The sequence below is a fragment of the Ammospiza caudacuta genome, chromosome 6 (genome assembly GCF_027887145.1).
Source record: "Ammospiza caudacuta isolate bAmmCau1 chromosome 6, bAmmCau1.pri, whole genome shotgun sequence".
NCBI classification, from domain to species: Eukaryota; Metazoa; Chordata; class Aves; order Passeriformes; family Passerellidae; genus Ammospiza; species Ammospiza caudacuta.
Window position 1 is genome coordinate 19719235 of NC_080598.1, and position 547748 is coordinate 20266982.

Sequence of the window (547748 nt, forward strand, 5' to 3'; positions counted from 1 at the left end):
GTCTGTGTAACTGGTGGCTCTGTAGATGCTTTGACCTGAAAAGCTCCTTAAATTAGGTCTAAATGTGGTAAGAGCTCTGGAGAAGATTAGGGAACAGGCATATGTGGTGTTTTCTGGTGAAGCAGTAAGGCTCACCCAGAGGAGCCATCATTTAGCAGATTTGGAGCAAACCAGGAGAAGGACTTCTTCAGTGTAACTGGCAAGCCATTCTACTCCCTGCCACTGGCCACTGTGCTGTTAAATTAAAAGCTGACATGACTTCAAAAAGCAATTAGACAAATTTATGGAAGAAAGTTCTTCTGAGGGCTATTAAATACAAGGAGAAAACCTCTGGTTTGGGCTGCTCTAGGGCTGCACATGCCAGCAGGCTGGGAGAACACACCTCAAAAGTGTGGCTTGTTGCACCCCTAGGTTCTTCTGAAGACACCCAGATATCATCCTGCCTAGCTGATGGGTTGTTGTCTCCTTTCTTCTCTCTCCAGGTTCAGCACAATGAGTTGGCACTCTGGGCATTAGCAGCGTGAGGAGAATAGGACGGGTGCTGCCCTGCCCACCCCTCAGCCCTCGCTCATTCCCCTTGGGGACACGGGTGCCCTGCCCTTCCAGCCCTTGCTCCCCACTTGCCATAGAGGGGACTGGCCCGTTATGGCTGGGGACAGGCTCCCACGCAAGGTGATGGACCCCAAGAAGCTGGCCAGCCTCCTGAGGAACGGAGCTGAGGGCACCCTGGTCATCGACAGCCGCTCCTTCGTGGAGTACAACTCCTGGCACGTCCTCAGCTCCGTCAACATCTGCTGCTCCAAGCTTGTCAAGAGAAGGCTGCAGCAGGACAAGGTCTCCATCACGGAGCTCATCCAGCCTGCCTCCAAGATGAAGGTAAGGGATCTGACCCTCATCTTTCCTGGTGAGTGCTCACACCCTATTGTGGGATGCACACTGGCCTAAGGGATCCTTCCCCTCCATCCCTTGACCTCGGTATCTGCAGCATCTCTTTGACACCCTTTGGAGAGCTAAAGTGTGAGCTCATTTGGCCTCAGGGGTGTCCTCGGGGACCTGTTCATTGCCCCCACCCCACTGAAGTGGCTCCCTGCTTCAGGAGCCCTCCCCGAGCAAGTCTAACAGGTATATCAGCTTTAGGACTTGTCTTATGACAGCAAACAACCCCCCAAAGCCTTCCTGGAGCTGTAAACTTAATCCCCTGCTAAAAACTCTTCCCCTCCCCTCTGTCATCTCTAACTCCATTCAGGGACATGTAATCCTCCTCCCCTGTGACGCCAGAAGCTCTTATCCGGTGTCATGGCATATTATCTCTCCCAGGCTTCTCTCTATCACTCCTGGTTAAATAATAGAGGTGGCTCCGAGCCATGGAGCTGGGCTGGAGCGCCGGCCGGAGCAGTGACGAGTGTCCCTGCAGGGCCAAGGGTTGGGTCGTGCCCTCCTGAGCTGCTGCCCCAGGGCTGTGCCCATGGGTGCCGAGATGGTGCCCCAGGGCTGTGCCCGTGGGCGCCAAGATGCTCCCTGAGGGCAGTGCCCGTGGGTGCCGAGATGGTGCCCGGGGGCTGTGCCCGGGGGTGCCGAGATGCTGCCCCAGGGCAGTGCCCGTGGGTGCCGAGATGCTGCCCGGGGGCTGTGCCCGTGGGTGCCGAGATGCTGCCCGGGGGCTGTGCCCGTGGATCCCGCAGAGGACACGGGACGAGCCCAAGGATGGCTCACCATCCGAAGGGTGGTTTGCCATCGCAGCCCTGCCAGTTCGCTCCCAACGTTCCCCCACTGCCGCCTTGTAATTTTATGGCAAAGCGAGGGTAATTCAGGCGATTAATCAAATGCTGGGCCCAGCTGGAGCCATCTGCGTCGTGTGTCCCCCCCCGGCCCGCCGCCCCGAGAAGGCACCGCTGTCCGCATTGGCTGGCGGTGACATCAGCCCGCGGGATCAAGGGGACCGGCGGCGCGGGGGGGCGGCCTCCCGCCAATCTGCTGCGGGGATGCTCGGGGCTGGGCGATTCGGAGGGGATTGCGGAGACTGATTCCTGAACGGCTTTAGCTGCTCTTAAATCCCCTGGAGAATAAAGCAGAATAATCAGTTTTTCGCAAGCTCCGAGGAGCGCGGGGCGGCCGCCCTCCTCCCGGCGAGGGTCACCTCTGCAGTGGCCGCTGTCACGTGGAGCGGCAGCCGCGGCAGAGCAAGCGATGCGCAGGGGGGAGGAAGAAGAGGAGGATGATAGGGAAGGGGGAAGCGTGGAAGAGTTAACATCAGCTGATGCCATCCGCCTGCAAACCTGCGGCTCGCCAGCTGCAGTGGAGCAGAGGGCTCCCAAAGGAGCCGGCTGGTCCTTCCTGGCATTCCCTGCTCTGTCCCCATAGAAGGAGTGTAGAAGGATCGTTTTCTCCCGGCTCCTGGATCATTGCATAATGGTCCACGTACTGGCTGGGGATGTGATTGTAACCAGGGATGCTAGGAGAAGAGGAGAGAGGCGTTGCCATCGCCTTTAATTCCTTTTCTGCTTTTCTTTTGGATGCGGCTGAAATCCCTCCTGGCACATCCATGGGCAGGAGGCTGCATTTCCCCACTGCTGCTGCTGCTGCTCTGCACAGCTCCTGCCGTGCCCACGGCTTGCTGGCTCTCCCAACACATGCAGCTCAGGAATTAATTAAGCTTCAGGACATCCTTGAGAGGTTAAGCCACTTGTCCTGGGAAGCCGGGGTGGGATACTGGGAGGGGATCATTGCCCTATTCTCATCTGGCATAAAGCAGGAGGGGTGGCTGTGCCTCGGGCTCTCCAAGCCTTTCTGTGCATGCACTTGTGTGTTTGCATTTTGGGGTGATGAGCTCTCTTCTCGCCCTCTTTCCTTCTCCCCACCTCCCATTTCAGTCAGACTGTATTTTGGGACCCCGAGAAATCAATGTGAGCTGCTACCTCGAGGTGCACAGATCCTCAGAATGGGATGCTGAAGCTGATTTACACCTCTGACACCCGGTGTCATTTCCCTGCCTCCTCTGCCTCGGCTGGCCAACATTCCCCAGCCCTGCTCTGCCCCTGGCTCCGCGGTGCTGGGGGCGGGGGGCACGGCTGGCCTGGGGAGCAGATGGCAGGAAGGGTGACATCAGTGGCGCGATTGTCCGGCCCCATTATTCCTCCTGACGGGCCTCCCGCCCTCCTCCTGTTTCCTGCTCCCGGGGCTGCCGAGACAAAGGCGGATGGCAGCGACGCGGGGCTGCCCGGGCAGCCACGGGGCAGCCCCGAGCCCGAGCTTCGTCCCACTCCTCCTCATCCCCAGCAAAGAGAGCTGAACCTGCTCATCCCATCCCAGCGATTGTGTTCGCCTCCTGGGGAAGGACACGGGCTGATGCAGGGCAGAGCATTTGGACAAACCCCACCTGGCCGCCAAAGCCGCTCCTCCTGCCTGCGTGCTGGCAGGGGGGAGTGGGAGAATTTGTCTGATTGGCTTTTCCCAGTGCTTACTCTCTCCTTTTCCATGTTGCAGTTAAGGAAGGGTACCATTAGCAATGCTTCTGTGGGCTGCAGTTTGGAGTGATGCTGTGGGATAACAGCAGCTCCTAGCTTTTTTTTTGGAGCTAGGAGAGGAAAGGACCATTTGGGAGGAAAGAAGAAGCAGAGACATTTAAAATCCCTTTCTTTTTTTCAATGAATTATGCCTATGATCCCACGATTGTGGCAGCTGCCATAGCCACTGCTCCCCAAGCCCTCATGTGGACCATCTTCCCATGGTGCCCAATCTGGGAAAAGCTGCAGCAGCAATTCCTCTTGCAGTCATTTCCCTCCACACAGAAATGGTACCAACATAACTGCGTCTGGTTGGTTTTGAACCCTTGTCCCAGTGCTGACAGTAATAAACTCTCACAATAATAAATTCCTATAACAACTGGAATAATTCAGCTCCTCCGTGCAGTTTGGAGAGCAGAGGTTATGGGAAATTCCTGCTTGGGTTTTTCACTAGCATTTCTTTAGGGAAATGTTGAAAATTTTACTTCTTCAAGATCCCCCTGGAAAGTCCACCTCTCAACCACTTCTCACTTCCTGAAATGGAGCAATCTCCAGAGCAGCTACAGCCATGCTTTGAGGCAAGACAAGGGTCTCTTCAGGTGATGGGAATATTTATTTATTTGCATTAGGAGCTTGGCTCTGCAAGCAGCTGTTTTGCTTGAGGGAAAGCTGGGGCTTATTTTTGAGCCTTGTGCCTGGCTGCTCTTTATGTTGATGGAAGCCCTGTTGTTTCAGTGGGGTGATTCACTGTGTTTTGAAACAATACGTGACTGAGATGTCAGTAGTAATTGGGGTAATAATAATAGCTCACTCTTATCTTAGCCTGGATCACCTGTAGAGCATCATTATCCCTGCTTGGCAGCTGGGGAGAGACAGAGCTGGGACCCAAGCTGTGTTAACCACGCAGTGCTGGGGACTGGTGTCCATGTGGGAGTTACCTCCAGCCAGAGTGGGGACAGTGATGGGCGGCACAGGGCTTGGCACAAAGGCAGTGAATGAATCGATGCTCTCAGCTGGGGTTTGGTTGGAGCTGCTGGTCCTGGCTCCTGGCTGGTCATATCCCTCCAGCCAGGATTTTAGCAGGGAGGAGGTTTGTTCTTGGGGAGCTGCTCTGGGGCACCTCCAGCACTGGAGTGGGCCAGCAGCTTTTCAAAGGTGTGCATGGGTTTGCAAGCCCCACTCAGTATCTATCTGGAGCCAAAAGACTTGCTTCATCTTGGCCCTCCTGTCCCTTGCTAGATGGATGTGGGGACCCTGTTTGGAAGGTGATGCCTGGTGTTCAGGCATTACCTGAACTGTACCTTCAGCAATTTTGGGATGACAGCAATCCCCGTGAAAGTGTTGCTTCTCAGAAGAATACATCTGTTTTCAACTATGTCCCTGTCCTATGCCAGCACCTGGCAGAAGCAGGAATTTAGTATGGCACATCTCTTCAGCTTTACCTTCCTCTGCCCAGTTAGCTTTTAGCCTCCCTATGTTTAAAGCCATAGATGGGGCGTTTCAGGAGGGCATGAGATTAATGGGAGACCCATGTGCTTGATTAAATGTCTGTGTCTTATTTCCCTTTGTGGTGAGGAGCTGGGATGCCAGTGCATCCTTGTATGCTCCATGAGAACTCCTCAGGACTTTCCTGCAGGTATCCTCACCCCAGCAAGCCAGGTATTTATTTTCTGCAGCCAGGCCATGAGAGGCCAGCACTTGTTTGGCATTTGCATTGAGTGAAACCTTATAACTTTAATAAGATGTAAACCGTGTTGCACATCTCTGCTGTCGCGCAGCAACCCTGCAGTAATGGCCCAAACAAAGCCTGCCCATGTGGAGGAAACACTAAATCCTATTGTGGGATAATGCTGCTCAGCCAGAGCTGGTATCTCTCCTGCAGCCTCCTCAGCCTGTACTGTGCAGCTGGGATGAGCCCCTGCCCCACTGCAGAGGGGTTCCTGCCTCACTGTGCTTTTGGGGAAAGATGTTTTTGCTGGCATAGGGCTTCAGGGTGGGACCTGGGTCTTTGGGATGTGCTAGGGAGCCTTGAAGGGCTAGGCAGCTGCTGAAGACTGGTAGGTTCCCCGTTCTGAACCTGCTTGACAGACAGCGTGTTTCCCTCCAGCTGTGCTTGGATGACCTCCCACAAAAGTCCTGCGTCAGGATTGGCTGAGGAAAAGATGCTGGAGTAGATCCTTATCTGGTTTATCTCAGGTGGCTCCAGTCATTTTTCAGTGTCTTATTTTAGAATTCCCATGTCCTTTTCCCTCTTTTGCTGCCCTTTCATGCCTCCTGTCATGCTGCTGAGCCGTGGGGCCGGTTTTGCCTTGCAGTGCCTGTGCCGGGCTGGGGACAGGTGTGTCCTGTGAGCCCCTCCTGGAGCACAGCTGTGCGTGGCGCCCCGACGGGGATTCCTGCTGCTGCGGGGCTGTCCTTCCGCTGCGGCGCAGAGATCTGATGAGCTCAGCTAAACCAGTGCTCCCTGCAGCTTCATTTGGATGGTGCTCACGTTGCTGAGCAGGGAAGCACCTGCAGCAGGGTGGGAAAGCAGCATTAATAATAACAGCAACCCCGAGCGAATCTGCTCTGGTGGTGAGATAGGGCTTGGCAGTAAGACGGCAAAACGAGGAGGGTGTCCATGAGTGGTACCTTGTTCAAGTGGTCTCCTAAAGACATTTTGGAGAGGGCTTGGCACAGGGTGGCCAATGGGCAGCTCCAGCACTAGCTGCTGAGAAGAGAGGAGCTTGCACACATTTCCTCCTTCCCTGCTTGCTGCTGCCTCTCCCTCCTCTCGCGATGGATGTGCCTTACCCTGCCGGCTGGAAGGGCCAGGTGCTCTCAGGGCAGGTGTGTGCCCTACACCCAGCTCTTCGGCAGATGAGCTGAGCTATGCCTCTGTGAGGATTTTTATCTCTTTTTGGTGCACGGACCTTCAGGTAGGTGTGGGAGTATCTGTCTGTGCCTTGAGTGCTCTCATTGCAATCCAGTCATCACCAGGCGTGCCTGCAGGTTAGCCCACCATCTCACCTGCCCCAGTTTATCCCTGCAGTGGCGGGCAGCTAGCTGCAGTTTGTGGTATGTAAAATCACATGAGAGCAGCCCAGGAGCTCCTTCTGCTCTTCCCAGTTTATCCCTGCAGTGTGCAGGCCCCAGCACACATTACAAAAGGAAGAAAGCACATCACCTGGAACATCCACGAAGTAATATATGAGATTTTCCCTTTCCTTCAACCCTTAGGCATGATCTGCAGGTTTGGGGTGACATGTAGTGGCAAGGTGTCCCCAGGCTGAGCCCTGAGGAGCTGTTGATCCAGCCCCCTCGGACTCCAGCCACAGCACTAGGGCTGTGTTGGGAGCATCCCTGCCTGCAGAACCATTCCCAAATCCCTGTGTTCCTGTCCCTATGACACCAAGCTGAGGAGGAGTATCTGAGGGCAAAAGTTGGCTGGGGAGGAAGTGGTGGAAGAAGTTGTGGTGATTTCTGGGATGCAGTTAAGTAACAGCAAGCTAAGGGTGGGTGATGGGGAGGAGTGACCCTCTTTTGGGTAGGATGCTCAAAAGCACTCGTAGTTGGTGAGTGTGGCAATGGGCACCTCTACTGACACATTCACCTGCAGCCATGGAGCAGAGTCCCAGCCTGGCTGGACACTCCATTTGGTGGTCAAAACCAGCTTGTGGAAATGGTGTGGAGCTGGAATTTCCTGCTTGTGTGACCACTAAATTCAGCTTTGCTTCCCACAGTGCTGTGGAATCCCCAGTGCTCAGCCCATTTCTCTGATGCCCCGTTTTTTGCCGCTCTCCTGCAGGTGGAGGCGGAGGACCACCAGGACGTGGTGGTCTACGACCAGAGCACGCGGGACGTCACCGGCTTGGCTGCTGACAGCTTCCTCTCCATCCTCCTGGGCAAGCTGGACAGCTGCTTCCACAGCGTCTCCATCCTCACAGGTAGGAGCCCTGGGTACCACTGCATCTCTAGGGGCACTCATGCCCTTAGCCTGGAGTAACGGAGCTGTGTCCATGTGCACCCGCTGCCCTGGCCACCCGTGGCTGTGGTGGAGGAAGGCAGCCCTGCATGCAGGCTGAGGAGGCTCAGCCCACGCTGGCATCACTGGGTCTTCCCCATGCCCTCGTTCCTTGCACTGTCCATCTCACCACCAGCCAGGGTGAATGAAAGAGGAGGGTACAGAGGAGCTGTGGTGGCATGGATCCAGCCATCCAAAAGCTGCCCTTTGTTCTCCCATCCCTGTGTTGCTTCGTCCCTGGTCAGTGTGCCAAGGAACAGACCCGGTTCAGGCACTCTGCTCCCTCTTGCTGCTGTTAAAGGGAGGGCAGGAGAAGAAATCCACGGATGTACTGGAAAGAAGGATGGCAGGGGCAGAGGGTCATCTCTGAGTGAGTCAGGGTCTGCTGGAGATGATGCTCTCTGGGCAAAAATGTGCAAGCAGGAGGAGGCACGTGCTGCCCTAATTACAGCCCTTCTGCAGTGAGGCAGGTGACTGATGAATGAAAAGCTCCAGCCCAACAGAGAGGAGAAGAGAGAGGCAGGGAACTGCCTGAGGGAGAGCTGAAGATGCCTTTGATTCCCCTTGGCTGGGACAGCCAGGCATCTGCCCTGATGGATGCCTGCCTTTGAGCTTTCTGCCCATGGATGGGTGGGCAGGCACTGCCCTGTGCAGCCCCGCAGTCCCACTGAGCTCAGAAGCACAGAGATGGGAATCACCTCTGTCCCTCAAGCCTGTCCTCATGTGTGGGCATTGGGGCTGAGGCAGAGGGTCCCAACCTCTGTGCCCCAGGACACCACAGGGATGCAGGGAACTGCCACTCCCACAGAGTGACAGATGCTGGGGAAGGGTAATTGTGGGGGGAAGGTAGCACGGGCAAGTGGCATTCAGGGCGCCCTGCCCATGCAAGGCAGGGGTAAGTGCTGTTTATTTAGAGCAGCTGCATTGTGATGGGGGGAGAACAGAGCAGAGAAACAGCAGGATTAAACCCCCTGGCCCCGGGTTCTACCAACAAACCAAGCAGGGACTACACAAAATCATATTCAAGCTAATTATTGTGGCCTGGGTTGCAGGAGCTCTGCTGAGGCCAGTGCTGGAGGAGGCCTCCCTGAGCTGGCTGTGGCAGTCCCTGGCCTGCCTCAGTAGCTGTGCCTGCGATTCCAAGGTCGCCATGGTATAAACTAGGGCACAGCTTGGCATGTGGTGCAGGAGAAGGAAGTGGTAGATTCAGTTGCATCTGGGAAGGAACCTGCTTAGTCATGGGGATGGGTCAGGAAATAGCCTTGGTGGTGTCACCCTGGCACCCCTTTCCCAGGGCTGGATGAGGAGCAGAGCTGGGGGCTGGCTGCAAACCCCTGCTCCCCACACCGAGTGCTCCTGGAGCTGTCCAGGGCTGTGTGAGGTGTCCCTGAAAACCCTGGAGCCTTTTCCTGCCTTAAGGCCTGGGGGAGCCTCATAGTGCCAGTGACCCCCAGCTGCATGCACAGCACGCTCCAGCAGCGTGCCACCCCCTCAGCCATCAGCATGCCACCAGCAAACCTCTGCCAGCAAACCTGCTGCCCCCCACTTGGGCACACACCTCCTCCATCATCAGGACAGCCATCTCCATCCTCCTGGGCTGCAGGAGCCCCAAGCAGGAGTGTGGGTGTGCTAGGCACCAAGCAAAGCTCAAGCCTCCCAAATGAAAAGCGCAGCAGGGCCTCAGCCTCACGTGGAACACGGGCCACCAGCAGGGGGAAAAGCTGGAGCTGAAATGTGGAACACTGGGTCATGGCGGCGTGTTTCACATGGAAACCATGACTGGAATGGCTGTGCAGAGCATCCAGGAGAGGCTGGGCACGCTTGCTGACAGCCACAGCTTCCTCCTGCCTGTGCTGTGGGCAGCAGTGGGCTGGTGTAGAGACAGCTCTGGAGTGCTTGGGGGGCTGGGGCAGGATGTGTGAGTGGGCCTGATTCTGAACCCTTGCCCTTGTGGGGTTTAACCCCTTGGTCTGTCCCTTCTGGCCTCAAGCCCCTTGTCCTGCCCCAACCCATTTGGTGTTTCAGAAGAAGTGCCTGAGTTCTCCTTGGAGGTGCTTTGTGATCCCAGTGAGTTGGCAATCCCAAAATTGGGAACATTTCAGCCTGTCCCTCAGTGGGTGCCATTACCTCAGGGAAGCTGTCCTGAGGATCCCCAGTTCAGTGTGGCAGCCCTGCAGAGCCCCTCTGTGCTGCCCCTCTCAGCTCTCTCAGCCCCAACAGATGCAGGGATCTGTGCCTGCATGTCCCCATCTCATGCAAACAGCAGGCTTGGCTGTTCCTGCTCACCTCCAGGCCAGCAACCTTCTGACCCTTGAAGCAGCTGATGGAGGCTGATGGGTGAGGACAGGGGAGATGGGGCTGGCAGGACTGGTGCCAGGGACTCCTCAAGGGTTAACAGCCCAGAAGCAGCGATTCCAGTGGCTGGCAGGGAAGAATCTGAGTCAATTATTCCCAATCTTGGAAATCATCAGCTTCTCTTCTTTTTTCTTTTTTTTTTTTTTTTTAATTGTGTAAGTATAAATAGTGCTGCTTGCTGCCCTCCATCCGTGGGAGCAGAAAGACTGTTGATTTATATGGTTTTCCTGACATCACATGAAGTGGTGGAAAACTGAATGGAGCCAACATTTTTCCTGCATTACGTAATGCCCCCTCCCTCCCAGCCCAGCTCTGCTATTCCTGCAGGAGCCTGACTGTTCTTTAACCTTTGTTTACTTCAGCACAAACCCTTGCTTTTTTGCTTTTTTTTCTGTTCTTTTTTTCCTTTTTTTCCCTTTTTTTTTTTTTTTATTTTGCTATATTTTTCCTCCCTTATTCTTCCCCTTTGTAATTCCTCCCCTTATTCTTCCCATCTTGTAACCACCCGCTTGGTTTTTATTAAGAGGCATTATCTGCTTATGAAGCAGGAGCAGCAGCAGCAGTCTGGCTCCATTGCTCCCTGACAGCTCCCATGTGCCAGCTCTGCTATGGGAGCCTGTCCAGAGCCCTGTGTGCTGCTGGGTGCTGAGCTTCACCAGCTCCTCTCCATTTGTCCAGCTGCAGTGGGCAGTGTGGAGATTTTCTTCTGCTCCTATTCAGTGGCTAAAAGCGACAGCTGAGGGCTTGGGATGCTGGTCCAGGTGATGCTCAGCCACCCATCCTGTCCCTGCTCCTGGTCCTTAGCTGAGCACCGGGCTCCTCTCTCCCGCACTGGAAGCCGTGTGCCAGCTGGAGATAAAACCAGGATGGCAGAGTGGCCTGCAGTGGCAGCCCCACAGCCCCCCTTGCCTGACAGAGGCTCTTTTTGCTCAGTTCCATGTGCTGGGGGAGCTTCTCCGCTGCGGTATCACACTCCGACCTGAAACAGGCCCCTCAACTGCGTTCTGAGCTCCAGTCATGAGCTTTTCATCTGGCTCGGGAGCGCCTGTGAGATCATCTTCAGCACCCCCCCTCCCCCCGCTTTTGTACCAATTCTTCAAGGAATGTTTAAATTTTCCAGTCCTGTTCTTTCTAAATTTGGAGCGTCTGTTTACTCCCAGGATTCGGAAAGAATGTAACAATATCATCAGCGACAAATCCCTCCCAGCCCTTCACTCGCCATCCTCCTCAGCGAGCAGGCTGGCCGTGACCCAGGCTCTCCAGCCCGGCCGTGCCATGGCCGTCCAGCACGGCTGCAGAGTTGTAATTGCATGGCTGCAGTCATCTGGGTGGGGGCTGAGATTTTGGGGATTTTGGGGATTTTGGGGAATCTACCAAAGACAGGTGACTTTGCCGCAGGCAAAAAGAAGTAGTGAGAAAGGAAAGGGGATTTCCATTGCAGGAGCTGACTTGGGCTGCCCAGGCATGAGTGGGTTTAGCACTGAAGCACTGGCTGGAATTATTTTAGAAACAAGGACTCAGAGATAGATTATTTTAATTAAAAAAAAAAAAGGGGGGGGGGAAATGAAAGAAGGAAAGAAAAAACACTTTTTTTTTTTTCTGTATAGGGACAGCACTAAAAAGAGGTTAAACATCAGGGTGACTGAACATGGCTTTGCTCATCCTTGGCTGAAAATTCTGTAATGCTTTCTCGTGTCGTGTTGGTGAGAAGCCACATGCCAGCTACACATTCCCTTGCTGCCTGCTCCTCTTGAAACATATTGGGCTGGAGAATGAAAAGATGAATGAAAAAAGCCAAGCTAGGCAGGTGTGAAAGAAAGCAGGGCAGAGGCAGGGCAGAGCAGAGGGGGCTTGCCTTCAGTCCGGTCTCAGAGGCTGGAATGGCAGCCTGTGCATCCAAAGGTTGTCATGGCATATCCTGAAGGTAAAAGCTTAGCAAGATCCACAACCAGAACTGAGGTATCTTTATAAACTCAATGTGAGGAAAAAGAATAAACTAAAACCTAAGGAAGAAAATACCCCACATACCCACACAATGGTTACAGAATCACAGAATATTCTGAGTTGGAAGGGACCCACAAGTATCAAGTCCAACTCTAAGTGAATTACCCACACAGGAATCAAACCCTCAAACCCATGGGTGTCACTAGCACGATGCTCTAACCAGGTTAGCAAATCTCAGGGTTTATCAGTCACAAGATGTCTGATGGGAGTGGGGAGGCAGGACCTGGTGATTTGATGGTCACATTCCTCATCACCCACTCTGCACAGCATCACAATTTCACCTGTTGAGTTTGGGCTGTCAGTGTGTCTGCTGGAGACAAAGCATGTGCAGAATGCACTAGCTGGTGGGTTTTGTCCCCTGACTCCAGCAGAGCCTCTGCTCAGTACATGGGCCTGAAGGTGGTCAGACATTAGGGTTATTTCAGGTACCCTCAGGCTGTAATGTCTAAGAGCACTTGGGGACTTACTGGCATGAATCCATCAGATGTACCTACAAGGTTTCTCTTCAAGTCTCATTACTGTCTCTGAACCTCCTGCAAGCACCTCTGTCCACCTGTGGCCATCTCCATCCCACAGCATACTGTGATGAACCCAAAGAAGCAGATGCTCAGCTGGCAGGAGTGTGGGTATGAATAAGGAGGGTATGGAAGTGGGATGGGACAGGAAAAAGAGCTTCCCAAGGACTCTCAATTTCTTGCTTTTCCCAGACTTGGGAGTTTTGAAGAACCAGCTTTGTGAATAATGTGAATGGGGATTCTGGTTGTTCTTCATGTAAAATTGCCCACATGATGGTCAGGAATGGAAGAAGGGTAAGAAGGGCTGTGCAGGGGCTTCCATCCATCTTTTCTTCAGGCTGTAGGTGGTGAGGTGCATGGGGATTACCTCTGGTGATGTTTTTCTTATCACTGTTCAGAGGACTGGAGGTAGTACTCTGATAGGGAAAAGCATTTTTTTAAAAATCTAATGGGAATACCAGGGTTTGTGATTTTTACAATCCTGGAGGTTTAGGTAACTCTCTGAACCTCCCTTTCTCTCATGCAAAACATCCCTGGAGGAGTTGCTTCCTTTCCTACAGCAAAGCCATCTGGGACCACTTTAGCCAGGGCAGGACTGTGTGTTCTTGCCCTCTAGCCCCTCTTCAGTGGGTGCTGGCATCCAGCTTCAGACACCCAGCCTGGTGGGTGCCCTGGGGAGTGCTCCCAGTCTCAGTTCAAGGCACAGAGGCAGAGTAAGGTGCCCCCTTCTCATGCTGAGCCCAAGCAGGAGATGCCTGGGAGGCTTTGGGCCCGGCGGGAGCAGTGCCTGCATCCCTGGGAGGGGTTAAGCCAGGTCACGTATGTGCAGGGCTGATTGTATTCCAGACCTATGCTCTAAACCTCCCTGTTTAGCAACGCTGTCGTCAGACAACTTGTTTTCCCGATTCTATAATTACCCTGAGGAGCTTCCCCTCCCCCTCTGGCTGTGTTTTTTAACCATTGGACCCAGAAAAGGCAAGCAAAAGGGTCAAAGGCAAAGTGGGACAGAGGAGAAGGGGCGTAGGGAAGAGCAGCCCTCTGATTGCTATGCCTTGGAAAACTTCTGTGTAATTTCATTTCTCATTTCTGGAAGGTCAAGGGGAGGAAGGCAACTTCCCCAGTAAGAGATCCTGATGGGCAGGGGCCACTGCCCAGTTACAGTTTCCTTCCTTTTGAGAAATCTGCCTCCCCTCATCCGCCTCTCCCTTGTCCCTGGGCCTGTGCTGCATGCTTGCAAAAGGTCGTCACTGGCAATTATTACCAGGTCCCAGTGCTGGGTTGAGAGAGGAACTGCTGGCCCTGCCCAGCTGGGCTTGTGCCAGGCTATAGGCACTGTCCTGACAGGGTGTGTAGGTGCTGGACAGGGACTCATCGTGCTCCCTGCTCTTGCAGGAGGATTACATGAGTCTCTGCAACCCATTGCAGCAGATGTTTTTCCAGTGCATGCTGTGGCAATGAGAGTGAAGTGAGGCTGACTAGGCTGGGCATCTCTCCTTGGGTGATGCACCTCTTGTCTGATAAATAGGGGCTGGAGGCAGGATGGGTGACATCCTGGCCAGGAGGAGCACCTGGGAAAAAGGGACAAGGAGCAGCAGCTGATAAATGGAATGTATTTCTGCACTATGGATGTTGCCTTTTATCTCTCTGCTTGCCAGCTGCCCCCTGCCCCAGGTGCCAACCCTATACTGGTTTTGGCAGAAGAGTGCAGAAATGGAGAGAGAGCAGAGAGGAGGATGCTGCCTGGGGAATGGTGGCTGCAGGTGGCATCTCCATGTGGCTGGGCTTCACACTGGAGGAGGAAAGGGGCTGCTGGCTATCTGTGCTTGCTTGTCTTTTGCTGAGGATTGAGGGGTGTGGGACACTGGTAAGCCTCCTGCATTGAGCTCTACTTGGTGGTGTCATGCCCAGCTTCCCATCTGGTGCTCCCAGGAGCTCTGAACTGAAGTCTCAGTCCAAACATATCATGAAGGACACTGGCATTACCAAAATAACTTATGCCCAGGGCTCTTGGAGATGGAGGGAGATGGACAACCAGAGGGGCAGTGAGAAAAGGCAAATTTTGTTTGCGCATCTCTGGGTCAGGGGCAGGTTGAGTATTGCACCCCCTAATTCACTACATGCTTCCTGCAGCATCCCCCTTGCTCACTGCCACTGCCCGGTGACCCCAGGAGAGTGACTAGGTCCCCCCAGTAGACCCCCAGCCACAGCCACTGGAGCATGTCACAGCTGGATCACCCACCAACAGGGGTAGAGCTCTGCTGGGGCAGTGGCAGTGGGACACTGAGGGATCTCCATCCCTGGCAGGCGTTGGCACTGGCCACCAGCATCATGCGCCCTCCCTTGTAGTGACAGTGGTGGCAAATGTGGGGGACCACAGATCCCCCTGAGGACGTGCTGTGGTCGTCACTTCCCGAGCATGGCTTGTGGGGGAAGGCTGCTTCTCTCTTCCAGCCTAGTTGGAGCACGCTTTGAATTTTATCCAACCTCTGACCTACATCTGATAATAATCAAACCATATTTGTTACAACAACAAGGCTCGTTAGGAGGCTGGCTCCGCTCGGGGTGGGGGGGAGGAGACAGCACTTAGTTAATGCCAATGACCTCATCTCATGTGATGTCATTCAAAGGAAAAACACTGAAGTCACTCACATATGGCTCAGCCTGGGGTTTTTCAGCCCATAAAGCTTCAGATTTTCAAAGGCACAATACATGCCCCCCCTTCTCTCCCCCGCTTACTATAATCCTGAATGATTTTCTGGAGGCCTGGGCTCAGAGCAATAAACTCGTAAGGAGCTGTGTGGAGATGTATTAAGCAGTTCTGCGGGTGGGAAGCGGGGGACAAGTAATTTTCTCCCGCAGAACAAATGCGAAGAAGAAAATACATCACTCCCCACCTGCTTCAGAAGCCCCTAGAGATGGATAGACCCCCAGTGAGACCAGGAAGGGCTATTCCCACATGTCCCCTCTTGCTGGAGTTTTGCACGTGAGGAGGCTTTGGCAGAGGGTACATTTCCTCCAGAGCATGGTCCTGCTTTGCTGGGACCGGGCAGATAACCCCATCTGACATGGCCACGCACAGGTGTGAGCAGCCCAGTGCCAGCAGCCCCTTTTCCTGCCAGCTGTTGGGACCCATTCATCGTCAGCTGTTTGGGACCACTTCAGGATGAGCATCCTCCTGGGTGATGCTCTCAGTGGAGACATTAAGGGACAAGATGAGCTCGTCATTAGGGACCTGCTATCTCGTCCCCAGCTCTGCCCTGCACCAAAGAGCCCCGGAGAAGTTATTTAATCTTTTGTGACTCAGTTTCCCTCTTGGGAATTTGAGATCATGGCATTGCCCTTGCTGGTGCTGGGGTTCAGAGTTAAACCTCGCCCAGGGGGTGCACGCTGGTCCTGCCAGGAGCCGCTGTGGGGAGAGGGTGCAGCCGTGGGGTTCCCTTACGGTACGTGGAGCAGCAGGGAGCCGGGATGGAGTGCGGTGCTGCATCCCCCCTTCGTTGTGAGGGTTTGATCGCACACCGCCCCGGCAGGTGCTAAAATGAGGTGTGGGCATGAGCTTCCTCCCACCGCGTTGCCGTGCCCGTATTAGCTGCGCGGGGCCAGAGCCGGCGCGGTGCTGCGATCCTTCTCCCGCTGCGGGGGGCTTTGGGCAGGCGAGAAAATCGCGGTTGCGCCTTTAAGCGGGGAGCGAAGCATATGTCAGCCCGGCGTTGTGCTGCGTGTCTGTGTGCTGAGTAAGGAATGCGGCCGCATGCCTGACCCGTTAGCTATGAGCGCGGTACGGGCGCGCAGCGAGCGCGGCGGCGGATGGGGCGGCTGCTCCCGGGCTGAGCTCACTCGGGCTGCAGCGGGCGGCGAAGAGGGGGGCGGCCGGGGAAAGGGGGCTACGCCGAGCCCCCCTACCCCGCTCGGCTTTTTTTTAATGGTTTTTATTTTTTCAGCCTGAAGGCTGGAGCCGGGGGGAGGCTGGCATTGCTCTGCTGCAGGGGCGCTTTTTTGGTTTTTTTAGTATTTTGTTTGCCCGCCAGCTGTTGTTTGGCGACGGTGAGAGGTGCCCCCGCGAGCCGCAGCCCAGCTGCCTGGATGCCCGTGGATGTAATGATTGCTCCCTCCGAGGACCAGTTCTGGACAGACATGCGCGAGGGGCAGATGAAGCTGAAAATAAGGGTGCGGAGGATGAAGGAGAGCAGGGACAAGAGAGGTTTGTCAGCCGGCCCGGCGGCTTTCCTTCCGATGGGGACGGAGCGGGAAGAGGGGGCTGCGCCGCCGGAGCCCTGCTTTGCCCGGGGGCCGGAGATCGCCTTTGCCGGGCGGCCGGCGGGGAGCGGAGCGCGGTGCTGGCCGTACAAAGAGCGCAGGCAGCTGGCGAGCGGGGAGATGGAAGCGAGCGGGGAGCGTGCGGAGGGGAGCGGAGCGGAGCCATGGCCGGTCCCCAGCTAGGGGCGATGCGCGCAGCGCCGACGGAGGCGGCCGGGCTGGCTCGGGAGCTGCGCGGAGAGGGCAGCCCCTTCAGGCAGGTGAGCGGGTGCCTGCAGCGGGCAGAAGCATCTGCAGCGGCCCCGGCGCTAGGCAGCCCTCGCACCCGAGCGGGGGCCGGTGAGACCGCCTGGCCGCGGGCACCGCTCCGGGCTCCCCGGAACCCTTCGCCGTCCGGACGAGCTGGGCGAGGGCGCGGACGGAGCGGAGAAGGGAAGGGGGAAAGCTGCGGGAGCCAGGAGGATCTGCCGCCAGCATCTCTGCGCCCTCGGTTACGGGGGCGGGGGGGCACCGGGCAGAGGAGAGGGCTCGGGGCAAGGACGGGCGAGGACGGCGCGGAGAACAAGGGGCCATCGGCTCAGAGCGCTGCGCTGCTGCCCGCACACAGGCACTGCCCGCCGGAGCCATTTCACTTCCCCGGCGCTGCCCTGCCTACCCATCTTGGGTGGTTTCTTTCAGAAAGGGGTTTTGCAGTGCTTACACCCCCCAGTGACAGGGTGAAGGGCACGCGGAGGAAGGGGATATTAACTGGAGCAGCTTAAAAATATGCCGAGCCTGGGATGACCTAGATTACCGAAGGGTTGAATCAAGCAACTTCCCCTCCATCACCACTTAAAATGGGAGGCTGCTAAAAGTGCCTGACAGGTTTTTGTGGCATGAAGCACATAACCCAGTGATGGTGTCATTAGTAATAAGTCACTCCTGGAAATGACACATTTTTCTTTACTTAGAACGAGTAAGGCTGGTCCAAAGCAGGCACAGTCACCAGAGGAAAATCAAGCTCAACAGCTCGAGGAGTGTGTCCGTGGTTGTGTAGGCGGAGGGCTTCCTTTCTGCTGCTTTTCATTTTTTTAAAGATGTTTTCTGTTTCTTTGGGAGAATGGGAGCAGGCTCTGGAACCAGCCTGCAAGGCATGGGGGGCTGGCACAGGTTGGGAGGCAGCAGGGCACTGTAGCAGCAGATGGACAGAGGCTGTTCGGGGTGACCGTTGGGGAAACAGGGAATGCACATGAATCCATAATAGGGCTGATTCATCAGCTTTCTCATCCCCACTGCCTGGGAGAAAAAAAAAAACCAGAAACGAGCCAACAGTGGGGTGATGAAATTTTGTGCCAAATGAGGGGATGGTAAAATCTGGGCAGGGGACTGGGGGAGTGGAAAAAGAGACTGGTTGAAAACTGGACATCTCTCTCCAATGCACTGAGATGGGGGGACACGAAAGAGCATCGGCCAGGAGAGGGCAAGCTGGGCAGGCTGCGGAGCGCCAGGATTTCACCAGGCTTGTGGGAAGGATGCGCAAGCAAATGGGCTGTGTCCACATCAGGCATTGCTGGGAGGATGGGCTGAATCAAAGGGAACTACAGTACCCGGGGAAACAGTGAGGATGGAGGCAGGGGGAAAATTCAGACACATCCCAGGCAGCAGGAAATGCTGACAAAGCCCCGGAGCTCCCTGGAGCACAGTGAGTAAGGGGGGCAGTAAGCAGTGTTTCATCATCCCGCCCGGTTTAGCTGCCGGCTCCAACAGGCTCCCTCCCAGCACGAGAGCCAGGGAGATGGCGTTTGCAAAGAGGGATTTTCCCAGCGGCTCTGGGGGTTGATGTGCAGCCTGCCAGGCTCCTCCATTTTCTGTCCTTCAATTCAACCTGCGGCAGAGATGCTCGGCCGAGGACTAAGGCTCATTGTCATAAGCAAGCTGAGCATAAAGCAGGTGAGGGCTGGGGTTTTTCAGGTCCCCCCAGCTCTTGTCATCTCCTGCTGTACCTCAGTTCAGCAAGGTGCTTTAACAAACACTTGGGGATGGATGGTTCAGAGTGCTGGGAGCAGCATGTCCCCCGAGGGGCTGGGCTGATGGAGAGGGGGTATCCAGGCACCACCCTGGCCACCAAGACAACGCAGTGATGAGGGAGCCATGCCGGCGTGGTGGCTGCTCCAGCAGCAAGCCGAGGCGCGTGCTCGCTTGCATGCCCCGCTGCTCCTTGCCACGTGCCGCCCTGGCAGCAGCTCCCAGCCACCACAGGCATTTTAATGAGAGCTGGGCAGAGCCTGGCCTCCCTCAGCCCCCTCAGCTGCCAGGAGCTCTAGCGGGGCAGAGGGTCTCAGCACAGGCACGGGCGCGAAGCTCCTTGGTGAGGCTGCGGGCTGCCGCAAAACCTCTGGCAGCTGCTTGGGGAGCCGCTCTCTGAACAGCTCCGGCTGCTGCTCTCCAACTCTCATTATTGCAGCCATGAGGGTGGGCTGTAAAACACATCTTTAATAGCCCTGCAGGTCTCCTTCTAGCTTCCGGTGTGACAGCTGGAGGTGAGGAGTGGGGGGTGGCAGCTGCTGGCCCCAGGAGGATTTCCAGCTCTGGATCCCCTCCTCCTTGCTACCACAAACTGATGGCACAGCAGTTGTGACATGTCACCTCTTCCCTGTATCTTGGTGGGGATCTTTGAGCCTGCAATGCATAGAGGAGGCTGCTGAATAGGACATGCTGCTCGGTGTCTCTCTAGGGGAGCTTCTATGAGACTCATGGGGCTGGGGGTGTTCAAGAGGCGTGTGGCTCTCTTAAAGAGCAGTTTTGGGGTGAGGCAGGTGCCCTAGGTAGCTCTTTTGCAGCTTTTTGCTGTCAGCGGGGCACAGCACTAAAGCCAGAGCTGCTGGGTTTCTTCAGAGGCCTCTGAAGGAGGTGGTGAGTCCATGGGGCTGGAGATGAATGTGCAGAGTGCAGCCATCAGAGCAAGGTGTGAGAGGTTTCTCAAGCCCCAGCTCCACTTTACACCTCCAGCCTAAAAAGATGGCCTCAGTGCAGGGAAGGACACAGGAAACAACAGGGAGCTGGGATGTCCATGCTTCATGTGTCCCACACCTTCCTTTTATCCTCAGCAGTGTCTCTGTTAGCATCTCATGCATGGATTGTAAATGGATTGTAAATCCCTAAAGCTAAGGCTTACCACCAGAAGAAAATAATGCCACACCACATCCCTGTCCCTAGCCAGGACTTTGTCACCCTCTGTGTCACCTTCTCTGCACCACCACTGCTGTCCAGCCTTGGCAGAGAAGGGCACAGTGCAACTCACAGGTGTCAGTGACCCAGCTATGACTAGGAAGTCCCCAGAAACCAGCTGAAGGTGACAGCCAGGGCAGTGGAAACTTCCCCAGCTGTGTCAGGGTCCCAGCTCAGGAGTGCAACATCTCTGTCTTTACATCTTGTAATCTCCTTCCCTGTCTGTTTTTGTTCCCTTTGGTTGCAGCCGTAGGCAGGCACTGGTGCAGGGCCTGGCAGAGGGCAGAGCCTCCTCCCTGTGCCCTTTGCTGCTGGAGGGGAGGAGTCACACAGCTCCCAACAGCTGCAGCAGTGCAGGTACCACAGGAGCCTGCTCAAAGATGCTGCTGGCATCTTCCCCCAGCCTGATGGACAGGCTCGGGGAGATTGCCAGGCTCTTTGCCTTCCCTCTGCAGCATCTGTTCTCACAATAAATCCAGTTTCACTGGTGGTTATCATAGATGCTCAGCTGGAAAATGTGCAGAGGGGAGGGCCTGGCAGAGATGGGGATAGGGGAGAAGTTGTGGTGTTTTCTCCTCTCCTCTGTTTGACAGAAGGGCCATGCAGAGCAGGGCTGGGGGCTGGGCCAGAGGGGTCTCTGCAGGACACAGCAAGAGGTGGAAGGGTGGTCAGCACCCTGTGAGTGAAACCTTGGGTAGGGAGATACAAGTTCCCAGTTGTTGCACTCTTCTGGCACTAAGTTGCTGCAACACCCTGTGCCTCAGTGTGATTGTCACTTGCAGGAGGGTGATTTTCACTTTCTAGACCTCCTAGAACCGGTCTGATGCTGGTTCTTGGCTCCTCTTTCCTCCATTTTCAGCAGCAGCAGTGAAAGCGTCCCCACTTTTGTTCTGGTTCCCTTCCCTTCCAGTTCCCACTTCTCTTCCTGGGCATCATTTCTGCCTCAGGTAATTGCAGTAGGAGGCAGGCAGTGTTTTTTCCAGAGAATGATTTTGAGAGCCCTCCATGCTGGAACCAGGAGCAGCTCACTGGGCTATGCCATACAAGGACCAGCTTCTACCCAACAAGCCCTCACCAGGGTGGGGGAGCATCCGAAAGAAACCAGAGATCCCCAAACACCCACTCCATGACAGATACAAATCCTTCCTAGGCTTGATTCCACACGTGCCAAGATAAATGGTGCTCCTGGCCTGAGCATTGTGAATAAAAGAGGAAAGGTTAGAACTGGTGCTACCCTGGCTCCTCACCTCATTGTGCTTTGCTGCTCTCTGCCAGCAAAACCTGGGATCCATGGCCTGGGGCATAGAGGGGAGGAAAGCCCAAGTATCAGTTGGAGCCCAGCCAGGGACATTCACTGCCTTTGGGATTGTTTGAAGAGCTGCTTCACTTTCTAAAAATGAAAGGCACGCGGGAGCAGCCGCTGCAGGGTGGGGTGAGCGTCACTTCCATGTTGGGATGGTGTCAAGTACCTGGCCCCATCTCTAGGGTTTCCCCCAAGCCCAGACTGCCCTCAGCAGCTGCAAGTATGGGGGAGATGAGGACAGGGGGACTGGGAGCATGCCTGGACTCCCAGACACTGGGCTGAGGCTTTGCTTAGGACAAGTGAGCTCAGCTATGGGCATCATTTCAGGTGCCAGCATCCTCCAGTTGTGGCAACCTGCCCAGGTAGGCACTGCAGCTGAGGGTGCTGCTGCCACTCTCCAGACATCCCTGCCTGCTTCACAGCCCCCTTAGCTCCTGCCTGGATTTCCCCAGGCAGAGGATCTGCTGCCAGCTGAGTGTGGTGGGCACAGGCAATGGGCAGAGAGCAGCATGCCCTGACCTGCTTGAACTATGAGATCACCTTAAAGAGCCATACAGACCCATCCACTGCCCTGGGCAGCTCCTGATGGATGTGAGTGGGTGCAAGAGGCTGGGCACCTATGGACCAGAGCAGGCACTGATCCCTGGCACCCTACTCCCCAAAAACGTGTGGTGTTCCTTCAAGAAAAATTCCCACGTTGTTTCACACAAGCCCAGGGTCAGATCTGTGCCCCACTCAAGCTCAAGTGCTGCAGGCTTCTCTAGGAGCAGCTGAAGGAAACACTTCCCAAGGGTTTCTGCCCCAGCATCCCCCAGGCATCAGCACGGGGCAAAGCAGGGAGGTCACGTGTGTCCATGCAGAGCTCTGGCTAGCGATGGACAGCCCTTGGCAATGGGGCCACAGTGCAGGGATGAGCAGTAACCAGAGCTATGCTACACCTGTGCTGGGCCTCCTGCTTTTGCTCTGATTTAATGTCCCAGTTGAGGGGTGATGTCATTTCGGAGGGAGCAAGAGAAAAAGAAGTGCTGGAAAAGATAAGGTGCTTTAACTCTACCCCTCCTGTCTTTACTGGGTTTTAAAGCTGGGAGGTGTGTTAGCTGCCAGACAAGAAAACAGAGGGGAGGAAAGAGGTTTGTTGAACGACGCCTTTTCCTTAGGCCAGTGGGAGCTGACACCAGGACATGCTGAGATGGAGTGTGATGGAGGACTTTGGATGTTACCAAGTGGTGTGAGCATGATTTTGTGCACTGCTTTGGCTTCTCCATCACCTTCATCTCACAAACATGTCAGATGAGTTGTCTGCAGCACCAGTCATGCCTCTCTAGAGTGTGGGTGCCACACCAGCAGCCAGAAGGGTGCTCCAGGAGGATCAGCAGAAATGTTGCCAAAGTGCTGGAGAAGGTGAACTGAGAATATTCCAAGGCTGCCCTGCTTCCAAAGGGGAGAGGGACTGGCTTGTTAAAAGGTCTTGTTAAGCTGTGGAGATGGGCCAGGGATTCTCAGGGTGCTCAGTCCGGAGACTTGGGCTTTCAGAAGGATCTTGTGGGAGCATACTGGTCCCTTTGACAGTCAAAGGCACTCAAGCCCCCAAGTACTCTCTGCCCTTTGGGTGATGTCAAGCTGCATCTGCTCATTCACATAACTGGGAAAACCTCAAGGGAGACTTGAGGCAGATATGACTCAAGCTCCTCTCCATTGCATGAAGCTGCCACCCAGATGTCCTCAGCTGGAGGGGAGTGGAATTAGGCCACTGCCAGCCAGACCTGGCTCTGTCCTGGAGTATAGGATCAGCAAGTGAGAGCAAATCAGGATCAGTGGTCTTATGCAACTGTGCAGGACATGCAACAGCACTGGGAGTTTTCCAGCTCTCCTTGCTGCCTGCTGTGCAAGCAGGGCAAGGCTTGCAGCCCTGCTCCAGCTTTCAGGACTGGCTCTCAGGCTTTTGACCATGGCAGATACTGTGACAATACGTCTGGCTGTCACATGCCAGCTACTGCAACCTCAACTGGGGGTTTTCTTTCAACACTGGGTTTCAAGATGCTCAGGCTGAGTGTGACTGCCCAAAAGCCCAGTTCAGTAAACTGGACACTGCTTGCTGCCACATTCAGCAAGATCAGAGCATGAGAAACAGCAGTGGCCTGCAAGTACCATTATGGCACCATGGTGTGTCAGAAATCATGGGCTTGGCAGGGCTGGGCAGAGGGGGTGTCTCTCAGAAATCATGATGTGTGTGTAGCCAGTGCAGAAAGGTTTGGGCTGACCTCCCAGGCCCCAGGAGCTTTGTGTCTCAGTGGGTTGGCTTGTTGTCATCCTGCCCTGATGGATTTTGGTATCAGAAGGTGATCCTGTCCTCAGAATAGTAGAGAGCCAAGAAAAGGACTGTCTCTTCCTGTTATTTGTCTGAATGAAGTTGAGAAGAGCCAACTTCATTGGAGAGGGTGTGAGATGCCTCACATGTGCATTAATATCCAGCTGTGACAGGGAGAAGTCAGAGCTGGTTCTCCATTCCTTTCTGTGTGCATGTCATGGCCATCACAATGTATGTGCACTGGTTGGTGGTGGCTGGTGGCTTCTTGCCCCTGGAGGCTCTGTTCTCAGGGCTGCAGGGTTATCCCCACTTTGTCCCCAGGCCTCGGGATGCCAGCTACTGATGACCTCAGCTGTACTGCTCCAAGCTCAATGTCCTCATTTTCTCCACAGGAGGCTTTGCCACCTTCTCCTCCTGCTTCCCAGGGCTCTGTGAGGGGAAGCCAGCTGCCATCCTGCCGATGAGCATCTCCCAGCCGTGCTTGCCTGTGGCCAACGTTGGCCCCACGCGCATCCTGCCACATCTCTACCTGGGCTCCCAGAAGGATGTCCTGAACAAGGTACAGCCCTCTTGAGGGGACACTCTGCCCTGTCCCACTGGGGACCCCTGTCATGCAGAGGGGTGAAGGTGTTAAGGATTCCTCTCCTTCCCAGTGGGAAGACCGCACAGTGCCCTTTAAAAGGTGCCAGAAAGGCTGTGCTGTGATGTCACACCAGGGAAGGAATTTTGTTTAAAGGAAAAGTAATGATGAGAAGAAAGAAAGAGGAATTGTAGATAAAGTGCTGCCAAGCATCTGCCTACTGCAGCCATGAGGGAGCCAGCCAGGCGTCCTCATCCATGGCAGGCAAGGAGGGAGGGAGACCATGACACCAGACTGGAGTTGGAGACAGAAAGGAGGGAGAGAGAAATTATGTACAGGGAGTAGAAGGAAAGGAAAGAAAAAAATGACAAGAATGTGAGCCTGGGAGCTGGACTGGCTCCATCAAGCCTGCTGGAAGGGCAGGAATGGGCCACTGGAGACACAGGGCTGAAATCCTGGGGCCAAAATCTTGAGCAGCCAATGCCAGGCAGGGAAATCGATGGTTTCTTCCCTCCCTACCTCCTTGGAGGGTTTTGTCCATGTTTTGGAACTGTTTTCTGCCGTCCCCACAATGTGGCCACGTGCTGGAGAAGAGAAGCATTGCCCACACAAGGCCTCACAGTTGTCTATGGATAGAGCATCTTCTGGCCACACTGGTTAATGTAGGGTGCTACCAGTGACTCACTCCAGCCTGTTGGTGAGATGTCTCCTTTCTCCCTCAGCTGATACATTCACAGTGTTCAGACAGAGTTTTTGCTATTTTCTTTTTCTTGTATTTTCCTATTTCTCTCATACTGGGGTTGTTGGGTTTTTCCCTCTGGAACCCCTTTCCAGGTGTCTTTGGCCTTGCTCACTTTACTTAGACCAAAATAAAGATCTGCTGAGGTTGAAACCTGTGTCATCTAAATTGATACAATCTTTTCAGCTGATCTCTGCTGTATTATCATCAACTAGGCCAAGGCAGCACTAGGAGACCCACAGGAGAAAATGCTGGGATGGGAAAAGGCAGGGAGCGTGCATGGCAAGACAGACCTTCAGTACATGGTGAGGGCTGAACTCAGCTGATCATTTGATGGCTTCTTTCCCACCAGGACCTGATGACACAGAATGGGATAAGCTATGTCCTAAATGCCAGCAACTCCTGTCCCAAGCCAGACTTCATCTGTGATAGTCACTTCATGCGCATTCCTGTCAATGACAACTACTGTGAGAAGCTGCTTCCCTGGCTGGACAAGTCCATTGAATTCATTGGTGAGCTTTTCTTATGGTTGCAGACCCTCCAATTCTCAGCCTTCACAACCTGAACTCTTCTGTCCTCCCTGGTCTTGCTCGCAGCAACTGTTGTCCTGTCACACAAAGGGGCTGGGGCTTGGGGAGGGAGGCTGGAACCATTTTGCTCACCATCATTGTTCTCTCTGTTTCCTCTGCCATGCTCCAGACAAAGCTAAGGTGTCCAGCTGCCAGGTGATTGTGCACTGCTTGGCTGGGATCTCCCGGTCAGCCACCATTGCCATCGCCTACATCATGAAGACCATGGGTATGTCATCAGATGATGCTTACAGGTGAGTTTTCTCCTGAGGGTACTGGGGGGGTTATGCCAGTATGCTTCACTCCAGGGAAGGAAAGCAGGCTAAGCCCAGAAGGAGAGGGTCAGGGCTCCTTGAAGCTCTGTCTTGCCTTGGTTGGGTCCCAGTAAAACCAAACCAAACCTCCCATCATAAAATGCATGCAACAAGGAATGGTTGGGAGTGGTAAAAGGGAGTGGGGAGGCAGTCCCAGCTCTAATCCTCAGACATCTCAAGGCCCCGTGATTCCCCAAGATCCTTTTCTTTGGAGGGTCTGGTCAGAAGGTTCTTGATGATGCCTCTTCTCCCTAAAGAGGCTGAGAGAGGAGGGGTTGCCCGCTGAAGGACCAAGCACCAATGGGGCTGTCTGTGCCTCTCGGCAGGTTTGTTAAGGACCGTCGCCCATCCATCTCGCCTAACTTCAACTTCCTGGGCCAGCTCCTGGAGTACGAGAGGAGCCTGAAGCTCCTCAAGGCCCTGAAGTCCAAGGGCGACTGGAGCGAGGGGGACGCGCAGCAGGACCTGGCAGAGGTGGCTGAGAGCAGCCGGCATCCCCCAACACCTACCTCAGAGAAGGCCGAGGATGTGCCGAGGAGCACCGGCTCGGCGTCCCCCACCAGTGACCCCGAGCGGCAGGGCGGGACCCCAAAGGTCCTGTCACCCACCAGCTTGCAGCAGGGGCTCAATGGCCTGCACCTCTCCTCCGAGCGCATCCAGGACACCAACCGCCTGAAGCGCTCCTTCTCCCTGGACATCAAGTCCGCCTACTCCCCCGGCCTGCGACAGGACCCCCCTGGCCCCCCTGGACCTGGGGAAGCCCCCAAACTCTGCAAGCTGGACAGCCCCTCGGGCTCGGGCAGCCTGAGCCCCTTCTCCCCAGGGGCGGACAGCCCTGACCGGCCCACGGGGCCCGAGCTGCTGCTGGAGGCCAAGGTGAGGCAGCGGCGGAAGCACCGGCACGCAGCGGGCTCGCCGGCCCACGGGCTCAGCCTCAACGTCGGCGGGACCTGCGCCACGCGCAAGAGCCCCGGCGCCGAGGACGGGCTGCCCCCGCGGCTCGGCCAGCCGCCCGCCGCGCCCGGCGCCGCCACCAATGCCTGGAGCGGGGTGCACCTGGAGTCCCCCAGCGCTGCCTCGGGCGAGGCTGGCTGGTACTTCGGCAAGGACTCCGGCAGCGCTGGCGGCAGCACGGGCGGGGGCCTGTTTGCCAGCGCCGGCCCGTACCCGCCGCCGTTCGGCTGCGGCGCAGCGGCGGCCGGGTGCGAGATCAGACTGAGGGACAAGGCGCGGGCCGAGCCGCGGGACGGGCGGCACAGCTGGCATGAGGAGGCCGGCGCCGAGAAGCAATTCAAGCGAAGGAGCTGCCAGATGGAATTCGAGGAGACCATGTCGGAGGGCAGGGCTCGGGAAGAGCTGGGCAAAATCAGCAAACAGTCCAGCTTTTCGGGCAGCATGGAGATCATCGAGGTGTCCTGACACTCATCCGGGGTGCCTGGAGACCTGGGACGGGGCTGGGGAGGGGGGATATTTAAGCCGGGGGGAGCGGGAAGGGGGGCGGTGGGCTCGGGGGTGTATTTATACTTGCGCGTGCATTTTCGGGAGCGCAAGCGCTGAAACCGAAGCGAAGGTGGACGAGTCTTTCCAGAGTCGGGAAACATAGCGGCGGATGCTTAGTGTCCCTCCTGCACTCACCCTGGTCCTTCCCCGCCCATCCCCAGGGCGCCCCAGCCCTCAGAGACCCCACACTCAAAATTCGGGCCTAAAACTCAAGTGGGAAGAGCTGGGGAAGTGGCAGGGATTGCAGTTTTGGCTGTGGTGATGGGGCACAGCACCTGGAGGGGGGACCACAGCTGCCCCTTCCCTGCACCCTGGTGCACTAAGCATGCTCCGCTGTGTTTCTCTGGCTAAGTATCCTAAAAATGCTGCACTGGAGCAGCCCTATACATATATAAATATATATTATATATAATATAAAGAAAAAAAACCCGAAAACACACACACAAAAGAAAAGGTAAATGGTTTTACTGCAATTTTTATTGAGACGTAAATAATATTTCAATTTTTTTGTTTTGTTTTTAATTTATTGAAGCTGTTCATTCTGGCAATGATTTGCAGACAATGTGGGGCGGTACTTTCAGCTCTATTTTTACTGTGTATGGTATTTAAATCTGAAATACGAGTTTCTAAGCAATATCTGAGGCCTGTGGCTCCTTCTATAGTTAATGTCCACAACATAGATTTCACCCCTTCTCTCTGGGCATACCAACAAGGGGACAGGAGACTCTTCTGGGCACTTTTTCTAGAAATGAACAAGTAAACAAGCAAACCATAAAACCTTCTTTTGACATAAACTGAGCCAGAAAATTCTTCTGGAAGCTGCTGCCTCTTCTTCCCACCTTGGTCTCTGTTTGTTTCTCCTCATCTCCATCCCAGCCATTACCACCGTCCCAGCCATCACCCCGTCCTAGGCATTGTCCCCATCCTGGCCGTCACGCAATCCCAGTCATACCCCCTCTCTTCCCCTCCCCTCCTTTTGGCTGCCCATCCTTGCTGGAGGGGGAGAGGTGGGAGTCACCTGAAGTGGATGGAAGGCTGCAGGAAGTCACCTCCAGCTGCGTGGGGAAGGCGTCGGAAGCTGCCACAGCAGAGGGAGGGACGGGAGGCTGGTGGTAGTTGGGATTTCTTGTTGGGAGGTTCTTGCCTGCCTGCTCCAGCCCTTCAGCTCCCCCTCACCTCAGCTACCTTGCTTGGGAGGTATGGGCACCACTCTGCCTTTGGGGGCGGCAGTTCTTTTGGCTTCCCACATCCTTTGTTTCACACCTGAGAAACTCAGGGGCAGCACGTTTGCCGGTGCCAGGACTCTCCCGGTCCTGTTGCCCTCCAGGCCAGCTCCCCTCCATCCAGCGGATGATAAGCTGTCCAGACATGAAGCTCTGCAAGCACATGGAGGGCCACAAGTGACTTATTTTTGGAGATGGTTGGCTGCTTCCTCCCATCTGGTGGGAGGCCAAGCTCTTGCCCCCAAACCCCAATGTCAGGATTTCTGAGAAGCTGCTTTCTGAAGCTGGAGGCACTGAGCTGCCTCCACTGCAAAGCACATCTCTCCCTGCAGCTCTCTTCGCTTTCTCCTTTGTCTCGCACTAGTTTGCAAAGCTGATACCTCAGGGGTCTGTGTTCGTGCATGTCTGTGTCCTGTGTCATCCTTGGAGTGTTGTTTTCTTTTTCTTTTCTGGGTCCACATGGTTTCTCTCCCTTTCCCTTATTCCTCCTCTTGTCATTCGTTTCTATATTTAAATCAAACTACCCGTGACAAAACCAAATGATCTCAGGTTTAAAACTGAACATAAAGCAGAGGCGTGAGGAGCTGCAATCACACGAGGAGGGGCTGCTCGCTTCAGCTCGTCGCTTCCTCAGCCACCTCTGTGTTTGCAGTTGAGGCAAGTCTCCCTGGAGACTCCTTGCTCTCTTCTGGCTTTAGTTTTTCTGCTTTTCCATGGAGCTCTTTGGTGAGATGCTGGGGACCCCCAGATGCTCCTGGGTGGTTCCCCACAGTGTGGCAGGGAGGGATGGAGGTGGATGGAGAGCCAGGGACCACCTGCTCCTCTCCCCACATCACTTTGGATGAGAGTGAGAGATCTCAGAGTCAGTCCTGAAAAGCCTACCACCACCCATCACTGCCTCCAGCAACCACCTCAAACCTGCTCAGTGTTGCCAACCTGAACATTGCTCTCTTCTCATCATGAAGCAGTGATGACACTATTGCCTAAACTCCCTTTCTAGACTCCAGAAGGCATTTAGGTCCACCCCATGAGCCAGGCAGCTATTTCAGGAGCTCCACTTGCAGCAGGCTGTCCTAAGTAGGCATCAGTGTCAAGTCCAAGGAGGGAGAAGAAGAAGGCTTCATCCTTCCTCTGGTGCCTCCTCGCTGGGCATAGTGTTAGTGTCACCTGCCTCCTGTCCAAGGAGTCTGGTCCTCCTTCCCCTTCTCTGGCCTCAGTGGTGGCGTCTCTTCCCAAGCATGCCAGTGGTGATTGTCTGCTGATCTCTGCCCCGTAGCACTCAGTCCCTGCCCATCCCATGGCCCTCCAGGGTTGGTGCCAGCATGGACTTACTGAGCTCAGGTCAGGCAAGTTGCTGGCAGGAGCTGGTGTAGCTTTGAGCAATGGAGAGAGGTTAAATGGCTTCCCAAGGGATGTAATAGAAAGGACAACAGGTGGCCAAAACCAGGTGGGGAGATGAGACAAAGCACTAGCAAGCTCCCATCTAATTCCTCCTGTTAAGTGACACAGAGTGTTGCAAGCACAAAAAAGCAGATGGAGCTGCTGACCTGAAGTCAGGAAGGAGAGGGAGCATTTTGCAAATGAGACCCTGAATGTCTGCAAAGAGGCAGTGGTTTGCTTTTTGTCATCTACACTCTGCCATCGCCTGGATGCTTCTGAGACTTGTTTGAGGTTTTACACACTGTGGACTCCTCTCTTCTCTGAAACCAGAACAAAGATAAGTATATTTTAAGATTTGTAGATCATAGATATTCATGACCCACCTCTGCAGCCTTTGCATTCATCCCTCTCCTTTACACATTGGGCATGTGCATCAGAAACCCTCATATATACAATATTTTAAGTCTATATCCAGAAAATAAGCCTTGATGGAGCAGCCCTGCCCAAGTGTCTCCTGCCCATCCTGATCCAAAGCCATCAGGGTCACCAAGTGGCATGCAATTAACTTAATTTTTTTAAATCAAACTCTGTCTAATGAACCACTTTGTCCATGAGTCAGAGAGCTGTAAATTGTCATGAGGACAGATGTGCTGGGTGGTAATCCTCCACATCATCTGTTCAGCCAATTCTTTTTTGTGGGCTGTCACAGCCAGCTGACCCGTCCCAAAGCCTCACTGGAACCAAAAATCACATTTCCATGCCGATCTGATGAGGGTGCATTCATTTGTAGGGACCTACAGAGGTGGAAGTGTGAGCAGAGGAGAGGAAAGGTCTCTTCTTTCAAGGGAGGAACCAACAAAGCTGCTGAGTATCCGATGGCAATGCCTGCACTTACCACCACATGAAGGACTGAGCAAATCACAGCTCTCCTTCAGACTAAAAGGACATTTTGCTCCTTTCCCTCCAGCCTCTGCCTATCCTCAGGGCTGAGCCTCCCGGCCACCTCTGTCCAGCTGAGCAAAGCTGGCAGGAGGGCAGTGACCAGGTTGGCAACACTGAGCCAGAGGCTTGGGTCAGAGCAGGCTCGTCCCTGGCCTCAGCAGCAGCACCCCCAGCCCCTGCTGCTTTTCCAGCCCTTCCCTTTGTCTGCTTGTTTCTTTGGATGTCCATCCCTGTTACATTTGCCCCTTAGGAGACAATGCCCCTCAGAAACCCCTCCTGCTGTCCCCTTTCCCCTCCCATTCTTAATACTAATGATAATAAGCTATCAGTGTTGTCATTGCAATCTATGAATGATAGATTTGAGTATTTATGATTATTATTATGATTATTATGGTTATGATTCTGTACTTTTTTGCTTCTTACTCTTTGTATGTTGCTCTTTGTTTCTCTGTTGTGAATAAAAGCAAGGCCCCATCTCACCTTCTCTCTGCTCCCCGCAGCCCGGCTGTGGCTGACTCCCGGCTGCCCCAAGCCTCAGGAGGCAAACCCTTGTCAGAGGAGCTGGAGGGAGGTGCTTCCTAAGCATATAAAGGCACCCAAACCCGGGGCAGATCCATTCCCTTAACTCTTCCCTTCCCACAGCTCCTCTCCCCCATACACGTTCCTGCCCATCTTTGCAAGGGGCAGGAACCCACTGGCACCAACAACAGAGGATTAAATGGTAAAAGCTTAAAGCTTTAAGGAGCATTGGCCAGGCATCCAGTTCATGGAGTCAGCTCCCTCCAGGTCATGGTCCTCTCACCTTCTCCAGCTGGCTGCAGCTGCAGGCTGCATCTTCACCACAGGGGCTTCTTGCTCTGGCATCACACCTGCTTTGCAAAGCTGTCCTGCTCAGCTGAGCCGGGGACATTGGCTACTGCTTTAGCCACGTCCCCTGGCCTTCCTGGGCTTGAGTGTCCTCCTCATGCTGGTGGTTCCCCTGCCCAGGAGCAGCACAGCCTGGAGAAGACACATGGACAGAGCTAGAACAAGCCCAGTGGCAGAGCCACAGGGAGACATGTGAGAGGCCTCTGGTACCTGGAGGGATTTAGACAGGCTGGGAATAGCTCCCAGCATGGGCCTTGGTGTGGTCTTTATCAAACACTGATAAATCGTGGTGTCATGAGCAGACAGACACTGGTGCTGGTTTTTTGCACCCATTGCCTGTGCTCCTTGTACAACCTGGAGCTTTCCAGATGACTGTAAGGTGTAGGAGGAGACATTAGGGGAAGGGAAGAGGACCCCCATCTGTACTGTGGTACAAAATGCTCCCTGTACTGCGCCAGCCCCATGAAGAGTCATTTTCATTTGCGGAGTTTAACACTGCCCTTCTCCAAGTGGCCCAGGCACAGTTTCTTGTCTCTGTCATGACTTCACTTTGTCATGGGTCGGGGTCCTTCTCATCATGCTGTGCTGAACACATTTCCAAGGTTGCTCTGAGACCACACTGGAGAGGAGAGAGCTCAGGTCTCACCCCTCTCTTGGGGGACCCTGGTAGATCTCTGCTGGGGTCCTGGTCCAGCACCACCCTTCCTACCTCACCTGCCTTTGGAGCAGCCGTGGACCGGGAGGGAGCAGGCAGGCTCCGACCATGCCGGGACTGGCCCTCTTCTCCCTTCCTCATCCCTGTAGGATCAGAGACCCTTCCTCAGCAAGCACAACACAGAGGGGGGGTCTGTACCCACCCTGGTGTACCTGGGGACTCCCAAGCATGGAAGAGAGGGTCTGGCCTCCAGCCCCACCACACTCCCTTCCTCGCTGTCCATTTGGCCAGCGCTGGTGTCGGACCCGGGGAGAGACTCTGCCCCTGCCTCGTCTTTATTTATTTATTACCAGAGGCTGTAAACAGCAGTGCTTTTCTACCCTCTACTTTCTTTTCCTTTCTTTTGTATTTTGGAACAATGTGTTGTAATAAATACCCGAATAGGTGTTTTAACAGCTGGTGTCAGCCTTGGTTTTTGAGGGTCAGACCTCAGGATGGGGCTCTTTGGGAGTCTGGGGAGGGCTGTGGACCTTTGGTTGCAGTGCTGGGGCCTAGAGCTGGTGGAGAGTTGGACATAGAGGCAGACCTGGACACAGACAGACCTGGATGCACAGCCAGACCCATGTGTGTGTACAGGGCCCAGCAGCTGAAAGCTGCAGCTGGACCAATTCAAAGCAGAAGTAAGGCTCATGGCTGAGAGAGTAGTGGCATAAAACTTAATGGGGGCATTCATGGGCACTCATACTGCAAACTGCCACTCTAGGGGCTCTGAAGCTGTAGTCAGGTGTCTAAGCATCCCCTTTCTAATGGAAAGGACTGTCCCAGTCCTGCTCCATATGAGGACATACCTGTAGGTAATGGTGCAGATCGCCAGGCTAAAGAGCACAAAGATATGCACTGTTTGCATTGAAATATACTATTGTTGGTTTTATTATTATTATTACTACCATTATTATTATTTTGCTTCCCAGCTGTGCTCTGCTCCCACCTTGCTCCTGACATAATAGCGGCATGTAGCCACACACTTGCTGTGCACTACCCAAAACCCTATAAACATTCCCTGCTCACCCATGGCCAACTGAGCCACGCTGTGCTCAGGGGACAGCTGGCAGGAGCCAAGCAGCTGCCCCATTTTGACTGGACTGTGCCCAAGTGGAAGCTGGTGGAGGCATTTCCTTGCTCCCCCCTGCAGCAGGTTTTCTTTGGAGGGAGGAGAAGGCGTGAGCAGGCTCCCTGCAGCTCTGGCTCCAGAAAGCCTCAGCACTTATTGACGTGTATGCAGAAGGGACATCCATCCTCACAGCTGCTTTCCACAGGCTGGGCTAAACCCCTGTGTCTTTTATAAATGCATTCCTCTTATCCAGCTGCAACTGCTGGGTGTTTTGTAAAGCTTCACAAAACTACTGCCATCACCTGCTGTTGGGGTAGAAGCTCAGTGTGCAGCTTCAGCCTCCTGTGCATCTGACACCCCTAGCAGCTCCAGAGAAGCTGTTTGTCCTCCTCTCTCAACCACTTGCTGCCATGTGTGACATGGGAAGGAACAATTATTTAATAGAGAAACATGAACACTGCTCCCATCTCCTTCCCAATTTACCTGCCCATGGCTTAGTTTTTCCAAACTCACTACCCAGGGGAAGAGTAATGCTGCAGTAGAGTCCCCAGAGTTGATGTCTTGTGTCACTATCTCCACAGGCACAATTAAATCCTCTCATGTTTCACAGAGAGACTCCCTCCGTGCCAGGGGACTGGCAGCAGCACCCAGGTGGGAGGAAACCCAGGTGAAGCTGCTCTTACCTGGGGCTATAGGTGTGTGGAGGCCCTGTCCCCTGGCAGAGGCACCCATGGGTGTGCAGCCAGCACAGCTTCCTCCCCTCTCCTCTTGTTCCTCACGGTTTGCACGGCACAAACCATTACTGCAACGAGAAACCCAGGAACGTCCTTTTTCCAGCTCTCTGGCTTTTATTGACTCAGAAAGGCTGCCAAGCCTATAAATAAATGTTCCTTGAGCTAAATATAGCAGCCACTGAAACAGGCTGCTGGCTATTTATTTAGCTTGTGGCCTCTTTGAAAGCCTGCCAGTCCATACTGCCTTTACCTTCAGTCCCACCCGGGGCTGTGGCCACCCACCTCGGGGGCATGGCTGAGTCAGCACGGGGAGAAGGGGTCACAAAGAGTCAGCCCCAGCTCTGCAGGGCAGGAGAGCCAGGGGGACAGGGTCTGGCAGCTGGAGGAGCTTCAGCACCCTGTATCCCTGCCCAGAGAGCTGGGGGTCCCCAGGAGGGACATTTGTTGGAGCAGTCAGGCAGGGCTGAACCAGTCACAAGGCAGTTTCCTCTCCTGTGAGGACTTGGTGTCTTTTTCCAGCACCAGAGCCTGGAAAAGAGAATCTATCTGTCATATCCCCCAGGCTTCCCAGCATTAGGTGGTGTGCATTGCTTTTCCACACTTAGCAGGACCATAAATACTCCTGGTGCACAGAGCTGCTGTGTGTTAGGACACTTAGGACAGCCAGGGGCATGAATTGACCCCCACCCTTGCGCCCCTACTTGAGCCAGGACGCTCAAACTCGTAAGCTGTGCTGTGGCTCTGACCTGGTCTCTGGCCTCAGCTGCTGGGTGGTCTCGAGGCAGTGCTGCACCCATGTCCCCTCCAGGGGCTATCCCACCTCGTGGTGTGTCTGGGAGCAGCCCGGGAGATGCCCTTTGCCACACTGGTGAGATGAGCCCTTATTAGGGCCCCACACTCAGAGAGGCTCCGTGGGATGCATGTTCCTCCAGGGTACTCCTGGTTGTGCACTGATGCAAGAAGGGGTGGGCTTCACCTCTCAAAGGCTGATGGAAAACAAGGTGAGTACTGCTCTGTGCTGTAGACACTCTTCTACACCCTGAGCCTGACAGGAATGGGATGCTGCTTTCCTTGGGCTGTGAGGAATTCACTGCAGCTGCGTGCCAGCCAAGGGAAAAACCCCGTCACTCCCTGGAAAGCCACATTTGCTCCTGGAGCAATCCAAGAACATTAATAATGTTTAGCACTTACAGAGGGTTTTGCTAAACATGAGCTAATCCTTACAACACCCATGGGAAGGAGAAAAGTAATTATTGTTATTGGACTTAATTTTTCCTTTTCCATGTACCCCTGCAGACGGGGGTCCAGAGAGCTCTGGAAATGAGAGAAGAATCCCACTCATCCCAGCTTGTACAAATAGGAAACCTGGAGCCAGGATGGAGCAGGTTATTTGCCAAAGGCCACCCAGGAAGGCAGAGTTGGAGCCTCTGTGGAGTGAAGGAGGGGCTGGGGGGGAATTCTTGCTCCCAGTCTTTCTCCTACACACCAGAATATAATTCCACAACTGACAGGGTAATTATGGTCCCTTCAGGTCCTCACCTGCAGGATACCCATGGGATGCAGATGTTGTGTATTGCTGCTTACCTTCCTGTCCACAATGTCCCTTTTCAAGGTGGTTAGAGAGATACCCTACCCTCCATGGCAGAAGGTGCTGACAAGGCTGATGAGCAGATCGATTGGAGCACGACTGCAGCAAGTCACAAAATTCCCACACAGAGTGACCTCCCCTTCTGGAATAACAGCCCCAGACCTGATGCCATGTGTGATAGATCCCACCAGCCCCCAGTCACTGTGGAGTGGCCTCCACAGCTGTGGCCAGAGCACCCCAGAGTGGGAAAGGAGTTGATGGGATGGTTGTGCCAGCCATGTGGCATTGGGACAAGGCTGGCTTAGCAGGCTGAGATGCTACTGGGGTCCCTCCAGGGGCACAGAGGGTCTGCACTAGGATGCCCCAGGTTAAAGTGGAGACCAAAATGAGGGTCAGCTGCTTCCCTGGGTCTTTTGCAGAGAGGAAGGACAGCTTTAGGGGGTTCCATAAAGCCATCAATGTTCCCTGGGCACACTCCTCAGCTGAAACCCAGGCACTGGGTGTCTGAGTGGAAATATTGTCTGTTGGCAGTACCCAGATGATGTCATTTCATTTTCCAGGCTCCTGGGCTGAGCCAGCAGCTCGAGCCAGTATGACTGGAGATTCTTTATTTAGAAGGAGCCCAAGTGCAACTGAGTCCAGGTCTTTGCAGCACCCCTCTGCCACCTCCCTTCCCTGCTGATGCAATCCCACTGGCAGCAGGGACATCAGGATGCCTGAGAAGAGGTGGTTCAAAAGGGGACCTTGCCAGGCAGGTGGGAAAGGGAGATGCTGTTAGGGGCAGGTGAGGGTGATGCAGGTGATGTGTGCTACCAGATGTTCCCAGGCAGAGGAATCTCCAGCTCCCTCTGGTCAATGCACTTGTCCCTCCAGGTGTCCTTTTACTTCCCTTCAACTCCCTGAGAAATTTGTCCTGTGCTCCCTAGCATGGCAGTGGTCCCCCTCCTCATCCTCACTCTTGTCATCTCCAGTCTGGATTACTGCAACTGAGCCTCAGGCTGGCTTTTGAGGGCTTTCTAGCTGGAAATCAAATATTTTCCCCCTCTGACACCCCTTAACCTGCCTGCTCTCCCTCAGCAGCATCTCCTAACAAGCGAGTGCTAAGAATAGCCCTGCCTCTGGCTCCAGGCTGGTGCTGTTTGCTCAGTGACTCAGAGCTGGCCAGGCAGGCACTTACTCAAAGGGCCCCATTACTCATCTGTCTGCATTGCCCCAAGGATGGGGTTTGTGTCTCTCATTCACCTCTCCTTTAAAGATACTTTATTTATTTCTATTTAATAAAGCCACCATGCACAAGGAGATGTAGTTTTCCTGCTGTAGATTTACCTCTAAATACGTGTGCCCTGACCCAAAATGCTGCAACCCCTACAGATCATACTGGCAGCCTAGCATTGCTCCTTCTCACTGCCTTGCCAGGAAGGAGCTGTGCTGGCAGGAACAGGGCAAATGATAATGCCTCCCAAAATTGCATTTTGTGGCACCAGAGTGACAATGAAAACAAAAATTCTCTCCTGCAGGAACCATCTGTGTTGAATACCAGTGTGGATGTGACTGTGCCCAAATCCAGCTGGCCTCTCAGATGCCCATGGCATGGCCCAGCTGCTCCCGTCTTGCCCACAGCCCACACTAATTGCAATCGTCCTTCCTCTCCACAGAGTGTGTCACTGCCCACTGGGCAAAGCACCTCAGCAAATTAAAAAAGGCCTCAATTTAAAAAAAAAGTGGCTTCATTTCCAAACAACAAAAAGGCAGCATCTTCCTCATCTGGTTTGCTCCCCTGAGGCATCCTGTGAGTCACAGCCAGCCGTGCTGGGAGCAGAGCTGCATCCTGAGCAGGGCACATCTGTGTCTGCAAGGCACTGCCTCACAGGGAGGACACAGGCATGGCTGCTTGGGATCAGGAAAGCGTGGCATTGGCAGAGGAATTGGAGGTTTGTAGGAATGGCATTTTGTTCTCTTTCTGCTGCTTCAGCCCCATAGTTTCCCTTTTTTGCCATTCTTCAGGTTTTTCTTACAGTTTTTCCAATCCTGCTGCTTCACGGCATCACTCTTCAACCCTGCTGTCATCAGGGATCCCAGCACTTTGCTCCAAGATGCTTCATGAGGCCTCAACAGCACCTAGAGGGCCTCCTGGGACCAGGCACAACCTCCATGAGAGACACACCTGAGTATCCCAAGCCAGGTGTGGTTTGTGTTCTGGAGAGAGGTGTGTTGGGTGTAAATGGATCCACCTTGCATGGCAGTGGGCAGCTGGTCTGGATTTGGGCTCTGGCTGTGGCACTTCTCACCACCATGCCCTGGGTCTCCACATAACACATGCTGAGGTTCTGATCCTGCACTGCTGGCCCCAAGGGAGCCTTCACATCCATCCATCCATCCATCCATCCATCCATCCATCCATCCATCCATCCATCCATCCATCCATCCATCTATCCATCCATCCATCCATCCATCCATCTATCCATCCATCCATCCATCCATCCATCCATCCATCCATCCATCCATCCATCCATCCATCCATCATGAGTGGGCTCCCAGTGCCTCCCCCCAAAGCCCAGCACAGGAGAGCTGGGGGCTTGTTCCTTACAGGACATGGTGTCTCCATCTCAGTCAAGGCTGGCAGCAGCCAGGGATGCAGGAAGAAGGAAGCGGGAGCCTGGACATCCACCTTGGGCTGGAAATGGGATCCTGCATGTCCTGGCAAACACATATTTGTGTGCTCCCTCCATCCCAGTGACCTCCCCTCGATAACAACCCCTGGGGCCATCTGGGGCAAGGGTGTTGTAGGAGAACAGGACCGACCTGCACGGTTTGGTCCTTTCTTACAGACCCCATGGCAGCCCACAGCATCCATCACTGCCGAGGGCTGCTCCACCCCGGGAGCTGAGGCCACAGCAAAGCCAGGCCGTGTCAGAGGAGGCAACGGGGGCCAGCTCCAACAAGCTTTGTGGGACACCTTTCCCTGGCACCTGAACCGTGCTCAGGAGGGGAGGGCAGTCTCCGGGCTGTGCCGTCGCAGGCACCGCGCACTGGCCCTGCAGCGAGGCGAGCGAGCAGCCTCTGCTGGCCTCTGCTGGGAGCCCTGGCACCGCCGCAGCTCTGTCTGTACAGCACCGGCGAAAGAGATTTACCCTCGTTTCATGTCCCTCAGGAGAGCTCGGGGCGACACTCGGTGCCCTTTCGGCAAGGCTGAAGCGCTGCTGCAGGTGTTGGTACAAAGAGGAGGAGGAGGAGAGGAAAGAGGGACGAAGGCAAACAGCTGCTCACACATCCTGTTGGAGCGATGCAGGACAGAGGTCTGAAGAGGGAAGATGTCTGCAAGGCCACAGCCCACGATGGGCCAGGAGCCCCCAGCTGGCTGTGACTTGAGGAAGGGCTGGTGCCACTCTGCACTTCAGCTCTGGAATCTCTTGCACCCTACAGTTGCAAACTAAGAGCATTAGGAACAAGGCTGGGGAGGTTCAGTGCCCCTGCAAGCAACCTGTCCTTCATCAGCACGGCTGGGAAGAACGTGCCAACCCTAATGTTTGCAGTATCCAGCTCCCATCTCATCTCCAGGCTACATCAGGTACTGGAGAAGGGAAGGGCTCCATGTGCTCCTAAGAGCCACATGTGTCCTGCTCCATTCCCTTGAACCATGTGGTTCAAGTCTTTTACATCTCTGAACCCACTGAGGACCAGATTTGGTTGCAGCACTGATAAACTCAAGACACCAACTGTTGGGCTGTGGACAGATGGCTGTAAAAGATGCTGCAGTTCACTTCTAGGAGACCCTCCTCTGCATCCCAAAATCTCTTTTTTTATTGACATCCCAGCCTGTCTCCTTCATTAGAGAGGTCAGTGACAAGTGACCACTGCCTTACAGATTCCACGTGCCAGCTGTGACACACATGTGCAGTCCCCTCCAACCTCAGGAGGTAAGAAATGCCCAGCAACAATCCCCTCTGTCTCAGCACATCACTCTGGGATGAGCAGGAACGCTGCTGCCTTCAGCCTGTCTCAGGGCTTGGCTTTGGCTTTGCCCTGGCATCCCCTGAGCCCAGTCTGCATTTGGGAACCCCCACCCAGCCCCTGTCCAGCAGACTTGGTGGTGCCCGAGCAAGGGCCAGACTGCCTTGTCTCCAGCCAGGCAGCACTAACCTTCCCCCAGCAGAGACATTCCTCAGACCTTGCTTGTACTTGCAAAAGCACATCACAGAGTCAGAGCGCTGCCAGGGCTGCCTCTCCCTGCTCTGCCTTCCCTGTTAATTGCTGACCAGAGCATCCATCAGGGAGCAACAGCCAGGATGTGCAGAAGATGCTCCCCACAGGCACCTGGCATGCTTGCCTCTCACTTGCTACAAACCTCTGGGGCAGACTGGCACAGATGACCAGGATATTTTTGTTGTGCAGCCCCTGAGGAAACACCCAGGCACTCAGGGCTCTGTGGTGCTTACCCCTGCTGCAGGCAGCTGTGGGTTCAGCCCGGGGCACCATGCTGAGGGCAGGGCACAGAGGGTTTGGAGAAGCTGGAGCTGGAAGAAGTGCAATTTCCATCAGGGTGAAGGCACTGGCTGGCTAAGTGGTGCCTGTGAGGGCTGTAGCTGAGGCTGTAATGTCACTGAGAGAGCACAGCAGGATGGCATTCTGATGGCTGAACTTTCTGCCCTCTCCTTTTCCCCCTTGGCCCCATAATTAGTCCTCTGGGTCACTCAGGGCTCCCATAGTGCTTTCATCCCTGAGGGGTTTGTTTAGCTGTGGAAACCTAAGGAAAGGGGAAAAAAAGGAAAATTCAGTATTCCTCTGAAAATCCTATCACCCACATTACCCTGGTTCTCCTTGCTGCAGCACTGGGTGCAGGGCTGGCACAGGGGAGGTAAACCCTGCCAGGCAAAGCAGGAGCAGGCAGTAAACAGGAATCATGAAGCTTTGGTGCCTTCTGCACCAGGCCCTGGGCTCCTGATGGGAATTGGTTTCACCCCAGTTCCACAAGTGTGCACCTTGAACTCCTTCAAAGCCAGGCAATCTGGGGCCTGGCAGAGCAGCAGTGGCAGTATGGAGATCCCTTAGGAAGGGGAATAACTTCCCTGTGCAGGGCAATCATCCTTCCTTGGGGTATTTTTATATCAGGGTGGATTAAAGGGAACACAAGCAAGCAGCAAGATAACTCAGATCACAGCAGGGAGTAATCTAGTTCAGATAACCTCTGTGGTTTTGCCAGTTCTACTCTTCTTTTGATAGCACCCAGTCAAAGACCAAGTCTTGATACCGCTCCTCACCAAAAACCAGGATCCACGTACAGAGAAGTAATGAAAAAGGATCCTCCTGCTTCCTCCTGCAGCAGGCAGTGCTGCTGACAGAGGCACAGACAGCACCAAGGCTTTCTCCAGAGCAGACAGGCTGCCCTTGGCTGTCTCGGCCACCAAAGCCATTAGCAATGAGCTCAGCCCGCTATTATTGCTGATCCAGGGAGCCTGGAGGCTCTCAGAAGTGCAGCTATTGATCCATGCCTCTTACATGCCCCCCTCAGCCCTTTGGTTTCAGGAAACCTCTTTGCCTGTCCTCTCCTTGTTTCTTCTCTGCAACCTCCAGGAATGCTTTTCTGAGGGACCTTGAAGCTGAGAGTGAAGGGAAAAGTAACAGCAGCTGCAGTGAGAGGGCCAGGGATTCAGCCTGGCCAGAACTGCCTGTTTGCTTTGGCTGGCTGTGTGTGGCTTTATTAATCACCTCCATCTTCCTCAGTGGAGGAAGGGGAGGACATTTCCCCTAGGTTAGGGCTGCAGATCAGGGAGGGGAAAGCTTGATGCCTTTCATGGGAATGCAACCTCCATGGTCTCTGCTCATCCATGGCATGGACTCCCTGAAGGGGCTGTTTCCATGGAAGTGCCCCCTCCACCCTCTCCATATTTCAGGGCTGCCAGCATGACTTGGACCAGCTGGTTAACAGGTGACTGCATCTCTGTGCAGGCTCTCACTGATGGCACAAGCAGATAGGTCTGAGTCTGCTGGGGAAATTACCTATGGTAATGAGCAGCTCAGTGGCATCCTGCTACTCCTGAAGGACAATCCTACACCCCTCAGGCTGCTTCTCCCATCCCTTCAGGCTCACCTTGCCCAAGCAATCAGGTGGTAGGGTGAGGAACCATGCTGGGCAGCTGGGGCATCAAAAAACCTGGTGGAGCTACAGCCAGAAACCACATCTCTGCTCTGGGCTGATTTCCTAGGTATGATGCAAACAACTTGCTGCCCAGCCCCTTACAAAATGTGTTGCCTCACTCTCCCCACATCCCCAGGAAGACTTTCAGGTGCCTTGGTGCACTCTAGAAATGACTAATGAGCCATCTAAAGCATTAGCACTGGTGCTGGCTGCCAGAAGCAGATTGAGATCAAGCCTTCCCTTGCATCCATCAGCTCCACCCAGGAAGCAGACTTCCCTTTGACAACAGGCAGACAACAACTGCCCCGTGCTGGACCAGGCAGGCCCAGGCAGGCAGTGTGTGGGAAGGAGTGACCCTCTGCAGATGGAGGAAAACTCACATCTTGCTACAGCCCCCACTGCAGACCTGGCAGGGATTTGGTAGTGGCTTTTCCCTGCAGATGGATTAGGACTAGCAGAGAGAAGTCATTCATTTTTGGGGAAGTTTGTGGACAACAGAGCCTGCGGATGCTGTGAGGAAACATCCACACTCAGCCAGATCCCCAGCGTGCCCAACACAGGAGTTTTCATGTCTTCCTTTAAAAGCTGCTCATGTGGCCTCAGTTTGCACATGAGACACACAGGCCTGATCCCACGAAAAGACCAATGGATGTACTTCCATACTCCCACAAAGATAAACTCCAGGGACTTGTTTCAGCTGGTTGCACACACACAAATCATGCTGAGGAAGCAAATGGTGCTATCTGTTTTAAGTGATGACTCATTCATGGCAGCATTGTACCCCAACAAATCTGAGGAAGTTGCCCTGGGCAAAGCTCCCTTACCTGTCACCCAATCCTCCTGGATTTCATGTAGTAGCAGATTACTGTGAGCAGGGGGCAAATTTAGCTGACTCCTTGCACTTACTGCCCTTGCAGTCATCAGAGTCAAAGAGGACAGGTCACCTTCCGCTGCTAACGCTGCAAAGCAGACATGGAATAAACCTGACCTTCCTTTGCAGCCTTTGCTGGAGAAATCAACACTTCCTATACATAGAAAAATCAATGGAGGGCACTTACCAAACAAATCCCCATTGGTCTGAACCACCTGCATCAACAGAGCCTTACATGGCCATCTATGCACCCCAAACCCTCTCCAGCAGCTCCAGCTCAGCTTTCCCCTGTCTGGGCTGCTGTGGCAGGGTTTTTTCTTAGTTTCTACTAGCACACCAGTCTAGCACAGTGCACTCTGCTCTGTGCTGGTTTGGGGGAGCCTCAGCAGCATCCTACATTTTTGTGATTGTGCCCTACAAGCTCACTGTCACCCGTTTTTCACAAGCCTTCTCCAGAGGTGCTGCTGTTTCCCTTGTGTCAGCCCTGAAGGAGCCAAGTGAGGAAGAGGGTGGTGTTCCCCCCTTGCAGGCCAAACTCTCCCACCTCTCAATGCCCCTGGATCGTTCCCAACGCCACCTGGAAAGACCACTAACCCACCTGCACCTGGCTGGAAACCTTGTTACTGACTGGGAATAACTTTGAATGGAGGAGTATTCATGAATATGAGTGTTTCCTCTCAACCATCAGATGGTGCCATTGAGTCTCCTTAGGATGTGGAGCCCGGAGGACAGCAGGCTGCCACCAGGGATCACACTGGCTTCTTGCTCCACCTCAAGGGCAGGGAACAGCACTTAATTCCTCAGTTACAGGTACTGATACAGAAATATTCCGGTGTTCTCAAATAAATTAACAAAGATATGTGTCACTGTTTTTTCTGTTTATTTTTGTCTGGTTGGTTGGTTGTTTTGCACAAGTTTTGCAAGACTGGCTATTTCTTGGAGCTGCACTCCAGTGATACCAGTGCAGGAACAACCAGACCAGTATAGGAGCACTTCAATTTCTGCTCCAAGAAAAGGACGTGTTCATGTCCGGAAAGATTTAGAGAGGACGAACTGCTTTCAGGCAGCAAGGCTAGAAATTAAAGAGGGAGCAGCATTAGCAAAAGCTCCTTTCCCCTCCACAACAGCGGTATATGGAACACAGGACTTGCCCTCCTTGGAAAGTTAGCCAGCAGGAGGCTGCCCGATGCCTGGGGGTGACTGTCTCATTGCTACCTCTCCCTGCCTCTTCCCTCTACCTTTTATTTTATTTTATTTTATTTTATTTTATTTTATTTTATTTTATTTTATTTTATTTTATTTTATTTTATTTTATTTTATTTTATTTTATTTTATTTTTAACACAGAGTGTGCTGTAAAAAGAAGAGGCATCAAGGCACGTTGCCCACAGTATGCTCATCACATCTGACATCTCCCCTCCGCATGTGGGGCCAGGACTTCCAGGGCTTTGGTGCTTATAATTCCCTGTGGATTTTGCAATGGCCAGAGCCTGGCACCGAGAGCCCTGCTGTCCAGCTGAGGCCTCTACCTGGCATTGCAAATATGCATGAATAACAACTGATTAGTGCTTTTCCTGGGCTGGTTTTCATATTTAATTGTGCAAGATGAAAGAGGAGAAAAATGCTAGTAACGTGAGGAAGGAGGGAAAGGAGAAATCATTACAAGTGCATTTAGTCAGTGATAAGAATGGCTGCTGAGCTGGGCTGGGTGGTTTCCAAGCACAGTGGGAGCCAGCTTCAATTTCACAGCATAATATTTCCTGCACCCTTAAAATAACTTCTCCCTGCCCCCAGGGTGCCAGAGGAGCTGGAGAGCAATGTGTGCCCCCTCCCTGTGCAGCCCCAGGCCGCTGGGTGCTCAGTGATCACCCAGGGGCTGTTTTGAGAGCAGTCCCATCGCCGGTGTCGTGCCAAGGCACCGAGACCCGGCCAAGAGGGCTGGAGCAGAATGGAGGGGATGCTCCGCAGACCCAGCACCGTGGTCTCCCAGGGAAGGCAGCAGGTGGGGGATTGCTGTTTGAGCCCTCTTCGGTGCCCGGTGAGGAGCAGCTTCCCCGCACAGCTCAGCAGAGATGGGACCTCTTTATTGTCGGGGCTAATTGCTCATGTGAGATGTATTTACAGAGGCGACTGTTTGTGCAGAGCGCAGCAGACAAACAGACTCCTGTTCTGCCAGGCACCCTTTGTAATCGGTGGGGGCTGGGAACCCTTTAATGCAGCCATCATTTGGAGGCCTCATTTGTACTGCAGGCACCAAGGCTGCCCGCGGGATCCGAGCCCCGGCAGGGCGGGCAGAGGGCAGCGGGCTGTGCCCAAGCACTGCTCGTCCTCACCCACCTCCTTCTGAGCCGGGCACACAGGACCCACAGAGGAGCCTGGGTGTGATCCTGGCGCAGTCTGACCATCCTCCCGTGGTTTGCAAATGCACCTGCTCCCATTTGGGCATTTGGCTGCATCTCTGCCCTGCACGGGATGAGCCCTGTGTGTGTGCGCAGGTGAGCTGCCCGTCTCCTCGGTCTGCAGGAGATGTGACTGTGATGCAGGCTCTGAGCTGCTTCAAAGGTTATTTGGTGAACTGCTGTCCATGCAGTTGTACCAGAGGACAAGACGTGCCAGACAGTTGTTCCTTGCCTTTGTAAATAATGTCAAGGAGTGGTTAAAAGCAGCCAGGTCTCTAAAAAAAAAAACAGCCTTGCAGGCTTTTTGCAGCCTGCTGGGTTTTTTCAAGGAGGAGGCCTAGAGGGAGTTTTGCCATCTGTGAGAGGGATGCAGCATTAGGAAAATAATGCAAACAATTTCCGGCAGTCTCCATCTTCCTACAAAACCAGTGGGGATGGACAAGCCCTGGCTTCCAGTTACATGCAACACCATTTGCTTATGGGTAGCCTACATCCCAACCCCACAGTGAACATCCCTCTCCAAACTTGAAAATTATATGTCCCACTTCTCACTCTGCGCCCTTTTCTCCAGTAGATTAAGACATGTTCAGGAAAGAGCTTATCAGCAAGGAGGAGCAGCACCACAGAGCTGGGGTGTGTCTCCTGCTTCCCCTTTCCATGGGGCCGTTCAAATGGGCTGGTACTGGTCAGGCGTGCTGGGAGCTACAGCCTGTCCACAATGACACAGAATTGCCAGCACTGGGACAAAAGGAAACCCACGCTCATCCCCTTACAGAGCTCTCTGACACACGCAGACCAACCCAGGCATGCTGACCCCACGAGTGGCATTTCCCAAGCTTCCCAGCTGAAACTAGAACTCCCTCTTCTTTAAAATTCATTTTAGCATAATTCTTGTGTTCTACACTTGAAGGAACAGAGAAATCCACCTAATTTTTAGCACTCCTAAGCACTGGAGGTTTCTGAGCATTTACACATCATCTCTCACAAGACTTGATGCAGAGGGAAGTGGGATTTTTTTTCATTTTCCAGATATGGAAGCTGAGGCAAAAGGCAGACACTGCACAGTAATACCTAATTAATGGGGGGAAAATTAAGTGCCAGTCACCACCAGTCTCATGTTTTGACAACCACTAAGTTGTCTGAAAGAGGAAATACCTAATAATTCTGTTCTTCTGTGACTTTGAGAGGGCAACTGAACCCTAGTCAACATCTCTAGAAATGCAGACACCCAAGGGCAGATTTTGCAGCCTTCTTCCCTAAAGTTTCACCTCTCTTTTAGACATCAGAATAAAAGCTATATTTCCCAGACAGTTTAGGACCCAAAATGCCATTTATTGTTTCCAGTCTGATCCTCAGCCAGATTGATTGTCTTGTTGCAAGACTATATGTAAAAGGTCCTACTATTACTGGCAGCAATCAATATTTATAACCACTTACAGTGTTTATTTATATATAAAAAAAATCAAACGTTCCAACCAAGAAGAGATGCTTTTATTAATATCTAGCATGATTAATAACCATATTCAGAGTTGCAGGTAGGCCCACGCTGTCAGACTCATGCACTTTTCTTTTTCTAATGGCTCTGCAGGAATTTGAACCGTAATATGTTTCACGCTCAGGGACAAAGAGGTTTTGTCTCAGGGAAGGAGTGTGTGGATGTTTTTGACTTAAAGAGCCAGCGCCACATTCAGGGCTTCACAAACAGAACCACTTTGAACCCAAGCCCATCAGCCTGCCCCATCTCCTGGAGATACACTGCACAGGGTGGATCTCCTCTGTTGCTGAAGACCCAGATCGGAGCTGCAGATTTGCAGCTCGCTGAAAGATGTCACACCCCCTCTGTGTCAGGGCAGCCATCACCTGCTCTGCTTCCCTGCCACCCACTGGAAATGCCTCAGCTCGGCAAATGGGTTCACATCTCTGCCTGTTGAGGCCTCTCAGCTGTGCAGGGTAAGATGAGCTCCATGGGAATGACACTGCTTCAGATCAAGGGAGGAAAACTCATAGAGCCCTGACCACTGCTCCATTCCTATAGAGCAGGAGAGAAGAGGGAACATGCGAGGCTGATGTCGAGGTGTCAGGTCTGAGGCTGCCCAGCCCCACACCAGCACGGGCTGGTGAAGGAGGGACAGGTGTTTCTGGTGCAATAAAGGAGCAAAGTTCACCCCCACTCCTTGGTGCTGGCTCTGCACGGTGGTGTTTGCCCACCTGCACACTGCACTATTCCCGCTGCAGGAGGTAGTGACAAATCAGAGGCAGTAAAGGGACAGTTGCAAAGAGACTGGTGCCTTGATTACTTCCTCATAGCCACTCACCCTCCACGGTAGCACTTCATTATCAGACAGGCAGAGCAAGCCGACTAAAAGGGAACATGAAAATCAGGTAGATAAGACAGCTGTTGTCTGGATGGCTATAAAACCTCCTGTTTCACACAGTCTAGTCATGAGAACTGTGGGACAAAATAAAGGAAGTAAATGTTCACACTTGCTATTTCAAGGCAGCTCTCAGCCAGCGCTGAGTCACTTTTGGGACTGCCGTGTCTTTCTTCTGGGTTATGGGACATAACAGAGCCTTCTCACAGACAGGGACAGCCCTCAGGTCCATGCTGTCTTGTACTTTGGCTTTTACACTGAGCCCGGCAGAGCTTTACACAACTGCCAAATCCTCATGTGAGATGTTTGTCGGCCCCAACTCCCATGCTCTGGGCTGCATGGGATCCCCTCCAGCCTCCCCTCCATCAGATTCTGAAAAGCACTGGTGCTGCTGAGGAACATCTGGAAACAAAGCCACACTATGCCTGGAGGTCAGGAGGAGCAGGGAATGCACTTTTTTGGTTCCTGTTACGCCAGCCAGGCCAGGGGATACGAGTGGCAGAACAAGGAGGAGAGCAGCAGGTGAATGCAGTATTTCTTGCTCTGTGCCACAGGCCAAAAGCCCTACCGTGCAGGTCCCACAAGCCCACGGGGCACATGTTCTGCCCTGGCTGCCTGTCAATAATCTCACATTTTAAATCCTGTTAGACACGAGTAAGCTGTGGAGCAGTAATCCAGGGAAGAGTCGATGCAAACCCCTGCAACGTCAAGCACTGTAAACCCCCGGATCCTGCGCGCTCCCCACCACATCTGTATGCGGCAGCAGCGCTGGTTAAGCACCTTATCCTCATGTCCTGCAGGGCCTGCTCCCAACAAGCCCTGAGCAGGGAGCGCCCTTTCTTTGTCCATGTGCACAGGGCTGAGCACAAAGGAGCCCTGCAGCTTCCCAGGCTCGCTGCTGCCAAATAAATAATTGCTGTGATGCATTTTACGGAGGGCTTGGAAGGGGAGCTGCGGGACAGCCACCGGGCACTGCTCTGGGGCTGGCACATCCCTCTGCCCTTCAGAGCTGCTCACAGAGGGGCCTGGCTGAACTGGGATGGATGGGAATTGCTCAGTCTGCTGGAGGGATTTCTGCAGTTTCCAGTGGCTGAAGGAAGAAGAAAAAAACAAAACAAAACAAAAAACAGACCAAAAAACCCCAAACAAAACAGTAATGTCAATGGAAGTGTAATGCCAAGAAGAAAAAAAAAACATTGTAAAATAATCACCTTAGGTGAGATGTAGATAAAGGCCTTGTGCCCTTGGAAGGTAGGATACAAAAGGTAAATGAAATAGATGTTCCTTGTCTGATTTTTTTTGCACCAGTTGTTCTCCTAGTGCCAGTTGCTGTATATTTTCCTTGATACAATCAGGAGGAAAACAGCTAATCTGACATGACAAACTCATTGTATCAGAAGTCATCTTAAAGCATGTGTCATATGACTAAGCACCCTACTCCTGGTACAATGCATCCCACAGTAAATTTGGATGGAGCTCATCCTCAAATGCCCTGCTAAAAATACCCATAACAAAGGGCAACAAGAAAACATAATTCAAATGAGGGACATCTGTTCTCAAATGTTTGCAGATAATGACTGGATCGAGTGTCTGCATAAAAGATAATTATTTTCTGCAGATGGTTTGATCTGGTATTTTAAACACTGTAAAAAATCCTTGCCCCAGCCACTCAGGAAAGTATGAGGAGTTTTGCCGCAAGACCTTTTTCCTATCCTCTGCTACATTTCCTAAATGCAAGAATAAGTAAAACTAAAACCAATTAGAAGACAAAATGTATTAAAGAGAAATACTTCATTGGAACACAGGCAACATACATTTTCAAGTTCTTATGTTACACTGCCATATACCCAGATAATTCTCAGGCTGAAGTTTCATTATAGGAGAATGGCAAAATAAAGCAGTTATGTGTTGTGCAAAGCAGATTTCAAAGGGAAGGTCCGTCCCCAAAACTACACCACAATAGGCTTTTTAATACAAATAACTCTGCCACAATATGGTTTTTAACACAAATAACTCTACCACAATATAGTTTTTAATACAAATAGCTCTACTCTCTTAAGACAGAGAGGTACAAAACAACTATGACAGAGAAACATTCTTGTTAAGTCACCCGCTGACACCCCCTTGCCATCTAGAATTAGCCCCAGGATAACGCTGCTTTGTTGGGGCTGTCTTTGGAGCCCGTGTGCTGGCTGGGCTGGGCGAAAAGTGGGGTTACAGGTGGGAGCCTGTGGGCGAGGGGCCCTGGGGACACCATGGGGCTGGGAGGGCCCTCGGAGCCCCTGGCACAGCACGGGGAGGAAGCAGGGCAGGGAAGGAGGGGATGGCTCCTGCAGCCTCTGAAGGCAGGTCCTTCCCTTGGAAAACTGGCGGCTGCAATGACCATCAGTCTCCCCTAAGGCAGGTTCTAACAAATACACGTGTCAAAGCTGGGCTCGTCCCCAGCAGCTCTGTCCTTGTGACCGTGCCCACCCGAGCAGGTGCCGATCGGGGAACTCGAGAGGACATCACGGAGCCTCTGGGAATGCTGTGCATCAGCGAATCGCATGGGAAGGATTTACTTTTAAAAGTTATGGTTGTGTAAATCTCAAATGGTGCAGTGTTGGGCTGTCTGGGGATAGGCATATCCCTTCAGCAGCTGTTTGGTCATTTCTGCACGATAGTCTTGGGGCAGTCCCTGGCGACCCTGTGGGAATTCCAGGTTCTCATGCCCGTCTCTAATTAACACATTAATTTGCCTTGCCAGCGCTGACTCAGAGGCCCCTTCACGGTGTGTCCCAGCGAGAACCGAGCCCTGCGGTGCGGGCACCGAGGCTCCCGCACAGGCCCCGACTGACGCGGGGGTCCCGGGCCCGGGGAGCCGCCGGGGGGGGGGGGGGGGGTGCGCCCGGACTACACCTCCCGGCGTGCCCCGCGCGGCGGGGCGGCGGGCGGCGCGGGGCCGCTTCCGGGTTGGCCGGCGCGGTGTGTTTACTTCCGGCCGCGCCAGTGCGCGAGTGTCAGCCCGGGGGGGGCACCCGGCGACCGCCCCGCCCGCGGCCGGGGAGGGACCGACCGACCGACCGACCGACCGGGGCACGGACCGACGGACACAGCGGCCGAGGGAGGAGCCCCGAGCGCGCAGCGGCCCCGGCCCCCATGAGCGGGCGGTGAGCGGCGAGTCGGCGGCCGCGGGAGCTTCCCGGCGCGGCGGGACCCAGCCATGGACTGGCTGATGGGGTGAGTGGGGCCCCCTGCGCGTCCGTCCCGCGGGGCGCTCCCGGCCGGCCGAGGCGGCCCCGGCGCCGGCAGCCCCAGCCCCGCGTGCGGCGCTAATGACTAATCAGTTCCTGCCCGCGGGAACGGCAGCGGGAGCGCGGCTGCGGCTCAGCCCCGGGCTCAGCCCCTGTGCGGCCGCCTGCGGGCACCGCGGGCTGCACGGGAGCCCTCGTCTTGTCCCGAGCCGCGGCTCTCTGGAAAAGTAACTTTTCCTTCCCTTTTTGCGGAATAGGAAGGCCAGGTGTGGCAGCTCTGTGTGCTTCCCACTCGTACAGTGTGCGGCTAATCCCCCTGCGACAGAACATCGCTCTAAACCCAAAGGCGTGCCAAGGTTTAAATGGCTTTCTGTAGGGAGGAAGAAGAGACTTCGGCAGAGATTAACGCCAAATCAGAGCCACGCCAGGGGGCTTGGATAGCCTGGATTAATAGTGCTAATTACACAGAGACAGAAGGTAGAGAGCTGTTTGCTGCGGTTTTTAGGTCTGGAAACCTCAGTGCAGGAGAGGGAGATGCAGTTGATGGGAGTGACCTGATACGCTACCAGTATCCCAAACGAGATATTCTCGGTTGCTTCTTGCATGAATTGCGCTGGCGACCTGCACTCAGGTGAACTGTGAATAATTATGCTTCAAAGTCGTATGAGCACTTGGTTTATGCTCCAGCAAAACTGGCGCTGCAGTGATAACCTGCTGCCCTTAGTTTGTTCTCACAGCCGCTCCTGAATGTGGTCTTTGCCATCTAGGTTGCCTCCTTTCCTTACACTGATGTGCCTAGAACAGAAGGTAAACTTTTGTGGCAGCTGGTGGATGTGGTGTGTGTTTAGAAGGGTCATTGGCGTGCGTGCTCCTTTTGTCTGCAGCTGATCTGTTCGGTGCTGAGAGTGCACTTGTTACTCGCCTTCACATGGGTCTCATCCAACTCTGGAACCAGCTGTCCATACAAAGTTTCACTGCGAGTCTGACCCCTCACTCGCTCAGATGCAGGGCATGCTGAATCTCTGTGGGATAGACACGGATGGCTGGCTTTTCCTCCAGCAGGCTGGGCAGGGAAGGGCAGTATTTGTGGCATGTGGAGGGGTCTGGGTGCCATGTACTGCAAGCCTTGTGTCTTGTAAGTCACAGGGCTGCGCTCTGTTGTTACACGGTGTCAATGAAAATAGAAATGACGAGCTTGTTTTGATGTGTTTTGTAACAACCGCAAAGCGCAGGTGGTCTGTTACATTGACTTTGTAAAAGTAAAAGCTGGAGTGTCAAAGATTGTTACTGTAATTACAAAAAAAGGTCAAACCCAGGACTTATGCAAGTTACTTGTATGACTCAAAATACTACATGCCCCACTACAGCAGCTGTACCTATTCTGTGCAAATTACATTGTAAAGCAGAAAAGAATCAAGGTTTGTTGTAGCCACACTCTGAGTATATTAGGATGATGATTTTCTTATGAGAAATATTTTGGGCTTCTTGAAGTCACTACAAAATATTGGCATTTGTTCTGCACTTTTTTACCCAGGGTGGGTGGATCCGCCATGTGTGGAAAAGACTTGCCTGTTTTCCCCATTGTAATGGGAATGGATCCTGAGTCATTTGTGTGTTACTCGCTTGTTCTCAGCTATTTCCTGATATGTTTCACTCCTGACCAAACCCAGTATTGTCCCACTGATGCTCTTCAAGTTTCCTCCCTTAAAACGCTGTTAGTTCTGTTTGTGCACACTTGGGGGGGATGGTTGTGTGCGATTATGGCAGGAAGGGGGAGCATTGATATTTTGAAATGCGAAAGGCTGGAAGTCCTGGGGGACCCATTCTTATTCCCGGCCAAGTTATGCCTGCTGTTAGCAACTGTGTTTGTAAGTGGAAACATCCGTCCTGCTGCTTGACAAAGAAACTGAGGACATTTGTCTGCCCAGGCAGAGGTTTGGGTAATGCCACTTGCTCAGCCTTTCTTTCAGTGGGAGCTTCAGCTGTTTGGGTCTCTGATGTGAGGACAGGACTGAAGAAAAACCTGCAGAACAATAGCAAAACAGGTCTATCCCAGTAACACATTAGTTGGTGTTGATGTCTCTGGCAAGCAAAATGTATTGCTCTGCTTCTTGGTGGTATTTCTTTTTCTAAGTGTCCTCACTACTAAAGCCATTGTGATCTTTCTTATTCCGTACTGCATTGGGAATGTGGTGGTTTGCAGTTTCAGCTTTCCATGCACTTTCCCCACCCGTGTGGAAGGCCTTGTATGTCCCCTTGTTGGTTGTGCTTTCTTAACTTTTTGGTGTGTGAAACACCCTCTGTGTTTTGACTTTGTATTGCTGAGAAATGATCCTTGGAGTGCAAGTGTGTTAAATTAGGCAGCAGCAACAGTTGCTCCTGTTCTAGATCTCGACCCTTCGAGCTGGTGTCGCCTTTATCTGATAAACGTTTAGAGTGAGATCTGCTTTATTCCTTCTTTTGGAAAGGGGGGAAGGGTAAGTGCTAATCATTCCACCAAGGGCAGCAGCTCCGTGCCTCTGATCGCCTCAGAGTACTTAATATACAAAAAAACCCGGAAGCTGAGGCTTACAAACAATAGTGAATTTATTACGGATTAACAAACTGTACAGACTTAGGTGGTCATACAGCAAAACTTCTCTGGGTGCTGCCTGCTGTTCAGTCAAGTGCTTCCAAATCCAGTCAAGTCCTAAGGAAAAAAGCTGAAAAGAATGAGTGCTGGCATGGTAGGATGCTTAGTTTAGCACCTAAGTAAAGGCAGAGTTGTTTCTGTGGTTGATTAGTATATTTGACCCTTCCACTGAATGCAACATTAATACTGATGTTGTGAACTCTATGGTTTCTTCCGTGCATTCTCTTCATTTAAAAAAAGACCATTTTGAGCTTATTTGTCTTACAGAGGATGTATTTTAAGTCCAATTTTAACTAGAGATCAGTGTTGCTTAATTGCTTTGCTCAACAACATTTACCAGAGATCCACATTACCCACTTTGGAAGAGATTCCAAACTTTTGTGTTACAAACAGCATTGATCTGCTCTTGAAGTTCAAATTAGCAACAAAGGCAGGCATTGTTCCTTCACTTATGATATTTTAAAACAAGGTGAAAAGTAAGTTTCATAATTGGCTAGGAGTAAAACATATTAGTGGTGCTAATAAACCTGATGTGGTTTCCTCTTCAGCAGTGCTGTCTGATGCTGCAATGCATATTTTCATTAGAAAAGGAGTATTGGGTACTGTAGTGGTTTTCGTGAACTGTTACATAATAAGGGAAGAGAGAAACAAAGTGTTTTACAAACAATTACCAATGTTTGACGCAATCATAATTTGAGCTTCATCTGCACTATAAACTTTGTAGTTTAGTAGGTTAATAGACTAAACTGATTGAAGCTGAGAGAGATGCTTACACTGATTTGATAAAGATTCACAGCTCCTTCTCCCAGCATTGATTAGAATATAAGTGTAATAAAGAGAGAGAGGCTGTCTGCAAGAGGGATTTATTATCCATTTAAATTTTAGCTCTTGTTATCCATACAGTCATACTATCCCCTGCTCAGTTATTTGTTCTTTCATATGTTGACCTAGTGACTTGAACAGAAGGGCCTAAAAATGGTTGAAGACTATCCTTTCTCATATTGCACATCTTCAGCTTTGAGGACAGTTAGAGAGAAACAATGGCCTGGAAAGGTAAGGAAAACACAAATGGCAGAAGAAGCAAACTTCTGGTCAGGACATTTGTGCCTGAAGACAGCACAGACTATTTCTGTCTACTCAGGTGGTCTGTGGTCTGCAAGACCAAGTGAGTGGCTACAGCTGTAAACTGAAAAATGTCTAATAGAAACTAATAGCCCTCACACTTGCAGGTTTTACTTTGTAATGTCAGTTAATCCATTATAAACACCACATATACGTGCTGCCCTGCACAATCTTCATCTCATCGGGATGGGTCATTGGAAAGTATGTTGCAGTGAAATAACATAGTAATTATGCAAATTGTCTTTTGGAGTATATGATATTCTGATGATTTAAAAAAAATCAGTGGAAGAGAACTTCTCAAGGTCAGCACACTGCTGGATTTGTTTTGTAGAGGAGACTTGTAAGTCATGAATTTATTTAATTCAGCTGTAACTGTCAGGGACTTAAATTTAAGCTGTCAGTTTTTTCACTTGTTTCAGATACAGGATTTTGCCACATTACCCCTGTGGTAATTTTAAAGGCTAGAGAAAAGTAACACATACTACTGTTTTGCTGTCTTCCATTCTGCATTTGTGGTGGGGTCTTTAAGAAATGCCCTCACAAGGCCTTAAGACACTGTCCAGTTCAAGATGAGCTGTGGTGAAATAGGAATAATATTGTCATGCGGAGAAGTCCTAACCTTGAGCCAGAACAGCTGAGGACTACATGTGAAAAAAGCACACCACTGTTCTAGTTCTGAGTCAGTAAAACCCAATATGCTGTTTGTCACCTGTTAGACTAAATCTTTGTTGCTTTTGAATGGGGTGCACTGTTGCAGGATATCTCAAGCTGGAAGGGAGCCATAAGAATCATCAAGTCCATTAATTGTATGGAGTGTATTTTGTGGTGGGAGCAGTGAGAAATCCAGCAAGCTTAGCTGTCAGTTTGGCTGGTGCATCATACAGTTGAACCTGCCTTTCTCTAGCAGACCTTTATAGAAAAAGTAGGTAATGATTTTTATGCTGGGTACTGTTCGAAACTTCCTAATTATAGAAAATATTTCTATTAAAAGGAAGAAAGGAATAACACTGAACATTCTTCAGCTGCTGTAGCTGTAGGGAATGCTTTCCTCTTTCTTCCCTTTAGTCATTTCTAGTGAAGAAACTCTTCTGCCTTTATAAGGCAGTCTTCCCTCTAGAAACTGCTGCAACCTCTCACCTTTTACAGCTTGCATGGTGTGTGTCTGTTCTGTTTTTTAACTGACCTCACAACAGGTGTTTCCCTTGCATTCCATTCCCTGCAGATTTTTGGCTTCACATGCCATTTTCCCTGCTTTAAGGGAGCTGAAAATAACTCAGAACAGTAAACCAGACATGTATGGTCCCATTGGGCAGGAAATAGTCACATGCTCCTTATTTGCTTCCATTGATAGGTGTAACATTACCTGTGGGGTCCAGGTTGCTCTCCCCAGATAAATCTGGGTCTGTCTGTGAGCCACTGGCTCTCCATTCACTGCTTACTGATGGGACTTCAATATTACTTCAAAACCTTAGCAGACATGAGCAGTGCCTCTGCTAAACCAGAGCTTAACTTTGAAACAACTACATAATGCTGTCTGCAGGTAAAATTAGATCTCCATTAAATATTAACTTGTAATATTCATTAGTATGGTGGTGGAAATGTGCTGTTACTTTGAAATGTGAGTTTCAAGGGCTATTAGATTTGTAGAAAAGGAGTCATGACTGTAAGAGAGCAATTTAAATTTTCCAGGTGTGTTGTTCCCTTATGTCTCCCTGGTTCTGAAAGTGCTCAGTTAAATTACTGAGATGGTCACTGCCAAGGTTCTTCTTTTGTAGTGCAGAACAGGTTGCACATAACTGCAGAGTCTTGCTCCCTGAAGAGCCCTGGTATAGTTAATTATTGATTTCTTGGAGAAAATGCCATATAAATCCTGCATTTTAAAACCTTTGTTACTTTGGCAAACCACAGAATTTATCAGTAAGTTACGTTAGTGAGTACAGTGCACGTGAATACTTGTTTTATATTTTTAGAGTGTTCTTTTTCCAGAATGCTGAGTATGCTGAGGGGCAAGAAGAATAGATAATTTTCAAGGTATTTAAAGTAAAAGGAACTATTACTTTATTTAGAAAAAGAGTTGAATATTCTTTAAGTGTAGCTATACTCATTCCTTGCATGTCTCTGCATGTTACCCTCTTTCCTTTGCAGTAGCATCAGGATTCAGGAAGACTGGTAGCTTAAGATGCTCATCTGAATGAAAACAAATCTCTTTTTTTTCTGCCTTGTTTCCTCTCCTCAGGTTAGTTTTCAGCTAAATGAGTTCCTGCAGCCTGTTTGTGTGGCTACATGAATAATGTTGACAGCACGATAGTGTTTGTGAGAACAGAAAGCTTAGGTAACACTTACTTTGGTGGTAGCAAGGACTTAAATCAGCTGAATGGAATCATGTAGTAATGTGGTTATTAGTGGTAATTACTCTGAAAATAATTAATGATCTATCTTCTGGTGATGTATCCTTCTGCTTGAATGTTGGGAGGAGCTGCAGAATGTCTGAAAATAGGAGATGCCATGACTAGGCTGGTACCCTGGCACAGGCAATGGCATCAGAGCACTGTCACAGTGTTACATTGAGTTTATGGGTAAACTATAAATATACTCATTGTGAACTGGATATGGATGAATAATTCAGACTTCACAACTGGCTGTAAGTCATGTTTCATCTACCTGAGGGAAGTGCTGCCTGTGTTGTGGTGTGGATGTGGAGCTGGGTGGGATTCTGGGTGCCTGGCTGAATCCAGCAGTCTGATTCAAGAGCGTGTTCAGGAAGCTTCGTTCACGCATGATGGCCTGCCTCACTTTGCCTATTTCACTGGCAGTTTCCATCTGTTACATCTGCTGGATGTGGGCCCAGGGAAAGCATACTTGAAAGAGTAAAATTAATAAGAGACTGCAATTTTTAGATGGCTGTTTATACAAGTTTGAACTCAGTACTGTCAGATCTATGTTTTCTGCCATCACTGATGACCTATCAAACAACTTTAATATGTGGTTCTGCTAGTGGAATACTACTGAAGTGATCTTGCCCATTGTTTTTTATCCATTTACAGTTGGTGATATGGTTGTGAAACTTGCTTGCTAGATTCTTTTTTTTTAAGTCCTTCTTAGCAATTTATTCACTCATCTTACTCTGTCTGCAATTACAAAAAAAAAATAGCTGTGTTCTTAACTGTATAAGAAATGAGTAAATCTGATTATTTAAATTTATTTTTGCAATTGTGTTGTTTAGAGTAATACTGAAAAGTGTTACATCAACTGAGACTACTTGAGGAAGAATTGTTGCTTCATGGCCTTGTTCTGACACCTCAAAGAGTTGTAGCCTAGGAGCTTCCCTGTTCCTGAGACTGTGTGCAGTAATTATAAATAATTTTGCAGCTACAATGATGAATGTAACTAAATACCTAAAGAGCCCTGCAATAATTTTAGCATTTGGAGGGGGAAATATGGCAGTTTTCTCAAAAGTTAGTTTCCTTTTATTCTGTCAGCCAAGAGAAACTGGTCAAGGTGCAAGTTTTTCACACAATCAGCAAACGTCTGTCCCTGCTTGTGGAACAAGAGCATTGAACACACACATATATGCACACAATAAATAAACCCCAAACCAGAATTTGGATACAATTTTCTGAAGAGTGGCACACATTAAACTGGAATTAAGACAGGAATGACTGTCATAGATCAAATTCCTTCTTACTCTGAACACTGAAAGAGTAAAACCATTAAGCTAGAATGTAAGCCTGCAGAAAACTGTATCTTTAAATTATCCAGGTCTGGTAACTTGAGCTCTTCAGAATATATCTGCATGCTTTTAAATTTCTTTTCCCCTTCCTTTCTGCACTGCTTAGGTTATAAAGGTGGTCCCTGAATATTTTTATCATCAATGTTCAGTGTCTGGATCACTGTTGTCCCTCTGCTACACTGAAATGTGCAAGTTCTTGGGTGTTCTACCTGAGAACTCCTGTGGTATTTACACATAATGAACAGAAGTTGTGTGAAACACAGGTTGCATAGAGGTGATCTTGACTCTTTTTTTCTCACTGTTTCAGTTCATAAATTTCAGTCTAGAATTTCCTCATTTATAGAACTTTTCTTTTACATGGTTCTTCATAACTCAGCATGAAGTTGCTGAGGAGAGGCTTTGTTCCTTCTTAACAAGTTATGCAAAACTGGATGGAGATGTTTTTTTATGAGGAGGTGTCTACTTTGCAGATGGGCTCAGGTTACAGGATTAACTCTGTGGTTTCAGGTTTGTGTCAGGTAAATGATAAATAACTTTTTTCTCTTTTTTTTCAGTCAGTCTTCTGTCTGATGATCTCCAGGTGTTGCTGGAACTGCAGTCTATGAAACCTTCATGGTTGTAATATTTACTATAGTGTTAGTGTGTGGCTGGTTTCCATCAGATATAAAAGGAACCAAGTTTGTAGTGAGGGCTAATAACTTTTATCAGACCCACAAATATACTTGGGAAAGAAATAAAAAGCTTCTGGGCATGCTTGTATCCCTTGTTTATGTTAATAGACTGTTTTGAACAAAACCATGTTAATAGTACAGTTCCAGGTCAGCTGGAGAAATCTCACCTGCTGGTTTAGCTGTGGATTGGTTCCTTTTTAAGGAGCTGACCAGCCTACATTCAAAAAGCCACATTTGGGCAATGGTCTTGCTATTTAAGGTTATCTGCATGTCTTCTAGGAAAGGAAAGAGGTTAGAAATGGAAGTATTTTGCAGGTTCTGTTCTAAGGTATACAAATCCTCAGATGGCCCTAATTTTTTCCAGTGTTGTCTTACTTAGTTCTGTGATCCAACCTTTCTTGGTTCCCTTGTAATTTCTGGTTGGGATGCCTAAGCCAACCTGCAGTTCTGATGTTTTTATGGTCTTGTCTGTATCTCCTTTTTGTTGTAGCCAGATAATGCCATTTTTTAAAAATTAGCTGAGTTTTGAGGTTTGGGAGTAATCTGACAGCTAAGAGTTGAACAAAAGAAATAATGAAAGGAGTACTTCAGCTGAATGACTGTAGCTTATTTTCTGTTCAATTCTAGCCTTAATCTTGCAGTGGGTGTGTTGGACACCCCTCTGCTGCTTGACTTGCTGGGCATTAAAAAGTATTGTTTCTTTTGCACAGTATTCCTGGATGGGCATCTTACAGGAGTTGTTCTTACTTTGTCCCTTCTTCACTTGATTATTGTGGTGCCATTGGTGATGAGCAATTTTTGAAGACTAACCTGAAGTTTCAGGTTTTTTTTTTTTAATGTATTTATGAATGTTTCATATTAGGCATATGATGGGCTTTACCATGTGGTCTGGTGTAGCACAGGTTTTAGCTTTGAGTTATGGGTGCTATTCAAAATGCTGAATTGGGTGATTTGCATTCTTAGAACCCCAAAGCGTCTGTACTGAGGTTTTCTCTCTTGCCCCACCCTGATGAATATGAAAGTACTGGCTTGAGTCACTTGAGCTTGTTGAGGCTTGAGCAAGTGGAGTAAAGTGCTACGAAAACTCATCTAAGAAAGGGGAGATTATGGGCTCATGCTTGTAATGTACAAGAATTTAGATATTTAACTGCAAGTTTGTAGGTAATGTCCTTGGTCTGCCTTTTAAAGGGGACCTTTCTGTTTTCACACAGTACTGTAATAAGCTGGGAGTTTTTGGTTTTTTGGTTGTTGTTTTTTAATTGTTTGTGTTTCCAGGCTTGTTTCAGACAGGATGTGCACAGTCATCCACTAAAATGTAGGCAGTTGTTGCTATATGTGGTATAACTTTTTAAGTGGTCAGGATATTATTTACATGTTAACAGACTTGTATTTTCTCATTGTTAATAGAATCAATGTTTCTGTTTAAATCAAGTTCCTCTTGGTTTTAGGTAGAGTGAGGACTTACCAGCTCTCACTGTTTGCCTCCTTGGGAATACTGGCAAGGAGGCATCTTGTTAATGAAGAACTATTTTCTGCAGTTCATGAAACACATGCAATATAACCCACTGTCTTGCAGGACAAAATCACTTGCTGGGGCTTTTTTGTTTGTTTGGTTTGTTTGTTTTTTTTAATTGTAATCCATTCTATAATTAAAGGAGAAATAGTCTTACGTAGCAGATTTATGAATTCCCATGTTTAAACGTTTTATTCTTTAACATTAGGGGGGCGTTATTATAAAATAAAAAAGTTGGCAAGTGTTTCATGAGAAGGAAGTAACTTTATAATAAAGACAGACAAATTTAAACACATTGGTTATACTCGTTTAGGTGTGTCATCTATCCACAGCACTTCTGAGCCAAGCTGAAAATGTAAAAAAAAAAGGGTGGTAAATATTTCAGTAGGCATAACGATTTAAGCTGACATGGAGGTTGCTTAATTTCTGAAGGACAACTCCCATGAAGGTCTTGATGAGTTTTAAAAGATGCAATTTAAATTCATTCCTTTGACTTCTTAAGTGCCAAAGCACTCTTTCAATGACAAATGGTAGAAAAAAAATTTAAGAATTTGAAAAACCATCCTGAGAGTGCATGAGAGATATCCCCAGGCTGATAGCCCCTAGTGCTAAAAACAGCCTTGCTGTCTGAGTATGCAGATTTTGAGCAAAGAGGAAGCAAATACAGGAATGAGGATGGTGTTTATACATGTAATAAAACTTCGTTAGCAGACATCATCATTTCCTGTCTGGGTTTAATAAAGGAATGATAATTATTTTCCATTATTACTAAGACCTTGATATTTTTTTAAAAATACTGCACACAGTAGTATCTTATGTACAGTCACTGTTGGTAATTGAACTGTAGCTGTCAAAACAAATGCCTGAAGAACTTGGATCTGGGGAATTCCAGTCCATGCTTGACCTAAGAGAGTGATTTATCGTTCATCCAGATAAATGTCTGTGGCCTGCCTTGTCACGTGCTCCCATTTAGCAAGCAGAGGCCTGCAGCAGGCTACCAGGTATCACAGGACACTGTGTTCCTGTCTCTGGGCACTTCTCACTTGCCTGTGCCTGCAAAAATTACAGCCTTGGCCAATAGTGCTTGTCTTATGGCTTGTATATAATATTTTCTTCTCCTTCTGGATCTGAGGTTTGTTTGGGTCTGTGACCTTGCAGACAAAGGGTCTAGTCCTAGTTATGCCAAAAATCAATGTATGCACTTTCATACATCACAAGTTAGGTCAGAAGATGCTGCTGACCAGTCTGAAGGGCTAAGGCAGACAAGCACTGGTGATGATGGAGGTTTGAACCTGAGGGCACCAGCTACCAGGTCAGTGCACCCTTTGTGGGCTGCCCAGAACCTGAGTGGGAAGGTTTTCCTGCTTTCTGGAGGGCCCAGTTTGATAGTGTGATGGAAAATGAAAGGTGGTTACACTGAAATGTGCAACTTAGTGCAAAATTTTGTCCTCTGCTGTTACCTTTGAAACTACAGTTCAGTAACTGTTCCATGTTTTCTGCTCTTACTGTGTCCATCAACTGCTGTAGAAGTCGATCTGGACATAGTCAAGCTATGGAACAATGGAGAAGGTCAGATGTTGTGATGAGGAGCCAGCCTGCAAGTGCAAACCAAACGCACCCAGAGCTTTTTGTCCCTAGCCAAGTGAAATAGGAAGATGTACTTTTTGTTTCCTCCCTATTCATCTTAACTCTCCAATTCACTAACATTTATCTTAAGTTTTTTTTAGAATGACTCAAAGTTCTAGTAGTTCTACAGAGAGAAAGTTGATTAAAACTGTGGGGGTACTGCTGACCAAACAATGGAGTAGATTGGTCAGTATTCATAAAATAACAAGGATAATACTTCCTAGCTTTGGTATGTTTTTGGATGAAAAATAATGCATTGTTACCAAAGGGTGTTGCAAATCTGAAGTTTCCCAAAGAGCCTAAGTAAAATCAACTCTTCCATTATCCTTTTGCTGGTATATGCCAAAGCATATCGACTTGTTACACGTAGAAAAACATAAGGCAGGACTCCACAGCTGTGGGAATAACTAATGCAAATTGGATCCATGTTCCCAGTGAAAGTAATAAAGTTCCTGCTCACAGGAATTCTCCCCATGACTTGTTTCCCTAAGGTCCCTGGAGAACAGTGGTGTGGGTGGAGTGCACAGGACATGAAGTAAAAATCCTGTGTGATAAACCTGTCTAAAAAGGAGTCTAATCTCCAAGGGAGACAATGGTTATCGTATAGCCATGGACTACTCATTAACTTGTGGTTCCTAAACCAAATATTATTCCAGGGTGACAGCCAGCTACTAACATGAAACTATTACTTTTTAATCTCATTTTGGATTTGCTTTTTTTGTGTGCCAGTTTTTTGAGGTTTAGTAGTAAATTGACAATGTGAGTTTCACAGCGGGCGCTCAGACCTTCAAAGAAAGAATGAGTTCTCCAATATGCTCTTGTTACAAAATCAAACTAAGAGGAGCTTCAGGTTAGCTGGGTTTCAGTAAATACTTTTCTGCTTTATCATATGGATAAAAGCATAGGGAAAAGCAACAGGAAGCTCAAAAATGATGGGGGGAGGATAAGGCAAAAGTGGGATTAAAGACAATTGACTTACCAGCATACTTTGACAATAAAGAACAATTTTGGTGTATTGCATGACATGAGAAGGTTGAAATAATAATAAATAGGAAGAATTTTTGTATACAGCCCATAGCTGAGCTGAGGATTTAACTTCTGTGATTCACTAAGGTAAATAATGCAATTCTGTAAAGATTAATGACATTAGCAAGAGTGCTAGCAGGGATAATGCTGGTTTTCAGTCCATGCATCTAAACTGAGCAGTCAGTTGGGAAGAAATTTCTCTTGGGATGTGGGGCTGGGCAATTAACTGCATTTCCAGAGGTTTATGGAGTCTTCTGACTCTTCAGTCTTCTGACTCCATAAATAGTGTTGGCTATTATCAGAATGGAGTTGTGGTCTTGGTAGACTGTTGTTTTGCATTATGGTAGTTCTGAGATGCAGAGGTAGATATTCAGAACATATTTACTTAACAGCACAGTACAGCCTAATCTTTTGTTTGCAATTACCTCCCCTTTTCATGTACAGGAAGTTGAAATACTTCACAAAAATCTGATTACTACAGAGGGACAAGAATGTAACTCCCTTCTAAAATACCTCTGGTAACACTCATTTCCAATATCTGTTTCTTACAAAAGTACTAAATGTACTGGTGTTTAAATTTGGAAAAAAAGCAAGTGTTTGTGTTTGGAAAACTTAAAGTACCCATGGAATGCCTTTCCTCATGATTTTTAAGTCATTTAAAGCATATTTTCACCTCCAAGATGTCTGACAGAAAGATTAAGAAATTGATGCCTCTTTTTCATTGTTTTAAGTTAACACCTTTTTGACTACGGTCAAATTTTTCAGTTTTATTATTCATGAAGTCAACTGTCTTGTTAGCATATTTCATTCTTGCGCTTGTTTAGGGGCCCTGAATTATGGTATGTGGTTCTGAAGGATGACATAAGTCACTCTTCTCCTGGTATTTGCTGTTCATTGTTGAAATGTCACCTTTGGGACTGTGACTATCATTTGACAAATGTTAATCTTTCCAGTAATTTTTAATGATCTTGATAATGCAATGATAATGAGAGAGGAAGATGGAAATGGTTATTAGGGGAGATGATTTGAAATTCTATGGACTTAAAAGTATTCCAGGATATTAATACTGAGTCATGGTGGCGCTCTTGCTTTTATTTCTAGTTTTCTAGAGGTGAAAATGTGCCACTTTTTCCCTTTCATCCCCAGAAGGAAGTAAGAATTAAGGTAGAATCTGTTGTTTTAACATCATCAAGCATAGAATGCAAATTTGGCAGTGAGACCCCTTGGTTGCTATGTGAGTTGTATTATTGATCTCCTGTTGTTTCTGTAATCTGTACTTGCTTGTTTTTCTTATACTAGGTCTTTTTTCAAAGGCAAGTATCTACTAGTGTTTTCAGAGAAGCCAGATGGTACATTGGCCTTGGTGGTCCTGAATCTGCAGTGCTTCCTGAACAGTTTAAATACTTGAAACTTGCTTATTCCTCTTGGTTATTCTGAGCTTAAGCTTTATAAATTTATGTAAACTTCTGTCACAATCTGAAGAATTGTTTTCAGTCTGGTAATTTTTTTTGTGATTAAAACAAAATAATGCACTATAATATTACAGTTTAGGCCTGTTTGCTAATTATAATCCTTGAGTAGGAATTACTTTAGCATCTGGAAATAGGAAATAAAAAGATCATAGGTTGAAGGTGCTTTCCCTAAATGTAATTGCCATTTAAAATTATGTAAATGCCAAACTGAAATTTCTTCAGACAGAATGCTTAGGGTGAGGATCTGTGATAAAAAGAATAATGATTGGGGTTTTTTTCTCATTAGATGAGTGCTTTCCCTGTTGATGGGATTTTGTTGGTGTGTGTGCACAAGAGAGATCTCAGTATGTGTTCTAAATGCACTTTGTATTTTTCAGTTCTACGATTATTTCTATGGCACTAGCTTCATAAGCCTACCTTTATTTATGTGGTATAAATAGAGAATAAAATCTTGATCAGGAGACATGGAAACACTAAGTATGTGGAGGAAGACAGAATTCTGCTGGGTATTGCAAGGACTGCTATATAACCAAGCCAGTTCAAGCAGCTGATCAGTTAAATACTACCTGTGATTTTTTGGTGTCATGCTGAGAATAAATCAGGTTTGTGTAGTGACTGGAAATGACCTTTTTACATTCCTTGAAACTTTTTGCACTTTAGGCTTATGAAAACCTACTGCTCTTCCCTGGCTTCCTTCTTTAGTAGGTTTTAAATCAAATTGTTATGAAAATATTGTGTACAGGTTATTGTGCCTGTAGATTTCTCAAGGATTTGCATTGGTTTAGGTAACTGTGTTCAAAAGGTAACTAAAGTATGCATTGCTAAAGTTTTCAACATATGAACTAAAGTGTTCAACATTTGAGTCTTGTACCTCTGCACTTTCTGGTGAGATTCAATTTTCTTTAAAATACGGTAGAACTTGGCTCATTCAGGTATTACATTCTCCAGAATATCTTGGAGAAGATTAAGTCCTGAATCATCTAAAGAATGACCTTGTCCTATGCCAGGGGAGCAGACGAGGCTGTAGCAGCTCTTATAAGCCTTTAATATCAAAAGGTGTGCAGATTTTTTAAGTGCTGTCTCTGTCCTCTTTTCTTTAGATGATATAGCTTTTAGCAACACAAACCAGTAGAGCAGTTGCTGATAAATTCTTTGGATAATTATGAAAATATTTCACATCTGGGAGTGGAAGGAAAGCAAAAAAAAAGTTGAACATACAGTATGTGCTTCCTCAGATGCACTGTGACAGCAATATCTGTAACCTTCCTGACAGATTTCAGTGGGTTACACCTTGCCCAAAGAAAAGCTGTTTGGATTTTTAGCATGGCTGTGCCAAAGCAGGAGGTTCCCTTTCTGCAGGGGAGAACTGTTGCTTTCTATTGCTCCAGCTTCTCCTTCCAGTAAGTTTACTGAGGACAGCATTTCTCTTACCTTGCAATAATAATAAACAGAGCTGACATAAGCATGAAGTAGGAATGTTTCTGAAGACTGCTTATCTTAAAAAAAAAACCCAAATAATGATGGTGCTATTTTATGTTGATCCATGTTAGACTACAGTTGTGACTGTTCTCAGTGTTTTGAGTGCTTTTAAAAATGAATTTGTGTTAAAAAAATTGGAATGGTTGTCCATATGCCCCAGTAGCCCCTGCTCGCTTTAATTTTCACTACTGTGACTATGAGGGAGATATTTTTACCCAGTATCTGACAAGTGAATACAAATTTCTTCCATATGTGTCATTGCCATAGTATTTTTTTTTTTTTAATAGTTTGATATTATGAGAACAAAAGAAAGCTGGGGACCCTAGTGAGAATGTTAGAGAGGGATTAATGGAGCCTTGTAGCTATGGAGTTAAGCTGGGCTTCTGTTTTCACTGCCAGTGACATCTTGATTTATGCATACTGGGGATGTTTTAAAACACAGAAGCAATAGGAAATAAGACAGTTTGCTTCTAGCTTGTGTTTTCTGCAGGGCTTCTTGGCTTTGCCTTCCAGTTAGACAAGAGTATTCAGAGCATAATCTTGTTGTTCCATCCTCTTGTTGCTGTTTTATTTGTTTGCTGGTTATGTAAAGCTCTCGGCTTGAATTTGTTCTCCCCTTGCCCAGATATTCCTTGAAGATGTAAGTAGGGAATGTGCATACCAAAAAAAAAAAAAAAAAAAAAAAATCTTCTGTGTACACTCTGTTTTCAAACAATGTTATTTCCTTCAGTGTGAATGAGATTATGGCTCCAAGGGTATCTTCTGTGTGTGACCAAGGTGGGGACTGCTAAGGAGAGAAGTGCACAACACAGGGTGTAAGAGATGAGCAACGTGGTTTTAACTGATGGGTGGACTTGCCGTTCTTTTAGTAGCATTTTGTGTACTACAGATATCTAAGTAGTCTAAATTCCAGTTGAGGATTTGAGTTTGTTGGGGGGAGGGTTGTTTGTTGGGGTCTTGTTTGTTGTTCTCAGGGTTCATAGTAAGAAAAAGGTGGTGAGTGTGGCAGCAGTTAGAATACTCACGGCTGTCATTGTGGAGCAGCGTACCCGCAGATGAGCTCGCACAAACGCTGTAAGCAGCAGTCTGGAACAGGAATATAAACTTCTCCCATCACTTTTTCCAGAGGTGCAGATTGCTGAGGTAAGCAAGCCTGCAAAGTTGAGATGGATTAGCCGTAAAGTAAGCGTTAACTACTGTGAAAACAAGCATTCTTCCCTTGCCAAGCGCTTCGGAGTGGCCTGTTGCTGGTCACTTGCTAAAAGGTGACATAATTGCAATTCTAATAGTGTGACACTGTTTGCCTGCCATGCTGAAGTACTTCTCACGATTTCAACATATATGAATATATTTCTAGTGAGCATAATTTTGCTTAGGAGTTTAATCTAAAACCAGAATGATTGACGGAATTTTATTTTTATTACAAAGGCAGGAGCTTTTAGAATGTATCAAAGGAGTTTTCCTAGAAAGATGATGGATTTTAACCTCTAGGCCTGTCTCAATGGTCTTTAGTATTAAGTTGCTAATACGAGGTACTGATTAGGATCTTCCCATTCAATGCAATCGTATTGCTTCGTTTTTTGTAGGCTTCTGTGAAACAGCCTTTTAAGCTAATGCAGTTGCAGTGCTAATAAAAAGTAAAATATGCGTTCATCTTTGCAAAAAAGCGTAGCTTCTACATGAGTGTAGAAGCTTCCTTGGTCCTTTAAGTGCTCTAAAGCAATAAGACTGATTTTTGCTACAGAGAATTTAACCATAATACTGCAGTATTGGTTTTATCAGTAAGTCCTTGCATGGTGTTTGTCACCCATTTCTAATACCATACCTAGACTTTTACACAGTGCTATCTCTTGATTTTGAGCTATGACAAAATATAGGTGATTCCTTTTTATTTTAGCAATGTTTGAGGCTGAACATAATGAAAAGGCAAATTTATAGCACGTAGGTTTTAATTTTTTTTCCCTACTAGAATTCTCTTCCAATTCTTCTATTGTGAGAATATTTTGCATCATTATATAGAAGAAGTGGTTCTAATGTTTGTTTTGTCATATAACGAATCAATTTTGGTTTGGAAAGTTCCTCTCCCTAATTCCTATCTTTAAAGTCTTTGTTATGATTCTAATTAGTAGGTATTAGCATATGTATCAAAATGCAAAATGTGCAAGTACTATTTGGAAAATTAAATGCTAGGTTTAGCTCATCATTTTGTATCATTGAGATTTATTTTGAACAAAACATTAGCACGCTGAAGTATGAAAAGTATAAAATTATAGCATAAAATCAACATCAATAAAAGTCTGTCTCGTGTGCATGGCTTTTCCCTCTCTTAGTATCCATGCAGCCGGGCACAAAAAGCACCAGATAACAAACGTGTTGCTACTCTTCATGCCTGAGACTGGAGGAGGTAAATGTGGAATTCACAACATGGAGTTGAAAATATACAAACATTAAATTGCTTTTATAATATTGAGAATTGGGAAATGGGGTGGATCATTTGGAGAGGAAGGAGAATTTTCCTCACCAGGCGTATATTTGTTTGGTCAGTTGCAATAATGGGCCATCCAGTGTAAATAAATGTTGTTACCACCATCCCTGCCATAGTCACAGCCATGGGCTTGGAAGAGCTCAGCCCAGGAGCTCTGGTGACACCAGGAGCTGTGTCCAATCATTTCTACTGTGATCCTTTTCCTGTTTTTAAAACCTTCTCTTCTGGAAAAGGTGAGAAGGGAGGTGAAAAGAGCTGTTGAACTTCCTAAGTTTTTCAGATTTGGCACAAATATCTCATTTGGTATCTTCTGCTCACTACATATTACATTATTTTCTAATACATATGCTTTACTTTCACTCCAGAAGAAAGAAAGCAACTGAAACAACTGAAGCTGAAGTAACAAGTGAAGAATCAGTAAAGGCAACCTTGACGATTTTATGTGGAACTGAATTTTAGGTATAGTTTTACAAGGAGATGCAGGTCTTTGTAAAAAGCACCACAGTATCCTATAACAAGATTCTTGCTATCACACAAAGACACTGCAATTTATGCCATAGTTCCCTGAGCACTTTGAGACTGCTGAGAAGTGCCCTCCTCTCGCTGTTGGAGCTGTTTATTCCTCTCTTTGCCAGCTCAAGTGCTTGAGTGCTTGGGAATTGGATCCTGCTACCAGTGATGCAGCTTACAGCTAATGGAAAGAAAACAGCATTTTATTTCAGTTGGGATCAATTCCTGATCCAATTCACTGTACAGCTGCACAAGTACCTCTGCATGGGAGAGGCACAGAGGGAAGATTGGAGTGATAGAAGGGGGAGTGTGATCAATTGTCATGGTGGTAGTGACAGTTTGCTGGCTTGATGTATTAGTGTCATTAGGTACTGTGTCATTAGGTGCTATGGAAACTTGTTAAGTGCTAGACAAGATTAAACCTTTTTTCTGTAAAACAGGTTAAAGTAATCCATTTTCAGTTAAGTAATATATCCTCTGAGAAATAATTGTTCCAATGTCTGTGCAGTTGATCTTCACATTTGCTACAGCTGTGGAGCCAGAAATGTCACTGACAGAACATGCTTCTGTTTGGTGGGAGAAAAGTAACTTCAAGTGTGGTACCAAAGTGTAATCAGTCAGGATGGCAAAGCTGGGAAGCAGATGATTAGAGGGGCCAGGGCAGTTGCAGAAACAAGCTGCATGTCAGCTTGCTGGTTATGCTGTTTAATTGCTGCAGATTTCATGAGAGTTTGTGGTGATGGTTTGTATGTATGTGTGTCATTTTATGGGGTGGTGGGGAATGCTAATGTGGTTCATATGCTTTAACAGATGCTCTAGCACACTTTCCATAGATACAGTTTCTGACTGAGACTTAGCCTTTTAAACTTGATTATCATTATTTGAAGAATAGTTTGTTCATCAGTGTATTTTCTGCTAAAATTAGACTGGCTCTCTTTTATACACAAGTTGCTTTGCCACAGCAAAGTGAAGGCAAATTGGAGTAATTCTGTATAATTTCTTTTGTGTTCTGTCACCCTCTATGGTAACAGCAAAATCTCAACTCCAAGTTATGCCTGTCTTCTGCCTTTTTTTTTTTCTGCTGACACAACACTTGGTACTCTGAGATGCTGTGTGTCCTGGGGACAGAGATGGATTCCCTTGGTGGACAGTCACATGTAATCTTTTGGTAAAGACTGACTTAGATATAACACATTGCCCATTGCTGGGGGCAGCTGTTAGGTCTGAAATCCTGTTGATTGAATAGGTGATTATAGAAGAATAATGATAAATGTGCTCCCTCTCTTAGTGCCACAGATGACAAACTCATGCTGGCCAGGGCACCAGAGGGAGGTTAGGAAGTAGGATGTGCATCACATAATGTCTATTGCCACATGCTCAGCCAGATGTTTTGGTATGTAAAAATCTAGCATGGAACTTATGAAATATATGCACTTACTATGAAATGACATCAAGTTCTTTACTAAAATCAATTATAACAGAATGTTCTTAATTTGCTTTCTTTGCAAATTGTACTGTTTTGTGTGACTCACTGAAGATGACTAATTCTGTTCACCCTGAATTTACCTAGCTGCCATTCAGAGTACATTTCTTGTGACTCAGTTCATGCTTAAAATTTCTGATTTTGTGCACATTTTCTCAATAATATTTGTGCTTCCAGCATGCAAGGGGAAGTGTCTTAATACACTTGTTACAGGACCAGCATGCTGTGCTCAGGCACAGTGCTTTAGAGGTCTCCAGTGTATTGTGAAATGCAGCCATGTATGTTTATCAGGAGCAGCTGGTTTTGTTCTGTGGATGGATCCATTTGGGGGGAGGGGGAGAGTGCTGGTGGCTTTTAGAGATTAGCTGGTGGCAGTTTTGCTTGGGAAGTACATCAAGTTTTAACAGAGCTACTGTAAGAGAGAGAGGAGCTGGAAAGCGACAGTGCACCACCCCTTCTGATCTTTTTGTGTGAGAAGAAGCCTTTGGGATTTGGTTATCTGCCTGTGGGTCTAACTGCAGCCTTCATTAGAGGAATGTGTAACACTTGCTACTGAAATAAAGATCTGGCTGAGCTGGTACAGGCGACATTTGGACACGCAAGGCCTAGATGAGACAGCAGAGCAGCTGTGTCCTTGTGCAAGCGAGAGGGAGGCTGTCCGGTTTATTGGATCTTGTCAGATCATGGCAGTGCATGCTTCTTAAATCCCTCGGGCTAGGGAGGGAGTGTTGAAGTAAGGATGGCTTATTTTAGGTAAACAGATTTAGACAGCAGTCCATTTTCTTGTTGCTTTCCTGCTAAGAAATGTGGGGACATCTCACGAAAGGCTAACGTTCAGTCTTTGAAATGTTCATGTCTGGCGTGTTTTGTGGGCAGGAGCTGCATGCCAGGTATGAGCTGGGCACAGGGCATGCAGCAGCCTGGTTAGTTCTGGTGCCTTTTGTTTCACTTCAGGAAGTGGTGGATGTGTGTGTGCTTTTAATGCCATTCATATTCACCTGCTTCTCTCCTTTTTCCTAAGTGGGTATTGATTAAGCATTGACAGTAAGGATTTGCTGATCTTACCGCTTCCTTTAGTATTGAAGTGTAACTGGGAATTCTTTTCACACTGAAAGAACAATGGAAGACTTCTGGATTTAATTCTTGGCTGCTGGAACTTCGTATATTTGGAGAAACAGGGATTTTGTGGGATGTTCAGCACTCTTGTAGAATATAATAGTTATTGCCGTGCTCAGGTCTTCCACCAGTTTTTAATATATGAAGCAAATGCTTTGCTCTTCAGCTATGCAGAAGGGACTTCTGGCTGATGCCTTTCAAACAAGTGCTGTACTTGGTTTATCTTTATCTTGGAAGGGACAGCCTTGCTCCTGCATGTCAGAGTGCAGTTCTGTGCTGTGTCTTGCTGTGCTTGGAGAACTGATTACTACATGGGAATGGATTCCTCTTTGTTGGAGAGGAAGGTCCCCTGTCCTTTGCAACTTAGACCTGGCTGATAGAGTACTGGCTGATCTGAGAAGTGGGAGGAGGACAGATAAATTTTGTGACTGAAAATCAGACATAAGAGACAAGTCAGTAAATAAAATCTCTTCAAAGGCAAATGTAACATTTGAACTGCAGAGTAGACACAGAATAACTGAGTTGTACATGAAAAAGAACTTATTCTGTGGATATACTCTGCATGGCTGTGGCAGTCAACTTGATGTCCAGAATGATAAACTGGAGGTCATAATCTTGTCTTTTAAGCTTTTAAGTAGTACTTTTCACTCCATCAGAGTAGAGTAATATGTAAAATAATGATTTAGGCTGTGGTGCCATTTAGAAAAGCGATGTGATTTTCCTGAATCTGTTATGCCACTATAGTAGAATACTGCTGCTTGATTAGTCTGTCATCTTTAGGAGACTCTGAGATGCTCCACCAACAATTTGTGTCTGTACTCAGTGACTGGGGGACAAGAATTTTGTGGGACGAGGGAGAAAGTTAATGGGGCCCAATAAGATATAGGCATGCCTTTTCATGTTGATAATAACAAAGTGAACGTCATTTTGGAAAACAGTAGTTATTATATCACCTATGGCTGAGTAGTCCCAGATCTAAGTATAAAACTTTGTATTTTTGGAAGTTGTTTGGAAGGGGGTTGTAGAAGACCAGTAAATGAAGAGGCTGATAGGACTTGCTTCTTTAATTTAACAAAAAACTTTACTGAAAATTTTGAAAGAAATATTTTGAATGAGTGATAATGTGTGTGTGGATTTGAGCACTTGTTAATCCAGCTTCCACCTGTTTCCTGAAATCAAGCCCTAAAAAGTTCTGTAGTTTAATTGTAAACTTTAAAGTTGTTTTTCCCCTCCTCACTGTAGTGCTTTACTCAGTGTAATTGGGAACACTTTACAATAGTAATGAACTTGGCAAGAGAAGAGCCCTTTGCCTGCTGCCAGAGTAAAGCAAATAAACAAATAAGGAAAACAAAAGAAGATCCCTCCCTGTCCCCTTGGCGGGTTGCAGGAGCGGCTGGCACCGCTGGACATGCTGGCGGAAGGGTGGAATGTCCTGCCTTGCATTCCACGCAGATGGCCTGGACCCCGGCCACCCCAGCAGAGCAGAAAATACTGTGCTCTCAGCCATGCCACTTGTGATTTAATTGGGACTGAAGCTAACTTTAAAAAGCACTGCATCATCAATTAGAACTGTTTTTATGTACTTCCAAAAGCTAAACAACCGTTTTGCTAAGGAGAAGTTGAATTCTTCCATAAGACAAACATCAGTGGGATCTTCATTTAAAGGATATTTTCTTTTTTGGGTATCTTGCCACTCAGAAAAGCTCAGTATCCCATCTGAACAGAGCACAGGCATCACCTGAAGAGAGTAATTTTTCTGTAGTCTCATCTTCTGGTTGTCAGCAAAATATTAGCTTTCTGCTTTCAAGGATGGTGGCATAATGCTTCTGGTATTGTGAATACCAGTGCTAATGCTCAGGGGCGTATTTGGGACTGCTGGTTTATGTATATGTAGAGCTGTGGTGGTCAGTATTGCCTCCTGATAAAATTAAAGTGAACAAGCTTTGTAGCGCTCTTGTGAACTTGCACTCCCAAATTCTGAACTAGGATCTGAGTATTTTATGTATTAAGACTGACTGCAGAAGGAATGTGCTGGTTCTTGCAAGACCAGGCACTCATCGGAGCTTGTCTTGCAGTTTGCTGTCTGCAGCACTGATTACAATAACAGCTCCTTAGCATTAATCAAATCTGCAGGTATCAGGAGAGACGAATGGTGCTCCTTTCCTGTAGTTTAACTACTGTTTGGTTAGTCACCATTCAGGAAACAAACCCCTGTAACCTTAACTAAAGGATGCAGAAATGATGCTTTGTAGTTATTTATCGGGCAAAATCTGATGCTGTTAGGGAAGTAGAACACCCTGTCCTTAATTGAAGGATGTGATAATGATGCTTTGTAGCTTTCTAGTAGGGAAAATCTGTGATTAGTGTCACATGTTGTTTTCAAATCTGGAGACAGAATAGTTCATGGGATGAAATAATTTTAGGTAAAACATGGAAAACTACTTCACCTAATTCTACAATGCAGTCTTTACACTGTGGAATGCAGGCTGGTAATTCAGTGCTTCCTGATGGTTGATAAGAAATTGTTCCTCACAAGTGATGGAAATATAAAAGCTGGAGTATGATTTCCATCAGGTGTTTAATGACTGGGAGGACAGTGCTGTTTAGAAAACTAAGTCCAAGTAGTCAATTTCCAGCAAAATATTTCAGGAATGCTATGCAAATCCATATATTAGAATAACAAAGCACAAACCAGATTGTCTCACTTGAGCCCAAGGATGTTTAAAGCCAATGCTATCTCAAGAGCCATCCAAAGCTTTGTGAAGCAGGGAAGCACCCAGTGTGCAGACACCTACCATCTGCATGCTCCTGGTGCTGGAGTGCAGAGGGAGAGGTGAAACTAATATTTGTGGCCTTGCAGGTTTGTGCTGTGACCTGCTGTACGGGTTTAAGGGGATTGTGCAGCTGTGAAAGAACACAACTGCAAACTGGAGGTATTTCCTTGTGATGAAAACAGCCAGCAGCTGTTGGATGAGTGTCTTTTGTTGCCCTACCACCAGAGTTTGAGCCAAGTTTCAGACTCACAACATGAACTTTTTTGAAAACCTTGTGCTGCACCAGAGCATTTTTCTGTGCAGGTGAGTGCATGGTAGTTACTTCTGCATTATTTTTACACTGAAAATGAAAAAACTCCTAAATCACAGGACATTTTAAGATTTGGTGCATTGGTTTTCCAATGTTTGTAATTCAAACCTGCATCTCTTAAATTCCTCCTGATAATGTTTTACAAAACTTTGCAGAACTGTTGGACAGTTTCTTCACTTGTCCATAAATATGGTTTAATGGTGCATGTCTCATTCTAATGGCTCTGATTATGCTTGGCCTTCCATTTACTCTGAAATGTTTTTCCCTCAGCTTAACATTTCAGATACAAACAAAAGGACAAATTACTTGTAGTACCAGATAAGTGTGTACACGGCTGTCTGAAAAACTCTTCATTTTTTTCATCAGTGTATATTTCATGATGTCTGTTCTAGAATGTCCAAAGGCAATTACCAAATGCAAATCAATGCTAGATGATAATTCTAAGAGAACTGTACTGCCTGGAGCTGCTTATTTAAATATCACCTTCTTGCTAACTAAAATTGGAGGGAAAGAATTACATTAGCCAGTTGAAAAGGATAACAATCCCTGTTTTAACAGGCCATGTAGCTTTTCCCACTGTTTTCAGCATCCCTTGGCTTGCTTGATCAAGCTGAAGAGAGAAACCTGAAATACATTCTGTATTGTGTTGAGAATTGTTGTTTCTTCATTAGCCAGTGTCCTTCAGCAGTATTTATAATGGTGGTGCTGTGATTTACTCATGAATTTTAGGTTCTGTTTAGCTTAGAGTTTCTTGTTGATGATCAATCAGTCTATTTCTTGCTTGAGTTGCTTGGAGGAACATCTGTGCACCTCTGCTTCCAAAGTCTGGATTTGGTTGTGATGAACATGTGCTATAAGCGTGTCACAGAGACAAGACTGAAAGTTATCTGCTCTCCACCCTCTCTGAGTCCTTGAAGAACCATTTCTGGTGAGGATGATAAATACCTCTAAGCTGGCTCTTTGCAGTTAAGTCTTCCTATATTTACAGAGGGGGCAAGGGAGAGAATTCTGTTGTGTCCATATTGTTATAAATATTTGCTAGGAGAATTTACTAAGAAATGCTGGTGAACATGGAATAAAATGATATGCTTAACAAGTGGAGCTGCTCTTGATGTGACTAACTGGATTTCAGGTTTTCTTGCTGTCTCTACAGAGAGCTTGTTTAGGACTCCAGTGGAGCTGGGTTTTTATTTAGAATTTGGCCATTAGCATGCCAGGTGACTTCAGACACATTTCTTTGGCTCCCTTTTGTCTTTCACTTCCCATTTCTAAAATGGTAACTTCCAGGCATATTTTGAGAACTACTGATATTTTAAAGACTCACATATACTGATATCCTTGAGATACTTAGTCTGCATCTTGTTAAGCTGTTGATAGGATTAAAGCATTGGTAAATATGATAAACATGGAGATAGGCTAAGGCACAAATGAACTTTTTTTTTAGTTCTTTCCTCTGGATGACTTTTTTTATGCACTCAGACCCTGGTACCAGAAAATGCAGCACACCTTGAATATAGGGAATGGCTTGCCACTAGTAACTCCAGGTTGTGGTTGAATTTCAGAGTGTCTGCTCTCCCTAGACTGGGATACATAGGTTGCAGTTTGTTTTCCATTGGGCAGTATGGATAGTTATCTCTGTGAGCTTTGCTCTCACTTGTTGATTTTGGAGAAACTTTGTGGGTGTAGGTTCTGCAGCGATTGCTATCACAGCACCTCAGGGATGGCTGATAACCTACATCCACTGCTGCAGCAGCACTGCTGAACCAAGGGCAGGAGTCAGAAAAATGACTTAAAGTTTTCAGCTGCTAGAAGGAGTCTTGTAAATCACATTAAAATGTTTAAAAATGGATATTCTGTGTACATTTCGTACTCTTCAGGCTAATAGGGAAATTTTTGCTTGGGTAATGGCCTAGCCTACAGAATAAGTATTGTGCATAATAGTGAAGAATTTAAGCACTCTTTGTTCCAGCTAAAAGGGAAAATTAGCAGCAAACCATTTAAAGAAACAACCTTGAAATTTCTGTACCATTCTGATATTTTATGTGGGTTTTCTGTACCATTCTGATATTTTATGTGGGTTTCTGAAAAATTGTAAGTGGAATATTTTCCCTGAAATAAAAAAAAGTAATATTTTTACTAAGCCACACTGTCAAAAATGCTTATATTTTGACTGATTGGATTATAAGAAACAACACTTGTGGTAGCCCATGAAATAAGTGATATTGGTAGTGAGGACAATGTTTTGAAACACAATGATTTCAATTCAGATTGGCATGTTTATACATTTTTAAAAAGTAAGCAAGAGTTGGCAATAGAGCTACTGTTGTATTTTGTTTCTAAGTTATCTGTGAAACACTACCAGGAATTTAAGATACATCTGGCATTACAATAAGTTGAATGAGTTCTGGCAGCATTTACAATAGAGAGCTCTAAACAGTGTTTTGAGTACTTTACTTTTTAGGGTAGACAGACCTGCTCCTTACACCACATTTTGAAGGCAGCTCTGAAAACAGCAGTGATGCAGCAGGTCTCTCAGTGGGGCATGCTTGACCATCCTGGGTGGGTTTATTTTGCTTAGAATATCCAGCCCTGAGTCAGAGGGAAGGAAATGTGACACTCTTGGGTCCTGTGGCTTCAGCTTAGATTTCCATCTACGTCGTTGCTCAGGCTTTGAGTTTCTTACTGTTTCTTTACTGTGGTAACATGATAACTATGAACACATTTTTCACTAATAATTTTTATTTGGAGGTCTGGGATATGCTTGTCTGTGAAGAGGTCTATAACAGCAAACTTCATTTTTAAAACTAGTTTGTCACTTGTGTTTAGTCATCACCAGAAAACACAGTGCCCTGATTTTCATTAAAAAAAAACCCCTTCCAATTTCACTTATTGGCCTTTAAATCTGTAATGCATTTGCCTGTTAGGTAATACATGTTTTAAATATATTATTCATGACTGAGTGTTTTCAAGGATGATTTCCCTATGCTGTGGACTACTGCATCATTACAAACAGTTTCTGCAGTCCCTGAGAAGGAAATAACTTGAAAGATTCCATTATCTAAAGAAGTTTTCCAACTAAGGATTTTCTTTAAGACGAAGGCTGCCACTAATATTAAGGATCTGAAATACACATTCCACATTCATCTCTTCCTGAGCAATAGATGAATTGCCCTTCAGTTTTTTAATTTCAAGCCATGTTTCTGCTGTCAATTAAGAATGTCACCTGATGTACGAGGTGTTTCTCATTAGGCTGTGAGATTTCTGTGGGAACCAAGACCTTTAAGAAGGGGAAGCTCTGCCCTCACTGCTGCCCTGGGTTTAAGCAGCTGCCCTAAACTGACAGCTATGCAGAACTGTGCAGCTTCTTAAGCTTAGCAAGTTATAAATGGTGTTCGTCATAACGACCTTGGGAGGTGAATATTGTGTGTCCCAGGCACACATAGAGGAGATGGAGGGTGTTGTGCTTTGGGTCTCTAAGTAACACATTTCCAGAGGAACATTGTGCAGCCTCAAGCAAATTGAGAAGATATATGCTCATAGGAAGGATGCTGCTGCTTCTATTGCAAGTATAATTCTGGAAGTGTAATGATAATGAGAGGAAGTGGAGGACTTCCTGCATTAGTTTTTGTGGCTGTGTGAAGGGGCTGTCTGAACTGCAGCTGTGTTGCACAACAGATAAAAGTTATGTTATGCTGGGCTAAGTCTTCTGAGATGTGATCTAATACACCTCCTCTTCGTGCTGCATGCACAGTGGTTAAATTCTTATTAACCTGGGAGTCAGAACAGCAGCAGTAATCACTGAGTATGCTGCTTGTCTCTGGATTTTACCTCAAGTCAATTGCTTTCCCACAAAATGTGTTGGTGCTAGAGTATGTTCTTAAAATACAATTCACTCCTTTGGGAAAAATTTCCACAGTAAACTAATTACTTATCTAAGTAAAGGGTCTGTGCAAGCTGGGAGGGAAAATGTGTCATGGCAGACCTTTAATGTTGTGATATCCCTCTAACAGGTCTCTAAGCAAGAAAGGGACATATTCTAAATGTGAAAATGATTAATTTTATTTCAAAAAAGCTCAGGATATATGTCATGTGCGGGAGGGAAGATAGTTTCCTAAATTCCTTTCTGCAACATCCAAACTACTTTTACCTAATTTCTAGATTTGACTTCTGCACTATGGATTTATAAAACAAATTGATGAAATGTTACTGAATGTATTCTATTTATTGTCTTTTTGGTGATGACTATTAAAATGTTAATCATGCTTATCTGTTCAATATATTGTATTGTAACATTGTTACAGTGGCTCTAGTGAGTGGTTTTTCTATTTATTCCATGTACAATGTTAGTTTCTTTTTCATCTTGTAAGTTTGCTTGAATGGTTTCTTTTTTTAAGGCCTGGGACCTTGATGAACTTTACTGTAGGGTTGAAAGGTGATTTTGAGGCCAATATGTCAGACATTTATTTAAGGTGTAAGGAGAAGTGAGGCCTGTTTCTCTTCTGCCTTTGTGGGGGTATTGTTTTGTACCCATGTGTAGCAGGAGAAGTGCTTTGGAAAGTGCACATTTTGGAAGGTGCTTTTTTTGTGTCTGTGGATGGGAAGCATTACTGACCACTCAAGTTAAATAACTTACAAAATCAAATATACTGTAGTCACGGGGGGTGGAAGGAACCATAGGTGAAAATAGCTTGGTGCATCTGGGAATTTTTATATCAGAGAAAATAATACTTTGGGAAAATCAGCTTGATTTTCCTGTCATTGTGCTGTACTGCAGGTGTGTATATCCTGTATTAAACCAGGCAAACTAGAAAAGTCCTGTTTCCCAGCAACCCAAAGGGTGTGTGTTTGCCTTTGATAACTGTGGTATGTTTAAAGTCACATATTTGAAGATAATTGAGGAGTCTTCTACTTTCAATGCAGAATAAGATGGATTAGGTCATTTCTGTTAAGGACATAATGCTGACATTGCCAGTTAGCTAGACACAGAAGATTTTATGATGAGATACTGATCTTGTGGTGTAAGTTACTGTAGAAAAACCATAGAACTCTCTAAAGAGGACACTGAAGACAAGGGTGGCAGTCACACTATAAAAGCTGGTCCATTATGTAACATTAGGGTGAAAAGCAGAGAGAAGCTCAATTTCTCGAGTTCAGCTGTTTGCCTACATGCAGTGCTGTAGATAATGCAGGAAATAAATAAATACAAATGTACATTCAGAAGAATACCTAAATTTTCCAAGTGCATAAGAAGGCTGAATATTAAATTTTTCGGATCATTGCAGGCCACATGTTTACCTTTTTGTGTGTGTGTTGACGTCTTTCTGAACAGTTTGACTCAAGAGAACCAAAACATGGATTTCCTGCTCTTTAAGAGGAAACTGAGTGTGCTGTCAGATCTTCTTCAGCTGCCTTCAGTTATTTTACCTATGTAGATGTGAAAGGACAAACCATGACTGCCCTGCCCATTCAACTGCCTGTGTTATACATCTCCTCTAGCATTGGGCAAGGACAACATTCCAGAATATGTTGGTCTTCTCAGGCTTCCCAAAAAACATCTCAAAGATCAGCTAGAGGGAGCATGCTAATTAAGGAGAAAAATGTTTTCTTTCTGTACATTCATATATCAATAAATTCAGAAATACTTTGCATTACTTTTATTATAATTTCTGTGTATTGCACGGATATTAGTTTCTAATGAAATGAGTATTTTATCCAGATCCTATTATTTAGGAAGTCTGCTCTGGTGGTGGTCACATTTTGTTACAGTATTACAAATAAGCATTCGTATTTTTTAATTACTTAATCACCTCCTTTGCTGGAATTTCCTCCTTTATTATAGCTGAGAGCTGTGGATGCCATAAGCATAAGTGCACTTTGCATGAAATCTCCGTCAGGATCGTGGCAACAGAATTATTTGATGTCTTTGGCTATTAAATAGATGAAAATAATGCAACACATAGACTTGTCAATGATGCTCATGTAATCTGTCCTTGCAGTCCATGCTTCTAACTTCCCTTTTAAATGTGCGGAAGAGGCCTACATGGATTAAAGGTCACGGTATGTGTATTGCTGTCAGAGTGCATTATTATGGCAAATTGATGCATTTTGTTCCGTGTCCCCAGTCTCTGTGGGTTGTAATTTCTGTGAAAGGTGGAGATGAATAAACTTGTCTCATTTTATTATTGTAAGATGAAATCGGCATGAATTTCTCATGGTTCTGAGCTTTCTTACTCTGCCTGGAACAGTCTTCCTGTAATTATACCTTTTAGCTGGGCAGCCTGAGTCCAGCCTTACCTTTATGAAGTTTTGCTGTTTTAATTATTAATGGTGGAGAAGGTGTGTTTCTATGGGCAGGCAGGTCTCTCCTGTGGTTTATTGAAGGGAACTTTAGAATTTAATGAATTTTTATTCTGTAGGCTGATAAATCTGATTGAAGTTGTGGATAAAAGAAAAAAAAGTCAGTTCTTGCAGGCCCTTTGATGCTATGGATGCTCTTTGTGAGCCTGCAGACTGAGTGGCTCAGCAGGAGCAGGGACTCCCCACCACACAACTGAGCCTATGGCACTGAGTGAGTGAGTGATAATGTATGGTGAGGCTGCCAAGCACCAAGATAGAGAGTGCTGTAGTGACAAAGCATGTGGCAGCACTTGGGGCTTTCCAAGAGATAATCTAGCTGTAATGCTCTTGATTTCTAAGGAAGAAATTGCTAGAAACACGATACAGTTTTATCTCAACAAGACTGGCTTGAACTAGGCTAGATGTGTTATTCCTTCTGTTGTTACAGGAACAATTTGGTTGCATCTCTTTTTTAAGGTGTATATATCATCTTTCTTCAAAAAACCCAAACCTGACACCAATTTACAAAAGGCACTTCTTCTCTCAGTTTCACTGTGTTCCTTCAGTCAGCTGGTAATGAGGTTACATAAGTTAAACTGGGTCTGTCTCCTCTTGAATGCAGTGATTAGTGCTCTGAGTAAACGAATCCAGACTGTGCACACAAGTGTAGCTGAAGCAAGGTAGGGGGGCAAAAGGAGATTACTGGGTGAAAAATTGTGGTTCAACATGAGTTTCCTTTTTGAGAGGCTCATATGGGGTTCAGAGTGAGGACAGTGGCTTTGAAACTTGTATGTATCAAGTGTCATTTTTAGACATTTTTAGCTCTAATTTCATGAAGACAAATAATCAGAGCTAAATTTAAGCAAGGGGCTTTCACATGCCAGTGATGACAGGTACTATTGGTACATCTGTTGGGGAATATAATTTTTAAAAAGTCTTTTTCACTGGTAATACACAAATGGGCTTTTGGCCTCCCATCCATACATAGTGATTTTATTATCAGTGATTTTGGTCCTGTTCCATGAACTATACAAAATTTAAATACACTTCTCAATTTTGGAAGAAAAACTGTATAAGTGAGGGTTTTTTTTTTCTTTTTTTAAGTAAAAACTTGATAGTTTCATCCAAAAGGCTACAGTGGGCAAAGGTGAAATACATTATTTTTGGTTATGTGCTGGGGTATATTTAATCTATTCTGTTGGTTTTAAAATCTGTTAATAAACTTAAGGTTTTGTTCTGCTGTATCTGGGCTCTTTTTGGTAACAGCCATCAACAGTGAAAATTATAAGGACTTCATGGAGGCTGCAAACATTTTTCTTGCAGTAAAAGGCTGAGGGGTTTTGTTCTGTTTTCTGGGGTTTGGGTTTTTTTTAAGTAAAGGGGCCAACCAGGATGTTAACTGACCAACCAAGGATGTCCTCCACCAAAGCGCTGTGAGAAGTGAAAGGTCCTTCGGAGCTGGAGTTTGTATAGCTCAGAGAACAGGAAGGATAAAATATGGATTGTAATTTAAAACAAGCACCTCTTCCAGCATACCGATTCAGCGCGTCAGACCCTCTCTTCCCTGCCTGCTGAGTAATCGCTGGTTATTTTTTTCCGATGCGATCTGGTGAGAGCAGCAAGGAGCGCAGGCTGCGGGTTGCGGTGAGTGACGGCGCGGTGCCGCCTTTCCGGAGCGGGGAGCTGCGGGCAGCGGGCTCCCTCTGCAGCTCCCTGCCCTGCTGAGCTGCAGGGATGCTCTGCTTCCCTCTCTTTGGAGTGCCATGCTTGCATTTTCTCTGTGTGTTCAGCGACCCTGCAGTCGAGTTCAAACTTGGTGCTCCCTTGTGTTCCAAGCAAAGGTATCGTTCAGCCAGATGTTATTTTGCTGCACTTTCAGTTTTGGTACAGTATTTCAGTCCTTAAGGTATTCTGATTTTCAGATTGTTCTGAATGTTTAAATCTCAATGTGGAGCAACTGAGCCAGAATAGAAGCATTGTAAAGTTTGTATCAGAAAAAGGAATGTGATTACTGTTAGTAGCTAGTTACTGGTTATGGTAATTTTACAAATTCCAAGTACTAAATGAATGTGGATATATGTTCTTTAATTATCTTGGGTTTATTACACAAAAGAACATCTCATAACATTATTGTATGACTGCTGTACTGCAGACAATAAAGGAAAAATTTAAATTTTTATAGGGCTGTTTTTGAATGCCTCACTTTTTGTTCTTTTTAATGTTTTTTATCTGTTTGTGCTTACATTGCTAAAGACATGAGCTGTGTCTGCAGTGCTTTAGTGCAGCAGCTCTGATCTCTGAGCCTATGTGTGCTGGTATCACAGTATGTAAACTTAGAAACCTCTTGGACATCTTTGTAGCCCTCCTGGGGAAGAAGCAGCAAGAAAAAACTCACAATAAAACTGAACCTGGATATTGTAAAGGCTTGCAGGAAGAAGGAAAAACGAGGTACATATATGACACAGGAAAAATCAGCTAAAAGTTGCTATAGTTTTGCCATGCAGGCTCTTTCAGCAGAGGGCAGTACCGGCTCTGTGTGCTTTAATATCCCAAGGCTGCACAGTCACAAGCAGCAAGATGTGCATGCACCAAACTGGTCTCAGCCCAAGCTTTCAACTGTGAATTTGTAATAGGTGGCTGGAAGGGGACTGTGAATAGATTTTGGAACACCTGTGTAAAGTTGCAGTAAATGCAGTATTGCAAGATAAGCTCTGTGAGCCACTTATCCATTCTGCTGGCAGGGTTGGTGTGCTTTGGTTATCAGCTCCTTAGCCAGGTGAACCTCTCTGTGATTCCCTGTTTTCCTACTTGCAGAGAGAGTAAGTCCAATGCACAGGAACCAGCAAACAAGGTGATAGCAAGATGTGTTCTGGACTGTTGCTGGTGCTATCAGCTGGTTCAGTGCAGGATGACTATTGCATTGCCACAAAATAAAACCAACTTTTCACAGAATCATTCCAGTTGGAAAAGAGTCCAAGATACTGAGTCCATCCTTAGACCAAACACCACCAAAGCAACTAAACCATAGCACTAAGTGCCATGGCCAGCCATTTTTTGAACAGCCCTAGGGATGTTGTGCTTCCATCACTTCCACCACTTGCCTGGGCAACCCATTTCAGTGCTCAACCACCCTTTCAGTGAAGAATTTCTTCCTGATGTGCTACCTGAACCTCTCCTGGCACAGCTTGAGGCTGTTTGCACTTGCCCTGTCACTTGTTTCCTGGGAAAAAGGGACCAACTCCCCACCTGGTTACAACCTCTGTTCAGGTCCTTGCAGAGAGCAGTAAGGTCCCCCCTGAGCCTCCTTTTCTGCAGGCTAAACCACCCCAGCTCCCTGCACTGCTTTTCATCCAACTTGTGCTCCAGGCCCTTCCCCAGCTCTGTTTTCTTCTTTGGACATGCTCCAGCACCTCAGTGTCTTTCTTGCAGTGAGAGCCCCAGAACTGGACACAGGACTCAAGTTACAGCCATTCATTTTTGTTTTACTTGTGGTCCCCCCCTACTTGTGTTTCTCTTGGTGGAGAACCCATTTAAGAGGTTGTCTTACTGTGGGATTGATGAAAAATGCCAATGTCAAGCACATCACATTAATTGTAAGCTTGGTTTGAAGTCCTTTTTTCCCTGAAGCCTACTGGAATATTCTAGGCATCTTCCACAAGGTGGAGCTTTAAGGCTCTGTGGCTGGGAAATTTTTCCCCTTGTCTAAGCAGAACGATAAATGGAGTTTATGAAATCTTACAAAATAGGTATAAACCAACTGCTTCAACAGTTTTCACAAAAGAGGTTTAAGTTTTAGGAAAAGCAACAAGCTCAAAAGATATTCTGGACTGTAATATGTCTGAGTCACTGGAATTAATGTTGTGAAAGAGAAAAGGAAGGATTGGAAAAAATAGTTCCCATTACTTATTTATTGTTTTGGTATTACTGTTTCTTTGCATCCAAATTGACTTGAAAGGTAGGCAGAACTAGATAGAGAAAAGCATTATTAAAATAGTTGCTAACTCTTCATTTGTTAGGAGGAGGGTTTTTAAAAAATTTTAAGCAGTCCTACCCTAAAAGAAGAGGAGGAAACTATAGATAACAGTTATTCTGATAGATTAAAGAAAGGCAGAAAGCCTATTTCTTTCTTTTGTACAGCTGTCTTTTCAAGAGTGAGCTTTGTATGCCTGTTCTCTAGAAGAGCACCTTTTTTTTGGTTTTCACTCTGCCTGCCAAAGTTGCATCTTGCTGAATTCTGGAAAAGTGCTCCTGGTATTTCAGGCTGTGTTTCAGTAATCAGTTATTTTGGGTTTCCCATGTTTCTCTGAGTATCTGAACTGTGTTTTACTTATTGCCATCTTGTCGGAAATCCCCTGCTGTTGATTTTGTTGCAATGGAATTCATCATCTGCTCGCTGCGCTGCTGCTGGTAAGGCAGTTTTGTACATTAACTAGCACAGACATGTGTGGACATGAGCTGGTACTGTGCACACAGAAGCTGGGAAGGACTTTAGCTGAAGAAGGGAAAGGAGGACTGGATGGAGGGGGTAGCAGCAGAGAGACAGAAAATCAAAATCCCAAGTGTCTTTCGTTGTCGGGCTTTTCCACTTCAAGCTAGCCTTTCTTGATAATAACAGATGTTAGTGATCTATTTTTGCCTCATCTCTTTGCATGAAACAAAAGTTGAGGATAGGAGAAGTTTACTGAACTCTCATTACAAGTGCTGTTTCCCTCTTACCTTTCTTTAGTAAACTCCTATGTTTAGACCAAGAGACTTATCTAGTACTTTCTGCAGAATCTATCTTGTCGCTTTGTGCTTGAGTTGCAGCTGAAGTTGTGAAACATTTTTTAAAATTTAAATCCTATTGTTTATTTCATGCTTTGCAGGTTGCGTCTGCAAAGAAATGGAAAGAAATTGAGAAAATGAGAAATTGGCTATGGTTTTTTAATCTGTGTTTCAGGTTAGGAAGTAGGACTGGTAAGAACTTGATACAGAGACGGCATAGCAGGAATCCGCTTTCTCTCTCTCTCTCTCTCTCTCTCTAATGTTACTACAGTCCCATCCGATGATCCTCTCCCGTTTTAGGGACAGAAAATAGCATATGGGAAATGCAGTAAAAGGCAAGTGTGCTTTATGCCAAATGAGTTAAGAGCCTCTCTGGATAGACTGAGTGCACCTGATTTCTAGACTTCATGTAGACTGGTGGCAGAGCCAGCCTATAATGCTTCTGCATCTTGCTGGATCTGTGGCAGAGCCAAATTTTTAAGCTTCAGTTTTCCTCAGATGCTATCACACTCTTGACATACTGAAAACTGTCTAAAATTTTTCTCTGGGTTCCATTTTTTTTCTCCCCCCAGGTATCCTTTTCATTTATTTTATTCAAGTACTGGTTTGATGCCTGCTGAGTAGATATAGGTGCTGGTAGGGAAGATGTGGAGACTGTTTTGGCAGTTGGAAGAGCCCTTCTCTGCAATATAATCTTAGATTTCTGAACCTCAACCTCAGACATTTGGCTTGCAAAAAAATTAAGTAATATGAGTAGGGTGGTGGAGTGAGCTTGAAATCATAGAGATTTTTTTCCCCCAGATGTTACTTGACATGTTGTATGGGCAAGAATTCTTGCTGTTCACTCCTGCTGCTTCTGCCAGTGTAGTTTGTCTGGTTTCCAAGGATTTTGCATACTCCACCCATTCTCTTTTTCAGCAATAGCAGAAAATACCTTTCTTTTCTGAAGTCCATAGCAGAATGGACTTCACTTAATCACTTTAATCACTTAAAATACTGCAGATGCAAGCTTTTGCATAATCCATAGTTTTCTAACAATGAGTGATCCCATAGCAGTCAGTTCTAAATGCCAATGGCTGTATGGAGTTGGGTAAAGGATTCCTCATTTCCCATTCAAAGAAATGGTGATTTTGACAAGGAGTGCCAAGGCAAATCGAGTTAATGAAGCCAAGGATATTGAGGGTATATTTACTAGGGGTAAATACTTAATTTTTTCTATATTACACAGGCCAATGCTCTATTGACAAAAGCACCCCAAGCTGACAGTTCAGAGGCATTCCTGTGTTGGTAACAGGATACAGTTGGCTCAGAGCAAAGATTTTCTTAGCACTTATTAGCCAAAAGATCATAGTTGCTTTATTTCAAAAAACTTTGGTATGAAGCTATTGAAATAGCAATCTAAGACAGAGAATGCATGTGGAAAAGGGTCTAAGTGTAGCCTAACCCTTGGAGAATGGCATAGGCAGTTGGTGGCTATTTAGCTGGATTCCCTTATGGTCCATTTTCAGTGTAAGTCCTATTTTCAGTATAGAATGTGAAAGAAATGCTGTGTAGCCATTTGTTTAGCTTATAATCAGTGTGAGAAATCCTCTGCAGCTTACAAAGAGAGAAGGGTGATAGTGGAAAATTTCATTACTGGGAAGATAGATGCTATAATAAAATTGCCTGTGGCTTCAGCATCTCCTTTTTTCAAGTTTACTAGTCCATAGGGTTTGTGTCACATCTTCTGTATGATTATCTTGCATTATTTTCATGACACAGGTAGACCTATATGCCCATAAAACTTAGAGATCAGCAATATGAACTTTAGCCTTTTGTTCCTGTTCTTCTTGCAGTTTATTGGAGTTTTTTCTGCTGACTTCCATGATGCTGAGATGCAAGGAGAATGGTCATTGCAAGTGAAATGCTAGACTGATCTTAACTTGAAAAACAGAATTGAAAACAGGGATGTGGAAGTAATGCTTAACTTCCAAGGCAGCAACTTATTTCCTAATATCTTGTCAAAAATAGTGCAAAAAATTATTTGTCCATTTACTTGCCCCTAGGGCTGTTAGCTTAGCTGTAGCTGCTGAACCAGGCCTGTGAACTTCTCATCCTACTTTAAAAGCCACAACATGTAGAATTTAACAGCTAAAGCACTTGTCATCTCCATTAATCACAGCGTGTTCATTTGTATTTGTTCATTTGCTCTGTGGGTGTATCCTGGTGGATGACTGTTGTCCAGGTGTCCAGGCAGTCACTGACTTCTCTGCTTTCCTCAGTCACTTAGCTCCCTTGGCCTTCTCTGGGTATATAAATTATGTATGGTTTTTTTTTTTTCTAGGTTTTCTTTAAAGCATTACCCGTTGTATGAGTTTTAGAAGGATATTTTTTTTTCCATTCCACACTCTTCTATAAAGTTTTCTAGACAGATGCTGGCTAGAGAGTCAACTAGGGAAAGGCTGGTGTGAAAGCTCACACCAACAGTGTCTCCAGATGACATGGCTTCACATCAGAGGCCAAAAGTGACACTGCACTTGCTGGATTTTGATCCACCCTCACAAGTCCAGCTTTCATCCCAGTGTCTGGTTTATGAACTTAAATAAAGAGAATCCATCTTCCCAGTAGCAAGGGGATGGGAGCCCCTTGGATGGCTCCATGATCGTTGGATCAGGAAGGGAGTGGTTTGCTGTGTCCTCTTATGTTCCATTGACTCTACAGCTGTTGGACTTAGGTTTCTAAGATTTTATGGTCCATTCCACCTGTGTTTTATGTCACTCATATTGAGTAAGGTTTGTGGGTGGTTGGTAACTGATTTCAGTTTTAAATATCATAATTTCTAGGTCAGATTTTAAGTTGATGTAATTAGGTGGTAGCCAACCATTTGATTGTGGATGTATATATTGAATCAAATAATTTTAATGAACTTGCACCTTTTTTAATCTGTTGAGGAACTTAAGAAGGGAAGAGATAAAACAGGAACTTAAAACCAGTTTATCAGCTACACCTATTACACGGTAGATGACTGTAAATCACACAGTGGATATTTCATAACAGCAGATAAATCTCAATGAGACAATCCTAAATGTTTGTGGGAGGAGCTGTGGATATTATCATGCAGTTAGTATATTATCCTAACAAGCAAATAGATCACACCCCTTAAATGAAAGAAGTTATCTGAAAAGGATTTGAACTATTTTGAGATTACTTAAATTTTTTATGCATGTCTCTGAAAAAGATTTTCTAATAATGTACAAATGCTAAGAAGAATAAAAACATAGTATATGTGATAAAAATCTAGCCAGGGTAACTCATACAGCTTATTTATAGGATTTTGTTTTTAAAGTGTCCTATAAAGGAGTGGTAAATGCCCTTCAAGATAGTTTTTGTATGATTTTTTTTCTTCTGGTCAAAATGAGAGTAAAGAAACATCTCATAGGCAGTATTATGACATGCAAATGATGAAAGCAGTAGAAGGGCATAGTCAACTAGCTTCCAAAATCAGTGGTAAAGAACAAGACTTAGACTGAAAAATGCTATTGCCAGTGTGATGGGGGCACTGCAGTGCCTCCAGACTGTGTTGCTTTTTCCCCACAAGGAAGATATATTTTTGTATAGACCTTCAAAAGACAAAGACATGTTTTGCCACCACTTCACTGTTCTGTTCTTTTCCTTTTAGGTGCTGGATTTTTAAGGTCCTGTCTGAAACGGGGAAATTTTTTGTGCCATGGTGGTTTGTCTGTGACTTCTCCTTTGCTAGCCCTCTTGGGTAGCTGAAGTTCTACAATTGGTTCTTTCTCTTGCAGTTCATTTCCTAAAGTAATCTTTCTAGCTAAGAGCTACATTAGAGCCTTTCTGACAGCTCCAGTCTTTAAATGAGGAACTGGCTTTGCTTACTGCATTTGATTTTAGAATAGTTTATGCCTAAATGTATTCTGCTATGAAGCATCCAGCTTTATTTCAGATTTAAACCCTTTTGGCTCTTGGAAATAGTGTTTCATTATATATATATATAAAAAATAAATCAAGTAATGTCATAGCTTTTGATATGAATAGAGTCAAAGCAGTCATGAATAAATCTAAAAATTATGAAACTGTTGTTTAGTGAAGCTTCAGTTGGAAAGATAAAGTTAAAATTTTTAAAATTTATTTTGGTATAATTTTTAGTTTCTCAAGGGATGTCAGTCATTCTCTGAAGCTTGTAGATGAATGTATAATGTTGGTGAGAGACAGAGAGACTCTGCTGGTCTTTGTGATTACAGAATAATGTGGTTCTGTTGTCTCAGAGATAAGGACTAGTGATCTGGGAGAGTCAGAGTTTGAAAATAGTTCATTGTAGGGTGATGATCCTTAATGAAAGTGAGTAATAAACTTGTGTTTCTGTCATATTTCAGAAAATCTCCTGCAGATGACAGGGATCAACAGGACCCAGTGCTGTCATCTACCTTTTGCTTCTGCATCTGCTTGTCTAAGTAGCATCTGCTTTGTAGTAAAAACTGAGCCTCTGGTTGTCTGTTCAGATCCCTTTCCTTTGCCCTTTTATTGGCTTTCTGCAGCTTTGTGGGGAGTAGATTGTGTAAAGTATGCCCCTGGAAAGCAGAGGCCGTTAAAAGGTTTAAGACAAATTTGTTTGAAGACAAAGAGGGCATTGAGGAAAACTGTGGAGAGGGATTGAAGGGCTTTTGCAGCGCAACAGAGCCTTGTCTGTGCAAGACTCAGCCTGCCTCCGAGTTCCAGCAGGCTGCCGAGGAGCAGGCCAAGAAAAGACTCTCCAAGACCCTGTTCCCTTCATCTGTAGTCTGCCATCTGGACAGAGGATGGCTAGAGGGTTCCTGGAACGTATAGAAAGGAATCTTGAGGGCTGAAAATAAATGCCGCTGGAGACAGGAAGTGTCTGAGACTAGGAGGCTTGGAGGAGGGGAGCTGCTCTGGGGGTCATGGTGCTGGCAAGGGTGAGGGGCAGATAAGGAGAGCTGCTGTGCTGCATTAGGAGGTGCACAGCCTTTCCTTCAAGCCCTGAACATCCCTCCATTTACTGCTCTATGCACTTGAGGGCATCTTACTTGTTTGTTGCAGGAGCTCATCTGAGTGATTTGGATCTCTTTTCCTTGTACAAAGGGTCACTTCGCTTAAATTTGTAACCCTTGGCATATTAGGGACTCTGAAATCAGACAGGTTTATAGAAAGATAAAGTGGTGCCAGCCACTCTGAAATCTGATCTTGATGTCATGAAGCTCTATGTTGCTTCAGCGTGGTTTTTGGTGGGGTCTGTTGCAGTCACGTTAGATGATGTTATGAGTGAACAATGTTCCCCTGAATTTTTTTTTTCATGTAGGAATGTCAGTGGGCTACAATATTTTATTCCTTTGGTGTGCTTTAGTAAGTGTTATAATGCTGGATGATAATGTTACTCCTGAGTTAGGAGGGTGGCACAGCCTTTGTATTCTTCTCAGAATGGAAATATCAGCTAATCATATCACGCATCTTTTTTTCCTGTAAGAGCTGCTTAAACCTCCAGAGAAACCTTAGAGAGAGAATTCTTTGCATCACCTGCTTTGCAGTTTTTAAGGTAACCAGCCAGGTAACTGTGAATGTTTTTTGCTTTGTGTGCTGGCCTCTGAGTATTAAGTGGAAATGACGTAAGTTTTCATTTCTCAAGATGTTTCAAAGAATGTGGTCGTGGAAGCAGCTCCTTCCTATTACTGAGCTTTTCAATGCACACAATAAACACCTCTCCATGAGATTTCAGGGCCATTATCCTCTAGAGGATGCTCTTAGGAGGCCCAGGCAGTAATGCTAGAGAAAGTTACACTCTGTGCTTAACTGAGCAATTTTCCTTCTGAAAAATGAAGCTGAAAAATGAGCGTATGCTCAGATATTTACTGTGTATCCCATTTCTTATTACTGACTTCGGCAGTGGAGTGTGCATCAAGGGTCAGCACTCACTGGTCTGCTAGAGCTGAGCTGTAGCTGAAAGTCTTTTCTGTGTAAGAGAGGAAGTTTCCAGAACAACTGTTTAGTCAGCTACATGTGCTGGCAGCCTTCTTTGTGAGATCACTGCAGGTAGTTTATGATTTGATTGAAAATTAATGGGGCAATTACAGCATGAGACCTAAGAGCAGAAGATGCAGGTTTGGAATGTGGATCTTGTCAATGCAGTAACAGTAATTTTCAGGTTCCTCACAGTACTTGTTCAGCAAATAAAAACCTGTTAGACAAACCTTATTTTATTATAGAAATTCTAATTTAAATGTTGATTAATACCTCTGCATTTGAAAACCAGAAGAATATTATAAAGTTATTGTAATGGAAAAAGTAGATCCTTCCACAGCAATATCATTACTGCTAGAAGATTTATCCTATTTTTGTTTCCCTCTAAATCACTTGATATATCATCCCTTAGAGTGTACCAGTAAGGACTGTAATTATTCCAGAGGCTCCACACACAGCCACCATTGGAATCTGTAATTAGGGGGAGTGCAAGCTTTCTGTGCTTAGGGTTATGTTGTTCTCCAGCTGCAGGATGCATTTCCAACTCCACAGCACAGAGTAGAGCTGCATAGTGTTGCAAAGTGAAATAACAATTTATAGGTTTAAATCCATCTTGTTCTTGATTAAAAAAAAAAAGAATAGTGGATAGTATGATCTCTGCGCCAGCTCATTTTCATATCATTGTCTGGAAGAGAAAAAAAATCCCGAATTCTCAAATGTCTTAGTATTGAACAGGGGTAAACTGGATTCTTTGCTGAGAGCTGTGTGGCATGTTCTTTTCATTTGCAAACTTTTTCCCAAATGTCATTAGTCCTTCCTTAGAGCAGCAGCTTGCCAGAAAAGGAATTTCAGTAGATTGGCTGTGTTTACATGAGTCATTACTGATTCCTTGCTGAAAGAAAGTGTGTTGTGTTATGCATATCTTGTCTTGTTGTAAATCCTGTTATTTTTTAGGTTGCTGCTGGACACTTATGTAGCAATTTTAGAAATGTTATAACCTTTCTTGGGTTATGGTATATGTGTAATTGTAGCATAGTGCAGTACAACAGACTGGATAGGGCAGGTCTTTCTTTGAGTATGAGGAAACAGCACATGAGTGATTGAGTGTAATTTTGAGTCATGCAAAAAAATCAACAAAAAAAATCCTGTCTTCTCAAGAAGTTGGAGTTCATGGCAGTCTTTTTAAACTTTTGTTTCACAGGAAAAAATAAAGACCTTTTAAATTGACACTGTCCATAGAGAAGGACAAAACACAGCATAAAGATTGATGCCTAATTGTTTCTAATATGCTTAGTTAAAACTTACTACAATCACTTTTCCTCTTCAAGCCCTTGCTGTTCTGCTTTTGTGGGATTTGTCAAATTTGTCATAGGAGTTTTTGGGGAGCACAGTGATGGAATTAAAAAAATCCTGCAGGTAAAAGGTGGAATTTTGTATAAAAATATTCATGCAAGCACACAATCCACATGCTTTCTCTATAACAAGTTATTACTTTCTGCCTAACCTGTAGTAGGAATTGTCTCTATGTTGTCATGGAGTCTGCAATAGCAAGTTGCTGGTCCCACAGAAGGGATCTAACTGGGGTTTCTGTGATTGCACCAAAATATGTGAACTGGGAGTGGAAAGGAATGACAAGATGGCCTTGACAGCAAGCCTGATTCTAATGTGTGTAAGTGGAAAAACTTTGTAGTATGTGGACTTGAAATTATTTTGGTCAGCAAGTTCATAAAAATTATAACCTGTGTTAGCAAATAATCAAGTGTTGCGGTGCTGTTTCCTAAGCCAGGTCATGAGTCCAAAATATCAACTGTTCTTTAGGAGATGGGGGAACTGGAAGGGGCAGAAAGAATAAAAGGGTGAGGCAAGGATTCTGGATTTAGTGTGTTTTGCAGGTACCTCCATAATAATTGATTTGGCACTTGTATCTTCAGAGGTAGAGATAAGACATCTCTCATGATGATCCTAATTATTTGATGTATATATTATTACAGAACTGCAGTGTATGAGGAAAACTGAATGCTGTTAATAAAAAAAAAAAACAAAATTAAATAAAATGCTGACAACATGCAACAAAGCATTATAAAAACTGGTAATGCTTCATAGAAAACTGAAGAGCCTTGGGTTTTTTACCACTTATGAAGAATAAAACTTTTCTTCACTTAAATTTCAAATGGGTGCATTTTTAAAGGTTAACAGCAGAAGTATTATAATATCCCTTTCTAACTTTCCCTGCTCCAAGCTGAGCTTTATAATTTTATCAGTATAGTGAGGGCTTTTTGTTTCTAAAACAAGCAGATAATCCATTATTGTTCTAGCATGTGGAGAGTCTGGTGATGTATATCAATGGACTATAACTTTTCATTGAATTAGCTGTCAGAAGGAAAAAAATAGGAGTGTTTTTGTGAATTATGATCTATCCCACATTTTTAAACAAGAAAGGGGGGTTGTGTGCAAGTTGACTTGTAATGATGATGTGTGGAGTTAAAACACAATGACGATTTTTCTTAATATTTGGAGTACCTGGAGAAAACAGATGAGGGTTGGAGTGAAAGGCAGGTCAAAGCTGGAGAATCCATGCAATGTGAAGTTTGCTTTGCAGCATTTCTTTATAGGCCCTTTCAATTGTCACATGGGCACGTGAAAAACTGAAGGATCTTGTGCTGGTGTTTGATGTGAAAGAGTTTAATATAAAGGTTAAATACAATCATGGAGTGAGTATGGCTGCAAATTATAGGTAAGGAGAAAGCTGGATAGGTAGGGGAAGAAGTGCCAGCTCTGCTGGAGGCAGAAAGAATTCCAGTTATTAGAGGTTTCCTTCTCTCCTCGCCTGGAGCTGAACCCAGCAATCTTTGCCTGGCTGCTTGTCTGGGCTAGCAGAGCAAATGCCACTGTGAAAGATGCCTGTGTGTCCTGCACTGGAACTGTGTCTGTACACTCTGGGTGTTCAGCAGCCCTGCAGCCTTGGACTGCTGGCTTTGGAAACTTGGCTTGGTGGACATTGTATTCCCAAAATAACCTTAATGTACATCCTTTTGGGTATGGACCGTGCAGTACATATCTAAAACCCAGGGGACCAAAAATATCCTTATTTATTAGTCTAATCATATCCCTTAAAACGTTGCTCTGACTATTTACTTTCCAAAGTCCTGCTCATTGATCTAGAAGCAAGTTTAGGACAACCTGTACTGTGTCTTGGTGGGGATGGGTTTTTTTGGTTGGATTTTTTTTTTGTGGGTTTTTTTTGTGTTTTTTTTTTTTTTTCTGTTTTGTTTTTGTTTGTTTTTTTTTTTTTTTTAATTTGCTTTATTTTGGGGGGCGTAGTGTTTCTTTTTTTTTTTTTAATTTTGCTTCTAAACATTATGGTTATAGGTGTTGGATTATTCTTTTATTTTACTTTTCTTAAATTATGTGACTGTGGACATAGAGCCAGGCATTTTTTGCTAATTGGTCCTTTGTTTTTTTGTTTTGTTAAAGTAAAGAAACGAGATTTACTCGGTGTAAGCGGATGTTAACATTTCCTGGTAGATAGGCTTGCTCAGTCTCTTTAAGCATCTGACAGAAGATGATGTCAGCAGGAGGAGGGCATAGTGTGAAAATGGCCCATTATGAGCTACTCAAGCCACTGGAGTTTAAACTCTTACTCATCAACTCACTGTACTATTTGACCCGAAGCAATTTAATCCGTTTTTGTCCCATTCCGCTGTCTAAAGCTGGAGAATGCTCCACATTGCAGAGATGTAAATGGCCTGGCTAATGATGTGGTAATTGACCTTTGAAAATTGCATGCTAATTAGCGTAGTTTGCTTGTCCTGTTCACAGCACTGCAGGCAAGAGTGCTTTGATTACTGTAGCTTAGTGACTTTAAGCAAAATTACATGAACTTGCACTAAATATCCAAGAAAAATAAGGAAGTAAATAACAGCAACAATAAGACATTAGATAAATCGTAGATATTACAGAATAGCATGTAAGGAAGATCACCTTTCTCAATCTGCTGTACAGGCTCCCTTTGGCCCTTCTGATAGGAATAAAAAATTCGAGTGGGTTTAATGTTTGACTTCGACATTAATTCTCCTGGATCATGAATGCAAACTAGCAACTTCGTGATTGTGACTCCAAACAGCAAGCTCTAAACACTCAAGATTTATCTAAAATCCCCACTGTAAGTTGAAATTCTGTAATAAGAATTCTATTTTATGAGTATAGAAGGATTGGCTCAAGCAGGTACCCAACCCTCCTCCTGAAAATAAGGTCCCAGGCTCTGTGACTGTCATGTCTGTGTTTCACCCACTGCAGTTAATGAAGCTGTGTTCTGATGGAAATAGATGGGTAGATACAACTAGAAATGTTAAAGCAGATTATTCTACTCTAAGAATTCCTTTTAAATCTTGGAAGAAGTAAAAATGGAATCTGTAAAGAAGGGAAGTGTAACCAGTGCAGTCTTAATTAAGATATGTAGGTGGAAGAGATTTTTTGTGGGGAAAGAGTGGGCTATGAGATGTGTATCCTTAGTCATGCTTGAAAGAAAAAAAGGAATATGATCATTATATTTGCATGTGGGCCTGAACTGATGATGGTTAAAATCTTCCAGGAATCTCCCATATGAAAGGATGTTAAAAACTGAAATGCTTTCAGGCAACTCTAATCTACCATATGAAGGTTTTTTTACTTCATTAATTTGGCATTTAGTTTTTAAAATTTAAACTGAGTCATTCCTTGGTTTTCAGCCAAAACTGGTGGTTCTCATCTGACCTGGGTCTTCAAGATTACTTGCTCCCCTTAAGTCATCCTTCAGGTAAAATGGCACAGTAAAAGGGTGAGAATTCCACTGGCAGCTTAGAAATCCTGCTTTTAATGTTAAATTACTCCATCTTTTGCCAGGAGGAAGATGTTTCATTCCCAAGATAGGACTGTTTACTTTGTTCTCCCTGCTCATCTGTTGCTACTGAAGAAGTATTTTGCCATGTCTCTGAAGGCATTAAAGACCAGCTTTCTAGACTAAATGCTTTTATGATATAACACTGCATACTGGGAAGGGATACATTATGTGAGGAGTTGGGGATTGCCTTGTACTGTAGGTTTTCCCATTGTAAACTCAAGGGACTACGTGTCACTGGAAGTCTGTAAAAGCAGAAGCGTGGCCAGGCAGCAGTTGTCCAAAGTTTGGATGAAATTTAATAGTGGGTGTACAATTTTTGATTATATTTTTTTTTCCACTTGAGAATGGTAGCATATAAACTAAGAATCTTTGAGACTTTGTCTACCATGTTGCCTTGAGAGCTGAGTTCCATGTTTAGGAATAATGTTTTGAGAAGGTCTGTGTGTGCCCACAGATGAGAGAGTGAAGGGCAGTTGCTGAGAGCTCAAATGCGGCTTCTCTCATGGAAGAGGCATTTTGAAAGGCAGGAGGCCTAGGCACTGAGGTGTGAATAGAGAGCTGAAGATTTCTGAATTACATTACTCTTTCATTTGATGTTTGGCTTTGCATTAGTCACTTCATCCCACTAAATCCTAGACTCTATTTTGACTTCCCAAGTGTTTCCCAAAGTGTTGTTACTGCTGCTTTACACTTTGGGAACAGAGATACCAAAGTGGAAGATGCCAACTGGCAGATGTAGCAGATTTTTCATTCCTGGCCCTAAATTGTTTAAGTATCAGGGAGTATTTTATAGCCTGAAGCTCTCTCATCTTGACAGTCCAGTAGAGTTTACTTGACATTCGCTGCTGTGCCTGAGCAAACCCAATGAAAAGGCAGCGTGTGGATGGTGCCCTGTGTTGTCTCATCCTCAGTAATGGGGAGGACAGAAACAGCTCTGACTTTCTGATTCTGTTTCCAAGTGATTTCCTTTCATCTGCTTCACTTTATAGCCATTTCCTCCTGGGTTTTTCCACTGTAATGACTCTAACAATCACTGACACAGGTTGCAGGGATTGAGGGCTTTTTTCCAGAGTGCTGTTAAAATTTCCAAAAGTGCTATGTAAATGTTAGTTAATGTTCTGATGCTGTCAAATATGAGGTCCAGACTCTGACTGGGGTGAAGTATTCTTGCCTTTCTTTGAAGGATGGATGGCTGGGCTTATGCCTGGGATTTGTCTACAAAGACTTTTTGTTGAACATTTAGGATCTAGCACAAATGTGAATAACAGCAGCCAAAGTCAAATTTGGTAAGGGCTTTGTTAGGATCACCTAAAAAAGCCAGTGTTCAAATGATTTATGTTGCTGCCTTTGCCTGACACACAAAGTATTTTTCACTTAGCACTTCAGAGAAGCTGTTCCATTATGTCCATTAATTTGAAGTACAGAATAATCTGCAAAAATAATATTGTATTTATTTCTTTTGAGACAGTCAATTTGCTTCTCTCTGAAGGTAAAGCATAAAGGATGTCTGATAAGTGACTCTATAAATGCAGAATGATATTTTTTATGATCAGAATTTATTCCTGATATACTCAAGTTTCCACTTTTGTCTTCTTTTCATACCAGTCAGCAACTGATAGATTAGCTTAAAACTTCTGATTATAGTTGGTTTCCTGTAATGTATGTATTGGTTTTACAGTTTTTGCTAAATGTGTGTGTCCCACCCCCAGTTCCCACACACAATTCCTTAGGTCAAAGCCAGCCATATTTCATGGGTGCAGAAGTGTTCCTTTGTTGAGATTTGTACTGCATACTGAAGTGCAGAGAGCTCATCAGTGTGTGCCTTACCAACAGACCCTTCTGAATTAGGAACTGCAAAAGAACCACTTACTGGCTGCCAGATTTGTCCTTATTGACAGCTGTAAATGTTGAATTCATTGAATAGATAATTTAGTTTATAATACTTGGCAGTAAGCATCTGTATCAGCAGTCTGAATTTGGGATTGAAGTAAATTTCCTTTACCCTCGAGTGAGAGGGGCATTCCAGAATCCCTACAGTGAGTCTGTGCAGAAGCAAGGGTAGTAATTGAAGAGATGAATGAATCTCTCAGGGTGCTGAGGAGGATGTGCAGGACCAAGCTCATGATCAAGTTTAAAAGGAGATTCAGTGTGAGGACCTGGTACTTTTAATTTGTTTCAATTTAAATCTATTACAGTGACCGAGCACATATTGTATACCTGTTTTACTCACCTATGTATGGCATGTGATCTGTTTTATCAAACTCACATATGTGTTATCCATTTTATTTCCTGATATCTCTTGTATTTAATGACTTGTTCTGTATTTGACCAAAATTACAACCTTTTTTTAGTATTTAAAGAATTTTCCTTACTTTACTTTCTTGAGGGTTCTCTATAGAGAAAAGTTTTGCTTGTTGGATATGAGGTTTTTATATTGAATCTAAGTACTGTTTCATTATTAACAAAACCAATCCAGCTTTAAACTTTTTTAGTTGAAATACTGCTTGTAGCTTTTATCACCTTAGTGTAAGACCACTTGGCTAAATTAAAAGAAAAAGGAAAGGATAAAAGGAAAGAAGCCAGTTGTGCCATAGAAAATGTGACTAGTTTTCTTTCTGCTTGTTTTGTAGGCTTCAGGGATTTCTATGTGCCTGATCATGTTTAATTTTAGCTGAAGTCTCTTTCTCAGAAATGTCTCTCCTGTTCTCCCTCTGTGGTACTTCCACACTTCTCCTGGATTGTATCATTAGCTAAATTTTGCAGCAGAGACTTTTATACCGCCTGGGACTGGTTGGGTGGAGCATGTTGGTAACTCATACAGTTCTTTCCTCTTCTTGGGCTGAAGGGGCAGTGCCTGCTCTAAATTACCTGCTTGCTGCTCTTGCCAAGAACATCAATCTTCTCTTACTATTTTTTATGTAACTTTATGAGCCTTCCTTTGAGATGCTCAGAGTTTTGGAGGCTGAACTGAATGGGGGTCTTCATGCTCTGCAGCCCTTTGCCAGAGTTCTATAAATACCTGCTGTCCCCGTGCCCATCTCTGTGAATCAGGGCAGCCTTCACCTCCCACTAAAGCATTTCTTTTGCCACAGCAGTTTTGTTAACCCTGTGTAAGGACCTATCTCTAACACCAAAACTAATTGCTGAATTCTGCCCAGCTGCTTCTGTTTTTAAAACCTAAAAATCATTTAAAGTAAATTGAGGAGAATGCACTCGAGTACCGTGAAGTCCAGTAACAAACTTCACATTATGTTAACTCTTTTGGCTGGCCCTTCCAAAGAGCAATGTCTGTGTTCCTTTGCTCCAAGCTCATCTCCCAGAAACTGCCCCAAGTGGGGAATCAAAGCAGGCAGTGTGCCAGAGGTTTGTGTTTCAGACAGTTTGGCACACACTGAAAGCTTGGTCTTTCCTGTATTAAGCCATGGGCAGATGTCCACTAAGAATGATTAGGCAAAATTTATATAAAGGCCTTGTAAAATGGTGTGTGTGTTTTCCTTTCTTTTTTTCCCTTCGTCCCCTATCCTCTTACTTGAGACACTTTGTGTGGGTGTGTATTTTTTTCTAAATTTATAAGCCCTGGCTTTTGCCCTGGTCCGGTAGAAAGCACTCCCCCACCCTTTTCCGTTTCCAGGCGGATTGCTGCTCTGTTATTACAGCTCTGTAACTTTCTCCAGCACTGTCCTCCTTTGCTTATTATAAACAGCTTGCAATAACCCCTTCAGTGCTGCTGGCATTTTTGCTTTAAATCAGGACTGCCTATTTTATTCATTATAAAAAGCAAACTAAAACAAAAATCTTGTCCTCAAAAGCAGATTAAAGACTTCTCCCCTGTTATGGCTTTCTCTTTGGTTATAGGAAATTTATTACAGCTTTTATTTGTATATTGATCATTGTAGTGTCCTCATACAGGGCTTTTTGCTTGCTTTCTTTTCAATACTAAGCCAAAATCTCCAGTGTAATGGGATTTCTTTACAAGTTTGGCAAAGAAATCTCTTCAGCTCTGAAGCTGAGGCAGCACTATCTTCACGTGCCAAATGAATCAGAAGAATTTGGGGATAACATTTACATCTAGCTGTCTTAGAGTCAGATTTCCTGTTCTGCTTCTCCTCTTTTACTTTTTCATTCCCTATCAAGCAACAATTGATAGTGATGTGTAAGATCTCTGTTCCTCTAATATCAGTGTAAATTAAGGCTTAATTATGTAAGTATTTAGGTAGAAGTAAGTGAACGTGGCTGACCACTGTTTGGTGTAGTGCTGGAAGTGTATAATCAGCCCAGAAAAGCAGCCTTAAATTTGTTCTTTGTAACAATTCAGTACTTCATTGGTTATCTTGGGAATTAACTTGGACAGTCCTTAAATACAAGTTATGATGGAAGACAGTAGAAAACAAGGTTAAGCATTAAGTTAGTGGGTATTTTCCAGGAGAAAGAGAGTAAATTGTTTCTTCAGTAGTCAAATAGACAAATTCAAGTAGAATTTTCAAAAGAGGACAAACAATACACCTATAAAATAATAATAAATATACTGTAGAAGTAACATTTTAACACTTGTGCAAACCTTGGCTCTGGCAAATAAGGTACATATGGGCACTCTGTCTCCTCTCTTTCCTGACCAGATGCAGAAAACTGAGGTTGCTAGTGAATATTTCTTTTTAAATGTAGAATGATGTTTCATTCATATGCAAAGTTCTCCCTGGATGAATAATTAAGCTCTGAGTGTACTGTAAGTCTGTCCAAGTAGTGGAGGACTGGCTTTTCTCTTCTGAACTCAGCCTTTTACTTAACATGTACATTTCCTTATTAAATGGGAATTTATTTAATAGGAATTGAAATAGATCTTTTAATGATGTTTTCAGAGCTCAGAGTAGCTGGGACATGGTTGAAAATGGTAAATCATCCATGCTAATTTATGTTATCTAATGAACTGGTCTTTGAGCTAATGTCCAGAATAACTAGGCCAAATGGTGCTGTTGAAATTCCCCTTGGAAGCAGAGCAGTAATTGGATGAATGTTTAGCCTGTGAACAAAAAAATCCATGCTAAAGTTTATGGATTCTGCTTGGGAAAGGGAATGAAAGCGAAGTGGGCTGTACAAACACTTTATTTGTCAGAAGGGATCTTAAGGAGACATAAAGATGTTTTCCCTTCTCCCAAGTGCCTTCACCACAGTGAGGATGATTCAGCTTGTGTATGGTCTCTGGAATGCCTACGTGTAGGGAGAGAGGAGAGGATTTCTTTAGGTGCAGCTAATTGAAATACTGTAGGAGATAATGTCTGTAGCACATTGCCTCACCATGGAGTTGCCTATTTAGCGAGTTTATCATCTTTATGTTGACTGAAAATAAGGGTTTTTTTAATCTCTGTGAACAAAACACATTTCTGCAGATGAGCTCTCTCAAGCAGGAATTCATTGTTTCTGAAGTGGTTGTGTTGGCACATAGGCTTAGCTGTGTTCCTGTGGTAAGTTCTTTTGTCCATGATAGCATTTTGGGATCCCAGCATCGATGTGGCTGACTCCGGCACTGATTGGACAGTTTATATTTAGTTGCTGGTTTCCTATAATAGTTTTCAGATGGAGATGTTAAAGAACACATACCCTAGTGCTGCTGTAATCCTGAAAGAGAATGGGGGAGTGAAAAATAAAAAAAGGAATTTATGTCCTTCTGCAGAAGGACAAGCCCCACTGTTTTTTTACCAAAAAAAACCAGCATCTGCTTTCAGCAGCAGAATTCTGAAATTAATTTTTAAAAAATTAGGTAGCCAGTGAAAGCAAAATGCTCATAAAATTCATGGATTAATCACTTAAATTTTGTCTCCAGAAAGGCACTTTAAAAAAATCTGTGGAATGGTCACTTTTTATTATTATTAAAAAAAAAAATATGATTCTCCAGTTTATAATAGTCAATTGCTGTTAAGTAATAGTTATCAGACACTACCTCATGACAGCTCCCATGTTCCATATTGCTGGTGTACCTGCAATGCAAATCAGTAGATACCCAAAGAAAGCCCAGTGTCATATATGATTCAATTATACTGTCAGATGTATCTTTTATTTCCAGTAAAGCTGCAAACATACCAGAGCCTGCATTTTACTCTGAGCCTGGATTTAAGGTGACCTCTCTAAAATCCTATATTCCAAGAAGAAAATTGACTAAAAGTTTTCATCTGAGATGGGTTTGCAGAGCATTTAGAAATGATCTTTATGTAGCATATTTGATTTATTAACTTTACTTTTATTTTTTTAATTTTCTAAATAATTAGCAAAATAAGTCATCCTAGTTTACTTTGATAAGCTTCCAAGAATGTGTCTGTGCTTTACTCAGCACTGGTGGGTAGCTGGCTGCCTGCAGGGACCTGACTTCGAGCTGTTCTGTGGTGATAGGAAAATCTTGAGGGACAGTGGGGCCTGACCATAGCAACTGGAATAATCATAGTGCCAGCCAGTACAGAGGTAGGGACCTTGTAAAGCTGAGGAGAACATGAGGTATCATTCTCTCCCAGAATGTATAGGATAAAGACAGAGTGCTGCCACCACTGTGCTTGTAATGTGCTGGACCTGTTTGGAGTGCTGGCCCCTCTGACTTATTTTGAGGAGGAAATTCTAAAGCTTGCTCTAGTCTGGTTTGACTTGAGCTGGTTTGTGTCATGATTACACAGCACAATTAAATTTTTTTTCTAGCAGCTAGAACTGGGAGCAAATCATAGGACGGTAGGGATGAGAGTCACCTGCAGAAGTCACCCAGTCAGTCCCCAGCTCTGGAGCAAAGTCATCTCAAAGGCCTGCAATAATGCAGGCTCTGTGATCTGTTCCCATATTTAAAACCCAAATACACATACCAAGCAAAATAATCCTAACCCGCTCTGTTTCTTGCTTAATTCAAATGCCTTTGTGATGGACAGAGCAGGAAGAACATTTTGTTTTCTTTACATTCTTGGAAGGTGTTGTGTTGTTTTTCTCCCTCAGTTTTCTCATCTGTAAGACAGATAATGTTCTCTATGCTCTCTGAACTCCACCTAATTCTACACCTGCCTTCAACGAGTGCCATGGGTTGAGCACAGTGCTCCAGATTAGGCCAGATGCTGAGAATTTGTCCTGTAGATGCAGCATGTTTGTACAGCTCAGTCTCATTGCCTTTTATCAGCAGGACCACATTGATATCTTCAGCCTATAATTCAGTGTAACTTTTTCTCTCAACATTTGTGATCTATAGTCCCTTTACAGGTATTCTTGGTTACACCTAGCTGTATAATCTGAGGCACCTATAAAGAATTAAAGTAATTCTCCTTTTTTTAGGCTGGTTTTCTATAGCTATTAAACAACTTCAGATAAAAATGCAGCTTGACAAGCATACTGTCTTTAGACATTTGAGCCATTCAAATGGCTCGAGAATAAGAATAACATTTTACTTGGGCCAGAGTTCTATGGGATTGATTGCTTCTGCTTTTTAGGTAGTGAATATTTAATCTTTATATTTGTCTAGTGTGCAGTTTTCCCATATCCTAAAGCAGTTTCACCTGGGCCACAAGTGATGGTCACTTCAACATCCATTGATAAAAATATTTCTTGTGTGATTTATTACTTAAGTCGCTGTTGATCTGCTCACAGGCAGTAAATGATCAACAGCTACCTGGAGTGATTTTTGCATTGTGTAGACTCAGGCTGTGCAGCTGCTTGGTTCACAGCTATCAGGGTGAGCAGGAGGGGGAGGAAAGCAGCCTCATCAGAGGCACTGCAGTGCTGTGATTTATGCAGGGCAGCTTGCCCCACACTGGACTGCTAGAGGATATTTTTCCCTGCAGCATTCGAGCGTGAATTTAGATCTGCCTGTTTTTAACCTGCTACAAGGAAAATAAGCATTTTAACCACTCATCATATGTCCCTTTGCACAGGTGTAATTTCTAGCTTGATACTGGGAGGAGAAAAAAAAAAAAAACAACCCCAAACAAAAATGCTGAGTACTAGTTATCTAGCGCTTCTTGTTTAGTTGCCTTGTGCTCCAAGGGTAGTGCTTGAGTAATAGTTGCAGCAGGGCTGGTGAGCAGGAGGGAACAGATCTGAAGCTGCTTTCAGGCTATTCAGAAGAAGAGCAGCTCACTGATAAACTACAGCTTTCTACAAAATTTATTCTTGCGTGTGCAAGGAGAGCTCTAGGTACTTGATAAAAAACTCCTCTGAGTTTTTGCTGCTTTTCCTTAGCAGGATCCAAGGTTTTGTGAGAGGTGCTTTGGGGAGATTTTACACCTCCAGACTCCTGTTTGGCTGCAGGCAGTTTCCTCTGGGCTTCCTGCTCAGTGGCTCTGGTGGTGGTTTTGCATTGTTCCCCACTGATGACTCAGGGAAAACAGGAAAGCAATCCCCTGGTGAACAAAAAGCGCAACCACCAAACAGGTGCCTGTATTCTGGTGTTGCAGAGGACAAACCACCTCATTCTGGACTTTTTCCTAAGATTCTTATCTGCAAGTATGAGACTCAGGAGGAATGGGTCATACACGCTGAACGGGTAAGAAACAGCCTGCATCCTCTTTTGAAACTTCATCATTAAACCACGTGAAAACAGAAGCCTTTATTTCCCTCTCCAGTGACGGGGTACATGAAATAATGGCCATGTCTTTTGTCTCACAAAGAACAGAGGATCACAGAGTAGGAAATGTGCAGCTTATTTAGCTTTGTTTTCTTCTGCATCTTGTTAGGTTTGCTTTTATAGTGCGTGCATTTGGTGGGGGCAGGTTGGAGTTGTCCATATGGTAAAATGAGATGGATCCGCTCAGTAAAGCCATAAAACATTAGGAACTCTGTGATTCCTGAAGAAGTGCCTGTAGTAATTATTTTAAATATTTTCCAGCTTTTAGTACAAAAAAGAGCTAGACTTATTAAATGTGATGCTCCCTGATGTGGAATGCAAATTACTTTAAATTTCACCAGTCTGAAAAATTAGTTGAAGTTTTTGCTACTTGAAACTACTGCTCTGAGTTACTTTACTAGCTTTATGGTTTTAAAAGTACTGATTTTATTTCTCTCTGATTGCTGTTACATCTTCTCAGTAATACAGAATACACCATAACTGCAAAGATGATAATGAATTAAATATTCCTTGTTCAAAGAATTTTATGAAAATTGAAAAGAGAGAATTTTCAGGTGATTGGGTTTTTAAAAATAATTGTGTTTGATTTTTATTAAAGCAGATTCTTGTGTGTCTTCATAGGATGTAAGTTTTATTTCTGAGCACAGCTTAGCTGGTCTGAAGAGGCCTTGTACTTCCACTGTGCAGTGGTGACTGTTTGCTTGCAGCTGGCAGGTGACTTGACAAATGAAGAAAGTTGTTAATCTTGGAGTGTCACTTTCCTTAGCTGCCTTTAGCCCTCTGCAATGAGTGAGTGCTGAGGTAAGTGCTGCATGGTGCAGCTCCTGCAAAGCCCAGATGTGTTTTGGATGTGCTTCAGAGTACAGGTATGCAGACTAAGCCCACAGTGCCTTAGACTCACTGTCCATGCTGCAGCCCAGTGGCAGCCTCTGCACAGGAGAGGCAGATCCCAGCCCAGATGGGTGAGGAATACTTGGGCAGTGTTGGTCATCTGGACTGCTCTGGTTTTTGCCTGCACTGGTTTGCCCAATGCAGCTTAGAAGGATCTTTTGCTTTGCCACAGTATGTTTACATTTGATTTTTAAAAAATCCAAAATTTGATTTGAATTAGGTTTTTCTTAATGTCAAAGTAGATGGGTGTTAACATCTTTGTGACACACCCTTAACATTTTTTAATGACTGTAATAAAAATTACATTATCCATTATCCAACTGCATACAAGATCAAACATAATTGAAAGTTACTATCTTACAGTGCTTGGTTTTAAGCTGATAAACTTGTCCCTCAGTGGATTGGGTTTGCAGTAGAGAGAGGCTAAGAATATATTCTAGTTAACTTGGCTTTTTTGCAGATGTTTGTGACCTTTGAGAGATTATCTTAGAGAGACAATTAAGAAATGATGCTGAAAAGCAAAAGGCAATGGATATTGTTTATTTTAAATTATTTTTTTCAGACTTTAGTTACAAGAAGTACAATCTTTCATTGATTTGAGTTTTATTAAAAATGCATGGTATAGGACTTCAGGGAAATGTATTGTGCAAGATCGCCCTGTGCATCTGTTGTGCCTTGTTGTAACTTGCAAGGTGATGCATAATCTTCGTAAGGAATTTCACTTGTTGTGGCCCAGTGTGTACCTGGCATTACATTTTACAGTGAGCATTTAACTGGAAGTGTTGTATTACAGTGAGTAAAACCAGAGGCACCCAAATGCTTGCATGAAGAAGCAGCTTCAGCTGTGAGTTTGTGGGAGACTTCAATATTATCTGATTCTAACATGCTGATCTGCTTTACTTTATTAAACAACAGATGCTGAGGAGTTGATTTATCTAATTAAAGAAATTCCTTTTATGTTTATCTCTTGCCTAGATGGTTTAATAATGCAAGGTAATGGAAAAAGAGCTTCAAGTATGTTTTCCTGTTTAGCCTAAACTTTTGCCATGTCAGCAGAAAAGCTTGTTTTGATCTTGAAGGGTTTTTGTTTGGGACAGCATGTTCCACTTGTCAGGTGGGGAGGTACCCTGTTGTGCAGGTCACTTGAGGAGAGGGGAGCTCATTGGGGTGGAGTGTTGGAGGGCAGATAGTTACTGTGGGAGTGCTTTTTACACTGCCATGCATGAAACTTTATCATAAAAAACAAACCAAAAAAAGAATTAAAAACACACGCACAAAAAAATTCTAAAACAAAACAACAGCAAACCAAACAAAAAACCTGAAACAAACAAACAAAAAACTGAAAAGACCCCAAAACTGTCCCCAAAGCTAAACAAGAATACAGGGAGTAGTAAACAAGGATGTTGTAGCTAAAGTCATCATCATAATAATTTTTTTTCATTGGATATGATTTGCTCAGGCTCTGATTGCAGTTGTAAACTCATAAAGGGGGAGATTGCAAGGGGAGCTAAGATACTTGAGGATATTTTCCAACCTAATACAGCAAAAAGCCTCCCCTGCCTCGCTTTTCTGCTGTTTCATTGCACCTCATTTGACACTGTACAGGATTCAGTAAAGGAAACATAAACAGGAAACACAACTAAAATCCAGAGTTTCACTTAGAAGCAGTGATTTATAGGTATTCTGTGAGCAGGTCTCACTGGACATGGGCATGTTTGCTCTTGCTTGTTGAAATGGGTAATTGTTAGGCTTGTGGAGAGAGAGGGATCTGGTGCTGAGATTCATCAGAGGACACTGAGTTAGAAGACCCACTTTATCTTGCTGAGACCGAGGTAGAAATCTTACCTGCCAGCATCTCTTTAGCCATGTTGTTAAGTCAGCTTTGCTGTTGTGTGCTATCCTGCCCTGTGCTGATTGTATTTCTTTGCATTGCAAAGTTTCTTTGTATAAATGATCTCTTTTGAAGGTCATCTTAGCTTGGGAGATATTCCTTTATTTGCTTGGTGCTGTGTTGTGACACAGTGACACTGAAAAATGCACTGGCACTGTAAGCATTGCAGCATCAATTTTTTTTCTCTTTGCAATCGCTATTTTTTCTTTTGTCTTCTCTTGACCCTTTATCATTTGGAATTAATGATGCTCTGTATAAGTCTTTGCAGGCTGTTAGGGTGTCAAATAACAAATATTGTTTACTACACATTTATTTCCCCCTTTTTCTCCTAATGACTTGAGTTTAAGGAAGGGTATAAATCCAAGTATGCATTTCACAAGATATGACCTCAACACAGCTTGAACTTTGGTCCCAAGTCAAATTTCCTGTGTACAGGCCTGTGCATTCGTATAAGCTTCACAGTGGTCACACAGAGCTGTGTCCTCCTGGTGTCCCTGCACAAAGGCCATGCCCTCTGCAGGAAGGCTTTGCTGCAGTGCTCAGTAGATTGTCCAGCTGTACAAGTGACAGCTGGCAGCTTGCTGCCTTCCCTTCCAATAGCATAGGGAATTCTGACCTACAGCCTACAGGGTGAAAATTGCACCCACACTGGCCTTTCTGATGACCCTGACCAGAGAGCCACGTGGTGATTCTCTTCTGCTTGTCATGGTCGTTTTGACAAGGCCAAGTGAACCACATTTGGTCTGAAAGTTCAGGTTCAGAAGCTTGTCAACAAATTATTGGCTATTAAATCTGAGCAATAATCTCTGCAACTCATGCACAGTGGCCATCCCAAACCTGTGGTGATGGAACTGAACTGCATGTGCAAGAGACTATTTGCTGAAACAAATGTGTACAACAATTTTAAACGTTTAAATGTTAATTAAATAATTTTTATCTTCTCATCATTGCCCTACCTGACTCTCCGCTGTTGAATAACTGCTGTGTGGCATGTTTTCCTGGGACATTAAGTGTCAAAAGAACATTACTAGATCATGCTTTCAGAGATTTGGTGGAGGTGAAAGCTTTGAAAATGCAGCATTTGCAGTTTAGCATCTCAGTGCCTGTGCTGCTGAGGAGCCCTTGCTCAATTTTCTCAAAAAGTCTGTGTTTACCTTGTGACGTTGTTGCATCAGTGTTTCACATGAGAGTTCAAATAGTTGGGCACCTCCCCTCTGCTCAGTACTGCCCTGGGCCCGTGGAAAAAATGTTCTGAGTTCCACTCTGCATGGAAGGGATTTTCTTTTCTGCATTCATCTCAGGTCTGTGTGTACATGAAGGTGATTATATCTTATCACAGTCAGAACTAACCATTGCTTTGAAACAAATTCAAGTTGGATGGGGACAAAATACTTTGGAATATCTTAATGATTAATGGATGCTCACTGACTAATAAAAAATATTGTTGGCCCCAAGATGTTTGCTCTTTTCCAAGCCACTGCTTTAAATTAATGACTTTTGATTTTGAGCCAAGTACTGAAATTGAAAAAGAATTTGTTTTTCTTGTGTGCTTCCGTCTTGTACTGACGTAAAGCAAGCCAAGGAGAGAAAGTAGTATCTTATGTTTGTTTTGCCCAAAAAAGTAGAAATGGGAAAGAACATAGTAAGTCTGCTTCAGAAGGCCTTTTTATTAAGCCTCATTGCAACTGCAGGAAAAATATCTTTGAAGGATGTGACAAACAGCTCATGAAAGCTCGCTGGAATAGCTCGTCTGGCAGATGGAGGTAGTATGAACACCCAAATATCTTATCTGAAGAGAAACAGCTGTTTGAACTTCTTTACAGTCCTCCCAAATTACCACATTTTCTGTCATGAAAAAAAGGGGAAATCTAAGGGTAGCAGTACAGACTGTTATCCTTGGAAAGCACAGCACAAATGTATCAGATTAGGGCCAAAAACGTAGATTATCCACTCCAAGGTTTTTTTTTGATTGGGAATCCATTTTTGGAGAGTAATCTTTAGAATGCTTTATGGCTGTATCAGAAAATTCAAGCCAAGGTACAAAATGCCAGCCCTCCTGGCTGAGCTCTGCCTGCTATCTTAGTACTTCCTTGGTCAGCTGTAGCCCTCTCATCATTTGTAACTTAGTTACAGCTTTACCCCTACACTTTCTGAAGCTGACAGTGATCTTCATTCCTGTGCCTCAGTTACAAAGTGAGATGGCTTCTTATATGTCACAGAATGCCTTATTTTGCTGCTTTTTGGAGCAGGAGGGTTGCTGCAGTGTATGCAGGGATGGTGTTTGGATGTAGACGTGTAAGGCAGCTCTGACTGCTGGGTGTGTAGAGGGAGAGCAGCCCCTGAGGACAAGCAAAATGTGGCAAATACTCTCATGCTATAAACAGCAGAAGTTTCCTTTATAGAACACACTGCTCAAGTCTCCCACTCACTCCCCTGCATCCCATGTCTGCCATTCCATAACTGCACAGTGACACTGCCAAAGGATGGGGACAGGATTCCAGCCTCACACCGTGTCCCACACACAGGAAAGGTTTCTGGCTCTTCCTGACCACTGCTGCCCTGCTGTGCTGGGAAGGTTCATTCCTACAGGCTCTGGCTCCTGTGCTCTGCCCATTTGTTTTCCTGTTGGCTCCACTGCAGGAACAGTATGGAGAGGTTATGGAGCCATCAAAAGCTGGGGAAAGAGGGTGATGATGGATGCAAGGGCCTTGAAAGCAAACAGCAGGACTGACAGTAGCCTCCCTGTCACCCTGTGGTGACTATAGCTTACCATTTGCAGCAATTCCATGACATTTTGGCATTATTTATGCATCCTGGGCACTCCTGCTACTGTCCACTTTACTCTATGTTTGCTAAGTTTGAAATACAGTGCAAAATACCAAACCACTTCTAGAATTGTAATTGTAGATCTTTGAGTAAATACTCACCTTCAGGAATGGTGGTTGTTTCATAGAAAGTTGGGAGGGTTTTTTTCCCCCTTTAAACTATTTAAACTATTCAGGTTGAGAAAATTGTAGAAAATAGTAGTTTGTAGAAAGCTGGAGGTTGTTCAGCCTGGAGAAGAGAAGGTTGTGTGGAGAATTCACAGCAGCTTTCCAGTATGTGAAGGGAGCCTACAGGGAAGCAGGAGAGGGATGCTGCTTTACCAGGAACTGTAGTAAGGGGTTCAAACTGGAAGAGAGGAAATTCTCTGCTGTGAGGTGGTGAGGCACTGGAACAGTTTATGGGGAGGTTGTGGATACCCCATCCTTGGCAGTGTTCAAGGCCAGATTGGATGGGGCTCTCAGGAACCTGGTCCAGTGGGAGGTTCCCTGCCCATTGCAGGGGGGTTGGAACTGGATGACCTTTAAGGTCCCTTCCAACCCAAACCATCCTGTGATTCCATTGCCCTTTATATTCAGCCTAGCTGTGCACGCAGGACTTCTCCTACAACACAAGATTTATGATCTCACATGTGTTTTCTTTGGAAATTTTTTTGCATGCGTGAGCATTCAAAAGTAGTTTAAGCATTTTTTTATTTGCTTACAATGTATGTGTAAAGGCTTAAACTGCAAGCCTTATATGGGGAAAGTATTATAAATGTAATGCTTCTAAATAAAAGATTTCATTAGAACTTGCACTGTGAGTCATTTGTGTTATATTAATAGTGTTATTCCCAAATATGGATTTGGAACTGGGCCTTCTTCATGGTGAATACTGCAGATGACTTACAGAAAATAAGTATTTACATTAAATATCAAACTTTTTGGGAGGAGTAACCTTTTTGTCAGCCATTTATACAGATCACTGGGCATATAGTGTAAAATAATTTTATAATGTAGTTCTGAAACTGCAGAACTCTCTGACAGTTGATACTTTAGTGTCATATTAGAAAAGTTTTTGTTTTGTTTTTTTAATATGAAAAAGTGATTAAGACTCAGGCTGTGGCACAGAAGTATGCTCATTTTGATATATATTCTTAAAAGTAGCCTGATCAGTTTGTCTCCCAACTTTTGGAAATATTTAAATCAAAGAACAACCTATAGGAATATATGTTCATTCTCACAGCTTATCTACATGTAGCTAACAGCAACTTAATGGATATTTTATAAGTCTCTCTCAGAAGCAAAGATTTAATTCAGAACTCCAGAATGTGTTCTTGCAGGCCTTGTGTGTGTGTATTCTTCCCTCCCTTTATTTTTTTCTTTTTTTTTTTTTAATCCCCACATAGTGTATGTGTTTACTTAATGGGAATGTCTCACCTCTTGATATAAAACAGTGTTGTCACACAAATTCAAGAGAACTGTCAAGTCTTGCTCTTACACAGAATCTCAGTTGGTAGGAAGTGCTCACCTTAGGATTTGAGTATTGCAAAGATGTTCCATTAACAATCTGGGGCCAGAACAGGGAACAGCTAAACACTTCAGATGCCTAATTTTTAAAAAATTTTTGGCATCTTCTCTGCCACCTCCCTCTGTCCCTACAAGTAAACTGCTTTCTGGAGTATGTACTGTGGTTAGAGCTTGTAGTGAAAGTTGTATGCTGGGTAAGAAGTGCCCACTAAAACTGGCCATATAATTATCTGTTTTACACCAGAACCAAATAACAGCCAAATTTATAGCTCATTAGTAATAACTAGGAGCAATAAATTAACTGTCAGCTTTTATACAGTTACTGTGAATTGCAGATACAAGAGCTTGAAATGCACTGGACAGTTTACTTCTGCTTCTTCCCCCTAAGATGCTTTGAGGACTGGAGGCTTTTAATGGGTTGTTGCTGTGAAAGAATACTGAATAATTGTATTAAATGTAGCCATTTAAAAAGCATTTTTCAGTGAGTTCAGACTTTCCATTAAAAGAGAATGGGAGCATGCTTTCTTCCCATGCCCACTGTCAAACCATACCTAAAATAACGATGATGTAAATTAAAGTTTGTTTCCTTGTAGCTGTCTTGAGGGGACTTGAATATGGCCCCCCCTTTAAACTAAGGAAGAAAAAGCAAAACCAAAACCTGCTAATGACTTTTTAAAAGTCTCCAATTCCCAGGGCTGTGTCCTGCCAACAATGCAGCACACACCATCACTGTGCTTAGTGCTGCCAGCTTAGCTAAAAGAAGATGGGAGTTCTTTCACTTCATCCACGTGGGCGAGAACAACAGTGATGCCACTGGGTGCTAAGGATTGGGAATCTCAGGCATTGGCAAGAGGCTCCTGCTGAATGGGAGGGCGAAGCAGCACCACTGCTGCTGCCTCTGTGCCTCTTGGGTTTATTGGTTTGGGTGCTTTATTTCACAGCTGTCATGCAGCTACATTGCTCAAAGGTGTTGAACACATTATTTTTCAAGACAAGTGTTTGCCTTCTCAGTCAGTTTTAATTATGGATGTATTCAAGATACAGTAACAAGGCATTTTCTCTGGGGCATTTAATCATTTTTTCATTATAATTTGATTTCATGGAGCTTGTGAGAGGATTTTTGTAATGAGTGATGGCTCACAGAGGTATTATGCAGACTACATATTTAAATAATTTTATGGGGTTAAGTGCGGTGTTTTGTAATATGCTCAAGACACTGTACTTAGGGTTACTTAAAAAAACAACAACAACTATTTTTTTGTAAGCTCTAAAAGGCAGTTGAGTCTGACCTTGACAAGCACAAGTTTAGGTACGTGTGTAGGAACTGAAAGTAATCAGATTTTTTTGCAGGTTCATTTAATGTTTTCACTAAATAAAATAATTTCTCAATGGCTGAATTATAACTTTTGAAAAAAGAGAGGTGGATTTCCATCCAGATTAGCACTGTAATACTCAGTAGTCTGGATGTTAGGTGCTTCCTGTGTAGGTGAGTAACATCTCAAACTTAGTATGTGATGCAATCAAGCTATTTTAGGCCTTTTTTTGGGGGTAGCTTGTAATAAATAGTGTCAAACCAACATCTTGGTGTTTTTTGCTAGTGGAGAACTTTCTTTTCTGTTCATACTAATTCTTTTACTGTTACTGAACGTGTTCCTGATGCATATTTGATCAACAAGATCTGTCCTTTCAAACACAGATTTATTAACGAGTGACCTTCCTAGAAAACCCACACATATTTCTGTCCTGATGATTTTTTTTCCCTGAGCTAAAGACAATATTACTACTGATTTATGGTTTCTGAAGTGGAGGTGTAGAATTTTCCTGTGCTCTAGAGAGCTGTATTCTCCGCTTCAAACAGCATACTTTGTAAAACATGGATAAAAATGTCTAGCCACTTTATAAGGCTCATAAGAACGAATGAACTTGTACAGTTATTGAAAAAGGCATTTATTTACATTTGTCACATTTATGTAAAGGAAAATAAAGTCTGTGCAAGGGTCTCACCACCTGAAAACTCAGGTAAAAATAACCGATTTTTACATTTATGGGTAAGTCTGCGTTAAATATAAATACATTTGAAAACAGCAGCACCAGGGTGAGTAAACATTAGTAAGCCCAGCCATCCTGTCGCTTACCTTACAATAATTACTGGTCTGCATTTGAAGAACAAATGTTAATGTTGCCAAACTCCACCTTTTTCCTGCCCAGTCTGTATGTGGGAGAGTCTTTATAAGAATGTGTTTCCTGTTTCCCAGACAAGGGAGGAGAAAAATGTGTTTTCTCCCTGTTCTGGAACACAAAAGCCAGCAGGCAGTGACTGGGTGCCCACGGCAGCTGCTGAGCACGAGCCTTGGGCAGCTGCAGCCCCTTCTTCCACTGCCCATCCCATCAGCATCTGCTGGCACAGTTGTATCAGACAGAAACCAGCCCAGAGGTGACAAAGAGCTGGATGTGTGGTTTTTATTAGGCCACTTCGACCCAGGCTTTGAAACATAGAAAGATTGTAATTATTTTCCTCCTTTTCTTCCAGGCTCTTGTCCCAAATCCCATGTTTTCAGTTTTATGGGTTAGTTTTTGTCACAGGCTATTAAACTTGAGAGTAAGTTTTATAAAGAGCAGTGGCAGAGCAGGAACATGTGCTTAAGCCACATAGAAAAGTAACTGTAGCCCTCCCAGACTGCAATCCTTATAAATTTGTAAGGACAGTAAAAATGTACAGGAGAGCAACAGAATGGTTCTTCTGATTTGGAAGGATATCTAGGTGTGGCAATCACATTTCTCCAAAACCAAGTCAATTAGTTTAGATTTTAACATCTATGCCAATCGTGTCCCATATTCTGTGAACAAGAGTAGCTTCAGCCTTTCCCACCTTAAATTTTGAACATTACTCTGATTTCAGCATTTCAATTTAAAATAGTACAAATTGAGGCTGCTGTGTTTTAAAGTCGAATCCACTGCTATGGTGTTTACAAAAATAAATTTTACTTTTTTGGAGTCAATTTCAACCAAGTTAGGGTTCACATCTCTTCTTGATGCTCTCCTTTTAAGTAAAAAAAAACCATAATTTTTCTCTCTGGTGGTGAATTGTGCAGTCGATGCAGTATGTGATCAACAGATGGAGTCACAATGGTCAGCTATGGGGCAAATAAGAGTGTGTCACTGTGTATGAGAGAAGTCCTATGAATAAGCTCTCCTAAAAATGGTCCAAGAAAAGTAAGGGTTTGGGTTTTTCAGAATGTGGTTTTGGAATCATCAGTTCCCATTTTTCTGTTTTGCTCTGGAAAGGAGTTATGTCATGTGTAAGTTTGCTCAGGCCGCTAGCATTTACACTGACTATAGGAGTTCTGAAGAACTTTTGGTGGGAGGGAGAATGTCTCTTAGTGTTTTGGAGCAATTTAGTGGACTGAATAAATAAATTGAGCTTTTTATATTCTACATGTATTGGAAATCTGGATAGGATAATAAGTTTTCAACTTTGCTACCATGGCACTCTTAATAGGAAATAAAAAGCATGAATTTCCACTTCTGTATGCACAGAACAGTTTATCAGTAGTAAACATCATAGTAAATCTGATAAATATAAATACTAAATCTGTTCTGTAGCATGAGTAAGTATAATGATGAGGCAGTTTGTGTTACAAACTATGTTGCAATACAGGTTAAATATTTTTATTGTCACGTTCTTGAAAACTAATAGTAATTTGTCTGCTCCCCTGTAAGTGCATACTGGGATATGGCAATGCAATTTCAAAATAGACAGCTCTCTGAGGATTAAAAAAATACTTAGAAAGTGTTTCAGACCATGCTTCATCTCATACGTAATAGGAATGTAACTCCCTAGTTGTCCCAAATACATTCTTCAGATTTCTACACCTTTCAACTTAATGCTCAGGCCCGATTTTCTTTATTTTTACTGCTTAGTGTTCCTTCAGACGGTGGTCAGAAAACTGCAAGACTGTGAGGAGATTCTTGTTTTTTGGTAATCTTCAGCCATGGTGAGCCACAGCCAGGGTGTTTTCTCACAGTGCTCTGACACATGAGTGAGCACTGAACAGCTCTGCCAGCCTTCTATTTCTCCAAGTGTTTTCCTGTGATCTGGAGCACTTCTGACTTCCTCCAACAGCAGTACTTAACACCATGTCCTGGCACCTTGGGACAATGGTAGCTGGGTGTGCTTTTGCTCTGTATATGGTCTTATCGCTCTCATTTATGGGAACTGATGTAGTTGCCCACGCTGGGCACTACATCTTTGCCAATTCTTTGCAAGGATTTCACTCAATTTCACTCCTAGGCCTTAAAGCATGGAATATGAATCAGGTTTTGTTTCCCTCTGTCCATTCAGCCAATTTTTGAACAGCATTGTAGCTTCTGGATTATTTAATATTTGTATGTGTACAGAGCAGATGTTTGCTGCCTTCATGGAAATACAAGGCTGTTTGTGAAGGGTTACACAAGTAGAACAAATGCCAAGCTGCTGAGCTGTTTCTCCCTGCCAGTCTGTTTCTCTTAAGCAACAGTCTGCTAATAGAAGTTGTACAAAAGCACATGTCTACAGTACAGGAGGAAAATCTGGCTTCCTTTGTTGCATGGTGAGAGAGCACAGGCTTTCAAGTTTTGCTGGAAACTGATTGTCTGGAATTAGAAATGAGGTGGTAAATGAAGTCCTGGAGAGGGTGAACTGCAGCTTTCACTTTTTGTAGAGGTGTAACACGTTGAAGTTTGGAAATGTCTGCAAGTTCTGACTTGCATAAGCCTTGGGTTTCTCATCCATCAAGTAGCTCAGTGATATTGAGTATATGGAGTGTGTTTATGGGGAGGGTGAGGGTGGGTCATGTTTTTCAGCAAGTTCAGGTATGGTTGGTTATCTTTCCTGAGTTCTGCACATTAAAGTAGCATTTTTTAAAGTGAGACAATGAACAGTATTGAAGGAATCAGGGGGCATGACTTACTTTGGGCTCTCTCACTGCTACACTCCAAATATGTTCCTTGTAAGGGATGGGAGAAGGCATTTTCCTTTCTGAGCATAAGAAAGGGAGAATAAGGAAGGCAGTGGAGACAGTGGGCAGTAAAGTGGAGCTGAATGGCTTTCCATGCTAATGGTCAGATTAGCAGATGAGAAGACACAACTCATTCAAGTTTTAAGGCTGTATCATGTTCTCCCTTGGGTCAGATAATTTGGCTCAAATCAATAACTGCTTTTTGCTCAAGGGTATTCAAAGATAACAGTAGAATCAGCACAGTGATAATTCTATATGGAAGGATGATATAACATTTTTGCTATGTGCTCTTCATTTGTTTCTTACAACCTAATTTTGAATGACCATCCTGTGGCTTCTATCCCTTTGGTTGTGGGTGAGAAAGGGAAGAAAAAAGGGGATTAAAAGAAAAACAGTATTTTCTTTTCTCCGTGAGGTTTTTAATCAAAGGTAGCATAACCCATGGTGATGATGAAATTATTCTAATTGCTACTAAGCTGATTAAATATTTATAAAACAAGAGTTATATTTATAGCTCTTCTTTCTGGATAATGTAAATAAGTTGATGATTTAATAGCTTTTTCTTTCCTTGATTAAATAATGAGAAGTAGCATTCTTTCTGTTGACTTGGGATGTGAATATTCTCTGAACTTCTAAATGTTAGAAACTTAAAACATTTACAGCTTGCAACAGGTTATTTAATTTTTTGGGGAATGGAGATCCAGATGCAATTTAGTGTGCTTGTTCATCTCTATTAAGATTTTAGGAGAGATCCAGATCTCTTGAGCAATTATGCTTTCACTGTTTTGAGTAGGCACTTCAATACCTTCTAAATTAGAAAGGTTGAAAAGACCTGCAGTATTTAAAGACTGGGGAAAAAGCTTTCTGAGAATGAGGCATAAGGAGATTTTTTAAAAAATGACTCAGAAGATCAAGAGGTGAATATAATATCTAACTAATGTAGTTTAAAGAAAGGGAGAAGAAAGCTGTAACAGAGAAAGGATGGCAATTATAATTGGAAATACGAATGTTAAAATAAGGAGGTTTCAGATATTCAAAAGATGTGTGGCCTTAACAATAGATGTGATCAGGCATTGAAACAAACTACTGCAAAAATCTCTGCTTTTTCTTCCTTGTCAGATACAAAAGTTGAAGCCAGATGCCTTTTTGGGAGGTGTGCTTTAGCTAATAGAGCTTTGGGTTCGCCCCAGGGGTAACTAGATGGAAGGCAGACAAGAACTGAAGGCTGGTTCTGACCCCAGAACCACTCTGGTTGCTGTGGTATGCTGGCATAAAGTGTAGCTGAGCATCCCCAGGTGTGGGAGCTCAGTCTGTGGCCTGGACCTGATTGCCCAAGGGCTCCTGGAAAGAGCCTCTGGACATGGGGCGGCCACCCTGCCTTGGCTGCCATCCTCTGTGGGCTCCTGAGCAGCAGGCAGGTGGCTGCAGCATCCCCTGCACGTGCAGGACTTTTGATTTGTGCAATCCCAGTCAATCAGGCTTTTCAGGGAAGCATTGGGCAGGTTCTGTGGTGGAGGAGCCTGCCATGCCACTGGAGGAAACGTGTGAATCACTGGGTGGAAAAGTTGGGTGTTACCCGTGTAAGTCTTGTCACCGCTCCAAATGTCTCCTGGCGTTGTTGGTTGGGGTATGAAGAAGGTTTTTGAGGGTACACCTGCACTGGAACAAAGTCAAGTGTACTTATTGGCAAAATGTGTTTATTTTACCAGTATAGCTTGTTTTACTTGGACAGCTCAGAGGCATGGGTGAGAGGTGACTCTAAAACGTGTGTGCAGAGCACAGGTTTCCTCAGAAGTGCTGTGTCTGCAGTAGCAGCTCTTTGCTACCTTGCTTTATTGATGTAGGCAAAATACCTTCTTCAGTCAAAAGTGTGTTTTCATTGTGAAATAATCACAATATGTAAGCTGTAAAAACCATAGTGGGGACACAACTTTTGATTTTATCTATGAGGTTAAAACAGATCAACTCAACCACAAGAAGGGGCATGCAATGCTGACTGTACCTGACAGATCTTGTCTCTATATGAATTTTAAGCTAAGTCTTGCACATTTTGTCTTGTCTTGAAAACTGCTGTCCCCCAACAAATCATTATTGGTGAAGACAAAGCAATAGCCACGTGAGGTGAAAGCTCAGAGGAGTTGTGCAGTACCTGCTTGTTGCTACCAGAGGAATCCATGCTACTGGCTGTTTAAAAGATAAAGTTTTGTCTGGGGAGGTTTGTTTTCCAGAGGACTCTCTGAATCCTTGGACAGTGAAGCATAGTTACTCCTCCATTTTCTTTGGACTGGGAAGTGAACATCTTCCTTTAACCCTAGACATTCCCTCTTGCATCAGGCACACAAAAAGGATTCTGTGGTCTGTGGAGAGGCCTGGGGTTACAGGGCACTGGGTGTCTGTCCCTGCCTGGGCTGGCAGCAGGATGTGACTTCTCACTGGTATTACTTCTGTCTGTGCTGTGTTTTGATATGCACCCACACTGTGATGGGTATGAATACTGACTTCAGCTAGGTGGGTCTTTTTTCATTTTCTTTATGAATTTATTCATAGGAAAAGACAAGAAACAACATCCCTCATACAAGAATCACTATACAAGCACTATAGCTCTGATTAAGTTCCAAATATGCATGAACACCTTGCATATGCAAACAAAGCAAAGCCTAATTTGTGGAATAAAATATTTTACTACTTTCAGAAACAGCAGTAGCGATGTTTTGAATATTGTGTCATTAAAAGCAACAAGTATATTGTTTCATGATAAAAGAATTATTTTTAAAAATTTCATTTAGTTGACCATTTGTTCTTTGTATAAAAATGGAGCATGTATTGGGGAGAAAATAAGGAATTTATTTTACCCTGTAGAGTTAGTTAGAATACCATGCCCTTTTTGTTCTAACACTAAGCCTGTAGGGGAACATTTGGGAGCAGAATATATTGTCTTTTAGCACCCTTCAGGCCAAGAAATGAAAAACTGAATTCCAACATATAATCAGTCAGATGCTTGAATGTGGACTCAGTATACCAATGTTAGCTTTTGAGCTGCTTAATTCTTAGCTGTTGTGTCTTTTCTTTTAATGTGACTTGCTCAGGTGTGGAATTGGCTGACTTTTTGTCAGAGATAGGTCTAGGATTAAAGTTATATAAGGCTGTATCTGTTCAGAGGAAATTTGCATGGTTCATACTTCTGGTCAACATTGGAAGAGCTTGTAAAGTTTTGATGATATTTGCAATAATCTGCTATATTTTAGTTTTGCTGCTTCTGGTTAGCAGCAAACCAGTTAGCAGCGATCCTATTAATACATCCTATTTATGCTTTTTGTCAGCTGTGCACACATTCATTTTATCAAAACATCAGGAGAATCCTTGACACACTTCTTCTGTTCAATACACATTTAGAAGTGAATTCTTTTACAGAAGTTTTAAGGTTTATTTTTTAAATCAGCATGCCAGTACAAAAAGTTTAGGCAACTGTGGTAAAGACAAGGAAAAATAACAGTGAAGAAAGCTGAAGGGGAAAATTTAATATCTGTTTCATAACATTAATAAAAATAAAGCTACTGTAATGAAAAATAGCTGTTCCTTTACTAAAGACAATGGAAAGATTGATGGTGCTGCCCAAGTCCGGGTGTGTACGTGTTTATGTAATGTGGGAAAAATTTTCTGACAAACTAAGAACAGTGGTTACACGTTTGCCCTCTTGGTAGTATTCTAGTCATGATGCAATTCTCAGCAAAATACACTATAATTATACAGGGAAGTTGCTATTTGCATAGTAGAACACTGTGTATTTTCCCCAGTTTCAAACAATTTTTAGAGCAGAACGTTGAAAGGGAAAGGTTCACCTACTGTGTGTTGGAGCACATCTCCTTGATGCACATAGTGTTCCTTCAAAGTGTAGAAGCAGCTCAAGATGCAGGGTGAATACATCTCCTAGTGTTCACTTTCCCCTCCCCAGTGAGAAGCCTAGAAAAATGTGAAAATACTTTAAAGTACTGTTATCACTGAATTTAGGTATAATTTATATATATTTATGTATATATGTATCTCCTTTACCTGCCTGTACGTCCTGGCAGTAACACTGGAGCTTTTGTGCCTCTTCCTAGTCATGAAGCAATTTTCATCAGACATTTCCAAAAGATGTCTTTGCTATGTTCACAGTAATGGTATTTCTCAGTTAAATAGGAATTACAGTAGTTTGACATAATTACCCATTGATCCCTGTAGTCTCAGTACATATTGGTATTGACAATGCTTACTGAAAGCAAGTAGTTTAGGAAAAGTATGCAAAGCAAGAAATGCAAAATGTAGATTATAGTAATCTCTTTGGTTTTGGCTGTAGAACTGGGGAAGAGACTTATTTGGCAAAGTTCATACAGAATACATACAGAGTACATACAGAATGTCTTGGTAGACACAGTGGTATCCTGTCCTCAGTTTCTGTCCAGTACCTTAAGTGTGACTTTTCTTTTGTCTGAAGGCAGGCAAGGCTAATTTTCTTACTGCATTACTAAAACATGACAAATGGCAATCTTGTCTAACCAGAACAGCGAAGCTTTTCTGTCAGCCAGCGCTTTTGTTTCCTAGTAAATAAACATTCATTCAGGTGTTGTAATGGACTATGGGGGGAAAGGTGAAAATGTAGCCATGGAACAAATTCTAGGCAAAATGGAGATTCAAAGGAAGACAGCATCAGAAAAGCCTCCTATACACCAGTATAGCTCAATGACAGATGTGTGCTTAAGGTGTTAATTTAAACCCCTGTCTCTCCATGACTGGCTTAAACTGAGGGATATTCCATTGTATATTCTAACTTCTTCCTTGATCAGGTGAGAGTTGGGTTGATTTCCTTTATTTTATGTTGTTTCAGCAGTGCAAGCCTGTCACAGTAATAAATACTTGTGTCATGTAGAGTGATAATTTAACTGAAGTTTGGAAGGCAATTCTGTTATAAGTAGACCCTTTCATGACCTCTGTAAGCTTCCAGGACATTCACTTTAAAAAACAGCTCTCAAATATTCTGAGCCTACAATGGAAACCTCTGATGGTTTGAGATAATTCAAGTACTTCTGTTTTGTATTGTCTTTGTATAAAGAAGTGATGTTTTTGACAATTTTTCCCCTTTTTGGTGGTCTACTGCCATGATTTCCCTCAGTGGCTTAGCTTGCTTTTGGAGAAATGTTAGTTAGAAACAATGAACAAGATACAACCCAACAGTCCTGTGCACACAAGCTTTTTTTATTCTACCAGCTCCTCATTAAACTAGGCCAGTGCACTTCCAGAATACATTAGTGCAGAGCCTGAAAAAACACTTATGGCAGCTTTAACCTTATATTGTATTATTCTGCCACTCTTTGTCCAAATCTGTCCAGAATTTATAGGAGAGGGTTGGTCTCAAGGCCATATATTATCATGTTGGGTTTTGTAAAATGCTGGAAGTTCTATATCATCAAAGTATTCAAATCAAATGGGTAAGTGAATAGCTTCAAAGCCATTTTCTTCTTCAGAAAATCAGAGCATTAAAACTTCAGGCTGTATTTGTGTAAGAAGTTTTAGGAAAACACCAAGCAAACTACTCATGCTATGCAGTTTTGTGTGACTATAGCTACATAAGTATTTATTTCCCACATGCTCTCTTGCAGACACAGCCAAGACTCTGCTGTGAGGGTGTTACAGGTTCTCATGTACAAGGTTTTTAATATAACCAAGTGTCCGGAATTGTCCTAGAAAACATCAGGGTTTTTTCCCCCAGTAAATTTGCACATCTCTCATTTAGCATGCTGAATAAGAATTGTAAATGTTTTCAGATGGCTTGAAATACTTAGCAGTGTTTGAGGTTTGAGGATTCCTCAAAGGCAAGATCTTCACGCTTTTACTTCCACAACTGTTTTGAAACAGCAGCAGTGAAACTTGAGCTGTGCCAAAGCTGGGGTGTGTGTGCATGTGTGTGTGTGGATCCCAGTGATCCCAGTGTCCATGTCCAGCACTCACCTTGGCTGGCAGGCTGATCCCAGTGTCCATGTCCAGCACACACCTTGGCTGGCAGGCTGATCAGTCCATGTCCAGCACACACCTTGGCTGGCAGGCTGATCAGTCCATGTCCAGCACTCACCTTGGCTGGCAGGCTGATCAGTCCATGTCCAGCACACACCTTGGTTGCAGGCTGGCCAAACAGGTTTTACTGGGAGATGGCCCCTCCTCCAGGCTGAGCTGCCCAGCACAAACACTGCTGGTACTCAGCCTTTGCTGAGCGCCGGCTGGAACCTTCTTCCCCACAATCATAAATCTGAACTATTTCAGCTTGTAGCTCAGGAACTTTATGACATTGTTTATGTGGCTAAATCTGTGCTCTGGACCTGAGCAGTGTTACGAAATCAAATTAGCTTGGATGAAGCATCTCGGTGTTGAGTATGGAATGCAAATTTGCACTGGTCTGGGCGTGAAGCAAGTTAATTTTGTGACGTCTGGATTTTGTGGTCCTGCTCTTCAGAAGTTGTAGCTAAGGAGTTATTCTGTAAATGCCAGGAATTACAACAAATAGTTTCTCATTACATAATGTAAGTTGTGTGTGTTATATTTTGTAATGCATGCCTGGGGAAAAATCTCATAGAATAAATTTCATGCTTATTTCATGAATTGTTTTTTCCTTGTGCTGTCATCTAAATGTGGCATTACCAGATAAAATCATTTACTGTACTGAAATGAAGCCATTCTTAGCACCAAAAAGGAGGGAAACTTTTATTTCCTTTGTGTCTCTCCATCTGTCTGGGAAAACTGTGCAAGTTCACTCCCAGCATCTCCCTTTTTTCCTTCTGTGCCTTTCCCACCCAAGTATAGATAGTCCTGACCAATAACACTGCTGGCACAGATACCCTCCTTTCCTGTGCTGATTACACCTTTGACTCCTTAGCCCAGAGTTTTGTGCCAATTTGCAATTAGGAGTTAATTTTCCATGCCATATTTACCCAAGTCTGTAGAAACAGTAGTTGTCTTGTAAAACTTACAGGGAGAGTTCTGTATATATGTAGCAAGTAGTTCTGAATATGTTAAACAATCCCTGGGGAGAATGTTTTAGCCAAGTTTTAGAAGTTTTACCTCTTTATATGAAGCTTGAGGTTCAGTGTATTTGGGGGAGGAAAAGAAAGAACAGAAGTCTTTCATTTTAGCTTTTCTGTATCAAATGCATATTGCATTAATGCTTCCCTGGAGTGAAGCCTAGCTAAACTTTAAAATTAGGGCAAGAAAAAAAAAATGGTAATGTGTGAGATGAAATTGTCACTTGTATTATCTCTGGGAAGGAACTAACAGCAGCTGCAATGGTAGAAATTCAGCATCTCAATCCTTACAGTGTGCTGTAAGAACCTGTGCAGCCCCTCAGCAGGTACTCTGCTTAATAAGGTTTCTTCCTTTGACTTGCTTGGTGAGATCCATGTGTTGAAAGACATTTTTGGGCACTCAAAAGGATAAATGCATTAGCTTCACTGTCACACCTTCAGTCATTTGTGTTTTCTTCTCACCCTTTTCCCCACCGAAAGAACAAAAGGGATTTCACCCTTGCTGACACAGATGTTGTGTGTCACTCCAGCCCCAGTGTCACCTGCAGCTATTACTAGGCTTTTGCTAAGCACATTTTGTCTCTGTGGAAGACAGTTTATGAGGGTGATGGATTTGAGCTCTTTATTTGCAAATATTTTCCAGTTTATTGTTCCTGTATATAGCAGCTCTGAGTACATTGTTTTGCAAATTGGGACGAGGGAACCGCTCTGCCTTCTGGGGCTGTGCCATGGTGGTGTTTATCTCCACTGGAATGAACTCTGTAGGAAAAGTACTGTACAGGGCCTGCTTTATCCTCACTGAAACTGGCTGCTGTAGGATGGTGTACAACAACTTAGTACATAAAGCAAAGAACCTTTGCAGTTGAAAGCAGGGGAAGCTTTAAGCAGAATGAAGTAACATTAGAACTTGCCTAGGATTCAGAATAACTTTTAATAACAGAAATTATTTTTATATATAGTGATAAGTTTTCAGGGTTTCTACAAACTGATGTCTGAATCTGATGTTTCACTCCAACTCCATGGCAATTCCTTGATTCAGAATCTACTTGCCACAAACTTGCCTGAACAGCTGCACAGGAAACAAGTGTCCTTTCAGTGTGTGTTTTCAGAGGGCTTCTGTCATTTTAGGTGGGCTGACTCAGAAGGACTGGCTGAAATGCAGGTGGTAAAAATGAACTCTTTGCTCTATTTCAGATTACCTCTTCATGTAGAGTCTAAGTGTGATCATCCCATCCTTTATTTATAGTGCTCAGGTATTAGTTCAGTGCTGGTAGAGTTGAGTATCTCTTGTAGAGCTGCTTTTATTGCTGCTTCCTTCAACACATTCACGTTCTTCATCTCTCATCCATACACGCTTGCTGAGCCTGGCTTAACTTGACATTTGGGATTTTAGAACAATAGATGCACCTACACACTTGTCAGAAAAACAATATCTTTGAGATCACGATTTCTCTGTTCAGTACATACAGCAGCACTCTTTCCTTTTCCTTTGCTCTTTTTTTTTAACTAAGTAAAGTGGTATTTGATGAACCCTTGCTGCTTCTCATTTTGTGCATCCCTTCCAAAAAGCCTTAGTATAATTTTTTTTTTTTTTTTTTTTTTTTTTTTTTTGCATTCCCAATGGAGCTTTACTGATATTTTGAGCTGATTTGCTTTTCTTGCTGCAAATGGTTGTTTCTCATGTTATGGATGAGGTGAGAATATTGTGAACCCTTTTTTTCTCTCTGCCTGCTCTAGAAAAAACACCCCATAGTATTGATGAAGCCAAAGATGATTGCAGGATTGACACTGACTTGTCATTATTTTCAGAGTTTTCAGTAAAGCAGCAAATGTAGGCACCTTGTCACTTACAAATGTGCTGCTTTTAAGCTCAGTCTTTTATGCACAAACTTCCTGCATTGTGTGTGGCCAGGAGGACCTATTGCTCCTGCTATTATCTCAAGAGTGGAGCTGAACACATACCTTTAAAATCTATTTTCCCTTCACTCTGACCATTCCAAACTGCTTTCTGAGACTGAGACAACTTGTCTTCAGGCTGTCTTCTTTCCCAAATCCATGCCTGTAGTGCTGATACTGAGCAGAGCTGCTCGTGCCATCTGCTGCTGTGTGAGGATGACAAAATGGAGAGCAAATGTAATCTCGTATAAACACAGCTTAGAGGCAAGCTAAAGGATAAAATGTTCTCATTGCTGATTTTCAGTCATTCCAGACACCTGGGAGTACCCTGTGAGGTAACTGGAAAGGGTATTTGGCTAGGTGGTATCAGGGCACACTAAAGTCAAAATGAGCTTGCAAAATTGAAATGTTATATGTCAGACAGGGACACACAATAAAATTAAGCTTAATTTAAAACAGGACTTTGCAGTCTGATGCTACAAGGCTTCATTTCTATGCATATAAATGCTGAATTGTACCTTTCTTTTTTTTCCCCCTCGGCGTTGTTTGTTTGTCTGGGTTGAATACAACTCCCTTTCTTTGCCAACCTCCAAGTACCAGAATACATCCCTGTGGTGGCTGCTTTACATGTACTTTTTATGGAATGGTAAAAGGGGCAAATAAGTATATAATGGTTAACTGCTGCTTATAACAACATTATAAATACAAAGCATTATTCATAAAATTTATAAATATTCCTTGCCTTGGTAGCTGGGATCAGTGTAGAAAGCTTTCCATCAGTGTGTTGCTAGCACATGTAGTCATGTGTAAGTGAGGAGAAATGGGGCTCCTCTCATCCCAATGCCCTGCTGTGCCCTTCCTCTGTGCCTCTGGTGATGTCCCTGTTTTGCTGATGTGTCTGTAGATCCAATACAAGCCGTGAAGCTGTTTGTAGGTCCATTCACAGGCATTCCTCTTAACGTTTAGTGATGATTTCAATACACAATGCTCCCTGTCTGGTGGGAAAGGCACTTGCTAGAAGCATTCTCCGGTGCTGAAGCACACTTGGGCTAAGGTGCAACAGTTGTTACATGCGGAGGATGTTGAGGAAGCAAGTGAAAGAGGCTTCTGATGAATGTAAATAGGCAGGATTTCTGATGGCTGCAGACACATCCTTAAGGAAGTGTAGATATGCATCCTTCCGAATATGCACAGGTGGAGATCAGACCAGCAGCTGTGTTCAAATAAACACTCCTTGTAGATGGAGTACTCTCCTTTCTGGACGAAGCAGCTCTCAAATAAACCCATTTGTGTGTTCTAAGTCTCGTGAAAAGTTGTAAGAATCTGTACTGCACATGAGGTTTAAATTATTTATGTTGGTGCCATTTAAATAAAGTGTGCATGCCTAAGTTGTGCTTCCTATAATAATGTGATTTTTATTATTTTGAAGCATTTAAAATTGATTTAGAGATGCTGGGTTTTCCCACAACTTGTATGAAATCTGTATTACAGGTAAACTGTAGCATGTAGTCAATCAAAACAGAGGATACTGCTTGAATAGAGGAAAACTGATAGGTGCCACAGAGACGTGGTTGAGAAAAGGGAAAGAAAAGTGCTGAGCTGATGTGGAAGCTAGCAGAAGAGAGAAATAAGCCATTTATTTGCACCCAAGTAAAAAGTGATCAGGTTTGAAAGTTGTGTTTCAGTCAATATTTTGGTTTTACCAGAAGAGGATCAGTTCCTAACCTGCATGAGATCACTGAACCTCCATCTCTGAAGAGCCACTGTTTTGCAGTCAGAGTCACAGAGAGGCTAACTTTCCTAATACAACTGTAATGCCACAGAGCTGTATTTATTTTGGTTTTACTCCTGGATTTTTTCTTTAATTTACTTTGGATAGACAGACTTTTATTAAAACTTAAGGTGCTTTGTATCACAGGCTTGTTGTTTTTAAGGTGGTTCTTTAAAAAACTAAATTCTCTCTGCAGATTTCACTGGTGGACAAAGCAAGGGCAGGTGCCCATCCTCCATTTGCCAGGACTCTTGCTTCGTCATGTTACTGTCACAAGTTGCTCTTACTTGGGGAAAAGGTTGACAGAGCATCAGATTTTTTGCAGGTTGGATTATCTCCTGTATGAAGTGCCACGATTCGGTGTGGAAAACCGAGCTGTGTTCAGCTGCAGGCTTCCTATGTGCTATCAGTGAAGTCATTAATACTCCATCTTAAGTGGATTGCTTGTACAGTGGGAATCAAAATACCTCCTGCTTCACAAGGGTGAGGAGGCCTAACTTGGACATGGAACTAAAAGTGCATAGCTGACCAACACCCCTGCCTGGGTAGATGCTTTGGGACTGAGCAGCAGCACTTAGTTCCTTCAGGTTGCATCACGGGGCTGCGGTTTCTGGGGTTTGTGCAAACAGCAGCCACATTCCAGCCTGCTTTGACCAGGTGATGCCAGGCTGGTGGCAGCAGCAGTGTCACAGTTTGTGCTCAGCTGAATTCAACAAGCCTGTTTGCCCTCTGTTCACAGGGCAAGATGCCTGTTCAGTAGGCAAACTGGAACACTTGGCTGTACCCTGAATGGGGAATTGCCCCTTCCGATTACAGCCAGTCTTGGAGGTGCACATAAAATGGCAAACCCACTGTTTTCTCTGAGATGTCCTGGGCCAGGCTTCAGAGTGTCAGAATAAGTCATGTACTCAAGACTTTCTGTTCTAGGTCACGTTATGCCACACCTGTCACATTTTTTGTTGTGATCTGGCTCTAAATGCTACATATGCAACCAGTGGGCACAGCTGCCTGTCCAAAAGGGGCAAGGACTGGTGGTTACATGGCATGGCTAAGGAGCTGGACCTACAGTGCCTTTCTAAGATCTGTTAGGAAAACACATGGCCAAGTGGTTTGTCTTTATCCAGGCAAAAGGGAAGGTGGGTCACAATGGACCTTGTGTTTGGGGACACTGCTTAATCAGTCATCCTCTGAGGACCATTACCCAAGTGCTTTGCTCTTAACTCTGGTCACAATGGCAAGTCATCTCGTGCTGTTTATCGCCTTCTTCTTCACTAACTCTGTTGGGCTGCCATGCACTATGTAAGACTGTCTGTAGCTCTAGTAGCCCAGGCCCTTGCATGCCACACAGAGTCCTGAGAGCAGTGCAGAACCTTGCTGACAAAAGGCGTCTTTATTCCCGTTTCCCACGGGGAGTCCAGCCTGGCCCCACTGCGGACGGGGCCCGTAGCGCAGACAGCAAAGCGGAACGTTTGCCCCGTGTCCTGCTCCGTCAGGCACCGTCCTGCTTTGCCTTGCTTATTCTCCGGCTGCCATGAAGGGGGGCGGAGGATTGCATTGTCGGTGCCGGTGCTGGGCAGCCGCGCTGTCCGTGCCGGCACTGCCCCGTGTTGTGTAACGCGGCCGGGCCGCGCTGCCCCTGCGGCCGCAGCGCCGCGGGGCGCGGGGGCGGCGCCGGGCCCTGCTCGGGCCGGTTCGGGGCCGGGCGGAGCAGCCGCGGCACCGCCCGCCCCCAGCGCCATTGGCGGGGCCGGCCCGGCGGGGGCGGGCGGCCGGGACCGCGGCGGGGAGCCCGGGCCGAGCGAGCCGCGATCGCCGCTCCGCACCGCCGTACCATGGTGGGGGATCACTGCAGCCTCCCCGGTGAACGGCCCGTGCTCGCCCAGAGTCCCAAGCCCGGATTAAGCTGCAAGATGGTCCTGCAGGCGGTGGGCAAAGTGCTGAGGTAAGCACGGGTCCGGCGGCGGCCGCGGCGCCGGGCAGGGCAGGGCGGCTGCCCACGGGGATCCCGGCACAGGAGGGAGCTGGAGCCGGAGTGGAAACTCCGGCCGGGCCACGGGCGCTGCTGAGCCCCGCTCCTCTCCGGAGGAAGGAGGGAGGCTGCTTTTGGCTCCCTCTGGATCTTGAGTGGCCATCGGGGAGGCTGGAAGTTGGAACAGCAGTAAGCGCTCGGAGGGGAACATTTGTTCACCCTTAATACGGCAGTCGGGTTTTGTTTGCGCTTTCATGAGAACTGAGTTTCTAGGACGTAATCAGACAGTGAAGGTCCTGGCTTGCCTGAAAAAGGAGTCTGACCAAGATGCTACATATGCTTTGGCAAGTCCTCTACAGAAATGTTGTAAGATGAGGGGGAAAAATTGCTCATGCAGCTCACAAGGGCTTGTGTGAACACTGAGACGTGGATGACTACTGAGACCAAAACCAGACTCTTTGGCAAAGGATATGCAGTAATTTGATTCGGAGGAGTTCTGACCCGTTCTGGCTGGTATGGAAAAACGTCACCACAAATATTAGGATTAGGAGCGTCGTTCTTCAACAACTGCAGCTTTTTTATTTTGGTTGTATTCAGATATTTTTCTGGAATCTGTGGAGAGTTGCAGTGCTGCTCCTAAAAGGAGCCTTGTTCCTCCAGCATAACTTTATTTGGCAAGCTTTCGGGTTCGTCCCCGTTTCCTACTGTCTGTTGCCAATTGTTAAATGTTTGTCAACAGAAACATTATCCCTCTCTTCCTCTGTTGACTCATGTCTCTCCCCAAGCGAGTTTAAGAGAGCCATTTATTAAAGCAGAATGTTCTGATCACAAAGCGGCTGAGCTCTGGCTGGGGCTTCAGCTAGAGGAGTTCGCTGAGCTTGAAGCAGCCTTGGTGGGAACAGCTGCTTAGATTTGCTCTTTAAAAAGTCCCATACTGCAGTGGGGTTTTTTTTCCCTGTTAAAAATACTTTCCCGTAGAAAATATTAATTTAAAAAATCGAGGTTTCTCTTTCAGCTTTTTAATAAGTTTAACGCCCCTTCTTTGCATTTTTGGGGTGCAGCGTGTCTATAATTCAATATGGTGTTACACAGCTGGTCATATCATAAAATCCTTTGGCCAGCGACTTGCTATTCATGATGTGAACCTTTTGAAGTTTTTGGTAGCTGTTCTATTGGCAACACTCCCAGGTGTAAATAGATGGGTGCCTCTGTAGGGAGGAATTGCCAAACCTTTTGTTGAGCATCTACGGCTGTTTATTTTAAACTATAGGTAAGTTCCTGTGACTTACAAGTGAAACATATATTTTTAATTTGTTCAGTGCATGATTTTTAAAAAATGGAACATTAACCTCAACCTTTCTCCTCCCCCTGGAGTACATGCAGAAATTGTGCATAGTTCTGCTTTTCTTCTGAGATTGATTTTCGATGTGTACTATAAAACTGTTGTGAAAGCAGGAAAATATTGTCACACATTATGATATGTTTTGGACTAATGAATTAATAGCATAACTTTAATTTGTTGAGCTGTTGAGCTAGATGGGAGTGATTACTGTTTTGCAAATGTTCTTTTAATGTGTCCTTTTGTTCTGGGTTATCTCCTTTTGCTCGTGGTTAGAGAGAAATGTGAAATCATAAAAACTTTATTTAGATGCCGTACTGGTTCTCTTCTTTCTTCTCTAGAATCTGCTTCAGATGCCTTATCTCACCCTAGGTGTTTCATGTCATCTTGCTTTGTTCTGTAAAATATAAACTCATCCGGTTCTGTAAAGAGCTCAGGCAGTGTGAAAGCACGGGCACTGGTGAGGAGCCAGGTAAATACTACATCCAGTCAAAGGTTCCTTATTGCAGAAATGGGATATTAGTGTGAGCCCTGTCAGTGATGGGGGAAGAAGGAGCCACGTGGGACCTCCTTTAGGCCAAAAATGTTGGTGACAGCTGGGATGGGATTTCTCTGAACAGAGGCACCCACAGCTGAGCTTTGTCCACTTTATTGTTGGTAGAAAAGAATAGGGACCTTAAAAGTCCTGTGTCTGAATGCAGAGGTGCAGTGCCTGCAATGATAGAGTGACCACCTCGCGTGGTTATACATAAGTTGTAGTGATAAGTTAAATGAGATGTATTCCAAATTACTGTGATATCTTGCTATCTCTTTCAGAGGAAATGTATCAAATACCACTTCTAAGCTTGGCCACCTGGAACTGCTGATGGAGTTTTTTGCAGTCTATACAATGCTAAACTCTGTATGGAGTAATTTTGGTTCTGTTGATCAGGCCATCGCCAGTGGCTTGGTGATGAGATCCAAGGATATCTTGCTTGTGCACAACCTGGTGTTATGAGAAGCCCCCACTGCATTTTAGGCCCTTTTCTCAGGCCTAACTGGGAACTGTCATGATCACAGTTTCCTCCCAGCCTTCCACAGCCTGCCAAGGAATTGCAGAAATTCACAGAGGACAAGGGATAGAATGCCTGCGTTCTCTCTAAACTGCCTCCACTCCCGTCCCTCTCCTGCTTGTGAATTTTAAAGCTCAGGTGTTCTTGTGCAGTAGTTGATCAGTTTGATTTCCTGCATAGCAGATTTGTTGTGTTATTTACTCTGAGTGTGAGTAGTTACAGCTAACACTCGAGGCTTTTAACACACAAGTTGCTCTCATTAGTAGGTCCAACTCCTCCTGCCTGCTGGGTGCTGTGTGTGCCAGTAACAGCTGCCAGAGGAGGAATCAATACACTGCGGAAACGAGGAGGGAGGTGTGAGGAAGCACAGAGACTTCATGAGAAGAGCAGTCCCGAGAACCTGAGAAGAGTTTAAAAGAGCGTGGGGGAAAGACAGCTGAACCAGAAAGGGGGAAAAAATGTAACAAAAGCAACAGATGTGTTCTCAGTCTTTCTAATTAATGTTTTATGAAAGCCACGGTTAGGTTTATTGCTCTTTTAAATTATTTGTGATTCAGCTATGAAGAACTCTAGGGATGCTTGTATCTTTCATCATATTGGTTAGTAAACTGTGTTTAACACTTCAGGGATGGGACCAAGGCTGTGCACTTGTAATGATTAAAAAAAATTGAGACACCAGTAGAAAAGTGTCATCTCCCCTTTAAATTAGTCACAGCATAGCTGAGAAGTCCCATAACATGGTGTTTAATTAGGGCTGTTTAATTTCATTTCACTTCATATGTTTTTGAAATACGTTAATGTAATTTTTCCCCTTTTCTGTAATGAATTGTGCTGTTATTTAGCCCATAATTAGAGAGGAAGAAAAACCTAAAATGGGTCCAGTTTTTCTGTTTTTTGTTATTTTGATTTCTTTGAGTTCGTGGTTCTTGAGAGACGTAGAAGGAGAAAGGGCGAAGGGTATCATGTCAAAACTTAGAATATTATTCTGTTTTTTAGCATTATTTCATTAATTGTCCGAGTTTCTTGTGGCACCATGGATTCCTGTCAGCTTCCTTGCAGAGGTCTGCGTTTTACTGGCCTCAAGGAGCACAAGAGGGAAAGAAGGCTCAGGTTCCTGGCCTCTCTCCCATTTTTGGTCCCAGTGGGTAACAGAGCCAGCCTTAAGCTTTTCAGAGCCACACGCTGCTGAGTTCAGGACAAAATGTTCACTGCCTGTGCCAGTGCCTGAGTCCTGGTGCAGATGCCCAGTGTGTTTGCAGTGCTGTGACACTTTGGGTCCTGTGCTGGCAGTTTTCAGAGGCTGTTCCCCATGCAGCATCCTAGTCTGTGTGTTTCCTTTTAGGTCTCCAGTGGAACTGAGTCCCTCTGGGGTAGTTGACTTTTAATCAGAGATACAGTGGTAGGAAAGAGGAATGATGCAGGCTACAGAGTTGTGATATCACTGTGTAACATCTTTTGATAAATTACAGTATGGTTTATATGTACACACTGTCCTGGAAGAGTGTGGAAATGGAGAACTTAAACCTCCCCTTTCTCATAAGAGCCTCCCTTTTTACAGCATTGTACAGGCATTGATTTGGATACCAACTAAAAATAGAACAACCAATCCCACTCTTTTTTGGGTAAGCGCTTTTCAAGAGTGTAGTTACTTGTCTTCAGTGATAGGGTGATAATGATTGTTTCATTTGGATAAATTAGCAAATTTGAGTTGGCATTCTGGATGCTGCTATGTATTTTTATAGCCAGCACTCAAAAGCTTTTGAAAAATTAAATTCCTTCTCTATTTCTCAATTCATAGCAAGATGAGGAAGAAACCAGCTTGATTTTGACATTGTATTTTGGCTTTTAGGTAATCTTGCAAGGCTGTCTTGTAGTGTTCATGAACTGGGACATGGATGGGTAGGAGCAGAGAAGCTTCTCCTCTGCTGCCTGGACACCCGTGGCTGAAGGCAGCTGTTGTCGGTGACGCTTGTGTGTATCAGCAGGACTAAAGCAAATATTTAAAAAATCAATCGTGTTTTATTCTAATTTGGGCAGAAACATTTTTCAATTATTTAGTCTCTGGTTCACAGTATTAGAAAGTAATTAGAAGAGCCTTGTTTAACACTAGCTAATCTGATTAATGCAAAAGCCTGGGACAGACAGAAGAGAAGGGAGGGAGGACAGTATGCAGGGAAAAGGGGCTTATAGGCAAAATGCTCTTCAGAGCCACATTGGCTATTTTTATCCTGTTCTTTTTCTTTCTCCCTCCCACAATTTTCCATTGTACCGAAATAGTTCAAAATGTTTGGTTCAGGGCAGCTGACATCACTAGTTGTCATGCTGTGTCCTGCTGAATATTTCTGTAACAGGAGCTGGTTCCCCATACAATGATGGCCTTTTGGGACTCTCAGCTGCTCAGAAAGGACTGGTGACACTATGGGGCAGTAACATCTTGTGCTTTGGCAAGGGGTGACCAGGCAGGAGGGGCTCTGGTGGCTCTTCTGTGTGAATGAGAGCACGGATGTGCTTGTGGAGATTGCTCTTTGATGCAAGTGTCCTGTTCTTGGGACAGAGCTGGTGACAGGAGACAGGCCTGGGTGGCACTGCCAGCCTGATGGGCTCATCTAGCTGGGATGTGCCTCCTGGAGAGGCAGCTCTCCCTGTGTGTGCTGGGTGTTCCCAGCACATACACAGGTAGCAAAGTCTCTTCTGGCTGTAGACACAAAACTTGTAGTGCTCTGCTTGATGTTCAGTCACCCAGGAAGCTGGTGGATGCCTCTGGCAAAGCCATGCCGTGACTGGGGCTCTTGCTGGAGCTCAGGACTTGGAGCTGTGCTCTATGCTGTGTCTCACAGGTGGGTTCAGCATGCCAGGCACTCCTCTGGTTCTTTGGGATAATCCTCTGTGAAGCCTTGTGAACATTGCTGAACCATGTACAGTGTATTACCTTAATGAAGAACTTGGTGTCTTTCTTCAGAGGCATTTACAGCATGAAGTTGTATTTAGCTTATGTGTTCCACATCCTGTGAAGTGATAGCCAGAGGGAGAGCACTGCTAAAATTCTCTCTGTTGAAACAACCCTCTAAGGTGTCTCCAGAGCTCGTACAGAAAGGGCTCCTGGCCAAGGTTTAATAGCATTTTCCTCTTGTTTAGAGGTAAAAGTATGCTTGCTTCTTTTTTTACTGAAGTTGCCTCCTGGACACTTTACAAAGAATAGATTTGACTATATCCTCAGACTTGTGAAATTATTCACCCTTTTATCTTGTTTTCTTGGTATGCATATAGGATTTGTTCCAGATTTTAGCTGCTTGTTTCAGTCTGAAGAGTATTTCATTTATATATGAGCAAAGTATGAGTGTGCAACATTCATCCTTCTGGGAGTTGACTACAGTTCCTAGTTTCTCTTTTTTTCCTATGTTGCAATAGCCCATAGTTTCTGGTGCTGCTCTTTATGGGAAAGTTATCTATTCCACACAATTTCTGTCTGCTCTTCTCTGGGATCTCAAATGTCTGTTCACTCCAAGACTTTACCAGGTAGGTTTTTAGGAGAAAAAAAGTCCTCTGTAGAAGAGCTTTTCTCTTGCCATTCTTGATTTTTTTTGAAGAGGCGTGGTGTTAGGAATGTGATCTCCTATCAGTTGTCCTCTCTGTAAGATGGCTGAGGCAAAATCTATCTGTTCCTCTATTGTACTGTGACTACACCAAAACTGAGTTTGTTATTTTGTGTTATTTATATAAGTTTGTATATAAGTGTTGTTTTATTGAGGGGAATTTTTGAATTATTTTCTTAATTCCTGGTGCTGTGGGGTTCAACAGAATCTTAACTAAAACTTCAGCAAATTGCTGTCAGAGAAGAGATGTTGCATTTCTTTTAAGAGCTGCCAGCACCTAGTCTCTGGCAGGAGGATTGGATATATGAATTAACCCTTTCTTCCAGCTTTCTGAAGAACCAACCTGCTTCTTTGAGTGAATGGGAGCCCATTAGCACTGAAGCCAGGTTGCTTGAGTTGGTCAGAAAATTTTGCTCTGTTAATTTTTCAAGTTCTTTTCTGTCTGGTACAGAAATAAGTCTAGAAGTGGTTCTGCTCAGACAGCAGGAACACGTGGTAACAGATGCTCCCCAGGTGAAAGGAACGCTGTGGATGTCTGTGTGATTCCTTTTATTTTTAAAAAAAGAAAAATCAGCAGTGAGTGCAGCTGTCCTCAGAAGGGCAGGTAGTGGCACAATATTAAAATTCTTAGCTTACTATCTGGAAAAAGTAGTCCTGGCACACCACCCAAAGTACATGGAGTTACTGAAGAAGGAAGGTTTGGGTCTCTTCATTGTTGGTTTATGTAACTCCACACAGGTGGGATGACATGAGGTGCACCTTGCGGGCTCCATCACACCCAGCCATCCAGATCTGCTCCTCAGGCCAGGCTGTCCACACATCCCAGGCTCAGAACAGCACAGCCTTACAGGGAAGGTGCTGGCTGTCAGCAGGATGCATTTAGCACAACAGGGAAAGGAAAATTCTGATAAAGAGGCTTTGCTGATTCCTTCTTTTACAGAGTCCCCAGTTTTGATGTGACTGATAAATTTCTTTAGAATCATGTAGGGAGAAGATAAAGCTTTGGTCTTGAGACCACATTCTGTGTGGGACAGAGGGGAAGCTCTGTTATCTCTCAACTGAAATAGTTGTTTTTCTGTTGCTTTACAGCACAGAAAGGTTTTTTCTTGTCTAGGTATATCATTCAAATCAGTACATTTTTAAATCCACACATAATCATCCCTTGCTTTGAGGAGTGACTCTGAGTTGCAAAAGCTGGGGCAGAAGTGTGGCTTCATAATGGGTTTTGAGGAATGTCTCTGGTGTTGGTCTCACTTCTATGAAGTGATCAGTTGCAAATCCCACATGAATGGTTAAAGATCCTTTTTGTCATTTGCTCATGCAGCCAAGGGAACAAAACAACTTTAGTATGCAACTGTGCATCTAATTTTAGTATTTGTTTTTGAAAACTACTCGTTTTCCTTAACCAATTTCTTGGTTGTGCTTTCAGCATTTAACTAAAAGACTGAATTTGTATTTTAACAGGTTCTTGGAGGTAACACTACAAGTTTGGGTATATCTATGGTTTTTTTCCTGATTTCTGGTGGATCATGATATCTGTAAAGGTGTCTCCACTTGCTTTTCAGTCTCCTGTGCTGTATTTGGAAAAGTAATAAATTAGGGTTGGGAATCACTGCTGTCCCACTAGCTAATTAACAGTGATCTAACTGTACCAGTAATTAAACCATTACCCATCCTAGTATTTTTTTCAATCAGTCATTCAAATGTTCTTTACTTTGGCCTGTGAATCCATAGTTTGTGTTTTAAATAGATACTTTCCTTCCTCTGTTGTACAGAAAAGCTACAATGTGATGTTTTCTAAGAAATTCTGAAACAGCTGTGTGCTGTTGTTGACAAAACTGAGCAGAGCATTGCATCATTCTGTCAGAAATCTTTAAAAATTAACTGCATGGTTACACTAGTGAAAGTTTGTACGTATCATTTGTTAATGAAAGTTACCTAGTTAAGAAAATGCATTGATTCCTTTTCCCACTGACCTTCTGACCGTGTGAGGAGACACACAATTTATGCCTTCTATGGCCTTCAATTTTTAAGTTTAACAAGATAGTTCACACTAAAGCTGAAAGGCCCTGCTTCTGCTCTCAGGATCTAAAACTTGCCAGGAAAGATGGGACTTAACTGAACTGACTTGGGTTTAAATTAAAGCCAAAATATTAACAAAAGGGGGAAATTTTTTTATCTCCGCCATTGAAAAGTGACCTTGACCCATAATATTTTCTATTGAATAAATTTTCTTCCTTATTAAAATGCTGTGGTTAATTTGAAGTGTAAGAGATGAGTTTGTGGAGCTTGATACAGAGGATGAAAATTTTAGGTGGGGCTGCTTTTGCACATTGGTATTTCTTTGCCCAGCCTGCTCAATAACTAATGAGTGATAGGTGATTGAATTCCCCCCAGCTGTGTATCTCAATGCAGCAAGATGCACGTGTGTGTGCTAGTACAGATGCTTTAACACTGAGGTGGCAGGTGCAGGCATGCAAAATTGCTTATGAATAGTGAAAACAAGTTAGGTTTTTTATTTTTGCCCCCATGGTGTGTATCCTAGTTTATACTGTGTACTGAAGCTCCTGCAAAGAAAGCTGAGGTGTTTGAAGTAGCTGTGTTGATACCTGTGATTCCGTGTGCACTCTCAGTTGTGAGTATGTGCTAGGTGTGCCCTAGCACATTTCTGTCTCATTAAACCACATTTTTTTAGATGGAAAGCAGACAGAGTTTATGTGAAGGTTTCAGCTGTTGAAGTCCTGCCCACTGTGTGATAAAGGTGTTGTTTTCCAAGGTGGAACTGTAGCAGGAAGGCAGGTGCTGAACTTATTTTCAGTCCCTTCCCTACAGAAATAACTAACTTGTCCTTCTGATGCAAGACACCTTTTGTGCCTAAATAGTTGTAATTTCACATTGCAAGTACAGGAGACACTGTATGCACCCATCTTCCAGAACACAGTATGTAGGTAAGCTACCTCCATATCTAACATGGTTTTGCAGTGGAAGGTTCTCTTTAGGCTACAGTGGTGCATGAAACTAGTCTGTATTGTCAGATAATTTTTGGTTGTTGTCATACAAAGAGAGCTTGCAAGGCAAGATGGCAATGAGGAAATGAAACCATTTTTTACAAAGGCAAACTTGTCTGCACCCTGGTACTCTCTGAACAGAACGAGCTGTCTGCATTTGTATATCTTGGGCTATATAGCAAGAAGTCTGATTGCTGAAGCCAGGTTGCCATGGTGAAATAATTCCCAGCAATTAAAGCACAGTTCCATCCTGAAAAGCAACTCTGTGCAAGGTATGTTGTGAAATCCCACATTTACAAGGCCATGAGGTTTCCAAATCAAATTTGCTTGGTTTAGAAATAAAAAGGTAGCTTTGCAGTGTTCCAGCTCTACAAACCTCATCAGGGTTGGGACATAACAGTGCCTTCAGTGATTTATGTGCTCTGGTGGTGAACTCCCTCCCCACAAAGGTGCACCACAGGGTACTGGATGTGCTCATCTAGAGATAACAGGGCTCTATCAGAGTAGCCAGGAGGAGCAGTTGCTGCCAAAACCTGAATTTAATAATGACGTAAAAGTCAAAATAACTCTGTGTTCCAATAGGAGATTAGAGGATAAAAAAATCACTGATTAAATTAATAGACATATCAGAAAAGACACAGGAAGTAGATTTGTTAATTGAGAATTTTTTTGTGATTTTATTACAGTACATTAAATTTTTCTTTAAATTTGGAGAGTTTAAAAACTTTAAAAGAGAGATAAAACTTTTTTTCCATTACATTGTTTTTTCTTGTTGTCTGCAGGTAGTATTTCTGGCCTCCACAGTTTCAAATTGTCAAATTGAAAAAATGCTGCTCTTAATATAATAACAAACCTGACAGATCTATATTTGTCTTCCTCAGAGTGAAAAAGATGTTAAAAGCCTCTCCAGAACTTGCTTTCAAATCTTGGCGCAGATCACTTGTTCTCAAGGCTCTGTGGGTGACCTTTCCACTGCAGCACATGTAACAACCAGGCTCTGCCATTGTCTGCTTTCAGTTGAGGGCATATTTTCTCCTTTCTCTGTGTGTTTTAATTAGAGAAACATAAGGTATGTTGTAGAGCTCTGCCTTGGACTGCAGTATTTTTTGTTTTAGAGAAGGAGCTATTTATCTCTGCTGGTTTCCAGCGGGCCTTGGAGAACTAGCTGAGATGTAAACATTCACATGTGCAGATATCTGTGCTGAAATGAATCCTGGCCCTGCTGTGTGGCTGCAGTATGGGAGGATATTTACCAGTGGAGGCTGCTGAGGAAGCATTTGTTTGCTTGAATACTAATGGCATTTTTCCTCTAAGGGAGGCAAGGATACAGGAGCATCCTTATCTTGGTATTGTGTATGGGCCTGATGGGTTTGGAGTGTTTGCCTGGGGACTGAAATGAGCTGTGTGTTAACAAGACAAAGCCCAGACCACAGCGCCAGCCTGCAATTTCAGCTGATGAATGGCTGGGCAGACATGTCCTAAAGAGTCAGCATGGGGTGGCTTCTCCTGTCCCCACACCAGGGTCTGCTCTGAGTGCCATTCCAGGAAGGAGGAATTGCAAGCACGGGAGAATGTATGAGACGCCTTCTCAAGCAGGGATTTGGGGTTTACCCTCTTTCTGCTCAGTTTTGGCTTCCTTTCAGACAGTTTGCCAAGTGGAGACTTAAAAAACAACAAAAACAATAGCCACCACTCCATGTCATTCCCAGGCTTGGGACTTGGGCACCTCTGACTCAGTTCTCTGCTGTGTGGTTTGTTGTAAGCATTGAGTAAATTAATTGTTACAACACTTAGTCCATGATCTACTGAATCTCTGTTACCACAGACCTTATTTGGCTCCATGTAGAGATGTTGAAAGTAGGAAAAATTAGTCCTTTTTGTTTCCTATTCCACAAATTACCAGAAATCTGGATGGTAGTAAATTGCTGAGGAAATGAATCTTGCTGAGCCTTCGTGCTGGCACCTCCTGATTGGGATGCATTGTGGCTTTTTGCCACCAAGGTAAAAGAGAGCATTTCAAAATGAAGAACAACTGCATATTGCTTAGATAATTTTGTTCCTTCTAGTGAATTGTTTCATTTAAATGACATCACTGGCTCCTAGAAAAAAGGAATCTGTTTGTTTCCCATTGGACATGGCTTCCCTGGTGTCCCAGTTGTGTTATCTGGAGGGGAACCTGGAGAGGGCAAGGACTGTGCAGTCAGGAAGCTGGAAACCCCTGTTCAGTCTGGGGGAGGAGTTCTGGCAGGTAGGCCCAGGGAAGAAAGGGAGCTCCAGTGTTCCACCACAAGAATGCACTCTGTGCATTTTTGTAGCATTAGCTGAGCTGTGGCGTGCCTGGCCCTGCCTCTGCAGCCTTCTTCCCAGAGCTGCATTGGAGACAAGGTGGGGGACAAGGAGTTGATGTGCCTCTGAGACACCTCTGTGGGCAAACACCCAGTTTGTGCTGGGAGGTGATGTACCAGGGAGGTAAGAAGAATCATAGCTGTCTGGGATGGAAAAGACCCTTGAGGTCATTGAGTCTGCCATTAAACCATATCCACACATCATAAATACTTCCAGGGATGGTGACTCCACCAGTTCTCTGGGCAGTGTGCTCCAGTGCCTGATAACTCTTTGGTGAAGAAGGTTTTCGTGATACACAGCCTTGAGGCCATTTCCTTTTGTCCTGTCCATTGTCACCTGGGAAAAGAGACCTTTTCTTGCTGCAGCCTCCTTTCAGGCAGTTGTAGAGAGTGGTGAGGCAGCCTGAGGCTCCTTTTCTCTTGGCCACACAGCCCCAGCTCAGTCAGCTGTTCCCTGTAAGACTTGTGCTCCAGCCCTTCACCAGCAGGTGGGTGGGTGGGGTCCTACAGAAGGGTCTGATGTACCAGACGTGGCACGGTGCAGGTGCCCCATGTTCTCCTTGCTTTTCCAGCAGCACCAGCTGGAGCTCAGTCTGGCCCTACAGAATGTTTTGGGCTTTCTGTTGAGAAGCAGCATTATGAAATAATGTTATGGCACTTGTCATCCTTAACATGCCTGCCATGCCTTGGCACCGACTGTTTACAGCAGAGCATCCGGAGGCCAAGCAAAGATTCCCTTTTAAGGCAAAGAGCCACTATGAGAATCCCAAAGAAAAAGTTTCCCTGGCATGTGGGGTACATTCTTCTTTCCTCCTCCTCTTAAATAAACTATTAGTAACTTTTAAAAACAGAACAAAAATGAAGCAGCAGGGCCAGAAATGCTGCCAAAGATGCTTTATGCTGTGCAGCCCCCTTAGACCTGTGCAGCAACCAAGCCCTGGAGCTGACCCGGGGCAGGAGAGGGGAAGAATGAAGCTGAGGTCAGAGAGGTCTGTCAGAGACCTGTGGCAAGAGGAGATTGGAATGGAGACTGCCTTAAAAAGCTTGGTCTCCTTCCTTTCTGCAGCCCTGGAGAAAAGCACTGTGCACAGCAATCTGAGAACAATTGCACTGAATGCTGCACTGGGATTTGGACTTGCTTTCCAGTACCTTGCACAGCTTCCTTTCCCATGCTGATGTTCTTTTCTTTCCCAATCCTGAGCGTGGATGTGTACATCCAGGATTTGTGTGCTGTCACATGGCATTTCCAGCTGAAGACTAAGCAGTGATCTGGGTTAAAACAGGACATGGGGTTGCAGAAAAACCTCCAGAGGTGCTAATCTTGTGCTGTTTTAAAGAAAGAGGGGAAATACAAACATCATCTCTAGCGGTGTTCTCAAAGAAAGGGCAGCTTGACTGATGTTTGAAGGAAGCTGTTATTCCCCTTTTTGTGCATGCTGTACAAGTAAACAAAGACACTGAATTACCAAGAAGGGATTTAAGCTTTGTAGTCCTTCTAAGTTTCCAATTCTTGCTCTTAACTGAGGAGAAAATGCAGTGGGCTGCTGGGTAGGAAACTGGACAGCCTTCAAGAGTTTGTTCCTGACCCGTAAGAACTGGCGTAACCTGCTGCTTCATTGTTCTTGTCACTTGGACTCGTAAATTTCAGCTCATAAAACTGTTTCCTTCCTGCTATGAATGGGTTCAGGACTCCCATGCTTACGCAGAATGTTTGTAACCAGAAATTAACTGATAATTTCTTTCCAGTAAAGGGCCACATAAAAAGCCTATAAAGGTAAAAGGTATATCTGTAAGCAGCTGACCTGCTTTACCTTACAAACCTGTAGCTTTCTGTGCATGGAATCCCTGTGTTTTTCCTTTCTGCAAAGGGAGTACATTAGAGGGAGAGACCTCCAATATTGGAATTTTTTTGCCTTAATGTGTTTTACTCCCTCTTCTGTTCCTCTCACATCCCCTTTGACTCCCAAGGAAGGGAGGAGGAGAGAAGCTAAAATGCAAACATCCAGTACACCTTTAATTCTGAATTCTAAGCCCTTATTCGCTGGAAGAATAAAAACAGTGTTCATAAAGTTTGGCCTGAAGGACTCTGGTACAATGTTGTCTTACTGCCTCTCCAATTTTGTCTTTTAAGAAGCTAACCCTCATCCTTAGAGTGCCAAAAAAGTAGTTTTTGGTAGGATTACTTCACTTTATAGCACTTCGTATAGTGGTGCGTGTTTTGAAACACACCACTTCAAAAAGATATTTTAAAATTACAGGATAAAAACTCAAAGGCCCAGATAGTTTGAGAGATCAGCTAGTTCAGTGTGTAGAGGTGTACTTGGAATTTGGTGTTGCTGTTACAGACAGTAATCTATGTAAAATGTTCTAGTTGGGAGTGCACCATTTAAACCCCAAACTTTTCCAGATTGTGAACTATACAAATTGTAAAATGCAAGCCAAGTTACTAGAAAATAACCCCAAACCCTTGAGTGTTGTTTTTAATATAATTTTGTAATATTTCTGTGGGCATCTTTGGTTTTGATGTTCCTTAAAACAGTTTTTTTTTCTTTTTCTGTCATTTTTTGTGTGCATTGCTGTGGACTGCAGAGCTGTACTCTCACCAACACTAATGGACCGTGTCACAGCTGGATTGGCAACAGTGGAATTTGGCACAAATTCTCTTCTGAATTTGTGGGGATTACTAGGATTATAGCAGCTAACCTTGTGTAAGGCATGGGGTCAGTTGCTAAAAAAAGCCCACAAAATCCCACCACATTAATCAGAAAATATGTGTCTTTGTCCTGTAAGGTTCTTGATCCATGGTGATTTTCATCCTCACAGACTTGAGAGGCTTGTGAGTTTCGAAGTTTGTGAACAGAGACAGATTTGCCATGTGAGGCCTGTCAGACCTGTTCTGTAAATTTTCCAATGGAAATTGGAGTGTTTGAGATTTGGTTGGAATCTGAAACTGGTGCATGATCCAGAGGGAGTGATGGCAGTTCTACCTGCAGCTCTGGTCATCACCACTATAGGCTTTTAAAATAACTTCTTTAACTTTCTAAAGTTACTCTTACTTCCATTTTAATGTGCCAGACTAAAATGAGAAAACCCACTGATGACATTTCCTTCCATAAGAAGAAGTAAACAGCCATTCATCCCAATGGTTAGTGTGGTGTGGAGGATGGAGAAGGGTGATCAAAGTATCATCAGTTGTCTTTGAAGAGATTTCAGTTTCAGATGCAATGTGAGAAGCTGTACAGCTTGCTGGGGACAGCAAGAAATTATTTTAGCTGTGCTGATTTGCTCTGGAAAAAAGGAATCCTGAACTTGTAGAGATTATCTAAAATAACATGGTCAGTGTAGGGAAGTTTGGCATTTAATAAATCATTATTCTTCCCTCTGTATGATCAGCCTGGATGCCTGGTACAATTCTGAAGTGAACTACCTCAGGTTATGAAGCACATCCCCACTGGGATGTGGAGGCAGAGTCCTGGTCCTTCTTCAGCTAAATCAGATTGCTTCATGCGTGCTTCTTTCCAAACAAACCGTGTTGGTCTGCACTGAAGCACATCTTTAGTATTTGTACCGTGAATCAGCTTTGAGTCTTACAGACAGAGTCTGCTCTGAAATGGGAATAGCATTCCTCAAAATGGTATTAAAACTAAACTTTGGTGGTGATTTGAAGATTTCTTGGTTTTTAAACCAAGAAATTACTGAGCATCTGATCAAGAAGGAAATGACAGAGAAAGATTAGAGGAGGATCATTATTAACTGACATGGGATAAGAAAGCAAGTTGGGAAATTGGCAATTTTCTTTGATCTTAACAAAGCAGTTAGACTGGGGGGAGAAGTGCTGTCCCTTTGGGTTCCCTAAAGAGATTTCTTTCCTTAGTTAGCATTTAAGTACTGATAGACAGGACTTGTGGACAGCTGTAATCCACCAGACTGCTGCATAACAGCTACTTCTGCAGCTGCTTGGGTGATACAGTTGGTGTGGCATGGACATGTTAAGACAAATTTAGCAGAATTCTCTAATTTTTGAAGAAAGACTCATGTAAACTTTAATCAGGATTTGGAGTGCCTATAGCTCTGTTTGGAAAATTCTGTTCTTTTTGCGGTCTTAGATGACACTTAGTTATGTTTTCCAATAAACAGTCATTTGCAGGTGATGAATTTTGATGTTTCCTAAAGAGAACAGTAAAACTACTGTTCTTGACATTTTTTTATTCGTGTACTTTAAACATAAAATGAAAAATTAAGGAAAGCATCTTGAATGAGAAGAGCTCGCAAAAAGGAGGTAATGGATGTGTCACTTTGTGCCTTTGGAGTTGAGTCCAGCTGGTGTTTTCTTAAGAGGTTTTTGAAACAGCAGTGAGCTTGGATGTAGGCCTGAGCAGAGGGAAGGAAGTTTATTCCTGAACTTTGCACTATTTGGTAATCCTGGTAGTTGTGAACAAGCTTTGGTTTGTGTGGAATATGGAAGTATCCTTGGTTGAGTCTTAATCATATGTAATTGTGTTTCTAAACCAAGGTTTTTTTCATACTGCTGTATTATGCTCCAGCTTTGTAAGTTTAAAAAGAAAATACTTTACACTATGGGCTGGTATTGATAGTTCCCAAACTAAACTTACAGTTTTACAGCCTAGATTAAGCATGACTGAATTAATTTGAGTAAGTCACTAGAACCTAAGTTCTGCCTAATTGGAGAGGGATACATGGCCCAGTTCAAAATGACATTTTTAAGGCTAGATTTTATGTTTGTGCTGCACAGGGCAATTTGACATTCAGGTTTCAGTGGTGTGAATAAATCCTTTGATAACAGTGATTCTGGGTATTTTGCAGGTTCTGTGGTGATAACCAAGAGGATTTTATGAAATGAGCCAAAGTTTTGGATAGGGGCAGAGCATGGGATTCTTCAGGAAGCTTTTGTCTGAAGTGCTTCAGTTCCAGCACCAGGCAGTTGTGGAAAGACTTACACAATCTATTTAAAAGACTCCAGGTGGCTGCGTGTACTGATCCAATAGAGAATTGACATTTGTGTGAAAATGAGAGGCTTTGGATTCTGCCAAAGGACAGTGTAGTGTTGTTTGCAGTAGCAAACTTGTGAAATATATTTAGTGTTGAATTTTTGTTTATTCTCTTGAAATGGGGAAGAGATGCTGCAGCGAGGATGAGGCACACCTCACCCATTCCCATGTGATGGAAGACTTACCTCAGTCTCTGTGTCTTGCTTCCTTCTGTGGTTTCCCTCCACAGCCTGACTCTGACAGACTGTCTTTGGCCTCTTTGTCTCTCTCTTCCCTCCTCCTCCTCCTCACAGAAGACTGCTCTTAGCTGATGTGGCACAGCCCTAACCTGGGGCCCTTGGTTTAATTATCATGAACTACAGCAAAGACAGAAACTCTATCCAAACTGCTTCTCACTGATAACTTTTTTCCCCGAGTGTGGTTAATGCGGTTTGTCAAACCAGTCTCAGAAGCTGAAGGTATTTTCTGCATGACTGTTACTAGAACTATAATTTAACTAAAAAAAAAAAAAAAAAATCAATTTATCCTTGAATGCCAGAATCCTCGCCCCCTCCCTCCCCAGCCAAACAAAACCCAGAAACCACTAAATGTAGCAAATGCAAGGGTTTGAAAACAGAAATAGTCTGACAACCAGGAACTGTTATCTAACCGAGCAACCCCTCTGTATTAAGAGCCTTGCACTGAGGAACAACTGATTCTCACATCCTAAAACATCCCCTTGTAGAGCAGCTATGAGAATTAGTCCTTTAGTTTGGTTTCATTCTGTCTTCGTATTCTTTAGAAAGACGTTCTATGTTGTATTATTTAAAAAGATGTCACAGGCATCTCCTCTTAAACCATGAAGCCCACCTTTCTCATTAACACTGGAATGAATGAAGGTGTGACCATCTGTTCCCTGCCAGACACCTGCAGTGCTTTCTGCACATCTCTGTAAGTGCATCATGGGGCTGTAAGGGTGTATTGTGCTGCTGTCACCAAGCTTTCCTCATGGTGGCCTTTCTGACGTCCCTCTAGTCTTAATTTACAATTTAGAGAGACGTGTGACAAGACTCAACACAAGTTTAAGCCAGTGAGCAGTGGCAGTGCTGGTGACCAAAGTTAAAGTGCTGCTTTCCTGCGGAAAGCACAGCTTGGTCTCTGCCTGCTCCAGGAGGGATTATGTGGATGATGAATCTCTCTGAAGATGGGTTTAATAAACAGATCAGTAAAGAGCCCATGAAGAGAGAAAACTGAGTGATCATATTTCCTTTAAGAAGAGGACTGAAACTTCAAACACCATTCCAGGAAAGATGTGTATCACATCCTCACAGCAAAAATTAAGCCTGCATGTATCTCAGACAGGAACACAGCTGGAAGATTATTTAAGTGTGTTAAGAGCCAAAATGTGAAGTCTGTTTCCTTTGGATGAGATCTCAATGAGTTTTGACAGCAAACTTAATGCAGTCATCTGCAAAGGTGGGCTTGTCTTGACTTTACAGATCCTTAAAAATCACTTCAATGAAGACAGCCTGACATTAAAAAAGAACTGGCATCTCTTCCTTGTTTTTACATTTTAATGGACAGCAAGTATTGTCCTATGATTGTGCCTCACCATTAAATAGCTCTTCTGTCTCTGCTTAGGTAGATTTTTTACCTGTAGGAACACATGGATGTTTGACCACATAGCCTAAAAGACCAAAGTGCTTGACCCACTGTCCTTCCTACCGAATCCTTGGTCCAGGGTTTGGTTGAGAGTCTATTTAGAAAACAAGTGAGAGGAACACTAGTGATTACAGCAAACACTTTACAGATTGGAGATGAGAAGTCACAATATGCCATGGAGATAAATGTCTTGTTTGGCATGTGGTTTCTGTGCTTTTATAAATGGAAGGTTATTTCATAAATGCATTCGATTTCCAAGGGTTTTCAGAAAAACATGAACTCAACTCTTTCTGTCCCAGGTAACCCTAGAATTGAGAAAACAGGTATTTTTGTGCTTATCACTGCTTTTAGCTGGAGTCACAGACATTCACTTAAGAAGCCTTCTGATAGGGCTGGAGAGCAGGGAATGCTGTAGGCTTTGAAGGAGCAGCACCAGCTTTTCCAGCTGTCTTCTTGCAGCAGCCAGATTTGCTGTTTCTCAGACTCCTGTTCTGCAGGTGAGCAGGAACTGCCCATGTGAGCACCAGCACAGCAGGTTGTTGGTGCTCACATGGGCTCCTTCAGGCACAGAGCTTGTCACCACTGTTCACAGGCCTGAGGAGAGACCAGTGCTCTCCCAGGAGTTTGTAATCTCATCTGGCCAAAGGGCAGGGGAGATGGAGCAGCAAAATGAAGCTGCTGGGGAAGGAAATGCAGGAGGAGCAGTGTAAAGGCAAATACAGGAGTTTGGATGAACCAGCTGCCCTCAGGTTTCTGTAGCTGTTCAACAGTAGAACTAACCCCACTTCTCTCTTTTTTAATCTTTTGCAGGAAGTCCAAGGGAAAGCCAAATGGTAAGAAGCCAGCACCAGAAGAGAAGAAGCTTTACCTAGAGCCAGAATACACAAAATCCAGAATTACCGACTTCGAGTTTAAGGAACTAGTGATGTTACCACGGGAAATAGACCTCAATGAGTGGCTTGCCAGCAACAGTGAGTATTATGTTCATACAGCTCTGAGCTTGCTGTCCATCCTCAAGAGGCCATTCATTCACTCTTTTTGCTGTTTTCAGTGCTTAGAGAAACACTCAGTGACTATTTATGCTTAATGTGTAATGCGTGTCATTATACCTTCAGTGGTAATCAAGCTGTCTCATGCACAGCGCAGCTGTGCTCAGCAGCATGAAAGCCTTGATGCATTTCCTCCTTGCAGCCTCCTCCCTGTGGCACTGAGGGCACTGCAGTTTTGGATGCTCTTTGCAGAACCATCAAGATCTCCGTTGACTGCTTGCTAAACTGGCTGGTTCTGCATGTTTCTGACTCCAGCTACTGATCTTCGAGAAGCATTGTAAAAATGGAGTTTCTAAAGACTTATATGTAAAGCAACCTAGGCCTAAAGCCAGAAGTTGTGAAGTCTTTTGGTCAGATTTTTTCCTCCCCACTCCTTCCAAATCTTGGTTGAATTATTGTGGATTTCAACAGTAGACAGGCTGAAATTCAGAGATGTGAACAGCTACTGTGACTGAATGCTGTCCCTGTGCACTTCAGCCCTGACTTGCTGTACTTTCCTGGGCTACTCCTGCCTGTCCTCACCTGCATCTGTGGCCCACTCATGTTTATGTTTTCACCACAGTGTGTGGTAGAAGCAAGAAACTACTTTAAACTGCACACTAGGAAAGTTTATAGACACTCATTAAGAAAAGGTGAGGTTCCCCGTGAGAAGTATTAAGAAGTTAAATTATCTCAGGAGATTTTTAAAAAGTAGAAGTGTACTAGGTTTCATGCTGCTTGTTTTTACAAGGAGACATATTTTGAAAACTAAAAGTTGATGTTTTCTAGCCACTGTAGATTTTAAGTCTGACTTCAAAAGAATGTAGCAAATTGTTTGCCTTCAGCTTATAGCAGAGTATTCTACTGTAAAGGTGAGGCTGATGACGGAGACACTTTCCAGTCTTGCTGCTTTGTGAGTAATAAGAGCTAATGCATCATGGTGCTTTCATCTTAAATCAAAACAAGAGCTTTCATTCTGTGTACCTCTTTGTTTTGCAGTTCATCATTAGGCTCATTTAGCTAAATCATGTTTAAATTCGTATGCAAGCTCAAGACTGAGGTTGTTTCACTTGCTGTATTTAAATAATTGTCTGGAGGATAACCAGTGTTTGAAAGTATTTTACTTCTGAATTTCTTTCCTTTGTTTATTTTTCAGCAACAACTTTCTTTCATCACATCAACTTACAGTATAGTACAATCTCAGAATTCTGTACAGGAGAGTCATGTCAGACCATGGCAGTGTGCAATACGTAAGTCAGTATTTTCATTTGTTACATGTGCAAGGTTTCCATGTCGTCAGAGTCTCCTGGGGGAGGATATTGGTGTTGGATGGCACCGGGCAAGTGTTTACAGCAGGTCTCTACTTGTTGAGAATGTGTCAGCTGTGCATCCTCTCCCTTCAGCAGGGAAATGTGATGGAAATCTGTTTTTGTGGAGGACTGGAAGGATGAGAATCTCTGAGTGCTCTGAGCTGGCTTTATAAGGTCAGATCAGAGAGCAAATGACCACGTGTGTGCTTGGGGGAGAGGGAAAGGAGGGTGTTAAGGGAATTTCCTTGTCTGACCATCCAGGAGCCACTGTGGCAGTCAGTGCACAGCTGCACACCCCACACTCACTCAGGCCAGCTTTTCTCACTGGCTTGACCCAGGTTTTCCATAGCAAAGTTTTGGGTTTCCAGATCCTTAAAATTACCTTTGTACAGTAACTAAATAACCTCATAACAGCTCAATCCTGTGCCTCCAGGGAGGGGCCCCAAGCAAAGGGAATTCTGGGCTTTTATAGTCTCACAGTTGAAAAAGCCTGAGTGAGTCTTGGGGTTGTCAGCTCCTGCTGTGTCTCTGGGTGTCACCTGGCTGGGTCACATGTGCCCATGTCCTTTGCTGTGTCCCTGCCATGCAGAGCTCAGCCCTGAGCCTGCAGTGCAGCTGTACCTGCACAGAGTGCTCCTGAGCAAGGGCAGGGCAGGACTGTGTACTGGCCACAGTGCTGGGTTCCAAGGAAGGCAGGGCAGAGGAGGTGAGTTGTGAAAACCTCAGAGGGTGCTTCTGAGAGCTGGAATGCTGACACAGCTCCAGGCTGCTGGTGGATAACCTCTACACGGGCTCTCTGCCTGAGCCCCTGGGCACAGAGGACACAAGTGGCAGGTTTGCAAGAGTAAGGAAAACTTTTGGTTTGGCATTTTTCTGCCTCTATAACTTAGAAGACTTTTAACATGGACTAGCAGTTAGCTCTGGAAGAAAGCTTTGTAGTGTTACTGGACAGTGTGAATATCAGAAAAGTTACGATAAACTTCTGCTCCTGATGAGCACAGTCCAACATGGTGGAATATGAGATCTAGTCAAGTATGAATATGCCTGTTGTGTTTTGGGTTTTTTTCCCTCCAGCATGTGTTGATAGTCCTTTTCTTCCCTCCTCTTGCATTTCCAGGGGTTAATTTACTTGAGATGGATTTTAAAAGAGACAACTGGGTAGTAATGTCATAGTACATCAAACAACATCCCAGGGCATGTATGCAACAGAACCTCTATTTTGTATCTCTGACAATCATTACACAATTCTTAAAAGGAAAGCCTTGCTTAATGTACTGGTCTATCTTGTAGACTTGAAGTTAATATCAGGGGCTTTCTTTGAGAGCACTTAAAAGCATGTAAAGTGTATGGAGGGTATTTTTGCATGTAGAAGGAGGAATGATAGCTGTCAGAGAGTTAAAGGCCATGCTAGAGACTTTGAAACCAAGCTGGAAGAGAAGGTAATAAATCTCTGCTGGACCCCGATTTTATCAAAAGGAGACAGCTTGTCTCTAAATAAGAAATGGTGAGCAGTAAGATGAGTATTTTGTTGATTCTTGTTCCCAAGCATGCTCATGTTTAAATTCCTGATGTAGCACTGGCAGTCCCAAGCACAGAGTTCAGCTGTTTATCCACTTGGCTGGTGGGAAATAGTGGCTAAGAGGAGGTGGTGGTTGTGAACCTGCATTAGTGTTGCTCCATTCTGCTCTACTGAGCCTTTAACAAGAGTTTTCTGTAAGCACCTTGTGCTGCAGAATAAAGAGAGGAAGTGCCTGTAGGCAACTGCAGCTGTAGCCTGTATTTTTAGTGGTAGGGACTGATAGCAGAATGTTCCTATCCTTTGTTTTGGAAAACTGAAAAATTGTGCTATTTGGGAATAACAGGAAGCATGTCTACACTTGGGTGAAGCACTTAAAATGGCTTGTGTGTAGCTAAATCATAACAACCTCAGTACCTTCCTGTACTTGGGGGCAGGTGGCTGATTCACATCTGCACACTGGAGGCTGTTTGCTTCTAGCAAATGTGTGGGTCTGTGAAAAAGCCACCAAGGTGAGATCAGCTGCTTACACACCTCAGCACAGTTCAGCTCTGTGGGCCCCTTTCATAACCCTGTTCTCCAAATCCTGATCTTTTTGTTCTGCCTTTCCTAGCTCTGGTAAGCTGAGGATGTGCTTGTTGTGTTGGAGAAGCACCAGTTGCTGTGGCTCATTGTGCCTTGGACCTGTCTCCAGTGTTCAAGGAGAGACACCTGAACACTGGTGTCAGTTGCTGATTAACCTGGGGGACAGTGCAGGCTTAGCCTTCTGTGGCTGTGATCTGTTTGTTGCTCTCCTTTGGAGTAAAATAGCATCTGGCTATATAAGATTGCCATAGAATTACAGTACCTTGGAATTTAGGTGCAGTTTGCCATTGTTTCCCATGCTGATTTCTTGGGTAGTTCCATATGAAAGTCTGCATTCTGTTCCACTTTTATATTTTCCCTGCTGAGTACTTTATTATACATTTTGGATCACACCATTCCGGTCATGCCTAAGAAAGGCTTTTTTTATTTATGGTTGAGATGTTCAAGTAACTACTGAGAACTGGTTGCTTGTCAAGTTACTTGACATTCAGATTGCACTGCAAGTACCCAGTCCTAAATTTAAAGTATTTGCTGGCACAATAAGCACTGGTTGAAGTTAAATATTTGAGTTAAGGTTTTAACATCTGAGAGAAGCTGCAGCCAAGTGACAAACTGCAGACAGATGCAGCTTTCAGCCCTCTGTCAGATACATGAGATAGCACAGCCATCTGCACACAGCAAGGAGGAGAATTTCTGCTTATGGTCACTAGGAGACATCTAACCAAAACTTAGTCTCAGTGTAGAACAGATGGAAGCATTTGCTGGCAAGGTGGGATAATGCCAAGAGAAATACCATAGTGGCCAGTTATCCTCAAATTTTAATGAGGGTGAATGAATACAACTTTGGGAATTACTTAATTTTGCTCATTAATATGTTTATTACTTGTTGTAAAGTAGGTACTATATTTTAACATGGTATTTGCTATTAAAATTTAGTATGCTTTATAGCTTATTATTACACAAACCAGCTTTAAAGCACCCTGAGCTATAAACTGGTTTTCTAGCTGACATTTAGGTACAACTCCTCTAAGTGCTGCAATGAGTGTAATAAATAAGAGCCTGTGTAAGTGCTGTACATAAAAGAATAAGTCTACAAAACTCCTGAGATAGAAATGAAAGATGGATGCAAACTTTCAGGAAGGCCACCTTTCAAAATGTTTTTGTCCAGTGAAATCCCTTAATTGGTAATGCTTATCACTCTTTTTTTCCTAATCTTAGTCTCTTTTCTCATGTTTATCTTGCCCTTAGTGTCTCTGCATAGGGAGGGTATTTCCTCCTTGAGTGCTTAATTCAAATCTGTAAGTTTTACATTTTCTTACATTTAAGTTCCCCCAGCTATATGATTTTACATGATGCCTCCTTTCTCTTCTCTGCCATCCAAACACTGCTTAGCCCCTGTGAAGCCATCAGAGCTGTTCCAGCTGCTCACAAGCACTATACTCCTGCCTCTGCCTCTCTATCCTGCTTTCTTCATGTTGCCTGTTTTTTGGTATTTCTGCCAGGACTGTCTCTCCTTCCTTTCCAGGCAAAATAATTTCCTGTATATGCTGTATATGCTTTTCCCTCCTTCCAAAAGCCTTTCTTGTATATTGGTGTAACTCCTGTTCTGCCTTGGATTCTGTGTCGTCAACACCAGCCCAGAATGTTTTAGAGGAAAAGGGATAAAGTACATAGATATATTAAGATGCAGTATTGTGATTTCACATATGTTAAGCTTCATTATTTGTATCACAGGCTTTTCTCTGGTAAACCCATAGTCATTTCTCCCTGGGATTTAGAACAGAGCTGCAGATTCCTCATACTCTTCATACTGGGGAGATTTAAATCTGCAGTTTTTGAAAAGTGCCCTTAAGTCTCATCCTCTTGTCCTTTCTGCTTCCCATCCATTCCCTAATATGGGGCTGTGCTGTCACAGTGCCAGTGGTGGAATGCAATTAGGCTTCTGTGCCCAAGTGAGCCCTTGCATGGCCCCAGAGTGCTCCTATCCTGTTGGTGGAGATAACCAGCGTGGGTGGAAGCCGTGTACCAGGTGCGAGATGTTCATGGCACGTCAGGGGCTCGCTCCTCTCTGCCTCTGAGAGCTGGGAATCTGTTCAACAGCACCTGGAACATGAGGAAAACACATGACTCTAATCAACAGGACAGTCCCTGTAGTTATCCCCTTGCTGTTAATGATTCTCCTGTTTAATTCCAGGTTTGCATAGTAATTTCCTAATTTTCAAGAAAAGGCAGAAAGGCTGGGCAGTGGGATGCTTGAGCAGATTTATTCACTTACATGAGAATATAAGTGAACTTGTACAGTTGCCAAATTGTTTCTTTTGACTAAAATCCAATTATCAACACTCAGTTTTGCACCTAAGGGCAGCTCTAAACTGTGCTTTCTGTCTTGCAGTTGAGGATTCCTGCAGCATGAGAGAGCTGCTGGGGTAGAACAGTGCAGCCTCTGCTCCTGGTGACAAGCACTGTCTTAAGGCCCAGAATAAGGCAGAATTGCCCGAGTCTGTCTCTCTCTGCAGGAGGAGGCAAACAAGGCTGTGTTGGTGCACTACATTGTGTAATTCCTTAGAGGTGGATTGTACAAAGGAAGTGAGCAGTGGTGAAGAGCACAGTCTGTGCCTAAGGGCCCAAGTGCTGGGTTTGATGCCTGACATAGCTCTGAAAAGAAATTTTGACTCCTGCTGTTTTCACTCACTCACCTTTTTACTCAATTTTGCAGTCAATCCTTTTCTCTCTAATAAAGGACAGAGTGACCAAATACTACATAGTGAAAAGGAGCTGAAAGAAAAATTCTAAAACCTTACTTTACCTTTCCTCTCCTGACTTGAACTATTCTACTTATTTTTGCAGCTTCCTCTTGTTTTCACATGGCTTGGGGCATGGACTGTGATAGTGTTATTGGGGAAGACCAGTACAATGGATTTCTTACCAGCCCTGTCATGATATAGGACTGTGTCTTGAGCTTAGACTGTCTGAAGAAAGTTCATAAACTGGAACTCAGAGCTCTTCTAATGTGACATAGGAATAAAAACTTCAAAAATGTTTTCCTGAATTTATTATCTATAAAACTGTCTGCCTAATCAAGTGGGTAGCTGCTCTCAGTAGCAGTTAGAGATGCTTTAATTAACCATGACTTTTTCTTAAAAAGGAACAAACATTTAGTTGTTTTGTAGCCTTCAGATTGTCTGTCAACTGAAGGATGGCTGCAGTTAATCAAAATTATTATGGCTAACTGATTGAATTATGGTTGCTTTTGGAGGGCTAGTATCTCCTGGTAAAATGCAACAGGAATATTCACTGATGGCAGAATCACATGTAAATTCAAGTGTTTGGGGGAGACTGTAACCCAAGGAGCAGAGTTCGCTGCTGGCATGGATGTGCAGAAGGGGCCTGAAAACTTCCCCCGGGGCTGTACTTTGGAACAGGATTTGGAACACCTGAAATCACAGCAAGTGCTGGAGAGCCCCCAGGCTGGGAAAGGTGGTGTTCTGGAGCCACCGTCTGACTGTTTCACAGTATTGCACTACAGAACTAATGCATGCTCTCTAATGTTAAGCATCAGAAGTTCATCAGTCCGTCACTGCAATGTTGTTGCCCCTTAAATATAGTTCAGTAATGCTTTCCTGTACATTTATCATTTATACAGACTGTATGTAAATCTGTCATGGATAGGGAATTATCACTCCCTCAGCAGAACTCCTCCCCTTGTAGTCTTGTCAGCAAGGCTTTCTGTGCTTGGTGCTGCCACCTGCACTCTGGCCTAGACTGACAGGGAGAGACAAAATCGGCCAACACAAGTTCAAGTTCTTCGATGCAGAAAGAAGTGAATCTCCTCTGTAGCAGCTGTTGTTTTGTATTACTTGGACAGAGCCCCTTGGAGGAGTAGCTGAGGAGCAGTGTGATGTGGTGACCCTGTCCCTTCTCTCCACAGACAGTACTACTGGTATGATGAGCGGGGAAAGAAGATCAAGTGCACTGCTCCTCAGTACGTTGACTTCGTCATGAGTTCGGTGCAGAAACTAGTGACAGATGAGGACGTCTTTCCAACAAAATACGGTACGGCTGCTGCCTGGGGCTCTTGGGGTGCCATCAGTCAAGTGAGAGTTGGTATTCATCTGTGAATAACAGACAGCTTTCTCACTTTTGTCTGATGGGTTTTAGTTTGGTTTCTTTTGTAGTTTTGGTTGTTTGGGTTTTTTTTTTAAGGAAGATTATAACTTTGGTTGATGGTTGCAGTAAAAGAAGACTTACCCTCTTAGATGTGTGAACTAGGGTGGAAGTCTCACAAACCTGACCCCTTGGCCTATATCTCATCATCAGTACCCTTTTTCTTCAGGCATTTTGAGATGATCTAGCCTGGATTTATAGAGGATAAAATTCTGAAAACAGTCAGCATTTGTGTGTTCAATACAGTTTGTTGATAGCAAACTTCAACCTTTGTGTGCCTTTACTATTTCCATTAGAGCCTCAATGCATTAAGAAATGTGGGTAATAAATTGGATTGCAGCAATCTGGCTTGCTTTCTTTGCCCAAGGCTCTGCATTGTCTCTCATAGTGTTTGCAGTCTCCTTTCCCATACAAAGATTAAATAAGAATGTGATTTTTAGAGCTGAAAAGCAATAGCAAAGTAATTTTATCTCAAATTTGTATCCTAACAAGATTGCTACATGCAATGCCTTTGGTTAAGGGGAAGAAAATAGAAACTTGAAGCTATTGCAGGTGGGCTTAATCAGAACTAAAAGCAGCTGGCTTCATGAGCCACTTCAAGAGGTAATTGGGAAACTAGGACATTACAATATAGGACATTACAATATAGAAAACATTAGGCTAGCAGCCTTTGCTTACAACGGAGGTAGTTTCTTTCCCCTTTGATAGAATTTCAGTATGTTTAAGGGAACATGGTATATAAATTATGTACAAACTGCCACACACCACCAAGGCCCATGTACCTTGGCTTCCATTTTAGGATCTCTGAACTGATGTTTCAGGGGAAAATCCAGTCCTGGACAAACTAGATAAGGACACAGAAGAACCTCTAATTTTTACAGCCTGTAGCTAAAAAGGTAGTGGCTTTAGAGAAGAACTACACTTGCTGCCTGATTTTTGAACCCTTAAGGTTTAAAATTTAACTTCAAATGAAAATGCATAATATTTGCCTTAGCCTTGTCCCCCAAATTCCTGTCAAAAGAGGGTGATACGACACAGGGCCCTCAGGTTGTTTGCTACGTAAGTTGAGCGGGTTGCTCTTACCCAGGTGCTGCTGTGGGGCTGACAGCAAGCAGCTGGTGCTATCATGGTGTTTCTCCGTCTTCCTTTCAGGCAAGGAATTCCCAAACTCATTTGAGTCCCTAGTGAAGAAGATCTGCAAGTACCTGTTCCATGTGCTGGCCCATATCTACTCCTCACACTTTAAGGAGACTTTGGCACTGGAGCTGCACGGACATTTAAACACACTCTACACACACTTTATCCTATTCATCAGGGAGTTCAACCTCGTGGACCCTAAAGAGACCACCATCATGGATGACCTCACGGAGGTCCTCTGCAGCAGCAGCGGGAGCAGCAGTAACGGGAGCGGCAACGGGAGCAGCAACAGCGCAGGAGCACAGAACCACGTGAAAGAGAGATGAGCCCTCCTCCTGGACCCAAACTAACATTCTGAACAGTATAATCCATTGTGTGTATGTGTATGTATATGTTCAGATATACATACCGGCATATACCGTGATGAAAGCTGACCGCAGAGATGCTGCCACGCAGGACGCGCAGTCGTTCGGGGCTGTACGGAGCTTTGGGTTCTTGCGCCAGCCGGCGAGAAGTTGCACCAATTTTATTTTATTTTCTGTCCACTCCTCCTTTTACCTATTCAGATGGATGATGAGTGCTGTTTTTAGAGAAGAGCCAAGCTTGAGAGTGGGGCCACTCTTGGTTTTTTTGTTTTGTTTTGGTTTTTTTTCCTCCTTTTGTTTGGTTGGTTGGTTTTCTATTTTTCTTTCTTTGGTCTTGAGTGCAAGCCCTTTGGTCTTTCTAGGATGGTGGTCCTGCCATTTAAAAAGTATCTATTATATTATAAGAAGTAACTTTTACTTTGAAGTGGCTTAAAATGCAGGTTTGTTTGGGGTTTTTTTTTGGGGAGGGGGGTGGTTTTTGGTTTGGTTTTACATAGACTGCCCCTTACCCTGCCAAAAGCTCCCCTACTGAGTGCATCTTGCCCTTTGTTAGCTTGGAATGGGAAGAAACTCCTGGCTTGACTAGAGTAGCAACTAGGAGCTTGCTACACGTTGAAAGTGGGCAAGATTCTCCAGTTGTCCCATCTACTCGGTCACAAGGTGTGAACGTGCAAGAGGATCCACAAACCTTTCTGCTTATTGCTCCTACAACGTATATACTCTTTTCTCTGCTCCCCTGCCTCTTCTTTTCCCAGGCACACCTGCACAGGTAACAGGAGTGGGATCACTGCAGTCCAAAACCATGTGCAAGAGTCACCACCATTTGCTTTCCCTTGAACAGAGGCCCGGGGAAGGGGGGAGAAGGGTATACTGAGTCAGTCACCGCCTGTGCTAGAAAGATGGCTGTTGGCATAAAATTATATTGTTGGCTTATTTTAGTTCATCTGTTCTATAATAATAAAAACAAATCTATCAGCCACAAGCTTTGTTTTCATGTGTGCAGCGTCAGAAGTCACCAGACCCCCACCCCTAGAGCCTCCCTTCCACCACTGAATGCTGCTGGCCCTGCTGGCAGCCAGCTTTATAAATAATGGGTTGTTTTCCACCCTGTGATCTTACACTTATTATTATAATTCCTTGCTTTTTCCAGTAGCCCTAGGAACAGCCTCCCCAGGAATTACAAAGATATGCACCTCTTGGAGAGGGGCAGGTTTCCTCTTTATGCACACATCCAATATGAAAATGCAGTGAGTTCTTGGATAACTTGAAGCAAATACTGAACCACAGCATCTCTGGATATAGTATTACATCAGTACTGTATCTGGACAGTGATATTCCTTTCTTTCCTTCAAGTTTCCAATGAATTCTTGTAGTCATTTTTTCCAGCTGGGGAAATGCCAGATTTTGCTTGTATTTGTTCTGTAAAAGCTGTCAAAGCTACTGTTTTTGGTCATTACCTGAGGCCTATGAATGATTAATAACTGACCTGGCATAAATCTGAGAAGGTTTTCCAGAATGAAGTCTGCACCTGTCTTAAAAAAGGTAGTAGAGAAGAGGAAGGTAGAACAAGTGCAAAGAAAAAAGTGAAGGAAAGGCACAACAAAGAAATTAAAAATAATAATTAAAAAAAATCCATAAACCAAAGAACAAAGCATGAGCAGGAAAGGACAGGAAATAAAAAGGAAAAGCACAAGCAAGAAAAAAGCTTGTGAAGAAGAGTGCATAGCAATAACAGATAATGACAAGTGTTCAAATGAGAAAAAGACTAAATCATGAAAGTGCCATAAAGAGCAGCAAAAAGGCATGAGCACAAGAGAAGGGAAAAGCAGGAGTGAGGGCTGGGTGGAGGGATTGAAAGCAACCTCAAAACTTGTGATGCCAGACTTGTCCTGTATTGTTTGTTTCTGGATTGTGGATGCCTCTTGCTGACCTGCTCAGGTGAGTTGCTGTTACTATAGTGGTCAGGAGCACTCCTTCCCCACCGTGTCCTCCTGCTGCAGCCTCCATGTCCAGACAAATATTCTCATTCAGTCCCCATGCTGATGTGAGCTTTTCCATGACAATTCCCTGCACTTCAGTCTGGAGGGAAAAGCAGGGGTCAGCAGAAGGAACAGTGCCATTGGTAAGGCCCCTCTGCTGCTTGCCCTGAGAATAAAGTTCAAGAAACAGAGAGCCAGAGACAACCAGTCAAACCCAAGTGACTTCTGGTAATTCACGATCTTCCTGTAAAAATGCACTTGCAGTTGTGTTTGCTAAAAAACCATTTACAGCTGAAGAATTTGAGAAAGATTTGACTTGAACAAGAGGCAGTTCAACCCTGGAAAGACTGACCTGGCTCTTGAGTTTCCAGTCACCACACGGTGATGTCCATGTTGAACAAAAGGGGGACTGTGCCTTAACTTCCCATTGGCGAACTGGCAGAACCTCGTAGCAAGTCTGGGAACACACGTGTTGGCTCCAGGCAGCAAACAATGCAGCTGCCAGGAGAGCAGTGCAGTCCCACACATCAATGCAGCTGCCAGGAGAGCAGTGCAGTCCCACACATCAATGCAGCTGCCAGGAGAGCAGTGCAGTCCCACACAACAATGCAGCTGCCAGGAGAGCAGTGCAGTCCCACGCATCAATGCAGCTGCCAGGAGAGCAGTGCAGTCCCACGGTACCTCTGGAGGAGCCTGCTGCTGTTCATGGCAGCTGTCCCAGCTTCACTCTGCAGGCATTTGCTATTCCTGAAAGCACAGGCACTTCCTCTGCTGGGGTAATCGCTTTATATTTTACAAGCAGTTAACAAGAACACAAATAATGAATCCTGTTGTGGTGTGGCCTATCTTGTTGGGTTTAGCAGTGGGAATAAGGAAAACACTGAAATGGCGCCAACACCAATGTTCTTCTAAATGTTACTGTAAAGCTCAGCCCCAAGGCATCCCACGGTATTTCAGAGCTTACTGAATTACACTGTAGGAACTTCAGATACAGAAATGCCACTAAGCCTTCAGAGCTTGTCACTGACTTCCTCCCATGCTTGGAACATGTCACCAATGCGCACACTGTGAGCACTGGGCCTGAATTCACCTGGGACTAACAGGCTTAGGCCTTCTAACATTGAAATGATGAATGAAATATTAAATTTTCATATGAAATTATCATATGAAATATGAAATTTTCATATTGTTACTTTAAATATGCTTTGTAAATTGTTAAAAGTACTATCAGAACAACAGAGACAACTTAATTACCCTACATCCTATGCCACCCTATCCTTAAAGATCATGACAGACCATACCATGGTTTGACCAACCATGGTTGCTAAATAAATAAAATACCACAGAAAAACAACCAAACACTACTAGAAAAACACATTCTTGAACCATCTAGGCACACACACCCTCATCCTGCCATAGATTGGCAGGCCTTACCTTGTCAAACTCAGTTTTACACCTGCCAGTTCAAAATCCTAAAACCACAGCAAAGCAAAAGCTGTCACAGGGCTGAAGTCTTTCACTTAAAGCCAGCAACTGTCCTGTGTGCATTTTGGGCATCCTGTTCTTGGCATTTGGTACTCTGCAAACACAAGTGATGTGCAGAAGAGCTGAGGTTGTGTAAGTTTACAGTATATATCAATTTATAGGGTGAATTTTTCAGGGTATCAAGTTGAAACTTTCCCCTATTTTGCTATTATCCCTGAGTTTTTGAGGTGGCAGCATCCATAGGAAATCCAAGCCTCAGTGCCTGTAAATAAAAACAGAAGGAGAAGAATTTCTCTATCCATGCCATCTGGAGTGAACACCAGCAGGTAAGCAAGGTCGGCAAGGACCAAAGTCAGCAGCTTATGTCTGTCACAAGTGTTTTGGGGTTTTTTTTTTGGTGTCTGCCCATTCAGAGATGGGACAAAGGAACAGTGCCAACACATCTTCTGCACAAAGAGCCACGTGCAGCTTTAACATCAAGGGAATGAAGCTATGTAGAGATCAGAGGGGCAGCTTCACCCCAGCACTAAGAAAGGTCCACTGGAAATTGAGTCAGGCACCTTCTACTTCAACCCAGCAAAATCAGAGCTATGCCCTTCTTCCTTGCCTGGGAATGGAACAAGTGTCAGATCCCAGAGAGCACACTCATTTTACATGTGAGTAACAACCTCTTAATCAAAAGCATTAAGAAACTCAATCAGAAAAGAACACTTTGTTGCTGAGATCGTGATCTGAGGAAGGAGAGAGATTGCTCTGAGGTACCACCAGTTCTGGCCAAACATACATGCCAGGATGCTCCTGGAAGTGATCAAGGGCTAAAGATTAATGCTGCCAGGTAAAAATGAGCTCCTGCACATCATCAGGAGACTGCAGGACTGCCACAGAAACAAGCCATCCCATGAAAGAACAAGCCAGCTTTATGAAGCCTGCTAAGCATGCTGATCTCATCAAAGCCACGCTTCACCCAACAAGCCTTTGCTCACATCCATCATGGAACTTGTCCCAGCCAATCCTTAGCTCACCATTTCAGCTGTTAACAGAAAGAACTCATATCCAGAAATACTCTTCCATTATCTAATTTGCAGACAGAGGAGGAGGTTGTTGTTTTGTTCTATTCAAACCTACTAAACAAATGAAAGCAATGTTTGTGCCTTAGCACAAATGGCAACAGCAGGCAGTTTAAATGTAGTTCTGTTGCCCAGTGGCTGTCAGTAGCCACAGCAAGGGTTCAGTGTGGCTGAGTTATCTATGCTGCTGTGCCAGTACCAGCGCCTGAATGTGAACCCAGTACCTGAAGGATTTCAACACAGAGCTGGTATCTTAACATGATAAGCTGCATGCAGTACAGTGAAATCTTTCCAAACAAACTGATGATATAACATGAGAAAAACACCAAACAGCTGGCAGAAAACCCTCAGTGTCCTAATGGGGTCTCTGTTCTTTTCATGGACAGAACTGTTCTGGTTGTGACAGCTGACATGAACAATAAGACTTTTCAAAGCTAGGTTAGCATGTGATTCAGAGAAAACAGAAATTGTTGTGGCCAAGCGCTCAGATGAGAGAACACTCAGAGAGCTTTGTCTAGCCAAAAAAAATAAAATAATCAGTACTAGCTAAACTTGTTTTTATGTTGTCATCTGCTAATTATTTTCATTTTTTCTAAAAAGGAGGCATTAAAATGCTCTGGCACTTTCCCACACACCACCAGTGCAGACAGTTCACATTCTCTCACAAGGTGGTGCAGGGTCCCTCACATAAACCACCTCCTTCTCCTTTTAATAGTCTCTGGGATAATTCAAAAGAAAGAGTAGAAAGAAGCTGGGCTAGACAGACTTTGTGCTCAGTGGAGAGCAGCCCTCTGCAACATCAGCTCAGATACAGAAAGGGCAAATGGCACCTCACAGAGGATTTCAGCTTCTGGGAAATCACTGCTTCAACCTGACATCAGTAAGGCTTAGAAGACACCTGCCCTGAAGCAAGTACTGCCCTCAAGGACTTGGAAGGGAAACCTAAACAGGGAAAACAAACTGGTCCTGGGCAGCAGCCACTAATTTAACTCCCACTCTGAACCAATGGAGTACTCCCAGGCTGCCAGTGCAGGAGCTGGAGGTGAATCCCCAGTCTGGGAAAGAGAAGAAAGGCAACACAGCTCCCCAGCACCATGGACTCATCCAAGCCTGCCAGGACACACAGTGCTTACAGAGTCCTGATCCTTTGTGTGTGTGCTGAATTCCTTTAGGAAAGGCCTTTATTTGACAGCCCTAATTCCAAGTAGATGAAATTTCCTAAATTACTTGTTTCTCCCCTTTTAATTGCACTTGACAAAGTATCAAACACAAAAACCTGATTTCCATAGGATTAATTCTCAAAATAATTTCAAAGAATATTATTTCTGTTCTCTAGCATCAAAACGTAAGTAGAAGAGCTACTACCTCTCTCATGTCAAATCTGGTAGACAATGAAATAGCTCTTAACACAGAATTAATCCCACTAAACAATTTACTTTTATTCATAAGGACAACCCTGTTCTTGGCTCTATTTAAAAAGATAATCCAGAACAGGAAAGTGACATTGGATAACCATTTACCTGAAATCTATGTGAAACATGTAAGAAAGAATTCTGTCCTTTTCAACCAGGTTTACTGACACTCAATAATTTAGAAAGGTTAATTTGAATCCTTGTGTCTATAAAACCTGTCTTAGCAGGAGCAAATACAAGAAGCAGAAGACAAATTGTGACTGATGACCGGCTGTACCCACTGCAGCAGAATTGTGAAAACTTCAGCTACTTCAAGAACATTTTTGAGAGAGCACAAATAATAATACATATATTTGAATAATCTTACCAGTTTAAAACTGATCAAAGCTGGTTTAAGCAAAATCTACAGAGCAGATGCTGTGATGTGATCAGAGCATCACAGACCCAGCATGTGAGGATGGGCAGTTCTGAGCAAATATTAAAACAAGAAGTGCATCAAGACCTCAATAACATCACTGGTGATTCATTATTATACCAGTGATAACGTCTGCAGAAGAGAAAAAAGATTTTTTCCCCCTCATTTCACTCCCAGAGGATGACATTAGGAAGTGGATAGCAGGAAGGTAGTCAGGCACCGCAAGCCAGCATTTGTCAGCATCCTGCTGCCAAGCAGAAATTTCAATCTGAAGCCAAGACACTTGGGAAGAATCTCTACACAATCTGTAGGGCAAATGAAAGCAGACACACAGTTCCCAGCTGGACAGGTAAAGCTCCTTCCACAGGAGATTTCCAACTACAAAGCCACTACTGGAGTCCAAGGCTTAAGGCAGATCAGTTCAAGCTCACACAAAGTCAGCACTGAGGCACCACAAGACTGCAAGGTGTCACCTGAATCCCAAAGCCTGGTCCCAAGCAATTCTGTGCAGCACAGACACCCAGGACACATTATATCCTGCCCTCCCACCTTTCTTCTGCCTGCATCAAACCAGTACACTGAATTTAGTAACAAGATACCAACACTGTGAATGAAGTTAATCTTGTGGTGTAACCACTGCTGAAATGTGAAAGCACAACAAATACTCCAATCCATCAAGGAATTTTGATTGGATTAGAAGCCCTCTGTGTTCCATCATAATCTCCCTGATGAAGGCCAAAAGCAAAACTACATCTGGAGAAGAGAGATTAAAGCCCCCATTAGAACTGTTTAATTATCTGTTATTACTGGATTAACATTCATTTCTGACCAGGTGCTTCTCAGATAAAGAGCTCAGGTGCTTCATAGCAGCACTGCTTTATTTTACAGTGAAAGTCTTTTGGCCCAAGAACTGAAAACACGGTTACCTTTTAAAGCTGGGGTCAAGAAATAAGCTTAAGCAAGATTCCATATGCCTGTCCCTTTTTCTTGTCTACCCCAAATTTTTGAGCTGCAGCCTGGAAGACAGGTAGGATTTTTGATTCAATTATAAAGTTTTCACGAGTTTTGCAGGAACAAGCAACTATTGGAAGGGGAGAAAGAGCCTTTAAATGAACCCCTAAGTTCCCAAGTAAGGAAAGAACTGCAGCCTGTGCTCCCATGTTACTTGATGTCAAAGAACCCTCTTAAGAACAGACACCCATAAAAGTCCCCACAGGCAAAGGGACAGAGAGCTCAGAATGACCCACAAATCACAAACTGTGTGACTCTGGTTTCCAAAAGGTGGGCATTTGTTTTGCTGCTTGCAAAGCTGGGACAGCCTGCATGACCCAGAGTTCCTCTGCAGTCTGTCAGCTGGCAGGTACCACACTGGATCATGGTGTTATCCCACAAGAAAGACAAGAAATGCCCAAACAACTTTCCTTTCATTAACAAAGATAGAAATGTAGCCTTTGTATCTGAAAAGAGCTCAAGCGATGTGCTGAGAAATGAAAGATCCTGTCTTTGGGGACAGGCCCTGAGGAGGTTTGCAGACCTGGTCACTGCAATGTGCTGTTGCCAGGTTAAGATGTGGATTCAAATTTCAGCCCAAGCCACTGAGTTCCTTTGAGAGAATCACTGAATTGCTCTTCATGTCAGTTCCCAAAGCTGTATGACAGGGACAACAGGGACCTCTTTTCCTTCTCCTTGTCTGTCACACCTACATGGGGAAAGTTTGTCCCTTGCTGCAGGTACCAGAACAGACTCTTGGTTTTTGTGTGCTGTTGAAACACACCTCAGTAATGTGCCCCAGTATTGATCTGCCCAGGCTGCTGTGGCAGTGGGCTCTGCTTGACCTTTCCCTTTGAGCAGGACAGGGCTGTGTCTGGTCCTTCCCCTCCTGCAGACTGGGAGCTTTAGCTGTGACCCTGTCACACCCAGTGAATGCTGTCATGTCTCTGCAGAGCTACATGGAAGCTACACAGGCTGGAGAGAGGCATATCCACCCCTCTCTCTCCTCCCCTGCACAGCACCACTGACAGCTGGCACATGAAACAGCTTGTAAAAGTCTTGGGAAGCAAAGAGAAAAAGCCAGTGTCTGCTGCCCTGTCCTCTCTGAGGAAGGGCCTGTGTTCTAGACATTGTTCTCCATGCCAGATAATCAGCAGGGCATTGTACAAGGCCCAGCACCAAAGCTCTGTACCACAACTGCCTCGTCACCTCACACAGCATGTAGTGGGTGACACCATATTCTGTCTCTCTACAGGATTTTTGCATACTACAAAATGTTTCTCCACCTCTCTCTTGTGGAAAGCAGAGCAGCAGCAGCAGCAGAACAGGCAGACTGGGAAGTTTGTGGCTGTGCAAAATCCTTGCAAAACACAGTTTGTACTTCCAAGTGACACCACAGCACTTGGTTCTACCCATTGCCACTCACCTCGGGGGCTGTGGTAAAGCTTTTGGGCTGGACTGGCCAGTGCTGCTCTGTGTTCTGGCGGACTCTGTCCCTCTCCTCTCAGAGATGGAGCAGGGAAATGCAGGCAGGAACTGCACACAAACACAGCTTGGGGACAATGCACCAGAGACCAACTCAGCTACAGACCTGGCTCAGCAAGTGGTGAGGCATTACAGGGCAATACACGTTAAGGTGACAAAAGCTCTTTGTTCCCCTTTCCCGAATGAGATCCTTTGGCAGCAGTTCTCCTCATTCTGCCTAACATTCTCAGACTCTCCTCTTTCAACCCATTTGCTAAGGCAAATTTACAGTGCAACTCCACTGAAACTGAACATCAGGGTTGTATCTGCTTCCACACCTCTGTATGAACCCACAGGCCACACACTTCCAAACATATCTGGCAGAACAGCTTTTAAAACTATTTTTTTAAGTAAATGGCTGCAGCTGGCCCTTGTTTGGGTCACTAACCAAAAACAAGCCCCACAGGATAAAAGCTAGAGCTAGTGCATCAAACTTAATTAAAACTGCACATAGCCAGGACCAGAGTTTAGTCCCAAGGCCTTTTTTTAAGCTCTTCTGTAAACATAAAGCTCTACCTACTCCATACCCATTTCTGTTCTTATCGTGCAACTTGGTGCTAAAACTGAAGGCTCTTGGGCAGGGGTAAAAACTTCCTGCACTGCACTTGTGCACAGGAGGAGTTTAGATCAGAACCCAACGGGAACTGGAGCTCATGAGCATTCCCATAAAGTGAAGGGAGGTCTCAGCCAGGGTTACTGCTGTTACCTAGTCCTACAAATAGGACTTTTTGTTGTACTTTTTGTACAACTGTGGCTTTTCACATATCACCAAAGCATCCCTAATGAATGTAGCTCCAATCCGTTCCCTGATATATCCTTGCACCTAATTTTGAGCAGCACAGTTCAATAAACCAGACCAGGAGCACTGAAGTAATTTGCTTCAGACAGGAGAGAAATCACTACCCCAACTGTGCATCTCATAAATAACAAGGCTTGACCAAGGCAATTGTTACAAACAACATACCCCTGCAATCTAATTCCAGATAACTCCACTGTGAGTCAGGATTGCCGTGTTTCAGCTTAGTTTCATCCACTCTGAAATCTGATTTTCCTTTGAAAACAAGGAAACTTTGAGAACTTTCCATAGAGGAACTATCCAAACAGACACTGCAATTTGAAGTCACTGCCTCAATGTGAATACTTTACAAGAGCCTATGAGGCCTTACATTAAACATAGCTGCTTTTTCTGACAGGTCTTCTAGAACCTAGAAGTGCTTCCCATACCAAGACTTGCTGCTTCCCTAGACCAACCTGTTTTCCTTCTTTTCTGGACAACACAGAGAGAAATGTGTCCCATTCCCAGAGCTGGGCCAGTACTGCCTTCCAGACCCAGGAATGTCCGCAGAAGAGAGAACACTTTGCAGAAATGTTCAACAAAGAGCAGCTCAATGAAAAGCTGTGGAGCAGACACTTCTCTCCTCTCCCAGGCAGCTGTTTCTGGAACACGCTGCCCAGAGGTGCTGTGCAGTGCCCACCCTGGGGGCACCGAGAGCCCACAGGGGCACAGCAATGAGCAGCCTGTTCTCAACACGTCCCTTCCAGCCTTGCCTTGTGATCCACGGGCAGATCTCTCTGCCTGGGTCGCTGGCTACACCAGAAGCACCAACCCTTGCTGCAAGCAAACTCTTCCTTCTGCTAATGCCGCTGATGAAAGCTCGTGTCTTCCCTGACCTTGAGGCTGTGTTATCTCCTTTGGCTGCCAGAAGGCGATAATAGCTCCTGACAATGGCAAGAGTCAGCGCTGAGCCGGTGGAACAGGAAATCCCATTTCTCAAGCCCTTCAAAGCCTGCCTGGCACAGTTTCTCTCAGCAGCACTCAGTGAGATTACAGCACTAAAAATAACCCCCACAATAAATTGTGCATTTAGAAGAAGAAAGGACTTGCCCTCAATGTGGGTTTCCCTTCCACTCGTGGCCTCAAGTATCCCCAGACAGTTGAACTACTACGGTTTTGTTTTCCAAATTAAGCAGGAGCTGCAGCTGTTGAAGTGGTTTTAAATGAAACAAGAAGATTAAAGGGTACAACAAAGAACTAAGATACTTTCCAGTTTTTAGACAAGTGTCGGTCTTCCCTCCCTGTTGTTTTCTATGGTAAGGAACTCAGAGCTAAATCTCTTCCTCACGAAAACACTCTGCCCTTCCAAGAGAAGCTCACATACAACGGGTTGTATACAGCTGAAATGAAGCAAAGGTAGGGAGGAGGACCAGCGCTGCAGACTTCCCTACAGAACACAATCCCTGTGGGCATTCTGCTGTGCTATTTCAGAAAATGTCCGAGCCTGATGGGTTAAACGCACTGTCTGAATTACCAGGAAAGAAGGCATACCTTGTGACAGAGGACACATAATTAGCACTACCTGGAGGCCTCACAAAGTGCCATTGTCTTTACAAACTATGTTTTTGCCTAAGCTCAGTGAGAGCCATTAGAGCTCAGTCATTTGCATCCCATCACTTGCATTAAAGCCAGCCTGACTACTGAGGAAATTGTCGCGAATTGTTTGCAAAGCCCGGACAATTTGCATTAGCGCTCTCCAACACAACCAACCTCTTTCTCAGCCCCCAGACTGACATGTGGCAATGAGATTTACCCTCCTGACTATGGACTCAGCTGCTCATTTGATGTATATACACCATTATTGCTGCATATAGCACGTGTCAGATACCGGTTCAATTAAAAACTGTTCACCTTAAGCACAAACACATTTTCCAGGTACACATGTGTCTAAACTAACATCAACTTGCAAAACAGACAAACAGAGAATGCCAACTGGAGTATTACACACTTGCCTTGTCTTCAGTTTGCTCCTGGAAGGTCCTATGCCGCGTTGCTTCACCCAGAGGAAATCAGACAGATGAACTTTAAACGCAGGGAATTTTTTAGCTACTGAGTCCAAAGAGGTAAGCTCTCCAAGAGAACCAAAGAGCTACAGAGCTCAGAACCTCAGCTAATAAAGCACAGGTGGCACAGCTCCCAGCACCTCATCAGCCATCACCTGGGATGGGGTTTGGATGAGGGCAGTAGCCCCCACCTGGCAGCAGAGACAATCCAGCTTCCTCAGTCACAGAGGCACACCAAAATCCCCAGCTACATTTACTACTTGATTTCAAATTTAAGCTTTAAAATATGAAGGGTGTTGTGTGGACAACAGTTTAAATTAGAAACTCAGTTAGGTCAGAAGCACAGCCCCTCCTGTGCACAATATGACACCATGTAGCAAATGACTGTGTTAGAACATGGCCAACCAGAAAGGCAGAATAAATGTGGGCAGGCCAAAGCATGAGGCCCTACGCTTTGCAAAATTGTTCTTTTCTTCTTATAGCTTTTGAAGACCATAATTAGCAGTACTGGGGATGCTAATTGCGCGTAGTACTGGAGACATGAACAGATGATAGAAGTTCATGAATGCTGAAAAGAGAGAGTGAAACAGAAAAAGCAGCAGCATACACCTGCTGCCACAGTGCATTAAATCCCATTTCCCCTCGCACAGCAGCCCAGCACATCCTTGTACTTACAGAGATGCAAATGATGTACAGCTGCTTCCCAGTTCGGGGTTTGCAGTGCTGCAGAGACCAAATCCTGCAGCACTTGTGATTCTCCACATCTTTTCATCTTTGTCTGCTCCTCCACTCCCCTCCAGTTTTAGCAGACCAGTGAATCCCCCAAAGGCCCTATAAACACTCTGGCTTTTTCCTAGATGAGACTTTATTTTGTATGGCTGCTGCTTGGGTGCTGCCTGGCAGGGCAGAGGCTTCCAGCCACCCTCACCTCACCAGAGCCTCCCTGAAGCCAAGGCAGCACTATGGAACCTTCCAGAAGGTCCAGAAGGTCTCCCCCTGCCTTCCCTCCATGGTGGGCAGTGCTTGCCCCTCACTGGCTCGTGGTGGGAAACCCTGGCTGGCCTGGCCGGGGCAGCTCTGGAGAGGGGACAGGAGAGGGGACACGAGGGGACACGTTTGGATCCGGCCGGGCTGTGGTGAGCACCAGGCCAGGGCGTGCCCAGGGGCAGCGCCACGGCCCTGCTGTCAGCCCAGGCCTGCCACGCTGCCCCAGCCCTGTGGGAAGCACCAGGCAGGGCAGAGCCAGGAGGGGAATTGCTGGGTGCAGTGATAAATCCAGGGAAAAGGCATGGAGGGCAAGGTGTGACAAGCCAGCAGCCACACGGGGTGCCCAACCGACCAGTGACAAACCCCAGACCCACACGTGCCAGGGACATACCTGAGCAGATTTTTCAAATGTGTGTGACTGAGTGTTTCAGGCAGGGAGGTGCAGCAATCCTTCCTACAGCTAAATCTGGAAGCAGCTCAGGTTAGAGAGGAGAACAATCACCAGCAGCCAGGGTTTTTGGTACCATGGTTTCCATCCAGACCAGACCTCGGTGGGGTTGCAATTGCTCTGAAATCTGGATTAAGCTTTTGGAACACATTACTGCAGAAAGCCAGGCCTAGAGGGTCGGGCTGTCCTTGCTCCTCCTCGGGCCCTGGCATTCGTTCCACACTAGGAGGACGCTGCCTTCCTTCAGCTGCCATCTTCAGCTCCTGCAGTGCAGAGGCCATGCCACGGCACTCACTGGCTCTGGCACCGGCCGGGAGTTGGTTTTCACGGACATAAACAGGACACTCAACAGCTGGTATCTTTACTGAATGAATTTATTGGTTTTTGAACTAAAGTTGCTCACAGTTATTTAACAAGGGATACATCAGATTTTTTTGTCCATTTCAAACCATTAAATAATGTCAGTTTGTGTCTGTATATGTGTGTGTGCGCGAGTGTGTGTCTTCGAAGTACAAAATAGGAAGGATAACAAGAGGTATTGCTTTCATTTATTCTTATATCTTGTGTGAGTAATCCCCTTCCTGCTTGTACCACATGGGTTTTGCTGATATAGGTATTTTTAAATTATTATTATTATCTTGTATTGAAATCCCAGCCTTTTGTAGAGGTACAATGTAACAGAAGCATCAAAATCTATACACAAGGGAAGAGAAAAGAGGGAAAAGAAGGACAGGGGTGATGGGAGGGGAGCTCGGAGGAGAAGTAGAGAGAGGGCAGAGGCAGGAAAGACAACGAAAGCAAAAGAGACTAATTTACAGCAATGTCATGCAATTAAAACTGCCCCCCTCTCCTGCACCCTTGCCTCCCCCCCTCCCCAGCCATCACCCCCTGGTGTCTGACATGCACACAGCAATACGAGAGAGAAAAGTTTAAGAGTAGGGAAAATAAATAAATAAATAAAGCAAAAAAATTAAAATAAATCCCTCCCATTTGGGGGAATGGGGAAACAGGGCAGAAGTCAAAGGTCTTTGCCCCAGTTGTGTCTTTAAAAATTCTTTTTAATCTTCAAACCTATGTACAAGTAAAACTGGTCCAAGAAGGGGAAAAATGATTAAAAAAACCAACAACGACAACAACAACAAAAAAGAACTCATCCAACATTATCATTAAAAAAAAAATCTTGCGATACAACATACACCCATAGGAACCCAACGAGCAGCAATCGAAGGTCATAAAAGAGCTGAACACTAATGCTAAGCCTACATTCTTAAAATCTCAGTCAAGAAATACTTCTCACTGTGTTTTGTCTTCCACGTGTAAAACCACATTTTTTTGTTTGTTTAACCTTTGAGCTTGGGCCAGAATAAGTTACACTTGGTCACATAACTCTTGAGGAGGAGGAAAAAAGGTGGCAATTCTTCTTTCTCAAAGTCACAAAATGAACACTTACAAGGTTTCTGTGTCTTTTTTCCCCCTCCTCTGCAAAATAAATAAGAATCAATGTTGCCTCTACACAGTTATTAAACAGAAGATATATCTAACAGCTTATTTTTTTAAATATATATATATGTATATATAAATAACCAAGACCTAATAACTGAAACACAAAACAAAAGGTCCCCATCCACCCAATCCCACCCTCCTCCCTTTCAAAAGAAAAAACAAAACAAAACAAAACAAAAACTTTATAAAAATATCTTGCAGTAAATTTTAAAGTTTACAGTAGCTTCGTGATTAAGTCTCCCATTGCCCTGACTCCACCTTGTCTTGCTCTGATGAACCAAGTGCCAGTGATTTTGCACACACACACACATACACACAGAGGAAATAAAACCCAATATAAGTCTCTTTTCTTCCTCCTCTTCATCTTCTTTTTTTTTTCTTTTTTTTTTCTTTTTTCCTTTTTTTTAAGAAAAAAACCACCCAAGCCAACAAATGAAACTGATAACTTAAAGAAATAATAATACTGATATCAATGCAGCACTAGCAACACAACAACTGCCTCTAAATGCAGGGTGTGGTGGAGGATCCAGCTGGTTGAAGAAGGTCCCAGCGCGGTGGCACAGTGGCAGGGAGTTGACAGGTGGGGAGGAAGGTGTCGAAGGAGGAGCAGCAGTAGCAGCAGCGGCAACTGTGCCTGGTGATGGGAGAGACAGTCCTTGGCAGAGTCTTGTCCCTCTTCTTTGCTACCAGAAGTTGCCTTTTCCCTAAGTTTTAATGTTTTGTTTGTATGTGTTTATTCATTGAACCCCCTCTCCCTCCTATGTTTACTCCTTTCCCCTTCCAGCAGGTTAAAAAGCAAAATGATACAGTATAAAAAAACCAATTAGTTGTGTGTGTGTATATATATATGTATGTATGTATATTTATACATAAATATACACACATATATACATGTATATATAAAAAAAGGGGGAAAAAGAAAAGGAAAAGGTGGTGGGGAGAAAAAAAAAAAAAAAAGATAAGAAAATCCCTTGATGAAGCTCCCCAATATTGTCTTGGTTCAACGCTTAGTTTTGAGTTGCTCCTGGCTGGTTTCTGATGAGAACGCGCTCTGGATTCATGGAACACTGCGCTCCCGCTACACCCGTCTCCTTCCCCACACCCTCCCTCTCCGGGCTGCGATCACCTGCGCGGACAGAAGTTGCCAAGGGTAAATAATTCACTCCAACAATCTGCAACCTCCTTTGAGCCCAGACTCTGCAATCCCATAACTGAGCAGATCTCTCTTGTGGAGCACCAAAAAAGAAAAAGAGAGGGGAGAAAAAAAACCAGGCGTGCACTGGGGAGGTGACTGGGGAGAAGTGGGGAAGAAGCCCACTTCCTGAAGGGAGAGGGGAGGCTGGGAACCTCAAACAGGACTGGTCCTTGGACAGTCTACATCGGTTGCCTTCCGCCAACAAGTGTCCGCAGAGCACAGAAGGTGAAGCCGTGGCTGACATGTTAACTTTTCGGGATAATTCCTGGTAGCAGAGCGGAAACAAGTGGTGTCGTCAGAAACACAGAGAGAGCATGAACAGAACAAGAAACGAAACAAAAGAAAACAAAACAAACCCAAAAAAAAAATCAAAAAAGAAAAAACCAAAAAATCAGGAAGGAGAAAAAAAGCAAAACATTCAAAAAAAGGGAGGAAAAAAAACCAATTGAAAAAAACCACAACCCAAGATCTGGTGAACTGGGTTTGTCATCTGTGCTACCTTTTCTTTTCTTTCTTTTCTTTTCATTTTTTCATTCGTTTGTTTTTTGTGTTTGTTTCTGAGATATATATTATATATCATATATAAATATATATATGTATATATATACAGTCATTCCTTCATACAAAATTTGTCTATAGACAGTTTTGTACTGTTGTGGCAAGGTATATACATCCTTCTAGTTTAGAGGCTAGCTTGCTAAGGAATATTCTTTCATTCTTTCTTGCTTTTTTTCTTTTTGTTTTGTTCTGTTTCCTTTTTTTTTTTTTTTTCCTCTAAGTTATTTAATTTTTTATGTGTTTATTTAAGGTTGGTCTTGTAGGCCGACTGATGAGACCATCTTTGCCTTGTCTTTGCCAGCAGGGTACTTATTGTCTCCTCTAGACCCATAGTCATTAGAACCGGAATCGCTCCGCTTGCTGTTTGCGCTATGCTTGGTTGGCGTGCCGGGGGGATGGCTCACCTGCCCGTTCTTCTCGTCTGAAAAAAGTTGTTTAATTACGTCAAAGAAGTTACTCAATGGGCTGCCTGGGTACACAAAACAGAGGAGACAAAAAAAGAAAGAAAGAAAGAAGGAAAAAAAAAAAACGAGAGGGAAAGAGAGAGAAAAAGAGAAGAGAAAGAGAGAGAACAAACAAACAAATGAACAATGGGGTTTTTAACGAGAAGAACATGATGAGGAAATCCAGAGCCACGTGCGTGGGGGTGTGTGGGGGATGAAGACAATGAGCAGGAAGAGGAAGAGTGTTTAGGATGGGACACCTACAGAAATAAAGAACCTGGGAGCATAAAGCACCTAGGGGGAAGCTCCTAGTTTTTTCCTGAGTGGGGAAGCATTGCTGTCTCACCTGGCAGGAGGACACAGTACCACGTGACTGAAATAGGTCAGTCCATTACTAGCATTCACTTGGCCACTCCACATGGAAATGTCACTGACTGTAATGCTGTACACAGGCAAATCCCATCCTACTCCTGCTGTTACAAACACGGGGTATTTCCATGTGGCTGCCCATTGATGCTTTATTTGCAGCCTTGCTAAGCTCTCTGTCAACAACAGGCATCAGGCTTTCCTTGCTTGCATTTTATTTCTTTCTGAGTTTCTCCTTGCTGCCCTGTCATGACCAAGCCTGAAGCCCTGAGTGGTCCCAGGGAAGCATCATTTGGAAAATGAGCTATGGCTGAGTGTTGCCATCTGCGTGTGCGGTCTGTGGTTTGCACTCGCGGGCTTCTGAGCACCTTCAGATCCTCCCTAAACAGGTACCTGGAAATGAAGATGCTGAATGTGGAAGCAGGCTGTTACACATCTGCGTGCTTCTGCCAGGGTCAAGACCTACCACCTCACTGTCCTGAATTTATGCTCTCTCCACAGCACAGCCTCCATGGCACCGGCATGCATTCCAGTGCAGTTAGGAGCCAGAGAGGGAGGCAGAGCTGTGTGCTGCTGGAACAGGCATCTCCTTCAGCCAGCCCCTAGATCAGGCTGCAGTGCTAACAAGGACTGGGCACATGAGTACAGCCTTCTGCACCTCGTGGGCCTCCAAGAAGCATGGTTATATGCTCTTAATCTGCTTCTGTCTTAGAGGGTGTACAGGAGGTCATACTTGAGGAAAGGCTCGGGAATTTCTAGTCCCCTTTCATTTCCTTGGATTGGGGGATTAATCTTTACCAAACATAGGAGGGGGTCACTCTTTGAATATGGATATTGAAGGTGTTTTTTATCCGCTGTACACAATGGAGGTGATGCCTGTTCATGATCATTAAAATCCCATGATGGTTTTCTCAATATTGGGACTGTTGGCTCTACCATTCTATCACATTCAAATAATTTCTATCTCCAGCTCCTGGAAGGAAATGGGCCCCTTGTATCTGCCTTCCAATGTGGTAGAATGCTGCGAAGAGTGGAACCTTTCATCCCCAGGATGGGAACATTCTGTCAGGAGCAAAGGGCTTCCTCATAGCAGAGACTGGTGGATACTGGTGGCTTGGTCATAATGTACTTGACTTTAATTCCAAACATAAGCAACCCAGTAACTACAGCAGGCAAGCACCTTCTGCACACAGCAATTTGACTGAAGAGCTTGTTGAGTACTTTCTTATTCTCTAACAGAAAATGCAAGACAGACATCATTGTCTTACACAGAGAAAGAGGAAATGCATAGTATTTGTGCTTTGCAAAACTCAATCTGTTACTCTTTTTTGCCTGCCCTATGCTAACCAGGTAGTGGCTGTTTTCAGAAAAATCAAATGGCTGGTAAATAGAGTGAAGAACCTTAATCTAATTCATTCCTTGACTTCCTGTGCCTGCTGCTTTGTGGCCAATGTTCTGCTTGCCCTGGTTCTGTCACTCAGTTACACTAAAGCTAAAAGCAACAGGCTGTGAGTTTCTGGAAGGGCATCTCTCACCCAACTGACTGAAGCCTTAGCGATGGGCACAAACAACCCCCAACCAGGCAAAGCACATATCTGAATTTCCAACTGAGAAGAGAAAGGCTTTCACTAAACTCAGTTACTTTGGGCTCAGACCTCCATGAGCTCCACCTGATCCCTTCCACATGCATGCAAATGCTTGGGAAAGGGGGTATCTGTTGCACATCTATGACTTCTACATCAGAGATTTCCCTGAGCCTCCCTAAAACTGTTTTAGGTTTGTGGGCACACACATTGCGCAGACTCATTTTTATCTACTCAGATTCATTTATACTTCTTTTAAGTGGATACCACTTTTCAATGAAAAGAGAAAAAAGAAAGCAAACACTCAGCCTTGAATGCAGGAATGTGGGCAGATCTGGTTCTCAGGTGGCTTTGGACCCCTCATCTTCATAAGCAAATGGAGTTAGCAGAGAGAATGAAAAAGAGCACTGAAAAAAAATGCTGGAGAGGAAAAGACTGCTGGGTTGGGAGAAAAGAGTAGGGGAATATCTCTAGTTATTCAGCTGAGCAGTTTATTTAACAAGCTTAGAGGGAAAGATGAGGGCAGAGTAAGCAGGGCTCTGCAGGAACTGGGAAAGTTTTTTGTTTTCATATAGACAGGAACAGTGACAAAAGTACAACTTGCAAGAATGGAGCAATAAAACACTTTAGAAATCATACACCTTGTATTTGCTGAGTCCTGATACAGGACTTTTTAGTCATCCTACTAAAATATGCAGGCCATGTTTCATCCACCCTTTCTCCACCCCATGGCCTACCGGCTTTCAAGTGCCTGGAGATTTATTGCAGCAAAAGTATTTAACAGTCTACTTTTCTTTGCCTGTATCACTGCTGGATTCCTTACAATCATCAGTTTTTAGTTAAAATTTTAATGGGAGGTAAGAAAATCCTTAGGGATGTTTAGAGAGCTACTGAAAACTAAAATAGGCCATTTCACACTAACCCTTTCCTTCCTTTGCCTTTTGTACTTGAAATTAAATAGTAGGTAATAATGCCCTTCTGTCCTGGCAGTCAAGGAAAAACTGATGCTGGGCTGGTGTTCATACTGCTCTTTGGATAGACAAGGAGTCCTCACACTTTTACTCTGGAGATACCCAAGAATGGGTCAGCTGTGCTGGAAGCATGAAAATGGTGCAGGGTGTTGTTCCTGTTAGTTCTCAGTTCCCTTTGAGGTTATAAATCCAGTAAAACAAGACTTGAAAATGCAGGCGATGAGGATTAGAATAGGTTTTTCAGCAATCTTCCATGCCTAGAGTTCAGTGCAAGATGTGTCATAGGCTCTTACACCTGTAAGTCCATCAGGGGGCCTCAAAAAGGCTGCCTTTCTCATTTCACAAAGTGAGATGACATCCCATTTCCTCTGGACAGGGATGAAGGTTTGGCTCAGTGATTCTTCAGAACATCCCTGGTGTTTCATGCACAGACTAAGGTCTTCTTTCCCCTTGAGAGCAAATGTTCATCAGCACAGAGCAAAGAAAGTGTAAAGGGTAGAAAGGGTGAGAAACCGAGAGAAGGATCAGAGGCAGGAGGGGAGGCTCAGAGCATTAGGTTTATGTCTGTTAGGAGGAGATGGATATGTGCAGTTCTGAGTTAGACCAAGGAGCTGCTTGCTGCAAGACAGGGAAAGGGAATGGGTTTGAAAACAAGCACTGAAGCTTATGAAAGGGTCATGTATTGAAGGGGTGCTGAGAGAAATATATTTATGGAGAAGGAACTGGTTTGGGGCACCTGTGTGCGGCACTGTCACAGCTAAATATCATGAAAGAAGTCAAAACTGTGAATGGATTTGAATACAAGCACTAAAAGGAAGAAACAGGGCTAGAGATAGACACAACAACACAGAAGGAAGCTGGGTAGGCAGTTTGCACCAAGCCTCACAGTCCTCACAATTTCATCTGCTGTTCTTAGGAAGCCTGTCTGACACTGACCTAGGCCCAGTGGTGTCACCATTTTGAGAAGCCAAGTGAAAATGGAGCACCTAGGTAAGAGAGGAGGAGGAAAATAAGGGAAATCACTCCAGGCATCACAAGTGACACCAGGAAAGGATGCACCTTGCAAAAACCCTGCTCTCACTTTGTAAAGACCTCACAGCCCTCCACAGAACATAACAGGAGGTGGTGAACAAGCAGCTTCAGGACAAGCCTGGAGGCTTCAGTTACTGATTAAGTCTGCTGTTTTGTAACATTTTTAAGACAGTCAGATAAGGACTTGCCCTTCTTTTCACTGCAGCAAATAGCAACATTCCCATTGACTTCACAGAAGCAAACCCTGAGGCACTTCCTTCTCCTGTGAAACTATCTCTCTGAAGTCTATGTACTGTTAATGCACTAATCCTTGTGGTGCTGAACACAAAAGTTGCATAAAACAAATATGCCATCTGTGGGATTATACTCTGTCTTTTCTTTCTGTATAGCCTGAGATGTTTTGGGTTTCTGCATGTATATTTTGGGCTTTGGGAGAAAGTGAACAGGAAAACATAGGTCACCAGTGGGAAGACAGACCTTTTCTCAACCTAATTTATCTTACTTCTTTTCCTGTTGCTTTCACATCATTCCTGACTGTCTTTTGCCCGCCTCTGCTCCTGAGGTTTTCCTCCTATACTCATTCCTTACTCTTTGGCCCTTGTCTTTTTCATCCCTAGGTGCTCTGTTCTGATAGAAGCTGTGGTTTCAGTGAAACATGTACCAAAAATCCAACTTCTCTCACGTAAAGCATTAAAACACTCCTTAATGGGTGATAATCCATTTCCTTTCAAATCCATTCTGCTACTTTTATAGACTTCTAGCCCACTTTGTTAAGACAAGGCATTTTTTGGTCTGTTTGCCTTCAGAAACAAATGACTTAAAATACAGAACTCACTCCAAGAGTATGTGCAGTGAAAGGGATGATAGAATAATAAAGTGGCCCATTCCTCGTCATTTAGTTGCAGACCATGTAGGAGACTCCCCCCAGACTGAAAAGGCCCCAGCCTGTACAAATCTAAATCAGGCAGATACCTCACTCAGCTCACTAACCTACTGACAGAAAGTCCAGGGAACAACTCCAGTTTCTTGGCAGGAAACCTGAACTGCAGCTGGAAAAGGTGACTTACTTTCCAGAGTTCTTAGACTCTGCCAGAAAAAATGCCAACTGAAAATGGTGTCTGCAGGAACAAACTGCAGAACTACTGCAGAACTGAGGAGCTACTCAAGTTATCCCACAGCACTGGCACAGGCATCCATGCCACCAGCAGGTGGGAACTTCCAACTGCTACTCCTCTGGGCAGACCTGAACAACCAACCTGACATTTAATTGTTCTATAACCCATTCTTGTTCTTACTCCCCTAAAACATCCCATTCTCCTCGGCAGGAGGGTGGCCCAATATTTGTGTCTAGCATCCAGATGGCCATTCTCTGTCTTGCACATTTTTTCTCTCACTCACATAAACGCACAGAGGAGCTGAGATCTAGTTCAGCCTCTCCTCAAAGTGTTACTGAGACAGGTAGCTCTGGAATAATGAATTAGGGAATGGTGAATACAGGCAGCAAAGCCCCAAAGGGATGAGGCCCATTTCCTTGCTGCTGCCTCCTGCAGAGCTAAGGCATGAGCAAGGAATCAGAAACAAAACTGTCTGTTACTGATGAAAAGCTCTGGCCAATCCAGCACCACCACGTAACATTCAAAAAAGGGGACATGATGATGGAGGGGAGGGTATCATACATTCATTTGGACAGCTGGTGGCACTGAAAGAGCAGGCAAGGATAGTGGTGAGATGAAGAGATGCCAGATTCTGTTATGGAGTCATGCTCTTCTGGCAAATTGTCTGGCAAAGGTCTAAGCCCACAAATTTTTTGTATCTACCAGTCCTTTTACACAGATCTACCTGCACAAGTGTGTGCTGAGAGGGGAAACTGATGATCCACACCCATAAAGCCACAGCAAATGACAGTACTGTTGCTACCCATTCTCTTAGAGATTTCTGCAGCTTTATTCCTATCTTTTCTGTTATAAAATGTCAGAAATGTATTGGCACGTAATAATACAGTTTTGATCTTTCCTGCCAGATGGATGTTCACATATTATGTTAATATTCAAATTCTTCAACCTGTTCCTAAGGAGATAGATGACCTATGCATGCTGGTGAAATGTTGCTTCCTCATTTCCACTGAATAAATCACTTCAAAAGATGATTTAATCTTCTGGTAAGGCATCTCAAACTTAGCTTAGTCCGGCAAGCATTTCCATGTAGCTTCCTGGAACACTGGCTATCATAAATAAACACTGTGATCTTAACTAAGAGTGAGATATCTGTGTTTTCTGTATTAGATATTATTACAGAGAAAAAGATCTTGTACTGCATGGTAAAATCTAACCACAGCTGTCAAAATAGGATCTGACATGAATCAAATAGTTCAATACATCTGGATAAACTTTTAGTACTAAGTTGCCTTTTTTGTGGCTACCTTCTTCTACACTGCAAAAACATGAATTGGAAAATAAATGTCTCCCCAACACAGCACTAGACTGAAGACATTCAACTACAGTATGTAGGGAGCCAGCCATTCCTTTGGACAGCAAAGGATGGCAGAATGGGCAGGGATAACTGGCAAACCTGGCTTGAACTCTTTAGAAGCACTGACTTTTCTTACTTGTTGTGATCCACCCATTTTGAATGAGTATGTGATCTCTCAGGGGGTCTTCTTCCTTTTGTCTCTCAGCTGGGCCACAATTTGAGCTGGAGAGCAATCTGAGCCATGCTCAGCAAAACCAGCAGCCAGCAGATTTTCCAGGAATGTTAATAAAACCTCCTTGTTCTGACCACCTCATGGTGTGGCAGTGCTAACAGAGCCTTTCAGCTGGGAGGGCAGTGTGTGCTTTTTTCTGCAGGTTTTGACACCAATATTTCTGCCAACAGTTGCAACTTTTTGGCTGCAAATCATCAACCTCCTCTTCCATCAAACAGCTACTTTTATAAGTGGGATTACTCTAATTAATGCCAATATGGGTCAGGATCACTTCCAAGAACACCAAGTCCAGGTATTTGCTGCTGTTACTAACACAAAAACAGACTCTAAATGAGCACTCACAAAGATACAGGCTGCAATTGCAACCCAAAGGTGATGCAACCAGTTTGAAACTACAAAATGCTTCCTAACTTCTCAAGCAGATTGGAATACTACTGGCATGGGCTTGTGTCTGTATGAATCAAACTGTGATTGCTGGATGCTACAAAGAGAAGCCTTTACTGCAGTGTGGTTCTCTGAGGACACGTAGCCATGGCCAGCAAGATCAGACAGCTCTGAATAGGAAAAATGTCAAGTCCTAAACACTGGAAGCAAAAGGCATGAGAGAGATGCACTGATGAGATATTAAAAGCAAGTGGATGTGCTGTGCTTCTGGTTTGATCAGATCATTTTGGGGATAGCCACTGGTACCCACAGGGAACCAAAAAGCTTCTTGTTTAACTCTGATGCCAGGAATCCAGGTTTTCAGTTGTAAGCAGCAATACAAAATAAATGTTTAAAAGTAAATACAAGCCTTCTTTCCAGCCTGCACAGGGTTATGGTCCAAGATTTTGCAGGAGTGTATGATTGTGCAGTGCCTAACATGACAGCACCATCTGACTGGAGCTGCACCAGTTATCCAAACTGACCATCTCCTCCTCTTATCATCACCCTCTTTCCATGGAAGTGCCACTGATGTAACTGAAGACTTCACTGAGAATCATCGGGGATGAAGAAGAAGAAGCAAAGATTGCCTTACTTACAAGTAAAATTCATCCTCAGATAGTGGCAGTGTGAAGACTGGGAAGTTGACAGTCTTCCTGGGTTAATCTCAGAAGCCAAAGTGGAAAGGCAGGCTTTTCAGAGCTTCCAGCACCTTGGCAAAACATACTTACCAAGGACTCCAAAAAACTGGGAATGGGTGGGAAGGGGAGCTATCAAAGGCTATATACAGCCCTACCATGAAATCAATCACCCAAAGAAATTCTCAGCTCACTACATGAAAGACTTGAAGTCACTAAAATTTGTGAAGAGAGACTCTTTGCTGACCAAGGACTATTGAAATGGCATCATGGGCTTCCGTGTGGTGTGCATCAATGGCTCCAGATCCAATGAGTGCAGTGTACAATAAATGATACTTGCTTTCTAATTCCCAGCTTTGTGGTTGAAGCTGGAGGGCTTTTCAGTTTATGTATCATTTTGATTTTCATTTTTAATGTAAAGGCTCTGCAGAACCTATTAGAACCTTAATTATACAACCTATTCTTCAGTGAGATAGACATAAATACCAGATTAGATGGTAATAAACAGTTCTCTCAATCCTGCTTCAAAAGAAACAGAATCCAGCTTGTCCTTTTACAGCTGTGCTGATTTTATAAGGCTTAACAACAGCACATAAAGTGGTAAAGCTTATTTGTCACTAAACTGATTTGGCTGAGAATACACACAGCAATAGATCAGCTAAAGTATCACTCCTGTAGATGTTTTTCAGGTTACAGCTGCATTTTATATGTAAATATTTTAATTTTTACAAGGTAAATTTAATCTTATGAACAGGCTTCAAGGAAACCAATTTAGTCTTTCTGGCAACAGCAATGCCCATTCCCCTGCTGAGATGGGTGGAAACATAAAATGAAATATTTCACCCCAGCATGCATTTCAATTTTTTATGAGCCACATTCTTTTCTTCTATTGTGAAATACTACAGGTTGGCAGCACTTTTCTGGTTTGCACAGGTAGGGTTGGTAGAACAGCAGTTTGTCATTTGGATATTGGCAGCTCCTATGACAAACCTCACTGTTCAACATTAACTTGTTTCTCAATGCCAGTGACCTTATGCAAAATCACTCCTCAGACTGATGACCACTGCTAGCAGAAGATGAGATAACATTTAAAGGACTAAACAAATTTGCCTTGCCGTTGATTGCAGCATTCAGTGGTTTATAGTGGGTGAAAACAGGTTCCTCATTCCCACCAGAGCTTTCACATGGCTGAGCCAGGCTAAAGAACTTGATCAGCTTTCCCTACTACAGTGTTAACTCTTTTGGCAAGAATGACCTCCTGTGCTCAGTGTCAGAATAGGGAACAAGGGGGTCAAAACCCCCAGAGAATACAGTTTTTCTACACTATTTGTTATTACTAGATGAACACTGCATCAACATCATGGAGGGTTCTCATCTTCAGAACCACAGAGAAAGGTTTGCCAAAAATAGGCAAATAGCCTAAAAGCTCACATGGTTCCCTTTCACTCCCCTGTCTAAACCATGGGTGAGCTCCAGCAGAAGAAAGCTCCAGCTCCTCACTCCCACAGGAGGGTGGAATTCAGCACAGTGCAGTCACCACTGCTTACACTGTTTGTGAGCTCACCAACAGGAATGTGATTTAAAGGAAGAAGCTCCATTAAACTCCTACAGGCCATCCTATCTCCTCTCTCTCTGTCTGGGCTGTAGCTGCCACAAAACAGTTTCCCTGCTGGCCTTCACCTTGTCTTGTGTGTCCCTTGTTGGATTGCTGCTGACACAGTGACAGCTGGAGGGCCTGCATGAACTTTGAGTTCACGAGCAGTGATCTCTCTATCTAGAGAATGCAGCGTGCTGCCTGGTTATCTCCATAGCTCAATTAACTTGCAAGCAATCAGCAGAATCAGCATTTCGTATTTTGTATGATGTGAATGCCAGATTCCAGGCAAGAAATGAAGTCTTGAGGAAGAAGAGGAATTTGCGGTCTGATGACTTCAAGAAGCTAAAGGCTGGAAATGAGTGTTCATAAGATCAGAAAAGTCACCTAAGAAATCAAATGAACTCCTATCAGAGCAAATGAAAAACTCCCACCAGCAAAGCTGCAACTTAAGGGAAAGAGATTGCCTGAAACACAGGCCAAATTCTGCCTCAGTCACACATGCATAAACCCAATATTATCTCCACCATGACAACCTCCCTTTATGGTTACAGACTTCAGAACAAGTCCAGAACAACTTTCTTCAGTTAATGAAGAGATAGTGTGGCAGGTGCAGGTCCAGCTGGAAAGCAGCACCAGCTCAGTGAACACTTTCCTACTATCCTGTCACCCCTTTCACAGAGATATCTGAACTCAACCTAGATACCAGGATGGAAATCTAAAGAGAACAGAGTTCTCTCATACAGAATCCTTCTGTACAAGACATGAACAGTAAGACAAACACATCTCTCTTAGTATTTGGGCATTTCCACTGTTGTATTTGGACCAGTGAGTAGAGGCACAAGTACTGAAAGAAAGATGACCAGTCCATGTGTGCAGGGAGGGAAGGCAAGGCTAGGGACAAGTTAACCAAAATTCATGTAAGCCCAGGCAAGCTGAGCTGAAAGTTTTGCAGAAATCTTTTTTTTCTTATTCCTAGCAAAATTCCAAGTCTTTGGTAAGTTCACTACCCCTTCAGTTAGAGACACAACATCCTTCCCCAAGTCCAGAGGGGAGCTATGACAGTTGACTTTAGCCAAGTGTCTGACATAATTTGCTGTGTGTCTTAGGGAGAATTTAGAACTGTCACACCCCAAGGACATCTGGGGAAGAAGGGCGTGGATGCAAAATGGAGTTAAATAACACAGCATTCCTGTCTCAACAAATAGCAGGAAACCAAGGGAGACAGCAGCTAGCAGGGCAGCATTCAGCTTCACTGCAGAAAAGGGACTGAAGAGTCATGAACCAACAGCAGCAAGTAAAGAAAAGAGGAAACAAAAATCAGGAAAGAAAATCACTGGCCTGGGTTACAGTGAGAGAGGGTATCTCAAGTGTAACACCACACACTTGTGCCATGAAGGGGAAAGCTGTGGTGGAGTCTGTGCATCTGTGCATGGATGGGGAGGAACAGAACAAGGGATATGTGCTTGTGCCCTCCAGGTGAGTGAAAGACATAGAGGGTTGTTACAGGGTGGGGAGTCTCGAAAAGAGCGTGGGGGAGCAGGTACAGGGACGGGCAGGAGGTGCAACAGGACAGCACGGCGCATTGTTATGTTGCTCAGCAGGGGCTGGGGAAGGTGGAAAGGCACAAGGGAAGGAAGTTCTTACCACATTTGGAAAGTCTGCCAGTCATCAACTCCATACAGTTAGTGGTGTCTGGATCATAGAGCGGAAAGAGGAGGGAGGGAGGGAAAAACATAAAGAAAGGTTTCCATACCTCTGTGCATAAAGTAGTAACTTAGCACATTATTACCTGAAGCAGGAAACATACACACATCTTGGTGTTTACACAACCCAGGCCAAATTCTGCCACCAACTCTATGCCAGTGCAAACCTGGCCCTGTGACTGAGAGTGGAGCTGCTTCAGTACTGCTGCCTCCACTCACCCCTTTATCGTGGCTGGAGGTATTTATGAGATGTGGGAAATACTCTGCCACCACATTAGCAAACTATAAGCCTTGAATACAGTGTTTCACCTGGCTAGCTTTGCAAATTAGCCTGCAACAGCCAGGAAACGCTCAGCCAGCTCATACATCTACATCAAAAATCTGGAGAGAGGGAAGAAATCTAGCCCTGTGCTATTGGACATGGAGTGAGGCTACTTGTACAGTTCAAAATCATCTTTTAAACCCCAAAGGATAATGTCAAAGTTTCAATCTAACTCTCCCACTTAAATGTAATCTCTTACTGCTCTTGCTTTCAAGGTCAGTATTCACAGGCAATAGCAGCACTTCTGGAAAGGGTGGCAGAATCTGGCCCTAAGACATTACTGTCCACTTTGTGTACAGTTCCCATTGCCACAGACTCTGGGTGCTCCTTACTCAGGTGGAACAAGCAGAAGGAGCTCCACATGTCAGCTTTAAAACAGAAAGGCCCAGCCCAGCTGGACTCTTCCATGTGCAACCTGCTGGCAAAGCCAGATCTGCTGCTGTCAGCCAGGATTCCCTTGCATTTGGGATCTAAATCAGTGTGTTCCTGCGCATTGTGGAGCACTCACTGCTGAGCAGGTGGCTACCAGTTAAAGCACTCAGATCTCCCCTTGCCTGGGCTCTTGAGGAACACTTGGGTTTTCAAGAAATAGGTTTGTTGGAAAAATGCACACATGTGCTGAAAATCCCTAATTGCCAGGAAGCTCTAACTACTCCCTATCTGCTGTCTGCAGGACAGAGGGGAAGATAATTTCTCAGCATTCCTCCCCTCATATATTGAGAAAAGTAGTTTCATTAGAGGAGGAATATGCTAGGGTGAGCTGAACTCATGCTAGAAGAGCATGGATATGCATCTCCTCTGATGCAACCAGGCTGGTGCTGCACAGGTCATCTGGGAAGCAGGGAGCAGAGAGGGCAGCTGCTTGGTCCAGTGACACTGGTCAGAGCATCTAAGCAGGGGTCATATGCTCTCCATGCACAAGGCTAATGGTGGGCTGGCAGAGGTCAGTGGGAGATGATACCCATGGAAGTTCTCTCAGAAAGGCACAAGATTGAGAGAAAGGGGAAGAAGGATGGAGGTGAAGGAGAAGAGAACATTCAAGATCTAGAACAACAGAGGTGTCAGACAGGCCAGGAGTTTACCTGCCTTTGAAATTCTTTCCCTGGTCTGGCAGGCAAAGAATTTAATATACAATACAATTTCTCCCTGAAGATTTCTCCCTGAAGATGCCTAGCAGGTTTGAGAAGTGCCTACAGCTGCTGATTGAGTCAATGACTAGGAGTCACACTCATGGTCTGTATATTTTTTTTTTCTTTACTAACTTGGAGAACTTTGTTGTCTTGTGCCTTGTAGGGGTTCCTGTCCAGACCCCTCAGAGTCACTACCCTTTGCTGTAATGCAGAGTGATGCAGCTCTCCAGTGGTAGACCCCAGAGCATTCACACAACCATTAGCAGAACTTAGAACTCAGAAAGAATACATAAAGAGCAAAGAAATTCTCAAATATGACCAGAAGACTGTTTCTGACTCCCCGCTCCAACACCTGGAATTTTCCCCTCAAGTGTATCCAGACTGACTGGCCACACAGTAACCAGAAATCTGGAAACAAAAATGTAGTATTTGGATAATGTCAGAGCAGGAAAACATTGTGTAAGATCCTCCTGAAATTGGTATTTCCATTTCATTCCTCATTTTAACAAATTAAAGAGTAATCATGTCTCCTTAAGTTAACACGGCCTTTTTTCCTAAGTCATTTGCAGTCAGCACAGCTTTCTTTGGTACTTAAAGCCAGTTGTGTCACAGGTCTACACACATTAGTTGTGTGATTAGAATACAAGCTGACAGGCCTACACACAAAAAAGGGATTGTAACAGAGGCTTTTTGACAGCTGAATATCTTGGGCTCTGGAGCCCATTTGGTTCCCAAAAAAAGTAATTTTGTATAATTCTGTAATTTTTTTGTCATAGAATTAGTTTTGACAGGTAAGAAAAATTTTCTGAAATATGAGACCATGGGAAAAAAAATCAAACTAACATTAATAAAACTTCTAATTTGTCTTTCTCAAAACTTTTATGCACAATTATGCTTTGAATTCTTCATATTGTCAGGGCTAGTCCCAGGAACTGCACAGGAATTAATTTCTATTTGTAGTGTTTTTCCAATACCTGATCAGATTGTTTTTCCCCAATTGCTAAGGCAGAGCCAGAGCTCATACTGCACCACTTGGAAGACAGTGTTAATGTGTCTTCAGCTTCTCTTTTAGAATATTTATCTTAATACTTCTTTCATTTCCATCCTATTGTAACATCTGCTTTAGAAAATACTCTATGTGATAAAGTATTCCATAATTTTAAAGCAGAATTTTGATTCTAATTGGAAGTCTTAAGATTCTTGCCAATCAGCTTCTCCTCATGGATAGTAATCCATAATCCAGTGACTGTGGGATGCAGGTGTTATGAGAAGTAAATAAAGCCAGGGCCCAAAGGCTTTTAACTGTCTGAGAAGCACTGATGGGTCATGTAACTGCATTTTTAATGTGTCCTGTTCATTTTACAAATTAAAACATAGTAGCAGTGTCAGCTCTCAATCCTTCTGATGATAAGGCAATTCATTATTTTATAGGAATTGCTGGAAGTCACTCACACTTTGGATTTGACCAAGACTTTCATAAGTGACACCCAGTTCAGCTCACTAACAGATGGCAAATGCTTTGGTTGAAATAAGACCTCCCGTCAAAAGGCCAAACAAGCTCTGAATCCTTTAAAAACTACTAGTTCTCTACAAATTTTTCTTTCCCAATTTTCTTTATTCTTTAATTTCTATCCTACACAGATGTCACAAGGAAGCTGCCTGGTTTGTGATGCTTCTGATATCTCTGAGACCCATCCCAGCCCAGGAAATCTCACCCAAACAGTTGCTCCTCTGAAATCTCCAGATCCAGGGCTGGATCCCAGAAAGCACTGAGCAGCTCCTGCCAGATGCTCACAGCCCCCAGGAAACACCTCCACTAAGGGACATGATGTCAAGGGAGCCACCAGCTCCTCTGGTCCAAGGCAGTTATCATGCAGATTGAAATCCCCCGGTGTTTCTGTGCTTATCTGAAATTCTGTTTTCCTATCAAGACTCTGGAGAGCTTGGACTTTTTTCTACATGCTTTATTTCTGGACTACCAGTTAATTTTAATGAAGGCTGCTCAGTAATAATACTAAAGCTGTTTAGCAAAAACACAGTGTTCTGCCAATCCAACCAGGCATTACAGGGCACTTTTTGTAGGTGGAACTGTGACAGCAAAATGAAGTAATTACCCTAGACACTACAAGAATGTAAGACATAAAGGGTCACAGAAGACTGCAGGAAACTTCAGACCTGAATGAACCCCAGAAAAAGCTAACATGCAATCCAATTCCAAACTGGCATTTGCAGAGTCCTTTTTTTGAATCTGCAGCTGGGAGTTTACCCTGCAAAGCACTTCATTTGCTCCTTACTCCATTTTCCATTTTGGTAAAATCCTTCACACATTTGGAAACTGTAGGTTTCTTACTTTTGTTTTTTTTGGTGGCAATTTGCCAGCCTGCAGCTCTTGTGAGCCATAAAATACCTGGAACTCACAGATCAGTGCTCTAGGAAGAATTTGCACTGCCTTGTTTTGAAGCTAGATATGGTCTCTAAACACTTGTTTGTGCTGATGATAGGCACTTCTAGCAGTAACAGCGAGATGCTCTGAACTTGGAGATGTCAATAGTCAAAATCTGATACGAAGCCAATAAATATAATAAGGAAAAAGAAAACCTTTTACAAAGAAGATTTAAAGGTTATTTCAGTATTGCTGATTACCCAGTACATGGGAAAAAAATGGGAAAAAATTTGAATATGTAGCATCCCACACTTGAAAACCAAAGCTCAGAGAAGCAAGAAAATATTAGGGAAATAAAAATTGCTACCCTATGAATGATCACAGATGGCTTTTGCATGCCCCTATTCACCAGCTGCTACTATTACTCTTTCATGCAAAGGCATCAGAGAAAAACAGATCATGATTTAATGGAAAGAGTGCTGGGCTGAAACAAAGGAACAAATCTCAGATATCGTCCTCCGTGGAGAGCGATCTTTTTATCCCAGCAAAGGGCAGTCTGCCCAGGGATTACCTAAGCAGAGATTCTGAGTATAAGGGCCCTGGATAGAGCCATTCATGGACAAGAGACAAGGCTGGCTGCTCTCACAGACAGTGAGACTCCATCCCAAAGGGGCCCTTTCATGGTCTCACTGAGCGTAATGGCTTTTGTGATACCAGTAACAAGCACACATGGACAACTATTCTGGGTCAGATCAAAGGCCAAAACCGTCTGAGAGTCACACTTGATGATCCTTGTGGGTCCCTTTCAGCTCAGAATATTCTGTGATCTGGTGCTTTGTGTCCCTCAGCAGCTCCACAGACACCCAGGAGTGCAAGAGCAGGCCAAGCATACAGAACACTTCTCCTACCACTGCCTCACTCACCATTGAGATTTCCTGAACCTGCTGTAGTTTCTCTGCTTAGCAGTCCCATGAAAATTTCTCTGCAGGGAGTACTTCTTACTCCCTGTGAGTAAGAAGTACTCAGGGGAAGATGAGCATCTGTAAGCCCCTCACATTCAGAACCTGCTTCAGCGAGGAGTTCCACCAGTTCTAGATTTCATGAAGACATGTTTTTCAATGACTTTCTTGGTACTTGGCTTCCACTACCTTATACTGGCCTCTAGTTTCTTTCATCAGGAAGAAAAAATGAACAATCAATCCCTATTTACTTGTTCTGTGCAAGTTATGAGTCACAGACCTGGTATTGTCTCAGCAGTTATGGCACAGAGCTCCTGAAACATTAGGATACAAAGCTGGTATGTTGCACTAAATTTGTCCATTGAGACAGTGGATTTTAGAAGCATTACATTAACTTATGGAATGGATTTAATTTATTTACACTTTGTTTCAGGTAAGGGAGGGAATCTATTTTCCTGCTTCAGAGTATGCCAGAAGAAATAGGCACAGCCAGTCTTAGAAAGGAAAAAATGGAAGTGAATGAGGGGGATATATGGAGGAACGGATATTATAAGGTGCTCAAGTGTGACACAGAAACACATCTGCCTAAATCAGGTACATAACAGGTTCACACACACACAGAGATGCATGGGCAACATGACATCTACAAACACTGTTGTCAACTGGAGGAATGAAAAAGAGGAAAATGCATTCTGAAACCCAGGCAGGCCGGCTCAGGGGGCTGGGATGCTGGAGAGCAGATCAGAGGGGCAGCAGAGAGAATGACTCTCACTGCCACATGTTCCTTAGGCCTTGCTGTTCTGCTTTACACTGAATCATTAAATCTTCCCCTTGTGCAGGTCTCCCTTTACATGCATGCACCTTTCACAGATTGTTTTCATCATTCCACCTGTAAGAGCACCAGAACTCTGTAAGGCAGGAGAGACAAGACACATAGGATGTGTCTGTGCACCAGGAGCCAGGAAAAGCTCCAGCGCTGAGCCAGTGCTGCTGGTCAGGGGACAGTCCCATGCTCAGAGCCATGGAGGAAGAGAGTCTAAATGAGGGTGAGCTCAATCTGTTGCAGCAGTAGACTGCCTAGAGAGGGTCCTCAAACCATGAACCTGAACAGGGGCCCAACCTCCACAATCCCTATGTGGTGTTCAGAGCTGGCACCATGGGAGGAGAAGAGAAACAGAGAAGACTGCTTTGTTTCTAGTGAGAAATGCTGATTAATTCAATGACAATTTCTAGGAAGATTTTGCACACATTTCCAACCAGACACCCAGCTAAGCAAGGTGCTGAATGTGAACTTTTCTGTCCTTTATCCTTTTACTTCCCCTTACTCCCTTACTTATTTGGCTGGGTATGCGAACTACTGGGCCACCCTACTTTGATGCAAAGGTTGTCTCTTTTTTGGTAACAAACCCTTTATTTCCCTTCCCTTGCTTTTCTCTCTTTCTTGTATGCTGCTAAAACCTAAAATTTTCAGGTTGACTTCTCTCATTTTCAAGAGACTTGCATATTCCTGATCAGGTTAGGTGGTGTGATACAGAACAGTTTGATACCCTGTGTCGTGAGCTGTCTTGCCTGGATAAGTCCCCAGCTAAGGGAATTATTATTTTTAAATTTCAAGAGACCATTAATTTTGGTTTTGCTCCATGTGAAGTTATCAGTTCCAGTCTGGCATTATAGGTCAGGCTGGGTTTTCCCTGCTAGAACAATATGCTCTCATGTAGCTTCAGGCAGTAAAAATAATACAATTTCTTCATTCCAGAACCAGAGCAAAACTGTAAGTCAGATACATTTTTCATAGCAGAGTATGCCCATAACATTTCCCTGAGTCTTGGTCAGATGAATGGTTTTTATTCCTGCTATAATATGGTTTTCTTAGGGAGATATCCTGCTTCACATGCAAGTGTGCAAGAGGGCTCAAGTTTTTCTATAGAGCCTCAGTAGCTAGCACTAATTAGGGTGAAGAAGTTAAGAGAGATCATCAAGTTATTTACTTTATAAATAATTTTTTCCTCACAGGAAAGTAAGGGTACACCTTATTCCTGAAGAAACAAGGAATATTGAATGTTGTCCATGCATCAGGAGTAATATGAAATATGTTTAACGGATGCTTTTCTATCTCAATCCCCTCACACCCACTCAGCCCTAGCATTTCCCAGGAGGAAGGGCTAGCAGAAAATTCTAGCTGCTTCCTTGAGTTTGATTTAATTTCAAAAGTCCAGACAGCAAAAACCTGAATCAACCATAGTTATAATGTCCTTGTTTTCCCTGCTTCTGAACAGAATAACCCATGTGCTGGGCACCATTGTATTCCAGCATGCAGAAGGACCAGGCAGTGCTGGAGGCCAAAAGCAAAGAGGACACTGAACTGAGCATATTTCTCTGTCAGGTACTAGGCATACACACTTCTATGTGCAGTTATTTTATCTTTGGATGCTAAAGCCACAGTTAGACCAGAAGGATGTAACCCATATGTGCAACGAGCCAAGGACATCTGGGACTTAATTGGAGGATGCAATGCCAACTTAACTCCCCCACTTTTGTCTTGGCTTGTTCACACAAGGGTCAATAACAGAATTTGGCTCTAAAGCATAGTATTTATTTACTTCCTTTTCATCTCCCGCTCCTTCTGCCTCACCATCTTCTGCTGCAGCCTCTGCTCTCCGCCTTGCACCTATTTATCTCCAGTATGTGCACATTCTTTCAGCTTTTCTCTACTTTTCCTTCCTTGATGCATTCCCAATAGTTTATCTGCCTTAAGTTTTCAATTTTCACCTTCTTCTTTGTTCTGTCCTTTTAGAGGACAGAAGAGTTACCACAGAGATTTTGTGTGTGTCTGTACAACCACTTCAGTGTTCAGAGTGAACACCTGCTACATAATGATGGGATGAGGCCAGTTTCAGTATTATCAATTCAGGCTGCCTGCACATCCAGATTGATGTCATTGCACAGGGTCACACATGTAAGGCTTTCTCTACCACCACAAGGAATTGAAATTTACTTTTCAAATAGATAAAATAGAGCTTCTGCAGAACCTTAGTATATAATTTGTGCTACCACAGTATTGAGAATTGGATCACACTCCTGGAAACTATTAGCCACCTCCTGACCACATGTTAATGGCTAAGTTAAAAGTAGCTCTCAAGTTTGTTCAGGGACCCACTGAAGTTAGAGGTTTCTAAAGTACGCCTGAAGGGTTTGAAAATCAAGTATCCTCTAGAGCATGTCCCTACTCTGGGAGATTCTGGAACTGGAGAAAATCTGGAAGATCAGTTGATGATGCAGCTTTTGATGGAGAAGTGGGCAAATGGCTCTTTGGGCGGGCAGAGGGCAGAAGCTGTTCAACTGGGGAATGTGCTGGGAGCACTGGAGAGGGAATGAGAAACGGAGGAGTGGGGTGGGAGCAGGGAGTTACTGCTCTGTCTGAATGGAGCTCGTTTTTTTGCTGTAATCAGAGGGATGGTCTCCCTCAGCCTCCTGCTACGAGAGGCATTTCACCTTCCTGTCCCTGCTGAAGGTGCTGGACGGTAGAAGCCACTTACCTGATAACTGCTGCACTGAAGGCTGGTCATGTGTGCTTAACAACTGTGCCTGAATGGTTTCTACTACCCTCTTAAAGCGACGGCTTGGACCTGCCAGGAGAGAAGAGGCACAAGCAGCTGTGAGAGCAATGGGAGCCAAGCCCACACACAAGGCTGCAGGGAGAGGATCACAAGCATCTTCCCTTCAGTCTTGTCCCCAGAGGTGCCCTGACTGTGTATCTGTCCTTCCACCAAAGGGGCTATGGTGTGCAGGGCTCAACAGGAAGAGGAATGGCTTTGGGGCTCCTTTTGTAAAGACAGAAAAGGTGAAGGGGTCTGTTTCCTTGTTGCAACCCCTGTAGGGGACATGTGGCCACCCAGAAGAAAAGGGTGAGTGCATGTTTCACTCAGAAGGAAGAAACTATGGCCTCACAGTGCCCACATGAGACTCTGAGACTTCTGAACGAAACAGGGAGCCAGTACCATGAGTTACACCAAAACTGGTGTGCAAAACAGCCATTTTAGCACTAATCATGGCAGTGCCAACTTCACCTCTTTGGGAATCTCCTTCCCTCCCTGCATTTCCATCACTACAAACACCATTTTTGTTCCTAATGTCCTCCTTGCCCCTGACTGAATTTTCCTGAGGTTAAGCCACTTATATTTTTTCCTCTGGCAGAGCAATTTGCAGGCCTCTATTATCAGCAAGGAACAAGGCAGCTGGCACCCATTTTAGAGCTTTGCCATGGTTACCTGATAAGAGTGTGAAAGTGACAGAGTAGATCCCGTTCTCCTTTTGCGCCTCTCCGCCTTCTGTGTATGTTATGTCCACCTGGAACTTCACTGGCTTCTGGAAGACAGCAGGGCCTCCTGTGGACTTATATTCTGCACGGAAACTTGTCTGTGAGATGACACTGTGACTGAGACTTGGGATCTGAAAGAGGTTGGTAGAAGCAGAAAGTAGAACCAGTGCTAAATGGAAAAAAAACCAGCAAAATTCTGTTTATAACAACACACACTTCCAGAATGAGTAACATTTGCTAGATTTGCTTCTGGTCTTGCATTTTTAATGTACAGTGCTCTTGTGAAATCAGTAAGAGAACAGGTTGCTGGGCACCACAGAAGAATGCACAGCTGCTTACAGGACTGACCTAACTTTAAGGGTTGAATATTGGTGGAATACCCAACACACTTACGAATTTATACGTTGCTCAATTTCATACAGTCAGTCTTTCTTGTCCTACTCATCCACCATTTTTGAGAAATGCCTTTTGCTGACCAAAAGGTGATATTAAGGGAGTGGACAGAAAAGTCAGTGGGATATAAAACTGAATATAAAAAACACCTAAGTAGCCTGGTCTGATCTCACAGCTGATCCTGTTTTGAGCAGGAGACCTCCTGAAGGCCTTTCCAACTTCAGTTGCTTGGTGATTCTGTGATGTCAGATAGACATCAGGACACCTGAAGTGCTTGGGACATCCACAGGGAAAGGATGCCTGCAAATAACTCACCCAAACTTCTGTAAATATGTAAAAGAACTCTGAGAAGCTTTGTGACATCATGCAACATCTGTGTATTTAGAACCACTGTGGAATTTCATAACTTCCTAATTTTCAAGCAGTTACCTTTCACATTTTCCTCCAAAATTTAACAACATACTCATATTCCATTTATTGCTTCATAAAGGACCAGATTAAAACAAAAATAAATAAATTACTTGGAAATCTGTCTCTAATCTCTAGGAGGAGAAAAATGAAGATGAGCTCTTTGAGAAGCTGACTTTAAGGGATTAGTTAGCTGGCTATGACAATGCATTTAAGTTTGGATGTTGCTGTAAGAGACAATTCACTGGTTTTGTACACAAGTCCCTACATCACACCTAAGCCACACATGGGGTACACAGAGGATCACCAGTACAGACAGTATACAACAATACAACACACTATACAACAATACAAACCCAAAAGCACGGCTAAATGCATGAAATTGATAGAGTAACATGGCTGCTTACAACCAGCCTGGGATGGACACCAGTCTCTGATGCCCACTACTGGAATGCACTTACCCCTTGTGTGCTTGTACAGTAACAAGGGTTACAGCTATTTTTTTGAAGAAGTTAATTGCAGAATCACAAAGACTAAAATGGAGTTCAGTATTTTGTGGAAAAAAATCAATATAACAAACTCTATAAGAAATTAGGTTTCCTTCTCTTAATTCTATTGGAAAAAGTCTAATTATGTTGTTGACTACCTTGAATTGAAAAACCTCTTGAAATACCTTTGCTGTGCTGGCTTTTTCATCATGGTACCTCTAGATAATGAGAAAAAGGGCTTTCTATAGTAAAAAAAGACAATTTCTCCCTGCTTTCTTCACATCTGCAACAACTGAAACTCTGGACACCAGAAGAAATTACCCTTCTTTCTGCCTTACAGCACTGAAGTGGGGATTTAAAGTAACAAGTGCAGATGTAAGACAGGCCTTTTGTCTGGCTGAAGTGGTGGAGGGCATACCCATCAAAGGGAAACCCAATCTGCTGCTCAGCCAGGGACTGTAAGGCTGATTTGACAAAGCAGCAAATCACTGTCTTAGTACTGTGCCAGCAGTGTGCTCCACTGCTGTGGAATTCCAAACTCTGGCAACCTGGAGGCCTTGCCAAGAAGGCTGAAATCTTTTCTCACCTTAGAGAGCATTATCTACAGTTAGTAATTCATACACAGCCCATTGCAGGCCATGTAAATTAAATCCACAGAAGATGCTTTTGAAGGAGCAGAGCCCCTGTCCAGTAACATTTGGCACATGGAGTCCTGGACAGACCAGTGAGGGATGCCTCCAAGAGGCAGCTGGGGTGACTCACCGAGAGGAAAGCGTGGACTATATCAGCCTTAATGGAGCTTAATGGTTTGTCCTTAATGACCACAAAAATCTGTTCTTCTTTCTCCAAGTTGATGAAGTTACCGAACCAGGATTTTTTGGCAAGCCTGATGTGATGAAAAGAAAGAGATGTTTAGAATATGGAACACTATTTCTTATTTCATACATGCCCCTAGCTAGAAAAAAACATTAAAAAACACATGAAAAAGTTTTGATGACACTCCAAATGTGATGATATTACTACTAATAAGTGGGAAATAGTATCACAGAACATCCAGAATGACATTTCACTTGGTGAAAACAGCCATGGTCTGGCAGCATGTGTCACCGACAGTGAAAAATCAGGAGCAATGGTAACTCTTCTGATTGAGCCAACATACCAGTGAATACTGCATACATAACATACATATAAATGAGGGGACACATTTCTGGTTTGTCTCCAGGGATGTCTCAATTTCTTGTGACAACATGCAGATCCTGGCGACATAAAGATTTAAGTTCCTTCCCACCCAATTTCAACTCCTTTGGTTCCTTCCCACCCAACTGCAAGTCCTTTGGAAAGATGCTTTTCTAAAGGTGTCCTGGTACAGTCACAAGCCCTTGCTTCTTGAAGCAAGCTGTAGATTTCACTGGAGCTCCAATCTACCAGTGAGTGAAATGCACAATTACACAAGGCCAGGACAAAGATTGTTCTGTTCATCAGCCCCGTTCGCGGTGTCTATATAACTCTGGCCAGCCTACAAAGGAATGAATTTTCAATATTAAGAAAGGAGATAACAACACCATGCAAGGCACAGTTCAGTCTTTCCACTGACAGCAGTCCAGATCCTCAGTTTGTTCCAGCATCAGGTGGTGGTTTCATCACAAAATGAAATTGCTCTGTTTTTTCACAGTGATCGTATCAGCAAACGTTTGACTTTGCTTATTGTTTAACCATTCCAATGCACTTCATTGACATTGGCTTTTAAGTTAAGCAGGCTAAAGGAAGGATGCAGGGACATGAATGTTAATGAGAGACACTATCTAGACCTCAAAGTAGCATCTCTGACAGGTGTGGCTTTGAGAGGAGAAAAGAGACTGCCAGCTGTGAGACACAGCCAAAGACTTACTGGACCAAACTAAACGCAGGGAAAACCACATTTAAATCAGCCATGTTCTAGGAAAAAATTCAGCATGCAAATGTCAGAAATTAAAAGACCTGCCACCGAGAGACTGCCTTTTTTACGCCCTCTACAGCATACTTTATAACACCAAATCCAGTTTGCAGTATGGCAAGCAACAGGATGGACATCCATCACTCAGTGGAAGAAGACAATCTCTCCAGATAAGGAGAGCCATCTGCAAAAGGGATTGCTACACACCAGTTTTCCAGCAGAGCAATAAACAGCTGGAGCAGGCTGCAAGTAGCCTCACTTTCTGAGGCAAAGTGAGGCAGAGGAAGGACAGAGGCTGAGAGAGAGAAGAACAAACTAAGAAAATAATTTGAAGCCTAGGCCTTCAGGATAAAGAACAAAGCTGGACCTCAGCAGTGTCCAGCAACTTGCATGCATTCCCCATCTCAGAATGCTCCATGAATCGTGCAGCTGTGGCCCCACTGCCCATTTAATGCACACAGCAGAAAGACCACACCTGGAAGAGGGCTCAGCTGGGCAAATTATGATTTGCTTCATTTACTGCAGGCAACCAAAAATAAGAGTAGAGAAAGATTCACTTGCAATTTGGTTAAAACAGTGCCCCCCACTCAATTAAAGTGGGCTGGAAAACTGTCACTCCCAAAAATATTCATAGGCAGCTGTAAATAAGCCAGTGAGCCAGAGATTAGCACAGGGAGCAGTAAAGAGAAAGGGCCTCTCATTTAAATGGTCGTTAAGGAGCCAGGGTTAGAGTGAGGAAGAAAATTACATACTAATTAGCTTATGTGTCTCTCACACACCACAACAACTCTGCAAGCCCCTGGAGAGCTGGGGCAATAGCTCCCTGCATGTAAGGGGTCTGTGCTCATTAGTAAATTAGCACCTGGTTATCCATCTAAAACGGCTGCTTGTCCTGGGCTTGGATGTATCATCATCTGAACCAGGGCTGCTGGATGGACTCCAGGGGCCAAGGGGAAGCACGGGCCTGGAAAAGTGTGCTTATTTAATTGCAGGTCTGCCATCTTAAAATATGGCTTTTCATTTTTGTATTTTCATTAATGGTTTTGCTGGCCCTTCATTTATAGGTCTCTTAACAAGCACAGGTAACAAGGGCCCAGAACATTGGGAGTATTTTTCCCTGCTCAACATGGTCTGGAGCCTCCAAAATCCATCTGGGCTCTTTTCCTTGGTGAGGTTATCACCAGTAATAGCAAGTCTGGAAGATTCACTGCTAGCCTGGGCTATGCTCCAGCTTGTAAATCATTTGAATTCACTAAAATAATTTTGCTGGTGTCACATAAGACAGAATAGATGCCAGTGGCCTCTCCTGTTTCTGTAATGAGCAGAATCAAGACACAGCACACATGCACTGGTTTTTCTTCCCAAAACTGGCAGAATTAGCTGTACTCTTACAGTTAGGGAATAGGTCCACTAAGAAGAGGGGACAGTTTTGGAGTAAATTTACACAATAAATTTACTCCACAATAAAGCCTTTTCTCCTCTTAGAAGGCATTAAGTGCTGCTAACTTGGGTTAAAATGCATATGAATCCTCAGCACCCCGAATGACATGTTCTAGCATCTCTCAAGATCAGGATGTAAGCAGAACAAAATGTACTTAAAATGAAGAATCTTCTCTTACCAAGGCAAACTTCTTAAAGGGGGAGTGGGATAGGAGATATGTGGGGGAGGCTGAGTATGTAGATTACACTAAGGAAGCCAATCAGGTGTCCATTTGATGAAAAAGCAAAGAAAGTAGCATGAAAATAGAGGCTGGTGCTTTATTACTTCACACCAAATTTAACACTCCTATAATGTTGTTCCTTTCCCTACTTTTGGAGTGTCTGACCACGTAGCCTTCTGCGTTCCCTCTCTGTCTCTGAGCACATGGATCAGTAACCTCCAGAGGTTTACCTGCCTGGCATAAATAGCAGCATTTCTACTCAAGCAAATGGAGCTTTGCAGGTTTAAAGCAGCTGGAGCTAAGTCTCTTTAAATGTCATGCCTAACACATTTTCTAGGGCTTTTTCACATGAGAAAGAACAGCATTAGCCAGACATGTCAAAGAATATTACCTCATCATCAAGTTTGTTAAATGAATGGCAGGCACTGCTGCACCAGACAGAGCTAGGACATGTATTTATCACTCAACCCATGAGGTCAATACAGCTCTTGATAAGGATATCTTATTTCTTGCAGAAAAGAAGAAAATATGGGAAAAAATAAGATATGTGGAAGTGGGCACTGAGCAACAGACATCTATCATTAAAGTATAATCTAGTTCATTATTTTTTATGACTTTTATTATGTTTACTGCAGGGTGCAGCCCAACTGAACTCATTAATTTGGCAATTATACAGAAAAAGAAAAGAGGGCCTTAGGCTTTGACTTGCATCCAAACTGCCTCAAATGATAGGCACTACTTCTCTCCACCAGCTTTTAAAGAGTGAGTGGGAAGCAGGGAAGGCAATAAATTAACAGCAAAACTTCCACCAGCATAGATGCAAGGAAGAGAAGAAATTTAATTCTAAAGGTTTTCTGTTTTAATGGCTTTAAAAACATGTGAGATGAGAGTATTGTACACTTCTGTGATAATGATATGCCAATTTTATGGAATTCTCTCATGCCTCTCTATTAGTAAATGCTTGAAAGTGTTGAAAACACAGTATATTCCACTTTTCTTCCTGAATAACTTTACTAATCTCTACTTCTCCCTCTCCTGAAGTGTTTATCCCTCTTTATCCCTCATTCTGCAGCTATACACATAGAATGTCCATCTCACACCAGACAAAAGCCAGGTCTGGGGCAAGTTGTGAAGACAATACCATTGCCACCATTTACAAAACTTTCAGCTCAAAATTCCCATCCAAAACTCATGAATATTTCATCCAAGTCTCTTAACAAGAGGCCAAATTGCCTTGGTTGGCAGGCTAAGTCTATGGGCATTGGGTGCACAAACACAAGCTGTGAAAATAAAAAGGAATAATTTGGCATCTGTTGCATATTAGGAAGTGTTTGGAGCAGCACTCTGGCAGGGACTTCCAAACCTGCCATGCAGTGATGCACATTTGTGCAGTGAAATGGTTGAAATGTACACTGACTTTTAGGAATGAGCCTGGTGAATATGAAACAGCTTCTCCATGTCCCAGTACTGCTGCCTAGAATTGACACTGCATTTACTCTGGCAGCCAAAGATCCCTCTGAATCATCTTAGCAGAGCCTCCTGCATGCTATCCTGAGGATGCAAACTCTCCTGTACTAAAAGGAAGACTTTTTGGTGCACAGTTAATGCCAGTATAAGCCACTGACTAGCCTCTCCAGTTTCAAAGAGTGATCGACTTGACAACCAAATGAATGAAGAGAGAAGAAACACGGTACAAACCCAGCAAACTCAGAAAGCTGTGAGAACATGACATGGTTACTGGGAGACTATTTCATCATCTGTTGACCCCCCCTGTCATTACTGAGGTATAGATTTGATGTAGGGTCCTCATCAAAAGAATAATTTCACACCTCTGTCACACCCACAGGACAACAGGTGACAAACAGATACTGATCCAGAACAGTAATATGTCAGCTTATGACATTTAGGCCAGGAAATGACACTGGTATTTGGTGGAAAAAAGGGCAAAATACTTACTCTGGGGATGATTCTGGGGTTAAATTAGACATCTCTTCTGGTGTAGGTACTGCTCACGCATGGACAGCCAAAGAGAGGGAGGAGAAAAGAAATATGATTCAGTACACCTTCCATTTTCAGCTTGTACACCAATGAAACAATTCTGCACTTGCTTGCATTTGCCCATTGCCTCTGCGGGATAATTCTGACATTTAAATGCTGGTCATATGTCTCTAGATCTCTCTAGAACAAGCATTTCAAGGCTCACTCTGCCCTTAGGTCATTAGGTAATCTTGCACTGGCTTCAGTGGTTTCTGGTCCAGACCCAAACACACTGTGCCAATAACTCTGTTGCCACTGCCTCAGAGCCCAGCTGGGTGCAGCTCAGTCACTGCTGCCATTCTCTGCAGCTCTCTGACCACCTCAGTGGCAATGGCAATGACCATCACAGCTCAAAATCCATGGCTGTAATCCTCCTTTCCCATGGGATCACATCCCAGTACCCTGGAAAACCACAGGGTGTTGGGATAGCTGCTGCTGACATCCAAGGATAAGGCATGTGACTTTGTCTGCCCTTTGCTGACATGCAAAAAAGCCACCTGGAGCCTGAGGAAGAAAATTTTGCACATCTCAATGCTCTAGAGACTTAGAAAACTGAACTAGACCAGCAGATATGAAACCACTGATTGTATTAAGGAGATTTTTGCACCAATTACCAAAGGAGGCAAAAAAAAGCATTAACCAAGATCAAAAAAGTTGTGCTTCAGAAGGACAGCTTCAGCCTATTGCCTCTGGCTGTCTTTTTTTTTCAGCATAAGGCTCAGCCTGTGGCTGTGGAGAGGCAGTGGAGCACAGCCACAGGGGAAATGGCTGAGCCCTAGGTTCATGTGCAAAGCAAGTGAAGAAACTGAAGACAGATTTTTCTTGCGGTCTAAGAGCCACAACAGGGATAGTAAGAGCTGCATGGCTGGAGTGTGAAGAGGGCTCAGGAGATGCTGTTACAGCAGGGGCAGTGGCATGACAGAGCCTGCTCACACGTGGGTTAGGGCTTGGTTGATGCTATCACTCTCATTTCCCACATCAATATTCAGTCCTTGGTACAGAGAATTTGCAAAGCCACAAAGAGGTATGAAATTCCTGCTGAATGTCTGCCCAAATCAGAACCACCCTGGATGAGTACTCACCTTGTAATTTCCGACGATGGAAGCGAGGAGACCCCAGGAAACTATTCTTGATGGAGTTGAGCCGTGTCCTCCAAGGCATTCCTCCAATGCTGGGGCTGGATGGTGGTGTTGGGTTGGGTGTGCCTGCTGGGCTCTCCTTTGGCGTATGAACAGGTGTCCCCTTGGGGGTAGGGAGGGGACTTCCCCTTGGAGAGGGGTGAGGGGTGACCTGTATGATGGGGATAGATTTGGTGCTTGGGTCAGTACTAGAAGGGAGCAATCTAACAGGAGACATAGGGTTGGTCTGCACTTTAGGAACGGCCAGCTGTGGGTTAAAGCCGGCAGCAGGCGAGCGGCCCTGAGCGTTCTGCACAGGGTTGTTCTGGGAAGAGGGGGCGCTGGCATTGCTGGCAGGGAGTGGGTTGGATTTAGTAGACTGGAGTGGTTTTTCAGCCAATTTGCTCTTGGATGGCAAAGTCTGCGTCTTTGGGTTGGGCTGAAGTGCTGGCTTTGGTTGGAGTACATGTCCAGGCCTGGAGGCGTTCCTACAAGCATCAGGGTCCAAGGAGACTTGGGGTCGGGGAGAGAAAGGGAGGTCGGAGGTCTGAGGGGGGATGAAGAACTTTCTGATAGGCTACGAGACAGACGCAGAGTGTCCATGCACATCAAAAACAGTGAAATACGCAAAGAGCGGGCGAGCAGAGAAAGGAAAGTCAGAACAAAATCCATCCAAGTCACAAAGATGCACCATGTCACAAGGAGACACAGGAGATGGAGGTGAAGGGGCAGTGGGGGGGAGGGATTTTGCAAAGAAACGAAAACAAACAAACAAACAAAAAACAAAAAAAAGACATGCAGTTAGCTGGGAACACAGCATATTCAACAACAGCAGCAGCGGCAGCAGCAAGAACAACAGTGTCATAACAGGCTTCATCATATTAACCAACCACGTGTCAGCAAAGGAAAACAACAGAAAGAAAAGTACAACAAAGGAACAAGGAAAAAAAAAAAAGAAAAAAAAAGAAAAATAAAAAAGGAAAGTAACCAAGAAAAAAAGAAGAGAGAAATGCCATCTCTCTGGGATTGTTCTGATTGCCCTGCAGTGAGAGAAGCACAATGCTGTAGGGAGGTGAGGAAAGGGAAGAACCACTCAAGCCACAGACAAATTGAGATGTGCCAAGAAAGGGACCACCTCTTTCAGCTCCATGTGCCCATATGCAAACCCAGTAGAGAGATGAGACTCAGAACAGGTGTGTGATACATACAGAGTGGCAGGGGATACACACAGTTACTGCACACACCAGTCAGAACCTCTTTCCTTCCTCTTTACCCCTGGCTGGGTAATGCACCAGTTGCAGCCACCCATTGCAGAAAGAGGGGGAAAAGGGAGAGTGATGCCACCTGGGCACCCACTCTCCTCCCCTGATCTGGAATGTTAAATTGCTCAGCTTTCACTTGGAAGCTTCAGAGCACACAACACCATGAGAAATATATGAGCTCAGATTGGTGTTTGATTTTTAAACTGTTACAGCAAAAACTTCAGTAAGGTCTGGTAAATTTATTTATCTGGGAAGAGATGATACTTTCCATCAGACTTTATGCTTCTCCTCCAACATCTCTCATTACATTGAAGAATAGCTTGATAATTGGAATTTCTGTCATAAAGTCTCAGCAATATTTGCCATTAAGTCCCAAGTCTAAGAAGAGGGTGGGGGGAGCCATTGTTTTGTAAGACATAGTTTAAAAAGAAAAAAGACAAGCAAAGTTCATAATCCACTGCTGAGGTATCAAAATGGGATTATGATTTTTTTTCCCAAACAGGAATATTTACACATGTTAAGAGGTATTTTGGGAAACCATTCATACTTTGACAGCAAACAGCAATAGACAGACTTGGAAGGGTAGAAGCCTTTTAAGGGTTATTAGCAAGCTAAAAATCACATTTAAAACAACAACAACAAAAAAAGTCCTTACAAATCATTGCTATTACCACCTTAGATTACAAGTACTGGAAGAATTGTAAAAATAGAAATCACTACTCAAGATATTCAGCTTTGGTCTACCCTTTGATTTCTACGAAATATTACCTATGAAAAATTACACCATCACCATTATTATTATCCATACTTGACATCTAAAAGCCTCAAAAAAGACATACCATGTACATGTAAGCTTCCCTCAAATCTCAGTCCCAGGTGAACATACTCACTAGGGACTTCCTTCTTGGGTGTGATGGATTAGCACAATGTTGCCATATTTAAAAACTGTAGAAATGTATTTAAGACTTATGTCTCTAAGCTGTTTGCATCAAAGTTTTGAAATTACTTCAAAGAACTTAGGGTTAGGCCACCAAAATTAAAGGAAAATCAGTACATCAAAATATTTGTATTACTATTAAGATTGTAAAGTTAAACTTAAGTCTGCCATGTTGCTAAATTCTCATTGTCAATGAGCAAGGAAGGGGAAAAGATGAGGAAAGTGTTTAATTTGTGGAAGTCACTATTGGCATCTGACTATTAACTATCTGCAAATGACACCAATGGATAAAACTCAAAGACTATTAATTGCAAATGTTTCCTTGCAATTTTTCTATTTTACATGTATGATGGCTTGAGAAGGAGATTTGAAAGAAATAAAGTATGATTCAACTCCCTCTTAAGCCATTAAGAATCTGAAGAGGCACCCTTAATTACCACATATTTAATAATGAAATGAAGAACAAGATCAGGTCTCGATTTCCGGTGCAATGTGGAACATCATTAGCAAGATCTTGTGAAATTCGATAACTTTTATTTGCTGCTGAATTCAATTTCTCATAGAACTAAACCTAAGCAGTACAAAAAGTGAAAGGTGTATTTGTTTCTTAAAGTATGTTCTCTTTCAATAATCTAAGGTGCTATTAGAAGCATAGGTAAGGACATTTAAAAAAATATGATTTTTATTCCAACATTTCCTTTTAAGCCTCAAATATGACCAGCATTAATATCATTATGATCTGCTGAAAATGCCACCTGATTGCTAAATCCCTTTGAAGAATAAGTCATCAACTGCCTATTAAGTAATAATGGTAAGATACAGCGACTATGCAATCTTGTCAAACTTATTCTTTGATGTTGTCCTACTGAGATATCAGAAATTGATCCCAAGAGATCAATTAATGAAATCAAGATTTAAGTTTGCTTCACTGGATGCTTATTTTGTGCAAAACACTGTTTCCATGCTCTTTTCCAGTACATTTTGCAGCGGCATAAGAGTTCTCAGACCTCTGCTCCATTTCAGTGGCAACCAGAAGTCCTGGTGCAGAAAGAAGGAAATGGATTTTCACTGGTCCCTAGGACTTTAAAGACATAGAGGAGACCTCAAGAACACTTATGCTGGTTTCAAACAGGATAACAATTGGCAGGAGCCCAAAACAGGTTTCAGGAAGTAATTCAATCAAGCAAAGTGCTGGAAGCTTTACTAGACTATAAACTTAGAGCTGACAGTGTGCCTTTATTCACAAGAATTACACAGAATCTTAGGGTGGAACTGTGATTTCAAATACTTGGAATATTTATGTTATCTTCATAGAACTGAGACTAGATCTGTGGATGTATCCATAGCTTAAGACATGGACTATATCAATTTCTAGTGGGGGATAGCATCTTCTCATGAAGTCATGGGAAGTATGTAGAAATCCTCCAGAGACTTTGGGCCAGACGTTTAGGTAACATGCACTGTCACAGCCCAACAGACTTTTTAATGGGGTCTAGACTCTTGTTAGGCACTGCAGTCTTAAAGTGACTTAGCTGACCTTTTCAAGCACTAGGAATACTCACTTTTATCCCTAAATAAGTTAACAAGAATTGGCAGACCTCTGTCATTGCATTTAGAAACAGTTACAACTTCACAATAAATGTACTATCAAGCGTGTGTTGCACTGGCTGAGTATCAGTATTAGTTCAGTATCAGTATTTAGTTGACTGCATGCTTAAAAAGGGCATGGGAAGGTACCTTGTTTATAGGGATTTGAATGTTCTTTACTCATCCTAGTCAGTCAGCTTCTTACTTTCCTTTTAAATTTCCTAGCCCTGAAATTTGTGTAAATCATTTTCTCTGACTTCGTAATATGAGCTATTCTGAGGCAAACAGAAGATAACCAGCATGCTTTGGTGCTTTACTGTGACCTAATTGAAGGCAGCTGTGAAATGGCTCCTGATCACTTGGTCTGAAAACAGGCTATATGCAGACCTCAGCTGGATATGGAGTGTTTAGTCATAGCAATGTTATTCTGTGTGCTTAAGAGACTGAAAAAAGGCAGGGGCACAGTGAGACCCCTGCTAGCAGTGTAGGGAACATGCAAGAGAAATTCTCCACCTACATTTGTAAGTAACATTTCCCTCACCACCATGAAAATTTACAAGCTGCCAAGGAAAAGCAAAACATCCCAGCTAAGAGCCACAGCTCTGGTGCAACAGATGTCAAAAAGCATCAAGCATGTGTGAGTGGATTGGACCAACAGATCCTGGAGCAGCAGCACTTACCCTTGGACTGCTGAGAGGACTGGTGGAGAGCCCAGACGATGCTCCGCTGATTGACCGAGACCTGGATGGACACAACAAGGAAAACATCCCTCAGAAAACTGGGACAAGTAACAACCCTGAACACCAGCCACCACAGGCACAGGCATGAAGTGAGGAAGAGGAGGGAGGCTGTCACTGGAAAAGGACATAACTCTTTCCTTTTCTTTCCTTTCACAATTGTCACATTTTTCAGTTGTCCCCCCACCCCAAATCAAAGAAATGCTGTTGCTCAGGCAGAATACTGTAATCCCTTTCAATCAAGGCAGTTGCTACTTTCTTTTTGGTCATCAAGCACATGGAAGCTACTAGGTCTGCTCTGTGCAAATTGAACAGCTCAATTCCAAAGCATGGTGAAGACATTCAAACTTGTGCTAGAAATTCTGTTTTGCACAGTGCTGGCAGTTACAAAATGAGACTTTCTCTGTCACAAGCAACATGGAAAAGCACCATGTGTACAAGACACAAAGGTAGGGAGTTCTTCTAGATAATAAAACCCCAAGTCTCCTTGACTCAAGTACACAATTTTTTATGATGACTTCCCACTGAAATCAAAGATTGTGTTGGCTTAGCCCTTTCCAGCTTCTCACTGATGGATTTCACATCTTTGCTCTCCAGTGAGAATTCTTGCTCCTGCAAGCCAGGTCTTCTCTGTGGATAACGAGTTCTGCTTTTGTTGATGACTTTACTAATATCAAAATTACAGCTCAGGTGCCCTCAGAAAGAGGCCAGTCAAGGGAGAGTGAACTGTCCTCTCTGCTGACAAGGTCACCTACACTGTTAATGGTCTTATGCTCTGCAGCAAAGGCCACCTATGGAAAATGTCAGCTGCTGACAATAAAATGTGCAAATGTGCTATGCTAAACCTAGTGGAAGAGCAGACAGGCCAGACTGCACAAACACTTCAGCAGATGAAGTTCCTAGGAGGAGGGCTGCCCTGCAGAAAAAAACCCACACCTTATGTGTGACTGTACATGAGTGAGCCCCAGAGGCAGCTGCTTTCTATCCTTTTTAAATAGAAAGTTGTCTTGAAGACTGAAACATCTTACAGGAGAGAATTTGGCTGAGAACCTATTTATTCAACAACCACCATGCAGCAATGTGTCAATATAGCAAAACTATCAATGTTTCCTACCTATAATAACCTACCTATAACAAGAGCCATGAAAACAACTACTTGCCTTCAGGTAACAAACATGAAAAGGTGAAATTCCTGTAGAAAACGAAGTGTATGGGTGTATGTATTTTAATATGTGTCTGTCTGTGTTTACACACATATACATTAAAAATTTATATAGGTCAGATACTGGATGTCAACTTATGCATAAGAATATAAAACAAATTTAGACCATAAACAGTATCAGTTTACTCTGTACAGCTGTTGTAGAACAAAGCAGAAAAATGATCTCTAAAATGGTCTCCCAGACATTTATTATTAAATAAGTTTGAGTGGCAGAATTCTTTAAAAATAAGTGAACTGCAAAAGAGGAAGTATTTCCAAGGAAAAAAATAAGCTACAACTGAACAGAATGGCAGGTTCTGCTTTCTCTACTTGTATCCTCTATCCTGATGGTTTTGTTTGTATCCCATTGCAGTCTGTCCATCACACTAAGTAGGTGAAAATCAGAAGCTCACTCACAGAATGTTTTTTTGGCCAGATTAAATCTCAGCTGGCACTGTGAAGATCTGGGGCACTCATTCTATGAGAAAATTCCCACATAGGTTTTTTCTTGTACCCTGATGTAGTCTGCCCATCATAGTGCAGCAGTAAAAAACTAGGCTCACTCCTGGCATTCTTTCACACTAGATTAAGCCTAAATTTGTACCATCAAGATCTGGGGCACTCATAAAGGTTTATGCAAAGTAATTTTAAGGGGAGAACTGTCTGCTCCACTTTTGAAAGACTACTGTATGTGCCTCTCCTATAAGTGAAGTAGCTGACTGCACCACAGATGTGTTATGCAGATGGGAAGTCCATTTAGTTAAAATGTTCCTTGCATGAATCATCAGGAAAAGCTTCTTCCACACTATGAATTAAAAGAGGAATCCATAGATTATTTTGGACAAATGTGGAAGGCATTCAGGTGCCCAGAGATGCAGTTATATACCAACTTAAAGGAATTATTTCCAACATCTCTTAATTGTGGTGAGAACGTCCTCTCTGACACTCACCTGAATTCCAGGATATTTGCTTAAAAGTTACACTCCGCTATTTCCTTTTTGCAATCAGGTGTTTCCAACAGTCCTGAATTCTCACTTCCCAACCCCATTGCCTCTTATTTTTTTGCAAAAAGGATCACACACATGTAGGGCAGAATATGGCAGCCCCCACCTCCCAAATCCCAATTCTTTATTGGAAGCAATATTTGAAAAATTATTGTTGTGTACTGTGCTTTCATCCAGCCTAGCAGCCTGAGGCAGGGGACATAAGAGACAGTTAGTATGAAATCCTCCTGGAAATGCATTCAGTATCCACATGATTGCTATTGAACAAGATTTATTTCTGCTGCTGATTTACATGCAAAATATGTAAGAAGTAAAGTAGGCCCTATAGCAAGCTTCAGTTTGTCCACACTGGAAATTGTATATAGGAGCAGTGGAAAGAATTTTAAAAAGCCTGTGTTCAATTTAGGTGTCAGGGTGAAAAGAAAGCTATATGTTTTCAGAAGTCCTCCTCCTTTACCAGAAAGTGGTAGTATAGGATATGACACCAAGACTGATGAGATTTTCCTTGCATCTTCTTTAATTTAACAAATCTTCCATAATTTACCTTTACGAATAGGATATGATTCCCAAGCTAGCTATAAAAACTCAGTACCATGTCCCACTATGTGGTTCTGTACTCCAGTACAAAAAGTGCTAACAAGCAAAAACGACAGATTTGTCCCTCTCATCAAGATCATTTCAGCTAAGCAATGCTGTAATTCAGTTTGTAAAAAACAATCACATGCACTGCTCCTGTATCTCAGAGTCAGGTGGACAGAACTGGGACAGGGCCAAAAGAAAGGAATGAAAATGTTGCATTATGCTGAAATTCTGTAATGAAAGAACAGGAATTTAAATTTTTAGCCCCCTCACCAGAAAATGAAAGTTTGAGGCCCTACAGGCAGCATTAATATGGCAGACTCTTACGTCTTTTGCGTGGAAAGAGGTATGACATCATCTCCATGGCTATGAAATACATTTATTTAGTGAGAAGTATTTATTAGTGAGTAACCTCCTAAGAGTCTTTACAGGCATTAAATGTTACTGGAAGTATTAAATCTATAATTATTCCAATAACTTAATACTAAATGCAACAATCCAGGAAACTGTGAACACTGTGTGTGACTCATTTTGCTCTGTGCTTTGCTTTCCTGTGTGCTTGTGCATTAACTCAATGGAAGTCATCAAAAGGTTGTTAAAAATAGAAGCTTTCTATTTGTGCAGTTGCTCAGATAAAGAGCATTCCCTCAAACACAACTGCCAGATTTAGAGACCCAAGAAGAGACTCTTTAGTGACACAGTTGTTTAGACAAGCCTGGAGGGAGGAATTCAAAAACCCCAAAACATAAGGGAGGCAGACCCAAGGTTTAGGAAGGGGAAGATGCAGAGGGCACTCTAAACATGAGGTGGACAGATCATTGCAGGCTATTCCTCCCATTCCACAGACTGACAATAACCTGGAGACAGCTGAGCTATGAAAGAGAGAGGCAAAGGACTGAAACGAAATGTGCGTGTGTGAGCTGGAGTTTGTAGCTGTGAGGATTTTATACCTTATTCAACCTATTTGATAATTCAAAGTATCAAAGTTGAAAGGTCCTTCATTTTAAAGTAATTTTGTACTCATTTTAGCCAGCTGCTGTCAAGCAGAAGCCATGCAAGGCCCAGTTCATGTCAGACCAGTTTTCTGAAACTGAGGGGCTTGAATCCAGTTTCCAGCTGGTTTCAGAGAATGCAGAATTTCCTGAGAGGTGCAGGGCTGAAGCCTGCCACTGCTGAGGTGCAGACAGAGAGAAACAGGAGACAGGAGAGTGCAGCTGGCCTGGTAACTGCACTGCACATGTAGCACATGTACAGAGCATCTCTCCATCACCCTTCTCTCAGATCTGTTCCCAAATGCTTTAAGCAGTGCCCCTGCTAGGACACACTAGCAGAACATAAAAGCTTCACAGCATGAATTTAACATCTAGGTCAGATTTGGCATTTGTTTCTTCTTTGAATAACCATCTCCTAGAGCTTTTTGTTATGAGTTTGGTACCTTGTTGCAGTCCCAGCAGAACTTGCTTTCATAGCACAGTTTTACCAGGGTGCTGAATACAGCTGGTCAAGCTGGAGCCATGCTTCCAAGAAGGGGAGCCTGCAGCATGCATGCAGCGTGCAGAGATGCATCAGACTTGTGTCCCTGGGTGAAATGCCTTAGAAATTTTGAATTGGTTTGATTCCACGTGTGGTTTTGCAAGTCATTCCAGAAAATACCCAGCCAACCTCTTATTTGCTTCAAGCATGAATTGGGTGGAAATTGATACTCCTCTTTCCTTGTTCACTCAAAGCCAAAAAGATCTAAACTGAAACTTCAGGGTAGGAGACCCCTGACAATGACCTGAATCAACATGCAAGAGGTGAGCAGTCAGGCTGTGTTGAATCTCATCACTCTTACTTTTGGGTGTCTGAAAGGTACAAACTGTGCTTCCTCACCCCCTGATTCAGGGAATATGTATAGAATACCTTGGATGTTCCACAGTCTTACAGTCCCAGCCATGCAAATAACACTGTGACAGCTCTTACTGGGAATACTCATGCTTGAGTCAGAAGGTCTGCTCATGGTAACAACCACCTGTAGGATGAAGCCTTACAGAGAGTGCAGAGGAAGAAGTGCAGGTGCTGGTAACACACCTCTTCTTATTTTCAGCCCATAGAGATGGTGATGTTGAACAGCACCACCCTCCTTAATTGGCCAATTATACTAAAGTTCCATCTATAAATAGTTTAGAAAGGATTAACAGATATTGAAGCACGCTGCAAACATGAGAAGTAAATGTTACTGGTGCTAATTAGCTTTCTCAATGTGTACCATCTCAAGAAGTTTTTACTGTAGTCTGTAATGATCTCTCACAATGGTTTTATTAAATCATTTATTAATATAACATTCTCCTTCTCTTAAGTATTTATAAATGGAACTATAATTTGAAGCATGATTGCATTCTTAGCTGTACCTATACTGCCTTTATTGAAAATACAGAGCTTTGAAGATATATCTGTCTCTAGGGCCATCTGTTCACCTCTTAAGAAAACATATTCTAAGAAGAGAGGGAATACCCAGCATTTTTTTAATAACATGGATGGGATTCAGTTTCATAAAAAAAAAAAAAAAAAAAGAAAAAGAAGAAAACTGAATAAATTAGGATTCAAATTAACTGGAAAATACCAAACAGATACAAAAGTGCTAAACAGGGAATGGGTTTCTTTCTCAGAAGGCGTCTGGTATCTGCACAGTGTCTGAGGATAGTTTTCTGTGCCCACAGACATTGAAATAGAGGGACAAATAAGAGAACAAAAAAATAATCCAAAAGTAAATTATATGGAGTGTGACTCCAACATAAAAGCACACAAACACACACAAAAGCACCAAAAATGCTTCTTCCCACATCTCTCTCTCTCTCTCTCCCTGCTGTAAAGCCTCAGTCTCTGAATTGTATCAACCTGTGTTGTGTTTGGAAATTGCAAATGAAAAGTTCCTCTACAAAGTTACAACAGGTCCCGCAAGAGGAATAATCCAAAACTAGAGCTTACCCCAATGGATCAGCACTCGCCATCCTCGGAAAGGGAAAATAAAGAGAGAGGGAGAGAGAAAGAAAGAGAGAGGGGTGTGGAGGCAGGTGGAGAGAAGAGTAGGAAAAGCAGAGTGAAATACTGTTCGGAGAACTGAACGGTCACAATCATTGCCACCGGTGCCTAAGTCTTTCCAGAGACCAGGAACACTAGGGGGACAGTTTCATTCACCAGAAAACAACTTTTGTCCCACTCACATATTGCAGACACATCCAACTTTGGCACTGGGGAATATGGAGAGGCACACACTAAGGCTGCAAAAAAAAAAAAAATCCCAGCCAAATCCCAATTAAAGCAGTCAGTAGAGCAATGGGGTTCATACTTCATGCTGCATTTCTTTTCTGCCTCTTACATAAGGCACAGTTATATCACACTGTTATCCAGGAAATTGTTCTTTTTGTCCCCAGTTTGTTCAGTGCAGTGTCCCTCTGTCCCCCAAGCTGGCCTGGTAAGAAGTACTTTTTCTTTGCCACGAATGAACTGTGAAATGTATTGGTTATTAAAGCATGCATTTCTGAGCCAGCTTGGGAGCCCAGGGTACAAGATTGTAGCTCAAGCTGTGAATCTGCTTTGATACTGCCTTATTAGTCATGATGGTCTTATAGTCAGGAATTCAGATCAGCTAGAACATACCAGCTCAGCAACCCAGCACTTATCTCTGTGGATGCCATCTTGTGCTCCAGGATCTCATTTTTCATTTAAAATAAATTCAGTCTCTGGGTCTTGTAGGTTGCAAAGGAAATCTTTCAAATGTGAATGGAGAATAAATCAATGCTGTGCTGAAAAGAGTCTGAAAAAGCAGTTCTAAAAGCAGACTGAATCTCTGGCATGTTGACTTTGAAGGCTAGTGACAATTGAAAACATCAGTATTCTTAATTTTTATCTACTAACCAAAGCATTCAAAATGGAAATAGAATTGTCAGGTTATTAAGTTTTCAGGGGTGCAGGTAAGCAAACTCAGGAAAATGTCACCACCTTTTCACATTAACAAAGATTAGATTAGAAATAAAAAAACAGTTTGGTGTTATTAAGCCAAATTATTTTCAAGTTAGGTGCAATGCTTTTTTTCCTCTCTGTCACTTTCTCTCTCTCATTCTCACCATTTTCAACAAGAGGCTCCCAAGCTGCCAGAGCTACCTCTGGCTGGGTGAGGAAAATCCATTCGCCACAAGACAGAAATGCCAAATTTAATATATGCTCAGTAGATTTCACAGTTTACTGCTCAGTGCAACTAGTCATGCCTCCAGTTACATCAACATTGCAAGTGCTGGGCTGAGCCACCAAGGCAGTTTTGGGAACAGTTAAAATGAAAATGCAGTCAGAATAAGACAAAAAAGCTGTTGTGCTATGCATTGATAGAGAAGTGGAAAGAAGCATTACAGTAAGTTCTTTTTCATGTGTTTGAGTGACACTCCATTTATATTTCAGCCTGTGGAGTGCAAATTTGGGTAAAATCTAATTCACATATATATATACAAATATATGTATATATTTAGGAACAAATGCTGTACCAATCTATCTACGGTGATGTAACTGACAAGAGCAAATTGACACCCATTGCATATACTGGAACCTGTGTGTATATTTATACAGAAAATACACCCATATTCACACATGCAGAATAGTCAAATGTAAATAGAATGGGTGCAAGAAGGTTCAATAATGTTTCTTTCAAGTCATTTTCCCAATAGGGAAGGCACTGAAGAGGTTAACAGAGAATGGAAGCAAATTGACAATAGGGTAAAGGAAAGGGGGAATGAGGTTTAAAAAAAAAATGAACAATCCCAGGACACAATAGACCCAGAAGCGCAGACATGTGCATTCCCTATAATACTGAAGCAAGTGAACTACGGAGCTGCAGCAACCCAGATACAGAAGAAGAGAAGCACTGAAAGAGGGGGTGAAAGAAATTCAGAAAGAAAAAGAAAAAGAAAGGGACAGTGGCCTCAGCTACTAAGACAACCATGTGCATCTAGAGGGAAGGGACCCTTAAAGATGCAGTATTCCTTTAAAAAAGGTATCATAAAATTGGACAATTAAACACTGAACAAAAATTTAATGGCCACCCTGATTTATGAGACCCCATTCTGCTGGGGTCCTCTTTGCTGGCTACCCCTTCCTTTCATGTGGTTGTGCACAGATCTAGAATCCAGGTTCTCTCCCATTCCCACCACTGAGGTCCTTCACTTGAACTCTTAGAAGTGGGAGGGAGGTAAGATCACAGTGAATGTGGTCCTCAAAAATTCAGCCTGGTCCTTGAATGAGCAGGACTGTGGGTGATCCTCATGCAGTGCTCTAACCTTCTCCTCCTGTTTTCTGAAAAATACCACTTTTGAGAAGGAACACAAAATGCCTATGTGGATTTAAGGAATTCCCACAGAAGATACAGAAGTGTCATTTCTTCTGCTCCTAACACAGCTGTAGCAGCTGCCAGAAAAGGACAAAGGTACAAGGAATGGTACTCAGAACATCTGCTGAAAGACTCCTCTCCTGTCACAGATAAGATTTCTGCATCTCTTTTACTGGACCCGATTCCTAATTACTATGAAAAATCTCACTTTTGGAGTAACCCTAGACTAACTTTTAATGCAAGAAGTGCCACATATTAAAGAGCAGAACTTACACACAGGGAGTATCAGAGAAAGGAACAGGAATTTCCATGTCTATGCTAACAGTTCAGGATAGCCCAGCCACTAAAGGCTGTATAACCACTACTTCTTTATGGCTGTGGAACTACAAGGTTGCTAACAATTTAGGTCCAATCCAATGCTTGTTGGTATTTTGGCACCTTAGAGAGGGTGCTTTACACACTACATGAGGCACAATCTCTCCTGCAAATGCACGATGTCCCTCACTGTGGCAGGTTCAGGACTTGAAACATTGATCACAGAAGACTGTCCCAGACTGCCAAAGGCCAAAACAGTCCCTCACACATCCTGCAATTCTCCTGAGGCATAAAGGCCACCTTTACCTCTTTATAGAAATATTTCTATGAAAAGGAGAAATGGAAATAAGAATGGTTTGCAAAGTCCATTGGTTCCTTTAAGGATGCCATTGCTCCTCCCTTTTTGAATCATATGCCACACCTGTAACCTTTGGGTAAGCTTAGTGTTTGTCCAAAATGTGTAAGGATTACATTTTGGTGAAGAGTTATCCTTTGGGATGCCAGTTTTCAACACAGAGAAAAATTCTCTTCCTCTGAGACCAAAAGTTTAGAAACAGCATGTACACTAAAAACCTATACAAAAGTATGAACTTTTTTTTGTGTTCATGGACCCACATAAGTCCATAAGTCTGTAAATGTGGTGGCCTACCTGTCTTCCATTGTGCCTCTGTTGAGAGTTGGGTGTTACCCTTTCTGCTGTTCTTTAGCATCTGTCACTTGAACTGCTGGATTAGAATCATCCTCCAAAAACTCTGTTTTCAACCATGTTTTCCTCCTGTGTCCTCTGGGTAGTCTTTAAACCTCTCTTACCAGAGGTCCTTAATATTTTGTCTATCAGACTGAATTTCCAAATTTTCCTACCACTGTTGTCACTCACTCAGTTGTGCTGCTGTCTCTAATGCTCAGAGTGGAACATTCTGGGCTTTCCTAATGTTTTATATTCCAATCCTTCCCAAAGGAGTCTTAAGCAAATACATCTTCTACCCTGGGCAGAACTTCTACTCATGGCAGAACTGAACCAGAAAATAGCAGTAGGATGAAATTTGAGTGGGGAAATCATTGGTACAGTCCAAGGCTGCATTGGGGATAGCCTCAAATGAATGGTACTGTACAAAAACATATATAGTGTGGAGCTGTAAATATCCCACCCTCTTTGCTTCTCTCTAAAGAGGAAAGAGAGAACAGCTCTGTCCCCACACAGAGAAGGTAAGTACTGCATCTTTAAGGTCTCAGCAGTGAGGTAGAGGAGAGGAACATATTGTCAGTGTTTATACCTTTCTTCTTTGTTGAATTTGGGATTGGCTTCAGAGATATCCAGGCTTTTACTGAACATTGTTTTACTATGGCAGGAACAAAGCGAGAAAACACAGTTACTAGTGTGGACATTTTTATAAAAGAGAGTCACCTGTAGCAACGCTGGACACCCAGTCCCCCAACCCATCCTCCCCTTTTTAAGCAACGCTCTGAAAAACCTTTCCTTTACTTTAGAGTTATGGCTCAAGCCTACACAGTGCTCAAGTTCATTATCTTCCCCTGACTTCCAAGGTCTAAGATGACTTCCCCCATGCATACCTGTAAACCTTGCTCTCCTTTATTTAATTTAAAACCCAGGTACCATCTACTTTGTCACAGTGTCCAGGGAAAACAGAACACACCTGAAGCATTAATTGCAAAGCATTCATTACTCATGACTTTTCCAGAAGACCTCAACACTAAGCATGCTCTCAGAAAAGGTTAAAATCAGACCATAGAGCCTCTTAGAGGAACAGTAATCCATTTTGTATTCTAATTTATAGGGTCCATTGCCACTTAACTTGCAAGTCTCTTCCTTATACTCAGTGTATAGAGAAATGCCCTTCTTTCTCATGTTGGGTCTGAATCCCTGCAGCTTAGAAGTGAAATTCCCTGTGCTTTGCTAAAAGGGCAGCTCTCTGTAATATATTTCACTTCACTGTTTCACAGAACACTGCTTCATAATGTTAGCTGATCTCTCATGCAAGCTCTCCACTTCAAAAACTAGAAGAAAATGAATAGTTAATGAAGCCCATTTTAGAATGGTTTTTGGACTCTCACAGCAAAGCTGCTGAAAATTTCTGCCATATCCCTGCTGGATTCTTGCTCCCATGGAATTTTTCCTAGTCTGTGTGATTTTAGCACAAGGGAAAAATTAGCTGATGTTAAACTAAGCTCAGAACCTACTTCTTTTCTTTTGACATTTCAATGAAATATCAGACAGTCTGAGAGGTGGGGATACCAGAACAGCAGAAGTAATTAAGATATAATTATGAACCCAGTTTAGTTGACAACTAGCAGGGAAACCCAAGAACTAACAAAACTTAGTCACCACTTTTAGAGGGGTTAGAATTTGTGCATACCAACTTTGCCAATCACAAGGATCCATTGGAGAACACCTGGAAAGGTTGGCACAAGCATTTCAAGGAGCCTGTAAGCTCCACAAGCAGCTTTTGTGTGAGTTTTCCTCGTCCATTATTCAAAACCAAGTCACTGAAGGATTATGTTTTTCACTTATACTTTCTCAGTCTGGAGGCTGGAGGCTGCCAAGTTTTAAATTTCAGTGGAAAGATATGCCCTAAACAAGCCAAGATCAGACACTTGTAGGGCCCCCACACTGTTACCAAAAGCACAGATCATGATACAGACATGTAAACCCGAGTTGCAACAGAAATCCTCCTTATGCAAGCAAATATCTGTTTACTACTGGGAAAGAGGAAAGTAGGACTAAATCACGAGACACTTGGGTGTGTTTTGCCCACTGGTCAGAAGTATATCTTTGCCAGCTCAAGGAAGAAGCAATGGCACTGTTTCTCCAGATGTTTACACAAGTCATCTGTGTTTAAATAGGAGACCTGATTCCATGGTCAGTCTGGTGGTATTGTAGGATAAAAGCACTGAATAGTTGTCTCTTGAGATCAAAAAAAAGGTAATTCTTAAAAAAGCATTCCCCTTGGGGATCTAAACCCTACTGCTGTAGAAACAACTGTCAGTGGGTCATTTCATATTTCATAATATGCACCTAGCCATTAAAAATCCCCATTCTTGGTGGAAGGCACTTGTCACTTTGTTACTGAGTGTTCTGACAGATGGTGCCCCATCAGCAATGCATTGTCCCCAGACCCCCCCCATGCAGTGGGGTTCGTTAGTGAAGCCAGTTCGTGTTATGAACGACTGTGCTGCCAGCAGCACAAAATGTGCCATTGTCATCTCTGCATGTGCATGGGATGAATTATGGAAGCTCACACGTGGAGTAAACTAACAACTTCCCTTTAACCCCTTCGAAAACAAGCACTACCATGCCCATCATCATCAATCATGGTGTTATTACACCCCTTTCTCTACCCTTAATCACACTTTTATGTCCATTCCTGACCTGTGGTACGCATTGCCCCATATCTCTTTTGTGCCTGCAGGTTTTGCTTCCTCCTTAAGCCAAACCCCTTCTTTACTGATATGTAGCCTGGATATATCTCTGCTCTGAACTTATCCCAGACCTTTTGACTTCAACTGTTTCCTCATGCGCAGAACTGAGTGAGACATTTAAAAGCAAAAGAAATACTTTGGATAGCAAGACACAGCTTTGCCTCTTCAGGCTTCTGAACCCAAATTCAAAGTTCAGATATGAAAGAAATCATTTCAGCTCTCAGAAAATGCTGTGGTCAATTTAACACCTCATGATTGTTCCATTCAGTTGGACACTCCCTGTGAAGGAGCTTCGGGGTGGGGAGAAGTGATCTGCCTCTGCCTGGCTCTGGAGGCCTCATGTCCCCCCCATCACCCAGCAGCAGAGTAAACACTGCAGGTGGAACAAGGAGTCAGTGCTGTGCTCATCCTTACTCCTTTGAGGCCTGTTAGGAACACCGAGCACACCCTGTCCTGAACAATTCCTTCACCCACACCTCACACCAAATCACATATTTGAGACAGGTTTCCCAACCTACAATATGTCAAGAAGTCTTTATGGCAGTCTCAAGGTCACATAGCCAGTCTGAAATAAGTCCTAGCAGATTCTGGAAATCACCATTCTTTCTTCACTGCAGATAGAACTGTAACAATTGCCAGGAAAAGTTTCCAGCAATTCTAGGGGCCTCTGGAATATCTGTGAAATTATTTCATGTTCTTCTCCCAGTTCTCAGTCAGCAAAGGGAGCTTCTGGGCACAGCAGGCTTTTTTTTAAACACATCTTAAGAGCTGAACAAATAAAAAATTATGTAAAAACTGAAACAGAAGTTACAGCATCATCATCATCATTCATACATGGTAAGTGTTCTTTATACTGATTGATTAATGCAAGTGTGAAACCAAATGCATGTGCTTCCCTTAGGCTAGTCATAGGGACTGAGGAAGCAACTTCCATGGTTCACATCAGTGAATTTCCACAGTTCACTTACTCTCCCAGAACTTGCCTTGAGGAGACACCATTTTCCTCTGCTGTTTCCCCACAAGACTGACACTTTCTTTGATAGAAAAGAGGACAATTATACATATTCCATCACTTTACAAGCATGTGGTGATTTATGCGCCATTTCAGATGCATTCTGGCTCTCACAGCACATTTTGGAGGCATCTACAAGATGCCTGGACAGAGCTTTTCAGATTCAAGTTGTTTTGATGACATGGAGCATGGTGTTCATTTAACTTCAGGTGCCCAAAAGCTAGGAACCTAATCCCAGATAGTCACCTAGATTCCTGTTGTAGGCTCTGGAGACAGAGAAGAACAAGCAGAAGGTAATTTATCCTGTTTGACAGGACACGTGTCTGAGACCTCCCAAAGCCCTCATGTGTTCCCATTGCCCAGCCAGCCTGTATTGCAAGCTTAGAATGCATGCCCATACCCTCAATAATTAAAAACGGGTGAGATGGGTCTTGCCCAGAGGACATGGTGGCTTCCTGAGGAATAACTGCAAGCAAACAGAACCCTTAAGTCCCTGGCAGGACTTCTGCACAAGCTCTGCTGGCTGCCAGATCACGTTGCAGATGTGACTGGAAGGTGTAATGAGTGCTGGAGCAAACAGGAAAGCCCCACAGCTCCTTTGTATGTGTAACACAAAGGGGGGGAGCAGACCCAGGCAGGCAGGGCTCCTGGGCAAAGCACAGACCCACCTCTGTCCATGCTGTGCCATTTCAATGGCTCTGCGAGCAGGAACTGGGGATCCACCATCTGTCACGCTGAGAACCTCCATGGATTTCCTCTCGGGCCGCCGCTTCCCGTGCCTGTTCAGCATTGGGGAGTCCACGCGCTTCCTGGGGGGATCTGCCCGGAAACAAAGCGCTGTCAGCTCAATTCTGCTGGGACTTACCTCACACACGTGGGTAAAATGCTCTCTCCACAGTTTCACTCTCACACCTCCCCCACAAAGACAGATCTCTTCATGATGGAGGTGGACATTTGTTCCAAATTTGCAAGCATTAAGATGTAACTTGCAATCCACCTGCAGAGAGAAGGAGCCCTGCCACTGCCCTGAAGGTAATGTGAGCACTGCAAAATAGAGGTTCAGCTATACCACAGCTTGCAGATATTAGCTTACAGAGCTGGTAACAGTAATAACAGGATGATACAAGGTGGCAGCATGGGCTATAGCACAAGCTGCTAGGTAGAGCATGAGCCATCCAGGGATCCTGTGTATGTACCCAGGTTGGTAGAGCTTGCCTTCCACATCCCTGCCAGCCTGATTAAATGTGACACAGGAACAGGAGTACATTCAGAATTGCATTCTGCTCTGAAAGAATACCCTTTTTTTGCATCTTTAAGATTAGATTTCAGGTTCTTCCTGCTGATTTATATTTTTCCTCCTTCAGAAGCATTACAAATTAAACAGGCTTGTCTACCAGAGACAAATCTTTCAATGAGAGCCACACGATACAGCTTTTACTACTACAGCTATACACATTTTATTGTGTAACAATTGTATGAGGTATCAAAGTGCTACTTTAGCTTTGCAGAGTGAAAACTGAGCTATAAGAGATATTTAAAGATATATAAAAGATATATAAAGATATGTAAGAGATATTTAAAGGCAATTCATTCCTAAAGATGTTGACAAACATTTACTGAGGTTCTGAGGAGTACTTAAACTGTTCTGAGAAGAGTCTTTAGATGCCAAAATGCATTGCAGAAGGTGACTTGCCAAATCATCCACCTCTTCATGGTGAAGCAGGGAACCAAATACAGACCTGCTGAGACATTTTATAGCTAACACCACACATGGCATCAAAACAGTATAAAGGAGAAAGGCAGAAAAAAATACAGAAGGATTTTCTTTCCTTTGCTTGGGCTATTTCAGTTCCCTGCCTCTATTTATAGACACGTTTTTAATTTTAGTGGGGACCACTTGTGAAAGAAGGCATCCTTCACCCCTGCTGTTACAAAGGAGCTCACAGTGCCCAGTCCTTAAGGCTTCCTCTTCTGCCAGAATTCCTGTGCAAAACCAGAAATACCACACTTGACAATTCTACCTGTACTGCCTGCTCTTTATTATCCTGCCCTCACACCCACTATGTACTCATTCCTTCTCTCTTTCTAACATCATGTTTTTCAGAACAAGATCTCTTTGAGGCAGAGTTTATCCTTGAAACAATGAGCATAAGTTAAGATGGTTCAATGCAAATGGATTAGTGATAACAACTGACCCCATTACAGTATAACCCAAGTATTCTTTGTGTTAGAAGTAGCACTATTCCACTTAAAAATTAATTAGATAAAAAAGTGTAGTTGCATCTCACTCCATTTCAAACTCTATCCAGCAATAAAAAGATAGTAGAAAACTGTATAGGCAATGACCTCCAGATAAGAAAAAAACAGTACATAAAGCTGACAGAAAAACAAAAGTAGATAAACCAAATAAAGCATTCATACTGTGTGACTTCAACTGCATATGTGTAAGTGGTCAAAAGTAAGCTGGGACAAGGTTTAGATATTTCAAACTCCTACTTCTTCAAGCAAGTTCAAAATATGAGAAAGAATTCATGCTACAGAACAACTGGTGGTTCAGGAGTGTATCTACACCATAGTAACACACATAACAAGGATGTTCAGTGTATATATAACACAAAATGGATACAAGTTTTGTAGCATGATACCAGACATAAAAAAGGAAAGAAAAATAGAGCAGTTTAAAAAAAAGGAAGAAGGAAGATGAAGAAAGCATCAAATGTCAAAAGAATGGTGATGAATAAGCTCAAACAAGAGAAGTTAAACAATAAAGAGAAAAAGCCAAGAAAAATACTTTATGAACAGATATTTTAAAAGTCAATTTGATCCACGAATGTTCAAAACAGGAATGGAAACTCAGCCAAATGACATTTACAAAAGTGACATGCCATTTTCTTGAAAGCTGGACTTTAAAACACAGCAAAGAAGAAATTTGAAGAGGAATTAGCTAAAAACTTGAATGACAGTCTTTTGTACAGCCATCAGAAAGAGAAAACCTGAGAGAAGGACATTAGCCGGAGGGGCCATGAGGGAATCAACAGAAAACTGAGGAGGAAAAGGATATTGCTAACAAGCTAAATGATTCTTTTGTATCAGCCCTTTCTGCTTAAGATGCTGGAAGAAATTGATTTCTAATCTATATTTTAAGTTATCAAAGACAGACAATAAGCAAAAAGAGCGGGTGGTGAAATGCATCTATAAATTCAGGAACAACAATTCACAAAAGCTGGATGGAAAATACATCCAAAGCTTGCATTAATGCGGTTGAGCTTCTAATAAAGATATTTGATGCCTATTTAAAATTGGCTACAATCCTACAGTACACATGGCCAAGAGTAGCAAGTATTGTACATACTTTTTAGAAAGGTCTGATTAAGAAATGACAGAGCACCACCACTGTCAAGGCTAAAGATACTAAAGAATTATTTATATACACACCCATCCTGCCAAAATTACTTAAGTGGTGTCATACAAAAGCTGTAGAAGATTTTGCATAAGCCCAGGAACTAAAAATAGGAAAATTCCCAGTATGTGCCCTTCTCTTCTTTAACTCTCTGGACATGGTGAAAAAAAAATCAGGCCATAGCCCAGTGACAGTGACAATACTGTGGATGCCTTTTCCTTTTGCTTCATATCAGAAAAGCAAAGCCATTCCTAAGGATTTTTACATGTGAAGATAGAATCATATAGGTAATGATCCAATTATAAATCTGCCTTCTCACAGAAGGTGGAAAATAAAGGTTCACCTTCCGAATTTGGATGAGGCATCTCTATCTTCTGTATGTATTCTGGCCCAAACTTTTGTTCTCTGGTTTATTAAGAAACTTCACCCCATAAAATCCTTTTTCTCATGGAGACATTAGTTGACATTCATTCTTTTTACTGAGAAGTTTCTCATTCCCATGTTTTAACGTAAAGAAAATGGAGCTGCGTGTGAAAAATGTTGGAAGTGGCCCTTCCTTGGCTCTTGGAAGAAACTTAACTTCATACAGCTGAAACAGACAAAGGGACACCAGAAGAAAGGGCAATCTGTAGCTGGCCATATTTTTACCTGTATCTATTCTTTCTGAGACTTAATATGCCAACAAAGATGAAAAAGCAAAATACTCTCAGATGCTTTTTTTTTTTGCAAGAGCTCAGACAATACACAACTCTCATGAACATGGTTTCTTCAAGCTGCTGTTATTAAACTGTTACTTGTTCTCTGCTTTTCTTTGTGCAAGGCCGTTGCTAATGGCTAATGATGATATTCATCAGACACATGACTGCTCCTAATTAAACCTTGCCCCATGTTCTCAGAGATACTGCTGGGAACAGAGGACGTGGAAACCCCCTGTGGAAGAGGAAATACAAACACTCAAAGAATAATGCTCAAATGTGTGGGTGAGGCACATAGATGCAGTCAGTGTTTCCCTGTTAGGAAACATTTTCACTCCCTGCACAAAAAAATACAAGAGTGGATCATAATATTTCAGTTCAAACCATGAAAATACTCTGGCATGTAGAAGAGGTATGCATTGCATTTAGGGCATAGCTACATATTCACTTACATGCTGGGTTTGAAGATTCTAGAGTCACCTTGTTTCTTTTCTTATGACAAAAGCATTTCTAAAACAAGATGATGCTGTCCTTACATGGCAGGATAATCTGTTTGAGTCAAAAGCTGATTAGCAGAGTGCTAGATGACAAACTGCACTGAACAAGGGGCTTTAGACCACAGGACCTGCAGCTGGCACAGCTACCCATCTTCATCAGGATCCCTGCTAACATGCTCTCTGTAGCTCCATCCAGGTAGGAGTTTAAAATTGCTGTGCTAACTAAGAACTTTCATCTCTTCTCCTGCAGAAGAGATTTCCCTGCAAAATTATAGGGCTTGGAGCCTGGAACTTGGATAGGTTAATAATTTAATGAAGCATTAGCAAATGCTGTGCAATATAGCACTGCCCTGAAAGCTCATGAGATTCCAGGCCTTCCAGTGAAAATAAAGGGCACTTTGCTTCTAGTCTTCAAAGTGCTCAAGTACAATACCTGAAAATCTCCACACTTCTATGCAAAATTCCGTTTCAGATAATTGCTAGAAGTGACTAATCCTTTATTAAACTTGTCTGCACATCAAGACTCCCTTATATAGTTAGCTCCTTGGGAAGCAGTTTTCCTGTTGTCTGGATTAGTGGTGATGAGCAGCATCCTAAAAAACCAATGAATAAATAGGAATAAAGTGGTATCACAAGAGCTTTGTAAGGTATGTAATCTTATTGTGAATTAAGCTTTTAAAATCTTTCTAAGTCTAAAAACATGGGAGTTTGATTTATGTACTATAAAACAGCTAAGTTATATGATTCATACTTTCAGCAGTGCATGTATTCACTTACAGAGAAGAGAATGTGCACATATATAACTGCAGAGGGATGCAGCTATACAGCTTCTTACTAACTGAAGTCCGTGAGCAGCCTTCTGCAACACCACACTGAGACTTGTAATTAGAAAATTCTGCCACTAGATTATATTGCTAAACCTCATCTGCCTGCATAGAGTCAGCCTGTGCGTTCACAGCTCATTTTTTAAGATCCCATTCAAGACCTACTTGGATGTTTCTGCTCTGTGAGACAGGCATGTCTTGAAAGATGAAGCCTTCTAGTTTAACCACAGAACAGACCTGCCTGCCCCAGGCTGAGGATTCTCACCAGTGCTGAGTACACCATTTCAGTGGGAAGGTAACAGCGATGCTAGGGTTTGGGGTTAAATTAAAATAAAATCAGAATCTAAAAAAGAAAAAAGTGAAGAGGAACTAGTTCAGACAGGTTTATGGTGACTAAGTGCATATCTGCAGTACCTATTTCATTTCTAGGGGGAAGATCCTCATCTTCATGACTAGGATACCTCTCCTTCCGGTCAAGCAGAAGAAAATAAATCATTTTTTCTTGGTTTTCTCTGAAAAAAGGAAGAAAAAAACCCTTTTACATTTGAGAAGAAAAAAAAGGTCAACATGTACATAAAACTTTCTCATCAAATAAACAGTCACAGTGACTCTAAATGAGCTGGAAGTGGTCATAACATGTACATGACAGCTAGATACACAACCCAGAAAGCTTTTCAGACCCTTGCTGTCTCCAACAAGCAGCTAGTGAGGAAAGGAAAGGAAATAAGATTCTCATATTCCACAATCCAGAACAGAGGGACAGACAGTCAAGGTTATATGTCCCCAGGAAGTTCAAACCAAGAGTGGCAGCCACACAGGTCTCCTGAGCCTCTAAGTGCTCTTTCTACCACCTGTCCCTCTTAACACCTCAGGACTTAGGTATAGGTTTGAAATAAATAAAAATTTGGAAACAAAAGCATATCCAACACAAACATCAGCAATGATACTTCCCCATGTGGACTGTGCAGCCCATGTTCTCATGAAATGACCTGGCTTGGCAGCTAGGGAAGAAATAGCACAGTGGCTGCATTGCTGGTCAGGCTGTGAGCTTCTGACCCGTGGAGCAAGACAGGCTCAACCAGCAAATGAACTGCCAGAGGGTGAGAAGTTCTTACCAGTCACTCAGAGAGAGAGAGACATCAGTTAAAGTGCTCTCTGCCTCTCCCCAGGTTCATAAGCATCCCAGCCCCTGGACAACCAACTGATATGAAGACTGAGCAAGTGCTTACTCTTCCGACAACAAGTCCTGTAAGAGTTTATTTCGGTCACGGAAGCAGCCTAACGAGTGCATGCTATCTAACACGTCTGGATCAATATCCTCCAAGGAAGGCAGAGAACGAATCTGCACCTTTCGAGGGATTGGTTGCTCTGGTTCTGGCTCATTCTTACCCCCTCTGCAGAGGAAAGAAGATGAGAGAGAGAAAGGGGGAGGGAAAGGAGAGAAAAGAAACATGAGTCACAAATGAACCCATACTCTGAAACACAGCCTGCAGCAACAGATGGAAACAGCTTGCTAAATTCCCACTGAGAGACCAGAGCTTCCAACCAGACAGATATTATTCTCATAAGAAACTGTCACGAAGGCTAAGACTGACCAGCAGATTGTGGATTTGGGTCTTCATTGAGAAATGCCTGTGTTCAGCCAGCGAGGCAATAGGAACTTCACTTACCAGTGCCCTTGTAATAGAAGCAGCTGTTCAGCATCCTAATGCCAAACATTTATAAAACACTACATGTTTTCAGAGATTTTGTCTCATCAGCTGGCCAGACCTCAGACTATCAGGCTGAAAAGTACAAGCTGAATTATTCCCTTTCAAAGAAGGAGCTCTGAACAAACCATCAAAAGAATCTTTTTCACCAATTCTGATTATGACCGGCACTGCAGCAGTTTCTTTCGTTAACACTTCCAATGTGATTAAGAGACCTCATGCTCAGGCTCCCACTTGACACACTTTAAAGGGCTTTGGGGGAAAACCATGATGCTTAATTACACACCCAAACATGACAATCTCTGCTTCTATCTTAAGACATGCAAATTTGAAAATTTTGGCTCAAGTGCAATGCCCGAGGTCAGTGGCAGACCTAAGAACACACCATTAGCAGTAGAACATATTACTCTTTCAAATGTAGTTAACACAGGCTTTCTGCACAATTATCTCATCCCATTCACTAGGCTCAGGAAATATTGATTATTCATTGCAATTAAAGGCCATGACTGCAAGAAACAGGTCAAGGTGTCAGGGTATATCTAACTGACTAATGATATGTATTGCAGACATCCTGAATATCCTGAATATCCTTTGATTTTATTTTGGAAGGCAGTGAGCAATTAATGTAAACTCTATCCACTCAAAGAGGTGGGTTTGGTGGTGGTGTCTGTGTTTTGGTTGGAGAAATTGTCTACTCTGAACCTCTGCTATTTCTCAATAGCTGCTTCATGCAATGTTGAAGTTTCCCTGCTCCGTGAGTGGGGTCCTCCCCTTCCTTTATGTGGTTCAAATGTGTGATTGCTGTGTCCAAGCTCCCAGCATGGACAACAGCAATCAGGAATATTTCAACTGTCACCATTTGCTGTTTGTAGGGGCTGTGTTTGGACTAGAAGAGATCCTTCTTTTTGATGCTGGAAAAAATAAGGTGGCCACAACTTGTGAATTTGCTCACACAAGTTTAAAATGTTCCTGACTCAATGTAAGCTATCCAAGTATCTACACAGAAAAAGGAGTTCCAATCCAAGTGTCCTTAGTTTTTCTTGGTAAGTTCATATACATGAGCCCAAGGTCTCAGCCAGTGTACCAAGAAGAGAGACCATACACCTTAAAAAGAGCCAATGCAGATTATCTCCTCTGAGGTAAGAAAGCAATACTAAGTCAGTGTATCCAGAATAGGACAGTCACATGCTGGGACAACCACAGGAGATTGCTGAGTGCTACTTGCAATTCATTTTTAAGCAAGAAATGCAGTTGTGAGACATCTGCTCTGTTTGCGGGACATCACTTGCAAAAAGAGTCCTCAGAAATGTTCATTTTATCTTCTTCTGAAGCAGTGAGAATGTGCTCAGCCCTACCTGGATGTCATGGAGTCAGACTCTGGTGTTCATTACATGGGTCATGACATGGGTCGGGATCCCACCTCTCTTACAAGGAGCACTAACACATACCCTTTCAGTTTTACTCAATTTAGGGAACTGTAAGTAAACATGGAGGACATAAAATCTGCTGCTACTTGGGATTTGTTCTTGTGTGTTAAACCACTAAAACACAGCTTCTGATGTCTCCTTTAAGTCTTGCAGAAGTGAGACTCTGCAATGCCACCATGGTCCTGAATCTAAGGGCTAAACTCAAAAATCCTTGTTCAACTAAAGAAACATCTTATTCCTTCTAAGAGGTCACTACTCCTACCTCTTAGAATTAAGATCTAGCTCTCAGAAGGTAATAAGCAATGATTATAAGTTCATAACCTTGCACTATTAAATCCAGTGATGAGCTTGTCATTAAGATAAATTCTTGCAGGATAGACCTTTGAACAGCAGCTGAGTGTTTTTGCTTTTTAATGATCTACAGTTCACTTCTGAAAAGTATTGACTTAATTAATCATTTGTGTTACAAGCAGATGTCCTTAAGGTAATTAAAAGAGATTAAAAAGAATTATTGTCTTTGAAAATTTCCAGGAAACCTGGGTTTCCCATTAGCTGCCCTTGTCTGAAATAGAATCTACAATTTTCTTTAGTATCAAGTCAGCACAGGAGCTGTTTCTAGAGAGCACAGCTTGCCATCCTCCCTGCACTCCAGGGTGGCATTTCCTTATGCCCTGCACCTGGTCAGCCTCAGACACAGTCAGGAATTTTCACACCGCCTCATCAGGTACAAGTAGAATCTGCAAAGAGGTGTCTTGTCATTTGGCAGCGCAATTCAGAGCTTCAGGAAACGAAAATCACCGGGTCTGGGCTGTGATTGGCATGACTGCAATGCCTGTTCCATTCTCAGTCTAGCAGAGTGACAAATTTGTTGCATTGCAGCCCACACAGACATCAAACAATGTCACATAGTGACTACTGCAAATCACATATATTTTTTTGAAGGCCCACATGAATGTAATTGCTGCTTTAAAACCCACCCTCTTTTGTGAGGATTGGTGGATACAATGGCTGTGATTCCTGATCAGGGTGGACTTTTTCAGTCTCTCCATGAAATTCTCTCATGAATTTCACCAAGATGCCCATTTGCATCAGTGCAAAGCAAAGCAGAACCAGTACATTTATTCTTTTTCTTGATTTAGCAAGTTGGTACCTTCACAATTAAGGCAATATAAGGAGTGGGTATTTACCATAATAGGTAATTTTATTTGCCCTCTTACTTTATTAAAAAATGTGAAAATAACTGCTGTTTATTTTCTGGCTTATGATAACCTGCATTTGAGGTAAAAATAAATTATTTCAATTAAAAAGGCTTGAAAAACCTCACTGAATTAATTTGGGTGGGAGAGCAAGGACTGGAGGTTGCTGAGGAATGGTTTCACTTAGGTTTCTTTCTTCCTTTTTTAGCCTTGTGAGTCATGATTTCAACTTTCAAGACCTCTTTCTCTGCCTGCCTAAATCTGCAATTAAATCTTTTCTTCAGTTTTATAGTAGCCTCAATATTTATTTGAAGAATAAGTGAAACCGCTTCAATGTTCTGAGTACAACTTTCAGGTCAGTAACCTATAGATGACAAAGGATGAAGATTTTACATAGAATAGTAGATAAAATAAAGAAAAAAATTTAAGAGGTGAGCAAAACAGCCATAGGATAAAACACTACACCCCCTTCTCTGTCATCATGAGTATTTCCAGGCAAAATAAATGCAAAGAGGTTGTGAAACATTACCAGATGAAAGCAGTTGAGTTTTGGAGACGGCAAGGTTATTCACTGACTAAAATTAGCCACAGGATGTTAACCTCCTGAGGTCAACCCATGGCCAGTACAGAGAAAATGAGAAAGAGACTCATTAAAAAAGCTATTTTGAGCAGAAACTTCTTTTCAGGCAATCTGAAGGGACATCTGGAAGAGCCTTTCTGCACTGACTACCCCGGGAGTCCAGAGGAGACTTGCTTTTGCAAAATCCAGTTTCTACTTCTGAAAACAGCCTCAGATGCAGTTTACTGAGTCAATTATCAAAGAGTCTGACCTTCATTGAGAAGTACATGAAAGTGTTCAAATGTTTATGTCTCCAAAGAAAAAAAATTTTCAAATTCTAAATATAGACTAAAGTAATGCACACCTGCACAACTGCATATGTGAGCCTGGGACAACAGTCCTTCAACAAGTGAAAAGTTCCAGGCAAAAATCTTGAGGAGGATAAAAATAACAATATACATGATCAATGACTTTTCCTTTAATTTCCAGTTCTGATAAAAGCCTGGAGAGTGTCAGCTGATTTCACTCCATGAAGAAACAGAGGGAATTATCTGTGCAATCTGATGTAAACACCATTTACTTCTGCAACTGCTAGCAAGACCTTATAGGAGGGATTTTAGAGATTACAATTAGAGATTTCCCCACTCCATTTGTTCTATATTTACCCATGAGAGTTTAAAAAAAATAAAAATGTATGTGTAGGAAACCTCCAGTACTTCTTTGGTTTAAAAAGGTCTGGTAACTGAAGAGAACATGGAAAAGCCATGGGCAGAGTGCTGCCACTATTTCAGGTAAACTAAGGTTTTTGTAGTTCCAATTTTTTTCTTAACTATTCAACAAAACGCCCTCAGGTCCTACTGAAGTCATATAAATCCAGAGGTGAACATGGCCCATAAAACAGAATTAGAGAAAACAAAACAAATAAAGAAAAAGTGTTTTTTTTTTCATGGTGACAGGCTTATATATCAGTTCACATCATCCTCGAGTACTTCTCAAGAGTAATGACAGGATTATGAAGGTAGGACTTTGCTTATCACCCACCTGGGAAATGTATCCAAGCATAATTTCCTTGTTTATTATGTGAAATATTCTCCTTAATTTGATTAGGATATCATAGTAGAAAAAGTTTATTTACTTAGGCTTCTTGAAATACTACTAAGGCTACACAAAGAGCAAGGTCACTTTTAAAAGCCATCAATCTTCCTTACACCCAAACCACCAGACAAGTATGTACTTTTCTCATGGACCTCCTGTTTCACTGTCAGGACTGCTGTTTTTAATCAAGTCACAGAAGTACTCTCACATCAACAGGTTACAAGGTCAGAAACAGCCTCATAGCTTGCTATGAAAAAGGAGTGGGATTATGAGACAGATAAGCTCTTGGTCACAGGTGCTTACTTATCAATATCATCATTTTTGTTTCTACTTCAGAGAAAAGCCAAGATGCCAAGAAGGAACAAATGAAAGCTTTCTTGTCAAGAAGGTATTACAAGGGATTGTCTGTAGCACTTGGATAGCAAACTAAATATGGTTGCTAGGTGGGTATTTTTTTGCTGATCACCTGCAGGTATCTCTTTAACACAGCAAGTTGCTGGACTGAATGTCGTATTTTAAACAGTTGTTAGCCATTGTACAAAAAATGTTCCTGGGTTGGTACATATAAATGCAATTATATGAGTAGCAAAGGGTAGAAAAATAAAAAATAAGATGTTTTTCTGTTCTCTGCCTCTTTTTCTCACATATGTGAAACCTGCTTTCAAACTCCAGTCTCACTCTTCTAGTGGTTTCTTCACAGAACACTAGAATACCAGAATCAACAATGAACATATGCAAAAAATTTTTTAAAAAGTTACTTACATATACCATATGTGTTTCTGAATATGTTCTAGCTGTAAAGGAAAAGAAAACAAGGAATTAGTGCTGTAAAATAGAAAAGGTAACTCTACAAGTCATCCTTATTCAAGGCTTATTCAAGTAAATCCAAAATTTCAGAGATGGACATATGCATACAACAGAAACTTTATGCTGCATAAAGAGCTGCTCATCCTACTGGAATAAATACCCATCCCTGTACAGTGTAAATGGCACTGTAATTCCAGACATAATTCATCAGTCAGGAGCAAGTCCCAGGCAAATGCTAAGTGCAAAGCTTCACAGGTAACTGTTTTGGAAATTCAAGCTTTTCCCTTCCCAAGTCCTTCCGTCTGTAATCTAACTGCTCCTTTTTGTATGTGCATAATAGCTGATCCTTTTTTCTTAAATTGCATTTCTAGTTTTGTTTTGGGGGAAAAGAGAAAGGAAGAAAGAAGAAAATAGGTTCAAACAGATAATTAACAAAATAATTTGTGCATCTGTGGTGTGACCTTCCTGGATACAGGACACATTCTAGACTGACTTCACATTTATCTCTAAGGACCAAGCAGAAAAAGGTTCTATGCAATTTACTAATTCTGCACCTGAACACGATACCATGAATTTGTTTTACTTCCCTCTTTCCTGTTCTACACATGAGAATTTCACTATGCAATGAAGGACTGATTAAAGCTGAAAGTAGCCACGACCACCTATGGAAGGCAGATTCCACCAACATTACAATGACATCTTTTCCCACAAGCACAGGAGAAGAAGGCAATATGATTTTTCCAAGAGAAACCCTTAACAGCAGACAGAACAGAAGGTTCATATGATGTACATTCAGCAGAACCTTCCAAATATGTTTGGTTTTAATCATCACAGCAGAAAATAACTTTTCTTAGATGTCCAGGGATTATTTGTTATGTGGGAATTTTTTTATATTCATCATTATGCAGCACCTTCGTAGGTGCAGAACAAAATGCATACTCACTGCACATGGGCTCACATTTGTGCAACTTTCAGGGGAAAGACAGGAGAGAGCTGGAAGAAAACTCATATGAGAGGAAATCACAGACCAATTACAATGGTCAGGAAGAATGGTGACAGCTGTCCTGCTCTTATTACACTCCACTTCCACAATAATTAGAATCAGAGAGAAAAAAGAAACAAAAAGAAAAGGATAGGAACAGACAAACAACAAAATCTCAAAGATACAAAGTGTTTGCCTCAGAGACCAAGGAATCAGAGACCTTTGTGCTATGGAACAGCTCAGTGTCTGAGAAAACAGTAAGACATGAGTTTGGCTATATATGAGATCATTTTTTTAAGTAAATCGGGGCTTTTCCTGGAAACAAAGAAATAATGGAATGCAGCTTAGGAAAGCATGACAGGAGGCTAGAGGGAACAGTGTGGGAAACAAACAGCCTCCTCTAAACCCCAGACTGCATCAACACTGCAACCAGAGGTGTGGCTGGCACTCACATATCTGTCTAAGCAGCACCAATGCCCCCAGCACACACATCCAGCAGCCCAGACAGACTGGCACAGCTTCCAGCCGTGGCACCAGCCCACCACAGTAACTCCCCTTCATCACAGTCCCCTGCATTAGGCAGTCCTCTAACCCCTGCTCTCTTAAGAGCAAAGTGGAGTATTCCTGACACACTGTCACCTCCTGTGGAGATGAAGACATGATTTGGGAGTTCCCCCAACAGCCTGGAGACACAGCCTTCTTCCTTCTGGTTCTGTGCAAGCTGAAGTTCAATCACAGAACATAAGGAGAGCCTGTTTTGTACAGCTTCCATGGGGCAGGATTTTAGAATTGTTCCTTAACAGATGTATAGTTCTGTGAGGATCTGCTAAGGGGTGAACTGCGCCTCCTGTGCTGGTAAAACCACATCTACTCATTATTTCCCATACACCACATGGAGGGTTAGAGAGATTAATGATTTCAGACAAGATGCAGATGATACAGCTATGCAATGTCCAAGTCTCTTTCATGCTTCCTTTTCCTGCTGCATTTTTTGTCTCCATGGGACACTGTGCTTCTGTGTGCCTGTGATATGCAGAAACACCATGGCAAAGCAGACAACAGCATTTCAGTTTCTGAGCTAGAGAGGGGAAAGAAAAGACGGTCACCAGTCCATGTCTTAGTCACAGAGCCTCTGGGCTCCTTCAGAGAAGATGTCAAATGACTCCGGCCTGCCCCTGCTGATCAACCTCCTTCAAACTAATGAACACACAGCATTTTTCTGAAAGAGATGCCCCATTGCACCATGGTACACATCTGAAGGTGTATGACAGCTCTCATGGCTGCTGTTTACCCACACATCTGCCACTCAATCCACATCAAAACCATTGCTGTGAAATATGCTGAGATATCCCAGACATGAAAAGTATTCTACAAACCCATTTCCTATGCTGATTCAAATGTAATTGCATTGAAATGTTATTACAAGTGTGCTTGCTGCTGCCAACATCTTCACTACCGTTTTAAAGGTGATTAATTAATGCTTTGTTGCTTTTTGTCTGCATTGAAGTGACAGGAAGGTTATGGGAGGGCGATTGGTTTTGACAAGGAGAAGTCTGCATGCTTTCTACTGTGCAGTGCAGGGGAGGGAGATACACAGTGGGAGCTAATCTCACTCCTGCCTTCATTTAAACACAATGTTTAAATGCGTTTAAGTGACAAAGGCATTTAACAACCCTTCCCAGAGGGTTTTTCTTACTGCTTGCACATGAGTTTGCCCAGTTTAATACCATTTTATGGAAACTGCAAAAATGCTGCTTCCTAATGCCTCCTAGTCACTGCAGGCAACTGTCTCATGACATCATCTCCAAAATAACAAAACATGCTCAGATCCACTGCACATGCACAGAGAGATTTCTGCAGGCTAAGATGCTGTTATGGAAGGAGACGGAGAATTCCTTTATCATAGTTTTACATAAAAATACTTCCAAATACTAAACCTGTACACTGAAGAAGCACGGAGGAGCCTCTCTCACAGATGAGAGACCCACTGTGATACAGAGCTGCACAAGCTCATCAGTAAAAGAGGTCTCCTCCCACAAAGAGCTTACGTCTGAATTCTAAGACAGGGAACAACAGATGGAGACAGACAGGCAGATGGAAAACAAGACAGCGCTGTCTACATCCTCGGCACTGATCTCAGCAGAGCAGTTGCCAAGCTAAGAAGTTCTGCCCTGAAGAAAAACTTTCTTAAAGTCTGTGGATATAGATGAGGGCTTCTGAACTTGAACTCATGTCAAATTTCAAACTTCCCTGTCCGGAAGGAGATCAGCCTCAAATCCATCTGTGCATCCACACCTCAAATGAATCTTCTTCATCCAGAAGATCCCCTAGTCGGAGCTTTAAACCTACTGTGTAATGTCAAGACACAAAAACCCTGTGGCTTTTCTTGGCCACAGGGTTCAGGCTGGCAGTGCAAACAGCACTGGTAAAACCATTACCCATTTCAGCAGTAGCAGCTGTAATAAAGCAGCCTCCAGGGACCCTGACATGGGCAAGTATCACTGTCCTATGTCCACGGGGCATGAACAGGCCCTTGGTAGCCTAAATACATCAACTGGTCAATTGCCTCCATTCTACAGGTTGTAAAGTGAGAAAATTTAAATTATGGAATAGGCACCTAACCATAAGGCCTTCTACAGAAATGAATCAGGTGAGCTTTCCCTTTTTAATTTCTTAATGTTCTTTAGATTCTGCATAGCATGATTAGCATCAGATCCAAGAAAAAACAAAATCAGAAAGCAGAGCGAAGATTCTGAAACTAGGTGCAGGAATTTTTAGGTAATATTCAGGGATAGGTATTTTCACCTATGTGTACACCCAGCATAGAAAACAAGTCATTCTACTCCAGTATAAGATGTCAATGTAACAGCTTTATTGGAATAGCTTATTCTGCAATATCTGCTCTGATCCACCTTGCTCTAGAAACAAATTTTCAATAGTGCTAATCCATCTTTAAAAGAAAAGTGCCTCTGCCCTTTGTCTTCCTGGAGAAGAAAATACTGGCTGAGAGTACAACTGGTTTCTACTACAGGAGCTGTAATTCTCTGCTGTAGCAAGACTGAATCATTTGAACAGCACATAACCACAAGAAACCTCATCCTGCAGTACTTTAGGCACCCAGAGCACACCTCCCTTAAGCCTTCTCAAACTTTATTACTACTTCACTTTTCCCGCCTGACACTATTCCTACCACAACCCCATGGATATACCTAAAATTCTTCTTGCTTCTAGCCCACTTTCCTTTAAAGCCATTTGACATATCTTTGGTTTTATGCCAGTATCTTCCTTTAGCTTAAACAATCCTTCTCTCCCTAGTAATTACCTCTAATGAATATGCAGATGACCAGTACAACCTTTCTTAGACATTATCTGTGTACATTAACTGAAGCTCTTTTTATGCCATACTATTCAGACAGGCTCTTTCAAATGCTGATCATCTTAGTACTCATTCTTTGTTTGACTTCACCTTTCATAAATATGGGTGGTCAGACACACCATCACCAGGAGCTAGGATCAACTTTTAATGAAAAGTTTATGTTTAATCAAAGAAAAACACAAATTCTTTTATTTTACAGCATGTTTAGTAAAACAGGCAGAGTAAATGAGAGTGGTCAAGGATGTCCCATTAACCATATTTGAAGCTATTTAACACATGGTGAGTGTGAACAATATTCCACTAAGAAATAATAAAGTCTTGCTCCCACAAATGAATCATATACAAAGAAAGGTAATGCCTGCTTCTTAAGGCTGGAAAGGGCCAGCAACAATAATTGTGAGTACCCTCCCCTCCATTAATCTTCTCAAGCTCCAACACCGAAGCAAATGATGACAGTTAAATGTGAATGCTGGTTCTGTTTTTGTTGATCATTTTAACAGATGGACTGGGGAAGATGTGGGTGTGCTGTGAAATGGCAATTACTGCAGGGAGGGAAATGCAGTTGGATGAAAAGGAAAAGAGATACAAATCAAAAAAAGAGGAACAAAGCAGAGAGGGGAAGTGAAAAATGAAAGAAAAAAATTGTAGTCACCTTACATTTCACAATATTTTTCTGCTGAATTCACTAGTGAGGTATTGAGCAAACGATCAGTAACGGTAACAGCTACATCTGTGCTTATTGTACCCAAGCTGCAATTTTGCTCGCATCTTTGTATAAATATCAAATTGGTTCAAGTGAGATATTTTCTAGGAATAGAGGCTTCCAAATAAACCCATGTTTACACCCTTTTTCATAGGACACAGCTAAAATCAAATTCAGCTCTCTCCTCAGAATGAACTCTATATTCCCAGCTCCTGTGCAGTAAACAAAGAGCTCCCTTCTGCCTGGCAGTCAAAGCAGCTCACTAACAGCACAGGAGTGTGACAGCAAACCCACAGACCCTCAAATAATGAAAAAAAGACTGCAGCTAGTAACAAAGAGCCAACCTTTTTCCTCCCAGCTCTCAGCTCTTTAATATGTATTATTTCAAATTCTTATTCATAATTCAATGGTTAGTGTGTGGCAATAACTACCTGATCTGGGTTTTTTTCCCTCCCTAAGGAAGTAAGAGGTTAATTTTGATCAAGAAAGGGAGGGGGATGAGTGTCACTCTGAGACCTTGAATTACCTCAACTGCTTTCTCTCCTATGCATGTGCATTCCCAGCTGTATTGCACAACTCAAATTATTTAGGGTTATTATTTATTATTTTCTGCCCTGTGGAAAAATTCAGAACAATCTGAAGAAGGATCTAGCACTTGATGACCTGCTCCCTAACATACTCAGACCATTGGCACTTTTTTGAGAAAAAAAACCCCAACAAAACAAGAGAGAAGCTGGTATGTTTACATCATGGAAAGGAAGCTAAGCTTGAGAGGGACTTTGTGACTTTCTTGGCCATGAAGAACAGCTGTCTCATCTCTCAGGATATTGCTCTAACCTCTGCAGTGTTCTTTCTGTGAATATACTTGTGAAAATGTTATTCCTTTCTTTAAAAATCTGTTTTAAAAAGGTCTTTTAAGGCGCCTAATATATTTTTTTTTCAATCAGTGCTATTTATGTACTGCAAAATGTGATGGCTACTGAGTTTGCAAAATACTAGAAATAACATAAACTTTTCCCCTATGCCACCAAATAGAGCATGATCTGGACTGGTAATGAATGCAAGAAAAACCCAGATGTCAGGTACTATTTTAGGGAGTTGTGAAGGGAGTTTCAGTGAACTTCTTAGCAGAGAGGTGCCTGTATCCCAAAAGCATCGTCACAGCTGGCACAGATTGATGCTGTTGTTACCAATCTCAGCAGAGAGGCCAACCAGTGATCTGAGAGTTTATTTATAAATATTTTAGCAGACTGAAGAACCAGGAGGAGTTATAAATTTACATTTCTTTATACATACTCCCACTCAGAATCTGTGAGCTTAGTAAATCTGTATAAAAATCATCACCAAGGCCTGACAATAGGATTTACAGGGGCAATCTACCCATAAAGGCACACGCCTCCACTGACAAGCAGGCAATCTTACTTTCCAAAATTATTTGAAAAGACAAAATTTCTTATTTTAATTGCCAATGTTTTTTAATTCCCTAAAACATTAACACAGCGTCAGTAAAGGATACAATCACTTCACAGTCCTCATTCTTGCAGGGTCTCTGTTGTAGTGATGGGATGTATCCTAGATGCAGACTCAGAGCTGAATGCCAGGAGCTCAACACTGTGGGACTAAGTGCTCAGGACCACAGGGCACAGGATGAAAGAGCAGACTGGCAGACACTTGCTCTGAAGGCTGCTAAAGGATAATGCAGAGCAAATGCAGGATAGAAAACAATGCAGCTTATGTGGCCTGAAGTGAGAAGCCAACACTTCTGTCAGAAATGTAAGAAAATCACCCTCTGTTTAATGGCAAATCTTCAAATACCAGTACTAACACCTGTGACCTTCAAACATTTACATCATGCCCCCAGCAAACTGCTGTATCAGACAGAAGAATCAGACAGCTCAGGTGGACTCAAAAAGGTGTGAATGAGCCAGTAGTTCTGTGATAAGCTATGAGGGATTTCTCCTAAATGCTTGGTGTTACATATGAAAGGGAATCATGAGGCTACAGAAAAAATACAAAAGCCATCTGTCCTCAAGACTCAAAAGAGATGGTATTCTTCCCAAAGACCCCACCAACTCCACTCCTTGGCTCAGGAGGAAACACATTAGAATGCCACCAAATCACCAAGATACCTTCGCTGCTCAACCATTCCTGCAACAAAGCGAGAAATGAAGCCTTGCTCACGAAGCCTCCTTACCGTGAGACGTTTCGAGGCATCCACTTCAATCATCCCCCGCAAAAGGTTCTGACAGTCCGGGGGGATAAAATGGGGCATGTGGAACACTCCACGCTTCACCTTCTCCAGCAGTTGCCGCAAGTTGTCGTCATCGAAAGGCAGGGCACCCTGCAGGGATGGGACAGAGCAGTCAGTGGGAGAGAACTGGAGACGGCCAAAGGAGAAAAGCCAGGATAAGCAGGTGAGAGAATGGAAAAGAGGAAGTCAGCTCATAATACATTAGTATGAGTGAAAAAACTTTTTATCCATTGAAAAGACAAAATGTCTTAGTGCTGCTGTATTTCCTGTAACATAGGAGACAAAACTGAGGACATTGTTTTTTCTATTAGACCTTTAATTAGAAAATGAGTACCAGTATAAAGTAAAATATAAAATATGAAATTGCCTTTCCAGGCAAATTCACCAAAGATGCGTGGATCCACTTAAATTCAGTTCAAGCTTTTGATCTGCTGGTATTCCTCCTGGGCATACTTTCACAGCAGCAATGTTTATCGTCTCCTTATTTTTAATCTTCCTGAGACACATTTATTGCAGACATTGAAAAGGAGGTGAACAGCTTTTGAGAGACTTTCAGTAAAGAACATGCTCTTTCTGACAGAGCATTAAAATGACACAGCTGAAAGAAACCCCAACCAACATTAGCCTTTGGAAGCAGCAGACATTCCACCTGTTTAATATACTCCATCCAGTTCCCATGCTGTGGTCAGGTCATCAGTTCCTATTGCTTCCCTACTGTAGCTCACTTACATAAATGGCTTGAAGTTTTTTTAGCTGAAACTACATTTTGAATAGATCATCAGCTTGCCACAAAAAGCAGTAAAAGACCTATCCTTGCTGCAAGGACAAAAAGGAAAAAGAGAAGTCGAAATCTTTAGGATAACTCTACTGACTGCAGCTGATACCCTTTTATAACAAGTCTGCACCTTCCTGGATATTCTCACTTCCTTCTTTCACTGCCTAATTCTAGAAGGTGCCGAGCTTCCTTGATTTCCAGGATGGCTTGTGGGAAGCTGCAAGCTGTCAGCTGCTGTGCTAATGAAGTTTTAAGTTGTCAGCTCTGGCACTGCTCTTACTACAGTGAGTAGTGCATCTGTATAAGCAATCCTGTGTCTATGGTTTACGGAGAACAACCGCTCATTTACAGCAGCCTCAGGAAGCCACCTGATGGCAGCCACGACTGGGCACTGCTTACTGGTGTTTGTTCATTCCAGTGGCCTTGAAGGCAGAGCCTCTCCCTGCCTTCTGTAACCAACCTCCGGAGTTACCTGCATTTTTCCTATCCATTCCAGACTTAAAGGAAAATCAATTCTGATAGTTCAGTACTTTGGCTAATGCAATTTAAGCCCTGATGAAGTCAGAAAGGACACTGTGTGGCATTTCCTGAAGGTAACAACTACATCTCTTTTATTACTACCATCTGCTATCATATCTTGATAGTTTTCGCAGGGTTTGTCCTGACATAATTAACTGGCGAGCTCTACACTTTCCATCAATGATTGACTTATTTCAATAATTCTTCAGGCTCATGTGTGTATGTAGGAACAGATGAAGATGCAGCAACAGACACCCAAGTTTGACAGAGAATCCCCCTGAAAATGAAAAGCCTGCTTGACAAATCCTAACCATCTTGACACATTTTCTCTTCTGTTCTTATGAATTCAAGAAGTTATATTAAGAGCTCATTATATACTTCTATTTTATCAGCAATGAAAGTAACTGCTCAGTAAGAGATGACCAGGTGCTATCTAGTGTGACAGTTAAAATTCTTCCAATGCAACATCAAGATAAAAAAATCAAAATTTCAAAAATGTCAGTGAATTGTAATGACTAAAAAGAAAAAAGGAGTAAGATTGCTTAAGGGAAATGAAAGCATCATACTGAGATTACTTTAAGGTATTCTGATTTGAACCATTAAAAAAGAATCAGCATATCCTTTGATACAAAAAAACTCTAAAATTTAAAAGCATTTAAACAAAAATAATATCCAGAATTTATCTCATTTTACACTGTACAACTGCTTTTTCCAAAATAAAACATTTATGTGAAGCAATTAGGTTTACTGATAAATGTACAAAAATATCATAATTTTACTTCAGGCTTGTTACTTTTATAATTATAGATGATCAGATAAACTATTACAGATATAAAGCACATTAAACCTATATTCATATAGAGTATTTTACCTGCACGTGATATATGCTTGTATTAACATAAACTATATTTTCCTACATTATACTGTGGAAATTGGTAACAAATGCCAAGCCTATCTGCCTTCAGCTGGACACCCATTTGTTGGATGTTTAGGAGTGTTATAATAGAACTTCATTTCAGAATAAATTCCACAGAGGATTGAAACTCTGATCAAAAGAAGGATAAGTTAGACGATGGCACATTTTGAACACTTAAAGTATTACTGAGCCAGATGGAAACTAATTTAAACTTTGTACTACTGGCTCAGTTTTATATTCCCATGTGTACCAAATTAAAATGTAGCTCACTGCTTTCATGAAACAAAGATGAGGCTCTCAAGTCCTTCCCTGAAAAAATACTGCAGTTAATGTATGCATATACCTGCTGAAGCACACATATACATCCAGCAGAAAAAAGTGAACACATCCCAAACCCAGCCATATCTTGATCCCGTGAAGGATGACTTGTTTGACACACTATGTATCCTGGAGTTGTAACCCTACATATCCTTACCCATCAAAAAGCGTGGTGCAACATCACAAAACAACAAACAGCATTCACAAAGACAAGTTTTTGATGGCTGCCTATGCTCTTCTGTGCAGGGCAACAGTGTTTCAAAGAAACAGTGAAATATTCCTCATGCTTTTCCTTTGGGGCTGATGTAGAAATAAGAGGAAAGGATGCCACTGAGAGATACAAAAATAGAGGACTAAAAAAAACCATCCGTAAATGATGTCAATAGAATTGCCATTAAATACAGCAGCACTTTCAGATTCTTCTTTTCTTTTTAAAGGCTAGTGCAAGGAAGATGACTCACCACTAGCAACGCAAACAAAATGACTCCGCAGCTCCAGACGTCTGCTTTCCTTCCATCATATTTTTCTCCCTGCACAGCAAAGACACAGGGGTTCAAAAGACCGATAACTAGTAAATGAATTAATTATCCTTGAGGAATGAGAGAGGGGAGAATGGGAAACCCTACATTTAGTCCAGCTACCTGCTTCCCAAGTTGGCCTTCCCAACTAGGAGGAAGCCACTACACAGCCGGCTAAATGAATTTTTGTGAACATCAGCTTGCAGTCTTATCTGGGACCTGTGAGGAAAGGCTCAGAAGTGGGAGCAGGGCAGGAATGGTTGACAACTCACTAATTATTAGATCTGGCATTTAAACAGAGTAACAGGTGCCTTAAGGACATCTAGCAGGTGTGTTTCTCTGCCTTGGTTTTTCAGGGAGCGTGTCACCAGCCATGTTATTTGAAAACTCATAGTATTGTCTGGACAGCCTCTCCTGTGTGCGTGCTGTTTGACTTTACAGTACAGACATGCTTTGGAAGAGGGCAATCCTGGGCACTGAAATCTTGGATACTTATTTTCAGAGGACAAAGGGAAAGCAGGGGGAAAAACATTGTTTAGTGGAAATCAACATCACTGACAGTCAACCCCAGCTTTTCTACTGAGATGACAGCTACATCAGAGACAGGAAAGCTGAGGGAACTATGTCCCTTGGGTCAAAAGATCAAATTAAGCCAGGCTCCTGTACTTCTGCCTGATCACATGGTGCAAAGGCACTGTGAGAATAACATACAATTATTTCCCAATGTGGCTTGATTCAGGGCTGACCCAAACAAACAAAACTCTATTTAGGTTTCTTGTGTCCTTTTCTTTCCCTCTGCCTTGGGCAGATTCCGTGTACAGAGGATCTATCTGGGTACTTGTAATGAGGGACACTTCAAAAAAGGTATTTATGTACACTAATATTAACCAACTTACCCGGATGACTTCAGGACAAGCATAATGTGGTGATCTGAAAGACAAAATACAGTCAAATGAGCATGTAACAGCCTGGTATTTATGGTTATGTGCATTCCCATTTTGTTTAGCAGAATGATGATAGATTTGCTTATACAGAATACAAGTGTGCAAACCAGCACATTTTTCCTTACCTCAACAACAGCATATTTCTAACAAGCTCAGAAAATGGTCAAGAACTAGCATAATTTACAACTCTATGGTCCTGCTATGAATTTCTGAAAAACAAGGTATGAAGGGAAGATGAGGCACATTCTGTGAGTATAAAATTCCAGTTCTCTAATCCCACCATTTAACTTGGCCTTGTATCTAACTAAAAGGAGGGCCCACACTGCAAAGCCTTTTACAGGAAAAAAGACAGATGCATCCCTAAACCACGTCTGGTGTCTCTTCTGCTAAGATGACTGTCATTTACACCCATGGTCACAAAAGCTGCCAATACATGATTGAAGCATGCCTTTTCTTTTTCTTTAAAAAAACAAAAAAGAATGGACAGTAGCACTATTACCTGGGGAGTTAATATATTCTTTTCACATCCTTCTACCCATATATCTCTTGTTTGATTCCTGGCTGAGAAGAGTTAATTACTTCAACTTGCCAGGTAATAATTATAATTCCTAAAGATTATAGCCATGGCTATTTATTTTATAGCCTTCATTAAAGTAACTTGACAAGTAAAAGGGATGCAAACTGTCTGAAACCCGTGTGCAAATCATGCTATTGTTTATACTGACACCTCCCAGCAGTCCCTGAGCCTGTCTTCATTTGTGCATGTGTTTCTTGTGACAAATGCAATCATGGCTGGGCAATACCTGTCTCACAAAGTAATGAGCAAACCAGAAGCACAGCGAGGTTAGCTTTGTGCTAGGATGCTATATTAATGCCCAGTGAGACAGCCCATTAATTGAATTTCCATACACACTATATTATCTTGTGGCAAAATATCATCCCATGGGCACGGAATGCCCTGATTTGGTATCACAGCTTTTGGCAGAGCATGACAATAAACTCAGGGTACACTTGGGAGTGCAGCTACCTTGACAGCAAAGCTTCCATGAGGAGAGAGAAATGCAGTTGATCCCTCAGAAATTTCAGAAAAAGTGGAATTCAGCCACTTTATCCAATATTTAATACAACACCAATCCTGGGCCCATTTAAAAGATGGGCTATTCACAGGTACCCTAACCAGTCTGGCTGCTCAGTAGTGCCTTAGTTTAGACTACATTTTAAAAACCTTGGTTCAAGAGTCAAAACAGCTAATGAAAGCCAGAGCCTCCCTCAGAGAGCTGGATGGAGCTGCTCATTGGAAGACCAGAAAGAACTAGAACTTGTGTCTAGTGGGTAGGGCAGACTACCCAGGCTCTCTGTGTAGCTCTGTACTGACAGCCATGGAAACACAGACAAGGTTACTTAACATTTTTAAAAGCTGCAGTTGGCCTGTTTGAAAAAGGTGACCAGAAGCTCACCAGGAGTCTACTCTTCTGACTAAAGCAAGAGCAATGCCACTGCAGTTTTCACACTACAAGAGAGAAAGTGAGGCCAGAGTGAGAAACTGAGTAGCTTAATGTTATGTACAAATTCCCAAACTTCCACAATATATTGTTTCCTGTGAATTTGCCTCTTTATGGCAAACCAAGACCTGCACTACACCTATTCTTTCCAAACTCCCAAAGTCTAAACCACAGAAAGTCACAACACTGGACTAACACATGATTTTGCAAGCTTTTAGAAGACAAATTATTCTTGGGAGAATGCTTGACTAGTGATGTTGTCTTTTTCTCATATCTAACAGTGGAGTAGAGGGTACAGGCCATCCCTAAGGCACACACAAAGCACAAGTAAGGAGCAGCACCACAACTGGGACTGCAGCCCAGGCCTGACAAGTACAACTCTCACTAGTGCTGAACTGCTTACACAGAACACTGAAGGAGGGCAGTGTGGGAACTGTAGGGAACACAGTAATGCAACTGGAATTTGGAAAAAATCTGCATGGCAGCAAAAAGAGTACAGGACTTGCATAGATCAAGGATATCTGCCCAACTTACCTCAGAACAGAAATGCCAGTTCTAACATGTTCTGTACATCACATTAGGCTTGAAAAATATATGGAAGCTAAAAGGAGTGCAGACGCATTCTAGGTAACAGTCCAGCTCCCATCACTTACCATGTTTGAATTTCTTACTCTCACATGTATTTTAGGTTCTGCAAGGTACAGCTGCCTCTGCGTGAGTCATGAACACACAGAGTAAATGGCTACTACAGGTGGTGCCTGTGGCTGACCTAGAAACATTAGCCAGACTTCTCAAATCCTGCATGGCATGAACTGCTGTACAGTTCAGCAATATACTTCAGCACAATCCTTTTTGGACAGCAATGGCACTGAAGTGCACTGGAAGAGTCAGTATCTCAATTTGCAGAGTGTTCCTGAATTTTTACTTGTATATTATGACTCCAACAAGGATTTCAGAACTCTTAATTGTGGGTGCTGAGCAGTGCAACCACCTTGAAAGTGCTAACATCCTTGAAAAGAAGAATGTAAGTGTCGTGAAGAACTCAAGATAGGTACATAGGTATTTATGTGTCCCACTAGCAAATGCCCTTGGAATGTTTTCCTTCCTGAAGTCTGCTCAACTGCAGTGGAATGTGCCATAGATCTTAAAAGGCACCACTGAAATTCTGCAAAAGTCTAAGAGTCTGGGTGGAGAAAATGTTATAATAAATCCTTTGAGCAAGCTGGATTGATTAAATCATTCAACAGCTGCATTGCAACTGCCCAGAGAGCACAGGTTTCTGGCATTGCCATTCTGAATTCTTGCCAGCACACACTAGCTAGATATCTGCAGCATTATCTTGGCTAACAGCTTTAAAAGGGATCCTCCAGTCAGCCAGAATCCATAAAAACCTCATTTCCATGCTACCAATCACACAGCAACTTCAACTGCTGTTAAGACAAAACTCAAATTTAATCAAAAATCTATTTATCTTTCTACAGAGTCATGAATATTTCTTTGGCTCTTATCACTAATTATTCAATATAGATGTGTCAAGAGCAACACTCCCTGTCTCTTCCCCTAGGCCACCTCCTCATCATTCTGCTACATCTCTGTGCAGCAAAAGCCCCAGTCTGCCCTTGATAACAAATAAATATATCGCTCAGCAAGATCAAGAAAGAGTTGCTGCCTGCGGGTGCCGCTGCAAAAAAGCACTGATGTTGGCAGTGTTGATTTCCAGGGTGATGGGGATTTTCCAAGGCTAGTCTCCCTAGGGCAGGAAGGGCTCTCTGAATGGTCATTCACAGCTGTGACTCTAGGACACAATAATCTTAAGGATTTTAGGGGACCTTAGAGCATTTACATGGGTTTTAAACCAGAGGAAATAAGACAAGAGAGCAATGGTGAAATCCAGGACAGCTCGGGACAGTTAAGTCAGGCATGCAGAAAGAAATGTATATATCCTTGATGTATCTTTTTTGAATTTCATCTGAGAAACTAGAAAAGTAGTTCTTGACCTGTGCACATCAAGATTGCAGCTGCAGTAGATCTGAGACAACCAGGGTCATATCTTCAGTGCAGATGTGATGTGCCTGTTAGTTTTTTTCACATGGGTTAGAGAGACCTGCACTGCACACACACAAATCCATTGGGCACATATGGTTTATCTGGGAACACACAGTAACTGCTTTGCCAGAGAAGTGGTTGGTTGATCAAGAAGGACAGGAAAAGCTGTGTGATCTGACTCCACATTGAGACAAATCATGTGTTACACTGCCTGATGGGTCCCCAAGTCCCAGTAAAGATGAGTGTCCATGTCTCAGTCCTTTGGTCCATGCCTTAAGGTGGTACTATGTGGGGAAGAAAAGCTGCTTTGAGTGCCATCCTTTAGGCCTCACAGACAGACACAGAGTTTCTGCAGAGAGGGAGGAACAAGAAATCTCCTTTCCTCTGTTTTTATTATTATTTTATTTTATTATTATATTTATTCTTCAAGGCATGAAATTACCTTGATATAGGATGTTGTACAGCTGCAGAGAAATCCTCATACATCTGGCTGTTTTTGCTGTTGCTCAATTCTAGAGTCCTTCCTTCCCCTCTCTTAATCACTGTCTCCAAGCAGCCTTTCAGAGGCAGGAGTTACCCACTAGAGCAAAAGGCTGCCTCTGCTTTCCCCCCATGCTGGGCAGCAAAGGGCTGAGATGAAGGGGAAGATCAGAGGAGTAGCAAAATAGATAAAGGGAATTCAGGAGAAGGACACGGGCATTCCGAGAGAGAAAGCGACAGCCGCGGATCACAGAGCAAAGAGAGGCAGGGGGACACTAACGAAAGGCTCCAGCAGCAGTGGGTACTCAGGGCTGCAGTAAAGGCTGTAATTAAGGTAGTAGGTGTAGTTAAGGCTGAGTGCTAGATTGCCATTAAAGCTTCAACTCAGTCATTTACCTTTGGATGAGAAAACTCAGCATCTAGCCCTCAGCCATCTTACAGCTGTTTATTCCTTGGGTGCAATTACATTTTTGGGGAATCTGCAAATCAATTCATTAATTATCAGTTCATATTTTTAAATCATGGAACCTTTAAGATGTTTTAATTTTAAAAATTAACCAGACCCTTGTATTAAAAGGGCATAAGGATTACCAAATTAGGTACTCAAAGTTAAAAACTGGCAAAAAAAAAAAGGTTGAAAATGTTACACTGTGCTCTGCAGGTAAGTCAGTTGGATGTGTAGCTAATGCCTCTTTTCTACTTGTGACTGAAGTTGGGAAGTACTAGGGAACTTTAGTGTCAATAAGGACAAGCTTGCAAGAATGCAGCTGATTAACACATGGGAGAATCAAACTCTCTGCCCCTGCTAGAGAATCCTTCAGTGAAAGAAAATGAACAGGTGCTTTAAACAGAGATGTTGACAGGTAATTATGAGTTGCATATTTCCCAGTTTTCAGAATCACAGTGCTCCACATCCAAGTTTAATTTCCAGCATTTATAAGCATGTGGAACAGCAGGGGCAGTTGGTAGGCACTGTGCTCTCCCAGTAAAGGACTGTTATCAAGCACCAAGTATCCTGGGGTATTGGGCCCCAAGAGCATCAAACCGTACACTCAAAACTGGTTGACAATTTTGAGTTCCATTTTGCAGAATCCTGTGTCTTCATAAAAATGGAGATAACCAGATCAATGTGGCAAATATAATATGAAAACAGTATAATTAATACTTGGAATCCTAAGACACAGTGATGAAATCCTACCTAGCATTCATAGCAAGGTTTGAATGCAGTGAGCAGAAGTTATAAATGGATCCATAAAATAAATGATGAGGAAAACCCAAACATTAAATAGCTGTTTACTCACAAAAACACACCATCCAATCACCAAATGAGGCAAAGATTTGTTGAAAAAAAATCTGTACAAGCTTGTACTTAATGGGCATATCCTAATGTGCACAGGCTGAGTAAATGATACACCGTCAAGCTGAAGAAAAGCACATCTTAAATTCTCAGGGATTGATTTGCAAAATCCAAGCTCTTTTAACATACCTTGTGATGTATTATAGGTGATGCTGGTACCAATGGTCATTAATAAGGTTGTCCGGTATTTCCCTTTATAATCTTCATTTTAAATTCCTTGTAACTTACTTTCAATTTAACAACAATTTACTTGCTTTTTGTCTGTCTCAGACTGGTTTCATGTATTTATATGCATGCATGCTGTGATTGGGCTGAAGCACTTCCACTATCTATGTCTAATTTTAAGTAAATGCTTTTCCATATTTAAAAAAAAGAGAAAAATTTCTAGTATCCTCCCCTGCAAAGGGAAAACCTGAATATTTATTTGCATTCTCCAGAAATTATATCATAGAAATATTCCATTTCACTAGAAAACTGCAATTTGCATTTACTAGCAGAAACTCTCGAGAGCATTAGGATCAAAATCCTACCTGCGGTGGCAACACTTCACAGAGTAATTTTTTTTATCTGCAACTGAGCTGCTGTGGGTGGGGTTACCACATGGTGCCAAACTTAAAAACAAACTGAGTGCAAAACTAATGAAGTAGATCTACGACTGGCAGCAAGTGACTCACACAAGCAGGTAGCAGAAACTAGAGCTGGAACCTAGTTAAAAAGAGAAAACAAGCTGGGATTTGGGCCAAATATGGAGCAGAAATGAATGGGACAAGTCAGCTAGACTGTGGTACAAATCAGGAAGGAGACAGGAATCCAGTACTGGAAATGGAAGCTCTTGATGAGATGAGGTAAAAAGCACTAATACTGGCATTTCCAAATTGAAGAGCTTAAATTTGCAACCCTAACAATGACTGCATAAGTTTTAGATATATGTTTGTTATAAGGAGGAAAGAATATGTGCAGCATCATGTCATGTAATTAAAATCAGAAAGGGTGCTTGGACAGGGAGGTGTATCTGCCCTCTGAATTATCTGCTCACCACAGGTCTGCTGATACATCAATGACTTGCTAAGATGGAGAACTGAAGCAGAGAAGGGCAAAGCATCTTGTCCCAGACCACCATGAATGCCTTCAGGAGAAACAGAAATCAAGCTCAGATAACCTGGGTCTCAGACCTGAGGTTTAACCAAAAGGCACTCACTCTTCTTGCCTAGTGACAGCCCAGGATGGATTGGACACCCTCTCCTGCTCTGAAACACTGCAAAGCAGCATGCCAGGAAGAATCACTGAGAAAGAGGTGGGGAGTGTCTCTGCATGGATGGGTAAAGAGGAAGAGGAGCTGAAGAAATCTAAAATAATAGAAGCAGCAGCCTAACACATCTTTCTCTTCCTTCCTTGCGTGCTGTTAGCTGACAGACCCTCCCTGCTCCTGAAGGAATGCAGAGACTCACTGTGTTACTCTGGCATCTCGAGGACCATCTCTCTGTAAGATTGCCTTGCAGAGCAATTTCTGCCATAAGCAGAATTAGTCCTGCAGAGCTTACACAAAGCTCCTCTTCCCCTTAAAGGTCTAAAAACACTAAAAAGAACGACAGCATATTCCTCTGCACTTTGCATATGCAGGATTTACACAATACACATTTCTATAATGGGGACTCATTACAATCAAGGCCGAATGTGCAGTCTGTCAATGACAAATTATGTCAGCGAAACAGCAAGTCCATCCTTGCCTCCTCCTACACAAACACATCTGCATAGAACTGTTATTGTGTCCTCCAGGTAGTCTGTCAGTGCTATCAGTGCTACAGAAAACCATGCAGGCCTAAGGAGTACCTCCCAGAAAACAGTGACTCTGAGATACGCAATAACATCACACCTCAGGCTACATGAGGCTACTCTTCATGATGCCAGTCAAGACTCTGCAGTGACCTGAAGACTACCCAAACTTTGGACTAAACTTAGCAGTTCACTTGTGATAGCAAAGAATTTTTGACTGCAGTCTCCCTGCTTCGCTGAACTGACAAAGTTAGCTGTATCACACAGCTCAACCCCATCTGAGCCTCCCACTCTGACTGACAGAAATACCTGGAGACTCCCTGCATGACTGTCAATGGAAATGTTACCATTTCATCTCATTATCAGTGTTCACAGGACGGAAAAGCCATTCTCGAAATTAACTTATGGGTGCATGAAGGAGCATCTCATTAAAGCTCAGTATCTCAGCCATGATTCACTCTGTTTTGTTCCTTTTCATGCTGGCTGAAAGTACCAACTGCATGGGTAGGTAAAACTGTTGCCTTGAAAAGCTCTAAGGCTGGTTACTGCATGTGCTCCAAGGGAAAGGGAGTCATAACTGGATTACCTTTCTCTGTGAACAGTGTAGCATATTGTTATACATTCCTTCCTTCCTTCACCCCCCAAACCAAAGAGATCACACCACACCAGTAGCAGCCATGCTGGGCTGCATGCCAGGAGAATTAATGAAGTGGTGTAATAGCTCACATGGAGGTCTAGTGATTGGCAACACACTTAAAATGCATCTGCAAGGCAGGAGATCATAGCATTGCTGCTGTGTTCTGTTTATTACAGGCACATCTCTTCCGTTCCATTGATTTCCTTATTAGTGCATTTTAAGGCCACAATGTGGGGGCTGGATCTGCTTGAAGCATGCAGGTTTGAATTCCAGCACAGCTTATGGGAAGGAAGCCTCCCTTTGAGACTCCAGATACGGATAACAGAGCTCGGTGCTAACAAGAACAGGAATCCTACAGAGAGGCTGGGTTGGTTTTTATACTTCCTGTTTTGTTTTTTGTTTTTTTTCTCATGGGATGAAGGGGAACAATTTTCTTTAGAGGGTATAGAGGCTTTGTGGCAACTGCAGGGAGGACTGCATTTCCTGATCTAGAGGGGAAGTCTGAAAGAAGCTGCAAGCAACAGATGGAAGCAGAATCACAGAATGGTTTGGATTGGAAGCGATCTTTAAAACTTAACTAATCCAATGCCCCTGCAATGAGCAGGGATATATTCAACTAGATCAAGTTTCTCAGAGCCTGATCCAACCAGACCTTGAATGTTTCCAGGGATGGGGAATCTATCATCTCTCTGGGAAATCTGTTCAGTGTTTTACCACCATTAATGTAAAAAACTTTTTCCTTGTATCTAATCCACATTGACCCTTTTTTTACCTTAAAACAATTATCCCTTTTCCCATCACTACAGGTCCTGCCATAAAGTCTGTCCTCATTTTTTTTATAGTCCCTCTTTCGGTACTGAAAATTTGCAATAAGGTCTTCTGGAGCCTTTCCTCATTTTTTTTTTATAGTCCCTCTTTCGGTACTGAAAATTTGCAATAAGGTCTTCTGGAGCCTTTTCTCTCCAGAGTGAATAACCCCAACTCTATCAGTCTGTCCTCACGGGGAAGATGTTACAGCCCTCCAACCACCTTCATGGCCTCCTCTGGGCCCACTTGGACAGGTTCATATCCTTCTTATGCTACGGATCCCCAAATCTGGATGCAGTGCAGGTCTCAGCAGAGCAGAAGCACCCCTCCCTCTCCCTGCTGGCCATGCTGCTTTGGATGCAGCCCAGGACAGGTCTGGCTTTCTGGGCTGCAAGTGCCCATTGCTGGGTCACATGCAGCCTTTCATCCACCAGCACCCCCAACCCCTCTCAGCAGCACTGCTCCTTTAATCCCTCAGCCTGCACTGATGATACTGAGTGTCTCCCTACCCAAGTGCAGGGCCTTGTAGTTGACCTTGGCATCACAGCTCCTTGCTTTTCATCTGCTTCTGCTAAGAACTCAGATCTTGATGTGCACAGGAGAGAACCGGTGGGTCTTGGTTTACTCACCAACCAGTATTCTATCACATCATGAACTTCAAATACTTTTGCTGTCCATTATTCATGACTTGGAAAGCAAAAGCTAGGACTGAGAGGCAGTGGCTGGGCTTTGGAGGGAACCACAATGGCTCTGAGACTACCTTGAACTGCCTTGGTCCAGAGAAGACACCAAAAAAAACATGAACTGTAACCAGCTGAGGATGGGCCTGGGCTGAAGTAATCAGAATCACACTACAAATGGCCAAGAGAAGTCAGTCTGCATGGGAGGAAGTGGAAATCTGCTGGTGCTATCTGGTTTCTGTGCTTGCTCTTAAAACAAATTAACACAGCTAAAAGCTGATGTAGTGGTGCCAGGCTGCAGCAGCTCAATGCAGCTGCTGCCCTTGCTACAGCGCAGTGCCACAGCCTCTGCACAGTCACCGTGGCACTCAGAATCGGGAGCATGGTCAGGGGTGCCTGAAGGCAACTGAATTTGCATGGAAATATCTTTAGACTGCCCCTGCAATATTCCTCCAGGCAGGCTTCTTTGTACCTGCATTCATGCCCTGCCTGTCATTGTAAAGGACCCTGCTTCCTCCCTGTCACTCCTGCATGGGAGCTGACAGAAGCAGTGTTGAGCATGAATGTGAACAGCTGCATGCAAGCAGACAGCTTACGGAGGACATGCAAATTCCATTTAATAACATTTTTCTACCCCTTAATATTTTTTCAAAGCCTCTTCTTAAAACAGTCAACTGCTGCTTTCAGTTTCCAAAAATTATATGGCCAGTAAATGCAAACACACCAGCATATGCAGATGAAGCCAAACCTGAAAGCCTTGATTTTTATATCTGTATGTGACACCTGCAGTGACCTGCTTTGCACTGTAAAACACTAAATCCCACTGCTTTCAGCTTTCTTCTACACTACATGCACCATATAAATTTACTGTCTTGCTGGGAAACACCAGTGCAGTGTGTAGGACTGCAGATCTTTAGTGAAACCCTTTCTGTAGACAAGTTCTATGTCTGGAATGTGTCCCTCAGTCTTGTAATATGCTTTGAGACACTCACCCACAACTGGTTTCTAACAAGCTGTCCCCAACCTGCAGCGATGCCATCCCGAAGTCTGCTATCCGGATGTTGTTCTTTTCATCCAGCAGTAGGTTTTCTGGTTTTAAGTCCCTGTGGCTGTAAAGAAAGGGTCAAAATTTAAATTAAATTATCCATAACAGCTTTCCCACTCCATGATTTGCTTTTTATCCAGAATAGTATCCAACCTGTTTTACTTTAATTAATTTAATTTGTTTTCCTGTCCCAGGCAGGGGAACACACATATCCAAGATCCAATCCTTGCAGTATTCTAGACCACCCTAGATGCTCTCTCTTGATGAATGGAAGGCCTGCAGTGTCCTGACAGGAAAGGAACATGTTCAACTTCCAGTGAAACCAACACAACATGAGGGAGAAACTGAGGGAAATAGAAGGAGGAGAATTTCAGCCTGGATTTGGGGCTGGTATACTCTATCATATGTCAGGTCCTTAAGGTAGGAGGCAACACCATCAATTTATTCTGTCAACAAGAAGAAACAAACAAATGACATAAAGAGTAAAAACCTTCTTGACGTGAATGCTACTGCAAAAATCTCCTATTAGGAGTTGTTTACACAGGCATAAGACCTTGAAATAATTTTGGGTAATTAGCTCTGATGGAAAAATCCCTTCAACTCAGCAGTGCTTTTAACTGAGAGTGTCAGCAGTAGAAGGAGAGAGGATTCCTTCCTTTCCATCAGAGCTTGATTCTCTTATTACCTGTCAACATGACAAGAGCCAGGCAACCACAACCTTTATGATGGCAACTCCTGCTCCAAATCATATATTGACAAATTTATTAATTTCCACTGCTCACAGCCAAAACCACTGTGCACCCATGTCTGCATCTAAGTACTCAGGAGATTCTGTACAACTATAACATTCACTTGATTTTACATAAAAAGACAAAAATCTTGCAGAAAATTTGTGATGAATGTGCCAGGTTTTTTTCCTTTTTATTTGCAGTTCTTGGAAAGTCACAGAGATGAGAGAAGCATTTCAGACAGACCAAAGAAAAAGCTCTTTTATTGGTTTTGCTTATGAGTAGGCAAAATTGCTCTGATAATATAAGGTCTAAATAGCAGCACCCAAACAGGCAGGACTGTCAGCTTCCATGGATAGGCAGAATACAAACTTGTGGGAAATGGACATCCAATAGCACTGACTGTCAGGCAAACAACACCCACGTGCAAAAACTTACAACTAAAAGCAGTTCCTCTGACCAGAAACTGAACTCAGCAAAAGAACCAGGTGTCAGAATAGTCAAGTGACACCAATCAAGGAAGGCGGGCTTATCTTTGTGCCATTTCCTCTTCACTTTTTAAAACATTGCTCTAACACTCCTCATGCATGCAAGTGTAATTCTACCCTTACAAAAATGTAAAGGTGGACAGTCTCTTCCCTCTCAGAGCAACATGAGCAGCATGTCAATGTATTGGAAATTAGATCCTCTGATCTGAAGAGAAGAGGAATGATTGGTTAGAGACAACTTGTAAATAATGCAGGTAAATTCTATGTAAAACCAGAGCACATGGTAATAGGATACCTGGGGACTGTAACAATTATTTCCAAAGGAGACTCCCAACAAAACAGCACACATTCAAAGCAGTTACTGGTCATTCACCCCACTGAGACCTATGATTTGCTCTCTCCTGCTTTTTAAAATTTAGTCTCCAATCTTGCCTAAATATGATGAACCCTGCGTATTACAATGGCCTTGTTAACAATGAGAAAACAAGCTTGTGGATAATAATTTTGATTCAGATTTGTGCACATTTTCATCTGAAATGCAAAAGGTGCTTTATCCAATCTGTACTTCTCATAGAAATTCAAGGTTTGAGATAAAAGAGACAGAAGACTTATTAGCTCTATAATAACCATCAAGATAGTCATAACTAGTTGACAAAAAATGCAGGAGATGAGTGACAAGGAAAGGTTCCAAAGGCAGAGAATGACCAGTTAGTGGCCAGGAAAAGAATCCCTGAATGTCATCATCAAGGAGGGCAGCAGACAAAGGCAAGATCATCAACACCTGCCAGTTTAACAAACTCCAGCTCCAGCAGTGAAATGGAGTGAAGAGCCCATGGTTCTAAGGCAAGTGAGGAAAGCTGGATGCTAATGAGACAGTAGTGTGTGATTTCATCCTTCCTCCAGCAGACATTCGGGACAGTTCTCATCTTACAACTGCTTTCATTAACGGTAGGACCTTATCCAGCTGGGGAGGTGTGCCGCAGTTCCCCTGTCTGAGGACAATGCTGAGGGGCAGGTAACAGCCCCTGTAAAATGAGTGCTGCTTATTTGATGCTATGAAACAAGAAACCTCCCCACAGCTCAAGCTGAGTGTGTCCTGCTGTGCAGAGTTTTTCGGCAGCTATAGTTGTCTTTCAGTCTTGGCAACTGCTCCTGGCTGACTGCTGAACACATACACCGTATGGAAGTTGAGGGTGCTGCTGCCTGTGCCTGTTCCACTGCTTGTGCACTGAATGATATGGTATGATTCATCCATACAGTCTATAGCAGACATACTGCTGACATGTGACTTTTGTGCCTAAAAATTGAATCCTTTGCTTATCCTCAAATTGTGTGGCTCATTTAGAGAGCGGGAACAACCAAGATGGAGCATGACCTAAGCACAGGATGTCCACAAGCCTAGATGTACACTCAGAACAAAATATCTTATTTCAGGAACGTGGTGCAGCTAAAGGAAATGCAAAAATGTTCCCTTTCCATGGATGAGAGCTTCCAGCCTTGCCAGATCTGCCACAGGCCCCAGCTGGAGCACAATGTGTGTGAATCTTGAACAAGCCCCACTTCCCGACCACTAAGAGGCAGTGAAAGGGAAGGGACGACACCTTTGAAAATCGAGACAATATTCAATCCTGGAGTCTCCTTCTCCCTTCTTGTCTCCTTCTCTCCTTCTCCCTGTGTCATCCTGTCTTCCCATCAGCTGGGATCCACAACACAGTTTAGGCCTGGGTTTTTAGGGACAATCAAGTGGGGAAATGAGGTTCCTATAAGTTGGCATGTATATTATGGATTTTTTTGAGAGTCACTGCAAGAAAGAGAGGAAAAAGGGGGTACCACCATTCACATTCCAAATATGGAGTAAGCTTCACCTCACTGTGCTGCACAATGTTTTTCCATGAATGATCAGTCTGATGGAGGTCTTTAGGCAGAGGCACTGACCTAGCTCCCAGTGAGCATTTTGAAAACCTTAAGTTGGGATCTGGGGATCTGTGGGACTAGGATAGTATGCGTGAAAGTAAAACTGGAGTAGCAACAGACCTTAATAGTTTTCTTTTCTTTTCCTCCAGATACTCATCAAAATAAAAACAAGAAAACTTATCAGCTCTTCACAATAGAAATTATCACTTCACTGAGCAGAGAGGAGAATTGTTACATTTATGGCTGCCTGGCTCCCAAAATAAAAGAATAGTTTTGATAGCGCAGTTTTGCGTCTCTGATCCTTCTCCATCCCTTTTTCAAGACAGTCTCTAGTGCTCAGTATGGATGGTTAGCCTAGAAATTTCATGGCACCCTGAGCATAAATTTTGTATTTTGGCAGCACTGCTTTCAGAGATCAGGGTGCCAGTGGGATCAGCAGTACTTGCACATTCACCCACAAGAGAATTACGTGTCCCAGTGAAAATTTTCCTCTAGCTGGAGCATTTCTCTGACACCCATCTTTGGGCCACTTTGAATTGGCTGAGGCAGCATCCTGGGGATAGCAGTCAGGCCAGGAGCTTGTACCAGAGCAGCAGAACCAGCAATGCTGCCACTGGGAAAGAGACTTCCTCCCTGCATTTGCATTTCCCATCTTTGTATTGCCAGCTTTTCAAGTGCCAGGGGGCAGGGAGAGAAACATATGGGAATAGGGAAGGCTTGTTATAATTTACCTAAGAGCCCAGAAGACCAGACCGTCAAATGCACTCGCATTTGAAAAAGAATTCTCTTGTGCCAAAATGAAACAAAACAAAACAAAACAAAATTCCCAGTGTATCTGGTAATTACTTGGCATTAATGGAACAGTGCAGAGTAAATGCATTTAATCTGGTTCTATTCCAGCTGATCTCTCTGGCTCTCCATGTCTTACACGACTGTATCAACTCCTCTCTCTGCAGGTGAACAGAGGACTCATTACCCTTTCCTTGTTCTAAAGGCTCTAAAGCTGTAGGGGCTTTATCACATGGCTGGAAAACCAGAAGAGAAGAAAGCAGCTTCTTTTCTGACAAACACAGCAAACCCTCCAATTGAGCCTTGCATAAGCTGAAAAGGAATGAGAAAGAGAAATGCAGGACTGCAGAACAAGTCAGTGTAACCCTGACTCATAGTGGCCATGGACTCCCAGAGCTCCTCAGCCAAGACAACAGCACAAGAAGTCAGCCTCTGGAGCCAGCATCCTGTGGGCTATTGAAGGGAGAGCATGTGAGTGAAAGAGAGCCACGGAGCAAGCTGTGGCAGGGGAAGCACACACTGTCAGACTCTCTGCAGTATCCCTCTTTCACAAGTTACAACAAAGGCTTTACAATTTCCTTGCAGCCTAAGATGGATGCAGAGAGAGCTCTGAAAAAATTGTTCTATGGAAATGAGCATCATCCTTGGAGAAGGTACATGGAAAATGAAAGGCACAGATAGGCATGAACGTGTTCCAGATTCCCACTTCCACACTGGCCAGGCTTGTTTGCTAGTCACAGCCAGAGATGCTGTTCAGACAGTTCCTTTAGCTCGCTCCGGTGCTTTTCCAGTCCATCCTCCTGCTCTGAGAATATCCCTGTACCTGTACTGCAGCAACTGAAGGAGAAACACGCTCGGCCTGTCACCCAGGGCTGCCAGAAGAATTCTGGTGTAGGGACAGACTCTAGATCTTGGATTCAAAGGAGCTGTCACCTGGCATGAGATGACAAACGGAGCCATTATTTTAAGGTGATGTTTGAGCTGAAACGTTCGCATCAGTTTCTATGACAATTCATTGTAGGTCACAGATTTCTAACCCAAGAAACCTCTTAATTGGAGTAGTTGCAGGTCATTTGTACTAATCAAATTGTTGGCTACTTTGCAAATGCTTTTCTTACTGACCTCAAACTCCCAGAAGGGCCAGGCCACAGAATAATTGTTCTGCAGTATGCCTCTTAAAGTGCCTGATATGCTGCAAATACCTTATGAGTAACAATTAATAGTATGAGAAGCATTATTTTCAATTTCATGAGCAGAAAAAGCCTTTGATCTTATTTTCTCTTGCTTTTTTCTGCAAATAATATCCAAACATGTAAGTTGCATCTACCTACAGAAGATTCTTGGTTTATAGCCATGGTTGCTATGCTCAAATTTAGTAAGTTTTCACAGAATTCTGCAGAACAAGTAAATATAATTATAGCTAGGAAAAAGGACAACATCTATAAACATACTAGGAGGCCTGGGGAAAGGTTTGTATGCATCAAATGCTGCTTGCTTTTAAACAATTATTTCCATTGATCCACTAAAATATATTGTTTCTCCCTGCCAACCTCTCCTCAAAGCATCTATTCATGTATTTCAAAGCCAGAACAGCCTGTCAGGTCTGATCACCACTGCTGCACTTCCCAGAAAATGTTACCTGGTTATGCTTACAGTAAGACTATGCCGTTTTTGAGTTTCCAGTTTCTTACATAAAGAAGAAAACTTACAAAAATACATGTTCCCTGACTTTAGCTGAGCTGGTAAGTTTGCCTTTGGCATTGCAGCTGCTGCATTTGATGGCTTTTCTCTGGTTCTCTATACAAGGGATATCTGAAAATGCCTCACCGTTTTACAGTGAGTCTTGAGCACAGAACTGAAACTTCTGGATTCAGGTAATGAATGGCGAGCTTTCAACAGAGTAAAAATGCACCTTTCTTACTTCTGACGGCCTGGAAGAAAACTTGAACACTGAAGTACCAGAAAAACAAAACAAAGCAACAAGCCAGCAAGCAATCTTACTAAATTCCCCCATTTCTAGACCAGTTTCATATCTGGAGGCCTTGAGTCAGGATTTCAAAGTGCCCATGTGCTGCAGTCTTCAGCATTTGAGAGACCCTCCCTGCAGAACATCCCAGCACGCTCCTTAGGGATGAAGCAGGGGAGAGTGGGAGTTCTGAGAGGGTGGCACTACACGGCAGAACATGGCAGCTGGCATCCTTCAGCTCTCTCCATTTCTCAGAGACACCCCAGATTTCTCCCTAAAAGCCTTGCTTCCCTTACTGACAGCGCTCTGCAGCTCCTGCCGGCAGGAATATACCAGACACTTTGGCAGCAGCGCTGTGAAATCTTGCAGCGCTGTTTTGTGGGGAGCCTTCCCCTCCCGGCACGGAGGGACGAACACGAGGCCGAGCCAGGGCAGGCTGTAATTGCTGTCCCAGCCCTGCGAGTGACAGACACACGGCCGTGCCCACGCAGCACACACCACGGACACCGCATCCCTCACAGCCCTCCCCGGCTCCGCTCAAACAAGCACAGCCCCGGGCAAGGCGAGCAGAAAGGGCCCTCGTAATTGTCATTTATCAATATTCATAAAGAACCTGCCTTAACTCCTCTTGTGCGCGCTCACGGAAAAAAAAATAAATAGAAACACAGAATGAAACGCAACCAAAATAAAAAATAAAATTAAATAATCACCTCCCTGCTCATTACCGCAGGGGATTTCCTCTCAATGTCACCACTGCCCCGCGCAGTAATTGGCATTATCTGTTATCTCTGAAGCCATAATAAGGCTTGCCACGGGGCATTTTCTGTAATCATATTTTTATTTGTCAGCTCGCGAGCCGCAGACGGGGGAGCGGAGCCGGGCCAGGCCGCGGGCGCGCGGCGGGGCAGGGGCCGCGCGGCGCCAATGGCGGCTCGCGCCGGTGATGTCACGGCCAGCCAATGAGGCGGCCGGCAGCCCGCCCCGCCCGGCGCTGCAGCATTCCCCACAGACACAGGGAGCGGGCTCTTCCCGGGGAAACCGAGCGGCAGAGAGAGAGCCTGGCACCCCGCCCCGGGGGCGCTCACACACGGACCCCCGCAGGGAACACAGCCGGGCACCCAAGCAGCAGAGAGGGGCTGAATACCCCGCATTCAAAAGAGGCTGCTGGTTCGGGGTACCCGAGGTACCCGAAAGGCACAGAATGTGGGAGAGCAGACACCCAAGTACGAGGTGAATGGCAGCTTAGGCAAACCCATCGGTTATGTCCAAAGAGAACCTCCCAATGGAGATTCTGGGATGGCCAGTCTGGGATGGCCTCACTTAGACGTCCGGGAAGCTCAGGCTCTGTGCCATGCATTCCCTGCTCGGCGCGGCCGCTCCAGGCACTGCGGCGCGGTGCGGAGCCCGGGAGCGCAGGGAAGGGCTGGGAGGAGAAGCAGCAATGCCGCATCACGGAGCCAGGCGCTTGCCAGCTCGGGGAAGGCAGCGAGGTAGCACAGATGTGCTACCATGTGATGTCCCTGCGTGGTGCCACTCGTGCCCCTGGGTCCCTGGCGTGGCACCGTGCCATGTCCACACAAATGTCCTCAGAGAACCCGACAGCGCCTTACTCATGAGCGTTCCCGCATGGCCAACCTGCACCGCAAAGCCCTGTAAGTGACTGCACCACAGAGTGAAACTCACCAAATATTGCCCCACTGCTTCCAGTAAATAAAGTAAGAACAGGAAGCACATTTTTAAAATAAAAAACAGACACAAGCTCCACACCTATTCTGCTTCCTTTTCTCAGCTGCTTGTTTGAAAATACCTCTCAGACAAAGATGATCTCTCCACACAGTAGCAGCAGAAGCTTTTTACTGATGGGAGGGGGACTGGGGAATCCTTTCTGAATCTTTGGTTCAGGAATACTGGTGTATCAATGCATTCAGTGAATGCTGAATGTGGTTACATGCTGCTGTTAAAGTAAGCCACAGGTATTTCCCAGTGTTTTGGGATGTACAGGAAGAAGATGGGACTATTATATGGGTATGGGGACACCAGGCTATCAATCTATTCTGCCAGTAGGCTGGAGGCACCCACATTTAGTCATTAACCAAAGCAGAAGCTTTCATTTTTCAATGTGGTCATAACTGGATAACCTGGCTGATGAGATGATTTGTCATTTCACTACCCCACGACAGGACAAGGTCAGGCTTCATTGCTTAGGAAAGCACATTAAGTTTTACACTCACATATATATTTATGCATGCTCTGATTTTCTGATAACTGTCCAGAATATAGCACAGAATAGAACACAGACCACACAGAGTGACCTGGGGGCAGAGCTTATGATTTACTGCTAACTTAGCCAGCACTAGATGCTTGTCTGGTGGGAGTTAGCAAGGAATGGGATTTACTGTCCAACGAGACTACTGCCCACAATCCAGTATGTTTAACAGAGGAAAATGGATTCCTCAAGATAGACATGCATCTGCCTAGAAAATATCACAGAGTATTAAACCTACAGAGGTGCTAGTCTGTCTATCAGTCTGTCTGATGGCCTCACCATGATCCTCAGTTTGTTAGTCTCCCAGATCCAGAGGGATCCACAAGTCCAAAGGACTAGCAGGTATGTGCATGTTTTAGTAGGAACTTCTCTCCCAATGGAGATTCTGATTTCTCTGGAATATTCATTTGGAAGAATAAATAATTTCTCTTCAGCTGCACTTAAACATTTTTGAGTGTTGATGGATTGGATTCCTTAAGTATTAAGCCAAGTAGGGAATAGAAACATGTATGTATTCAATCCACCAGTGGTTACACTGCCCAGTGTACCTAAAAAATAACAGATCTACAACCTGCCAAGGCTCATGCTGGTTCTAAGGAGGTTGTGATCACTCAGTGTAGTTGAATAGCAGGGAGGAAAAACTGGAATTCACAGAATAAAACTGGTCAGAGGTCACTGCCAACAGAGAAAACTTAGATCCTCTAGTTAGGGCATACAACCTGTTCTTGGCTTCTCTGGGAATTTCTTTGACTATTGTAACCCTTCCTGTGTCAGGTAGGCATTGTCCCCAGGACCTTCTCACCCAGATCCACCACCTTTGAACTGCCTCTTCTGCTAAGAGTATGCTGCTGTACTCTTCTTATACAGTATACTCTTCTTAATATATCCTCAAGAAAGGCTCTTCTTTCCCTCTCCATTTCTTAGAAATATGTTCTCCTACAGATCACTGTTTCCTGCTGAAATGACTCAGAGATGTAGGGGGAGGGGGCTAGAAGACCAAGTTAAATATTTAAACATCCATTTTCACTGTGGCCATCTGGTTTGTGACTTTTCAGCACAGAACTGGGGGTACAGAAAATCCCTGCATGGCTACTGAGAAGTAAGCACACAGTGATTATGCAAATCCAGCTACTGCAGTACCTCTGAGTGGCCCTTGGCCTCCTGGAGTGGGGGATCTGTGGCTGGCTGTGGCTTTGGAGAAGCAGCCATGCAGACATAAAATGTAAATGTTCTCCCCCAGCCAATCCAAATGCAAGGAGCTGCATTTGTGAGCAATGAGCAGGCAGTTATGGGTCAGCAGCTGTACAGAAACTCTTGTGCTCAGACTGATTGCAACAACTTGATTTCAGTATAATTTAAGTTATCTCAACTTGCTGAAGATGAAAGAGAAACTGGTCCAATATAAAACAGTACCTGAAAGCACAGGTTAAACCACACTCCATGGTTAAATAATATGATGGAGTCAGTAAGAAAATTCTTCCCTACTGGAAAGGAAATTAAAGGCAACAGTGACTCAAATGCCCAGAGGGGACTCAGTAAAGGTTGCCAAAAGCCAGCAGGTTTCCAAAAACTGAAGGGAACCATAAAATGACTTTGCTGTATTTGCAGTTGTCCCAGGTTTCTTCAGGGATTCATTTAGATACAGTGTATGGAGTTCTTAGTTATTACTAAGTGCCACAAAAATTATGGAAATGAAATTCTTTTTCCTCGGTGGTTTTGGTTTTCCTGTTTAAAGCCTTCCCTGCAAATTAATTCTTCTCCAGTGAAAAATGACAGACAGTCTTTTCCATGAGAAGTCTGTCTGTGACTGGTACACTGTCTCACACATGGACAAGAATTCAAAAATACATCAGCACTTTACCCAATGATTTAGAGCTTTACAACATCAGTTACTTAAAATTAAAAGTATCAAGGTAAGATCCCTTTATTGTAGCAGGGAACTCCCATTGGAAATGGCTGTACTCACCATATTGAGTGACTGTGGCAAAAGTCTAAAGCAGAGATGATTTGTCGGAAGAACTTCCTGGCTTCTTTTGGTGTCAATCTTCCCTTTTTTACGAGATAGTCGAAGAGCTCCCCACCTGACACATGTTCTAGCACCAAATACCTAGAAAAACACAAAGTCAGGATTTTTTAAGTACATGATCACACCAACCCCCTCACACTCACACAGTTATAGACAAACACTTCTGTTTATACGTAGTCAAGGGGAGCACTTCCAGAAATAACAGTGGAAGAGAACTGGCATTTTAAAAACAGGAGTTAATATGTTTAACAGTGGTTCTGCAAACTTCAGACCTGCCATTGTTGGATTCAGTGTCCAATGGCATAGCAAGACCTAATCAGGAAGCTAAAAATTACTCCAAAGACCAGGATGGGAAGCAGAGAATAATCAAGTATAAGCTTCCAAAGCAGGTCTCAAGGCTACAGTGGAGTAAGACTCTTGACCAAGAAGCCTCAGGTCCTTTAACCAAGCTGAAAATTCTTTCATAAAACAGCTGCAGTGGCAAAGCTGCAGTCAGAACCAGACAGATGTCAACAAACCACAATGACTTAAGAAAAGGTGAACAATGTACAATATTAAAAAAACAAACAAACAAAAAAAGAACTACATGTGTGTGCAGTCTCTATAAAAGCTTAGCTTTTGCTGCTGAACAGCAGTGATTGGCTGGAGCAGCTGCCTGGCCTTGCAACTCACAGGTGAAAAATGTGGCACTGAGTGAATACATGTGGCACAAAGGGGGCCTAGGAGCAGGAAGGGAAACTCCTGACCTTATACAGCACTCCTGGCAGTCATAGAGTGAAGAGTGAAACCTTCTGGAAGGAAGGGACTTGCCAAGGATGGACTACCTTGCTGTTTTAAATAGGGCTAGTGAAAGGCAGCCAAGCAAAGGAAAACTGTATAAATCTCTGGAGATGTTGCCTAATAGTGGGAGTGACAGTTTTCCCAGGGAAGTGGCAGGAGCACCATCAATGGAATCCTTTAAAAATAAACAAGTTGGAGTGTACTTCTCAGTCCCTGCCTCCCAAGAGTGCTGCAGACCACACTGAACTGTATGTGCACCATGATCTCTCAACCCTCTGCTTTACAGCACAATACTTTTACTACCAAAATGAAACTCCTCAAATTTGAATAGACAATGAAGAATAATTAATCCAGGATACTGTCAAAATTTTCTGTACCTCAAGCAGCATAATCTCCAAGGAAATTTCTGAATTTGAAATGAAAAGTGGGGAAAATTAATATAAATTGGGGGTCTTAATTAGCCCTGTTTTCAATGTTTCCAAAAACCTAGGACAATAGAAGGACTAAAAGCAGTTGTGAGGAAAGTAAAGCTTGCTCAATGATAATGGCATCAGCCTTGAAGTTGCAAAAGATGGACCTGAGCTCCTGGTCCATCATCATCTCCTGTGTAACTTCCATGTGTCAGCTCTCAGCTAGCAGAAGGAGAAAGCACTTCCCTGACTTACAGAAAGACAGACATTGGTATTGTCTTGCCAGCTAAATAAGTACCAAAAAATGGACAAAACCATAAAATCATGAACTTGAGGGAATTAAAATTGCACTTTTGCATTTTTCAATCAAAGTCAAAACAGCTACAAGAAACATAGCAATATTGACTTTTTAAAATTAAAATCAGTTAAAAAAGAGAAAAATCTTAACTTGAAAATCCCATTTGGAATGTGTGGGTTATCTTCTTTCTCAACAGATGGGTAGTTGCCCAACTGTCTGCTGGGTACACCCTGGTAATTTGGACAGCACTGTTTATAGACATGACATTTTTTGAGCAAGTCATTCAAACACAGAAGAAAGCTGATATGCAGCAGCCACGGGCACTGGGGTGTCCACACTGTCAATCCTTGGTTCCTAAGCCTTGGCTAACAGACAGTCTGGTAAGAAGGTTTGCTGTGGAATTCATTCTCCCTCTCATATTAGAGACAGATATGGCTAACTATCCAATATGGCAGACCCAATTCTGGCACAGAATCAATCCTAAAATTCTACTTAACAGCTTGTTGTCTCACTGTGCCCAGAAGAAGCTGGATACAGCAATGCATCTTGCCCCCAAAATTCAAATTGCTAGCTGCTTTTTTTCTGGGAGATATCTTACAAAGATGACTGCAGTTACAGACACAGAAAACCCTCCACACTGGCTTCAAACAAACAGTTTTTGAAAAATACAGACCCAGCATTTCTGTCACCCACAGCAGGAACTGTGAAGCAATTTATTTTCATCAACTTCATCTTATTAAAAACATTCAACAAAAATGCACTGACACGTTGTATGAAAAATAAAACAAATTGAAAGACAGGGAACATTTACAAGGTTATTCATTTTTTGCTTGCCACCTAGAAGCACTAGATATAATAATGGAAATGAACAGGGGAGAGCATTTGAAAAAGATTTGTGCCTATGACAAGTCAAGGGACACCGAGCAGCATGAGAGATGATGTATTCTGATCTGACAAAGCCCCCAACGTGACATGAGTGAGAAGGACGACAAACACATTCCTCAGTGCTTGAGTGCAAGAAAGAAATGCTGCAGGGATCATTCCACAAGCACTATGTGGCTAAGCTGCAGCTAGGATTTGTGAGCTCAGGTTGTTATCTGCCAGCCCTATTCCCTCCAGTACCTTGTGCATTTTTCTAGGAGAGCCCCCAGCTAGGAGATTTTCTGTTAAACAAGGGCATAATTCAGCACCTGCCCCTATCTCTGTGCAAGCCAACATTCTGCTGGCACAGGACATGGCACAGTAGTAGTACACTTGTTCTTTCCAAACAGGCCGACAAGAGGGGTTTAAACATTTCCAAGTGTTGCACTGGTTCTAAGCACCACTGGATAGCTACACAAACCCCACTAAGTGCTGCATGTCTGTATCTACCCATCTCTGTGTGTGAGAGTGTGCCTATGACTTTACAGAAGAGAATAAACACTCTGAAAAGCCAAACAGAAAAAGCAAAGCAAAGGAAGAACGTTATTCCCCGGGTTGGAAAATAAGGCACACAGACACTACATCTTTCCTGAATCCATGGCAGAGAAAAGAATCCAAATCTTCTGTGTTCACATCAGCATCTAAATTTCTTTACTTTGGCAAAGTGCTACAGCATTGGAAGTATGCTAATGCCAGCTCTTGGAGGATCTGGGAGAAGGTAAATAATATGTAGCCTGTAGGGAAGAAAAACACTAAGAAGCATTTTCATGAGTCTGTCTTTCCTTTTATCTTTCCCAGGTATGACAGGTTTTCACTTCATTATAGTACTACTTTTCCAATTTATTCTAAGCAAGCAAGCAAGTTCTGAAAATCCCAGAAGAGTAACCAGAACTTCTCTCCTATTACATTTAGAGATGAAAAGCAACTTATTGGTGAATTAAGTTTTGGGGTTTTTTTATTTTGTCTATGTAAGATTAACAGCATCAGTCTTTCTTCCCATGGTAAAAACGTAAGAAAACCTGTGAATATATGTGGCACCTCCTGCAACAACCATTGCAAGAAGGTTCAGGGAAAGGAGAGACCCAGTGTCTGGCAGGCAGTGTGCACACTACATGCTGTGATGATACAGACAGGAGCTATGTTAGGACAAAAGACTCTGCCAGAGCACCTAGCTCTCACATGTTGGATGCTCTGGACACACCCTAACTCTTCCGAACCTTGCATTTCACATGAGAGAAACAAGTTTTGACAAGTGTTAACCTCCTTTTCTTTACTGATAGGGAACTGTGAAGCCAAGTGACTTGTCCAGGGTACAGTCAGCCAGTATCAGAGCTGGGATTAGCACCTGTGGTCCCTTGTGCCTTCTACTCCATGCTATCCCCCAATTTCCCCTTTGCCTGTGAGGACACTGAAAAAGCCAGAAAACAGCAGGGTTCTGCAACTCAATATGAAGGCAAGTGTATGTTAAAAATAAAGTCTCAATTACTTTTTCCTCACTGGATATATTCTCTAGGAGATTGCAGATATTCTCACAGGCTGCAGCTCACTTTTGTACACACCAAGGTTTGCATCTTGCATTATTTTCTCATGTCCCTGCTACAAGCCAAGACATGAAACTAAAAATCTCTAGTTGAGTTTCAATGCTTGAAGGAGAAAAGACTTTCCTCTTTAAAAGCAAAGAAGCTGAATACTAAATACAAGAATAATTGTGCTGATTGGAGATGAGCAGAGAGATTGCATCCAGCAGCATCTCATCCCTTTTACCATCTTTCCATCTGCATCCCATCATCTCCACCTTCTCAATAAAAGATTCTGAGTTCCTAACCTCAAATGACCCATTACAAATAATCAGAGATGCAAGCTTAGAATAATCCTAGGCTTTTTTCTTTTTGGTTAATTTTATTTATTCTTTCAGGAGCCAAAATAGTACATCATCAGTTCTCATCAGCTCCTTTCTGAAGGCTGGTTTTTGCTGTGATGCTTGACAGCAGCTTGGACTTCCCATTCCCAACAGTTGCTTTGTGTGCGAGATTGTAAACTGGTACTGTCCCATTCTTATCCAGTGCCAGTACAGCAAGGACTTCTTCATGATTAGATAGGTTGCTGTTGCACTACAGTCCTATCACTTAAAACATAAAAAAGGACACTTTTTGTGGTTATTTCTCCTTTCCATCTGGTGGACTGTGCCACAACTTCTTAAGAGGTACCTTTGCCCATGCCCTAGGGAGCTTTGAAGAATAACTCAGAGAGCCCTCACTAGCAAGGCAGCTACATGCTACCTCCAAATCAGGATTGTAACTAAAGAAACAGGCTGGCTCTGAGCAATGCCAGGAAAAATGCTGTTAAAGAAAGACTCACTGGCATGGAGAACACCAGGACCAAGCACTACCAGATACTTCTGGCAAAATAACAACAAAAACCCCAAATGCAAACAAACACATCAGTTATGATCTGTAAAGAATGAAAAACTGTCTTTTAGCCAGTAGCAAAAATGGTGTGAAATGCTAAAATTCTTGCCAGATGGGATTGCCTGCAGCAGCCCATTAGGGGGGTATGCAGCTCTTGTTTTCTCAGGACAATTTACAAGATACTAACAGCTACACCAATTATGTATTTATTATTATAAAAGTGTTAAATGGAGAGATCTCGAGATGAAAGCTCATGCTGAAACACAAAGTATTTCAGATAAGTATTATAAATGCAAAAAAATTAGGATTACCAAGAAACACTCTCTAATGCTCTAGGATGGAGCATTCACACATCTTGTTTTAGTTAGGTAATAGAAGGTTTGTCCATCAGTGCTTGCAATTAGCTGTCTGTTAGGAAAACAGTTAATAATTCATTTTTTATTAAGTGATATGACATTTACACATATAAAGCACAACTTTTCTTAACCTAAACAAGTAGGTTTTCAAGTTGCTCTTCTATGTAAGCCTGAATGTACCACTGGGTACCATCACACATCACTGAGCAATGTCCTAGAGCTTTAACTATGCTAGAATTTCACTAGATATCCACACAGCCCTTGTTAGTTTTTAAGATTTATGGCTTCAGCCATACACTCCAGCAAGATGCAAAACCCAGCTGCAGTTATATAGAAAGAGATACACTCAAAGACATAAAACATCAGGCAGGAATCTCCATCATAAAGACAGATAAGTCTTTAGTTCTCGTCTGTCCTGATGTTTGCTGTGCCAACAGCTGTAAAACTCTCTTAAGTTTTGCCCCAGAATTAAACACAGACTGGAGTGGCTGCACCACAAATGGAAGGGTTAGCACTGCCACAACCTTGATGAACCATGGGCCATCTCACAGTTAACCTGGCAGATGATTCACAAGAAACTGGCTACTCCTTGTGACTAATTACTTTAAGAGCTAGAAAGCTCACTACATTTCAAAGGGACCTGTCTTAGGGAACAAGAGACCAACAAAGAAAGCCTCTAGAAGAAAAAAGAACTGATCATTCTCCTTCCAGGCTACCACCCTACTTGCAAAATGTCCTTCCATACATATATATGGTTGAACATATATATGGCAGGGAAGAGGTTAAAAGTTGCCCAGGCTGACATGCTCTGTATTTCTTTGACAGCTTTTTCTCTGCACTATTTACTATTGATTAAATAATCTCTATCAGATATGAAGCCTCTTGTTATTGGCACAGCCTATAAATTATTCAGAAGTTATATAAATTCTTATGGCGGGCATGAATTTTTAAACCCTTATTTGGCACTGGGCCAGGAGCTCTGTATTTTTTCTTCCCCTCTTGCCTGCAAGAAAATGTGCATGTGTTAGATTTCTGTTTTCTAAAAGACAATTTTAACTCCAGTTTGCATGTTTGAATGGACATTGTATTTGATTGCTGGTTACATTTGGGCATGAACAGGTTGGGGCTTTTGGGGAAAAGAGGTAGTAAGAGATTATGCTGCTGTGCTCTGTACCTTTGATTAATTTGGGATGAAAGGTGTTTTGAGCAGTACCCTCACAGTGTATAGTCATGGATGCCAAGGCACTGCAGCATCCATCCTGTATGGGCACATGATATGGAATGGATTTAGCTAGAGGGATCCTCAGCACAGGATGGGCAGAGCTGAGACAACACTCATCAGGTCACTGCTGCAATTCTGTTAGTGACTTTACACTTCAGGGCTTTCTTCTTCAGAGCTAAGTGGCTTTTGGTGTAAAAACCAGGACCCATACACACACAACACTGCCTATCAAAGTCTAAAAGAGAAGTCAGGCATGACAATGTACTGTGGCTCTGAAGCAACATCTCACAGAATTACTCATGTCAGAGAATTGCTCCACTATGGGCTTGCTTTTCCCCATGCCCAGCATCACGGCCTGGATGGTATCCAAGCACACATGTCAGTGAGCAGAGGATACAGTCAGGCTTTTGGGCAGTGCTTATTAAGACTTTGTTGCACAGGGTGCAGCATTAATCGCCACCAGCAGCTCTGCAGGCCCTGCTTTGTGCCAGGCTTGGTGTTCCTCTTGCGAGTGAGTGGTCACACCCTCCACTCCTACCACTGGCTGGATTTGTTCTGGCTACACATGCTAGTCATTCCAGACAGTCCTAAAACAAGTCAACAGCAGAAGAAAAGGGAGTCAAAGTAGCTGGTTACAAATATTTTCCTTAGTCTAATCAAGGCTCAGGTAGAATGCTATTCTGCCTTCCAATCCTGTTTTATTTTCTTTCCCTGTATCACAGCACTTGACATCCCACAGCTTCACTCCCAAGGTGCACATCTACCATAAAATTAATTTTCAGTGCTGAGCCTTTAGAGCCACTCTGACTTTCTGAACTCTCCCTCTACTTTAGAGAGGTTTCCCTGCAGATGGATTGAATGGCAAAGTCTTGGCCTACCACTAACAAGAACACACATGACTTTTTTAAAATCTTTTTGCATCTTCTGGCATCTCACAGTAAGTTTTCAACAAAAATAAACAGAATTACAGGAAAACCCTGCAGGAGAGGACAGGCAGCACAAAGGCCTCTGCAGACACCACCAGAGCTGTAAGTCCTTGACTGCTGCTGCCACCTGATTTTGTATGAGCCAGAAACGTGAGTTGTGCACAGCTAGGAGGACATTTTAATTTTCGTATCTGGCTCATTGTGATGCACCTTCATCTCTGAAATCAGGAGGTGGTGTGTTGTGTACATTGAAATGAGATTTGGGCACTTGCCCAGTGATAGCATTGTACTGATGAAAGATGAGAAAGGCACTTATATTTGAAAAAAGTGCTGAGGAATGCATGGCACACTTCAGAGAACAATTGTCAGGTGTCCACTCCTTTCAAAACAGATTCTTGCTTAAAATGCTGATCAAACTGGATGACAGAGATGTAAAATAAATGCTGCCATAAAATTTGAAATCTTAAATGTGAAGATTTGAAAGTCATTCAACATAAATCCACACATATATACACAAATATCTGTATGCATCTTGACATAGAAATTTACAGATATATATACACAGACATCAATGGAAAGTGAATCAAGAAATACCAGTATTACCATCTGAAAGAAAAGTGCATGGAGTGGTTATAGTATGTATTTTCTTTTCTATTTTATTTCCACTACCCACCAAGGTGCTGACAGCTGAAACTAAACAGTTAATCAAATGAGATCAAAACAGATAATGCCACCCCTATTGGGACTTCTGCAACAGAACTGTATCAGTCAGCTCAGTCCCCTCTGGGGAGGGAAGCTTCATCTCCTGTGGACTGTCTGATGGCCCTTAGCTTGCCATGCTAGCAGCTCCTCCAATAGGGGACAACTGCTTTTCCATGATCCAAAGAAAAGTTGAATGTAGTGCATAAAACACAGTAAATAAAACTCTGTGTTGGGTCAGCTCAGGAAAGACCTTTTCTATACAGGGCACAGAGAAAAGAGGATCATCCCCCCCAGGTTCACACAGCTCACCTGCAATGCAGAAAACACCCAAGGAGTGTGTCCCTCCAGTGTATATTACAGAATACACCAACATTTTGTTATTATCTGTTACTGCCTTGCTCCTTCTCTTAGTACATGCCCCATCCTGGAAGTGTTCAGCATCAGCTTGGGTGAGGCTCTGAGCAACTTGGTCTAATTAAAGGGAAGGGGGGGAACTGGATGATGTTTAAGGTCCCTTCCAACCCAATCCATTCTGCTATGATTCTATGATTTGTATTTCCCTAAAATTCCTGACTGTCTACATTTCCTTAGTCAAACTGACTGGTGCACACACAAGTTTTGGTAGCCCACTGATCATTCCACATACCAGGCTACTATGATTAATTTTGATCTTTAAAAAAGGGAGGATGAACCCCCATCCTGGCTGTTTTGGTCTATTGACATTATATGATAGGAGAGATGGAGGCATTGATTGTCTGTAGCTATTTCTAAATTATCTATTACCGTGGACTCCCAATCTTGCTTGAAGGCCATCAGTGTGATCATACAACAAATATGAAATAATTCAACTGTCAGTAATATTGCTCATTTAACCAACACAATATATATCTGAGGCTGTATGTCACTTACAGAGAGCCACAGTGCCCTCTGTTTCCCCCCCCACACCTAGATGTGTAGGCCACAGTCTTACTAAATAAGACAACTCAAAATGATGGATAAAGAGATGGAATAATAGATTTCATAGCTATTCCCACCTCTCCCAACTATCTTGGCAAAAAGAACCATACCAAAATAAACAGAAAAAGACTACTTGGCTAACACACGTATGCTAACAGATTTTTGTTATTATTTTTAAAAAATCATTCTCAGTCTTAAATAAACTGTGGAAAAAGGATTTGATTCATGGTTGCATTAGGAATCTACTCAACCAAAGCCCCTTGTCACAAATTAAATCACAAACTAAAAGTCAAACATGATTTGTGAAATTAACAGTTATCGACGAAATGCTCCCCAGTGCTGCATTGTGATTAGTCTCTGGCTTCTGAAATATCACCCATAATTCATGAGCTTCTCTGAAACCATGCCACTGCTGCTAGTGCTGGGATGGCATGCATGATGGAAAGGTGCTGCCACAACCCCAGAGCAATCCCTTTCCTGATGCTGGTGAGAACCAGAGGTCACTGTGTCTTATTATTTGGGAAGGTCCATGCAGACACATTCTCAGCCCCCACGCACTGGTAACACCTCACCCCTCTGCAGGCACTCTCTTCCACCTCTCAGATTTATCAAAGGCCACAGCTGTTTCTAATTTTGAACACGGAGGCTTGGCAGAAGCTCTGCATTGTGCCCTTTCTTTAAAATAGCGACTAATAAAAAATGAAACTTAATTAACAGTCATTTGTTCTTTCAGAGTCAGTGTCTTTCAGCAGAGGGATTTGGTGCTTTTGCAGGGGGATGCAGACAGCTTAATCTTACAGGCAGAGGAGCTACAGCACAAAGCAGACTTAGTGATTGTTCAAGGCTAAATGGTCATTGGCAAAGCACGCTTTGGAGCCCAACATTTTTTAGAAGCCAGGATATCCAGACATAGCTTAAAGATATGGGATGCTTTCCTTTTCAAGGTGATTTTCATCATGAAGATGTTGTCCTGCCAATAAATGCAGTATTCTTTTTAATAATAGAGTAACACCATTCCAACTGCTTTGAGTGCAAAATATTTTTCACAAGGAGCAAAACAGCCCCCAGTTCTTATGGGGTAAAGAAGGAAAGCTCAGGTTTTGGCTTTACAGGCATTCAGAGCAAGAAGAAAGCTTCAGCACCTCTACAGCCCATCCCCTTGTGGCCTTTCTTCTGCATGTTTGCTCTTTTCATGCAGGAGTGCGTACTTGTGTGTGTGTACCTAGGGTTACACAACACAGAAACCAACATAACAAGGAACATTTTCTCTCTTTTAAGCAAAAAAGGGGTCTCCTCCCCTCTTTCACCTTAATACAGAGAAAATATCCTCTGCCTCTCTTTTAGGAAATTAAGGGAGAATGTACTCCCTGTAAGCCTGATTTCCCTCTGCTGCCTGTCTGCACACAGAACAGATGTGGGCCTCTGTCTCATCTGTGGCAAACAGAGCTTCATGGAGCCATGACCATTTGTGCCACTGAGGACCGAGCATTCAGCATGCAGCTCTGAAAACATCTGAGCCAGCCTCCACCCAGTGCCTGCACGAGCTCTTTCTGGCAACTGCATTCCACCTCGGATGGCAGGCTCTGCCCCAAAGGAGGAGGGGGAAGCCAAGGGAAATTACTGCCTGCTCTACTAAGCTAACCCTTAGGCAGACAGGCCTCGCTTCTCAGAAGAGGAATTCATTGCTCCAGTATCAAGACTGGATGAATAGTCCATGAGGGACTGTTACCTCCATTCAACACACTTTCTTTGGATAAACAATCATTCCCTTCTTGTGTTCAGACACTAAAAAAAAGGTCACCAGTAGATGGTGGCTTTAAAAAACTGTTTAATCTTTTTTAACCACTCTCTTCTACCTGTAATAACCTGTTAAAAAGCTGGAAATAGCAGAGTTCCCTACTGGGTCACCCTTTTCTATTTGGAGAACATTGATTTTTGTCCTGTTGCACCATGATTAATGTGGCCTGTTTGTTTGACAACAGATACAACGTATTTAGTGCCCTAAATCAAGCTAAAGTAATTGTCTATGGACAACATCCCTGTCTGGCACTGCTAATGATCTGGAGAAAAAAAATCTTACAAAAAAAAGCTTTGCTACGCAACTGCCACTGCAGCACCATCAGGGGCCTACAGTGGCCTTTAAAACCAAAATCTGCGGCTGATGGGACAAATTTAAAACATCTTTAGTGAGAGTTGAGGGTTTCAATAAAAACTGTTAGACAAAGGAGGTTATCCAAATTATCCACTCTAAGTCTGTTACAGCTTTGATTCAAAATGATTCCAGATCTTACAGGTACAAGGGAAGTAGTGGAATCTTCATTCCTGGAAGTGTTCAAAAAACACATGGATGTGGCACTTGGGGGGCATGATTTAGCGGTGAATATGGCAGCATGGTCAAACAATGATAAAATTTCCTAAATGATTGTATGATTCTGTGAAAGTACAGAAATTAACATGAGAAAAGCCAGGGAAATAATGAGTATTCATTCCTCATCCAAATACCAAATATTGCACAGACACCAGCAGAGGGTGAAAACACACCTAGTTCCATTCTTTCAGAAATGTACCAAGTTCCAAAACCCCTCCCTTCTTCCCTCCTTCCCTTCCCCTTCCTCTGGCAAAAGCCAGTAATACCTACAAATATTTTTTATTTTCGTAAACATCATGCAGCTTTAAAACATGGGGATGTTCTATCAACTTCAGGATGGCTATTTCCCGCTCCACCTGGAAGAAACAAAAAGAAACAGTGATTAGAAGCTTGGTCTTAGAATACATTAGGTATTGTCACACATTTTCTTCCCATTTATCCATTTTCCACTCCTCCTCATATGCAGAGGATACGGAAAATTGTAACAATGTATCTTATTTAGCACTTACATAATTTAAGAAAAATTCAATTTATTCAGCCTCAGCACTCCCTGCCCTGCAGAACCAAAAACCAGCAAAATTTCAAGGTTGAAAGAAAAGTCCCAAATCTACCAAATAAAATTAGCTGTGGGAGTTACATGAGCATTCAAGGCTGCTCCTGCCTCACAATCCAAAGCCAGTGACATATTCTCAAAGTACAGAAACTCTAAGATGTCATAGGGCTCTCCTGACCTCCCACAGCCACAGGTATGGCTGCTCTACAAACTGCATTCTTAATTAATGCTAGAAACTCCCCATCCCAAAGAACTTGCCATGCATGTGGGGGAGAAGATAATCAGCAGTGTGATTTTAAAGCTCCAGAACTGAGGTGCAGAAAGGGAAAGAAATATAAGAAGTGACATAAGAAGTCCAAGGCAGAACAAGAAATTAAACCAGATTACTGGAGACGCAGTGCTCGGAGCCTTAAGCGCAAGACTGCGCTTTCCCTCAATTCCCAGGCTGCCCAAGTGTGGCTACTTCCAAGAGCAGCTTTCAGTGCTGAGTTAACAAGTTGTGACTAAGTCCCTGTAATTAGTGCAAGCCCTGCTCTCACCCAAAATTCCTATTATGACCACTAAGGGTATTCATTAGAGATGGAGTCAGTGCAATTCCTCAGCTGTTAGCAAAATCGCTCTGCTGCTCGAAACCACACTGTAACTGCTCTGATTTGACCTAGGCTAAGTCGAAGGGAGTTAATGTAGCACTGTGGAGACTCTGGGTATGTGAAATAAACTCTGCAACAAGATGCAGTGAAAGCATTGCACAGTCGGGCATGCCAAATTTCAAGGAATCCACAAAGGCAGGAAAAAGACCTAAAGAAGCAAACAAGGACAACCAGGTAGCATTTTTTCCAGTCCTTTAAATAACTGATTGTCCCAGCACTGCTATACTGACAGACAAACCATGAACGAACTACAAAACCATCCCTTAATGTCTCCCCTGCAGAGATCAGATGAATAATTAGGAACTTGCCCTAGTACACCTTTAGTTCTTGATGTCCTTTAACTTCCTGAGAGAACTGTCTGAACACAGACAATTGCTGAACACAGACAATTCCACCTGAATGCCAGTAAGATCCTCTGCAGGAAATTAGAAAGTGGTAGTTTGCAGCACCCTGCAGAGGAGGATTCCCCAGCATGTTGGTTATCACCCCAGATCTCTCTTCCTCTACAGCATCACATAAAAACAGCAAAGGCAACTTTTGCACTGCATCATCCTTAGCCTTCCTCACATACCAGGATGGAAGAAAGTATATTTGTACAAGTGCCAATCTCAGTCTTTCAAAGACACTTATTCCTCTCTGCAGAGTCAAAAGTCATCTGAGAGATTCCACTTCCACACTTGGGATCTCTGAAAATAGCTCCTTCAGAGAACTGGGGAATGCAGTTAAACATGTATGTACACAGTTCAGCACTGCTAGGAATTCAGTGATACACAGTGCTTGATGGTGACAGGTCTGTGGGTGTTAACTTATTCATGACCAGCACTCTGATGAAAGCTAATTATACAAACAGGAAGCAAAAGCTGGGTAGATTTCAACTGTTCAGCTATTTCACCCCAGACCCAGGGGGTAGCTAGCTTATTCCATTTTTGCCTCCTCTTCAAAAAGACCTGTTACTCTTTTCTCTTACAAGATATGCACTGATACTTGCAGAGGGCTTGTTCAACGCTATAACTGATAAAAGTTGGATTTGCTTCAAAAATGAGGAAAAACAAAACAGAAGAAGCACCCACTCTCATGACACTCTCCCAATAGTACTGAGATTCACCATCAGCAGCATGTACTGCAGCTGCTCAGAAACTGCAACTCCAAAGAAATTCCTTTTGGATGGGGAAGTACAGGTATTTCATGGGGAATGTGACCAGTGCGCTAGCTGTGACAAGGATAATCCAACTCCAGTATTTCTATGAAAAATAAAATTCCCTACAGATGAGCTGTGTAACTGCATTGGTGTTTCAGTGGCAATGTAAGCTCAGATCAAGTGAGTGATGGATGGCAGCATCCAGTCAGGGTCCTGCTTGGTTACTGTCCTAAAGCATGAGAAGAGGCAGTGACTTATGGCTACCACTTGGAGGAGGGAATTCAGCTACAGCACTGTGGCCTGTGTTTGGTAACAGACAATCAGAATAGAAAGGCAGTATCTACCTATGACCTACAGATTTACTCCAGGAACCAACTGAAAAGAATTTCCCCAAGTTGCTTTTCTTTCATCATAAGTGTGTGAGTGTAAAAGGCTCTATGCATATTAATTCCTGGGAACTAAATCCTAGGAGGAAATACAGTTTTGGAGGTCTCAATTTCAAGCCAGGTATGTCGAGAGCATCTGTCTTGATGTGCCTGGCATTTGACTGCAGTGTGTTCAGTTCAGTGGTGTGTTGTCTGCACCAGTCAGCTTTCCACAGCCTGCTACCTCTTCTATCTGTAAACCAAGGACAAAACTGATCCACTTATCTCAAGTGAGATGTTTTATGAAGGAAAAATGTCATCACTCTACTTCTTGTAGTCCAGGACTTTGACCCATGTAGAGGCTCAAGATGCTAATGGTTGTATTACTTTAGGATCTAGAGATTCCAGGTTCTCTAAACAGCAGTCTGATAAAGCTCATCCTCAAAAAATCTCACAGCAGTGTCCTGCCTCTTTCTGCTTTTAAAGCAAAACAAGAGTTCAGAGAAATATACAACAGACCACCTTCTCAGAATTAGTGCTGCAGTCAGTACTGATGGGTGATTCCCCTGGATCCTGTTAATTTTTTATATGCCTACAAAGAAGGCAGTAATTGATACAGGCTGGACACAGACTGAGATCTCAGTAGCAATGTCACTGATGCACTGCTCAGGAGGACCTAAGAGCCATCATGTCACTAGGTAAGGAGAGGTATCTGAACTCATTGGCAAAATAAGAGAGGCCTGAAATAGCATGCAGCTTTGCCCTCTCCCCCAGAGCTTTGCCAGCCCCTGGCATGGCTTTTTTTGCGCAGCCCTGTGTTTGCAAGCCATGGAATGCTGTCCAGCTCCGAGCTGGCAAGGACAGGGGAGAGGAGAAACCCTGCAGGGGTGTTTGCTTTAATGCACATGCAATTATCAGAAAGCAGGGCAAGCTCAGAATAGCCTGTCTAGGGAGGCTCAGAGCCTGTGATAAACAGGAAATGTGGAGAAACATTTGCCTAATGGTTAAAAGAGAAAGGAATAAAGCAAAGCTTTTCTGTTACATGAACGCTGGGTCACATTACAGGATCCCAACTAAAGCCAGGGTTGTCTCATTCCATGGTGGGCTACTGACTGCCTTGAGTCTGGGAGAAAGAGCTGTGAAAGGCTGTGCAGGGCAAAAGGAGATGCATTGGTAATGTGTAGCTGTGCAGGTGCCATGCAGGTGCCAATTAGAGGTTCTAAAAATCTGTGCAGGAGGTTGATTTGACAGGATGCTCCAGTGATTCAGCTAATGACAAAGTGCAACACGGGGCCCGTAGAGGAATCATGCAATACTTTGCATCCCTCTCCTCCATCTCTACTTCACTGTCATTCTCCCCCAGAGGAAATCACATCTCTCTGGTTTAAGCCCATTTTGTCAGAAAACTTGCACTGGCAACAAGTGCTCTGCTGTCTTGCCTTTTGAGTCAGGCACACAGGGTGTTAATTCAGTAAGAAGGCAAGGAGGGCAGGTCAAAGGAGCCTGATAGTTTGTCTCCTGAAGAAGGAAAGTTTCCTTTTCTCTTGCATTCATTAGCTCAGTAACTATTGGATCACTCATGACCCATCTGCTCCTTGAAAAATGAGGCTCACAGCTGTTTCATTTTACCAGGCTGTGTTTTATCTACCAAACCTGTGCAAGCACTGTGCAACAACCATTGTTGCAGTTTCTCAAAGTACCCCTACATGCAAAAGGCTGGGGGACAGCAGATGACATTTCTCCTTGGAAGCTTTGAAGCTCACCAGCAGCACACCAGAAAGCCCTCTCTTTCTCCACTAGCATCAGTAGCTCCCATATGGCTCAAAACCCTGGCTTGAGAAGGAATTCCAGAGCTGCAGAAATGGTGAAGGGCAGCAAAGCCCTGCAGGATGCCAACATGTTATGATGTTTTTCCTACTCACAGAGCAAAATGGTGCAGGGAGGGAAGGTGTGGTAAGTTTTCTTGTGAAAATCAAGCTCTCTAATGTTGACCCTACTTTGAGGTAACTAATGAAATACTTTTCAGAACTCATGGTTGTCCCTCAGTTAGGAGAAACTCATCCAGGACATGACCTTTTCTGATTTCAGAATTCTCTACACTCAGAATGAACTTCAAAGGATACAGAGATTTGGCTGCTTATCCAACTCCTCAGGCTAGAACTCAGGTTGGAAACCTTGTACCAGAGCAACTACTTTCTCTAATGTCTGGCCTGCTGTGCAGTAATTTGCATTTCCATGATGAGGGCACAGAAAGCAGAGTAAATCACTCTGGTATTTCACTGAGTTGAAGTGGCAAAACCAAAGGCCACTTCATAGGAAGAAACTAATATTAGGTTCTCTGAAAAGTCTGTGTTCCTGCTATAGCAGAAATATCACAGCAAAATACCTGAGTTTTTATTAATTTGGTATTTATGCTTTCATGTTGTGTGGGAGTGAAAGTTAAAAATGGTGAAAATGCCTGGCTTTGGGTGAAGACTGTCTAGGTCACCTGTCCACTCTTGCCCATAATGACAGAAACAGGCTATTCCTGAAATCGGAAGAGAACAGCATTAAAGCATAAATGGCTTTATACAACAAGTAACTGCAGGCCCATTAAGCCCTGTAGGGTCATCACTGCTGTGATGGGACATCATTCCTCCAAACAGATTAAGCCATTACCAGATCTAAGCAGTACCAAAACATCTAATGCATTATATCAGTTGCATCCACAATTTCTATGGAAGCATAAATAGAATTGAAGTGGAAAAAATATCAGGGTTTAAATGATTAAAGTACCTTCCTCTGCAGCTCTGAATTTGGCTGATTTTTTGTTTAAAATGGCCTTTCATTACCTTTATCCAAAACTTATTCAGTAGTCCATTATGAATGCAAATGGAGGACCATGAAAGTTGTGCATCTGTGGGGAGTATTTCTTGCTACTATTGTAGCCATTAACCTCACATTTCTGAATATACTGAGCCAGATTCAAAATGCATTGAAGTCAACAAAAGACTTAAGTGGGATTTGAATCAGACCTTCTAATGATCATTAAGTGGTATCTGGAAGAAATCTTCTACTGTACAATTATGACTAATTAAATGTTTTAACATGAATTCAGGTTTTCTGTTAAGTACTAGTAATTACAAGAAGATCTACAAAAAGTAGATAAAGAGGGGGAAAACTAGACTTAGATCTCCATAGAATCAGACAGCTAGACAATGCTTTACAAAATAAAACAAACAGACAAAATTACTGGAAAGCTAAGCAATTCCTCATTTTACTGAAGGCTCTATCATGGGCTCATTCCACCACAATTTTTGTTTGCATGTGTGCTTTTCAAAGCTATTTCCCCATAAATGAAAATGAAAATAGGTATGTGTGAGAAGCAAGTGAGATGCATACTTGATTTTAAAATTTGCATGTGCAGACTTCTATACCATGAAGCTTTGGGAGGGAAACTTACTTTCCACAAACTAGTATTATACCAAAATGTCAATTTCTGCTTGTCTTTTTCCATAGTCCCTTCAAAACTGCAACTCTTAAAGCTCCACTGAATTTCAAAATTTAGTATAAAATCTGAGAGTATGAAGTTCACTGGACAGATACTGTGTTAATTTTCTTGGAAATCCTTTCTGCTGTTGCCAATGTACCTCCACAACATGATTCATGGCCTGGCCTGACACATAGATGCCAAGGTCTTGAAGGGACAGACCCTACAGGTTATCCAGCCATGGAAAATCCTACCCTGGAATGTCACGGTTTAACTCTGTAGGTAACACCTGCCATGCTCCTCAGGGCTCTGCCATCAGCTCCCGAGTAAACATGGCACTTTGACTTATCTGCAGCGTATGCTGCTTTAAGGAGCATCAGGGCTTCATGCAAGAGACACTGATGGGAGCTGACAAGGAGTGGATTTATTCATTCAGCACTGGAGATTATCTGCTGCCCGGTGGTACACAGCTAACGAGTGACTGACACACAAGTCTCTGCCAGCAGTCAGCAGAATGGGTCCCTTCCACTGGAAGGCAAAGAGCCTCCCTGTGCCTCCTGTCACCTTCAGTGAGTGCCACATCCTGGCTGCCATCGCCGAGTAGTGCAGGACATAGGACACAAACCTGCAGCCACTCTACAAGAGAAATAACCGGATCTTTGACTTGCCTTTCTTTTTCCCTCCTTATCCTGGTTTTTAATGTTAACATACACTGTGCTTTCTATAACTCGAGCACCCAGCCTGGCATTTCTGAGAAACCTGCCACCCCCACGCAGCAGCCACAGCCAAGTCTGTGTGAACACTGGCAACCACTGCTCCAAAGCAGCACACTCAGTCCCTGTCATGTGTGCAGCCCTCCCTGCAATGCCACATCTACAGTGCTCACCCCAAATGCAGAGCTGTAAGTCTGGTCCCCCCTAGCAAGGCACAGAATCAAAGAATCACAGAAGAACCTGAGTTGGAATGCACCCCCAAGGATCCTTAAGTCCAACTCCAGGCCCTGCACAGGACACCCCAAGTGTCACACCATGTCCCTGAGACTACTGTCCAAATGCTTCTTGAACTCTGTCAGGCTTGGTGCTGAGACCACTTCCCAGAGCAGCCTGTATACAAATGTATGCTGGGCTCACTTCAGGGGCCCTGTGCAGGAAAGAAGTGCAATTCATTAGTAATTTTCCCCCAGAAGTTACTTCTTCTGAAGAGAGAAGGTGGAGCCCTGAACATTTAATGCCTTGTGGGCTGCTATGCTAAGCTACAGAAATACAGCCACTCCCCACAGAGAAATACACTGTAAAATTGCAGGCTACAGAGAGTTCAGCTTCAAATAATACAGGTGCACAACTTCTTGTATTATTTGAGACATCACAGATTTAATATGGGCAATACCAAACACAACACTGGAATGCTGGAGCCAGAGTGTGTAGAGAATGTAGAAGATGCTGAATCCCATTAAGGAAATATGGGCAAGCATAAAGGAGTCAGTATAGCACAGTACAGCAAAATGTTCTGCCAAAAATATAGTGCAGAGCTTCTGAGAGCATTGGTTGAGGATATGATAAGCCAGAGGGGTTCCCAAGAGCACCTAGGAATGGGACTGAGACAGTGAAGTGATGCTGACTGTGCCATGGACTGGATCCTTGAGGGAGTCCACCATCAATAGGAAGAGAAATTTGAAAGCGCAGTTTTGGAAAAGCTTCAAAGGATGATTTCTCTACCATTTCCTACGTGTCTCAACTAGCCTCTTTCTCCCTCTTCCTCTTTTTCTCCATTAGTCACGCTGGTCTTGTTTAGCTCTTTGGCATTGTCTTACACAAATGTCCTTTACATTTTCTGTAATACTTTTCCAGAAGCAATCAATGGGATGGCTGCTATTTCCTTCTCAACATCTTTCCTTAATGGCCATCTCTGGTTCCCTGAGAAGAAATAAGGCAGATAACAAATGCTCCAGGAGAGGGCAGAACAGCTGGAGCTCTGCAGAGATTGGAGGCAGAATGCCAGACTCCATCCCTGCCTTGCCCTTCTCCACAACAAGCTGAACAACATCATTGATTTCAATGAGTGGAAAACAGATAATATGATTTTTGTTATTCTGCTGCATTCTCCTGTCATTCACTTTTGGTTGCCCCTTTACTCTTTAGACAGATATTTGTCTGTATTTGTCTATTAGGATCTTGTTTCAGCTAAATTAATAAACTTAGTGAGATACTAACAGCTGATGTCTAGAAGGGATCCCGCAGCCCAGTAGTCCCTCACAGCTGGCAGTGACAGAAACAGAGTCTGCACCAACCCACAGCTCACCCCTCTGTTTCCAAAATATGGTGTTGAAGCACAATTGCACCTCCAGAAGGACACGATCCCAGACAAACAGCAGCATGGACCTCATCCAGGAACTGTGAAGAGGCCAAGGGCAACACATAATCACAGAGTTCATGTTTGCACTTTGCTTTGCAATTAAGAGGGAGCTTGGAGGGGAGGCCTGGCAGCTGCAGGCAGAGGCACCAACAGCTGACTTCCTGCCAAAGTGTGAGGCCAGTGGCTGGATACTCAGGGAGGCCAAGCAGCCCTCCAGCCCAGTTCTTCTGCCCCAGCAGGTTGCCAGTGGTTTCTATCACCCTGCAGCAAAAACAGCAGCTCCCACCTCATGTGCACCAGCTCTACGTTGGTACTTCCATGTTCATTCCGTCTTAGGGACACCCAAGCATTGACTGACCCCAAGAACTACTGATAAGAAATCAGTCTGCTTTGTCCATAATTCTGCCCCCAGTGTGTCTCGTTAGTGACATGGCCATATCTGGTGTATCTCTGTAATGACATGAACCAGCGCTTCAGTTCCAGCCATCCCTGCCCACTGATCTGGAAGTGGGATTTTAACTTTTTCATGGAGACCCATCTCAACCACAAGCATGTTTTTTCAAATCTTGCAAAACTGGGCTGAACAGCATGGGAAATCAGCAGTAACCTCTTAATATCTTTATTTCTGCACTACCTGTTTGGATGTAGCCAGCAGCAGATGAGCTCAAAGCCTGTTTTCTCAGCTCTGGTGACTCACACAACAAAATTAGTGGCCTCAGCCTCACCTCCAGGTCAGGAGTAAAGTACTGGTGGACAGTTAAGTGGCTGTCATAAAACTTTCCCCTCCCTCACCTACAGCACCTCAGTTTGGAGAAAAGGCACAAGCTTTCATTATGAGCCTAACCCTGACACAAGAGCTCTGTCCGTGGTGCTTGTCACTTCTTCCATCACATCAGGGATACAGCAAAGATAGCAGCACTGTCTGGGAGTTTTCCACTGGGCTTTAATCTTCAAAAGAATGACTAATAAGGCAGGAATTGAAGAACAAAGCAAGAGGCAGAAAGAGAGAGGAGAAGAGGAAATAAAGTTGCCTATTTAGCCTCAGTCTTGAGGCTGCCTGTGCTCACTCCCTGCCTCTCCTCAGATTCAGCCTGCAACAGAAGACATTACAGGAAGACTTGTACTCCCCTCAGTGAAGACAACATCTTCCTCTGTTTTGTACAAGCAACAGAAGCTGCAGAAAATTAGCCCATTGCTGCCATCAGCAACCAGGATCTCTCACAGCTGGGAGTTAAGAGATCAAAGACAGCAACGAAGGAACATTTTGTTTCTCAGTTATTTTATCTCTGCTCTTCTCATATCCTTCTCATCACACACCAGTCCCTTATTGCTGGAGGTGCTGATAACATCTTGCAGACTATCAACATCAATATCAGGATCAAGAAGCCTCTTGGCAAGCGAGGTTTACAAACAACATTGTAAAGAGAGTTTCTTGAGCATCTCAAAACAAGTGATGAGGATAAGTTCAGTCATTCCCCTTCTCCTCATTGTCTGAATCTACTTAGGAAATAAGGACTTAAGACACCTCTGGCCATATCCAGCATATGCTCTGGAGCTGAATATAATAATTTGTCACATCTTCGTTATGTTTTCCAATACATTATTCAGTCAGGTCAGACTTTCAGAAGTACTTGGCATTGGCCTATCTCGTTATCTCAAAGTCTGTGGGACTCTTACTACTAATTGAGACCAGAGCCAGCCAGTAATGACTGGCAAATTCCATCTTTAAGTTATACATCTCTAGAGATGGGTCTTGTAATATGAGGCCTGCCTTTCTATTTATGAATCTGTGCCTCAGACATTACTTCTCAGATCCTGCAGTATTTCAGAGCCATTCTGAGTTCTAATGGTGAATTCTTCAGCTTCACCACACTAAGCCATAGCCAAAACGTATTCCCTACCCTAAAACAGGTCCTCTTTTCCACATAGTGACAATCACTTCTGCAGTTCGGTCTTGAATTACCTGTGTCACTCCAAAACAAGCTATATTGCCATGACAAGTGTTGTACTGCAGTGCAGATGCACCCCCCAACACAGCATTGTTGCATAGAGATCAGGGAGAGCAATGAAATTAAGGCATTTTAAATTTGAGAAGGTGGTATTTTTATTATTTCTGAAGAAGTTGTGGTTGTGTATCTTCAAAATAGTCAACTTAGGTGCCATTATCTGAGTCTCTTCCCATTCCTTTGTATCTGTCCTATGTATCACATCTAACACAGAATTCACAGCTATTTGGCTTTTGATGAAGAGCAAAGATAGGATGCAACACTTTGGTAAGTCAGGTGACAACACATCGCTAAAGAAAGTGCTAATGACTCAAAAATTACATAGCCAAAGCAACAGGAAAGTTCAAACGTTTAGCAAATTAGCTTAATTCTCTGAGGACAATGGACTTGGATGGACATGCTTATTCCACTTATTCCTGAAAGTGGCAGAGAATGCATTCTAAAAAAAAACGATGAGAATTTGAAAACTGGGGCTCACTTAAATCATACCACCTTAGGCCTGTACACCTTGGGATGCTTTGGCACACATACAGGCATCCTTTCACAATCTAATTCAAACTCTCTTGCACTTGCCAGAGTGCACTTAAATATATATATATATATGTGCAGATCAAAAAGTGCTCACGAACATTTCACTGAGAAGATGGCAGGCTAAATTTGAAACCAGCAATATTTGAAATGGAGAACTGGGCTAGATGTAACCCACCCCAGCTTTTCAGTGTTTTCTTAAAAAGATCACATTCATCAGTCAGCTGAACCTTGTTCCCAGATGTCTGGAATATATGAAAAACAACCTGTGAATGGGGGAGTTTTCCAGTACTCACCCTTAAGGTCACAACAGAGTTTTGAAATGAAAAGGCAAAGGATGCTGTTCCTGTCATCCTCTCTCTACAGAAAGGAAAACCAATTACCTCTCTTTACAGGGGACATAATTAGCTCCCTTCTTTCCAATGGAGAAAGCCTTTCCCCTAAGCTTATATGCCTCCCACACAAACACAGGACAGACAAAAAAGCAACCAAAATCTTGCTGAGGTGGATGCCATGCTGAGGAAACCCAGCAGTAACCTCAGATATGAGGAAACAGTGCCTGTGCTGTGAGGTTCACGTGTTGAATCCTGGCTTATGCAAACGTGTTTGTGAGCAAAGCAGCACAGAGATGCTCTCCTTGCACCATAGAGAGCTCAGAGTATCAGCAGCTGGTAAGGAATTGTGGTGATTTTAGGAGGCCATCCCTCTTCCCTGCAGAGATCTACACAACTGTTAAACAGTTTTTCCCTTCCTTGGTAACAGTCTTACTCCAAGCCAATTGGACAACTTGAGGGTTATCCACAGTTCTGACCTGTCCTTTGGTATTATTCTGCTGCCCTGTATTTAGAGTAGGACAATGTTCTGTATTCTGTATCATACAGGACAAAATTCCTGTATGTAGAGTACGACATCCAAACTGGGAGCCTGTTCTTTATTTTAGATTGCATTCCTTATGCTACCACAGAAGCCACATAAAAACAACCACATTCTGTGAAATCCTAGAGACTGAGAACCATTTTTTGGACTATTCCTTCTCTGCTAACATTTCCAAATTGTTTCCACATTGTTAACTACTTTTTTCCTAAGGCAAAGTGATTTTCCTGGTAATTTTCCACACATTTTCCATATTCCCTTCAGGATGGCTGGGGACTTGGAACTTGTAGAAAATGTTTTACTTCCATTTCAAGAAAATGTTTGAAGTGCATGCTTAGTCCACACCATGACTCTATAGCAATAAAAGCAATAAAAGACAGAGAAGTGATGGAAGAAAGTGAGAAAAAAAATCACCTTGCAAGATGTAGCAAACCTATTGGAGAGTAAATACGTTTAATTGGAAATGGTGGCCAATGTGAATGTTTTTGGTGGCCAACCAGGAAGCTGGGATAGTCTTTACTTCTGACCCATTAAACATGCATTTTGCAAAGCTACTTTTTTGATGAGATTCCTTTGGACATGTCTTAATCTACTGTCGTTCCTCTTCCTTCTACAGGAACAGTGACCTGTTTGAGAAACCTGAGATGTCTCCACAGGGTATAATTTAGCACTCTCCAGGCTTGCCAAGATCCCTGGAGCTCTCTTGTGTCTCTCTGATCCCTTATCTTGCTCATGATCTGCAAAAGATCAGTCACATAAAGCCCACAGGAGAGGAGGCTGCTGCCTACCTACTGAAGGCCTGAATTTGTCACTTCTACCTTCAAACAAATGAGCAAAGCTTCACTTACAGAAAATATACAGAAAACTCTGATACACTCCTATTAAGGAAATATGAAGCAGTTCTTTATATCTGAAATAAGCAAAAGATGAAAAAAAATCAAACAGCCCTCCCTCAAAACTGTTCTGAATATTTTTAAATAAGGCGATGTTCATTGGAGCGAGGAAGAAAATGTGTGGTACATGGCTGGGTCCTCTCTTTGATGTTAACTGTAATGGCCCTTCCTCATGCTTTTCCATTACAGGTGTGGATATTCTCCAGGACTCCAAATGGAAGTCAGCACTTCCAATCAGCTCTTCAATGGGATCACTCCAATGGTGATCTCCTTTAGACCTGAGGATCCACCTGACCACCCAGTTTGCTGCAAGTTTCTTCTGGGAGAAGGGTCTGATGTTAGAAGCCAGGACCTCAGAGGTGACACAGGACTGCAAGAATCTGCAGAGGATTTACACTAATGAATGAGTTTGAATTTCAAATGTAGGCCAGAAGCAGCCCGCCCAGCCTAATTTTTTCTCCCTTGTACTGTTTATTCAACCAAAAGGATTTTCAGATGACCTGAGGGGATTGCCTTCATGGGTGAGTGTGCATTTTACCAGAAGACCTATTTGGCAGAATGGCTTTTACTGTAAGCATTTTGGTTCTGTTGCTCCTGCCACGTGCTGCTTTTCTTGGCCTTCTGGTAGTCTCCAAATCCTGTGTGAACTTCCCTTTCCCCAGCACACCAGGGATCCAGCAGATGCACAAACTACAGAGTTGAACGCCTCAAGCACTGCCAAACAGTTTCTTGTGCAGCTTAGGAGGGCATGCACTGCTGCTCTGCTACAAAAACACAGGGAGCCCTTCTAGAAACACCTTCATTTTGGTTGAAATGCCACCTGCATTTTGCAGGAGTGATCCTGAACCAGAAAAACTAATCTGGCAAGGAGTCAAAATAGGAATTGTGTTTTATTTTTAACTGAGGCTGGAGAATTTCCTTCTTTCCTTTTTCCCTTCCCCTTATGACACCTCTTGAAACAGAGTTGCTTTCCCCAGCCCCAAACCCACCTAATGCCAAGGGGTCAAGCTATGATTCTCGAGTCCTTTGTTCACCTAAACAGTATGGGGGCATGAGATAAGCTCTTGTTGAAGCCACCAGTGATTAAAACATCAGCACCACGAGGAGCAGCTGCCTTGTGTGCAGTCAGCTCTGTGAGCCAGCCCCAGTCCTCTCTCTGCCATAGGGGAGCAGCCCACCTCTCCAGCTCTGCAAGGCACCCTGAGCTCCTCACACCCAGCCTGCCTGCTCATTAATCATCTGGGACGTGTCTGCTTCTGCAACAGCTGCAGACACCCAAAGAGTGAGGATGTTGTCTCCTCCTTGCCATGCAGGGCTGTTCTCCCTTCCCCAGCTGCTTTCAAAGAGAAGCACAGTGGCTGTGGCTGGCTCTTGGGACATTCCAGCGGAGTCACAGCATGGAAATGTATGCCTGCAAGAAACATCCCATGCAAAAGGCCACTGTGATTCCTGCAGAGTTGGACTAAAGACTCTGTGCCTGTTTCCTACCCAGGTATGTCAGGGACACATGCAAGTACCAGCTGTTGGATGAAGCACAACCGCTATTCCCCTTCAGTCCCTGGAGTGTAAAATCATGGGAATCAAAACAAAAAGTCAGAACATTTCTGAGGCTCCTCTGTCTTTCCCTTAGAGACAGGTGACTTTTCTGCCTTTAATGCAGCAGAGAGACTTGAGGAAGCTGGCTGTGCCCTTCAAGCGCCTGACAAATGTAACTGCTTGGAAAAACACACTGTGAAGGGAAAGTCCTCTTACAGTAACAGCTTTGCCAAACCAGAGATCAGCCACCAGCCAGAACAGGACTGCCAAGCATTTCCAAAATGTAAGGCACAATCCCATTTTTCAGCTTACCAACAGAAAAACGAGGCAGCTGCACAAGACCTGATGTGCTGGTGCAAAGCAGATGCAGCCATGTCAGAGCTTCTGTTCCCTCTGCAGCACTGGCTGAGCACAAACAACAGACAACAACCCCTTCACTGTCACAGATGACCCCTCACAATGTGGTTGCTTTGTCCTGCAGGACAAATAGCAGGGATTCAGAGAGAAATTAAGAAAAAGAACTTCTTTCCACAGACCCCCGGGGCAGCTTTGATGCCCCTGGGGCACTTCTACCTTCGCACAGGACTTGGCCAATACAACAGTTCCACTTAAACCCAGTGAGAGAGAATTTAATATTTCTTTGATGGCGACTTCCACCTTTCTTTCGCTTCAGTGACACCCCTCCCCACTCCCTGCCCCTTCCCAGCCCTCAACAGCTCTGGGAGTGGCCAGGTGCCAGGTAGTCTATTCAGGAATGATCACCATCCTTTTTGCATTTTGTTCCTTTGTCCTTTCCAAGCAAATTATCTTCGGCACCCTGGAACAAGCCGTCACTTCAGAGCACCCTCACTATCACATGGACAGCAGCCCCAGGACCTGCAGGACACATGTGAGCAGCAGGCTGTGTTAGGAAGCATCAGCACTGAACACCTCACTGGCACATCTTCCTCACCAGAGACTGCTCCACTCACTGTAAAGCCACCTCCTGGTGCTAAGGTAACCTGCATCAGGCCCCTGATACCTGGGAGCACCCTTTTCATTCCCAAGAAAAATATTCTTCAAACTGGAGCACAGGGATTTCCTTATATTAGAATGAAGGAGCTTTCAGTCTCTTAAAGAAGCTTTTCTTTTTCCCCCCAAAATGCAACCATTATATATATATTTTTTTTTTTTAAATCATCATTGAGAAACACTAAAAAGCTTTCTGTAATACTTCTTACAGGTACTATTTGCTTCCTGCTGGGAATTCACGTGCTGTCAATGGAAGCTTCACCAGATGCTGACAACTTCCCCCCTCAGGAATATCCCTGAGGAAGGATGCTTCCCCTGTGGCTGCTCTCCTGCAGGAGGCACCAGCAAGTAATACCCACAGTTTCAAAAGGCCCAGTAATGCTGGGTTCTCTGCACTGAGAACTGAGGTTCTCTGCAATCTGTCCCTGGGGACAGATTTTCAGCTGTTAAACCACCCACAGTTAAAATATTAAGAAGAATCCCCTTTCCAGTGAGGGACAATATAAAAATTAGGTTTCCAAGCTTTTCAGACATTGTAATGGATTGGTCTAATGAAAATCTGGTCTAAGAAAGGAAGCTGAGCCCCTCTGAAAAATCTATGCCTATGCCTAAATTTTGGAAGTGATAAAAGGATGCTGCAGGGTTCCACTAAAGGTAGGAGTAGTGAGTCTCATTACAGCAAATATTTTCTACACATTCCTCAAGAAAAGAACTCCAAATACAGGATACATCAATACTCTTTGGCATAAATACACATCTAGACCAGAGAGAACACTAAAATGAAAGAAAAAGTGCAATACTTTCTATTGCATAAATATACACAGTTCCAGACATGAATTTGAATGACATGTTCATCCAAACCCACCTTTGGCATACCTCCAAACAAAATCATAACCACCTAAGCCCTGGAGGTTTCATGGGGTGGGGTTAAAGTTGGAATGATTATCTGAAGTGATATCCAAAGGAAGCCATAAAGCTGTCTAAGTGTCTCCTAACTTAGTCTGGATTCACTGGGTCTGCTAAGACTCTGGCAAATGCCATCATCAATATTGACTTGCTCTGACAGGATATACAAGGGAGCCTGTGAGGTTGAGGCGCTGATTTGTGATTCAGACTCTAGCTTCACTTTCTGATTTTCTTAATAGCTTCTTCTGCCCTGCATGGGCTACTTAATCTGTCTGTGTCACAGTTCAGTATCCAGAGAAGGCAGACACTCAGATATTGGATTTTACCCACATTTTCCTGCCTTTTTACATGCATTGCCTGTTTAGATGTAAATGCTTTGGGTCAGAGGTGGTCCCTTGTTCTGTCTTTAAACACAGCTGTGGTGTCTGGTATGCCAGGACAAGTGCTAAGACACACCTCTGACAAATGAAGAAATGACATTTCAAATGTCACCACTAACTCAACTTAGAGCCTGCAGAGAACAAAGCAATATGTCACATGGAGCAAAATACAAGTTCAAAGCATGCTGCCACGGCTCACGGCTGAGCACCTGATTGTGGTTGGTGCTGGGGCTCCTCCCTACTGCCCTGGCTCCATGCACGGCATCAGGAGTCAGGAAATAATTCAGATGTGCTCACGTAAGTCAGGAGGAAGCAGAGGCACTGCACACTCTCCCAGCACAGGAAAATATAGTGCCTCGAAAGCAGGGAGGGAGGGCAGACAGCATTACAGGTGCACTAGAAATAACAGAGCAAACTTCATGCTGAAAAGCAGGGAATCTTTGTCATGACAACAGAGAGAGCAGTTAAACCATACAACATGCGCAGGGGATGTAAAGACAGGAAGTACGCTGGCAGCACTGCAGCACTGAATGATGGTTTATTTTAAACAACAGTTTCTAAAACAGGAGCTGGTGATTTTGTTTGTCACTTTTTATTTCATCCAATTCTCTAGATGGATACTAGATCTTTTTGCAAGTTTTTTTTTTTTTTTTTTTTTATGGTTTCTCCTTCAAGCAGAGAATGAAAATGCTGTGATATGTATACTGAAAGGTTCACTTAGTTTCAGCTGCAGTTTCCCTAAGTGCTTCTGTGTCCCCTGCTGAACTATTGTTTTGTAATGCAGTAGAGGTGGAGAACGCTTTGGAGATATTCCACAGCCTTCCTCTTGCCTCCATTGCACCACAAAAGAACCATTTTTTCTCTCTCCTCCCTTCATCCTTCCTTTCCTGTAAGGGGACAAGAGTGATCAAGAAAGAAAGAAAGAAAGGTATACTGCCACCTTCCTTGGGCCTTTTCCCCACCCACTAAAGCCTTTCAAATCTAAAGCATTAACTAAGCAGTTCCATGCTTTGCTCCTGCCCCATGTCCTTCAAGGAGTGTGAACACAGCTTGCTCTGCAGACTAACAAGGCACACAGCAACGCTCCACACTGGGGACTAACATCAGGGCACCAGAGGATCCAGAGCTGCAGCTCAGTGGTCTGAGGAACAAGCTCTGCCACTGGGTCCCCCTTACTAATGGGCAGTGAGCATAGAGGGCAAGTGTGACTAGGCAGGAGAAACCAGGCTGTCTAGGGAATGGTGCAAGTGCTGGGCTTTGCAGTCTGTCACAGGGGTGAGTCAGATTCTGAATTGCTGTGCTGCTATCTTAGTTACAATAGATGCTAATTCAGCTGGTCAGGTAGAGTGTGCTTTCAGGAGGCTAATATGAGCAAGCATATTGAGGCTCTGGGACTTTTCCAGGCTTCAGAGCTGTTCTGTCTATCCTAAAAGGAAGACGCACTTGTGAAACACAAATGCACAGCAGGATATAGAATACCAGCCTCCTCTGGAGTTTTCTGGGATGGTGTCTAATGAAAGGCTTTGAACTGTTTGGCAGATCAATGGAGCAGTTTATCCTTCTGTGATGTTTTCAGAGAGCACTGGGTCACAGCCTGTGAGGCTCTTGCACTTGCACTGCCACACCTGCAAACTCTTATCTGGTCTTTCTATGTGGAGGGGAGGTGAAGGGATAGTAAAGAGGGATGAGATTCAGTGCCTGCCCTTTCCTGAAGAGGCTGTCAGTGCACAGCAGCAGAGAGACAGTCCTCTGGGTGCTGCTGCAAGAGGCAGAACAGACACAGCTCTTCTCTTGGTAGCTCCATGGACCTGTGGTGCTGACAATGACAACAGCTCGTTGTCAGCTAACACAGAACTACCACATCAAGAGAAGAACTACCACATCAAGTCTGCCAAGAGAAGACCCAAGGTGCCATTTTTAGGGTTAATTTATTCTGATTGGAACTGTGCTCCAGTCCCTTGGGACGTGACCCTTTTCATGGAGTTTTCTGGAGGGAGTGAAGGAGCAGAGGTGAGATTCTTAGCCAAGACATCAGAGCCAAGCTGTTCTCTGAAACACCCTTTGTTGCCGTCTCTTCGCAAGCCTGCAACCTCCGCTCCCTCCTCCCCTTCCCAAAAATAAAGCTCCATGATGTAAAAACATTCCTTTGGGGCTGGAGGTGGAAAAACTAGGACACCACAGTTTGGAAAACGCTCAGCACTGCATGAAATATTCACTATCAACCAAAACAGGTTTACCCGGAGGAGGGTATGATGAAGAGGGAACAGGGAATCAATTTCACTGTCCTATGGTTTGTTATTCTGGCTGGTTCTTCTACTCTCCAAATAAGCTGAGCTTTTTGGAAGCTTCTGTCTGACCCAATTCCCATTCCCTCACTTTTCAGTCTGCGTATGCCTCCTGTTTTGTGTGCAAATAAACACTCATCCTAAAGGCATCTTTGCCCAATCCCAAATACTCCTGCTCTTCTGAACAGGGCTAATAGTGTAACAATTTATCAGAGAGAGAGAGCCAGGGAGCGCATGTGCAGCTGGGGCATCCATCAGCTGAGCACTGAGATGGGAACTGAGACCTTCCTTTTCCCTTCACAGAGCCACCTTCTCTGCTCTTCAAACACTGCACATCATCATTGGGTGAGAATCAAAATAATTCTCTCAATAACTGATTGCCAAGTTGTTTGTTCTGGAGTTTGCCCAATGCAAATGACAGGAAAAAACCTGGAAAACAAGGAAAGCAGGAGAAAGGCTTTGGTAATCTAACCACCCTCATGTGTTTGCATTCTGCCTTCTGCAGGTACAGGTCTCAGTGCAGCCCCAGCCTGAAGCAACATTAGCTGTGTGAGTCTGTGTCCAGGCACACACAGGGAGTTCAGCCTCATCACCAGAGATACAGCATTCCAAGCTATAATGAGGTGATCAGACAGTGCAATGGGAAAAGGGAGATCAGTAGAGGTGATGGGAAGGATGACATCAACTAAATCTGTGGTTCCCTGTAGGTATCCTGGGTTGGGAAACCAAGGTGAAACCAAAATGCCCAGGCAGAGCTGCAATGGAGGAAGATGATACAATTCCCAAACTCTCATAATGACAACACATCTGGGAAATCACATCTTCAGTTTTTCCAATGAGCTCTCACAGAGAACGGGGCTTAGACACAAAGTCCAGCTCCCATACACTGACAGCTTAAAAAAAAATGCTACAAATGGAAGCTAATCTGCAATTAATTCATTTTCCATTCAATGAAATGCCAAATACATTTTATGAAACAAAGGAGTCCTTTAAATGCTCCAAAGGGCATTTTCCTAATGGTGAAGAGAATGTGCACCCAATACTTGGTCTGTTCCAGGTGAGGGTCTGCATTTTTCTACCAAGCCAGGGAAAAACAGAAAAATTCATCTTCCTTGATGCACGGCTCCTTCTCCAGCCTCACAGCTGGAGCTACTTGGCTCACTGGGACATCCCAGGCCATTCCTCTGAGACCTCTAAACAGGCACAACAGGACTCAAGTAATGGCCAAAAAAAGCCATGTGTAGCCTGGATGTGTGAAGTTGGTCCCATATTTGCAAATGTTATACTAAAAGAAGGATTTATTCACTCAGGTGAGTTTGGTCTTATAATCCAATTCTTTGTGCTGGTAAAACAAAGATTTTTTTTGTTTTAATTTATCATTTAATTGTTCATATTCTGTTAAGATCCCACTTAATATCATGCCTTTGTTGTGATACCTCTAAGTACAAACCAGACAGTTCCAGCCTTACTGAGACTGGGAAGGCAGTGAGGAATGGAGATTAGAAGAGGGCTCTGGCTAGTCCAGAGGTTTCCCAACAGATACTGGCAGCTATTGCTTATGGAAACACACTAACAAACAGAGCAACTAAGGAGTGAGGCTTCCCTAGTGCATCTGCCCCTCTCATCTTCTGGCAATCAGTGAGGATCACTTGACCTGGAATGTCTATCCAAAGGCTCTCTAACTCTTGAACCTATACACACTTTAGGCTTCCCACTATTCTGAAGTTCCACTATGTGCTTTTTGTTCATTTTACTCCCCCAACTAAAACAATCACATAATTACTTCCCAGGCATTCTGACAGATCTCTCACTTCTTAAAACCAATGTTCTCATGATGGGCCTATGGTCAATGGTAGCCAGGACAATGACTCAGACTTCAGAGTATTTGGGAAAAGAAATGAAGGCTACCTTGCAGTACCATTTTCAATCTATTTTTCCCCCCAGGAATTAGCTCTGTTCAAGAATTCCACTCACTAAAAGCAGCAGTGTTTTCTGTTTTGTTCAGTGAAACTACACAATAGATGACTGTATATGTTTGTCTTTCTTTTTTTCTCTGTAAAGACAATGAAATCTTTTCCTATTCATTAATAAGATGTTCTTAAATGATAATGTGCTAGCTCTCTTCACTAATGCTTTTCTAGAGAAGTAACCAGAAAAAAACAAAAAAGAAGAATCTGTAATCACTGGCAGATTACAAAAGGACTAAACAGATGGATAGGTAACAGGTAAATGCCATATCATGATGGAGGAAGTGCCCTGGAGGAGAAAAGTCACAGATGAGTTTATATTTATATCATTGAATTAAACTGGTAAATAGTTATTATTTCAGATGTTCAGCAATAAAGAATTAGTTATTTTTACTACTTGCTGCTTGTGTTTGCTTTTAGGAATAAACCTGTCCTTTATGATACAAAAATTTGCTCTTTCCTTTAATTGCGATAAATGAGAAGAGCTCTTAATGGGGTGCTCCATTTGACAAAGGTCAGTTCTCTGCTGAGCCCCCAGAGGGCTGCAGCAGGAGGTGCCCTCGGTGCCAGCATCATGGGCGACCACTGGCCGAACAGCAGCAGCGCATTCGAGGAACTGCACATCTCTGCTCTACAGACAGATCTCTTCAGACTAGGCTCCTCACCAGGGGAGGGTGTATTTGTTCTTCATACCATATCAGGAATATGAAGAAGTCACATGGCCACTGTTCCATTCAAAATTCAAGTCCCTGCTAAACAAGCAAAGCCCTAGTACCTGCATGAACCACTATGCAGGTTGGTTCTGCTGGCTTCTGCAAGAAAAACCAACAGTGCTCCCAGGGCTTTACAAATTGCTTAAAGAGACACTGTCTAATTCCTACATACTCTGCAGAGCTTATTAAAATCCTCCAGGAGACAGCCACAAGCACAATTAGAGCTGGTTCCAGTAGCACACAGCTGCATCCTGTGATAAGCAGGGGATTGAGAGCATGGCAACATAATTTGACTCAGCCAAAACAGCTATCAGGGGGACTGATCATCACTATCTTCCCTTCTGACATGCTGTCACTGTGCTGGCAGCAGCAAACTTCATAGGGAATAAGCACACCTGGGACACAGCAGAATTTGGCAGGCACCTGGAACTCAGCAGATGTCAGGTGTTTTATATAGCATGCATTTTCCCTGGAAAGTCAGTCCATTTGGATAAACGTTCACTGATGCAAATGGAGACACCAACCCTGCTCTCTTCCACCTGCCTGCTGCATTATTTGGGAAAGCTTGGCCACCATTTATTTATTTATGAGGAATTCTCTTTGAGAGAGGATGTATCCCTTTTTTCCCCAAGCAGGAGTCATCCCTGCATGTCCCCCAGTGACAGCTGGTGGTTTGCCTTCATCCACTAACAGCAGACACCAAGGCCAAGCTGACCTGATGAGCTCAGATTCAGGGCTCTATGACATTTCATCAGTCAAAATGCCCCAAAAGCTTTTGGGCCCTTGTGTGCAGCTTCAAACCACAGGAGTTTGGGGTTTCTGGGGCAGAGACAAGAGGGAAGGTGAGGAAAAGCAAAATCAGTTTCAATCTTAGGGAAGGTTTCAGTGGATGGATAAAATTTTATTTGACGTACACTGGCCACAAAACACCTATGTCTCCTAGTCACTAGGTCATGTACTATCTTGTGATAAGGTAATTATCCATGCAAGGAAGAATGCATTAAATGTGAATAATGGCGGCCAATTGCTGACTGATTTCTTTCACATGAAAAAGGGGAATGATGTCTGGCATCACCTAATAATGCTTTAAGCAATACCTTAAAAAGATCTGATGTGCAAGCTTTGGGGTTTTGCTTGCTCTTCACCTTTGGGTTAGGCACATAATGGCCCCCTACAAACTGGAAATGATAATGCTTTATTTGCAGGACTGTGATATAGGTTCATTCACAAATTCTTCATGGGTTTCTGGTGGAGATTCATTCACAATTTTTTGCAAAGACTGTGAAACTCTTTAGTGAAAACCAGCACTCAGGGTAGTACAGGAGAAAGGTATCACACCAGGGGCAAGACCTGGTGCCTTTCTGCACCTCTGTCATCTAGCTTTCATGTGATGCCAGGTACATCACTTCCTTTGATCTATCCTTTCACTGACTATTGAGATGATTAAGTTTTAGAGAAAGGATTTCCTATTTTTATCTGTTTGCACAATACCCCATTCACACTTCAGCCAAGTCCATGCAAAATAACAAATAATAATTTCCAAGACTATTTCTACCCTGTGTAATTCTGTTAATATGTTTGAGGCAGAAAAGATACTAGATTAGTAAAGTATCGGTCAGAAATACAGAAAGCCTGCCTCTCTGCAGCTGCCCAAGGAGAGCTCTGGAGATAAATAGCTCAGCTATTTCTAAGTGGCACATATTGTTCTATGGGATTATTAATGCCTGCTGCAAACTTGGCTTCCAGTGGGTGCCTTCTCTGGGATCAGTGGGTGTTCACAAAGCTTTTCCTTTGCAGAAGGTGTTAACAGCACTGCTTACAAGCAATATCCCCAGTGTCTTTATTATCATGGGGATTTCTGCAGATGGCACACAGTGGTGACTGTTAGTAATTTATAACCATTCTTTGCTCTTATTCCTTCTTTTCCCTCTATGCAAGCTCTTCCTACCATTGGCCAGCTCTTGCTTTATCCATAGCAGACAGCCTGCAAGAAGCCTTGGCAAAGGAGTGAGTGTGAGTCCAAATAGGATGGGCAGAACACCTCAGACAGGTGCACAGCTCAGGGGCAAGTGACAGCACAGCCTGAAGTCAAATACATCAGCCCTGGGTTAGATGAACTGGCAGCCAGCCACCAAGACAAAGTGCCTGCCTCCAAATTCAGCAATGTCACGAGGAGGGAAGGACAGTGGGGGTGGCACAAGCTGGTGAACACACGCAGGTGAACCAAATTGAGCAGCAGAAAAAAAGATGACAAGGAAGACACATACTAGACATATTTCACTACTGCAGGCTCTGTTCTCCTGACCTTGGCCAATGATTAATGTTATTTTAGAGCACATTCACATTTGCTCTTAATATTAATTCCTCTGCACTGTAACTGGGAAAGATGCCACTCAGGCTGCATTGGGGAACTTGGGAGATGGGGGATGAATTTTTACTGCCATTTAAATAATTTTGTTTATGCCTGAATTCCATGCTGTGCAACCTTCTCTCTTGGGACCAGGTATCACACCTCCCTGCTGTACAAACAAATGGCACATTCGAGTCGGTCATGAGGCTCAAAGAAAGTGGAGGAAAACGTGGGTGGAGAGAGGAACTGTTCAAACATGACAGGTCTTTTCTTACCTATTATTCTTCCTGACAGGTTAAGATACATCTGCCAAGCTATTTTCAAGATGCAAAGAGCCCTAATCTTTGTTTAGTAGAAAAATTTGCATGGTGTGAGTTGTTGGGAGATTCAGGACCTCAATGAGAGAAGTGGGAAGGACTGTGGTAGGCTGGTAAATGACAGCCTGGAGCTACAGACTGAACTCAGAGAGAGGTTCCTGACCCAGAGCCTGATTCAAGGTCATAGGAGAAGCTCTTTGAAGCCAATTTGCCAATGTCCAGACTACAATGCCCTTAGCTTTTGCTAAATCACAAGCTAACCAAATCTGCCAGAATATTTCAAAGGAAATAGCAACCACTGAGTCTGAAACTTCCTCTTAATTTGCTTTTCTTCCTGATATTTACTTTTCCACATCTACAGTTGTGGCATCTAATCCCTTCCCCTTCTTTCCTTTCTTCTTGTTTTGACTTTACAGTTACAGGAAAATCACAGAATTTTCTACTGAATTCTGCCCATTATATTTCTCATTCATCTCCTTGTCTCCTAGTATTTCAGCCAAATCTGGGATGCCTCAGATATAGAATACCAGATCTTTAAAGAATATACCAGGACAAAGCATTTTGAGGCCAGCAGCTATTCAGTAAACTGTAGTCACAAGCTGGTCACTGCCTCCCACCAAACACAGCCTGTTCCTGGCCTGAGTTGAAATCTGAGTGTGCTTCTCCTGGGGGAGCAGGGCCATCATTTCCTGTCACCATTCTCTATGTGCACCTGGGCACTAGCTATTTACACCAGTTGGCACTTCCAGTCATCCAAATACTTCACATAATTCATAAGCCTAAAGCAGTAAACACCCACCTTCCTGCTATTTATATCTTTCCCCAGGAGAACTCTGCTCAGAGACAGCATTAAGGCTTCTGCTTTTTACCCAATTTTTCCAGCTGGGTTAACTGAGGCATGCTGAGGTCAAGTGTCTTGCCCAAGGCCAGCAGTCAGCTGCTCAGCCATCCCTGGTGCTGCCAGGCCTGCGGACATTTCCCTCAGCCGCCGGACCACGAGGATCCTTCCGAGCTGTCCTGTGGCACACAGAACCTGCAGGGAATCTCTGGCTTTGGCTTCCAGCTAGAAGAGGTGCTGGAAGGGAAGGAAAAGAGCAAGAGGCAGTATGGTGGGGATGGAGCTGATGCAGGTGTGGTAATTCTCCTTTAGGAAGCAAACAGCTGCTCTTGCTGACAGACAGAGCCTGGAACTGATCAGCTTTGGTAAGAACGGCACTTAGGCGTGTCAGAGCCTTGGACAGGCAGATGCCTGGAGCTTGCTAAAGATGTGCCTTCCAAAGCCCCCTAAAGCCAGAAAGCCTCAATGGGGAAACAGGTTTAGACTCTGATGGGGACTCTACAAATGGGTTACCTCAGTTCACATGAAAAGCAGCTTCCACAGAAAAGAGAGGGAGGTGGAAACTGCAGCATGATGCAGTTATGGGTTTTATTAGCAACAGAGATATTGGAAGAGAAAACTTCACAGATTGTACTCAGAAACTTGTGCTTTTTGGGAGAAGTTCAGCTAAATACAGCCCTCCATTTATTTAAAATACACAGAACAAAATTTGTCAAATTAATAGGAGGAAGGGCGGCACACAAACTAAAGCCAAACCTACTCTGCTCCAAGAAGAACTCCCTCCCACATTATTCCCCAGCCCCACAACACATTAGAGAAAACAGCCTATTTTCTCCTTAGGATAAATATCCTTGTGGCCCAAAACCAGGAGTAGATTTACTAGGGATTGTAATTGCAACTGCAGTCCTAACACTTAGCCTCACCTGATCAGCACCTCCCAGTGTGCCTTCTGTGCTCCCAGGCACATGATGTAGCTGCAATCACAGGATTGCATTTATTATGAACTGGGAACGTGACAAGATCAGGCTCTCAAACTTACCATAAAAGGCCACTCACTTGCAATTGGTAGAGTTTACACTTCTGTACCTTTGAATTTGCCTATGATTTCTTATTGGGGCTGGATTTAGTTTTGTAAAGCAGTTTTCTTTCTCCTCTAGAATTTACAGGATAAAGCACATTCTCCTCACATCTATGTCATCTATGTGTCTAGCCCCCCTTTACACAAAAAAACCAAATTTTAGAAAAAAATAAGCATTCTCAAATTGTTCTGCACAGGAAGCATACTAAAAACTTTCCCTGTTCAGCAGAAAATTGAAAGGGTATTACATTCTATGACCAAAAAAAAAAAAAAATTAAAAAAAAGGTAAAATAATTTTGGTCCAGAACGAGATGTTCAGTTCTGAGGTGCTATAAGAAGCTTCTGTTTGAACAGCTATTCCAGATAGCCTCCATATCTACACAAATCCTATAGTCAACCTCACAAAATTTCAAACAAGACACAAGAGAAATACTGTTCTTGCTTCCCATTGTGAACAACAGTGATTAAAATACAGACCTCAGAGCCAAGCCTCTGGACAGGTTTCTTTTTTGACCTTCAGAAACGACAAAGAACCCCCCCTCCCCAAAACTTCCCCAAACCAGTCACTACTGGGGCTAACCCATAACAAAGTTAGGCTACTAACAACTCCCTCTCACCTCGCCATGTCTGTCAGCTGTCCTTGCATCCACATACCCTCTTTATTCCTTCTTTTAGTTCTTCAGCAGAATTAATACAACTGAACCCTGTGCCTGCACCTCAGCCTCTCCCATTCACTGTCCATATCAATTGAAAGTGCTAATTTAAAAGCTAATGTGACTGATGGACCTTGTATTCTGCCAGCTCTGAGATGGGAACAGTAATGAGCAGTAAGAGGATGTTAACATCCTAAACCACTACAGGAGACCAGAGCCCCCAGTCCCACTTGGTGGGACAATGAAGAGCAGGCTTTGATTCCTGTTTAGTAATCTAAAAACATTGGTAAAAAATCTGGAGAACGTTTCTGTTCTCCCACACTCAGCCTCTCTGTCTTGGGCAGAATATTCCTAAAGCCCAAAAACTGATTTACTACATTATGGATCCGTGAGAAAAAGAGAAGAGCTGAGAAGCAGCACGCCAAAGCCAAATGGCACCAAAAAGCAAGACATCTTCATTCCTTCTAAGCTGCATAGTCCATGAGGGAGAGGGAGAGTTTCCAGCCCTTCCTTCTGATTGCCACCCTCGTCCTTCACACTACAAGGCTATTTCTGCACGTTTGGTTAATATTTCACTCAGTGTTGGCTGCTAACAATTTAAAATAAGAGAAACAATTAAAAAGAAGCAAGACAGTGCAGAACCTACTGATCACTTTGTTCTCTGTGTCCCTTTCTATCTGGTCTTTCTAAGGACCACCAGGCAAGATATTTTCTCATTGTCAGAGGGATTGCATTATTTTCTGTGCATATCCACTATTTATGCAAAAAGAGGGACAAACACTGTTCCTTATTTACTTCTTCTCTCTCTCTCCTGCATAAAAAACCTAGTCAGCTAAGGAGGAGGGTAACCCATATAACCAAGATAACAAGGGACACAAACTGAAACAGTGAATATAAACCAGCAGCTAATATGAATGGTTTTGCTAATAATATGTTTCTGAAAAATTGCTGAGTCCCAAATGCATCACTGTAATGCTGACAAACAGATTCATGGAAGCTTCAGTAAGTTCACAAACTAGCATCCTGATTGTGAACCTGGAAGAAGAAACCCCTCCCAAATTCCTTTGAAATTAATATAATAACCAAATTTGCTGAGGAATATGCTCCAGGGAACTTTGCATTTAGGTCAGCAAGAAAGACAAAAGATACTAAAAAGGCATTTGCAATTTTACAGTTCCCTATCACCAGCACAACTTAAAGACATGGGTCTATCTACACTAAACACTGCAGAGGGTTTATTATAACAAAAGCAGTAGATTGTTTATATCTCACTGATTGCCAAGCAAAGAGGAAATTGGGTTGTACAGAGCGCTCTATACCAGGCTGCAGATGTCTGAAATTAAGATGGAAACCAGAAATTAAAGTCTTAGCAAGGGAAAACAGAACTGTCTTTCCTGGAAGCTGAGTGCTGGCAGGAAGGGACCTTGGTAGTGCATTCAGACTGTGCACAAGAACTTGGAGCACATAACTGGCTGCAGTGATTTATAGGCCAGCACAGCACTGGGTGCAGATTACAGTTGTGCTGATAGAGGCAGAATAACTCCTGGAAATGAGATGCTAGCCAGCACACAGCAAAAGGTAGATGGAGGCCCCTGAAGTGCTTCAGATTGGAAATTACATCCTCCTCTGCTGCATGAGTAATTGTTTGGCTTCCATTAGGAAGCCTCTCAATTTCTGTCACAGTTTTGTTGATGTACAAACAATGTCTTCTTTTATAACATGGACAGTTCCTCTCCCCCCTAATGGTCTTGGTTTACATCCTTGGTGTCAAGAAGCAACTGGTTATAAAGTCAAGAAAAGACAGTTAACAATAATAAAATGGAGTAAAAGATATGGCTACAGTAGAAAACAAAACTATTTGAAAATTTGCTCTTTCCCCTGCAAAGCATCTAGCTGAAGAGCTCAAAGCAGCAATTTTCAGATAAACTGGTTTTAGTTCCTCAGGCTCCTTGAAATTAAGACAGGTAAAATTTCTGTCAGTCTGCAAGCTGTGAGGCAAAGGCTGTGAGGAAAGCAACTCAGGAGTTTGGAGCACACTCATTTAACTGACAGGTAATTTTTGGTGCCACCTATTTAAATGTACTTTGCTATGCAATATGTTGGTATCTCGCAAGATTAGCTGACCTTGAAGATTTGAGGACAAATGACCTATTTAAGGAGGCAACACTGTGACTTCTTTTTGCTCTCAACACTGTTGCACAGAGCTGGCCACCACCATATGGGCCTCTGCCGCAAAACACACACCGGGAATTGACAGTGCACCTTTGCACTCATGATAAAGTCCAGTTGCATTGAATGCCCACATATGCTGCTGGATTTTCTTCCCAAACTTTGTCTTCTGCTTCCACAGAAGACAGCCACAGCTGATGATAGCCACAGCTCCTGGCTATCCTGCCTAATCCAAAGATCAATAAATTTACTAAAAGAGACTAATTTTCTTTTGTATGTACTCATATTAAAAGCTGAGTACTACAAAACTTGTTCTGATATCAATCTGGCCTGAACTTACTGGCTAATTAATTTATTCCTGCCCATGTCAATGGGATTAAAACTTCTGCCCAAGTGCAGGAACAGGTTTTAAAAATACCAAAAGCAGTTATTGAAATATCTTTCCATAGCTCAACATGATAGCAAAACACAGGTGCTAGAGAAGAATCATTTGCTGATAAGAAGTCAAACTTTATTCAAACTTCTGAAATAGAGAGACTACAAATGCTGCTTTTATAGGAACAGCTTTTTAACAGAGGCCAAGTAAAAAATGACAACTAACCATCAACATTATGTGTTCATGCAGCACAGCCAGAATGAAACAGATAGAAAGAAATTAAAAATAAATTTCAATACTATAAATTAAAAGATGCCACAGAAGGTATGCAAATTGCATGCCACAAGGTCTTGTTTTTTGTTTACAAAGAATGTGTTTTCAGTTTGATGGAGAGGCATCATTACGGAGGGAATTTGAGGCATTTTAAATAGCAGAAGCACTCATTAAGTATTCATTTTTAACAGGAAGACTGAAAAAAAATTAAAATTAATGAGGAAGATGAAGTGGGGAGGGGAACTTTGAAGATGACAGCTTCTTGCTAAAAAAAGACACACTTGATATTAATCACAAGCAGTTCACACACATGCATTACTCCAACTCCACTGCCACAGTGTCCAGCACCAGTTCACAGCTGCTTCATGCTCACTTCACCTTAGGATACTTGGCAAAAAAGACAAAGCACAGTGGTGTCCTCAGACACTGTGAAAACAAAGATGGAGAATAGATCACCAGGCAAAGGACATGACAGATCCTGTTTTAATCTCAGGTGATTAAATATATCTGCAATAGCAATCATGGGAGACCCTCAGGAAGAGGTAGAACTACAGTCTACATCAAAAGCTCAAACTGACTCCAGTAATTTCTGAGTAGAAAAGCACAAGTATTCTTGTTGTACCACTACAATGGATCTTCTGTAAACAAATGAAATTTTTCTGGGCCAATCTGTAGCTGGCGCATTAAAACACTGTAAGACCTTTTACATTTCTTAAAAACTCTGCCTGGTTTAAGACCTAGTGATCTGGACATCAGAGAGATCTTCTCAAACATCCTTTCCTATCCCTGAATCTTAAAAGAAGGAAGAATCCAAGTCACCTTTCCTTAAACACACACACAGAGTAGACTGCTTAATTGATGTACAACACACAAGTTTTAGAAAATTCAGTCTAAATTCAGCTGTCAATTTGTTCTTCAGTATCCTCACACAGTAAAATAAAGTTTTGATTACTCTGTAAAAATATTTGTGTGTTTCTTTTAAATGCTCATATTCTTGAAGAAGGGTCTGGGGGACAAGGGGGTCCGGGTCAGGCTTGCTATAAAACATGGCCATTACCAAGCACAGATGTAGGCAAGACTTTGTTCTCTCTGGATCTCTTAGTTTAGAGTAAAAACTTGGATATGGAAAAGATTTTTCCAAGCTGAACTGACCCTGGCAGTGGCAGAGTGGAGGTTATCCTGGACAAGTGTAAAATGCCTGGGACAAAGATGATCAAAAGAATTAAAGCAGAAGTTACTGCAGTGAAACAGGAGTAACAGGAGTTGGATGAAGATGTTTGGAGGAATGAATATTTGACTTTGCTCTTATTTAACGCAGAATCTCCCAGAAGATTACTTCATGCTAAACACTTTCTCACTAGAGTTATGTTTTACAGTGTGATGCTTTTTTATATTGACCATTCCCACTGTCCCCTGCAAGTTCCTCTCCTGAGCCAGCAGAACCCCAGGCAGAAGAGGTGCCCAGCATGCCAGACACAAGCATAACCCTGCTGAGGAACACCTTTCTGAAATTATGCCCAGGTCTGTTCCAAAATCCACCGAGACCAGTGGAAAGACTCTCTCCGAATTTGACTGAGCTGTGGCAGGCCTACATGAAGCCTAAGCTCATTCAGAGGAGAACTAAGACATTTCCATGCTGGGCAGAGATGTCTCAGCTATCTCCAGACAAGCTGTCTAATGAGCCCAAGCTGAGTGCTGCCCTGATATGACTCTCATGTTTCTGTCCCCACATGGGCACACGTAGAGCTAACTCAGGTGTCTCTGCATGACTCTGTATTGCATCATGCAGACATACCCCAGCTGCTTTGTTGCTTTGTAGCAGCAGTGACAGAACAGGCAGGCCACAATTATAGGATTATTTCTTATTAATATTTGCCCCTTTAAGGTTTGGCATCTTCAACAACCCTAAGTGAAAATGGGTTGAAAATACTGCATGAGAATTCTCCTTTAGGACTCAGTTGACCCAAATACACAATTCTCTTGCTCTGAATTCCCCAGTATGGTGCAGGGAGATAAACTGCTCTGTTTCCTCTTTCTCTCTTGCCTTTTTTTTTTTTTTTTTCTTTCTTTCATAATGCTGCATTGCAGGACCACATTTTCTGATTATCATGCAGTGTCTTATTTTGATTATCCTTTTCTCAAATTAAACAATTTTGGTAGTCTGAGGAAAATCAGGAAAGATCTGTCTCCTGCTCTGAGGGGGTAGGTAATGCCTTTCCATAATAGGTTAGCTTAAAAGCATCCTTAGAGCCAGAAAAGTGGCTGCACTTCAGGGGACTGCCAACATGACTATATTCAGACAGTGGCATGACAACACGGAACTAAAAAAAGCCACAGCCACAGAAGTCCCCACCGTCGATGCAGTGACAGCATGAAAACACAATTTTCACTGGTTCAGCCTGCCTGGCGCAGGGTGAGAGGAACGAGCAGGGCTCTATTCCCAACAGCAGTGCTGAGCTGGTATTGCGTAAGCACTTTCACAGTGCGGCTGGCACAGCTTTAAAAGAACCTCCTCTCGCTCCCTGTTGAGCATTCGTAGACAATTCTGCGTAGCCAAATGACACAAAGAAGGTTTAAACACTCCTATCATCCTTGCAGAGTAAGCACAGCCATGACAGGGGTAATACCTGCTTAGGTTCCTAAAGAACTAACCTTCAGGTGTGAAAGCTTTGCCTCCAGGTACCTCTACCAAGTACGTGAGTTTCTGAAACAAGCAAATGGAAAATCCTTTTTCTCACTTGCAAGCTTGGACAAATCTGAGCTACAAAGCATAGAGAAGAAAACCCCAACAACAAACAAACAGGAAAACCTAAAATACCATTGGTTTTTACAGACCCATTTAGAAGCAGAATTGTGCTGCAAAATTGGCTCTTCCAGCTCCTTAGGAAACCTGCACAAGCATCTAACCACTGCAAGAACACTCAAGGTCACAGGCAAGCTCTTTTTGGAGAGAAGCTGCCTTCTGACTGTAGTGATAAACTCTGCAAAGCAGAGCCTTGTATTGCAGATGAGATGACTGGGAGATCCCTAAATCAAATAGCAAACTATAAACACTGTACATAAATAAGAGCTTTATTGAGCCCTGTCTCTAAAATTCATACGCAACAGGAGAGTTGAAATGGGAAAGCTGGTTACTGCTCTGCTTTGATAAATTGCTACACATCAGCACCAAGCCTACTCTTCTGATTTGGCAAACTATGTTCAGTCCAGCTTTCAAGACCCCAAAACAACTGAGGGATAGGAAAGCATGGCTATAAGCCCACATCAGTACAGAAAAGGAGGAGAAGGCAGCACTGGTTATAATTTGCTTCCACCAAGCTACTCTTGCTGGCTCCATACTGCAAGAGCTTTACCAGAAAAATAGAATAGCATGTGGAGAAGAGTTCTCAACACTGTATCCACACTATTGTGTGGATACTGCCCTGTATCCACACAATTCTGGCTCCTGAAGTCCCATATGAGAACCAGAACCTGTAAAAAGGCAGAAGTACCTGGGAAGTAACTGCTTTGAGATTTCCCAAAGTTCAGGACTGATGTCTCCCAGGACACCTCTCCTTCTCCCTCTCCAGCTCAGGACTTCTCTGAAACAGAGAGCGCTGTCCTACAGTAACATAAAGCGTGGCTGTAGACAGCAGGGAGCTCTGCAGGTCATAAAACAACGACCTGTTTCTGGCATCTGCTTTGTCTTGTTTTCCTATGAAAAGACACATTGGGCCAGACTGCGAGTTATGCAACCTGCAGTAACTCAGCTGTCGACTGGCTTTGACACAGAACACCCCCAGCAGAGACTTCCCAAGGTGCTTAACACTTGAAACAGAGCCCTGGGATACAAGAGAATGGATGAAGGGACTGGTCACAGGTTAGTAAATGAGGAGTGAAAGGCACAAATTAAAGAGAATTCACTGCAGGAAAATGAATGGTTATGAAACCTTGCAAGAGAATAGTTTTCCACAACACTGGAAGTCTTAGCTGAGATGGGATTGCCCCATGAAGCCCAAACAGGAAAATAGGCTTCTGGTACTCCAGTTAGTCACTCACTGTATTTCTGACACTGTTGTGACATGAAGAACTACTTGGAAAGTCTAATCTGTTATTTGCATGAAAAAAAGGGTAAGGCTAGCAGAAAAGGATGAAACAGTCTGTCAGTTAAGTGTATCATTTGTTCAACTTGTAGTGGAAGGTGAATGAAAAGGAAAATAATGGAAATGAGCTGTGGATATGTTATCAAAATAGAACTACAGCACAGGTGAGACAGGGAGCAGAACTTTCCCTATTTCTTATGGATATATGAATACTGTAACAAAGCAAGGCAAAAAGTAGTCCCAGCCTACTTCAAAGCTGAAACCTGCTGAAACCTGTCTCTCCCCACCAGCAGTTCCAGGTTTTCTAAAGTAACCATTTATAATGTTGCAGCCTAGAACTCCTTACATGAAAACAGAAAACTGGCCCCATTTTTGCACTCATGCTAATTCATCATTATAGGGAATAACATAGAACAGAAATGCACTAAGTTTGCAGATATTTTAAACAAGTTTGATTGCAGAGCTGGGGAAATGCAAAAGCAGGTGAAGAGAAAGACACACAGAACCAAAGGCTCAGAGGCTGAACTGTTCCAGGAAGAAGAAAGTCCAGCCTTTGTCTGTGATTAAGTGGCTGATTTTGCAAAGTTGGGCAGGTATCAAGAACTGGTTAATTGAGGGCAAGAGAGAGTTACAGTACAAAGTGAAAACAGAGCAGTCCAGGGGAGGAAAACAGCTGCCACAAAGTCTGTTTTCCCTTGGGTTTCCTACTTAGCTTTTAGGCTAAATATACTTTCCAGCTAATCTATTCTGTGGAGCCAATTCCCTGAAAGTGCTGGGAATGCATCAAGACTGCAGCCTCACACACTGAGGAGCTGAGGGGTCTGTACCTGTGCAGTGTCCTGTCAGACTCTGTACTTGACAAGACCCGAAAGAAGGCAGCCCTGCTGAAAGCATTGTATGCACATATTTACACATACCTCCTAGCAGATGGCCAGCACACATCCCAAATCAAGTGCCAGACTTACCAGGGTGTGTGCAACAGCAAAGAGGAACGAAAGGCAAATTACTACACAAACGGGGAGAAACGTGCCACCTTAGGTTTTGCAGCTGTGAATGGCTGAAGGACAACAGCCCCTCTGACACAATATTGTGATCTTTGCTGCCTCCAAAGCTGGCTTTTTATGAAGCAGTCGCACAACCTTCATGGGAATTGAAGCCCATATAGGTACCATCAGGTGTAATACACCGTGTGTGTTCTATGCTGCAGTATATTTTGGGAATCCATTTATGGTCCATGCTACGTGCACGCTGCTTTTTCAAAGGTGCAATTTCTAAACTATCCGTACACATTTACAAGCAACTGATTACAACTTTTTCCAGTTCTACTCCAGTTTTCTCATCTGTGTATTTTTGTGACTGCACTGCACCAGCAGGCCCATGGGGTGAATTCAAGTCTAGGGGAAGAGATTAACTTACAAAGCCATGCAGTCCATGCCCTTTGGTGCTTTGGGTGAGACGTCAAGATCCCACAGGAACCTCTGTGTTCCTTCTCACATCACTGTGGCATGCACAGAGAGGGAGGTGCCCAGGAGCAAAGAACATTTAGCATAATGACTCAGATGGGTGGTCAGCAGTTTAAACCAGCCACTTGATGTTACTATAATGAGGATTCAGTTTAACAGTCATTCTGCATGCATGGAAATCCATCCCATTCCCAGGAAATCACTTAAAAATAAAATGAACTAAAATAAAATCATCTGTTTGAGAAGAAGGAGGTTATGGCTTGGAAAATGCATAAAAGGGGTGGAGTGAAAATGCCCGTGGGTGAGTAAAAATTATTTATCACAGCGAGAGGATCAGGGAGCCTCTGAGCTTCATCTCAGGGATGACACAGCAGAAAAAGAACTCCTGCAGAAATTAGCTGCAGTTCTGCTGAATCCAACAGGAGTAGAATCCTCTTATGATAACTCTGAGATTAGACTAGCATGTTTTATATGCATTCTGAGCCACAGAAGTCTCGATTGAAAATTAATGGAAGATATTTCCACTAGGAGTAGCAGAGTTACATCATCTGCTACTTGTTCACCCGGTGATAAATACCTGTCATCTATTGTCTACTAAATCCATTTAAAAATTCCCACCTATACATTCTGATGCATCCAGGAGCAATCCTCATCTTTCAACTACAAAATCATTAGCTTCCTGAATCTCATAATAAAAACTAATTAATTGAAACATATTCTCAGGAACATGCCTGGCCTATAAAATCCTGAAACACATTCTTAATTTCTATACAGATTAAGTATAGGCTCTAAGCTTCGGTTATCTAAACATCAGCATATGTATTAAATCTATCAAGACAACCTTTTTGCTATGCCCTGAATCCTTTAATTCTGCTTGGCCGTCCCAAAACTCCCATTACATTGTGTGCTACAGGTCTAGGCATTTGAACTCCTGACCATAAAAATAATGCCTAAAGTGCTGATATACACTGGCTGAGATATTGTAACTTTGAAAAACCACATCTGAATATGCAAATAAAGGACCTGATGATTCTGACTGGCTATTTACAGCACTTTATTTAAATCAGGCTATGTTAAATTCTGCCCTACTGAAGGTCAGAGAGTGGGTATCAGATTATTAGACAATGATGGCAGGATTGTGGCATCTTATTTCAGGTTAAGGATGCACACAACCCCCAGCTTTCTTTAAATTTAAAAACCTTTGAAGAAAAGATAAATGAAAGTTTCTAAGGCATATATATGAGTAGTAGTATCTCACAGCTAAAGGTCTGAGGATACAGAACTAATCAGAGGGGGTTATAGCTTTAAAGAAGGATGGCTGTGGGGTAATCTAAGGAGTGGTACATAGAGAACTCAGAATCAAAACAGGAGAAGAAAATTGTATTTCCAGGAGTAGTAGACAGTTATAGCAATAAGGAAGAAACAAGGAATTGTACAAATGGTATTGCTGTTCAAAAAATGTGAAAAAATAAGGGGAGAGAAACCAAGCATTTCTAATGATCTGCACCTGGAAAACAAGTGGAAGATAAATAGAAACTGTAATGAAAGAGACAGCTGGAGGGATGATAGACGATGGAGGTCGAGTCTCTGTGAGAACCAGCAATTTGAGAGAGTGAGAAATGAAAAAGTCAGAAATAGCCAAGACCTCTTTAGAAGCACAGTGAAGGTATGTCAATATGTTAATTATTTCATCTATCGTCTGCTAGCTGTTCCTCAAACTATACCCACAGAACTTGTCTATACCTCGAATTTGATTTGTATCTAACACTTAAATCACAGAAATTCAGTTGCCATGTCCTTTATTCCAGTCCAGTGCACTTGTGATCTTACTTCCAGTGTTACCTCTCACAGATCTCACCTCTCAAGTCTCCAGGCAGGCTCTAAGAGAGTATTCCTCCATTGCCTGCTAATGTGGTTGCTCTCTTGTTGGTATTCAAACCAAAAATGAAATGTGATCATTACCATGAGTTCCTTTAGGCTGCTTAAGCCTCAGCATCCCCTCAGTAAAGCAGCCTCTGAACTAGTCCTAAACCCACTTCTTGCTATGTTTATTTTCAGCTGTTGAGACCCCCATTCTCTGTATGCTGGCCTGTTGATTCTCAGTTTTACACATCAATTTTGATTTTGCTGACCCTTTTCATACTAAATTTTTGTGGCATGACTCCTGACTTCACTGATCAGTTGTTTCTGCCATGAGGCTGCAATATACCGTACTGTCTCCACAGCTCCAAAGTGTTTCTTCTTCCAGCTCCTATAGATTTTTTTTTAAAAATTGCTTGAAGTCTTTATTTGATGACTGACAGTTTATTTATTGCTGGAAGCAACAGCCACAATAGCTGGTCAATCTCTCTCCTCACATCTGCACTGGGGTTCAGGTTAGATATTAGGGATGAATTAAACCACTAGGAGTGCAATGCAGCACTGAAACAGGCTGTCCAGGGAAGCTGATGAATCTCATCCCTTAAGGTTTTCAAAACCAAGTCAGACAAAGCTAAAGCTGACCCATGGCAACAGCAGTCCTTGTCTGAGTGGGAGGATGGACTACACAAACCCTCAGAGGTCCCTTCAACCTTTGTTTCTATGATTCTGCACATTTGTCCAATATTTCACTCCTGCACACTCTAACAATCTGTCTGTCTTAGATTTCTCCATCCTTAATATCTCTTCTCTTCCTGAGGCAGTATGTCATCAGCCCCAGACTTGACATTTGAGAGTCTGAACCCTGGCTCAGTCTGTATTGAGCTGCATCTGCAGCCAAACAAACGCAGAGAAACACTAAATCACTGGTGTCTGCCAAAAACCCAGGTCAGTTAGCAGGAGGGCAAAATGAAACACACACCCTTCCTGTGCACCAGCAGCAAGTGGCTTTGCCCAGCACTAAGCAGGTAGCAAGTCCTTGGGCACTGCTAACTGCGGCTTTTTCCTGAAAGTGTTCTCACCACTGTCAGCCTTGCACAGCCGTGCAGGAAGGCAAAGACACCATTTCTCCTCAAAAATGAAGGATTTTATGTTAACAGATCTCCAAGGGGTTTTTTTACTGTTATAGGCAGCATTTAGATCTCTTTCTACCAGTTGCTGGATTTCCATGCCAGTCCCTCTGAAATACATATTTTTATTCTGATAAATAGATAAATTTAGTCTACTGAGCAGGGTCTAGGTACCTTGTCTGCTATACTGGGGATATTCTGGTACTACAGAGCAACCAAATCTCCAGTTTGACTGCACTGCTTCCCAGAAGGAGTCTGGTACTCTGAGGTACCTCCACAAGACTGCTTCCTAATCCAAGTTCCTCTGTGGCTGCTAAAGTCACAGCTTACACTCCTAGAGGAAAAGGAAGTGAAAACACAGCCCCAAATGACTGTGAGAACAGCTGTGTGCCACACTGCCCTCTGTCCAATGACCTTAGCCATTTGTTCTTAAGTAAATGTTTTTATTTTCTGGATTTGATAAATCAGGGATTGATTTAAGAGGTGGAAATGAGGATAAAATGAACCCATAATACCTAGAGGATAACATGTACTCTCTTTCTGTGTGCGTCTTTCCTTTGGAAGCGCTACAGTGGATGGTGGGGGACAACAGGAGATTGGCAAAGGACAGAAGGGATTTAGGAGGGAAATTCAGGGGCAGCTGAGGGAGCAGGAGTGAAGGGAGGAAATTCATCAAAGAAAAGAGATAAGAACATTAGACTGAGGGGATTTATTTCAGGGTATTAGGAAGGAAATATAAGAAGAAAGATCTCTAAAAAAGAACTTTATGCTAAAGTATTTTACAGATGGAGGAAATTTCCCTCTATTGATAGCAAGTTCTTTCTGCTGGACCATCTACACACACAGATGTAGAAATGCACACCAGATTTCTGACCACAGAGCAATAGTAAATTCCAGTCTATTACAAGGATCCATGGTGACATTTCTGACAGTGTAACCAGACTTCCAGAACACTCTAAAATGTAATCTATCAGGAATTCTTATGAGACAACTATATTTCTGTATAATGACTGTTGAAAATCTGTTTCAGGTACAATGAAGAAAACTAGCAACACAATCCCCATCTCCTGATACATTTGTTACAATGGTTTTTGCATATTCTGGTGACAACTTCAATCAGATCTAGTCTTGATTATAGTTGATATATAGAGCTGTACAGAAGGGTGCAAAAAGCTATCAGGAACTGGAGGATAAGCTAAATTTCACAGCCCAATTCCTTATGAAAGGACTTGAGAGAAAATATGGTTTATACGTAATGATATTATTTATTTCCTGTAGCTATGCCTGCATTTGAAACTTACAGATAATAAAGAATGTTTTTCTCCTGGACCAACAGGAAACCCAAAAGTAGAAAAAAACTACAGACCTGCACTCTGTGTTACACCTTGCACCAGTGACATTCCTTCACAAGTTCCCTACTCAATGTACAGAAGAGGAGGTACTTGGGAGAGCTGCAGTATAAGAATGTTTGTGTCTGTGGTTTATGTGCCAGGAACAGGAACAAGTGATCCTGTTTTATAGGCCAGATCCTCCTTCTTGAGTGTTGACAGCTATTCACCCCTGCCTTACCAAAATGTTCTAAAACCAGACTTTGAATGTCTTCATTTTAGCATAACCTGGAGTACCAGTTCCAAATTTCCCAAAAGGGGAATGACTTTGACTGCCTGTGTGAGTTTTCACCAAGTGTTCTTGAAAAAGCCAGCCCGCACCCCAGAATTTATTGCCACTTTAAAAAGTTGCTGTTTCCACCAGGGACAATGCATGATGCTATAAAAGAGATGTTCTCGAGCAATTGCTGCATGCTGAGAGACTGCCAGAGATGCACAAGTTCAAGACTAAACTCAATCTCACCTTCCCTCTGGTTTGTAGGGAATTAAGGCAACATCTCCATTATCCCTCACACAACACAAAGCCTTTGCTGCTGCCTCCCCATGCAGCTGAGCACAACATGCTCCATTACGCCACAGGACTCAAGAATACCAGGTGTTCTGACAAAGCAGCCATTTCTGCTCCCACCTTGGAGAAAAATCAACCATTTGCTATGACTGCTATTTTTGTCACTGTGTGGTAGCTGGGCTTGGGCTCTCTCACTGTTGGCACACCTGGAAAATTCTCCTGGAGTAGGACGTGAAACACCATTTTGAACTAAAACTCGGGAGTCCTCTCTGTGTGGTGTGTGCACCCACAGCAGGGGAGGGCAAACAATGGTTTATTGCTACAGGAGGGCTCTTCATGAACAGACCAGTGTGTTAAACCCATGCCAGCTGTGGATACAGCATCTCAGGATGCCAGAAGGCAAGGCAGCAAGTTCAAAAATAGCACCTGGTAAAAGAGAAAATGCTCAAATACCTAAAAACTCACCACTACAGAGATCAACATGCTCTAAACAGCAGCAGAGCAAACCCACAGCAGAGTGCACCAAGCTCCATCTGACAGCTCTGGTACCAACAGTTAATTGCACTGGGATTGGGCCTTCCCAGATTTTTCCTAAATTTCTGCCAACTACTTAATAGCACAAACTGCAGGGAATTGACTGAGTAAGGCCTGGTTTATACTTAACAAATAATCAGTAAAACGTTCATGTTGGACAGAAGCATGCTAAACAAACAGGAAGAGCCTGTATCCCCTAAATGACAGCGCAGTTCTTGGCTCTCAGCTGTACCAGTTAAACATGCATTAAAAGACACAATTTTTTTTTGAGCTGGGAAACTCATACACTAAACAGTGCTAAGAAACACTTCTTACAGAAAGGTAGTGCTGGTTTACAGGGCACCATCCAGTTATTTCAGCAAAAATAAGATAATCTTTGAACAAAGTCTTTACTCAAATGGTTTGCCTGCTACATACAGGAATGGACTACATCCCTTAATTGGCATGGATCACTGTACTGATATTTATGGTGTTTATTCTACATGATGATGCAGGGTTAAATACCTGAACCAACTGGTTTCAGTCAATCTACTCAAGGATTTATGTCCCATTACTGCTAGAGCTGTTCTGATGCCACTGGTTCTCTTTTCAAGATGAAAGAAAAAAAGAATTAAAAGCCTTCCAGACAAGATTCTGGAATGTGACATGCAAACCAATGTACAACAGAGTGAGAAGTCTTTTCACCTGTGGTTCCCCTTGCCTTTCAGGGTAACTCCTACTGCTTGTCCTTCCCCAAAAAATGAGCCTCAAGCCTGATAACAGCTGAGGATCTCAGCACCTTCTACCATTCCTACATGTGGTGTAGGGACACATCTTTCTAGCTAAGGATGGTGGGTCTGCCCCAAAGCTATGGCCTCTTGGAGCCTGTCTCAAGGCTTCCGACATCTTGGCATGATAACGTTGGGCTCAGAGGCAGTGGGAGTACCGAACAGGCAGGACTTTCAGGGTCTCTGCTGGGGTAAAATGCAAAGAGGACTCTTCAACAGCCTGCTACAAATACAGAGGAAGTTCAGAAGAAACCTAGACTTTGATATATCAGGAGTTCATTGAGATGAAGTTATTTCAGAGAAAACACTTCAGCCAACCAACATCTTTTGATAAAACTAAGCTTTGGCCATGGAAGAGGAGAATTTACAGAAGCTTCAGTAGGGAAAGCAACACGAAGTTAAACTATTGTCAGTCTCACTCCAAGTGCAAGGACACTGCAATTACAGTGGAAACAGTCAACACTGAACAGAAAGGGGTTTTATAGGATAATTATTGAGAGAAGTTTCACAAGTGGATGAGGACTAGAATGCTGTGCGCATTCAGATGTCTCATCTCCAGGAGCAGTTACTTCCCATTGAGGCATTATGGTTATAATCAACTGAAATGAAAAGTAAAAAGCACTCCTTAAGTTCAGCTAGCTCTGGCCTGGGCTCATGAGGGACATTTACTGCTGCATGACCAAGCCAGTACACAAGAGTGGTAGACTGTCTATGCCTATGTGTTTGCACACACAAGGCTGTGGGTAGAACATTTTGGGTACAATAGAGGTTTGAGCCAGACTGCTGTAAAAGGCCAATTATTTTAATAGCTTGCCCAAATGCCTCAATTGATCATACTAACTTCAGAAAGCAAAAGGCACTATGCACACTTGACAGGTTTGTTCCTCTGACAGGTACATCATGTGCTCGTGATTCCCGTTTGATTTCCTTCCTTAAGAATGCCTCTAACTGTGTTCCTTGTATGTGCGGTGGAAAGTGGAGGCGGAGAGTCATTCTCTGAAGGAAAACATAATTACCCAACTTCTTTAAATGCTCAAACAGATGACAAGTGAACAGGCTTTCAACAGTCCCCAGCAGCTCCAGTTTAAAACAAAACACTCTCCATTATACATTCAGTAACAGATCCCTAATCCCAAACTCCCTCTAGCAGGAGGGAGCCGGGGGGGGGGGGGAAAGTCCCTTTCATTTTGCCCGTATTTTTCATATTGCAAGGTGCTTTTTTATCTCATTGAACTCAGAAGAGAGACTTGCAGACAGGATGCTGTGCTGTGCTAACTGGGTTGCTACTAGAATATGAACAAGGGTCACAGACACAGGGGCTAAGCCTGCGTTTATGCGCTCCTGGTCTTTGATGGCTGCCAATCATTTCTGCAGTTTGCTCAGTGCCTATGCATGTCACACACTTCTAATCTGCTCTCTTTCAGGGCTAAAAGCTGGCAATCATGTGGTAATGCTCCAGGTTAAAGATAAACCACAATGAGGATGAGAGTGTATAAGCGTGAATATACTCATTTATACATTGAAACCTACATGTTCAACAGCAAGTGAAAATATGAGCAAGTACATGCTTTGGGGAGATTTAATTTCCTTTATCCTTTCATCTTTTTTTTTTTTTTTTTTTTTGCCACAAGTACAAGGTCCTCTGGGTTACTTTCTTCTCACAGCAATATGCCAGGCAATTAGAAGAATAATAGATGAGTGTCAGCAAGTTAGCACAGTGCTCCTGAATCAAGAAGTCCTGGAAAGTTTGATGAATTCTTTAAAACATTTTTCTTGGTACTTCTTTTTAATAAATGGAGATAATTTCCCTCCCGTTTGCTATTTTTAATATAACCACCTCCAAAATCTCATATCCAATATCCTAGAGTACTTTAAATGTATTTCACTGAGGATATCCCATGCCCTTGTCTCTTTATTCATTTGTACACAATGCTAGAGGTACTCAGTGAGATTCAGCAACAGCTTAACACCATTTCCACTGCAATCAATAGCAAAACTCCTAAATACTGCAGCTGGGGAACAATTAGGCCACTATTGAATACATCAGAAAAAAGTATTGATTTGGTGGAATTGAGGTTTGGTGTTGGTGAGTTTGGCTTTGTTAGTGTCAGGGAGACTGCCCTTGTTGTGATCAAAGCTGAACTTGAACCAACTTCAGTCCACTTCTGCTTCAGATTTAACTTCTCCCTGATGCTGTTCTGATGTTCTGGTAATGATTTCTGTAGACCAGCCTGCAGTCAGCAGTTGAGGACAGCTAGGTCACCCAATATCACCCAACAGTTTGAAAATAAGGTATTCCAAGTAGAAGCTGCTGTTCTCAAGTATTGCCTTCTTAAATTCATTTGGGGGAACGTAAATTTCTGCTTCTACAGACAACTTGCACACGTGCATCTCTTTATGCCCCAGACAGAAATATGGGACTTCTCACAGATTTCAAGTGTGTGATTGAAATTCCCAGCTCCATGGATTGTCAGGCCAGAGAGGCTTTTGCATTGATCTGATCACAGCTAATGCATAGCATGATCAGGAAACCAGCTACACCTCCTGCTTCAAGTCCAGCATCTGAAGTTAAACTTGGATTTTAGGATCTTGGATTTTAGGAAAAAACACTGCAGTGTAAGATGAAGTTTGACTTTCAGAAGAAAAACTCACTAGAGCTTTGGGGGGCTTGTTCCAATTAGAAACTTCATCCAGTGGTCAAATAGGCCTAGTATTTCTACATGTAATCTACCTACAGCTTGCAACTTAGTTTCCAATCAGCTTTTTATACCCAAGATTGTAATATCCTGTTATCACATGCCTATCCTCTTTATCAGTATGTACAGACTACAATTAAGCTATGTGTTCGCCTTCTCTTTAATAAACTAAGTCCCCTGAGTCTTATAAAGCACAGCCTCTGATTGTTTTCTTACTCTCTCAGATACTTTCTAAATTGTGCCCAATTTCTAAACTTTTTTCCTTGAAGAACAGGCATCTTAACCAGACAGGGTGCATTTCAGCAGTTTTTGCAACAAACAGTGACAACTGCTACATGACTTTCTGTACCAAAAGAGGGAAAACAGAAGAAAGGAAGAAGTCACAGAATGGAAGGGAATGAAGAATGAACGGCTTAAAAAGAGACAACTGAAAGAAAATGGAGAGGGAAGGAAAGACTCTAAAGTAGGATGAGATAGCAGAGAAATAAACATTGAAGTAGAAGCTCAGGAAGAAGTAAGAGATGATGAACAGACCAGGCAAAGCAGCAGTTATTTACAAGTATGCTTCCATAAGTTATCCTGTCAGTTCCAAGAGGAAGTGACACTCGATTCTCCTACCCATCCTTCCACTCAACCATTCCAGGCAATCCAATAGTGATCGCTGCAAGACCTTTTGTGGTTAAGAACACAGAATTGTGTGCAGAATTTTTTGGATGCAGAGCTCATTAGTCTCCCCAAAAATCACCACCTGATACAACTGAGCTCCACAGCAGTGGGACTGCTTTTTTTCCCATCTCCACAGCAGTGGGACTGCTTCCCTACCCTGGAAATACCTGCCTTGCTTCAAGGCCAGCACTGGAGGACTCAGAAGAAACAAAAGGCACACTGACACAAAGCACACATATGGAGCTCTGGGCTCCAGTCATCAGGCCTGGGACATCTGTGGCTTTCTGAGGATGCCTGCATGTTCAAGTAATTAGACCAAGGCCAGCTGTCCCCTTCTCATTTTTCACCCTTTATGCTCCCATTGCTTCTACTACCAATTTCTGTCCAAACAATGATTTGTCTGATGGATCACCAATGAGTAGGTTTTTTGTTGTTGTTTATTCTTTTGGAAGGCTGGAATGGAAGAGAACTGGTGAGATAATAAAGAGGAGAAAGGACTCTTCTGAGTATATCCCATGAGACACCTCAGTGTTTTCAAATGAGCTTTTGCCATACCAGAGGAAAGATTTGCTTTAACCTTTATATTCTGAAGTCATAAACTCCAAATGCTTGTATTGGTACTGAAAATGCAACCATCAGTAGTGAACCTGGCTGTTCAGGAAATGTTACTGTTTTATAGACAACTCTGGAATTCTGGGCCTAATTTCCCTGTCAGTGGTCCAGATGTAATTCAAGGAAGTTAATGAACCATATTTCAATCTCAAGACACTTCCTGTAGCACACTGCTTTCTGAAATCTTTCCTGCCAATTTGTGCTAGAGCAAGCCAGAATACTGTGGGACACAGGTCTCCACATCAGTGGGGTTCCTGCTGAAGAAGCCCAGTGAAGCTTTCACCAGTTGAGGGAAGGCAGGAGCGAGAACAGAACCAACCTCTTCCCTCAACTGTGAAATTACATATGTAGCTTTGCCCCAAAGCCAGGACCCAGACAGGCCCAAGCTGGAGCTGGAGAAGGAACACTGCTCCCCAGCCTGCATTTAGCAGTCAGGGCATGACAAAGCAAAAGGCTGTGTGTGCACGGAGCAGCCCCATCCCCTGACAGGGCAGCGAGCACTTGGATGATACATTTACTGCAGCCTGTGCTGCATTGTGCCTGCCCGTGTATCATCTCCATAGCAGCAGTTCTGCTAATTGAGACCAGCTGCTACAATTCCAAATTCTTCTCTCCAGAAATATCGATACTACAACGTTATGATTAGAAAGCACTTTACCAAATGCCTCTCAATTCTGCACAGCTCAGATGAAGAGCAGCTGCAGAGAGAAGGGACAGTTCCCTGAATATACAGAATAAAACACTGCAAAAACACTGGAGAAATGAAGGCTACAAGAAGCAAGTCAAAACAGAATAATGATGACAAAGAAAGCAGCCTGCTGTATATGCTTCTGCCTGTCACTTTAGATGTTGAAAGCACCGTGAGCAGACTTTCTCCTTATGCTCTAGGATAAATGGCCATAGCACTGCACGGTTACAGCTTCATGTGGCAGGTGTGCACGTTTGTCAGATCCGGCTTTTCTGTCCAAGGAGACATTAAAGCAAAATCCATCAATCTGGGCCTGGCTTGGAAGAGTAGCTGTGGTCCTGAATCATTTGGCTCCAGGGACTGCTCTGCACGGCCCACTGGCAAAGAAAGTCACTGGAACTGATAAGCTGGTGGGAAGCCTTGCAAAGTAGGAATGCCACCACACCACGATGACTTGGCCACACTTTTGGCTATCTCCCTGTGGTTGCTGGCTCCACACAGCAAGCTGGATGCTTTGCAATGGTCACACTGGGATTGCCAAAAGCTGCAGCACTTTTCCCCTCCAGCCAGACTGGATTAAACTGGCTATCAGTATTCTAAATTCACATAGAAGTCTCAGGGCCTGTCTGTGACCACCAGGCACAGGGCATTCCTGAAAAGACATCTGGTTACTGAATTTATGTAAGAACTGGGCAAACCACTTCAATCCCATCTGTTATTCCAACCTCCTGAGCACAGAGAACAGAATCCTGGAAAGAGAAAAATCTCACAAAGGGTTTGAAAATGAAAACCACCATGCAATGTGCAATTTCCTCCTGAGAAAGATGCTGTACAATCTTACAGAAAACATGGCATGCTCCAGCATGTGGCTGTGTAAACAAGGGCCTAACACACCATTTCACTACTCAGATTTCATACTACAACCGAGGTAATGCAACACAGCTAAAGCAGAGAGATCGCTTTGCTATGCTAAGTGATTTGCCTCCTACTCTGAAAATCAGCGAGGTAAGTAAAGTGTTTTATATAAATACCAGACAGTTTCTCTCACCAAATAAAATGCTCAAGTTTAAAAAAAAGATTCCTATTATTTTGCTGTGGAATATAGTCAGTGCTTAGTGTCCCATTCAGATTTTACCATTTATACACAGCTCTCTTACCTATTTCACATTCTAACTTTTGGTCTACATTAGAAGTCTGCTTGAATCCACAGTACTGCAGGAAAGGGAATGCATCAATGAAATTCCAAAAAGGTAAAGTCTGAACATGTTACAATTGAGTATAAACTTTCAGAATCTTTGTCTGAAAAAAATATGAACTCACATTTTTTGTGTAACATTCACTGACTGCAAATTACACTCCATTTTCTTTCTGCTCTGAGTAAGGCTGCTATACTTACTTGTGCTGGGAAACAGCTGACACAGAAGTCCATATGGGAAACAGGAGTGTAAAGAGATGAGCTTATCTAGAGAAGCTCTGTGTGCTTATATAGGGAAGTCACCTCAATAAAGTGCTCAACACTGCATGCAAACATGTTAGCGTAATTTGCAGGTGACAGTGTGACGGAATTCTGTTGATTGCAGTGCAGTTGTGTTCCTTCCCATCAAGCTGAATTTAGCCTCTCTAGTCACCAAATCACATGAATAAACTGCTATGCATACATTTATTTTATTTTTAGGTCTCCAAGATCAATCAATGACATTCATGTGAGGAGAATCACAAGGCTAGGTAAAAAACAAACTAAGCTCTTCTGAACACTAACAGCCATTGGGACCATTGGGACAAACACAGGGTTTCTAATGGCAGAGCTCTGTGGATTGTAAACTGAATTACAACAGCTTTAAGCAGTTGTGGACTTGGCAAATCAGTCATCGCAGAGAACTCATGCAGCAGAGCAAGCAGTAGGAATATTCAAGTAACATCCACCAAATCTCTTTATACTGATATTTGTACACCTCAGCCTGCACTGTACCATGATGACACTGTGGTAATGCTGAAAGTCAGGTGCCCAACATACACTGGCCCCAGCAGAGAAACACCATCTCTGCAGCTGACTTTTATTTTGTGCACAAAGCACAGGCACTCTCCCATTTCATTTCAGCTGCCCTCACCTCCCCCATAACTAAATTATTGTTATTATGCTCCACATAATCCTAGTACTGACAGGGATGTTTGTTATACATAATTAAAGATATTAATTTTGCATGGAACAGGAGACACAGAGCCAGGAACTTAATCTTTTTTTTAAATCTTGCATTAGAAAATTACCTTCATTAGCACCGACTCACTGAGCTTCTCTCTGTTGACAATTTTTATCGCGACCTTCTGACACGTGACACAGTGAACCCCCAACTTCACAAGCCCTGCAGGAGAAACAAAGCAAAATAGAAAGGAAGAACTGGTTAGAGGTTGAGGTTAGTTGTCAAGTGTTTTCCTTTTAGAACACCATCCAGATATTGGCAGCTTATATGCAAACAAATTCCCATTAGTACTTCCTCTAGCCAGAAAAGGTCTTGTGAGTAAAGGAAACCCTTCAGCCCACATTGTTACCATTTGACAGCGAAGTCACCAACATCACTGATGCTCCTGCAGTTTCTGCACTAAAACTGTGGTTTTGTTGAAGCACTGTAGCCCAGCTCTCACCACTCGAAGTGTGTTCTACCAGGAAGAAGTTCTGGCAATTGAACTGCACTGGACTAAGGGCTTTTCCTGACACCTGACATCAACAAAAGCTTGGAAATCAGAAAAACTAGATGGTCAAATGTTTGGTTCTACATTTCTCTAACTCCTTCCAAAGTTTCCATGATCACAATAAAAAGACACTAAATTATGGCTTCCCTTACTGTTTTAATTTATCCTGCTGGATAAAGTTAGTACTGTGATGAATGCATTGTGGTGTGGAGGAACATCAGCTTATGCTGCTACAATTTTAAGTTCTTGTTTGTTATTACTTACTATATTCTTGTCCTCAAAAAAGACAGAGTACTGTTAACTGATTATATTGGCAAAAGGATGTTGATATCCCTGACAGGATTAGGATATCTGAACTATCATCAGAATATGGAACACCAAGACTTAAAAGAAAGAGGTAAGTAACATATATGAGCTATTATCTTCTGCAAAATTTTCATCTAAGCCTGGTGACTTACATGAAGGTACATTGAGATACCTCCCACAAGTGAGTTTAAGATGGTCCCTTGAGCTCTTAACTCTACTGCCACTAAGAAAATTTGTAGCTGGAAAAGTTGTACTTCATAGGTTATTCAAGTGAGATCTTGTTTGCTTCAGGTTTTACTCTTGTCTAACATGCACATACAGCACGCCACCCGATGGGCTGGATACCATCCCACTCCACACACGACATTCCAAATTGCCATTTAGGTTAATTCAGTTGTAACTGAACTAAAAAAGAAATGGCACCTCCCTGGTGTCACTGAGACCTGCTGTGTTTTTCAGGGCATTTATGAATAATGACATCAAATAGTAGAAAAAAGACTAACTTAGTTCCCAGCTCCTAGGCTAGGTTGCAGTTAAGAAGCCAACTCCATCCCCTAATGCAAAGCATGAAGCCAAACACATTGTTTTATCTGGAATTTGAACACAAATTGCAGATAAAGCAATGAAACACTGAACACAGGACTTCACATGCCTTACTGAGGGGCAAATAGATTCTTGCCTTACTACAAACTGGGCCCAATTAAGTAAACTAGAGTTTCATCAGGGATTTCAGCAATCTTCTGCGGGTACCTGTCCATCATTTTTATAAGCAGGTAATCGTAAATTTGGAATTATTTATCACTGGTTATTATGTGGAGAAATAAACTCCCAACTTGTTTCCAGTCACATCTCTTTTATGGCATGCTCAACGTTCTGGATATTTCTAGCCACATAATTTCTCAGTCCCATCTGGGTAAATGCTGACATCCTCACTTTCAGCCACGACATAAGCAAGTCACAAAAATTAAGAATGCAGTGCACTGACAAATCCATTTGAAGCTGTGTACAGCAATAGTGTGTCCTCTGCCTGAAGCAGCCGAGAGCCAGAGCTGGGGCAAGATGCTGTGATGTCCAACCACACCCACTCTTCTGTCTGCATTTTTTCTATTCAAGTTGTAATGTTAACCAAAGCACTTCTGGCTCTGTGTTCACTGTTCAGAGCAACTGCAGCCTTACTTATGCTTCTTCCCTTTGGCTTTGTTGTGTGTTTAGATAGAGGCTACTTAGCACCACCCTGTTGAAAGCATGCACTGTTCCTATCTGTGCTGATTGCTTCCTTCCTGCTTCTAGGACAAACCACAACCTTACATCACTCTTGCAGCACAATGACAGCACTTTCTACATTGCTCTTAGTTACACTTTTAAATCTCAGTAGAACTTCTAAATCAGTCCTTTATATCTAGACTCCCAAGATCTATGGCAGTGTTGCACTGTACCAGTTATTTTCAGAGGTCAATAAGGGTGAGAAACAACTGCTCTCTAACTGATTCTCCACTAGTGATACACCAGACTTCTTATATCTCACACTTCAGGGTTTGATTTCATATCTTGTTGCTCCCAAATCAAGACATCTGACCGAATGTGGCCGATTTCTAAACTATTTTTCTTTTGTCCTCTCTGAAGCACCCTGTCATTGAGCCCTAGAAGGGTTTAACCATGAACTTCTGGGACACAGTCATGCTGCATATGGTATCTTCACAATGTCCTCTGTCCTTGTAGCTATTAACCTAGCACAGAAACTCAAAAATTTAATATTAACTATTCTGTTTACTCCAATAAAAAGTTAACCAACTGTGAGAAGACAGCAAACACTTTGCAAAAATAAAACTGTTACTGAATTACACTGATTTTATATTGAATTAATTTCATTGACCTCAAGAAGTCATTCTTGATTTCTGCTATGGTATCAAAGGATAGAATGAGAAAACATATGTGAGATTTAATGCGTCTTTCCTCTTCTCCTGATTTGCATTTTAAAAATAAAAAAAAGAAATGCACTGTCATTGCTGTCTGTTTTGTGGAGATAGAAATTTTAGACAACCCTCTGAACAGCCCAAGACAGCACTTGTCACTGTACTAAATTCACTGAATGTAATTTTAGGATAAAAAATAAAACATGTCGCTATGCCTCGCTTTCTCCCTTCTCTCCTGGCCACCTCCTTTTGACATTTGCATGTCAGCCTAAGCAGAAAAAGAAAAAAGGAAAAAAAATCCCTCTTAGTAAGTCCATCTATAGGATAACACTCTCCTGCTACTACGAAGAAAGCCTCATTGAGCTGAGGCAGGAAGGGTCTGTCCTCAGGACTTCTGTTTCTGTCCTGTAATTTCAGTCAATTGTGGAACTACACAATTGAGATGAAATATCTCAAATGTGGAATTGAGATCCTGTGGGCTTCTTATTCTTAAGGAGCCCTTTCACTGACACAGAGAACACAAACCATTCAAGATGTATTATTTTTCTACATAATAACAGAGCTTAGAGAAAAGCAACTATGTGAATAAATTCCTAGGCTGCAACTGAAATAATGGAAATGGCAGAAATTCTGCTTGGAAACAACTGCCCAAAGTGTGCTTACAGACTTGTGGAAGAGGTGGTGCATCTTCCATTTTTTTCCTCTTCTGTATATGCAGCTGTTAATGAGCACTTCAAAACTATATAAATCCCCCTCCAAATACAGGGGTGTCAATAAGTTAGGTACTTATTTGTAAAGCTTATCTACACAGTCAGGACAGCACAGGTACGTGTGTCTTCTGCAAAGGAAACAAACACAGCTGCTGCAAGGATATTTTGCACTGGCTTGGCTTACAGCAAGTCTGCCAGGCAACAATCAGATCTTGAACTTGTCTGCTTCATGAGTAATTAACCCCTCAAATGCAGGCAAGTAACCTTTCTGACTGCTAAAGTTAACTCTGGTCTGTCCTGACAGAAAATATAAGATGCTGTGGCAATCAACTGCTTGAAGTTTCCCTCACCACCCACACAGCTGTCACACACTCACTGCTTCAGGCACACCTCAGATCTCCATCTATGGGTCATTCCTGGGGTCTCTGGACACTGACATCCTGGGGCTTTAAAATCAGTTGTTGCATCCAATGAACTGCAAACACTGGGCTGCTTTTGATCTTAGCCACTGAACTGCATCAGAACCAGCCCTATAATTGCAGGCTGGGGAGTAAAGGAGAAAACATGAACAGACTGGAAAGCAAGGGATTGTGTAAGTTAACACTGTCTTTTCATCAGAATTAAAAGCCACAGTTTGGAAACCAACAACCATGAGAAACCCCAGATGACACAAAGATGCCACTGAAGGAAGAAGAGCAAAGGGAAGTGTGCAGGTCTGACACAGCCCAATGCAGCAGTGACCTGCTAAAAAATCATGCCTGAGCATTTTTTTCCTTGCAAATTCCTACTCTGTGGATGCTTACAGATATACAGATAGTTTTTGAAAAGGACAGGAGCTTATGTGATGAGCAAGGGACAGATTTAGATCAGATGGGAAGGTGGAAGCCCATCCTGAAGCAGTACAGAGAGAAGATTCTTCTTTTACCCAAGAAGAATGTTCTGTCGGGATGGAGAAAGGAAAGCTTCCCTCCAGCTGAGACAATATATTCACTGTGAATCCATGACCACAGCAAGTGGCCAACATTGTATCTGGTAATCACCTTCAGGACTTTTCAGCCAAGGACAAGATTTCAGAAGAGACTCAATTTACTTTTGCCTTGTATTTTGTGTAGCAATTTTTCTCTAACAGAAACTGAATAAAGCATTAAGAGCTCGGAGCTAGTGCTATTTGATATGCACTTTACAGTTGTGTAAATAGTACATCTTTCTAAGGATCCTGTTATTACAGCTCTTCTTTGGAGAAAGAAACATTCTAGGAACAAGAAAGAATGTTTTCAGTACTATCCAAACCTGAAGTCTGCCAAAGACACCAATCTGAAACAAATTATCATTTTGAGCCAGAAAGAGACAGTAGTAAATAATGAAACACCACTGTTGTTTAAATACAGCACTTACGGTATATTCATTGTCAGTGATGTTCCAAGTCTTTAAGAAATGCTAAACACAAGTAACTTGTTATCCTGATTTTTAACCATGAGGCAAATAACTACTCAAAGAAATAAAGGTAGATTTGCTATATTTAACACATAGTATTTTTCCCATTGGTAAACAGAAGTCTGTTGCTTTCTTTTAAAATAAAACCAACCTAAAGTAAATTGCTGTAGTAGGAAAACTCGACACTGATTTCAGAAGATCATCTGCACACACGTTGCTTGCTCTTCACTTCAGAGCACATTGTCAAAAACCTTAAAAAATCTGAGCAGAAAGCCCTGGCCTGGCCAGAAGTGTCTATTTTGGCTGGATGAGCAATTAAAGGGATGTCTAGAGAGAAATATCACTCCTCTTTTAACTGGAGTTAGCTAATTGCCAATTAATTCAAGTCAATGAACACTCTGCAAATGTTAATCTAGGCACTGCAAAACACAAACATTTGTGGTTTACTTCAGGGCTCAAGTACTGGCAACAAACTATCTGGATTAGAAAAGGAACAAAAGTTCTAGGCTGACAAACTCCAGTACACTGTTTTTCAAAAAGCTTGATGTGTATATAGTATTGCTGCACATGAACTTTGTATATATGCTCTTTATATATAAATAATTCAATTTTTTATCCCCAGAAATTGGAGGCTGCTGTTGTAAATCTTAAAAGAATTTATGGATGTTCATTCCTGAAAACTACATGCACTAACATTTGCAACACCTGCAAACCCCAAGGTTGCCAGTCCAGAAAATCAACCCTTAGAGCAAACAAAAGCATCAATGCATGTGGGGTGGAGGACAAGCCTAAAATGTAATATCCCTCCTCTTTATTCTCCACAGTTATCTTCACAAACACTGCAGTTTCAATTAGGGTTAAATCAGTTCAGTTACAGTGTCTAACTCTGCTGACTGCAGTGAAGTTGCTTTAGATCTGCAACAGTGGAAAATGGATTAAAATCTGGCCCACAGCAACATGATTTCCATTGCTGTAAAATAAGGATAATAACACTCACTCACTTACCTTGCCAGGGCTGTAGAAGGATTAACTGATTAATCCTTACAAAGAATGTTGGAAAGGGATATAAATCCTATCCAAGTTTTACATATTACAATCAGGAAAACTGCATTCTAAATACAATCTGGAAAGAAACCTCTAGATAATTTCTTATTATTAGCTTCTGTTTCACATCCCAATTCTTTTAGAGCACAGATTTCTGGTCTCTAATGATGCACATCTTATACTACTCTTAGTTGCACTGGAAAGAACTTTGTTACTGAGCATCCTACTTACAGAAACCAATAATTGCCCTTAATTACTCAGTCCTTTCATTGAAGAGATGTTTATTTTTCTATAGCAATGGTTATCTCTAATTATTGCATTTTAAATAAACAGAGACTTACATCAAATGACACACAAATTACATGGTATCAATTTATAATTGCATAATGGGAAAAGGAGGTATAGGAGAAATCTAGAAATCTAAAAGGATGAGGACAGAGCTACCCAGGCTGGTAATGAAATATTTTGACTGTGGACGCTTCTACAGAGATAGCTTAGTGCTAAAAGGCTGTTCTGAGAGCTCATGCATTAATTGTTTTTAAACTGCACAAACTGTAATTATGGTAGGACTAAAGCCAGAGTTCAAACGCTCAGCACGAGCATGGAAGAAGAGGTTCATCAGTGCTGAGATGCACATGCTTCAGCTCAGAGCTCAGGAGAGCTGCACACTAACTTGCCACAGCCCAGATTTACTGTCCTGAGCTACGAGCACTGTCAAATGTCTGCTGGCTTGGCCAGCCAGAGGGACACACTCCTAAGCTCAGAGATTGGCAAGAACAACGCACCAGCTCAGATGTGACTGGATCCACATGCCTGATATTAGGGAACAAGAGGCACAAACACGTACAGATATATATATACACACACCCAGAGCAGCTCAGCAGGAGCAGTTTTTACACTGGATGCCTCAGAGATTATGGCAGGATCATCCTCCAAGCTCAGCAGGATCAAAACACACAGAACCAACATCACCTCTATCAATTTCTATCTTGGTCTCTTTCTTGCAATATTTCATAAATCAATACTTCTCAGAAAACCTTTATGGCCCCTGAATATAGCAAAGAATGTGAGTGTTGAGCCCTTTTGATGTGCCCTCTTTCCCTTCTCACCAGACACACCCGCATAACTAAAGAAGCCCCCTCAGGGAACCAGGACACAAACCTTCATGGGCATATTAATACTGCTTTTGCAAAATACTTCATCAGACAAACTCTAACAAACTCCTGAAGTCCTCTGGGATCTATCAGCAGCTTGTGATGTCTATGGGTTGAGTTCAAGTCTTTGTTCCTGTATAAGAACACTTGGGAGACTAAGCTTTGCTGCAAGTGCAGACTTCAGCCTCCAATGTGGCCCTCTGGAAGTGTCAGGGCAGCACCCCCATCCCTGCACACAGGGAAGGAGAAGAGTGGTTTCACTGGTTTCAGATTCGAAAGACAAATTAAAATACAACAGATCTTTCCACTGATACACTAGGAAAAAAAGCCCAACTCTTCTTATATGTCTGGATGGGTATTGGGAAAACTCTGCTTTCACTCACAACTTCCCTAGTCAGAAGCCGTTTTTTTCCTCTTTCCAGGAGCTGTACATCTCCTTGTAAAGCTCCTCTTGAGGAATGATGAGAGCCATGTTCCCCTTCAGACTTCATTAATCCTTTGTCAGGAGATGGCCAAAGACAGCCATTTTCAGGTATAGCAGGAAGCCAGCAGAAGTCTGTCTATCCTGCCCATGGTATCTTTTGGAAAACGTGTTGCTGTAATTAGGTAACATCTGGGTAATGAGCCACAACATCCCCACTTGGTCCAGTGATCTATTGAGAAGCACTGATGCACTAATAAGGAGGGAACAGTGAGCATCAGAGAAAGACAGGGTGAGGAAGGAGGAGGGGAAACAGCAGATAAACTGCTCTTCACATGTACTTTTAGCTGATGCTAATCCCATTTTCTATGCTAATTTCTTACATCTCCCCTTCTTTACCACACCTTTCCATGTTCCATCAAGAAGTCCTCACAGCCTTTTGACCCTCCCATCAGCCAAGACTGTTTCAGCTAGGTTATATGTATATTAAAAATGTAATTAAAAGGGGGGGTTACCATGGCAAACCTTTATAGAGCAGACAGAGGTCATGCTCTTCACAAGATTAGGCTCACCACAGAACACTTCATCTACCCAGCTCAGTGCTGATACAGCTTACTCTGCCCCCTGACATCTCTTAATCACTCCCTGACAGATTCCTAACAGGATTTTCACTGAGTGCTGATATGCTGCCCTTCAGTAAGGGCTCAAGAAGTGATTGGATTAACCACACTTGCACCCATGCCTTGGACAAGGGGCCAAACAGCAAGCCACAAGCTCAGGCAGCCCCCAGGAATTCCAGAAGGGCTTGTTGGTAGCAGTGGGCTATGGCCCATACACAGGCAGAGGAGAGATGCATTGGACAGCCACAGCATGTGTTATTCTACAGACACTGGTATTGTTCCAAGGACAAATTGCTCTGTATCTTGTGGAACTAACAGGGGCTGACCACTTGCAGTTCCACACTCTGAATTTCATTTCATTATCCACCACAAAACTCTGTATCCTCCTCCAGTCCCAACTCATCACATCTATGGACATCCTACTTCACTTCCACTCTCCTCCAGTGTCCTGACATCTGCAATTCCTTCCCACACCTCTATCCCCACTGAATCTAGCTCCTTATGCTTCCAGCAGTAATGCCCTCCATAGTTTTAGCCATTTGTCCTGCAGTTCACCTGCCAGCTGCACAATTTCCTTCTGTGTACCATATTATCTCCTTTCTCCTGTGTAAAAGACAACAGATGCCACGGCCAGTCCAGATCTGTGAGCACATGGTCACTGTAAGAAGTGTAGGAAATAGCACATTTTCTTAATTATACTGAGTGTGAGAAACTCCAAGCCACTGGTTTAGGACAATGGGGAGAACGACCATCTGCAAACTGAATTCTGATTTACAATCAGAAAAGTTACAGCAAAAGAGAAAAATAAAATGTAAGAAAAATGAGACTATTATAATTTTAATGAATAGAAACAGGCATATTTTAAAAAACCCAATTTGAACAAACTTTAAAAAGTATTGCCTTTAATTTGAGAATAATGGCTAAGGTCACAGCATGGAGCTGAAAGGATTTATTGACTCCTACACCAAGAAGAACAGGAGCTGTCTGCTCATGTAGTACAAAGTACACTACAGCTGGTTCACTATGTTCCCCACAAAGAGAGGAAAGCAGGGCATCATATTCAAAACATAAAAAGGCCCAAGCACCTCATTAATTTCAGGTATGAGAAACAATGCAATGCCTACAGAGCACAATCAGCTGTGCTTTCACAATAAAAAGAAAGAAAATAAAATGAATTTAATTTCCTCGCAAAAGGAAGGTGGTTAGATAAACTGGAACATTACAGCCCACCTTCTGACACCCAGTTTCATCACATGGAATTCATACCACAGGGTCTGAAGCTAAGTATGTCCTGAAATATGACATCAATTTCAAACTCAGGCAGGAGCCAGTGATTATAAAAGGATGAGACCTATGCTGTCAAAACACCTCTTTGTGTCATACTTCTCCTCCAGGACTTCTATGCAACAACTCCAGCCTGGGCTTCTGGAAGATCTCACAGTGAATTTTTCTCTCCTGGAATGATTCCATGGGTCTGATCTAAAGCCTTCTGAAGTCAATGCAAAGGCTCATCTGTTTCAGGAAATTTCAGATCAGTTTCTTCAGCAGCAGCTTAGAGCTGTAAAAACCTGGCTTATTCTAATAGGTGTTGCTGCAGACAATGACACTGAAGTGCTACAGGTTTGGCTGTAGAAGACTTTATTCCAGAACCAGCTGTTCTCAAGGGTTACCAAACTGTACAACTCCCTGAATGTGTTAACTATCACTCAGGTAGAACAAATCTGCAGGCACAGTTACTGTTTAATCTTCATAAACTTTTACTGCACCACCTCCCTACACAGGAAAGAGTTCTGCTTTTAATCACACTGGTATTTTCTTAGTATCAGAATAAAATGCTTAAATTAGACTTCCTACAAACACTACTTCAAGGCCAGAGCCTTGAAGTAGTGTTTGTAATAATAATGGTGTTAGTAATAATAAAGAAAAGAGCAGATGAACTTTCTAGAAGTCAATCTAGAGTCTCACGCCCTGTGCTTTTTTCTCTGATTGCTTTCTATTGTATTAATGATTTTATTTCTTGGCCCCACACATTTATCACAAAGCATTAGAAGCCTTCAGGAGGTTCAATCAGAAGATTCACTGTAAGAAGAAGGACAATTCTTAAGCCTGGACAAGTACATAGAAATAAGCAAACAAACAATAAGCAGCTTGTCCCTACAGGCTACAAACCTGAGCAAAAGTTAAAATATCATCCCTCAAAAACAACACTCCCACGTGAGGACCCAGTTTTCCCCACGTGCACGTTACTGCGACCCCATTGGCTTCCCTGGAATTGTTCCCAGCTCCCTGTGACCGAGAACAGGCACAGCAGCCCTGCCAGCCTCTCCAAGGAGGTGACACAACACAGCACAGGCTACAAACAGTGGCCACAGAGGAGCTCAGTGTTGACTCAGAGTCACTCACGCTCAGAAGAGAAGGCAGCTCAGAAATAATTGAGAGTGCTGTGCCTGTTCAGTGTCCCAGCATACACAGGGGATGAACGTGCTAAAATAACACAATACTGCCCAGCAATAATGGCATTAGACAAATCATGTATCACTTCCTGAAAAGCCTCTGGCCTTAAGGGATACTGCCGGTACAGGGCACAGAAAATACTCTTTTGTCCTTATGAACATTACATGCACTTCAGTTCTTTGGTTTTGTATTTATTATGAGCTCCTAAGCAACTAGAAACTGCTATGATATTCTTTACTGTACTGCAGGGTCAGGCCACCTGCACGCTCAGGCCATGGCCAAGTTGCCCGGAGTTGGATATGAAGGGTTTCTCCCTGAACACAAAAATCAGCAGCTGAAACAGCTTATAGACCTGGCAGGACAGGTATCACAGCAACACTATCCAAGTGTGACCCTCTGTGCTTATAACCAAGAGTCAGAGGTTGCAGTCCAAATTTTACTAGGGTGATAATTTAAAAACACCCTCTCAGCCAGAATGTAAATAGACTTTTAGAAGAGAATCAAGAACTTTCAAAGGCTGAATACAGAAAAGCCTCAGTCTTCAGACTTGGACAGCCTAATTCTGGTACCTCAGTCCACAAAGCAGTGAGCCTGGCTTGGTCAGATGGACAAACAAAACCAGTTTGGGAAACACTGTGAGCTGCAGTGACCTGTGAAATGTCACAAAATGGTGGAACAGCCCTGCCATATGCACAGAATCTGCTTCCTGAGCTCCAGCCAGGTCAGTGAGGCTTCCTGCACAAGCAGACTGGCCACACACATTAGAAACAGGAGTGCAGGAAGGCATGTGGGTACTGTGAGCCCTACCAACAGCAGAGGGTGCAGCAGACACAGCCCCACAAGTTTTGCTGCAGAATGACCTCGTCTGAGTTTCCTGAAGGACCATTTTAACTTGGATATACAAGACTTTAACTCTTCCCTTCTATTTCACAGGATACAAGCCCCTGCAAGCTCCAGGAGATAGAGAAACACAGAAAGAAAAGCTTACTTCTTAGAGAGAGAAGTTAACCTCCCTTCTGAGAAGGAGCAGAGGTGCTCCCCTCAGGTCACATTAAAGGGAATTAAGGAAAATCTGTGGCTTTTGTGTGATTACAAGTTGTTAAATACAATAGAGAATCCCTCATTCCAGAGCATCAACTGTAAATCCCACTAATAACTACATGAAGAATCCTAAATAAAGGTTATTTTAAAAATCTGTCTCTCTTTGCAGTGTACTCTTCAGAAAATCCTCCTCTTCAGCTGCATGTGAGTGTTGCTGTGAACAGTACCTAATGCTGAAATGAGCAGAGAAGGTGCCCTCTGAAACCACAGAGGCAACCAGGTGAAGGAATACGAGAGCAGGAACATCCAGACTGCACTTGGTGGCAGTGCACTGGAAACTGCATAAAGAAAATCAGGGCAGGAGATGTCCAGGTATTCAGCAACAGAGGTAAAGAAACAAATGAGGCCTTCTCTAAGCATGCTGCTTTGATTTGTGCCAGCAGTCCATAATTTGCTGCTGAGGAGGAAAAAAAAAAATCTAGAATTTGCTGTTAGTTACAGTATCACAGAATTATGCTGTGAGGGACCTCTAGAGATGATCAAGTCAAAGCCCCTACTCAAGCAGGGACAGCTAGAGCATGTTGCCCAAGACCCAGTTTGATTTAGGGCATCTCCAGAGATAAAGACTACATAACCTCCATGGATTCCTGTTCTGTTGTTTAACCACCCTCACAGTAAATAAAGTGTTTATTGTGTTTAGATAAATTCTGTTCTCATTTGTGCCCGTTGTCTCTCATCCTTCCTATCACTGGCCACCACTGAGATGAATCAGATCCCTCTACATTCCCTCACAAGAAGCATTTATACACAATGATGAGATGCTTTTCCAACAAACCAAATCATTCACCTCTAATCTTCCAGAAGAAGCCTCAGTTTCTCCATGTTTGTGGCCCTATCCTGGATTCACTAAGTCCATGTTCCCTGGACTTGTGGAGGCCCAGAACTGGATGCAGTTCTCCAGTTGTGAGCTTGGGCAGAGGAAAGGGGTCACTTCCCTCAATTCAGCTGATTCTGCAGCCCAGGATAGTTTCCTACCCTTGGTACACCAGTGCCTGGCTGGCTCATGGTCAGCTTGGTGACAACCAGGACCTTGAGGTCCTTCTGTGCAGATCTGCCTTCCAGCTGGCTGGTCCCCTGTGTGTACAGATCCATTGGTTATTCCTTCCCAAGGAATAACAGCACTCTGCATTCCTGTGACAATCCTGCTGCTCTGTTCTCAAGCCTAAGTACCTCTGGATGGCAGCACAACCACCTGGTCCATCAGACATTCCTACTGGCTTTGGTGTCAAAAATACAGTGTATTGAATTTGGTTCATTCAGTGGCTTTCTTCCATTGAGAGTCCATAGATATTAGTGAGCAAAGAACACTTTCAGAGCATTTTAAGGATATTTAATGGAAAAACAATGCTTCTTTGCAGCAATTTTAAAGAATATTATCTAAATTACTTCAAGTAATTCTTTATGTTTTCTACATGTTTTATCCTAAAAGAGAAACTGTCCCCTAGGGTTTTCTAGTTAGTACAAGACAACCCAAAGAAAATGAAACCAGAACCTGTACAACAAAAGGAAAGTGAGAACAACATAAGGAAAGATGTGAATGAGCCGGTTGTTTTTCTTCAGCCATACCACAGTTCATTCTCAGGAGTACTATAAGCATTGGGTAAGTTATAACTGAAGGGAAACTTCACACGCTGCTTCTCTGACTACAGACAATGCTGTGGATGGGCCACTGCAAGGTAAATTCTTGCTTTTATTGTCTGAATGCGTGAAACAAGACTTCTTCTCACCCCAACCTTCCTACTGGCTCCTTCAGCTTATATACCCTCTAAAGAAGCCCATCCATACAAACTGCTCTCTAATTCTTCCCACACAGCAGGGAAGAGCCACTGTGGAAGAAGAGCAACAATCCACATAACCAAAGCTGTGACTCTCTCCTCCAGAGACCTGGCTTTAAGGTCTGATTCATCTCATTCTCATTCCAAGTGAGGATCCAGCACAACAGAGTCTGTTTGCCCAGAAATTGTCAGGTGGGCAGTGATGTGTCCTGGGAAGCAGAAAGAGCTCTGCATAGTATCTGCCTCATATGCTGTCCTACCTGGTCAAAACAAGCTCTTTTAAAATCTTTTTAGCTTTATGTTTATTTTTAAATGTAATCAGCACATCTGGATAATAAATAATGATTTTTCATTTTAAAATAAATTTCATTTCATTTCAACTTTCAGGCCAAATATATATTGATGCAAATGGCCTATAAAGAATATACGCCCATCTACAGTGACTAGAAAATGCCAGGCATCAATCTACAATGTAGCAAAAAAATGTCAAGAAAGGATGCAAGTAAATGCACATTAACTACATTACAAGTTCAATGAATGGGCAGCAGAAAAGAATGTCTTCCTAACCACAGAAGAGAAATGCTAAATTTATTTTGCAAATCATCATAACTGGATGGCCACCAACTTGAAAATGAACCTTCCTTTGGAAAATACCTAAAATGTAGAAATGAGAAAATAAGGATGGAATCAATAAACAAAATCAAGACTTCGCCCTTGCTGACTCAAACCATAATAAAAATCCACTATTTAAAGTGCCTTGATTTAAATATAAATTACATAAATTTATCAAATCAGTTTGTCAGATAATATTTCTCCTCACAGCTGTGAGCTAAGCTCCATGTCAGGGCTTAACAAGAGCCTTGCCTCCTCACCCCTTCTGCACTTAACTGGCGCCTAGAGCCTTGCTCTGTGGTTTGAGATTCACTTTCCCTCATCTGCTGTTGAGTGTGGGAACTCTTCAAGATGGGGGAACATAAGGAATTACATCACTACTTGAGATGGGCTCCAGCTTCAAGACAAAGCCAGAGAACTGTACCAAGTGCTAGAACTACTGAAGCAAACAAGGTAGAATCCATGCTAACCAAGAAGCAAAAAGACAGTCATGTTTGCATATATAGAGGAATCTGCCCTCTCTCTCCTGCCCACATCTGAGACAAAGCATGGGGTAATATCCTGGCTGCCTTTGGAAAAGCCCAGCTTTATGACACAAGTAAGGATAGGATGTAGCATAAAATATTTTCTCCAGTGTTTTTTCTCAGGCCTCATGAACATATTTCAGGACTACAGAGAAGATTATTTTTAAAGAGAAAAATATGCAACATAACACAGAAATAGGTGAACAAGAGCCCCATGGAATTGTTACTGCTGTTTATATTGGAAGACTCAACTCAAGACTGGGACTCCAGTGTAATAAACATAATGCATTCACATGGAATAGGTGCTTGGCCCTGCCTTCGGGTAGATGGTTATGATCCAAACAGGTAAGGCAGTCACAGAGTACATCTAATTACCTGCTATTTCTCTGTTTGAAGGTAAAGACTTAAGGCATTAAGGAACTGGGAAACTTGCTGAAGGTCACACAGAAACCCTGTGGCAGGGTTGGAAACCATGCACATACCAGTGTCACATCTTAAGTTGGTGGGAGAAGGCTGCAAAAATGCTAAAAACCCACCATGAACGCATTTTAAAATGCAAATTATATGCTAGAACATAAAAAATTGGCCAGTAGACTGTCATTTTTATAAAATTCCAGACAAACCTCATACCTACCTCCTGCTACAAGAGTATAAAAGGATAATAATTCCATTTGTGCCACAAGGTCTGTTCCTGACTTAGAGCAAAAAATCTGAGAGCAAAAATGGGGTGCTTTCTGTGTTATATGTGAATATATAAATTTGGTGAGAGAGCTTTCAAATTTATGATCCATTTAACGAAAACAGCAATAACAAGATCACAACACTGTATTTTAGATAGGAGAAAGGATGCTGATTCCGGGAAGAAAGGAAAGAACAGGAAAAAAAAAGGAAGGGAAATCTCTTTCCTCTGTGCAAGCATTTCACTCGCTCTGCTGTAGGAAAAGGATGGATCTGCAGCAGAATGACAGGCAGCACCGACAGACCAAGCTGTTTTAGTGGAGAGGGTTCAGCGGGCTGTGTTAGGGTGTTACAAACCCGGGTGCCATGATGTCCCCAGCAGCAGCAGGGCTGCCAGAGCCCAGTCTGTGTCCCCTGGCGTGGGGCAGGCTCCCGCTGCCTCCGGTGCTGAGCCCGGGACAAGGAGCGCGGCCGGGCTGGGAGGTACAGGACAATAATCTCCATCTGCACAACACAGCCCTGAATCCCTTCCCCTGCAGCTCAATAGGTGCATCTGCTGCCCCTCTGCTAATCCTCAACACTGTTTAAAATGCAGATCAGTGGAGATCACGCCTTTTCTTTCCCATTACAGACAGTACCCTAGAAGAGCTTTAATCACACAGACAATATTCTATCTCTTGCAGGGTCTGCTGCTTTATTCTTTCCTCTTGCCTTTGTTTGGAAGCCAGACCTTTGTCAAGCACTAGCAGCAGCAGAATATAATTTTGCAGTGCGAGGTTTGAAGCTAGCTGAAGCAACTATAACCTTTCCCAAAACTGTGGCAATGTAATTGGAAGACTGTGACTGCAAAATATAAACAGCAGGGAACTCGGGTCATAAGAACCTCCTGAGAAAATGCATCCTAAACCCCTGGATATGTTGCATGATTTTAAATGTAAAAAGCAGCATCAGCAGACTTCCTTACTTGTCTTTGTCTCCCTAGCACTAATGCACCATGACATTTTTTGAGATGCCAGAAAGTACAAGAGCTACAGAGGAAAGCTGTGATTGGTTACATGACTGTAGGCTGAGAAAAATTATTTATTTCACAGAAAGGGCATATTCATGAACATACATATGTGTAAATGCTAACCTGAAATAACTAGTTCTTCCCAGGCAATTCTACTGCCAAATGAATGACCCTGTAAGCTCAAAGGCTGCTCTTGCTGTGACGAGAAGGAGATTATGCAAGTCATCATTGTAAAAATAAGACCATAAGAATCACGGTAGCTGAGCACTGGTCCAGCCCTGAATCTTCTAAGAAGTGACATCCCAGAGCCCTCCCTGCTATGGCTATTGCCATCAGTGCATTTCACAGGCTAGGACCAGCCTAGAATTCACCTCATTTATGTTTATCAAATTGATTTTCTTCTCAAGCAACCTTAGATCCCACAAATAATTGTATGGCATAATACAGTAAATCTTGTCTTTCCCTATATCTATAAAACACAGGAAGAAAGATAAGCAAACCAATTATTTTAACAATCAGGGTATGTCTGTCTTTCACAAATGTACAACATATGGTGGAGAGGAGGGCAAAGGAACTCTTCCTGTGTTCTTACCTTCTAAGAAATATGTTCATGGCATGGTGATAAAACATAGCACAGCACTTCCCCTACCACAGAGGGCAGGATAGATACTGAAAGATTAAAAAACACAAAAGGGATGTGACTAAGAGGGATGTACTCCTTGCCATTAATACTTGTTGAGCCACCAGATTCCCAGGAGACCAGCTGAGGACAATTCACTGCTTGCAAGAGTTCAGGATGGTACCTGGACTTTATTAATCCCCAGACCTTCCCTTCCTGAAATAGCAGCTGCTCTGCAGGGACCCTCTGCTGTATTAGAGCCAACTGGGCATCACAGAGGGTCTTGAATGGCATCATCCTATGGGCAGACACAGCCCACAACCATTCATCTCATTCCTCACCATAAATACATGTGCTCTGCCCATTTCTTAAGACCAGGCAGGTGCTGTGCTAACCACTGACTTCCTGGACAGCAGGAAACCCCAAATATTCTGCCTGACTTACACATCTGTACATTAATTGCTGGAAGCAGCAGTCCCATCCTTCAGAGCCTCATTCATTTGAACTCATGGGATCCCAAACAGTAGGTCTGTGTCTGCTGGATTTGCTGATCAAGGACAGCCTAGCATGTGGCCCTCTTCTGCCAGTTGGCATGATAGCAATTAAAGGGGGGAAAAGACCATGGGATAGGTCATTCCATGGGCACACAAATGCATTTATTATTTGACTCATTATGGAGACACAAGATGATTTTCAATTAGCTGTCCAATGGTATGATAAAACACAAGACACTTTAATTATGTATTTCATGGACATGCCTCAAAGGTGCCGTTTCACTCTCAAAATAATTAGCTGCACGCAGAGAGTTCCAGAGAGCCTGTGGTTACTTTCCTTTCAAAAACAGAAGAGTTATACAAGTTTGCTGAAGTGCAAAGGCCTCCTGGTTGCAAGGTAACTGCACCCAATGTATTTGTCCAGAATCACAGGTGCCTCTGTGTGCACCTATGGCTGTATGCCCAAGGCAGCATGGAAAGTGGCCAGAGGTATACTTCATCCCTGAGGAGCAGCCCCCTGTGAGCATTAGGCCCTGCAAGGGAGTCTCTGATGGAGCATCCAGGGATGCACACCCACACTCCCACATGGACTCCCCAACCCAAATCCAGGAAAGCAGAAGTGAAGCAGAACAAAGCAAAAGCTAGGGAAAGGCTGGAGAGAACCAACAAAGCTGAGTCACGTTCACTTCTCCTCTCACCGAACAGCAGCGCTGACCTACAGCAGCAGTGTTTCATTTGGTATTTGTATAAGTAGTAGTAAATTACTACCTCCTGATGAAAAAGGCAAGGAAGATGCTAAGAAACAAGTTTTCTCCAATTAACAAAGCCTCTCAGGACTACTTACACACTGTCCCCTCCTAATGAGGGCACCCAAAGTCACAATCCAGTTTTCCTTTACAATTAACATCTGTAATTACTGGTGCACAACACTGTGCCTTAACTAATGCCACTACTCACAACATCAAACATTTATATCTGCACTTCTGTGCATATTAGATGCAAAGAATGCAAGTTTCATAGCTAAAAAAAAATCTTTTTTTTCCTCTCATATAGGAATACCAGATTTCCATTTAAACCACTGGATTAAGTGTTTAAGTACTCTGAAGAGAATCTAGAGAGAAGGTTAAATTTTGGCACCCTTCACAAACATATGTGAATAGAACTGGTTTTCTTGCTACAAACAGCAATGACTTGAAGGACCCCATCTGCCAATGATCTCTACCAAGGTGACAAGGTGGCATACAGTGCAACATATACAGAATCTCTTTCCTAAAACATCTACCCCGGAGCTTCTGAAAATAGTGCCAAAAGGAATTAGAAACATTAATTGAAAGGGTTAAAATGGCAAATGTAAATGTTGCCAGGGGATACTTATTATTCCCACCACAAAAATGTCATATGACATCTCTCCCAAGAAACAGTCAACCTGAACACTAACTCCCCAATAATGCAATTATCTGTGTCAATGTCAAGACAGGGCTCTGCCACTTCACATCCATTGTCATATATTTATCTCCTGTATCACAGCAGTCCTGCTGGCCTTAGAAAAGAGGTCCCTTGTGGAAATGAGGCCTGACAGGAAAACAAAGAACAGATTTTGAATGCATAGAGGCATCTTTTCTAATTAAGGAGTTTGGGTGTGTCTCCTGTAGGTGTTTATAGGAGGTTAATTTGTTTGTTTGTGAAACTACTAAGCTTCAGGGAATGATTTTTAAATGGTTAGTTCTTCAAATTTAAAGAGATTTTTCCACCACTGAGTTCTCTGTAAATTATCACTTAGGGACTGGAAGGAGGTAGCATGTACCTTCAGAACATGCAAAATGGCGATAGTACAGGCAGAACACTAAAATTTCTCCATGCATCCTTGCTGTCTCACAGCCTGATTAGCTGGGTGATCCTCAGCACCAGTGAAAATGTCAGTGAATATTACTGATATCAACTGCCTGTTTACATGAAGGATGGGTAGTTCAGTATGTAAGACAGTTAATAAAGCAGAGAAAAAATAACTCAGCAGCTTTAATCTCTGGACAGGGTCATGTGTTGTAGCTCTACATACAATTTAAAATCACAGAAAATGTCCCATGGGAACACTCATTCAAGTGCATCAGTCAACACGGACCTAATTACCCCAAAGTCTTTTTGAATTCGGGCCTCAATCTCCCTACATCTTTGTTTTTTCCACTGGTAACATAAATCTGCCACACAGAAATACTAAGGATTAATGTACTGGGGTTGGTGAAATGTCAGAAGTACTTCTAAGGTGTTTCTATAAAGGCTCCTTTTCCTTCTCCTTAGAATCGTGCAGGAGAGATAATTTGCTGACCTTGCTATTTCTAAGTCTCGTACAACCGTGGCTGAGGAGAGCCCATCAATTCCCAGTGACAGCTCCACACTGGTACCATGTCCACCCCAAGTTCATAATTCAATCTTTACATAACACATCCCTCAGGATGGATTATGCCCTTTAATACTAGAATGGGTCAGCAAGTGGAGTAAGCATGTGTGTCCCTTTTTGCAAAAATGTGTATCTTCTCTTCAGCAAGTTACTTTCCTTTAAAACTCAGGTAACAGGCAGACTGCACACAGCTTCAGTCCAGTCTAATCCTACATATGCCTACATTTTAAATTGCTTACATTGATGGATTATTTAGTTCAGTGGTTTTCTTTTCAAAGTTGCCTGTTAAAAATAAATGTGTATTTCACGAAACAGCAGTTAGTCTGTGTTGGCCAGCATCTCTGAGCACACGCCACTGTGAGACAGAAACATTCCTTTGTCCTTCAGACCCAACTCTGAGATGCCCAGTTACATAAACCATAACCACACTGTGCAAGTTATTATGACAGCAAATGTTCTTGTCATTTGTCCTTTACCATTTGCTCCTATTGTCTGTATCAGAGGTCCTTCTCCATCATACCAGGAAATCAGCAATTTCCTTTCCAAACAGCACAGCAGAATTTATAACTATGTATTGAAGGATGGATCAGCCTTTGCAACCTATGCAGTTATGTTGGAGATTCCAACAGCAGTAAAACAAGCAAGTTCAAGTCAATAAACAAAATAGATACAAGTGAAAAAATAGATAATCTGATCTCAGTTAAAAGCATGTGAACAAGGAGAAGACTAATTGAAATTAGTGGAACTACTTATAGGTTATATCAGTGCTAACAGGGGAGGACTACAATCACCCTTTGCAAGCAATTGAGAACACAATCTACCATTGCACTGCCTGACAAGCTTGTAACTCATCTGAGTGGAAGAAAACAATGCCAAAGATTTCAACCAGCTGAGAAAGCCATGGGCCTAAAGAGTGCATATATTTCATTCACTTACAGAATGGGAAATTCACTTTTAGACCTCTGCTTCCCTATTACTCAGTCTACAGATTAATTTTAAGCTTATTTTGAATTTTAAAAATCCTAAGGAAATACATTTCAGGCTACAGAGCAGAAAAGCATCACCAATTAATGACTAGGATCCCTTTACTGGAGACAGTCAAGCTCTAAGCCTCCCCTGAAGGATATGGAGTGCATACACACACACAAAAGATTATGCAAATCAAAAACCCATCACATTATGCAAACAAAAATTACTCTACTACACACAAGTTCATGTTAGTCTTTATGACAGTCACACACCACAGGAAACCCAATTCTCACCAAATCTTAAAAAAAAATAAATAAATTCATGACTTTTGAGCTGCTGAAGGAGATCCCACAGCTAGACACACATCCCATCTAAACCAACTTGCAAACACAGCTCTCAAGACTCTTTACCACAGCAAGATTTCCACCAGGGCTGCAACCAAACATGAGGCAGTAAGGACCATGATATGCTATCCATTACACCAGTGTAAAGCAGGAGTAGCTCCAAGTTTGCAGAAGAGCAGCACAATCTATTCAGAGACTCTCTACAGTGCCATGGGTTTTCCTATTTCCTCACAATGGTTTTCATATCAAAATTGCAACATAAAGAATGGTGTGCTTGTGATCTCCTTGCACCATTATCAGTGATCCTCCTTTCAGGGAAAGGTTTGGGGAAGATTCTCTGGCTTTTGAGCCTTCAAGCCACCTGTCCCTCCAACCCTAGATCTCTTTAAAGTAGACAGACTGGTTTCTGGTGGGCTGAAACAGAGCAAAACTCTGAACTGTCCAGACCACCTCTCTCAAGTCCGAGGTACTATGAAGTTTTAATGACATGATCCTAATGAAAGTAGCTGCAGCTGTTCATAAAGTGGTTCCTTAATGGGCCCCAAGGCATATGACTAGGCTCATAGTTTTGTACCAGTTTTATGCAGGGTTTCCCTTCATTAAACCACTTCTTTAGCTATCAGCTGTTATAGTCAAAGTCCTTTATGAATTAGGAGCCTTCTTCACTGACTTCAACAGCATCTGGCTTCATGGAAGGAACCAGGTTCCTGCTGTGAAGTGTTTCAGCCCAGTAGCTCTGTCTCAAATCTGTCAAAATTGGACAGGACTCCTGAGAATTTTATTAGGGTTGGGCACAAACAACACTTTGAGTACAAGCCAGATGAAGCTAAGGTCCATAAGGTAAGACCTCTGAGTAAAGCACCAGACATTCTGAATTGCTACAGAAGGTAGAGGAGGTTCTCTGTCTCAAATTCAGAATTCAGTCCAGATCCATGTGTATTTGCTGAAAAAAACAAAATAAACATTGAGTCCCACTCAATGAACAGCATTTGTAATGAATCATTATAAGACAGTATCTTTAAAATAAAACGAAATCAAATCAATCTTGCGTTGAACTTTCAATTTCTAAGAAAATCTGCTGATGGAGGTTATCATCAAAACCATAAAAATGTTATGCTTCTAGCCTTTCACTGTTCTAGATACCATCTAATTGTCCACTAAATTCTCTAATTTCAGCTGTTTTTAACAAAATGTTTACAATAAAAAATAAAACAACAAAACCTGTCAATAACAGCAACAAAACCCTGAAAGAAAAAAATACCTACATTTCTGGCAATGTCCTCCTACTTGTCAAGCACCAGGAAAGACTGCCAGATATTAAAGTAACTTAAGAGTGCTCCATTTGATCTGCACATAGAAGCATCACTAAATCTATGTCCAGTCCAAGAAAATCACACTGGCAGGAAATCTTCCCTTCAGGCAAACCCAGCTAAAAGGCTTCAGTAACACTCAACATCTTTTGACCAGTCTACCAAGCTCAATGTTTTCTGTTAAAAAGTGCCTAAATAATACAGCCAGTGAACAGGGAGCAGAAAACAGTTATGAAAACAGTTTCCACAGTAAAAAGGATGAAAAATGGTCCAGAAGTCACAGACTTCCATTTCTCTTGTTCTTAACTGGGGGCTGCACATCCAGGCTTCCTTTGATGAGACTGGATTTTCCTATCTCTCATCCCTAAACATCTTCCTTCCAGCCTCTACAAATGCAAACCTCTAACAGTTCCAGGCTTCTATGCTCTGACACAACTGCCTTTGCCCAGGTTATACTCTGGATGCTTTCAGAGTTGATTAAAGATCTCCTCAAAAGAAGAGATATAATTTAAAATTCTAAAGCATACCAATGAACTGATGTTACACACCCTGATGAAAAGAGGAAATCAGACTGCATTGCCTCAAACTCAGATTTCTGCAAGTCAAGGTAGAAAAATAAGGATCTGTCTCTGTCAGGGTATCTACTGCCTGCCATGTAAGAGTGCAAATCCACCCTGAAACCCAACTAATAAGCAGGGTGAGAACCAGAAAGAAACAGTTCAGTTTTCCAGACAGATGAATGGCCAGCTGAGCCACTTTTCAGGATTTTACTTTCCAAACTAAGAAAAGCAGTTCCAAGGGCTGGAGGTAAAAAAAAAAAAAAAAAAAAAACCAACAAAAAACTCAGCAGTAGCTGTTCAAAGAGATATCTTAAAATCTCTTATGAATAAAAGTTATTTTTGTCTAAAAGAGGATGTTCTTCTTCTATTGCCTCCCAGCCTCCTTCCAAATATGCTGACAAAGAAAGATGAATGAGAACTGCAGTATCAGAAAGTGCCTACAAGGACTTGAGTTTTGCAGGTGGAGATGCAAAATCGAGGAACTAGGGGGTCAAATCACCACATCATATCCTTGAATCAAACATTAGATTAAAAATTCTCTTTCTGGACTTGGTGCCTGGAAACCCTTACATGAAGCAGAGGTGATGGATAATGGCAGATCAGCATTTTCAATCTATTCCCTGTTCTGACCTGATGTTAAGAAAAATGGCTGGGGGACTCCTACCCACCAATGAATAAATGTGAGCTTAACTCAGCAATACATTTAACCAAATTTCAAACTATGGCACTTGGAGATAAGCAGCCCTGTAAATTAATAGCTTTGCTTTTCTAAAATCAGAACAAAGAAGGAGCTCTCTAGCTAATGATGGACAACACATTTCAGTCGAGATTATTTTTCACAATCCAGTCTGCAGATTTGGTAACAATAAGATATTTTCAAATTCACATCTTTCTGCCAAACAGTTTAGAACATTATTTAAAACAACAAATTGAAAAACTTGTCCTTTCTGAAATCTATTTTTACATTTATTTTTGCCCAGAACATGCTTATCAGTACCACTGACATTTCACAAGCATGATTTAAAGTCTCTAATTTTACTACTTTTCCATTATTTTGGCGTTCTCCTCTGCTTGACAAGCCTAAAGAATAATAGATGTAAATAAAATAGATGTAAAGGGCAAAAAAAATAATCTAGGTTGCTAGTACAGTGTCTAATAAAATAAAACCAATTCAGATAGAAGGCTTTTTCTTTTTTTACCCTACAACATGCAATAGGATTAACATTCTCCCTAGAAAGATGTACTTTTCTTCTAGGTTACAGGGCCAGCTGACTGTAATTTGACTCAAAAACAAGCCCTCCAATTCCTGACCACCTCACAGTACAGTACTGGAAAACATCTAGGTCACATAATCCTGTCTCATCCAATTTGGATGCAGTTCTTCCAAGGATATAAATTCATTAGAGAGACAGATTGTAAACAAATATATACACACACAAGAAAAAAAATATGCAGACAGATCCTGCCTGCTCACCCTGCATATATATGACTACTTGACCCAGAAACTAAAGGTATCACCATGTAGTCACTGGGTCAGAGTCATTCACCTATATAAATAACCCGAGAAATTTAACCTCCCTACCACAAAAGAGATTATCACAGCATTTCAGAGGAGATTGTGGTTCCCTCCAATTTGTTGTTTATTTAGTTATTCCTAAAAAGCCAAGCTGCCAGTCTTACAGTGAATTAATTTTTCACCTCACTGAGAGCCCCAGTGGATTCCTGGTGACATCTCTTAATGGATGATGGAAAGTAAACAGTACTGAAGACATCAGCATCAGATTATTATGGATTATTTCTGAGAGGATTTATCAATCCACAATTAATAAAAATTGTACTGAATACACAAACGACAGATATTGCTTAGCTGTGTTTATCTTAAGAGTTAGACCCCCATCAGTTGATCCCCTATGAAAGAATACCTTACTTTCCCAATCAGCTGAGCACAGGTTTCACATTTAGAAGGTCTAAAGGAAAAGTCTGGGCCTTTGGACCTCTCACAAATATCTACAACTTTGTGAAGTAGGAAACAATGTCATGTTAGGCATTTAAAAGTACTACCAATTTTTTTTTTTTTTTGTTTTAGTCACCTGTGCCTCTCCCAAGACATGAACTTAAAAACCACCAAGCTATAACATGCTGTCAACCAAAAAAAGAATACTGATCAGGTTTTCCTCTTGCAACCTGCAGTCAAAATCATTTGGCATACCTGGGCAATTGCAAAGGTATTTTTATATCAATGGTATGTCCATTAAATTCCCTCTGCCAGTCTCCCAGGGAGCTTCAATCTAACCACTACATTGCACACAGCTCTGCCATGTAGATTACTATTAGAATTTATTGTTTTGTTATTTTCTGTCATCATTACAGCCAGAGACACAAAGTAATTAATTGGGCAGACACAGCACTCTTGCTCATGCTGCTGGTCTAGCACAATTAATTACCTGTGCCAGGTTTGGAAAAGCTGATCATCTCACTATTCCCTGTCCCACAGCAAGCATATCACTCAGTAAATAATTCTGAGCAAACACAGGAAGCACGTTAAGTCAATATTGTGTAGTTCTACACACATTTCATTCACGATAATAAAAAAGAAAGAGGAACAAGTGAAATCAAAGCTCCTAAATTTGCCCATAGTAATTTAAAGGCCAAGAAATCATTTAACTCAAGATAAACAGATGTGTTTCCTTAGTACATGCAGCACTGTCTAATATTTCCCATAGAAAATTCCTGAAACCTCTGAATACTGACTCTTATTCAATCCAACTTTGCTATCCAAACACACTCCACTTCTCTGCCATATGCTGCAGGAGCACAGGGAACCCTACACTGCCAACATCAGGCGCCGCTTATCTGCTGTTGCAATAAGCCTGAGCTATCACAGGATGCATTCCCATCTGCTTTTGAATTCTGCTTCAGCTAGCAAAGCTAATAAATTCCCCAGTTTGCCCCCTTAATTCCCTTAGGAGCAATACATGTCAAATCCAAGATGGCCAGCATTTTCTGTCCATAAGGATGGCACAGAGCAGCAGGGACTCAAGGATGGACAGAACAGGCCTGAGCCACCTGATGGAAGCCATCTCTCCTGCAGCATTCCCAGTCCTGGTCAGGAACACTGCTCCAAGGGATGGGTGTCTCTGGGGACAGAGGGCAGTGGCCCCTGCAGCCTCAGCACCTTTGTGCCACTATTCCCCTTTGGGGAAAGGACAGCATTAGTTAAAATACTGTGGGAACAAGCCAATGAATCAGCCTTGATCTGGAGTGTAACTACGGTTTCCCCAATTCCCCCTGCTCTGACAAGAACCAGAAATTCACATCAAGTACAGCAACTGTTTGCCTGTAAGCTCCTGGGTGGCTCACAGACCATAATGTCCACATCTGTATGGACAGCACCTAAGACCTCTAGGCACTTAAAACAACGAGAATCTGCTGGGTGCAAAATTAAACACTTAGTTTCAAACTGTGTTTCTCATCACTGTTCCTTGCTTTCTTACACATGAATAAATTGCATACATATAAAATAAACAACAGTGTATATAATTGCTCTATTTGTCTTTACTTGTACATCACAGGACAGATTCAGGCTCCCTGGATTAACCCCAAAAAGGTTATATAAATATATGATGAAGTCATGAACACAGATCTGTCCAGAGCATTCAGAGGAACTCTTAAAAATACAATTTTTGTATGCTTTCCTAAATTTAATTAAAAAAAAAAATAAATGCACATTTTGCTTTTTCTTTACAGTAATGAATACACTGGAGGCTTAATGACCTCTGTTTTCACTGTGAGAATTTACATTTAAGGTAGCAGTGTTGTTCTTTTTTCCTCTTCAAAAGGATATTCACAAACCAGAAGAGGAACTCTTTGAAGAATGCAGTGAGACTTCTTCTGCCTGCTTCTTACACACAACTCTTCCAACCCAGTTGGAGCACGGCGCAGTTCTCCTGCTGCAGGACTTTGATTATTATAAAAATAATTTAATAATAATATTAAATATAATTTTATTATTATATTAAATTTTGAATAATTCTGAAAAATTATTTTCACTGTAGGCAATTTTTTCAGACTTATATGTAAGTTATATATAAGTCACTAAAGGTGTGCCAAATAAATTATGCCAGAACACACAGCTGGACATGAGGATAAAGAGGGCTGGGGAGTCCCTTTGCTAAGCATCTCTAAATGCAAATTTTAAAGTTCTTGAGTGAGAGGCACTTGAAAATCTGTGATCCTGGACCCAGCAAAGGCAGAGAGCATTCAGATCCTGATCCAGCAAAACATTTAGACATTTATGCAGGAACACGAGCAAGTCCATGGCCACAAAACCATTCAAGTGAGCAATTGGCTTTGATCCCTCAATCCTTCTGGAGTCAGTAGAATGCAACAGTGTAATATTAGCTGGGATGATCAGGGGGAGTGCATGAGTGCAAGATACAATTTTTGATTTGATTTAATGAGCTATCTTGCATTTCTTGTGCTGAATAGACAAAGGAGTGGCATTTGTATGTGCACTCTGGGATGGCTTTGGTTTAAACGAAAGGAATGTAATTCAGACCATCAGGGCCCACTTTTTAAAACGGAGAGGGGTTCTCAGAGGAAGAGGAGGGGCAGATAAATCTCAGAAAGGCCCTGGGGGGAAGGGGAAGAGAGAAAAGTAGCAGCAGCTTAGTTAGTCTACATTTTTGCTGCTACAAAATGTTTTCTACACCACACTAAAAGAACCCCCTACTGTGAAGGCAAAACTCTTAGGATGTCAGAACAGCTCTTTTTCCTACCATACAAAAAGATGAGCAGCACTTTTGTGAAAGCAACTTTCTAAAAAGCATTGCTGGATCAACCCCATCTGGATTGCACTGGACTTAAGGGCAGACCTTCCATACTTAGTTTTCCCACATTAGTTGTAAGGACACTTCAGAAAATGGCATCTCTCTGTCCAGTTCCTGCAATACCTGCAGGACACAACAATGTCTCAAGTGGATATTTGAAATATTGAGTTCCTATATCCTGATCAGCAATTATGATTTGCAATCCCAAATTATTTTTTGCTTGTCCTTAGGCTATCTGGCAATGAAATACGAGGCGGAAAGACAGAAGCCCAGTTCCCAGGAGCCAGGTTGGTGCTTCGGGGCTGAGGGTAGCAGAAACTAGTTTTGACAGGTTAGCCATGCAAATATGATGTGCCAGTCATTGAGAAAGTATCTCTGTGCTGCTCCCCTCTGCCAGTGTCACAGAGACTGACACATTGTGACAACTTTCATACCCAGAGTCAAGCTAAGCTCATTTCAATCATGCTTTAAACCAAACAGATCAACACCAAAATCCTAATACTTTAGCAAAATAAACACTGTTTAGAGAAGCAAAACATTTACAAGCAAATCCAGTTAAGCACTGAAGTGTGAATCCCAAAGCTATCTGCTCATTCACCAAGGACCCCTGGAGTCATCATCAGTCCAGCACAGCTTTCATCCACCTTTCTCTGGGAGAATCCTACCCTGGCTGAAGAAGAGCGCAGGTAAAGTGCTGCAGAACTTCAGTGCAGGCAGGACTGGGGACATTAAATACACACACAGCACCTAACACAGCACAGCCCCACTTTCCCCTCGTGAACACTGAGACATTGCCATGCTATAAAAAACTATCCTAGCAGTCAGCTAGAAACAGTAATAGGAATCCTGCAATAAGTACATCAGTTGTCATGCTATAATTAGCCACATAGAGTTTAAATAAAATCCTGATTAATGAACATTTTCCAGAGGACCTCATGTTTCAGTGCTATTCCAGACAATGCTGAAATCATATAGCTGTTAGATGGAGAATGAAATAGGTCATTTGGGTGACACTTCCTCACAGGGCAGAACATCATTATGAACAAAAACCAAAACAGAAACAAGGGTTATAGTGATTAAAAATCGTGTACAGAGATTAGAAACCACGTCTCAGACTGCCAGTTTCTACTAAAGCTCTCTTTCTTTGGGTGGAGTGGGAAAAGGTTCATACCCTCCTGAGCTCTCTGCACTTCTCCAGGCCCTGGGCAGTGTTTGGACATGGGAATAACAGCTGTACTACTCACAGAAGCCTCACACATTTCACACACCATGTTTCCAGCAGTGGAAGCACATGCTGCTTTTGGAAAGCCAGCACAGAGACTCAAATGGATGCTTTGAAATCTCTGTCCTTTAGAGGCTGAAACCCACTGTCACCATCTCACTCAGCCACAGAGGGCAGATAACCTGTGACAGCCAGAAATAAAGCAGGCTCCCTCCCTATGTCTATTAGTGATGGATACTTAACTCCATTTCATTCAAAATGGGGGAAAAAACCTGATGCTGTGGCTTTCCACTTGAAATGGCAACATGCTGCTTACAGCAAAAATGTCAACAGCCTCAGCTGTCAGACAGAAATACAAGAAAGCCAGAGATAGACAAGAAAGTTTGCAAAGGAAATATTATTTCTCATTATTATATTTATCTTTTATTTACCTTCATTACAGTTAGTTCTACAAGTTTGAATTAGTGGCATCTTTCCATCCTGAGATTATAAACACCCAGAGTATAGTGCAAAAAGGTTTAAAATACACTCTTTACCAAACAAGACAAGGAAAGGTTTTTATACCATCTGAGGTTTCCATCTACAGTTGTCCTAGTGGGACATGAGGGAGCCAAAAGCAGTAGGTACAGTGAAAGCCTGCCTTGACTCATATCTGTTAGTACAGATAAACTGTTCAATATCCTGTTTATAGAGAAAAAAGCTGTCCACAAAACATCACTGGCAGCAGAAGTCTTATTATTTATATTACAGAGATGAGAGGACAAACCACAAATGCATAAAATATTAGGGCAGACAAGAAAATATTTTATACTTGGTAGTAAATTCTTCCCAGCTCAACAGCTTAGCTTTTGAACAGGTGTGAGAAGTAGGAAAAAATCACAAGGAATGGAGATGTATGATAGGCATTACTCAAGGAAAGAAGGGAGAATAAGGAAGGCCAACAATTTCCAGTTATATTAACCCCCTTCTGCTTCAAAGATCTTTATTTTAAACTGTTGAGGTGTATTAGAAGGCTCCAGCTTGGTTTCCCATTACATTCTCCCTGTGCCATTGCACCTAATAACACAACAGCCTTTAGAAATGTTTCTGCTTTCATTATTTTCTCCCACTGGATGCCTGGTTGTTTAATAACTTTATCATTTGAGAGTTATTTGTAGTCAAAATAATCTGTAAATCAAATTCAAATATAACAGCTCAAAGTGGGGGCAAAGAAATATAATTATTTGGTATGGCCTGGAGTAATAACTCAGCTTAATGTAACAGAATTGCCAAAAGAAAATGTGGGTTAAGTAGCAGGAACCATTTCCTAACAGCAAAATCTATCAGACTAAAAAAACAACCTCCCTGCAGAAAAGGTGGCATCTTTCTCACTTCCTTTTGAAACAGGACAGATGATGGCAGTGGAGCATATAACACAGGGAATCACCTGAGAAAAGAAAATGACCTAGAACAGCTTCCATCCCTGTCCCTTCAGAGCAATTCACAACCTGCAGCTGAGACTCTTGTGGGAACACATTCCACACCACCTCAGCCAAATGGAAAACCAAACAGCCACAGCCCAATCAACAGCAAACCAACACTTATGGACCCTAGTAAGAAACTGCATTGTTATTTTGCTCTTCCTGCATTTTAGGAGTCAAACTGGGAAACTGCCCTGGCCATGAATGGATGTAAGGATCAGAGCCAAATTTACTGAAATTGCAGATGTTTACTTACATATTCTTCTTAAGCTTGTTTCTAACTTCTGCACCAAATAGAGACAAGCTTCCTGTTGAGCTCTCCTGAACTGGGGCTTTTCTGTATAAGCAGCTTATAGCATGAATAACTTACTATGCATATACATGCTATATATATATAAAATAAATGATTACTCAAGTTACTATTCTTATCAAATGATTTAGCAGTTATTTGCTGTAGATGCCATTTTTATTTTCCAATTCATTGGAGGGGAGAGTCTGCCAAAAACACTTTTTCAAACTCCAAGAATTTCATTAATCAAGTAAAACCACATCTAAAATGAAGAATATATTGCAGTAGTCTATCCGAGCAAAATAATATTTTACTTTGTATGCAAAACTGTTTAAATTCCTCAACAGATTTTAACTAATTCCAGAATAGCCACAGGAATTTTCACCTTCATTTCACAGGTGAGAAGACTCAGGCTCACAAAGATTAGATGATTTGCCCAAGCCCATACTCTAAAGCTAGCAACAAAGATTCATGTGTAGTTAGGAACACATCTAATTTATTTCTATCTATGCTTTTATTACACTCAGGAGCATGCTATTTCAGTTCCTTACAGTACTCACAATCAATAAATCCTTGTATTTTTCCCGTCAGAAGGGATTTGTGACTTTCACCATCACAGAAGCTGAGAAATGAAGACACAGAGAAATATGCTGACTTGGCCAAAGCAACTCACCCAGGGGAGTCAATGCTGAAGGCAAGAACAGAATCTGGACCCCTGGAATCCCAGCTCTTACCTTCATAGTTCTCCTTCCCTATCAGACTGCCTTCTTTCTTTTTCTATCTTAAATGGGTCAGTCTAGAAGTCAATAAGATTTTATTGGAGATTCTCTAACAGTACTTTTCACCAAAAAGGCATCAATATGTACAAGAATGAAGAGAACTTAGCTGATAAAACTGTGCAAAAATGGTCTTGATTCAAGAATTAACACCACCAGAAAAGGGGGGGGGGGGGGCGAGATGATGCTGAAATACAATTCCACAGGACATCAGCAGAAGCAGCTAATTTATGCTGAAGTTTTTCCTCTTATCTCTGTAACATGCCAGATTTTTTTTGTGTTGTTAACAGCCACACCTTTTGGTTACTGAATTGCTGTGAAGCAACAAGGACAGGTAAGTGGTAATTCAAGATGTGTTTCCAAGCAGTTTATTTAAGCTGTCATTACACAGGGCCATTTTCTACAGTTGGAGAGGAAACAAAACCTGGGCTACCAAGTTCTGCATGACTAGTGCATCACAAAGCATTACCTGGCACAACAAATCCCTTAATCTAGTCAATTCACATTCCTACAGTTTCTCTTTATTTGTCTTTAGGGCAAGCAGAGAAAACTGACAACACAGACTTGGGGAGATCTCTGCTCACTGCCTCAGACACCACTTCCCACCCTCTGGGAATTAAAGTATGGAGCACAAAAACTACTACACAGTATTGAAATTTTTTTTCCTAAGCCTTTTACTTCAGCAAATAGCTCACAGAACACCAAACTGTTTGATGTTTTAATGTTGCAATATATATCCTATGGCATGAGCTGGGGTCTAGGGAAGCAGCCACAGCTTCGCTCAGCACAGTAATGAACCTTAAGTAACTTCATGCTGTAATGATGGCACAGGAATAACATTAAGATTTGTCCAGAGGTGCAGTTAGGTGTTTTCCTAGCTGCTGATGAAGGGAGAAAGGCAGGCCTGCAGCCAGCTTCTGGAAATGCCCGCAGGGAGGGCCACACATCACATTCTCAGAAGCATTTGTAGTCAGGTTACACCATACACAGCTGGCACTGCAGGAATGAACCACCCTCTCTCTCACCCTGCTCTTTGAACACATCCCTTCTGGTCCTCTGAATCACCTTCTTGGCTTGGGGAAAGGCAAGAGAGCGCTGCTCTGCTGCCTTTTTAAACCTCAAACCATCACAAGCATTGCACAAAGCCCTAGGTGACAATGAGGGCACAGTGAAGTGGCCCCTGAAACCTCAAGGCATACTTCCAAGTCATAGCCTGGTCTGTGCTCTGGTGCCTCCCAATTCTCACAGTTAATTGTACAACAGGTCACTCAACAGTCAGCATCCACAGCAGTCCATCTATCCACACCCCCATTTCTGATTTAAACCACTGTGAGTTGAGCAGCCACAGTCTAGCACCAGTTACCAGCTGGTACAACACTCCTAAATCAGTATTTAACATCACCAATAGGCAAAATTCACTGCTAAGTTTTGCGTGAGGAAAGACGGATGAAGCAACAGCATCTGCAATACAAATGGACTTCAGAAAACTTATTTATCAATCAGTATTTTAAACACACGTGGGTTGGGTTTTTACATGCAAATTTGAGTAGGGATGAGAATTTGGAGATGTCTCAGTCATAAAGTAAAAGATTTGGTAGGCTGTACTGGCAATTCCAATTCTGGCATTAAAATACTAATTGTACCTTACTTTTACAATCTGCACATGGGGAACTTTCAGCCACAGGCCCTTCAGTTTCCCTGATTAAGAAAAAAAAACCCAAACACCAAAGCCTAAAGTCAGAATTTTGTACTGGTTTAACATCCTCCTTTGAACTAGAAGCTTTAGCTATCCATTTGCTTTCCTCTATTTTTTTTCCCTTGATCTATTGTCATTTGGCCAAAAATGAACCAATTTCTTTTAAACACTGGCACAGACAGAATATTTATATATATATATATATATACACATATATATATTCAAAATGGCTTCTTGAATTGGTAGCTAAGCTGCTCCAATGCTACAAGTCTCTGTTGGAGGGTAGTACCTGCTCTGAATGTGTACTACAGATGAGGGCACGATACCAAACTCTTTTGCTGCTATGACACCTGATGGGCTGAGACTCACTTGTGACATTAGGCTTTTGTATGTAATGCAATATTTTTATTGCACATTTCCAAGCCACAAAACAATTTAGCCATAAAACTGTCATGATATGAAGCCTGTATTTTTAAAATTGCTTTCTGCTACAGCCATCACATTACATTACCAAAATGGAAAAACTATCAAGATTAAACTGTGCTTTACCATTTACTTGCTGCTAGTTGATTATTTATCATTTTCCCCTCAATTTAGACAAAGAAAGCATGCAGGCACAGTCATGTTTATATCACACTAAATTTTACCATTATTTTGTGTCCCCAGTTTTACAGAGACAGACTAAAACCTTTCAAACCTTTCCAATTGTGAATAATCAGCACCCATTTCTACATGCATGAAAAAATACATCCAAGGCTACTCTGCAGATTTATTTAAATACTTACTACGAAAGGCAAATCCAATCTTGCATTTAATTGCACAATAGAAAGTCTGATGGAATAGGGCTTTGAAGATCTTTGTTTACTTTCTATGACAAAACAGCCAAGTAGGTGATGTTGCAGTGCTTCAGTCTCCCATTTACACAGGAGAGTCATGTTTGTTTCTCAGCTTCCCTCTCATTTTACATTAAATGGTCCTGACTGGGTGCCTCTGGAATCTGTGCATTGTAAATGTCTGAACAGGTATAAACACCTTTTCTGACATAAACCTGACAATGCTCCAAAAATTCTTGCAGAACAATCCTTCATAAAACATATTCTGTAACTTTATTTCCTTAAAATCTATAGAGGAAACAAGCTCTCACAAAATCCTAAGCAAACAGTTGACAACTTAAACACCACTTGTCTTTCTCTCACATTACCAGACTCTCTAGCTGTCCTGTCATGGTCCCAATGTCAAACTAATACTGCAAATATCAGGATTTTAATTAAAACAAGACTTTTCTATGCTTTTTTATTTTGCCTTAATTTTCTGTACCTTCCAAGCCTGAAAGCTGATGTCTAAAATTGAGGGAGATTAAAGCTGTACTTGTGAGATTGCTGATTTTTTAAAGTCATTGTCACTGCAGAATAAAACAGCTATCCTATGGCATATTAGCATTTATAAGCTAAAATCAGGAATTTTACTTTCACTGAAAACAGTTTTCCATCATCTGCAAAATAAATAGAAATAGGAAATACTATCTCACCCTTTTGTTGAGAAGAGTAATAAAATTCTAGGACATCAAAGTGTTTGTGCTGGACTGGTTGAAGCCACAGAAACGATACATTCTGAATTACAATGCCAAATCAAGCGTAACCATAATGAAAACCTGTAATAATTAGATTTGTTCAATCCAGAAAAGATAAAATGGTAAAGCGTGATTTGGACAGAGAAAAATCCTGAAAGGTAACCAAGAAAATAAAATCAAATGAAGGATTATTCTCCTTTGTAAAGAATCTATTCCAGCAAGAAATTGAACCATGACTCATGAATCGAAAAGCAGCAAAGGGACCCATTGAACTAAGAAAAATGGCCTTTTTTTTTCCTGGCAAGAGATCTCTGAGATCTGCAAACAAGAGATCAGGAACAAAAGCTACATATACAAACAGACTCCTTTTTAAACCTTACAGATTTCTTACCCAAGTACTGTCTGGACCAAACAGTGGGGGTTTTTTGTAACTAACAGAGGCCAGAGATGCTCAAACCACAATCTCATTCTGTCACACTCTGCTCTTACCTTTCACTTGGAGCAGTCCACACCTCTCAAGCACTGACATCCATCAGACAACAAATGAGTGGTAGAGCCCAACCTCTAAAGAGCAGCCACAGCCCTTTTAAGTAGTAAGACAAAGCAGATCTGTGAGTATGTAATCAGGCTGCACAAAGTTCTTTGATCTGAAATTCTGTTAGGTCAAACTATTCTACCCTTCTCCATCAGCTCCTTGCCTCTTTTGATTTAGTTAGTGACAAGCTTACTGTAAAAGGGAAAATTCTGCCAGGCTTTAGTGGGTACTAAAACCTCATTCAGCAAAACACTTTGATACAGACACAGACCTACAGCCTGTACTTAATTGTCCTTTTCACTAAAGATCTCCAATGTTACAGAAAGTAACTAATAGAGAACTAGAGGAGATCTTTCACATATATCCCCCAGTCTGAGAACTAGCTCCACCCCAAAGGTGAAGGTGGCAAGCACTCATGGGGACAGGGCTCCTTCTGAATTCTTACTCCCATTCTCTTAGGGCTCAGCAGCTGAAGCAACTTCCACACAGACGCTAAACCTTCACACAAAGTGCTGGACCAGAGGCAGTGCAGTGCAGCTCCCTACTCATTCCTCTATGTGTTTAAGGCTGTGCAGCACCAGGTAAGATCTGATTCTGAACAATTTTTACACATATTTACAGAAAGGAAAGATGCCCGTTTTCTTTCAGAATTATAATCACGTTCCTGTTAGAATTACAATTAGAATGACATTTTCTGCGTTAGTCAAACCCTTTCACAGGAAAGAAAAACACCATTGCTGTTTTAAAGAAAAAACAGTTTGTTACCCATTCAGACTTCTTGGCAGAAAGAAAATACGGAGATTTTAGCATGAAAGGTATCATTCTGAGAAAGTTTTAAACAAAAGAGAACACAAATTTGCCAATGAAAATGCCATCTTAACCTTAAACACATTGGTACAGCATGACTGAAATGAAATAACGTGGCTGCTGACTGGGGAGGGAAAGCAGATTGAGTCAGGTAGAACTGACATACATAACCAGTCATTTCTTTGCTATTCAATGATTTGAAAAAACACCAAAAACATTATTTCCCCACATGAGAGAACTTTATCCCTTCATAAATTTCAAAAGGGAAATGTCAATACTACAAATATCTACAGTGAACACCAGATTATATTTAAAGAGAATGAGATCAAGTGCTCATATGGCATGTTTGTGAGAGCAGGAACCATGGAGATTTACTATTTACTTACAGGCTGGATGTAGCACATTAACAACACTCACTATTTTGGATCCAGCACTGTTGGCTTGCCAATATAAATACGGTAAAACCCAGCAGGATATAGACACTGTCATTAGCACTATTAGACATGCTACATCCACTAATAAAGAATTGTTCCTTTCTCCAAAGTAAAGCTGCCTTTGCTCACCATAGAGCTGTGTGACACAGTTCCAAGTTGGCTTTTATTAAGTCTTCCTTCCTCATATGAAAAGATTTCAATTCTGAGTGCTTTGGGCCTGTATCTTACTGCACTTTTATTCATTTGGAATTTTTTTCTTCCTAAGGTTTTTGGGGATTTATGTTAGGTTTGTTTGTGTCTATGAAATGAAGGATAACAGTCCATGCTGGAAAGCAGCAAAGAGAACTTAATGGAAATAAGAAACAACACAATAAGGATGTAGTGCTTGCTGCTAATACAGGTTTCTGTTGTCAAAAGTGTCACTTCCAGGCAGCTTTAAAAAGCTTTTCCCCACTTGAAAAACAACCCAAAATATACTTCTTGACAATATTTGTACAGTTCTGTAAGTGAAAGAAGAGAGTGTGCAGTGTCAGAACCCCCCTGCAATTCTGCTTTAACAAACACTCTCACTCCTCCAATCTGCCCTCCTGCAGCCAGGAATCCTGACTTGCACTGCAGCTGAACCCTCAGAACTCCCATCACTGCAGGCCTTTTGCTGTATAAACACTCTTGATTATTTACAAAAAAACCTCCAATTGAAACAATAGTGTGCTTGCAGGCCACGGGGAGCAGAGAAAAGTCAAATGGACTGTGGTGGGTCAACCTGCTCTGAGATGTTGGGAGGAGAAGGGAACTGCAGAGGAGCCCAGGGACTGTGGCATGCAGGCAAAGTGCAGGCTCACATCAACAGCAGCAGCACAGTCCTACTGAACTGCAAATGCTTTTTTCTTCTGACTCAGAGGAGCTTGAAACTGCTTTGTACTACACTGAAGAAGGACTTCCCAAAAGGTTTTTAATTATTTCACAGTCACATAAGAGTATTTCAAGCATGTTTGCCGTCCTGCCACCCATTCAGAGGCCTCAGAGAGAGCTGGGGTAAGGAGAGGTTACCAATGGCATTTACTGGATGCTGTTTCCATGTGAGTGCCCCCTGACACAGCTGCACCCAGTGGCCAATGCTGGTTTTCTTTTGAGCTCTTGGTGAGAAGAGTCATGGTGTCTTTCCTGCTTTTTCCTGGATCTGAATAACCTTCTTCTGTGTACTCCTCTAATTGTGTTCCAAAGGCTTTTCCCAGTGGGTTTCCCTGACTAAAACAGGATGCTTTAAAAACAAGGAGAGAGTCCCTTCACTACAGGTACATTTTAGTGCCCCTCTAGCTTTCACATCAGAGGAAAAGGACCTGAAACAAACATACAACTTTTAGACTGCATCACTATTGAAAAGAAGAAACCGAGACACTACAGCTCAAGCAAAGCAGCAGAAAAAAAATTGCCTGAGAAGATATTTCAGAATATTTAATTAAGGACATCATGATCTCTCTATTTTTAGGATACTTAAGGTACAAGTTTCCCTTGAAATGATTTAGCATATTTTCAAATTTTAATAGATTTAATAGGTTAGTATTATAAATGAGCAATAAAGAAATAAGAGTGAATAGTCAAGATGATGTTCAAAATCATGTAAGGAAAGAGTTTCTTAGATTTTAGATAAGTTTCCCAATAACACTGTTTTGGTCAAAAAAACAAATAGGCAAACAGCTGTCAAGCCCAAGCTTGAGAAGTTTTTGGAAAGAGATTAGCTGGCATTGCTGTCTGAAGAAAAGTCCTTCCAATGTCTTGTTTTAAGCTATGACACTGTAATGACTACAGAGTCCTGTAAAAAGAATAAAGCTGAAAACATAATTCTGTCCTTGCTCTCCAAGGGTTCTACTGCAAGAGGAATTTTTGGGACAACCAGAACCCAGGTTTAATTCTCTCCAGTTGCTGACATACATCCAAGACAGGAATTTTCCAGATTTCTGCTGAAAGCAGACATCTTTGTACATTATCCACCTACCTGTTACACTGCTTAGAGCTTAAAACAGGTTGGGTCTGCATTCTTTAGTGTGAAGGACAAGGCATACATCGATTACAGTCAGGAAAAAAAGATGCCTGCCAGAAAAATTCTAGAGCATGCATAGTTAATATCAGAATAAAGATTTTAAGAGAGATAAAGAAAACCCAACCAAAAGAGGTAAGAGATGGCTGATCATCCCAGCTCCAAGCACAGAGAGAAGAAAGTGGTCAGCACCATGTGAGAGCACAGTGCTGGCTCAGGGATTAATCACCAGTTACCCCCAGGCTTCAAACCAGTGTGGAGAGAAACTTCATAAAAAGGCTGCTGGTTATAACTTCATTTGCAAATGCAATTGTTTGATGCCAAAATAATTAAAATCCAAGTCACTGGGCCCTTAGGAAAAAAATGACAAATCTAGGGTTCAGTACTACTTTATGACTATTTTCTTTAAATTGCTTAAAACATACATCTGTCTTCCATGGGCAACAAGGGCCAAGACAGCAAGCACTGCTGGATTTACATGTATTATGCTTGATTATGGAAAAATAATTTTTTTCTTGTGTTTCCCACTGAAAGAGAACTGAAAGCTACAGAGAAAGTAAGTCCCCAGGCTGTAAGTCCTCTTTATTGTAAAGTCCAGCTAACAAAACTAGGAAGTAAAAGGTCATAACTGAAACCTTGATTTTGGACATCGCAACTTCACAATAACTGACTGAGGTAAAAGATTCAAACTCAAGTCCTCATTAACAAGAGATGAGAGCATGAAAAATCCACCTGAGCTTGTACTAAAATATGATGTTCTGAGGACTATTAAAACTACTGTTAATCATTCTTCTGCAGACAGGATATAACAGGAAAGGAGGCCCTTCTGTGGTGGAAGAAATAAGGTTAAAAGCTGAAATGTTTTAAGCAACATAGGGCAGAAAGAAGGAGGATACATTATCTTAGGCTTTGATCCTGAGCAGCTTCCCTCCATCCCTCATTTATCCATTCAGGCAACCTGAAAAACACATTACTCTGCAAGATGCTCTGCTGAAAGTACTTGTAAAAGAAAAAGGAGAACAGGACTCATCCCTTTGATGGAATGAACTACACCATCTGAGGTAAACTGAATGTTCCTTTTCCCCCCCTATTTCAGTACATATACTTCACACAGATTAAATAAACCCAGTATGTGGAGAAAGAGAGCCCAGGATGACACTAAATGTATCAACAGCTGACCCTTGAATGATAAGGCATCCAAACAACCTGTCTAAAATACCCACATCCACTTCATGCAGTCAGTTTTATCTCCTGGACCCAAATAACTCATCAAGAACAGGATTATGGGGTTTGGTTGGCTGGATTGTTTAAATTTGTTTTCAGTTGTGTAAGACAAAAGTTAGCCAAGTGATTTCTAGTAACTGAAAAGGTCTTGACTAGCAAATTTTATGTTTTTCAGCAGAGTATTACCACTATACCCGTCAAACAGAAGAAAAATTTAAATAGAAAATTAATGGTAGAAAGTAATATTTTATCCTGCTGCTTGCCAAATCTAAGGAAATGTAGTTAATCAAATGGCAATCACTGGTATGAGTGAACTTGCTTTCTTACATGAAGATACAAAGGTATCACAAAATCTTCAGTCTGAACATTACCAGCTCTTACTCTTGCACCCCACTGCAAGGCATGTTAGTATTGAGGGACCCTCACTGCAGCAAGGACCTCAGCTAAAAGCTTATGAAATTACAACAACTGTTGTTTGCAATCAGCAAGTTGTTCTTGTAGTCACAGAAATTATTTACTCATTCAAAGGCTTGCTTTTCTTTATTTTCCCTGACTTACCAGCATCACTTTATAAACCTGCAATTGTCTACTGCATTGAACTCAAGGAAGTCAGTTGCTGGAAAGGTACAGAACATTACTTCTTTGTTTTCCATTAAAAGAAAATGAAATCAAACTGTGCTCATTCAAGTGTGTGGAATGGGAAAGTATAAAATTAAGGTAGAAAAGACTCCTCCTGGTCTTTATAGTCAGTGAGGTTCCTGATGCAGCTCTTTTATACTTATTATCTTTCAAATGAACTGTTGTTCTAAAGTTAGAGTCTAGGGCTTTTTTTTTAAATTTTATTTTCTTTGTTAGAAGCCCTGAGGCTTGTAACACCAGTGAAACAACCCCTGTCTCCAACTGCAACACTACATGGACAGAAAGCCATCTTGTTTTCCCTTCCAGTTTCATAAAAGTAAACTTGCTAAGATATATGAATAGGCACAAAATCTAGACACATAGTCTGGTTGTGGCTGCAGGAGCTGACATCTTGACTAATACTACAAAGGCAGTGTTTGGCAGATTTAATCATGATGCTAGACTCCAGGGGCAACAGAGGTGTGAGTAAAAGTACTGGTGGCCATAGTTCATGGCATCAGCTGGGCTATGTCCAGCTGATACAGATGATCACAATCTTGACCTCAGCAGAAGGTTTTCATAGATCATGAAATCCTGCTGCCCTCTTCTTGCATACAGAGAAATTCTAGGGGAAACAATGATATTAGCAACTCTTAACCAGAACTTACTCTCTCTGATGTTTCTATTCCCACTTTACCTAATTTGTTTGGGATATCCTATTACCATGTTCTTTGACAATATAAGGTACTGAGATGCTAAGTCACCCCACAGCTGTCTGACCCAAAACAAACCTGACACGGAAACAGGTGCTACAGCAGAGCCAAAGTCATAATGATTTAGCCATTCTCCAGTCCCAGACTGCCATACTGGGAATGCAGCCCTAATCTCTCAAAAATGTTCATCGATTTTTGCACAGCTTAAAACTGAAAAGTGTTAAAGAACATGCACAAAGTTGCTCTTTATATACAGTTTGTTGAAAACCATGTAATGGAGAAGGCTAAATGAAGAATGTGTCAGTAAAGATCTTATCCTACAATGTCCAGAGACACCAATGAGAGAATTTCCACACTCAGTACAACAATAAATCCTGAAAGTCATTGGTGTCTGCTCAAAGTGACAAATCCATCTGGTTGCCAGGAAAAGACACAGTGCTTCAGTGCAGCAGCACAGGCAAGGAATCATCACTTAATGAAACAGAAAAAGCCTTAGACACTACACAGAAGAAGGTTTTCATGGGAAGCTTGAGGCCATCCATACATATTCAAAAGGATCTGGATAATTTATTTGACCTGTGCCCCAGAATGCTGGGAGTTGCTTCTGGTCCATCATTTACAATACATAATCTCAACACATCCCTCCACTCTGCACAGTGAAATAAAAGCATAATACACCCTACTCAAAGATTCTCTTTTTTCTAACAGTGTGAGAGAAAAAAACCCCAGCAAGACAATTAAAAACTGGTCATGAAAATTAGAAAGCTGTACAGGGCACGGATCACATTGCAACTTCAAATGCAACATTAAAAGCAAGGAGAGAGATCTGAAGGAAATCTAAATAGGAATAAATAAAACCAAGCACTCATAAAAATCACAGAATCATTGAGGTTAGAAGAGAACTTTAGGATCATCAGGTCCAACCATTGACCCAGCACTACCACTGGAACTCCTAAACCACTGGACCATCACCCACTGCGAGATCAAGACACCTCTTCAACACCTCCAGGGATGGTGACCACCATCTTCCTGGGTTACCTAGTCCAATGCCTGACCATCCTAACTGTGAATTTTTTTTTTTTTCTAATAGCTAATCTGAACCTCCTTTGTCTCAGCTTAAGGCCATTTCCTCTGGTCCTCTCACTCCAGCACAGTAGAGGAGACCAGTTCCCATCACACCCCCTTTTCCAGGTAGCTGTAAAAGCGAGGGGTTCCCCCTGAGCCTCCTCTTCTGCAGACTAAGCAAACCCAGCTCCCACAGCACTTCCTCATAAAACATATTCTCTAAACATTTCACAAGCCTTGCTGCCCTTCACTGGACAGGCTCCAGCACCCCAATATTCTTTTTAAAGTGAGGGCCCCAAAACTCAACTCACTTTTTTGGAGATGATGAAAGGATGCTGCTATAATATATCTTGACTCACTATTGTTTATATACTTACTTGGGGGTTAAAATTTTGCATTGGTCTTCCAACATGTGCTATTCAGGATATGCAGCACATTGGGAAACAAAGAAAATGCAGAGCTCCTGATGAGTGATGAGATTTTTAAAAAGCCATGGAGGGAAGGCACAGCAAAGAGAGATGACTCAGCTCTGACATCTCCTAGCTCTGCTGCTGGTGCATTTAAGGAGTTAAAGAGTTAAGAGCAGTGCAGCTAAGGAGAGCACTGTGTTAGCATCACAGAACATACCAGCAGGAGCAGCAGGGAAGGCCTCAGCTCCAGGGAGAAGGTGAGTGGTGCCCAGCTCTGACAGGGCAGCAGCTGCCTCCACCCAGCACACAGAGCAGGAGGAACCCGAGCTCAGCAGGGCTACCTGGCAGGCACCAGTGCTGGGTACAGACACACAGCTGGGGACTGACGGGCAGCCACTGATCCCAAACACTGCCTGTTACAGTCATTCATCTTCTCTTGGTCCCTTCTGCTAAACAGCCCCAGCTTCCAAACAAAGCCTTGGCCCAGGTTTGCCAGTCTGCTTTGCAGCCAAAGCAAGGCACACAGCACAGACAAGACAGAGCAGCAGTTTGCAAGTGCTGATACACTTGGAAACTAAAATTCAGGTTCCAGCACTTGATACTGAGAGCTCCTCTTTGAGAAATTTGTATATCAATGCCTTTAAAATTGCTGCTGTCTGCCTCACTTTTGCTTGCTCACCCTTCTGCGAGTTTAGGAACAAGGGGTGCTCTTAACAGTAGTCATAAAACCTAAGCGTAATGAAAGCTAGGATCAAACATGGAAAAGAGGAGGAGATACATTCAGACCTACTTGTATCACTCAGCCACACACAGGAGACAGACTGCACAAGTAAGGATGTCTTAGTAATCTAGTAACTTCAGCATTCATCAAGAAATGTAAGGAAATACTGACTAGACTAAGCTGGCAAATTCCCTAAACATGACAAGAGAAAAATGCCCTTCCTATACACAGTTCATAGGAGAGAGATAAAGACTTGCAAAATTGAAACTGGCACCTATTTACTCTTTCTTACCCATTGAATTCTCTACACTTGCACAATGCCTCTTGTGATGAAAGGCATGAAAACTAAACCACAAAAAACTGATATTTGGCAGCAATCCTTCAAAGTAGTTTATTCCCATTTAACACAAACATGAGCCTCTAGTTTTTCTGGGAAGAGAAACCAGAACTGACATCTTTGTGTCTTCTCTCCAACCATCCTCTAGCATGAGCAGCAACATGCAGCCCATGACAAATGTTATGAAACAAGATGAAACACTAGAAATGTAAGGGAACAAAATAAACAATCCAGTTTTCCTCACAAGAGGATGTATTCTCTCCTTCTATTTCCCATGACAAGCAAGTAAACATTTCAACACTTAAAACTCTCTTTCTATGCCAAGCAGATAAGGGAAGCAACCATCAGCAGTGTGTACACATAACCCAATACAATGCTAAAATAAACTTCCATCACAAACTGAAACCCAACAACTAAAATAAGCTAATTTTTTTAAAAGCTATTTTGTGTAAATCCAGTGTACATTGAATTGGATGCAATAGTACGCAGGAAGATAAACAAGAACAAAGGAGCCTCCTAAATCATGAAAAATAAAGTAACCTACTTCAGAAGTGTTGCATGATCTCTGATGGCATTTTCTGATGTTGTTGAGCAAAGAGCTATCTTACATTTCAGAGAAAAGAACCTGTGCTCATTAATAAAACTTTGAGAAACTTATTAATCCATTACTTCCTTTTGTCAGGATTTCTGTAGTTATTGTTTATTGCTGACTGTTTCTCCAATGAAGCCATTACCCATTACTGAATGCAGGAAAAATCTGCCCATGTTAGGGCTTGCAGAAGTTTTCAGGCAGTGTGACAACTGACAACCTTGCCTGAAAACAATTAAGATAGGCCTAGCCTATACAACTCCTTCAAAATCAATTAAGGTATTTTTCTCGTTCTTTTTTCTGAATTACCTCTAATCATAAAACACTGAATGTTTTCCATAAAAAACAATACTTGAATTTTTTCAGAATACAGATTTTACACTATGTAGTATCAGAAGACAGTGAAAATGATTGATCAATCAGTAGAATATCTGACACAATTCACTCATAACTGACAAAATGTCCTACACATACTGACAAATTGTTGCTTGTGCACAAGAGTATTTGTGAGCACTTCCCTGCTCTCCATCTTACTCCTGTTTTTTGTTTGTTTTTATTCTATAATTTCCCCTAAGTTCCACCCCACAGAGTGTGTGTAGCAGAGGAGATCGAGCCCACAGCCCCTGGCACCACACAGGAAAGCTCCCTACTGGCTCAAGTGCTTCATCTCAACAGGAACAGAAGCCAAAGGAGTATGAGTATAAATGGACCATTGCAATTTATAGGCTGTATTAATAATTAAATGCTGAGAATGCTATTAGCACCTTCACTGCATCCCCACCCACAGGTCCTTCAATCATCCAATATCACAGAACTTGGATTTTGAGGTATTTGTTCTCAGTGCTTTAAAGCATAAAATGTCCTGCAGTGCTACAGTACTTATTTCTTCAGTGTGATGAAGTTCATTTTGTGTTAAGGTTTTGGGTTTAGTTTTTTTTTTTTTTTTTTAAATAATCTTCCTATCCAGCCAGACATGCAGGTTAGATGAGAGCCTGCAGTTCTTTGTGAAAGGAAATAAGAGACATGAGCAAACAATGCCTCTGTAGAAAGGGGAATGAAGCTAAGAGAGATTTGCAGTTCTGACCCTCCAGAGTAAAACTGGCAATGACTCATTTGACAAGAAAAATCCATGGCTCCAGAGGGTTGGAAAGTGGTTCAGACTAACATATTTCATTTCCTTCAAGGCTACCTGTGACTACTTCCCCAACAAGAAAATCACCAGCTTAATTAGGCTTCCCCAGCAATCTCAAAAAATGGAGCTATCCATTCTCCACCTACTCTTTGCAGCAGACACTTAAAGCACTTTCTGCAAGTCTGACAACGAAGGTGTTTGGCTTTGCAAGGCTCACAACACAGCAAGGAGCCATCTGCAGCCAGGGAAGACACAGGACAGAGTCTGATTAGAGATTCTGTGCAGGTTTTCTGTCTCCTATCATTGCTCTCCCCTCCCCCTGCACATGCCCTAGGGAGCCCAGTTCCATATTCAAAGCAGCCTGGGGTCTTCAAGCAGAGAAATGTGCATGATTTGTATGTGGCATTAAAGCAGGGGAAGAACTCCAGAATTACAGCAGCTGCATCCAGCCCCAGAGACGGCCCAGCACCGATCAGGGATTCAGGGGGTCGCATAATTCATTTCACCTGCAGCAGCAGCATCAGGGGAGGTTAAATATGTCACTCCATCACAGTGAGGCAATGGGCAGGGGGAAGCCTTCATCATTCATCCTGTCAGCTCCACACCTCCCTTCACCTCGCATCAGCAGGGGGAGATGGGCAAGATTTTCTATAAGCATATGAACAACTCAGTGGGGGACACAATGACCTTATGAGTCTCCCCTTCCAATTTGTGAATTAATTGTCAGCACCTGCCCTGCTCTACCAGCTCCCCTCCCTGCACTCCATCTTTCTCCCACTATCAAGGGCCTGGTCCTGCAAGACTAACTCCAGCACGAGAGCTCAGTGCCCTCCTGGGACCACCACAAATGACATTGCAGAAAGGTCAGTGTCGCAGAACAAGATGTCTCATCCAAATACAAACAAACATATTTAAATAGCATAGGAAATTTGTTACAGGGCATGTGTATCTCTCTTTTTTGGCCTTTCTTGGTGACAAAGGTACTTTCTTATTATTTTTACTGTTGATGAAACATTTTGTTGTTTCTTAGCAATCTGAAAGCCTGGTTTCACATGAAAAAGTTTCTTAAGCATAGCTTCTCCAGAGTCATATTTTCACCTAGGCTTAACACCACTCTTCTCTTTACTGCATTATTTGCGAGAGTCCAGCTGTGACCACTTTAGGAAAGAATACCTTTCTTCATGTACTGCACAAGTTCATGCACACTTGCACTCATGTACAATAAAAAACAACTTGCCCGGGTCTAACAGGGTCTTTGGGACCCCACCTCAGGATTTTCTCTTGAGAATTCAGCTTTTAAGGTATTTCCATGACACATCAGTTGTGCATGATCATCGTGCAATAAAAGCACAAATTATTAAAAAAAAACAACAAAAAAGCAACCTTGCTGAGAAGATACAATGTTTTAAACCCTGCCATGACAAAGAAGTATTTTGATACATAATACAGATCATCTTCATTCAGAAAAAAAAGGTGTGAAGTTGTAAAACAATTTCTTCAATAGCAGAAGGATGGAAGAACTGGTAAGAATACACAAGCATTTAGATATTGCAATTTCTGGTATAGATAAGAACATAGAAAAGCAGCAAATCTCTTGAAAGTGGTTAGAAAAGAAGAGCAATAGTTTTGTTTTGAATATATAATTCAAGCATAGCAAAAACAGAGAGGGCCAACTGAAGTAAGTGCAAAATTAAATCCTATTAGCATTTAAAGGTTAAAAACCAGTAAGCATGCAAGTGTTGAACAATTTTTTTTCCTTTTTATCCTATCCTGGACATAAAGGGCTTTATAAACAAAGTATTAATGGAAGTGCTCAAAAAATTTCTGCACCTACAGTTTAAATCTTCCATCATGCAAAATGAAGAGCTTGTTCTCTCTCACTCTTGAAACTACACTCTTAAGGAAAGAACTGGTCCATTAACCTTCTGCAGAAAATTCAGCAGATGGCACTTTTGATGTCTTGATTAAGATAAAATGCAGTCACAATTTGTGCTTTTATATTTCAAAAAATATATATATAAATGTTTCAAGAAGTTGTTTTTCATGCCCTAAGGCTAAATCTTTGAATGCTTCCTACTGTATTTTCTCCCCTCACTTGAGCTGCTAAAATCTGTAGCTATCTTCTGCTCTGCCACTTGTTCCACCCCGAACACTAAAGACACCTGAAGGATAAAGAGATGCTTCATAACCAAGTGCATACTGGCAAAAAGCTTTTTTGCTTCTGCCAGTTACCTGCAGCTCATGCACACATATCCATAAACAAACCAAAACATCAGCAGGTGAGTAATCCAAAACATCCTTTACTTCTCCGCATGCTTTTCACAATGAGACCACAGAGCAGCAGCACCCCAAGCCCCAGGACCAATGGAGTTATATTTAAAACAGACACTGACAGAGGGAAGAATGAAGTGCCTACCTATTTCATTCTCCAGAAACGATTTCAGCTGAACTGGTGCTTATTTATGACATCAGCATTGCTCATACAGCACCTATGAGTCACAGCTGGGAGTCGATCACTGAATTCCAGTGGGATTTCCTCACAGTCAGCATGGAAAATGCGCTCACATTGTTTCATAGCATATACACCTTTGGAGGGTCCACAGCAGAAAGCAGCAATTTTAGCTGTATTATAAAAAGTATTTCACAACATGGGACTATTCTCACTCTTTCAGGAAAGCTAAAATTCCATTCCAGAAGCAGATGTGTGGTTGCTGAGGACTCTGCTGTGTCCAGTCCAGCAGAGTCATTGATCACTGGATCCCAGCATTCCAGAATCATCTGTACCCACACCCTTTAAGCAAGACTCTTGCCTATATATTCTATATTGCCAAGGGCTCAGCACCATCACAGACCAAACTTCAAAAAGGTTGTAGGGTAATTCATGTGAGTGAATTCATAGGAGTATCAGAAAACCCCAACTTTTAAGCTTCTTTTATGATCCTAAATTGCAAAAGGAAAATCAGAGTCCAGGAAACCTTTCGAATGGTGAGATCAGGTAACTACTGGAAAGGTCACAGAATCTCCACACCTGGGAGGTCTTCCAGAACATGCCAGAGGTGGTGTGGATAAAGAATGCAATGTATCTCTTGAGGTTCCTCTCAAGAGACCTCTAGCAGATGACCTGTGCAAGGTCTATGACAGAAAGCAGTAAAATGGTATGGGTTGGAAGTTCTGAGCAGTGACCAAATAAATACCCTTGACCTCAATTTGCACTTTCAGGACCTCTTTCACATGCTCTGAAGTTTAAGGCATTTAGAATGTAACTGATTTCATTCTGATTCAAATGGAACAGTAAAATTGTACCCTACAGAATCCAAAGTAGCTGATGTGCAATGACCACAGCACACAGATCAGGGAACAAAGCCTTTGGCTTCCATTACCTATGGGAAGTACTGAGCCATGTAACTTCTTGGAGCAGAGAATGAACTGCTAGTGCTCTCTTACAGCCTCACCTCTACTGCAAGGACTGACTCTATTCTCCACCAAGCACCCCAAATGACATTGTTTTCACACCCCACAAGTATCCCCTTGACAAACTGGAAAAATTCCGAAGAAAAATCCCACTATAACAACTACAGCTACAGTTTATTTAGGATTCCAAAAGATCACATTCATATCTACATTCCTGATGATTCTTGAAAATCCCAGAGTAAAACTGTGCAGTAGTAGCAGTACCTATCATTTATATCATTAAGTTCAAGCTTCCTAATAGGGAAGAGGCCCTCCCAATGCAAGCTGCAGCTGAAAAGGACAAACCACTGACTTTAAAACTTCAGAACTGAATCACAAAACAAATTAAAAGACTTGGATAGAGACTGAGAGGAAAGATGAAAATAAGGATGAGGTTATCTGAATCAGCTAATCACAATCAACTGGATGCTTTATCTTCCACAAGGAGCATGAATAAATAAACACCATTAGCAATCCCTAGTCTGCTGCTAAACCTGGCCATCATTAGCAAGCTGATTGCTTCCAGACACTGAACAGGAGTCACTCCTAAGGATGTCTTAGAGGAGGGGAGATGATGTCAGGTTCATAAAGGACATAGTGCCACAGGCAGGGAAGACAGATAAATACAGTAATGGCTGGAGAGAAGGGGGAGAGGGAGTGAGAACACAAAAGCAGCGAATGGGCTTTGATGGTGATAACCAGAAGCTTGAATTTGGTATGATAAAACAGTAACTGGAAGAATCAAAGAGACTGTGACATGATTAAAGTTACAAGCAATGAAGAATGCTTTAGCACAAATGGAAAGAATTTGAGGTGACAGAGGTGTTTAGAGAGACCAATGAGGAAAAGACTTCTGTGACTATGGGGAGTAGAGGAAAAAAACCAGACCTATAATTTTGCCAGTGCAGGCAGACACTCAGAGTTAAGTTTTGGGGCTGAAAGAAGCTATTCCTCAGAGTTTAGCTATCTGGATCTGCCTAATTACGTTCTTCAATGACAAACACTGAGTATTTTAAACAAGTTCTCTATGTCAGGATTGCCTCACCATCTTAAGAAGCCTTAAGAAAGGCAAAACTTAAAAGCTAAAATTGCTGGTAGGCAGATTATGAGAGAGTTATCTACTTCAGGGACATTGTATTTGCCTACTTTCTTCATACAAAAATCTGCAAAACTCAATCAACAAAGTTATATGCGAGGAATATGTTTCAAATAGTTGCACATAAAGGTGATGTGAGAAACCAAATGCCTTTTACTCAAGCCTGTGATCTTTCAGCTACATTAAATCCCTTCTTGTTTTTATGTGATAGAACATGAACAGCTAGAATCAGCAGACAAACATTGGTTTCTCTCCTAGTACATGAAGTTGCCAATAAAACAGTTATATTAGTGCCTGACCCAGTAAGTGTGCAAAAATCACAAGAACTGTAATGCTGAATTTTGCAAGAATAAGAAGCTGTCACAGACACCTCAGATAGACCTAAGAGGGATAGTCTCTCCAGAGAGATTACTACAAGAGGATATCCAGAGTAGTATATTTCTATTTGCCTCTCCTGTTCTGATGGCACCTTTGTTGCTTCTTTATTTTAAAACACACTACATCTACCTTATCAGATGTAAAATTTCTGCAGGAAAAAAACCTACTTTAGTATTTCTAAAGGCATGGAACAGCTTTTGAGTCATTTGGTTATACCCACTGGAAGAACTTCCCTTATGCTAAGATTTCTGGAATGCAAACCACTGTCTCCTGACTTTGTAACTCCCTAATCTGTTAACCTGGCTAAATGATTCTCACTTGGGAGAGTTTGTCAATCACTAAATTAAAACCTCCTTCAACAGAGACACTACTCTTTTTCTCCCTCCAGTCCCTGAAAGCAAAGCAGCAAAACACTCATAAAGAGAAAGAAACTCCAAGAGGGTGATCAGTATGAATTCTGATATTTTCTCTCTCTGTGCTTGATGCATTTGATGAAGTGAGGCAAACCTGCTGTTAACAGCTCAGTGATTTTAAGTGTCTTGTCTGGTCTGTGTCTGGAACTGCTGGATAGCATCTCTTAAACTTATTTGTTTCTAAAACCCTCTTTTCTTCTTTCTGAAACTCATCTCTGAATGTCATGCTCACAATCTTCTATGTACCCAACCATGACCATGGATCTTCAGTGCTGAGTGCTTGTTCAGTCTCCTTTAACACTGCTGATGGGATGGCATTTAAACAAAATAGCAAAAAAAATATCAACATATATGGAGAGGGATTCCAGCAATGAAGCAGCCAGCTCACCTGTACAGCCACAGGGATTTAGAGCCTGTAAACATATTCTTGCACTTCTCAAGAAGAAAAGAAAATGCAAATTATTGGACAGTGATCAGCCAACAATGCTTCCATTCCCATCATGAAAACTTTTCATTATCACTGTTCTCACCAAGCTATGTACAGACACAGCCACAGGAAGACAAAGTCCACACCCTCTTTTACAGCAAAGAAAATTAGAGAACCCAGCATGAAATTATCAGCTCCAGGCTGCAGAGCCACAACAGGAGGTTTTTCACAGTCCTAAGCATTATCTGATGGAGAAAAGAAGTCGGTTCCTCATGCTGTGGGAAGCAGCAGGCTGCTCAAAGCAACTGGGGGATGATGACCAGGCTCAGACAGCCCAGTCCACATGGCTGAACTAGGAGAACACAGCTACAGCACAGGGGTGAGGGCAGTGTGACTTCACTGCTCCCCACAGTCAAACTAGATGGATTAGAGGGAGCTTGGTTAAGCCTGCCTGCCTTTTAAAAAGATGGCAGAAGGAAAGAGGCTAGAGGACAGGACTGAATAAATTGGATTGTAATACACATTACAGTTTAACAGCATCAGAATAGATGTGGCAACACAGCAAAGTCAAGAATAAACCTGGAGCAATGCACCAGCCCTCAATTGGTGAAGAAAAAAAAGTTATTCATTTTGATAGAGGAATAGAGGAGACTAGTTTTTGATTTTCATACTTAAAAAAAATATAAGAGCAGAACTTCACAGTGTGATTATTTACATCTCCATGTAGGAGAGCTTACTGCCACCAACAACACATATAAAGGGGGAGAAAGTTTTCAATAAGAAGGGCAGAAAGGAGAGTCAATGGTAAAATGTCTGCTTTATGACTTCCTATCCTGTACAGCAATCCTAGACTTCCATCTGGTGCTAGTTCCTATCCTAAAGATTAACAACTGAAATCTGTTAACTTGGCTAAACACTGTTCTGCTCATACTGCTGTAACCTTCACAGACACTGAGTATGGATGAGAACCACAGTTCCCTCCCATTCTGCTCAAAGAGTGAGATGAGGCTGGGTCTCACCCTCTCCAAACAGGGTTATATAGATGATAGATGTACACTGCACCATTCAAGAATGGGGCCCTAAATCCACTGCCCTCATGGTTCTTGAGAGTGCAACAGACTTTGTTCTTGATCTCTTTGGTGATTTGCACCCCTGTGTCTACAATCTACAATGTAAGGAGTCCAAAGCACCAGAAGAAATCCCTTTTCAGAAAGGGCTGTTGGAGTAGGGCAGTCCATCACATGTCCATCTAAATCTGTGAAATTAAAACAGGAAAAACCCATATGTTATTATACCACTAGGAGCAAAAAGTGCCCCTCAGCTTCCAAATGCAAGGAAATGAGCATTTTACTGAACTGTCAGTCCCCCTTACCAGCAGTGATTTTCATTATTTTCCTCCACCATATTATCCTTAACAGAACTTGAGAGTTCTCATGGCAATGCAGGCAATTATGACAAGACTGAACCTGATAGGAAGGCCTCTAAACCAGCACATTATTGGACAGTCTGTTGGCATTTCACCCTGAGTTACTGCAGCCTTCCATGAGCAGGACTTTGCCTAGATAAATTTCCCTGAAACAATGCCCGATTTGCACTATAACTCCCAAATTGAAAATACCAAGAGCCATTTTTACAGAGCATAGAAGCAATGACATCTGAAGAGGTTATTCAGTACCATTTTGCTACACAGCAAACTCTAGTCACATGAAGAATTTAATTCTTTTCTCATGCCTATTGCCAGAAAACCAGAGCCCAAGTGAGTGCTTGTGATCAAACAAATGTATACCTGACTCAAAACTGAGAGATGTCACACAAGAACCATCAATGTCAAGAGGTCCAAACTTGGGCGTAATATTCTGACAGAGCAGTTAAAAACACTTCTCTATTACTGTCCCTCATGCACCCAAGAGTGAATCTGTTCTACTTGAAGTTCTCTGAAAAGCTCTTCCTTTTTATACATGTCAGCAATTTCACTTACAGCAGAAGCCTTCTAAATCTGAGTTTAATATAATTTCCCAGTGTTCTAAAAGTATTTGAACTCCAAGTATCAGGGATGTCTTGCCTGTGTTTCACACCATTAGAAGCAATGGCTTCCAAAATTAAGTGAAACCTTAATAAATATCCCAACTACCTGACTCCAGCCCCTTTATATGTTTTTGGTAATCTATATAACTCCTTTGCAGCCCTGACACAGGAGCAGGTTACAGTATCAGTGCTGGACACCTGAATTTACTTTGGAAGCAGTCCTTCCAGAAGGACGATAGGAGCCAGAGCTTAAAACTGCTTGTTCTTAGTAACGGAAAAGGGTGGCAGATGTCACAAAGTAACTACAAAGATAATTCCTTTTTTAGAGGCCGCAGGGATCTACTGATGTTCCTAATTGACAAAGCTCTCCTCACTAAAACACAGAGCCATGGAAAGTGGTCTCTGACTTCTCTACACAAATCAGAACAGACAAAAAGTAGTTTGAAGGATTTTAACTGTTCTCTGAGGTGTTATTCTGAATTGCATTTCAGCTCCATTCATGTCTACTTCAAAACTCTTGCTTATTTTTCTTCTATCTCCTTCTTTATTTTCCCAATGCCCCTGGAAACATAAAATTAAGAGTAATAAAATATCAATACCTATTAAACCAAAGCAAAAAGAAGTTCTTTTTGTCTGGGATTTTGATGAACTGAAGCCTTCTAGGACCTTCACTTTGATGTTTTCAGAAACATCAAAAGACCGGGCTTGTTATCAACATCATTAGTGCGGCCTGAAGATGTTTAATACTCCAACACATACAGAAAATGCAGCACACAATCCCCCAATGGCATTTGCCTTGTTTTTATTCCTTCTTTTTTAATTTTGTTCTCCAATCTGATTTGCATTTCTCATTCCAAGCCATTTGCCTCTCTCCCACCCTGCCCCATCCTCTCATTAATTCACCAGAAGAGCTTTCTAGTGCTGACCTATTCCCCCTTCCTGAAGGGAATTGTATAAACTCCTTTCTACCCTACCATAACATAACACACAGCATAGAATAGAGTCATAGAATCACAGAATGGTTTGGCTTGGAAGAGGCCTCAAAGATCATTTAGTTCCAACCATCCCTGCCTTTCACTAGACCAGATTCTCCCACCAGGTATCTCTGCAGCCTCTACACACAATGTGACAGTCTGAAACGTTCTTTCACAGTGAAGCCTTTTGCTTTGTCTCTTTCAGGGCTTCACACTTCTCCCTGGGTAAGCACCTGAGTACTGGTTTCTTTTTCTGAAATTGCTACTTTATTTGAGCAGGCAGCACCTTAGACAAAAGCTTGGAGAGAGGTCCAATGATGCCACCAAAACTGTAATTTAATTTAAAGCACTAGCATCAGACTGAGCTTGGAGTTTGATGATTAGTTACTTTAGTCCACCCTATTAATTACAAGAAACAAGCAATCTTTGAGGACTGGTCAAGCAGAGAGATTTATTCCAACACTATCAGGCTTCTTTCATTGCAAACAACATCATCATTAACATATTACTGCATGAAAGGACCCAGCAAGGCTAATGCTGCTCTGCTGTCCTTCATTAGACAGTCTCACAATCTTCTGAAAGAACTGAAGCCTTCTGGACTCCTTTGCCATAAGTAACCTGTTTCATCTGATTCTCTTCTGTAGGGCCATCAAGATCTGTCTGGCTACAACAGGCACATTTGTATAAGGCTCCAGCTGCTCAGAGGAGAAAACAGAACAGGTCATCACACACCAAGTTACCCCACAAGCCCCAGCAGGGATGCTCAGTGTACCAGCACTGCAAACACACCACACATTGCCTACATCAATACAACTTGGTGATAACAAAAGCAGAACCCCTGAAATATCTGAAAACTAAATGTTTTCCATCTTTTGTTATAGAAACCTTGCATCTAAATTTGCCATAGAAAACAATTCAGTTTCATCTGACCTTACAGACTGGAAGGTGTGGTCAAATCATAGATGATTTAGCTTGGAAGAGACTTTTAAAGGTCATCTACTCCAATTCCCCCTTGGGGATACAGATGTAAACACAGATATGGATATCATAGAAATATAGGTATTTCTTTCCCATAGAAGCACTATATACCTCAGTGTGAGTGCTCGTTATTGCCAGAGAACAGAAAGGCTCTGTAGCAGATGGGATAACCAGGAGGTATCCTGCAGGTCCAGGATGCAGAACTCATTTGAAAGAAGAACCAACTGAGGAACTTGCACAGTTTTACCTGTAGATCTGTATGCCTGACCTTGCAAGGATCTACAGTAAATATTTTTCACTTGGAATTAACCCTCAGACAACAAAATTCAACCACAATCCTTTAAAACATACCAAAAGAAAGATGTATGGGACAGAATATTTATTGAGTGATTAGAGGAAATTATTACTGCAGAAACCATCTCTGTCACATGCCTTTAATAGTAGAGCAGCCCTGACTGGTAGCCTGCAGAATCACTGTTTTGTTCCAGGTGTAGCTCTGATATAAACAGATCACTTTATAATGTGTCTGCACTGTGCCCGTTAAGGACTGTGCTCCTCCCACTGTTGGATACACTCAGTTTAACAGCACATTGTCCAGCCTTGTTGAAGCACTGCAGGATTCCCATTCCTCACGTGCTGCAGAGATACTTTGGGCTGACACAGCAGGCAGCAGCACTGCTCTGCTACTAAAGAGGATGGGCCAAATGCAGAGAATTTTTAGGCTGAGCTACACTGGCTGTTGATCTCTGCAGAGTCATGTGCCTGCATCCTGGAATCTGGGACAGAGCCTTGGTACACAACAGCTTCATGAGCAATGCTGTGAGATACCCAGCCCAATTCCAAATTGAAAGTAGCAGAAGGGGCTGGACAATTGACCTGGCTTGCTGTCATCAGGGGCAAAAACATAAATATCCAAGCTACAGTAAAATGTACTTTATAACAGCAAGATGGTAATGTCACTAGGCACAGGACTCCAGACTTGAGACCTGAGCTTTTTTCATGCTTGTGTCCATGGCGTGCTGCATCATGTTTCCAATTCACTTCACCTTCCCAGCCTAAATCAGTTCCCCTGTTTTAAGAATGGAATTAACACTATTTACTTGACATATTGAATGCTTTGAGGTCTACCTCTTACAGCTGCTACATAAAAGCACTACTATTAAAGTCACTGTTCTGACTATATTTAGGAACTCTCTGTGTGAAGTGCTGAAGCACATTTCTAATGTCAGCAGGATATTAGAAGACCCCTTGTCTCACTGGAACAGCTTTAATGAGCTCAGTACATGTTTCTGCTGCCACAGTGCTTCATAGCTTGTCCATATATCAAACAGTCTTGGAATATTTACCTTTTTTTCTGTGAATTCTCTTGGTTTTAAAGATACAAAGGCTATTCGTGTGATTGGCAACATGCCAATATGAAAATCTGGCCAGCCTAACAACTTACTACAAGACATGTGAAGATAAGGGGGCAGAGAGACAATAGGAGGCAAATTAAATTCCATCTATCTGAGAACTGGAAATTAAAGAAGTAAGGTTTTGTTGTGTAACCTCTTTCCAGATCAAAGATTACAGGGAGACACAGAAGGCACAGGTTCCTATTTCATTCTTTGTCCCGTTCTCAGCTGTTTTTTATGGCCTGGAAAGGCTTGGGATGGCCTTGGGCAGCCCGTGCTCCAAAGGATGAAAAGAGGAGTCTTCAGGTTTTTTCTTGGTCTTCAGTGTTTATTAGTTTTTTATCTACAAGATTTTCTCTCGGCCCGACAGGGGTCTGCACAGCAAGCCAGCCATGAGCACACTGACTCCCCCCAGGGCGGTCACTTATCTTTATACCCAAAACTACGTATAAGACATTTACCTATTTTCCCCAATACCTTTCACCCTCATTGACAAGTGCACTTTTAGTAAGAACCAATCCCAAAGTGCCACCACCACCATAGAAGATGGAGGCCAAGAAGAAGAAGGACAGGACACGCCCCAATTCCTCCATCTTACTTCTCTAGACCCCCCTGTAATGAAATTCTAAAACCTGTGTTTCACTCTCTAATTAACCTATCCCTTCACCATTTACCCCAGTGAAATCCTCCCATCCTCATACAGGTATCGTCTCCCATGCAGGATCAAAGTCCAGCCACCAGACACTTCTGGCAACATTCCAGGACCTCCGAGCCCCCCAAGGGTGGTCTCGGTGTCTCAGCACATCAGTCCTGAGGTGCTGAGATCCCACAATTCTTCACTACTGGTTGTCATAGCTTGATGAAAAGATTGAGCAGTAAGAATAGCTAAGAATGCAACTATAATAGACTGAATTTTGGACTATGCTAAAGAGATTGTTTAAAATGCAATAGCTAGTGAGGCCTGGTATAAAAAGAGAACACTTCTGTGACAATGTTCTATTTTTATTACTGAGAGAAAATAGCCTTTCCTGTTTGTGCGCTTCTCTCCACCACCTAACCAGAGATGTATGAATCCACCCCCAAGCAGGATAAACGACTGGTGCTGTGTCAACAGCCTCTAACCATGAGGGAGGAACAGGTACCAGCAGGGAGAGAGGGGCACAAGGCATAATTAACAGCTTCCTCCTCTGAGTGCATCCATGGTGGAAATGTTTACTTACAAGACTCAGAAATGAAACAACAAATCTTTCATTAGCATTTAAAGCCATGTGAAATCCCAAGAACTCTTTGCAAAGCCTGGCAGTACTAATTGATCAACCCTCTGCATTTGCACCAGGAACACATGACACAGAGGGAAACAAATGGGAGCCTTTCTGTAGGAGCTTGCAGAGGGAAGAACAGGGATACAGGGCACATGTTCCTGGTGAGATGGTTGCAAGGACCAATTCAAAGGCGGCATGCCCACAGGTTCTCTTCCTCTAAAACAAATATTGCGGGGATTCTTGAACCTAAACAAAATCCATCCTCCCAAGCTGTTCAAACAGCACTAGCAGAGAGGAAGCACAAAAATGGTGCCAAAATAAACATAAAAATGAAATGGAAATTGCCTTGAGGAAAGTTTACTGAAAAACATAGACAAGAGATAAGTGGCAGAGGCAAAACCACCAACTTCAGAGAAATTACACCAGCTTAGGCCACCTGTGACACACACCTGGGTGTGGAGAGACTTCATAATTAGAGTGGAGAAGACTAAAAGCATATTTTTTGGAGCAAGAGAAAACACAATGTGACAGAAGGCAATTTTTTTGAATAATACTTTTTCCACCAAGATATCTCTAGCTGAGTCACTCTTAACTTCAGGAATTAAGCTTTCTAGTCTTGCATTTGTAAAATGGAGAATGCATTATCTTTATAAAACTCTTCAAAAACTACAGATAAAAAGGTAAGTGTGAAGAATTATTATTGTTGCTGTTATTGAGGATGCTGTAGAGCTCCCCTGTTGAGCTGCTACCGAAACTGACCCTGTTCTTGACTCCATTTAAGACTCTGTGCTTGGGCATTCAACTCTAGCTATTTTTGCAGAAAACATGTGACAGTATCTGCAACCTAAGGAGAATCACAATTATTCTACAATTTCTAGGGAAATGGTTGAGCAACTGTTAATCATAGCAACAACCTTTTGAAGATATGACAGAGTTCATGCCGATCTATGGACCTGCATCACCCATACAATCCTGTTACTGTGCCACAGTGCAACACTGTCAGAATTAGTGGATTCACACAAGCATTAATAGGATTAGCATACTAGTTTATCAACCACTACACATACAATTCCCCAGACAACAAGCATTCCCATCACCGGGATGAAGCATGGCAGCTCTCTCACTGTGCCACAACACAGTCATTTAAAAACTGGCAACAAAGGCTCCTACACCAGGACACTCTGCAGGAGAGAGTCTGACAAGGCATAACAGGCTCTCTTTGGACACTGAGGTTAGCAACTCAACAGTAAAGCTACACTACCTTTTGATGCTCATGGATAGACAGAGCCTCAGCTCAACCTGCCATTTAAAGTTCTGTGCCTCCTGTATCAGATTGTCACAATGAATCTGTGTGAAGTGCTGCCTTCTGAATCACTAGCCTCACTCTCAAAGCAGAGTTTATTTCCATGATGGACATTCTATACCACTGCTACCCTCAACCAACCTCATTTAATACACAGATTTAAAAATCTGAGGCTGTCGGCTCTCTTAAAAATGGCCACAAAATTTTAAACATTTTGACACCACCAGAATCCAAAGCCATCCTGCCACAGATGTCATTCAAGGACCACTGCCAACAAAGGGAGGACTCCTGTACTGTTCAAAAGTGAGCTATGGTTAATAGTGAAAGCAGGGTCCCTTTTCTTATACTTCACCAACACTACCATGGTGCACAGGCCAGACCATAACCTTGGTTTCACCTCTGTTATAAACTTCGACCTCTCCTGCCTTTCCACACTGGGCAGAGAGCTCTCTTCCACTCACTCCCCTGTCCTTGCACCCCTGCTCCCTAAGCCCTATCAGAAGGCATTCACCTCTTCACAAGTTCAAATCTCTGGCAGCAGCAGCTATTGGAAGAATTCACTCCCTTCCCATCTTCCTGCCTAGCTCCTTGGAAGGACAGGGATGGAGTTGGTGGGATGGTTAAGCAGAGAAAAGGTTAAAAGTAAGGACAGAAAGAAGTGTGTGAAATACAGACAGTGGTATCTGATAAAAGCCAAGGAGAAAAATGCTAAATTGGTGTGTGGGAGAGAAAGAAATTGTCAGACAATGAGACATCAATGAATAAGGCAGAGAGAGCAAGGAAAGAACTGAACTGGTAAGCAGAGGAAAAACAGAGCTAACATACTGCTCCAGATTTCCTCACCTTCCATATCCAACTACTGAAAAGGAATCTAAGGCTGCTTCCCAGGGGTTCATTACTAACCCTACCTGTGTAAGCAATCTCCAAGCACTAATCACATTTCTATAATTTAAATATTAAATTATTTCTTATTATTTCTTTTAGAACAAATCCAAGAATAGTACTTATTATGTTACACTGACCACTGCTTCCTGATCCAGTAATTTGCATAAATACTCTATAAAAAGTATATAAAAAAATTCAGCCTCATGTACACCACAGCAAACTGTTTCCTAATGCAGAAAGGTATGGTACAAATCCATCAGTTTTGTCAGCTGAAAACTGGCAGAACTGCAAACTTTGAGTGCTTAGGATGGTAGAGAAAACTGACACATTGTTCCAGGGTTGTGACAGAAAACCAAAACCAGCACAGGGAGACTGCAGTAGCTCCTCTGGGTTGGGATTCCAGATCACAGGGGATGCCCATGTGGCATTATTGCTCAACTACCCAAGAGACAGCAGAGAGAAAACAGAGGTGCGTATTTTGACTCTGAATGCTTTGTTACTGATTTTCAAGTAGCAACAACTACTGATGTTATACTAAATCCTAGGGCTAGCACTGGGATTTTGGAAAGTAAGAACTACAAAGCTGAAGTGATCCTTTCCCTTTACATGATGTAAAATCATACATGGAGAGTTGATATTAGCAGATTTTAATAACAAATTTGGGTCAGCTATAGCAATTTGGGTTTATGCTCAAAAATTTACAATTAAGGTTTGAAACTGGGTACTGTAAAGTGAAAATTGCTATTGAACTCTGAGAACTCAGATTCTCAGAAGAAAGATGAAGAGAGGTGTCTAAAGGTATTTTTTACATTTGATCATTAATTTTGGATAGTCAGCTGCTACCTAGCTTATACTCACACCTATTATTAAGGTTCAGTACAGCAGGATACAAAAGCTGGATTTGTTCTTTCAATTTAGAAGGTACATCACATTTTGAATGCTGGAGCACTACTTGGTACCTAGATTATACTGACTGCTAAAACTAGGAATAGGTTATGATACTAAGATGGAAAAGGATGAAAATTCCCCCAAAACCCATATATGTTGTTGTTAAGTTTCCCCAATAAAGTGAGGACTAGTGTAAATTAATTTACACTTTTAAGCTCCAGTTTTTAGACATCAAAAGCTTTTTCAATAAACTCAGGACTGTGGTGGTCAGAGTATGTAACCTGTTGCTTTACATTGCAAACATCAGAAAACAGACATCCAGTAGCATTCTGACTTTTAATAGGATAATAAATTCCTGGGTGCTGTAAGGATGGTCTACCTTACAAAAGTAATTCTATATTAAAGTGAAAGATTGTTAATAATGTAAGGCCACTCATTATATGTCTGAAATCAATGAAAATATATTAACTCACATAACTGAATTTGGTGTTCTGTTTTCAAGTCAGCCTTGATCTTTGTTCATCTATATTTCATCCATTACACAAAGTGATTTCAAAATATTTTTATCACAATATTGTACAGAGCGTTCTTTACTTTTTCTCTGCTCAAGAGATGTTTGGAATAGGACAAATAGCAAAGGTTCCATTCAGATATTGCAATAAAACCACAGAGAGGTGACAAGCAGGAGTGAAACAGAGGTGCTTGAAAAGACTGAATCAAAGACTAGGTTATTTGTCTTCAACCACTACTTCTTTAAGTGTTGAGAAATTCAGCTCTACATAAACCTAAAGGAATGCTCTAAGCTACTTCAACGGGCTTTGGACCTGAACGAACAATAGAGAAGATCACAGTACAGGTTTCTTCTAATTCCTTTGTACGTTAAACTACTTAGAAATATTTTTGGGGGAAAAAATCCTGGAAAACAAGCAAACCTGAACTGTATCAACTTATGAGGAAAAGAAAAAAAAGAATGAAAAATACTCTGTGGGTGAATAAGGTTGTACGTCACAGTCAAGATAGCCATAATACAGAGTATCATTAAACAAAGCCAGAAAGCTTGTTGCATTTGCCCAAACAGAGCAACACCTTACCCCATCAGAAGGCTTCAGGTATCTGCCCACACAGAGTACCACCACACCACTTGAGAAAGCTGCAGGCATCTGCCCTTGTTCCTTAGCCCAACCTTTTGTACCCCTGATGTTGATGCGCTGCACCTGTGTGCCCTCTGTTCCCTTTGGTGGTTGGTCAGTGCCCTGGGCACTCCAGGGCTCGTTGCTGCTCACAGCTGTGCCCACTGGGGATGAGATTCTGCCACAGCCCCACTCCCAATTACCACAAAGTGTGCACCCACAGTTACACCCTTTGAAACACCAATTAAAGTCTTCACAATGGTGTACCGCTAAATCCTAACCCTTCTGTTGAAGAGGAAGAAAGCTGAGGGGTAGGCTTGTCTAAATTATTAATCTGACCCCTTGCTAGTCTGCCTCACTGGAACAATGAGATGAATTATAGCGAGGGTAATGTTATTTTAAATTACATTCAGCAAGGTATGAGGCACTTATGCATTTCCTATGAGCTGATGTTTCTGTGTTCATGCATTCCCCTCATACTCCTCCTGCATATAGGCATCAATCTAACTCAAAAATCTTTCATATGTCCAAAAGGAGAAGTTAATTACAGAAAGAGCAGATTCACCCAAGAAAAAATAATCTTTTTACTTGAATGGCTTTGTTACAAAAAGGCTGGCTGCCCCCTCAGGGCAAACCCCTCCATGACAGGAGCCAATGAATTGCTATGAAGGATGGTTTAGTAAATGAGACATGGGGTTTAGGATTCAGGACACCTGAGTTTGAGCCCTCTTCAGTTAATAATTCACTGGATGACTTTGAACAACTTGCTTAATTTATTACACCTTTGAGCTTCTTCTTTGTGTAATATAGATAACTGCTTCCCACCTCACAGGGTGGCCAGGGTAAGATCTAATGATTCAGACTCAATCAGATGCCATTGACTGCACAAACTATTGTCATTTTTGTTTTGTTTAAGAGCATAGAAATTGCTGAATGCTTTTCCAGAAACACTGCCCTGGGTATGCAATGTCTGTCACAACTTCCACCAACATACTTTGCATTTCTCACAGTTTCTTCTGCAAACATCTCTCTCAATCCCAGACAGAGTTTTGTGGGAAAGGCAAGATGCAGGCTGAAATTCTTCAGACTTGTTTTGGTGAAGATGAAATGCAGATCAAGTCCAAATCTATTTCCATCCTGAAATATTTGAAAGGTCACATATATACAAAAATGGATCAAACATTAAATACTGGCAGCCACTGCTATTATGTGGTGTGCTATGTGTCAGACTACAAACTAAGACTAAATGAGAGAGTGAATTTCCTCCTCTAGTCATTCTTCAAGTGCACTCTGAGCAAAGAAAATAATTTATATTAACCACACACTGGGTCTCAAGTGACCTGTAATCCTCTTGTGATTCTGCCATTACATTTCTAGGTGACCTCAGGAAGACACTAATCTTTTGCACCTGTACTTTCCTCCAACCATCTCCCAGCTTTACCACCCAAAAGCAAAACAATATTTAAAGTACCTTGTCTCACAGACAGGAATAAACAAAGCACAACTATCTGAACCCCACAATAAACCCTGATATTTAGCATTTTCTACATCTATAATACAAGGTGACTGTGACACAGGTGAGTCCTCCCCTTCAGCTTGGTTCCACTGGAGCTGACTTCACTTCCAAGAAAATTAGTTTTGCTGGCCCTGTCTCTTAAAAATAACAGTGAACAGTTGCAAAAGAAGTTGTGTAACTTGAGGAAAGAAAGAGCTGATAAAGCAGTATAGATGTGCAGCATATATTCCCTTGGAACTATGCACATTAGAAATAATAATTTCTAAAAGCAATTGTAACTTTTAAGCCAAACCAGTCAATTATAAATGCAAAAGACTTTTTCTACAGTGGAATGGGTGTTAAGGGATGATTCACGTTCTGTACATAAAGCTGTGTTCTCACCACTCCTCATGCAAACCACAGGAGATCAGAAATTTGCAACTTTTTTTGTTTCCATCTGTACTTGTCTGTTCTATCACTACGTCTCCCTTCAATCTCAGCCTAAAAGAAAATTCTAAAACTGGGGGAATTGTGGGTATTACTTACAGAAAACCACGATTATTTATCACTTTCCAAGTCTGGATACAAAAAAATACCAACTGTCTTCAAAAACACAAAATATTGAAGGAAAGTATTCAAAGTATTTAATTTATCTTTCAGCATTTGTTTAAAAGAAACACACTTCTAAAATACTCATATAATGTTATTTCAAATAGCTCTTTCCCCCCTTGATTATTATTTCTACTTTTACAAACCCTGAACAAGTGAAAAATACAAGGTATGGACTGAAAGGCACCTCTCAAACCATCATGGGCTGTTCTCCCAGTCCTAACAAGGGCCAATACATTTGGGACTGCATCAAGTCTAATGAAAGATCAAAAGAAAACTTCACACTGAACAATAAAACAGTGCCAGAAAAATATCAAAGTGTTTTGTTATATTGTTGTCATTTATTTCAGGAGGGGAAAAAATGCAAATGTGCTACAAATTGCTCCTTAACCAAGTGTGAGTCCTTGTGCACAGGGCAGCCCCCAGCAGCAGCTACAGAGTCAGCCATGGCAGCTCCTGTGCTTCTCTTAAACATGGTGGGCTAACATCAGCATGGGAAATTCAAAGGATCTTTAAAATGTCTCTTGTGGTATTTACTTTCTCCTAAAACCCTGGATAGAGCTAATGGAATTTAATAACCTCTGTTTTACATTACTTCGTGAAGAGCGTCTGATAAAGATGAGAAACTTCTGCTTGAGAAACATCATGCTCTGTGAAATTTTACCAAGCAACACCAAAACTCACTCCTGCACCTTCAAGTCTGAACTTCATTCATCAAAAGGTTTATAGCAAATACTAGAAAGCAGGTAGGTCTTCAAAAGAAATTGTTTCGAAAACATCTCTCAAATTCTTAATTTTTTAAAATCTAGTATGTTTTAGGCCTCGCCCTCCCATTCTCCTGGCCACAATATATTTTAACCTCAATTTTCATTTGTGTAAAGCAATAAGGGACTAACTTTTGAACTGAGAATTTCTGGTTTGAAAGAAAAGCTGGCTGATTTCCTGCTTGTCTGAGATGAACATCCCATCCTCACTGACAGAGAGCACACTTAACTAATGCATTTCAGTGTGTGCCTGCATCTCTCACTGCAGCTGCACGTGGGAAATGCAGAACAGGGACAAAGCAGAAGTTGCTTATGAAGGAAAAGTTTGTCACTTCCAACTGTTTAAGGTATGACTAAACTAAATTAAAGATGGACCACACACCTGAATGCTGTTCAACTATGCAAAATACAAATCAAAGTGCAATGTGGTTCCATTAACACACTAAACCTTTCATTTGCTTTAAATCACTTCACGCAACATTATTCAGTTGAATCATCTTTCCCACTCCCTCATTAATTACTACTTCCACAGAAAACACTGTTTCTTGGACAGAAAATTTCTTCAACAGATAATAGTCACATTAAATCTAGCAATTCAAAAAGGAGCATTTTACCAAACGAGCCATGAAATTCATTTTACTTTTCTGCCACTGGGATGTCAGAAAGTCTATGTCACCTTTAACAAACTTCTCCAAATGAGCATGCTGATAACTGAACAACATGACATCTCTAACAGTGAGAAGGCAGAAAACCAGAAACAATTACATTAAGAAATTAAGGGAGAAGAAGAAAAGCAGGCTGGAACTATCTTGCTGCAAGTAAAACCTCATTAAGTTAAGAGTTTTGCATCCTTCTCAGAGAAAAAGACAACTCTTAGGCCTAAGAGTGGCCATGTTTCAAATGTTATGGAAGTTTTCCTATCTGTCCATCCACTCCGGCAGTCACACTCCCACCACTCCAGACTGTAACAGTGGGGACTGAGGTCCCTTCAGAGTGGGTGGCTCCAGTGACTCCAGGGGTGCTCCTTTTGGCTCCCTGCACACCCCACACTCACACAGAAAATAAGAAATATAAGATTTTCTCACTGGCTCAGCCCTGGGTATCCCACAGCTGAGTCCCAGATGTCTGGATCCCTAAAGCAATTCCATCATGGTGCAGTGACACAGAAACAGCTCAAGCTGGTGCCTCCAGGGACGGACCCCCAACAAAGCAAGCCCTGGGTTTTACACCCTCACAGTCTGTGCACCCAGACAGTCTGGGGCCTTCCTGCTGACTCACCAGCTCCTGCTGTGCCCCAGTGTCCAGTCTCCTGCCCAGTGCCACAGGTCCCTGTGCCCTTTGTGGTGCAAAGGGTCAGCACCGTGTCATGGTCCTTTCCTGAGGCTCCCACCATGTCCCTCAGCCAGGGCACAACCTGCAGCTCTCACTGCAGCTGCACACCCAGCTACCTGCTCTCAGTGCACTCCTCAAGAGTAGTTTCCTGTTGCACTCTTATTAAAACCATCTGATAACGCAGAGCAGGACTGAAGAGTGAACCAAGCAGTGCCTCACCACCCGAAGGGCCAGAGAAATGAGCGTAAAAGTGATAAAGGCACTTGTCTAAGATACTTCAGCAACATTCTCAGTCAACAGATTTACTTGCAAGTTTGCAAGAAAAAATTAATTCATACTGGAAAAAAAAAACTGGAACAAAAAGAATCTGACACTTTCACAGAAAGGAAAATTCCAAGTTGAGGTCTTCTCATCTTTTTCACCACAGATATTCTCTGTTCCTTCATATTCTCTTTTATATCATCAAAAATATAAACGCAAACCTCAAGAAGGAAAAAAAACTTGACAGGTCTGCCACAGTGCATAAGAAAAAATAGCAAAAGTAAAACAAAACCAAAATGAAACAAAAACTTTAGAAACGAATGGAATTAAACTAAAGTAGGTATTTTCAGCTGATTGATTTTTTCTTTGCCATTTCCTGTTTTTCAATCAGCTCTAATCCTTGGCTGGAGAATTCAATGGAGCTATGTCAATTTATATTTGCTAAGGATTTGGCTCATCATATTAAGTATTTCCCAATGTGATCATCTCTCTAAGTTAAGTAATTTAAACATTTCATGCAAGTAGGGATACAATCTGTATTCCAGTTACTTGACTGATCCCAGCACAGCCAAAAAGGCTTCAATTTTCTCAAATGAGATTAATTGGAACATGTATTTGTACACTGAAAGCTTCAATGCCATACCCATGGTGCCTAACTACTCATGCACACTACGTATACCCTCTCAAAATACAGTGGGAAGTACTAACTTATTTCACAACTTTGTCTGCTTTTATAAAGTCATGGAAACATCTGTGTAAGAAGCTTTCTACCTCTTGTCTGGTACACTGCAGATTATCAAATCCAAGAGCCCCAATTTAATCTACACAGCATAATAATATACAACACTTGCCTTCATCTACTTCATTTTTACCTGCCTGGTATTTAAGAGTAAATTCCATTGTGGGAAGGGAATTGCAAACACCATGAGAGGTGATATGGCTGGTCCCTGTATTACCACCAGTCAGGTGCACTGCAGTGGAATGAAGTGATGACCTGCAGCATTCACAGTTGAATTTTGCTAGAAAAAAAGGAAGGGGTGGGGGAAACAAATGCATATTTTCTGTTTTGATTCTATTTTTTATTGCTTTGACTCCGTTGTGATTGTCATTAGAACAATATGAAGGAAGTTTTAAATTTTATTTGAGATCACTGAATATAATCATGCATTCTCACCTAGAACAAAAATTTTGTCTGTTTGTCAAGCTTGTTGACCAAATTACAAAAAAATACATTGAAGTTTGATTTTTTTTTTCCTCTGGTATGTGAACCAGACTATGCCAAGTCTTGCCTTGATGAAAGAAAAAAGCCCTCACTTTGGATCTGAAAAAAAGGTGGAGAAATATTTAAAAGGGCTATCAGCAGAGCACCATTTTGCACTTAATCCTAAACCACAGGAATAAACAGAATTCTCTTCTTCGACCAGTGCACTCATAGATCCAGCTCTTTATGAGGTGTCTTTGATGAACATTACATATCAAATATTTGTTACTGGAATCCAATATTGTTCTGTCCTCTTACCTATCAGAAACTTAGGCTTTTACAAAAAAAGCCCCCAAATATTTAAGCACTCAAATCAAGGAAATTATAATGAAGAGATGGCAAAAGCTCTTTCTGAAGTTGTCTGAAAGGGTGCAGAACAAAACAGTAAGGGAAGTAAAGAAAAAAACAGGTATGGAAGAAAAATGAAAGAGTCTGTAATTTTTCTCAGGATAGAAGAAAATCTGTGTCTGACAGCAAGTTAACAAATATTTCTACTTCAGTTCATGATGGTGGCAATTTATTTTCCCAGTGTGTTCCCTTGTCTTTAATAATCTGATGTCTGAAAAGGTTTTCCTTTTTCTACCCCATGTGTCAAGCTCTGGCAAACAGTTTGACCACAGGAAATTTGTAAAACAACATCGGGACATTCAAAGCACAACGTAAGGTACAGAAAACACCTTTTAAAAACTCAGTTAAGGATAACAAATTACAGGAAGAATAAGGATGGAAGAATGCATTCCTCACCCCAATATGTAGAAAAAAGACCAGCAAGTGATTCATAACAGCATTTCCTGTAGACCCCTGATTTTTTGCTATTCAAGTAAGGGATGTGAGGCCAGAAAGTACCATTCTAACTATCTTGTCCCACTAAACAGGCCTGCAAACTGTTGTCAAGACTACAGGTTACATAATTTAAAAGATATCCAGTTTTCATTTACAAGAAGGAAACTCCCATCAATTTGTACCACTGCTATTGTAACTGTAAAAAGAAATAAAAACTGCATGCTATTCCTAGTTCATGACTGTCTGACTGACTCTGTTCTCATGCCTTTGAGAATTTCCCCAGTAAGATGGAGCAAAAATGACAAACATGCCCGTCCTAGCCACAGCAACAGGTTTATCATAAAAACGTGGCAAAATGAAAACTTTCACACAAATGCCTCTAAATATGGGTGATTAATACTAAATGACACCTCAGCACTCACCTAGCCACAGAGACAGAAACAACAGCCACTCTTCTCAAGCTTGTGACAGTAAAATCTCTGTACTGTGCTTTGAAAAAGCTACTTTGAATATTCAGCTTCAAGGGAGGAAGGAGGAAAACCCAAGACCCAACCCAGGTGTCGAAGACACTGCCCACTCTTTGGTCTGCTCCAGTCTCAATGTTTATAGAGACCCCAGTTCCAGCAGGAATCTCACTGTGCAGGTGTGACAGATGGATGAAGCCCCTAATTACCCACCCAATTTACCGAAGCTCATTTGCCATACTGCTCCTATAGAAATAGACAGATTGGCTGAGTTTTAAATCTGCAAAAGGCTCTTTCTACATGCCTTTCTGAACAAGCTTATTTACACATGGAAATAAGTGTTCTGAGCACATAAAAATAAGACAGTGAGTTAGGGCCCCTCAGAAAATCTGCCCATGGCAGGCAATTACACCTCACACATAACCTGTGTAAGTGTTCAACCATTCACTGGTAAAGTAAGTGTAGACACTAAGAGCTAAGTCCAGGGCAGAAGAGCAGGACAGAATTTGCCCTTCTGCACTCCACATAACCCTGGCAGTTTTATAACCTTCCAGCTTTATACAAGGCTGCCAGATCTTTCACAGATGCTGGCAACAAAGCCAATGAAAAGAACAGGCACGTCAGATGATAGCTGTGAGAGGACACTGGCATCACTGCATATTCTTCTACACTGAAAAGCAAATTAGGAGACACAGAGAAAAGAAAAAGGGACCATGGGAACCACAACTGGGAGGGAGAAAAAAGAAACAGCTGTAGTCAGAGAGATGCCAGAGACTACCAATCAATGTGCTGCATCAGAAAAGCACTGTTTTTTGTGGTCAGAAAAAGAGATGGAAGGGGAAAAGGCTGGATGCATACATTTATTCCCATCTTTGTCACTGATACACTTTTCTCTCCAGTTTTGATCCCACTGCCTTGTGTCACAGCACATTCACCAAGAATGGATATAAGGTCTGAATTTCAGAAGTGCTTAACACTGTAACTAAATTCAGGCAACAGGTGCTACAGGTATTCAAATGCTCTGGGGAGAAACAAACAAGCAAATTAAGAAAACTCAAGTCTTTAGTTCTTACCTAACCTCTCCGAGATGTTGTGGGGATTAATTAACTAATGCCTCTAAAATGTTTAGAGATTCTCAGATAAAATCCTGTAGATGTCAGAAAAATAATTTAAATCAAACATCACATAACCATTGAATGGTCTTGGGGAAAGACCATGCCCACAAGCTACAAAGAAACAGTAGGCTGGCTAAAAGAACAGAGGAAAAGTGTGCAATCAAAGAAAGACTTAGCTTGCTTAAAAATCTTAAGACATTCTCCCCAGCTTTTGAAGTCAAAGTTCGGTGAAAATTAGAGTAACAAGGCTTGTGTAGGAAACAGACCTTATTTGCCATCATGGCACAGCCAGAGGACAAAAGCAGGAGCAGAAGAGATGACAGCAGCACCAGCTGCCCACCACTCTCACCCCCGCCCCTGCGCACACAGCACACGTAGATTGCCATCTCTCACCCGATTAATCCTCTCCCAGGACAGATTAACGCTTATCTGCTCAATATCCATCTGCTGGGCGATTTCAGGAGATTGTAACCAATCCCAAGGCCTTATCGGCGTCTCTCCCCCCATGGGCAGATGGGAAAAAAAGGAAATCGTCGTGTCCTATTAGCAATGGCAGTGACAACAGGCTAACACAGCTGCCTCTTTCCCTTGCTCCCTCATTCAGCTCCACAGCACAGAAAGATTGCAGCATGGCAACACAGGCAAAGCCACCTTCTCCCTCTGCTTGCTATTCACCTGAATTAATGAGTCTAGAGGGGACAGCAACAGCTAAATGCTCCTTCCTAAATAAGTTTAATACAGGAGCACCGCTGTCTCTGCCCCAGCTACAAGATCAGAATGGATTAGGCAGACAGGAAGCTGAAAGGAAAGTCTTCAACTATTAAGATTTAGGCATTTCAGACATCTGTGGATGTGCAGCACAGAAACCAGACCTGCTACAGCAGTATGTTATCCTCTGGTCATCCACCATGGTAGGGGAAACAACACATATCCATTGTCTGTACATCCCTACCTGGAGGTTGCTTTCTCCAGCTCTCCATGGCTGCATCCACCCTTTAATCAAAACAATTACAGGCAAAGTGGGAAAATAAAATGACATCAAGGTGCACAGTTTATGTGCAATGAAAACATGTCTTCAGCGGTACACCTAAATGGAGCTATGGCCTTTACTTTCCCACAAATGAAAGAAATTGATTTCTGCCCTTCCACGTTCCTTATCCTTTTGTGTTCAGTCACCAGAAAGAGTATAGTAATGATTTTATTTGCAGAAATCTAAAGGAGGCGAGTGAAGGGAAAGAAATCTTTTTAAAGGAACATAATCCCATTAAAAATCTCAATGCTGTTTAAAAATATCTTACCCAGTATTTCTTGAAGTAATACTCCAGCCTCCTACAACCAAAACACACAAGACAAATGTGAGGGTGAAAGAAAACAAATTTTTTTTAAGTCTCCCTTCACTGTTAGTGGGTCCTATAAGTTCTTATGGTAGTGCGTGTCCCATGTTTCTCTTTATTCATGGCAGCCACACAAGTGGCTTAAAACAGACTTCCACTAAAATGCTCAGTTAGGCACAACAAAACCCACTCTAGAATGAATAAGGTGATTTAAGAATCAAAGCAAAATCCCACAACCTGATTAGATTTTGAATACTGAATACTTGCACCAAAGTGCTTACAATTGACAGACAAAGCAATAATTCCAAACATGGAAACATAACAAGCAAATTCATATTAGATTCTTTCTGGTTGCCCACTGCATCTCCTCAACAGGAATATCTCTAATCCCAGAGCACAGCCACAGCAATACTTAAAACCTACATAAATATCTTCTTAGTCAGTGTACAAAGATCTCAAATCCAGTAGGATGTGTAAGCCTTAAGTCATACCTGGCACTTCTTGGAAACAAGACAAGTTTTCTAATTTGAAGGAGAAGTGGTGAAGCAAACCACTACAGAGACAAAACATATACAGGAACTATCTGAGCAAATCCCAAAGCACTTTTCAAAAAGTGAGTATTGAAATGTAGCATCTTTTACGGTGAAATGTGATAGCTTTTTACTAAAGTGAGGCAATAGCACAAAACTGCTTAAGACAGAGAGAAAAATGTGATTTCCCAATCTGGAATTCTGCCCAGAAAACTGGGTCTAAAAAAATCTCTTCTTTCATTAAATGACCTGATGGGCTCTTTAAAACCTCCAAGTGGGAGTTTTGTACATTTCTACATACGCAAAAACTCAGTAGTAAATGTGCTATTTGAAAAAAACAAAACAACAAAAGGAAACAGAGGGTACACAATGGACACTGTACATAAAGTAGACAGGCATTGTCTGAAGAAGCAGAAGAAAACATAAGAATACATTAGGCTGTTTCTAAAAATGTCCTTAATACACATACAGAAAAGCTCTATTCCCAAAAGGTCACCTGCATGCTGCATCCAAATAGCAAAGCCCACAAAATACAGGAGACATAATGTTTTTAATAATGTAAAAAGTCACCATATAGCAGGTCAATGATCCATTAACTCTCCTGTGACAGTCCTTTGTTCCAGTCCCGTATGAACTGAGGCAATATTTGGATGAATCAGTATAAGAGACCAGGCTACTGATCTTATACTGTTCTTCTAATAAATATGGACTCCTCCCTGCAATTGTCGGGTAATTAGAGTGCCTTACTGTCTTTAGTGCAATTATGCTCATAACAAACCTGAAATAGTATTTAATCACTCTTTCACAGATGAGGAATTAGCTATTTTAGCCAGCTGAATGTCACTGTTTCTCATGGTTGACAGATACTTAAATGTCTTTCAAGGTGTCAGATTTTGTGAATAGGAAGAAAAATGGGGAAAAAAATCACAAAATGAATCTTCTGGACGCCAGGGAGTGCACATCCCATCCACTGGCACAGGTCTCACCTGCTTTCTACCATTCAGCGCAGCCTGAGAATTAAGTACATACTGCATCTCCTCTCCAGCCATAGATCCTAGGAGCAAAAGTATGACCATTAAGGAAATGAAAAGTAAGTTCAAAGACCTCTCTGGAATCTTGTGTTGTAGGTATCTTTCTTAGAAGAACAAGTCATGAAAGAAGGATTCCCATGAAATCTAGCCTCAGGGTGGCTTTATCTCACATGGATGTACAAAGGAAGGAAGAGGGAGGTATAAATTATTCCCTTTGGACATTGCACGTCTAGAACCTTACCCCAATGGCAAGTCTGTGAGAGAATCTAGATCTGTTGCATGAATAAAGGAGATGTGCACTGGGGTTCTCTGGATTTGCAAAAAACTTTGGTCTTGCTCTCCTGTGAGTGCTGACCAGCTTCTGTTCCAAGATGAAAAGGTGTAGCTCCTTCAAACATAAGCCTAAAAAACAGAGCACAGTTCCAATGGGAGCTATGAGACTTTGAATTCCTGCCTAACATCTTCCTTCTGTCACAGAGAGGGAAAACACAGTCTCACGGTGGGGCACTGCTGCTCTCAGAAGTACATGTATACATTATGAATGACTGATTTGAGGAGTCACAGCAGAGGACATCCTCTACAACATAATCACTTGGTAACCTTCCTCAGAACCTATTAACATTTCCCCTGTTCCCCACTTCAAAGCCTGTAAAACAATCATAAATATTGAGTAAACATACTAATATGTTTTTTAAAACAGCCTGGAAAAGGCTTTGATTTGATAGTATGCAAGAGGAATTATCAAGCTTTAACTCTTGCCAAGTATTTTTAAATGATTCTTGAAAGAATGACTGAGTTGAAAGAAGAAAGCTACTCCTTTAGAGGTCAGTTTTCTAGGCTACAATGCTCAGTGCTAGCCAGCATATGCCATTGCCTGAAGGAATTATCCCAGCCTTTCCCTACTCCAAAATATAGTTTGTGATGTAACTTTGGCAATGCTCAGTTCAGGCACTTACAGGTTATGATCAAATTATGTCATGTTATGATCAGTTTATGTCAGGTTGACATGTAAATATTCTGACTGCTTTTGCTTACTTGTTTGCTGGTAAACAAGTCTACTGATTTCTTTTTTAACCTTACAGTCAAGCTTTAGTTATGAAGAATTTTCTGTACGTCAGCTCTAATAGGCACCTTTGCCATCATCTGCCCAAGTTTGGGTTTGTGAGATTTTTTAATTAGTTTGACACATTCAGGAGAATGTCATGGGCTTTCCCCCCTCCCTTCCATGAAACAGTTCCACATTTCTGTCAATGGTCCCACTAAGAACCACATTACATGATCTAACATGCTCCTCTGTAACACTGCCTCATCTTTCTGTTTGCTTCCCATGGGACTACCTGCCAGATACAGATTCAGATACTCCAGTCTGGTACGAGGAAGTGGATAGTGATTTGGATTATGCAGTGTCTAAAAGATAATACTGTGGTATAAGTTATTTCACAACCCTCAGTGAACTCTTCCACTTCCTCCTCACACTGTATGTTCTCCTTGCCCTGCTAATTGACTCCACTGAGGCAATGCTCATGCAGCACAATACACCCAGCACAATGTAGGTCCTGATTATGAATTTTTGTATTTGCATGGTTCATCTGGAGCAAGAACTTCCAATCTCCTCAGGCACTGCAGACTCACCAGAGAACCTTGCAAAGACAGTGATCAGCACTGTAAGGAAGCAGCAATTTGAGTTATCATCAGTACTTGCTTTCCTTTTTCTCCTCCAGCTGTATCTTCAGCCACCTAGATTGATTATCTTTTTAATTACATCTCATTCAAGCCATGCAATAGCTGCTGTTTCACAAATACCTGATGTCTGCAATAGTCAATCCATGGCCTCACATTAAACCCCCACTTATATTCTACATCCTTTATCTTCTTTCCTCACTCCTTTTTCTTCCATTACATCTTGTACAGCACAGCTTGCTAACAGTACAGCTTGTTATCAAGGTTCTTGCCCCCTTGTCTGTTCTCTTAACAAGCATCTCAAAACATAAGCAGAGTAGCAAAGACTTCTAACTCCAGTAACTGCAAGCACTGAGGTTGCTTGTGTATGTCTGCTGCCTCAACTTGTCTTTAGTCTGTCATCTCACATTAAATCTCCCATCTCTTTACACAGCTAATAACATCACATACAAGCAACAGGACTGTTCTCTTACTCTCATTTTCAATTCACAAACATGCAAGATGTACAGTTTGGTGCACTGTAGGATTTGTCAAGTCATCCTGGTCACAAGAGTGTCCTGATTACAGACTCTACAAACTGGGCACAGGTCAATATTTTACAGTCATCAGATTAGGACTTTCTTGTTTTTCAAGAAGCAAGGGATAATTTTCAGATGACAAACTTACATAATTATATTGTAAGTCAATGTATTTTAGGTCTTTTCCCCTATTAGGTGTTATACTGAGCATAATTCATTGGTTTTGCCTACTGGGACCCCTACTCTTGCTGATTTCACACTGGTATTTGGCATAGAAATTGCACTATAGGCATTGGTCCGTATTTCTTACTCTCTCCGAGAACGGTTTGTGCTTCTCCATCTGCTCGTCTGACTGGACGGATGTCTAGGAATAGTAATGGTTCTGACTCCTTTGCTCACATCCTACATATTCTAAGGCTTCAGTGGGGAGAAGTGATGCCATTTTTTACCATTTTTTTCACCAAGAGTTACGTCAAGGTTAGGGTCAAAAACGGCAAGGCAGCAGCTGGCTAGTCCCTTCAGGAGTTTGGCTGTAGCGCTTTCTCCCTCTCCTCAGAAAGTGCTGAGTGTAGATTTTTGCTTCCACAGGGGAGGACCTGATAATCCCCTGGTGGGTGATACCATCTGTCTGTTCAGGAACACATCCTGACATCAGGGACATGCAGAATGGGCTGGCACACAATGAGCTCTGAGGCCCACAGTGCCCTCCCCACTGGGCACCCACCCCACGAGGAGCGGCCACGCCTGCAGCCACCCCCGTATCTTTGGGCAGTAAAAACATTTAAAGGATTGCAGGCTGCTCCCATTCACTGAAGTCAACGTGGTGGTAGTAAGCTGCACCAGCTGAAGTATGGGAGAGCTGATTTCTAGACTGATGCAGAATTAGGCCTCAAACAGCACATCCTTGAGGGGCGCTTCTGGAGAACTGCCATTCTAATATAGCTCATGGAGTGAGGACCTGGAACTCGGAAGAGAAGCCTGGAAAAGAGGTGAGGGCAAGGAGGGGTAAAGGAGGTTAACATGCTGCAATGACAGCTACTAAATCTTACTTTCCCAATGGATGTTTTCAAGTGTATGTTTAATTGATATTCTTATGTGCCTCTGGCTACAGCACTTTGCTTTATTCCATTAGGACTCACAGTTTACAGCATTGCATTATTTGAAAAGATGAAACAGGTAGAATTCAGAAATAATGGAATAAATCATTCTGCCTCATAAAATCATCCTCCTACCTTTCCTCCTGTCTACACCTGAAAACACTGTTCTTGTTTTTCTGTTGCAGCCAGTACATTACATGTCACCCTTAGGACATTTGCAGTAACTTTTGGAGACAAGAAATAAACTTCCCTTTGCCATGGAGCACAGAGATAAAATGTTCACCCATGGGGAAGAGGAATCAATATATAGATCACAACAAAAATATTCACAAAAGTGTCCAATCACTAGAACATCTGAAGTACAAAGTGCAGGCAAGTTTGCTCCAGTGAAGGCTTTTACATTGCTGGCAAAGAGCTCTTTAATAGTGGCCATCCTGGACAGAGCCAAATGAGACTCGAATCTGCTCCACTGGAGTCTCTGCCTCAGTGGGGAAGTGCACCTTTCTCAAAGTGCTGGAGCCATTAAGCCAAAATGCTATTTTGGTTACTCTGCACCATGATGAGAAAGTTTCTGAGGGCGAACAGGTCAGCAGGACCCGGGTAAGCTTCCATTTTTCCAGAGGGGAGAGAGAACACACCTTGACTGTAAGGAATAGCTGCATCCAGCAGCCTTTCCACCTTCACAGCAACTAGGGTGCCCAAAACAAGAGGTTTTTTGTTTTAGTGGATTCCATTGACATTACAAGTGAGCAAATGAACAAAGTAGCAAAAAACTTCTAAGTTTTATAATTCCTAATTCAAGGCAGATATGAGTGGCTTTTATAGCTTTTCTAGGACAGCAACCTTAACTCTGCATTCTTTGTTTCCCTATTTGTTCTTGTTCTTAATGTTCTAAAAGCCATTATTGATACACACAACTGGACATTTACAAAGTATGTGCCTAAAGAAAAAAGAAGCAGCCTTTGGGATTTGACTGCACAACCTTCAGATGTACCTGTCAGTGAGTCCTGTCCTAATGAAACATCCACTGTCTCCCCGAAGAAAGTGCCAACATCACAGTGAGCTAACATTTTCCACTGGAAAATATAAATATCACATTTCTGCAAAAGTGGTAGGCTCACAGTTAGTACACATCTGCTTAGGCTCCAGAGTATAGGAAAGGACAGCATTTTCCTTATACCTACTGAATTCCCAGAGGATGGATGTTCTTCTCAGGAGGACACTGAAATACAGTTTCCATCAATTAGTAGATGGCGTCAACAGGACTACAGTGTTAGGAAAAAGGACCTTACTTCTTGTTAGAAGAAGGAAATTAAAATGCACACTCTAATACTAATACTTAGATGTACCCATAAGAATTAACAACAAAACTGCTTTATTCAATCTAAAAATAAGTTCTGCCTACTGTCCATGACTACTGAAGTTCTTCATCCTCAACCATTTTTCTCCTTAGGAAGGTTTTTGGGGGAGGTTTCAGAATTGGAGCAAGCGCTCACACTGCCATAATGCTGACTCATGGAGATTTTAGTGAAAGAATTACAGCATTGCCACAACAAAGCTGCAATCCTTGCAGTCCCAAGATATCTTTAGGATGTGAAAAACCCAGCATGTACATAAAATCCTTTTATCAGCTATCAACAAATACTACCACTATTTTCTTATTTAAATGCTCAGACATCAGCTATAAAGCAATAAAAACATCAGTCTGAAGTTACTCCTCTCTTGCCCTTCTCCCCACTGAAATTGCCATATATAAAGCAGAGATATTAAAAGTACTTGTCATTATTCTGCTCTAAATATGTATAAAGCTGAGGCCCGAACTCTGAAAGTTACTTTTCTCTATCAAACCTCATCTAAACATACAGGAGTTGCAAGCAAGCAGGCTTCTGCAACTTGTGGGACAGGAATACAAAAAAGCAGTTTTATAAACTGTTCCAAAAAGGAGAAGTTTGTTTGTTTACTTACTCCTTTACCTTTTGGACAAATACTGCTGTTTTATGCTTCTATTTTTTGTAAATAATAAAAAGGAATTTACTGTAATACTCCTCCTTGAAGCAGTGTTTTGTAATGACACACACAATGTATTGGTGGGAAAGACAAACAGAGAGGAGAGAAGAGATAAAATAACTCTTCACACTGCTAAGGTCATGGCAACCTTGAGTGCTCCTCTAAGGAAAGATCTGGCATCCTTTCTTCAAGAGCTTATACCCATCACAAGGGTCTATTTGCAGTTAACTCTGTGAGAGCCTTCTGGCACTACAGAGCAATGCTCAGCAACACAGGATTTGCACAAGAGAAGGCAACGGAGTGAAAAGGGGGCAACATGACAAACAAACATACAACCAGCCTATTTTCAAAATGTGTTCAGTGGCAATAAACCTCACTGATAGCAGCTTCAGCTCAAAGGCTGGGAAGCCCCAGCCCCTGCTGCTATGGTCTGTGCTGGGCTGTCTGACAGTAGGAAATGAGGGCAGGGCTTGACGCAGCAGACCACAGGAAGCTAAGTGCTACTGTGTAAAACTGCTTTGCAATGCACGCGTCCTGCTCAAAGCCGACTCTGCTTCCTGCACCTTGAGCATCAGAAGGGATTTAATTTCCCTGCAAGGGCCCACAAGAAATGAACAATACAATGTGCACAGTGGGCATAATCCTTGACTCTTGTTGACGCCACACAGAAATCCATTCTGTCTTCTTCTAATCCTTGCGCACAGCCGAAGCTTGCATGATGAAGCTGAAGGGACAGGAGCTATTTATAGCCTTTAATTTCATCCTGCATCAGTGGATTTTCAGGCAAAGGAAACAGAGCTTTTAGCTTGTTTCCCTTTTTAACCTGTTCAGCGCTCACAGCTTGGAGAAGTCAAAATGGTTTTATTTCAGAGTCATTTAATGGTTTCAAGGAAATAAATATCCAAAAAATAGGTCAAAAACACTAACGGTTCAAAGGCACGATTTCCTCACAGGTCAGGAGCGATGCAGGGTTTCCCAGTGCTGCCCCTACAGCTCTGCAGATGCAGTGGAACAAGGGGTTGTGCAGAGCAACGTAGCTCCCCACGGCTTCAAGGGCTACACAGACAAACCGCAAACAGGACGCACCTATCACTCCTACTGTGCTTGGTCTCAATTCCCATTTTCTGGTTTGTTTTCCATTTCCCCCTTTCAGCTGCGCAGCCTCCTGCTCCACTGGCACCCTTTTCGCTGTGGTCACACCATTAGGGCAGATGAGTTTCCTGCAGGTACACAAAGCAGACCGAGAGCTGCCTGGGTGAGATAAGAGACCTCCAGAGAGACTGGAGCCTCTTAAGCCCCCTAATCCAGCAGGCACGCGACGCTTGCCGCTCGCAAGCACACCCCACGGAACAACGCGCGGCAGCCAAGACCTTGCACCAAGTTCACACTTCTTGTCTGCATTTTTACAAGCTCCATTGCCTATTCAGTGTTTTTCTCATTACTTTTGTTTCCTGGGATTTGATATTCTAAATCTAGGATGGGATCTGTTTTGCTTTGTCAGGCATGAGTGAATCAGACACAAGGAGTCTTTTTTTCCTTCCCATGTGCAGGGGAATAAATTTTGTGAACATCATTCTACTAAAAGCTGTTGGTGAACATGAATTTGTCTTTGCTTTGTCTACAAAGCCTCATTCCAGCAAAACTGATGTGTATTTGTAAAGCACATGCAAAAGAAACATTAAAAAGCAAGAACAAATTATAATAAACATTCATGGAAACATCCGTAATTTGAAATCAATCAAGAAGAAACTACAACAAATGCCAGAGAAAAAAAGAAGAAATCTAGGTACTAAAGTCACATGGTCAAACTGATTAACAAGTTGCTGATTTAGCCATGTAAGTTAATACTTGTATAATTAAGTAGCATATCTATCCAAATGATCACTCTGCACACAGCCATGGCTGGCTGGCTACTGCAGCAACTGATCTGGAAGCAGAGCTGGCCCAGGGGTGATGGATAACTAGCTGAGATCAAGGAGCAGGCTTTGACCCACCTCAAAACACAATGACATTCAAAAAGTCTAGCTGAACGATTTGCGTTCCAGATGAAAATCCCAAACTTGCACTTTGCCAATCCATAGCCACAAAAAAAAAAAAAAAAAAAAAAAAAAAAAAAAAAAAAAAATCAGTAACAAAAACCAGACCATGAGGCAAACCCAAGCAACACCAATCCTTTTAACAGAAGATGAGCAGCACAACATCACACTGAGTGATGAGCAGAAACATCAGAGCCAGAAACATCAGAGCTGGGATATGGGTGTGCAGTAAAATAATTGTACTTCTGCATTACACCAACAGGACGAGACCAATGCTTTTTCTAAAATTAAAATGACACCCAGACTGGAGATCAGTTTTTAGGATATTGCTATACAGAAAAAAATTTCAAAGCTTTGTTGTGTTTTCTTTTTTATTTTTTTTTCCAGCCCAGACCATGGGAGTTAATTCTAATGTCTGAAAAATACCAATATATCCTTTCTTTTTTGCCTCCTTCTCCCTTTATACTTCCCCTCGCCTTGATCTTGTCTTAATTTCTGAAGAGCCTCCATAGGGGATATCCTTTAATTTTAAAGCTAAACTTACTACACCAAATGACTGATGGTATAAAACTTTACAGCTTCAACAAAGGCCACAAAATTTACTAATTGGTAATTCGTCCATGTTATCTCTTTTTTTTTTTTTTTCTCTCTTTTGGTAAGTTTTGAGTCAAATCTCTTTATGAGGATTACAAATTCACCCTTATTTCCTGCTCAAATGTTAATATTCACACTGGATCAGGATTTTTCAAATCAGTTTAAGAAAATTAAGCACCCTATGGCCATTGCCATTCAAAAAGAACAGATACCTTACTCCCTCAAGTACCTAAAAAATCCTACATGGAGTCAAATTCTTCTCTCAATTACACTGGTGAAGAAGCAGAGCTATCCAGAGGGGTTTTGCAGATATGGCAGAGAGGCCATGAGCTCAGATTTAACTTCTGGACAGTGACATGTACAATGCATCTTTCCTGACCTGCAACATTTGAGGAAGTATTGATCAGATTAAACCACTGGACCGGAAATAAGGCAAGATTTTGAAGGGAGACACATGCGTACACATATAAAAATAAATATAAAGCTATATAAAAAATAATAATCTTTATAGTTACAATACTATTCTATATCAATGGACAGCATTTCTCCAAAAAATAGCAGTGCACCTCAATGCAGCTGTTCTGATGTCAACTTGGAATGCACAGTTTATATGAAAGAAATCTTGCAGCTTGCTCCTCCAGCCCACCCAAATGTGGACTGCTGTGATTCCTACATATTCCTCACAACATGGCCCGCAAATAGAGCATTTGTTTCTACCTGGGATAAAGAAAATAAGGAATCCCTTGAATCCATGGAAGAAAAGTCCAGAAGAACAAGTCTCTTTGGGGAGGAGGGGAAAGCAAAATCTGTAGACATATATAGATAAATCCCATGACCGAACTTGCAAAAATAAATGAAAAACCAATTTTTTATGAGCATCTTGTCTGAGATTTTTGGAACTCCTCTGTGAATGAGCCAATGTGACTTAGATAAAGGCTAAGGCTTTAATAAATAATTTCTCCTCTCCTCATCTACCTGCTCCATTAATCTGGCCTTCCCTCGGCTGCCAGATCTGCTAAGAGGACATAATCTCCCAGTTGTGACATCAGTGTCTGCTGCTGTGGGGAATGGCTGGCAATACCACTAATACAGGATTATGGTCAGCATGTGGCTGTGTGTGCCAAGGCAAGCACACAGATGTGGGGAATGATCCTGAGCTGCATCCAACTGCTTGCCTCTGTTCAAGCTCACCACTGGAACAACACACCCCATAGGGCTGTGGAGCAGGCCTGCAGGAAGACACTGCCTCTCTGCAGGAACAGCCATCCCTTTGGCATTGATTCCACACAGGCAGCTGAAATCCTGCATGGTTTCTGCATTCAATCTCTTTACAGAAGCAAGTTTGCGAAGCTGGGCTGTCCTTGCTGCATGGCTTCACGAGGGTCTGTTCCAAGCCTCTGCTGGGCCTCATTTCATCATTATTCCTATTTTCCTATCCAGTATCTGCATACCTGAAAACACACATACTCCACAGAAGCCATTCCCTCCTTATTTATTTAACAGACTATGTCCATATCTTTACTGACACATTTACAGAAAAAGACAAGATCAGAGTAGTTTTCTGACTGAGAACAAGACCCACTGAGATCAGTATCCAAAACTGAACAGTTTAGCCTGGCAGATCTCGCCTGAAAATTTTGCACAAAAGCAGGGTAAGCCTCATCAACATCCAGAGTTTCTTCATGACCCAAATATAATTGAAAATCTGCTGGCATAACATTTCCAAATATACTACGTCTTTGATATAAGCACAGCATCCACGTCTGAAACAGGTCTTCTAAATTCAAACCTTCCTGTCAAGTAAAAAACAGCACAGCTATGGGAATCAAGTTTCACTTTGTAGATAAGATTGTACATGTGATGACAAACAGGAAAAGCACATTCCAGTTTTAGAAGTATAGACAGTAAATCATAACTGTTTGAATAGTACCATAAATATAGGTATTGGAAACTACCCTTAAAACTAAAATGACTTTTCAAAAAGGGATCCACACATCAACCTTGAATAGATACAGCTAGTGCTACTGCAACTCTCTCTCCACTTTCAACAGAATATTTTTGAAGTAATTTTAGGCATAAACAAAGCATAACAAGAATCACCCCAAAGAAATTTTCTGCTTTTGTCCACAGCCCTTCAAGGAATAGTCTCCTTGCTACATATTCATTTATAGAGTTGGTTATGAATGAGTAATGACAGTAACACAAGACACTTTTGGGACACTATGAACCAAATCTTCATTACATGGAGAAACACAAGGAGGCAAAATGAAGAGCTAATTCCTGCACAGTCTGCAGTTCAGAATGGCTTCTAAATCTATGCTCCAAGATGCTGTCTTTTTGTCTGTTACTGTAAATCCTTCCAACATAATGAATAATTAAAAGCAGCTAGATTACGTGGTATATCACATTAATGACCAGAAAACAGGCATTTATATAATCTGCCCACTTCTCACTTTTATTACCTATAGCACTGCTGACCCCAGTCACCTCCTGAGTGTTATTCCCACTGAACCTACTCTCTACAGCCTGGAGCCAAGAGGACTAATGACACATAGCTTAAAACAGAAGTCATCAGCAATGCCAGCAGTGCTCTCCAGTTGGGATCTACAGCAATACCACTTGTAACTGTACCTACCTCAATCACCACACAGGCTTTGAAAAGGCTGTTTCTCAGATTTTTCACAACAGCATGCTCCTTGGCACAGAGCAAGCGTGGCAAAACTTAGTCCCAGAGATAACAGATCTCACCAGTTTGTGGAAATGTGGTAGGAACAGAAACTTGATCAGCAACCCTGCATGTTACCAACATTCAAGGCAATCTGTCCTCTTCTCTGAACAACAGCATCAGTCGTCACAGATTTGCCAGAAAAGAGAGGAGGGGAAAAATCCAAAGTGGAGAGACTTTCAGTGGTAGGGCATATCTGAACTTAGATCTGCTGTGGAGTAGTATGTATAGTGTTCATAGTAAAGAAATCAAACCAAAGTAAGGTAAGTCCTCAATTAGTTTGTGTGGTATCCAAGTACAAGGCCATTAAGAGAGGAATATGATATCAAGAGAAGAATTAGCAAGGCAATTAGCTCAAAAACTATTTGTGAGAAGTAGCATTTCTCTTCTCTAAAAATTATTTCATCTTGTTTCTCTTGCATGCCAGCCTTCCCTCAAAGACCCCTTCCCCATTTTCTTGGCTTTGTAACAAGAAAAAAGCAAAAAATATCACAGATCATAATTTCAACGATTTACAGCACAGTCAATCACACAAAACCCACATGTGTTTCCGGCACATCTGCCACCATCCTGCAGGCAAACAAAAAAAAAGGATCCAAGACACGCAACAAGATTTTCAGCATGTGAGCTGCAATGATGTATTTGCAACGCAGCATCACGGCTACAAGCTGCCCTACAGGGGCACAAGCAGATGGCTTGATATTATTCTCCAGACCTTGGATTGCCAAGTGGTAATAGGGCTGTAAATCACCACCTTAAAAAAAAATCAGACTGGAAGTGTAAATGTGTGGGTTTATTTCTCTGTCAAAACGTGCATGGTGTATGTATATTGCTGCCCGTTGTACAAATATTTTCTTCTTCAAGAAGCTCTACGTGTAACGTTCTGGCTTAACAGCTGGCCAGCCTCCAGTTGCCCAGCGAGCAGTACCTACCTGCAGACATCAGTCAGAAATATAAGCTACACTTCAGAAGTAAGAGACTGGAGATGGATTCAGAGTCTCTAAATGTTGAATGAAATACTTCAGATCACCTCAGCTCTCAAACTGTCATGATCCTATCAGATATATATGAAATACAGCAGAGGAAATGTTACTTTCTCTCTACTTCTCAAAACAGTTAAATCTCTTCTTAACCCCTAACTCTGCACTGCTTATACAACAGTCTGGGCTGCGACTAACTCCAGACTCCTACCACCACCAAACTGCACTGCACTTTGCTACCTGATCTCTGCCCACTCCAAAGATCACTGAAGTCAGTAAAATGCTATCTGTTGGGAGCAATGGCTGTGGATCAGGATCTGCAGACTCCAGGAAGTTTACCCAAGCTCTCATCTGGTACCTTTTTTGGGGTCTTTTTTCTCTACATTAAATCCAGCCATTGAATCTGAAATATTTTAGATAATCTTGATGTTAATTTGGGAGTGGGGGGGAGCAGAGGTGGCAGCACTGAATAATTAAGCTTAAGTACCCTATTAAAGGATGAATTATTTAATCTTTATCTTGTTATAAAACAGAGAATAAAATGGAAAAGGATTGGTTTCAATAGGTGCTGCTGGTAATGTTCAACAATTGAAAGTTTGAAACTGAAGAAATAATTTTTTCCAAGTGGGCTATGGACCAAAAGTTTGGGAAAATTCTAATGTATGGAACAACAGTGAACCTAAAAAAAGAACTTGATGACAAACTGAGCAAACATTTGAAGTGGAAAGGGGAGGGAAAACGCTACTTCTGCTCAGCTAGAAAGACGACAACATTATTTAACGCATGAAAAACGAGACACAAATTCAGAGTTTCTATAACTGGTGATGTCTCAATGATATATTAGATTTCCTTTTTATCCCCACTTCCTCACCAAGGGGTATAAATGTCACCTTCACTTCCCTCTCTGCCTCCACAAGGTCAGGGAGCTTTACACCTTTCTTCCTGGGATGACTGTGAATCTTGCCTGTTCAGCATGCTGCCACAGAGACTATTGATCTCTGCAGTTGCACCACAGTCAATGACAGCCCCCTAGGAAACTTTGTTGGAAAAGTCTGCCCAACTAGAGGAATATAGGCAGGAAAAATATCTGAAAGTAAGTGCGATTGTGGAAGGGGTTTCAAGAATTACCCCCTAGGAGAATTTTGAGAAAGAATGATGAAAACCAAAAATGTTGTTTTGGTAGTGACCAAATAAAAATGAAAGAGAGTAAAAAACAATTCAGACAACATCCAACTTGTCTCCCAGCTTAGCCCAACAAGGATGAGAATGCCTGTATTTCAGTGTGGCTACTGTAACAAGCATTAAGCATGAGGCCGTCAAAAATTGCCTGAATGTCTTCAAAGAACAGAGAATGCTAATGCTTTAAGGCCAAATGATAAGCTTCTAATAGCCAGTACTGAAATCAGTTTCCTAATCACTCCTTAATAGCAAATTGGTTTTTGAAAGTCTAATAACTTAAAATCACCAAGATTTTAAATACTAGCCCTGAATGAAAGATGTTGGAAGATATTCTTTGCTATTGAATCTACAAATAGACTTAAAATTTAGCCTAGTTTCCAATTCTCACTGATATCCCCAACAAGACAATTAAAGTGTTTTTGCAGATAGAACAATTTTCTTAATAAGCAGCTCAGACACCAAAATCTCCAGTCAGTTCATAACTGCTTCATTAGCACATTCAGCTTAGGAGTTAGGAACAATTGCTTACTTGAATTGCTTACCTTAGTCCTTCTTTTTTCAGAAAACGTAACAGTTAAAGATTAACCTAAATTAAATGCATTTATCCTCTTGCATTATAAACTTGGAGGAAAAATGAAGAGATCATGAGATGTAAGAAGCAGTGACATTTAGAATCACCAGCACCATCTATCACTGAAATCAATGTAAGAATGAATCTGGGGGAATTATTCCATGACCCAGTGAGCGGACGGATAAATCTTCTCAATAACACATGCAGGGTCTCTCTAACAATACAGCACCCTGATTTTCATTTCAGGAAACAAAGGGAACAGGCAAAAGGTAAGAGCTATAGGTAAGCATTAATTCAGGTTAGGAGTAAAAGGGAAATTTGGATTTTTCCCATTGTCACAACAAAAAGACACTCAAACCTGGCGTACTCCTGGTGTTCCTGCATGGATGACACCGTGCTATTGCCAAGTGTAGCATGTTGCACTTGGAACTGGGCCCACCCAACTGCATTAGAATTCTGATTCAGAACATTAAAGATTAGATTTATAGCCCATCCTACAGTGACTACAGAAACACTGTCAAGCTAAAAACAGAGGCTCTGACATCACTCCATGAGTAAGAGGAGCACAAGAGCAGGAGTGGTTCTGTGTCAGCCACAAATGTCACATTTTTCAGGGGCGGGGAAGGCAATGAGCGGACGCATCCGTGCTCGCCTCAGCAGACAGGCAGGCACACACACAAAGACACAAATCTATCCTTGTGCCAGCACTCACTGCTCTGTCTTCCTCCACAAGCTACACCCACTTATGGTGATTTGCTCTGCAGATACTTTTAGAACCAGATCAACCTGTGCAAATCCACAAAACCACAAAATCCAGTGGAGCGGTGCCAGTGTGCAGCAGAGGAGAATCTGAATCTTGCTGTACCTTTGACTGAAGGGTTTTATGAGGGAGGGAATTCCTTTTCTTTCAGCTTATTTAAATGGCCCACAGTTACTATGGTTACTCTTAAGGCATTTGAAATCTGACTGCATGATGCAATTGGTGAAATGACAAGGCACAAAAATTGATGTTCCTGTGAAACAGGCTGTTCACCCAGGACAGAAAACCAAAGACTGTAAATAGCTGATGGTGAGAATCTCATATTTAGCCTATTGGCTCCACCTCAAACACTTTTCAGTTCTATCAAATTAGCATTTCCACTGTAGCTCTCTCGGTGACATGGGGCACAAGTGCTTTTGTTTCAACAAAGCCCACAATGTGAAGTTCACTCCACTGAGGCTTTAAGACAATAGAGAAATGCCATTCAAAGAGCAGGAAACAATGAGCTATTATCTCTCTCATTTATCTGGCCTATCCGTCAGACTGAGAGCAAGAAAATCTTGTTGCTTTAACAAATTATGTCATAAACTGCAAAAGAGGCTGGAAACACTCTCCTTTCTCATCCTGCTATGGCTGCATTTGCTGAGTGTTAAGGAGACTTTCTCTGAGTGTTTGGGCTTGCCCATTTTCACTCATAGGCTTTATGAAAATACTGCACCCAGCATTGTAACAAATGCCTCGTTATGCTATAATGAGTTAATGAACAGAATATGGGAACACAGAGGCAGCCACTGATCTCTCTTGAGCACAGTTACTTATACAAATACCAGTGTAGACATTTTCAGCCTAACAAAACCTGTTATTTTAATAATGTTGAAAGTGTTGGTGTAACTTCTTTTTATCCTTACTCATTTTAATTCATTAACCTGCCCCAGGCTGACTATGCAATAGCTTACCACTTCTTCTTCATCCTTAGCCTGGTATGCTGTGTGACAACAATCAAGGAAAAAAGGTGGAGGAAGAAGGAATTGTTTGTTAAATGAAATCTAAATGATGGATTCAGACAGATGTTTTCCATTATTAAAAGGAACTGAAGCGTTACTTTTCCAAAACACAAGAGTGAAATAGCAATTTCAAAAAATACAAACCTAACGCAAGACACAAAGACAGTCCTGCTTTTTTTTTATTCAGCAACTGTGACCTAAGTTGAGGATGGCCAGTTTTGCCCTGTAGCAGAGGCTGCCACGATGACACCTCCAGTAGGGCATGGAATTGCCATTTCAGGCTCATGCTACATCACAGATCCTCCTGAGAGCTGGGCCACTGACTTCACAGGTCTAAGGATTAAATCTTTAGGTCTCAGCACAGCTGCCACACACCACAGGAGTAACACCAACTGAAGGCTTCTGGCAGCAAGGGACACAAAAGTTCATGGTTAAAAGCTGTTCCCTTGGTCTTCTGAAGCTTCCACTTTTGATATTGCCTCTCAAAAGCTGTGTCATGGTAGTAAATTTGTAATCAGTAGGATGTCCAGCATCCCCTCAAAAACAAGCCAAAATTCTAGAACCAAATCAAAGATCTTTGAGTGAAGTCTCAAGAAAAACAGGACTCAATGTTCATTAAGGTACATTTCAATGAACATATCATCTCCAGGACTCACAAGTTGCACTCCAAATGACAGGGGATCCCTTTTGACTCGTCCTCTCCAGTACATGTCCTTTCTTCACCAAACACCTTTTTAATCTGATGACTCCAGCTTTAACAGCAGTTTCTTGCTAAACCCACTTTAGTAACTCCCTCTAAAATGATGTACTTATGTCAGCACTGGTTTAGGGCTTTGTTTCTAAAAACTCCTTCTAGACCACAGTGCTTTCAGGACTGGAGGCACATGTTCCTTTTTACAGCACTTCATCAATGGCAGAAGCAAGGCCAGAATCCACAGACAAAGCTGCACCACTCTCTGCAGTGCCAAGAAATACTTGTTCAGTTTCATCAGATATGAACTGCTGCATAAAATGGAAAGTAAAATGCACTCCAGGCAAGTCTCTGGACTGCAAATTTGGGATGTAACAACACACTGAACTAAGCAGCAAAGCATGTCCTTAAACACACCTCCCACTCCTAATGGCTAGCAAGGCCCCAGACCCTTTGCATGTCTCATGTAGGGATCTTCACCTCTGCATATGCAGGTCATGTAAAGGCAGGAAGGAGAGCTCAGTGAAGGGGCCCTGGAGGCTTCTCCAAGCCTTTGGACAGCATGCTGTATTGTTCAGCAGCAGCAGGAGAATGAGAACCCTGGATGTACAGCATCTGTTTGTGTTTCAGCAGGCAGAAGATGGCTGGCTAGGCTACAGAACAAGCAGCAGGAGCCCTTGCTTTGCCAGGACAGCCTTACCTTACAGAAGAGCAGATGAGGAGGAACTCTCTTCATTCCCTGTGCCCTCAAGGTTACTGCAGCTGAAGACTGCACTCAGCACTGAGTGATTCTACCCTGGAGGGCAGCTGACCAAATGACAGTTCAAAAGATAGAGAAATGTTCAGGGAAATCATCACAGAATGAAATCCTGTTTCTAATAATGAAATAAATGGTGGATAAACCAGTGTGATTTAACTCTTAAGTCACACAAATGGCCTTATCATGATTCCCAGCATTTGTATTTCCTCTGGATTAGAACAGTTGAAGTCATTCTTTGATGCTAAAATAGCAGTTGTATATCCCAGAGGATATGGCAAACCACCATCATAAACACTGGAAGTATGTTTGATCACACAAGTTTTAGCTACATCATACTCTCTCACACATTCTAGTCTGTAAGTTTTGCCATCCAGTCCCACAGGCTCTTCATCAAAACTGTTATGTTACAGCACTGCAGAAAAAAAATAAGAGTGAGGGCAGGGAAGCAGACAGAAAAACTCCCATTAAAAATACACTCTGGAAGGCCATTACAGTATCCATCAAACAGCAAAACTAATAGAGTGTTGATTTAGGGGATGTATTTCCAAAACATTAGAGTCAACATTTCCAGCTTTTTTAAGAACTATTTGGTAATTTAAGAGCTTAAGATGCTATATTTGCAACCCAGACCAGCAGTATTGATGTTACACTTTCGCTCCTATGTTTCCTTCACAGCAGTTTTCTGGCTAGGGTTCCAGCATGTAATGGAAAGGCCACAGCAGTCACTGAAAAAAAAAAATTGAACCTAATCATACAAGGTGCTGGAAATTAAATGATTAATCAGCCATCAAAGCAGAATGCTTCAGAGGGGTTTGTACTGGTGAACCTGAATGCTAATGCTGCCAACCTGCTCTTTTACATCTGTCTGTTTCTCAACCTGCAGGAAGAGTGGATAATCCATCATATCAGGTGATACAATGGTTTCTGATGAAACATTGAAAAACCCCAAAAAATGAACACCACTGAAGTCACCAGAATGGGAAAAAAGAATAGCTTTGTGTTCCATTTGCTTATTTCCTTTTGGTTGCTTTTAAAATTAAAGGGGTATTTCTCCCCACAGGCTGGACACTTTTCATCTCACATTGCACAATCTCTACTCATGTGCTGCTTAGGTGTTCCTAACTTCATTGTTTGCTCTGGAAGTTAAACTGATATAGTGACTGCAAGTTTAAGTTCCAGATTAGTAACATTATTTCACTGACATCACTGAAAAATAAAGGACCTAAGGAGTTATGACAGCAGGGAACATTTCAGTATTATTCACAAAACCAAAGAGCAAAGGACACAGACCCACTAAAAGGCAGGGTATGGATATAACTAGCCAAATGCCAAATCCACCACATCAAAGAATTCAAGATTTTGACAACTATTCTGCTCCTCATTTATCTCATTTTGCCTAAAAGCCTCTTCCCCAAAACAATCCCATTGTGAGCACTTGTCTGTATTTCAATATCTCGAATAATTAACAAGTGTCGCATGGAGCTGGGACCGAATATGAAGACAGGGTCCTTTGAGTATGTTTCTGTGCTAAAGCACCTAACACTCCTCGATGTCATTAGAAAACTTAGAGCATCTGGATTTGGAACACTCTACAGCAGCAGTTCTGGAAAGATATTGAAAGCAATGTCTTTGCAAGGTTCTTTTCGTCCCTTTCTAAGAAAGCCTTACAGTTAACTAAAATTCCTTTAAATAATAGAAGCAACAGGACAGGGAAAATGGTCTCAAATTGTGCCAGGGGAGGTCTAGGTTGGATACCAGGAAAAATGTCAAGCCTTGGAGCAGGCTGACCACCATCCCTGGAGACATTTAAAAGATGTCTAGATGTGTCACTTAGGGACATAGTTTAATGGTGGATTTGGATGTACCAAGTTAATGCTTGGACTTGATCTTAAGAGGTCTTCCAACCTAAATGAATGATTCTTATACATCACAGGTATATAGGTTAAATCAGATATCTATTTCCATAATATATACAAAACAGATATCCATTAAGTTATCTTAAAATTACATGAGCTCTCTAATATTACACCGCAGATGCAGGAGAAATTACTATGCACACAACACCAAAGACTTTATGGAAATACATTAATTACAAATGAGAATCAGAATATCACTTAGCATTTAATCTTTTCTTCTGATCCAGAATAAAAGGAATGCAACCCTATTCCTCCACACAGATGTGTATAGGTGCATGCAGACATTTTTCCTTGCCTGTCGATAAAGGAGAGATGTGTCTCAAGAAGGGCCCTTCAGTACCCTGACAGCTTTGACAGCCACTGTCATGACAGCTTATCAAAAAGAGGACATAGCATGATACCAGTTTGTAAAAATCCCTTCCTCATTTCTGCCCTTTCCTTGACATTTCTTATCGTTTGCTGCCAACACTTCTTCACATTGTAGGATTATCACTGACAGACATCATTTCAGAGTAAAATTTATAACAAATTAAAGACATGGCTTTCTTATGTCATCATTAATTCAGAGAGGCATGAGTTTCATAAAAGCATAAAATTCACTAAAGGTCAAATCCACTGTCCAAAGAAGTCAAAACTGTATTTCCAATGAATTAAAATCTGATGAGTATGGATGAAACCCTAAAACTATAATAGGAAACATATTTCATTAAGAGATCACTTAAGAAGATCATAACCCACTTCAAAGACTAATTTGAAAGGTCTTTATTTTAAAGGTAACTTTATGGTATGACCAGCTTTACTAGCAAATTGTATGGTCCCTCTGAGAGACTTTACCTGGCATCTTACCTGAGGATGAAGCTGCAATGACAGCAGCTACAAAGAAATCACAAGCTGGGTAGATTTATGTTTATAGAAACTAGAAAAGTGCTAACAAGGGAAAAAGTACTTTTCACAGGTTCAAAGCAGAGTTCTTCTGTTTTTGGTTCTAAGTCTGGTTTGATCACAATCAATCTTTTTAATTCCCTCCTAATTCTTCCCCTTCAGTCCTTTCTTTTCTTGTCTGTCTGTAAATTAAGACCATGAGAAGATCCATGTTTGAGGGCCCATGCCCACCTTTTGTGAAGATGAATAAACAAGCATTAACAAAGACCACAAGCTGCTTAATTTGGGCCCAATTACTGTCTTCTATATCATCCCAGCAAATCCAGCTGCTTGTGAATTGGAATAAAAACCACTGCCTGCATCATCCCACAGGCTGTTGTGACAACATCACTTCTATCTCATCTTCAGCAAGGTTAGCTACCAAGATTTTAGTCCATACCTGAAAATGAAGAATTGGTGATTTTTTTCAAATTGGGTTCAATGAAAACATTGAAAGTTAAAATTTTAAAACATTTTTATCTAGGGCTTCTAACATGCACTGCTACTAACTTTCTACTTTGCCATTAACTTTTTTGATACTTTGCTTTCTGTGACCTGATCAATGGAAAATAAATGGACATTCCCCTAAGAACTCTGCAGTTGTCTCAAGTTGTGCACTTAAAAGATCAACCAACCAAAAAAAACCTTATGGGAGATATTTCACATATTTATTAGTACATATGTTGAATTAAATAGGTTCTCTTCAACTGGCTCTAAGGATCTTTGCTTGCCTCACATGAAATTCTTTCAGACAGGTAAAATAGTCTTCAACACTGACATGAGACCTATTCGCTTCAGCAGCAAACACACCAAGATTCATTGGTAGACTAAGGTAGGAGGAACACATACTGAGTTCACTATTTGCTATAAATCTCAAAAATACTTCTGGGAATTAAGTTCCAGCTATATTTTATTTGATAAAGAGGATTTAGGAAAAAAAAAAAGTCTACTTTCTAATCCATAATACTAAAGCCAGTCTGCAATATAGATGCTCTAGTGATGAACTTTTCCCTGGTGAAATAGTTGCAGGATCTGGTTATTTAAACGTTGTACTGCGATGCAGAAATATGAATTTCAGCTCACAGCTATGTCACAGAATTCCTCAGCAAGTCTGAGATGATATTTAATTCCTTTGTGATCAACATATTCGATGAAGTTTATTTTCTTTATAATATCCATTATGCACTTACTGAATCGAGCAAAATAGGGTTTGAATCACATTTCAATCCCAACAGCACCAGTATTGAGTTCTGACACCAATTCCTCACCATGGGAAGCCAGCTGTAAAAAATACACCTGCAAGTGTCCTTCTACAAAAGCAATTAAAAACTGGCTGCCCTATCAGTAAGAAAGGGATATACTCAGCCCTGCTGAACAATTCCCTGATAAAATCCTACTGACAAGGTAAAATTCCCAGTGCCAGCTGCACAGGCCTGGTGGAATTCACCAAGTGCAGCTCTGTAAGACCCAAGGGCTCCAGGTCTGTCATGGGATACACCAGGCACCAAGTGACAGAGGCACAACCCAACAGCAGTAAGAGAAGCAATTGTTTAAACCAACCATCCAAAAAGCATTGTTTCCTCCCTGGCATATCACAGTACCTGAGAAGACAGCAGTTGTCCAAAACTGCCATAAAGGCAAAACAAAGAGAATCCTCATACTTTGATTATGCACAAGCTTTGTTCCAATGACAAGAGTTGTATTAATGAAATGCTCTTGATATTACAAGGACATTGCACTAATTTCCACAGGGACGGCTCTATTCCAGGGATGTTAAACACTAGGCTGATGGCAAAACAAGCAGGACCCTAAGAAAAGGAAATTATGAAGTCAGTTTTCCTGCGGGTTTGTGTGACAATTGCCTTCCAGTAAGGTGCAAACTTGAATTTTAAATTTTCTTTAGGCTACAATTGTCACAACAGAGCTTTTTCACTTGTAGCTCTGGTGCCTAGTAAAGGTTATACCTGTGATGCTCTTTTCTCAGCAGAGTGTTTATGAACCCTTTCTCATGCACTGAGACATGAGAAAAGGCTGTTAGCTTTCTGTCTAACTTGGACTAAACTGGCCAACAGATCCACATCTGGAACAGAAAAAGATGGAAGACAAACAAGCTTGGTAAAATTGTCCATGATCACATAAACCTTAATCCCTCATGAATCTAGTAAGACATCATGAAGTAGCACTTAAAGCCCAGTAATCTTAAAGCTTCTCATAAAGCTCCCAAAGCTCTCCAAACTGGTTCAAGAAATAAACAGAAATTTTCAAGTACAAGTGGAAAATGAACAACAGTGAGAGATGATGGGAGAGACTTCTATATACAAGTACAGAATTAGTGCTTTGCACTATTTCTGCCTCAGCACGTTAACCTTTCTCTCTCTGACCTCCACCTCCCTTTAGTTACTCACCATGAAATAAGTCTTTTAATTGCTATGTAACTAAAGCTCTCTTTCTGGCAGATTGACTGAGAAGGCCAAGCTGGTGTCTGGGGACTACAGGCCCTTTGGTGACAGTTTTAATTCTGGTCAGAGCAGAAAAGTCAATAAATCATTCTTGCAGAAGTTGTTACTGACCCTGAGCAAGCCCTGGGAGGAGAGATGCAATCTCTATTCACAAGGAAATAAACTCTTGTTCTTTTTTTTTTTTTTTTTTTTTAACTTTCAGAGATGAAACAAAGAAGTAAAAGAAAAGAAAAAGGGAAAAAAAGAAAAAGGAGATAGGTTAAAGGAAGGTAGAAAGTGAAAACTCCAGCTTTGACCAATTTGAGGAGAACATTCTATAAAGTTGCTTGATGGGCCCAGTCCTGACTCATCTGAAGCACAGCTGCATTGCCAGTATTTCAGGACACAGACCCAAACCCCAGGAGAACAATAACATACAACCAGTCTTCTTGCATTGTCCTCATGTGTTCTGTTTTTTTCTTAACGATACATGAGCTTCTATTGGTTAAATTAAATTTTTCTTTTTCCAGATTTAGGCAGGCAGGTTTTTTGGTGTTTTGTTGGTTTTTTTTTGATGGACCAAAAATATTTTTAGGTAATCAGCAGAAATGTTTCAATTAATACTAGGTAAGGCATTCTCTCAGAGTCTGCAAATAAATACTAATTAATCACATGATTTTCCCTCCTCTCCACTTCTTTTTGTGGTCTTTGGTGACAGTAGTTGTTACACCTCCAGCTTGTTTATATCCACATTCACCCTGTGAAACTTCACCAGTCCCTCTAAGATTTACTTTTAACTGACAGAACACATAAATTTCCAACTTTATTTTCTATTTGTAAGGGTATTTGAAAGTGATGTGTTCCAGTAAAAAAGGGAATTTATTTGGAAAGACCCAGTCATCAGAAGAGCAGGAAATGAAGGATCAATGACCCTGGGTATACAAGTTTCCAATGCCAAGCAAATTATTGTCAAGGTGGTATCATCTTAGTACCACAATGACAAGACTCCTTCAGAAATATCAGTAAGTAGTTATACATTTTGTCACACGTGTAAAAACTAACATGTTCTGACATAATTTCAGGCTCAAACTGCATTTATTTTATGTGATTGTGTCTGATCTTCCCTTTGACCAATATAGATTCTAGCACTGGCTTTGCTGGAAACAGGAATAAGTGAACAAAGATCCAAAACAACCTTTGTATAGTCTAAAAGAAAAAACAGAAGTGATGAGGGTTCTCAGCAAAAAAAGAGCTGGTTACAAAGGATAAATGCAGCAGGTATCAGCAGTTACTGTTGTAATCCTACATTGTTTCATTTGAGAGAAAGATTAATTCTTCGCTGCACTTGGCATATCTAAAAAATTACAACGTCCTGTCTAAGTCACAGCAGAGGTAAAGAAAACAAACCCAGCACATCCATGCTTTATTATCGCTTCACTTCATCATCGACTAGAACACAGGAAAATCAATAAGAATCCTATAAGAACACATCCACCATCATAAAATATGTGGCTTACATATATCAAATCCTAACAAGTGTGCTTGCATGCTCAGCAGAGAAAATCACTTCATAAAACAATCCCAGGAGAGAACTAAAAAACAAAAAAGGTGTCTAAGGAGGGGGACAAAACTGAATGATATATCCAGAGGACAAGGAGATAGCTATAAGAACTCATCATCAATATAGTGAACCTGACAGGCCAATGTTTCTATCCATTATTCTAAAACCTTAGATAACTTCTTACCTCCAAAGAGCTGTATGCATTTAATTTGTTCATTGTCCAGTACAACAGGAATTTCCATCTATCAAATCTACTAATTTACTAACTATTTTAATCAAAAGGGCTTCTCTGTCATTTGAAGATATATTTTTTTACAGTGTTTCCCTATGTTAAAATCTAGTATTCTAGCCCAGGATCTGTCTCAAGATGTTGTCTACAATCTACCCCAGAATGAGCTTCTACTGATCTCCAGCATGCAAGCCAAGATATTAAAAAACAATGGCATCAATTTTTAAGTAGCAGTATCTCTATTCCTGTAATTATAAGATTATTGACTAGGAGAGAGTAGAAAAGATTTATCTTTCTGTTTGTGATTTAAAAATTCATTTTCCTATCTTCTCCAGTTCATTTGGCACACTTAGCAACTTCTTTTATGTGTAGCAAACTACACCCTTCTCTTTGGCAGCGTGTCCTTTCCTAGTAACCAAAAAATAATTTAGTGAAAAAGACTACTACTATAACTGAGACAAGAATTTTAAGCAAGAAATAAAGAAGAAAGAGTAGGCCTGAGAATTGCCTCAGTATTGTGGCTTATGTATTCTTCTAAAAGACCAAGCTTAGAAGAAAATTTGAAGAGCAAAGAACAAATAAATAATTTAAGTTGTACTGTAAATGATCCTTTACTCTCCTGTTGTTTTCCTAATCAGTTAAACACAAATTCAAAGCGAGAGTGCCCCTTGAATGTTCACCTATTCCAGTTTCCTTGATCTTGGATACTGCCTCGTACTCCAGACTGCTTCTACAACATCCTTTTATTGAGCTTTCTTTACACTGTAGTCCTGTAAGGCCAGAGAGACTCCTCAAATCAATTCTCAGTGCACCTGAATCAATTTCTGAAGCTCACCATGTCAAGGGAGCAACCTTTTTTGAGACTAGAGCAGTCATATGAGTTTCTAATACAGTGCATTAAATTTCTTCTGTAATTCAGTGTCAAGCTTTAAACCTAGTCCAGACAGTACATATAACATATACTTGTAAAAACAGAGTAGGGTATAAACTTGCATTACAGGTATCATAGCACACATTTGACACAATAGTTCCCTTCTACTGTGAAAACAACAATGGAATCATTCCAATTTCTCAGCAAGATCCTGACATTTGGGCACAACTCCTCACAAAGCACAAGCTTGTGAATTAGTTTTACGTCACAGAAACACGACTTGAAACTTTGATAAGTATATTTAAAGATAAAGAACAAAAACCACTGATTCTTTGGATTCAGGGCAAGATTGCAGAGGATTCACTAGTACAGCTGTGTGAAGATGACCTGGTTTCTGTCACTTAAAGAGGGGAAATGACATACAGTGTACTAACAAAAGAAGTTTAGAGAAACTCACAAAGAGTGTTATCTCTGTGAAGATCTCCCAGGATCTGAGCCACACATACTCACAACTCATTCAGGAACTCTGTTCTCCAAGAAGCAAACCAGCAGGTGCTATTAGTCCCAATTCTAATCTCCCCAATAAGAGCAGCACATTATGATGATTTAGTTTGCCCTCAAAACACTTCCTGAGTGTCTGCTCTGCCGATGCTTGCTCCTGAATATGCCATTATTCATTCTCTACTTTTCTCAACAGAACCATATTTACTATAATACTCTCAAAGGACAGGAAAATGGATCATTTGCCTTTTTCCTCCAGCACCTAATTGTTAAGACACAGCAGTACTTCCCTGCTTACCAACAGCACAAAAGTGTCATTCCTATACACAACTAAGAAAGCAGGTACTCCAAACTCATAAAGAGAAACTTTAATTACACAGTGGCTTTGAAAGATCTCTCTATACAAATTTAGTATTCTTAAATGTGCTGCTCATTAATAACTCTCTGTGAACAAAACAGCACAGTTTTTTATTACTTTAATGTTATTTACAAAATAAATTGAAAGTCTGTAAATACGGCAAATTACTTCTGGTTTTTGCTCAAATTTTGAATACTGTTTGTAAGTCACATGCCTCAAAACAGTATTTAATTAAAACCACGTAGGACCAGAAGACAACTTTAGAAAATAAGAAAAAACAAGGTGTTACATTTCCCTACTGCTATTTTCCACAGTTCAGTTTCGTTTAAGTAGAATAGTTCTTCCTTTTCAGGAGCTTCAAATTTGTTCCCCGTTAATAAACAAACAAAAATCTTTCAGTTTCTTATGTTAGGTAAATGTGCTTAATTACATACCTGGATTTTGTGTATGTATAAGTGTGCATTTAGATGTACAAATATGTACACATATACTTATGCTCTTATCTACACAAAAGAGAGAGAAATGGGGAAAAAGGCACATGGATAAAGACTTCCTATTTCCTTCTTACACATTTCCAGCACCAGCTCCAAATGCAATGAAAATAATCTTCTAAAAATCAGCTGGAATGTATATCAGTGTAAAGTTGATGCCTGAATAATAGAGCAGATGCATAAAAGAACTGTGACCAGAAGGAGCCCATTTTCTCCCAAGTTCCCAACCCAAAAAAAGCTTTTGCTTCTTGTTGGAGGTGATACAAAAGTCCCCAATAACCTCTGAGGATTCCTATCCTTCATTTTATTTGAAAGGTGTCCGCAGCAGGTCAGTCTGACAAAAGGATTCTGCTTTGGAATAAAAACCAAAGGAGCCTCCCCTGGTTCTGCTCATTCAATGGCTCAGCTGGAGTCACGTTGTGGTGGTTTTTGATCCCATCACAACCAACACAGCACCAAAACAGCAAGAGTGAACCCCCACACTTGGATGATCTCTGCAGCCAAAAATCTGGCGCTGTCTTAAAACACATCTTTGAATCCATTTTCAACTGACGACCCATTTTAATGGTAAGAAAAACTACAGTGCTCCAATTCAAACACAGCAAAGCATAAAAGCCCCCTTCTAGCCAAATATGAGGGCACATTGCTACACTTTCATTGCTGAGGACAACCATGGCTACTTCTAACCTTCATGTTTCCAAAAGAACATGTATCACTACCAGTCTCTGCTTCCCATTTCAAAAACTTCTCACAGTCTGTAAGCAGCCAGAGAGGTGACATTTTATAATTTATCTGCTCTAAGATTTTGTAATGATGTTTATTTTCATACTTTGTTTTACACAAAAGTAATTATTACCTTCTAGGAAGCTTCACACTTCACTTGGCTCTCGGTAGATTAAGTCCCTTGAAGTGGGTTTATTCTCACAGGAAAATCCTCAATTCCCTCCACACAGCAGAGCTGCCACATTGGCTTGTCAAGTGCCTTCCTAAAACCCCAAGGATGCTTTCCTAGTTCAGGTGGGGAGGCAATTAATTACTGTGGAGCAAAAGGAGACTTTTTTCCTCCCACAGCAGTTTACACTGACACCAGCCACTGGCTGTGGCTTTCTCCTTATTGTGTTCCTGAAGTGCACACCCAAACAGGGTAAGATACCTGCAATGGAAGTGGGGATAATGAAGGATAACAGAATGGAGCTGAGAGTTCAACAGCCTAGGCAGGCAGGGAAAGAAATTAAGAAAATGTTCCTGGCCAGAAGTGACACAGGTACAGGGAAGAACAGGAACATCCATTCCTTCCCCCTTTCTCTCAACCAAGCAATTATTCAGCAAAATGGGCAGCCACATTATAATCTTTTTATTACTGTTAGCAACCTAAGTATTTGAACAAATCTTATGGCACACTCTAGCTAACAGGAGAGATTTCACTTCCAGAAACAGTTTTAGCTCCCTTGCCGCCACCCTGCTCCTTCTATTTTTGCACCAAAAAGAAGGAGGGATGATGCATAAAGGAATATGTCCAGAAAAATACATGCAGTGCTGTTGGCTTGTCCTCCTAGTGGTCTGCATCATGATACCACAAATGCAAAGGGACACAAACAGCAGGAAAACAGTGGCCAAGAAGGTGAATTGAGGAAAATGAGTTGTATTTCTCACTCCAAGCATGCAGCACTAATTCTATTCCATAGATGCTGGCTGGCTTAGCCTCAAAACTCCTAACCTCCTTCCAAATTATGCCACATCCACTTCCCAGAATCTCTCTGTTTCAATGCTTACAAATACACTCATTTTAACTCATGCAGTCACTCAAACATTTCTGCAGGCACTAAGATGTCAGGCAATGTCAACATACACAGTATTGCAGTTACATTGATGTACAAAAACAGGAGAGCCACTGCTGCACAATATTACAGATCCCTCTAATTTTTGTATTTTACTTTAGAGTTCCCAGAGCACCTGTGAGAATGAACTCCTACAAATTTTATCCATGTTCAATATTCCTTACACATAAAATCTTGAAGAACTCATGCTTAGGCACCATGGACACCAAGCATCCCAGAGTCAGGCACAGAAGGATACACCAAGGTAGCAACTTGCTTTTCTCACACCTAATTACAGTCTCAGGTGTTTCAAAAGAAGCAACCACAGCATGGAAAGAGATCTTTTTGTATGCAAAGAAAGTATTCAGAGAGGTAAAAATATGCAATCCCAATCAGCCCTTGCTGCAGATCTCCAGAAGTATTTCTGAATATTTCAGCCAGCAAACATGGCATTTAGAGCAATGTAGGCATAACAATTTCACTGAAGGCAAGCCCTGCAGTGCATTTCTTGCTGTGGTCTCATAAGAGCACAGAAATCCAGTAACCTGAATGGGGCTCTGGACATAACAGGGTCCTCCCACAATCAAAGAGGACCACGTAATTCACACTAATTTTAGGAGAAGTTGCATACATCAAAGTAGGAGGTGTGGGAGAGATGACTGAAAATACACACCACAAAACTTAGCTTTCCTTTACACAAGGGCATTTTACCTGCAGTGCCATTAATGATTTACAAAAAGATTTTATAATTCCCATGTCTTCAGAAGCTTATGTTCCAAGTTCAATAAGCTAATAATACTCCTTGGAAACACTAAATTTACTACAGCTATTTTAAGAAGTAAAGAAACCTTAGAAAGAAAGACTATAGAACAGAACCTTGCAATGATTCAAAATATAATACCCCTTCAATGCTACTTGGCACAGCAGAAGGCACTTATATTCCAATAGAAATAAAAAATAGCTAGCACTTCACAAAGTACCTAAAAGCTCTTTAAAAATTCAATGTTGCATATGCAATAAGCATTTTGATTGTCACCCAGGACAGAAATGTTGTTGCATATGAAGCAGTACCTGACAAGTATTTAATAACATTTGACATGATACAACAATGTATTTTGCTTTGTTTGTTTAAGGACAGATTTGACAGATATTTGGTCATAACTGCAAAAACAAAACTAAGGGTTTTGAGTACAAAAATCCATTGAAGCCTTTTGTCCACTGACACCCATAAAAAGGGTTGTCAAGGTGAAACAATACATCAAAAACTGCCAAATAACAAAAAATTTGGAAGAAGGAACAGAGAAAGGAAAATCAGATGGGTATTGAGGAGATATTGGAAACTCCAAAACTCACCTAAGGCAGACATTTATGTGCCAAACTGCTGAATGTATAGGAGCCAGCCAAAGACAGTGGTCACCAATGTTACTAACAGGAGTAGTAACAACTGTATTTACGGTTGGAGTTCCTAAAGGCTAACTAAAAAATGGATACAGTATCTGCTTATAGTGCTAGGCTGAAACAGCTGGGATCCCTCCCAAGGCAACAGAAGACAGTAAGCAGGGCAAGGGAAAGGCTGAAGATGCTGCGTACAATGAGCATGGCAATCATAGGGACGCTTTGAGGAACACGGGCCAGGGGGGTGTGTGGTGTGTTCACTTCAAAGAGGACACCTAACCACACAGCTGAGGGCAAGGAGGAGCCTGGATGAAGGAGACGTGAGGATCAAGGAGGAGAAACTGAGCCAAGCTCTGAGCACATCAGCGGCGAGGGCAGGGCAGGGCAGCAGCACAGGCTGCTCTCAGCTGGGCCCCAGCCCGGGCTGTGCCGCCTCTGCAGCTGCCAGCCCAGCTGCTGTCCCTGCCTGGTCACTCCCTGCTGTCCCTGGGCTGCTCCCTCAGGCCACAGCCAGGCTCTGATGGGGGAGCACAGCCATGGTCCTGCTGCTACTACAGAGACACATCCTGCAGGGAGCACAGCCATGGTCCTGCTGCTGCCCACAGAGACACATCTTGGGGGGGAAGAAGCACAGCCATGGTCCTGCTGCTGCTTATGGAGCCACATCCTGCAGGGAGCACAGCCATGGTCCTGCTGCTGCCCACAGAGCCACATCCCCCAGGGGAAGCACAGCCATGGTCCTGCTGCTGCCCACAGAGCCTCATCCTGCAGGGAGCACAGCCATGGTCCTGCTGCTGCCTATGGAGACACATCCTGCAGGGAGCACAGCCATGGTCCTGCTGCTGCCCACAGAGACACATCTTGGGGGGAAGAAGCACAGCCATGGTCCTACTGCTACAGCCACATCCTGGAGCTGCGAGTCCCACAAGGAGATTGGCGACACAGCTGGGCCTGTGTTTGATTCTCCCTTGAGTCTTGCATTTGATTCCACTCCCTCCATTCCTAGAAGAGATATTGGTACAACTGGAAAGTTTCTAGTTATGAAAAATATTATCTGCCTGGAAGGACTGTTCCGTGGATATTTAAAATGAAACAAAATCAGAAAGACTGGATATTCACAGCTTGCCTAATAGCGAGTGAAGAAAGAAGAATAAATGAAGACCGAAGAAGAAATAAATTAGAAATACAAGAAAACACATGCACCAATTGCTGAAAAAAATTATTTACTGTGGTAAATCCAATTGGAAAGGAAAGAAAAAGAAAAGAAGGAAAAGGAAAAGGAAAAGGAAAAGGAAAAGGAAAAGGAAAAGGAAAAGGAAAAGGAAAAGGAAAAGGAAAAGGAAAAGGAAAAGGAAAAGGAAAAGGAAAAGGAAAAGATACGGCAACGCAGTCAACTATAACATCTACTAAAGAAACAGAAACTGCAAAACAGTCTCCAGAGGAAAAGAATGAAGTTCCAATATTCAAAATTCTTCAAAGCAAGTGTAGGCAAATAAAATGTTTAAATGATGAGAAGAAATGTCTCCATTCTGTACAAAACATAAGAACCCCCCAATGACAGAGGGCTGTCTGGATAACCCAAGGCAGCTTGTCTAACACCTATTTGCTGCTTACAATTTGATTGAAAATAAGTGCATTGCAGACTACACAAATGCAACTGATCGCTAGTATTTGCTAAGACCTTAGGTTAATCCCTCTTAAAATAATGCTGTTGAATAACCTCAGAACTTAAAATATCTACATACAGTAAACTGGAGCGCTCAGAAATTCAAATACACTTACGCTGCATATTTCAAAGTTTAGAACACAACCCTTGAAGAGGGAAAATGTATTCTTACCACTATTATACTACTTCTAAGCTCCTAATTTGATGCTTTTCACATCAGAAACACACTGGAAATTTAAAATGTTCCTTTATATAGGAATTTACAAAAAGAATTCATGGTATATACCCAATAACTTATTCCAACATCATTATTTCTTTTATAGCATAGCTTGATTAAATATCTGGAAGATTAAAAAAGAAAGAAAACCAAATCTATCTCTGTAGTATAATGGTGATGCTAAGAAATTTGTTTTCTAACATAATGAGATCTAACCATTAAGGCTCCAGTGCTTGCAACTTACAAGTAATTTTCTTGCTTTATGGGATATTGTCCTTCATTCATACACACACTCCATTATGCATTATAGATAACATACAGGGGGCTAAATGGAAGAAATTGCAATAAGCATTTCCACAAGATAATGGAAGGGATATATGATACAAGGGAGACTCAGCACGGATGAAGAAATCCGCTTATCAGGTCCTGCACAGTATTCCAGCTATTTATGTAAAGTTTAAGCATTGCTATCTGGAGAAGGGGGAAGAAGGGGGAACTCACAGAGGAACAAGGTTATTCATCTGCTTTAGCAAGCCTGTGTGATAAAGCCTTACTCACCTTCCCCACACCCATACCTTTCAAAGACTCGCCTTCACTGAGACTCTGGGCTCTCTTTTCAAGTTCTGCTGAGTAAGAATGACATCATTGATGCCATTACTAAATAATATTGTAAAGGTGCAGGACTGAGTGGGAATAGAAGTGGGAAATTTTAAAGGATATATTTAAATAGAGGCAAAGATACTTTACCACTAAAAAAATCCATAGTCCTATTAGAGTTCTCTTTACTGTCAGCTATCCACAACTCCAAATTCAAGTTCTCTTGCTGAGGAATAAATAAAGAAACCTCCTCTCTGGAACAATACATATTATTCAGCTTTTCTTATCATGGGAGAGGTTTGATCCAAACCATTTTGGTTCTCCATTCCCTCCACTGAATTTAATAATATCTGGAAAAGGCTTCTGGAATTTAACCTAATCTCACAGGCTTAGCTAAGACAAGAATCACTAAAATTTAAAGACCGAACCTGCCTTTGTGCATGAGTTATTACTCAAGGGATGTTTTCCTAGCAAATTAGGATTCTGGACTGGGTCTCTCTTCCACCAGATAGGCATTTCCACTCTAATTCCCAGTACTTCAGTCTGTAAATTTCAAAGAGCTCTTCAGTACTGAAAGAATTTATGGGGATGAAGGGAATCTACAAGTGAAGAACTAAACCCTAAAGGTCTTATCTGTTTCACTTGACCAGAACAACTTCACCAGCAGGCAGCACAGTACACAGATGTTCCCACTTTTCACTTCACTTTTCTCAGTAACATCAGGTCACAGAACTCCACAGGAAAATTTCAAAGCAATGGCAAAACTTACAAAAACCAGTATTTCTTAAACACTGACTGCCGGCATCACAACTTTTAAAACCTGTTTTATGACCTTCACAGGCGCTCTGACACACACTCCACAGAGCATGTGACCCTGTTATGTCATGCAGTGTCCAAAACATGGAATTATCTTCTTGTCAGAGCCTGTGCTCACTGAGGAGTTCCGCTACTGATACCAACAGGCCTCCTTTACAAGCCTCTCAAATCAGCAGTCACTCTCCATGGTTCTTTTTACAAATGTTGTCAAGTACAGGCAAGTTTAAGAAATTATTTATGTCAAGAATATCTCCTCCGTGCTCAAGTTTTCAAGTGCAATGAATTAACATAGTGCACTACAATAATTAAAAAAAGCCTAATTAAAAATATAGGCATTGTCAACAATAGACACACATCCATTAGTAACTTCTGAACCTTCCAAACCCCCTGCCACTTTAAAATAATCTGTTAGGAAAATAATTTAAAAGGACAACAAAATTTATAGCACATTGGGAAGCATGTACATCATGATCCAAAACTAGTAGCTCCTTCATTAAAAAAAAAAAAGAAATCAAAAAACAACCCAAAAAACCCCAAACAAAACAAAACCAAACAAAACCCCCAACAAAATAAAATCAGTCTTCCATTGGTTTCTCCATCGTTGGTGTGAGGTGTGGTGGCATTGGGGTCCCTTAGGTAGCTAGACTGAATTCACATACAGAGTTACAGCCATGAATAACACTCAAAACCAACAAAAACTCTCAGATGATGATTCCAGCTTCAAATTACATATACCTCCATCATAAATACTAACACAAACACAGGGAAAGAAGGAAGCACAGATGAAAAAAACAGATACCTCAACAAGCCAAGATTAAGAAAGTACACATAGAGCAAATGAAAACCCTTGAAAAATGCCACAATAATAACATACACTGCTGCATAATCCTTTTGGAATAAGGAAATGCTGTCTTTCAAAAAACAAGTCTTTTAAAAGCACAGAAACTGCCTTAAAGTTGCATGTTCCATGATTTCGAGCGTCCCTATATCATAGTGTCTTACTTTCAGAAATCCTAAACAGAAGTAGTTAAACAAAAGAGAAAGCAATTGATAAGACCATTTTCATTTTCTTGCACCAACACAAGGCTTCCTTCTGGGAAAACTACATCCTTACTGATGGCAAGAAACCAACAGTTACAAGTAGGTTAGGTGAACCCCTAGGGATTATAATTTGTCATTGTCTAAAAAAAGTTAATAAATTCAATTTTAAATAGAGATGCAATTAGAATTCCAAGCAATGGTAACCAAAACATTCAAAACCAGGTGCAGATACTTACTTTTCTTAACTGTAATCTTTATCCCTGGAATCTGGGTCCCAACTTACCTATTGCCCATGGACAATGTTCAAAAGCATTTCAACCCTCTACAAAGTGCCTCCTTTCAAAATCTTCACCTTACAGAAGATTCTGGTTTTTAAGTGGTTTTGTCACCAATCCAAAAAATTTTTGTATTTTGTATATATGTATAAAGCAGCCTGGAGCTTTATTTTACATAGTAGGAGTACTTGGAGATAATGGCCTGTAAATACTAAGCCTACGGGAAGGTCACAGTCTTGCATACACATGGCTCCATCAATTTACAAACTGAAGATAATTCTGCTTTTTAAACCCCCCCAAAATGCTGTACAAAGCTACTTGTAATTCCTCTCAGAGCAAGGTGAGCAAAATATAGGACTGGTGGAAAGAAGAATGATCAATTAGCAAGACCAGAGAGATGCCCTTCAGGCTTCCCTAAATGATTCTGCATTTCCAAGCTGAGAGGAAACATCATTCTGACCCTGCACTGAGTTGGGTGGTGGGAGGTGAAGCAACAGTTCAAACATGGAGCACAACTGCCAACAGCAGAACCTGGAAGCCAAAATGCAACTCAGTTTGTGCCAGAAGAATGTACAAGCAGCCTCAGATCTTCCTGTTGTGATAGAAAAAAGCACTTAATAAATAAAAACATCACAGGCAAAAAGATGCAGATTGGGCATCTTCCCTGCCAACACTTAGTACAACCAATACCAAGTATTGTTTTAATAACATATCACTCCAGCATTTCAGAAGCAAGCAGGACTGCAGAAAATAGAGACCTCACACAGTAACCCAATGGCCCCAATGGATTTTTTTACCTCTTATCTAAGGATGACAGATTTGAGGGAGAAATAAATTGTTTGCCCTGACTTGAATGCAATTCACCGAACAAGTCTGCACAGCTTCTGAGCGCTAAGAACCAATCCGCATGTTCTGTTAATATATAAACTTATATATAAACTTATAAACAGAAGTCTTCCCAACAGAGCCAATAAGAATGTCACTCAGCCTGAAGATGGCTATCACAAGCTCTTCTATTTTTTGTAATAATTCCACCACAAATTACCATGTTGGCCTTCTCAGAAAAAAAACCCCACAAATTCAACAGATATACAACCATCCATAGCTTGTAGGAGTAGGAGAAGAAGGATCAGTAGGAGCAGAACAGAGATTACCTGCACACAAAGACTTATCTCTGCACCTCCATCCTTTCTCTCCACTACAAGGTAAAGCGAAACAACTCTACAAGGTAAAGCCAAACAACTCCATTCACAGCATTATCCCAGTAGAATCACAGAATAGCCTGGGTTGGAAGGAACCTCAAAGATCAACCAGTTCCAACCCACTGCCATAGGCAGGGACACCTTCCACTGGAACAGGTTGTTCAGAGCCCCATCCAACCTGGCCTTGAACACTGCCAGGGATGGGACATCCACAGCCTCTCCAGACAACCTGTGACAGTGCCTCACCACCCTGACAGCAAGGAATTTCTCCTAATATCCAATCCAAACCTGCCTCTTTGAGTTCAAAGCCATTCCCCTGTGTTCTGGGACTATATGCACTTGTAAATAGTCTCTCTCCAATTCCTGCCATTATTGATTATCAATTATTATTACCAATAATAGGAAAGCAAAGAGAAGAAAGACTTGATCAATGGTACAGGGAAAAAAATAGCTACAAGCAGACTGAGTATTTCTGATGCTCTGCCAGAACCATGAACAGATCAACTTTGGTCATGACAAAAAGAAATTGTGTCCTACAGATTTGCATGCATCAGGAAACTGCTTCCTTGCCAAAGAGCCTTCATGCAGTGCTGCAGAACAGCACTACAAAGGATGATCTCATTCCTGAACTAAGATCACTCCTATTTGACTTAGCCTCCAAGGCTACCAAAAAGAGCAAATCCAGGATCAAAATTTTTGCTTCTGCACTGGTTGGCCTGTAATTAATCACATTCCAGTATCTGTACCAACTTCTTAAGTTCTGTTCACTTTGATTCTGCCATTTTTGCAAGTATTTTGCAAGTATTTCAAATATTTCTCAATTTTTGTTTTCCTCTTAAATACAGTAAAACGCAAACCAAAACACTACAAACACAGCATTAATAATATAAAAAACTTTTCTGAAAGCCCTCTATAATAGAAAGTATTTACCAGACCTTTCAAAGACTGAAAAATGCAGGGAGTTAAGCCATCTGTGAAAGGTGTGAAAATTTAAAATTGATTCACTAACGTAGCAAGACAACAAGACAACATCAGATTTCCAAGCCTTTGTGTCTTTACATATTCTGAAATTTCATACATAAATAATTTCTTTGTTTTCCCATCACCAGGCATTGAAAGATTAGATACAATGTATTTTTATTCAAGGCATGTTCCCTAACTTACTATCTTCCTTACTTAGGAAAAAAAAATTAAAATAGGAAAAAAACCCCATACTGCTACTATACATGGCCAAATGTATAGTAGCAGTATTTATTGAGGGATGAGGTATTGCGGGCAGGAGGAGGGGTGTTGAGGCACAAAACCCCCCCACAGACTATTCCAAGATGTTACTGACAAAAACCAGGAATGCAGTAAAAAAACCCCATTTGAACAATCCCAAAAAATTGCACCAACTGCAGTTTGCAGCTCCTCACATTATCCAGTAAGATCCTCAGTTCAAAATATCTTGAGATAAGTAAGGTATAGAACCTCATATCATCCTTAATTACATGATATTTACTTCCTACTCTGATTTGATTGGCAATAAATTAATTTTCCCCAAGTCAAGTCTATTTTGCCCGTGACAGTAATGGGTGAGTGATCTCTCCCTGTCCTTATCTCAACCCATAAGCCTTTCATTATATTTTCTCTCCACTGACCAGCTGAGGAAAGGCAGAAAGAGCAGCTTTGGTGGGCACCTGGCATCCAGACAGAATCAACCCATCACATAACACCTTTGAAAATTGGGAAATATGTAAATCTGATATGCTACCTTAACTCATTTTAGAGAAAAACAGCATGTTCCAACAGCTGACCTGCTTTCCAGCAATACTGCAGTACTACTCCTTTCTGAAGGAGAGAGGAAAGAAGGCACATCTGAAATAAATGGATGCTTCATGTAGATACTGAGATATCTAACAGACAGATTAGATAATGTACCTTTAATAGATTACAGCTATGGTGGTGACATATACCACAACAGGATAAAGAATTTTTAGGAGGATTAAAATATTCCTAAAATTACATACAGCAAGAGTTATCTGAAATAATACAGCAGATTATTCTTGCCTAAATAGCATAAATACTTCCCTGCTATTTGGATAAACAGCTCTAGGGATACGTTTCAAAACAATGATTTTAATAGTCTGTATTTGTTTTGAATATTTAGAATTTAAAAATAGGGATATTTTAAAGAGAGGGAAATACCCTTCTGTGGTTATTGTCAAGTATTGTTTCAGGGATTGCTTTTGAAGAACTCAGTACTTACTGGGAATAATTTATTAAATACCAGTAAATCTCATTTCTCCTGGTAAGACATCAAAATCCCTATGGCATACATTACAGGTCTCAGAGTCTCAATGGCTTTCCACAGCCACCTGTAACTGCTGTAGGCAAGCTTTTACACCCAGGACTGCAACTTCTAAATCCTTCTCTAGAAAAATCAAAAGTTTTCCTCCGTTTTCATTAAATAAATAAAAAAAAAAAAAACCTCTATATAAATAGGACATCAAAATAATCCTCCTGCAATCTCCTAAACATGACACTGCAGATTATATTACACTTTCCAATCCCGACATTCTGGGAATTATTCTAGTAATGAAGGTATGCTACAGAGAATATTTAACTCCTGCACATTCAGTTATGATGCCAAGGCTTCATAACTGAATGTGCAAAAGAGAAAACCACAGCCAAATTCTCCAGAGCAGTACTTGGTCACAGAAAAGTCATCTTTATTTGTGTGAAATGCAATTACCAGGAACTCACATGAATCCAGTTGTACTGGATAAATGCATCAGTTTCCAATTTAATCACTGAAGTCTGTGTGACGGAGAGAAATCTTTCTTAGCATATGAACATGAAGACACAGCCAGGACTCCAAATATTCACATTCTGCTGAAGGAATGCACAGATCAGAACAGGACACAGATTCAGGATTCAGGCACTGGAGGCTTTATTCCTACAGCTACTCTGTGTGACATGGGTCAGATTGAGCTAGACTTATATGTGCAGGTAAACTGGTGCAACAGGAATAGATAACCAGACTGAAGTAGTTAATGTCAAGCCCCTGATGTCCACACCACACAGATGATTAAGGCATTCTATTTCACTGTAGGCTGGTCAATACCCAAAAACAACTGATTCACCAATACAGAAATGGTTTGCAGCTCTCTACAGGATCAGAGGCTGGTTCAGACCCTCGAAGACTCTATTAAGAGTTACAAAATGGTCCTAAGTTATACCTCATTTATGCCTGAGTATCTTGAGATAGCAGAACGAAAAGTACTAATCAGTCCTGCGGTTGCACTTGCATGGTTACACTTAATATTGTTCTACTTTCTAGTCATGGTTAAGTGGTGGGTAGGAAGAAATGTGAACATTTGCAGTTAGATCATGACTTTTTAAACATGTACACCCTCAGGAAAAGTCAACATGTATGTGTTCAGACCATTTATATACAAGAATTACATCAAAAGGTTGGTTGGCTTTCTACTTCAGAGAAAGCTTCAGTATGAAAAAGCTTTTGCGTCCTCTGCATGTACACAGATCCAAACAAATCACTCCAAACAAAATCTCCATGCCAGGTAAAGTTTAAAGTTCCAGGAGCTGATCTTATAACTGTGGGCTTCCAACAAACTGATGAAAGTGATGCCCAATTTCACAGAGCAGTCATGGGCAAATTGAAGAAATTTCACACGTTTATTTTGTAAATGAGGAGCAAAGGGACAGGGCTACTCATACATATAGTGTTGACTTTTTTCTGCAGCTGTTCTAAGATGCAGCTGAAGGGAGTACAGAGTAAAATAACTTTATGGTTGCAGAAAGCATGTAGCACCTAGGTGACTTCTTTGAGGACATTATAATTGCCATCCTAAATTGAGCCAGTGGTACAGTCTGACAACAGTCAGCCTACAAATCAAAACAAGGAGCTAGAAACAAGTATCCTCTGTACTCTTCTCAATCCTCCTGTGTTTGACTTTGTCCTGTCACCCACCATTTCTGCATTTGAACACATCCCATCTCTTCTGTACAACACAAATCTCTTGGAGACTTCAAGGATGCAACATATGAAATGCTGTTTGAGTATTTCACTAAAGAGGACAGAGTGCTAAGTGGTACTGTGAATATTGTCACAGTAGTTCTATCAAAGTAGAGAGCTTTTGCAAAACTTCCTAAGAATTGTAACATCAGATCTGTACAATCTCCTCTATGAATCTGTACACAGCCACATACACAGCTGAAAAAATGTCTTTAGTATTTTGTCCTGCCTTTTGGCATTTGCAATTTGCCAGAGAATAGATACAGGCTGCTCTGTAAATCTCACCCCATGACAGAGCAACAGAGATCTGACCTCTCAGTCCTGTTAATTACTGGGGCAGGGTAAAGATCTTGTAACCACAATGAAGCACTGGAACACATCTCTGCAGCCTATGTGGTGGGGGAGAGACAACATTGCTTTATGTCAGCAAGAATTTAAATAAAATTTACTCTCCTCAAACACAGCAGAAACTCCTGAGACTGAAAGACAATAAGCTTCTAACAAATGAGGACATTTCTTGGGTGAAAAGCAAGCTTTCAGCTTGAAGGCAATTCCCCACCCCACCATCACAAATGTCACAGAAGCTGACTGCTTTGCCTGACTCCAGTGCAAACTTCCACCCTTGTGATCACAAACATCCTTGGCCATACTGCATTATGTTGTCAGTATTCTGTACTAAGGGAGGTGGTAACTGGTTTGGTAGGGCTTTTTCATTTTGTTCAGCTTTTTTCTTTTTTTTTTTTTTTTTTTCTTCAGCTTTGGTTTGTTGCTTTGTTGGTTTTTTTTTTTTTTTTTTTTTTTTTCTTTTTTTTTCTTTTTTTTAAGATGAACAAGCCAAATCACCACAGGGAGCATTTGCAGTGAAGATGCCAGGAAATAGATTTCATATTCCATATATTTCCTGCCAAAGTATATTTGCATACTATGCCTTCCACAGCTGACTTGGAACTGCAAAGATCTGTTTTCTTTGGCCCTTCAAAGTTTGATTGCTACTTCCCATATAAAAGCTCAACAGGAAGCCAAACTCCTTGTTGCAGTTCTTGTAGACCCTGGCAAGCCTGCCCAGCAAAACCCATCATCAGTGTGACACTCCTACAGTGTCACACTCCTACAGATATAGTAGTAAAAATTGATATCTAGATGATCTTAATGGATAATTCCTTTTTCTTAATTAATGTAGGGAATTACAGTGACATTTTTTAAATTTTTTTTTTTCTGCAGCCAGCCAAGAACAGAAATTGGAACCACTGATCCTCAAAGGATAAGTCAAGACAATTTTTGCAAACTCACTACACTCATCTCCAAAAAGCCAAGCTATCCCTGTAGCTCCTTGGGAGTGTCCAAAGGTTAACTACATGTTTGAACACAATAAGTGTCACAGCCAAGAACAACTACTGACCTTCTTTTCATCAAAAATCATGAATTACATTTGGATACTGTCCAACAGACAAAACTCCCAAACTTCAATAAGCAGAATGGAGCTTGTATACACTATGTCTTACTGTGCTACAAATAGTGGGCATTACCAAATAATCCCAATGCCTGTTTTATGGACCTCATTCTTTGTAGACTCAACATGATGCAATCAGATAAACTGTTCAGTTACTACCTTGGAAAACCCTGCCTGAATGTTTGCTGAGATGGATCAGATGTTATGCTGGACCACATCAAACCAGCAGAGTCTTCCTGCTGCTTGTGCAGTTACACAGGCAGCACAACCAAATAAACCTGCTCTCCCACAGGTATTCAGTTCACACCAGATTCTTTGGATTCTGAAAGCGGAAAGCTCACATCAGACTTTTCTGTAGTCATGCATTCTTCAGTCAAATGAAGCATCTCTCTTGTATTGATTTTCTGGTACCCAGAAAAGCTGAGCTTCCACTACAGCATTTTCCTTAGATGTGGGAAATGGAGCACTAACCTGGTTTCTTTCCTCTGACTAAGAGAATGTTTTCAACAAGCTTCTAGAAATTCAGTATTTTTGACACTACTACCTTTCTGTCCTTTGTGCAAGTGGCCAACACGTTTATAACTTAGAAGCAAGCAGAAATTTGTATTTCTTATACTGAATCAGAGGAAAGTATTTCACAGATGTCACAGACATTATGGACTAAGTATTGATCCTGGATCCAGTGCTGCAACTACACTAGGTGACAAACAAATTGCAAATGACAGGAACAAGATGACAGGAAGGGAAATTTAGCACCCCACAGAATTTTACTAGGAAAAAGCAGCAGAAGTCAGACTTATACTAGGTAGCAATACATATTTCCCACATGTCAATATTGTTACAAGTTTTTGCTTACATGCCACTAGAAGACAACAAGTAAATTTTTATTAAAACACCTTGTTTCAGCAGCCCAAGAGATTAATTTGATCCCACACTCTAACACAGCTCATGCTAAGGTGACAGCAATAATATGCAGCTATTGCATTCAACAGCAAGTAACACCCATGCCCTTACAGTGAGGTGCAAATCTTCAGCACTGACATGCCAAACTGTTACATTGACAGATAGAGGCTCTCAAATGCCAGTGCATAGAGTAAACAAAATAAATTGAACACTGTGCTATCAACAGAGCAGTACTAAGTGGGCTGTGTAATTAAGCAGAGCTCAAGTGCACTAACACTGAAAGCGTTCCTGGACTGCTTCTTTCCAATACCAACTCGTTCCATTTGTTAATGACAATTCAAAGAAATCTTCCTGCTCTGTAAAAACATGAAGCTGGCTAACAGACCTGATTTTTTAAATACCTAAGAAAGCACTGGCTCTGTAAAACACAGCCTGGCCCCATCTGATATCCAATGGATAGGCAGCTACTAAGGGCCAACTCAAGTTATCCACACCCTGCCAAATGTTCAAGTATCATCTTATTGGCTTCTGTTTCTCCAGATACCTATAGACTGAAATAGATATGGGTTGGGTTTTCTGTTTCATGTTCTTGGTTTTTTTACTGCTCTCCGTACACTCTGGTAGCAGCTAAAATAAAAACTCCTATGGTTGTGCTGCTCTGGGAACTCTGGACTAACATCTGCACTAACTGTCATAAAATTAATTGCAGAATTCTGTCCACTATTTCTCTGGCTCTCAGTAACCTTACATCTTCAGTAATAGAGGAAAGAAGCTTTTTGCACATAGAGAAATCTTCAGAAGGACCCATAATTTAAAAAAAACACCTGCTTTCTTCCAGCAGACAAAGGCAGCAGGGCACTGCTCAGTCAAAGGTGTGACTTGCATCACAACTAGAGCAAGGTGCAAACTAAAAGCCTGAAAGGATTAATTTTCCTCCATCCATTTCATTATCATTTCTCTTACACTAAAAAACCTTCAGTCAAAATCAAGTTTTCTTTCCTCTAGTCATCAAGAAAACAGAAAGGCAAGAGAAAGAAAGCTTCATTTACTTTTATTTTACAGAGTGGAAGCTAAGACACACAGAATGATGGACAAGCCCAGGCAAACCCAGCTTGTGGAAATCTAACTGCAGATCTCCTGAGAGAATCAAAAGAAATGCTGTCTTTCCCACCTCATTTTGCAGTGGGCAGGAGAAAGAATTTTGAAAAAGCAAGAAACATTTTGTCAGATAGGCCACAGATACCACCTGCACACTAGAAAGAAATTATTTCTTTGGTTGCCATTGATATTGCATTCAGCTAAAAAGCTAAAAGTTATTTTGTTCTGTATGGTTACTTTCAGCTTATGGAGCAGTTAATGGGAGATGCAGGGAACAAGGAAGGAGAACAAAACCCAAATCTCTATCAGTTCAGAAAATGGAGAATTCAGTCCTTCATGAATGGGGATTGAAAACTTTTTTCTTGTCCCAGTCTATCCCTGCTTCTGCAAAGCTGAGTGACTGCAGTTCAGACAGAACGATAATTTCCTTAAGTGCAATGTTCAAGACAGTCTTAATTGCAAATAAAGTTCAAATAAAATGGTAGAGAGAAATAAGGAGAAATAAGTGCATTAGGGGAAGAAAAAAAAAAGCAACAAGATGCCTCCATTTCCTACCACTTCCTGTACAAGCGTAAGTGAGATCTCAATCAATGAGACGGCACAAAGGGCACCAGCTTTGAGCAATGCAGCTGCTTTCTGAGAAGCTCTCTGAGAATGGGCTTGGTTTGTCTGCACAGCTGGAACAAATACAAGAAATGTTGAGATGATAAGCTGTCCTCTTTCCCTTCCCATGAGGATATTCTCCAACATGAAGTGACTTTTGAAACATAAAAAGCTGTAACCATGAAACATGACTGTTTCAAAAAACCTGCAGGTAGTTGAAAGATTGGGTAAAACAGAAACCTTATGGGAAGGCTGAATTTTTATTCAAGGTGGCCTGATCATTGAAGGACACTCAGTTTTGTGGCTACTACACTGCAAAAGAACCAGTAATCAGCGACACAATCCAAACACTTTCAGTAGGTTTTGCGTCATATCTCCAAATAATGGCCTTAATTCCATCAACAATTTCTGTATGTCCTTCAGGAACTCAATCTGTCCAATTCAGTTTTCACACTTGCAAAATATGAATAATCATATGCATTTTATCTGAGTAGTACTATGTAACTAACATTCCTAAAGTGCTTCAAGATCCCTGCTGTAGAAACATACCTGGTGTATTATTAATTTTGATTAACAAACTGAAAATGTAATGAGTAAGTATTCATGCACAAAGCAGGAAATCCTTATCTGAACCTAGGAACAATATAGAAAGAAATTATCTCACATAGACTTGTCTTGAAGTAAGATATACATGATCCATGTACCATTAAAGTGGAAAATGAAACTATGAATCTGTAGCAGTAAACTCAATCCAGTAAACTACTGTACTTAGGTTACATGCAAAACATTAAAGTTCTAAAAACCTGCCTTTTGCTCAAAAAAGCCCTGCCAGACACTTACTTACTACATCTCACTCCTTTGCTTTTTAATCAAAGTGGCCATCACTAAGGACTGTTTCAAGCTCCAATTCTGGTCGACATTTCTCTACAGAAAATTGATCACAGTGAAACAGGGTTACTCAGTACATGGATGAACCCAAGAATGCAGTTGTCAGCGCTCAGAACTCCTTGTGCTGTGCTGAAGAGCTGAAAATAAAAACATCTCTCCACTGCCACTAATAGCTGCCAGTTTATTCACAGGATGAAAAGTCTCAGATTATAACAGCATGGATATAGTGACATTCAAATGTATTTGGCAGCGAACTCGAAGAGCAAGAGAAGCAAAGAGGAAAAACAAAGACAAGATTCAAAGTGTATTCTGTCATTTTTCTAAGTACTGGGCACCTCTGCTCTGATGATTGCAGAGCATTTTCCAATTCCCACTTTAGCAATCCAACATATGGGTAAAAGAGATGAGTACAACTTTCTCATACATATGGAAAACTGATACTGAGCCACATCAGGCACAATTTTCAGGGTCTATTATTTTCTTTTATTTAATTCTATGTACAAGTACTCCAAAGACAATCAAATTGAATGTTAATGGGATATGAGACAAGCTTCTGTGCCTGAAGTTTTTAGAACATTAAAGTAACTTAAGAATCGAGATAAGAATAAAACCCTGAGTTTAACTTTCTGAATCTTTATTCCAGTTGTTTTCCTTGACTTGGAGGCTGAAGTACCAACTCGATTGTGAACACTGGAATGGCTAAACAGACAACAAATGTAAGTAGTAAAATTCAGCTTTGTATTATGGTTCCTCCCCACCAGCTCAATCAGAGCAGATCACAATGAAAAACTATCCATACCAAACTAGTAATAGATCATCCAAAAGAGAAAAATTAGAATGGACACAGTTCTGCTCTTATCAAAGCCAGCAACAAAACATTCCACTTAATTCCAGAAGAACAGAAAATTACCAAATAATGACACAATTTATGTTCACCGTATTGGTTTAGATATTTTTGGCTAACCTTTCCTGGCTTAAAACCAGCTTCTTTTCTTCCAGTTCCAAAACTGTATATTTTAATACCCCTTAGACATAGATCCTTTGTTTTAAAAAAAGCAAACCCATCAGATTTGCAAAATGACCTGGCAATGCCAGATCCCAGAAGTGACAGGTTCAATTGACAATTAGAATATTTTGATAAATAGGCTTCTGTTTCAGTTTTCATGGCTAAATATGGATTTGAGAGCCCAAGATGCTGCACAAAGTGGAAAAGCTAGCTACTATTATTACATAGACATGGAAATCGCCAGCCTTCTCCTTGGTATCTATCCCTGTCCCTTTATAATACGTAAATATGATATATCTCCATCCTAATGGCACTTATTATACAGCTACCACTGAACCTCACACCTCATTTTTATCTCTTATGTAATAACCACAGCATTTAAATTAGAAAGGAAACAGTGGTTTTTTACATGGTTTTCATACTTACAATTTTTTAAATTCCCAATGCCACTGCAGTAATTTCAGAAGAAAACTCGAAACAATTTAATTTTTTTTTGCCTTTATTTGAAGGTAACTTTTAAGGTCACAAATTGAAAACCTACATCTAATAAAAATGGAGTTCTCCCCAAGTTTTTACGAGCCCTGACAATGGGATAGAAGTTCTGTAGAAAAACAAGGTCACAAATTATCTGATCTGAGAGGCTGACCACAAAAATTACTTGCATTTCTGATTCAGCCATTGTAATCACTACAAAAATCAAAAAAGTCAGTCCTCGGTACATTGCAGTTATGGTGTTCTACTACTATCAAACAGTAGAAGCAGCTTCTGCAAAGCCAGAGAAGCAACAGTAATTAGCAACATGCTTTTTTTGGTTCACTAATTAAAATAACAGTTCTAAAAGATGGTGTCCCATATGGAACTGCAAGAGGTTTTCCAAGCAGTGAATAGAAAAATGGCATTACCACATTCAGCATCTTTCCAGAAAGAGGTTAAACGTTTTTGGTAGTTTTCCTTGTTTTGATTGTTCTTTAGTTTTTATTTTGTTTGCTTGGTGGAGTTTTTGGTGAGAATTTTTTTTTTCATTTGTTGGTGTTTTTTAGAGGGGTGTGTTTTGTGGCTTTTTTTGTGAAGGGTTTTGAGTTGCTTAGCTTTTTCAATTCTTTTGAGGCTTTCATGACATACGTACGAGTACCAACATTTTAAATTTTCTAGCTGCACTTTCTCTGTAGCAAAGACCCCCCTAAAGTCTTTGTATTGTTGTGACCAAAAGCAGGCAGAATGCAGTCTCAGCTAACCCACCTCTCCAGGCAATAGGCTACATCTATAAATCAGCTTTCTGCCTCCACCCCCCACAGATCAATGTCACAAGCAGCTATCTAGGGAGCAGCAGGGAAGCCAAGCTGGTGACCGTGTTCAAACACTCCAATAGGTTATCGAGCTGTGGTGTTAGGTGCTGCAAATCTGTTATGTTCCCCTCTACATACACCAGACTGCTTCAGAGTGGCTCACCATGAAAACAACAGGATGAGGCTGCTTTTGTACCATCTTGCTTCAAAAAGAACTACTCAATGAAGGTCAGCAAATCACATAGGCAAAAGCCAAAACAAAACAGAGAGGAGAAAAAAAGAAACTAAAGTTACTGGCATTATGTGAAAGAGCATCAAACCCTCCCCAAATAATTGCTAACTGTCTAAGAGCAGTTTTTTAGACAGTCAGGCATTGTCTTAAAAACTCTTATGAGCAAAATAACGAAAATTCCCTCTTCCTTTTTATGCAATGCAAGTATCAATTGTTCTAGTTGCTCATTTACTGACATGCCACAAGAACAACAGTAAGGAAAATAGAAGAAGAAAATGGGACAAACATTGCAACTTACACTGCTGAGCCAGAGAGGGCAGTAGGGAAAATCTGATAGCTCTGTTATCAATAACCAATAGAAACATACTTCAGTTTCATTGCTAAGACAAATCCACACCCTAATATAGTTAAGTGGTAATTTTTTTACAGAATTCAGCAGCCTCCAGATAAGGCTCAGGGTGATGTCATCAAGGATTGTGTCCACATATAATCAATGTGTTTCCTAACTACTGTAAATCACTGTCTAGATTGAACCTGCAGTGCACACAGCAGACAACCAGAACCCAGTAAAGCCATCCCTGATACATGAAGCTGATGAAAAAGTTTAGCAGAATGAAAGGAAAATACACCTCTGGCAAATATGCTGCTAAATGACCCTTCTATTCCTCTAAAAAAGGTAAGCTGAGCTAAGGGAACAGCAAAACCTTCCAGTCCTTCACTGTTTCAAGCCCAGTGCAGGAGCCTGGTGAAGCTCACTGGCCTTACAGCAGTTGCAGGTTTGTGCTTCTGTTTCCTCTGGTTTGGCTCAGTCCAGTGCACAGGCGGTGCTGCTTAATGCTCTGCGAGAACCTTTCAGTTCTTGCTTAACAAAGCCTTCCTCCCACATGTCATATGTATTCAGGCTACAGTCTGTTTATCTAATATCTCCCTCTTTCTCTCTCCCCCTCCCCCTCCTTTCCACCCCCTTGTCCCCAGAAGAGAATAACCATAATGTGCCTATCGCTTGCAGAAACAGACAGCTCAGCTCCCCCTTGCCATCTGGTCATACTCTGGTCTCTCAGCTGCCGTCAGCATATGAATCCCGTTGTTTTGACTAGTGGGGTCCCAAGGAACAAGCAACAGTGCAGATTGCAGGGAATCAGGATGCCCTTTTCTCTCGTCCTTAAACCAAAAAGCAACCTACTTAATTAGAAAGTGAAAGGGTGTTTGTGAAATGCAATGGGAAGGCACAATCCCTCTACCTTTGCTCATGTGATGAGGATCCTGCCAGCCACCCCAAGCTATTCTGCAACTCAGCAAATTAATATATTTACATAGAGACTTAACTTCCAAGACACATTTTCTGCTTTCATCACCATCACAAGAACATCCTGTCCCGCTTACTCCTAAACCCTTTACCTCTTCAAAAACAAAATATAAAAATCAAGCTCCCACAAAAGCCAAAGGCAAGTATCTAAACCCTTAATCCAGGAGAATTTATCTTACAAACATAGCGTATTTTAAAATATAACTCAGAATCTGTACTAATTGGTAGAACAGGTGGGGAAGAGATTAAAAAAAGCCCCAGAAAAAATAAGAATTGTGGTGACAGCTTATAAATTTCTTAAAAAGGCAAATGGCTAATATTATTTCTAGGCTAGAACAGCATTACCAGTCTACGAAGTATGCCAAAGATAAAATTAAAATGCTGCTTTTTTTATAAGCACAAAGAACCAAAGATGGTTCATCACCCTGTGTGCCTGAAACACGGCGGAAGCAGCAGACTCTGAACCAGTCAGCAGCAGTAAGGAATACAGCTGCACCAAAGTCTCAGCAAAATGACCAGCCTGCACACCCTCTCCTGCCAAAATGGAGTAAGGGAAACTCCCAATAGGCATCTCAATCTCTCCATGATAATTCTTCAGAGGGTTCAGAACCCACCGAGTGCTGCAACAAGGAAGCACAAAATATATCTTTATGCTTGGACTGGGAAGATGGCATAACTTAATAGTACACATTTAAAAACTCACATCAGTGCTGTGGTGGTTTAGTGCCTTAGTAGTAAGCTTGAAGAACTGCTTTGTTTTGCTATAACTCACTTGGAACAATGCTAGGAAAGCTTTCTAAAGCCTGTTTCTGAATCAGATACTTTTCAAAATTCAGGTTTTATGTAAACAAAGTTGTTATTCTCCCACGATACTACTAAAATTATTCACCTTGTGATGTTTTATTCAATCAGGAGTGCATCTTGTGCTCCAACAGTTCCACACATCCAGGTTCATTAGTCTGGAAACAGCTATATAGTGAAACCTTTATCTTTGAGTATGTGAAAAAGTATTATCTCACAAAACATACGCAAATAGTGAAATAAAACAAAACATAATTTGAAATTATATTCACATAAGCCAAACAATTTTTCGCCATGTAGCACACAGAGAGAAAACCAGCATGAAGCTCTGCCAGAACAGCAGCTGGGTGGCACAACAGGTCTCCCTCCAAAGAGACAGTGCCATTTGGGCTCTTTGTCTCTCATATCTATGACTACCCAACCAAAGCTTTCATCAAAAGTAGCTCTTAGTCAGCTTTCAGGGTTCAAAATGTGGCCAAAGTTCTACTTTTAGCAAGTTACACCATAAGACTTGCATTTTGCATCTATATTGTGGCAGATATCTGCCTACCTGAGCACAATCACAAGAGCAGCAAGAGCAGCACAAGCCTCAGCACTGACTGAAGGATTTTGATCCAAGTATTTACAGTTCTGGGCAAGTTTATTCAGCCCAGGGCTCTCAGGACATGGCTTCATTCTATAGGTTGTTGACCTAGTCAGATGAAAGTCAGTGTCAGGATGCCTACAGATTGCAGGCATAGCTCCTGTGGCATGGCAGGTATACTGTCCATTGCCACAAAAGCCCTAAAATTTGCAGGAATGGAAAGACCATGGAGACTCCAGGTAGGGAAACAAGTTTAAAAATTGTTTTGGGCTTTTTTTGTTTGGTTTTTTTCAGATTGCTTCAATATATTAGAAGGACAGCAAACAAAGCAATTACTGCTACTGCCCATCTGGTACCTGTTTTAGAACATAGGTGAATTCACTGAACAACTGTCACAACAACTCGGAATTAAAACACGAAAATTTAAAAACCTTATCAACCATTATAATTTCCTTCACGAAGTACAACAAACAACATGTAGAGCAAAAATATTTGTCTCCTGAACTCCAAATACTGCCCAGGGCTGCCTGAGGTCTGGTGTAATTTAGAGCAACCCAGAGTTCTGGCGAGCTCCTAGCACAGAGCAGCCTGGCACTAAAAGAAGTGCTGCCATCAAACATGCTGCCCATGTAGGGGCCAGCTCTACAGCCACAGGGCATGCCCTGCTCCATATTCAGCAAATTCTCTAGCACACCTACATTTGACTTCCTACAATACACACCTACAATGCCCTTCACTAGTATAGCAGAATGACCTTTAATTCACATAAAATATATGTTTATGTATATTTGCCTGCATCCATTTATATACAACACATTATATCTCACTAATATTTTTTCGGAGGGTTTTTCTTAATCTATGCTGGTTTATGATTAGCTGTAAATCCCCCAGGATTTTCTGATCTAAATTAAATACGCCACAAGTCTGAGAGGAACACTACATCTCCTTACAGATAAACCAGCATGTAACCCCACTTCTTATCTGCCCAGTGCAGTAGTTTCTCCCAACCTTCCATAAAATCAGAAAATATATTTCTTATCTGTACAAAGTCAAGGCTCTGACAAGGCTCTTCCCGTTTCAAATGTCACCACCGTTCCAGTCACCTTTTTCTCTCTCCCTCCCCCTGCCTCTTGTCACTTACTAAGGAAACATTCTGTGATAACTATCAAAAACTGTTGCAACCCAAAATTATACACCTGGGTAGCACTGCCCTCTGCCTTTGGTGATTCCTCACTTTATCAGCAGTACCAAAGGCCAGCACAGAATAAAAAGCCCTCAGTCATTCTGGCTACTGAACTAATTTGTGGGTGGCAGCAGTAATGCAGCTGGCTTTCCTCACTGACTTTACTCATACTACTCATGATATTTAGGTTTCCCAACTCTTCATTAAGTTCATTGAGGAGTCTTATTTTTCCTTAAATAAGCAGCCAATGTGCCTCACAGACTGCTTTGGTATAAATAAATATTTCTTGTTACAAATGCCATATTTAATAGTAGGAAATGGTAGACTTGGGAAACTACATGCTGGTCAGTCTCTGGGCCCAAAAAGATCCAGGAGCAGTTCTTCCAAGATACCATGCTAAGGCACAGAGAAAATAAGGAGGCGATTGAAGACAGCCAACATGGCTGAACTAAAGAGAAATCATGCCTTACAAATTTGGTTTTCTATGACAGAATTACATTGTGGTGGATATGGGAAGAGTGATTGACGTTATCTACCTGGACTTGTACAAGCAAAGTGTTTCACACTGTCCCACACAACATCCTCAACTCTAAATTAGAAAGACATGGACCATTCAGTGAATAAAGAGTCGGCTCAGTGCTCACCAGGAGACCAGAGCTGACTGGTGTTCCCTGGGGGTCTGCAGTGACCCCAGGGCTCCTTAGCACCTTCATCAGTGATGGGCAGTGGGATCAAGGGCACCCTCAGCACATCTGGTGATGGCACCAAGCTGAGTGCTGCAGTCAAACATGCTGAAGGGTGGCAGTGTCATCCAGAGGAGCCTTGAAAGGCAGGAGACAGGCCCACAAAAACCTCCTTAAACTCAGAAAGGCAAACTACAATGTCCTGGCCAAGGGCTTGGGCAATCCCAGGCACAAACACAGGATGGACAGGGAATGGATTGAGAGCAGCACTGGAGACAAAGTCCTGGGGGTGTTGGCAGACAAAAAACTCAGTATGACCCATCAACATGTCCCTGCTGCCCTGAAAGCCAAAGGTGCTCTGGGCTGCACCACGAGGTGTGGCCAGCAGGGTGAGGGAAGTGATTCTACTCCAGTCTGGTGAGATCCCACCTGCAGTACTGCAACCATCAGTGGCCCCAGTATATAGAGAACATGGGTGGATCAGCTGGAGCCTCACAGCACCTGAAAGGGGCCTATGAGAAAGCTGAGGAGGGATTTTAGACAAGGACATGTGGTATAGGACAAGAGAGAATGGCTTTAAGCTGAAACAGGGCAGGTTTAGATTAAATCTGTAATTCTGTACTGTGAGGTGATGAGATACTGGAACAGTTTTCCCACAGAAGTTGTGGATTCCCCATCCCTGTCAGTGTTCAAGGCCGGGCTGGACAGGGCCTTGAGCAACCTGGTCTAGTGAAAGGTGTCCTTGCCCATGGCAGGGGGTTGGAACTAGATGACCTTTCATCTAGGTCCTTTCTAGGGACCTAAGGTCCCTTCCAACTCAAACCATTCTATGGTGCTATTATTTTACTGCAGAGGGTAGAAAACACATTTCTTTCCAATGGAACTTTTATAATGAAAACTTATTATCAAAGCAACAAATGTAATTCAGAATGACTGGAAGGCTGTTCTCAAAACACATCAAGAATCCAAATGTGTAAACCAAGCTACATGTCAGTCCTAAAAATATGAGACACAAAAAAATTGGGCTCATGGTGCTTTAGAGAATGTGGTGCATTTGGCAAAGCAGTAATGGAAGCTGCTTTTCCAGCTGGCTGCATGACACCTGGCTCAGACAAGGTAAGTGGGAAGGGGGAGAGGATTAGTTTCCAAAAGTGTTTTAAAGCATTCAAGATGACAACTCTTCACATGCTGTTGAGCACTCAAAAGACCTTTTTCTCACCCAGCTGTAGCTTACTGCAAGTGAACATAATTTGCATGTTGCACACAGTAATTACAATACCTAACTTCATTGCAATACAGCTCTCAGTCTTTTTAATCCCCTTTCTTTCATCCCGTATTCTCTACAGCAACTATAGACATTAAAAAATGACAGTAATGAAAAATTAGGTATCACAGTGATTCATACTGCATACTGGAAGACAGTGGAGTAGTCTGGGACACTAAAAGTTAGATACTGTTGAAACACATTTTCAAGTAATAACAAGTTTTCCAAGAGCAATACACTACATTACTGCCTGCATACCCAAAGTCACAAAGTAGATTTGCCAGAAAGTATCATTCTACAGTGGGGACATTGTATCCATTTTTAGCAAACAAAATGACATTAAACGTAGAGATCAAATCATAAAGGCTGTTGGCAGTAACCATGACTTTGTCTGTGATAAACTCACTGCTACACAAGTCAACACAAAGCTCAGCTGACCCCTGTGGAGGCCTATCTGCCCAAGGCACATTATTCAGACACTGCTGCTTTAAAGCAAATTGCAGGGTGAGATGTTTCTGCCACACAACTCAGACCCAGGTTGAGGACAGCCCAGTACACTGCAGCTACAGGCAGCTCTGAGACCTTCAGGAGACTGCCACAAAGAAGGCAGTGGAGCTTTAAGGACTGTTTTGCAGAGTCATTCTGAGCTAACAGCTAATGGTATGATCCATTCTCCTGTGATAGCTCTTGTATAACTAACTGATGAGAATCAGCTGCAAAGGAGGGAGATTTTATGTCTCATTAATTTTGAAATTTTTAAGATGTTTTTAATACCAAGCAAATCAATAATCTGAGTATTATGCCATGCTTCTCCTTTGTTTTCATGTCTACTGATATTCTCAGCTGTGTCATAATTTAGACACAGTTGTTTATCATTTGGTCTGAATACTTAAATGCATCACAGTTTACCACTGCTGTTAAAACCGATTTTTAAAAATTTTTATTTCAGAAATTCAGAGGTTTGTGGAGGTTTCGTAAAGAAATTTATTAGTTAAAGCTTGTACCACTTTTGAACAGCAAGGGTTACAATCAGGCTACAAACAGTACTTGTCTTTGTGATAAGCCACAGTTCTCTCAAGTCAGAGAGATATTCAGATGCATAACCACATGTATCCTATGTACCAAAAAAAAAAATAAAATGCAGAGATGAAAGGCTTTTGAAGCATGGAAAGACAACATCCAAAGTCACTTCAAGTTTACCAGTGTTTTAATACATTCAGCTGGGAAAATGCTGGACAGTTCCTTCTTTTTGACAGAAACAACTACTTGCCTCTGTGAAACAGGTTTCTTGCAGCAAGAAATTACATAGATGGGTAAATTACTCAAGATCAAGAAAATCACTGGAAAACTGGGAGTGGGAGCATGCAGTGCCACCTATCACCACATTAAGAATCATAAATTTTGTGTACAGTGTCACCCATATACACATACAATTGTGCAGTGCACCTTTAGATCAGTTTTAAACAAACAGGAGTACACAATCGGTATTAATGCCCTCCATGCATTCAACAGGGACCAACAAAGAGAAGGATGCACCTGTGACAAAGGGTGAAAAACTTTTGTGTTCTGCTGAATAGCTGTTGCCATTCAAAAACAATTACTACTGAATAATGTCTTGCAATAAAAGCCTTATGATGATATCTGTACATTGACAAAGGCACAAAAAAGTATTTAGCATACACTTGGAACTTTAATACATTTCTCAGAGTACTGACACCCCTGTTTCAAAATATGTGAGTTGAGACAGTGAAGAAAGTTAGTTTAAACTTCCCAGTTGTGTTATGGAAATACTTAGCAGAAGAGGGCATCAATTTGCAAGGGTGTTAGTTTTTTAATAAATACATGTTTCTCAAGAATAAAAAATACATTTCTTTCCAAATTACTTTTTTTTGCTTTTGCTTCTGGCAGTACTTAATATCCATGAAGTTTAATATTCAAAATGTGGGTTTCTCTGGGTAGCAACTGCTCAGCCAGCATGAAGCTCCCTAAGAGGATGGCTCCCAAGGTATTTATATAATATGAAAACAGTAACAATAATCATCAGATGTTTATCTCAGCTTAATGAAACGATTCTAGATCTCTGCTGCTTGAATAGTTGAGAAAATAAGAAATGTTCAAGAATGATGAATGAAGAAGTAATGACTTAAACCATCAGCCTGTGGCAGAGACCATTCTTTACAACAAAAACAAGTACCCATGTTACAGTGTGACTTGCTATGATCTTTCTATAGCTTGCCTAAAGTTGATAGAAATTTTATTATAATCACCTTACAGAGCTGTACTGTAGCCATGTTAAAAACAGATGTCCAATTGTTTCACTTCTGATATTTCCAGAACACCAAATAACTCCCACTTCAGAAAGGCTTGTATGTATTCAGTGAACAGTATGGGCCCCAGGGCTGTAATACACTTCACTCTTATCATTTCAACATTACTTGCTCATGTCTACAGAGGTGCAAAGATAAAGTTCTCCAGAATGGCAAAAATATAAGTTCACACCTACCACAGGAAGCAGGACTCACTGGTCCCTCATAATTTCCCTCCACCTATTTTCTTTGTTTTCAATTGCTCTATTACCCCGATCCATGATGTGTGGTACATCCCCCCCATGACTATCCAAAACTGGATGGGAGCATGACTTGTTTTTCAGGAATCTTCACAGACTTCCTTCATCACTTAAACTGAAGCAAAAAAGAAACTCAACCACAATAGTCAAGCCATAATAACAAATAAAAGCTACCACTGAGGGAAGTGATGAGGGTCTTCAATTCAAGAACTAGATGTAATTACAAGCTTAGCAGTTGCTCCAATGCAGTTCAGAAAATGCAGCCAACATGAGGAGCAAGCCTGTGTTTTGTCCTGCAGTATTTCTAAAGAAAGGAGGCATACCAATGATCCCTCACAAAGGGATCAGATTGGAAGGGGCATTCTGATGGCTCCATAAGACTCACAATTCTACAAAGTAAGAAGGAAGACTACAGGAATCTAAGTAGTATTTATGCAATAAAAAGAGAATTTACTACAAAGAGTAAATAAAGTTTCTACTGTATTATAAAACACCAAGAAAAAGATATTTAGGTGCAACTGAAGATGCCAAAGTTACTTAGCAGCTATGAGACTTTAAAAACTAGAGTAACAAAACTGGAGAGCAGAACCATCTTTCTCAGAAAGTTCTTTCTGTATTAACTCTCCTCTGTGAAAGGAGAATCCACTCCAGCACTAAGTGAATCCTGTACTGACAGAAGTCAATCCTAACTTCAACAGAGATACACTGCATTTACAACAGATAAATCTATGGCTCATGGTTTCCCTACTAGTTAGACCTTTTTGTGAAACCAAATTCTCACTTTCCTTCTGACTTCAGGAGGGGGGAAGAGAACAATTTCCCAACACATGACTCAATACAGAAGAGAATGGAAGGGAACGTTCTAGAAAAAAAAAAATTTCCCATTTTGCATCACCATAAACAAATTGTTTTCAAGAGAAAACAATTCTTGAATGAAATTAATAATTCAGCCAATTTTCCATACTAGACAAGGGATCAGCACAGATTTCTTGGAAAAACAGATCATCATCATCATCGACACTACAGAAGTGTCTGTTTTGAAGGTCAACTTCTCTGTTGTGGACTACCCCTACTCAGAGAGGAAAATAAAAACAAACCACAGGGAAGAGTCAGCAACAGCACCTTTTCTGGGATAATGTAGCCCAGAGAAGGAATTGTTCTCACATATGCCACTGAGTATCTCAGAGGCCTTGTGCTAGTGAATGACTGGCATGGTAGAGCTCAGCTTCAAGCACACTTTTTTATTCTACACCATGGAATTCCAGGCCAAGGTAAACAGCAAGGGCTGCTCAGGAGCCACCTCTGCTAGTAAGGTACCACCTCTGGAACCAGAGACCTCTCACTACCACAGGGAATTTCCCTGTTGATCAAAAAGAACTGAAAACAGATTCCTTCACACCAGAGAAGGATGCTTTAGATGCCTCACTTATCCTTACTAAGGAAGAAAAGGAAGTGGCCAAACTCTGAGGGTCTTCCTGATTCACAGCTTCAGCAAGTCCCAGGGGCGGGACCTGTAGGTCCAACATGATATGCAGAAAAGATTTCATTAATAATGGGTACACTTCATACAAGATGAAAATAAAAATATATTAATAAAATCAATTTTGGGTGTTCCCTTCCTATTTGTTTTCCTGAGCTCACTTGCTGTTTGTGATCCTTCCATTGGCCTCGTGTTTCCATGGAAATTTCAGCCAGTGTGGTGACTACAAGAGTGGCCTCACGCCTCTGCTAAGGAGCTCACATTGGTGGGAACTCATTTCAAAGGTGAAGCATGATCAGGACAAAGCTTCACACTGCAGCATTGGGAAATAACTCCAATAAGTTGTAGTGGAATCTCATTATAAGCAAATGCATCATTTCATACACCAGGCCAGTTAGATCTTATTTTTACAACCTTAAAATCCCAAGTTAAAAACCAGCATTCCTGAGCAGTAGCACATAATCCAGATGCTGCTCTTCTCTACTGCTGAATGTAAATCGATTCTCAGTTCTGAGGACACAACCATTCTCCCTGAGCAACTGATTGCAATATTGACACAAATGAGCATGACCTGTTTTAAGTAAGTTGGAGAAGTTGCTTCTAGAAACCAAAATCCAAAACCCAAAGTTGCTTCTAGAAACCAAAACTTCCACTTGGCCTTCAATCTAGCACCATGAATAAAAGTTAATATAAAAAGCTAATTATAAGTAAGAGAAATTTATTTTGATTAGGATAGATTAAGACACAAGTGATTTGCTGTATCCAGAAGTTTTTTTGCAAGGTTTTGAACAGGCTTCCTATCAGCTTTCTTGCAGTTCTGTCAGTATAGCCTGTGGACTGTTCTAAGCAGCATACACAAACAGCTATTTCTTTTCAGCAACATTTTTTCCTTATTCTCTAGAAAGATGCATTCATTTTCATTTTCTTCCTGAAGGTAACAAGGGGATAAGGAGGCTGCAGGAGGCTCAGACACAGCACTTTGGTTTTGTGCTGTTTCACCACAACGTTTAACTCATTATGACATGCAGGATAGACAAAGACCTGCTGATATGCAAGGTCATTCCTGAACCACAAATATTACTATCAGGAGTCTAAAAGTCCCTAAAATGTCACGTCAGAAGGCATCTGTCACTACTTAAGAGGAGCTATGTGTTGTCATATAAAGGTCTGGTTTCTTCCCTCCTTGCCTGCAAAAATTTCACAGATTAAAAAAAATAAAGGCTAATAAAGAAATCAAACATCATACACAATACCCAGGGTGGGCAGCAGGTACACAGCCTAAGCCATGCCTTACACAGACCCTGAAGCCAGCACTTCTGGGGGTTAGGGATCAAAACAAATGGGAGAGAAAGAGGGACGTTGCTCATTAAATAATTATGGGGTTTAGTCTAAATTGCTAAGTAAAAGAGTCACTGCATGTTTAGCAGATGCTACTGTGTAAAACTAAATCCACTAAGATACCAGCATGTTTCACTCTCTCCCCCTGCTCTACTTCATACGCAGGATTTCCATGATCAGACAAGCATCCACTGAACAGCTGGACAGTTTGCCAATTTCACAGCAATCAGTGCTCACTGAACACAACAAGTTCTCTTCCCATACCAGGAGCACCAAAATAATAATGATAATAATAAGCTTGAAGGGATGAAAAATAACTCTTCCATCTATTCAGATTTTTATAATGCAGTTTTACTTTGTTTGGGTTCTTTGGGGAAGCAGGAAGAAGAATCATCTTCAGAGTGTTTCCTCCTTCATTTAAGGGACATGGAGGAGAAATGCTTTATTTGGTCTGTCAGTTTCTTGGTATTTTCAGTGAACAACAGAAAACCAAATAAGACATCAGCAGACCCTGTTATACATTATGAAACACTGTACTTTAAAAAAAAGATTCTTAGCTTCTGTAGTACACTGAGTCTTCAATTTTCCAAGTAGTTTGTGTAAGGCCCATTATCAACATTACCAGTGACAAAACAGAAGTGTCAAGAAATGACTCTCAAAATTAGAGATAACAAAAGACATCTGCTCATGTCCAGCCATTTTCTCTTCTACTTAGAAACTCTTCCATGAAACAGCAAAGAAGAAATGGATCTTCCTTTCAATAAAAGGAAAAAGATAGATGGGCATAAATTAATCCCATCAAACTTAATGTTTTAGCTTGGGGGAACCTTTATGGACCTGCTTTGACAAAAACCCATTTTATAGAGGAAACAACAGAAGAAAATGCTACAAATCTCTCAACACCTGGATGCACCAGTTGTGACCTTCCAACCTTGGGAGACTTCAAGTATCCAGCAGATTGCTACACACCAAAATACATCACCAGTACTATAGATCATGATACATCAAGTTTGTGGTTCACATTCTTGGACTGGCATCAACATTTAATTCGGTTCTGAAGGGGTTAATTGGGAAATTTGATCCTTTATATTGCCCTAGGAAATCCACAGTACATCCCTGATTAATGTGACAGGATGCATCAGTTCATAAAGGGTGAAATTTACCCTTGCACAGTAGGATAGCACTAGACCAACACTTAAGTCTCACTTAAGCACTTAAAATAATGAAATATCAAAACCTGGTGGAAAGAGTAGCTAACTGTAGATGAAATTCAGTGTCAATAAATGCATAATAGAAAGAATAATGTGAAGTAGTAATATACATTTCTGACTCCCAAGTTAGCTGGAGTCACTCAAGAAAAGAGTTGTCGTTACTTCAGACAGCATAATAAAAATATCAACTCAATGTGCAGAGGTAATCAAAACTGACAACAAAATGTTGAACAATCAAATCTAAAATTGTACTTGAGAATGAGATAATGCCAAAGTATAAATCAATGATACATCCCCAGCTGGAATACTGACCTCAAATATGCACAGTAGAAATAGGTAACATTAAGAGAACAGCAGCAAAACCACTGAGTGCATGAGGATCATACCAGGATAGAATGAGAAGGTCCAGATTGCCAGTTTTGATGATCAGACTAAAAAGGAACACACTAGACAATGTTAGACAAACACAGGATGATGAAAGAGATGATACATTAATAATACCCCCTTAATACCAGGGTGCGAGTTAGCTCTACTAAATAAAAGGGAACAAAGTTTTAAACAAAGAAAGAAGGAAAAGGAGTAAAGGATTTTGATGCTTCTTTTCATTCATCTGGGGCAACATAAAATCACATCCATCCAAAGCACAGTCAGTTATTGGGAACAGACTCCTATCCCTATGCTACAATAAAAATCAACTGGTAATCTTTGACACATTCAGATAGAAGGCAACTACTAACCAAGATATTGGTGGGGGGGGAAGGAAAAAAAAAAGAAGAAGAAGAAAAAAAGATCCTACTGCTGGTGATTCAGAAGTCTGCTGCTGCAGAATTTCTAAAACCTACCACTGAAAAACTCCAGTACACCATCCTGTAACAGGAGAGAACAGGGGCCTGACACAAAAAACCTTGTTTTATCACAACATCCCTGTTGTGCTCATCGAGAACCAGACTGTCTGAAACTGACAGCAGTGCAGAACACAGATACCCAAGACCCCTTTAAATTAGTAAATCCAGGTATCATCCTGATCCACCACAGCAGTCTGGAGCCTTCTTGCCTGGTTAGAAACTGCACCACAGACATACACAAGTAGAACTAGGCTGAGGGTGTGAAATGGCATGAGATTTTGGACAATGTCCAAGACAGACCTAAAAGACAGACCCTTTTACAGTTTTGCACCTCACTCAGAGAAGTAATAAGTATGTGGTTATATACAGCTCTGGAACAAAAAACCACTTTTCCTATATTCACGCTCCTGAAATTCAAAGATGGCTAAGCCTCAGACTTAAAATCTTACCTGTAGCCAAAAGTACCTCTGTCTAACTGTGTGTGTTTGATCACATAACTCCTTATCAATGGGTAATAATGCAAAATTAACGATTTTGATAACTCTGATAGGCCTTCTAATGAAAATGAAGTACAAATATTATGAAGTCTGATGTGGAGCAAGCTAAGTACTGGGAAGGTACCAACTAAATATCAAATAAAGAATTGTCCTTATTTCCTCAAGGATTTAATTCCATAAAGGAATTGAACTACTGCCTTCCCCTTCCTTACCACCTCCTGCTGCCAAGAGTCAGACAAAATAAACCTCATCATACAGATTTTTATTGAGATCTCTTGAGACAAAAAGAAGTAATTTCTGGACTAGAGGCTAAGTGTAAGAATTCTAGGCCCAAAGGTCAAATGTCTAAGAGAATTGTAGGCATTTGTGGGTAGCTCAGAACAGAAACAATATCCAAGCTGTGGGTATTGTATCAACATAGAAATACAGTGGCTATAAATTCAGAGATCACTGACACAAAGTTAAAAAAAAAAACAATCAAGGTTACAGAAAGACCTTTTCAAAGGCTGAAACAAATATGCATCTGCTTGCAGAAAGGGTGCAATATCTAAAATTTCAGACACCAAAACCTTTCATAATGTATGTGGTTTGATACTTTTCTCAAGTAACAAGGTCTGAAACAAGAAAATCCAAGACCTAGACCCTTTCCCAAATTTAAAAATTTTAGTCTCTGTCCTTACATAGAAGGTCAAATCCATACTAGAGTCAGTCCAGCAGCACAGAATCCAAGGCTCTTAAGCAAACAGCACCAGTTGAGGATCTAGCCCATAGTCACCAAATCTGATCTTTCAGTTACACTTACAAAATAAATCAACTCCAACTAAGATTATGGGATACAAACTCAGGCTGCTCCTGGAGTAAGCCATGGTTAAACTGTGTTTCCTGTGAAGTAGTGGAAATCTAAAGTAAGACTCAACAGTTTCAGAGCTATCAAGCCATTTTGACAACAGTATAAGCAAAGCATCAATTTGCCTGTGGAGAGAGACAGACTCTGGGCTTCCTCATGATCTCACATATCCCACTTTTCCAGCCTGTTATTACACTTAATACCCTTCAGTGTTTCATAATATGAGTGAGCTTACAGTCAATCACACTCTGTGGTGCTGAGCTTGCAAAGCAGCATGGATCAAGATCTTTCCATTCTCTTTGAAATCCAAGTCTGGATTGCTCCAGCTTGTTTTTCAATAGAGCAGTATTTTCAAATGCTACAGTTCGATTTTACAATGCTGCTGGCAAGGCTGGGAATCAAGCTAAATCCACATGCATGCAGCAGGGAAAGTTGCCACAGGGGAAGAGTGAAAAATCAAAGGGTGAGCAGTAAGATGATCCTGTACCACTGACTTGCTGAATACCAGAGAATAAAGATTTAATACACAGAGAAATGAGAAAGCCAAAAAAGTTACTTCCAATATTGTCAATAGTTCCAATACTATGACAGAGATGGAAACACAAAACTGGAGAAAAAAAAAAAAAAAAGAAAGCTGCTGCATATGTATTGTTTCTTTGTCACCCACTTACATTTCAATTACTAAATGCTTCTCTTCAGCAGTATATATCATTTTAAATAAGCTTCACAGCTAACAAGAAAAAGTATCATGGGGTGGTTTTTTCCTGGTATAGCTTATAATGAAATCATATTTGACTAATATTTCTATCTATACCTTTTACTGCTTATGGCCTAGTCTTTGCTGAAGTTGTTTCAGGAGAGCAACTACAAAATATCCTCACTTGAAGCAGCTTTCCAGTAGCACCCATTTGCTGACTTCAGTATGGTGACTCCTCTAAGGACACATGGAGGACAACAAGGTCCATGGTAGGATATTGTACTGCTCTGCTGTAAATCAAATTTACAGTCAAATTGCTGTAAATCCAAAGAAATGTCAATGAAGCACCAGAGTTGCAACAAGTAACAAACAAACAAAAAGCGTAGCAAGAACATAAATTTGATCCATCATTATGTAAGAGTTTTCATGTAAAACACAATCTCTGAACAAAATACAAATGGTATAAATCTGATGACCAGGGAGAATTTTAGACTCTCATGTAAACAGAACCCCAAAACTACAGGACAATGTTGGTTTAGTTGATATTTAAATACTATTTCGCATATGAATTGCCTTGCCTTACATAACTTCCAAAATGTGGAGAAACAGAAAATCTGTGCAACATCTCAGCAAGAAAACGATGAATGCCAAGAACTTCACAGCAAAGGTCACAGTACCAGGTATACCCAGCCACAAAACCAGAACCAGTAAGAAGGAAATGAGTTTTAAACCATTTTCTTTAATATCTCATTATTTTTACAAGTTAAGAGACAATAGGAAACCAAAGAAACTGCACATATAGAGCCTACCAACACTATAATCACACCTGGTTTTCTGTTAAGGTTACGGAATAAATCTTGGTGATTTAATTTCTCCTAGGATGCATGTACACCTGTGTTAGGACCAACACAGAAGTCTTATCAAGTTCATCACCCTACCTGCAGCAATGGCCATAAACCACTTGAATTCATTTTTAGACTGGAAGCAAACATATTTTCAGATTTTCATTAGAAAAAATGTATTTAGAATAATCAATGGGGGTGGTGATGCCTTAAGTTTTAGCTTTTTCTAGGTAGCCTCTTCAGGCATCCAGTGGAGAAGGAAAACTGCTTTTTGAATTGAAATATGACTCACTTTTGCCTCATCCGCAGCCTAGCAATTAATTTTTTTTTTTATTTTAACCTTTGAATTACCATAAACTTGTGGCAAAACAGGGAAAATTCAGGTTTTTAAAAAAGTTCATTTCCTTACTGAAGCTTTTGAATTGTTATCCTTTGGTGGATTTCGTTTAAAAACTTGTATCTCTCTCCACTGGATGGCAGAAAGCTGTTCACTTTAGTCCTCTCACTGCCAAATTGACAAGCATGCTGAAGAAAAATAAAATGAAGGGCTCAAGGTCTTTTTTTTTTCTCTTCTTTTTTTTTTGAACATGCCTGATTGAGCACCAATTTTTATTCTGCCTCCAAAAAATGAACAATAACCTACTGCAGCATGTGTTACAGTGCTGTGTTTTAAATCACTTACAGGAATCTCAATAAGCAAAAATAAAACCATGTTTTGGAGACTGTGGGTTAGGCAAGAATGAGTGATGCCTTTCTCCCATGCTAACTGCAAGCCTTAAAGGTCATACATGGTCATGTATGCCCTCTAATATATAATCTGTGTGCACTGAGAGTTCTTTGCAAGGGCCAGATCTATCCCCAAACTGTGCACTAGGCTGGACCTTTGCTTCCTGACTGGGGCAAACCCAGCAAAAAGAGCCAAGCCTTACACACCCAAGAGCATCATGGGTGAAACAACACTTTTGCATCACATATCTTAGCTGGCACAAATGTCTTTTGATGATTTTCAGCAATTATAGCACAAGTTACCTAAAGTATTATCAAGTAAGGCCTCAAATTTGTATTATCTGCTGTCCACAGTATCATATTCAACCAAATACTGCCAAGGGCTCATAAGCCACAACCACTGTCCATCACTAAAAAGAACAGAATTTAATCTCTATATTAATGTTTTTTATTTACTGATCTCTTTCTTCTTTAAAATGAAGCAACCCCCCCCCAAAACAACAGAGAAACCTAAGCAGTAACTTTGGTTTCACTTTACAGACGCTCAGTAGGTTTCAAACATCACAGTCAAAAATCAATACATTTTAATCCCACTAATCTTAACTGGAATTATTTGCCCTAAACCCTTCAGCATTCAACTGTTAACGAAACTGCACGTCTCCCTACAGAGCATGTACGCAGCAGCACAGCCACAGATACAGCATGATTTTGACATTTACTGTAGTCCTGGAAAGGAAACAAGCCAAATGCATCCCTGGCACAGCTTTAATAATTTCAAAATCCATTTGCACAAAACTCTGGCTTATTATCTCAAAAACAGTAAGGAACAATATTTTATTTTATCTGTTTTCTGAACTCCCATTTTTACCTCCCAGAACATAACTAAGTACTTCAAAATAGGTCTTAAGTGGCACTCAAGTTATAGCTAAATCTCCTGCCAGCAAAAGGGTAAATTTTACTCCTAGGGCACTGATGAGAAGATTCTCCTTTCCCATTAGCCAAAATATTTTTTCCAGACAGTAACTTACAATGTGACTACGCCCATGTAACAGACTCCTAAGGTCATCCCTTAAAAAAATTCTTTGATATTTCAATTTTCAAGTTCATCAGCAGCCTCCTCAGAAATGCCTGCATTCCTGACAGTCTAGTCTTCAGAATAACCCGGGAGCTGAGCCGCCCACTTCACACCGACCTATACCCTTTCCAGGCAGCAGTTCTGGGAGCTGAAACTTACAGAGATAGTATTTTGTAAATATCAGCTCGCCAAATAAGACTGCCGGTATTATCCACGGGGTTAATTTTGTAACCTTTCTTTGTCTTTTACATCCCACTTGCAAATTTAGGTGGGGGTGGCGATGAGGTGAGGACTAGAAAGGAAAAGAGAGGAGATACGGTACTATGTGGCAGTTTAATTTGAGGCACTTTTAAAGGCTTCCCTATCAGTCTATCTGAATCTCCAAAAAACTACTTAAAAGGGAAAAAAAAAAAAAAAAAAGGAAAAAAAAAAAAACGCACACCACCAGAGGGCTGCTGCCTGCAGGAAAATGAAACTGCTGCATTTTAACACTGCAGTAGAATTCCACCAGCTCCAAGGAGGCATAAATAAAAGTGACCAAGTCATAAATCTTTTGTAACTAGAACACACAGCATCATACATAGTTTTACTCAGTGACATTTTGTTTGAGAGATCAGGGACAAATGCCCCTAAGGAAAGAAGCGACAAAAGTCAGCATAGCCACATATTGTCAAAATGGGAATATCAAAGCAATTTCTCCATTTTTTTAGATAGTTAGAACAACTTTTTAAATGCAGCCACAGAAATTTCAGCATTTATATATCAGTATTTCAATAATCAAAAGGACAAGCTATGGAAGATAAATAAAGCATAAACAGATATCATCACCTGGCAGACCGAGCTGTATGGTCTCCAGTCCATCCTCAGGTTAAAAAATAATTTCAAAAAATCACTAGACCTAAATAGTAGGGTTATCCCAGCCCTTTTCATGATGCTTTTTATTTGTGATAAAATTATCTGTGTTAGCTGGCTAACCCTCTCAGTCCCACAAGAGAAGTCAAGGATTATCTTAGTTTTACACCAGGGCATCAGAAAAAATATGTATTTTTTTACTAGTCAAAGGCTCCACCCCAAGTCAGTGACTAAGCCTGTTAAGGCCAGTGAAGACTACATAGTTATTGTTTCTGAATAATCTGCTTTACCACTGCACAATGACACGAACAGACCCTGTATTGTACACATCTCTACTACTCTTGAAGCCAAGAAATGTCCCAGCTAAGATTCCGTAGCATTTTAGAGATCACAAGAGTACAAACAGTGACCCAACCCTTTGAGAAGTTCAGTACCTTTAATCCCAGGAGCCTTGAGAGCACAGAATAATTTTGCACCAGAGAATTAGAACTCTACAGGACCAAGCAGAAGGTTGGCATTCTGTGTACACACACAAAAACCAAACCAACCCTGAAATAAAGTCTCCCATAAACAAAGTGTACAATGCATTATGTATAAAAATGCTCAGTTTATCCACATCTGACACATCAAATTGATCTGCAGCTGATGCAGAGTTTATCACAGACCAAAACAAAGTCACAACTGCTACAAGTAATAAGGCAAACAATGGAGAAGACAGGACTTCTACGCAGGCCAATGTTCTTTGGTGCTCTGGTTTACTTCTCCAACCTTCACTGCCCTCTGCTCATTGCTCTTTGTGCCAGAAGAGAACAGCACTACCCACCAGGGCTAGAATTCCACCTGTGACTGCAAGTTACACATAGCCTTTGATACAGATCCTTGGCCTTGCCATGTGTTCAATCCCCACCATTTCAATGAGAAGAAAAAGACCTAGAGCACACAAATTTCTCCCCTCTGATGAACTCTTCAGAAATTTGCAGTAGAGCAGACACTTGAACAGTAAATATGATGTTAATTTTGCTATTCTAATCAAGGTTGCTATGAATTCTTGTGAAGCAGTCCTCAGCTCACCTGGTTCCACAGAGCCACAGGTACTAAAGCACTGAGGATAAATAAGAATTGGTGGAGCTAGGGAGGCTTTGCAGCCATAACTCATCTAATTCAGTGGTTATAAGAGAAATGTTGATGACAGCATTAAGGATACAGATCCACAAACACTGCCTATTTTTGCAGCATTTTGTCTGAGCAGGACAAGGCACCTGGTAATAAAGATGGCAACTTTCCCAATCATGCTAGTAGTCTGGTTCCTCCTTTCCCTAGCAAAGATGAAGTAATGATAAATATAAGGACATCTTCTCCATCCTGAAACTTAATGCAGACTGGTTGGGTAATTTCAGTACAGGTATGTATGTATGGAATACTAGAGAAGAATTACTACTAGAAGTATTAAAACATGTGCTTGCCTTAATTTGTGTGTTAGCTGAGCAGACAGACTTCTGCTTTAATGATGAAATATAGTCATTTGTAAAATGCTGGGTCTGTATTTTCAGTTTGAATTGAATTTGCTTACAGTATCATTCCACTTAGTGCTCTAATTTGCTTGAATATTCACTGCAGAGATGTATTCCTAGGCTGCTCTTAACTAGAACACTGCCTCTGCTGCCATCAGTGAGAAGCTTGCTCATGAGCCAAACTCCCCTCTCAGATAAACGTGAGGAAGGCCTTGAAGTCACTGAGACTGCACAGATGTAACTGAGTGGGGAATTTGCCTAAGTAATGCCTTCATCACAATCAGGAAACAACCAGAAGTAAAAGAGAAGTAATTTCATAAATATGAGCAATGAAATAAACCACAAACCCAAAGAAAAGCAGCATGAGACTAAACCCAGAAACTCTCGGACAGATCGCTCTTTATTGACGATGATTACTCATTTTAATCAAGCTTTACTGATTTACAGGAGTGGGAAGTTTGGGGGGAAAAGGGTAGATTTAATTAGCTTCAGAGGCTAATGACAAACTTGAAGGCTGGAGCTCACAAAGTGTAAGGAATCTTAAAAGCTGTGCCACTCATAGCCATGCCTTTACAAAAAACCAAATGCTTGCGTTTAATGAGGCGATAGTGCCTGCGCCATTGCCAAGTGCTAATATAATACTTGGCTTTGTCTTTGGTGACGATTCTCTACAGACAGGCATTGCAAACACACAAACGGCTCTCAGTCTTCCTCTCAGATTTCTGACGGAAAGGACTACTTCAAATACTGCCACTGTACCAAAATGGATACATGGAGGAAATGCAGAGAGAGCTCCCTTCTTCCCACACTCCCCGAGCACTGAGCTCAGCTTTCTGCCAACAGAAATGCCCAAGTTCAAGTCTCCATTGCCCTTGCTTTGCACGGCTCCAGCAGCAGCAAGCAGGCAGCAATCCAGCCTGCCAAGCTGTGTGGGGATTCCCCAGCATTAGGGAATCATAATGTGCTGTTAGCACCACCATGTCCTTCTAACTTTGGTATAAGAATCTTAGCCAAGGTGAGGGCAATATCTGAAGAGCAGCTGTATTGCAGCAATCTCGATCTGCCACAGCAGCATCTCATGGCCCTCAAAACCAAGTGAAGATTACAGAAGCTGTGCTGTTTAGGACAGCTTTCTGTTAACCTGATATTTTAAAGGAAATAAAATTTAAATGGTCAGGCTGTCTGTCTGCAATTCCCCCATAACATCAGAATCCATTATCAAGTCTGAAAGAGCAGGGAAGGGAAAGGGAAGTCTCTAAGATTTGACAAATTCAATGGAGAGTGCTGAATGTCTGTGGAAAAAAACTAAGACTAAAACTATCACTCCCACTACAGAAAGCTCACTTGTGATTGATTCTTAATGTATTTCAAGAGAAAGAAAAAAGATGGACAAGCAGCAGATACAGCTCCAAATAAGTCACAAACATTGTCCTCACCTAGTCCAAGAGACAAGGGACAGAGAAAGAGCAGGAGCAGCAGGGAACTATAGGGTACAAAACTGGAGAATACAGAGTTCTTTGGTTTTACAGTTCACTGAGCAAGTTATGGTTTAGCTGCACAGGATAACAGAGAACGTCAGAAGAGTTGAGGCTGGAAGTGATCTCTGGAGATCACCTGGATCAACACCCTTGGTCAAAGCACAGCCAACCAGAGTGGCTGCTCAAGGCTTTGTCTAGTCTGGATTTACACAGATGCAAGGAAGGAGACATCTCTTGGCAACCAGTGCCAGGTGCAACCCACTCTCACAGTGAAGGAGCTTCTTCCTATATTTAAATGGAACTTCCTATTCACACACAAAGGCCTGACTAGGATTAGTGCCTTAGCATGAATGGGATTACATGCAGATAATGTAACACAAATTATCCTTCCCCTCAGTTCACAAGCTAGGCAAGACACATGAAATGTGGAAGAAAAAATATACACCTAAGAGAAAATAATTCTCCAAAGACATATGGTGCATCAGTATTCATTTCCCAAAGACAAAGCATCTTGCCTAAGTAGGAGACAACCATAAAAATACCTTGTTTTTTAGTCTACCATGCCCATACAGTTAAGAAAAAAAAATCTGACACTAACATTTGCTTACTTAGACATGGGCTATGTCCTTGAGTATTTCTACCAGCCCTTCAAGCAGTAAACATGAACCTATTTAAATAGAGCCTGAACAATTAAGGGTCTCAGCCTTGGAACTGTAACATCCCCAGAAATTTTCTGAAGATACTTTCCTAGCATCTTAATTAATTTTCTCTAAGAGATTACAGCAGTAGAAAGAACCAAATATCTGTCTATTAGCCTCTAGATTAGGATGACAATCTTTGGATCAGTTTCCATTTTGAAGAGGCAAGATAATGCCAAACATTTAAACAAAGATAAACAAACAAAACCCCAAAAGCAACCAAAAGAAAAACTGACCAACCAAAAACCCCACAAAAATGCAGACCAAAAAAATGGATGATGAGGACTTCAAAAAGAAAACCATAGCCCAAACCTGTACCTGCTGCCAGCAGGTTTTCTCAACAGCCAAGCTACCCATCATTCAGAATCTGAAAATATGGTGAGAGTTTTGTAATAGAATACTGGGAGAGATTAAGGGATTCCAGTATGGTAAAAATCTTATAACAGTCAAATCCATTCCTTAATCTTGGGGACAGGTCACACTCATTAAAAGGCATTCACACAATCACTAAATGAAACTCACCCAGGGCAAATGGCTGGCATGATAAGTAACCCAATCCTCTGCTGGCAAACAATCAGCAAAAGACATCAGAAAATTTTTAGCATCCCACACAGTACATTTAACAACACAAAGATTTGGGATATGAAGTCTTATTTTCCCACTTAAACTTGTGCTTTAATGCAAATGCAACAAAACATTAGTCTTATCAAAGTCTTACACTGGATGAGCACAGACTTCATCAGAGCAGGACATTTATTTTATTTTTTAATATAATTTTTGAAAATGAAATTGTACATCTCCAGCTCATGTTTGGCTGCAAATATGTTCTTGAAGGTCCCCCTTCTTCATAAATTATATTCCTGTAAGGCAGACAAGCCATCACTATGAACCTGGGCTTTGGTGTGCCTCATCCTGGACCAAAGCAACAAAACAATCACTTTTCCAACTGGAGTATCTGTGTAAAAATCTAGTGTCTGCACTGCTAGCTATGCATAAAATAATTAAATAATATTTAAGATATTATTGAAAGTAAATTAAGAAAAAAAAATTTCTAAATTAAAAATAATTAAGAAAAAGAATGAAAGAAGATAAAGAGCTAAGCAATTTCATCATCATTCCCTGCTGGATCAGTTTGAGGACCTGGCACATTCTCATTTGCAGCTGCTGTTCCACTTTGATAGACTGACACTTAATAGTTCTAAGAGTAGGCTTTAGACAAACAGTAAAAAAAATTAACATTTTTTTGTCAAGTCCAGTTTGCTTCTTCCAGAAACCAGCTCCTCCATTACTGCTGTTGCAGTCAATAGTGCTTTTGATAGGTAAAATACAAGGGGAGCCAGTTTATGGCATTTAAAGCTGAACACACAGAGCAATGACACTGCAAAAACAGAGTGTGTTAATACATAGGTAATGTAGACATTCTTAAAAAATACATACATTACCACACTGATTTGTTTTCTCCCCCATTAAGCATATAGTGCAAAAGACAGCAAATCAAAATTGCTAAAGCTTCAGAATAAAAAGACAGCACGTTGTTTTGTAAGTAGAAGCAGAGAGCCAGAAGAGCACTTACTAAATGGATGCCTGAAAACACTTTTCCTTTTTAGAAAAATTAAAGGTAAGTACTTGACTGGAAATATTACCATGCTTATAATTCCCACATAGTGTTGGAACACTGAAATGAGAAAGAAAAATAGACAGTACTTGCACCCCACCGTAACCCATCTGACCATGATTTCTCTCCTCAATATCCCCCTGCACCCTGCATTAACCCATTTGCTGTCAGCTAATTCACAGATCACAGTGCAAAGTTTTCACCAGCAATAATCTCCTTTTGTCAGTGGCTGGCAAACTCCTTAATTATACCTTAATTATCTTTAAAAATCACTGATTATCAATGGATGGATTATTAAATAAAAAACTGAAAAGCACCCTGTTATCTGTGGTGAGCTACACAAAGAACAGTCCCTTCCAGTCTAACCTTATCCCATCTCAAATTAATAACGTTTATGTGAAAAAACCAAAAATTTAAAAAGCATTCCCCAAAGTAGGTACAACAACAGTCTAAAAGCCAGAAACTGCTTAGCACAGCCATGGGGTGCAGAACAGCAAGCCTGGCCATTAGAACTCCATGAAAGAGTTATTTAGGGCAGCTTTAGGGCTACTTTTTATCAGCTTGCCTGATAGGTCTCTGTGGCCTTCAGGAAATAATAAAATAATTTCCTCAAATAAAACCAAGAGCACTAACAATTCAAGGAAAGTGTCCTACTCCACCACCTCCAGCACTGAGCATCCATCAGCCACCTGCACCAGCCTGAAGGTGACTCTGCCCTCCAGGAAGGCAACAGCACCACCTGCAAGAGAATGTACCTGGGTTTGCCTAAACACACACCACCATTCACCACCTTTGTCCATACTGCTTTCTGTCCTTAGTCTCATGACACACTTGCATTTAATAGCCTTTAAAAAGTTTATCCCAAGGTCATTGCAAAAAAAAAAGAGTGCAATCCTGTTTATACAGTCCACAGGACAACTGCACCCTCATAGGCATCTCTGCCACAATGACACATCCAAGAACAGAATGCTTGCAGCTACATCAATAGCCAGTACTGCACTTCTATGAAAGGAACCAAAACAAATTCTGCTGTTCTACCTGAACTCCACTCAAACCCAACTTTCAAAAGCTATGAAGCAATGGAAAAAAATCTTCTGGGTAATTTTTTTAGTGTGGTTTTTAACATATTTTTATTAGTAATGTTTCTAGTCTGTAAATATAATTAATTCATAAAAAATTTATATTCCTATTCAAAATTGAATGTAGAATAAGTAAAATTAAACTGGATGAACAACATTAATATGCTCTAAAAGTAGTCATTTTATATCAAATTTATTCTGGTCACACTTCTGTGCCTTTTTCAAAGACTTTCTGGCAAACTCACATCTACCAAGCATGGATGCTCATAGGAATAGTGTCCAAACTGTCTAGAAAAAGTGAATTTTTGGTTTGAACTTGCAAACATCTGCATTGGAAGTGCTTGCACAACGATCTAAGCAGAACTAAATTCTCTTATGCAATCTACACAACAGACTACATTCAAGAGTACAATTCAAATCTTTGAATACTGCATAAGTGCAAAGAATCCATAAGTGAGGTAAAGACAGTTGGGGAAAAGACATAAAAATAGCTGTTTGCCAGAAAATCTGAAACAAATAAGGATTTAAAGGAAATCACTCTGCATTTACAGACACTGCAGATGAAGATGGTTCAAGTTCATTAAGAACACTATTTACAACAAATTATTCATGTTATTCTACAGATCATTATGGCTGTTTTGTAGAAAAACATAATGTTTATGCATGAACTGGAAATGGAACAATCTCCTCATATTCCATAAGCAGAATGAACAGCATTATTGACTAGGATTGCTAAACATCTTGTGCTTGTTAAAAAAAAAAAAACAAAAAAAACCCCAGAAAATTTCTTTGGGATATTTCTTAATAGGACCATCCACAACAAACGAAAAAAAAAAAAATCCACCCTCATCCATTTATCCCAGACTTGATGATCCTTCTACTGAATTGAGCTCAACTTCAAATATGGACTGACTTCACAAGGGCAAATTACAGTATCTTAGCATTTGAACAGGACCACTACTTGAGCATTCATTTATGTCTCTGCCTTTACTGCACCTCCATGGAAATCTACATCCAGGCTTCCACCTTGTCTTATTGTGACTTCTCTCCTATGTGCATAGCACAGTCCTCATGCAATGTCTTTTACCTCAAAAGGTATTACTTCCAAACTTCTCATTTCCTTTCCATTTTTTCTGAAAGCTGGAATTTTTCCACCATCTGCATTTGTTCTATATTAAGCACCTGCTAATTTTTAGGTGTGTATCACATTTATTACTGCCATTGCAATTATGGTTTAACTCTCTACAGCACATTAATATTAAAGACTTCCCAAAATGTAATGTATGGAGTAAATTTATGGTATTCTGAAAAACATTGCAATGCTGGAGAGTCCAAAGCATTCACTGGCTGCTCCAGTCAGTTTACAAAAGGAATTGTAAGAACCTACCTAAAATACTACTCTTTGTTCTTCTCAGAATAACAGATTTTCTAGAGATTAAAAGAATTCATCTCAAGAAGTAAATTTTAACAAGAAGATTTTTTCCTTTCTTCAACCTCTCTCCTCACCCTAATGCAGTCCTCCTTGCTGGGGCAGAAGAAAATGGTATTAGAACAATAACAAAAAGTAGAAAAGTGCTTGAACAGTGCAAGAACCCTATCTGTGAAATCAGTACTTCCACAGTTCCTGCTGGCATCTGGAATTTAATTATATAGTCATAGAATTGTACTCATTTGACAGTATCCGAATTTAACAACTCTTGGGTGAGAAAGCTTACTGTGCTTCACAAAGAAAAACAATAATCCAGAGCCTGCTGTCATTTCCACAAGTTCATAATAATTCTGCCACTGACAATGAAGTAAAAGATTAATGGCATGCCCCTACAAAGTTTTCAGAAGGACAGAAGTCAAAATTAATTTTCACTGCATTTCGCAAACAGGAATTTGCTAATTCAAACAATAAACAAAACAAAACAACTAAAAAGAGTGAAAGTCATAAACAGGATAGCTGAACTTTCCAGTTCAGACAAGTAGCAGGGTAATACTAGTTTATTTCAGTCAGTAAAGCAGGCAAAGCAGTACTTTTGAAAGGTATATAAAGTTAAGAAAGACCAAATCTATCAAAACTCATAACCTTTACTTGATAATCCATTACATGTGAGTCACTATGACATAACCTTCCTTGGGAAAATTTCATTATTAAGACCTCTACTACCTCCAGTACTGCTTGCAGTATTTATTTCTGTGATTACAAATTCAACATTTAAGTCTTCACAGACTATAATGAGGAAGAGTATGGGTTCATACTGCTTTGAAAGAAACTTTCATAAGGAAAGCAAAGTATATGTATGAAAATATTATTAGGATGTATACTGGTTTGTTGTTTGCTTGTTTGTTTAAAAAGGCCATGAGGAAAACTGCAATGATTTACACCTCTTACAATGATATATCCATCTAGACAGCTAAATGGAAGAAAGCTGTTATCTCTAGGTCCAATACGCTGTGTTAGAAAAAAAATTATAGCAGTATGAATGAAGAGGACATACTTTGTTTAGCCTACTTACCTAAGAAAACCAGGCTTCTGAGACCACATTGACTACCCAACATTCCTTTAACAGAGCTGAAGTTTTCAACCAAATTTGACAGAGACAAATAAAAAAATTAAGAAATTTCAATTTCTGCCAGCGTCATGGAAATAGATGGGTAAGGCTGTAAAGAAATGACCTGTTTAAGCTCTCACTGAATAAAAGGCTATTAAATTCTCTAAGACCCAAATTTAATTATTTCTGTTCTTACATAACCCAACAGCACAGTGCTGAACACCTCGCTCACAGCTCATATATAATGAACATGTTATACACCAAAATAGCTGTAAGCTATAAGGGGTGCAATGCAGGAAAGGTAACCCCTACACTTTTTGTGAAGGTCAAAGTGCCATGAGTTTCAAGCACGACTCTCTCTACCAGGCTTAAAACAAAACAAAAGGAACGTAAGAAAATGAATAAGCAACATTAAACTTCCCATGAAGTTTATCTCAATGTGAATAGACTCATTCCCACTTAGAACTAATGCCTTATTGCTTGTAGACAAATCAGCATTTTAGAAATTTCCACTAGGCACTGAATTGGTGCTACAGCAAACAATGATGCCAAAGCCTATACAGTGACTGTCAAATGAAAACACAAGAAAACCCTCCAAAATGCTAAAGACCTTCACAAGAAATACTTCAGTTCCTCATCTTTGCACTCATTAATAAATATTCACTACAGTCAATTTGAATTACTGTTAAGAGTTTCAAAGGTGAAACAGGTGTTAATGAGGCCAAAAGAAATACAAGAACAGAGGTAACTGTGGAATTTAAAAAAAAATAGACCAAGGAATACCCAGGAAACTGTTTTCATGTAAAATTAGTGGCAAATGAAGAAAACCTGTACCTAAAGCTATAACAATGGTTCATGATCAGGTGTGACAGGGGCTTCTCAAGGCACATTGTTTCCATGTGTGTTACTGTAACAGGACACACATCCTTTGCTCACTACTGTTAATTACAATGAAAACCTCCTATAATTAACTGTAAAAGAATGTACCAATGGAACTGAGATAAAACAACCTTTCCCCACACATCCATATATATACACAGCAGTGATTTTTTTACTCTGGCAATTCTGCAAAATAATTTTTTTAGTACAACAATAAAGGTTCTGATGCCTCTCATATTCTTGCAAGATCATTTACATAGAGATTCCATAAGCTATTCCGGCAGATGACGTCAGGAAGAGGTGCTCTAAATTCAACCTATTACAAAAGCAAACCATCTTGCTACAGTACTCAAATGGGATGTCAAATTCATACGCTGCATTATTAAACAGAATTTTTGTCCCTCTCTCATTCCCACTAGGGGCAAAGACCTAAGCCCAACCATTTTTCAGCACTGCCCTGTGTAGCCCCCTCCCAAGTTGTGTGCCTGAGAGGCCCTAATCCTCTCTTTGTGGCATCGGCCACCCTCGGCAGGCGTGACGCACCAGCCCAGAAGGCTGCTCGGGACAAGTTCTGCATATCTGATCAATCAACACTTTCAGTTGTTACCCACCAATGTGAACAGAAGGCTTTTCCCTGTCAGTTTTGCCCACCCACAGCCAGATGTCAGCAGGTCCCACTAACGTCCCAGATATCACAACCGGACCTCTCTGCAGGGACCAGTAGGTTGCTGGTAAATACATTTTTTCAGCTTTTAATGTGGCAATCCGCATGAACTTCACAGAGAGAAAGCCAAAGAGAGTTTTACCTACCATTAAGTCCTCCCTCCATGGAATCCTAAGTCTGCTCTGAACTATGAATGAACCCTCACTCCTCCCCAAAACCCCTTCTTCTGATGCCAGTTATTGGAACAGTCAGTGAGCATGGGTTTGTATAACGCCCATGTATCTGGGAGCAAAGCTTGACCTGCTTATCTAAAATAACTTTATTGAGTCAATAATTTTTTATTCTAAATAAAAGTGATGGATATGAAGATCACTGCAAAATGGACAGGACTTTGCAACAAAACTTGCATTTCTTTCTATTAATCATTACATTTTGTCAGATTTTTCTTCTCACTCTTCCTCATCCCCTTGGAAAAAAAAAATTCTAAAACATTACCTCCTAATCTTCCAAGCTTCAAAGTCAAGCTCTAAATGAATTAATACAATCACAACTTCCTTCATCTGTAAGCCACTGCAACCCAAATGCCAAGATACCCAACACACTATGGTGAATCAGGCCCTCTTACTGCACTGCTTGTCCTCTCCCTGAAATGCTGCAGGTTGCCAGCTTACCCACCAAAACAAGCAGGATAAGGATGAGATACATGGCACACACTGGCTATGCCATTCTACATGCTCCCAAATGTGATTAGCACAGAAAATGCGAGAAGACCAGAAGGCATCTTTCCATATTTAGCCATCTATGTTTAATACTGAGTTAGATTTCACCTCAGTGCATTATTCCATTAATCAAGGGTGGGTATAAAAAGGGAGACACAGACTGACATCAGCTACTTTCAAGATCTCTCTTCCTCCTTCCCCCACCTCCAGCTTCTATGACACCATGTATTGTGCATTTCATGTGCATTCATGTGTGCAAACAGCAGAGACTTATCTATAAAGATCAGTTATATGGTAAAACTGCAAAAGGAAACTTTCACCCTTGTCCAGCTGGTTGAATAACTGCAGAGGCCAACAGCAGCAAGCCTCTAAATACATCCTGTTCTTCTTTCTCCACCCCCACGTCTCTAATCACTTAGGAGGAAGATAGGAAGATTAGCAGAGAGGAAAAAAAACATAACCAAAGCTGCAGATAACCCTTTAGGACCCAACGTCAGGCTATAAGAACATGGAGCAAAAGGTTAATGCAGCTGTATTTTCAGGAATCTCAAGCACAATTGCATTTAAAGGGGAGGGAGGGGTACTGAGAAGGTGAGAGAGAGAGAAAAAAGGAAATGGTGATGAAGGCAAAAATGAATTTGTCATCTACAGCTGGCTCTTTGATCACCTGGAGTATTCAGGAAAGGATTATCAGCAGAAATAGGGCAGTTTTATTAACATTATATCGCAATTTTTCTTGTAGGATATTTTCATTACCGTCATCAAAACAGATTTTAGTAAGAACACAGCTGCAGGAGACCCACTGAGCTATGCAAAGGATAAAGGTGGTAACCAAAACAGTGACAGGGAACTACCTATAACAGCTGATTTACTGAAGAGATTTGGGGAAAAAAAAAAAAGAAATATAAATAAAAGTCACTTCCACTAGAAGACAATGTCATCTTCATCCATGTCTCTGAACGGTTGCTATGGGGTTGTGAAGAGGAGGGGAAGGATGGGGGGGAGGTTATAATCAATCATCTCAGAAGAGCATTGCTTCTTACAGAGAAAGATCTGGATTTTGACTGTGTCCCTAAGAAAATTGCGGACTGCAGAGCTGCTGCCACGCAGGGCAGTGAGGAAGCAGGCAGAGCAGAGGCAGCAGCTGGGGATGGAAACGCCTATTAAATCCTTTAGACAACAGATGGGCAAAGCTCGGCTGGGTTATAAAAAAAAAATACACCACAATGCATCATGTTTTATTGTCCCACCATAATGAACAACACTTAACACCCGCATGCCCAAAGAAGCCCCCCTATGGCTGATCTTACCCCTTCCCTAAATTATAACCTCAAGCCTCAATCCACTTTTGGGGGGATCCCAACCCAATGAATTTGCCAGATGCCATTGCTTACTGCACCTGTTACTAAAAATAAAATATTTTAAGAAGGAAGACATTTGGGCTTCTTTTTAAGGGTTTTTCTTCCAATTAATACTCCCCTGCCCTTGAAGTGAATATGCTACCCAAGCAAGCAACAGTAAGTCCAGATCTTGAACGCATTTAGGGGATCTAATTATGTCATGTAGGGCAGAAGCACCTGCTCCCTGCTAATTCCCTCCACTCGCTTTCCTCTTTTTAATATTTCTTACCATTGTTCCATTCAGGAAAATCTGCTGGGAGCAAGTTTCATAAACAAGCCTTAAGAAAAATAATTAAATAACCTCCCTTCCCCCCTCCCAACCCCTCCTACAAAAACACAGCATAACCAGAAAGAATTCTGCTACCGATCCTCTATTTTTCTTTTATTTCAGACCCTACCCACAAAAACCACCAGCCCATCCATCCATATTTGCTAAATACCCACAGCAGCCAGTGCCAGAGACATACTGTACATATTTCCACCAACCCCCCCCAACTGCACCTTAAGGACTACACCCTTTTCAATCATGATGTCATGAAATACTGCTGGTGACTCCCCCACTACCACCACCACCACCTCCTCGGTACTACAGGCTGTGAACCTTTAATTTCAATATAATTTGATTAAAAAGAAAAATGCTCCTAAGTAGGGCAGTGAAAAAACGGATGTGAAAATTCACTACCAGCAGATCATCTATTTTTTCCTCTGCATGCACTCTGGCTGTCATCAGAACAACACCCATTAGCAGGAGTAATGAACATAAAGCATCCTGGGCTTTTTTTCTTTTTCTTTTCTTTTTTTCAGGATAAAAGAAAAAAAAAAGAAGAAAAGAAGGAATTAAAATGAAAACTAAAAATAAATAAAGGCCAAAATCCCCTATGAATATTATCTTCACTGAAACAGCAAATGGGAAAAGCTGAACCCTCGAACACCCCATCCCCGACACCTCGCCGGCTGCTACAGCACCTTCCCTCTAGCAGCGGTGCTGCTGCAAAGGAACCAACCTGTCTGTCCTTTTCCTAGGGTTTTCTCCAAACGATAGGGTCCAACATATTGTGCATGTTGAGCTCCGCTGCCTTCTTTCCCTGTTGATGTCATTTCTACCTGGATCTGTAATTCTGCAATGTGTATGTGCTGATGAGCTGGAATTTCTCTCTCTGCAGCTCTTTAAATTCCCACTTTGCAGCTGTGCAAGCAAAGCACTCTTTTTTCTTTGCTTTAGTCCCCTTGGTTGCAGATTTTCGTCTTCCTCCTCTTTCTTTCCTCTCTCTCTCACGTGCTTGTTTTCTCGCTGGGTCTGCTCGGGACGCCGAAAGACGAAGGAGTTGTTTCAGTGTTCAAAGAGGGGGACCTGCGATCCAAGCCCGAGGAGCATGATGCTGGTGATCCGAGCTCCGCACGCCTTGTTCTCTCCAGGAGCTGTTCAAGGGAGAGCCAGAGCTGGAGCAGCGGAAGAGCCGGGGCCGCAGCTGTGAATGGCACCGAGTGCAGCCAATCCCCTCGCCTCCCACCTCCTTCTCCCCTCCTCCTTCGCTACCTTTTCTTTTCCATCAGCAGCAGTTGCTGCCTCTGCCTGCTACAGAGCATCATGACCAATGGCAGCAGCAAACACCTAAGTTCACCAGCCTATTGATAAGGCACAATTAAATATAATTTAATGTGTATATTAATTTAAGACCCAAACATATTTTTTCCTTTTTTTGTTCTTTTTTTTTTAATCCTCTGAATTCCACTATGCAGCTGCAGATTATTAAAGAAAAGGCAAGATTGTGGTAGGAAATAGGAAAGGGGAGACAAGCTACTTCTGAAAACGAGCCTGGGAAATTATTTGATTCTATTTGATTCTGGCAGACCTCTGTCTCCTGGGGGTTTTACCCTTTAAAGAAAACCTTGAGGAAAGAGGGGGGTTGTGGGGGAGAAGAGAAAAATACCAGGCACAATTCTGTAACCACTGAACTCAGTGACAGACCTGCTTTTGAATTAGATAGGGAAAAAAAATCTTTGGGCCCTTAGTGAACAGATCAAAAACTGAATGGCCACTCTCTTAATTAAAATTGCAACCGAAAATCCAGGGATTAGATGGCAATAGGAGCAGATTGTCTGATCCACAGGCACTATACTAGCAGCGTAAGAAAACTTTCATTGTTTTTGTCCAAGTATGGCTGTGTTTAACCTTCAGACATTTGGGAGCTGGACAAAAGAAGGGATTCTGCAGATACGTCAAGTTCAGCAGAAACCTATGTACTTTCTGGATTCAGGACTGTACAACAGTTTCAGCCAGTCTCCAGGGATATCCAGCTGAAGCTGTTCCCACACACACAGGTTCCATTTTTACCCTCTTTTCCCTACTTCAGACAGAAAACTGGTCAAGATATTGCTATTCAAATTCCAACTGAGACACAGAGCAAGAATTTTTGAGTCAGGGAAGGTAGCCTTGACAAGCCGGTAAAGAGAGAGGAAAACTTTTACAAGCCTTATCATTATCTGTTGCTCACTGGAAGAAGACTACTTCAGGTTTGTTATTTAAACCCTTTTTATTTTTTTTTTTTTTTTTTTGAAGAGGGAAATTGACCTTTTTAAAATATCTATATCCAGAAACAACAGATGCCCTTGTAAATTAGAATAAAACTAGAAATTGGCTGTCTACCTGTACCACAGACAACATGACTATCCACCAAGGTGCAGAGGAGTTAGTAAGAGGAGGAGGGAGGAAATCGGGCTTAAGCAATTCCAAGATTTCTTCAGGAAACAAAACCTTAACACTTGGTGTGGGAAAAAAACAACCCTGCTTTGCCCTTTACTGTTCACCTTTATTCACTTCTAGACTGTGTCAGTGCAGCAACCTGTAAGCAAAGTCCCAAACACCATCCCCATTCCTCAGCTTCCCCCTCCACAGGTACCCTGTGTGACCACACACTCCTTCCCAGCCAAGCACTGCTTCTGTGAATTTCCAGTGGCAAACTGTCCCTTCCAACCCTCCAGGTGTTTCCTTTGCCCTTACTACTCAACTCAACTTCAAATTGCCATTTCTCCAAGCTCCCCAGACCTCTCCTTGTTCTCCCACATCCCTCAGAAGACCTCCTTTCCCTCTGGCTGACGAGCCATGATGGGACCGTTCCAGGAGAGGCACCATGGTGGGAGAAGCACTCTCCCTGATGGGCTCTTGCCTACAGAAAACAAATACTGGGGGCAATTGAAATGTATCATGGTTTCTGATGTTTTACTCCTCTCTAAATATCTGCCCTCCCACACTGTCAAAAAGTCCCAACAGACAGTAAGTAACAATGGTGAATTGTGGCAATGTGTGCATAGCTTGCAGAAAAATGAAAATATTGTTTATTTGTATCAACTAGGTATCCACCATGTTAATAATGCAGTGGGTGAGTATCAGCATAGATCAAAATCTTTTTTAATTCCAATATTTGTATCTTAAAAGGTATTTAATACAAGATGATGATGATGTCTGTATGTAGATGAACCATATGTGGGTCATGTTGTTAATAGAATGACAAGAAATCAGACAATGTTGTCCATCCAAGTCCAAACTTGTATATTTCATATTTGTTTCTATTTGGCATTCAGGAAAGTGGGTTAAGAGACACGGATGTTACAAATACCCTCCTTCTGCCACAAAACATGTGTCAGTTTCATGGCTGGAATAAGGTCAGAAACTTAGTGAAGTTCATATGATCCTGACTGGAGGATAAAACAACACAAACAAACACAAAACATCTGTGGCACAACCCCCCCCCCCCCCCACCTTCTCCCTCCTCCCCCCCACCCCCCTCCAAAACCTCCCATATCCTTTTGGTCTCGTTTAGTTATGTTATTACATTATTTTGATTCTGTTGGAATGTCCTTCTGTATAGCCTATTGCAACAATTTCAACTTTTGTCCTAAACTCTTTTTGAAAAAATGCTTGGACATTTCTTGATTACTGAATAATCAAATAGTTTGGGGTTTTTTTCTTTTTTTGTTTAATTTTATGGATTTGTTCGTATGGAGCCAAATCCCATTTATCTGTACCCCTTTGATCTGAAACTCAGTCCTTTGAATCTAGGTTATGTCCCCCTGGTGTGAATTACTTATACAATAACTCCCTCAATTATTTGAAGCCCTGTTTATCCAAATGTTTTGATGTTCCAAAAGTATTTTGAATAAACAGGACTCTGCTGTCATTGGATATATCAGATATCTTTGGGGATGCATATGGGATGATTTCCCCTGACCTTATTCTGTATAATCTTGTGCCTAAATGAACAAGAAGTGTAAACTTAAGTGTATAGTTGGCATATTGGCATAATCTTAGGTTCTTGTACTCTTTTCTCCATTATTTTTCTTTTGTTATTCTCATTTAAGGACTAAATTTCTCTCGGGAAGGACTCAACAATGATCCCAGAAAAAATTTTGCTGGAGTATGGAGTGAACAAAAAAGAAATTATTTAGAATTTTGCTGTTTTATCATACTTCTGGGGGAAAAGGTGAGCAAAAGATTGGCGCTTTTTTTTTTTTTTGTATTTTTTACCCACTCCCATTGACACTAGCTTGTGTCTAATGAAAGTCTTTATTATAATTTGTTTTCTTAGATGCTTGTCATTGCCTTTCCTCTTATTCCCATAAAAATCTTAAGGGTCAAGATGGATCATGAGATGATGAAAAAAGCTACAGGAAAAAACAAGTCCATGAGGAAGCTTTGTTTTCATGTTTTTCACTTGTTCAGTTGAATATATGTTTGAAGTTAGTACTGAAAAAAAGGAAGCGTAATGCTTCCAAGAAAAGTCACCAATAAAGTTATGCAATTAGCATGGAAGAATAAATCAATAGTCTTCTCATGGTAAGAAAAATTTAAGCTAGGACTTAGTCTCCAATTAGAATAACTTGGCAGCTAATGGTTATGATAAGAACATAATAAAGAGGACAAAAACATTCAGCATTTTCAATGTCAGGATCCATTATCACATCCTGAATTGTGTATTCCATCCACATACGTATGGACACATTACACACCTTTGATAAGTTGGTGTAGGGATTTAGATATTTTCAGAATTAACCTCATTGTATAGATATCTCATAAGAAACTCATCCAGGTGTTTGAGGGACATTTAGTCATCAATACTGTTGACAAACTGATAATATGTTTATTTAGGATAATTATATCAATTTGCAACATCTTCAAACAGATGTTAACAGTCTAAAATTGAAAATTTTTCTCCTTTGCATTAGGTAACTATGCCTTTATAAGAAGCCAAGGAAGACTGCAAGAAATGAAAGGATTGGATTTCAGTAAGTGGGTGGTGTTTCGAATTCTTAGAACACACTCAGACTTCAGACACTTTTCTTACTGTAGCAAGTGTTGAGGAACTTAATTAGTTAACATCAGTTGCTGGAAGGCAGTGCTTCCACACAGACCCCCACTCTGGTAGCTCCTAAAAACTGGTCTGCATTACTCAGCAAAGCTGTACCATGACAGTAGTTAGGCAGAATCTGGAGATTTTACTGTTGTTGCCATTATTACTATTGTTAATAATAATTTAGCTAGTATTATTCAGATTCTTGGTGTTCTACATACTCTTGTACATAATTTTTAATACTTACCAGAAAAAATGAACTGTTAGCTTATTATCTACATATCATCATTGTTTCAAGCTGAATTAAGGTAAAAGCTTGTAAAATGTTTAATAACAAAATAGATAACTGCTTTCACAGTATCATTTCCTCTGGACCATAGACTCTCTTTATTCCTTTGGAAATATTACTGTCATTTTCTCAAGCCTGCTGCTGTCATTACCTGTGCCTCACAGAATTTATAAACTATTAAGAAACAAAAAGCTATTTCCAGCTTAATATAGCAATATGAAAACCTCTGTATGAAGTTTTTTTTTTTCTTACACTGAGCTTTGTGTTTCCTAATGATATGAATATGCAGGCACATTCACTTAGTTCACTAAGTGGAGCTGTGACTGGGTCTTGACAGAAATCAAACATGAAAGCAATGAGACACTTTAGCATGAGGATGGGTCTGTGGTAACTGACCTGTCTTTGAGGTACAAGAGACCAAAAGAATGTCTGTCTGCAGCTGTCAGAGCAAGTCTCCACCTCCCCTAATACTGTACCTCCAGTGGTGCCTGTAAGTACAAATGGAAGGAAGAAAAAGTCCAAGGCAAGTGCATGTGATTCTTGCCTGCAGTACTCTCTCAGGATCCATTGTTTTCAGCTCAGGGACTTTCTGAGCCAGATGTTGTTTCTGTGTGTGCCTCAACAGATTTTTTTTTTTCCCCCTGAGCTTGTTTTTGTCTTCCCTTAAAATGTTGACACCATGACAGATGGCCAGATATCTCTTCAGATTATGTGCATGCTTCTCAGAAGAGTGAATCCTTGAGACAAGCAACATCCATTGATCAATGCTCAAGAACCCCAAAAAGGAAAGAAAGAAAATCATGTGTGAGGCACAATTCTTGAGATCCAGCAGCTGTATGGAGCAATTCCAGCTGCTCAGAAAGCCCAGAAACAGTAGAGCTGAGAGTTCAGAGCAGCTGGTGTTTAAGATGTAGAAAACAGGTATGAGAAAACAGAAACACGATTTCTGCCTGTGTTTCTTTTGGTGTTAGAACAATTCCACCTATTCAGTTTTTGCCACAAAATGCATGTGCACCCTGATCAGTGACTGATAATCTTTATGATGATATCATACAGAAGTGACTGTAAAGTACATATTAGCGGCTGTCATGGATGTTTTATGGGCACTTTACCAGCATGCACTGAAGTTGTATGATGTCAAATACACTGAACAAAGCCAATTCTGTACATTTTACCACAGGTGGTTTAGTGAAATATTCAGTCAACATCCTAGAATATTCCCATATTTCTCTGCTGTGATTTCAGGTAGGTTAAAAGTATTGATCAGGATGAGCAAGGAAAAATATTCCTTGTCTAGACCACAGAGTCAGTCTGCCCAGTAGCTGGCAGCCAAATCTCACAGTTGCTGCCACCTGCTCACACAAGCCAGTGAGTCTGACCACCCCCACTCCCCAGTGCCTCCCTTTGTGCTCTTGTTGGTAGAGATTCAGGGGTGCTCTCACACCTTGGGCTGGCCCTTAGAGACCCCCTCACCCCACTTGCTCCCAGATCCCTTCCCTGCTCACCATCTGGTTTGGCTTTATCTGTGCGAGGGATCACACCCACTCACACACCCACACTTGATCAGTCCCTTTTACCACAGACACACAGGTCCTCCAGCCTCTGGCCTGCCTCCAGCTCCTGGGTTCACACCCCCCTGCACATGTGTGCACAGGCACCCCTCACCCAGCAAAGAATTAGAAAATAGTTTAATAAGAACACAGGTCAGACTGCACTGATCAGGCACAGAGCATACCAGACAGGTATTTTGACTAGCCAAGTGTGGTAACTCGCCTTATTCTTTGCATACCCCTCTGCTTTCTCACTCCTGTCCCTCCCCAAGTCACCTAACCTACCCCCTTTTCCCCCATTTGGCTCCACCCATTAGCATCCCGTAATTAGCCCAGTTCAATCTCGAACTGCTTTTCCCTTACATGCCATAATGTGTCCCACTCCTCAGCAGTGAGCCCCTAAGTCTGAAAGCTGACTAGAGAGTGCTTTTTCTTGTGCTCCTGCCAGCCCTTGTGCCCCTGTGCTCACCCAGATACACTGGTGGCCCCTGGCCTGGGGATAGGACAGCAGGGTCTTATTCAGGCACCTCACTCCTCTTATTGCCTCTCTGATCTCCTTCATGGGATCTTGTCATGTGATATTTTGTGTGGTATGCTGTTGGATAACTTGTATCCAAGTTATCTAACATGAAGCACTTGGTTTCTTGGTTGCAATAGCCTGCCACTCCTTCTGCAGAGAGTATTATAGACATGACCCTCAGACAGGAATGGCCATCTGGAGTTGTGCTGTGTCCCTTGGAAGATAAGGCATACCTGGCATTTGACACACAGTGGGAAATAACAAAGTTCTCAGATTTGTAGCGATTCCACTGGGAATTTCAGAAGAGGACATCCTGCCCCTAAGGTCTCACAAAATGCTGAAAGGAAAAGTTAAAGACGGGCCAGTAATGATGGTAATGGCAGAATGGTAAAAGATCCCTTGCTCCATAAAAATACACTACTCCAGCTTATTTGGTAAAAGATGAGCAAAGAGATTGATGAGGTGAAAAAGTAGGGCTTTGTTCTTTGCATTCACATCAGTCTCACAGAAAACAAAAGGCATTACTTGAAAACAATCAAAAAGAGTGCCAAGATAAGCAGTAGGCAAATAGAACAAAGGAGCCAAGAACCTGAGGCCACTATGCACCAGTGAACACAACTGATCCATTCATCAAATTGCTACATATAACAGTGGCAAGTGCAAAAGATAAGCTTTTAAGGAAGATAGATCACATGAGGTTGTTGCTAACTTAGGACAGGAGTTGGAATGAAGGCTGCAAGGCAGGTGTAGGTTAGCAACAGCCAACATTCCTGACAGCAGAGCCAAGGATAAAGCACTAGGAAGGGTCTTATCTGATGAAAGAAAGTGAAGAAGTGAAGAACAATTTAAGGGGTCAAAGGATATTGTTCATCAAAAGAAAAAACTACAGGATTTTTTCCTCTGCCACTTGCACAGGCAAGAACCCAGAGGCCGTCCGAAAGATTTACATGCTGAGGTCTCAGAACTGCTGAAAATGTTTGCTTATAGTGGGCAAAATACTGATTTAATATCACAAAGGAAAATCAATATAATTTCCCTTAAAATGTATTTCTTAACTGCACTGATAATTTGTTCATTCAAAAAAAAAAAAAAATCCCCCCAAAACAAAACACCAAGAAATAAACCAACCCAAAACAAAACCTCCAAAAAACAGCACCAAAACCAACAAAAAAACCCCAACAAAAGTAACAAAAGCCATACACTGAAATACATCCCTGATTTTCTTCAGAGCGTTTCACATGGGCCAAAACACATTCAGACTGGGAGGACTAGGTACTGGATGCAACAGTTATTAGATATTAGAAAATGTTACTACATACTAGAACAATATTTAGACAATTGAGCTGTGCTAATGCTGCTAAGATAAAAGTGCAATTCCTATTCATCAAAAACTGAATAAAACAGCTTCATAGTCCATGAGGTATTTAATAGGGCAGTCCAGAATACTGGAGTCTGAAGCACTTTCCCTGCCTCCCCAAAGAGCAAAGAATTGTAGGAGCATATTTCAGACTCTCTGAAACCTCTATTTTAATGACTCTTCCTTTTAAAGAAAAAGTAAAGGCTATTCTGAAGTTTCCATAGAACCACTCAAGCACCAGAAGGTCACAGTTCCTAACTCCGTAGGTGATGCAGCTTTTCAGATAAAACACCTGTCTGTTGGGAAAGCCTCTGGCAAAATAAAACAATATGCAGATGAAAGTTACAAAGATGGCCAAAGGGTGAGCAGCAAAGTGCTTTCTAAATCCCCTCCTGCTGACAATGGAAAAGGTTAAACAAATTCCAGCATTGTAATGTTGAAATTGTTCAGGTGGAAGAGGGAGAAAGTGTTACAAACTGGTTGAATAAACAAACTTTGGAAAACAGGGTGCTGTCCTGCTATTTGGGTTTTGCTTCTGACTTACGGCATGGACTGAGAAAATCACTCTGAGAGCTGCTGAACCAGCTGATACCAGACTTTATGTGTCACAGGTATTTGCCACTTCACTGGCAGAGTCCCAGTTACAAAAAAGGGTAAATTCTCACCCTCCTAAACACAGGTCTTATTAGGATTAGCTAAAAGCAGGCAGTCCAAAGTTGATGTGTCTAAGATCCCATTATTGCCCTGAGCTTCCTTTTCTTTGTTTCAGTTCTCTTTAGAAAATATTTCCACCTCATCTGCTCTTTATGATGCACTTGGTGATCCTTGAGGAGAATTCTTGAAAAAATTGTATCAGAAATGTATTCTTTGCACATTAGTATTTCTTCCACCTGCCTAGAAATTAGAAAAACTAATACTCCAACAACAGGACTGAAGGACTGTCTTTTTTTGGATGTATGAAAGAATATTTGCACTGACCTTTTCACCAGTTATGGTGAAAAGCTAGGACACAACTGCTCTGAGGAATGGTCTGTGAACCCCCTGGGAGCAGCACACATTAGCATGAGAAACTCCTTCAATTTTCCCCTAGCAAGGCAAAAGTTATTCCCTGAGAACAGCAGTGAATCAGATCACCTGCTCTTGTTTTTCACTGTGGTTAGTAGGTCACGAACACTTCAGGATAGATTGTGGCCTCTGGGCATGGGGTTGCCTGAATACAGTACAGCACATTCTACAAGAGGAGAGCCACAGAAGGCTTTTCTTTTTTCCTCTGCCTCTTCCACCATGATATTTTTACATCTTTCCTCTATGTCATCCTTTTTTTGAGTGTCCAGAGTTTGAGGAAATCCTAAGAAAATGGCCTCAGTAGATATCACATTGTTTCATTGAGGGCCTTACAAGAGAAAAACTCCAAATGCCGTCTTTACTCTTTATACACCCAAGTGTAAGAAAATGTCTATCTAGTGATTCATTATTAAAATATCAGATAAAAGCCTATGGAATTTCCACAGTTTGTCATGATCTGAGCAACTTTTCTTTTTTTCCTTGGAATGGCAAATGGGTAAAATTCAAAATGAAAAATTATATTGTGGAAACCCTGAACTCTTGTTTGCTGGATCTACAATGTTTGTTATAGCAAGGTAGAGGGCTTCTCTCATGACAGGACTTGCATGACACATGTTGATAAAGGAAAAAATAATTTTGACTTCAATGTATGCCCTTGTGGGCTTATGCACATGGATCACATTAATGTTGATGATGATTACCTGGATGCACTGATGAGCCAGTGGACCTCTGGCCAAGTTAAAAGTGTTAAAAGTTAAAAGTCTGCAGGAAAAGAGTAGCAAAACAATAGTGTCTGTACAACATCTTTTCTCCCACTGCTCCAAAAGATATTTTTAAATGCTCAACAGTGGTTTTTTACTTTGCTTTTTTACTGATGTAAATTTTCAAATCTTGAATTATTTCATTAGAAAATACCACCAGTATTTAAAATGTCAGACTCAAACTGCATTTCCCAGTGTGAATGCTGAATACCAGTGCCTGAAGGAAAGTTTTATGGCATCGATTAACTACAACCGTTTGTAGAACTGACAAAGAGCTGTGTTAAAGGTTTATTCTGACTTTTAGATGTGAGTATTGTGCATCATTTTTATAACATGCAAGCCAACAATGATGTACTTTGTTACTGCAGGTCAGAACAACTTCACCCCAAGAGATAAATCACAGAAAGTGACATTAGCAATCCCAGAACTTGCAAGGCACAGGATAAGAGAGGCCATAGGAGAGATACTTCATTGTGTTTTCAATTGATCTCACTTGCTATTAAGAAAAACAAAATATACCTAAAATGAAGAACACACAACTCAGATGGAAAAAACACTTGTGAAATAGGCCTGATGTGGAATAGTAGAAGTAGGCAAAATACATGTAATGAATTTAGATGGGAACAGTGACGGGTTTCTCTCAAAAGTCCAAAGAACAGACTCTGAGCAAGTATAAATAGAATTTTTAAAAATGTACTAAGTAAGCAAACATGAGTGATAGTAAAATCAAAACCTAGCCTTAATGCTGTTTCCATTCTGGTAGACAATTTTACAAGAGAAAACATATTTTTTAGAAGGGGAATATGCTGCACATATGTTGTTCACGTCAGCATGTACAGATTATTAGATTTAATGTTACAATTTCATGTAGCAGCCCAAATCTGGGTAAAACCTGTCTCTTACAAAGTGCTTGTCATACATAAGTATGTGACAATGTGACAAAAAAAATTGCTCTCCCATTGATGACTCTCCCCAGGTAACCAAGACAGACCTGGTACAGAGAGATAAAATAATTTACCTGGCATCATTTGAGAGGTCTACAATTAAACAGGGTTAAAAACAGTTAACAGAAACAGATTTTTCAGCAGCTGCTGTACAGCTTTTTTTGTCTCTATTTCTTGCCAAAAGCCATGGAATCTTTGGACACTCAAAAGTAAAAAAAATCCAAACCCTCAACCTAAATACTTTATTCTGAAGTTGAGCTACTTAATATATGTCATGAGATCCATCTGATTATTGATGACATGAAATCAAGCTATGTCAAAGGAGACAAGCAGAAAGAGTTTTGCTTGAAAAACAGAATCACAAAGAGTTGAAAACCAAAAGGGTCAAGATACTTCCTGCTATAGCAAGAATTGTGCTATCGGTGACACAAGTGGAAGATGCTTGTTACTCATGGGGGCCCTGGATAGAGCTCAAGGGGGAATAACAGCAACAGGGACATGCAGAGTAAGATAGATGAGAATAAGATCTATAAAGACAGGAGAAGATTTAGGTTTATGGACAAATTGTACTGAATCCTACTGTTTACGAGGTCCTTCTGCAAAATATACTTGTTTATAAGTGGCAGACATCTGGCTAGTTTTTTCACAGTAAGTCAGCTCTGTGTCAGCCTGAGTCAGATGTTTGAGTATCAAGATCACTCTAAAAAATTTCAACCTCACCTGTAATGATTTGGATAATTACAAGTCAAAACTGCCTTGCCCTGTCAGGCAGAAGTCATGCTGGTAGCTCTGCCAGCATTAGTGACACTACAATGCATTTGAGCTATTCCCAGAACCCATACAACTGTGGCAGATAATGTAGCATGTTACCTTTGTGCTCTCTGTTGTCCAAGGCAAAACAAATATGCACATGACTGATTCCAAACATGGGATTCCATAGGTGCCTCTCCTAGCTGGCCAATAATCCTTAAACTGACTCTTTGCAGGAGTGAATGATTGCCTGCACAGTGACAGCTGTATGGAGGGCACAACACACTTCCACTGGCAGGGTCTGTCACCTCCTTCCCGGACAGGAGATTCCCTTCCTGCGGTGCTCACCTTTTCCAGCCTCCCACGCCGAAGGCACCGAGTGCAAATGCGCATCAGTGCCCTCTCGTGGGCGGCAAAGGTTCAAGTCCCTCTACTGAGACCCCTCTGGGGCAGGGGGTCCTCAAGTCAGGTGGCAGACAGGTGTCACAGCTAATACTGCCGAGATCCATCCCAAAAACGCATTTTCCTGACAGAATTGAATCCTGTCATAGGAACAGATCCATTACACTCATGTGGGTACCTCTGACGGCAGGGGTGGGTTTGGAATGATGGAGTTACAGGTAATAAATAATAGCTCTAATGCTAAACCAGGCCACAGACAATGCACTTTGTTTACATCTGTGGCCCCTCAGAGAATGGAGCACCTGTGAATAGCATTTTCAAAATTCTTCTTGGTCTGCTCTGTTGGCTGCTTAGGTGTTTGCACAGCAGATCCCTATGGAAGTAGCTAACGATAAATCACTGTCAATCACTTTTCAGCATAGGCAGCAGTCATTTTCTACTATCAGGTCTAACTCCTGTAAGTATTACTATAATATATAGCATGTCATGAATACTGTAAGGGTCTGAAAAAAGAAAAAGAGACACTCAGAACTTCAGCTAGCGTAAATTACTATCAGTACCATGGACCTCATGGATTGTGAAATTTGAAGTGAAATCTTATTAAGCTTTCTGCACCTTTTCCCTCAAAGAAATTTCCCTCTGCAATGAACTTTTGGCTTTCTATTTAAACAAAGCTGCCAGCAAATTGACACACACTCATTTCTTAATTTTTTAAATTTTGATGACGGCTACCCACAGTTCCCTGAAATACTTAAACAACACATATAAGCCTCCTTTGAACATAAATTGGTTAATCATGTGAAAACACAGTACAAAAGACTTGAACTGAGCTTTCTTGACTGGACTAATGCCAAAGCTATAAACCAATATCTTGGTGCTGAAAGCTATAAACAGCTACGTGAGTGGCTTAGGATTGCATCTTAAGAACAATTTGTATGCATTCTTCTGCATAATTGTACATCTGGTGGCAATAGAAAACATGGTGCATAAACACGCACAGGCAGGGTTACACAAAATAAATTCAGGTAATCACTGTCCTTTTCTGTGTTGAAGCTTTTGTGGTTCTCTCTAAGACCCAGACTATGCTAGGACAAAAACCACTAACACAGCTTTCTAGAGCAGGCAAGGAGTCAAAAGCCACTTACAAATTGGCTTGACTACTTTGGGGAGGAATGGATAAAGACCATGGGACAGCATATAATCTGTGGGCTCTCTTATTTCCCTTCAACTTCTATTATCTGCAAGTACCAAGACTTTAGCTTTCTCTGTCACTGTCACCACGAAGACCATGGTTCTCTCAAGTGTACAGTGCAGCCTTGCACCCACCTTTGTGAAACCAAGGGGGAATTATCCCTTTCAGCCTGTCCAAGACCTGTTTGGCAGCATCAGACAAAAACCAAAGTAAGAAATGATTAGTGAAAAATGACTGGAAGAAAATTATTTTTATAGTGAGGTATCCATTTTTAGTAGCAGGAAAAGAAGTCTCTCTAGTGTACACCTCATGAGTTCCCATTGCTGACAAAGATACATTTTTTCACAAAGTACAGAAGCACCATTTTCTGAGGAACTTGGACTGCTCTGAAACGAAAATGTTCTGCTTACAAGGCAGAGAGGCATTTCATGGTGATTCCTGGAATGCAGAAGTCAAAATGCAGGACGAAGACATAAAGGATCTTTCTTTTAAACAAGATGCATTGTGGAGTTGCATTGAGGTGTTTGTTTCTTTTGCTACTTTTTTTTCCCCAAACCAAACTCTACTTTGGATAATAAAAATTAAAGTGATACTGCATTACAGAAGAAGTAATCTGCTACTCTTACATCTGATAAAGCTTTTAGCTCAGGACAGGGAGAGGTGCAATTAGCATATGGTGAAGAGTTTGATGTTTGAGCTGTAGATGGTGGTGTTGCTTTATGGGAGTTTAAGTTCAGTGAGGATGGACTACTTGAAAGGACACAAGCAGAGGTAAATTGGGGTAGCTAACAAATCAGTTACCTCCAGTTGCCTAATAGTAGTCAACTTTCCTTCATCCTCAATTGCTCACACAACACTTTTTAGAAATATGAATAAGCATAGAAATCTTACATTTTGCCATGATTTAGGAACAGAGGTAGAATAGCAATGCAAGAAGTGCACAAATGCCAGACAAACAATGGGAGAGGTTATCTTCATCAATACAGTGCTTACTGAAAACTGGTTTTGTCATTCTGCCTTTTTTTTAATGTAAACTCATTCTTCAAGTATGTGTTGTATTGGATTTCAAAGTGCATTTCACAGTAGCCTTGGTTTTGGTTTCAGTAAATGTTGGTGCAATTTGTCTTGCAGGCAGACTCACACCCAATAGAAATAATCCACTTGATTAAGTTTTGCATACACAGGAATCCCATTGATTTAGTGTTCATATACAAATCAGGGAAATAATCTGTACACCTCTATGAAGCAACGCATCCACTGCTCCCATTTACAGGAATTTTAACTTACATTGTAGATTAGAACTTTCCTGTAAAAATATCTCACTTGATTTGTAACTCATTCTGAGTTCTAGCTCTGTCTTCCCACTGATTTCCCCCAGGCCTCTGTTTTTCCTGCATGAAAAAAATGATACTTTCAGCTCCAGTCTATAAACTGGTACCAAAGTGACTTCCTTATGCAGAGTCAAACTGAGAGACACACAGGGATATTGTAATTCTCTTCAATGTAGCTCCTGTAGCAAAGCTCTCATATTCCACCATCCCTTGTGGACAGACTTGTTGCCCACAAACCAGTGATGACTGAAGGAATAGACCCCACTTTCCTGCAGCTGTGTGCTGCTTTTTGCTGGGGTGAAGTTAATTTAGAGTGGCTGGTATGGGGCTGTGTTTTGACTTTGTGCTGAAAACCATATGGATAATATAGAGAAGTTTTTCTTGTTGCTGAGCAGGGTTGCACAGAGCCAAGGCCTTTTCTGCTTCCCATCCTACCACACTGGCAAGGGAGCTGGAGGTGCATGGGAACTTTGTGAGGATATGCAGCCAGGATAGCTCACCCCAGCTGATAAAAGGAATATTCCACACCATATGATTTCATGCTCAGCAAGTGATGGGGTGGAAGAGAGGGAAGACTTTTGGAGTTGAGGTGTTTGCCTTCCCAAGTAATAGCTACACATGATGGGGCCCTGCTCTCCTGGAGATGGCTGAACACCTGCTGAACGTGGGTAGCAGTGAATTAATTCCTTGCTTTACTCTCCCTGTGTGTGCTGCTTTTTCTTTCACTATCACACTGCCTTTATCTCAACCCACAAATTTTGCAGCTTTTACCCTTCCCATTCTGTCCCCAACCCCTGGGAGAGTGAGTGAGTGACTGCTTGGGGCTTGGTTACTGGCTGTAGTTAAACCACACCAAGCTGTCAATAATATATTATTAAATGTACCATAACCATATATGTCAGCATATATATGTCAATATATGGTTATCTATGAGCTCACGTTATGCATAAAAACCTCTCCAAAACCCCAAATAATGAAAGTGCTATTTGGGACCCCCAGCGTGTGAAAAAACCACTTTTTCTACAGCATCTGAGATTTGGCAATGAGCTGGTGTGTCCCTGCAGTGACCACTGAGGCACTGTCCATCTCTCTGCTCCACACAGCAGCTTAGGCACAAGGGCACAAGCTTTCCAAAGATTTACAGGATGCACCATGGACAGAGAGGACAAAGAAGAGAATATATAAATCAAACTAGAGCCCCTTGGTCTTTCTGGAAAGAATGTAATCTTCACTGTGTTTTTGTCTAAAGGCAGCTTAAGGAGCAACCACTGAGAAGGGCAAAATTAGACAATTTTTCAGGATGAGAAAGTGCTCAGGATCCAGGGAATCACAGGCACAAGTTCAGTCACACATGTAAGTGTAAGCTTAGGAGATTAAGTAGTCAGAGTGCTTACCTAGAGCAATTTCCAGACACGAACACTATTTAGATGTCACTCTTGGGACATTCAATTCAGACACTGTATGTAAGTTAGGTTTTTCCCACTTCACTGTGCTCTGAGGAAGCCTGCATTCCTCCCAAATCTTCTGGGGATATAGAAAAAGGAATATGAGGATATTGGGATGAGGAGCTGTCAGTCTCTTAGGCTGTGGTTTTGGTTTTCTTCCCTAGTGACAGAGCTTTTGTGTCCTCCTGGCAGACACTATTCAGCTTAATCATCATTTAAACTGCCAGTTCATTACTCTCCTGAGTCTTTATGCCAGCTAACAGTTTTAGAGTTGCTTTTCCCTGATCAGACTAAGACATTCAGACCCCTATTTAATTTTTCTCTGCTTGATCTCCACAAATGCTGACACGTGCTAACTTGACTCAAGCTTGTCGCTAACCTAAATAATTATAACAATTGCTAACCTCTTGAATGTCTTCAAAGAGGGGATTTATGGTAGTTTTTTGTTATCTGAAAAGTTGGCTGTATCTATGTTGTCAGGAAGGTCTCTCTTGTCAAAATCAAATGTGTCACAGATGACAGATCTCCTGTAGGACACTGGTTTTAATTAATTTAACTTAATCTACTTAATGGATTTACTTGTAAGTTATCAGAAAATTCACTCACAGCTTATATGCTGTACGTTTGGGGATGATCCATGGAGCGTTTACATGCTACACAGAAGCTGTGTCCTTAATTTGTTTATTTAAAAATCAATTTTTTGGAATTGCATTCTGCCATGGGTTTGCTGTTTATCATATGAATAACACTAGCTTCATCACTAAGGTTAAAAAGCCAGACAGCTTTAAAGTTGAGAAGTTTGAGTTTAAGCTGCTGTAATGCAATACAACCTGATGCGAGGATTTTTTTTAAGATGACCACACTGCTTTCAGTGAAAAAGGGATGAATATTAGCCAGCAATAAAAATAATTTCAGTATCATTGCTCTTTACTTAGCAGATCTTACTTATTTGCTAAATATGGATCAAATCCTTAAAAAGAGATGATTTTTAATTTCCCTGTGGGCTTTCCCATGGCAGTCATCACTGTAGTATGCCAGTGCTTCACACTTTCTTTCCCCACAACAGTCTTGTTAATTTAATTATTTTTGTTCACATTTTCCAGATGGAAATTGAGACAGAGTGATTGAGTGCAAATTGTTTCTTCACTTTGCGTTGGGCATTATAAATGAAATAGTTCTCACTGATGATAATTTTAGCTGCAAATTCTTAGCTTGTCTGATCAGATACTTAAAGCGTAGGAAGCAATTAATGAATGCATGTAAAATATGTGGCTTCTTCCCTTGCAGCATGTTTTCTGAAGACGGCCACAGTGGCAAGGAACAAATATAGTTTCCCAGGGTATCAATGATTACCTTAAGCATGAGCCCATCCTGTCCTGCTCTGAACTTCCACAGCTCCCTTTGCTACTCACCTATCAGCCTTGGCAATGAGGGGGAAACATCATGTGGAACTAAGAAACAGACATGAAATTCAAACTGGCATATACAAAGAGAATGGGAAAATTGGTGGTTAGCTGTAAAAGGCCCAGAGGGACTACTTATTAAAATTTTAAAAACAGACAGACTCCTTAAGTCCCCAATCACTTCATATCCTATCTAAAAGAAAATCTCTCTAGGTCTATCTAGAAAAGATCTAACTAAAATAAACATAAACTTAACCCAATTTAAAAAACCCATAAGGAAATACTATAATAGTGGAGGGGGCTGGGCACTGCTTGTTTTCTACCTTCCCCGCGAATTCACCAAAAAAAAAAAAAAAAAAAAAAAAAAAAAAAAAAAAAGAATTTATGAAGAAAGAAACTGCAGCAAAAGCAACTGGTCATAAAAAGCATGGGACTGTGTATACTTCTCTGAATGGTCATGGTTTACATCAAAAACAAATGCTGTTTGTACTCAAGTGGGATGTGTCTTACTTTTCCATGCATTTTTAATATGACTGTCTTTGTATTTACTTGTTTAACGAAATACAGATCTTGAGATCTTTGCAGTGCTCCATCTTCTGACAAAACTTCCTGAAGTGGCAGGTGAATATGTTCAACCATGTAAGGGAGCAATTTACTCTGGCTTTAAGTAATTTTTTTCTTTAATTTTTAAAAATCAGAAGTATATTACATGCCAAACATCATATGAAAGACAACATTTGGAAGTGCAAATAGTCATAACAAAGGGCTCTTTAAATGAAATTAATACAACATATTGAAAAATCATGCAAAGCATTCAAGATTTTTCTAATTTGTTGCATGGAAATTATAGTTTTGTGACTTTGCTCTATGAAAATATTATTATTCTATACAGAAGTTAACGTTTAACTAGCCTGGATTTCTTGCAAGTGCTTTTGCTATGACTGTTCCTTTTAATAAGTCTCTAGAGCCACTGAATCTAAATAGGAATTTCTCAGGTGACAGTACTTTGCATCAGATCATTACTCAGTCTCTAGCCCCAAAAGCCCGAAGTACAGAGGAGTAATTAAATTGATGTAAGTTCATAAAAGTCCCTGTGCAAAGGGGACTCGTATCCTGCTTTTCACTCCTACTCTCTGAAATGCAAATACACGAAATTCATAGTAAAATTGCACAAAACTATTCCTTTCACTTTTACCAAATACATATTTCATCCCAAGTATCTCCTGCCCTTAACCCATCCGTATGAAAAGCATTCTGACTGTGACCCTTTTGATTTGTAGTCAGAGAATTCCCACTGAAGTGTTTCCAGAAATCTCAGCCAGGACAGTTTCAAAGGAATCAAGAGACAGTCCCTGTAGTAACTATATCCCATAAATTTAGGGATTTACAGGTTGATCCTAGCATTTTAAACTCCATTTAGAAACCTAGTAGCAGCTGCTACAGATGCAGAGATATTGGTGTAATAATAATTTTGTCATGATGCTGCTTTGAAAATTGGTCATAGAATTGTTCCTCAGCTTGAGTTTCTCAGGGGCATTGAGATAAAGTGCAATGCAGACAAGTAATCTTGAAGTGATAGGAGTAGGGATTACTCTGGCAAGGATTACCTCTGGAAGAGAAGTCACTCTCCTTACCAGATACAGATGAGAATGTTGATAATAAATCTGAGCAAACTTTAGCATCCTTCTGCTTTATCTAAGCAGCAGAATTCAGCTAAGATCTTTCCAAGCTAATGAGGCCATCAGAGAGGACACTTCTGTGGTGGCTGTACAGCACTAGAGAATGGAGCCCAGTCTTTAGCTGTAGTAAATCAGCTCAGTTATCGCCTCACTAAATTGGCAAGTACTGTCATTCCCAAAGCCTCCAATAGCTTCAGCAATCAAGCTGCCATCCCTAACTTTATATGTCTGCTTCAGGACAAAATGAAAATATTCCTCTTAATGCCTAGAAATCCCCTGTCCTCACCCTGTTCATTATTACAATGTCTCAAAATTCAGACAGAATTGCTTAAGTAACTGAAAAATAATCTCCAGATATTAAGAGATCTGCAGCAAAAACAATAAGCAAGTGATCCCTAGAGTAGGGGCTTTGTTTCTTCTTTTGCTTATACAAGACCACAGTAGCTTCACAGAAGCTATAGCAGCAGAAGAACCAAATGACAAGAGCACAAAGCCCTACAATTATTGCTAATTACATCTTTAAAAATGAGGATTTTCCAATGTAAAAGGGAAATTTAAAATGGATGGGAAGGCTTGCATGAGTTTTCTTACAAAAGGCTTCTTCATGTTAGCTGTTGATCTGCTTCTACATCAGTTTTTGTGTGGTTCTTTTTTATGCCTTAGTTACCTATTTTTATCCCATAAGGAGGAAAGACTTTTTGTGGCAGGGCTTTTTACTAGACTTTTCTAAATACTAGAAATTATGGGCACATATTTATAAATCTCCACAGCAGACATGGACTTTTCTTCCCTACAGACTGAGGGTATCTTTACCAGTGTAAGTTTCATCAAGTGCTTAATGCACAGCTCCAGAGATATCTCCATTATCACTATAGACAGACCACTGGTTTCCCCTTTCTTGGCAATCACTCATTTCATCGCTGTGCTGAGCAGATCTGCCCAGGATTTACCCAGGCCAGAGATTAGATCACATTTAAATGGCACCGCAATTATAACTTCTCCTTCTCACCTTCCAGGTTTGCTTCCCATACAGTCTTCTGCTTCCAAAGTCTGCTTAAAACAGAAGCAAGAAAATAGCAGCCCAGCTAAAAGCATCCTCCTTTCCATAAACTGCCTTTTTTTTAAATAGACAGGTATTTTTTCCCCTCTGGACCTTTTCCAGTCTTCATTTTCTGTCTATCATGGCTTTCAGTCAGTCTGCCTGACAAATCCTCTCTCACTCTGCTCCCAAAACCCTGGCTTTTGATCCAGTGTTCAGCCATTTCACCTCTGGGCTTGCAGTCCTGTAACTTGGAAGATATAGCAATAAAGCAAGCACAAGTAAGACTAATCTCTGAAATAGACTGCGTAATTCTCCTTCCTGTTCTCCCCCAAGGCAAACACATTGACATTTTGAGTTAAGTTAAATTCTGGCTATATAAAAAGAAACTGAAGCTTACCTATAAAGTTTATAATGGCTAATGCTGAGAGTCTCTCAGAGGGCAAAAACTGGGGCAGAACTTTCAGCAATAAAAAGTAAATTTCTCTGGGTAATGGCAGGGAAATCACTCTTCCTCTGTAAAAGCAAATCTTACTGTGTTTAGACATTCTGAGGAAAGCTATTAATTCTGGGCCTGACCCATCTAACACTAATGTAAATCAGAAAGAAACCCCTTGAAATCAGAAGAGTTACAAAAATGCATTAAAAAATCTTTAATTATTATTAAGTCCAGAAGCACTTTTGTGAAAATACAGACTAAGCCTCTTCCTCTCCTCAAAATTGACATTTCTAAACTTGCTAACAGGAGGAGCAATGTGATCTAGCATCAGAGCACAGAAATAAGAGTTGGGAGGCCTTGACTCTATCCCTGGCTCTGACAGTAACATATTAGATGACAATGAGCAGATCATTTCACTTTTGTCAGCCAACACTTCCTCTCTCACCCTTGGTCTTGTACAGCTGTAAATTCTTTGGTCTTAACAGGACCATCAAAATATTGTCATAATGTAACAAACTGACCCTTACAAAGACTAATTAGAATGGGAAAATTAAGTGGGACTTACATACACTGAAGTTACTTAAGAATCATGGAAAACACATATCAAGGTATTGTTTATTAGCACTGGGATTACCTAACTCCAGAGCACTGAGGCTGTTTTATTACTCAGACTCATTTGTTATCAACAGTCACAATGTTTTCTTTAGATGACAAGAAATCAGTCTAACTTGCAATTAGGGAATAAAAAAAAAAGCTTGACAAAAAGATTTGACCTTAATTTTAAAAATTAACACTCTGACAAAAAGCAAATGAAGTGCATTTTCAGTTTAATTAAAATACCACAATTACAATGTAAATAATTGTGTTTTATTAATCATCGGCATTCAAGCTTGAGACTGGAGCAATACTAATGATAATTAAGTTGCTGGTGCTGAGTATGGTGCCTTAATAATTACATAGTAGCTAATACAGAATGCTAACTAAAACTGGGAAGTTCTGCATAGCAATTAAGTTATCTCAGGCTGCTAATTAGTTATGTTAATCTAGAATTACTTCAGTTTCCTGTATAGACTGGTCTTGTTAAACTTGAAGTCGCCACTGTCACTTCTGTCATATGCAACAGAACTGGTGCTCTCTCTTTCCATTGCAGTTTACACAAGAATGTTTCACACCATCAAAGTGGTTTCTTAGGGAGAGAAATTGTACAGAATCTTACACTGGATTTTTTAGTTATTTCTATGGCACATGCAGATAGCTCAGAATGCTTAATCATTACAAAGACCCTTCTAATTATTAATGCCAAGGCTTAGTCTACTTTATGAAATTGTTCTTAGTAGTCCTTCTTTTACAGCCAGAAAAGACAAGGTTATTTTAAGGGATATGAAGAGAATGAGAACAAGAAACAGCTTCATACATAGACCAGAGGCAGAATTAAAAAGTCATAGGTAATTCCTGCTTCCAGTCATAATATTGAGGACTGTGCTTTCAGATGTGGGCTCCTGAGCCAGGATTTGAGCTCTAAAGCAGACATTGCAACGAACATGAGTGCACAAGGTCTCAAAGGTAAAAAGCAATTGAGAAATTACCTTGCAAGAGAAAGTGAACTGGCCCCACTTGTCTATTTAAAATTCTTCAGAAATACAGAAATCAAACAGAGGAAGATTAATGAGTACTTCCCCTGCATTTGCAAGGAATAGCTGCCAGAAAAAGGAAGGCAGAGGTCCAGTCTTTCCAATATGCCTTGAGTGGCTGGGAGTCAGTAACCTAGTGTCCCCATTTCCTTTTACTACCATTTGACAGGGTAGTTTGTCCCCTGGTTTCAGAATAGGGCTGCATGTAGTCATAAGAGCCCCTCTTTCCTTCTCTTCCTGATTCTTAAAAACCCACTTACCCCAGTTATGCATGTGGATTGATCTATCATCCATCTATCAACATACATACACTAAGATTCATTTGGGCAACCCACTCAACTTGATCACCTAAATGCCTTTGTGCTTCATGGCCTAATTTCTGAGCACCAGACAATCTCCTCATTGTTTCTTAGAGAAGTAAGCTGCTCTGCCCCTTTCATGGAGTAGCTTACATACTATAGTGCCTCATACTGTTCATGAACAGAGAGGAGCTGGTGGGTGGTGTGATTGTTTGAGCCTGTCTTGGCCAAAATGATCATAAAATCAGGGAATTTGTGATTGCCAAAGAAGTAAGAAATGGGATCAGCAGAACTGCAACTTTGGATTTCTGGAGGGCAGACTTTGGCCTGTTGAGGGCCCTACTTAAGAGTACCTTGGGACACTGAAGAGCAAAGGAGTGAGGAAGAGTGAACATTCTCAAAGAAAATTCTAAAGATAGAGGAGCAGGCTGTTCCCCTGTGCCCAAAGATGAGCTAGGCTGGAACACAGGAAAAAAGAGGTGCATCAACTTCATAAGAAGGGGTGGGCAATTCAGGATGACTACAAGGATATTGTAAGGTTATACAAGGAAAAAATTAGAAGGTCCAGAGCCCAACTAGAACTTAATTTGGTAAGTACAGTAAATGACAACAAAAATGTTTCTATAAATACATTAACAACAAAAGGATAGCTAAGAAGAACCTCCATCCTATCATCATCGCATTGCAAAAGTTCCATACCTTCTCAGTGATTTCTCGTGTGCAGCTCCCCACAGCACAGCCAACAAACTCCAACTCTCTCCTCACCCAGCTAACCCACTCTTTTGGACACTCATCTTATTGGACACAGCTGTGGCCTATTAAGGGCAGGCCTGTTCCTAATCTTTGGTGATTAGTACAGCTGCAACTCCTCAGGTGTGAGATTACCTTCTGCGCTATCTTTATTTTCTTACATTCTATCCCTCTGCACCATCTTTATTGAATGCAGGGGGAAACACACTGACAAAGGATAAGGAAAAGGTCCAAGTACTTAATGCCACATTTCCCTCAGTTTTTAACAATAAGACCAGTTGTTCTTGGAGTATCTAGCACCCTGAGCTGGAAGACAGGGAACAGAATGAAGACCCAATAATCCAAGTGGAAATGGTCAGTGACTCGCTACACCACTTAGACACACACAAATCTGTTGTACTGAGGGAGTTGGTAGGAGGGCCCTAATCCACTTTCAATCATTTGTCAGCTGTCGTGGCTAACTGGGGAAATCCCAGTTGACTGAAGGTTAGCAAATGTGATGCCCATCTACAAAAGGGGCCAGAAGAAGGATCCACAGAGCTATAGGAGTGTCAGCAAAACCTAGGTGCCAGGGAAGGTCAGAGATTGTCCCCCCGTACTGGGCACTGCTGAGGTGGTAGCTCAGAACCTGTGTCCAATGCTGGGCTACTCACTTCAAGAAACTCATTGAGGTGCTGGAGCACGTCTGGAGAAGGACAACAGAGCACAAGGAGACAGGGTCTGGAGCACAAGTCCTGTGAGGAGAGGCTGAGGCTGTTTAACCTGGAGGAAAGGAGGCTCAGGGAGGACCTTACTGCTCTCTACAACTGCCTGAAAGGGGACTCTAGTGAGGTTGATCCCAAGGGATAGGAAGCAACTAGTAGCAAGTGAGGACAAGAGAAACTGTCCTCAGGTTGTGCTAGGGAAGGTTCAGATTGGACGTCAGGAAAAAATTCTTCACTGGAAGGGTGACCAGGCATTGGAACAGGCTGCCCAGCAAAAAGGTGGAGTCACCATCCCTGCAGGTATGTAAAAGATGTGTATATGTGGAGTGCAGGGACACAGTATAGTGGTGAACTTGACAGTATTAGGATTATGTGTGAACTTGATAATTTCAAGTGTCTTTTCCAACCCAAATAATTCTATGATGTTGTTCCTTCATGTCTTTGAGAAACAATCTGATTATGGTCAACATGGAGCTGCAGGGAATGTGACTTTTTCTTTTCTCCTTTCTATTGGCAGAGGGGGGGTTACGAATAAAGATTTTCTGCTAATGCAATGGCAACATCAAGAGCTTTAAACCCTGATCTTATGTTTTCTAATGCATGTTCATCTCTTACATTGACTGCTTCCTTATACTGTTTTTCACCCAGAGCATGTTTGGGCACTAAAACAGGCTCCCCAGGGAAGTGGTCACAGCACCCATCTGACAGAGTTCAAGAACAGTTTGGACAATGCTCTCAGGCCTGTGGTGTGACTGTTGGGGTGTTCTGAGCAGGGCCAGGAGTTGAACTCGATGATCCTGATGGATCCCTTCCAACTCAGCATATTCTACGATTCTATGAACTTTGTTGTCCTCATAGGAAGTCATCAGAGCTACAAAATAATACTTTTTATTTTTCTCAAGATGCTACTTGTGTGGAGAACTGGCACTTCATTCTGCCATTATTTTCCTAGATTCATTTCTAACCTTGTTTTTCATGGAAGCAAAATTGCTTTTCAAGAAGCAAATACAATTCAGAGAGGCAGACTTCTGTTTTCAGTGGACAACTTTTCACGGTTATCCATAATTCCAAAGGCATTGAGACCATCATTCAAGCTGCTCAGAAATTTTTAATACCCCAGTGTCATGGAACACACAGTTGTCAAGACAGTTTGATAAACGCACATATGCTATCCCATGGAAAAATCACTCCCTGCATGCAGCCAGTAACATTCCTCACAGTATCACAAAGCATTTTGTAAACACAAGCTAATTGCATTGCCCAGGGATGGTTATCTCACCTGTAAATTCACAAACAAGAAAACCAAGATGCAGAGGTTTAAGTAGCTCGATTACCAAGAAATTTGTGGTTAAAGACATTGGCTCTGAAAATCTTTACCAAGTAAAGATTTATGCTCTAATTACCATGCTCTAAGTAGTGAGCTGTGCTTCTCCAGGGATTCCCCCTTGAAGCACTGTTCCTTTACAACCGCTCTCCCGACTATCTGCTGCAGACATTCACCTCCTGTCCAAATTTGGTTATTTTCATTGACTGTGGAAGCGTCAACTGAGGCAGCTCATCTCTTGGTTCTGCATGTGCAAGCAGGAAGGTCTCTTTTAGGGAACTGTCACATGTGACTTTGCTAGCTGCATGTGTACCACCACAGATAGGAGGACTTCTGTCCAGGAAATTTTGTGGTGAGCCCCTTAACAAGCTGCCACTGCATGGGAGCTTAAATTAGAAGTCAAAACACTCCAAGGCCTGAACTGCATCCTACAGATGAGCCATTTCCAAATGCTTTCATATAGCACAGGGTAAGAGCAGTTCAGCTGGTGTGCAGCAAGGTCAGGAATAGCTTATCTCAGTATCTTCAGCTCAAATGTCTCAGTGCAGCATATGTTGGGCCATTCTGAAAATTTGGGCTCATGTCTAAAGACAGGTCAGCCTGCATCTGCTTCCCCTTCAAATATTTCCCAAAGTACAGACAGCTGGACTTTTTCAAAGAAAATTGAAAGGCAATTTGTTATGCAGCTCCAAGTGTTCCTCAAATCTTCCCCACAAACCCTTAGCAGTACAGACCTTTGTGCTTCTGCCACTCCACATTCACTGAAGTGAAATTACCCTACTGTAAGACAGAAGCAAGGGCAGGAAATGACCCCATGAGAGGCCCTTCTGGATAGCAATGGTAAGAATGAAGCTGTTAATCATTACACTGCATGGTGATGAGACACTGCTGCCAGGCTAATAAATACTCTGATCCAGCATGGTATGGATGCACATCCAGATGTGTTCTTGTCTGCAGAGGCAGCAGAGGGATTTCAAGGTCTGCAGTGGGTCTGCTGGAGACTGAGGAATTGTTAACAGTGTTAGCAATTTGAATAGTTAAATTGATGAGGGGCTTGGGGAAAATGTCAGTGAATTAGAAATCGTTAGAGACATTTGAGCAGCATTAAGGCTGAGAATTTTGTTGAAGGACATGTTTATTATAGAAATGATTGAACCCTATTAGAAATGAAAAGACATTTTGTAATATCACTTGACTGAAAGAACAAGGGCACAGAAATGTCTGTAAGTACACACACATATTCAATCACAATGGCAAGCTGTTAAAAAAGCAAAGTTTCAAGCAAACAAAATGAGAGGAAGAATTTGAACAGAGTGGGCAGTTGAAACAGAAGTATTTAACTGCTTCCCGGTTTCTTGGGTCAAGTATGGAATATGATAAAAGGGAAAGCAGAACAACATAATTTTCTGTTTGATTGTCTCTCCTGCTGTTTTGTGAATGGAAGTGGAGAAGCACTGAAAAGATGAATAGGGAAGATGGGGTCTGAAGAGAGAAGAGAAAAAAAAGCTTCTCAAGGCTCTCCACTTTTGTGCGTGAAAAGTTTTATATACTGTAAAACTAATTATTTTAGGAGAAATGCATTGCTGTATTGTCTAAATGTGCAGACAAAATATTTTTTATAGTAATCAGCAGAAATCATCCATCTCTATAATGTTTTGTAACCTCTTGATTAGCACAAAGTTAATTTGGTGCTTATCAGTCCAAAGCAAGGGGAGCATGAAATTAAGTTGAAGCCAAATTTTTATTTCCTTCCTTTGACAACTTCCTTTTGATATAAACAATCATTCTATTGAATAAGGACTGAGTTTAAAATACATTATAACTTTCTGATTTCTGCTGTTATAGAGTATTTTCATGTTATTCTACATGGCATTTTTCTTTGCTGCCTTTTATTTATCCTCTCTCCAAACCTTCTGAATACGTCCTTAAATACAGCAGGTCCAGTTTAGCTGTGGTATAACTCTCTGGCTTTCCAAATTCCTTTCAAATACAAAATTAGAATTTTGGACTTATTCTCTAGTAATACAAATAGATTAAACGATGTTGAATGTATATGTTTCTTCTCCAGTTTTATGACAAAGCACAGTGGTCCAATGAGCACCTTCTTTCAGTTTTGAAGGCTGAACTTTTCCTCCTCACATTGTAATATTTCCCCACTATTGTCTACAGGAGTTTGTCTTTCTCTCCTGCATCAATACACAGCCTCACAGGCAGGGAGGCTGCACTTCTGAAACTGCCACCTGGAGTCCTCAAGAAGCCACTGAGGATGGAAATCCATCAGCAGAGTTTTCCAGTGATTATTACTCCCCATGGTCTCTCTTGGGTTTTGTGCAGCTGGTGGAGTGCTGCTGCATTGAAGGGCAGCTATGATGAATGAACTCTGGATGGGTTAACAGCTGGACCATAATCTGATGTCTCCTAACAAGGTTTCCCTTCTCTAGAAATTCATGGCACATTTACGAGTCTCCTTCCTTCTTCTCCCATCCTTTTTGCTTCTTAGAGAATCGTGGTTTAAAGAGATATTTCAGAGGTATTGTTCAGAGATATTTCACTAAAAGTGAGTCACTCCATATGCAGAGCTGCAGCATGTCCCAGTCTTATTGAAACAAAAAGGACTTTGCACACTGAAAATGATGCTAACAAGCCCAACTTTACAATGCAAAATATATCATAACCTTTCTTGCTTCTGTTGCCTTTTCTCTCTGTTTTTCCTACATTAGTGGATGCTTCCATTCAAGAGACATTTAAAAAGGGTATTTTTTGAGGCCACTTGGAATTGCCATTCTTGATACACTTGATATCCCTACTGAAATCTAATTTGCAGTATGGGGCTTTGTAATTTCATGCTAGAACAGCAGAAAATGGAAGAATAACTCATCCAGAAGGAGAAGATTATGTAACAGTAGTGAAGGAGAATGAGCAGAGACAGGGAAGATCCTCTGGAAAGTTGCTGGTTCTGCAGTGCCATCCACCTGCTAATTGGTTTCAAACGATGGGGAGACACACTGCCAAAAAGCAGAAGAAAAGAGAGGGGGAAAAAAAAAGCTTTGTATTAATACAGCTCAACTACATTCATTCCAACAAATAGGTATATATTGCAACTGAATAAAATCCTCCTCTACTACCCAGGCTCCATTTAATGAGCGTCTGCCTTTGCTTCTATGGACAAGGTATGTACTCCAGACATTGAGAAAGGGGAGTGAGACATTTGATGTGGGATGAGCTCAGCCTGCTACAAGTCACACCAAACTGAAGTGGGAATTTGAGTGCTGGGAGAGTCACAACACCTCACAGTGAGGATTTGGTGTGATGGTCTAATGGAAGCTGTGGACTCTGCCCCAGAAAGGACACCGATTAGCAAAGCAAAAGAATTGCTGACAGACACACTGAAGAAACTTTGAAGATTGATAAGCTGGACTTGGAAACCTCATTAATTGTTCCAACACATGGATGCTCTAAAGGTGCCACAGAGTTCCACTGGAAAATAGGGTAGACAGCCCTATGCAGGCTGCTCTGCTTGTCTTGGTATTGTAGCATGTGATGGTGGGACTAGTGTGAGAATAGCAATGACAGTGCTGTATACAGATATTATACATTAGGGTTACATTACTTCATTAGACATTAGCTGAGAGTTAATCAGTGCACAAAAATATATCACTTTCAAAAGAGGGAAGTATTTATCACTGAGTGATGAAAGGCACCATGATAGGATTCTAGGCTGCTTCTTACCTTGAGAATACCCACAGCAGAGCCATGGAAAAAATGGCTGCCAACCTAGGGTACACAACCACAGGCTCAAGCTGGAGAAAAACCAAGGACAAGAATTTACACAGATAGCAGCAGGAGATGGATGGGAGAACCAAGCAGAGAGCACTAGAGGAGCTCTGCTGCAATGGCACCCCACTAGGTATTTGTTCATTCTACCATTTTTGTAATGCAGTATGAATTGTCCTTGCTGCTGCTAATGTTATGGGGATTGCTGTTTTATCGATCTATGCACCATGATTTTCACGTTTGTCTCCTAAATGGCTACTGTTATCTAAGAATCTCATGTACAATTCAGCTGGAATTGCTCTAACATGCAGAATGCTATGTCATCTAAAAATGGGGTCACTTCACTGTTGGTAACAGCTCTCCGAATATTCATTCAGTAAACATACCAAAAGCATCAGTCCTACCTGGTGCCTTTTACCACCCCATTAAATACTTTCCCGTTTTGAAAAATGCTATACTTCTGTGTACTGTTTAACTCTCAACTGATTTCTAATGAAGTAATTTTACCCCATAGCTCTTAATTTTATTAAAACACCGTTTGATATTTTTTTCCACAACATCTTGCAAGGAACAGCCACGCAGCTGGAGCAGGCAGTTTGGAACCATGGAATAGTGACATCCATACTATGTCACACTTGGACAGGGTGGAGGCTATCAGAGCACAGCAGTGTTCTGCAACCTTGACCATGCTTTCTTCCCCTAACATAAAAACCTCTCTGGTTAACAAATTGTCTTTCAAAACTGAAAACTTGCAAAATAAAAGATGGCACCTCAGAGAAACAGTAGCAGAGCTGGATATTGGAAATTGGAACTCACTGAAAGAAAGTGAAGATTTGAAGGATGAGTTTGGGTGACTGCAGGTCAGTGCAAACTGTTTGAGGACATCAGTAGAACACCTACACAGGGAAGTGGAGGATTCCAGGGAAAAACAAAGAAAACAAATCAAACTATTAGAACTGCAGAGTAAAAATTTGGATTAAATCAATGAACAGCTGAAGGCAGAGATCATGGAAATCTCCTGCCATATTTTTCCATGCTAAGATAATAGAATGTAGCAAAAGATCAATATATTAGAAGCAAGAAATAGGTTTGAAAATTTGAGACCTTTGGAATGCTTGCAAATCACACTGGGATTGAAAGAGAAAGTATTTGAGCAAGAAAAACTCAGAGCCCGCCAGTTAAGGAACATATTAGAATAACTTTATAAGCTCAGGGAAGTACAGAGGAATTGGATTCTGCAAGTGAAAGGACCACTATAAGAATTAGCTGGGAAAGCTGCAGTTTTGGCAGTGATAAGAACAGATCCTAGGCATTTGCCCCCTTATAAGCACGCTGAAGCCAAGCTTCTGGAGACTCTCTCTTAAGTTAAAACATGAAGTGTCTTCCATTACATTTGGAATATCTCAAAGGTTTTGCTGATAGTAACAGTTTACTTTGGATTTTCCTGATACTATTTTATTAGTAGCAATATTCCACTATGTTTAGTGGCAATATATTTGATATACTGGTGCAAATCCTTACCCATACATCTGTTTTAAAAAATCAACTATTACCATTTTGGGAATAAAGCCTCTGCAAAGTTGTCCACATTTAGTAATTTTCCCTTGCACAGGTTTTGACTATGATAGAGTTAAATTTTTTAACTAGGTTGTGTGATGTTACATTTTAGATGTTCAATTAAAACAGGGATGTTTTCATTATCACTGAGCAGTGCTTACACAGTGTCAAGGACTTTTCTGCCTCTCACACTTCCTCACCAGCAAAAAGGCTGGGGGTGCACAAGAAACTGGGAAGGGGCACAGCTTAATAGCTGACCCTAACTGATGCAAGGGATATCTCACACCTCATGAGGCCATGCTCAGCAATAAAACTGGGAGTGAGGGATGGAAGCATGAGCTGCCATTTCTCAGGGCTGGGCATCAGTTGCCAGTGAGCAAATGTTTTCTTCTGCATCACATTTTTTACTCCATTTTGTTTGCTGTGTGTTTTTTGTCCCCTCTCTTTGTTGTCTGTGCTTCTTCCCGCCCCCATCCCCTTAAAAAAAAAATATTAAATGCCCTTTATCTCAAGGCACAAGTTTTCCCACTTCTACCCTTCTGATTCTACCCTTACTAGGGCAGAAAAGAACAAGCAGCTGAGTGTTGCTCAGCTGCCTAGCACAGTGAAACTACACCATCCCTTCTTTGCATTAATACATGAGTTCATGTAGGCTGGTTTTAGAAATCAAGTTAACTTTAGGTTCTGAGCATAGGTTTGGGGGTTTTTTTCAATTAGATTGTTAAGTGTGAATATATTTTATAGTAGATAGATGCATGTAGTAAAAACCCAAAAGAGAACTCACTGCTTCAGGCAAAGGAGGAAAAAAAATGCAGTTTGTGCTAATTTGACTGAACGTGGGCAATGTTCAGTGCTTCATCCAGAATCCTGGAATCCACTTCCCTACTAGATTGTCAGCTTCTATGTTTTTCATTTACAGCTCACACTGCAGATTGCAGAGGATATGTTTTCTCCAGACTTTGAGAAAGAGCATGGAGAATCTTAAAGATGTGGGAGGGTATGTTAGTTTAGGCTGGTCAAGAAGGGCTTTCATTAGTGGACATTAATTCAGGCAGTGCATAATCCCACTTGGCTAAAAGCTTTTTTTGTTTGTGTATCTAGAGACAATAGCCAGTAGAACTTTTAAAATACAAATAAATAAAAACATGTAATTTCTGTGAATGAAAAGTTAAATCCTAAAGACCAATGTATCAGCTGGCCAACTGATAATCATGCTGAACCTTCAAGTTATTCCTGACATTTGTGCACATAGCAGGTAGAGCACGCTTGCCAGGCAGAAGCTGGCAAACAAACAGTGCACAGAACAAATATGATAGAGGGAAAAAAAATCTGAGATGATGGTGAAGGGAAAATTGTGATTCCAGTGCATCATTTTCACTTTAGCTTGTAGCAGTGGCAGTGGAGAAAAATTCTGGAGATGAAAAGCCTAGAACAACCCCTTAATCTCTTCTGTGCCTGTCCTGTGTGACAAGCCACCCTTTGAAATCAGAAGAGATACAGTTTAGATGACTGAAGTTTGAGCATAGAGAGATTGGGCAACACTCAGAGGTAAGATGAAGTCAGAACAAAGAATTTAAGATGCTGAACTGCGACTCAGTGGAGCTAAATTTTCTTTCTGCATCCTTCTTCCCTTTCCTCTGGCAAGTCACTTATCTCCCCATATCTTAGTCCCCCAACTGAATAATGAGGCAGTAATATTAAATGGTGTTTTTATTTTCGTACTTGAGAGCATTTGTTTGTTTGTTTGCATTAAAGTAGTAAAATATTACAGAACTGAAAGAGGGAATGATAAGGTAAATGTTGAAAGAACAAAGTGGAGGGGCAGTTGTGGAAAAGGCTAAAGGTAGGAATCTCTTACTCTGGATCAACAACATCAGTCAGAATAGTTTATGTACACATAAAAATGGTTTAATCAGAGAAAATGCCTGGTATAATTAGAACCCAATCTAAATAGAGACTTTAAGTACTATTGTTATCAGGTAATAGGAATACTGAGATATGAACTGCCTGTGCACAGACATTAGTGCCAAGGTAGTCTGAACTGTACTACCTGGTACTTATTGACAATTGCACCTGTGCAACACCAGACTCATGGTACCTAATTCTTGTTGCCCAGTGCCACAGGGAAAGCTACAAGAAAAACAAAGGTTCAGCAAGGTCAAAGTTAAAAAGGAGAAATGGTCACAAAGCAGGGGTTCCAGAAATACACTGTGAGAAGAGTCACAGAAGATTACTCTGCAGTGGGGTAGATAGCTTTGTCACCTTCATTTTTCAACAGACCTTCCCAACTAGCTTCATCTGCTGTCATGTATCCATAATACACATGAAACCTGAGGGTGGCTTACATAAAACTTCAGAGGCTTCTGTAGGAGCCAAGAGAAGTATTAGGGCTTGCAAACATATTACACAGCATAAAGTTGTTACTTCACATAATGTGTAAATGTTTGGTGAATTCTACAGAGAGAGAAAACAAATCTTTCTCTGATTTTGATAAACTATTTCAATAGCAGTACTTACAGGTCATAGTAAAATAAGGGTTTTTTCTGGTAAACTATGGATAAAGAACAAGAATGAAGAAAAATCACATATGCAGCACTTTCTACATATGCAGTTCTTTCTATGACTGGCAGTCTTTATGAATGATGTATAAAGGCTCAGATAATCCTATGATGTTTCTGTCTTTCTGTCTTCCCTATCTTTATTTTAGGAAATAAACTAAAGGAAAGGATATTATGTGCTTGGTTATCACATAAAAAAGCAAAGTTGTATTTTTAATTAATACATTTTTTGTGTTCTGAATATAGCTGCAGGGCTGGATTCCTGCAGGGGAAATGTCTGTAATTACAGTCAGGTGACACCACCTTCGTGTTGAAGGAACCAATATGTGCCAGGAAGTGCTACACGATGCTATAAGCAGCAGAAGGGAAGCCTTGAAAAGTGACTTGAAACAGGTATGTGAGCATATGTGTTACACTGATTTGTTATATCTGTGTGTCTTACAAACTTTTGCCTTCTTTACAGTTTATTAGAACTTTGGTTAAAGCCACACTTAGAGCAGCAATTCATTGCATATACAGTATGCATATTACATGTTGCAGTAAGTGCTGAAGACCATGACCAAAAGGACCTTTTGTCCTAAACACTGTCCATGGCCTCAGATAACTCTGCCCTTGAGCATGCAGAACTGTAACACTCAACAGGTGCATTAGTGCTGCCTTGTTTGGGAGGGGAGAGGTAGTGTGGAGAGATCAAACCATTTATTGAGATCATAGAACCTATAGAAACTGAACTTAAATCTTCAGCAAGTCTAAGAAGATGCCTACTTCTCTTGAGTTTAAAGCAATTAGCTTTAAACAAAAAGACAAATACCTCATTAGAAGTCTCCCTTGCAGGGAGAAATTAATTTCATCTTCAGTCACGTACTTACATGACTGAACACTAAGGTGGCACTTTTTTACGGTGACACGTAATAATCAGTGAACAGAAGAAGGAGTTGGGAAATGCTTGGAATATTTAGCTACAGAAGTCGACTGGTCCAGTCCTGATGTTTAAGAATGCTCAAGCTGACTCAGTATCTAATTGCTTTACCTCAGCACTCATAACAACTTTGAAGTTTTTGGAAAGAGAGAAACAAGGTAAAAAGCTGCTGAATGTGCTGCATTTTCAGAGGTGCTGCACTCCTGCAGCTCCTATTGACTCCCCTGAGCCTGAACTAAGGCAGCTCTGCAGAGAAGCAAAACTGCTGTTCCTCCCTGGACAGAGCTCCAGACCCTCTTTGTACATGTGTGCTGGCTTCAGAGGAGGCTGAGGATCTGATCACAGAGTAACCAGAGCCAGTACATATAAAAAACCCTCACTGCAGGCACCAAGAGTACTTCTGTGCAACTTACCCTGTCCCCCAAAACCTGTCACATTCGGCAAGAAATACTCTGAAGGAAAGATGGAAATAGTAAATTAGACTATTTAATCATTTGAAGATAATCTTTTCCAGAGGGAATACTGGCTACAGACTTTTAAGAAGATGGGACTTTAGGGCTGGGAAATGTTTCTATCATGTCAGTATGGTAAAAAAGTTAGTTCTGCATTGTTCGGAAAACAGCAGATTTCCTTGCAAGGTTTGTGATTAAACATCTAACAGAAAATAATTATTTTCTTGCAGGCAGTTAGGCACCAAAGAGTCCTCATATTATTCACTGTTAATTATAAAAACTAGTATCTATAAAACTGAAATGCCCACTAGGAGAAAGTATGCCATTTACCATGCAAAAATCCTTTTACACACAGAAAATTGGTGCCTCTTCTGTAAAAAATATCAGTTGGAAAGAGGAGAAAGCACATTGATCTGCATGCATATGATGTGATCACGGAGAATCAACAAAGCAGTTAAATGACAAAGGAGAAAAAATATACTTTGCTGGAAATCTGAGTAAATATTTCTATAATAATATTTCTGAGTTTCTATAAACTCATCTAAGCAGAAAAACAATGTTTGTTTGCCTGGGGATAGAGTGGGAATGAAAGAAATCCTGCCCGGAAATTCACTACTTAAGAATAAAGAAATTTGTGCCTACACAAAATATTAGATCAAATGGGAAACATATGAACAAAATTTGCTATGATTTGGAAGGCATCTGAAAAAATTTGGCTTGTTAGATTTATTCTAAAACAACATCCTTACCATTTGAAGGAAGTTGTCACTTCTCCTGCCATTTCCTCTTATTTTTCATTGTTTCTTCCCTTCTATGACTTAACTTATATTTTGGTGAGGAGAAATTTGGTGAGCAGCCAAAATCAATCCTTTCATTTTTCTATGCATTCATTTTATTTTCCCAGAGGAGAACAAAATAAGCAAAATAAATACATAGAAATGTGTACCACATATGAACAGGATGCTTTTGACATCTATTCATGGCCTGGCATGGTACTAGGTACAAATAAGGATATCATAACTGGGAATGCTGCAAATCCTACTATAGTGAGACTAGAATGATCAAATCTACATTGCTTTAGTCTTTTTTTTTTTTCAAATAATGACTTCTAACGTCTGTATTTTTTAAAATGAGGCAGCAGAGAATCCTCCTGTTTGAAAAATAATCTAGATTTTATAAGGCTAATTTGATTAAATAAAAAAGATGCGAAAATTTCATTTGCTAGACTTGTCTCTAGATAAGAGAGCAGCTTGTTTTTAAACAAACCAACAAACACATTGATTTATTCACAATTACTGTGGGTAGGTATTTTTGCCAATCAAACATAACAGGCATACATTGTATAACAACAAGAGCAGTTGAGAGGATGCAACTCAATAAAAACAAACAGGTCATCACACCTAGACAAAAATAATGAACTGAAGAAACATAAGATGAGGAGGAACAAGTTAAATAATTGCATGTCAGAAAGAGATTTGGATGTTTACCATGATATTGTGCTGCAAAAAAGGCAAACCCTTATTGCAATTTATAGTCCATATTCTAATCTACAAAACATTTAGCAATTCTTCATGTCTCCATGAAGCAGTCTGTAGAGAGCTGGACATCTGAGCTGGGATGAGACATGGCCAATTTTGGACACTTCATGGAAGGTATGGTCCTACTGGGAAAAAAACAGAGGAATAGAACAATAGTTATCAGGCTTCAGAAAGGTATATCTGAAGGAATTAGCATAGGTTTAATCTGACATTCCTCTGACATTCCTCTGAATAGCTGAACTTCAGAGAAAAGAAATCTAAGAGGTAAAACAATAGCAGCTTTCAAATATATAAAAGGTAATTTCAATAATAGGAACAAGTGGTTTTCTGTGTCTGCTGTGCATAGGACAGCAATATTTTGCTCTTCTAACTGTTTGCTCATATCTTTTGAAGTGCTGTCTGGAAATGGACCTGTTACCAAAGTAACACTAAATACAGTTTTGCACTGCTACAATTTCCCTGGTACATTAAAAGTACATTTAAAAAATACAATTTGGGGAAAGTATGGCAGAACTGGAGAAAAAAGGAGAAAGTCTTCATATAATTGTATATTTCTCTCTTCCTCTGAAGCAGCTGGTGTCTGAAATTGTTTTCAAAGAACCTTCTCTCACCTCTGTGCTGAATGAACCTACGGAAAAACCTTGCACAAACCTGATTTGAAATGAAATAACTCCCATTTTGGAATGAACTGTATGATGAAGATGTAGTTATAAAATAAATAATGATTCAGCTCTAACTTTCAATTTTGTCCTTATTAAGTTGCTCAACCAGGTGTTGAAGCCAATAGAATTTGCTTTTCCTCTGCTGGAAAGCTATTTTGAGTGCAGTGTGACTGAAGAATAGCCACTTATTAGCTGCCCAGCAGTGCTCTCGGCTTTGCTGCTAGAATCCCCCACAATTGCTCCAACAACGCTTTTGCCAATACTCGTCTGGCTCAATCAGCAGCTCTAACGCTGGAGTATGAAATTCTGCAGTGCTTGTGAGGGTGGTAAGCTGCCTGCTGTTTAACAGCTCTGCCTCATGGTGTGGTGTCAGGAGGGAGGCAGCGCTGATTTTGATCTTCAGTTTGTATTTGTTTCTCTCTTCAATTTATTCTCTTCTAGTCTCAGTGCAGGATAGATCCTGCACTATCCTGACTGAAATTCCTGGCTAATGTTGTTGTGTGCTGCTCCGGTGTTGCCATGTTTCATGCTGGAACTATCTTTCCTCTATGATGGGGGATGTAATTCTTCTGCATCCCAACTGGACTGTGAGGACTAATTAAAGTTTGCAATGCACTGTGAGTACCTTGTATACCATTGAAGTGGAAATTATTGTTTGTTACAGCCAGTCCAAACACCATCTGGGATTTCCATGTTCCTGTTTCAGCCCACTTGTACATTACCAAGCTTGATCTGGCACCATGAACAAAAGATTAGCATTGCAATCTCCAGTTCTGTGTTTGGTGCTGTGTCCAGCCCCCGTGTAAGTCTGCATACATCCCAAAAAGCTGTGCTCCGCACACCAGGACTCCAAGGGACTTTCTATAGCTGTAAACCTGAGACATCTCTTTCCTTTTCCTGCACTTGCAGTCTGGTGTGGGTTGGATCCACAAAGCAGTGGATCCCTTTGACCTTTTCCACTGTCATCTCTGCCCACAATTAACTTCAAGTCAGCTTGGCAAGACTGTGTATGAAATGATGGTGGAATTGGGCTCTGCATCTCACAAAAGATGTTTTTCCCCATGAAACAGAAGCGTCCCTTTGTGTGGCATCTGAAGTCCTATAGGGACATGGCAAAAAAAGGGCTGATACTGCCCAAGTATCAGCTCCAAGTAGTGGAAGTGACCCGGACCATTCCACAGTATTCTTGTATGTTCATAACACCTACAAAACTTAACCCAAAACCTGCCTTACCAGCTCACTGTGAGATCCTCTGCAGGGCCAGAAACAGACAAATCACAACTCTGATTTATTACTCTGCTTTTATGCACCAACACAGCTAAGAGTATATTTTAAAACCTTCTTGTGACTTCACTGTTTTTGTAATTCACAATAAACCAATGGGATTAAATGACTGTGGAAACTCTCCCAGTATCAAGACAGATACTCAAAATGGCATAAAACATAACCACTCAACACACTTGTGAGCTTTCCCTGGGGAAGAGAGGAAGTAACAAGGAGTTTGAAGTTTACTTCCTAACTGAAGGGTTCCGATAGGGGCCTTACCCAAAACACTGGGAGGCCTGACCTTCTGAAAAGTGCACTACTTTCACAGAGGTACAACTGTAGTTCTCTCACCACACTAATTGCTGCCATTTACATGTTTGAAGTGACATCTGACAGGTTTCAGGTGTCACCCCAATGCTGAGTGCTAAATAAACACGTAATGAAAGATGGACATTATCCACCTGAGCTTTGTATTCCATCACTTTCCCCGTAGCATCAGACTCTCCTCAGCCTTTGAAGTGTCCCTCCTGAATTTCTGAACAAGCTCAGAATTAATGTGGCAGGAATTCTGCTGCAACTGTTCCTCAGTGAGGGCAGCATCATGTGCATCACTCCTCTCCTCTGCCACCTTGAGACAGTGGTTTCTGATTTTATGAAGAAAAGCTTAGGTGCTATCTACACTTTCACATTCTGGAGTCAGCCTAGGGAGAAATGTCTATTTGATAACTTTCAAGCAATCCCACTATGTGATGCATATTTGTTTGCCTCCACACATCTACAACCAGCTGTCTGGTTTTAATCAATTTTTACCTAATGTCTTCAGAGATACAAGGCTATTAAAAATTCATAAAAAGAGGCAAATGGGCCTATCACAAATCTGAAGGGTAGATGAAGAACTGGGAACAACAGAGAAGAGACTCGAAATGAGAATGAAAAAATGATACAGGAGAAACTGATGTCTAAATGTTTATTACAAGATAAACGCAATTTATTGTCATTACAGCTTCTTTGATTACCTTTCAACCTTTTCTTAACGATGCCCATATGTTGCGAATAAGAGGGTTTTATGACTTTTGTTCTCTCACCTTTCCCAGGCCTTACATTCCCGCTTTAACGACTACGCCGACACCAGCCGCGCCGCCGCCGGTGTTTGCCCGCCCGTCGGCGGCGGTGGCCGGGGAAGGCGCCCCGCGGGCCCCGGTCGGAGGCCGCCTGTCGTTCCGGAGACGAGCGCCAGGTGGCGGTGCCGCCACTGCCGCGCCGCGTCCCGGCCACCGGCAGGCACCCCTTCAAGGACCGGGGGAAGCTTGTTTTAACAAGTCCTTCAAAAAATGCTTAAAATGGTGAATAAAGGTAAGTTATTAGATTCTATGCGGGTTTTCTGAGAACAACAATAAAACAGGAAAATAAAAAATGAAGTTAGAAAGTGGCAGCACCGTCAGGAAGGGACAATGCTCGCTTTAGTCACTGTGCACCTCTGTATGGGGAAAACAAATCTCAAGAATTTCTGAGTTAATGTTGCTATTTTTTTCTGTTGATACAAATTTCATAGAGGCAATAATGTCTTCTGTCTGATCTCTTTGAAATTATTGCAGCTAGAGGAGGTCTTGGAATGAAATCCATGGTGAGTAAAACTGTAACTGCTCATGACTCACCAAAAACTAATTTCATAGCTTGTGTGGTTATAGATGTAAGAATACCAATGAAGCTTGTTAACACTCTTTTCCTTCCACCCTGCCCTTATGATGTCAAGACTGTAATGTCGCAAAATGTCAAGACTTTGTACTCACAGAGGAAGACTTGGGGTGATGGTTGAAGACAAACTGACCATGAGCCAGCAGTGTGTGCAAAGCCAACTGTGTCCTGGGCCACATCAAAAGGAGTGTAACCAGGAGGGTGAGGAATTGATTCTCACCCTTTACTTCACTCTTGTGAGACCCCACCTGGAGTACTGCACACACTTCTGGTGCTCCCAGCGTAAGGAGGACATGGAACTGTTGGAGCAAGTCAAAAGAAGGGTCATTAAATTATAAGGGGACTGAAGCACCTGCCCGTGGAGGCTGTTGAGCCTGGGAAGAAAATTTGAGGAGACCTAACAGCAACATTCTGGTCTCTGAAGAGGGCCCACAGGGAAGCTGGAGAGGGACTCCTTGTAAGGAGATGTAGTGACAGGACAAGGAGTAATGGGTACCAATTGGAAGAGTAGAAATTTACCCTAGACATCATTAAGAAATTCTTTACCATAGGCATGGTGAGGCATTGGAACAGGTTGCCCAGAGGTGTGGATGTCCCATCGCTGGCAGTGTTCAAGGCCAGGTTGGATGGAGCTCTGAGCAACCTGGTCTAGTGGGAGTCCCTGCTATGCCAGGAAGGGTGGAACCAGATGATCTTTAAGGCTCATTTCAACCCCACAACATTCTATGATTCTATGAAATAAAAAAAATTAGGCTGTTCCCACTGCAAGAAAATGTTAGTGGAGAGTGGAGAGAAAAAAAAAAAGAAAAAAGAAAAGCTGGTGCTATATTTGGAGCGTTCCTAATTGCACTGTTCTATTTCCAGATGCCAAAATCCGCGCTAGAATTTTAATTAAGGGCTAAAATTGTACAGCAGATCCTGACAACAGGAAACAGCCCTAACAACGGGAAACAGTTGTGTATTTAAATTGGATTTGAAATAATCAGATTTTATCTCCCGAAGCAGCACTTGGATGAATATTAAAGCTGCTTTTTGTTCTCGAGGGCTGCGCTCGATCAGCAAGCTCTGGGAAGCCGCTGGGGCCAGGCCAGGCAGTGATTCGTTCCCTGTCCCACACGGCCCCCACGGCAGGCAGAGGAGGCCGGAGAGCGCCCCGCGGTCCCGCACACCTCGCACTGCCCGCGGGGCGCCCCGGGCGTGCGGGAGCGGCGCCCCTGGCACAAGATGGCGGCCTGAGGCGCCGCGCCCGCCCCGCCTCCGCCGCAGCGCCGCGGCGCCCCCTACCGGCCGCGGCGCGCCCGCAGCGCCGCGCTCTGCTGCGGCGGCCGCAGCGCGGGACAGCGCACGCGCAGGACGGCTCCCCGCCCCTCCCGGTGCGTGCGGAGGCGCGTGCGCAAGAGGGCGCCGCTGCGCTGCCCCGGAGGCGGAGCCGGGCGCGTCAGGTGACGCGGGGCTGGCGCTGAGTGACGAGCGGCGGGACCGGGCTCGGGGCTGCGAGCGGCATCGGCGGCCTGGCGGGGCGGGAGGAGGAGGAGGAGGAAGGGTCTCGGCCGCGGCCCCGGCGAGGCGCCATGGCGACCACCGTCACCACCCAGCGGGGCCCGGTGAGTGCTGCGGGCGCGGCGCCGCCGCGGGGCCCGCTCAGGGCTGTCTCCTGCCACCGCTCGCCGCGCCGGGAGGGCGAGGCCCGGCTTGGAGACCCCGATGGGCCCGGCCGGCCTCTGCCAGCGCCGCTGTGCGAGGGAGGCTCCGTGACTCTCACTCTGCCCCAGCTCCGTCCGCGCCGGAGAGGGGAGAGGAAAAGCCCTCTTGTCTTCTCCGGGCTGCTGGGATGCGGGGGAGGGAAGTCTGCCTTGTCTCCCGGTTCCCCGCCGGCGAAGAGGCTTTGGGAAAGGGGAGGGGAAGTCCCTCCTAAGCTGCGCGGAGTCCTTGATGCGGCTCTCCTGGCCGTTCTTTGTCCAAAGGCCTTTCCAAGGAGGGAAATGCTCACACTGAACCGGAGCTGAAGGGCTTTCCCTTGGAAGCGGAGCGCAGCTCGCTGTGCTCGCGGCTCGGCGGGGCACGGTCGGGCCGCTGTCCCTGGAGCTGCCGCCTGAACGCTGGAACGGCGCATCCCGCGGAGGATGTAGGCGGGCGTGTTGGATGGGAGCTGAGCCCTCGTAAAACCAATGCACCAGCCTTCTGGGAGGTGCTGCTGACAGTTTATTGGGAATATGTTACTGTCTGGTTTTGCCCAGGGATAATCATACCTCACACCGGGATGCTCTACATAGGAGGTGTTACAACATCAGCTTTCGACAGATGTGCTATTCCTGTCTGTTCCTCCTGTCTGAAAGGATCTGGTAGTCATTGACAGCATGATAGTCAATGAGGAGTTTTTAAAAAGCAGTAACTTTACAGTGCTGTATTTTATTATGTAGGAACAGCTACATTAAAAAAGAAAATTAATGCAGCCTTATAGAAAGAACAGTGAGGTGAATTACTGCTAATCTTGAAAGACTGCACTGCTGGCACTTCTCTTATGACAGTAATATGATATGGTTGTCAATTTCATTCTTTAGAGTGCTTTATTTGTTTTATTTATCATAACTGCCGGGTCTTTCTTGAATGTTACTCTTCTACATGTCTTGTTCTAGAATTTCCCAGGTACTCCTGTATAATCTCTTGGGAATCTTGGGAATCCTAAACTTGACTGAAGCCTGACAAAAGGCATATGATAATTTATCTCATGCAGCTTTGGCTTTCTGTGCTTCAAGTTTTGGGGGTTTTTTAATGTGTTGCTGACATTGTACATGTTTTTCTTCCTTACCCACTTTAGAGATTTGAATGTTTTCAAATGAATGAATAAATTATGCAATATTGACCAGGCATTCACAGCTGGGGGTGTTGATATGGTACATTCCAGCCTTTCTTAATTCTTTTCAGAGAGGAAGATGATAAACTTCTACTAGTTTCTATATACGCAACTGCATTACAAATGAATAGCCACTAAATGGTGCTAAAGGATTGGGAACCACTTTTTTCTTTACTGCTGGAGAGAGCAGTTCAGTCTTTCTGTTTGAACAAGCAAGAAAATATTCAAGGTTGTTTCATGTGGGTAAGAAACTAAAGTGGGCTGTTGCCAGTCTTATTCCTGCACTCTCTAGTTTGTGATGCTGCTTGCTTGGTGTGTAATTAGAATTTCTTATTGCTGTTTAGTTTTTTAGATGAAACAGAATTCATCCTGTCTGTTACTTCAAATACTCTGCTAGAATATAGATATCTCTGACCCTTTTCAGGATGTTGTGGAATTAGCATATTTTCACTTTTGTAATCTTGTACGAACAAAAGAGTTTTTTAAATCTAAACTCTAGCTGAATATGTAAGGACTGCTAAGTGATACCTTTTACAAGTAGGAGTATTAATAAACAGTTTGACCAGGCTTTAGATTAAGACTGAGCTACCAAAACTTTATATTTGTGATTCCTTATCTAGCCAGTCATATCCAAAATTACTTTTCATGGTTGTTGTTCTCCATGATTATCCACCATTCTGGCAAATACATGAGGTCCTTCCAAATTAGATTAAGTACCAACCTGGGACTGCACAGACTTCTGCTCCTAATTTCCCTAATGGTCACTATTCTGACGACTAGTGACTCTGGTGAGTTTTTTTCTTGAGACTCTTCAAAACTTTTACAAGCCCTTGTGAAAAGTCCCTTTCCAGCTTTCTTGTAGGCTCCTTCAGGGACTGGAAGGTGCTCTGTGGTCTCCCTGGTGGCACCTTCACTTCTCCAGGCATAGACACAGATGTCATATGGACACTCATTCTGTCTTTTATTTTTAACTCATGCTTGTATACCAAACTTCCTGCCATACTTTGCAGGTATTTTTTACCCCTCCTTTTTTCATGTGAAATCTGCCTCATTTCAGTTTAATGATTGAGATCTCCTTTCTCTTTGTGTTGCATCTCAGAAGACAACCTAGGTCTGTTTTCTCAATGACCTCTTTGCAGATACCAGAAAGCTGCTACAAGGTGCATTCTAACTTTCTTCTCTTCTAAACAAGTCCTCAACCTGGCCTCACAAGTGCTCCAGCCCTTTTCATGGGCCTTCTTGGTACATCTTTGCTGGTGTCCCTGACGTTCATTGTTTTTCATGTTCTGCTGGGCCCCAAACGGTCACAGTGTTCCAGGTGTGGTCCAGCAATTGTTTCCTTTCCTCAGCTCACTGGTTGGGTTCTTGTTGATCCACTGCAGTTTTCTTGTAGAATTCATTGCTGCAAGTGTCCTCTGCTCATCCATGTTTTGCTTGCTCTCCACCTCTGTAGAGGTGCAGGCAGTCCTGACAGTTGTTCTCCAGTCTGTACCAGTGCCACAGATTTTTCTGGTCAAAGTCCAGGTCTTTGCCCTTGTTGAATTACATGCAATTCCTGCCAGTGAATTCTTCCATCTCTCTGGTTGGTCCTGTCCTCAAGTATACCAGTCATCCTCAAAACTGATAAGGATGCCTTTTCATATTTTGTTGCTGAGGAAAAATATTAGACACATAAGTTAGTTTCTGTACAGACTTCTGAACTGCTTCACTTTTAACCAACGTCCCGTGTCATTAACCACTGAACTTCAGCTTCTGAGCTCAGTGCTTCAGTCAGCTTTTCATCCATCCAGTAGTCCACCCAATCGGATTGTAATGATCCTGCTTTGATACCTTCTGCTCTTTTCCTTAGTCAGTTGTTCTTGTTTTTGAGAAGGCAGATGACTTGTCAGCTTTTTATTCTTCTATAGCCAGCCTTTACCAAGGCTTTTCCTAATCCGTGTTTGGCTTTTTCGCCTTCATATGTCAAGGAATGTCTTCCAGAAGCACTTGCTCCGTGAATTTCTGAGTGACTGAGGTGAAGCTGACCTGCTTGTGCTTCCTCAGATCATCCTTCTTGCCCTTTGGAATGCTGGGTATGAGATTTGTCTTTCTCCTGATCCAGGGGAGTTTCTCTAATCTCCATGGCCTTTCAAAGATGTTAAAGAGCAGCCTTGAACAAATATCAGCTCTTTCAGGACGTCTGGATGCTTCCTATCTTGTACCAATTTTTTATTCAGTGTGCAAAGCATAGAATAATAGTTGAAAATTCTGTCATTAGCTTTTTCTTTCTTAAAAACAGTAAAGCCATTTAAAGGAGAATGGTCAGAAATTTTTGAATAGTAGGTGTTTAAAACTCTTTGATATTTTGAAGAAGTTTCATGTTAGACTTCCTTGGTAATTGCTAGTGTGGAAACCTTAATTATGGTTCCCTGAGTGTATTGTGTCTGGGGAAATGTTTCTGTAACACGGGGCTTTTGTGACTGTGTTTGGCTCTGTGTCCCTTTCCCTCCCTTACACAGGTGCTAACCAGTACTTGCACAATCAGTGAGTTGAAGGTTCTGACAGCTTAGCTCCCATTGCCTTTACCTCCAGCCCTTGTTTCCTCTGGTCAGGCTTTTACACTGACCCAATTTGCAACTCTCTGGCACCATTTCATGTTGCATAAGAAGTAGGAAGGTGAGACTGAGACAGCCCCATCCTCAGTTACGTCAAATAGCTGTAGAATATCACACCATGTTCAGTTTGAAAAAGTTGAGATGCAGTTTTTATACCTGCAGCATTCTACTGTGAAGATCCACAAAGCTATCTCTTAAGTGATTGTAGCAGATGGGAGGGGCAGTTATTCTATTTCTAGATAATCCATACTTTTAACATGCAATGCTGTCAGTAAAGTTTATTAGAAAGTGATTATAAGGCAGGCTTATTTTTAATTTGTGTTCTGAATTGTAGTCCCATCCCTGTCCTGTTGCTAAATGGAATTAATTTTTTGTTCTGCAGCTAGTGACAGAACACACTTGAATTTCACATTCTTTCTGAAGTGCCATTAGAGGGAAGTCCTTTTGTTTCAAAGTAGTTGTGGAGTAGGATCAGTGGCACAAACTTGTCATATATGTTTTCCTTGCTTTTGAAATAAAAACTGTGGTTGAATTCTAGTTATGTAACTTTGTATTTTTAACTAAAGTTGAGAAGTGGCAATTATGTGCCTGCTTTTAAATGCTTTGAGGAAGATGTAAATTGGCCTGTTTTCTTTACAGATAAATGATTGCATGACACTGATTTGTCTCCATCAATATGGTATCAGCTGATAATTAGTATAAGAACATATTGAGTAATGTATTTCCTTCAGTAAGCATCTATGAACCAAATCTTAGTCAGTACCGAATATATGAGTGTGTGCATATCCTCTTTGCCACTCTTCCCTTTTGGAGGGGTTTACCGCTCTGATCTTTTGCTAACTTAGTTAACAGTAGATGGTTTTAGTTTCTATGTATGTCAGCTCTGCAGTTCTAGGATAAGAGTGTGGCTTTGTGTGAGAGAATCAGCTTAGCTGCTGTAAGAAACTTTGGTCTCCTTCATGGACTTTTTCCCCTTTGGACTTGTTTGTTTATTTTATTCTAGAACAGATATTTGTTAAATTTTATGAAATAAAATTTCAAAAGTGAAAGATATTATTAGATTTCTGTTGTGAATGACTTCAGCTTTCCAATATCCAGGTGAAGATGGTGAAAAAAGAGGCTATCCTGTTTTCTGGGAATTTGACAGAGGGAGCTTGCATAATATGGAAATGGGATTTCAGGGATGCAGCCGTCACTTCTGACTGTGGGAATGTTTATGATGTCTATTCCTAGAGGTGCTGACAGTACCAGATTGGACACTTCCAAAGGACCAGGGCTGGAGGGGGACCTGCTGTATTGTAAATCTCATTTCCTTGCTAATTCTGGGGCCATTTCAGATCTTGCCTAAATAGATTATGTTTTATTTTATTGTGATAGGTATTCCAGTGACAAAGCTGTTATAACACCATGTCTCATTGCCAGCCAAACTTAGATAAAGTTTCTTTTGTTATTAACTTCCAGCCCATTTTTTCTTTCTACTACTTAAAACTTCAGCTGCTTAGGTTTTTAATAAGAAAATTTAAAGATGCTTGTAAGCAAACCTGGTTCCCTTTTTATTCTACTTCCCAATAGCCCAGCAGCAGGCATTCAGTGCTTCCTCCTGAACTTTTCAGATAAACTTCCTTTCTGGCATGTGTCACCTACTGTTGCCAGGATCCTGAGGCTCTCAGATAATCTTACAAAATAGTCATACATGTGATTTGGCAAGAGCTGCAATTTCTGTCTCCAAGCTGCAATGTTGACATGCAAATGCTGTGTGATCTTGAAAAGCTGTGTCCTCAAGGCCTGTTCGCTTCTTAAATTATGTTCTGTAGGCACGCATCTGCCAGATACATGATTGAGTAATCCTGTTTGGGATTGCAACATGAGAATTGTGTTGTCTTTTGTCTTCATCAGCTAGACAGTTATGTATTAAATATGTCATCCACTCTGTAGACAGCAGAAATGAATACAGCTTAATTATAAATTTTCTATGACACTTTTTCCCTTTTAAAATTTTATTATAGCTATTTTTTATTTTAAAATGAAAATCTCTCTACATGTATTTGAATTTATAATGTTCACGGAGTGTTTAAAACCTAGAAACAACCTGAGTTGTTGAATTGACAAGTGATGGGTAGAAACTTTCCCTTTATACTGTAAAGCTAACAGAAAATCCACAGGGACTGCTGATTCATATTGACTCATGTAACAAAAGTTCCTTACTACTACTTTTTGTCCCTGGCTCATTTTCATGATAGACTAGATTTTTAATTCCCACATTGTTCTTTTGAATGTGGTGGAGTTTTGTCACCAAGGTTAGTTGCAGGGTGGCTGTGTTTAACACTGGAAAAGTGTTAGGACATCTTTATTGTGTTGCAGGATTTGGTCCATAGGAAATCCTGTTTTACAGTCTGTCTTGAAGGTGACTGTGGAAGTGACCTTTCAGATGAAAGCACTGTGCTGTGTCTTGGTACAGGAGCAATTGGACACAATGTGGGTGATGAATAATTGAAAGAACTGGATGCCATCAGATATCGTATATGAATATGTTGTAAAACGTGGTGGTTCTGACTTTTGTATGGACTGCTTAAATGTTTAGTTGCAGAGCAGCTTTGGCTCTCTGTCCTACTTTTTTTCAGAGGCTTATTTTGGAAATTACTGTTTCTGAAAAGAACATTTGCTACATGAGTTGGCAGTTTTGTCATTTAATTAGTTCTTTGTTCATGCTGTCAAACCAAGACTAAATTCTCCTTAATCTGTTACACTTTGACTTATATTCATCTCTTCATCTCTTTCCTATTATAAAAGTTTAAAGTCTTCTTTTTTTCCTTCTCTTTCTTTTTTAAGGTATTTGTTGGTGAGCTTCCTCAAGACTTTCTTCGCATTACCCCAACCCAGCAGCAACAGCAAATCCAGCTGGATGCCCAGGCAGCTCAGCAGCTGCAGTATGGAGGAGCAATGGGTACAGTAGGAAGACTCAGTATTACTGTAGTACAGGTAAAAATTATGTCATCTTTGTGCAATTAAGTAATTTTAAATAATTAATGCAATTTTTAAAATTGGTGGATACAAAAAGATTTTGTGTTGGAATTTGAGTTACTAAGTTACATGTAAATGGGTAGTAATTCTTAAAGGTTTTGTAGCTTCATTTTTCTGTACATCAGCATTTTGTCCAGTTTCATGTTTCATTGCTGCCTGATGCAGCAATTTCCTGTAAACCTTGCTATTATAGCACATAATCAAATGAACTCATGAGGATTTTTGCAGTGAACAGGTTTCTCTGAAAACTTCTATTCAGAGGCTTCCTGTAGTTCCTGCACTTAATATTGGAAGACATTAGTAATTTTGAGGATATTATAGGGAATTGCAGTTCCCTTATGTGTTGTTCCACATCCTTCTCCTCAAAACTGTTCTTCAGCTAGTTGGTCCAAAGTCTTATTGTCACATATATTGTTTTTCCTTTGTTGATTTTTGAGATTCCTGTCTGCACACTTCTCTTGGCCTGTTAAGGTCCTTCTGCATGGCAGTACAACAGACAAGAAATACTCTTCTCTGCCTAGGAATTTATGCAGGAATGCTATGGAATCTTGGCTGCAAATTGAGACATGTTGCATTCTGGATATGATACTTGCTGTGATATAGTTAATCTGTAGAAGATGAAAATCTGGTTGAAGTGTACTGTATTTAAATGTGTTGATAAAGTATATCAAACAGCATGCCTTAATTCTGTTACTAATAAACTGATGGAAGATCAGAAAAAGTTTCTGGGGGGGCAATTTGCTGCTTTTTTTTTCCTTGTAGATATTTAGGTGTGGTGGTGAGTTTGTCTAAGCACAGCTGATTATCACCTTTTTCTGATGAAGGTTTGATAATCTGTCTAATCCCACAAATCGAGAATATAGATGGTGCTTCATTTGGATGCCAGCTTTCTTCTTTTAAGTCCACATTTACAATAAACAGTTTGAGACCTTTCTTGCCAGCTCTAATGTATGAATTGATGAACCAGCATGTTTCCTGAAGGAGAAAAGGGCTTTCCAAGCCTGAAGTGCAGCCTTTGTGATAAATGTTACACAGTGCACAGCCTCAACTGTTGTGAGTTCTGTAAACATCTTCTAGGTGAGAGATGCCCTGGGACACCATGTTTTGTCACTTGTCTTACTATAAAAGGAACCATGGGCTGCTTAGTATAGGTCAGAGAAGCAGCACATGCAAAAAGCCCAACTTCTGCTTGAGCACAGCTGTGCTGCAGTACTCAGTGTTGTGTTCAGGACTGTCATCAACTTGTTTTGTTCTGTTCTTCTGATGTCACAGCAAAAGAATGTTGGATCTGTTCTGATTCTATACAGCATCTGTTTTTATAGTGATGTTAGGCCTTAAGTTGTCCACTGAATTAACTACTATTAAATTCACATGCTGAGATAAGTGTGTAATCACTTTGAAACCTATGATCTACTATGACTAGTGTACCTCAATTGAACTGCTTTTGCAGGTTGTGCTTTTGGATTGTGTGATATTCTTGAAGGTACTGGATTTCTGTAATTCATCCTTTAAAAGAACTGAAGTGAAAGAGGACAGGCTACCTACAGCATTACACCTGTGATTGTATGGTGGAGATGAGATACCCAGGGAAAAATTGAACTTGTTACAATGTCCTTGTAATCATGTATTTTGTAGTTTGGTATGAAGTGATTTATTTTAGCTACAGTGAAATGTGTATTTTCTGCAATAAACAGGCTAAAAAGATGTTCCCTTTTCAAGGTCTCCCAGACACTTACTGGTGTTACTGGTTTATGTTTTAATCTAAATGCTGTTTTTCTTTATCTTTTAAACTCTTTTCTCTCTGTCACAGAATTTAATCTAGTCCTTTCTTCAGCATTTGGTTCTTACTGTGAACTAATAGTAATTAACTTCTCAAGTTAATGTCAGTATTATACACTTCCCGCATTTCTCTTCTTTTCAGGCCAAACTGGCAAAGAATTACGGAATGACGCGCATGGATCCGTATTGCCGAATACGGCTGGGATACGCCGTGTATGAAACTCCAACAGCGCATAATGGAGCCAAGAACCCCCGCTGGAACAAAGTTATTCAGTGCACTGTTCCCCCGGGCGTGGACTCCTTTTATCTAGAGATATTTGATGAGGTCAGAACTGCTATATATTTTTTCTACCTCTCCCCATCTCCGGTTTGGACTGAGGTTTGGTTAAAACCTTGCAAAAAAAGGAATGCGTTGTCACGGACAGTTCCTTAGCCATGTTCTTTGGAAGATAATAAAAATATTTTCAGAATTCCAGAAGCAGCAATTCACAAGTCTTTGCTCTTCCCCAAGAATGTCAGAACTGTTACTTTTCTTTGGTAGTTGATAAAGTGGCAGTAGCAGGCTTGCCTACAAGGGAGGAGAAGCAAAAGATGTCTGAGTGCTATTTAAGCTACTTTTGGCTATCAAAATGCCCTGCAGCTTTGTGTCCTTCACTGTCCCTATTAAAAATAGCTGTTGTACAATGCTGTTTTGCTTGAAAATTCTTCAGTGCTGTTCTGTCCTAGGAAGAGCTTAGTAGTTTTCCCAAGCTTGGAATTGCTGAGAATAAAACTGTCAACTACAGACTGTGTGTCGTCACTAGAATTTATTAGGAGAAACTAAGAGGCTACAGCTAAGGCTTAAGTCATGGTTTGCCTGTTTTTTTGCTGCCTCTCTCACTGTATGTAGTAAAGCATGACAGTGCAGCAGCCATGTGATCATTACACAAGTGACGATTTTGGGTGCTGCTTTGAGGGCTTAGCTGATTGGTTCAAGTGTGTTTCATTGCTGCAACAGGGGGTCAGTTCAGTACTTCTATCTGCTGGAGTTCACAGGCTATCATAGTAAACAGAAGATGTTTATGTTCATGTAATGGCCTCTGATGTGATGTTAGGAGATTCACACAGCCTATGATGATATTAGGATGCTGTATTTCTAGAGTTCTGCTTCAGGTTTTCAGTTTCGTGCTATTAAATATCTGCAATCAATCTATAATCCCACTTAAAGTGTCCTTCATCCTTGTTGGAAAGGAGATGGCCAAAATATTTATTGACACTTCAGTAGTTTTAAAGGGAATAAAATGAACAAAGTTAGTAGCAAAAAACTGAAGTGTTAGTCAAGGATAATTTTAAGTTTGGGGTTTCTTTCAGGACAATTAATTTGGTAATATTTTTCAAATTATATTTCAGAGAGCCTTTTCAATGGATGACCGCATTGCTTGGACACACATTACAATTCCTGAGTCTCTGAAACAAGGAAATGTGGAAGATGAATGGTATAGCTTGAGTGGAAGGCAAGGTGATGACAAGGAAGGAATGATTAATCTGGTTATGTCATACACGGTAAGCCGAATTTGGGGTGGGAAGGGAGAGAAGCTTCTTAAGTAGTGGGAGGGAGATATTTTAGACTGAAGTAGATCTGTTGTACCATACTGGGTGTTTGTGTGTGTTGGCATTTAAAATAATTATACCTAACTCTGGGAATAGCAGTCAAAAATATTTGTAAAGACAAAAAATACTTCGTGGTAAGGTGGCAAATGGGTATTTATCTTGTTTTGCAATTACCAAAATTCAGCTTATTCATGTTGTTGAGTAGTACACTGAGAGCAGGTAGCTGGGTGTGCAGCTGCAGTGAGAGCTGCAGGTTGTGCCCTGGCTGAGGGACATGGTGGGAGCCTCAGGAAAGGACCATGACACGGTGCTGACCCTTTGCACCACAAAGGGCACAGGGACCTGTGGCACTGGCCAGGAGACTGGACACTGGGGCACAGCAGGAGCTGGTGAGTCAGCAGGAAGACCCCAGACTGTCTGGGTGCACAGACTGTGAGGGTGTAAAACCCAGGGCTTGCTTTGTTGGGGGTCCGTCCCTGGAGGCACCAGCTTGAGCTGTTTCTGTGTCACTGCACCATGATTAAATTACTTTAAGGATCCAGACGTCTGAGACACTGCTGGGGGAAACCCAGGGCTGAGCTGATAAGGAAACCCTGTCTGACTGTGAGTGTGGGGTGTGCAGGGAGCCAAGAGGGGCTCCCCTGAGGTCACTGGAGGCACCCACTGCAAAGAGGCCTTGGTCTCAGCAGTTACAGACTGGAGTGGGTGCCAGAGTGGCTCCCAGATGGTCAGACAGGAAAGTTTGCTTAGAACTGTGCTACTATATGCATAAAAAAGAAATCCTCAGCTAAATGGTCCATTGTCATTTCTAACTTAATAATAATATTTTTTTTAAACTTTGTGGAATCTAACAATAAATTTCCCCCCTAAATCTTTAAAAATTCATGTCAGTTTAAAAGCATAAAAATGGAAACTCTTCTCCGTCTTAGGTGTTTCTTGGGTAGTTTGAATGCTCTTTGAGATGACATTGTTTTTCACTTCCTTTCTTGTTCATTTGGTGCTACTGGTCATGAACTGCAGACCTCCACTGGTTTGTTTGCAGCTCCTGGAGTGTTCTCACCTGTCACCTTTGTTTCAAGTACCTGTTGGATAATGTGTAGCACGTGCAGCCCTGAATGCTTCCTACTGCACTTGTATGTCATCAGAAGTTCCACGCTGCTGTTCAGTGCACAGCTGGGAACAGATATTCCCTGCTGCTTGCAATTCACATTCTGCCCCAGATCTGAACAGTTGTTTCATTACTCCAGGGAGAAAAGAGTTAATAATTAACCCTAAAAACTGTCTCCCTGTGAATGTCCTGTTCATAATAGTCAATATTCTCGAGGATCAAACTGAACTGAAATATAACTGAAGTTATTGTGGTAGTAAAAGGGAATGGAGTTAATTTGATATTTTGTTTAATGCACTGGTTTACCTCAAAAATAATTTATTTAAAATCAAAATTTGCTTCAAGGAGCAGTGTACTGCTTTTAAAAACAAAAAATAAAAATCAGATAATCAGATTTTGTCTAATATTTATGATTAATATGTTGTATATTCATTTCATAAGACTAAGGCATGAAAGCTGATTAAACCTGTATTTTAAAATAATGCATTTTGATAACAACATTTCATCACTTCTGAAAGGCAGGTTTGATATGATGTGTGTTTATTGATTCATGGGCAAATAAATTGTCATTTGAAAGATGGTAGTTCCGTTAGTTTGCCAGAGATTTGCTTATAGTCTTATTGTACTGTTGAACATGGATTTGCAATGTGATGACTTATTTGCAAACACTTTTAATTGCTGGCTTTTTTGGCCCTTTCCTGAGTTGTTCTAATCTGTGCCTTTTCTGTCAAGTCTTTGCCAGCTGCCATGATGATGCAGCCCCAGCCAGTGGTCCTGATGCCCACTGTATATCAGCAAGGAGTTGGATATGTGCCTATAGCAGGTATGTTTTCTCTACTTGATGACTATGAACCTTCCAGATGAAGGGTGTTGCAGAAATAAATACCAAATTACTCCTGTTTTTTCAGAATGTAAAAGAAGCTATAAATGATTTTCCCTTAACCACTTTTCCCATTATATATGTTTATGAGAAGAGGGAACAAATTAAGTACAGGTCTGCCTTCAGTCTTGTACCCTGTTTAATAGAGCTGCATGAGTTTGATTAAATGGGTTAAATGTCTGTCAAGTTGAGAAGGCTTCTCTTTTTGAGTATTTATTTTATACTTCAATCAGGTCTCTGAATAGCTGTCTAGCAGGCTGCACTGCAAGTTTTGCTTACTTAAATGGTGGCAAGCCATGTCTGAAGATGGAGGCACTTCAAAAAGTCCCTCAAATGAATTGTGCCGTCAGAGCTGCAGCTTCTGTAGCCCACAATGGGATTAATTTTTCTGTGGTCCTTGAAGATGCTTTGTTGTAAGGGAACTCTCTATACAACATGTAGAGTATTCACAGCTCAGTGAATGAGAAATGTTAAGGAGCTCTGAGATAGCTCTTTTTTATGTGTTTACATAACTACAGCAGGTTTTGTCAGTCCTTTTGGTTGATTTAAAGAGAGTTTTGGACTTGTAGAAAAAGATATGTTAACTTCTGTTTTGTAATTTTTCTGTCAAAGATGAAAAGCTTAAAGTGTGTAAATAAGTTTGAATTTGTCCTGCTCACTTACGGCTCTTAAAATTCCCAGTTTATTCTATGACTATCTATTCAGTAGTATGTGTACTTTTCAGGGAAAGTAAGAGATAAATTCACATATATTTAACTTATGATAGTGTCCTTGGGACATAATTAAAGTGCTAAGGGATGACACAACAGATACATGTATTGTATTTTTCTTCTTTAAGACTAGGAGATGATTGAATTTAAAATGACTAGGAGATGATTGAATTTAAAATTCCATTCACTGTAAAAACAAACCTCATCAACAGAAGACTAGGTATGTAAGCTAGGAATCGTACCTCCCGTTTCATTTTTACAGAGTTAAGTTAGAACAAAATAGGGAAAAGTTGGGCTGCATGCTTTATTCCCTAATGAAAACTTGCAGTTTGGTTCATATTAGGTCTTTTTTATCTCTGCAGCTTAACTGTCAGATTTTAAGTCTTGCCAGTGAAGTGCTTTGAACTGGAGTGCACTTTCCAAAGTGTGATTCTGTTGTGGTAAACCAGACCTTCTGTAGTGAACTTCAAACACAGTCATCTTGTTTAAAGATCTGATAGAAAGTGCTAAAAAATTTCTTGAATAGATCAAAATGAGAATATTCATATTACAAAATTTCCGTGCCAGAGTATAAACAGAAGACATGAAGCAGAGAATAGTTTCCCGTATAATTGAAATTAGACATAGAACTGAACAGATAAAACTTACAGAAGACCTTCAGACTTCCTATTCAAGTACTGGATGTTCAAATCATGATGTTCTGTAAATTATTTATCTTGAGAATATTTTCTATTTGGACAAGTGAAGAAATAACTAATAATTTGCAAATGATAGTAAGTCTTACCTTTTAGCAGCTAAGAATTTGGGGTCTCTGTGTAGAGCATTGCCCTTCTACCAAGATCCAGCATTTTTGTTCTAGTTCTGCTATAATACTGTTCTGTGTTCAAAATTTTTCCTGCATCTGTGACTTGTATTTTTAAAGCATTGCAAAGTTTCACCCCTGGATTTGAACTCTTCTTTTGTTCTGGGAAAGCTCGAGTGTACTTCCTTGACTTCATAAATGCCAGACTTTTTACAAGCCACCTCTTACCTACATTTGATATTTTTTACTCTCTTTAAATATTACTGTGCTTTGTGTTTGCCGTTCTAGAATTTCTGTGGACATCATCAAAATTTCCCAAAGCACTGTGAGTTCCAAAGCTTTGACTTACTCACTAATCAATGACCCACTCATAATAATTAGATGGATGTTTAGGAAAGTGACTTGGCTGCAGAATACTTTTGCTGTTTCATACATTTAATGGCTTAATAAAAGTAATTTCAAATTATAAAAGGAAACATTAGTGCATCTTAGAAGACTTCTTGGAGTGTTTTGAAATACCTTCTGTATATTGAACTAGATGCTCCAATTGAATTCCATAAACTCTTTGAGAAAGGTGCATGGAAGATGCTGGCCTTCCTTGGACAACTGAACTGTGTGTGTCTTCTGGGCCCACTGTGTTTGCACATTTCCTTTGTAACACTGTACAGTGTTTGCTCTCTTCCTTTTGAGACTGCTTCAGGAAGGGAAATGGACGTCGATGTGCTCCTGCTTGAAATATTTGTAGTTCAGATTTTTTACCTGAGCAGCTAAATTAATGTAGTCAGTAAACTAGTTCTGTTTTTCCTTCTGAAGAGTGGAAGAGCATCATTGAATAGTTTATTATATTTGAAATGAAGAGGATTCTCCTGTAGAAGACTGTCAGAATCAACGCCATATCTATGATGGAAATGGAGTGGGTGGACTAAAATGCTTATCCAGACAGTTTTAACAGTTCCTTGTTAACTGTCCAAAATAACTGTGCTTTAAAGAGATGATTAATCAAATTTAGGTGTGTCACAAAGGCCAAGCTGTTTTTCTGTAACAGAAACTTCTGTTCAAAACTAACTTTCTAATTAACTAGCCTTCTAATTAATGCTGAAGCTGCTAATTACTCTCACACTCTGTCATACAAGCTGAGGTAAACACTAGATACAAGCAGGTAGTCACTGTGGTAAGCAGATGACCACAATTAATGCTCATTTCCTCACATCTGGTGGTAGATGGAGCTGTCTTAAGAACAGGAAGTGGCCGTAGTATATTCTTGCACCGTGGTAATTGCAAAACTTTTTAAATTGAAACCTTCTGATGACAGCACAAGCTGTTGCTTAGAAGCTATAGCTGCCATAGGTGATGTATTTATGCATTGGGTATGCAAAAATTTGAACTTGTGAACCATGTTGTTATAGAAGTTGAGTTTATCTACCACCTCTTCCTATTTCTTTTTCTAAAGATTACTTAATTTAAACTGTAGATGATTTTGATACACTGGTGCTTGCAGTATCTTCTTGTAGTGAAGAGTACCAGAGACAGTGAGCTAAAAATGCTAGTTCAATAAGCAAGCTGTATTTCTTATTAGCTAAATATTTGTGGGATAAACAGGAAACTTGCTTTTACTTATTTTATAAACTCCCATGTTAAAAATATGTTTAAAACCTGTGTGGTTTTGCGTCCTGTCAGAGTCAAGAATATCACTTTTTATTGAGGCGAGGTTGTGTGTATATGTACATTGTTCCTTTAGGTGTCCTTATGGACGATCATGGGTTAGCTTGTGATGTTACTGGTATCTGTTTAGAGAACCGTGGATGTATGTTGTCCTTTGTAGTCTGTAAAATCCTTGCTGCAAACACCTGGTGGCTTACTTATTTCAGTAGCATTTCTCCTGATTGTTACTTCTGCATAAACAGCACACTTAGGAAATTTGTTCAGGGCCCTGAAGCAAATTAGCTGAGAGACTGTATCCTAGCAGCATTTAGTTTTTTAGTGTTAGGTAGCTTAGGTTTTATCCAACTGCCTCATTTTATCCTACTTTCACCTTTGGAAGGTAAATAATTAATATCCTTTTAAAAATAGATTAATATTTCTTTCCCATGTCTTATTCCTTTCCCCTTGTCCCTTCATTTTCACCTGTCTTTAGGGCTTGAGTACTTTGCTCTGGGTAAGTTTCCAAGCTCTTTTCTCACTCCCATCCTCATTGACACAAGAGTCTTTGCATGAGCTCATCTAAACAGCTTTATTTGTTACAGCACACTGTACAACAAGGTATTGCCACTTGCTTGTTACAGTAGAACAATTTAATCCATCTTCTACAAATTATTAAAGCCTCTAACCTGTTGGAAAGGCATTTGCTCAGCTTTGAGCTGTAATGGCTAAACTGATTGCTGATGACAATGTTGATGGATATAATGTGATGCTGTGATATTCTTCTGAAGCTGCTGTGTGTCAGTGAGCTATATTAGGTGACAGTGTTGGTTTTCTAGTAGAGAAATAATTCTTGCAGTTGTTTGGCTACTGCAACATTAGTGGAGAAGCAGATAACGTCATGACTTTTGGTAAACTTGAAAGCAAAAAACTGAGTTGTGCAATAACACTGAGAAGACAACCTTCTAATTGCCTTAGTCTTAATTTCATTAATTAATCTCAGTGCATATTTTTCATGCACTTCTGTTTTAAATCCATGTAAAGTTAAGTATCTGACTATAATTCTAAAGGCAAATCATATTACAGGAAATCAATTTTCCTTCATTTTAGACTTCCTTTATTGTGACGCTTTTGATTTTGAATTGTGCAAAGTTGCTGTGACACTACTATCTCTGATAAAAGCATTGGTCTTTAATCAAATACATTCAGAAAATTTTAGAATTACTTCTTGTAAAATATGATATCATTTCTTGATGCCCTGAATTTCAGAAAGATGCTGTATATAAAATTGTTGTGGTTGTCACAACACATTTGCTTTATTCAGAACAGTGAAATTTTAGCATTTTTCTGTTGTTTCATACACTTAATTTTTCTAGTAGTTTCCATAGAAGCATTTTTTTAAAAAATGAGATAGTATGCATAGTAGTGAGATTTTTCCTGGAGCAAATATCATTAAGACTTATTTTGTTTTTTTAGAAAAGAGTTCCAAATTTCTTAATTTAAATGAAAGAATGCATGCTGGGAAGGTTCCTGAGATTACTCTGAAAGAGTCTATGGATGGGACAGGATGATAATGAGTTAAGAAATTAAACATAGGGCACTTTACTGAAAAAGAAAATAAAATTACAAGTGTGTAATGCCTTGTATGCAGTTGGAAAAAGTTTACCCTGTTAATTCTGCTTTGATGCTTTCATTGCTGCTTGTAGCAACTGACTTGCTATTGTTTCATGTATTGGAATGCCACTGCTTATGCAAGCATGTTTGCCATTACCATTTCACTGAATTGGAAAACAATGCTCCATTCTTCTGATTTATAACATGTACCTAATATCTGAGAGTAACACAGGAGTTCACAATTCCACTGACAGTGGATTCTTACGTTATTTAGTTCCAGTTTTCACCTGTCAGTGATATGAAGTTTTTTAGCTTAAAGCAGCTTTTTACTGAACATTGATAATTTGGAAGCTTATTATAACTTTCTCTAATGACAGCTTATATGTGTCTGTTTGCTAAATTTCAGTGCATAGTTCTTTAATTTTCTGTTTAAGTCTTACTTTCTATTTTGTAAATCAGAAATTATGGATGCTTTTAGTCTGAGTGCGGAAAAACCCAAAGTACTCTCAAATTGGTGTTGTATAGTTTGAATGTTGAGTTTCATGAAAAGCAAGCATTTATCATGGAGGTATTTATTAAAAATCTGTGATACTAACTCCATTTATATGCAGTCTAGTTGTAGACAGCATAAGCTAAAATTATAAGTGCTGAGAAAATAGGTTTTAAAAATCCTTGGTGAGAACCAATATGGACGAGAAATTTCTTGTGTCTTAAATTTGTTATTTATATTGGAAATGCTTTTTGAGTACTGCCTGTCCAGATGTCTGACTTGATAATTACCTATTTTTGATGAAAGCAGTAAGGAAAACTCTGTTCTAGTCTTGATTTTATTTTGGCACTGATAAGATACTGAAACAGTACTGGTAAGCTGTAGGATGCTATGTACTTGAGAAAAGAGCCTCAGGTTTGATTTGGATTAATGCATTAAAGTGTATTGATAGTTCATACACTGTTCAGGCTGATTGTTGGATAATATTAGGGTGTTGATGACTTAGTAAAAAATCTTGGGAAGTTTATGTTAGAAGTAAAACATAATTTCTGTTGCTCAATTTTTTCAGATGCTTTGCGACTTTATTTTTTGAAGCCACACATCTTACGCCCCTTTTAAATGTCCACATTGTTTGTAGGCAGTGTGAGGAATGAGTTGAGGTTTGTTGAAGCTCTAGAAGAGGCTCTACAAAATGCTGCTGGGTAATTGGGTGAAGTGTATTTGCAGTGCTGGTGAGGACTGCACAGTGGTTTGCCTCCAGGGTGTCTAATGGGCTGTGTGTTCAAACTCATAGTGCCAGACAGAATTCCTGGGACCATGGTCCAAAGGCCATGAAAAGCTGTGGAGCCAGGTTTAGGGTGATGCAGAAAAGGGGACAGATACCTATGGTATCTGATACCTATGGTAGAGGTGTGATGCAGATGGTTGGGCAGAAATATGGTTCCAGTGTGCAGGTAACAAATTTATGACACTGACTCAGTATGAACCTTTTTGAATAAATACAGCCTGTGTGTTAGACTTAAAGCTTCTACGTTCCTATTTTTTTTTCTTCTAATAAAACTTAAGATGATTAAAAGGGAAATTTTAAAATCAAAATTGGAGAATATAGATAAATAGGGTGGTGTTTACAAATCAGTAATGAATCCCTTAAAATAGAACAGGAGTCCAGTTTGAGGAAAGAAATAGAAAAGAGTATATCAGGTGAAATCCTGGGTGCAGTGCTTGCAGTGAAACTATATTCATTTAGAGTACCTGGTCAGCCAGAGTTGATATTTAGCTCATCCAGCCTTGAATGTGAGTCATAATATAGCATTTTTGTGCTGACAGAAGAAACAAGTCAGTGGGATGCGAAAACATTTTTACACGTTAAAGTGAGTATAGACATTTCTGACTAAATAGTTAGACTGAAGAAAATCTTGAAGAGATGAGGTAAGTATTGAAACTGCTCTTTGCTCTTTTTTTAAATGTTAGGTCTGAGTAAACGTAGTATAATGTAATTCAATATTTTCAATCACGTATGTACTTCAGTCATTATGTTGAGAGATGAGGCTGCAAAGAGGCACTCTTGAAAATTATCTTGGTTATACATGTGCTTTGTTGGTACAATTTTTGAGCGGTTAGTTGGAATTCAGTAGAAGAGAAGCAGCTTCTGATGTACTCCTGGGTAATAAATGAAAGCTAGTTCTCAAAGAGATCTTATTTTGAAGATGTATAGTGATGATGATGCAAATAGTTCATAGTTTGTTTAACTTACAGAGAAGTAATTAAGGTCATATGTAGAAGGCAAACAGATGAACTAAAAACTGTGTAAAAGAAGTTAATTGTTCAAAGAAATTGTGTGCCAAATTAAAAAAACCCAAAGCCAACAGTCAGAGAATATTAAGTGCGAAGTAAAGCAGTAAAGTATGTTTCTGACAAAAATTGGAAGATCTCCCATGTATGCAGATGTGAAAGTGTTAAATTATATGTTAAATCTAAACTGGTTATGAGGTTGTGTGAGGCTTTTGAAGATCAAATATGTAAAAGAAGCAGAAATAATTTCTTTTAAAGAAGCAGAAAACCTAGAATCATGTATGTAATTAAATAATAATAAAGATAAAAGTATGTATGGTAGTTCATGAAAACCTAGTTGGAATGTGAGACCATAACAGTCTCAGGAAGTTTTGCTTTCTGAAGACTGGAGGATAGCAAAGTGAAGTTTCAATTAAAAACATTTTTGAAGTAGCCATATTCTCTGTTGTATAGAATGATTAAAACCCAGGAAGACTAGAATGAACTGCTTTAAAGCAAACATGTAACTATGTCAACTTTAGGAGGACGTGATATGGTTGTGTAGGAAAAGCCTGTATGTTAAAATTCATAGGTATTTGAGTACATCAGAAAGAACAGTATGGTCGGTGTATATCACCTTCTCAGCTGCATTTGTAAAATGCTATTTCCTAAGCATTCTTTCCATCATATGATATTCTGATACAATAAAGGTAATCTTGTGGTTTAATATCTACTTTAAAAAGCTGATGAACAAATAAATATAGGTGATTATTCATCTAATGAAAGGAGTTGAATCTGTGCACCTCCTTTGGTGAGGTGAATCAGATTTCTTTAAAAAGTGAGGGGACTAAGACAATTTGTCGAAACAAAAACCCTTAGCAGTTTTCTAAGCCTCTCTGACTGCCACAGGTTGCAGAAGGATCTCATTGTAATAAAAGGGAAATAAAATTATTTATTAAATCTGGGGTTAAAGTATGTGCAGGGGATAATCTTAACTAATACTTATTTGGTGGCAGTTTCTCAATTTGATCATTACTGTACAGGAAGGTCTTTGGATTACTGTACACTATTTTATAAAAATATCAGGTGAATAGTCTTTGAAACAGTGCATAAAATGCTTGAAAGCAAATAGAGAGCTGATACTAGATCTTGGGTCTTTGTAGCTGCAGGTACTTCTCCTTGCCCTACCTTAGAAATTCTACAGGAGAACTGCAGAAGCTAACACATAAAGGACTGGGACTAAGATAATCAAGGATCTGAAACTACATAGAGAAGAAGTGAAATACACAATTTTCAGAAGTGATAACAAAAAAAAATATAGCTATGTACTATTATCTGTTTTCAGTTTTATACAAAACAAAAGGTAGTGTTTTCACCAATGGTTCTGTGCTTAGTGATAGAAGTTCTTATGTGATGAAAAAGGGATTTTGTCTAGTAATTTCTTTTAACAGGAATAGGAATACTCTTTTTCTAAAACTCTGTAAACTTTGTTTTACATGGATGTACAAGAAGTTAGCGAAAAATGGCAGGTCAGGTGAATTTTATGCTTTGGAAGAGAGATGAACAAAGCAGTGTGTGCCCCTAGAGGTGTTGCTCTTTTGCCATGTTGTGACTTTGAAGGCTGGATGGAACTTTAGCCAGGAAAAATATCTGCTAAAAATTGCTTATTTGTGTGGTCTGGTTTTCTAGTGGACCAAAGTACTTTGCTTTTCTTTGAATATGCTGGAAATTGCATTCATTGTCTCTTGGAATATCAGCCATGTATATTGCTAATGTAAAACCATTTTTTCATCACAACATAAATACACTGGGAACTAAAATATGAGGTGGGGAAAACCAACCACACCTTTCTGTGATGAGCTTAGTGTTTGGTTAGTGAATGTTTAATGCACATTGTACCTAATTTTGAACAGTGCCTGTTGTCATACATATAACAGTGCCTGTTATAAACTTCTGGAATATAAGCTTGGGGTGAAAATCTGTTCCAGAAGAATATTTTCAAATTGCAGCAGTGTAGGTATAATCTCTGCAAGCTTCTTCCTCCTCTGGAGTGCATGTTAAAATAAATAAATGCTGAAGTTGGTGGGTTGGGACAAGTCATGAGCTGCTTTTGTCTTCAAAATCACAGGGATTTTTTTGTTGTGGGTTTGTTAATTTTTTTTCCCCCCTACTCACGTGTGTTTTGTGGCTTTCTTTCTTCTGTTTTTAACCTGTAGGGATGCCTGCAGTCTGTAATCCAGGCATGGTCCCTGTGGCAATACCACCTCCTGCAGTCAACCCTCAGCACCTGTGTAATGAAGAGGACCTGAAATCTATCCAGGACATGTTTCCCAACATGGACAGGGAAGTAATCCGCTCAGTGCTAGAAGCTCAGAGGGGGAACAAGGATGCAGCTATCAACTCCTTACTTCAGATGGCTGAAGAGTCATAGATGCCCACTTCCTGTATAGTCCCTGTCCTCGATGCCACTTATTTTTACTTGCCAAGCCAGGGATTTAGCTAGAGGAAGAATTTCCCAACAGCTTTCTGTTAGTGCATCGTGTGTGACAGATTGTACCCCTTTTCTCCTTGGACAGTTGGATCTTCTCTTTCTTTCTCAGTCTGTACATACTCTGTTTAGCTTATATCCTACCATAGAGCAGTGAAGCATCTTTACTATCAGCTGTGCCCTGTGTGGCTATATTCTGATGGCATTGGGAATAATGCTGCTTTGTTTCTTTCTCTCCCCCTTTTCATAAACTTGCTCTTACAAAGTAACTCTATGCAGTACAAGATTTACTAGTGTTTGTTAGATTGGGGGAAAAAAACTTTCCATGGAAGGTTTGCTGTTTAAATACAATTGATTTGTTAAAAGTATTTAGGTTTCTGCAAGCAGCCTATTTTTGCCAGAAATTAAAGGAGAGACCCTTTCTTATCCTGTGGCATTTAGTTATTACTGTGATATATTCACACCTTTTAGATGGAAAATTTTTAATTTAATAAGCTAAATTTCTTAGGTTGTACTGTTGGCATTAGTAATAGGCATCTACTATTCAATCTAGTCATTGGGCACCAAAGCAATATATTATCTGGTGTGCATTTGGGGCTTTGTCCTCCCACATAGTATTGTTATGTATCTGTAAAATCTTAGGAGGTAACTTAACTCATACAGTATGTATTGCTGTAGCAGAGAATAGAACTAAGCCCTAATGTACTCCTACAGTTAATTGCACTCTAACTATTACTTCTGCATTCCCATGGCTATTTCAAAAGTTAAGTGCAGAAGTAAAGATACTTATACCTGGAAAGTGAAGCCGTAAAGAATTACTTAAGATGTTGTCTTACATTAAAAAAAAGCAGGTATCTATGATCTGGTTATAAAGCTTCTTTCTTTATACCTATGTTTCAGCAAAGTTATTGCTTTACATTCGTGGGAAAATGATTGTATTTTTCCTGTAATAAGAAATAAACACGAAAAGTAGCTTCAGGGTCTTAGAATGGCATTATGAATTGCTCAGTGACTTGTTAGACTACAGCTGCTGTAGTCAGTTTATTATTATTTGATGCAGATGGAAATAAAATTCTATGTGAGAGACAATTTAACATATCTGAGTTACCGTCTGATCCTCAGAGGAGGTGTTTGTATTTATTGTTAGTGTAATTTTTTCAAGTAAGTTGATTTTGGAGCTGCAGAATCATACAGTTATGCACCAGTTACACCTGTCGGATGAATTTCTGTGGTGTCTGTTTTTGTAAAGTAATGCACTTTAAATAGTCTGCACCAATTTATTTTTCCAGTGATGTGCAATGTTGCTGTTTTGTCTCTTTAATGTTTGATTTCAAGTATTTTCTACAATAGCCATAGACCTTTATATTTTCAAGAGTTGAAATGAATGTACACTTGAAATCTAGGCTCTTGAATGATTCATGAGAACATTAAAGCCAGGTTGGAACACGAAATGACAACCCATATTCTCTTCTTCCCCACACTTTATTTTATGTCCTATGCTTAAAATATTTTCTTTATTATCTGATGCAAAGCTGATTTTATCCCCCTGCAACCTACATTCAAGTAGCCTTTAGGTAGCACTGGCAGTGGAGCACGAATATTTATTTTTTTTAATCATTAAAAGTAATAGCGAAACTTTTAAAATACAGCACCAAAAATCATCCCAGTTTCTGACCTTTTAAAGCTGTCTTTTCATAATGTACAGTTTTAAATTTTGCTATGAATCCCTTAACATCTTAAATTTCCCATTGAAAGCATAAGTGTCTTTGAACATCCTCCAGTTGGATTTTGAATAATGAAATTCAAGGCTATAGTTTTGTGTGCTGTAGTTGTAGAATTGCCACGTTTTGTTTTCTGAAGTTAAATGGGTATTCTTCAAGAAACTAGTCTTGCCCCTTCCCTGCAATCATGGTAAATTTTGTGATTGATTCGGTGTAGAGGCATTTGGTCTTTATAAAAGCAGAGTGTTTTGTGACATCATGACCCAAAAGGATGAATGTTGTTAGGGATTTAATGCTTAGATACCTCCAGGAAGAGTCCTGTGCTCTTAACTTTTACATAGATAGCATGAATTGCTAGGGACAGAACAATTCAGGGAAAATGTACATATTTAAATTTTTATATTAAAACGGTGGGATTCATAATACAGCTTTTCATAAAAGCAAGTGGTCATGGTTCAAATTAATGGCTGGTAAATTGTACTGCATCCTACCCATTTCAAGCGCAGAACAAAACCATCTTTTAGTCCTAACTGCCAGGAGGGGTAAGTGCAAAAGTTAAGCTAGCCAGGTTTATTCATAAACTGACTCTGGCCCTCTGAGGGAGACTCCTGTTCTTAGATATATTTTTAGTGTGTATTTTTTTTCCTAGGCAAGTGTTATGCAAAACAGGGTACAAATATGAATTGAAAATAGGATGTGTAGGAGCAGTATGGCCAGTAGATGGGTTTCATTATCTTAGACTATACTTAAATATTGTTCTGTGCATCTTTTTATCTTTATTTAATTAAGCATTAGAGATTAAACTCTTACATCAATATGTGCTACTTTCTCTTGTTAAAAAGAACAAAGTGATCAGCCTACTGAGCTTTTCAGCTTGCATATCCTTCCAGTTAAACTGTTTATTGTTAGGTTTGAATTGGAGAGAGATGAAAAAAGGCAGGAGGTGTTTACTTATTTTAGGGTCTGTGAAATTAAGGTATTGGAACTGAAAGTCTGGTTTTCTATTTAAAACAAACAAATTGTCAGTCATGATTGTAGCTTTTGAGAAAATGCTAATGGGGTAATACTGTGTTTGATGCTGCTCCTCTGCTCAGCAGCTTCCAGCAGCTTGGAGCTAAAGCCAGCTGTGTAAGACAGGCATCTGCTAAAAGTGAGTGCTCTCAGGATAGTTTGAGTCCTGCCAAGAGCCTCAGCTTGCTAAAGGTAGGAACATTTTTTGTCTAGCTAGATCCTTGCAACTTCTCTACTGCTCTTTGCATCTGCTGATGGTACTGAATGGGTTTATTCCCCCCTTACAAATGTTATTGCCTGTTTGGTTGATATGTAATACCCTACAGAGGATGTTGTGTTGCTGTAATTATTCTGAAGACATTGTTTCTCTGTATTGAGTTCCAGTGTCCGAATATGTTTCTTGCACTCTAAAGTACATTAACTTTTTCATTCTAATTTAATAAATGTACCATCTGAATGAAAGTGTATTATGTCTCTGTTGGAGAGAACCAGAGTGTGAGTCTTTACTGATCTAAAATTCAAGTATTGGTTACTGTCTTCTATTCAGTGTTGAACATTGGTTGGCAAACTACACTGCTTCTTAATGTGACCATCTGGTGGGAACAGTAACAGTAAATGCTCAAAAGTACTTTGAGAATTCTTCTACAGGTAGGTGCCTCTTTCTGACTCTTCTAGGGGCTGCTTTCTCAAGGAAATATGCTGGTGTTGCATATTGAGGACAGAAGAAGGCAGTAGTGATGCTGCATTGTTTGAAAGACAGCATTGGAGAGCAGGGGAGGAGGGAAGAATGGCACATGGGTATGGAGGGAATGCTGCAGTGCGAAGGATTGAGGACTCTGGATGGGAGTGGTGTCCAAATGAAGAGTTATGAAATGGACCATGTGTGCTATTCCAGCTACAAAAAGAGCGGGTTTTATCTGCTAATATATGATAAATGAATTTGAAAGATTTGGTTTGCATAGCATCTCTTTCTAGTACTGTGGTGACAAAGGTATCTGGGGCCCTCTCTCACTTAATAGCATCACCATGCACAGTGATAATTGTGATTAATAAGCAACTGGTAGTTTGAAGTATTACTGTATTATCAAGCTAAGATTTTGGTATTTACTGTCCATCCATAGTGTGCTTTTTTCTCCTAATCAAGAGTTTTGGGTTTTTTAACAAATAATAGTTTGGAGGAATCTTTCACAGCTGATTTTTCTTTTTTTCCTTAAAGTATTGAGTACCTACTATGAAATAAAACTATGTTAAAATTGTGCTTTATTCTAACCCTTGAGTATCACTTTCTATTCCAGTTTATCTTCAGAGGTTACAGTTTGCTTTCACATTTCTCCATTTTGCTGTGAGAGATAGGAGGAGTGAAAATTAGTTTACTTCAAACAAATGTTGGTGTTCTTGTGGCTGTTGAAGCATCTATTTACCTTTTTGTATCTTTATTAGCTTTTTCATTTCAGTGTTAATCAGTGATGATGTGTGGGGGTATAAAGAGAAATCAGTATATTTTGAATTATTAAAACATTTCAGAACATCAGTGTGAGCAAGGCCTCTAGGAGAAATGCAAATATGTGTTTTCTTAGAATAAGAAGGAAAAATGAAAACCCATATTAGCAAACTTCTCTGCAGTTTTGAGTTGTAGCCTACTGAAGACTTGAGCTTTCTCTTCTAGATCCTCAGGAAGCTTAGTCAGAAACCCAAGTTAATCTATTTTCATGCAGCAGTATATTTTAGAAGTATTTTCTTTACTATCTTGCCAAAAAGCATAATTAAATTTGTAAGATATACTTGGGTTATACCATAACTTTTGAAGGAAAATTTGCATATTATTGAGAAAAGTGAATTTGTGGAAAGCAAGTAGATTGAAAATTATCTGAGCTACATATGTGTTTCCATGGATGAGAGAATTATAAAAGTACTACGATTTGAAGTATTCAAAGAGTTCACTCAGAACATGTTATTAAAACATTTCAGTGTACAAAAAATTGAGAATTTTTATAAGTTTAATGTATTTACCATTGAAAGAGAATGAAGGATAATTAAATTTATTTTAAATTATCTCCAATTGTAAAATAACTCCAGTGAAGTACACTTTCCATGTCTCTGCGGTCCACGTTTCTCTATGGATTACTAGGCGCTTAATACTCACAGGACAATGTTTTTCTGGTTTAAATTTGTTACCTCTGTAATAGTCATCAGTTTAATGTGGAGTATTAAGTTGATTTAAAATGCTTAAAGCTTTTTTAAAAATTATTCTTTAAGTAGTTATAAAAGGGGGTAATGGTTACAAATTCCTGCCTGGTAGGCCAGGATACTCCTCTGCGACTGCCCCACCTTCCCAGGTGCCCGTGTGTAATAGGTACAAGGCTCTGCAAGGGGAAATCAAAGGATGAAGATGATGGTTCATCTCTGTAGGAAGATTCACTAAGGTGAAGTTCCCCTATGCACTGTGTTGAAACTGTTTCCAGAAGGAAAGAAAGATGAGGTATTGGCACAGGAAACCCTCCAGTGAGGGGAACAGAAGGTCCAATTTCCTGGCAAGGCTCACTTCATAGGGAAGTCATCTGCTTCCCTGGAGGCTGCGTTACAGATGAGATGAGGAAACTTTCAGCTCTGGTACAGCCCTTGGATTATTATCCATTATTGCTTTCTCATGTAGGCAATTATGAAGTTTGCAATATGAAGGCCAAGGACGATCAGAAGAGGTTTTGGGGCCTTGGGACACCTGGGTACTATGGGATCAGGAGCCTGAGTAGTGTTCTTCTTTATCCTTCCAGCTGCAGGGAATGGTGAGGGAAGAAACAAGAAGAACCAGCAGATTGACACTTGGTAGCAACAGCTGGGTACACCTGTCTCAGAGAGAGAGAAGGATCTTTGCAGGGGGGTGCAGTGCTCGTTGAAAGAGCATTAAAGTGGATTGAAGGGGAAAAGGGCTAAACCCAGGCTTGCTGGACATAAGCCTGGTGGCCACCCAGCAGTGTTAGACCGATGGAATGGTAGCAAGATCCTCCACACTGCTTCGTGATGTGTGAGTATGCTGGAGCACATTTGAAATACATACAGTACATGCAGCATGAGGAACAAACTAAAGGAGGTGGAAGTGAGCAGATAAGAGGAGCAAAGTTTTTCATCTTTTATGCCAGTGGGAAGAGCTATTTTGACATTGGTGAAGGAATTTTACCTAGTTCAGGAAGAGGGCTGTATTCCCAAAGACTCGTCAAGAATATACCCCTCTGAGGCAGAAAACTTCCTGATGCCATTCCTTGGATGTCGCAGACATTTCTCCACAGAAATCCTTTTCTTTCATATTTCTGTGTCTTCGGGAGCCAGAGGCCCCGAAGAGAAGGTAAACAGTTATTATCAGCTGCTGTGGAATGCAATAGGATTCACTTTGATTGGCTCATTTTCTATGTTTATAATTAAGGGCCAATCATCAGTGCAAGCCAGGGGACTGAGTCCCTGGACACAACTTTGTTGTGGATTCTTTTCTATCTATTCTTAGCTTAGCTAGCAGCTCTGCAAACCTCTCTCTATATTCTATTAGTATAGTAATAATGTATTATATATCATATATTAATAAATTCAGCCTTCTGATCAAGATACAAGATTCACCGTCTCTCTCTCACCAGCAGCGACCCACTCAGGCCGCTGTAATATCTGGTGACCCCTCGTGTCAGAGCAAAAAATTAATCTGATAAGACCAGAGGAGCAAAATTGCTGCACTGGGTAAAAATCCTGTATGTGTGGCATTTGAGGGTTGCTTTGAGGTGACCTCAGAAAGTGGATTCAAGCCAGGAGCTGAAGAACCGAAGATCCTGATTTGGACAGAGTTCACAGCCAAGGCTGACCACAAAGAGAATCTTTCTTCTGGAAAATCATCAGGAAAGATGATGGAAAAGAGCAGCAGACCTGTGGAGCTGGCCAGAGCAAGCTGGACTCTTTCAAAAGGTACTGTTCACTTTTCTATCCCTGATGAACCAGCCCTTTGTAGCTTGTGGCTGTTTGTATGGCAGACCCATGCCTTGCCAGAAGAGATTCAATTCTCCTCTTCAGAGGAGAAAAAAAATAGCCCTCTGGAAACATTGGTGCAGGGAAGACGGTTTCTTTTTGTCAAAAACAGATATCTATGAATTCTTTCGATGGGCAAAGCTTTTTGGGTTCTTTACTGATATTCTGTATGCTTTGGATGCTTTTGTCTGGGAGTGCATGGACTCGATTATCCAGCGCGTCTTCAGTAAGGGACGCGTGTTGCCTTCCATCTACCCAGCATTTATAAAGCTTTTCCCTGTCCTGAAACGCAGAGCAGCTTGTTTTCAATGGATTTCTAACTGTTATGGCCAGGCTCCGTTTCCACCGCCCTTGGCAGAAGACCCGGTGGGGGAGGACATTTTTCTTCCCAGCCCCCCCTGCTTCACGGCGGGGGGGGGCGAAACTTCGCGGCGCGAAGAAGTTTTTTTTACTCTTGCTCCGGAGCATGCTCAGATGGAGCCTCCTCCTTCCCCCCCTTCTCTCTCTCCGGGGGGATGGGAGCGGCCGCTCAAGCCAGCGCCGGCCTCTCAGACTCTGCCTTCAGAAACGGGGGCGGCACCGGTCTCCGAGGTTTCCTCCACGGCCCTGCTAGAGCTGTCACTCCAGGAGATCCCGTCTCCGCCTCTCCAGGAGGTCCCGCCCGCGGTTGCACCGGCCTCCCTGCCCCCGCAAGAGCCTGTGTCGGAGAAGGCAGAAGAGACAGCACTTCCGTCGATTGACCTGTTGCTAAGCAACAGCGACGCTCTGCCGCTGTCTCTCCCAGCTCCGATGCTGCCCGTGCCGTGTCTGCCGCCGCCTCCAGCCGAGACAGTTCCTGTTCAGGATGGGGCTGAAAACGCCGTTGAACCTGCGGGACCCTCGGAGCAGCCCGCGGGGGATCCCACGATCAGCGCGGTTCCCCCCCCGGTTCCGGCTCCCTCCCCGGTTCCGGCTCCGTCCCCGGTGCTTCCACCGGACGTCCCAGCAGTCGCTCCGGCGGGGGGTCTCTCCTTCAGTGGGGCCGGGGCTGCCCGCCACCTCACTGTTGCGGCAGTCCGGCTGCCGGCTTTCAAGCTCGGCGGTTTGGGGGGTGGTTTTTCGGGGATTGTCCCATGGAGGCCGCCGCCTCTCTTGTGCCCTAGCGGCGAGGGGGAGGGGGCTCCCAAAAGTTTTGCCTTGGGTCCCCAGCCCAGTGGGGGTGGTGCTGTGATGCTGTGGGAAACAAACATTCCCAGACCCGAGATGAAGATTCTCGGGGCAGCTTCTATTTCCCTGCTGCTGGCATGCCTCAGTGGTTTAGGGGAAAGGAAGCGTCTCACTGCCCGTGCTGCCATTGTGCTGGCAGCAAAGTTCAGGCCTGCGGGAAAGCACAGCCTCCCTCATGGGTTTGGCCTGGGATGCTGGGCTCAGGAAATTCCTGGGCCGGGCCTGCTGCGAGGCCTCTTGATGTTTCTAGGGGTTCTGGTTTGTCCTACCGGTCCGGGTCCCCCTGTGTGAGCCAGTTTTGGGGTTCCTGGTCCAGTATGGGCCAGGGCCCCCAGGGCCTTTCCTTCTCTGGCATTGCTCTGCTGCTGCTCTTTTGCTTTTCGATCAAAAAAAAAAAAAAAAAAAAAAAAAAAAAAAAAAAAATTTAAAAAATAAATAAAAAAGATTGAAAATAGGCGGGCAGCAGCTCTGAAGTGCTGAAGCACTGAAGGGCCAGAAAAGGACATTCTAAAAATTGTTCAAATTGTTTAAAATTGTTTAAAATTGTGTTATGCTGTTTCAGGACAAAAAGGAATCTAAGGACTCTCAGATGTCCAAAAGAAACAACTTCAGCTGATGGACTGTTCCTGAAACTCAGCTGCATGGACTTGAATTCTCTTTGCATTGTTTCTTGCAATTTTCTTATACTGTAGGATTGTTTTAGTGAATTATTAGTATTCTATATTTTATAGGTGAAGGAATTTCCTGTTCATTCCACATCAGCATTTTTCTTTTATTTTTATACAATTTAGAAAGGTGAGATGTCGCAGACATTTCTCCACAGAAATCCTTTTCTTTCATATTTCTGTGTCTTCGGGAGCCAGAGGCCCCGAAGAGAAGGTAAACAATTATTATCAGCTGCTGTGGAATGCAATAGGATTCACCTTGATTGGCTCATTTTCTATGTTTATAATTAAGGGCCAATCATCAG

The 547748-nt window shown here is 42.2% G+C and overlaps 5 protein-coding genes across 10 annotated transcripts; 4 read left to right on the top strand and 1 right to left on the bottom strand.

Moving 5' to 3' along the window:
- Positions 1–493: 493 nt before the first annotated feature.
- DUSP8 (dual specificity phosphatase 8) lies at positions 494–27076 on the top strand. The gene is made up of 6 exons (XM_058807443.1): positions 494–876; positions 7291–7429; positions 23848–24014; positions 25127–25286; positions 25474–25597; positions 25984–27076. Exons 1-6 carry the CDS (start codon positions 646–648, stop codon positions 27074–27076), a joined length of 1914 nt encoding a protein of 637 aa, XP_058663426.1. The 5' UTR covers positions 494–645.
- A 23341-nt stretch (positions 27077–50417) lies between these two features.
- Positions 50418–159015, top strand: MOB2 (MOB kinase activator 2). 3 transcript variants are annotated; one of them, XM_058806642.1, is made up of 5 exons: positions 50418–50653; positions 148739–148899; positions 150113–150206; positions 156296–156420; positions 157684–159015. In XM_058806642.1, the coding sequence occupies exons 1-5, from the start codon at positions 50637–50639 to the stop codon at positions 157992–157994; spliced, it is 708 nt and encodes a 235-aa protein (XP_058662625.1). In that variant the 5' UTR covers positions 50418–50636; the 3' UTR covers positions 157995–159015. The 3 variants fall into 3 exon arrangements, with proteins under 3 accessions (XP_058662625.1, XP_058662624.1, XP_058662623.1); XM_058806641.1 differs by lacking the exon at positions 50418–50653 and adding an exon at positions 104964–105065; XM_058806640.1 differs by lacking the exon at positions 50418–50653 and adding an exon at positions 129711–129914.
- Positions 159016–173693: 14678 nt separating this feature from the next.
- On the bottom strand, positions 173694–476101 carry BRSK2 (BR serine/threonine kinase 2). 3 transcript variants are annotated; one of them, XM_058806650.1, is made up of 20 exons: positions 475862–476101; positions 324168–324262; positions 276103–276188; positions 264425–264565; positions 254255–254371; positions 243933–243966; positions 242980–243048; positions 239934–240080; positions 232634–232665; positions 227115–227279; positions 226300–226397; positions 221138–221288; positions 207508–207568; positions 203006–203213; positions 201843–201891; positions 197055–197178; positions 194954–195134; positions 194222–194311; positions 185833–185880; positions 173694–174855 (listed from the first exon to the last, which is right to left on the bottom strand). In XM_058806650.1, exons 1-20 carry the CDS (start codon positions 475953–475955, stop codon positions 174680–174682), a joined length of 2166 nt encoding a protein of 721 aa, XP_058662633.1. In that variant the 5' UTR covers positions 475956–476101; the 3' UTR covers positions 173694–174679. The 3 variants fall into 3 exon arrangements, with proteins under 3 accessions (XP_058662633.1, XP_058662636.1, XP_058662634.1); XM_058806653.1 differs by lacking the exon at positions 185833–185880 and having other exon boundaries at positions 173694–174141; XM_058806651.1 differs by lacking the exon at positions 185833–185880.
- A 33191-nt stretch (positions 476102–509292) lies between these two features.
- Positions 509293–516963, top strand: LOC131559322 (cuticle collagen 2C-like). The gene is made up of 3 exons (XM_058807650.1): positions 509293–509361; positions 514900–515082; positions 516544–516963. The coding sequence occupies exons 1-3, from the start codon at positions 509293–509295 to the stop codon at positions 516961–516963; spliced, it is 672 nt and encodes a 223-aa protein (XP_058663633.1).
- Positions 516964–516976: 13 nt separating this feature from the next.
- On the top strand, positions 516977–542450 carry TOLLIP (toll interacting protein). Of its 2 annotated transcripts, XM_058806780.1 has the most exons (7): positions 516977–517104; positions 523778–523927; positions 525891–526073; positions 527138–527290; positions 529179–529269; positions 532973–532993; positions 538567–542450. In XM_058806780.1, the coding sequence occupies exons 1-7, from the start codon at positions 517072–517074 to the stop codon at positions 538779–538781; spliced, it is 846 nt and encodes a 281-aa protein (XP_058662763.1). In that variant the 5' UTR covers positions 516977–517071; the 3' UTR covers positions 538782–542450. The 2 variants fall into 2 exon arrangements, with proteins under 2 accessions (XP_058662763.1, XP_058662764.1); XM_058806781.1 differs by lacking the exon at positions 532973–532993 and having other exon boundaries at positions 538567–542449.
- The last annotated feature ends 5298 nt before the right edge of the window (positions 542451–547748 follow it).

Excerpts from the sequence above, each read along its gene's own strand:
- LOC131559322 (XM_058807650.1), top strand. The coding sequence starts at position 509,293 with ATGTGCCAGGAAGTGCTACACGATGCTATAAGCAGCAGAAGGGAAGCC. Across the intron at positions 509,362-514,899 it reads TGAAAAGTGACTTGAAACAG|GCCTTACATTCCCGCTTTAA; the intron begins GTATGTGAGCAT and ends CACCTTTCCCAG. Across the intron at positions 515,083-516,543 it reads GCGCCGCGTCCCGGCCACCG|GGCTGCGCTCGATCAGCAAG; the intron begins GCAGGCACCCCT and ends TTTGTTCTCGAG.
- MOB2 (XM_058806640.1), top strand. The coding sequence starts at position 129,805 with ATGGTGGGGGATCACTGCAGCCTCCCCGGTGAACGGCCCGTGCTCGCC. Across the intron at positions 129,915-148,738 it reads GCGGTGGGCAAAGTGCTGAG|GAAGTCCAAGGGAAAGCCAA; the intron begins GTAAGCACGGGT and ends AATCTTTTGCAG. Across the intron at positions 148,900-150,112 it reads TGAGTGGCTTGCCAGCAACA|CAACAACTTTCTTTCATCAC; the intron begins GTGAGTATTATG and ends TTTATTTTTCAG.
- DUSP8 (XM_058807443.1), top strand. The coding sequence starts at position 646 with ATGGCTGGGGACAGGCTCCCACGCAAGGTGATGGACCCCAAGAAGCTG. Across the intron at positions 7,430-23,847 it reads CAGCGTCTCCATCCTCACAG|GAGGCTTTGCCACCTTCTCC; the intron begins GTAGGAGCCCTG and ends TTTTCTCCACAG. Across the intron at positions 24,015-25,126 it reads AGAAGGATGTCCTGAACAAG|GACCTGATGACACAGAATGG; the intron begins GTACAGCCCTCT and ends CTTTCCCACCAG.
- BRSK2 (XM_058806650.1), bottom strand. The coding sequence starts at position 475,955 with ATGACATCAACAGGGAAAGAAGGCAGCGGAGCTCAACATGCACAATAT. Across the intron at positions 226,398-227,114 it reads CAGGACTTGTTGTCGGAAGA|AGAAAACCAAGAAAAAATGA; the intron begins GTAAGCACTTGC and ends TCCTTTTTTCAG. Across the intron at positions 174,856-185,832 it reads TGGCAGACTTTCCAAATGTG|ACGAGAAGAACGGGCAGGTG; the intron begins GTAAGAACTTCC and ends AACTTTTTTCAG.
- TOLLIP (XM_058806780.1), top strand. The coding sequence starts at position 517,072 with ATGGCGACCACCGTCACCACCCAGCGGGGCCCG. Across the intron at positions 523,928-525,890 it reads TCAGTATTACTGTAGTACAG|GCCAAACTGGCAAAGAATTA; the intron begins GTAAAAATTATG and ends TCTTCTTTTCAG. Across the intron at positions 529,270-532,972 it reads TGGATATGTGCCTATAGCAG|GGCTTGAGTACTTTGCTCTG; the intron begins GTATGTTTTCTC and ends ACCTGTCTTTAG.